The 555,890-nt window shown below is 40.0% G+C and overlaps 5 protein-coding genes, 2 long non-coding RNA genes and 1 pseudogene across 12 annotated transcripts in view; 5 read left to right on the top strand and 3 right to left on the bottom strand.

The window, feature by feature from the left end:
* Positions 1-42,000: 42,000 nt before the first annotated feature.
* On the top strand, positions 42,001-42,577 carry LOC117082768 (annotated as a pseudogene).
* Positions 42,578-53,306: 10,729 nt separating this feature from the next.
* LOC117082767 (butyrophilin subfamily 2 member A2-like) lies at positions 53,307-55,649 on the bottom strand. The gene is given in 3 exon segments (XM_033209766.1): positions 53,307-54,422; positions 54,424-54,513; positions 54,569-55,649. Coding segments are annotated over 3 exon segments (1,602 nt in total). The 5' UTR covers positions 55,579-55,649; the 3' UTR covers positions 53,307-53,920.
* A 5,704-nt stretch (positions 55,650-61,353) lies between these two features.
* Positions 61,354-69,636, bottom strand: VIM (vimentin). The gene is made up of 9 exons (XM_033209764.1): positions 68,882-69,636; positions 68,157-68,217; positions 65,158-65,253; positions 64,909-65,070; positions 64,027-64,152; positions 63,456-63,676; positions 62,951-62,994; positions 62,465-62,550; positions 61,354-61,713 (listed from the first exon to the last, which is right to left on the bottom strand). The coding sequence occupies exons 1-9, from the start codon at positions 69,442-69,444 to the stop codon at positions 61,672-61,674; spliced, it is 1,401 nt and encodes a 466-aa protein (XP_033065655.1). The 5' UTR covers positions 69,445-69,636; the 3' UTR covers positions 61,354-61,671.
* Positions 69,637-76,634: 6,998 nt separating this feature from the next.
* On the top strand, positions 76,635-84,370 carry LOC117082766. Of its 2 annotated transcripts, XR_004436770.1 has the most exons (3): positions 76,635-77,926; positions 82,327-82,434; positions 83,252-84,370. It is a non-coding gene; the product is annotated as an uncharacterized LOC117082766 (long non-coding RNA). The 2 variants fall into 2 exon arrangements; XR_004436769.1 differs by lacking the exon at positions 76,635-77,926 and having other exon boundaries at positions 81,675-82,434.
* An 11,748-nt stretch (positions 84,371-96,118) lies between these two features.
* Positions 96,119-162,746, top strand: TRDMT1 (tRNA aspartic acid methyltransferase 1). Of its 5 annotated transcripts, none has more exons than XM_033208616.1 (11): positions 96,119-97,796; positions 127,591-127,700; positions 136,925-137,001; positions 140,374-140,445; positions 141,066-141,131; positions 142,201-142,270; positions 143,346-143,429; positions 146,427-146,749; positions 149,693-149,750; positions 150,793-150,922; positions 155,642-162,746. In XM_033208616.1, the coding sequence occupies exons 1-11, from the start codon at positions 97,733-97,735 to the stop codon at positions 155,740-155,742; spliced, it is 1,155 nt and encodes a 384-aa protein (XP_033064507.1). In that variant the 5' UTR covers positions 96,119-97,732; the 3' UTR covers positions 155,743-162,746. The 5 variants fall into 5 exon arrangements, with proteins under 5 accessions (XP_033064507.1, XP_033064506.1, XP_033064508.1 ...); XM_033208615.1 differs by having other exon boundaries at positions 96,130-97,796; positions 146,427-146,770; XM_033208617.1 differs by lacking the exon at positions 136,925-137,001 and adding an exon at positions 127,375-127,495 and having other exon boundaries at positions 97,416-97,796; positions 146,427-146,770.
* Positions 162,747-176,439: 13,693 nt separating this feature from the next.
* On the top strand, positions 176,440-509,105 carry CUBN (cubilin). Its single transcript, XM_033208657.1, is given in 69 exon segments — positions 176,440-176,784; positions 177,182-177,311; positions 178,539-178,634; positions 179,683-179,721; positions 182,782-182,883; positions 183,580-183,683; positions 190,473-190,599; positions 191,878-192,040; positions 195,245-195,376; positions 196,561-196,656; positions 201,375-201,493; positions 202,424-202,610; positions 203,790-203,902; positions 207,027-207,261; positions 219,352-219,533; positions 222,236-222,398; positions 223,543-223,733; positions 255,152-255,296; positions 255,519-255,697; positions 258,360-258,525; positions 258,850-259,066; positions 261,486-261,616; positions 278,843-279,035; positions 280,356-280,516; positions 281,207-281,388; positions 282,362-282,518; positions 285,147-285,334; positions 306,580-306,730; positions 336,122-336,303; positions 342,710-342,884; positions 344,341-344,510; positions 373,014-373,173; positions 375,230-375,343; positions 383,616-383,726; positions 385,113-385,241; positions 386,660-386,792; positions 394,377-394,582; positions 395,468-395,652; positions 396,826-397,018; positions 401,666-401,863; positions 406,923-407,069; positions 409,429-409,452; positions 409,455-409,616; positions 409,776-409,805; positions 409,808-409,957; positions 415,037-415,211; positions 416,388-416,566; positions 419,165-419,374; positions 420,028-420,168; positions 421,190-421,371; positions 427,103-427,274; positions 428,796-429,002; positions 431,100-431,249; positions 433,163-433,284; positions 433,771-433,996; positions 435,482-435,669; positions 444,216-444,372; positions 446,147-446,296; positions 457,596-457,796; positions 460,336-460,465; positions 465,011-465,228; positions 482,957-483,165; positions 493,397-493,559; positions 493,909-494,114; positions 497,140-497,287; positions 498,340-498,521; positions 502,132-502,297; positions 503,951-504,186; positions 507,997-509,105. Coding segments are annotated over 69 exon segments (10,863 nt in total). The 5' UTR covers positions 176,440-176,665; the 3' UTR covers positions 508,105-509,105.
* On the bottom strand, positions 264,412-302,999 carry LOC117082110. The gene is made up of 4 exons (XR_004436474.1): positions 302,895-302,999; positions 297,823-298,018; positions 275,866-276,063; positions 264,412-264,708 (listed from the first exon to the last, which is right to left on the bottom strand). It is a non-coding gene; the product is annotated as an uncharacterized LOC117082110 (long non-coding RNA).
* Positions 509,106-515,544: 6,439 nt separating the features above from the next.
* The window catches only part of RSU1 (Ras suppressor protein 1), a 257,697-nt gene continuing 217,351 nt past the window's right edge, over positions 515,545-555,890 (top strand). The window contains 3 exon segments of the mRNA XM_033209683.1: positions 515,545-515,725; positions 515,966-516,077; positions 550,189-550,239. Of these exon segments, the coding sequence (XP_033065574.1) occupies positions 515,969-516,077; positions 550,189-550,239 (160 nt within the window). The 5' untranslated portion in view covers positions 515,545-515,725; positions 515,966-515,968.

Here is a 555,890-nt window from a genome sequence, read left to right as displayed (position 1 = left end):
CACATCTGCTCCAGATAATAGTCATGCAGTAACAAACATGGCTGCTAAATGATTCACAATAGCCAACATGTGGAAACAACCCAAGTGGTGAATGGGTGAATGGATATAATGTGAAATATACATACACACACAATGGGATATTGTGCAGGCTTAAAAAAGAAGAAAATCCTGCCATTTGCAACAACATGAATAAGCTTGGAGGACATTACGTTAAGTGAAATAAGCCAGACACAGAAAGACAAACATTGCATGAATCTCACTTATCATGGAAACTAAAAGAGTCGAAAGAAAAAGCAGAGGGTAGAGTGATGGTTGCCAGGGGCTGGGAGTAGAAGGAGAGGTGGGGAAATGGGGACATGTCAATTAAATGGTACAAACTTTCAGTTATACGTGAGATAAATAAGTTTTGGAGACTTGATGTACAGCATGGTGACTACACTTAATAATATATTGTACACTTGAAATTTGCTGAGAGGAGATCTTAAGTGTTCTCAACACACACACACACAAACACACACACAGAAAATAATAACTGTGAGGCAATGAATATGTTAATTCACCCCACAAAGAAACACACAACATATGTTAATATGTTAACATATATTAATTGGCTTGATTGCAGCAATCAATTCACAAAATAAACACATAAAAAACATCATATTGGACTTTTAAGTATATGCAATTTTTTTGAAGACAGGGTCTTGCTCTGTTGCCCAGGCCGGAGTGCAGTGGTGCTATCATGGCTCACTGCAGCCTCCAGTTCCCCAGGCTGAGGTGATCCTCCTACCTCAGCCTCACAAGTAGTTGGGACTACAAATGATGCCACCACACCTGGCTGATTTTTTTTTTTTCCCAATAGAGATAGGGTTTCAGTATACTGCTTAGGCTGCTCTTGAACTTCTGGGCTCAAGCAATCTGTCCACCTCGGTCTCCCATAGTGCTGGGATTATAGGCGTGAGCCACTGCACCTGGCCAGGTCGGGTCTGTGTGACTCCTAAGCCCATGTTGTCAAGCTTTGCTCTCAGCTTCCTGTAGAGCATCGCCACAGTTCTTTGAATCACTGTCTTCTGATTTTATTATCTGAATTCAGATACATACAACTCCTAAGTAAATGAATAACCCGTGATCATCATAATCCTCAACTTGTTTAGAAATTTTAATAAATTTTCAGTTAACCTGTCTTCTCCTTAAGGATTTATCCAACATGAATACACACTGGAGAAATAAGTAAGATTTTAAAAGGCTTTCTGTTAATTTAGTGGATTTCCCAGAAATTGAATCTTCTGGGAAAAAATGTTTAACTCATTGATAGGCAGAAATCTACCCATTGAGTAGATAATATGGTTCCTCCAGAGGTGACCTTTTTTTTTTTTTTGAGCTAGGGTCTTGCTCTGTTGCCCAGGCTGGAGTGCAGTTACAGTATCTTGGCTCACTGCAACCTGCACCGGTCCTGCCTCAGCCTCCCGAGTAGCTGGGATTACAGGTGCTTACCACCACTCCCAGCTAATTTTTGTATTTTTAGTGGAGACATGGTTTCACCATGTTGGCCAGGCTGGTCTCAAACTCCTGGCCTCAAGTGATCTGCCTGACTCGGCCTCCCAAAGTGCTGTGATTACGGACATGAGCCACTCACTGCACCCGGCTAACATTTGTAAATTCTTAAGGCCTGCTATTAGCTGTAGTTAGAGACTTGTAATTCTTCTTCATGACCGAAATAAAGGAACGCCCCTCGAACCAGCTGGTGTCCTAGTTTTGACACTTCTGTTCTGCCAGAAGTGAAGGTGAATGAATGGTACAGTGTTTTCTGCTATCAGAAAATAATAATAATTTTTTATTATATTTTATGAGAAAATATAGATTTTATGATTCTGAGAAAACTAAAAGTAATAAGAGCAATTCCAGGTGAAAGATTCTGAAAAATGGGTAAGCTTTTAATATTACTGGAAGGGGAGTGATTCTGCTCTGTGGTGCTTGAAAGTGCCTAAATGGAAACAGGCTGTCACATAAAATCAGCATGAATTCATACATGCGATGGCTTTTGATGTGGATTGACTGTCCTGTAGGGCCCTCTAGGGACTGAACTGTAATCTCCAAACGCGTTTCAATCAGACCCGAGAACCAGAGGTGAAACCGCTGTGTTCAGGTGACCCACGTCTTCAGCTCAATCCTCGAGAGATTTTCTGCAATATGTCATTTGATTTCACTCACTAGGTACAAAACTAATATTTGACAGAGGAAGGAAGAGGGGCACCATCATATTTTCTTAAAGGATTATTTATTTTAGCGGAGAGTAGCTATGAGGGGACCAAAGTTTCATAATCACCACTATCTAATAACCTGCACTGTGGCTAAATCAGATTTGTGCTTCTCTAGAAATGAAGGATTAGCAGAATTGCAGGTGCTGAAATGGCAGTTTAATAGAAGCTTCTATTTTCTACCATTTAACAGAGGTGAGAGCGGTTGACACTGCATGGGACACAAAGGTGTCCAGTAGAATGCATAATGCTGACAGCCGTGTGGAAACGTACCTGCTCTAATAGATTATTCTTTCTTGTTATCTACAGAATGCTACTCACAAGCTATAAACTACAGAGAGTCAAAATATTAGATTGCAACCACGGGACACATTAAAAGTCAAACTGGCTGGGAGCGGTGACTCACACCTGTAATCCCAGCACTTTGGGAGGCTAAGGCGGGCGGATCACGAGGTCAGGAGATCAAGACCATCCTGGCTAACACGGTGAAACCCCGTCTCTACTAAAAATACCAAAAATTAGCCGGGCATGGTGGTGGGTGCCTGTAGTCCCAGCTACTCGGGAGGCTGAGGCAGGAGAATGGCGTGAACTCGGGAGGCGGAGCTTGCAGTGAGCCAAGATTATGCCACTGTGCTCCAGTCTGGGCGACAGAGCAAGACTCCGTCTCAAAAAAAAAAAAAAAAAAAAAAAATTTAAACCAAGCTCTCCAGATTGCTAAATGGTGACTTGGTCTGATACTTATTTTGAGCTTTGATTTTCGAAGGTTTCTGAGGGTACTTTGGATTGCTCATGGGTCAATGTTCCTCCTCTTTTTCTTTCATAGGGAAATAAAATTCTCGCCTCCTGGGTGTGGGGACAACTTTTTGTCCTCAAAAAATTAAGTGGCGGGGAATAGTAGAGATTCTCCAGCTTGCTCAGGATTCAACTTGTAAAGCCTCCAGTATTCATAAATTTCAGCTCATGTGATCTTTATTGTAGACAATTTTAAAAATTCTTGCCTGGATCTCTCTTATGAAGTGGGTCTTCTATGCTATACATGATTTAGTGGGAACTCAAAAATATTTATTGATTCATAATTTCATAAATGTGGTGCAAGTGACTGGAGAAAATGAAAAAATAGTGCTTCTTTTAAAATAAAATAACACTCGATAAAAAGTTAGTTCTTCTCCTCTCCCTTCTCAGGCTAGATATTAATCCCATGATGTTCTTGGCATTCTGAAATACAGTAATCCAAAGGAAATATTTCTTTCTTTCCATGCACATATGTATGTTTGAATGAATGTAAGCTACCTTCTGTGTTTTCAACTGATTCTGAATTACTGGCAAAACAGCAATGATAGCGCTGCCACCAGCCATTTGACTAGCACGAGTAATAGTGACACCAGGTTATAAAAAGTAATTATGACTTCTTCCCTTTCACCTTTTTTCCATGAGGTCTTCAGGGTGGCAGCTCTTAACGAGTAGTTCAAAAGAGCAACATTTACATTTTGATTTAAAAAGAAAGAAAAGTAACTCTCTACCCAAACAGTACTGACTCAATATTACAAAAAGAGATTGTTGAGAAGAGAGATTATTTAGACTTGTCTTCATATGCCTAGCAGCAGCCTCTTTTTTTGCATATTAGTAGTATACTAAGTTGCATTTGGTTTATTCAAACTAGAACTATTTATCAAGTGACTTTTGTAGTCTGTGCCACTTGTACATATAGCTTGAATCCTTAAAAGGTGCATGGTAAATGTATATACATTTACTTATAAAAGGTGCATGGTAAGTGTATACAAATTTACCTATAAAAGGTGCATAATAAATGTATATACATTTACCTGTAGAAGGTGCATGATAAATGTATACAATTAATGTTATACATGCATAGTAGCAGGTGGAGTGTTGCACAGAGTGGACGGGAAATGCGTTGTGGAGTGAGTACCTGCTCCTGCAAATGACTGGTCTCACTTAACTTCCTGTCGCTGTCAAGGAAGGAAAAGCATTTAGGAAGGGGGTGGACACTTGAACTCCTGAGTAAGCAAGAGAAGGCTGTCAGGACAGGAAACTGTTGTATTCAAAAAATGCTAAGGGCAATTAATTGCAGAAGCCAAGGAAACCCTCAATTTCACACCATGTTGTATTCAAGAAATAATTATTACTGTGGAAATCAATTTCTGACAATTCGTTTTGTGTTATGTGAACCCAAAAGTATCTGAGACATATCACAATCAATTTAGAAAGTTTATTTTGCCAAGGTTAAGGACACGCCCGTGACATAGCCTCAAGAGGTCTTGAAAACATGTGCCCAAGGTGGTCAGTGAACAGCTTGGTTTTGTTTTTTTTTTTTTTTTTTTTGAGATGGAGTCTCGCTCTGTCGCCTGGGCTGGAGTACAGTGGCCGGATCTCAGCTCACTGCAAGCCATTCTCCTGCCTCAGCCTCCCGAGTAGCTGGGACTACAGGCGCCCACCACTTCGCCCGGCTAGTTTTTTGTATTTTTTAGTAGAGACGGGGTTTCACCGTGTTAGCCAGGATGGTCTCGATCTCCTGACCTCGTGATCCACCCGTCTCGGCCTCCCAAAGTGCTGGGATTACAGGCTTGAGCCACCGCGCCCGGCCAACAGCTTGGTTTTATACTTTTTTTTTTGAGATGGAGTCTCGCTCTGTCACCCAGGCTGAAGCGCAGTGACACAATCTCAGCTCACTGCAAGCTCCGCCTCCTGGGTTCACGCCATTCTCCTGCCTCAGCCTCCTAAGTAGCCGGGACTACAGGCTCCCGCCACCACGCCCGGCCAATTTTTTGTATTTCTGTTAGAGACAGGGTTTCACCGTGTTAGCCAGGATGGTCTCCATCTCCTGACCTCGTGATCCGCCCGCCTCGGCCTCCCAAAGTGCTGGGATTACAGGCCTGAGCCACCGCGCCCAACCGGTTTTATACATTTTATGGAGACATGAGACGTCAGTCAATATGTGTAAGCGGAACATTGGTTCGGTCTGGAAAGGCCAGACAGCTTGAAGCTGGCAAGAGGGCTCCCAGGTCATAAAGTAGTTAAGATACAGTCGGTTGCATTCTTTTGAGTCTCTGATTAGCCTTTCACTGAATACACAATTTACCTGTGAGAGGAGGGTAGAGGAATAGTCGCTCAAGCCTTAGTATGGCTCAGTGAAACAATAAGGCAGTGGAAGCAACCAGATAGGCATTTGCCTCACCTGAGCAGAGGAATGACTTTTAGTTCTGTCTGGCCTTTGTCCACAAGGAATTTTCTTGTGGGTAAATCAGGAGGGAGGGAGGTAGCTTGTTTATCTTTGTAGCTTTGTTATTTAGAAATCAAATGGGAGGCAGCTTTGCCTGATGCCATTCCCTGCTTGACTTTTCCTTTTGGCTTAATAATCTTAGGATCCTGAGATAGGAGTCTCTAGGGTCCTCCAAGTATATCCCAGCTTAGCGCATTGACAAGAATAAATCAGACATGGATCCTATGCTCAAGAGTGCAACACACTAGTCAGAGAAGTAAAATATGTAAGAAGTAATTCTAATAAAGCCTGGAAGTGAGCCACAGCGTGTGAGAAATAGAGGGGGATAGCCCAGCTGTGCTGTGCAGATTTTCCTGCAGATCCTCCGGGAGGGGACCTGCTGTGGGGAGTGGAGTTAGCAAAAGAGCTGCACCGGCCACGTCTCCAGAACACACTGCAGACTTCAGCCAGGGCAATGCACTCCCTGGGCTGCTCCCAGCCAGTGAGGATGGGACACCTGAGCCAAACCATTCTGCCCCAGTGCAGGACTCTAACAATCTTTGCTCCAGGGCACTCCATCATCCTGGCCAGACGTTCTCAGGGCTGTGCTGGAGTCTGAGGTTCTTCCTGACTCCTCCTCCTTCTTCTTCTTTCACAGGTGTTAGACTGCAAGCCTGGCCTGGAAGCTCTGCCGACTCTTGTTCCTCCTCTCCTTTACCTTCTACAGGGAATTCCAATTCCCCTAATAAATTTCTTGCATGTGTTATTCTATTTGATATCTCTTTCCTGAATGACATGAACTGATACTGAAAGCTAAAGTCTTTGAAGGTTCAGAAAAGTGAACAGTTTTCATTCATTTGCAGAGATTAGGAAAGAAGACAAAGATAAGGGAACATTTGAGCTGGACCTCTCCATGAAGCAGATGGGAGTCAAAGTAAAACAAAGTCTTTGGCACATTTAAAAATATGAAATAGTTTATATTCATGAATGAATTCTAAGACCATTCTTTGAAACTGCCATAGTGATGCTCCATTTATTTCAACACCAACTGGTATAATTTGGATCTGTATCCTCTCCCAAATCTCATGTCGGATTATAATCCCCAGTGTTCAAGGTGGGACCTGGTGGGAGGTGCCTGGATCATGGAGTGGATCCTTCAGGTATGGTCTAGCACCATGTTCTAGGTGCTGTTCTCATAATAGTGAGTGAGTTATCACGAGATCTGGCTGTTTAAAAGTGTGTACCTCCCCCTTTCCTTTCTCTCTGGTCCTGCTCCAGCCACATAAGATGTGCCTGCATCCCCTTCACCTTCTGCCGTGATTGTAAGTTTCCTGAGGGCTTCCCAGAGACAGAAGCCATCATGGTTCCTGTACAACCTGCAGAACCATGAATCAATTAAACCACTTTTCTTAGGCTGGGTGCAGTGGCTCAGGTCTGTAATCTCAGCACTTTGGGAGGCCGAGGTGGGTGGATCACTTGAGGCCAGGAGTTGGAGACCAGCCTTGCCAACATGGTGAAACCCCATCTGTACTAAATACACAAAAAAATTAGCTGGCCGGGCGTGGTGGCTCATGCCTGTAATCCCAGCACTTTGGGAGGCCGAGGCGGGAGGATCACAAGGTCAGGAGATCGAGACCATGGTGAAACCCTGTCTCTACTAAAAATACAAAATATTGGCCGGGCGTGGTGGCAGGCTCCTGTAGTCCTAGCTACTCAGGAGGCTGAGGCAGGAGAATGGCGTGATCCCGGGAGGCGGAGCTTGCAGTGAGCCGAGATGGTGCCACTGCACTCCTGCCAGGGGGACAGAGGGAGATTCCGTCTCAAAAAAAAAAAATTAGCTGAGCATGGTGGCACATGCCTGTAGTCGCAGCTACTTGGGAGGCTGAGGCAGGAGAATCGCTTGAACCCTGGAGGTGGAGATTACAATGAGCCTGTAGTAAGCTGAGATCTCATGACTGCACTCCAACCCGGGTGACATAGCAGGACTCCATCACAAATATAAAAAAGGTAAAGCTCTTTTCTTTATAAATTACCCTGTCTCAGGTATTAAAGTGTGAGAACAGACTAATATACCAACCATAGCAAAATTGATCATTGGGATTTCATGACATCTCTTTCCCACCAGGTATTCAAGCAGATGGCTTACCTTGACGCCTTCTGCCCTCCCTGCCTATGCTGCAGATGAGGGAACGACAGATTTGTGAAGTTGCATAAATCACTGGGGGCAGCTGAGGGACAAAGTGAAGGAAAAAATATTCCACTAATGATCTCAGCCTTAAAATACTCAACTGCTCCACTGGGATTTTGTCTTTGAGAAGAGAAACCGTTATTGTCTAGCACCTCACTTCTACATTAATTTTCCTAAAAAATTTACTAGCTTGCTCAAAAAGCTTCTGTGGCTCTTCACTCCCTAGAGAAGGTCCAAGAAATACAAGAATCTCAAAGTGCTTTCCACTTCACAAACAGGGCAGGTGTTGGGCATCCTATGGTTAAATAAGATCTAGAAACAGTTTGTACCATAGCATATACTGAGGGGGACTTACCATGCACATCAACACAGAGAAGGTCCTGGAAGTTCTAAAGTAAAGAAAACATTCAACTTCATTTACTGCTGTGTTTGCCAAACTTAATTTGCTCACAGAGTTCTTAATTCAGCCACCCCTAATAAACATCTCACAGAATGTATCCTCTTTGAGAAATTCTGGCTTGCAAGTTTCTTTTATTTCATTTCATAAAAGTTTTATTTTCCTTTAATCATTAAAGAACACTGTGATGGTTAATTTTAGGTGTCAGCTTGACTGGGCTAAGGGATACCCAGACAGCTAGTAAAGTATTATTTCTGGGTGTGTCTGTTCAGGTGTTTCCAGAAAAGATTGGTATTTGAGTCAGTGGACTGAGTAAGAAAGATCTACCCTCACCAGTGTGGGTGGGCACCTTACAATCCACTGAGGACCCAGAGAGAACTAAAAGGAAGAGAAAAGGTCAATTTGCTTGCTCACTCCTGGAGTTGCGATGCCAATTTTTTCCAATCCTTGTACGTCGGAACTCCAGGATCTGCAGCCATCAGACTCTGGGATTGCACCAGTGGCCCCCAAACCCTGGATCTCAGGCCTTCAGACTGGGGCTGAGCCACAGTATTGGCTTCCCTTGCTCTCCAGCTTGGGGACAATCCATTGTGAGACTTTGAAGCCTCCATGATGTTGTGAGCCAAAGCCCCTCATAATCTTTCTTTCTTTCTTTTCTTTTTCTCTTTCTCTCTTTCTCCCTTTCTTTCTTTCTTTTCTTTCTTTCTTTCTTTCTTTCTTTCTTTCTTTCTTTCTTCTTTCTTTCCCTTTCTTTCTTTCTCTCCTTCCTTCCTTCCTCTTTCTATCTCATTTATCTGTCTATTAAATCGTCTATCTATCTCTATCATCTATCATCCTATCTATCCATTTATCTCTACCATCTCTCTATCTCTATTAGTTGTTTCTCACACTGCTATGAAGAAATACCCGAGACTGACTAGTTTATAAAGGAAAGAGGTTTAATTGATTCACAGTTCCACATGGCTGGAGAGGCATCAGGAGACTTATAATTATGATGGAAGGCAAAGGAGAAGCAGGCACCTTCTTTGCAGGGCAGCAGGATGGAATTCGTACAAGCAGGGGAAATGCCAGATGCTTATAAAACCATCAGATCTCACGAGACTCACTCATTATCACTAGAACAGCGTGGTGGAGACTACTCCCACAATCCAATTACCTCTGCCAGGTTTCACCCTTGACACATGTGGATTACAATTCAAGATGAGATTTTGAGTGAAGGCACAGTCAAACCATATCATTCTGCCTCTGGCCTCTCCCAAATCTCATGTCCTCATATTTCAAAATGCAATCATACCTTTTCAACAGTTCCCCAAAATCTTAACTCATTCCAGCATTAACCCAAAAGTCCAAGTCCAAAGTCTCATCTGAGACAAGGTAAGTCCCTTCCGTCTATGGGCGTGTAAAATCAAAAGCAAGTTAGTTACTTCCTAGATATGATGGGAGTACAAGCATTGGGTAAATTCTTCAGTTCCAAATGGGAGAAATTGGCCAAAACAAAAGGGCTACATGCCCCATGCAAGTTTGAAATCCAACAAGGAAATCATTAAATCTTAAAGCTCCAAAATAATATCCTTTGATTCCATGTCTCACATCCAGGTCATGCTGATGCAAGAGGTGGCCTCCTAATGGCCTTGGGAAACTCTGCTTCTGTGGTTTTGTAGGGTATAGTTCCCCACCTTGGCTGCTTCCACAGCTGGCGTTGAGTGTCTGGCATTGAGTGTTTTCCAGGTGCACGATGCAAGTTGTCAGTGGATCTACCATTCTGGAGTCTGGAGGACAGTGGCACTCTTCTCACAGCTCCACTAGGTGGTGGCCCAGTGGGGACACTGTGTAGGGGCACCAATTGCACGTTTCCCTTCTGCACTGCCCTAGCAGAGTTTCTCCATGAAGGCTCTGACCCTGCAGCAAATTTTTGCCTGGACATCCAGGAGTTTCCATAGATCCTCTGAAATCTAGGTGGAGGTTCCCAAACTTCAGTTCTTCACTTCTATGTACCCACAGGCTGAATACCACATGGGAGCCACCAAGGTTTGGGGCTCACACCCTCCGAAGCAACAGCCCAAGCTGTACTTTAACTCCTTTTAAGCACAACTGGAGTTGGCACAGCTAGGATGCAGGGCATCAAGTACTAAGGCTGCACATAGCCGCAGGACCCTGGACCTACCCCATGAAACCATTTTTTCCTCCTAGGCCTCTGAGCCTGTGATGGGGGCAGGGCTGCCATGAAGTTCTCTATTATGCCCTGGAGACATTTCCCCCATTGGTTTGGTGATTAACATTTGGCTCCTCGATACTTATGCAAATTTCTGCAGCTGGCTTGAATTTCTCCCCAGAAAATAGATTTTTCTTTTCTATTGCATTGTCAGGCTGCAAATTTTCCAAACCTTTATGTTCTGTCACCTCTTGAATGCTTTGCTGTTTAAGAATTTCTTCTGTCAGGTACCCTAAATCATCTCTCTCAAGTTCAAAGTTCCACAGATCACTAGTGCAGGGGCAAAATGCTGCCAGTCTCTTTGCTAAAGCATAGTGAGAGTCACCTTTATTGCAGTTCCCAACAAGTTCCTCATGTTCATCTGAGACCACCTTAGCCTGGACTTCATTGTTCACATCACCATCAGCATTTTGGTCAAAACCATTTAACAAGTCTTTAGGAAGTTCCAAACTTTCCCACATCTTCCTTTCCTCTTCTGAGCCCTCCAAATTGTTCCAATCTCTGCCTGTTATCCCGTTCCGAAGTCACTTCCACATTTTCAGGTAGCTTTATAGCAGCACTACACTCCTGGTACCAATTTACACTGCTGTGAAGAAAAGAGTAATTTATAAAGGAAAGAGGCTTACTCGATTCACAGTTTAGCAAGGCTGGGGAGGTCTCAGGAGACTTACAATCATGGCAGAAGGCAAAAGAGAAGCAGACACCTTCACAGGACAGCAGGATGGAATGAGTGCAAGCAGGAGAAATGCCCGATGCTGATAAAAACCATCAGATCTTATGAGAGTCACTCATAAGAACAGCATGAGGGAAACCACCTCTATGATCCAATTACCTCCACCTGGTCCCATCCTTGACACATGGGGATTACATTTCAAGATGAGATTTTGAGTGGGGACACAGCAAAACCATATCACTATCTATCTGCTTATCCATATATCTATCATCCAACAAATCATCTATGATCTATCAGTCTTCCTATCTCCCTATCATCTATTTATCTTCCTATGTATTTATCTATCCATCTAAACATCTATCTGTCTCTATCTACCTATCATCTACCTATGTCTATCCTCTATATTCCTATCTCTCTCTCTATCAAACTAGCTATTAAATCATCTATATATCTCTCTGTTTATCAAATCATCTATTCTTGCTCTCTCTCTCTCTGCCATTGGTTCTGTTCCTTGGAGAACCCTGACTAATACAAACACACATTAATTAAAATTAAGACTCAAAAATATATGAAAGAGAGAGGCAAAATCATCTCTGATATCTTGTCACATGATACTATTTAATTATGGAGACCTGCTTTTCATATATTTCTTTATCTCCATACACATATAGAATGATGCATAGATAATGATATGGTTTGGCTCTTTGTCCCCACCCAAATCTCATGTCGAATGGTAATCCCTACGTGTCAGGGGATGGGCTTGGTGGAGGTGATTGAATCATGGGAACAGATTTCTCTCCCCTGTGCTGTTCTTGTGATAGTGAGTGTGTTCTCACAAGATCTGATGTGTTAAATGTGTGGCGCTTCCCCACTCAGTCTCTCTCTCTTCTTACCATGTAAGAATTGCCTTTTTTCCCCTTCACCTTCCACCATGATTGTATTTCCTGAGGCCTCCCAAGCAATATGGAACTGTGTGTCAATTAAACCTCTTTTCTTTATACATTACCCAGTCTCAGAGAGTTTTTTATAGCAATGTGAAAATGGGTTAACAGAGAGATACATATTTTTTAATCTTGGGTCTCTCTCTCTCTCTCTCTTTCCTTCCCAAACATTGGCATTACTACCATCTCTCCCCACCACCAGCAGAAGCAGGGTACCTTGTGTACCAAGCTACTGAGCATCCTTCTAGACCTTCCTTCATACTTTTGTACAAGTATAAACACAGATACAATGTGATTTAATTTTTTTTTACTAAAATGAAATCATATTATGGAAATTCCCCATATCTTAGCTTTCTCACTTAACAATACATTGAAAAATTCTTCTGATTTGATCCATTTAGATCTAACTCATTTTAAAATTTTATTTTATAAATTTATTTAAAGTTTTAAAAATTCTTAATAGAGGTGGGAATCTCACTATGTTGTCTGGGCTGCTCTTGAACTCCTGGTCTTAATTATCTTCCTACCTCAGCCTCCCGAAGTGCTGGGATTACAGGTATGAGCCACCATGCCTGGCCATAACTCATTTTTAATAGCTTGAACAATTGTACATGGTATGGAGGTATTAATATGTCTTTAGCCATTTTCCTACTCATGGGCATTTTCTTTTCTAAAAATTTCTACAATATTGCTGTAAAACCTCCCTCATCATATATTCCTATAGATTGTTGCTTTTATTTTATTTCCAAGGGATGGATCCCTAGAATTGGAATTGATAAAACAAATTACACACACACACACACACACACACACACACAAACTCATGCACATACAACTTGAATTTTAATGGATACTACTAGATTGTTTCTCAATAGGTTGTGACAGTTCATATTTCCATCATCAAATATAAGAGAATCTTTTTTTCATGTGGGCCTCCAGCCATAGGCATCTATAATTCCTCCTTGTAATTGCCAATATCATGGGGCATAATTATGTCTATTGTTTTAATGTGCATTTACTTGTCTACCAGGGCAATTAACATATTTTTGCCCTAGTGGTTGTTGCAGATACTATTGGTGTTCTGTGGACTTCCAGCTGCCAATACCTGCATCTCCTTGCTAGAGGGCTTTGGTCAGCTGTGACAATATCTAATACTGCTGTCTCTTAATTGTAAATCTTCCATTATCTTTTCCATCCCTTCTCTGGCAATTTGTTTATTCATGATTTTTCCTTCCTCTGGTATCAATAGTGGCAGCTTATATTTTGCTCAAAAAATATACATTTCCTCCAGTTTTTGACCTTTGTTTCTATGCATTGTATCTAGGATATTCTTAAAACTATTTTAATGCCTTCCTTATCTATGGTCATGTTTTCTTTCTCATTTCTAAGCTTGTGTATTTCTGTCCTCTTTAATTCTTGGTTAAACTCATGAAGGTTTGTCTATTTCTTTAGTCCTTTGGAAGAACTGGCTTTGGGATATATTTAACCTATTATATTACGTTTTATATCTTTTTGTTATCTTAATTTCTTTTTTGTGCTATTTTTTGTTTTTTTATTTCTAATTTCTTAAACCAAGCCTTGCATTTAAAAAAATTTATTGTTTCTTCTATAATCATGAAGGCATTTGTGCAGAAGGTGCTAACTGCAGGTCTGGCTGCTAAACTCCACACATTCCCAAAAAAGGCCTGTCTTTAAGATCAGCCTTAGTTGGCTCCTGGGAGCTGAGTTCTGAGATGTTGACATATTCTGTGGGATCAGAGAGTTTTGCATGACTGAGGCCTGGGGCTACCTGGTACTAGTTTAGTCAGATTGTTTATGCTAACAATGTGATTTATGGTGATGCTTATTTTTGCTATTTTTGCTCTGAGAGGCTGAGGTCAATCATGCATGTACTATGTCTGTTACTGACTCTGAATAAAAACCCTGGATACCAAGGGTAAGTTTCCCTGGCTGGCAATACTTTGCATGTATAGTCACACATTCTTGCCAGGAGAATTAAATGCATCTGTGTTTCTCTATTGGGAGAGGACATCTGGAAATTTGCCTTGGTTTCTCCTGGACTTTGCTCCATGACCTTGGCATTTTGCTGATTTTAATCTGCATCCTTTCCCTGCAATAAACCATAATTGTGAGCACAATAGCTTTTCTGAGTCCTCTGAGTCCTTCTAGAATATTCACAAGCCTGAGGGTGGTCTTGGGGACTCCCAAAACAGCTTTCAAGGTTGTAATCTCCCACGGAGTATAGTTTTCATAGTGTACCAGATGTTTTATTATTATTATTATTTGAGATAAACTCTTACTCTGTTGCCCAGGCTAGAATGCAGTTGTGTGGTCTCAGCCCACTGCAGCCTCCACCTCCTGGGTTCAAGTGATTCTCCTGCCTCAGCCTCCCAAGTAGCTGAGATTACAGGTGTGCACCATCACACCCAGCTAATTTTTATATTTTCAGTAGAGATGGTTTTCACCATGTTGTCCATGCTGCTCTCAAACTCCTGACCTCAAGTGATCTGCCTGCCTCGACCTTCCAAAGTGCTGGGATTACAGGCAGGAGCCACCATGCCGGGCCTGTGTGCCAGAGGTTTTAGAATGTAGTGGCTTTCCTTTCACTGGTCTACCTATAGTTGATGATTTTATTTTGACTTTTCTCTTCTATCCAAGATTTACGTAGAAGTGGATTTATTATTTTCTGAGTAATAGAGACATAGTTTTATTTTTTGCCTAACTGTATCAGATTATGATCAAGGAATATGGTTTCTTAAAATTTCTTCTTTTGAAAATGTGTTAGTTTTTTTTCTTTGTTTGAACAAGCAGCTTCATAATTAAATACTGTTTCTTGACTATTACATGAAAGCAGATAGAATTCCTATATACTTCAGATACTCTATTTCCCTACTGCTTTTATTCATGCACCAGAAAGAAGATAAATTTAGACTACTTTTAATTTTACTTAACTCACTCCCATCCCCTCAAGTCCTAGCTTTTGCCAAATTTATAACTTTTAGTACAAGACTGTTGTTAGTATTTCATTCACAGTGCATGGAAGAAAGAGACTTTGTACTGTATATGGATCAGATCTGTCAGAGGCAGCTTAAATCACTTCTATACCTGTTGGGAATAGAACTGGTAAGGGAAGAAAAAGCTCTCTGAAAAATAGGAGAATAGGCACAGTGTGGCAGATTCATTATCACAAGGCCAGAAAGTTCACATCCTGAGTAGTAGGTTACTTATCACAAAACTGATGAGTTAATTTACAGCTGAAGTGAAGAAAATCAATTTCCCATAACAAACGTTTTAAAGCTTTGTGGTTAAACTATTATATTTACAGGCCTTGTTGTCAAACACTTAAATTTCTCAGGAATTCTTGTTGTTGTTTATTTTTCTTATAACTATCAGTAAATTTAGGGACAGCGCCTCTAACTGAGTTAGCGTATGGTTTATTCTCCCAGACCATGAATGCTTTTAGTTTCTAGCACTGTTTGTCTGTTCAGAGTGCTCTCATGGTCACCAGGATATAAATAGTCTTTACCTTTTTTCTGTTGTTGTTATCTTGCTAACGTTGGAAGTAAGAGCTCGGGGTCAAAAAGAAAATGCGCACTAAAACAAAGAATTTCTCAGCAAGGCAAATTTACTTCCGCAGAAGGGTGCTGCTCATAAACCTGGCCGCCACGAGAGCATGCAGAAGAAAAGAGAGTAGGGGTTTTTCTTCCTAACGCAGATTCTGCCTCTGTGTCTTTCCCCCATTGGCTGGGGTTGGACTGCACAATGTAAACTAGCCCCAACTGGCTAAACATTTAAACTTTCTTAGATAAGGTAGGCACGTGATAGAAAGGGAGAGGAGGAAGGGGTCACCTACAGGGGACTAGAAAGCTAACCTATTCCCACATAAGGAAAGGAACGTGGACTGGGGCTGTGGCATGTCTAAGTATATTTAGACAGGTTAAGGCACAGCAAAAGTGGGGGGTGGGGGGCGGGTACTTGGAATTAGAGAATAACGAATGGGGACCTGGGCAAACTGTTTGAAGAGGAACCTAGCTGTATTTAACACTAAGAAAGGCAATATTAGCACAGCCCTTAAAGACTTAAGTCACCAAGTCTAATTTCCTCACAGGGCTTCTCATCAAATAAAATGGCAAATTAGATTTCTATCACTAAGATCAGTCAAAAAATTAAATGCATAATTTCTAATTTTTATATTCTACCATTCTCTGTTTAGACTTAAAAATGTATACATTTTTGAAATGCTCATTATTGGCCACTATTTAATCTTCTTTTCCCCTTTCTCTGTCTAATCTCTGAGATATTTTGTTGTTTGGCTAAAAGCTTTTTCTTGAATATTCTTGACTCTTCACAGATTATATAGTTTTGGAATTCTGGCATATTTATAAAAGTCTTTGTTTTCCTTGATGGGTGAATGATATCTTAGATGGAAACACATTTTCTGGATTTTAGTCTGTGGGTGTCTATACTCTTCCATGTTCATTCTACAGATAAATGTAATGCTAATCTTATATGTGCATGTATACATTATTAAATTTTATGTCTAGAATGTTGTAAAAATTTATTCTTCATTTTGGAATTCAGTAATTTTGACGAGATGCATAGAGATGCCCCAGAACTCTCAATTATTGAATTTTAGACTCAGTTGAGGTAATAGGCACAATAGTGGTCTTCCAAAGATGTCTAATCCCAATAATTTGTGAGTATGTTCTATTACAAGGGGGAATTAAGATTGTGGATGGAATTAAGGTTGCTAATCAGATGACTTTGAGATGGGGAGGTTATCCTTGATTATCTAGCCGTGGGAGGCAGGAGCGTCAGAGTCCTATAGAGATTTGAAGATGTTCCTTTGCTGGCTTTGAAGATGGAGGAAGAGTCCATGAGCCAAGGAATGTAGGTGGCCTTGAAAAGGTAAGGACACGGAGTTTTTCCCTAAAGCTTCTTGTAAAAACACAGCCCCGCCAATAATTTTGTTTTAGTACAGTGAGACCCATTTTGAACTTCTGACTTCCAGAACTGTAAGATAATAGATTCGAGCTGTTTTTAAGCCTCTAAATGCATGGTCATTTGTAGCAGCAGTAATAGAAATCTCATACAGTTGATCTGGCATCAAGAGGGAAACAAATCCTGCCTAAGCTTCTTCCTGTGGGCCTGGGTAGAGGCTTTGCTGACATCCTCCAGGTCTGCTAATGGCTTGCAGGTGCCAAACTGCAGAGAAACAGCTGGAAATTGGAGTCCAGAGAAGAGGACAGGAGGAAAGCGCTCTGGAGCCCTCTTGGTAAAAATCCTCGTTACTTAAGCTTTTCAACCTTCTCTCCTGCCATTCCTAGCACTGTATCTTCATGTTAGCCCTGGGCTTCATTTCTCGGGTAAAACCAGGCTACATACTGTTTTTCCATGCCATTTGTTTGAGTTGAAATATTCTTTTGTGTAACAAATGTAGAGGTTGCAGGCAAGAGAGAGGAAAACAAAAACACCTAGATCTGAAAAACAAACAAAACCATTGTCAGGTATTATTCTTGTTGTCTGGGAGATAAAGCCAGAGTTATGGGTCACAGAGATTTTGACATTCTCTGAACTGTGTAGGGTAAGAGAGCCTCTACCTGCAGTAAACAAACAAATTAGTGAGAATAATTAGCATGACCTACAGTAAGACCAGGGTTAGGCTAAAGAAAATAACTGACTAAATGGAGTTAAAGCCATGCCTGAGACTTTCAGTGAGGGAATTAAAAAGCAACAGATCTAATTAAGTAGTCTGGTACACCACTTGGAATTTGGAATTTGCTTGTTAATTAGAAGCCTTGCTCTATTTTGCAATAATTATTGCTGACTGGAAAATGTATACATGCAGTAGTACTCTTTTTAATGAGGGAATGCACTCTCAAACATACTTCTCTGTCAAAAGTACATATTACCACAGGCAAAAACAAGGTAAAAGGCATAGGAATATGTTTCCAGATATCAGACAGCAGTTTAGGAAATGTAAGTAAAATAACATCAAATGTTCATGGAAGAATAAGCTATGTCAGATTTTGTTTGGAGGCGAGAGGATGGTGAATTGCAGAGGAGAGAAACCCACCAGGGATGGGCTAATACTGGATGATGAGGGGAGATGAGGGTCCTGTCTGAGTCCAAGAGTGGGCAAGAGGTGGTTACAGCAGGGTTGGGGAACTAGAGCCCATGAGCCCAATCAGCCTGCTCATCATCGCAAATAAAGTTTTATTGGAACACAGCTAGCTCCCATTGGTTGAGTCATCATCATCTACAGCTGCTTTTGTATTACAGCACCAGGGCTGAACAGTTGTGGCAAAGATCATACGGCCCCCAAAGTTGAAAATATTTACAGTCTTACCCTTTACAAAAGTAGTTTGCTGAGCATTGGTTAGAGGAAGGTCTCTGGTAGTAGTTCTCCATAGAAGCATTGAGATTAGTTGTGAGGTACATTGGGATTCGGTGGTACCTAATCATAGTTTAATTGCCCAAGTTGACAAATGATTCACTTTTTAAAAATTAAAATAAAGCGTATGCAAAGTTATCTCCATAAACAGCTCCCATATAGTCTCCTTGGGAAAGAAAGAGATAGTAGGCCGGGGGTTCATGCCTGTAATCCCAGCATTTCGGGAGGCCAGGACAGGTGGATTGCTTGAGACTGGATTTCAAGACCAACTAGACAACATAGTGGGACCCTCATCTCTACAAAAAAATGCAAAAATGAGCTGGGCAAGGTGGTGCACACCTGTAATGTCAGCTACTTGGGAGGCTTAGGTGGGGGGATTGGTTGAGCCCAGGAAATCAAGGCTGCAGTGAGCTGTGATTGTACCACAGCACTCCAGCCTGGGTGACAGAGTTAGATCCTGTCTCAAAAAACAAAAGCAAGAGAGAAGAAGAAGCAGAAGCAGAAGAAGGAGAAGGAGAGGGAGAGGGAGAGGGAGAGGGAGAGGGAGAAGGAGAAGGAGGAGAGGAAGAGGAGGAAGAAGAAGAAGAAGGAGGAGGAGGAGGAAGAGGAAAGGGGGAGTGGGAGGGGAAAAGGGAGGGGGAAGGGGTAGCTAGGGGGGAGTTACAGCTACCAATAATTTTACATTCCAAGAAAGGAAGGAAGGAAAGCAGGCAGGCAGGCAGGCAGGCAGGCTGAGTTACAGCTACCAAGCAGAATTTTATATAGAAAGAAAGAGAGAGGGAAGAAAGAGAAGGGAGGAAGGGAGGAAGGGAGGAAGGGAGGAAGGGAGGAAGGAAGGAAGGAAGGAAGGAAGGAAGGAAGGAGCAAGCGAGTTACAGCTACCAAGCAGAATCTTCTATTCCCTGGACATGAAATGAGAGTGAAACTCTTATCACGTGACTCACTCTCAGGTTAATCCCAGCACTCCTTTTGAGTGAGTCACATAGTAGACATGACTCATATCTATTGTGAATATCTGCTGAGAAAAAACAAGCTGAAAACTGCTTCCCTAGAGAAGCCTGAATTAAGGGTTTGGGGAAGTGTGTGTGTGTGTGTGTGTGTGTGTGTGTGCGCGCGCGCGCGTGCGCACGTGCACACGTGTATGTGTGCACATGTGTGAGAGAAAGGTGTCAGTGATGAGGACACCCAGAGAACCTTTCTTCTTCAGCAACACAGCCTGGGCTCTATGAGGCTCACCCTGTGTCCTTCAGCTCTGATTCAGGGGTCATTCCAGGGATGCCTGTTTGACAGCCCCCCCTCCTGGTCATCCATCCAAAGGTCAACATCAGGTTTTCCTTTCGATCCACTGAAAAGGCCTAAAGGTGATTTCAGGTGTTCCTTGTATCCTAAAAATGTTCTGCCCTCTCCGTTGGAAGTTTAGGGTGGTGAGGGTGGCGGGGAGATGGGTATGGAGTTGGGGACATAGGACGAGAGGTTTAGAGAAAATGCAATGTCTGATTGAGCAAATACCTAAGAGTGAATCTGTAAGCTACACGGATGTGCTTTGGTCAAGAATTAGGCTGAGGCGGACATCCAGGGCTGCATGACTTAGTGAGTTTAGGGCACAGCCGCAACACTCCACTTGTTATATAACCTGTTTGTGTAAGCTCATACCTGTCTTTGAGCCATTATTGTTTGAAAAGGTATAACTGCCCTGCTGATACTGTGCATATGGCTCGGCTCAGCCCAGCACAGAACGGAATGGCTCGGCATGGCTCAGGCTCTGGTGCCCAGAGAGAGTAAGGCTACTGATCCCTGTAAGGGATAGTGTGTCACCTTGAAGGCGGGCAGTAGGGAGCCAGGAACCGGCTTGTGCCCAGAGGGAAAGACTTAAGTTGCTCTCCCTGTAAGGCAGAGCTGGCCTTGTAGGCCAGAGAGTGCAGCTGCAGGTGTAGGGTTGGCAAGAGCCACAGAGCTGGAGCAAGCAGCCGAGATAAAGGTGGACAGTGTGAGTAAGCTGCTGCCAAGAGAGCTGCTGCATAAAACCATATTCACCTGCCTATGGCCGCCTGCATGTTCTTTCAGCTATCTGCACATCCACCCGCTCCCCTCGAACCTCAGCTGGGGCTCACACCTGACAATCACTTTCTGTTAGTTCCTGCTTACTTAACTGATACCAGATTCTTCCAGTTTGGGGAATAGAAGGAGGTGGAAAGAATAAGGGTAAAATGGTTTCCTAAAAAGTAGAACATCACAAACTTTTCCCAAGGCAGACCTGGGAAGGTATTGAAGGCAGAGACCGGATATGGGGAGAGAAATTTTGAAGCTCATAATTTTATGAAATGCTGAGCTATTTACCTTCAATTTGACCAGGAAAAACAGAAGTTTTATGTCAAAATACGTCATTTTTTAATAAAGCAGACCCCCTGCTTTAGATTACATAGAGAGATGCTTGAGTTTGCCTTGATTACTTTAGTCTTTTTTTTTTTTAATCATATATGTAAATTCCATATGCTTTAAAGGTTGAGACCTTATCCTATCTCATGTTAAATGCATCTGTTCTAGTGCCGGATAGCACTCAATACATGAGTTGATTGCAATTAATCACAGACACTCTACAAACGGTCATTTAACAAAGTGGAGCAATGCTTGTCCAGGTGTTTAACATGGAGGAGTGATTTTGTTCCTGGAGGTGGGGGAAGAAGCTAATGCTTCATTTGTGAGATCTGAAATGTTTTTTGATATCTACCACCATAAACCTATTGTTCCAAATTCCGCCTTACACTCATGGTCTCCGAAAGGAAATGGAGAATGGGAAAAATTCACCATATATATGTGTGTTTATATACATATGTACACATACATACATATATATACCATATATGTGTATATACATATATGTGTGTGTATATATACACAATAGAATGTGTATGTATTGTATATATACAACAGAAATAGAAAATGGGAAAAATTCACCATATATATGTATAGATACATAGTATATGATCTAAGCTGCTGGAGGGCAGAGTCTTTATCTTGTTCACTGTGTATTCCCAGCACTTAAAATGTTATCTGACACACAGAAGAGACCAAGTTTTTTCTTTCTTTTTTTTTTTTTGTTTGTTTTTTTGAGATGCAGCCTTGCTCTGTCACCCACCTCGGCCTTGGCCTTGAACCTACCTGCCTCGGCCTCCCACAGTGCTGGGATTACAGGTGTGAGCCACGGTGCCCGGTCTGTTTATTTGTTTTTGAGACAGGGTCTCTCTCTGTTGGCAGGCTGGAGTGCAGTGGTACAATCGTAGCTCACTGCAGCCTCAACCTCCCAAGGTCAAGCGATCCTCCCACCTCAGCCTCCTGAGTAGCTGAAAGTACAGGTGCACACCACCATGCTCAGCTAATTTTTATGGTTTTTGTCAAAACAGCATTTCACCATGCTGCCCAGGCTGGTCTCAAACCCCTGGGCTCAAGTGATCTTCGTGTCGCGACCTCCCAAAGCCCTGGGATTTTAGGCATGAGTCATCGCACCTGGCCAAGGCTAAGTACTTTTAGAATTGTACTCTTAACAGACTATTTTTCTTGTGTTGCTGTAGTTTTAACTCCTTAAGTCAAATATTCTGATTTCTGAATGTCTTTCTGCAACCACAGAGAGCACATTACCAGATATTATGCAGATCAAATTTAAGATGTGAATAAACAATAATACAGAAGTAGACTTTATATATATTTAATTTCTCAAGAAAGTGTTCCTTTACTTCCCTTACTTTATTCTGTTGCATCTTATTTATTTTGCTTTATCAATTCAACGATATCATCTCAGGGTTTATTTTCACAGGGGAGCCTGTGAGATTGGGGGAGCTACTGTCTCTCTAGGGAAAAAGAAGCAGTGGGCTGGGCGCGGTGGCTCACGCCTGTTATCCCAGCACTTTAGGAGGCTGAGGCAAGTGGATCACTTGATGTCAGGAGTTCGAGACCAGCCTGACCAACATGGTGAAGCGCCATCTCTACTAAAAATACACACAAAAAAAGCTGGATGTGCTGGCGGGCACCTGTAATCCCAGCTACTTGGGAGGCTGAAGAAGGAGAATCACTTGAACCTGGGAGGTGGAGTTTGCAGTGAGCTGAGATGATACCACTGCCCTTCAGCCTGGGTGACAGGGCGAGATTCAGTCTCAAAAAAAAAAAAAAAAAGAAGAAGAAGAAGAAGAAGTGGCGATAACAATGTACTCTTTACACAGCAAGGACTTTGTGTGAAAAGAGGGCATTTACATAAGTTTGAGGTAAATATAAAAATAACTTCCTCAGGCTTCCAAAACCCTTCACTATGCCCCATATTCTCTCTTTAACAAGAAATGAATAAAAGTGAAATCTAGAATGAGGTTAGTATTTTAGAAGTACTGTGATCCCATCTGTTCGGTAAGAGAGAAATAGTATAACCTTCACATTTTTGAAGTTCTTTCAAGAAGATTTGAAGTAAGTACAAGAAGGAATATGGGTTCATAACTTTGATCTACTACAAGTCATAGATATTTTAGGTTTCTATAGGAGGGATGGTGCGCACCACAGCTGAGCCCGGTGTACATCATTCTTTTATAGCTATACATAGTGTACATTTGCTTTCAAATTTGAGATATCCATTAACCTGAGATTTCTATATTTATGTTTCAAGATAGCTGGAAAGAGCAAGAATCAACAAAAGGTGATAATTTAATAGGAGACAGTTGTGTCGTATCCTTAGCCTAGTGAGTGGGGAAGACTTCAGATTAGAAAATAACCAAAAGTAAGACATTATTATTATTATTATTATTATTATTTGAGAGGTAGTCTCACTCTGTCACCCAGGCTGGAGTGCAGTGATGGGATCTCGGCTCACTGCAACCTCTGCCTCCTAGATTAAAGTGATTCTCTTGCCTCCGCCTCCCAAGTAGCTGATACTACAGGCACACACCACGACGCCCAGCTAGTTTTTGTATTTTTGGTAGAGATGGGGTTTTACCATGTTGACCAGGCTGGTCTCAAACTCCTGACCTCAAGTGATCCTCCCACCTCAGCCTCAAGACTTTTATTTTAACATTGAATTGGAGACTATAGGGTGAATTTTAAGGAACTGAATAAAAATTACCATTTTCTTCAATAAAAAAGTTGTACGATGTTTATATTTCTAAATAAAAGAAGGTTACACTGTTATTTTGAGTTTTTCTGTTTGACAATCTTCAACTCACTTATTTCTGGAGTATCAAAATAAGGTGGGAGCAGGGTCCTACCAAGTTGCTGGGCTTCTCTATTTGAAAAAAATGAAGAGTTAGAAAGAATCATAAAGTTCATGTCATTCCACACTTTGAAGTTATTTCACATAAACTTTAAATTTTTAAAAAATCACCGTAAATTGAAATAGAGCTCAAGGTTAAGAAAGCAATTAGAGGGTTTGGAGGAGAGGAAATAGCTTTTTGAGCCAGTTTCTGAATAATGCTATAATTTGGATTTAATCTTCTGGCCGTATGGTTTATTATGCAGTCCGCTTTAAGACTTTCTCAAAATATTGAATACTTTTATGGAGTCCTTGATTGCTAACTATAGATTATATCATGCTAACATGGTTTTATTTCTCAAGTTTTAATGAAACTCTTATTCTCGAAAGAAAAATTCAGCATATCGATTCTTCTTTACTCATGTTATAAGCTCTGCAATATCAAAATAAAACACACTGGCTTCATTTTTTATATTAGCAGTGTTTTGATATAAAATTCCGTTAATTTTCCAGCTAATAGAACAGCAGTGTGTTCTGATTCAAAATGAGACTGGCCAGCTTTGTTGTGTGTATTTGATGGAAAGTAATTGCCCTCCCTGCATGTCACCTAGCTAAATGGATTTTATCTCATTTCTGAGATGTTTTATATACCATAATCACATGGAACTTGAAAGGGACATGAAAGCTTGCCTGTGCTGGCAAATCTCACCTTCCTTGATTATTTGAACCATTATTATGTGTTAATTTCCTTCTGTGAGTTTTTGCTCTTCCATTGACTATAAATCAGAGTCTATTTGTTCCAATGTATTAGTCATCAATAATCATGACATTTATAGATGGGTGGAACTTGGTAATTTTCAGTGATTTTTCATATACATTGTCCCATTTGGCCCAAGGGGCATTCTTCTTCATTTTGCAGAAGGGAAGGCACAGCTCAGCAGGATCAAATGGCTCCATGTAGACCCACAGTGGATGAATGACAGAGCCAAAAGCCGTGTTGTATTTCCGGCCTTGAGGATTGGTAGAGCTGTCTCGTTCCACATGGCATGAGTTTTTAAGATGTCTATCATAAAATGCCAGCAACAATAATCTATGGTAATCATCATAAATGTTGGATTGAAGCTTCAATTTTCTAGAACCACTGCCTCTAAGGAAGCTGTAGTGTATCATACAAAAGGATTCTATTTTGTCTTTCAGTGTACTTCAGGAACTAGAAGTTTTCATACTAGAGATTCTCCAGAAGATACTGAATTATTTAAACCACTGAAAAGCTGCCATGAGAAGAGTGAGGGAACCACTTGAAAGATTAGTTTAATGTAGAAGGATAATGGAACAATTTGCTGAGTTTTAAAGCACCGCATTAGCAAGCCAGTTGCTAAGCTAATTAAGCCTCCAGCCCCATGTTGTGCCACTGAAAGCTGAAGTGCTCAACCAGTTGCCTCATTTCCATTCTCCTGCTTTGAGAGCCTGCGTTTCTCCCAATGAAGAGGTAAACAGTTTCTTCTCTGGGAAAGCAGGGGGCCGCCTGCCATTGACTTTCATGCTGCACCCTTTTGTGCTTATTATCCCATAAAACGGAGTCCCTGTCTCCTGCCACTGAAGTGTATCTAACACCTGGATTGTTGTGAGACGTGTACACTTTGTTGATGTGAACTGTGCATTTTTGCAAAAGTGTATCACTATTATAAAGGGCCCTGCCCTACTCTGTTGTTCATCACATACAGGATGTAAAATAAATGTCAACTGATGGAGTAGTGATTCTTCTAAGACTTTCCAGCTCCTTTTCTTAAGCTGGCAAGCACCTGTGCTAGGTGCTTTTATGTGTATTTATTTTAAAAGAGAAGAAGGAGGCTTAAAGGGGAGAGCAAAGAAGCTGGCAAACACCAGCTTAAGAAAAGCGTTAGCAATTAAGATAGTGGGAGAGACTGGGCGTGGTAGCTCACGCCTGTAATCCCAGCACTTTGGGAGACCAGGGCGGGTGGATCACTTGAGGTTGGGAGTTCAAGACTAGCCTGGCCAAAATGGTGAAACCCCACCTCTACTAAAAATACAAAAAAATTAGCTGGGTGTGGTGGCGCGCATCTGTAGTCCCAGCTACTTGGGAGGCTGAGGTGGGAGGATCACTTGAACCCGGGAGACGGAGGCTGCAGTGAGTCCAGATCATGCCACTGCACTCCAACCTGGGCAACAGAGAGAGAATCTGTATCAGAAAAGATAGTGGGAGATAGGGCCGGGCACAGTGGCTCACGCCTGTAATCTCAGTGCTTTGGCACCAATCCCACATTTCCCTTCTGCACTGCCCTAGCAGAGTTTCTCTATGAAGGCTCCGACCCTGCAGCAAACTTTTGCCTGGATATCCAGGAGTTTCCATACATCCTTTGAAATCTAGGTGGAGGTTCCCAAACCTCAATTCTTGACTTCTGTGTACCCACAGGCTGAATACCACATAGGAGCTGCCAAGGTTTGGGGCTCACACCCTCTGAAGCAACAGCCTGAACTGTACTTTGACCCCTTTTAGCCACAGCTGGAACTGGCACAGCTAGGATCCAGGGCACCAAGTCCCAAGGCTTTGGGAGGCCAAGGCCAGTGGAACACGAGGTCAAGAGATTGAGACTATCCTGGCCAACTTGGTGAAACCCCATTTCTCTTAAAAATGCAAAAATTAGCTGGGTGTGGTGGTGTGCACCCATAGTCCCAGCTAATTGGAAGGCTGAGGTAGGAGAATTGCTTGAAGCTGGGAGGGGGAGGTTGCAGTGAGCCGAGGTTGTGCCACTGCACTCCAACCTGGCAACCAAGGTGTGAGCCCCAAACCTTGGCAGTTCCCATGTGGTTTTCAGCCTGTGGGTGCACAGAAGTCAAGAACTGAGGTTTGGGAACCTCTACCTAGATTTCAGAGGATGTATGGAAACTCCTGCATGTCCAGGCAAAAATTTGCTGCAGGGTGGGAGCCTTCATAGAGAAACTCTGCTAGGGCAGTGCAGAAGGGAAATGTGGGATTGGTGCCAAAGCACTGAGATTACAGGCGTGAGCCACTGTGCCCGGCCCTATATCCCACTATCCTGTCTCATACAGAGTCTCTCTCTTGCCCTAGCTGGAGTGCAGTGGCATGATCTGGACTCACTGCAGCCTCTGCCTCCCGAGTTCAAGCGATCCTCCCACCTCAGCCTCCCTAGTAGCTGGGACTACAGATGTGCGCCACCACACTCAGCCAATTTTGTTTGTATTTTTAGTAGAGGTGGGATTTCACCATTTTGGCCAGGCTAGTCTTGAACTCCCGACCTCAAGTGATCCACCCACCCTGGTCTCCCAAAATGCTGGGATTACAGGTATAGGTGTGAGCTACCAAGCCCAGCCTCTCCCACTATCTTAATTGCTAATGCTTTTCTTAAGCTGATACAATGTCTCAAAAAAAAAACAAAAAACAAAAAACGATAATGGGAGATACCTACCGTGGAATCAATGCCGCAGCAGTCTACACAAATAAGGTCAAGAGAAGCCAACTCAGGCTGCTTTCTTCTTCAAAACAATGGTTTGTTTACTTATCCACGAGAATTCTTTCTACAACGCATACCTCCATGAGAAATGACTCTCCTTAATATTTCTAACTCATAAAGGTACATCTCATGGAACTCATGTATTGATACGAATTTCTAGGCAATATCAGCTCTGAACCTGTCTACACCCCAGATTCTGCAGAGCAAAACAAAAGCAAAAATAAAGGAGGCAGCAGGGAAAGAATTCCTTGAATAAGCCATATCATAAACCATCGCACAAAAACCACACTGAACTTCTTTGAAGCCTGAAAGCTCTGAAGCTGACCTCTAGATAATTAGATATTTACATTCTCTAGAGTTCTAATTTAAAGCAGAAACGATGGAAAAGAAATTAGATGAGAAAGTTTGCTAGTTTGCCAGACATAAAAACCGTCTCTGTGTGTGTGTGTGTGTGTGTGTGTGTATAAAATCTTATTTTCCTTTCTGGAAATCTGGAGCAGGTTTTTTTTTTTTTCTTTTGAGGTGGGATCTTACTCTGTAGCCCAGGCTGGAGTGCAGTGGCATGATCTCAGCTCACTGCAACCTCCACCTCCCAAGCTCAAGCTTGAGCAGGTTTTCTGAAATGATCATTCACTCCTGAAAAAATGCATTTCCAGGAACCACAATATAAGAAACATCAAGTCCATGAATCCACAGATGGACCATTGTTAACCCTCAGATCAGAGTCATACAATTTAGTCTGCCTACTAAAGAAAAGAGAAGAGGAAGTGGAGCAACACCTATTAAGCCTTTTGAGGCCCTCTCTGTGCTAGGTGTTTGTTTTTAAAATGAAGAAAGAGGTTTAAAAGGGAGAGCAAAGAAAGATGACTTGGAATAACCAGAATGCCAAATGCTTGCTTGAGTTTACAGCTTGACTCTATCACAAGGTAAAGGATATAACCTTAAACTAGAGAACACTCCTTCATATTCTCCACTCTAGAATACAATCTCTATTTAGACAACTAATGGTCTTTAAAATGCCTCATCAAGGAAGCTGTGGAACACATTTAAAATGTAGAGTTGTTATTCCTTTCTTTTTTCCAGGTAATAAACACTTGACATTTAGAAAATGCAGTTCTAAATTTACGAAGCACACCGCATTTTCAGCTGTGCTCACAGTCACATACGTAAATATTTCTTATCAAACAGGCTTTCGTTTATTAGTGTAGGAGTTACTGTCAGCTTTAGAAAGGGAGATTATTGCCTGTAATCTTTCTGTCTGTAGACAGAGAATAAAGTGATATCCAATTTAAAATTTTGGAAAGAAAGATAACTACTTTGTAATTCCTTACCCTGCCTTTCTTAGTGCCTCATGTACCTTGCACAATTATGAATCCTAGTTTAAATTGTATTCTCTCAGATCATCACAAGAAGGTTGGCAGTAGCTTTAGAAAAAAAAATGCAGGCTTGGTTCATCAGGGTCTTAGTGGCAAGCCAGATGTTGTGGGAAGTCAAGGACCCTGAACGGAGGGACAGGCTGGAGCCACGGCAGAGAAACATAAATTGTGAAGATTTCATGGATATTTATCACTTCCCTAATAATACTCACAATGTCTTACTCCTGTCTTACTTTAATCTCTTAATCCTGTTATCTTCATAAGCTGAGGATGTATGTCACTTCAGGTCCATTGTGATGATTGCATTAACTGTACAAATTGGTTGTAAAACATGTGTGTTTGAACAACATGAAATCAGTGCACCTTGAAAACGAACAGAATAACAGCAATTTTAGGGAACAAGGGAAGACAACCGTAAGGTCTGACTTCCTGCAGGGTCAGGCAAAAAGAGTCATATTTTTCTTCTTACAGAGAGTCTATAAACAGACGTGCAAGTAGAAGAGAGATTGCTAAATTCTTTTCCTAGAAAGGAATATTAATATTAAGACCCTAGGAAAAGAATTGCATTCCTGTGGGGAGGTCTATAAAGGGCCACTCTGGGAGTGTCTGTCCTATGCGGTTGGGATAAGGACTGACATATGCCCTGGTCTCCTGCAGTACCCTCAGGCTTACTAGGATTGGGAAACCCTGCCCTGGTAAATTTAAGGTCAGACCGGTTCTCTTCTCTTGAACCCTGTTTTCTGTTGTTTAAGATGTTTATCAAGACAATACGTGCACAGCTGAGCATAGACCCTTCTCAGGCGTTCCTGATTTTGTCCTTGCCCTGTTTCCTCAGAAGCCTGTGATCTTTGTTCTCCATTTTGCCCTTTGAAGCATGTGATCTTTGTGACCTACTCCCTGTTCTTGCATCTCCTCCCCTTTTAAAATCCCTAATAAAACTTGCTGGCTTTAAGGCTTAGGTGGGCATCATGGTCCCACTGATATGTGATGTCACATATGTGATGTGACCGGCTGACACTTAGGGAAAATAGAAAAAACCTATGTTGAAATATTGGGAGTGGGTTCCCCTGATATTGCAGACTCCAACTCTGGCTATCTTGAACTGCATTTCCAATTTATTGGAATGAGATGGGAGTTGGAGGACCAGGCTTGGAAAAAACAGCCAACAAACCTGGGGAAACTAGAAAGCTGGAACCACACAAAAGAGCACGCTGTGTCTAGTCCACAAATCATCAACAATGTGGCCATGAACATGAACCTCAGCCATCCCTCTACTTTCCTAGCACTCATTGAAGATTTGAAGTCCAATGAAAGAGTCCTCCATCCTGACTGCTTTTTGGTAGAAAGAGGAAGTGTCTGTTACTTAGATTTCAGCAGAAAGACTTCCACACGATGGGAGATTTCCTAAAAGGGAGAGTAGGGTACTAACAGAAGAGTAGTGTGGCTGTTGGACAATGCTTTGGATGACATTATATCCTCAACATTCAAGGACAAGCTTATCTGAAATAGAGAATATAATGTATTCTTATATTTTATCTTATCTCTTGTTATAAGTAAAATGTTTATTCAGAAACAGAATGCTTATTCCTAGGTACTGCAAGGAAAAATCACCATTCAGGTACAATTCTTCTCAGCAAGGTAATTTTACTTTCTGCAGAAAGGGTGCTCCTCACAGATGGAATAATGGCGAGAGCACACCTGAACAAAGGAGGGAAGCAATTTTTATCCCTTACACAGCTTGTCCTTTCTACTGTGTCCTGTCTCCATTGGCTGGAGCCAGAATGCACAATTTAAACTGAACCTGATTAACTAACAACTTAAAACTTTTCTAAATAGGTGAAAGCAATTGCAAACAAAGGAAAAGAGGAAGATGTTTATGAAAAGACTTAGAAAAGTAATAACATTTCTAAATAAGGAAGGGGAGTAGGCTGTGAGCTGGGACATGCCTGTGAGCACGTCCAGCACAGATATCTTGGTTAAAGTACAAGGACATAGAATGTACTCATTCCTTTATATCTAACAGCTACATAATATAGGGGTTAACAAAAAGTTGTTAGTACAAAGCAAGGAGGCTTGAAGGAAGCTAGTCTTTAAAAGAAACTATGATTTCTAACACTTATGATTTATTCTTTAATAAGAAGGAATAATTTGAAGAGGAATTTTTTACTTTCTACATCTCTTTTCCTCTGGCAATGAATACTGTTAAATCAAGTTTAGCCTAAAGCTACCTCCCTACTTATTTTAAGTTCAGCCTAAAGGTTTCTCTGTACACAGTGAACCATAACCTAAATGGAATTGTAAACAGAGTGTAGCCTACTCTTGCACCAGTCACCAAGTTGTGGCCAATCACATTGGCCAACTGTTCAAACCATGTTCAGATAAGGCAAATGCCAAGCAACAACCAATCCAGCTGTTTCTGTCCCTCACTTCCATTTTCTGTATGTCACTTTGCTTTTTCTGCCATAAATCCTCTTCCACCACATGGCTGTCCTGGAGTCTGTGAGCCCACTCTGGCTCAAGAGGCTGCCCAAGTCATGAGTCATTCTTTGCTCAATTAAATTATTTTAAATTTAACTTGGCTACAGTTTTTCTTTTAACCCCACCATCCCTACAACCAATTCAAAAGCAAAGAAGACTCTTGGCTATGATCTAGTTCAAAGTCCTCCTTCTACAGGTAAAGCAAGATTCTGAGAAAACTATGATTTTGCTCAACATCACCAGTGAAAAGTGACAGTGCTTGGCCTTGAACTCATTTCTTCTGAGCCCATAAACAGTGACTTTTTCCATCAATCATGCTCAAGTCTCAATCATCCAATAGTGGTAAAAACACGGAGCATTTTCACAAGCCCAATTAAATAGTACTTTCTGCTCCACGAGGCTCTACCATAAGTTCTGTGGGAGTGAGAAGATCTTTCATTTGCCAACTCCATGGTCTTAAACAAGTTGCTTAATTTCTCTGAATTCCTGTTTCTTTGCTTGTAAAATACATACATAAATAAAGACATACTCACCTTTCCTATCTTACACCATTGTTTTACAAAATGATGGTGATAATATGTAAGGAAAACATTTGTATACCTTAAAAAATTATCGATGTGTAAAAATACTTTAAAATATCATTTAACTACTTAACAATAATTAAAACATGACTTTGAGGTGGGCATGGTGGCTCATGCCTATAATCCCAGCACTTTAGGAGACCAAGGCAGGCAGATCAGTTGAGGTCCAGAGTTCGAGATCAACCTGGCCAATATGGTGAAACCCTGTCTCTACTAAAAAAATACGAAAATTAGCTGGGCGTGGTGGCACACGCCTGCAGTCCCTCAGCCTCCCTCAGCTACTCAGAAGGCTGAGCCAGGAGAATCACTTGAACCTGGGAGGTGGAGGTGGCAGTGAACTAAGATCATTTCACTGCACTCCAGCCTAGGTGAAAAGAGCAAAACTCTGTCTCCAAAAAAAAAAAAAAAAAAGAAAAGAAAAGAAAAAAGAAAAAGCAGGAATCTAGGTAGAGGAGTCAGGGGAGTCTAAGGAGCTACAGAACCTAAGTCAGAAAGTCAGAAAACACTATATCAATATTAATATCCCACTGTATGTCTGGGCATGGTGGCTCATGCCTGTAATCCCAGCACTTTGGATCTTTTGGATAACCTGAGGTTAGGAGTTCAAGACCAGCCCGGCCAACATGGTGAAACCCCATCTCTGCTAAAAATACAAAAAACTAGCCAGGCACGGTGGTGGGCATCTGTAATCCAAGCTACTCGGGAGGCTGAGGTAGGAGAATCACTTGAATTTGGGAGGCAGAGGTTGCAGTGAGCTGAGATCGCGCTACTGCACTTACAGCCTGGGCAACAAGAACAAAACTCCGTCTCAAAGCAAAAACAAAAACATAAACAAAAAAACCCGCTGTCATTAATAGCAACTAATTTTGAGGGCCGATTGTATGGCAGGACTTGACTGAGTTTTCTAATCCTCACATTGCCTACATCGTGATCTCCCTATGGTGCAGCTGAATCCTGCAGCCCAGAGATGCCATATGACCTAGCCCAAAGTCATCCACCATTCTGGTGGTGGAACTAGGTTACACCTGCATCATACTTCCTGCAAAACAGCATTCTGTGATGTTCCACTGCTTGCTCTACCACACTCTTCTCCAAAGCTATAGTGCTATACTTAAAAATTAAGGGATGACTCGTACCTGTAGTACTAGCTACTCTGGAGACTGATCGCTTGCGCCCAGGTGTTCAAGACCAGTCTTGGCAACACAGAGAGACTCCATTCTCAAAAAAAAAGTGGGCTGGGGAGAAATAACAGCTGCATTATTTTGTCTAAAAACAATTATAATACAATCATGTATTGAGTAGTATATGTGCTAATGTCTTATCTGTATTATCTCATTTAACTGTTCACAATATTCACAATATGCTCTGAGAAATCTGAGGGCTAGAAAAGTTAAGGAAGTCGTCTATGACCTGGCAGATGGCAAGTTGCCAAGTCAGGATGCAAATTCACCTGTGACTCCAAATCCCATTAGCTTAATTGCTTGCCATTGCCAGATTCTACAGGAAACCTAAAGCTGAAACAGAACAAATTACTACTGGGATTTAATTCTGTCACCCCGGTTGGAGCAACCGGGAACTTCTAGATTCAGGCGATCCTCCCACTTCAGCCTCCTGAGTAGCTGGGACTACAGGCATGCGCCACAACACCTGGCTAATTTTAAAATTTTTGTAGAGATAGGATCTCGCTATGTTGCCTAGCCTGGTCTCAAACTCTGGGGCTCAAGTAATCTTCCCACTTCAGCCTCCCAAAGTGCTGGGATTACAGGTGTGATCTACCATGTCTAACCTATGGGGGCATTTCTGATTCAGAACCCAAACACCTCTTCTCTCTCATGATAAGTAGAATCTGTATATTGGGAATGGATATGAAGTAAATTTTTAGTATGTATATATGTATGTATGTATGTATGTATGTATTTGGAGATTCTCTTGCTCTGTTGCCCGGGCTGGAGTGCAGTGGTGCAATCTCAGCTCAGTGCAACTTCCACCTCCCCGGTTGAAGCGATTCTCCTGCCTCAGCCTCCCAAGTAGGTGGGACTACAGGCAAATGCCGCCATGCCTAGCTAATGTTTTTTATATTTTTAATAGAGACGGGGTTTTGCCACGTTGGCCAGGATGGTCTTGAACTCCTGACCTCATGTGATCCATCCACCTTGGCTTCCCAACGTGTGGGGATTACAGGTGTGAGCCACCGTGCCTGGCCAGTTGTTAGTGTTTCTGCATTAGGCAAACCCATTTTCCCTGGGAGTTTTCTTATGCACACTTTGTTTATACTTTGAAACAACGGAAATTTTGAGAGCTGTTTCTCCTCACATAGGAAGCCAATTGACAGGGATCGCCTCAATGCTCTTGACCACTAGTGGGGATTGGACCCCACCGATTCTTGCTACTCAGTGCTGTCCCAGGCCAGCATATCAACATCTGTTGGGAGCTTGCTGGATATGCAGTATCTCAGGTCCCACTCTTGGCCGCTGAACCAGAACCTTCATTTTAACAGGATTCCCTAGTGAGATGAGTGCAAATTAAAGTTTGAGAAGTACTTTCCTATATCACAACTTGATCAGTCAAGAAGCAAATGGTCCCAGGACGTTTCTATCCTTTAAATGTAACAACAACCCCATTACTGAGTTTTTCTTTTGTGTGTGTGTGTTTTTGTTTTTTGTTTGTTTGTTTTTTTGAGACGGAGTGTCACTCTGTTGCCCAGGCTGGAGTGCAGTACCACCATCTCGGCTCACTGCAACCTCCACTTCCCGGGTTCAAGCAATTCTCCTGCCCCAGCCTCCTGAGTAGCTGGGGCTACAGGCACATGCCACCATGCCGGGGTAGTTTTTGTATTTTTAGTAGAAATGGCGTTTCACCATATTGGTCAGGCTGGTCTCAAACACCTGACCTCAGGTGATCCACCCGCCTCAGTCTCCCAAAGTGCTGGGATTACAGGTGTGAGCCACCGCGCCCGGCCTTTACTGAGTGTGTAATGTGAACCATAGCCACTTTGAGTTCGTGGTCTCTAATTTCAGGGAGAGTCATTTAGGGCACGTATCCTCAATTCTCATTTCCAGCTGAGAAAGAATGAGATTTGGGAGACTAAATAACTTAGTAGAAATTACACGGCCAATAAATGAAAGTTCCTGGATGTGAACACAGGTTTATCTTCTGACTAAGCAATATTACTTCCCATTCTTCTTGCTGTTTTTCAAAGCACCATTTTTGATGAGGTAGGTCTTGGGGTCATAAAGAGAAAGGAATTTTGTTCATTTTACTCTTCCCTGGACTGTGTAAAATATTTCAGGTATACAGACTAAGTCAATGATTGTCTATCTGGTGGATTAAAGAACAGACAATTCAGAAATAGTCTTGATGGTCATACGTTAATTTTAAAAATTTATTTAGAAGGGATCCTCAGGAATGCCTAATTGCATCCATTGGATTTTAATTATTTCAATTCCATGCAACTAAATGTGGCCCTTGGAAAAGGCCTGTGACTTCCGAACTCACCAGTAGATGTCAGTATTTCTTTGGCCACCACAATGGCCTCAAGTTTTTGCCCTACCAGGCTCTTCATAAGATCCATTGTGTCTGAAGAAGGAGCAGTGACTTTTTTCCTACCTTTTTACTTGGTTGGAACAATCTTCTGAGGCAGACATCTTCAAGGATGTTAGTGACCCCAAGGCAATACTCTCTTGCCCTCTCTCCCTGTCTCTGTCTCTGTATGTGTGTGTCTCTTCTCTTTCTCTCCCTATTTCCTCTCCCCATACCCCCACATTGACTTTTTTTTAATGAAAAAGATTATTTTCTCCCATGAAGATATTTCTGTGCAGATGTTGGAAAAGGACATTTGAAGACACTAAAGCCAGATTTTGTCAAGCCCTCTGGCTGGTAAACCAAGCAGATCCCACTCTCCAGGAATAAAGCAACTATTACGTTGGGGCTAAATTTATTGCTATTACTTTTAATGACAAAAAAGTGGTTTTTTTTCCCTCAACCTAATACTACCATGCTAAATGCCAATTCAAAAAGGATTGCCCTTTGAAGAAAAAAAGTCACAAGTCAGTCGGACGGATAGCTCACTTGAAGTATCATCTGAGTTAGCTTAGGTAAAGACTGTAGCTTTCTACTAAGGCGTAATTTGTTTCTCAAAGAATATTTTATATGCAAGTGTTTTCTGGGCTCTGTTCTGGAGCTTTATTAAATGTGTAAGAAGTCTGAATAATTGATCAGGTTAACCGAAGACTAGAATTTAAGCTGACAGGCATTTGATTTTAGATGCTGGTGTATCATTTGTGTGGCTTTTTCATGCATCTGCCAGCAGCGGGTATGCTAAGACAGTTATGTTCTTCTCACTGGACTGCTTTTTCTTGTTTCCTTTTCAGAATGATCCTGTTTTTTTTTTTTTTTTTTTTTTAAAAGCTTTGCTTTAGGTTAACCACATAAAATTATTTGACAGGTATCTGAAGAGACTCACTTCTCTGACAAGGGAGGTTATTAGTAGCTTCTCAGTGAGGAAAAAAAAAATACCCTGAGAGGGATTAAATAAGAGAAATACTTTCTGAGTCATTAGATGCTAGGCAGGTTAAAATACCAGAAAAGTACACTGTAGCATTCAATTTGGCACAAGGTAATGACTTAATGGTTTTCTCGATTTCTGATATTCGGTGTGGAACACTTAAGCCCTTCTGAGGCCTGATTAGCAAACAGTTTTATTTCCCTTTGCAGAAGAGTATGTAATCAGCTGTTAGGTGGACAATTCAGAAGCGCTTTAGGATTATTCACAAACCTGTTTTATAATTTAGCAATTATGTAGCTTGATGGTGAGAGTCATTATGTTCAAGAAGTTTGGAAATTGAACTAGTTCAGTGTTTCCCAGAACATCATCTATTTACAAGCTAGAGGGTTTTTGGGTTTTTTTTTTGCTATTAATATTCTATAGTGGTTGAGAACACATAGTGTGTAACTGTATTCAGAGCCCAGCTTTGTAATTTACTAACCGAATGACGTTGTCAATATTTCTTAATTTCTATAAACCACAGTTTCCTTATGTGCAAAATGGGGGTGATAATGCTTTATTTGTAGGATGATTGTGAAGCATCTATAGTGTTATTAGGTCTCTATCCCCATCCTCCACTCTGAGGGCTGGTTTTAGGTATGTATGGGGGAGACTGGCCTACCGCAGATTTGATCTACTCTTTCAAAATAATGACAAATTATGCACATACTCTGTGCCAAGCAGTATGACCTGAACACCGAAGATACTCCAGTGAACAAGACAGAAGAGGCTTCTACTTGTATGAAACTTACATTCTAATGGAAGACACAGAAAATTATAAAGTAAACAAACACATAAATATGTAATAACATAGATAGTAATGAGTGTGTTGAAGAAAAGTAAGGTAGGATAAGGAAACAAAGTAAAGAAGAAGATTGAAGAAAGTCACTTTGAGTAAATGACTATGTTAGTCCCTTCTCACATTGCTATAAAGCACTGCCTGAGACTGGGTAATTATATAAATTACCCAGTATAAATTTACAAAGAAAAGAGGTTTAATTGACTAACAGTTCTGCAGGAAGTACAGGAAGGGTGCCTGGGGAGGCCTCAGGAAACTTACAATCGGAGGGGAAAGGGGAAGGGGAAGCAAGCACGTCTTCACGCAGCAGCAGGAGAGAGAGAGAACATGAAGAGGGAAATGCCACACACTTTTAAACAACCAGATCTTCTGACAATTCATTGCTATCACAGGAACAGCAAGGGGGAAGTCCGCCCCCATGAGTCAATCGCCTCCCACCGTGCCCCTCCTCCAACACATGGGGATTACAATTTGAAATGAGATTTAGCTGGGGACACAGCCAAACCAAATCAATAACATTAAAGGAAAATGATAATTTTAAAACTTTAGCTGGGCCTTCATGTGGCTAAGGAGGCCATCAAAAGATGGCTGGATATGTAATGAATTTCTTCTCTCAAATGCAGAGAGAGCCAAGGCACAGTCTGAAAAATGAGAATGAACACAGACACTGTTCTGTCTCAAGAGGAATCTTTGCAGATTCTGCTGCATTTACAGAAATACTCTTCTTTAACAAGAATTAGTATGTGGCCCTGATGACCAAACGATGACTATGGAGGTTCAGAGCTCCCTTTGAGAAATAGAATACAGCTGATTGACAGTCTCAAGCTGTCATACCTCTGCTTTCTTTCCAAACTAATTATACCACTAGGCTGTTCCCACCCAATGACATAGCCTGGCATGTACGCTGGCATAGGACCTTTTGCCTGATGAAAGATTCCACTAATGGGCAACTTTTGTTCAGGACTCCCCATTGCCCTAGCCAAGACTTTTCTTAGAGAAGCTCTGTAAGCTCAGACTCTTCCAGATCAATTCTTCCTTTTTCTTCTCCTTTTACAGATATAAAACTTACACTGTGATCTGAAAGCTTGTCCTGCCTACTTCTTCTCCAGCTTCCTTTATCTGTCACAGACTGTATTAGTCTGTTCTCATGCTGCTAATAAAGACATACCCAAGACTGGGCAATTTACAAAAGATAGTGGTTGAATGGACTTACAGTTCCACATGGCTGGGGAGGCCTCACAATCATGGTGGAAGGCAAGGAGGAGCAAGTCATGTCTTACATGGATGGCAGCGGGCAAAAAGAGAGCTTGTGCAGGGAAACTCATTTTTAAGACCATCAGATCTCGTGAGACTTATTCACTATCACAAGAACAGCACAGGAAAGACCTGCCCCCACGATTCAATTATCTCCCTTGAGATAATTGGTCCCTCCCACAACACGTGGGAATTCAAGATGAGATTTGAGTGGGGACACAGTCAAACCATATCACAGACATTTCATCTAATAAATCTTTTGTGCATATAATCTTGTTTTGGCTTCTACTTCTTAAAAGACCTGAACAGACACAGTTGGAACCAGGAGTGATCAGAGAAAACAGCTGGTAAGGTAAGGTCTGCAGGCCTGGACTGATGGTGGATGAGGAAGACAGAGCTGGGCTGAGTACAAATGTGAGGATGGGGTGTCACTTAACCATTAGAAGCCAGGGAGTCACGATTCACAATGACCATAGTGACCAGCAAGCTTGGAAGAGCAGCCAAACAGGCTTGGCCCACAGAAAGTTGTGAAGACGGTTAATAGAACCTGGCTCGCTTAGGGGAAAAATAGACAGTCAACCAGCAAGGGGGCTTCTTAATTTCTACAACAAGAAAACAGGCAGGAATGGAGGAGCAGAAAACTAATGGTGATCACCCAATAAAAAGTTTTTGTACCTTGCTCAGTTCTCAGACTTTAGTCAATTTTCAGATTTAGAAGCTATTGGTTCAAGAGGTAGCTGGAGCCCTAAGAGAAAGAACTCTGCAATGTTGCAGCAATAATTCCTGTAATGATTCCCAAGTCTTTTCTCCAGAGAAATCTGCAGCTGGTTGCCTGAGCAACTGTATACCGGCGTAAATGGAATGTCTAGACCTTTTGGGTACTTTTGGACACAGGCTCTCAACTGATTATAGTACCCAGAGATGTGAAGCAGCACTGTGGCCCCTCTGTTAGAGTGGAGGGTTTGGGGACAAGGAAACAAACAGGTTGCTGGGTAAAGTCTAATTCAGAGGGGGCCCACTGGGTGCATAGACAAGTCCACTCATCATTTTTCTAGTGGGCAAGTGTACAGTTGAAATGAATGTACTTAACAACAGGAGTATCCCCACCTTGAGACATTAGCTTACAAGGTAAGAGCTATCATAGTAGAAAAGGTCAAGTAGAAGTCTGAATCTTGCCCCCTCCCTGGTCAAGATAATAAATCACAAACAATATCACATACCAGGGGAATGGCAAACATAAATACCACCGTTAAAAACCAAAGGAATGGAGGAGTGGTGGGCTCTATCCTATCTCTGTTCAATTCACCACCAGCCTGAGCTTTGCAGAAACTGGCTGGATCCATGAAAATGACTGTAGACTAATGCACACTCAACCAAGTAGTAGTCCCTATTTTGGCTGTGGTGCTGAAAGTGGCATTGCTAGAACAGATTAATAATGCGTCCAGTAAAGAGCGTGCTGCCATTGATTTGGCAAATGTGGGTTTGTGTTTGTTTGTTTGTTTTTGAGACGGAGTCTTGTTTAGTCACCCAAGCTGGAGTGCAGTGGTGTAAACATGGCTCAGTGCAACCTCCGCCTCCCAGGTTCAAGTGATTTCTCCTGCCTCAGCCTCCCAAGTAGCTAGGACTACAGGCGCGTGTGCCACCATGCCTGGCTAACTTTTATATTTTTAGTACAGATGAGTTTTGCATGTTAGCCAGGCTGGTCTTGAACCACTGACCTCAGGTGATTCGCCCACCTCAGCCTCCCAAAGTGCTGGGATTACAGGCATGAGCCACTGCGCCCAGCCTCTATTCCTATCAGAAACAGTTTGCATTCACATAGAATGGACAGGAACATTCATTTACAGTTTTGCTCCAGGCTTCTGTTAATTCCCCACTCTCATTCATGGTATAATCCAAGGAGATCTAGACATCCCACAGAATACCATATTCTTTCCCTATATCAATGCCACCATACTGATTGAGCAGGACAAGGAAGAGACGGCCAGGACACTGAAGGCCTTGGTAATAAACGCACAGCAGAGGGTGGAGGATAAACCTTGTGAAAAGTCAGGGACCTGCCACTTTATAAAGTCTTAGGGATCAGAGATTAGGGAAATGCCTGGCTATTCCCTCCAAAGTGAAAAGCAATTGCTGCATCTTGCATCCCTTTCCCCAAAGAACAGCACAAAGACTGTTAAACCTCTTTGGAACCTTCTTGGTTTATGGAATGCTGTTCTGGTCCATACACCATGTAACACAGAGGGCTGTCTGCTTTGTGAGTCCAGAGCAAGGAAGGGCTCTGCAGCAGGTCCAGCCCATGGAATGAGCAGCCTTGATTCATTGGCCATAACATCCAGCCGATGTTTTGGTGTTGGAGGGGTCCTCAGTGAGAAAAGAAGCAGTGTGTCATTTACAGAAATTCCAAACAGGAAAAATACTGTGCAGACCCCTGGATTCCGAAGGAAGGTCATGTCATCTACAGAAAATTGAGGAATAATTACCGTTACTGCATCTTAGTAAAGATGAAAATGATACATCCCAAGTTGAACCTGAGCAGGGCCAGAGAGTGCAGGTAAGCTGCAGGAGCCGGCAGCCCAGGTCCCCAAGTCACCATCCGTGGTTGCATTAGTCCCCCTTCCCCAGCTCACACCATGGCCCTATGGGGAGAGATGCCACACAACCAGATGGATGAGGAACAACTTGAGTTTGGTTTATATATGGGTTGGCTTAGTTTGTGGGTATATGATGAAAATACCTGGGGATTCCATTGCTGTCATATTCAGAGGCCAGTGGGGGCCGATAGTGGGGGCCACTACGGACAAAATGACACAGCCAAGATAGTGGGGGCCGGGGATGGTGGCTCATGCCTGTAATCCCAGCACTTTGGGAGGCCAAGGTGGGCAAATCACCTGAGGTCAGGAGTTAGAGACCACCCCGGCCAACATGGCGAAATGCTGCCTATGCTAAAAGTACAAAAATTCGCCAGGTGTGGTGACACCTGCCTGTAATCACAGCTACTCAGGAGGCTGAGACAGGAGAATCGCTTGAACCCAGGAGGCAGAGGTTTCAGTGAGCCAAGACTGCACCACTGTGCTCCAGCCTGGGCGACAGAGCAAGACTCCATCTCTAAATAAATAAATAAATAAATAAAAGATAGTGGGGAGGTGAAAAAAGTTTCCCAATGAGCAGGATGCAAGTGGTGCTTCTGGCATAGAAGGGGAAGGAACCCAAGGTAAGATTATGTAGATATTCCTAGGCTGAGATCAACAGCATGGCCAGCTGGTCAAAGACCTGGAAAGAAAAGGACCGGACCATTAGACGCAAGGAGGGCTGGGGTAGAGGCAGGTAGACGGACAAAATGGAGATGCACAGTGATAAAAACATTAACATGTGATCCAAAAAATTTTATACACAAGGTTTTTGTATCACATGTGAATGGCCACCAGAGAGCATCCCACCACAGAAGTCACACTGAACAGCCGAGTGGACAAAATGACACAGCCAATTAATATGAGCCAGTCTCAGCACTGATCTCCCTGGAACTGGGAAAATGTGCATAACAGTGGAGTGGACATGGTAGCCGACCAGAGGCTACCCATGGGCCCAATGTTATGGACACCCATTTCCCAAGGATAGGCTACCTACTGCAGACACTGATTATTGAAGTCAAGCAAGCCTGCCCGCCCCCAGGCCATGTGATAGCTTTGCACTTAGTATGCATAACCAGAGACCCCAAATCTCTCGATATTCTCTGAGCAGCTGGCTTGATTACATAATTTATCTTCTCTAGCTTTGATCTGAAGACAGTGGTCCATCCCTAGCAGAAATCCATTTACAACATATCTTTAGAACATCCAAAAAAACAGTATTTGAAATTCAACTTTGCGTCATTCTAGTAGGCTCACATTTTATAACCTCAAACTTTATTTGCAGAAACCTATTAAAAAGAAGGTCCGTTAACAAAATTATAAGAATGCAGAGTTGCGGGACCCTGCAGCTGCCGAGATGTCAATGCCTAAGAAGAACCGGATTGCCGTTTACGAACTCCTTTTTAAGGAGGGAGTCGTGGTGGCCAAGAAGGATGTCCACATGCCTAAGCACTCGCAGCTGGCAGACAAGAATATGCCCCAACCTTGTCATGAAGGCCATGCAGTCTCTCAAGTCCCGAGGCTACGTGAAGGAACAGTTTGCCTGGAGACATTTCTACTGGTACCTTACCAATGAGGGTATCCAGTATCTCCGTGATACCCTTCATCTGCCCCCAGAGATTGTGCCTGCCACCCTACGCCGTAGCCGTCCAGAGACTGGCAGGCCTCGGCCTAAAGGTCTGGAGGGTGAGCGACCCGCGAGACTCACAAGAGGGGAAGCTGACAGAGATACCTACGGACAGAGTGCTGTGCCACCTGGTGCCGACAAGAAAGCCGAGGCTGGGGCTGGGTCAGCAACCGAATTCCAGTGTAAAGGCAGATTTGGTCGTGAACGTGGTCAGCCACCTCAGTAAAATTGAAGAGGATTATTTTGCATTGAATAAATTTACAGCCAAAAAACCTTAAAAAAAAAAAAAAAAAAGAATGCAGAGTTGTTTTGGAATAGGCCGCCTTGTTGTTTTTCGGATCGACCTTCTTTAGATAGTTGTTGGCTACCAAGTCCTGCTTTTGTTGTTGATTTTAGCACAAACAGTAAAATCTCATCCACACAATATTGTCAAGAGAACTTTATAGTCAAGCCAAGAAATGTCATTAGCTCATGGTACTGAAAGCCAGGCATAGGTCTGAATATATCAAATTCTTGAATACAACAGACTGGAACTGCATGGGGGACATTCTGTTTAAATTTTGCTCCACAGTAACTCATGGCTTGAAAGGTGACTACTCAGAATAGGCAGAATGATTTGCTAAAGCACATGGCATTTGGAACAAAAATTGTCTGTATCTGTCAAACCCCATAGGGAGAAACATTTTGAAATGTGTACTGCCTGGAGCCGATTGCATTGTTTTATAGGCAGTTCATCCTACCTGCCACCTGGGGACAACCTCAACCTATCCATTTCTTTTTTTCTCATAGTAAACTGATTTATGATCAGTGAATCACAGAGGAGAAGAGAATTTATCTGGAGGTGGTAAGGAGAACATTCAGTTATCTGACTATACTCATAACCCTACATACCCTGGATTCTACAATGGTAATTTATATTATCCATATCTAATTGGAATTCAAAGATGAGATTTGTGGGGTGAAATTGGCAACAAATAGGAACAGAAACATTTTTAAGATTGTCAAGCATAACATAGGCTTTCCAGAATTAACTTCAGACTATATATTTATCTAAAATTAATTTTGTTTGTAGTTGGTGGACCATTAGGTATGAAATTTGTGTATTGTCAAAGAAATCTTTGAAAAATCATAAAGGGACATTAAAACCATCCATTCATCATCCCTTTTCCTTAAAGAAGGAACGCTTTTCTTCAGGTCAGAAGACAGAGGAGAGAAAGAGAATGTTGGGTAAATGTTACAGAAAACTGTCAGAAAAACTTTTGGGTATATAATGCTGGCATCTCCCTTTTAAGGGTCCTCCTCAAGGTAATTTTCTAATTAATGCACGTTAGAGCAATGCTTGCTCTATCAAAAATAAAATTTCATACATGTGGGTTCATTCTTGAGTACTTTATTATGTTTCCTTGGTGCCTGTTTCCGTCCCAGTCTACATTATTACATTTTACTACAGCCCTATTGGGTAGGATGTGTTTTTCTATCTTGATATTCTCCTTATTCTATCTTATCCCATTCTTATCTTATCTTACTTATCTTATCTTATCTTATCTTATCCTATCTACAGTGTCTTATCTCCTCTTGGTCTTTTGCTTTTCTTTATACATAATTTATCTGTAAATAGCTTTGGATTTTCCAAATAAGGAAGAGTAGTATCATTTGTAATTCATGACATTTTAATCTCTTCTATTACTATGCCTTTTACCTCTTTATTTTTTTGAGACAGGGTCTCATTCTTTTACCCAAGCAGAAATGCAGTGATAGGATCATAGTGCACTGCAACCTCAACTTCTCAGGCTCAAGCCATCCTCCCACCTCAGCCCCGCCTGGGCTGAATAGCTGGGACTACAGGTGTGGACTACCATGTCCAGTTAAATTTTTAATTTTTTTGTAGAGATAAGTGTTGCTCAGGTTAATCTCAAACTCCTGGGCTTAAGCAATCCTCCCACCTTGACCTACCAAACTGCTGGGATTACAGGGATGAGCCACTGTGCCTGACCTTTTTTTTTTTTTTTCCCTATGGTACAATATTGGATAGGAGTGGGGATGGATAGTGGGTATTCTTGTTTTTTTGATCTTATAGGGACTAGTTACATTATTTCACTATTGTTTTTTATATTTACTCTTGGTTTCTTTCTTTTTTTATTTTTGAGACAGGGTATTACTCCCTCACCCAGGCTAGAGTGTGGTGACACAATCTCTGCTCACGGCAACCTCTGTCTCCTGGGTTCAAGTGTTTCTCCTGCCTCAGCCTCCTGAGTAGCTGAGATTACAGGCATGCACAATCATGCCCAGCTAAATTTTTTTTTTGTATTGTTAGTACGGATGAAGTTTTACCATGCTGGCCATGCTGGTCTTGAACTCCTGGCTTCAAGTAAACCCCCACCTTGGCCTCCCAAAGTTTGGTTTCTTATAGATCCTTTAGCAAGTTAAGAAAAGTCTTTATATTCCTATTTTTTCAAAAGTTTTTATAATGATTAGATGTTGAATTTTATGGAATATTTTTTATATATCTCAAGCTGATCATGTTACAGCCTCGCCAATACACCACAGTGTAGCAGTCTCTCATTGTGAGGTATCACCTGGTGTTCTTTGTCTCAAGACCAAGAGAATTAAGGAGTGTGGACACAAAGGGTGAGGCTGGAGCAAAAGTTTAATGAGCAAAAGAAGAAAACTCTGTGCCATGGAGAGGGGGCCTGGAAAAGGGTTGCCATTTTTACAAATGAATGCAAAAGCTTTTACAAAAAACTGATGAGGGCTAGGCATCTCGTTTGCATAAGGTGTGAATTTCTGGTAGATCCACCCTGTCCTCCTAATGTGCATGTAGGCCATTAGGTTGAGTTACTCCTTATTGCTTTGTTCCCTTTAGTGTGCACATGTTAGGGGACAGAATTTTCCACTGCAAGCATGTCTGGACAAGTCACCTGTGTAGTGTTTCTTATTTGTATGGTTGTAGACATGTCTCAAGCAAGCCCCCTTATGCAAGTTCCCTTATCCGTGCCTGCAGCTTGAGTTTTCAGGTGTTCTTTTGTTTGAAAGAACTCAGCTGAGGACCCACCCTAACTGCCTGTCTGACAGATTTTTTCCTTTCTCCTCTCTCCATCACACGATTTTCTGCTCTAATTTTTTTTCTTCCTCTATTTTTTTTTTTTTTTTGAGCGAGGGTCTCACTCTGTTGCCCAGGCTGGAGTCCAGTGGTGCAATCATAGCTCACTGCAGCCTCAACCCCTGGGGCTCAAGCAGTGCTCCCACCTCAGCCTCCTAAGTAGCTGAGACTACAGGCATGAACCACCATGCCCATCTAATTGTTTTTTAAATTATTTTCTTTTTAATTTTTTTAATGTTTTGCACAGATGAGGTTTCACTATATTGCTTAGGCTGGCCTCAAACTCCCGGGCTCAAGTGATCCACCCACCTCAGCCTCCCAAAGTACTAGGATTACAGGTGTGAGCCATTGCATCTCACCATTTTTCTCCTTTAATTTCTTAATGTATTAAATTGTGTAAATCAATTTTGAATATTATTACATTTCTGAGCTGTATCCAACATGCATATTATCTTTATACATTGATAATACATACAAACATTTAAAAATACATTGCTAGATTTGTGTGGTGGCAAGGAAAATAGATCATGAACATCTCTTGTTTCAGGGAGCATCATTAAGTGACAGCTCCACCTGCCACCCTTCTGGATTTATCACTACATCTGAGTCAAAAGCATGTTTCCCCCAGGCTCCTCCCAACAATGACTGCATGTGGTAAAGATCATGGTACTGACCCATTCCTATGAGACATAAAGTTCCTCTAAGCTGTGACTGACTTTAGGACCCCCTCATTGCCTTGGCCCAAATTTTCTTGAGTCTGCCCTGCAATCTGAGGTACTCTTATTCCTCCATCCTTCCCTCTCTCCTTTCACTGGTGTCAGACTTAAATTAAAACCTGAAGTCTCACCTGTCTACTCCTACTTCTTCCCATTTATCCTTCTCTATAAGTATCTTGTACATCTAAGCCCACTTTTTCTTCTCAAAGAACCTTAGTCAACACAATTGTTTTACTGATACTTCATTAGGATATTTGCCTCAATATCCCTGAATAAAGTTAGCAGGCAATTTTCATCTCCTGTGGTGTGTCTGTATAGTTTTGGAATTAAGGTTATGCTACTGTTTTTGTCCCCTTCAAAATTCATGTTGAAACCTAATCCCCAATGCAACAATGTTGAGAGGCATGGGCTTGAGGGGGTGATTGAGTCATGAGGGTTACACTCACATGAATGGGATTAGGTTTCTTACAAAAGGTCTTGACAGAGGGAGTACAACCCTTTTCACCCCTTCCATCTCTTTTGCCGTCAAAGACACAATGTTCCTCCAGAGGGGAACATTGCAGCAACAAGGCACCATCTTGGAAATGAAGAGCTGACCTGACCAGACTTGGAACCTGCTCGCGCCTTGATCTTGGACTTCCTAGCTCTAGAACTGTGAAAAATAAATTTCTGTTCTTTGTAAATTACCCGTTCTCAGATATTTCGTGATAGTAGCACAAATAGATTCACAAATACAGTAAGTTTGATAATGTTTCCTTGTTTTCTGATCTGGAAGCGTTTATGATAACTCGACTTTGTATATTAAATGCTTGGCAGAACTTAACTGTTAGGTCATCTTGGTATTTTCTTTTAAGAAAGACTTGTAACTATTGACTTGACTCAATGGTAATGAGACTATTTAGACTTTTCTTTTTTTTTTTTTTTTTTTTTTTTGAGACAGTTTCGCTCTTGTTGCCCAGGCTGGAGTGCAATGGCACCATCTCTGCTCACTGCAACCTCCGCCTCCCAGGTGCAAGCAATTCTCCTGCCCCAGCTTCCAGTGTAGCTGGGATTACAGGTATGCGCCATTAGGCCCAGCTAATTTTTGTATGTTTAGTAGAGACGGGGTTTCACCATGTTGGCCAGGCTGGTATTGAACTCCTGACCTCAGGTGATCCACCCTCCTAGGCCTCCCAAAGTGCTCAGATTACAGGTGTGAGCCACTGCTCCCAGCCTATTCAGATTTTTCGCATCTTCTTCAGTCAGTTTTGATTGGGACTTCCCATTTAAAAGATTTATGGTGTTTCATTAACCTAGTTGAGCTATCCCACAATAAGCTCATCTTCAGTCAAGGAGTACATCAAATGCATATGACTTTTGTACCTTCATAAGGCGAAAAAATCGTAAATCAAACAATGGAAGAATAGGTTGCATCTATGGTAGCTTGTATTTACCAAAATTGCACACACTCTTATCTCATCTAACATGCTCTTCTGTGGTGTGACCTTGCCACTCCCCATGAAGAAGTGGAATCTGTTTCTCTACCGTTGAATTTAGGTGGTCCTTGTGACTTGTTTGACTGGTAAAATACAATGATAATTATCCTGTGCCATTTACAGATGCAGCCCTTATCAAACCTGGACATTTCTGCTTTCTGCCTCTCAGCAGTGAGTCACAATGCCAGAAGCATAAGTAACCTGAGATCTTGCTGTGAGATGCCTAGGCCCTGGATGCTGAGATAATTAGTAGAAAGCAAAAGAAGTCAAGGAGCACTGAAGAAAGAGACAGAAGAATGAAGAAGACATCTTACAAGTCCAGTACAGTCTGCTTCACATAACCACCGCTCAGCTGCCATCTCATTGTAATTGCATGAACATTCCCAAGTAAACTCTCCAGCTGAGCCAACTCATAGAACCATAAATTGTTGTTTTAAGCTGCTGAGTTTTGCAGTTGGATGTTTCAGAGTGGCAATAGATAGCTGGAATGCAAACGCTCTTCAACTTACAATAAGGTTACCTCCCAGTAAACAAATCTTAAGTCAAGGAGCATACTCAATGCATACCTCTTTCACACCATTGTAAAGTGGAAAAATACTCAAAGCATTGTAAGCTGGGGACGTCTGTACCTCTCCCCTCCATAAAAACAACTATAATATGTGGAACATACACACACACACACACATACACACACACACACACACCCTGCCCCACCACACACACACCCCAACCTGTTTGAATGCCTACGAAAGCAAACAATGCAGTCATGAATTGAGCTGGAGAGTTATACTCCTTGAAAGAAGAAAATTATCCAAGGCAAAATTCACTTTTGCCTGGCTTTTCTCATGAGGGTCATTTCCAAATGAAGGAGAGAATGCTCAAACGTAACATGGAATTCTTATTGGGCTGAGGGGACAGAAATTCATTCCAATTATTGGCCGTCTCCTAAACTGCATGTTCAGGAAGAGACTCCGAGAAACACAGCAGAAAACAGCACCCAGGAAGCTAAAAGTTGGGCAGAGATTTCAGTACCTGAGTAGTGTTGGAGAAACAGAAGTTGGAGTTTAGCTCTGCCAAGGTGGGAGGGCTTTGATAAATGCACACGGGTTGTAGTTGAGACCGAGAAATACCCCATACTAGAGCTAAAGAACGCAGCTGGGAAGTAAGTACCAGTACTAAGATAATGTTCAAATAGACCAGCCCTAACAAAGGCTAGAACTAACTCTGGCCAGGATCGAGGTAATGCCTGGTTCTCCCTTTGCCTGTAAAAAAGAAAACTTTTCTTGTTCTTTAGAGGAAGAAAACATCATCCACGTCCTAAATAAGTATCCATTTAAAATGTCCAGCACTCAGGAGAAAGTATGAGACATGCTAAAAAAAAAAAAAAAAAAGACACCAAATGATCATAACAAAAACAGAAGATGGATAAATGTAATTCACTTGTTATTCACGTATTGACATTAGCAGGCAAGGACATTTAAGCCAATGTGAAAAATAAATAAATAAAATAATATAACTACAATTTATATGATTAAGAACATAAAGGAGAAGATAACAGAAAAAATATATCATATTCTGGAGAGACAGAGGCCTATATTGAGTTATGAACAGCATCGGGACTGGCATCTACTGTCTGAACTCCAAGGACAGAACTTGACCCTCCTTCAGGTAACCTTGCATCAAGGAGAATTGAACTGAACTGACCTGGTGGTCTGCTTTGTGACATTTACCAAGTAAAACGGGTAGGCAGTACTGGTCAATACTCCTGGGGAAGATAGCTGTTATGTGGGGATTGGAATTAATGTATTACAGTTGATTTAAGAAGTAGACAGTGCTTGCTTGTAAGCATGTCCTGTGGGCTTTACTTGTGCTGTATGGCTTTTGTATGTACTATGCACAGTTAAACATATATAGCACACCTTGTGCATTTTCCTTATGTTCTCTGTTCTTTCCCACTAGGCTGATAGACTGTGAACTCAGTAAGGGAGGACACTTTATCATTGTACAGCCAGCACCTAGCACAGTGCCTGATACATACAAGAAACTGAAACTGCCTAAGAAATCGGCCTTCTGGTACTGTGGAATCAGAAAAATTGTCATTGGCGGGTACCCTACTTGTTGACTGTTCCAAGGTCTTCGACAGTTGCCTGCTCACCTCCTACAGTGCTCTAAATGAAGTATTTGCTTGACATGAAAGATCTTTGTAGAAGGACTCCATGGAACCAACCTCAAACTGCCCTGACTCTAGCCAAGGGATCAAAAAAAAAAAAAAAAAAAAAAAAAAAGAAGCTGAGCAGTCACAAATGATCAACAAATCTGTAAACCATGCATTCCTATCAATGATTTTGCAAATTTACAGCTTTTGAGAATCTGTATCACAGACCCATTGTGAGTACAAACGAGGAGAGGGTTTCCCAACGCTTAACGGTGATCCTAGAATGAGCTGAGGTGTGTTTCCCCAAAATTCATACGCTGAAGCCGTAACCTCCAGTACTTCAAAATGTGACTGTATTTGGGCCGGGTGTGGTAGCTCACACCTGTAATCCCAGCACTTTGGGAGGCCCAGGTGGGCAGATCACTTGAGGTCAGGAGTTCTAGACCAGCCTGGCAAACATAGCAAAACCCCATCTCTATTCAAAATACAAAAATTAGCCAGGCATGGTGGTGTGTACCTGTAATCCTAGCTACTTGGGAGGCTGAGGTAGGAGAATCGCTTGAATCCAGGAGGCAGAAGTTGTACTGAGCCAAGATTGTGACACTGCACTGCAGCCTGGTTGACAGAGTGACTCCATCTCAAAAACAACAACAACAACAACAACAAAAAGCAATTGTAATGGTATTTGGCGATAAGGACTTTAAATATGTGATTAAGATAAAATGGAGCCATATGGGTAGGCCCTAATCCAATAGGACTAGTATCTTTAGAAGAAGACACTAGGATACAGACCAAACAGAATGAGGGGTGACTATGTGAGGTCACAGGGAGAATGTGTCATCTGCAAGTCAAGGGGAGAGGCTCAGAATAAACCAACCCTGCCAGCACCTCTATCTTGGACTTCCAGCCTCTGTCACTGTGAGACAATAAAATTCTGTTGTTTAAACCACCCAGTCTGTGGTATTCTGTTACAGCAACACTAGCCAAGTAGTACAGACCCTTCTTTGTGTAGCTGGTCTGGCAGGTTGGAGAGGGAGCCTTCGTGTGGGCATAGTGTCTGCTTTATCCTTGCATCCTTCAAAGAGCTCATGAGTAATCCTTAGGATCGAGCTGTCTTAGGCTGTTTGGGCTGCTGTAACAAAAATCACGTGCACTGGGTGGCTTTTAAACAACAGAAATATTTTTCGCAGCTCTGAAGGTTGAGAAGTTCATGATCAAAGCGCCAGCAGATTCCACGTCTGGTGAGGGCCCCTTCCTCCTGGTTCATAGAAGGTTCCTTCTGGCTGTGTCCTCGCATGATGGAAGGGACAAGTGGGTTTTAAGGGTCCCTTTTTTTTGAGATGGGGTCTCCTCTGTCACCCAGGCTGGAGTACAGTGGCACCTTCTTAGCTCACCACAGCCTTGAGCTCCTGTGTTCCCGTGAGCTGGGACTATAAACACGTACCATCATGCCTGTTTTTTTTTTACTTTTTATTTTTTTTATTTTTTGTAGATATGGGGCCTCACATTGTTGCCCAGACTGGTCTTGAACTCTGGTCTCAAGCAATCCTCCTGCCTCAGCCTCTCGAAGTGTTGGAATTATGGGGTATATTTTATTTTATTTTATTATTTATTTTTTTGAGGTAGGGTCTCACTCTGTAACCCAGGTTAGAGTGCAGTGGCATGATCTTGGCTCATGTAACTTCTGCCTCCAGGGCTTAAGTGATTCTCCAACCTCAGCCTCCCAAGTAGCTGGGACTACAGGTATGCACCACCACATCTGGCTTTTTTTTTTTTTTTTTTTTTTTTTTTGTAGAGACAGGGTTTCACCATGTTGCCCAGGCTGGTCTGAAATTCCTGGACTCAAACAATCCACCTACCTCAGCCTCCAAACATGCTGAGATTACAAGCGTGAGCCACCACGCCCGGCCTGGAGTTTCTTTTATATGACCATTAATCTCATTCATAAGGGCTTCAGCCTCCTAAGATAATTACATCTGAATACCATCACGTTGCAACATAAAATCTGGGGGGACGCAAACATTCAGACCATATTTGGAGTGAAAGTCTGTCTCCCTCCCCCATCACTACACACACTCACTCCCTTAGTCTCATAGCCTGGGAAGAGGTTTTGTTTTCTTAGCGCCTTTGTTAGCGGCTAGTTATGGGAAGACAACTCACTACATTTTAGGCTAAAAGTAGACATTTGTTTCATTCACCAGCAGCCTCTTCCATCTGTCACTGTGAGAAAACTTAGCGGGACTTTACAGTCACGTGAGTTCCATGGATTTCACCATCCCCTTAGTAACTTTTTTTCAGACTTAAACACTTTATGCCACCATTTCCTTCTCCCCACACCCCTACTTTTTTCCATCTCCTTTAATCTTGGATTAACGTTATACATAAAAGAACCAAGCATTAATCTCTCTTTCACCATAGGTGGTAAGAACATAGTTGCTTTTTATAAATTTTTCAAAGGGGAAGATAAGGAAAAACGCTAACAGTATAATTAAAGATAAAATAAAAGAAGACTGAAATAGATTTGAATTCGTATGAGACAGAGCCCCTGCAAAGCTTTTCATTACGGTCTAATTTCTGACAGTCACAGATAAGGGAGGCCCACTCCTCTTTTCCATTTCTGGGATGTGACTTTAGAAAGAGCTGTAAGAGGTTTTTTTAAAATTGAGATTCAGGGGTGTATGTGCAGGTTTGTTAAATAGATATATTGTGTAATGCTGGAGCTTGGGCTGCTATTGAACCCGTCACCCAAACAGTGAACATAGTACTGAATAGGTGGTTTTTCAACACTTGCCCTCCTCCCAATCTCCTCCTTTTTGAAGTCCCCAGTTTCTGTTGTTTCCATCTCTAAAGGATTTTTTTTTTTTTTTTTTTTTTTTGAGACAGAGTCTCACTCTGTTGCCCAGGCTAGAGTGCAGTGGCACAATCTCAGTTCACTGCAACCTCCGTCTCCTGGGTTCAAACAATTCTCATGCCTCAGCCTTCTGAGTAGTTGAGATTACAGGTGTGCACCACCACAGCCGGCTAATTTTTGTATTTTTAGTAGAGACACGGTTTTGCCTTATTGACCAATCTGGTCTTGAACACCTGACCTCAGGTGATCCACCCATCTTGGTCACCATGCCTGGCCTTCATCTGTAAGGGATTTTTTTTTTCACACTTCTTGTTTTGGACTTCTTTTATTTGGACACAATAGATTGCTTTTTCACAGAACATCCTATTTATACTAACCTATAATTGATTTATTCATGCTATTTTAACATGAATTAAAAGATAGCATTTTAAATTTTTGTTTCAATGTCAAATGCCATAAATATTAACAAATATTAACCCAAATAAACAAAAGCTCTTTAAGGTCCTCAATAATTCTAAGTGTCTAAAGGTATAATTAGATCAGGAAGTTTGAAGCCACTGGTGTCCCCATTGAACCTGAATGCTGACGTAGACCAGGTCCAGTACTGCCCTGCTCAACCAGGACCTCAAACCTCAACCACACTCATGGACTAAGTACTGACTCCTTGCTTATTGCAGGGACACATGAGGCAATCCACATCCACATGAGTCCATGTTCTTCATTCATCTTCATCCCAGGTCCAGGCCTGTGGGTGTATGCTGTGGAAATCCTGGGGCTGGGTGGAAATGAGCCATCATCTCCCAGGACCCTTTAGCTGTTATGGTGGGACTTAGCCATCCTTACAACCTTGGTGCCTTCCAGCTCTCTGGTTCCACTTCCTCTATCTCTGACCTGCATATCTGGTTCCCTCTACCCTCTGGTGGTCCTGTGGATTCCTCTCTCCTCTCTCATCCTGGCGAATCCTGTTGGCCTCATTCCAAGTCCATAGCATCTGGTGCCAACTGGCATATTGGGCTCAATGTGGTCATTCTGATGTAAACAGCAGGTTCGCTGCCCAATAGCTTCTCACAATTTCCTCTTGGCTGGGAGCTATGAAACAACTAGTTCCCATGCCTGGATCCCATCCCATAATTACAAGCAAAGGAACTACTAAAGCTACAGCCTCGTGAGGAGGAGAAAACTGGGGCTGAGGGCTGGAGTGGGTGTGAAAAAGGCAGCTGCAAGATGTTCTCTTATGTGACCAGAGAGGAGGAGAGAGTGTCTTCCATTAGGAGTGTTGTGCGGTGGCTGCTGAGATGGCCAGGGCTTATCTGCATGGCTGTGAGTCCAGGGAATTGATTCTATAGGCTCTGCTGGGTCCCCACTCTGTGAAGTGTCAGGCCCTCGTCAGGCACCGTGACCCCACTGGCTCCTGTGAGTGCGGGGCAGATGAAGACGGGACTCTCATCAGAGCATAACCTGAAGAAGGGCCTCGCAGGCACGGAAAATGCTGAATGAGGACATATGTAGACGTGTGATCTGTCCCTCATGTTGTAGAAGGAGACATCTCCAGCTTCGTAGTCCAGGAAGACACCCACATGGCAAAGGGACTCCTTCAAAGGGAGAATCCTATCAGGGGAGGACAGGGCCCAGTATTGGTTTCCAAACATCTCCAGAGTCCAGAAGCCATTCTGAGGAAGGAGCAGGACCTCCCCTTTCCTCTCAACACTGTCTCCACAGACCCCCACAGTCCACACCATCACGTTTTCCACCTCCACCTCCCAGTCATGTTTCCCTGAGGCGAAGCTCTCCCATCCCAGGACATGAGGCTGACTGTCGAATCTCTCTGGGTTGTCAGGCACTCTGCCTGTAGGGGCCCCGTCTCACACTTCTCTGGTCCTCTGACAGGAAGAGCTCGGGATGAGTGGTGTCTGGATCTAGGACCACATCAGCAAAGAGGAAAGGTCCATGGGCCCCGGTATCTGGTAAAGCTTGGATTCGTTAGTGCAGCATGTAAGAATGTTCTTCTCCATCGCAATTCTTCTTGAAGTTGCTGTGCAATTTCTTTTTCCTCTTGTTCAACTTCCTTTTCCCCTGACAGAATCTTTTTTTCCCTTTGAAGTTTCTTGATGCAACAGGTGCTCACAGCCATAAAGATGATGAAAACAGCCAGGATGACAGCCATGGACACCATCCAGGGAGATGTGGTCAGGATGACAGCCAGGGCCACCATCCACGGAGATGTGCTGGGCATAAAGGATTCTGGAATAAAAACGACAGTTTCCTTCTCCTGGCGGAGTAGGGTGTTTTTGATAGAGCAGGATACATTCCTCACAGACTTGTCTCTGATGATCACAGCTGTGGTGACCACGAAGAGGGCTTCTGCATCAGCGATGGAAACCTCCTTCAGGGTGGGCACGATCTCACTGTAGGGGTTCCTCCACACTGTGAGGGGCTCTGGGTACCACCCTCCAGATATGCACTCCAGCCAAATGCTCCCATCCTCTTGGGCCTTGATTTCAATGAGGGCCTTAGAGCCAAGGCCTGCCACCACGAGGCGCAGGATGGGCTCATCATAGGACCTGCCTTCTTGGAAGTAACAGCGGTAGATGCCATTCTCCTGGGCTGTGACACTGTGTACGACCAGGGCCATGCTGCCCCTGCTGATGCCTTTGCTCACAAACGTGACTCTCCCTCGGTACTCCTCCATCTGCTCCTCTGTTCTCTCTCTCCCACCCTTATACACAAACACTGCAGGGAAGAACTGAGACAGGAACCACCGCACCTCCATGTCCTCAGCATTTTTCTCGGGTGACAGATGGCAACGTAATGCAGTGTTTTCTCCCACCATGGCCAGGATGGGACTAGCTGGTCCCACGACAGTAAACTGGGCTGAGACCAGTGCACACAGGCTGAGCAGGTAGAGGAGGAGGGAGGCTGGCAGGGAGAAGTGCGGAGCAGCAGCTGGTCCCATGAGCACCCAGGGCAGGCAGGGACCAGAGGCCTCCCATTTAATCATGATGTTTGGAGTTGCAGGACCCGGGATCTGGGACCTGTTGCCTGGGTGTCCAAAAAGTCCCAAGATTCTGTAAGGGATTCTTAAGGGTGGGAGTCCACTAATCTCAATGGGTATGAGCAAAACTTGCTGTCCTGGTTCCTTTGGTGAGAATGGTTAAAGAACAGAAAACAGAATGAAAAATCAAATAGAAAGTTTCATAAGGGCCCAAAGACCTGGATGTTTACACTGATAAAATTAATTATGCCATTTTCCATGTCAGTTGTTTGAATATGGGGGTTGAGGGGACAGACACATTCAGGGAACCCCACGATGAATTCCCTTTCCTATAAGATTATGCTAAGGGTAGCATGACCTGACCACATACAATCTATTGTCCAAACTGTTATTATTAATAATTATGCTTACACAACAGTCAGAAACCAAGAGTATCCCAAGTCACTCTGGCTAGGACTTACTTCAGCAGCCAATCCAATCCTCTTTTTTTTTTTTGTAAGACAGGATCTCGCTCTGTCACCCAGGTTGGAGTTTAGTGGTACAATCTCGGCTCACTGCAACCTCCACCTTCCAGTTTGAAGCAATTCTCCTGCCTCTGCCTCCCGAGTAGCTGGGATTATAGGCATGCACCACCATGGCTGGCTAATTTTTGTATTTTTTGCGGAGACCGGATTTCGCTATGTTGGCCAGGCTAGTCTGGAACTCCTGACTTCAAGTGATCCACCCGCCTCAGCCTCCCAAAGTGCTGAGATTATGAGCATGAGCCACTGCCTCCAGCCCCAATCCTTTCTTTAATCATGCAGTACCCACAGTAACCGAAACGATGAAAGTCACAGTGAATATTCCTGCAAACAGGCAGGGCTTTGTGAGAACCATCTTACTAGGCAACTCCAGAGAGAAGCAGATGCAAACACAGAAAAATTACAGCAATGTCTACCACATTATTCTTGGGGGAGAGAAGATAGTAATATTTCCAGAATTTGAAAGTTAAGAGAAGTCTGAGAATGTACCCAGAGGAGTTTTCACTCCAGAACACACATTATTGGCCATTACTGCACTATTGCCTCTAAGCAATACCTTCTCTCATCTATTTATGTAAGTTCTGTGCTCACACTGAGTGGTTTCTAGAGAGTTTTCCATGACTGTCCCACTTCATTTTTATTGCTCTGGACTTTGAAACCATGTGATTCACATGTAATAATCTCATCTCCCTGGAAGAAAAGGTAGGGGTTTTTATTTAGTGCCTAATGCCATTCTTCAAACACAAAGGTCTTTAAAAATATCTGTATCTATGTCAACATTAGACAGATCAACGAGACAGAAAGTGAACAAGGATATCCAGGAATTGAACTCAACTCTGCACCAAGCAGACCTAATAGACATCTACAGAACTCTCCACCCCAAATCAACAGAATATACATTCTTCTCAGCACCACATCACACTAATTCCAAAATTGACCACATAGTTGGAAGTAAAGCACTCCTCAGCAAATGTAAAAGAACAGAAATTATAACAAACTGTCTCTCAGACCACAGTGCAATCAAACTAGAACTCAGGACAAAGAAAATCAATCAAAACCGCTCAACTACATGGAAACTGAACAACCTGCTCCTGAATGACTACTGGGTCCATCACGAAATGAAGGCAGAAATAAAGTTCTTTGAAACCAGTGAGAACAAAGATACAACATACCAGAATCTCTGGGACACATTTAAAGCAGTGTGTAGAGGGAAATTTATAGCACTAAATGCCCACAAGAGAAAGCAGGAAAGATCTAAAATTGACACTCTAACATCACAATTAAAAGAACTAGAGAAGCAAGAGCAAATACATTCAAAAGCCAGCAGAAGGCAAGAAATAACTAAGATCAGAGCAGAACTGAAGGAGATAGAGACACAAAAAATCCTCCAAAAAATCAATGAATCCAGGAGCTGGTTTTTTGAAAAGATCAACAAAATTGATAGACTGCTAGCAAGACTAATAAAGAAGAAATGAGAGAAGAATCAAATAGATGCAATAAAAAATGATAAAGGGGATATCACCACCGACCCCAAAGAAATACAAACTACCATCAGAGAATACTATAAACACCTCTATGCAAATAAACTAGAAAACCTAGAAGAAATGGATAATTTCCTGGACCCTTACACTCTCCCAAGAGTAAACCAGGAAGAAGTTGAATCCCTGAATAGACCAATAGTAGGCTCTGAAATTGAGGCAATAATTAATAGCCTACCAACGAAATAAAGTCCAGGACCAGACGGATTCACAGCCGAATTCTACTGGAGGTACAAGGAGGAGCTGGTACCATTCCTTCTGAAACGATTCCAATCAACAGAAAAAGAGGGAATCCTCCCTAACTCATTTTATGAGGCCAACATCATCCTGATACCAAAGCCTGGCAGAGACACAACAAAAAAAGAGAATTTTAGACCAATATCACTGATGAACATCGATGCAAAAATCCTCAATAAAATACTGGCAAACTGAATCCAACAGCACATCAAAAAGCTTATCCACCATGATCAAGTGGGCTTCATCCCTGGGATGCAATGCTGGTTCAACATATGCAAATCAATAAACATAATCCAGCATATAAACAGAACCAAAGACAAAAACCACATGATTATCTCAATAGATGCAGAAAAGGCCTTTGACAAAATTCAACAGCCCTTCGTGCTAAAAACTCTCAATAAATTCGGTATTGATGGAACATATCTCAATATAATAAGAGCTATTTATGACAAACCCACAGCTAATATCATACTGAATGGGCCAAAACTGGAAGCATTCCCTTTGAAAACTGGCACAAGACAGGGATGCCTCTCTCACCACTCCTATTCAACATAGTGTTGGAAGTTCTGGCTAGGGCAATCAGGCAAGAGAAAGAAATCAAGGGTATTCAGTTAGGAAAAGAAGAAGTCAAATTGTCCCTGTTTGCAGATGACATGATTGTATATTTAGAAAAGCCTATTGTCTCAGCCCAAAATCTCCTTAAGCTGGTAAGCAACTTCAGGATACAAAATTAATGTGCAAAAAAAAAAAACTCAGGATACAAAATTAATGTGCAAAAATCACAAGCATTCTTCTACACCAGTAACAGACAAACAGAGAGCCAAATCATGAACGAACTCCCATTCACAATTGCTTCAAAGAGAATAAAATACCTAGGAATCCAACTTACAGGGGATGTAAAGGACCTCTTGAAGGAGAACTACAAACCTCTGCTCAGTGAAATAAAAGAGGACACAAACAAATGGAAGAACATACCATGCTCATGGATAGGAAGAATCAATATTGTAAAAATGGCCATACTGCCCAAGGTAATTTATAGATTCAATGCCATTCCCATCAAGCTACCAATGACTTTCTTCACAGAATTGGAAAAAACTGCTTTAAAGTTCATATGGAACCACAAAAGAGCCCGCATTGCTAAGACAATCCTAAGTCAAAAGAACAAAGCTGGAGGCATCACGGAACCTGACTTCAAACTATACTACAAGGCTACAGTAACCAAAACAGCATGGTACTGGTACCAAAACAGAGATATAGACCAATGGAATAGAACAGAGCCCTCAGAAATAATACCACACATCTACAACCATCTGATCTTTGACAAACCTGACAAAAACAAGAAATGGGGAAAGGATTCTCTATTTAATAAATGGTGCTGGGAAAATTGGCTAGCCATAAGTAGAAAGCTGAAACTGGATCCTTTCCTTACTCCTTATATGAAAATTAATTCAAGATGGATTAGAGACTTACATGTTAGACCTAAAACCATAAAAACCCTAGAAGAAAACCTAGGTAATACCATCCAGGACATAGGCATGGGCAAAGACTTCATGTCTAAAACACCAAAGGCAACAGCAACAAAAGCTAAAATTGACAAATGGGATCTAATTAAACTAAAGAGCTTCTGCACAGCAAAAGAATCTACCATCAGAGTGAACAGGCAACCTACAGAACGGGAGAAAATTTTTGCAATCTACTCATCTGACAAAGGGCTAATATCCACAACCTATAAAGAACTCAAACAAATTTACGAGAAAAAACAAACAACCCCATCAAAAAGTGGGCAAAGGATATGAACAGACAGTTCTCAAAAGAAGACATGCATACAGCCAATGGACACATGAAAAAATGCTCATCATCACTGGCCATCAGAGACATGCAAATCAAAACCACAATGAGATACCATCTCACACCAGTTAGAATGGCAATCATTAAAAAATCAGGAAACAACAGGTGCTGGAGAGGATGTGGAGAAATAGGAACACTTTTACACTCTTGGTGGGATTGTAAACTGGTTCAACCATTGTGGAAAACAGTATGGCGATTCCTCAAGGATCTAGAACTAGAAATACCATTTGACCCAGCCATCCCATTACTGGGTATATACCCAAAGGATTATAAATCATGCTGCTATAAAGACACATGCACACGTATGTTTATTGTGGCACTATTCACAATAGCAAAGACTTGGAATCAACCCAAATGTCCATCAGTGACAGACTGGATTGAGAAAATGTGGCACATATACACCATGGAATACTATGCAGCCATAAAAAAGGATGAGTTCATGTCCTTTGTAGGGACATGGATGCAGCTGGAAACCATCATTCTCAGCAAACTATCACAAGAACAGAAAACCAAACACCGCATGTTCTCACTCACAGGTGGGAATTGAACAATGAGATCACTTGGACTCGGGAAGGGGAACATCACACACCGGGGCCTATCATGGGGAGGGGGGAGGGGGGAGGGACTGCATTGGGAGTTATACCTGATGTAAATGATGAGTTGATGGGTGCTGACGAATTGATGGGTGCAGCACACCAACACGGCACAAGTATACATATGTAACAAACCTGCACGTTGTGCACATGTACCCTAGGACTTAAAGTATAATAAAAAATAAAAAAGAAAAAATCTATCTATAGATAGATGGATATAGGTATAGATATCACAAACACACACACAGTAAAGCACAGTGGTTTCCTATATTAAAACTTGGTGAACTGGGCTGAGTGTGGTGGCTTATGCCTGTAATCTCAGCATTTCGGGAGGCCGAGGGAAGATTGCTTGAGCACAGGAGTTCCAGACTAGGCTGGACAACACATCGAGACCCCAGCTCTACAAAAAATTTTAAAAATTAGCCAGGTGTGTGTTTAGTTGTGGGAAGACAACTCACATTTTAGGCTAAAGTTAGACATTCATTTGTTTCAAATACTAGCTACTGAGGAGGCTGAGGTGGGAGGATTGCCTGAGCCTAGGAGTTGGCTGCAGTGAACTATGATTGAGTTACTTTACTCCAGCTTGAGTGACAAAGTGAGATCCTGTCTTAAATAAAACCTCGGTGAACTTTTTCCATTTCTCTGCATCTTGCTAGTGGAAGATAAGTCCCTATATCTTGACAACTTCCTATATGCTTTAACTCTCAAAGTGGAATTTGTGTTACTATATGCTATATGTACTAAAAAAGTTTTTATTTTTTAATTTTAGGAAGTCTGTTATTATTAAAATCACAGGGCTGAGCTCATTGTATAGAGACCTATCTTCATTTTGGTACAAGTTATTTTATTCGACAGCACCTATTTGTAAATGTTTTTAAATAATAATAAAAAGAAGTGAGGTCTATCAAAAATGACAAAATTAAGAACTACATCTCAAGCATAAATAACCTGAATTTATCAAGTTACATGATTGTAATGACAAATTAACTAACAGGACCAAATAGAGAATTGTTTAGCTACTATCCAATAAATAACACAACGAAAGAGTTTTTCCAAAGATTTATTGAAGCAGAAAAAGTTGGTCAGATACTTGCTGGAAAAAAAGCAGTTTTAATGATATTCAAAATACCTTTTAAAAAGTATTCTAGCACAAGATTTTTCCGTAAACTAGATTATGTTGTAAACTTTTTTCTAAATCTTTTAGGAGTGTCGGTTGTTAAGAACTAGAGCTTATTCCTATTCCAAATCTATCTTGCGCTCCTGAAAAACTGCAGAAAGGCACTTGAAAGCTGTTTCTTTAAGATATGGGTTTCTTTTTTATTTTTGCTGGTAATATATTGCTGCACTGAGTGTGTGCAATTTTTATTCAAGGTCATCGTGATGCTGAGAAGTTTCGTTGATAACCTGTTTAAAAAAAAAAAACCCAAATAAATGTAATGCCACGTGCCAAAGATTAAATTATCCTATATACCATGGCAAATAAAAATCCTGCTAAATATATATAATTTATTGGGCAAATCAGAAGGTTATGTTGCTTCTGCACGAATGAAAGCTAGAAGCAGCAGACACACAGGACTCTCTTCCACTACAGGCAATATAAGGATCCAATGGAACGTTGTAACTTACAAAAAGACTTTTTTTTTAAAAAAAGTGTGTTTATAAAGGATGGTATAATAGTTGTACACAACACAGCCAAGTTTAAAAGCAATTAAGACATATTAAAACTAAATGATCGTATGGTACATGCTTGTATTATATAGATGGGTTTAGGAATCTATAAAGTATGGAGGTAGGAAGGCGCCGTATGTTCAGGATCAAAGCATTCCCCGTATTGAGGTAGTCTAGTGAAGCTGTCTCTTGTAGTTGCTTTAGGAAATGGTTTAAGGAAGCTCACGCCCACTTTAAATTAAGCACCAAAGCAAATCACTAATTTTGGAGTGTAGGAAGATTGCTATCTCAGCTTCACATCCAGGAGCCAAATAATTACTTGGCTGTGTGTACTGCTGGAAGAAGGAGCCTATTCTTTTTTTAGTAGGCATGAATGAAACCTGAACCTCTCAAATTAGCCTGCTGTATCTGAGATGCAGATTCACTGATTTAAAACATACCAACTCCTGTCTGAGATTACTCTATATTTTACTTAAAAGATACCAACCTGTCCATCTCTAGTTTCAACCGTCTTAATCAGAAGTGTCCTTTTTGAGTGGGTGTCCACCAGAGGGAGTGAATCCAGATTAGTTTCTAAATAAATAAAAAGAGGCCAAAAATGAGTACAAATGAGTTTTTTCTTAGAAAAACCAAGTAACCACTTTAGTGAAACAATTATGATTTGTGGGGGAGAGGCAATTGTGTAAAGTGCTACTCCCCAAATAATTTGAGTGGTCTCTGTTTGCAAACCCAGGCCTTGACACACTTGAGAATCAGGATGAGATAGCACTTGTGGCAGGAAGAAGGAAAAAGAAGTTTGCATTTAACTTAGAGCATAGAATGCAAGAGTGTACTTGGGTTTGAAAATTAGATGTTTTACAGAGTTTTATATGACATTTTTTCAGATATCCTAAAAAAAAAAAAAAATGCTTTGACATAAACACAATGGTTACAAGCTGCTGACGTTTTACTTAAAGGGAAATAAAATGCTTACCCCTCAGGTTCAGGGAGGAAAAGTTTGGAAGAGGCAGAGAAATCCTATAAACAGATGAAGAGAAACAGTAAAATTGTTGGCACATAACTTCAACCACTAGGAACAAATTAATACACTTCTCGTGTTCGTCATGTAAGAAAACGTACTGTGTTAAGTCATAAACTAGGGATTTGTCTCAGAAACATTTTCCTATGACTGGTCTTGTTAGTACATTTAAAACATGTTACTACAAGCACTTTCTCCACAGAGGCATGAACAGGAGTTAGAAGAGTGGAGGCTTTGACAGATTTGTGGGTTCAAATCCCAGCTCTGCTGTTGGTTAACCCTTACTTTAGCAAGTCATTTACTCTCTCTCAATTCAAATTCCTCCTCTACAAAAAGTGGAAAGTAGTTACCTCAAAGAAACTTTCTAAAGATTAAATGTGACACTGTGCTTAGAGGCCAGTGGCACAGGGCCTAACAAATGGTCACCATTAGTTCACACATCCAAGTCTGAGTTCCCTACCTGCTCTCCTCGCCTTCCAGCAGCTTCCTGTAGGTGGCAATCTCAATGTCAAGGGCCATCTTAACATTGAGCAGGTCTTGGTATTCACGAAGGTGACGAGCCATTTCCTCCTTCATATTCTGAATCTCATCTTGCAGACGGCCAATAGTGTCTTGGTAGTTAGCAGCTTCAACGGCAAAGTTCTCTTCCATTTCACGCATCTGGCGTTCCAGGGACTCATTCTGCAGGAGGTGAGAAAGATTTCTGGTGTTATTTCTCAGAAAACCCCAGCTGTTCCCAGAACCATTTACAGACCGTCTGCAATCATTTACATTAGTGGCAAATGGCGACCACTATAGTTTTTGGTGGAGAATACAAGTACCAAGTCCTTCACATTAGAAGCAATGATATATGCAAGCTAAAACCTTCAAGAGCTCCATCAAGTCCTTTTTGAGTCTGTCTTGATAATTCATTTTCTTTGCATTATGGTATAAATTTTTACTGACTCAGCATCTTGTTCAGGTATCACCAGGAGCTTAATCAACAGAATGAGCCATCATTTTCCCTCTTTCACTGCAGGGTTGGTACTCACGGTTCCTTTAAGGGCATCCACTTCACAGGTGAGGGACTGCACCTGTCTCCGGTATTCATTGGACTCCTGCTTTGCCTGGCGTAGGGCGTCATTGTTCCGGTTGGCAGCCTCGGAGAGGTCAGCAAACTGTTAGGAAGAAAACAGAAATGTAGATTGCTCACATTCAAGTCTTTTGATTCTCTTAGAAAAAAAATCATATTTCTCACTGAATGTCTTCCAGTATAGGTTTACATTTCTGTTTTGAAAGTCAGGGAAAGAGCAGTGGAGTACTGACATTAATATTTTCAGGGTTCAGTCTATTATGCTCATTTCAACACAGTGGACGTCAAAGGTATGGCATTGGGGTTTACTTGGAGGCAAGGTTAGGGGGAAGGGAGTCTGCTATGACGAGGTGATGTGGCCAGGTGTGGTGGCTCACACCTGTAATCCCAACATTTTGGGAGGCTAAGGCAGGTGGATCACCTGAGGTCAGGAGTTTGAGAGCAGCCTGGTCAACATGGTGAAACCCCATCTCTACTAAAAAGACAAAAATTAGCCGGACATGGTGGTGCCTGCCTGTGGTCCCAGCTACTTAGGAGGCTGAGACAGGAGAATCACTTGAACTTGGGAGGCGGAGGCTGCAGTGTGCCAAGATGATGCCACTGCGCTCCAGCCTGGGCAGTAGAGCAAGATTCTGTCTCATAAATAAATAAATATACATATAAATAAATAAAGGAGGTGATGTGAGTGGTAGGAAGGCCGTGGTGACAAACACAATGTGAGCAAGAAGTCAAAGCCAGCTTTGCACTGGAGCTACAGGATATGTAGGAATCACACACAAGTATGGGGTTTTGAGAACACAACGCTTTTCTTTTGTTCAAGCTGCACTGATTTGTTTCCTACCTTGGACTTGTACCATTCTTCTGCCTCCTGCAGGTTCTTGGCAGCCACACTTTCATATTGCTGACGTACATCACGCAGGGCAGCCGTGAGGTCAGGCTTGGAAACATCCACATCGATTTGGACATGCTGTTCCTGAATCTGAGCCTGCAGCTCCTGGATTTCCTGCAAAAAAAACAGACAGACGGTCAGCTGTGCCAACCGTGGGGGCTGCCTTACCCTCATTCATTCCCTGAAAGTCACTCCACTAACCTCTTCGTGGAGTTTCTTCAAAAAGGCAATCTCTTCTTGCAAAGATTCCACTTTGCGTTCAAGGTCAAGACGTGCCAGAGACGCGTTGTCAACATCCTATTTTGAACAGAGAAAAGACAGGACATGGAGGATGTAAAAGTCTATGGCTTATCTCATTTATTTGTCTTAGATGAACCATCTGAACCTAGTCTCCTTACTATAGAAAAGGTGCTGACACATTTTATGACCCTTGTATAGGTTTATAAATCATTCAGTGCTATAATATGCTGTGCTTTCTCCTGCTCACTAATATATTTTAATTGTGACCCCTTGTGTTTTACTCAACGTGGTGATCAGACAATTTTAAAATAAATAAATGTCCACACACATGGTAAACTGCACTCAGTCATGACTGAATCCACATTTTACCAGTGACATTTTAAAATTACTTTTTAAGGCTGGTCATGGTGGCTCTTGCTTGTAATCCCAGCACTTTGGGAGGCCGAGGCGGGTGGATCACTTGAGGTTAGGAGTTTGAGACCAGCCTAGCCAACATGGCGAAACCCCGTCTCTACTGAAAATACAAAAATTAGCTGGGTGTGTGGCACACACCTGTAGTCCCAGCTACTTGAGAGGTTGAGGCAGGAGAATTTCTTCAACCCTAGGAGGCAGAGGTTGCAGTGAGCCGACATAGCACCACTGCACTCCAGCCTGGGCAACAGAGTAACACTCTGTCTCAAAAAATAAAGTAATTCCTTTAATTTAATTACTTTTTAAATCTAGAAAATCTATGCCACAACATTTTTAAGATTTGTTTTGTAATTTCGTGGAATAACATGATGATAGAGGTGGACAAATTTTCACAACTTCATGTACACTTGAGTACATGGAGAACAGAAACTTGTGCTTCAAGAGTTTTAGCTTTTTTCCCCACTCAAATCTTTTGAAACTTATCCTTAGGCTCCAAAGCAAATATGTAGTCATCTGGCATCCGTTGTACAAGGCTAGATTTACATTCAATAATAACCCAATTCAGGATATGCATGCCAAAGATTCAGTTCAGGAAAAATTGGAAAAGAAATGTAACTCTGAACTGTATTTTCTTTGCTTTCTCTGCTGGATTTTTCTTCTAAAACTCCTTTGACTCATCCTACAAAGGCGTGTCTTTTTCACTTGCCACTGTATCCGTTCAGTTGGCCTGTTTCAGAATGACTGGTTAAACTTGCAGAGAATGAAACTACATGAAGGATTTTTGCTGATTCAGCTGTCCTTCTATGTTTCCATTTGTAAAGCTCAACATTCCAATTCAGAACATGTAATCTTGCAACTAAGATTTTATTTCCTCTAAAAGGATGCGTGAAGATTGTTTACCTTGTCAGCAATTATATTTGGAGTTCAGTTTATAGCCTTATGGTCTTAAACTTTGAGACTTTTCTATCACCTTAGTGGAAAAATGAAGAGTGGGTGATAAAAAGATCAGACTTGATGAAAACATTCATTTTTACTTGCTAAGCCCTAAGAAATACATAAAACATATTTTACTAATCTCCAAAGAAAGATCAATGTGGTATTACTATTACATTGAAGAGAATGAGGAATTTTGCTTACATGGAAGAGAACGAGGAATTTTGCTTAATCTCTAAACAGAGGATCTTTTGTATTGATGTTGTTTCATGTTAACTCACTACTCTGTAGAACATTACAGGTATGATAATCAAAAATGCTCAAGGACTAAAATGAACCACACATTGCTGTGGTTAAATTAATTTGGTAAATGTTTTTCAGTTTCAAAATGTTGTACTACACCATTCATCTGAGAGTGCTTTGCAGTTAATCCCAGTAAATATTCCAGGGAATAAAACTATAGACTATAATGGGGATCTTCTGGCTTCTGGATTCCAATTTTAAGTCAAAAATTCTGTAAGTCCATCCAATTTTGGTGAAAAAAAAAAAAAAAACGCACAAAAACCCTTTAGTTAAAATTGAATTTTTCAGCCTTGGGTTTATTACTTATTATTATTTTTTATGACGAGAGTGCTAAAGAATACAAGAATCCAATCAAGAAAGGACTTTCAAAATGTGAGGTATGTTTGTAGCTTTAAAAACTTTTTACATTACATACTTCTCAAGTCTGGGCCAGATATTAGATAACGGATGTTAGCAAATACTTGTGTCCAATTAGAACCGTGCTTACATCACTACATATTCAATAAGAATGTAGCCTGCTGCAAAGCTTCCCCGGGAACACAAAGACTCCTATTATTTCTGTCCACAGCCACCACATTTGCCAGAATGTCTGTATCTACATTCCATAGTGAAGCCCATAGAAACCATTAATACCCCTCAGCCGAGGGGACAGATGGCTCCTTTTCACTCTTATTAGATCACAAAATAGTTGTGCATAGTGATACTTCCATCGAACTTTAATGCCACAATAGAAGTTGCAAAGAAGAAAAGAAACTTGCTGGCTCCATTCCAGTTGGAAACTAAGTTTTCTTTTCTTCCAACACGTTTTCCATTTTAAACTGTAGGGCATAACTGCGCTTTTTGTGACCTTGTAAAAATTAAGCAACTTGACTTTGGCAAACCACAATCTAAAATTGTGACCGTTCGAAACCAGAAGGTCAATGTGTTGCAAAACTGTGCAACATTTTGGAAACAAAGTAAAATGTTAAAGGATTTTTCTTTATGTCCCAAGGAACGGCTTAGAAATCATTCAAGGATCGCTTGAACCCGGGAGGCGGAGGTTGCTGCGAGCCAAGATGTCGCCACTTCACTCCAGCCCAGGCGACAGAGTGAGACTCCGTCTCAAAAAAATAAAAAAATCGTCCAAGCGGTTTTATTAATATTTTTTCTAAGAAGCAGCAGCTCCAATCTGTGGTCTTCCCGCCACTAGAGGGCTTTACGCGCAGCCCTGAAGTTTTGCACTTTTTAGACGTGGGTTAAGCAACTTTTAGAATTGCTCGTGGGTTGTGTTGGGTGGGGTCAGGTGGCTGCGAGTGGGAAGAAAGCCTACAAACCTGTCTGAAAGATTGCAGGGTGTTCTCGGCTTCCTCTCTCTGAAGCATCTCCTCCTGCAATCTGAAACAGTTGCGCATTAACCAAAGGGGAACTGGGAAACCGCCAGGGGCGGGGCGGCCACACCCAACCACCACGTAGCCGCGCTGCGCCTGCAGAGCCGCTGCGCCACCTCCGCGCAACTAGCGCTTGCAGCTTTCAGGCCTGCGGTCCTGGGCAGCTTTCAGTGGGACCTTGGGCACCGCGCAGAGGGGCAATCGCGGTCGCCGCATAGACCTGCAGGGCAGCCCCGCCAGCCCCACCCCCGAGAGACCATCCCTTTGTCTCGCTCCCTCCACCGCCTTCCCCTCCTCCCTTCTCCCGCCCGGCGATTGGCAGCCCGCCAGAAGGGGCAGGAAACTTTATAAAAGTTTGGAGGACTCGCTCTCATTGTGCCCAAGGGCCTTCAACTGCACACAAAGTGGTAGTTTTAAGAAATCTGTAACTTGAAACGGAGCGTCCTTGGGCAATGTGTGGGGACAGAGGGGGAAATGCGAACTGCAAGGTCTGGGTTCCGGGCGGGGCTGCGCCGCCACAGCCACAGCCGGGGCTCTTCGTAGTCCCCCCGGCAGGCCTCCCCCAGGCCTCATCCCCAAGGGCGTGGCAGCCCTGGCGGGGGCGGGGGGGCGTTCCCCTCTCCCTCCAGCCCCCTCCCGAGGCCCAGCGACTTGCATGGGCGCAGCCTTACTTCTCCCGGAGGCGCATGATGTCCTCGGTCAGGTTGTCGCGCTCCACCTCGACGCGGGCTTTGTCGTTGGTTAGCTGGTCCACCTGCCGGCGCAGCTCCCGCATCTCCTCCTCGTAGAGGTCCCCCAGGCGCGACTTGCCCTGGCCCTTGAGCTGCTCGAGCTCGGCCAGGAGGATCTTATTCTGCTGCTCCAGGAAGCGCACCTTGTCGATGTAGTTGGCGAAGCGGTCATTCAGCTCCTGCAGCTCCACCTTCTCGTTGGTGCGGGTGTTCTTGAACTCGGTGTTGATGGCGTCGGCCAGCGAGAAGTCCACCGAGTCCTGCAGGAGACGCACCCCGGGCACGCTGCTCCGCAGGCGCACGGCAGAGGAACGCGTGGCATACACGCCGCCCGGGGACGAGGCGTAGAGGCTGCGGCTGGTGCTTGGGCGCAGCGCGCTGCCCAGGCTGTAGGTACGGGTGGACGTAGTCACGTAGCTCCGGCTGGAGCTCGGCCGGCTCCCGGTGCCCGGGCCGCCGAACATCCTGCGGTAGGAGGACGAGGACACGGACCTGGTGGTCATGGCTGCGGAGGGTGGCGATGGGCTGGGCTGCGGCGGTGGCGCGGACTGGCTCCCAGAGAAGAGGCGAACGAGGGCGCGGTGGGTGTGGGTGGTGGGAGCGCGGCTGAGTCTCTGGCGCGGGGACCTCGGAGCGACAGTGGCAGAGGACTGGACCCCGCCGAGGGCGCTGTTTTTATAACCCCGTTAGGAAAGAGGGTCCCCTCCCACTGCCATCCCAGCCGCGGAGCGCGCCAGCCAATAGGGACCTGGCGAGAAGCGGAGAGGGGGGGCGGGTGGGGTGGGGGCACCCTCGAGCCTTTCTTCTCCAGGGCCGGGGACTGGGCTTGGTCCCGTTACTTCAGCGCTGGGTTGGGACTTTTGGGGGCTTTCCGGATGATAGTCTGAGCTGGGCTCACCCTGGGGTGCTGAAAAAGGCGGGGTCGCGCGGTGAGGGGGAATCCTCCCGGGACTGAACCAGAGGGGTCCGGTGGCACCGCGCCAAAGGGGCGTGGGAGGAAGCGCGCGGCTGCCTCCGGGCTGCGGTCAGGTGGGGAGACCCACGAGCAAAGGAGCGGGAAGAGGGAAGAGGGAAGAGGGAAGAGTAAGGGATCCGGCAGATCTGAAGTCGCTAAGAAACAAAGAGCGCCTGAGATTGGAACGCGGGGTGGGGGCGCGCACAGCTCAGCGTGAACGCAGGGCTCAGGGCCCCGCGCAGCCTCGCTCACCGCCCGCTTGTTAAGGGGGGCTGCCCCGGCCCGCGCCTCTGTCAGTCGACTTGCCTTGGCTGGGAGATGTTGGGGGGAGGGGAGGTTCTATCGAGGGACCTAACGGACTCAGTCCAGCTTCGGACGGCGGGAGTTGCCAGGCGGCGGTGGCAGAGGAAAGCCCGAGGGAGAGGGGTGGGGTCGCTGAGTCACCGGCGGTGACTCACCGCGCCCTGCTGTCCCGCCGGAGGGCTCCTAAGCGGTTTAGGGGAAACCGTTAGACAGATTGACTCGAGTCTCCGCGGCTCCGCGCGTGCTGCTGGTTCCCAGTCCTACCAACTTAGAGCTGGGCGGTCGCTTTGATGTTTGCAATAGGGCCCTGTGGGGGACAAGAGCGCCTCTAAGTTCTTATAACTCGCTAAAGCCTGACTTTGCTCGATGTGCGGACTTTTTGTTAGTAAGAAACTTCTGCAGCCTTTGAAGAGGCGCCATACGTGGGCCTCCCGGATCACGATTGCACCGGGAAGGTTTTTCTTGCAGAGTCCCCGCCCCCGTCCCTCCGGTCTCCTCTCGCTCTTCCCCCTCCCCCCATGAAACCACACCCAACTTTTTAAACAAGATCTGAAAATTCTGGGTGAAAGAGGAAACTCAACGTCCGTAGTTTCAAAATCGAACTCAGTGATCAGTGGTTTTCACCCTGGTGGAAGTTATTAAAGGTATAATTTGAGCCAATGAAATAATTAATTAGGTGTTGCTTAAAAACCCCAATTTGATTAATGAGTTCAAATGAAAGGCAATTATATAACACAAATGACAGAATGTTTGGCGGCAATAGATTTGTGTGTTAATTTTAGGACAGCAATGCACAGTGCAGGGTTTACGGTGATTTGTCTGGGAAATGTCACAGGTCCTGTTTTCCGGAAGAATTCGTGCAATTGACCTTGGGGTGAGGGGGATAAAACTGTCTACGGAGCAAAAAACTTCGTGTCCCAGGCACGGAGAGAGTGTTCAGATTCGGTCATCTTAACCTTTCTAGGGAAATCACTCAATTCAAGGGCTGTTGTTTCAACATTAGTAACGAGCAGAGCTGAGTACTCATCAGCCAAGGGAGATAAAAAGAGGCTATGTAAATCAGTCTTCTTGTGATTTAGTAACAATTGAAAAAGCACAGGTTTTTTGAGTATTTAGATTTATGGTGTACTGAAAGGATTAACTACAGAACCACTGTAAAATCGATTCTGCAGTGGATAGGAGGGAAAAAAATTCTTTCTTTCTTTCTTTTTTTTTTTTGGTGGGGGCAAGGGGTACTGCAGGTTACCTGGTATTTAAGAAAAATAATTTAGAGGCAAATGAAGAGCTTCTTCTGACTTCTTCGGACAAGCCTCTTTTAGGCAATATTTTGTTTACCTTATCCCAGTTCGTTCTTGCAAATGGTGCTGCCAAGGTGGAATTACAGGACTCTCTACTGCCCAGCTCGCCTGCTGGGGCTTTCTTTTATTCTCTCTTTCACTGGGAGGCTGCAGGTCATTCCCCAGGAGCATTCCTGGGGCCTGGTGCCCTGGAGGACAAGCCTATGCTCTGAGTTACATCTTGCTTTCTGAGAGCCCTTTATTCAAGCCACTGCTCAGCAAATGTCACCATTGTGAGTTTGCCTGGAACCCTTAGAATGAGAAAGACGATCTCCGTACGGGAGAAGAGAGTGTGGCACTCACTTCTACATGCAATGCCGATCCCAGGGCAATGCGGTGGCACTGTCAGGGGACGCTTGCTGACTGACTCACTATGGAAAAGGAGGATAAGGTATTGGCGCGGTGTGGCACTGTGCCCTGCTGTTGCTCATAGCTGACTCCTCAAGGCTGTGGTGATGTCTCCTGGAATGGGCACTGGTTCTCTTCATCATCTCAGGGATAGGTAGCTCTTCCTTCCAACCTGTCCCCATTCTGAAGTCTCAGGGCTGTGATAGGTTGCTCTCTTGCCACAGACATGTTTGCTTGATGCATATAGAATGTATAAAAGTGTAAGTGTTCTGTAATCGCAGCACTTTGGGAGGCCAAAGCAGGAGGACTGCTTGAGATCGGGAGTTTGAGAACAGCTTAGGCAACATAGTGAGAGCCCGTCTCTAATATATATATAGGAAACAAAAAAAATTAGCCAGGCATGGTGGTGCACACCTGTGGTCCCAGCTACTTGGGAGACTGAGGTAGGAGGATTGCTTGAGCCTGGGAAATTGTGGCTGCAGTGGGCTGTGCACACCACTGCACTCCACCATGGGCAACAGAGTGAGAACCTGTCTCAAAATAAAGTATATGTATGTACTACACACATATGCATACACACATATACAGTGTTCAATGTGTGCTTCCTATTAGAAAATACCATTGTTTTTGGTGGACTGTAAGAGAAGTGAAAGCTACAAAAACACTTTCACTCATTCATGTAGAATTCATGAGACTTAAGAATTCATTTCATTCTGATATAAGATATACAGTGCCTCAATCAATGGGTGATAGTCATCAGTCAGGGATATCAATGAATCTGAACTCACATCCTTGAGTGAGACAACTCAGCCTGCTCTCTATGCTACTATGTTCTTAGGTATCTTTTGGGTACACAGACACAGCTTTCATGGGTTTTGTGTTTATTTTTTGATTGCTATGAAAACCTATCTCAGAAGTATTTTTAAGTGCTGGACTAGCAAGCTGCTTTCAACACAGCATGATGTGAGTTGCATATAAATAAAGACATGGTGGTGTAATTCATAGGCCAGGCATAAACACTACCACATCTAAATTACCAACAGTGATTTTGGAATTTGCAAGCTGTCATGATGTCAGTTGAATTGAGTGACTTAAACTGACGGACCAGCCAGCCGTGTGGACAGAAGCTTAGTGGCCTATGGAGGCTTTGGGAAAGCTGGCTAGCCGTGCCAAGAGAACAGCATCTAGCAGGACTGTTTGGATGGAATGTTAGAAAGAAGGAGGAGGGTAGAGTGAGAGGGTAAAAACCATATCAAAACCTAAAATCCATGGAAATACAGGTAATAATAATAGTATAATTACTTTAATGTTGATACCAACTGGATGACAGGCACTGTGTATACATTTAATTTAACTTAATGCACTCACACCCTCCTGCAAGATAGACTTGATCATCCACTTCATTAATGAGGAGTCTAAGATGAAGGCTAACAAATTTCTTGTGGTCATATGACTAGCGGGGAGGGACAAGAATTTGAATCGAGGCTTTTCTGACTCTAAATGCACTTCTGTTTTCTGTTTGCCTCAATAACAAAATTTTGCTTACTATCAACCAGTTCAATTCACAAATATTAAGTGCTGGATTTATCATTTAGGGACCTACTATGTTCCAGGAACTGAAGAGATGGGATGATTAACACAGATCTTGCTGCTAAGGGGCAGATTTTTAGAGGAATTTGGCAGACAGCCACACCACCATGTTTATGGTGTAAAATGATGTAAAAAACAAAATCAAATGATGTAACAGTGATCATAATATATAAGAAGGGGTTTGTTTTCACCTGCATTCTAAAGCTTTACTTTCATTTGTGAGTTAAAATTTTTCACGTTGATTCCATTTTGCCTCTTAGGAGGAATCACATGTGAGATTGGGTTTAGCTTGCTTCACGCCCTAAAACCCATGAACCAGCGTCACTTCCCTTGCCAGCTTCCCTGTCTGTTCAGGGCAACACAACAAAACAACAAGATTGGAAACTTTCATCGTTGCCACTTTCTAACTCTTCCATCTCAGATCCGATGGGTATCATGCCCCGCTCTTTCTGGATCCACTCCTGTGTTATGTTGCTGTCACTCAGATCCAAGCCATTTCGTACCTCCTTCCTGCAATACTGCAATTGGCTTCCATTCCTCCATCCTTTTTTTCTCCCACCAATGCATCTATCTTCAAGCCATCACCCCTTTTTCTTTAAAAAATGTATATTTATATATTATATATTTATATATATATTTAGAGACAAAAGCTTGCTCTGTTGCCTAGTCTGGAGTGGCGCAATCATAGCTCACTGCAGCCTCTTAACTCCTGAGCTCAAGCATTCCTACTGCCTCAGCCTCCCAAGAAACTGGGATTACACTTGTGTGCCACCTATGCCCAGCTAACTTTTTATATTTTGTAGAGCCAGGATCTTGCTGTGTTGCCCAAGCTGGTCTTGAAGTCCTGGGCTCAAGCAGTCCTCCAGCATTTGCCTCCCAAAATGCTGGGATTACATGCATGAGCCCCCATAGTTGGCCAAAAACTTCCTTCTTTAAACTTCTTGGTGGGAATTGCTCATCTCCTCACTATAATGTAATCTCCATAAGGGCAGGGAGGAATTTTTCTTTCTTTTGTTCACCATTGTATTTCCATTGGCTAAGAAACGCCAGGCACGTCTGTTGAATATATACATTAATACATGGGTAGTTCATAGAAGGAAGAAATAGTGTGTAGGGCTAATATTTACTGGTGCTTATTATATTTAAGCATTGTGCTAGTCACTTTAGACATGGCTACATTTAATCTTCACAAGGTAGCATGATACACAACTTTTATTCATTTACTCCAAACGTATTTATTGAATATTTGCCATGTGCCAGGCAGTCTGGTAGACACTGGGGAAGGGACGAAAGCAGGTATGGCCCAAAGCCTCTTGGAATGTAGTGTTGAGTATGTATATGTATATGATGCAGAGAGACAATACTCGTAAAGAAAGAAACAAAATAATTGCAAGTGGTGATAAGGACTGTGAGGAAAACAGAAATTTTGCTGCAGAGGAAGTTGAGGATCATAGTTAACTGGTAGCCTTTGGAAGCTATGTTAAGTATGTATATCCATCCTCGTTTTCCACTGTTCCCCCCAGGCAACAATTTCAGGAGAACCCTAAGCTCCTTCTTATTCCATGAATATAGTACATTTCCCCCACCCTCAGGTCTTTCCTCGTATTCCATTCAACAGATAGATGTATTCATATTTTTTTGCACTGCCTGCAATGTATCTTAGTATATTTCAGTAAGTAAGATACTTTTTATGCCTCTAGGGATCTCATAGCCTTGTATAAGGATTAGAAAGCAGATAGAGAGTTGGAATACATAGCAGAATGTGGTAAGTGAGTGCTGTTGCACAGATAGGATTAAATGCTGAAGAGTTTAGATGGAGAAATAATCATTGCAGCACTATTCACAATAATAAAGACATGGAATCAGCACAGGTGCCCATTAACAGTGGATTGAATAAAGAAAATGTGGTGCATATACACTGTGGAATATTATATAACATAAAAAAGGATGAAATCATGTCCTTTATAACAACATGGATACAACTAGAAACCATAAACCTAAGCAAATTAATGCAGAAACAGAAAACCAAATACCGCTTGTTCTTACTTCTAAGTGGGAGCTAAACATTGAGTATACACAGAGACAAAGAGGGAAACAATAAACACTAGGGATTCCCAAAGTGGGAAGGAAGGGAGGAGGCAATGACTGAAAGACTGCCTATCAAGTACTGTGTTCGCTATTTGGGCAGCGGGATCGTTAGAAGCCCAAATCTCAGTATCGCACAACATACGCATGTAACAAACTTGCACGTGTACCCCCTAAATCTAAATTAAAAAAAAAACAACTATAATACTATACCGAAAAATAAGTTAAATATTGTTGAGAAAACAAATGATCATATCTACTCAGGGGAGAACAGAAATTGTCATTAGAAAAGATAGTATTTGAAGAATAAGTACAGTTTCTACAGCTTCTCATGGCAAAGAAAGGTTGCTCTGGTGCTGACCAAACAGTATAAGCAAAAACTCTGTGGGTGGCAGAGTGCTGAGGACATTTAGGGAACAGGAATAATCCCAGGGTTGCTGGATTATGGAGTATTTGTAGGGGAGAAAGGGAACTGAAAGTGAACGTGGGACCATGCGTTGGACGAGTAAATGCCAGGAAGAGGAGTTGATAATTAATGTGGTGGGCAGTGGGAATGCACTGTGAATTTCAACTGGGAGAAAGACATGCTTGTAGCTGTATTTTAGGAGTGGGGAATGAGGCTGATTTGAGATCTGCTTGAGGTAGATCAAGTGAATGGTAAAGGGAGCCTGACGCGGAGATGATTTTAGCAATTGTGATGTTTAAGGGCGAGGGGATAAGCAGAATCGAGTGGGCTCTGACCTTTGTGAACAAGGTAATTAAAAGAATAAATGCGACCTGACGTGGTGGACCACACCTGTAATCCCAGCACTTTGGGAGGCCAAGGCGGGTGGATTGCGAGGTCAAGAAATTGAGACCATCTTGGCCAACATGGTGAAACCCTGTCTCTACTAAAAATACAAAAATTAGCTGGGCGTGGTGGTCTGTGCCTATAGTTCCAGCTACTCGGGAGGCTGAGGCAGGAGAATCGCTTGAACTCGGGAGGTGGAGGTTGCAGTGAGCTGAGATTGTGCCACTGTACTCCAGTCTGGCAACAGAACAAGGCTGCATGTCTAAAAAAAAAAAAAAAGGAAAGCATAGATGCATTCCAGACAGAAATAATTAGTTGGAAAGTTAATTTGAGTTGAAAGACAGTTAATTCAGGTCCCTTAACCTGGAAATATCTTCCCTTCTCTCTTCTATATAAATTGTAGTCTCACGAAGGTGAGCTATAACTGGACAGCATGGTTTTACATTATCCAGCAGTGGTCCCCAGCTTTTTTGGCACCAGGGACGGATTCCATGGAAGACAATTTTTCCATGGACCAGGTGTCGGGGTGGTGGTTTTGGGATGATTCAAGTACATTACATTTATTGTGCACTTTATTTCTATTGTTATTCCATTGTAATATATAATGAAATAATTCTATAGCTCACCATAATGTAAAATCAGTAGAAGCCCTGATTTCCATATAATTTCCTGCAATTATATGGTCCCATCTGGGGATGATGGGAGGCAATGAGAGATCATCAGGCCTTACATTCTCATAAAGAGCACACAACCTAGATCCCTTGTATGCACAGTACACAATGGGGTTCACGCTCCTGCGAGAATCTAATGCTCACCGACCGCTATCAGACCATGGCCCAGGGTCTGCAGCATTTCTAAGCAATTTTAATCTGTTCACTTAAAGAATTAAAGTAGATGGTCTTATATTGTCATTTAGCTGCTATGAGTGAATTAGTCTTGTTCCCACAGTTAGTATAAAATCATGAACTTCATCACGATTCCCTAAAACAGTGTTTACAACATTAGAAGGGAAAGAAAAACCACAAAGACACTTTCTGGGAGATATCTTTGAACATGTGAGGGGGAAAACACAGGTAACAATTCCCTGTAGATTCTAAGTAATTTTTAATTTCGTCAAAGTCTAATTCACAGTCTATGACAGAGGAAAGAGAAGGGGGTAAGTATGTGGGGAAAACACAAGAGTTTAATTAACATATGGAGGAGAAATCTAGTGCAAAAATAAATTCCAGCTGATGTTGGACAAAGAACTAAAGCCAGATTTTCAGTATTAGTTCACTTGATCAAAAAACAGTAACAACCACAAACAAACAAAGAAAATCATCAATCCAGTTATAAAAACCTCATGTCATTTGAAAGAGCCCTAAATGACATCATCCCAGTTTAGTTACTGGCTGAGTGAGACTACCATAAGAAAACTATCAGGTATTTGCCCAGTGGCCTATAATGCTGTTTTTCCTTTTTTTTTAGAGAGAGAGAAAAAAAGGTTATGCAATTGGCATCTTGGGAATTTACTGTGTCTACTTTGAGGAGATCATGTAGTTCCCAAGTGGTAGAAGTTTTTTTCTCAAGATATTTAGGTAAGGGACCTAATAATAATTTTGTTTAATAGCACAATTTTCTTTTTTAACTTTTATTTTAGGTTCAAGGGTACATGTGCAGGTTTGTTATATAGGTAAATTTGTGTCATGTGGGTTTGTTATATGGATGAATTCATCACTCAGGTACTAAGCCCATTGTCCAATAGTTATTTTTTCTTACCCTCTCCCTTCTTCCACTCTCCACCCTCAAGTAGGCCCCAGTGTCTGTTACCCGCTTTGTGTCCATGTGTTCTCATCTTAGCTCCCACTTATAAGTGACAACATACAGTATTTGCTTTTCTGTTCCTGCATTAGTTTGCGAAGGTTGATGGTCTCTGGCTCCATCCATGTTCCTGCAAAGGACATGATGTCTTTTTTCTTTATGCTTTTTTTTTTTTTTTTTTGAGGCAGAGTCTCACTGTCGTCCAGGTTGGAGTACAGTGGCGTGATCTCAGCTCACTGCAACCTCTGCCTCCCAGGTTCAAGCAATTCTCCTGCCTCAGCCTCCCAAGTAGCTGGGATTACAGGTGCATGCCACCACGCCTGGCTAATTTTTGTATTTTAGTAGTGATGGGGTTTCATCATGTTGGCCAGGCTGGTCTTGAACTCCTGACCTCAGGTGATCCACCCACCTCGGCCTCTCAAAGTGCTGGGACTACGGGTGTGTGCCACCGTGCCTGGCAGACGTCGTTCTTTTTCATGGTTGCATTGTATTCTATGGTGTATATGTACTACATTTTCCTTAACCAGTCTACCACTGATGTGCATATCAGTTGACTAATTTTCTTTTAAAGAACAGAGACATTTTTAATGTAATTTTTTATTTGCCTTTTATTTGCCTGTGACATTGGAAGGGAATTATTGATCATCTATATAGTGATAATCTCTTTCCTGTAAATCTGCGAAATATAGTGGAACTCCATCTTACATATTTCAAAACTGATTAACGAATTGACTGATATTTCCAAAAATGGACAATTGGGAGATGCTTCAACTCTGGCATATCACCTTCACTCAGCCAGTGAAATGATTTTCTTCAGTATATTAAATGTTATATTTAATTGTGAATATGTTTGATCAACTCAGAGTTTAAAATAAACCTCTCAAGCTTTGGTTTTTGTGTATGGTAACAAAGATCAGTATGATTTGCAGAGGTTGGAAATGAAAATCAAAGACAAATTCTAGAAAAAAAAATAACACAAAGTAACCCTAAATGAAGCCATGTGGCAAATGGAAGGAAACATAAAATGACATAATGATAATATGCAAGGAGGAAAGATAAGCAAATTCATTAACATTGCAATGAGGTATAAGTAAAGAAAGACCATTCAGAGTTAATTGTAGCAGAATAAAGGATTTGGCAGCCTTCTTCGTAATTCTACCGTGACGATTTCTAAACCACTGAATAAGGTTTTGTATTTCTAATTAACTAAGTACTAGAAATATGTTCTCTAATGTGACTTATCTGGATATGTGGCATATGGACAAAAAAATTCTGTGATACTCAAACTTAATATAAAGTACATGTTCTTTGTAATATAAATTATGAGAAATTGTTCCAATACAATATTGTAATTTACTCAAAAGGCATCTCTAGAACTTCAGACAGGTGTGATAGAACACACTGCAGAGATGTTTATGTGTTTGATCAGGGTTTTTCTTTTTTCTTCTTTTTTTTTTAAGACAGAGTCTCACTCTGTTGCCCAGGCTGGAGTGCAGTGGCACTATCTTGGCTCCAACCTCTGCCTCCCAGGTTCAAGTGATTCTCCTGCCTCGGCCTCCTGAGTAGCTGGGATTACAAGTGCCTACCACCATGCCTGGCTAATGTATTTTTAGTAAAGATAGGGTTTCACCACGTTGGCCAGGCTAGTCTCAAACTCCTAACCTCCAGTAATCCACCCACCTCGGCCTCCCAAAATTTTGTAGTTACAGGCGTGAGCCACCACACCAGGCCAGGGTTTTTCTTTTGCCAACTCTAGACTGGCTTTCTTAGTCCTTGACTAATACTAGGTCCCTGAGTGAACCCAAAATGACAATCACCAGGCAAACTTTGATATCATTGCTAAAACTGGAGTCTGACCTGGAGAGAAAGGTTAATGGTAACCATAATGATTGCTTTCATATATTGAGTGCCTATGACATATGAAAGCAATCATTATGTACTGCCCATGGGTCAACTTATTTAATCCTCATGACAGCCCAGTTTGACATATGAAGAAACTGAGGCACAGAGAAGGTAAGTAACTTGCTCAAGTTTATCCAGCCAAGAAGTGGTAGACCCGAACACAGGACTTCTGGCTCCAGTCTCCACACTCTAAACCTCACCTGTACTGTGATACTTTATATGCCATGGTAATTTTGTACTACCACTGGAGACGTCCCCAAATCTCTTTGGCATTATTATCATGATGTTTGTCTCTTTGGTCTACTTTTTTCCTGTTCTGATGCAGCAACAGGACCCATTTTGATTCAGAGAATATGGTGCCCTTAATGAATCATCAAGAAGTCCATAGACAGTTTTAGGGGTTTTCTATGGAGATCTCATTTCTTAATTCTGACTCAACCCACCCGAATGAATGGATAATTATGGCATTTGAATCTTGCATACAATTAAGTGAATAAAAATGCTTTGCCCCATTTGCTAGTAGAAAAGAAATAAAACCACATTTTTGGAACACGTTACTTATATCAGTTAAAAACAACTTCTCTCTGTACTTACTGTCTATTAGTTTGATTTTTAGGGAGATTTATTAACATTTTACTCCTTCATGGTACTACTACTGTGCAATCCAAATTATGGGGGAGTGTTTGGAAATGAGAGGAAGCTCAGGGAATTATAGGCAGCCAAGATTCTCAAGGCCAAACCCAGACAGCGTTACTGATAATACATATGTGCTCACTATCCAGTTTGTAAATTTTCTCGTGTAATACTAAACTCATTGCTTTTGTATATCAGATTTTCCTAAGTAGTGCTCATCAACACCAGGTTTATTTTAAAATAGAGCATGCTTAATGTACTTCACATGTCTGCAAGGGGAACAGCAGCAAATACCACAGTCCCATGGTAAATACAAGGGAAAAAGAAGGCATGTATACGTTAAAAAGTCTAATGAATGGCTCACACCTGTAATCCTAGCACTTTGGGAGGCTGAGGTGAGTGGATCATGAGGTCAGGTGTTCGAGACCAGCCTGGCCAACATGGTGAAACCCTGTCTCTACTAAAAATACAAAAATTAGCCGGGCGTGGTGGCGGGCACCTGTAATCCCAGTTACTGAGGAGGCTGAGGCAAGAGAGTCACTTGAAATGAGAAGGCGGAGGTTGCAGTGAGTTGAGATCGCACCACTGCTCTCTAGCCTGGGCAACAAGAGCAAAACTCCATCTCAACAGCAGCAACAACAACAATAACAACAAAGCCTGATGAAATCCTAACTCAGCAGTGGCACAATTACTTCATAGATTGGATTATTTTGAAAAGAACAAGCAAATCCCATTTGGTGGATGTATTTTGAGTCTTTTTATTTTATATTTTTTCTGAGACAGGATCTTGCAATATCACCCAGGCTAGGATACAGTGACTCTGTCACAGCTCACTCTAGCCTGGAGCTCCTGAGCTCAGGCACTCCTCTTACCTCAGCCTCTTGAGTAGCTGGGACTACAGGCACATGCCACCATGCCCAGATAATTTTTTTTTTTTTTTGTATTTTGTAGAGACTGGGTTTTGCTGTGTTGCCCAGGCTAGTCTCAAACTCCTGAGCTCAGGTGATCCCTCCTTGGCCTACCCAAAGTGCTGGGATTACAGGCATGAGCCACCGTGACTGCTGGGCCTATATTTTGAGTTTTTAGGTGAGCCGGCTCCCTGCTAGGTGCTAAGGACACAGAAATGAATACCACCGCTCCCTTCCTCTCAGAGGGCTCCCAATCTGCTCCTCTTTTCTCTGATAAATCATTTTGCCTTTAAGTCTTGCATAATGATGTAGCCACATCGAGACCTAGTTGAATAGTTTCACAATAACTCCCTTAAGTCAGAGGGCCTTGGTGAAATAACATTGACTTTTACTCTGAAATCCATGGAAATGCGAAGTTTACTGTTTTGTTCTCCTTGATAAAATATAGCATAATAACTAGTTGCTGGGTTACTACCTAAAACACAGGCCCCAAACTGCAGCTGGGAAGGACAGTTAGCAATTAAGTAAAGGAAATGACTATGACTAGTGGGTTTGAAACCCAACCCACTGCCCATATCCTTCTTAGCACAGGGAGGCATCGATGTTACTTAGGCAACTTTTATCACTAAGGAAGTAGTTTTGGTGACTCATGCTCATACAGAATGACTTATTTCGAGATCTGGGTGTTCAGTAACCTTACCATTACGCTTTTGTTTTCTCTGTTTTGGGCTCAGACAGCAAAACTCCCTTTGGATGACATAGATTTATTACTTACTAGTATATCATGCATTGGCTGTCCCACATTTTGAAATTTAATGGAATCGTGGTGATCAGAATAAAAGGTCAGTATTTCCTACAATATATTGATATGTTAAAGGTAGATCTAACACCTTATTTTCTAAGCAGAAATATTATCTTATTACATATCTTATGAAATGTCTAAGTTGACATTGCTTGCCAATTGTTTTTTACTTAATGTAACAGTGCTGTTTCAAATACTAGTCATTATTTAATAACTAAAATGGAATGCTGAAGATTTTATTCTATGACATAAAATGCCTTATTTTTTCCCCCAAATGTATGAAAAATGGAATTAAAATCTCCACTGAGGGTTGCTATTAGAAAAGGAAGAAATCCTAAGGAAATTCATTGGCTAGGTTCTTGGTTCAGATTTACAGCCTACCTGCTTGATGGCCCAACAGCATTTATTTCTTGACAATTGACATTTTTTTCTGTGTTAAAAATAGCTGAGAAGTTGTAGAAAAATTAGTTAATTAAAACAGTTATAGGTTGCTAATGTGTTTGGAGAGCTCTATGGAAGAACTTACTATTGACAGAAAAAGCAAGCCACAAGCCAAGGACCTGAGCTGGCTTCTGGGGTAGGGCAGGAGCAACATGGCTTGGGTTCCAGGGTTTGCTGGGAGCCTTGGAAATGCCAGCTTACAGTGTGGTCCGCCCAGGACTTACCTGAATCACTAGTATACCTTTTGTCCTAATTCCAGAAATCATGCCATAAATCTCAAAAGTTGGACAGTGTTACTTGAGCTGTTTTTATTTTGCTTTCAATTGAGTCCTTTTCTGGTTTTAATTTTGTAGCTGAAACAGCTTGAAAAAGGCAATGCGTCATGACAAATATTTCTTTTCTTCTCCATATGGAAGCCTTCAATGTGAGGCCCAGGCATTTGGTACCATGTGTGCAATTCATGAGCCTTGGCATCTGAACACTTTTCTGGAAGGATCCGTCAAGACAACACATCGGGGATGTACTAGTGAAGTGATTTTCAAAATGTGCTACTCAGACCTATAGCATCAACATCACCTGAGAATTTGTTAGAAATTCCAACTGTTAGGCTCCACTTTAGACCAACTGAATCTGAAACTCGGGGAGTTCATGGGGTCCAGCAATTTGTGTTTTTACAAGACTTACAGGTGATTCTGAGAACCACTGTGCTAGTGAATTGTTACTGTCTGTGGCCACGTAGAATATGAAAAGTATAGGGTTGGAAAATGGGGAAATTAATGAGTGTTCACTTATGAGGAAATGAAGAATAGATAGAAAAGAATGAGTTAACTTTTGGAATTCAAAAAAGAAGCTATTTGTAAAAGCCAGGAATTTGATTTGTAGGATTAATTGCTTGCAGAATCTTTGCTTTCTCAGAGAGGGGCAATCCAGATCACTAGGTTACCGTGAAATATATTGGGATGGTTCTAAAATTCCAGAATGATCTCACTAGTGAAAAAAGGCATACCTTTCCATATTAGGACAAAACTTCAAATCAGGTTTGTAAAATCCTATGAGTTTCTTGTATCCCATTGCCATGGCCAACTTGTTCATCTCTGGACATCCCAGTTTCTACATCTGAAAACCATATGCATTCCTGCTCACCATGAATTATCTCATTGAATGAAGCGAGAGATTCAGGATGTGTAAGATAATTTATGAAGCACTTGGATTACTAAGAAATGTGAAGTATAAAGATCAAGAATGATTAATGTAAACATTGGTGGCAAAGAGGTGTTTCGAAGTTGATACAAAAAATGAGTTGCTTATTTCAGTCTCTCTGATATATCTGCCTTTTTAGTGCTGACTCTATCATGTATTCACTATTTGATTTTAAATGAATCACATGTTTAAAGCTTTTAATCTGTTTCCTCAACAAATATATAGTTTTAATAATATCTACTCACAGGATTGTTGTGAGAATAAAATTGATTCAATTGATTTTCCAAAAAAAATGGAAATACAGTTTTTAAAAATAAAGCAATACCGTTTTTGGATATGCTAGTGCCGTGACTGTTATTTTACGCCTGGGTTGAGGACTCCTAAAGGATTGTTGACATAATGACATCATCCAGAGGTTTGGAGTAAGAGCATACATCAGCAAGTTTTCTCATTACAAAAAGTAGCTATGTTTACTTTTCTGTTAATTCTCCTTCAGTGGAATGTTTCCATTTTCTCATGAAATGGGGGAGATCCATTTTTTGAGAGCTCTGTTTTATTAAAGAAAGCAAGTCTGGTGGCTCATGCCTATAATTTCAGCACTTCAAGAGCCTAAAGTGGGAGGATCACCTGACCCCAGAAATTCAAGACCAGCCTGGGCAACATAGCGAGAACCCATCTCTATGAAAAATTTTAAAAAATTAGCTGGGCATGGTGTTGCATGCCTGCAGTACCAGCCACTCAGGAGGCTGAGGTGGGAGGATCATGTAAGCCCTGGAGGACTAGGCTGCAGTAAGCAATAAGCTGTGATCATGCCACTGCACTCTAGTCTGGAAGACAGAGCAAGACCCTGTTTGTTTAAAAAAAAAAAAAAAGAGCCGGGAGTGGCGACTCACGCCTGTTATCCCAGCACTTTGGGAGGCCGAGGCGGGCAGATCACGAAGACAGGAAATCGAGACCATCCTGGCTAACATGGTGAAACCCCGTCTCTACTAAAAAAATACAAAAACAAAATTAGGCCGGGCGCGGTGGCTCAAGCCTGTAATCCCAGCACTTTGGGAGGCCGAGACGGGCGGATCAAGAGGTCAGGAGATCAAGACCATCCTGGCTAACACGGTGAAACCCCGTCTCTACTAAAAAATACAAAAAACTAGCCGGGCGCGGTGGCGGGCGCCTGTAGTCCCAGCTACGCTGAGGCAGGAGAATGGCGTGAACCTGGGAGGCGGAGCTTGCAATGAGCTGAGATCTGGCCACTGCACTCCAGCCTGGGCGACAGAACAAGACTCCATCTCAAAAAAAAAAAAAAAAAAAAAAAATTGCCGGGCATGGTAGCGGGCGCCTGTAGTCCCAGCTACTTGGGAGGCTGAGGCAGGAGAATGGCGTGAACCCAGGGGAGCTTGCAGTGAGCCCAGATCGCGCCACTGCACTCCAGCCTGGGCGACACAGGGAGACTGTCTCAAAAAGAGAAAGAAGAAGACCAAAAAAAAAAAAAAAAAAAAGGCAAGTTTGATATTTCGTATCCTTTGACCGGAGAAAATACATTTCACATTTCATTCATTCTTTCAGGGAAAAAAGTGTGACTCTGGAGTCAGAGTAGCCAAGCTAAATTTCTCAGCTCCTTTGCTTACTAATAATGCTACCTTGGAATAGTCTCATTTTCTTGATATAAAAAATGGAGGTGATAATATATAAAATTATATATATATTAAAAATGATATAAAATATAAATATAAAAAATGGAGGTGATAATAGCTATATGTGCATGAAATGAGAAATGTATATAAAATACATAATCGATTGTCCTAGAGTAAATAATAAATGTTGATTATATTATTAATCTATGGCATAAAGAGGAGAATAAAGAACCTGTGTCCAAAAACCAAGGGCAGGAAGGAATAAGAAAAGAGAGCAGTTGATAAATGATCATTTTACAAATGAAAATTCATGCAGCTCCTATGACTTTTCCAGTCAATTATTAAAACCAAACCATTCTTTGCTCACTTCTAAAGAGAAAAGTGATCATAGTAATTTACAACGCTCACATGTATGTAATTTTCCAAATTTCAATCTTGCCTGAGAGTTAATGTCCTCACTCCCGTGGCTTGACTGTGCCTTAGGAAAGGGAAGTCCTGGGTTTCTCACTCTCCCTACTTGGGTGCCTCCCTTCCTCCTTCCTCATTTTGCAAACTAAGGTTTCTTGCCACTGCAGGGTTAGAGCTCACAGAGGGAAAGAGGTGCAGGAGATAAGAACACTCTTACTTGACAAAGGCTATTGGTGATCTGGTGTTTACACCTTGAGGTTTGGCATGTGCTTAAAGCTGGCCCATCTTCTAGCAGGTGCTTCTTTGGGGTTTTCTCTCTCTCTCTCTCTCTCTTTCTGTCTCTGTCTCTTTGTCTCTCCCTCTCTTTCTGTTTCTCAAAGCTCCCTGACATGCAGACATGCACTTGTGTTCTGCTTCTCTGTGACTGCAGCCACAGCCCCTAGGAGTCATTCAGTGATATTCCCCTTGTTCCTTTTTGCATGACACCTTTTTTCTTGCAGGTGACCCCTTGAACAGGGCTTAAGACAGCTTTCTTTCTTGTATGGCTCAGATCTATCCAAGGGAATTAATTTGCCTCCCAAACTCAAAGGTTATAGGGTTACGTTTTAAACTCCCTGGGTGTTTCTGTGAATCTCCTTGTCTCAGGCTTGAGGGGAGAAGCAGACAGCCCCTGTAGCATGCTGATAACTTTCTCCAAAGACCTTCTCTTTGTCTTCAAGAATCTTCAACTCTTTTATACCTTCAACATAAGTATATGGTTGTAAGAATTATGTAACTATTTCTGCACCCCTTCCTTTGAAAGATTTGCATTATACTGCTGTATGATTTCACTTTGGAATATGTTTGTAGTGTTTGGGTACCTTAGGCAAAATATCCTAATTTTTTTTTCTTTTTCTTTTTGAGAGACAGGTCTCACTAGTCACCCAGGCTGGAGTTCAGTGGTACAATGATAGCTCACTGCAGCCTCAAACTCCTTGGCTCAAGTGATCCTCCTGCCTCAGCCTGTTGAGTACCTGGGACTACAGGCACGCACCGCCACACCTGGCGAATTAAATTTTTTTGTTTTGTTTAAAGCCTGGTCTTTAACTTCTGGCCTCAAGGGATCCTGTTGTTCTGGCTTCCCAAAACACTGGGATTATAGACATGAGCTCCTGCACTGCAATGGCCAAAATGTGATCTTTAGCACCATATTAAAAGTAAAAGGGGGAATAAATCACTTTGCGGATGCCCTGACTTTACAGACCATCATCCTGTAGGAGCTGAGGCAGCCGAGGAGAAGATGCTTTACACACGCAAGGGTTGTAATTATGACTTTCATGGTACCTGGTTTAATCACAAAATAGAGCTTTAAAGGTGAATTATTTTTGAACTGTCCATATTTAGTATTTTCCTCATGGGTAGAATTTTGAAAGAGTGCTTATCTGAGGCCTGACATATTGTTTTGGGAGCTAAAATGTGTTTAAAATGTAATGTTCAGAGGAAGTTAACTGTTAACTTTTCTCAGTTGTAAGATGATTCCAGATTCCCATGTATATTAAAATACATCAGTCTTAAGACAAATTAAACAAAATGTATTATGTATTTTGTTTAAATTATTATTATTTTTTACTTCAGGCATAAATATTTTTAAATATGAGAACTCCCACATAAACATATGTTACAGCTGTGAGCTCTTGTCAAAAATGTCTGTGACTGCCTTGTCATAGTTTTGGAGATGAACATCTTTATTAAAAGACATTCAACAAGCTTAAAAATGTTTTTTTTTTTTTTTTTTAAGGGGGGGTGGATGGAATCAAGGTTAACAGAAGAAAGTGCCTTTAATTTTTGTATATTTTTGTAATTTGTTTTACCCCTGGAAATTAGCATGTATTATTTTTAAAATTCAGAAAAATAAAATCAGCATTTAAAAAGGGTATATATCTTTGATGTGTTTAATGAAGTACAGAACTGATAATGATAACATATTAGGTGAAAAAGAGCAAGGTATAAAACATATATGCAATAAGATTCTGATCTGGGTAAAATACAATTAGTTCAAAGACTATGGGGGAGAAACCTCAAAATACTAGCTATGGTCGGGCACGGTGGCTCATACCTGTAATCCCAGCACTTTGGGAGGCCAAGAAAGGCAGATCAGTTGAGGTCAGGAGTTCGAGGCCAGTCTGGCCAACATGATGAAACCCCGTCTCTACCAAAAATGCAAAAATTAGCCAGGTGTGGTGGTGCATGCCTATAGTCACAGCTACTCAGGAGGCTGAGGCAGGGGAATCACTTGAACCCAGGAGGTGGAGGTTGCAGTGAGCTGAGATCACTGTATGTATTTTTTACTATTAGCAAAAAAGAAAAAAAATGGTCAGAAGAGAGACTCTTGCAGTTACATTGAGCTTTCAGTACTTCGGACTTTTCCAATGTTTGTTTATTAAGTTCCTTTCACTGTAGGTGATAATCAAAAATTTATTTTCCAAATAGTAATGCCTCATATCTCTAGGGAATTAGTAATATGATAAAACTGCTTTTCAATTTTAAAACTGTAAACTCTACAAAGATATAAATAATGCTGTTTTTGGCATTCTTTTTTCATCCTATTCTAGGATTTGGTCCTAAAATGAAAGGAAAAAAAAAAAAAAAGACATGCAGATTCCTGACATTCTTTCCTAACCAGAATCCTGTCTAACTCCTAATATGAAATTCTTCCTCAAAATATATACTAACCCCCTTTCATTTTTATTTGATGACTTCCAGCCTATTTTTTCCTCAAAAAACTAGTGTTATCATCTAAATTCCCTTCTTTTAAAAATATGGTCATGTGATTTGTAAATAAATCTGTTAACCTGCAGGATGTTAACTTATGTGACTTTGAGCAAATGACGTGAAGTTTTCTACTTTTTATTTGTAAAAAAGTGAATATTAAAAAAGAAAAGCTGATAGGTCTAAAATGGGTCAATAAACATTTTAAATATTTATAAAGTTATTTGAAACATACAAGTCATTGATATTTTTCTATTAGTCAAACATACTTTTTCTGTCTTTTGGAATGTGGTCTATTTTTGTCAGCCAGTATTCTCTGAGTGACTAAACATAGCACCAATCCCATTGGAGGATTTATATATTTTAACTTAGCAGTAATTACCTTAGATGGAAATAAAACATTTTAGTCTTGATCTGCAGGAATAAGTTTAACTCTCTAAAGTAAAGGTTGATAGCCTCTACAACATGAAGCTAGAGGAGAAAATTTGAAATATAAAATGTGCTTGTATGTTGTAATATGCTTACATAAGTGACTTTGAAACTGATAAGAAACTTTTTAATTTTAAGTAATACGAAGTTTTTTTTCTTACAGAGTGAATAGATACAGTCATGGCAGTACTATGAAAGTGTTATTACATTTTAGTTATATTTGTCATTATTAAATCACATGAGAACAATTCTAAGTGATAGTGTTGTTTACCTAAACTAGTACCTAAGTAGGGTAAAATTAAACAAAGTCTCTGTCTTTGAATTTTCTCTGGGTTTTAGTTTATCAGTTCTGATGATGTAGCAATGCAGAAAAAAGACTATGAAGGAATATGTGCCTGTGTGTGTGTGTGTTTTCCATTTCCTGGTGTGACTGGGTCTGATTTGTGTTCTTTGGTTACCTTGAGCAGTTGTAAATGTTCAGATAAATTACAAGAGAAAAGGAGCAAAGTACTAACAGCTCTCCAAGGTACTAAATTCTGTCTCCTGTATTTTCAACATGGGTCGTGTTTTTCCACCTGAAAAGATTGAAAGCTATAATAGAAAACAATAAGGAAAGACATCTCTGCTTAGTTTTTGCATATTTTAATATGCGAATTAATCTCTTGGGCATATACCCTTTATGAAAACACACTAGGAAAATAATTCTCTCTATTGTTAGAAGAAATGGGTTATATATTATGACAAAGTTGTTCAGAAAGTGAAAGGAAACCAGTCTTTATTGTTCTAGGCACATTATTGAGATATATATACACACACACACACAAAATGTGTGTATGTAGACAATGTATATGTGTACATTTCAATATATACACAATGTATATATGTGTATATATGTATATATCAGTATATATTTACACAGATATATATGCATGATACACATGTATATATGATATATATGCATGTATACCACATATACATTGTATATATATTGAAATGTACATATATACATTGTCTATATACACACATTGTATATATAGATATGTACACATATAAATGATATATATAGAAATGTACACACATAATTGATATGTGTAAAATTATATACACATGATATATATATATACACACACACACACACACACACGGTTACCTTGTTATCAAATATGTGAAGAAAGGGAGTATTTGAGGCAGGATCCATGGTAATCCATCTAGTTCTAAGGACCATATTCTTTGTACTGTATTAAGCTGTCTTTTCAGGAGCGATTGGGCAGGGGATCTGTTATAAATGTTAGTTTGTGAGACAGTCTCTATTTTGTGCAGTTATGTTAAAATTTTTGTCTGACTTTTATAACATGCCTTGCCATATCAGATCAAGTTTTCTTCATAGATCTCTGCAGTTGCCCTCAGTCCTCAGGTCAGCCTGTTCTCAGGAAGTGACATATTGTGGCTCCTGCGATTGCTTTGGTTTAGATCCCTGGCCTTGCCTCTGGGTGTTGGGGGGCAACAGGCAGGACTGACTGAGCCTACTTAGTATCTTTTATACTAAGTTATAGTGTAGCTCTTGCTCTACATCTCTCTCTTTGCTCCCCATTCCAGAGGAGATTTTCTTTGGACAAAAGGCTTTATCTCTAAAAATAGTTTGAAAAACAGTGTATCAAATAGTCCTTAAGATACTTTCTAGTTCCAACTTTCTGTGAAGTTAAGAAAGCAGTTTTAAAGAATGGATCCCACTATATTTACTTTGAAACATCATCTTTTAAGTTTGCTGCAAAATATTTTTAAATTGGGAATTTCAGAAAGAGCCTCCAAGAGGAAAATCCATGTTAAAAATCTATGAGTACTTTGAAATGGCAAAGTATGAGGCAAACTGCATGGTTTCTATTTTATTCGGCAGAAAATGTATAATTAAATTTCTTCATGATCCTAATTTTTAAAAACATGTTTTCTTTTTATTCCTTCTGAGGTAAGTCTAAGATAACATTATTCACAGTCAGAAGTCACTAGAATATACTTTATAACAGAAAAGTACCACTTCTGGTTGGGCGTGGTGGCTCATGCCTGTAACCCAGCACTTTGGGAGGCCATGGTGAGTGGGTCACTTGAGGTCAGGAGTTTGAGACCAGCCTGGCCAACATGGTGAAACCCCATCTCTGCTAAAAATATAAAGGCCGGGCATGGTGGTGCACACCTGTAATCCCAGCTACTCGGGAGGCTGAGGCAGGAAAATCACTTGAACCTGGAAGGCAGAGCTTGCAGGGCACCATTGCACTCTAGGCTGGGTGACAGAGTGAGACTCTGTCTCAAAAAAAAAAAAAAAAAAAAAAAAAATACTGCTCCTTAAAGACATCATGAAGTTCATTTTTCCATCTGTTCTTTTTCTCTTGAAAGTTTATCACAGCCACTGACAGAACACATCCGCTGTTCCTGTTCTTTTCCTCCATGACAGTTTATCAGTAAGGTGACTGGATAATAGAGAAAGAGAAAGAATGTTTAGCTGCAAGGTTTGCTTTGAGTTCGTTTTGCTCCATATTTGGGGGGGGACATTTATTTAAAATTGGTGCTCAGTATGCAATAATTGATGCACATATTCCAACACTGGTCATTTATTGATGGGCTATTAATAAAGGCTGTAACTAATAGGCACTATCACTACAGAGCAGCTCTGCCCGATATAACTTTCTGTGATGATGGAAATATTCTGCATCTGTGCTGAGCGATATGGAGCACTTGGTATGTGCCTGGTATAATTAACTCAATTTTAATGTTAATTAAATTAATTTAAACTTAATTTACCAAATGTGGCTACTGGTTATCCTCTTGGATAGTGAGAATCAATTAAATTAGGAAAAATGCCCTATGCTTAGGAAATGAAAGTATTCAATTGCATTTTTTACTATTGGCCATTTTATGGTCTGAAACAGATTACAGAGTTATACACTTTGCAAGTTTTTTGTTTGTTTGTTTGCTTGTTTGTGTTTTGAGATGGAGTCTCGCTCTGTCACCCAGGCCTCCCAAAGTGCTGGGATTACAGGCATGATCCACTGCTCCAGCTGCTTTAAAAATTTTTTTTAATTGCAAATCTCCTCAGTGCCTAGTGTATGAAAGAGTCAAGACATGACTCACTGCTATTAATACGTCCCCCTCCTCTCTACCCCAGATCTCCCCAATTCATGCATCCTGGTTAAGGTCACTGGAAAAATTTTCCCTGAAGATTGTCAGAGCTGTATCTCTGGCCTTCACAGCTATCCTGTTTCTTCTGGGAGCTAAGAGTTAAGCGGTATCTATTTTACTAAGAATTCTACTGTCTATTCTCTGACTTCCTTATTTCCATGCCCAGCACCTCCTCAGTCAGGGCTGAGGCAGCTTCCAGACTTTCAGTCTCTACTCCACGATGGTCTAAGCAGAGGACCACTGAACACTTCCTAAAGGGTCCAAAGCAGCCCTAGAGCCCTTAAATGTCTGCAGCCATCTGGTACGCTCTACCATATGCTGATCCGACTATATTCAGTTTGTTTCAGGCAGTATTGGCTCCTAAAATGGGTATCACCAAGCTAGACTGTGACCAATGCGAGGGATCTGAATCATGCCATGTGATAGTTCATAGCCGACAGGACTGAGAATGCATCACTTAGAGGATGTCATTGTATAGACACTCTTTATTTAACATACATTTATTTGTGTTGTGCTAGGCACTGGGCTAAGTGCTTTCACTCTTCATAGCAATTGCATGTCCTATTATTTATACATTTTAGAGGTGCACTTGGGCTCAAAAGGATGTAGTGACTTTCTCCACGTCACCTAGCTAGGGAGCAGCAGCAGCAGACGTGTGCTTCCTGTCTACACTGTGGCTCTCAAGCTTGCATTCTTAACCACAAAGCAAATCATCACAGAAGAGGAAAAAATCTTTTTTTTTTTTCTTTTTCTTTTGAGATGGAGTTTCACTGTTGTTGCCCAGGTTGGAGTGCAATGGCGCAATTTTGGCTCACTGCAACCTCTGCCTCCTGGGGTCAGCAATTCTCCTGCCTCAGCCTCCCGAGTAGTGGGGATTACAGGCATGCACCACCATGCATGGCTAATTTTTGTATTTTTAGTAGAGACAGGGTTTCACCATGTTGGTTAGGCTGGTCTCGAACTCCTGATGTCAGGTGATCCACCTGCCTTGGCCTCCCAAAGTGCGGGGATTACAGGTGTGAGCCACCTCGCCCAGTCCACAACTGACTAATTTTTGTACTTTTAGTAGAGATGGGTTACGCCATGTTGGCCAAGCTGGTCTTGAACTCCCGACCTCAGGTGATCCACCCACCTCTGCCTCCCAAAGTGCTGGGATTATAGACGTGAGCCACAGTGCCCAGGCAGAATAGGAAGAATTCTTTAAAATCAGTGCAGAAGGCAAATCTAAAATAAACTGGAATTTAGGAGACTATAAGGAAGAATTTTCTAATAATTCCAGCTGTTCACCGTGAAACATTTCATTAGCAGTTTGCAAGCTAAGGCTTATTGCCCACGGATCAGGAAAATAGTAGAAGGCATTCTTAAATAAGTGGGAGCTCAGAAGTGGTAAATGAGCTCTGTGGGCCTTTCCAATTCAAATTTGTAAAATGTACTCTCTTGAGAACACTTCTTACTGTCATTTTCTTCTCGTATGACTTTTTCATTTTCCATGCAATTCATAAAGACCATTATTTTTCGTTATAAAACCAGAATGCAACTTATTCATGACCGAAATTGGCATAAGCAGGGTGTCCTCAGCCTGTAAGTGAGCCTGTGTAGGAATCCACATCATGTTTCACTGAGAAATAGAGTGGCCTGGATCATGGAAATTCAAAGATGATTGGAAAAAGCATTTTCAGCACTTGGAAAACTTTATTCCATTTTATTAGATATTAATGATCAGTGAAAGAATGCATAGGGGAAGAAGCTAAAAATGTCATTAGATTCCAAGCCCAGTGTCTTTAATAATTGAGTGTGTGCTATTACTCTTTAAATACAATCCTTAGTATTGTGACATGCCCCTTAATTATTTCTGATATGCTTTATATGTGCCTTTATTTTCCAGGTGTTCATTAACGTTTTTTTTCTTAAAGAAATGCATTTTCTGCTTTTAGAGAAAATGTACTAAATATACTAACATTCAAGTTTTGATATTTGTTTGCTTTTTTAAAAGTATGTCTAGTTTCTGTAATTAAAATATAAATAGTATTGTACATATCATTGAGGATGAATTCATGGGAAACTATGGGGCTAGAGAACTTTTCTTCTCTAAAGAGCCTTCAGGATTTGCTTTGGGAAAAAGTAATCAATATATACTTTCATTCTGCTCACCCCACTTTTCTCCTCCACTACTCCCTATTCTACCACTTCCACCAGCCCTCCCACTCTTCCACCAAATCACGTAATTTGTGCCAGTGATTGGAAGACATTTGCATACATAATCCCAGGGGGCCTAATATCTACAGATGCTTCCATGGAGATAGTTGTAGATTATGATTATAGAGAGAGTTTTCATTCTTGAAATAATTATCACATGAGATAAGCTTTAGAGAGGAAATAATACATAAAGACGTGGCACATATGAGGTGAAAATTGGGCTAGAAGAACTGGAAGGATTGAACGACAGCTACAAGGGTGATCTGTATTCCAGAAGACGAGGGAGACTGAGGAGTCGTAATGTGTCCAGATATTTTAGGCTGGGAGTCCAGAAGGAAGGTTCCACTTGAAGTATAGATCTTGAAGAAGTCTAGGAGATTTCTAGAGAAGGGAAAGAGTACAAGCAGAGAAGTGAAGTGAAGGGTATATTTGGGGAACACCAAGCAGTTTCATTTATAGCAGAGTTCAAGAAGAGAAAAAAGGAAGAAAAGTAAGTTCAGGGCTACACTGCGAAGATCCTTAAGTATCAGAGTAAACAGTTTGTAATCAGCCTGTGTGGGGAAGGGGTTCGAGGCTCCTTCCTCTGAGGAGGTTAGTATTTTTCATTAACTCTGCCACATGTTTCTGTACTGTCTCTCCCCTACAGGTAAGGTCTTTTGTCACATTTAGTTTGATTTAGAGCATGAATGCTGAAAATTCCAGATTTGTTTAATATATTGGTTTTCGGCTATATATAAGTCACTATGACTATATAGCTCCCTTTACATTTTATGTACTGAAATTTATTTCTGGTCCTATATGTAATAAATATTAGAAAAGTGGGCTTTGTGCATTATACATATGTCAGTGTGTACATGATTTCTGTAAGTTGAGTTAATTTAAGAGTACATTTGCTTAAAGCAGGTAACAAGTCTTCTTTCTACATTTTTCAAATTGAATAAATAATTAACAGGTTGCCAAATCGGTCTCATTTTTTCAAATTTGAATTCAGCCATGAATTCATTTCTTGGAACTAAAACACCCTCAGCAAGCCATCTCTTTCTGTTCCCTTCTCCTTTATCTTAAAGATGAGGAAACCAGGGTCATCTCAAAGTGACACAATCAGTTAACTGGCAATGCCAGGGCTAAAGCTGAGTTATCTGGTATCTTTCTACCATATCCCTCTTGTTATCTGAAAGTGACTAACAAAAAGTAAAGCACATGGCCAATGCACATTTACAATTAAAAAAGTTAATTTCACAGACAACATCAAAATGAACCAGTGAATTCTATAATTCGGATGCAGTGGTTATACTTTTATTTGTTAACAGCATCACATTAGCAGGCATGCAACTTTTCTAACATATGGGTTATTGTTATTACAAGTGGTACCCCCAAGTTCTCCCTAACGAAAACCTGTGGCAGTGTTGGGAACAAACTGAAGAACACTTCACAATGGGAACATTTTCTATCCTCCATATAGGTACATTATTTTCATTTATAATTGACTGTAAGCACCCCCCCCCAAATTTCTAAGCTCCCCCCAACTGACTGAGTGAATGCCTCCATCAGGCGGATTCCAAAGAATCCTGAAAAACTAGTTCAGGCCATGATGGGAAGGGGAAGCATGACATGCCTCATTATACTCTCCTCTCTTTGGAGTTCAGGCACAACTGATCAGCATTAATATTAAAACAAGAGATCTTCATACTGACAAAACAGACTCTTCTTAGCAATAAGATACCAAAATTCCAACCTGACTCTAGTAAAGCACCACATGAAAGATAGCAGGCCCTAAATCAAAGCATTTTACCCTAAAATAAATTTATTTGACATATTTTGAAATGGCCCTGCACAGCCACCTCTTGTGGGGAAAATCTACATTCTATAGAGACTCCCTTTCCCTTTCCAGGTCTTTTCCTGATCCAAGAGAGATTTAATTAAGAGTCTGGCATCTTTTTACATGTGATAAGAGGCATTTGCCAATTATTCTCTCTGAAGCCTGTTACCTATGAGACTTCATCTACATAATAAGAACCTTGGTCTCCACCTTATCTTAATCCAGACACATTCCTTTCTGTTGATTCCAGGTCTTTAGGTCACAACTTAACTCTTTCAATCAATCGCCAGTTAGAAAATCTTCGAATCCACCTGTGACCTGGAATCCTTCCCCTTTTTGAGTCGTCCCATCTTTATGGAACAAACTAAGTACACCTTGCACATACTGATTAACATCATTATGTCTCCCCTAAAACCATATAAACCCAAGCTGTAGCCCAACCACCTTGGGCACATGTTCTCAGGACCCTCTGGGGTTGTGTCATGGGTCACCGTCCTCACCTTGGGCTCAGAATAAACCTCTTCAAACATTTTATGGAGTTTGTCTTTTTTCATCAACATGAGCCTCTAACAATTGGTTACTGGACCATCTTGAGGAATCAAGGCCCTAGCACTTAAAGACCCATAAATAATCCTACATGATATTCACTGAGTATTCTATGTAGGTGTAATTTCCAAGCTAAAACATCATTAACTCCACTGATAGACACAACAAACATCCTTTGTATTATTGGCACGCACACAGGTTTTTCTCTGCTGCTAGTGGACCTGTGTCCTTACTTGTAATTCTGGAACCTTCTCTAGGAGACAGGCTGGTCTGATTTATCTCTATTGACCCAGGGCAGGCAGGACACAAGGCACACTGTGGAAAGAATGTTTGAATGTACAGGCTTCTAAGTGACAGAAAAGCAGCTTGCCTGAAAAATGATTTTTTTCTGGCTTCTAACCAGTGTTAATTCACTTAGAAACCAAGGCAGTTTTCTTCCCTTTACTGAACTCTGGATTTCTTTTCCACTCAAGGCCCCTGACACCAAAGAAGGAAATGGAGCGTAAATCAGGCTACAGTGTGGCTGCCATTCATTCGGGAAGCCTTATTGTTTTCCGTTCTTTGTTCCCCTCTCGACCCCTGCCAACCCCCAGGCCGCGCGGCCCTCTGAAGCCCTCAGCCTGGAGCGGCAGGAGAAGGGGGAACTGAAACGCTGCGGAACCAGAGGCTGAGGGAGCGGCGCGATGAGGGGAGGAGGAGCGACGGACCGGCAGGCCTAGCTCCGGGGCTGCAGCGGCTGGGGCGCAGGGATGGAACCCCTGCGGGTGCTGGAGCTGTACAGCGGCGTGGGCGGCATGCACCACGCGCTGAGAGGTGAGAGCCCATCGAGCACCCCTCTCTATATTCGCTCATGGGGGCTGGTCGGAGCACCGGCGCCGGGAAGGGGCGGAGCGGCGAGACGCTAGGGGCGGACGCTGTGGGGCGGCCTTCGGTTGTCTTGGAAACCGCTCCTGCGCGCCGCTCTGTTCACCCCTCCAGACGCTGACTCCCTTCTGGCGCCGAGTCTGGTCCGAGGGGCAGCACACGGCGCCTCCAAGGGCTCATTTGGGAGTTGGGATTCGCAAGGCAGTAAATCAAACTCAAAGGATATCAAAGGGGCGAGCTCCCCGCCTGGTGCCAAGCCCCCATTCTAAGTGTGCAGCCACCAAGAAGCATGGAGACTCGGTCCTTCATCCTGGGGGACTTCCCAGCTGGGAGGGAGGGAGAGATGGATCTTGGAAGGGGTAATAGCTACAATTAAAGGTAGAAGTTTGCGAATGCTAAATAGGACGGTAGAGGAAGCTTGGAGAACTTGCAAGTCTGATCGTTGGAAAGAAACGTGTGTTCTATAGTTCTGCGTTTAGATGCCAAAGAACTGAGTTCCAGCTTGATGGCAGTGTGACGTTGGGCTAGTTCGTGAACAGTGATGAACCTGTGTCCTGGTTTTAAAAGAGAATGATGATTATAAGGATTAAAGTCTGTCAATTGCTTGTTAGTGCCTGATACATTGTAGCCACTCCAAATATTATACATTGTTATCACTATTACTTTAAAACGACATCACGAGATATTATCAAGCAAACTATTACTTTTTATGCACGTCTTTGATTTTGAGGTTTTTGATTTCTTTCGTGCGGAGTTGGAACTGAAAGGTTTACTTTTGGTGATAGTCCCTCAAAATTATTTATTGAGCTCCTATTCTGTGCCAGATTTTGTGCTAGGAGCTGGGGATATAGAGTGACAAACAGGCTTTGAACGTGCATGTTTATTCTTAAATTACTAAGACAACCACCAAACTGAAACTCCCCTGCTTCCTTATTTAGAACCAAGGCTAACAAGAGACTAACTGTAAGATACAGACAATATTTAATGGGTTTAGTATATAACTTTTTTGAGCAGATTTATTGAGTTTCAATTCTAGACTAGATCAATGATCAAGTTTTTAGTACTTATTTGCTGGCTATCTTTATTTCTCATATTAAAACTTAACAGCATCGAAACAAAGCTCTAGTACTATTTACTCTTTGTTAATTGTCTAAAGTGATATACTGTCCGTGTTTTCCCACATCTTGAAACTCCTTAATGAATTGCTTAGTACTTTATCCTAAGCTGTAATTCAACCACTCCTTAAGTGTGGAATATTTAGATAATTCTTCAATTTTTTGCAAGTACAATGTGCTACAGTTACATTCTTGAGTATAATGCCGATTTTCTCTTTAAGCATGTTTCCTAACTGTTGGAATGAATTAATTCAACAGTAAGACTTAACTGTGTGCTAGTTACTAAGTGAAAAACTATGAGAATTTTTCAGACTTTTGAGAGAGAGGATAGCAAATTGCTTTTCAGAGATTTTGTATTATCAATTTTTAATCCTTGCTAATTTGTTAGGGGAAATTGTGTAATTTTAAGTTACTGTTTGGGGATTAATGAAAGACTAAAATATCTTCTGTCCTATTAGCCAGTGCAATGTGAATTTGTACACATTTTTCGATTGCCAGTGCTACTGTTGTGAATCTAAGCTATTATGTTCTCTAATTTAAATTATTAACCTAGCTTCCCAGCTTCTCTCCTTACTTCCATTCTGCCTCCCTAATCCATCTGTTTTCCTTCTAGCAGGCAGAATGATCATTGCAGAGTAAACCAGATCATTTTACTTCGCTGCTTAAATGGTTCCCTTTGAGGATGGAATCACAGTCCCATCTTCTTAACAAGCTTGTGAGTGCTGGCTTCTGTCTCCTCTTCAATTTTATCTGCCACTCTCCTTCAGCATCCTGCTTCACCGTCAACATCCAAAGCTGAAATTCTAATTAAATTATTCCCTGAATTCTTTCCTCAGCCTCTCTTGTCGGGGCTCATTGGTTTTCGTTCTCTCTACTCCTCAAATCCTCAAAGTTCTTCGAAGTTCTGGCCTTTGCTTTTGCTGTTGCCTCATCCAGAGTGCTCCCTAACCCCAGACTTTTTCACTCCAGCTTCATTTCACATTTCATGTCTTAGTTCGTGTGTTGGCCTTCCCTGGCCCACCCTGTGATCCAGAGCAACTTTCCTAGCTCCCTGTACCTCTCTGTTCTCATCTTTTGGGTGGAAGTCTGCATATTAGGGATAGACTCTTAATCATATTGATACACATATTTTTCCACACTTGTTTGCCTTCCAGTGTTCACTTATTTGGTGTACTAAAGTTTAAAATTTACCTGTAATAAAATGCATTGCTCCTTTCCAGGTGGTTTTTAATATAATAATAAAGACTAATAACAGCAGCTAACTCTAGTGTTTATTAGGGATCTTTTAAATTCAGGTCCTTTTAAAAGTATGTAATAAACTAGTTAGTGATAGAGCCAGTATTCTAACCTAGGTCTACCTACCTGACCTTTTGACCATGCTATGTTGCCATTGTTCTGGTTAGATCTACTAACTTCCTTGGATCTATACATTAAATAATAAAACAAGCAGCACAAAAGAATAATATTGAACTTCAGTTTCGACTGATTTCTAGATAAGGTTCATAACGGAATTTTTTTTTATTGTGGTAAAACACAACATGAAATGTATCATTTAAACTATTTTTAAGTGTATAGTTCAATGGCATTAAGTACATTCACAGTGTTGTCCTACCATCACCCTTGTTCGTTTCTAAAACTTTTTAATCATCTCAAACGGAGCTCTGTACCTACTAAACAATAACTCCGAATTCCCTTTCCCTCAAGTCCCTGGTAACCTTGATTCTACTTTGTCTTTATGAACTTGTCTGCTTTGTGTACCACACATAAGTAGAACAATACAACATTTGTCCTTTTGTGTCTGGCTTATTTCGCTTAGAATAATGCTTTCAAGATTCATTTATTTTGTAGCCTGTATCAATATCTCAATTCTTTTTGTGGTTCAATAATATTCCATTATATATCTGTACAATTTTGTGTATGCATTCATCTGTTGATAGACACTTGAGTTGTATCATTTACCTGTTGACCATTGTGAATAGTGCTGCTTTGGATATTGGTATATAAGTATTTTTTGAGTCCTTTTTAAGTTTTGGGGTATACACCTAGCAGTGGAATTGCTGGATCATAAAATAATTCTGTTTAACTCTTGAGGAACCACCAGACTGTTTTCCACAGCAGCGGCACAATTTCCCATTCAATTTCCCATTCAATTTCCCATTCAATTTCCCATTCAATTTCCCATTGCATGAGCACTCTGTTGCCTCCATCTCCATATTCTCCACTTGTTATTCCATTTTTAAAAAATCATAGCCATTCTGATGGATATGAAATTATATCCCGTTGTGGTTTTGATTTGCATTTTCTTAATAACTAAAGATGTTGAACATCTTTTCTTTTTCTTTCTTTTTCTTTTTTTTTTTTGAGATGGAGTTTCACTCTTCTTGCCTAGCCTGGAGTGCAATGGTGTGATCTTGGTTCACTGCAACCTCTGCCTTCTGGGTTCAAGTGATTCTCCTGCCTCAGTCTCCCGAGCAGCTGGGATTACAGGTGCCTGCCATCACGCCTGGCTAATTTTTTGTATTTTTAGTAGAGATGGGGTTTCACCATGTTGGCCAGGCTGGTCTCGAACTCCTGACCTCAGGTGATCCACCCACCTTGGCCTCCCAAAGTGCTGGGATTACAGGTGTGAGACACTGTGCCCGGTTGTTGAGCATCTTTTCATGCGCCTGTTAGTCATTTGTATTCTTCAATACAGAGAAGTGCCTTTTCAAGTCCTTTGCCCATTTTGGAATTTTCTTTTTGTTGTTGTTGTTGAATTGTAGGTTTATATATTCTGGATCTTAATGTCTTATTAGATATATGATTTGCAAATATTTTTCCCCACATTACTGACTTTTAAGTTATAAAAAGTATATTTAATTTCTTTAGCAACATGATAGATTTACCTCAAACTCAGTGAACATTTAAAAACTATGTCAATAAAAGTTTTTCATCCTTATCAGCATATCCAATATGCTGTTGCATTTTTACAGCCACTACATAGAGGCTTCTATATTTTCTAAATTTCGTTTAATTTTATTTTGTATCTATATGCCCATGTGTTTACGTGGCTTAAATGTAACATCCTTTGCTATTCCTGTACAGCCTCTAGCACAGTACAGTAATCTACACACTCTTTGTAGATTACTATTGAGGTTGCTATTGAATTGATAATCATTCTGCTATCGTTTTATCAGATGATGAAGGTTTATTTAACCCAGATTCTTTTTTTGTATTATATGTAGTTCTTAGTTGCAACCCACAGAATCCACTGTAGCTAACATAATCAGGAAAAAAAAAAATTTGGAAACTCACAGAATCTCCAGGACACCAGCAAACAGGTTAGGTGAACAGAAGCACTGCCCACACTATACTGTGGGTATTTCCACAGTGAAGCTTTATCCCGACATCACGGCTTACACCAACGGTGCTGGGGTCTGGAAGCCAGAAGTGCCGTCATTTTTCCCGAGAGGTGGATGCCTCTTACCACCTCCCCTGCCAGAAAGACGGGTTTCCTCATTTGTTTAAGTCCTTACATTGCTACCTCTGAATTGAAGTCTCTCCTTGCATTGCTGACTCTAAACTGAGGTCTTATCATGGGGATGCATGTGGTTGATAGGCACTACATCCCACTGCCAGACAAGGGAAGCTGAGAAGGCGAGTTCTGGCTTCTATTTGGGGAAGGAAAGATCCATACTGTGGCAAATTTTCAAACACAGGAAACATAGGCAAAGATTCTAGATGGCCACAGCATAACAATGTCTATTACATTTTTAAATACGTATTTGACCTATACGGAAACTACTTATGCACACTTTGATATTTATGTCTGCACAGTCTACAAAGTTTTGGCTAATGAGAATCTTCCAAGTGAAAATATCTTCTTTAAGAAAGCAGTGGAAAAAGTAGTGTCATGGGTTATATATCAGTGGAGCCTGCAAGGTCACCTGCAAATATATGCAAATAAGATTCTGTATTTTTCTCATTTTAAAATGTAGTAGCAGGAGAAGAGTAAAATGTGGTTTAAGGTGGCAAATGAAGGAAAGCTCTAGTTGGATGACTGTTTTCTATATAGTCAAATATTGGAGTCAGCCTTTAAAGCAAAAAGGCCTGTCTGCGAAAGAGCTTCTAAAGCTCTTCCAAGGAGTTGGCTTTGAGTTTTACCCCGTAATACTTCATTGTGTTTAGTAAGAATTACTTAGCCTTAATATTTTCTTTAAAAATGCTAAGCCTCTCATTTGTCATGTCTTAATTATTCATTTTCTGAATCTCTTTTGTCTTTGTTCCTCCACGACTTACATGCCAACTTGGGAGTCTACCAAAATAGTTTGTAACTGGGTGTGTTTGTAACTGAATCAGACAACTACATTATGATGAAGTGTATTTGTATGTAGGTATGAATGTCACCTAAGGATATTTTTATAGCATCAGTTGTTAGGGGCTGGAATATGAACTGCTTACTTTGTTTTTCATTTATACACACCTGTCTTTGGGATTATAAAATTTTCCTTTTCGTGCCTATTTCCTCGTAGTTACTCTTATATAGCATGTCATATTTAAAGTGAAGCAACGTAAAAAGTTGTCCCATTAAAATATATTTATCATTTCTTCTCTGGCACCTGTGGAAGTCAATAAATGGAAATACAAAAAAGAAATATGTAAGATGAATTTTGAATATTCAGTAAAAGAGAACCTTAACTTCCCATTAGACAATTGAATTACTTATCTTTTCTTGTGCTGAATAATGTGTGCTTACTTCACTGCAAAGTATTTTTTGGGGTTGGGGTAATTTTTTTTTTTTCTTTTTCGACTTCTAGATTCAAGGGGTACATGTTCAGGTTTGTTACTTAGGTATATTGTGTGATGCTGAGATATGGGGTATGAATGATCCCATCACCCAGGCACTGAGCATAGTACCCACAGTTAGTTTTTCAACTTTTGCTGCTCCCCTTCTCCCTCTTGTAGTCCCCAGTGTCTATTGTTGCCACCTTTTTGTCCATGAGTATCCAATGTTTAACTCCCACTTATTAGTGAGAACATGAGGTATTCAGTTTTCTATTCCTGTGTTAATTCGCTAAGGATAATGGCCTCCAGATGCATCCATGTTGCTGCAAAGCACATGATTTTTGTTCTTTTTTATGGCTGCATAATATTCCAGTGATGTATGTATGCCACATTTTCTTTATTCAGGCTACCATTGATGGGCACCTCTTTGCTATTGTGACTAGTGCTATGGTGAACATGCGAGTATATGTGTCTTTTTGGTAGAATGATTTGCTTTCTTTTGCATGTATACTCAGTAATGAGATTGCTGGGTCGAATGGTAATTTTGTTTTAAGTTCTTTGAGAAATTTCCAAGCTGCTTTCCACTGTGGCTGAATTAATTTACATTCCCATCAACAGTGCATAAGTGCTCCCTTTTCTCTGCAGCCTTGCCAGCATCTGTGTTTTTTTTTGTCTTTTTTTTTTTTTTTGAGTCGGATTATTGCTTTGTTGCCCAGGCTGGAGTGCAGTGGCGCGATCTTGGCTCACTGCAACCTTTGCCTCCCGAGTTCAAGCAATTCTTCTGCCTCAGACTCCTGAGTAGCTGGGATTACAGGTGCCCACCACCACACTTGGCTAATTTTTGTATTTTTGGTAGAGACAGGGTTTCACCATGTCGACCAGGCTGATCTCGAACTCCTGCCTCAACCTTCCAAAGTGCTGGAATTACAGGCGTGAGCCATCATGCCTAGCCTCTTATTGACTTCTAATCGTAGCCATTCTGACTGGTGTGAGGTGCTGTCCCATTGTGGTTTTGATTTGCATTTCTTGAAGATTAGTGATGATGACCATTTTTTTCATTTTGTTGATGAGCCGCTTCTTTTGAGAAGTATCTGTTCATGTCCTTGCCCAATTTCTAAATGGAGTTGTTTGTTTTTTGCTTGCTCAGTTGTTTAAGTTTTTTTAGATTCTGGTGTTATTAGACCTTTCCCGGATGCATAGTTTGCAAATATTTTCTCCCATTCTCTGGGTTGTCTGTTGACTCTGTTAATAGTTTCTTTTGCTGTGCCAAAGCTCTTTAGTTTAATTAGGTCCCACTTGTCAATTTTTGTTTTGTTGCAATTGCTTTTGAAGACTTAGTCATAAATTCTTTTCCAAGGCCGATGTCCAAAGTGGTGTTTCCTAGGTTTTCTTCTAGGATTCTTATTGTTTGAGGTCTTACATTTAAGTCTTTAATCCATCTTGAGTTAATTTTTGTATATAGTGAAATGTAGGGGTCCAGTTTCATTCTTCTGCATATGGCTAGCCAGTTATCCTAATACCATTTATTAAATAGTGAGTCCTTGCCCCATTTTTTTTTTTTTTTTGTCTACTTTGTTGAAGATCAGATGACTGTAGGTGTGTGGCTTTATTTCTGGGTTATCTATTCTGTTTCATTGGTCTAATATGTCTGTTTTGTACCAGTACCATACTGTCTTGGTTACCGTAGTCTGATAGTATAGTTTGAAGTCTAGTAATGTGATACCTTTGGACTTGTTCTTTTTACTTAGGATTGCTTTGGCTATTCAGGCTTTTTTATGGTTCCATATGAATTTTAGAATAGTTTTTTTCCAATTTTGTGAAAAAACGATGCCAGTAGTTTGATAGGAATAGCATTGAATCTGTAGATTGCTTTAGGCAGTACTACCATTTTAACAATATTTACTTTTTTAATCCATAAGCATAGGATGTTTTTCCATTTGTCACCTGTATGATGTCTTTTAGCAGTATTTTGTCGTTCTCCTTGTGGAGATCTTTCACCTCCTTGGTTAGATGTATTCCTAAGTATTTTTATATATTTTTTGTGGCTGTTGTAAACAGGATCACATTCTTGATTTGACTCTCAGTTTGAACGTTATTGGTGTATAGAAATGCTTCTAATTTTTGCATATTAATTTAGTATCCTGAAACTTTGATGAAGTCATTTATTAGTTCCAGTAGACTTTTGGTGGAGTCTTTAGAGTTTTCTAGGTATAAAATCACATCATCTGCAAAGAGAGATCGTTTGATGTTTTCTCACTCTGTCACCCAGGCTGTAGTGCAGTGGCTCAATCTTGGCTCACTGCAACCTCTGCCTCCTGAGTTCCAGCGATTCTCCTGCCTCAGCCTCCTGGGTAGTTGGGACTACAGGCACGCACCACCGTGCCCAGCTAATTTTGAATTTTTAGGAGAGATGGGGTTTCACCATGTTGGCCAGGCTGATCTCGAACTGCTGACCTCAGGTGATCCTCCCACCTTGACCTCCCAAAGTACAGGTGTGAGCCACTGCGCCCGGCCCCTTTATTTCTTTCTGTTGCGAGATTGCTCTGGCTAGTACTTCCAGTACTATGTTGGATAGGAGCGGTGGGAATGGTATCCTGGTCTTGTTTCAGCTCGCAAGAGGACTGCTTCCTTCATTTCCCACTCAGTATGATGTTGGCTGTGGGCCTGTCGTAGATGCCTCTTACTGTTTTGAGGTATGTTCCTTTGATGCCTACTTTCTTGAGGGGTTTTTATCATGAGGGAATGTTGGATTTTATTGAAAGCTTTTTCCACATTTTTTGAGAGGATCATATGGATTTTGTTTATTCAGTGTACCTTGATGTTCAAATACGTTTAGAAACTCTCCACACATCTTTCCTTGAGACCTTCTCTGATACATGAAATGTATCAGAGGTTTTGAGAAGTAAAGTAGCTGTTTGACTTAAAACAGTACTTCCCATATGTATTTATATTTGGGCAAGGACCCTGCTGCTCCTGCCCTCCGCCCACCCTTTTGTTTTGAGGGGAAGGAGAGCACACCTACCTTGTGAAAACAGTGTTCCATGCATGTTTCGGGAAATGTCTGATGGGCAACAAAAGGGCAGTGGTGGAGCTGTGGGAAGAGATGCTAGGGTTGTGAAAGAGAAGAGGCGCCAGGGCCGTACATATTAGTCAATTATGTTCACAACTTGGACGAACTTTGAAATAAGCTTCTCTGTAATTTTTCTGTTAGGCAGGTGTTGTCGTTCTTACTCTCTCTGTTTTCTCTTAGAATGCCCAAAGCTGAACTACTGGTCTCTGTCCCCTTCCAAAACTTGCTACTCTTGTAACCTGCCTCATCCCAATAACAGGTGTCTTTGTTCTTCTAGTTGCCCACATCTGAGCCTTGGAGTCATCTTGTTTCTTCTTTTTCACCCACATCAGCCAGTTCTACAGGCTCTACCTTCAGACTGTATTTATAACTCTATCATTTCTCTCCATTTTCACCTTTTCCGCCTGATCTATAATCTCTCTCCTGTCTTGTCAGACTTAATTTTTGCGCCGCCCAGATTTGCTTGGCCCCACCTGCCTCCTGGCCTGGGGCTGCTTGTTCAGTGTCACACCCTGACTAATGCCACTTTGCCTCATCTGATACTGTCGGGGTGATGGCCGAGCTCGACCCTCAGAATGATCGTCGAGCCCTGTACCTGGACTCAGGTGAAGCGTCAGGCTGTGGGCATGCACTCTGTCTGCTCAGTAGCTGTCTGCAGGAGTCAGATCACAAAACCTAACTTGTGTGTGTAGGTAGCGGGGAGGTGGGGAGTCACGCTTTGGGGGGACTTTTGGTCAGTAACAGACAGGATGAGAAAGGAGCCAGCAGATACAACTCTCTCCCTTCTCCCCCTAGGGTGCTGCTTGCTCAAATGCCAATGAGAAGATGGGAAGTGCTATTTCAGACCCAGGAGTGTCTCTACTGCAGGGCTTCTCATTATCTCCCACAACAGATACAGCCCTCCCCTGACAGCTCTAAGGTGTGGTCATCCTGTCCAGCTGGCTCTCCCAAATCCCTCATGCCAGATCAGTTGGCTGGGTTTCCTGGGAAGCACTGACCAACGTGCTAATGCACTCCCTCCTTCCCTGCCTCACTGCCCTCACTCTTACCGCTTTGGAGGTTTCCTTCCAGATAAAGCATCTGCAGCCAAGCTTTGCCTGAGCTACTTTTCTGGGACCCTGGACAAAGAATTATTGCAGTAGCTTCTTTACTGATCTCCTTGCTTCTGCTCTGGCATCTCAAGTTTGTTTTCACTAGAGTGGCCAGAGTGATCTTTAAAAAATATATCTGATAAGTTATTACTGTGATTAAAACTCCTGAGGAGCCTCTCCGACCACTCAAAACCCAGAGTCCTGAATGGGTCCCCAGGCCTGCTTGGTCTAGAGCCTCTTTCTCTCTGGGGCCACATCTCCTGTGGCTGTCCCCTTGCTCACTATACTCCAGGCTCCCTGGCCTCCTGGTTGTTCTTCCTACAAAACCAGCTTATTCCCATCTCTGGCCTTTGCAGTGTCTCTTCTGTCTGTCCTAGAAAGTGTTTCTCCCTGATATCTGTCAGGCCCATCCCCTCATCTCCTCCAGGTTGCTGCTAAAGAGACATTCTGTAACCGACCTACGTAAAACTAGAACCACTCCCTTCTCCCATGCTGTCTTGCTCTGGTTTTTAGTTTTCTCCATAGTACTTTTTATTGTTAGGCATAATTTAAACTTGTTTGTTTATTGGCTCTCTCCTCTAGAATGTTAGATAGGCTTTGTCAGGAATATTCCTTATGTATACTAGATGAATGAGTGAATGAACAAATGAGAAAATGAACTCCAGGCATGCTTGCTGTGAAATATCTGCAGCTTGAAGGAGATGTCATTCTACTGGGATAAGTTTAAACTTAAGTATTAAGTCTGAATCATGAAGAGTTTTTGTAGGCATGGTTGTGTATGAGAGTTAAATAGATAACAAATATTTTTCTGTAATACATGATAAAACTTTTTTGTTCTTTTTATTTAAGACATTTTAAATATTGTCAAAATAATCAGGGCTTTTGAAAATAAATTGGTCTTTACTCACTGTAAAATTTAAATCATATGCTAACAGTGAGCTATGGTCAAAATAATTAAGTGGTTTTTTTTTTGTTTTTGCTCTTTTATTCCTGACAAGAAATATGAACTCTTTATTTTTCAAAGTTGAAAAGAAGTTGATGTATGAGAGCAAATCTACACATAATTACATGGTGATTATTATCATAATGATAAATGAGGCCAAGGTTACATGTACAGTTTGGTGTCTGGAACCTTTTTAGCATCTCTGTTGCCGTTTGCTTTCCCATGGAGCATTATTAGGAATATTGGTGAAAAGTGCTACCCAGGAATAGTGCCAGCCAGCTCTGATCTTTTCTAAAAGCATAAAATTGTATCTCATTTTTAGGGACTAGGTAAAGTGTATGTTGGCATTTTAAAAATTACCATTACTTCACCTGGACCAATGATTTCTTTTACTTATATCCACTAATTATTTTCATTCTGAGACTTTAAATCACCACAAACCTAGCCAGACCTCTTTGTCTAAAGTAAAACAGCTCTATTAGAGAGTTGAACATTAATATTAAATAGTTCTTGTGCATCCATTAGTGATTTTTGTTCAAACTCAATAATGAAGTTAATTACCCTCTAGTACTCAATGAATGAGACTTAAGAAACAAATGCCAGACTCTTTTAGCACATACAGTACTCCATAGGCTTTGGCAGATGCCTTCATTAGAGTTGAATTTTGGTCCAAAAAGAACCTATAATTCTTTATAGGATTTGTGGTTTAAAAATTCTAGTTAAATTTAAATCATATGTTAGCCTATGATTTTAGCATCATGTTAGCATATGATTTTAAATTAACTAGAATTTTAAAACTATGCTAAACTTTAATAGATCACTAAGGTTGATGGTAATAAAGTACCAGAATCATTTCTCTGCTTCTTCAAAACGGATAGTTATTCTTGTGTTCTCAATTTATTTTTGTGGTTATTGTTTGCTGAGATAATTGTTAAAACTATATTATTTGAATATTGAAATTAAATGATGCTCTTTGTTGATTGTGACTTAGTCTCTAGCTTGTTCTCTATCCAGTGAGATTTCTTTTCATTAATTTTGACTGTCAGAATGTTGGTACCATGTTTTGAAGAAAAGACGTGAATCTACCATTTTTCTAAATTTTTTATGACTTTGGATATCAATTTATGGCAAAGGCCCTATGTTTAAAATCCAAGGGTTTTCTTCTCTGAAGACATCATCTTTTGTATTTCCTTCATGATTGTAAATTCAAAAGACTTGTGATCCCATTATTTTAACTAAGAACAAAAACAAAATATAAACATATATACATATACTCTTACAGATACGTTTGGCATAAATTCTTCTATATGAGATACTCATTTTACCTGAAAAATTATACTTCAAAAACAGAGTATGGCCTTATAATTTAGTCTTCAGAAAGGAAATCTCTTCATATTGCTCAATTACTAAACTTTTCAAAAACAGCAAATCAATAAAGTACTGCTTAGATAAACTACATTAGCCTGAAGAAACTTAATACCAGTCCTAGATGCTTATTGAGGTTACTCAATGGAATTGGCCTAAAACCATCCAAATGAATTTAAAGATCTAGAATTAATTTTTAGGGGGATGACCTCACAATTACAAGTATTAGATGTTATTGTAAACAAGCCTTTTGAAAATTATAAAGCAATACAGTAGGTGATTAGTTTGCGGAAATCACAGATGGCCACTGGGTATTGTGGTGGGCATAGAATTCCCGGTGACATCATTATACATGAACTCAAAAAGGGCTAGATCTCAAGTAACTTTGACTGAAGGAAAGTTGGTGTGTCCTTGAACACTGTTAGATGATTTAAAAGGTGGCCGTGTTGATGATAGTGACCCTGATTTCAAAGGTGCACATGAGAAAGTAGAATTAAATCGTTTCATGAACTTTGAGTAGAAAATATACAGTATTTCCAAATGAACATGCTAAGATAGTGTTATATAAAATATGTTGGAGGCTTCTCCTTGTGTGAAGCTCTGTGGGAGCAGGGATTCATTGTTTTATCATCTCTGCCTGGAGCCAGAGCCAGCGTCAGTCATGCTCAATAAATATGTCTTGAATTCATAAATGAACCTGGTCATAAACTCACAGGAAATTCTTGCTGAAAATATTTTGCAGGGCATGAATAAACACTTGACAGGGTTGGTAAAAGGTTTTCATAAGCATTGTCCAGTTCAGTAGTCAGGGGATAAGAAATTCTTTCTCTATTTTTTAAAGATATTACCTGGAATTATATCTTTATAAATTCATAACAGATCCTAAAGATTACCTCAGATGGCTTCTTCAAGCACATATTTATTGAATACAAGTTGGCCAGACCTATTAAATGGGATACCCTTTTCCCTTCCCATGTTAACACCTAAGAGCTGTAATTCTTCATGCCAGTTAAAAAAAAGTTCAAAAAACTTTGTTTTACTAATGGAGAACTTAATTTAAAAATAGTAATTAAAGTGAATATAAAAAATAAAATATGTTGAAATTATAAATTACACAATATGAAGTCATTTGATTATTTTGGCTACATCCTTAAACATTTATATAATGAAAATGGCCAGAAATCTAATTTTGGATATTTTCATGGGAAAAATAGGGGACTAACTTTTATTCTATTTGTCTTATATTTGGGCACATACAGTGTGTATGTGTGTAATGTATTTGTCTTTAGACACAGAAAAAGGTTAAGAAAGATGCACAGTGAACTGTTCTCAGTACCAAAAATTGTATCCTCTGCCCTGCCTCCCTATCCTCCAGCCTGTTTTGTTTTTTACTTGAGCACTTATTACGGCCTATCATATTTTGTACTGTACGTGTTTATCTTTATAATTGACTGCCTCCTCTTCTAGAATCTAAGCTCCATGAGGATGGGGATTTTTTTTGTTGCATTTTGTTACATTTTGTTCACCATTGTATCCTTGGACCTAAAAGCACAATTATATAGTGAATGCTCAACAAATATTTGTTGAAGTAATGAATAAGCTATAGTACATGAACATTACTCCTTTAAAGGTTGTTGATGATATTGTCAAACTATTTTTTTAAAAGGACATAATAGTTTATATTCAATAATGTCTTTGTGACCATAAATATGCCAATATAATATGTTAACCTATATAATTTACTAGGTGAAATTGTATCTTAATTTTTGATTACTAGTAAAGTTTAATATTTAAAAATTATTATGTGCATTTCTTGTTTTTTACTTTTAGCAATATTAGTAATACATTTGTTAAAAAATTGGGACACACTGAAAATATTCATTTATTCAGTACCTAACTATGGAGTGATTTTTCTTTGTTGCTTACTGTGTTGTATGGTGAGGATACAGCATTGAATGAGACAGTCATGTTCCTTTTTCCAGAGATTATGCTCTACCGGGCAATACCAATGCTATACAAATAGAGAAGAAAATTTTTAAAAAATCACTAATGATGCTAATGCAGAGAGAAACACTGGTGAACACTTAGATTATATTTTTAATCTTTATTCTAATGTGACCATGAACATTAAAATAAATTATAGCTTTCTTTCTTTACTTAGAATATCTTGAATATTTTCCCTTGCCATTAAATGTAGAATTTACAAACTTGGTTTTTAATGGTTGTATGATGCTCCACTTTATGGAAGTACCATATTTGTTCAAACTAATCATCTATACTGGGACATTTAGATCATTCGTAATTTTGTACTATTGTAAATAAAATGACATCACTTATCCTATATATAAATATTTTCTTTACATCTCTAATTATTATCTTATACATGTATGAGTTTCCTATTGCTGCTGTAACAAATAATCATTAACTTAGTGGCTTAAAGCAACACAGATTTATTATCTTGTAATTCTGGAGGTCAGAAGTCTTAAAATCAAGGTATTGACAGGGCTGCATTCCTTCTGGAGGTTCTAGGGGAGAATTCATTTGCTTGGCTTTTCTAGCTTCTAGGGTCTGCCCATACGACATGGCTCATTATCCCTTTTTCTGTCTTTGAAGCCAGAAGTGTAGCATCCCAAAGCCTTCTCTTTGACCTCTACTCCGTCTCCAAATCCCCTTCTCTGATTTTAACCTTCCTCAGTCCTTCTTGTGATTATACTGAGCCCACCTGCATGATTCAGGATAATCTCCTCATCTCAAGTTTAATCATACCTGCAAAATCCCGATTCCCATGTAAGGTAACATTTTCACAGGTTTCAGGGATTAGGATGTGGACATCTTTGGGGATTATTATTTTGCCTGTCACACCTTAAGAAATGTGCCAAAATGTAAAACTAAAAAATCCAAAGTAATTTTTAAGGTTTTACATGTATACTGTTAAATATTCCTTGAAATACTGAGTGTTAATTAATGCTCACATCTGCATTGATGATTTTTATTTATTTGTTTATTTATTATACTTTAAGTTCTAGGGTACATGTGCACAGCATGCAGGTTTGTTACATATGTATACATGTGCCATGTTGGTGTGCTGCACCCATTAACTCATTGTTTACATTAGGTATATCTCCTAATGCTGTCCCTCCCCCAGCTCCCCACCCCATGACAGGCCCCAGAATGTGATGTTCCCCACCCTGTGTCCAACTGTTCTCATTGTTCAGTTCCCACCTATGAGTGAGAACATGCAGTGTTTGGTTTTCTGTCCTTGTGATAGTTTGCTGAGAATGATGGTTTCCAGCTGCATCCATGTCCCTACAAAGGACAGGAACTCATCCTTTTTTATGGCTGCATAGTACTCCATGGCATATATGTGTCACATTTTCTTAATCCAGTCTGTCACTGATGGACATTTGGATTGGTTCCAAGTCTTTGCTATTGTGAATAGTGCCGCAGTAAACATAAGTGTGTGTGTGTCTTTATGACAGCATGATTTATAATCCTTTGGGTATATGCTCAGTAATGGGATGGCTGGGTCAAATGGTATTTCTAATTCTAGATCCTTGAGGAATCGCCACACTGTCTTCCACAATGGTTGAACTAGTTTACAGTCCCACCAGCAGTGTAAACGTGTTCCTATTTCTCCACATCCTCTCCAGCACCCATTGTTTCCTGACTTTTTAATGATCACCATTCTAACTGGTGTGAGATGGTAGCTCATTGTGGTTTTGATTTGCATTTCTCTGATGGCCAGTGATGATGAGCACTTTTTCATGTGTCTGTTGGCTGCATAAATGTCTTCTTTTGAGAAGTGCTGCATTGACGAGTTTTAAATCAAACCTGGTCCTTTCTAGCATTTGATATTCTCATTTTTAAAAAGTCTTTGCACTTTCAATAATAATAATGGCAAACATTTATTATATGCCAGACACTAATCAAGTACATTATAGTTATTATCTCATTTAATCCTTAGAAAATCCTTTGGCATGGGTACTTTATTATCCTCTGAATAGGTGAAGATACTGAAGCTTAAAGACAAATAAATTTGCCTAAATCACACAACTGGAAATAGCCAAGCTAGGATTTAAATACAGAATTCTAGCAGAGAAAGAGATAAATACACAAACAGATATCCATATTCTAAATCTTCATCAGGATGTGTGAATACACACACACAAAATAAAACATTCCATAAGAATGTCCCTAAGACAACTTTGATAAAAAATAAAATAATAATGCCTAATGTTGAATACTGTGTGGCTTAGTGGAAAAAGATTTGTAGAGAATGATAATCTTAGGAGGATACTTGGAAAGGGGAAATGAGTGAGGCAGTTGAAGTCCATAGGTCTTAGGACAAGCCTATACTTTCTGGCCTACTGCAAAATTGTAAAACTTAACTCTTCTTTTAGAGGTATCTGTAGCAGAAATTATACTGCTAGTGTTTTGCAGGATAAGATTTGAAATTTTATTGAGTCAATAATGATGAAAAGGATAAGCTTTCAAGGAGGGTTAACTATAAAGCAAAGAAGGCTCAGAATGGCAAGACAAATTTAGAGAGGATTTTCTTAGGCTAATTTTAGGGATTTTTGTGAGTTAATTATTATATATATATTATACATGTTATAAAATATTATTAAAATAATTATATTTTTACAAGTCTTAAAAAATTCAGTTAACTAGATATAGAGTACTAACATTTATATCACTTTTGATTTTTTCATTGACTTTTCCTTAAATATGTCAAAAATGACCAGCTTATAAGTTATGAGAAAGCATCAGTAAAGAGGACTGTAAACATTTTATAGTAAGAAACCATTCATGAGTGGTCATTCACTGAAAACAAATTTGTGTAAAACAAAATCAAAGTCTTTGTTGTTCACACGTGTAATTGACTGGATCATATGTGTTTCTTTAATTTCTTGACTTTTTAAGTAGTTTATATCTTTCGACTTCTATAAGCGTGTGAATAGGTTACTTTCAGCCCTGCATTTTTTGGTCGTATGCTAGCTACTTGCTGATCTTTAAAAGACTTTCATAAAGTAGTTTAATTTTTATTTTTTCTTTTGATTGTCATTGAGTTGGCAGATAAAATAATGCACTGAGTTATAATTGTTGTAATTATAACAAGTTATAATTGTTTACTGGTGTGTATGTGCCTGTGACGGGTCACAGCGCAATTGGCATGCTTTGAGAAAAGAGCCAAACCTTTCTTGTCATCCTTGTTACTTTCCTTTTGTTGTTTTTCAGGGTCAAAACCAAGAGCAGTATTGAATTCTTTTGTTTGATAAAAATCATTTTTTTTGGTTTGCTTTTTGCCAATTATAAAAATAGCACATTCTTACTGGGCACAGTGGCTCATGCCTGTAATCCCAGCACTTTGGGAGGCTGAGGTGGGTAGATCACGAGGTCAGGAGTTCGAGACCAGCCTGGCCAATATGGTGAAACCCTGTCTCTTACTAAAAATACAAAAATTAGCCGGGCATGCTGGCACATGCCTGTAGTACAGGAAGCTGAGGCAGAAGAATCGCTTGAACCCGGGAGGTAGAGGTTGCAGTGAGCCGAGATCGTGTCATGGCACTCCAGCCTGGGCAACAGAGCAAGAGTCCATCTCAAAAAAATAAGTAAATATATAAATAAAATAATAGTATATTCTCATTGTAAAAAAAAAATCAAATTATTCAAAAGAGTTTAAAGGAAGAAGTAAGAATTACCTCCAAATCTCACCACCAGGAGATAGCCTCTGTTGATAATTGCCATTCTCTGTCTTAAGGTGCACACATACACATACACTTTTAAAAACTTGAATTTTTACTCAACAAGATATTCCGTAATTGCTCTATGTAGTAAATAATATGGATATCGCTTTGTGACAGTAAATACGGATGTTATCTTTGTAACATCTCTATTTTCATACATGTATGTAATCTTACACTTGTATCTTTACATACTTGTCTACATTTTTTTCTTAGCAAACATTTCCAGATGTAGTATAATTAGGTCTAATAATCAAAAGAATTATATCAATTTATACTACAAATGACATGAGGGAGAGCACATTTTCTTAAATCCTTGCTGGCATTATACAGTGTTCATTTATTCAATCTTTGCCAGTCTGCTAGGTAAAACTGATTAATGTGGATTTCTGTCATTATTGGTGAGGTTAAGCATCTTTTATATGTTTATCGATCATTTAAAATTCAGCGTTTTTGAATTGCTTGTAATGAAATTTCTGTTTTAACTGTTTTACCTTCAGGACTTGAACTTTGTAAGAATTGGTGAGACTAGGCAACTGAAAATATTCTGTGCTCCTTAAAAGGCATGAGAACTATAGTTTATAAGTAGCTCTCTCTCTGTATTTGTTGTATTTAGTATCCATATGTAGAAATAGGTAATTGGGTATTACCCTAAGATCTTCACTCCCCAAATTGAAGACACTTGACCTTCTTTCTTCAATTTAGGACAGTTTTATCAAGAAGAATGCTTCTATTTTGTAGATGCATGGTTACTTACTTACTTACGGGACTTTTGCATTCATATTGCTCTGTTTGCCAGTTTGGAATTTGAAATGCTTCTCCTCATAGGAACAAATGGCATACTCGTGTGTGTTCACTTGAATGCCACTTAGAAGTGTTATTTGCGAGTGACAGAAACTTAGCTCAGACTGATTTCCTAAAAGTTGTAAATATGGACTCATTTAATTGACCAAGTCCAAATGTAGGCCCAGTTAGGGGTAGAGCTTGAAGCAGGGACTCAAATCATGTCACCAGAAACCAGTTTTTTCTTTGTGTACCTCAGCTTTGTTTCTTCTAGGTTGGGTGCATTTTTATATATGTTCTCCCCTGATTGCATCAAAATGGCTGTAGTAGCCGCTGAACTTATATCCATCCAAGGTTAAACCTGGTAAGAAAGATCAAGCAACTCTTGCTATTAATAGTTACAAAAGAAAAAGCCAGCAGTCCCCTCTTATTGTGCGTAATTGGCTTGTTTTGAGTTGCCTGCCCATCCTGAAACCTGTCTAGCTAGTCTTACTGGCTCAGACACTTGACCAAGACTTCTAGAAGCTAGGAGAGGGGGATTTGATGCCCGTTGGAACCACTTCAACAGAGTATGAGTGAAGTAAGATTCCCCCAAAGAAAATTTGGGACTATTGCCAGAAAAGGAGGGCCAGATGCTTGTGAAACAGAAAACAAATGTCCACTCATTTTGTATCCTCAGTAGAGTGCTTTACATGATAGGTAATCTTACAGATATTTGCTTACTGCCTGACAGTAGCACTATTGGAGCCATATTTAAGATATTTGTAAGATAAAAAGAATTTTGTAGGTTATCCTGGGAACTTCATTGTAGGTGTTTCCATGGTAAAAAATTTGACCTAAATGTCAAACAGTTACTTAAAAATGAGCATTGAGATAGTCATGTAAGATCAGACTTATTAAATACTTTTTAAGCTAACAGTATTCTCAGAAACAGGACAAGAAGGAGGGTAATCAATAATAATTAGGAGTTGATTTTAGGAAGTGTAATTCACTCATTCTCTTGTATGTATTCAGTCAGTAGACGTTTATTGAGGGCCTATTCTGTGCCAATTACTGCAATGCCTGGGTGCTGAGGGTACCCATATGAATGAGACATGGTGTCAGCACTGAGATGATCGACCAGTCTAGTGAGAGAGCCACTGTCCTGGGAAAAATGTGACAGAAGAGTGAACTGGAGTGTGATGAGAGTGCACAGATCAGCCTTCATGGTCCATCATGGCAAATGAAGCTCAAGTCATTACATCTGCTTTCCAAACCTCCAGTGGAAAGGCCAGAAGGCACAGGGAACTACCACTCTCTTCCTTTATAGAACACTCTCCGAGAGTCTGATGCACTTATTCTGTCTCATTAGTCTGACCTTAGTTCATGGCTGCGTCTAGCTGTAGAGGGGTGGCAGATATCCTTTTAGCAGGGTGCATTGCCACAGTGAATAAATTTGATGTTTGGTTATTGAAGAGGAAGAAGAAATAAATGTTGGGATATGCAGATAATTTTTGCAGAGATAGTATAACTAGAAATCATATTTTTGCATCATTAGTAAAACATATTAGTAAAATTTCATTAGCAAAATTTAATTTGATGTAAAGTTTACTTCAAAGAGACTGAGCGCTAAGGAGAAATTGTGAAGTTCCTTGAGTTCTATAATAGGAAAAAGATGTTGTTTGCTGTCCACCTTTCATACTGTTTCTTAAGTACTCATTTGCTTAGTGTTTTGTTTATTTATTTATTTATTTATTTTATTATACTTTAAGTTCTAGGGTACATGTGCATAACGTTTATATCATGTATAACTCCCCAATGCAATCCCTCCCTCCTCCCCCCTCCCCCTGATAGGCCCCAGTGTGTGATGTTCCCCTTCCCGAGTCCAAGTGATCTCATTGTTCAGTTCCCACCTATGAGTGAGAACATGCAGTGTTTGGTTTTCTGTTCTTGTGATAGTTTGCTAAGAATGATGGTTTCCAGCTGCATCCATGTCCCTACAAAGGACGCAAACTCATCCTTTTTGATGGCTGCATAGTATTCCATGGTGTATATGTGCCACATTTTCTTAATCCAGTCTGTCACAGATGGACATTTGGGTTGATTCCAAGTCTTTGCTATTGTGAATAGTGCCGCAATAAACATACATGTGCATGTGTCTTTGTAGTAGAGTAATTTATAATCCTTTGGGTATATACCCAGTAGTGGGATGGCTGGGTCATATGGTACATCTAGTTCTAGATCCTTGAGGAATCGCCATACTGTTTTCCATAATGGTTGAACTAGTTTACAATCCCACCAACAGTGTGAAAGTGTTCCTATTTCTCCACATCCTCTCCAACATCTATTGTTTCCTGACTTCTTAATGATTGCCATTCTAACTGGTGTGAGATGGTATCTCATTGTGGTTTTGATTTGCATTTCTCTGATGGCGAGTGATGACGAGCATTTTTTCATGTGTCTGTTGGCTGTATGGATGTCTTCTTTTGAGAAATGTCTGTTCATATCCTTTCCCCACTTTTTGATGGGGTTGTTTGTTTTTTTCTTGTAAATTTGTTTGAGTTCTTTGTAGATTCTGGATATTAGCCCTTTGTCAGATGAGTAGGTTGCAAAAATGTTCTCCCATTCTGTAGGTTGCCTGTTCACTCTGATGGTAGTTTCTTTTGCTGTGCAGAAGCTCTTTAGTTTAATTAGATCCCATTTGTCAATTTTGGCTTTTGCTGCCGTTGCTTTTGGTGTTTTAGACATGAAGTCCTTGCCCATGCCTATGTCCTGAATGGTACTACCTAGATTTTCTTCTAGGGTTTTTATGGTATTAGGTCTAAGATTTAAGTCTCTAATCCATCTTGAATTAATTTTCGTATAAGGGGTAAGGAAAGGATCCAGTTTCAGCTTTCCAGTTAGGAAAAGAAGAAGTCAAATTGTCCCTGTTTGCAGATGACATGATTGTATATTTAGAAAACCCCATTGTCTCAGCCCAAAATCTCCTTAAGCTGATAAGCAACTTCAGCAAAGTCTCAGGATACAAAATTAATGTGCAAAAATCACAAGCATTCTTATACACCAGTAACAGACAAGCAGAGAGCCAAATCAGGAATCAACTTCCATTCACAATTGCTTCAAAGAGAATAAAATACCTAGGAATCCAGCTTACAAGGGATGTAAAGGACCTCTTCAAGGAGAACTACAAACCACTGCTCAGTGAAATCAAAGAGGACACAAACAAATGGAAGAACATACCATGCTCATGGATAGGAAGAATCAATATCGTGAAAATGGCCATACTGCCCAAGGTGATTTATAGATTCAATGCCATCCCCATCAAGCTACCAATGACTTTCTTCACAGAATTGGAAAAAACGGCTCTAAAGTTCATATGGAACCAAAAAAGAGCCCGCATTGCCAAGACAATCCTAGGTCTAAAGGACAAAGCTTGAGGCCTCACGCTACCTGACTTCAAACTATACTACAAGGCTACAGTAACCAAAACAGCATGGTACTGGTACCACAACAGAGAAATAGACCAATGGAACAGAACAGAGTCCTCAGAAATAATACCACACATCTACAGCCATCTGATCTTTGACAAACCTGACAAAAACAAGAAATGGGGAAAGGATTCCCTATTTAATAAACAGTGCTGGGAAAATTTGCTTAGTGTTGAGTTTAGCATATTGCTAGGTAGTTTGAAATGGGAAGAGGGACAAGGGAATTGAAGATTGATTATCATAAAAAAAGGCATGGTGCTATTTCACCTAAGGTCCAGCTTTGTCTGGGAAAGATTAGTTTCTCTCCTAATAGACGGTTATAAGTAGAAGGAAAAAATTAAGCATTAATGCAATGTTACTTCATCTTGATTCCCACAAATCAGGTTTTCTCTGCACTGAATATGGAAAGAGTTTTTTTTTTTTTTTTCTTTTGAGACAGAGTTTTGCTCTTTTGCCCAGGCTGGAGTGAAGTGGTGTGATCTCAGCTCACTGCAACCTCCACCCCGTGGGTTCAAGCGATTCTTCTTCCTCAGGCCCCCGAGTAGCTGGGATTACAGGTGCCTACCACCATGCCTGGCTGAGTTTTATATTTTTATTAGAGACAGGGTTTTGCCATGTTGGCCAGGCTGGTCTCGAACTCCTGACCTCAGGTGATCCACCCGCCTCAGCCTCCCAAAGTGCTAGGATTAAAGGCGTGAGCCACCGCACCCGGAAGAAAGAGAAAATTTATACTGTTTGTCATAGTTTACTTAGAGACTTACTACTTTTATTCCTTAGTAGTTATTTTAAACATAGTATCTAGGAAAGGCAAATTAATACACAAACATAACCATAAAAGAGCACTTCTCTTGAATCAGTTCTTTAGTTTCTAACCAGTGAATTAGGGTGAAAAGGCCAAGATCTTTGTCAATAATGGCAGATAGTAAAAGATGATCTGAAGACCTACCCTTCTTACCTAAATGCTCATAGAGTATTAGGGGTAGAAAGTATCTTTAGAGGTTTGCTTTAGTGGGACTATCTTCCTGCACATTGGATAAAACGAGTAATAAATATCCTGGGAAGAAAATGTTTTTGCCCTGTCTTAAGAAAATCCTTTCCCCAGTACCTCCGATTTCTCTCTTTCATTCTAGGGTTTGATAGCAAGGTCAGGAAAGCTTTTCCCATCAGTGGGATTAAATTTTAGCCCATTTTCTGTTTTTCCCTTTTTTTTTTTTTTTTAGTAGAGATTAGAATCAGCTAGTTTTTGTCATTTGTGAAGATCTCTTCCTACATTACTCGAAACTCTTTCAAAAATATTTCTCCTGCAATTCATCTCCCAGATGAACAGTACGAGTCTTAAGCTTTTCTCACTGGTCTAATTTTCTAATCTTAATAATGATAATGCTTGTTTTAATTTTGATTTTTAAATTCTAATTAGAATAATCATTATCACTATTATTTAATCTATTTAATCTGTAATATTCCAGATAAATGCCAAGCAGTGAATATGAATTTTAATAATTATTGAGCATCTACTATATCCTAGGCATTCATTACCTATATTCTTTAGAGACCAGTTTATGTCCCTGGAAATTGAGGTCCCTGCATCTTCAGGACTAAGGGTAATGCTGGACTATGTGGCCTTTCTGTAGCCCCTGCTGAAAGTGGATAACTAAACTGCTTTTTCTCTTCTCTTCTGCTGAGGAAAGCTTCAGGGCTGGTGTGAGGTTGGGGGTTAAGGGGCTGGGGAAGCTGTATTAACTATCTCATGACATCAACATGACTTTAAATAGACTTTCCTAGAGACGTACCAGAAAGATTACTTATGCCTTAATTTTTTTTCTCAAGGTCCTCCTCAAAACTCCAAATTGCATTATATTATCTGACATGACATCTTTATTTTCCATTCCATGTAAATTCCTTCGGTGTGCTCCTTTTTTTTTTTTTTTACATTAATTTGCCATATTTCTCTCTTACACCACTTCTCTGGCTCTGGTATGTCTTTTGGTATTTTGTTGAAAAATAAGTTCTCCTAAGATACAGTGTCGAGGATATGATAATTTCTGTTGCGGGAAGTCAGGGACCCCGAACAGAGGGACCAGCTGAAGCCATGGCAGAAGAACATAAACTGTGAAGATTTCATGGACATTTATTAGTTCCCCAAATTAATACTTTTATAATTTCTTATGCCTGTCTTTACTATAGTCTCTGAACATAAATTGTGAAGATTTCATGGACACTTACCACTTCCCCAATCAATACCCTTGTGATTTCCTATGCCTGTCTTTAATCTCTTAATCCAGTCATCTTCGTAAGCTGAGGAGGATGAATGTCACCTCACCACCCTGTGATGATTGCGTTAACTGCACATATTGTTTGTAGAGCATGTGTGTTTGAACAATATGAAATCTGGACACCTTGAAAAAAGAACAGGATAACAGCAATCTTCAGGGAACAAGGGAGATACGACTTGGAGCCTGACTGCCAGTTAGCCAGGCAGAGCAGAGCCATATATCTCTTCTTTCAAAAGCAAATAGGAGAAATATCGCTGAATTATTTTTTTCAGCAAGGAACATCCCTGAGAAAGAGAATGTGCCCTGAGGGTTGTTGGTCTATAGACGGACCCCTTAAGGTGACCGCTTTTTACGGTCGAAGCCGAAGGGATGAAATAAGCCTCAGTCTACTGTAGCGCTCCCAGGCTTATTAGGACGAGGAAATTCCCGCCTAATAAATTTTAGTCAGACAGGTTGTCTGCTCTCAAACCCTGTTTCCTGATAAGATGTTATCAATGACAATGTGTGCCCGAAACTTCATTAGCAATTTTAATTTCACCCCATCCTGTGGTCCTGTGATCTCACCCTGCCTCCATTTGCTTTGTGATATTACCTTGTGAAGCATGTGATCTCTGTGACCCACACCCTATTCATGCACTCACTCCCCTTTTGAAAATCACTAATAAAAACTTGCTGGTTTTATGGCTCGGGGAGCATCACAGAACTTACCGACGTGTGATGTCTCCCTCGGATACCCAGCTTTAAAATTTCTCTCTCATACTCTTTCCCTTCATTTCTCAAACCAGCCGAGATGCCTAGGAAATAGAAAAGAACCCACAATAAATATCGGGGGTGGAGTTCCCCCCGATAAATTTCATAGGTCTCCAGCAGTTCCTATCCATATTTTGGCTGGTGGTGTCTTATATTTAGTCAGGTATTAGTAACAATAATAATCTAAGATATGTCTTGACACAAAGTAAATTTTTTGTTTTTTGACTATTAGCTGAACTTCTATGGAAACTTTCTAAGGAAATTGGATGTTTAAAAAATATTTTTAATGTATTTTTTATTTTATTCTTGGAAATAATTTATCAGCAATTTTTAAAATTCAAGAACTTTTAAAAAATTTTTTCCTTCCCCGAGACGGAGTCTCGCTGTGTCATCTAGGCTGGAGTGCAATGGAGCAATCTCGGCTCACTGCACCCTCCACCTCCTGGGTTCAAGCGATTCTCCTGCCTCAGTCTCCTGAGCAGCTGGGATTACAGGTCCCTGCCACCATGCCCGGCTAATTTTTGTATTTTTGGTAGAGATGGGGTTTCACTATGTTGGCCAGGCTGATCTCAAACTCCTGACCTCAAATTATGCACCCTCCTTGGCCTCCCAAAGTGCTGGGATTACAGGTGTGAGCCACCTCACCCAGCAAAATGCAAGAACTTTTAAAAAGAACCAAGCAGTATACTTTACTAATAATGATAAAACATTTGGCAGCAATTTTAAGTTCAGATCCTTATAGGTCTGTACGTTCTTTAGTACTTTTATTCCTAACTGAGCCAGCACTTTGAATGAAAGGACATTGGATATATTCAACCGATATTTCATCTTACAACTAGATGTCAGTGTTAACATACCTGATTAAATGTCTCAGGTATGAGTATAATGAGTAATTCAGTAATTACTCACCTATATGAGATATATATTAGAAAATAAATAATAAAGAAGGAACAGAATTTTAAAAATGTCTTTCCTTATTTCAAAGTGGACTGGTTATGCCTTAATTTTCTTTCTCAAGGTCCTCCTCAAAACTCCAAACTGCATTATATTATCTAGCATAATATCTTTACAATTACATTTTTTACATTTGCATTTACATTTTGTAAATATTGATTTTTCCCCCATATTAATAACTACACAAGAACAGTTAAATTTTTTGATTTATTTGGTTAGGAAAGTCAAGAAAAGTGTGAACTTGCAAAGCTTTTCACTACTACGAACAAAAAGTTCTTCCCTACAGCTTTTCCAGAAAGAATCATCAGAAAAAGAAAGGAAAGTATTGCTATTCGTGTGTGTGTGTGTGTGTGTTTCTTGTCTATTTTGATAAGAAGCATATTGAAAGCAAGAATTATGTATGTATCCTCAGTGACATTTCTAACATCTCACCTAGAAGTCTCTCTGGAAATAACTAAATCTACCTTTTAAATTTAGTCCTCATATAAATGGAAGCGTGATGTCCTTATGTATTCCCTACAGAGCCAACCTGACAACCTTTTAAAATAATTTGTATTGTGTTTCTCAGCCCAGCATGGTGGCTCATGCCTGTAATCCCAGCACTTTGAAAATCTGAGGCAGGCAGATCACTTGAGGTCAGGAGTTCGAGACCAGCCTGGCCAGCATGGTGAAACCCTGTTTCTACTAAAAATATGAAAATTAGCTGGGTGTGGTGGCAGGTGCCTGTAGTTTCTGTGACTCTGGAGACTGAGGCAGGAGAATCAAATTGCTTGAACCTGGGAGGTGGAGGTTGCAGTGAGCCAAGATCACACCACTGAACTCCAGCCTGGGCAACAGAGTGAGACGCTCTCTCAATAGTAAATAAAATAAAATAAAATAATTGTGTTTCTCTAAGTAGGATATCACACCTTTTTTTTTTTTTTTTAATCAGGCTTCCTGTTAATAAATACAAAATCCTGAATAATAACTGAAATATCATGAATAAAGTCTAGGCAAAGTAATATGTCAAAGTACTGAAAACACATCCTCTTCCTCTATTTCAATGAGAAGATATTCACGAATCCCTTTCCCAAATTCTGCCTCCTTTTTGAGAATTACTACTCTTGGATCACTCAAGTGATGGAGCTCACATAGGCAAAATTCCATAGAATTATATTCACTTTGGCATTTTTAATTATATATTCTCAAAATCTATATATGTGACTTAAAAGTAAAGAATTTTGGAGATTATAGATTTAAACCGTATACTAAGAAATATCAAGACAACTTGTCTTTGGAGCTCAAGTTAAAATTTTGACAGAATTGACAGGTTTGCTTTTTAAAACTTAGCTATAAATTTAACCTTTTCCTTAGAAACAATAACTGCCCCCCAATTCTATTTTGAGAAGGCAAGTTGAATTAGTGTCAGTAATATGTTAGTACATCCATTTCTCTTAATGGAAATAACTTTTTAAGTTATGCAGTAAGTCCTAATTTTATAATAGTCTAAAATATGTGCATCAATGCATGCAAGCAGTGCATGTGCTTATTGGCTTTGAAAATCTATTCTTTCCTGAGAAAGAACTTTCAGTTCATCAGTTTTTGGATCACTGTATGAAACACTCATTTGGCAGTTGATTTTTGTCAGTTTTTGTGACCTCCAGGCATATAACACAAGAACATAAAATTATTGATTATAGTACAGATTCAGCACATCACTGTACATTTTCACTCAACCTGAATAAAAGATAAAAGTCCTATTAACCAACGTCAGGCAATCCCAGTTTGCTTCATATATAGTGGAAATACAAGCAAGCTACATCATGCTGATTAGAACATATCTTATTTAACAAAACAGTAAAATAGTACAATGAAGTTTATTTAATTGTCAGCTCTCTTACAGTGATTAGTAGTAGCTTAATTCTTGACTTGAATTATGATAGTTTTGTGATTTTGCAAATTGATCCTTGTATATTAGTATTTTCTGTTGTTCAGAAGCCTTCTTGATTTGTGTTTCAAGATCTGATGTCTTTAACAGATATGATTTATAACCTTAAATTTATTTTATGCTAAGGCCAGTAACTAGTTACTACACTTAAATGCAGAAGAGACAGCTGTCTGTGGTATTACTAATTAGACCACCAAGTTTGCAGCACACAGGGAATCTTACTTTTCAGCAGGATACCTCGGGGATAACTGGTCCTAGCTGAGTGTCTTGAGCCTAGCAGCCATTTAGTATAAATCCTTGGGGACATTTGTGCCTTTCTTTTCTTCCTGGCTTCATCTCTTCTAGGCCTCAGTGGAAGGTTATGATTGTTTTCTGAGTGTGTGTGAACCTTTCGCCTTGCCTTGTCTTCTGTGGTCTGCTTTTATTGCCAGGTGTCTGCTGCATGAGTCCTAGTTCCTCACACCATTCTTTTTTTTTTCTTTTTCTTTTTTGATATTTGGGCTAAGCTAAGCAGCTAACTATTAACCAGCTAATGGTGTTAAAGAAATGGCTACTTGGAACTACTATATAATATTGTATTGTTTTCTCTGATGATTTTCTTAAGTCTCAAATGCTTTTAGTTTTAAAACTTCACACTTTTTCCTGACTTGGGTCAGGGCATGCACATAATTGGTTTTATGCATGTTTGGGGAAAGAGGGTGGTCATTTTAAAATACAACTATGGCTGCAATTGTGGAGTTCCAGTTCTGACTAACATTAAAGAATATGCTAGAATTCTCTGAATCTGAAAACATTTTGAAAATGCTTTTCTTCACCAGCAAGACAGAAGGGCAGTGAAGACATTCCTTTATAATTATTTCCCTTATTCTTCTTATATTCTCTCCTGGTCTGTCAACATTTAAGATGTTGGTAAATAAACCATTTACATTTGGATGCCAGTTAATTGTTCATCTCATTTAAAAACTTATGTAAGCTTTAATTGGGTGAATTTTGTCAAATGTGAATTACATCTCAATAAAGCTGTTACTAAAAAAAAGAAAAAACTTAAAGCATTTTCAATGGTACTGTGAAGCAGCTTTGTATTAATGTGAGAAGGTACAGAACAAATGGTAATTTATTTATATAAAGTTCCAAATCATAGGGCTTTTAGTATATGCCTCACTTTTCAATTTTTGGTTTAACTTAGGAAAACTTTCTATTTGACTTATAAATGTGTCTCTTAATGAGGGAGGAAAGCAAATATAAGAGGTAAGCACTAAAATAGTTAAATCTTATCTTTAGCATTGGAATGCTGTTTAGAGAGATGAACCAGAAGTCCACGTCCAAATATTTCACTTCATGCCTGGCTTCCCCGGGCCTGACCTTCCATTGACAGTCTGAGATCAGGCTAATGCATGAGGAAGTAAGAAAATGGATTACTAAATTCTGCTGTTTTGATTTCTTTCTATAATGAACTTAAGGACTTTTCTTTTCAAGATACTCCATTTGTCATTACAGAAAGCTGTATACCTGCACAAGTGGTGGCTGCCATTGATGTCAACACTGTCGCTAATGAAGTATACAAGTATAATTTTCCTCACACACAGTTACTTGCCAAGACAATTGAAGTGAGTAACTGTCATTGTTTTAATAAGTATGTAGCAAGGGAAATGTGATTGAAAAACACTGGCAAATACTGGTTTCTGGTGGCTTAATTGGAAGATAAAGCATATATAAATTTAAGAGTTCAGGAGAAGGGAATTAACATTTTATATCCTATCAGAAGATAGCATGCTTTAAAAAAAATGTCCAGCGGCCAGGTGCGGTGGCTCACGCCTGTAATCCCAGCACTTTGGGAGGCCGAGACGGGTGGATCACAAGGTCAGGAGATTGAGACCATCTTGGCTAACACGGTGAAACCCCGTCTCTACTAAAATACAAAAAATTAGCTGGGCATGTTGGCGGGCGCCCGTAGTCCCAGCTACTCGGGAGGCTGAGGCAGGAGAATGGTGTGAACCCGGGAGGCAGAGCTTGCAGTGAGCCAAGATGGCACCACTGCACTCCAGCCTGGGTGACAGAACGAGACTCCGTCTCAAAAACAAAAACAAACAAAAAATGTCCAGCTATAGAGAGGGAGATCAATATTTTGGTCTCTCAGAGAAATAACTGAAATGTAAGGATATGCTTGACTTCTAAATGCTTGGTTCTGTGGTGATATCAAACTTCGAAAAAGTATTTACTTTTATTAAATACTTATATAGTATATATAGTATGCAGTAAGAACAAGGGAGAAAATCATTGGTTTTTACTGAATCCTTCTTGTTTTAGCAAACCTGTCAAGGTTAACCTTTTTCACCTGTGGTGACTTCAGCACAAGTATTGAAACACTGATTTATGTTGAGTTATTTTTAAAATAATGTGAAATTGGCCTGGCGCCGTGGCTCACGCTTGTAATCCCAGCACTTTGGGAGGCCGAAGCAGGTGGATCACGGGGTCAGGAGTTCTTAGACCAGCCTGGCTGACATAGTGAAACCTAGTCTCGACTGAAAATACAAAAATTAGCCAGCTGTGGTGGCATAAGCTTGTAGTCCCAGCTACTCAGGAGGCTGAGGCAGGAGAATCGCTTGAACCTGGGAGGCGGAGGTTGCAGTGAGCCAAGATCGCGTCATTGCACTCCAGCCTGGGCGATTTTGTCTCAAAAAAAAAAAAAAAAAAAAGAATTGTGTTTTTTCTCCTAATTTATCATGAAAAATTTTACAAACAAATTTTCTCATGAAGCCATAATTTACATGCAATAAACATGTAGTTTATTGTATGTAATTTTAATTGGGCAGTTTGAGTTTCGACTCAGTCATCGACTGTGTAACTACCACCCCCACAATCAAGACTTAGAACATTTCCATCATGCTAAGTTGTTCTTAGTGCCACATTTCCGTCAGTCTCCAAGCCCAACTCAGGCGATGATGGATCTGCTTTCTTTTCATTATGGATTAAGTTTTCCCTTTCTAGTATATCACAAATAAAATCGTAAGAGTGTAATTCTTTTGGGTGGAACTGCTTTTGTTTAGTGTTGATGGTTTTGAAATTCATCATATTTTGTTGTATATCAGTAGTTTGCTCTTTTTTTATTGTTGAGTAATATTTTGTATAATAGAATATCATATACTACAATATATGTATCTATTCACATTATTGTAGACATTTAAATCATTTCTAGTTTTTTACCATTACAAAGTAAAGTCGCAGTGAACATTTATGTACAAATCTGTGTGGATCTTAGTTTTCATTTATTGTGGATAAATACCTAAATTTATTAAACTTTATGAGAAAATACCAAATTTTCCAAGTTTTTTAAGTGTTTTTACCATTTTACATTGTCACTGTTAATGTTTAACTGAGAAATTTCACATCCTTGCCAACACTTGATATTGCTGGTCTTTTAAATTCTAGCCATTTTAGTGAGCATGTAGTGGTATTATGGTTTTTAATTCGCCTTTCCCTGATGACTAATGAGGTTGAGTATCTTTTTATGTGTTTATTGGCAATTTGTATATCTTCTCTGCCAATAAATTTCTTGCCCAATTTTTATTATTTGGGTATTTGTATTATTATTATTTGTGAGAGTTGTTTATCTTTTCTGGATTTAAGTTGTCAGAAATATGCATAACAAATATCTTCTCCAATTCTGTAGCTTCTATTTTTATTTCCTTAACTATGTCTGTCAAAACACAGATGTTACCATTTTTGTTTTTTCTTGCAGAGGACATGTTTTTTGTGTCCTAAGGAATCTTTGCTTACTCAGGTTTTCTCCTGTTTTCTGAAATTTTATAGTTTTAGTTTTACATTTAGGTCTTTGAACATTTAAGGTTACTTTTTGTGTAGATTGTGAGGTATGGGTCAAGATTTATTTGTTTTCTTGCAAGGGGACATAATGTTGTCCCAGAACCATTTACTGAAAAGAATGTCCTTTCCCTCATCAATTTCTTTGATGCCTTTATGTTAAAAAATCATGTATGTGTGGTCTATTTCTGAACTCTCTCTTCAGTAGTGTTTATGTTTATTATTATACCAGTAACACTGTTTTGATTGCTGTAGCTTTATAGTATATATTGAATTCAGGCAGTGTTAAGTTCTTGAACTTCTGTTTCTCTTTTTCTAGGTTAATTTGGCTGCACTATTCTTTACATTTCTGTGTAAATATTAGGATCAGCTTGCCAATTTCTAAAAAAAAAAAAGCTGATTGAAATTACACTGATTCATTTTGGGAGAACTGACATCCTAATAAAATGGAGTCTTCCAATGCACAGATATGGTATCTCCTTTTATTCAGGTCTTCTTTAGTTTTTATCAGCAATGTTTTCTAATATTTAGTGTATAAGTCTCACACATATGTTGGTTAATTTTTCCCTAAATATTTGTGGGGTTTGGTGCTATTACAGGTGAGTCTTTTTGAAATTCATTTTCCAATTGTTTGTGGCTAGTATATAAAAATATACATATTTTTGTTTATTGCTTTGTATCCTGTGGCTTCTATATTCACGTATTAGTCTCGCTAGCAAAAATGAATTTTTAAAGGATTTTCTCCATATGCAATTATGTTGTCCAAAAGACAATTTTACTTTTCCCCTTTCAATTTGTGACTTTTTTTTTCTTATCTTATTGTATTGTCTGGGATCTGTTGTACAATGTTAACTAAAAAGGGTTAAAGTGGATATCTTTGCTTTTTTCCACATGTTAGGAGTGTAGTATTTAGTCATTTGTCATTTAGTATGATGTTAAAGTTTTTTGTAGATGCCTATTATCAGGTTAAGAAAGTTCCTTAACATCTGATTTCTGAGAATTTTTATTATGCATTGGTGTTGAATTTTGTTAAGTGTGTTTTCTGAATCTTTTGATGTGACTATATTATTTTTCATTTTAATGCTTTAATATGGTAACTATACTAATTACTTTTTTGAATATTATATCAATGTTGCAATTCCTGGAATAAACCCTACTTAGTCATGATGAATCATATTTTTGATGTAGTACTGGATCCAGTTTGCTAATATTTTATTAAGAATTTTGCATTTACCTGCATAATTTTTTTTGTGGTTTCTTCATAATGTTTTAGTATGGTTTCAGTATTAGAATAATAGTAGGGTCATATTTTCTGGAAGAGTTTGTGAGGAACAGATATTAGTTCCGCTATAAACATTTGATAGAATTTTGTTAGTAAAGCCTTTTGGTCCTGGAGTTTTTTTTCTTTTCTTTTTCCTTTGGGAAGGTGTTTATGAATTTAATTTTTCAAATTGCTATAAGGTTATTGAGGCTATTTGTTAATGTTTGCACATATACTTTCATCCTTTTAATTTTATCCTAATTATATTTTTATATTTAAGTTAGACAGAATATATTGTAGACAGAATATAGTTGGATCTTTTTTCTTATTCAGTCTTATAATCTCTGCCTTTTAATTGGAGTTTTGTAACCTTTACATTTAATCTTGTTAGAATATGGTCGAGCTTAATTTAACTACCTTGTTACTTGTTTTCTTATTCTCTAATCTGTCTTTTGTTTCTTTTTCCCTGTTTTCTTGCCTATTTGGATTTTTAAAAATTCGTTATTCTTCACTAATGTCTTTTTTAAGACAATTAGTCGTAGTATTTATTCAACGTAAACTGAAATTTCTTTTTAAATGTCTACATATCTATATCTATCTTTGTTTTATTTTCTTATTGGATTCTCTAGGGTTTACAATATGCATCTATTATTTGTGGAAGCCCACCTTCAAATAACATTATACCACTTTATGTTTAAATTTTCACAGTATACCTCCAATTTCCCCTACTGGTCTATTTTGATATTTTGTCTTGCATTTTACTGCTGAAAATGTTATAGGCACCAACATACATTGTTACTATTTTTTGGATTAAGTAGTCAAATATCTATTAAAGAACTTTTAAAAAGCACAAAAAGTCTTTTACATTTGTCTATATGTCTACAATTTTCAGCTTTTTTTTTTTTTTTTTTTTTTTTTTGAGACAGAGTCTTGCTCTGTCGCGCAGGCTGGAGTGCAGTGGCCTGATCTCAGCTTACTGCAAGCTCCGCTTCCCAGATTCATGCCATTCTCCTGCCTCAGCCTCCTGGTTAGCTGGGACTACAGGCACCTGCTACCACACCCGGCTTTTTTTTTTTGTATTTTTAGTAGAGATGGGGTTTCACTGTGTTAGCCAAGATGGTCTCAATCTCCTGACCTCGTGATCCACCCGCCTCGGTCTCCCACAGTGCTGGATTACAGGCGTGAGCCACCATGCCTGACCTCGGCACTTTTTATCCTCATGTTTTAGATCAAAGTTTGCATGTGATATAATTTTTCTTCTTCCTGAAAAACCTTCTTTAGTGTTTCTTGTTGGGTATATATAGAAAGGGACAAATGACCTTGGTACTTTTGAGTAAAAAGTGCTTTATTTTGTCTTCATTGTGAAATATAATTTTTACGGATTTTTTTTTCTTTTTTGGAGAGACGGGGTCTCACTGTGTCACCCAGGCTGGTCTCAAGCTCTTGGGCTCAACTGATCCTCCCACATCAGCCTCTCAAAGTGCTGGGATTGCAGGCATGAGCCACTGTGCCTGGCCCACTGAATCTTTGATTGCATTCATTTTGAAAGATATTTTTGTAAAAATCTGTTTGTTTTCTTTTAATACTTTCCAGTGTTAGCTGGGTTGCTTAATTTCTGACTTAAGGTCTGTAATAATTTCTGTTTTCATTCCTCTTAATATATTGTGCCTTTCTCTGTCTACGTTTAAGATTTTATCTTTATCACATGTTTTGAAAAGTTTTATTTTGATGTGCTTTTTATGTTTTTCTTTATTTGTAGTGCTTGGACCTTGTGGTGCTTTTCTTACTTATAATTTTCATCAAAATTGGGGGTTTTGACCATTATTGCTTCAAAAACAATCTCTGATCTCTTTCTTCACTTTCTCCAATTACATATTGTAGAGTAAATGCTAGCTACCGAAGACAGAGTGATCCATGATAAGTATCATTAATGCCTCTGAAGAAGAGAACGACTTCAGTGGAACAAAAACTCTTAGTAAAAATAGATAAGAATTTTCCTAAAATGAAACTTACAATGTAACATCCATGAGCCCTTCTGGAACAGATGACTCCATCACTTAATCTAGCTAAGCAAGAGATGAATCAAAGTAGAAAACCCAGGAATGAAGCTGTCATGTTAGGAGGAAAACTGTGGTTAGAAAATAGGTGAAAATGTTGTAAAGTTTTGCAGTGTAGAAGTAATAATGTAATTGGAGTGGGAAGAGGCAGTGAGACACAAAAAATATGTCTTTGCAGATAAATGAAACTATCAATTTTTTAGGACATTATTCAATGTTATTATTGTCAGGGTCTCATCAGAGCTGGAAAAGAGAAAGCTCAGCTGTCAGAGCATCAAAGTAGCTGATGAAGGCAACAAGCCAAAAACAAAGGAGTTAAGCCTTCACTCACTTACGGTGGTGTTACTGGCAAGAATCTAAATTAAGCAGAGACAACACCACTCTCCCGGTTCCATTTACCCATGAATCTGTGTAGATGTGAGGGCCCTCTCACTGTTGAGGGAATCCTTGCCTTAAGGAAGGGCAAGCAGGGAGGGCTAGTAGTGCAAAAGTGCTGGGGACTGAGTCAGGGTGGCACACTCTTCAAGTGTCGTCAGGGTCTTCAGGGTTTCCCACACCTCCCCACACAAGGAGGCCTTGGCAGAGAAGTTCTGCTTGAGGCCTCAGATAAGGAGACCTCGGAATGAAGGCTCTGGGGCTAAGTATGCAAATGTTCCAAGAGCATGACTGCTGGCCTGGTTGCCTGAGACCTTGACTGCACATACACACACACACACACACACACACACACACACACACACGTCTAAACCCAGTAACATACCAAATGGTGAAACTTTAAAAGTATTCTCACTAAAATAGTAAAAAGACAAGGATGTCCACCATTAGCACGACTAATTGATATTGTTGTGGAACTGTTAGCTAATGTACTTACATAGAGAAATATCATATAAATAGAAATAGAGATTTAAAAATGTGATTGAATATGCCAGAAAACACTAACAAGTTAAGCAAAAATAGTATATGAGGAATACTTAGTGCTTTAATAAGGAGCCTGGCTACAAAAATATGCTAACCTATAGCATACTATATACAAACAAAAACCTACTAGGAAACATAATAGGAGAAAGTTCCTATTTTTAGTAACAACACAAGAATCTATATAACAAGAAATCTAATTCATATGGAGGTTAAAGAGACTTGAAAGTGATGAAAGCGCGTACTGTGGTTTTGGATAGGATGGCTGAATATTGTAAAAATGTTGGCTCTCTTTCACTAAGACTTCAATAAAATAGTCAAAAGTTGTTGTTTTCTAATCTGCCAAGTTCTTCCTAAAGTTCAAATGAAAATTAAGTTTAAGAATAGCCAGGAAACTTTCTGAGAAAATAAGCAAGAAGGCAGGCAGAGGGACATATACACCTGCCAGTCAACACGGGATGAACAGTGTTAGCACACTGACCTGATCTAATATCGTCTGAAAGCAAAAGTGTTTTCCTTAACTTGTATCGTCATACAATGTAAAAAGTCAATTTCCATTGGCTTTAAAATATTTAGTCATTAAAGATAACCTGTGTATTTCCATGACTGCTTTATTTAATCCAAATACATTTTCATTGACCTAGAATACCAGGTTAAATAAGTTGTGAATGGTTCAATTTAGTGATGAATTTTTGCCTGATTGCTTTATCAGTTGGCCTACACTATTAAAAAATCACTATTTTCAAAAAATGCTCGTCATCACTGGCCATCAGAGAAATGCAAATCAAAACCACAATGAGCTACCATCTCACACCAGTTAGAATTGCGATCATTAAAAAGTCAGGAAACAATGGGTGCTGGAGAGGATGTGGAGAAATAGGAACACTTTTACACTGTTGGTGGGACTGTAAACTAGTTAAACCATTGTGGAAGACAGTGTGACGATTCCTCAAGGATCTAGAACTAGAAATACCATTTGACCCAGCCATCCCATTACTAAGCATATACCCAAAGGATTATAAATCATGCTGTCATAAAGACACATGCACACATATGTTTATTGTGGCACTATTCACAATAGCAAAGACTTGGAACCAACCCAAATGTCCATCAGTGACAGACTAGATTAAGAAAATGTGACACATATACACCATGGAATACTATGCAGCCATGAAAAAGGATGAGTTCATGTCCTTTGCAGGGACATGGATGAAGCTGGAAATGATCATTCTGAGCAAACTATCACAAGGACAGAAAACCAAACACCGCATGTTCTCACTCATAGATGGGAATTGAATAATGAGAACACTTGGACACAGGGTGGGGAACATCACACACTGGGGCCTGTCATGGGGTGGGGGGAGCGGGGAGGGGATAGCATTAGGAGAAATACCTAATGTAAATGATGAGTTTTAATGGGTGCAGTACACCAACATGGCACATGTATACATATGTAACAAACCTGCACGTTGTGCACATGTACCCCAGAACTTAAAGTATGTGTATATAAAAAAAGTATCTGTTAAAGCTGTAACTTTTTTAGTGGCTAGTTGTATTAGAGACATTGACTCTGTTTACTTCCTTTTGATTCTAGACATAGGATGCCCCTGGAATAATTGCTATGAGAGATTGTTGTTTTATTTTTACTTTAGTTTTAGGAATTTAGCTGTTATCATTCCATGTCCAGTTGCTTATCATAATGGCCCTGTATATACAGGCTGTTGAACTTGAATGCGATATGCTGATACCCTGCCCCGTGTGTTCTGGCAGACTGCTCAGTGTAGAATTTTCAGATTGCTTTCCTTAGCACAGTGGAGTCGAGAAGTGCTTTAGGAAATTTTCAATATCTAATTTTGATTTCATTTTCATAAATGTATCTGTAATTATTTAAAATCCTATGATCAAAAACTGATAGACATGCACGTTCAAACTGTTAATACAATGGAGACAGCTGACATGTTCTCACGTTAACTCACTGTTTACAGAATTCAGAGTAAAGCTTTTCCTGCTTTATTCATGTGCTTGAATTTCTTAGAAGTAGGTTATAATTAGGAAAGTTTTGATTCTGGACTGATTTCTTTAAGTTTCTAGCTAAAGATGTGCACTGAGAGTATGTGAGTTGGCAAACCCCTGACGTGTGCTTCCCTGTGTTTGTCTTCTGAGATATAGAAAGGGAGCAAATATAGCACAGTTTTCAGCTGTCAGCCCATTAGGAATTCTTTTGATTCATCTTGTCAACAATCATTTGAAGTTCATTGCACACAACTGCAAATATTTGTGGCTGAGAATTAGGCCCTTTTCCATTTGATAATATATTAACAGATGTATATGAAAGGGATGGTGACTGGTCTGCATATCACATTTGCTAAATAAAGAACATTATTGACAGGTAGGTATTTAAAAATTTCCTAGACCCCATCCCCATGAAAATGGTCAATTATAAAATAAGGTTCTCCATGTTTTACTCCAGAAAACAGCAGTGTTACTCTTGAGGGGTGATACAGGCCAGATGTGCTTAGGATCCAGGAAACAATTGTTCCAGCTCTGGGCTGGTGCTGGGAACTTGGGGGAAGTCACTTAATTTCTTATAGCTTCAGTTTACTGCCCCACTTCCTTCACAGTATTGCTTTGAGAAGTTAGTTTACCAAAGTTGATTTGACAAGCATTGTATTATAAACTGTTTCAGTTTCTGATATATTTAGTTATAGTTAGTATTTTCCTTCTTCCCCATTCTATCCATGTTTTTATGTTTTTGTTCCCCCAAATGTTCATTCCTCAGGGCATTACACTCGAAGAGTTTGACAGATTATCTTTTGATATGATTTTAATGAGCCCTCCATGCCAGCCATTCACAAGGTATGTGTCATAAATATTTCAGTGTTGTATTGGTCCATTTTGATGCTGCTGATAAAAACATACCTGAGACTAGGCAATTTACAAAAGAAAGAGGTTTTCTAGACTTACAGTTCCATGTGGCTAGGGAAACCTCACAATCATGGCGGAAGGCAAGGAGGAACAAGTCACGGGCAGCAGGTAAAGGGAGAGAGGTTGTGCAGGGAAACTGCCCTTTATAGAACCATCAGATCTCATGAGACTTATTCACTGTCACAAGAACAGCACAGCAGAGACCTGCCCCCATGATTCAGTTACCTCCCAATGGGTCCCTCCCACAACACGTGGAAATTCAAGATGAGATTTGGATGGGGACACAGCCAAACCATATCAAGTGTTGAGAAAGTGCTTTTGAAGGACTTACTAAATCAAATCATACCATAGTGTCAAGCATGGACATTTTGAAGTTTATTAGCTGCATTTCATAGTTTGGAAATTTTTTCATAAATCCTTTTATCTATTTATGTTTGTATGTATTTATTTTTAAATAATAATTATTGGGGCAGGGTCTTGCTCTGTCACCCAGGCTGCAGTACAGTAGTATGATCACAGCTCCCTGCAGCCTTAATCTCCCAGGTTCAAGCAATCCTTCTGCCTCAGCCTCCTGAGTAGCTGGGACTAAAGGTATACACTGCCATGCCCAGCTAATTTTTAAATTTTTTGTAGAGATGGCATCTCACTATGTTGCCATGGCTGGCCTGAAAGCCCTGGACTCAAGCTATCCTCCCACCTCGACCTCCCAATGTGCTGGGATTACAGGCGGAGCTACCGTGCCCAGCCTCCATTCATATTTATAATTAAGCATTGATCACAAAGGAAATAGCAATTGCTACCAGATGAGCAAATTAATTTGGTCAAAAGTAGATATGCAATACTATAGGATACCTCTTTTATACTTACCTAAGACACAATGTTTATTTCCAGCCCAAATTACCTTAATTCATTTAAACTAATGAGCATTCAAGAATATCTTTCTAATACTGATTAAGCAAAGTGAATTTCCGCAATAAATATTCAAGTCCTAAATTGCTTAATTGTACAATTTAAAAGCTAGTTAAGCATGCACTTGTGAACTTTACATTTCTTAAAATTCATATGTACATTGAATAATTCTGACTTTTCATAGCAACATTATAATCTCTTCATTTAAAAAAATTACATATATATGTGTGTATATATAAATATTTGGCTATATGTTTCAGGAAATTATATCTTCAACCAAATCTTGACTGATTCATCTTCATTTAGATATTTTTAATAAGAGTCTTTTGAATTATTTTAAATGATAATAGCAGTAGTAATCCTCTAAGTGTCTTATGCAGAGGTTGTCATTTAATTTAACAAGCTTATGGGGTAGCCATTGCTGCTATAATGATTTTACAGATGAGAAACTGGGACATAGAAAAGTCAGTTTTCTCAAGGATATACAATTAAAGAATGTCAGAGCCAAGATTTGTCAATCATTTTATATATTCCATGATTTTAAGTAGAATATCATATGTAATAAGCAGTCTCATTCAACAAATGAATATTCTAATGCTAAATTTCCATCTAGGTTTGGATTTATTTAAACAATTCTCTAGGAAATGAATTCCCCAAGGATTTATTGTTCACCTACAAACCAGGCATTATTTTTGATGCTGTAGTTCCTGTCCTTTGGGAGCTTATAGTCTAATGGGAATGGCTGACAAATAATTATCTTATAATGTTATATTAAATTATATTATAAGTTATATAATAAAAGAATGCTGAAAGTGTCATAGGAGTTCAGAGGAGGAAAGGACTTGCTGCATACCAAGAGAAGGGAATTCTTTGAGAGGTGATGTCTAAAACTGTGTCTGGAAGTAGATTAGGAGTTTATCAGAGCAGGCAGAGGCCATTCCATCTCAGGGTGGCTCTAGTGGAGTACGAGAGTGTGAGAGTGTGGCCTGCGGAGTACAGTGAGCAGGTTATACACAGCGGAATGCAGCTCCAACTCTGTGAAGCCTCAGGTAATACTACAGAGGGCCCAGTAGCTTTCCTACTCCCACCTCCCCCTTGTCTTAGCACAGCTTCAGCTGCTGATGACAGGAGTAACTGATTCTGTAGTCCTCATGTGAAAGTCTGACAGGAAAGGACAGAATAAGAAGAATTGAAGATTTCTGAGAAGTCTGTTCACATCCAGTCTAATCCCATAGCTGAACCTCAGGTCCACCGATGGTTTTGGTCCTGCCATCAGGTGTGAGGAAACTGACCGACGATGCCAAGTAACTTATTTAAGACTCTGAAGATAAATAGGATGCTTTTGAACCCTGGTCCTCTGTTCCTGCTGCTCAGACTCAATTCAAGTCTTCATTTCTGCTTTATCTTTGGTCATGTTGTGAATCTTATTTGTAGGATCTACTTGCTAGCCCAAATACTGCCTGTTTACATGACTCGTTTTGACCCTAGTTACTCTAACCTCCTGCTTATAGAATCTAGCCTTCAGCTTAAGTCTCTCCTATTTACTTTGGACAAAATTGTGTTAGTTTTACCTACTGCTTTGATTGGTTTAGATTGGCCACCAGTGCCATTAGCTTCAGGTTGCTACTCCATTCAGCAGCTCATTCATCTGAACTCTCGTTATACTACCAAGGGGAGAGCAAAAAGTGTAGTCAGCCAGCACATGTGTGTGTGTTTTCTAAACAAAGTGATTTTAAGAGAACAGTTGGTTTTATTCTGCATTGACTTCTTGTTCTTTTTTGATTAAATATAAGTCATTTGTCATATTGTTTTATAAAGATAAATTTTAAGTGTACTTATTAGGTATGTAAGGATTTTTTTTCTTTTCAACCTCTGCCTTCCAGGTTCAAGCAATTCTTGTGCCTCAGCCTCCTGAGTAGGTGGAATTACAGGTGTGCCCCACCACCCCCGGCTAATTTTTAGTAGAGATGGAGTTTTGCCATGTTGGCCAGACTGGTCTGGAACTCCCGGGCTCAAGTGTTCTGACCACCTCAGCCTTCTGAAGTGCTGGGATTACAGGTGTGAGCCACCACACTTGGCCTAATTTTTGTATTTTTAGTAGAAACGGTGTTTCACCATGTCAGCCAGGCTGGTCCCAAACTCCTGACCTCAAGTGATCCACCTGCCTCACCTCCCAAAGTGCTGGGATTACAGGTGTGATCCACTGTGCCTGGACCCCTTTTTTCTTTTTAAATGAATAAATGTATTTTTTTCCCTGTAACAACAAAGATGACCCTATTTTTTATGAGGACCAACTTATTTTTATTCTCTGTTTTGACTTAAAAAGTGATTTGAGATCTTTTTATCAGATTATTGATAAACTTTTTGTGTGTGTGTGTTTTTTTACCCCTTTAGGATTGGCCGGCAGGGTGATATGACTGATTCAAGGACGAATAGCTTCTTATATATTCTCGATATTCTCCCAAGGTAAAAACTTTGGTTCCTGTACAAGCTTACCCTTAATTTGAAACTCCAGGTCTGGAAGAATGTGATGTTTGTCATTTTATAGAGGATAGCCATTTATACATGCTCCCTTGAGATATTGTGCATGTCATTTATCTTCTCCTACCATGGCTAATAGAATAACTGCAAATGTTTCACATTTCCACGCTTGCCACCACAGTGAGTGACAGGGAGTCACAGCCTAATAGCTAGACTCTGCTGCCTCTGTTCATAGTGTTGTTGCAAATGGTGCTAATGTTAGTGACTGCTGTTACCCATGGCCTTGAAGTGCAAACCCTTAAAGCTACCCTTCTATATGAGTAGCAGCCTTTTCAGTTGTCACCACAGAGGCTCTGTGTGAACCCATGTTTGAGATCAACTCCAATGGAAATTAACATTTCAAATGTTAACTTTATCAAGTGTGCCATGTTTAAGGGAAAAATGAATAAAATATAAGTTGTCTCCAGCCTTATAAAATTCCATTTTAAAAATAGTTCAGAAAATTACTTACCTCATATTTCCCACAAGTAATGATTTTCTTTACTTTTTCTTCTTAGTAATGAGATATTTAGAATTCCATTTGTTTGTGTTTTTTTTTTTTTTAGATTACAAAAATTACCAAAGTATATTCTTTTGGAAAATGTTAAAGGTTTTGAAGTATCTTCTACAAGGTAAAAAAAATGTATTTGTCTTGCATACATCTTAGACTTGGTATATCTTATAGTAAGAACTGTTGTGAAATAAAAATCTTAAAAACCAGTGCATACATTCTGACATTTTATATGTTAAATGTCTTATTCATCAGTGTTGATTTTGGCTAATAATATGAAGTATTACAAAGTTTTGTTCAACTGATTCTCTTCTCTTTTGATATTTTCGAATTTTTCTGGAGTAAGTGGTTAGTAAGAATGGCATTTCTCAATTTTAGCCATTTATATTGGTGCTTATTTCTGTGGAAGTAGAAATGTTTTCAGTAAGAATTGGTCCTGTTGGCAAGTATTTCTGCCCTACAGCTGGATGCAGGAAGAATCCCTGTTGGGGTTCTTTCAGATGGTGGCTCCGCTGGAGAGAAAGCATCCACCGAGTCCTTGCGTCAGCTGCTGTCTCTAACAGTGCTCCCATCTGACTGGCTACCTTGAAGAAGATAGAATTCTAGTTCCCATGGCAGATTGATCATCACTAGATTAGCAATTCTCACTTTCATCAATTTGGATAATTTATCTGGCAGCTTTATTTATTTGTAATAAAGAATTATCTATATCTTTTGATTCAATATTATTTCTCAGGTGCTGAACTTAGTAAAAACATAGGGTCATTATCTTTCTAAACAAGTGAAATTACAGTTTTCACTTAAAATGAGGTTTTGTGGGCTGGGCACAGTGGCTTATGCCTGTATTCCCAGCACTTTGGGAGGCCGAAGCTGGTGGATCATGAGGTCAGGAGTTCAAGACCAGCCTGGCCAAGATGGCGAAACCCTGTCTCTACTAAAACTACAAAAAGATCAGCCAGGTGTGGTGGTGGGCACCTGTAATCCCAGCTACTCAGGAGACTAAGGCAGAGAATTGCTTGAACCCGGCAGGTGGAGGATGCAGTGAGCCGAGATTGTGCCACTGTACTCCAGCCTGGGTGACAGAGCAAGACTCTGTCTCAAAAAAAAAGAAGAGTTTTTGTGTACATTATTTAAATAAGAACCACCTTTCCAAGTAACGAATGAAAGCTTTCTTTTCTTCTTCTTTTCAGAGACCTCTTGATACAAACAATAGAAAACTGTGGCTTTCAGTACCAAGAGTTTCTATTATCTCCAACCTCTGTAGGTACCACAGTTATAAATGCTTATATAAATTATAATTTAAAGGCTTTTTCTCTCAAAGGAAATTTGATTCGATAAGCAGAATGGCTTTATTTTGGATAATATTACAGGTAAACTCTGAAAATAGTTTAGATTATTGGTCTTCCTTCCCAAAGAGTTGAGTGCATGCATATAAATTCATTCACACATATTTCATGAAAAAAATTATATAGCTTGAAAGAGAGACTATATTTTTCTTTTAGAGAGCAAAGGATAGCATATTTTAGAAATATGTCAAGTTTGGTATTTCCAAACTCGACGTTAATAATGTTAATAATTAATAATGTTAATGTTTCAAAATAATCCAAAATGGAAAACAAAACAAACATGTAGTAACTTTCTAATTACTGTTTTGGGGACATAACATTGAGTTGAAAACACTGCTTTCATTTCATGGATAAGAAATTTAAATAATTGATCGTAATAAGACAAGTTATTTGACAGATTTGAATTTTGCAAGTGTTGCTGTCAGCTTTTTGTTATTGTTCTTGTTGGTTTCTTGTGATCTTTAGTCATATTATATTGTTCTTTGCCCAGAAATTAATAGAAAACCCATTATAAAAATTCAAGATACAAGCTGTGGAAATTGGCAACATATTTGATTTCTTTAAATTTATTTCATATTTATTGCCTTTTAGTTTGTAAAGCATAGTGAATCATCCTTTTTAACAAAATGAGGTAATAAGTAGCCAAGAATAGCTATATTTGAATTTTTAAGTTATTACTATATTATCAATAATGAATGTAAAAATATCTATAGTATGTCTTAGCTGGGAAATATAAAACGGAAGTGACTTGTAGATATATTTGTCAGCTTCAATCTTTAACTCATTCAAATAAAAGTACAAAGTAGCAGCTTAATAGTTTACAATATACTACAATGGAGTCTTCTACAAATCCATAGCAAATTTTGCTCTGGTAGAAGCTAAATGTAGACTCGTATGAGTTTTTTGTTGTTGTTGTTTAACTTGTTGCTAAAGTTAGTACCGCTCTCTTTAATTTTCTAGAGTAACTAACTGCTTTGCTTTGCTTACAGCTTGGCATTCCAAATTCAAGGCTACGGTATTTTCTTATTGCAAAGCTTCAGTCCGAACCATTACCTTTTCAAGCCCCTGGTCAGGTATTATTATTGGAATTTTATTATGAATATTATGACTTATTTATTGTAAATATATATTAGTCTGCTAATTTATTTTCAAGAGCTACTTTGTGTAGGTGTCTCTGTGTCCTATGGAATCTAAAGTATAGACCATACCTTAGGTCTCTCTTCAAGGCCATTTTCCTCTTGCTACTTTTATTGGTTTAAACAAAACAAAAACAAAACAAAACAAATTTTCTATTCCTCATTGGAAAACAAATGAGTTAAAAAACTTATCATTAAATGGCCATACTGCCCAAGGTAATTTATAGATTCAATGCCATCCCCATCAAGCTACCAATGACTTTCTTCACAGAATTGGAAAAAACTGCTTTAAAGTTCATATGGAACCGAAAAAGAGCCCGCATTGCCAAGACAATCCTAAGTCAAAAGAACAAAGCTGGAGGTATCACGCTAGCTGACTTCAAACTATACTACAAGGCTACAGTAACCAAAACAGCATGGTACTGGTACCAAAACAGAGATATAGACCAATGGAACAGAACAGAGTCCTCAGAAATAATACCACACATCTACAGCCATCTGATCTTTGACAAACCTGAGAGAAACAAGAAATGGGGTAAGGATTCCCTATTTAATAAATGGTGCTGGGAAAATTGGCTAGCCATAAGTAGAAAGCTGAAACTGGATCCTTTCCTTACTCCTTATATGAAAATTAATTCAAGATGGATTAGAGACTTAAATGTTAGACCTAATACCATAAAAACCCTAGAAGAAAACCTAGGTAGTACCATTCAGGACATAGGCATGGGCAAGGATTTCATGTCTAAAACACCGAAAGCAACGGCAGCAAAAGCCAAAATTGACAAATGGGATCTAATTAAACTAAAGAGCTTCTGCACAGCAAAAGAAACTACCATCAGAGTGAACAGGCAACCTACAGAATGGGAGAAAATGTTTGCAATCTACTCATCTGACAAAGGGCTAATATCCAGAACCTACAAAGAACTCAAACAAATTTACAAGAAAAAAACAAACAACCCCATCAAAAAGTGGGGAAAGGATATGAACAGACATTTCTCAAAAGAAGACATGCATACAGCCAACAGACATATGAAAAAATGCTCATCATCACTCGCCATCAGAGAAATGCAAATCTAAACCACAATGAGATACCATCTCACACCGGTTAGAATGGCAATCATGAAAAAGTCAGGAAACAATAGGTGCTGGAGAGGATGTGGAGAAATAGGAACACTTTTACACTGTTGGTGGGATTGTAAACTAGTTCAACCATTATGGAAAACAGTATGGCGATTCCTCACGGATCTAGAACTAGATGTACCATATGACCCAGCCATCCCATTACTGGGTATATACCCAAAGGATTATAAATCATGCTGCTATAAAGACACATGCACATGTATGTTTATTGCGGCACTATTCACAATAGCAAAGACTTGGAATCAACCCAAATGTCCATCAGTGACAGACTGGATTAAGAAAATGTGGCACATATACACCATGGAATACTATGCAGCCATGAAAAAGGATGAGTTTGTGTCCTTTGTAGGGACATGGATGCAGCTGGAAACCATCATTCTTAGCAAACTATCACAAGAACAGAAAACCAAACACTGCATGTTCTCACTCATAGGTGGGAACTGAACAGTGAGATCACTTGGACTCAGGAAGGGGAACATCACACACCGTGGCCTATCATGGGGATGGGGGAGGGATTGCACTGGGAGTTATACCTGATGTAAATGACTAGTTGATGGGTGCAGCACACCAACATGGCACAAATATACATATGTAACAAACCTGCAGGTTATGCACATGTACCCTAGAACTTAAAGTATAATAATAAAAAAAAATATATATATAAAAAACAACAACTTATCATTAGTATTGTTATCTTCCTCCTTCCCCCATAAGTTCCCTTTTGACTGTTGACCGTTTTGCATTTATCATTTTATCTTTCCCGTAGAAGCCATTGGTTACTTTTGATAAAATTTAATATTTTATCTTAAAAGTGGCTTACAAGTATTTTAACACATTGGTTGCATTTTCTTTAAAGCCAATGCTATTTAGCTTAATTGATTAAAATATAGTAATGATTAGTACAAGCTAGAATAAAATGCTCAGTTGCTACAGATAGAATCTCTAATTATGTGAGCAGTTTTACATGCTTAGGTCAAAAAACGGGGATGGATAACTGAGTTTCGGCATTTCAGTGAAACTCTCCTTACCTTTCATAGGTAAGGACACAAAAGTCATGTCTACTAATAAGGGATTGGTAGTGTCACCTCAATCCCCTTATCGTGTAATACTAATATTGCTCCCTTTCCATAGTAGCCAATTCCAAATGTAGAGTTAACACACCGTATACATTGTATTAAGTTAATATTAATTTTACACATTGACTTCAAAGACTTCATCATTAAAAATTCCTGGAATGGTTTTCCTTTTACAAAATAGGACTTTATACATGGTTATATGTTTTGCAGAAGCAAGTGTTTCCTATGGGACTCATGAGTAGAAATAACCTTTCACAGTGAAAAGCGCTTTTCTTTTTTTAATTGCTAGTTTTCCTTTAGATCATAGCTATGTTTCGGTTTTTCCTTTTTAATGAAGGAGTATGGCAAAACTTGATCCAAAACACGTTCTCTGGAAATATTAGTGTTGCTTTCTAAACTTCTTTTCCAAATAGGTAGGATACAAGTATGATTTATCTATATTCAGTACACTTTCTGTTACTTTATTGAATGTTTTTATTAATGAATACTGTAAACACTAATCCATGAAATAAATCATCTGTAGCCTGATGACAATATAGCTGTATGATTAATAACTTGTAATAACTTGTGCAAATACAAGTAAACCACAATTTCTGTCTTTTAATGGCAACCCCATAAAGACTAATGAGTTTTTTTTCCTAATGTTGACTGGACATTATTAATTTCTCTTATTTTTAATGAAACTTTTGACAATTTGTTTATTTTTATGTAATGCCAGGTACTGATGGAGTTCCCCAAAATTGAATCTGTACATCCACAAAAATATACAATGGATGTAGAAAATAAAATTCAAGAAAAGAACATTGAACCAAATATTAGCTTTGATAGCAGCACACAGTGTTCTGGAAAAGATGCCATTCTTTTTAAGCTTGAAACTGCAGAAGAAATTCACAGGAAAAATCAACAAGATAGTGATCTCTCTGTGAAAATGCTAAAAGATTTTCTTGAAGATGGCACTGACATGAACCAGTATCTTTTACCACCAAAGTCATTGCTGCGATATGCTCTTCTATTGGACATTGTTCAGCCCACTTGTAGAAGGTCCATGTGCTTTACCAAAGGGTAGGTTTTAAAGATCTATTCATCCTGTATCCAAAATAACCAGGTTTTTTAAAGCTGTTGTTTCTTTAAGTTCTTCTAAAAACAAGGAGCATTTTATAAAATGTTTTTGCTAGAATGATGTATTTTCCCTTAATTGCCTGCTTCATGTTCCAATAGAACACAAGTAAAAATTCCATTTGGCAGAACATTATGTGCACCACCCACAAAAGTGCCCATAAAAGACAATGTCATTTGTTTGGTGACCTTCATAGGAGCTTAAATACCCATAGTGGAAACATGGTTTCTGTAGACTATTACTTGCTAATTCTTTTTTTTTTTTTTTTTTTGAGTTGGAGTCTCACTCTGTTGCCCAGGCTGGAGTGCAGTGGCGCCATCTCTGCTCACTGCAAGCTCTGCCTCCCGGGTTCACGCCATTCTCCTGCCTCAGCCTCCCGAGTAGCTAGGACTACAGCTACCACCTCGCCCGGCTAATTTTTTGTATTTTTAGTAGAGATGGGGTGCTAATTCTTTAGCACTTCCGTGGTACATCATATCTCAAAAGAATTATGTTCACTCTTATGATCAATGTATAATAAGAAATTAAATTTTAATCTAAAGAAGTAATATTGAGTCATCTGGAGACTATTAGGGTAACTTTTAAATTTAAATTTTATTCAGGTTTTTACATAAGTGATATATGCCCATGGTTCCCAATTCAAAAGATAACTAAGATTGTAAGACTCCCTTCCATTTCTATCTCTTGACCATTCAGTTCTTCTCCCTACATGCAACCAATGATATCAATTTACTGTATAATCTTCCAGAGGTATTGTATCTGAAAGTATATTTAAATATCCATCTATATTTTATCCCCCTTTTTAAGTAAATGGCAGGATACTATATATATACCCCTTTTTTCACTGCACAATATAAATAGAATATTATCGCCTATCAGTACTTAAAGGACTGTGTTTTCATTGTATAGGTACATTATATAATTTACTTTACTGGTTACCTATTCATGAATATTTAGAGGGCTTCCTTTGGGTTATTTCTTGAACATTTAATACATTTCTCACTAATTTTTTTAAACCTAGAAAGGGGAAAATTAGAGCTTTTCAAGAAAAATTTTGGCTGGGCATAGTGGCTCATGCCTGTAATCCCAACACTTCGGGAGGCTGAGGCAGATAGATCACCTGAGGTCAGGAGTTTGAGACTAGCCTGGCCATCATGGTGAAACCCTGTCTCTACTAAAACTACAAAAATTAGCCAGGCGTGGTGGTGGGCGCTTGCAATCCCAGCTACTTGGGAGACTGAGGCAGGAGAATCGCTTGAATCTGGGGGGCAGTGGTTACAGTGAGCTAAGATCACACCACTGCACTACAGCCTGGATGACAGAGTGAGACTCTGTCTCAAACAAAAAGAAAAATTTTGCCAAGGATCTCTATCTCTGCTTTCTGAATGCTACTCAACCTCATTTGATAGGTAGTTGTATGATTTGTCAGTTTAGGCTTTCTGTTCTTACCTTCTAGTTGGCTATTAATATCTTGTATGATATCTTGTACCCCAATATAACCATACCAGACTCATTCTGACTTTATTATACTCTGCCCTTGTACTTCAGGGGAAAGAGTTTATTGCTTTCCATTACCTTGAAAGACTTCACTGGGCTGTTGTCAATTACCAAGTTCAATAGGTTCTGTTTAGGACTCTCATAAAATAAGACTTAGCAATTTTGTAATAAACAACCTTGAAATTCTTTTCTAATTATACAGATGACATAAAAGAAGCCTGATTGTAAAATTTATTTTGGTATAGATACTATGTGTATATGCACACATATTTATATGTGTAATATATATGAAAAAGACAGTTTGAAAAAAATTATTTTTTTCCTGGTTTGACTTTTTCCCTCTAATTCTTATTTTAAACTGTTTTCTTTGTAAAAAAGAAATAATGCTAAAATGTTGAACGGCCAGCTTGGCAATAATCTTAGAGAAAGACATACTGCTAATGACTTGCATTTCTGAAGTGTTTTATATTTTCTGTGCAGTTTTTTAATATAATGGTCTGATTGTTGTATGAAAGTGATCATAAAATTGTACTGTGTTAAATGACAAGCAGACATAGGCTCAGTGGCACTGTGTTTGCCATGGTGTTAGAGGGTAGGGTGGTGGGTTCCTGAGAGGAAATGGTGGTTCAGACGTGATAAAAATGGCAGCAATTTCTTTTCACCTATACAGCATTTGGGTTAATGTGGCAGGGGAGCCACTATTGAATTATATTTGAATATAAAGTGCATCCTTTCCAGTGATGAACATTCAAGATGGGACAATTAATACAAAGAAATAACAACTTATAGTTCATAATTCAGTGGTGTCTATTCAACTCAAAAAACTGTGCCATGCTTCATTTCTGAGACATTTATTATTTATTATTATTATCATTTTTTTTTTGAGACAGAGTCTCACTCTGTTGCCCAGTCTGGAGTGCAGCGGTGTGATCTCGGCTCACTGCAACCTCTGCCTTCCAGGTTTAAGAGATTCTCCTACCTCAGTCTCCTGAGTAGCTGGGATTACAGGCATGTGCCACCATGCCTGGCTAATTTTTTTATATTTTTAGTAGAGACAGGATTTCACCATGTTGGCCAGGCTGACCTCAAACTCCTGACACCAGGTGATCCACCCACCTCGGCCTCCCAAAGTGCTGGGATTACAGGCGTTAGCCATTGTGCCTGGCCCATTTCTGAGACATTTAAATGGAACTATCTTATGTCTTTTACCTAGTAATCTTTTACCTACAAATGATATTTATGTGACATTATTCCAGATATTTCAGAAGGATGTAATTGTGTAGATTGATTAATTCATTCGATAAATATTTAAGAAATTTAGCATTAACACATACATCAGGTGCCGCATAATAGTTGTGTTGATTTTTCAGATATGGAAGCTACATAGAAGGGACAGGGTCTGTGTTACAGACTGCAGAGGATGTGCAGGTACTATGCATGTTTTAAAACTAAAACACTTTAAAACTTTTAACTAAAATTGTATAGTACTTTGAGAACATTAAAATAATTTTATGCATCCAACTGGCCATGAATATATATTTTATTCATTCATATGTATATTCATATATATGTTTTATTACTGTTGAATACATCTTTTTCTTGTTGCTCTACATGAGTGTATATGCAAGGAATGTTTTATGTTTTTCTTTTTCTTATTTTTACCTTCTGCTTTTCTTTTATTCCATAAATAGTAAATTGAAATTCAGCCTACAATAGTTAATGTTCTCTAAAATGTTGTACAAACATCTTAATATTGGAGCCCTCCTTTGCAGCACACACTATAAAACTTCCTTTTAAGGAAAAAAAGAAATCTTAGCAATGTGCTTTATGAATACTTTAGTTGTTAACTCTTCATGGTGTCATGGTTGAATACAAGTCTAATATATAGCAAGTTTTATATTTTTTTGGAATAATTTTAAAGTGAGATCACATTATCTTTTATACTGATTCAAACTTTTAACTAATAAAATTTACCCATGATAAAAATTCTGTTATAGGCAAATGAATGTCTGGATTGAAGAAATTATATTTGCTTAATGTATTTAATCATTTTAAGGAAGTATCTTGATGAACCTGAGTATAAAAATAAAAGTTTTAATGATTCTCCTGTTTTATTATAAAATTGACTTGGTTGTTTTGTCATGCTTCTTTTGCATTTTTCACTATATTTCTTTTATATTGTCATTTATTGTTTATACTCTTATGATTTTATTTTAAGGGCTCCAAAATGACAGACACCCTGAAAAATATCCTGATCTGTTGAATGTTAACCTTTTTTTCTTTTCAAAGTTTACATTGTCCTTATCGAGCCAGTGTGTAGTCTATTGCACAGAGCCAATTTGCCCTGTGCACTTTGCCGCTGTGTGTTAGAGCAGACTGTATGTCCATCGAGTTTAGACTGTCTCACAGCAGGAGATCTTAAATCCAGTTGCACATTACTTTTTTAGTTATCTTGGGTATTTTCTTACAGATTGAGAATATCTACAAATCCCTTACCAAGCTGTCACAAGAAGAACAGATAACAAAGCTGTTAATGCTTAAACTGCGATATTTCACTCCTAAAGAAATAGCAAATCTCCTTGGATTTCCTCCAGAGTTCGGTATGTGGGATACATGCAGAATTCAGCTTTCATGTATTAAAACTCTCAAAAATCTTTAGGGACTTGTGTGTCTAGGACTTGCCTCAACAAACGGGCTCAGGAAACCTCTTTCCTTTCCTGATCATGCCATTTATGGCATCTTTCTGCCCTCTTTCCCCTCATAACTGCCTCATTCGGTTCTCTCCTGATTCATTCTCCCTCTCACTAACTCCACTAGTGGGCCACAGAGGTTGGCATGGTTAGAAGGGTCACATTGGCAACTCCTCACCTCTTTCCACAGATGGCTGTGCATAGCATCCCCTTTCCAGCTTATTTTCTTTTTCAGAGGTCCTCTCCTAATCACCCCACAGTAGAGCTTGTGAAAGAATGCTTTCGATCACCTCTTTAAAAAAATTAAAAGGCAGTTGAGGGATTATTTTGGAAGGGTGGGGGATGTATTGGTATTTATTCTCCTCAGATACACCTGTGTCAGCTGTGTGGCTCTATCCTTCCCTACAAGGGGTAGGTGGAGAAAGAGGAGGTGGAGAGGCTGTCTAGGAAGGAGCTTTCATAATGGAACAAAAGGGGTCTCAGAAAATGAAATTGACACAGGAGATGAATTGACATAGAATTGAAAGATTGGGGATCTACAGCAAGGAATCTCAAGAACAAATGGGAAGATTTAGTTGTAGAGTGAGAAAGTCAAAGACCTAACTTCATTGGCAGCCCCGGAAGTCCAGGGATTGGTGCTCTGAAGAGATTATACACACTGCTTTGGCCTTCTCAGTGATGCCCCAGCCCATCTCCCTGATCCCACTACCAGGGCCAGTGCTCTCAGCTCTAAGGAGGCTGTGGGTTTCTCAGGCCTGGGGTGGGCATGCTCCCAGTACCTGGCTGATGGACTGGGAGAAAGATTGACCTCCCTAGCATGCTTCCCTGGCTAGAGAAGGAGGAAGTGTGCTTTTGAGGACTCTGATTGAGAGTTTGAATGCAGAAAAGTCAAACTTTGTTAAGTTCAATACTTTTATAATATTAATATGGCACTATTTCTCAAATAAATAACAGGTTTAATAGATCATGTGTCAAATTCTAAATAAGGGATTTAAGCTGAGGTCTTGGAACACAACCGTTTTGTACATAGGGAACAAACTGCCAATGTAATTTGACTACCCTCTTGGTAATTGGTTCTCTGAGCGTAGTCACAGCAACCAGGTTTATTTTGTACTCTCTGCCTCTTTCTTGGTGATCTCATTTTTGTCCCAGATATCCTGGGGAGTGTTGTTTAAGAGAAACACAAACTTTCCTTGTCGTAGTTTATGTCACAAAATGAGTGAGAGCATTACAAAACAATAAAGACCTGAGAATTAGACTCAAGAATTCTCATTCCTAGTCTGCTTTCCTAGCTACTATTTTTTTTTTCCTTTTTTCAGCTGAGCAATCAGACATACTGTTGAAGAGAGAAAAGAGATTAACTATCTAATTAAAACGAATTCCTCAGCTTTATTCCAGTGCTTTTTTGTTTTCAAAGGGCAGTAGTCACTTTGGTAATACTGAACCTTGCTAAGGAGTGCAGAGCCCGGAGTCAGACTGAGTGATTTCGTATCCCAGCCCCACCTTAACCGTTCCTTTCTTTAGTTTACTTGTCTGTAAAATGAGGATAATCATAACTCCTACTTCATAGGGTTATTGTGATGGTTAAATGAGTTAATGTATGTAAAATTCTTATATAATATCTGAGACATAATGTAAAATTTGCTTTAGCTTTCATTTTTAGAATGAACCACTTATTTTATAATATTTATTTCATAAATATTTTTCTCATTGTTTTTAAATTTTAAGTGGGTAAAATAGAATTTTTCAAAACTCTCTGAATATATATGTGTAGCAGTTAGAAAAACAGCCTCTGAAATTGCTGAACCTCCTTTTAAAATACGTGATATGTTTGTGGAGTTGAGCTTACCCTGATGTCACCACTGAGCAGCACCATGACACAACTGTCCCTTATGTGTGTTTCTAACATTGTTGACTCTGGATCCAAAAATGGGCATTGTTTGAGCTGTTTGTCTACTGGCAATGATGGATCTGCAATGAACGCTCTGTCCTGGTTCTGTGACACCTGGTGGTGTGTATTCTGCAGTAGTAGGCTTCTGAAGAAAAACACTAACCTGCCCTTATGGGTGAAAGCTGATACCTTGACCTTGTTCATTCTATATTTCTTTGTTTTTGAGGATTATTATTGTTATTTTTAATGTATCTAAGTTTTTAAAAAGTCGTCTTTTAACTTAAAAAATTATGTCATGTTTTCCACAAGTTGTTAGGTTGGTGCAAAAGTAATTTGCCGTTACTTTCAGTGGCAAAAAGTGCATTTACTTTTGTGCCAATCTAACAGTTTAGATTTAGAGAAATATGCACAGATGCGCGCGCGCACACACACACACACACACACACACACACATAGATATAATTTGTACAAATCTTACTTGTTTGTTTTCAAACCTTTCTTTCCTTCTGCTGTAATTGTAATATTGCAAAAGGTCATCCCTGGGACAGTCTAAAAGCCTGTTTGTAGGTACATTTATACCATTGGCTACTTTGAAGTAAATACGTTTAGATAAGTAATGTGCTTACCTAAGATATTATCTTTAGAATGGAAACTTTATGGTCATGTTTAATTGCAACGGTAATTGCTGTTATTTTATTGCAGTTAATAAAATATCAAGCATCGATGAAGCAATTTTATTGTAACTAATTCTACCTTCCTGTCCTCACAAGCTCACAAGTATATGAAATTTTGCTATTCTTTTTTTTTTTTTTTTTTTTGAGGCGGAGTCTCGCTCTGTCACCCAGGTTAGAGAGTGGCGTGATCTTGGCTCACTGCCAGCTCCACCTCCCGGGTTCACGCCATTCTCCTGCCTCAGCCTCCTGAGTAGCTGGGACTACAGGCGTCCGCCACCTCGCCCGGCTAATTTTTTGTATTTTTAGCGGAGACGGGGTTTCACCATGTTAGCCAGGATGGTCTTGATCTCTTGACCTCGTGATCTGCCCGCCTCGGCCTCCCAAAGTGCTGGGATTACAGGTGTGAGCCACCACGCCCGGCTGAAATTTTGCTATTCTTAATACTCCTAATTATTTTTAAAATTTTCTTATCTAAGTTATTTTTCCTTTATTTCTTTGCTTTGCCAGAGTATGCTGAATGTGAAATCCTGACATTATAACTAACATTATAGTGTATACTCTTGTACATGGACAGTCTTTTATGCTGATATTTGCAAAGCCTTTTTCCAGTGTATGAGGGATCCATGGGCCTTTTTGTTTTAAGAAAGGAATGTAGCAAATGGAAGTCCAACATGAGAAAGGCAGTTTGTGGAAGCAGAGTGTAAAAACAACTGTGGGGGACTCGTATCCAGAATATGTAAAGGACTCTTACAATTCAGCAATTAAAAAAAGAGAAATCCAATTTTAAAATGGGCAAGGATTTGAGTCAATATTTCTCCAAAAAGGGTAGATAAATGGCCAATAAGCACATTAAAAATATGTTAGTTAGTTATTAGGGAAATGTAAATAAAATCACAGTATGATATTATTTCATACTCATTAGGATGGCTAAAATAGAAAAGACAAACAATAAAGTATTGATGAAGATGTGGAGATATTGGAACCTTCATACACTGCTGGATGTGAATATAAAATGGTGCAGCTGCTTTGAAGAACAGTCTAACGGTTCCTCAAACATTAAACATAGAGTTACTGTGTGACCCAGCAGTTTCACCCCTATGTATATATCCAAGAGAATTGAAAATATATGTCTATACAAAAACATACGTGAATGTTCATAACAGCATTATTCTCAACAGCCAAAAAAGTAGAAACAATCCAAATGTCTTTGAATGAATGAATGAAAAAATAAAATGTGGTAAATCTATACAATAGAATATTATTCACCCACAACAAGGAATGAGGTATTAGTACATGCTATGACATGAATGAACCTTTAAAACATGTTTAGTGAAAGAAACCAGACACAAAAGACAACATATTTTAAGGCTCAATTTATATGAAACAGAAAGTAGATTAACGGTTGGGGGCAGGGAGGTAATAGGCAGTGACTGCTAATAGGTACCAAATTTTTTTTTGAAGTGATTTTTTTTGAAGTAATGAAAATATTCTGGAATTAGACAATGGAGATGTTTGAAAAACTCAGTGACTATACTAACAACCTCTTAATTGTATACTTTAAGTGGATGATTTTTGTGCTTTGCAAGTTATATCCATAAAATGATTATTAAATCAAAGAAAGAACTGTGAAATAATGGCAACCATAGCTTTTTAAAAAAGTACACTAATACGTGGATTTCTCTGAGTTCTGTGGATATTTTATGTGTATGTGTGTGTGTGCTGAGCATAACATAATGTGATATGTTACTATCTCACTGTGTAGGCAATATAATGTTATAGAATATTTTTGGCTCAGCAGCCAAAAAAGTAGAAACAATCCAAATGTCTTTGAATGAATGAATGAAAAAATAAAATGTGGTAAATCTATACAATAGAATATTATTCACCCACAACAAGGAATGAGGTATTAGTTAATAATACTTCATTTTGTTAATAAAACTTCATGGAGACCTTAGTGATTTATTTATGAAATGACCGCTGTGCCCTTACTAAAGGATACATCCTTTCATCTCTGGAAATTGTGATTACAAATGGTTTCTTTAAATTGTTCTTTGTCTTTTCTAGGATTTCCTGAGAAGATAACAGTGAAACAGCGTTATCGCCTACTTGGAAATAGTCTCAACGTGCATGTAGTGGCTAAACTAATCAAAATCCTATATGAATAATTTCTTAAAAATCCACTTGTTTCCTCTAATTTATATTACTGTATTTTATAAAATACAAACTATTGGTATGCTTTATGGAGAGTATATTTGCATATGAAACTGGTAAATATATATGTGGAATATTCTTTTTAAAATGATTTCATAAACAAATCAAGGAGCACTAGAATTTTAGTGTCTACATGAGTATCTTGTGAAGTATCATAACAGGCATATTTTTATGTTAATTAAAGAAGTTTTTTATTTCTAATTTTAAAATAATGATTCTAATTCTAGCCCATTGAATGTTTTACTTAATTTCCAATCCTGTAAACACTTCTTTATTTCATCTAAACAAATGCTTATGATATGTAAACCAAATTATCATTATTCAATTTGTACAGCAGTCTGAAGATTATGTCAGGAAAAATAATCCTAAATGTTTGATTACCTCTCCATCAAGTGGTACAGAAACTGTTGGTGCACATGATCTACATTTTCCTCAGTCTCTATCTGAAGGACAAAACTCATTTTTCCTTCTTCATTTTGTATGTACTTTCCTTTAGTTTGCTATTATCAAATCTTGTTTTTGTCTTCTCAGCTTCTGAGTTGAATTTGCCTTTGCACGCTGAGGAATGTAGCATGGCATTAAGATTTCAGGGAGGAAGCTGCCCTCTGATCCCATGCCATATGACACTACTGCCCTTCCCCCAATTGTTCTTTATTGTGGCAACATACACTCTGAATTAACTTTTATGACTTTTAACTTTCTCTGTCTCTCTTCCTCAGTAGACCTCTTGGAATTAGGATTTCTAATCAAACTAAGTCTTGCATCATAAATTCTGTGGTTTGTGATAAAAGCAAGTGACAAAGAGAAGAGAGATGAAAAGAAACAAGTCCAGAAATCATATTACAAGATTTTAATTCAAATTTTTCTTCTTAAAAATCAACTATTTTGAGGTGGATAAATTGGAAGTTTGTGCATTGCTTGTGGGAACGTAAAATTGTTCAGCTGCTGTTGGAAAATAGTATGGAGGTTTGTCACAAAATTCAACATAGAATTACCCTATGATTCAGCGATTCCACCTCTGGCTATAGACCCAAAAGAATTGAAAGCAGGGACTTGAACAGATATTTGTACACCAGTGTTTATAACACCGTTATTCACAGTAGCCAAGCAGCCCAGGTGTCATCCCATTCACCCATGAATGGATGCACGAAATGTGTGCCGTGCGTGCAGTGGAATAGTACCAACCTTCAACAGTAAGGAAATTCTGACATATGCGGTGACACGGATGAACCTTGAGTACCTTATGCGAAGTGAAATAAGCCACTCTGTGGGAAGGGAGAATGGGTAGTTCGTGCTTACTGGGTACAAAGTTTCTGTCTGGGGTGATGAGAAAGTTCTGGAGGTGGGTGAGGAGGATGATTGCACAACAATGTGAATACTTAATGCCACTGCAACTGTATATTTAAAAATAGTTAAAATGATAAATTTTATGTTATGTATATTTTACTGCAATTGGAAAAATCATACTCTATTACCAATTTTTCAGAACTCATAGATAAATATGAATATAGGGAAGCTATAAGCCAGCCCATATGCAGAAACTATCACTATCTACATTCTTCATATGTGTTCAAAGACAGAGCCTGTTACAAGTCTCATAAATTTCAGTAAACGGAAATTATTTTGGCACACTTTCATGTAGGTTCTCTTCACTGCTGAAAGATTCTAAATAAAATGGTTTAGAATTTTACTGTAACTCTATGAATAATTATGCTATAATTATAGTATCCTACATTTGGTTGAGCACCATTATGCAAAATAAGTGTCAAGTTACTGTTCACCAACTATAAACACTTGAAAGGCCTGTAGAGACATTTGCTTACAAACTGGAAGACAGAAGGTAGCTTTGTGGAATTTTTAAATTATGGAAATGTATTCACAGAAGATGGTGATTCTTACCCTTAATTCATAATTGAAAATATACAGTAACAAGCATAAAACTCACATCTTAATGAAGAAGTATCTACCAGTGTCATTCAATTAGCTGATGTATATGTATGCATAATTAATTTGGAAAATGTTATTTTATGGAATATCTGCTATACGCTTTTTGTTATAATGCTGTATATAAAATTTGCACTGGAAATTCTTTTTCCTGATATTTGGACTTGTACGTTTATTCAGATATTGGAAAACATAGCTTCTCATTTTCAAGAGAATAATGTGTAATTCAATCTTCACCATACCTAACAGTAAACTGATTTTTCATTCTCCTTTTCCCATCATCCTTGCTCTTTTAAATGGCTTACCAGATAATTCTAAGGTATTTATTACCCTGCTTCATATTTTTAGTATGTCTTCAGGATCCAAAACTAATTTTAAAAGATGACCAAATCAATTAATGTAAACAAAATGAGTCATAATTGGAAAATGATTTTGAAGAGGTGGGTAGTCATTGTAGGAGGGGTCAGAGCCTGACAATCCTCAGTGGCAGGCAAGAAAGAGGAATGACAGCGTCATCTTCATAGAGGACCCTGGACATGGTGTTCTGGCTATTAAATCAGAACTGCACCACAGGCACTGCCCTGTGCCTGGAAAGGTGAGAAAATACCTCCAACCTTCAGCCAACTTTTCTTCCTAAAAAAGTAGAGCCTTCTACAGAGGCAAAAATGGTAGTTGAAATTGTGAACAGTGAGGGTCCGCCCAGCACTTTTTTAGAAATTTGAGGGTAAACTGTTGCTTGAAATGATCCAACTTTTCAAAGAGGTAAAGTTATTTCGTAGAGAGACTTTCAGGTTGCCCTGAAAAGCTGTATTGCTACCATGTGGGATGTAAAGCTGGATGGAGTTAGAGGTGAGTGCAGGCAATTCAACGCATTGGTAGGGGTGGAATTCCTCAGCAGAAATCACCATCTGGGTTTTGCTCCCATCTCAACCTAGTTCAGGTCTAGAGTGATTAAGTTGGAGACTTCTGAGGAGAGAGAAATGAACTAAAGATAAATAAAACTGATTTAATTTTAGCTATAGCAGAACAGAACAAAGAAGCAACCACATTTCATCTAACATCAAGCACCTAATAAAGGATGCATTCTGCAGGCCAACTGTATCCGCATCCAAACCAAAGTCACTCTGGTTGCTCTTTTGATTTGATAACTTAAGAGTTTAGAAACAAGAGGTTTCTAAATAAGCCAAGATAACACAATAAGGACCAAATTTTAATCCCACATAGACAAAGATATTAAAGTGGGTTTTCCTGAATTGCTTATGTTATGAACAGAAAGTTACCTTGTCATAATTTGGCCTTCGGCTTGGAATTCTAACTGTTTTAGGCCACCAGTTATGACACTGACTTACTAATAGCTTTGGACTTTGAAATTGAGTGAGGGTCATATAGCCTCAGCAGTTTTCTTGTAGCCTGTGATTGCACTGAGATCATATAATTTTTAAAGACATGGCCTTTGGACCTCTGTCTACTAGTTAATCTCTCCCATCTACCATTCAAATGTGCTATATACAGCTATCATATCAACTTCTTAGCAAGCACTTTTCTGGTCCTCCATCACACCCACCAAGATGTCTAGTTATGCCTTTCATTTGCGGGTTCCCCCCCCCCTTTTTTTTTTTTTTGAGATGGAGTCTCGCTCTGTTGCCACCATGCCCAGCCTCCCTTTGCATGTTTCTTAAAAAGGCATTAAGCATCTTGCACATGTTCTTTGGTTTCAGTTTGCATGAGTCAACCTGTCTGCATCATTTTCCCTTTCACTATTTCTCGTCTTTGCTGGTAAAATTTTAAAGCTTCAGTTTAAAAAAAAAAAAAAAAAGTCTTTTTTGTTGTTGTTTCTACCGTTTCTCTCTTTAGGCTGTCTAGGAACATTTTAAGGTACTCATGCTCTTCAAAATCTTACACAATCAAGATCCAAACTCCATCACCATTCGTGTCTTAGCTTGTGAATTTCTTTCTTTTTAAATAAAGTTGTTCAACAAATATGAGCATGTGCAACGAGCTGTTTTGGCTTTGTATTCCCCAAGTTCTCATATAATTTGGCTTTATATTTACCATAGATTCTGAGTCTTGCTTTCCGCCACATCCGCACTTACTGAGGTCTCCCTCAAGTACACCACACTTGACTCCTAAAGCTTCCAAAATCTCATTTTTCCTATAAATATGAGACTGGAAATTTCCCCAAAAACTAGAAGATAGGAATTGAGTTCTGCCATAGAAGAACTCTCTTCTGAATAACCCTAGGGTTTTTCACTTCTTTGCTTGGACCTAGCATAGCTTCAGTGTTTACTTCAAATATTTGCTCTGTATTTTGTTTGCATTTTGATTTCTATTTTTATCAGGACAGATTGAAATTGTAAGAGTATACACAGAGAACATGTTTGTTTAGCTAAATTAGCACTATAATCAGATGAGATCACCTAGAGGGCCAGAGGATGAGAGTGAAAGAGAGAAAGAAAGAGAAGAGCAGAGGCTTGGAGCTGACTTATCTGAAGATTCAATCCTCAGCTCTCTTTCTACTCTTCACTTTTCAAGACACTTTTCTCAGAGATTCTCACCCTTTCCTACAACTTCAGCCATTTTGCCAGTGACACCCAGATGACTCTAAATCTGCTATTTTCCTAAACCCTATTCTAGAATCTTCATGCTGGGACATTTTTAACTTAGATATCTTGCTATTCAAGTTGTATCAAATTTGCATCAAATTTAGCATGTTTGCAGCCTCAGTGCTCTCCATTCTATAGTCAGTTCCACTCGTGACTTTAATATTTATGGTACGGTTAGTCTCCAAATCTTCCAAGTTCAAGCCTCATAACCAAAGATCATCTTCACCTTCCTTCTCACTCTGCATTCCATTGTTCAGCTTCTGTTAAAACAGTCTTCCTAAGGCAGGTCTTCTCTGAACCATCATCTATTTTTAGGAAATCTTATAAAAAGTCACTGAGATTTAAAAACCCCACACATATATTTGCAATCATATTTGTGTGGTTGGTTAAACATGTCAACATTGAACAGATTTGAGCCTTCTAAATTTAATCTAGCATGAATGTCATTTTTACTAAAATATTTGCTATTTTACTCACTTAGCTGGTTCCTTACACAAGTCCAGTTAAATTTCACATATGGAAAAATGACTGAAAACACCTAATGGAATGCGATACTCCTTGTGTAGTAGAAATGAGTTGAGTTTCAGATTTGAGAGCTGATCCTATGAATGAATAGACAATAAACTGAATAGTTGTTACGATTTGAGTTTTAAAAATGGAAAATGTTTCATGTTTTACAGAATGTAAATGTCCACAAGGGCAGAGATTGTTAATACATTTTCCCCCCAGTGACTTAAAACAGTACTGGCACGTAGTAAGCACTCAATAAATATTTGTTGAATGAGTGAATATAGGAACCATACTGGAGTCGATATTGAAGCTACATAGAAAACATCACACTGCGGAGTTCAGACAGTGTCTTTAAGTTGTTCTCTTTAAAACTATTGAAGTTGTCTGTTACTGCCACTTCTTCCATGCCCAGAGGAACAGCCAAAGTTACTCAAGTCCGGAAGACAAGATTTAAAAATAATTCTAGGGTAGGCTTTTAGCTTTTGGAAAGTAGTGCAAATAAAAGTTTTTGAAATACTGTATTCTGACTTCTGGTCTTGACAAGAGAGTGTAGATTTATTTTTCCCTGCTTCTCCCTGAAAAGTACAATTATAAACTCTGGGTAAGTATAATTATAAAATAATGCAAGAGGAATCAGAAGGAGAATTCTGAAAGGTGGAAACAGGAAGGCACACTGGCGAGGGACCCCAAGACTAGAGGAACAACATGGTTCCAAGACATCTGACCCCTCACCCAACAGGGGAAGGTTACCCAGGCTTGGTGTTTCCCGACCTACAACCTAACAACAGAAGGCAGCCCAGAGAGACTTGTTCCTGCAGAAGAGGGAACTGAAGTCTAGTCAGTAATACCAGATGAGTCTGGCTCTACCAGCACGGGGGATATATCAGGAACCCCACTGACAAACATCCAGACCTGAGACTTGTCTATTGTGCTGAGAGATGAGCACCCAGGGGCCTCTGGCCAAAAGCATCGAACCCAGGAAGATTTTTTGTTACCCTGAGCTGGAGACTCCCTTCTCCCAGAGGTACCATGGGACCTGGCTTGGGGGAAAATCCTTCTTCCCGTAAAGTAACATCATGAAGGACCATCCGGGAGCCCCAGCAGCACCAGATAAACCAAGCAGACCAAAATAACACTGCAAAGACTTTAAAAACCAAATTACCATTGGAGTCATAGCCCACAAAAACTAAGGCAGAGCTTGCATGCTGAACATAAATGGAGTGACTGCCTACTAAAAATAAAATACTAAAATAATAGACAAAATGTTCAGGATACAAGGTAAAAAGCCTGTCATACCAAGAACCAGAAAAATCACAGCTTGAATAAGAAATGACGGTCAACAGATGACAATACTGAGATAAATCAGATGCTGGAATTACTTGACAAGGATTTTAAGCAGCTCTCATAAAAATGCTTCAACGAGTAATTACAAATTGTCTTGCAACAAAAAATAGAAAAGCTCAGCAAAGAAATAGAAGTTAACAAAAGAACCATTATGATAGGTGCACTATATGCCAATTTTTAAAAATAGAAATAAATGGCAGTTATATAACTGAAAAATACAATACTAAAATAGAAAACATTCTGTGGTAACAGATAATTTGATTAGCTCCTGGACATTTTGTCTGTTACATTAACTTTATTTTCAGAAATTTAATTATGATGTGTCTTGGCATGAATTTCTTTCAAAGTGGCAGATATTTCAAGGTGAATGTAATGTCCTGTTTGGTATTCATTCAGCTTCTTGAATCTGTACATTTATATCTTTTGCTAAATTTGAGGTCAGTAGTAGAGAGGAAATGACAGAAGATAGAAATCAGTGAACCTGAGGACAGATCAGTAGAATTTACCTAATCTGAATGACAGGGCAAAGATAGGCTGACAAAAAAAAAAAAAAAAAATTAACAGAGCCTTGGGGACCTGTGGGACAATAACAAAAGAACCAACATGTATGTTTGAGGTGCCAGAAGTAGAGGGGAAAAAAATGGAGCTGAAAGAGCATTCAAATAAATAACGGCTGGAAACATCCCAACTTTGGCAAAACCTTAAAAGCAGCTGGAAGCTGGGCGTGGTAGCTCACACCTGTAATCCCAGTACTTTGGGAGGCCAAGGTGGGCAGATCACAAGGTCAGGAGACAGAGACCATCCTGGCCAACGTGGTGAAACCTCGTCTCTACTAAACACAAAAAAACTAGCCGGGCATGGTGGTGCATGCCTGTAGTCCCAGCTACTCGGGAGCCTGAGGCAGAGGAATGGCTTGAACCTGGGAGGCGGAGACTGCAGTGAGCCAAGATCACGCGACTGCACTCCAGCCTGGTGACAGAGTGAGACTCTGTCTCAAAAATAAAAATAAAAGCAGCCGGAGAAAAATGACACGTTGCTATGGGGCGGGGGACACAATTTGGATGACAGTAGATGTCTCATCAGAAACCATGAGAACCAGAGGAGGTGGCATTGTCAACTATGAATTCTATATCTAGCCAAATTATCCTTCAAGAGATCTCTCTTATATCTATATATGTATAGATGCACATATTCCTCTATGCAGCTCTTTACAATTATTAGGGAGAGCAGGTAGTTACATGGAATTAGGCTTATGTGATATGTGAAATAATCAAAGATGAGAGGAAGATACCTAACGTATAACTAATGATTATAACTGTGAAATTACTCATCTAAAAATAGATTGGAATAAAATAATGATAACAGTTATGTTAGGGTAATAGCATTTTAATTTTTCTTGTTTATATTTTTCAATTGAATGTAATCTTTTTTGTTGTTTTTGTTTTCATCAATGTGGCATAATGTTAGTTTTATAATTTAAAATGTTCTTTCTTTTAAAACACTCAATTTCAAGTCTTTACTGTAGAGTCTCTTCATTGTAAGCTTGTAAGTTGCTATTTCATTTGCATCTTGATGCTATGTAATATAATCTCCTTCCCTGCTGACTTTTTTCCTCCAGGGCAGAGACTACATCTTGCCCATTTGTGTATCCCCAGTACCTTGCTCAGACGCTGACAGATAGTGGGTACCTAATAAATAATTGTCCAATTAACTGATTTAGATATCAGTATGCTGAGTATGATAATAGAATTGTAGGTTCTTTCATGGCTTGGGGGATTGTTTGAATAATTCTGTCAGCTAAAAAGAAGAGAAGCGCTGAGCACAGTGCCTCACACCTGTAATCCCAGCACTTTGGGAGGTCGAGGTGAACGGACCATGAGGTCAGGAGTTTGAGACCAGCCTGGCCAACATGATGAAACCCTATCTCTACTAAATATACCAAAAAAAAAAAAACAAAAAACAAAAAAAATTAGCCGGCATGGTGACATTTGCCTGTAATCTCAGCTAAGCAGGAGAATCGCTTGAACCTGGGAGGTGGAGGTTACAGTGAGCTGAGGTCATGCTATTGCATTCCAGCCTGGGTGACAGGGCGAGACTCCGTCTCAAAAAAAAAAAAAAAAAAAAAGACATTAGGTGTTACTGGAAGAATATTTAATGCCAAAATTGTGTATAACTCCTAGCGTATTGTTTATGTCTCTTCTAAACATAGTCTAGGAATTGTTGACAAAGCTTGATTTAGCAGTATTTCTGTAATAAATATAGTCCAAGTCACTATAAAGAAAACATACAAAGGTTTTTTTATAGAGCTTAGAATAATGGCACTGAAAAAGACAGAAGTGAGGTCATCTCATCCTTTCTGCCATGGATGACAACACCTTAAATCTTCCCACAGATCTATGTGGCACTTCAATTAACAAATCCCCTGGGAATGACGCCCCTTTGTAAGGCGTCAGCCTTGTTAAATCACTCCTCCCACCATAAATCACATCCATAATGCAAAGCTTCCTCTCACAAGATAAAGATGCCTGTGTGTACTGCTTCTGTGTCTATCTTCCCAATTAAAGGTACAAGAGGCAGAGTCTGAAGAGTGCCAAGTATCCCCAAACTTTGTTTTCTTTTTCTTTTTTTTTTCTTTTCCTTCCCAGAAGAGAACCAAACTGTTTTTTACTTCCCCTCTCCATGGTGACACCCTCACCTCTCTTGCTCTCCTCCCCTAATATAACACAAAATATTGTCACAAAGATGTACTTTCCCCTTTTCGTAAGATCAGATCCAATATAAGTTGTTTGCAGTTATTTACCACCTACGTTTCTTCTGTCATTCATGTTGAAGTCTAAGTGCAATCAGACATTTTTCTTTGATTGTAGTATGAATGGTACCTAAATATTTCACTTCACTGCCTTGTTTGGGGGAATTTTAGGGGTCACCAAGTAGAAAACTCATTTTGTCCTTTTTAGGTTGATTTGGAACAGGATGGCAGGAGGGTTCACCTATGGTAAACTCCGGTTCACTGCTTCATACCTTCTTGGAAACCAAGCTTGGATTAATCCAGTGGAGTTACTGAAGTCGCCATTCTGGGAGCTGTTGGAGGTAGAGAAAGCTCTGTTGATTTTTTACTAGCTTTTGGAGCCTTTAATCCTAGCACTTCATATCTCCTCTGCTGTGGCTGATCCTTAACCACTCCCTGTCTCACAATGACACAAGACCCTTCAGTGCATATTTTATGTTTTCTGTAACATTTGCTTGAGTTACAATTAGGAAGTTGGGTGTGCACACGTGTGTATACATGTGCCATGAACACCCCTGTGCTCCTCCTCCAAAGCCCTATTCCCCTGTTGCATTTCTCCCTCTGGATATGAATTTTGTTATTGTATTCTCATTTTTTATGAAGGGATTATATTACTTAAAAAAAATTGAAAAAAGTGGAAAAGTTCTCTAAACTCTCAACAATCTGCTTTCTCAGGAAAAGCTCTGCCAAACCTCCATAATTTAAATGGTAATGATTAACTCATAATTCTTTTTCATTCTACTCAAAGATAATTGTAGTCATTGTAGTAATGAGCATGGAGAACAAATGCCTGCTTTATGTGCCCTGAGCCAAGACCACACTGCTTTCAAAAAGATCAGTTCATCACAGAAGTGGACTTGGTAATTTCCTAGGTGGTAATGCACTTCCCATGAAATGAGCATAAGAATAGTTTTAAATGTACATCAATTTCCATAATTATTTTATGTAATCCTTCATGGAAAATGAATGAATTGGACAATGTTCTATTGCCCTGAAATTTTGCAGAAAATCACAAAACTGACATATGTAAATGTATCTTTTAAGCAATGTTATGTCCCTGAAAAAGAGAATGAATTAAGTGTCATGAAGGTTAAAAGATCGTTCTATTCACAAATGTTTCCATTAATGACTAAAAACCAGATTAATTCTACAGTATTCTGTTTTAAACTGATATGAAAATGAAAAGGGACTAAAAAAAGCACGAAAGTCAGATTGAAGCTATAAAATGTATGGGAGCTAGCATTAGGGGTATGAGAATCTTGCCAATTTGTCCATCCTCCAACGCACCTCTGCATCTCAACCCTCTCCTCATTTTTATGACTCCCACATTGATCCAGCCCTCCAGATAAATTCAGCTGGCCTAGCAGAAATATCACATAAGGATTATTGCACTCAAGATAAAAGAACAGCCCCCTATTAAAAAGATTAAATTAATATTCTTTAACCTGCCACTTAAGGCCTTCTATCAATGTCTCTTCCTTTACCCAGCCACTTTCATCCAAGGTCACCCTGCTGGACAAGTGGAACCACCTCCATTTTTTTTTTTTTTAAGGTGGAGTTTCACTCTGTTGCCCAGGTTGGAGTTAAACAGTGGCTCTCAGCTTGCTGCAACCTCCACCTCCTGGGTTCAAGCGATTCTCCTACCTTAGCCTTGCCTCCTGAGTAGCTGGAACTACAGGCGTGTGCCACCATGCCCAGCTAATTTTTTTGTGTTTTTGGTAGCGACGGGGTTTCACCATGTTGACTGGTCTCAAATTCCTGACCTCAAATGATCAGCCCGCCTTGGCCTCCCAAAGTGCTGGCATTACACGCACCAGCTACCAGGCCTGGCCAGTAGAACCACTTTCTATTGTGTGCCCATAATGGACCTTGGACATCTTTCCTAGTTTGGTACCTGCTGTTTTACTTAACAGCATGTTACTGTGTATTCTGTCCCATCTTGTCACACTTGTCTTTGTAATGTTGCCTGACTCTGGCTCTCCAGATTTGTGCATTATGACTTTATTGTAAATCAGAGAAAGTCAATAAATTTACTTCTTTAGAATTTCCTCCATGGTCAAGGACTTCGTATATCTCCACTAACTGCTTATTAAGGCTCTAAAACAATGGGATTTGGATAAAGCTGGTAGGAATAAAAAGTGAACTTTGGCATAAAAAATAACAGTGAAATATACTAATGTGGTAATGAGGTGCTCTTCAAGAATTTGGAGAAAAAAATAGAAAATAGAAAATAAGAGGTTAAGTAAAGTCTGTACACTTAGTATAAAATCTCCAGCCACCTTTACTAGTCCAGGTAGAAAACTGAAGAATTTTTTTCTGGACAAAGTGAACATCTCCAGGGAAAAATGCCTTCAAAGATGGGCATTTGGGGTTCTCCAGTGAAATCGTCAGTTTGCCATTCAGTCACTCTGTGGCAAAGCCTACCAGTTATAAACACCACCCATGCACACAGAGCCTATCATTCACTCTGTCATGTCTTATTTTTAAATGTCAGTGAACATATAAGGATCCATAGGTATTTGAGGAAAGCCTCTAGCATCAAATAAAAGACCTAAACCAGCAAACAAACGGGAGAAAAACAAATTAGAGAAAACAGAGCCCATACAGGAAACAAGAAAACGTCAAAAGCAACTATCTAAAAATTACTAGATGATGTTACAGCTACAAAACAAGAACAAAAAGAGGGTTTTCAAATTTAAAATGATAGCAACATTTTAAAACAAATTACTAGAAAATTAAAAGTTAAATACCTCCTCAGAAAGTATAACAAAACAAGACAAAGAGGTAGAAAATAGAACATTATTTAAAAATTGGAGACTCAATCTAAGAAAAGTGTAGAAATGGAAATGCAGACGCAGTGGCAGGGACCACTTGACTCTCTTCATGAGTGAAGGTGTCTTCGTGCTCCTAGGTCACTTTAATGAGTGTACAGATAAATTGGCAGGGAGGGGGATCTTTGTAAAATGCAGATTCTAATTCAGCAGGTTGGCGGTAGCACCTGAGATTTTCCATTTCTGACAAGCTCCTGAGTGATGCCTGTGCTGGGTCCATGGACCACACTTGGAGTAGCAAGGTTCTACTCTTCGGCATCTCTACATCTTCCCCACTCCCATCTTAGATGATGAAACCACTTGCAGGGAGTGAGGCCTGTGAAGCAGCAAAGAGTGGTGGATGTTCCTTAGAGCTCTATGCATCCAAATCTGAACTATCTTTCCTCCAAAATCTTCTTCCCCTGATTATTCTCTTACTCACTTAATGACGTCTCTTTCTTCCAATTTTCCAAGCAAGAAACCTCTGCATTAACTCGTTAACTTCCCGCTAGTTCTTGTTTTTTTTTTTTTTTTTTTTTTTTTTTGAGACAGAGTCTCCCTCTGTTGTCCAGGCTAGTGCAATCGTGGTTCACTGCAGCCTCCGCCTCCCAGGTTCAAGTGATTCTCCTGCCTCAGCCTCCCGACTGAGACTACAGGCGCATGCCACCACACCTAGCTAATTTTTTTAGTTTTAACTAAGACAGGGTTTCACCTATGTTGACCAGGCTGGTCTTGAACTACCGACCTCAAGTGATCTGCCCACCTCGGCCTCCCAAAGTGTTGGGATTACAGGCATGAGCCACTGCATCAGCCAACTTCCCCCTTTAATAGTTCTAATGAAATATTAACTGCCCAAGTGTTTCTTTAGGATATCCTGTTTTCTGAATATCTTTCTCACTGTCTCCTCATCTGACTGTCCATTGCCTTAAGCCTCCCCAGGTCACATCTCTTTAAATGTACTCTAGGCTAGGCACGGTGGCTCACGCCTGTAATCCCAACACTTTGGGAGGCCAAGTCGAGTGGATTGGGAGGTCAGGAGTTGGAAACCACCCTGGACAACATGGTGAAACCCCATGTCTACTAATAATACAAAAATTAGCCGGGCATGGTGGTGTGTGCCTGCAATCCCAGCTACTTGGGAGGCTGAGGCAGGAGAATTGCCTGAACGCAGGAGGCAGAGGTTGCAGTAAGCCGAGATCACGCCACTGCACTCCAGCCTGGGTGACAGAGTGAGACTATGTCTCGGGATAGGGGAATGAGAAACATGTACTCTAACCTCCTTACCAACTCTGGGTCTCAGATGTGGCTCCACAGGGATGCTTGTAAAATGCAAACATGACCATGTTAATCTTTTCCCTAAGAGACTCTCATAATTCTCCAGTATTAAAAGTAAATAAAATCTAAGTTCATTAAAATGATATTTCAAGGTCCTTCTTGATTTAGCTTCCTGTCCATTTTTAAAACTTCATCTCCCACATATACACACTGCTGTAGCCCTGCTGAGCTACTTTCTACTGAAAAGCTTTGTATATGCCATTGCTCTACCTGAAACTCCTCACTCCATTATTCTACTTGGGAACTACTCAGATGGACTCCTGGGAAGCCTGCATTTCCCTTCCAGGCAGAGTTAATTCTCTCCTCCATTCTTCTCCAATAAAGGTATCTCTCTCTCTCCCCACTCTGTTTTTGTCCTTAGCCATATTCTGATTACCATGACCCCGTCTTAACCCTAAATTCCACTCATGTGAAATTCTAGTATACTGGGATTAACTTTCATCTATGTTTTTGATGACCATGGGAATTTTTATTTGTGAAGTCTGTGGGAATTATTTAAAGGAGCAGCAAAGAACTGAGCGTTCAGAATATAAAGGGAGGAGAAGTGGATGTCACAGAAGGAGAAAAGGTTGCACAGAGATATCTTGAAAAAGATTTAAAAAATAGGAGAAAGGAGTAGTTCATTCTGATTCTTACAACTACCTCCAGGTGGTTTTGGAAGGAAGGAGGGAGGGAGAGAAGGTAGCTAAGAGTTCAGTGAGAAAGGCTGTGGAGCCAGGATGAGGAAGGAAGAGAAAGGTGAGACCACGGGACAGGACCAGGAGCAGACGTCAGCAGGTCATGAATTACGGATGAGCAGTCCACTGAACATTTGGATACCACCCTCATTCCATGTACCATGTATGATATCAGCAACACTGCAAAATACGTTTGCATGTATCTTGCTGAAGAAGTCAAAGAAAGTAAAGGCTGATGAGTAGAAATCAAGAGTACAGCAGACACCATTATAAACTTAAAAGTCTACAACATGTCATTGATGTTATCAGTGTTCTGACCTAAGGGTTTTATTTTATTTTATTTTATTTTTTTTATTTTATTTTTTGAGGCAGAGTCTCACTCTGTCAACCAGGCCGGAGTGCAGTGGCATGATCTTGGCTCATTGCAAGTTCTGCCTCCTGGTTTCAAGCCATTCTCCTGCCTCAGCCTCCTGAGTAGCTGGGACTATAGGCACCCACCACCATGCCCGGCATGTATTTTTTTGTAGAGACTTTTGTATTTTTAGTAGAGATGGGTTTTCACCGTGTTAACCAGGATGGTCTCAATCTCCTGACCTGGTGATCCACCTGCCTAGGCCTCCCAAAGTGTTGGGATTATAGGCGTGAGCCCCCACCACGCTCGGCCCTAAGGGTTTTATTTTAATGAATGCATACAAATGTGCATAAGGGTTCCTTAGGTAAACTCTCTGCCTCGGTGCCCTCCTCCAAATACTGAGCAGCTCCCAGAGCAGACCCTCCCTGTTCAAGGGCTCCATTGCTAGCACCCCACAAAAAAGTTCCACTCAAGGATGATACTGTTTCTTTTGGATTGCCTGCTCTTAAAAACTCTTGGATTTAAATGGAATTTTGCTTTTTACCCACCAGTGTAGAGTTGTTCTGTGCTTCCTGGAGCCACCTTGCCTTGTTCTTAGACATCAGTTAACCTTTGCCTCACACCTCTAACTCCAGGTCAGCTATCATCTGCCTCACTCAAAGTCCCCAATTCATCTCTCTTCTCCGAAATCCTCTTTTCTAGAAGAGATGATCAGACACCATTGCTTCTCCTTGTACCCAAGATTATAAAGACAGCTGTGAATTCTTCTTATCATTTTTTCTTTTAAGGAACCTAAACCCAAGAGAGGATAGAGGAGGGTGAGGATTATTATATTTCTTTACATAATATTGATAACAGTTTGTATTTAATGAACACTCATTTTGTGCCAGAAACTGAAAGTGCTGAACATTTTACATATCTTCAGTGCTGTTCTTATCTGTCTGCTGATGAAAAAACAAGGTTCCATTGATAGTAAGTGATGGGGCCAGACTTTGAACGCACATAAATGAGCTTCAGGCCCATGTTCTTAACCTTCAACCATGTGGTCTTCCCTAGACTGGAGCCTTCAAAGGAAAGAATCTGCAATTTATTATATTTCATATTCCTATCATCTTATAGATGGCTAATATGTAAAGGGCACATGCAGAGTATTAGTGGAATGCATTCTAGATTTGGGAACAGACAGGAGCTTTACTAGTCAATGAAAGATAGGATTTCAGGTCTATAGAATGTTTACCTTGGGGGAGGAGTAGAAGGGAGGTTATTTACCATATAGATCTGAAGGTCATAGATTCTAAAACTACTTTAATTCATCTTTGCTGAAGAAATTCTGAATAGAGTAAGTAAACAGAATGAGTGACAGTGGCTTGGAAATAGCAATTGATTTTTATATTGCTTTTCACAGAGTCAACATATGCAGACAGTCTGACTTGCCTATTGATCTGAGCTAGAGTTGAGTGAATGAGCTGGATGTAAAATTCCCTAACTCATCACTTAAAGTCAGTCAGACCTTGAAAGACTGTTACTTTCTTTTTTTTTTCCAACATGGGGGACAATGAGTAATTGAATGCCTAGATTGGGAGCTGAGAGATTATCTTTACTTTGTTGAGTAATAAACACATTAACAAAACAGGAAAATCCTTTCAAAGAGGAAGTCCTTGTTAAGATCATGCTAGAGGCCTTTTCTATTCACTGGAAAGATTAGCTGAGTTCAGTGGTCTTTAAGAAAGTATAATCATGAAAATAGTTATGTCCAGAGCTCAGAGAGTTCGAATTGTCCTTTTGTTTGGAAGATTCTAGCCCAGCCTATTTTATCCTATTCTAAACTTGCCAAAAATTTCATATTGTCAAGCTTTCCCTCCACCCCATGCCAAGTTGTTAAGCTTTCAAACAAATTTATTATGATAAATTTCATCTCTATTGATGTAAAGGCTATTGGACATCTTTCTTGGCATTTAATTTAATAACAAATTAATATTTTGTATCATCCTGATATATTAAGACATTTATAAATATAGAAGAGAAATAATTTTAATCAGTTTTATTGTGCTGTAATTTACATCTACCAAAGATTATCTATTTTAAGTATACAGCTTTATGAGTTTTGACAAATTTATACAGTCATGCAACTACCACCACAATCATGATACAGAACATTTTCATCACCCTTAAATGTTCCCTCATGCCTCCTTGCAATCAATCTCCTCCCCGACTCCTGGCCTCTGAGTTGTTGTCTATCAATGTAGTTTTGGCTTTTTAAGATTTTCATATGAAATCATTCAATATAGAATCACTTAGGAAGTAGTCTTTTGTGTCTTACTTATTGTTGTCCTTGAAAAATATTTCTAAGCAAACAAAATGACATGCCACAGCTTGGCAGAAAAATATTCACAAAATATGTATTTGAAAATTCTTGTATCTCGAATATATGAACTCTTACATTCAATAAAAGACAGGCAACAAAATTTTAAAAAATAGGCAAAAGATCTAAACAGACAGTTCACCAAAGAAGGTAGACAAATGGCAACTATACATAAAAAGATGACTAACATCTTTGGTCATCAGGGAAATATAAATTAAAATCACAATGAGACACCTATGTTCACACAAAGACCTGTTCACAAATGTTCATAGCAGCTTTATTTATAATAGTCCCAAACTGGAAATAAGTGTTTATAAACTGATGAGTAGAGAAGCAAACTATGGGATAACCATATGATGAAATACTACTCGATAATAAAAGGGAACCAATTAATGATATACACTACAGCACAGATGAATTACAAAAGCATTATGTTGACTGAAAGAAGCAGATACAAAAGACATATAGAAGAAATTGGGAAGGTTTAAAAAAATTTTAAAAAGCAGTGACTATTTGAGTATCCCAAGTAAAGTATTATATGCTATGGTACATAATGGTCCTGTCCTCAAAGAGCCTACGTAAGTAAGACACAAAATAAGTAAAACACAAAGAAGCTTGTCCTGAAAGAGCCTGCATGGGTATTAACCAATGCAATGGTGATTACCTAGAGATTTTTCTTAGAAGTGAGATTTTTCTTAGAAGTGAGATTTTATAGCTCTCCCTCAAATTCAGTTTTATCTGTGTGCTCATGGAAAGTTTGAGTGCATCTGTAGTTGATTTTACAATCAAAATGTAGAATATTTTTATCACTCTAAGTGGTTTCTGTAGTCCCAGCCAGAGTCAGTGGGGACATTAATGCTGCATGTCCTCAAACCATATATCCAGCTGGAAGGGTGTACAGCGCAGTGTAGAAAATAGGAATGGATTCCACAGCCATCCACAGGTCCCACAGGGATGAGGGAAAGTAAAAATTCCTGGAGCTGAGACAAGGGGCTTCACAGATCTTGGCAAGTAAGGTTACAACCTAGATGTGGTCTCCTCATAGAAGCCTGTCCTGGCCACTCGCAATAAATATGAGTGACTTCTCCCCACCCCCATCACTCTATGGCACGTCACCCTCTTTTATTTCCCTCAGCATTCATCAGTACTTGAACTACCCTGTGAATATCTTTCTTTACTTTTGTTCCTGTTTTCCTGCTCCAGAATTCAAGCCTTTTGAAGACAAGAATCTATGTCTTTTAGTAACCACCATATCCCAATTCATAGCATGGAATCTGGCACAAATGAGATGTTCTAAATATTGACTCAATGGAACCAAATACAATTAAATTCCAATGGGTTAGATAGCAATGAATAGTAAGGATGTGGAGACACTGAATAAAAATGAATCTCTAAACAACTATTTCCTCATCTGTTTTAAGGAAAAAATGATATATGAATTACTCCATACATTGTCTGGCAGATAGCAAGAACCTGAAACTGTAGCAGTTACTAATAATAATGAGATGGGGATAAATCACCTCATTGTAGCAGTAGATAAAACAGACCTATTCCTCCCTTGGTTCCATCACTCTAGAGAGAAATTTCTTTTCTTCTTTTTAGAAAGTGTATTTTCTTTATTTAAACGTATTGTTGCTGCCTTACCCATTTTTTTTTTTTTTTTCAGTCACTGCCCAAGAATGTTGGGAGTTAGAACTAAAACCCCAGACTTGAAGTCTTCCTTCTGTTTTTCATGTCTTAGATCCTAGAAAATTTAGAAAAGTTTTATTTCTATTTGATTTTCTAAATTGAATGATGTGGTTTGAATAGTGTCATGGTAGAAAGCAGATTTGGACTATTGTAACTTTAAAGTCATGTATTCAACCCAAAATACCATTTGTTGTATTAAATATGTTATTTTTTTTTTAAACAAACAACAAAACCTCAAAATACCCCTCATCGCTTGACCTCAATATCAGCTCAGGGAAATAGCAACTTGCAAGCCATTTTTGTTTTTGTTCTAAGGTAGTGGCCGAATAGAACAGGTATAAAACAGTGTTACATTTCTCCATAACATCAAATGGCACAGCCTTATTTAAGAAGATATTTTCTAGAGATACTATTTAAGATTTTAGATGGCACTTCAAAGTTCATCAGATTGTCTTTCTGAATTTTTGAAAGGAGCAAATCTACATGCAAAAGTATTTTTTTCTTTTCTTGAGACAGTTTCTATAGCAAGCAGTTCCTGTCCCATTTTCCTAAGTATGGATTCATTATTTAAAAATTGTTATACAATACACATAACATAAAATTTACCATTTTAGTCATTTTAAGTGTATAATTCAGTGGCATAAGTATATTCATATTTTACAACCATCACCACTCTCCATCATCAGAACTTCTTTTCATCTTTCCAAAGTGAAGCTCTGTACCCATTAAACAGTAGTTTCCCGTTCTTTCTTACTCCAATCCCTGGCCACTATTCTACTTTCTGTCTTTCTGAATTTTAGCATTCTAGAAACCTCATGTAAGTGGAATCATATAGTATTTTTTCATGTAACTGATTTATTTCTCTTAGTTTAATGTCTTCAGTTTCGTCCATGCCGTAGCATGTGTCAACATTTCTCACTTTTTCAAGGCTGAATAATATTTCATTTGTGTATATACCACATGTCATTTATTCATTCATCTGTTGATGGACACTTGTGTTGCTTTCACCTTTTCTGGCTATTGTGAATAATGCTGCTGTGAACATGGCTGTACAAATATCTCTTTCACTTTCTCCTTTCAGTTCTTTTAGATATATACCTGGAAGTGAACTTGCTAGATCTTATAGTGTTTCTGTGTTTTATGTTTTGAGACATTGTTATACCATTTTCCAGAGTACCTCCACCACTTTACATTCCCACCCATAGTGCACAAGTGTTCCAGTTTCTCTGCATCCTCACCAACATTAGTTATTTTTTGTTTTCTCAATAATGACCATGTTAATGGGTGTGAAGTGGTATCTCATAGTGGCTTTGATTTGCATTTCCCTAGTGATGACTGATGTTGAGCATCTTTTCATGTGCCTTTTTTTTTTTTTTTTTTTTTTTGCCATTTTGCTGTCTTCTTTAGAGAAATGTCTATTTGGGTTCTTTGCCCTTTTTTTTTTTTTTTGAATTGAGTTTTTTTGTTTTCTGTTGTTGTGGGAGTTCTTTGAACATTCTGGATATTAACCCATTATTGTATATATATGATTTGCAAATATTTTCTTACATTCTTTGAGTTGCTTTTTCACTCTGTTGATGTGTTTTTTGATACACAAACGTTTTTAATTTTGATGTATTCCAGTTTATATATTTTTGTTTTGTTTTTTTTCCTTTTCTTGCCCATGCTTTTGGTATCATACTCAAGAAATCATTGCCAAGTCCAACATCCAAGGTCATGACTTTTTCTACTTTTCTTCTGAGTTTTATAGTTTTAGAGTTTTTGAACCATTGTGAGTTAATTTATAGTTTTAGCTCTTAGACTTAGATCTTTGAACCTTTTGGAGTTAATTTTTGTGTATGGTATGAAGAGAATAACTGACCAGTTCTGTTCTGTGGCAAATGCAAACTGGTCACATCGCCACATATCCTTGGTCCCCTCCTTCCTTGCATCCCCTGTGGAGGAGTTTCAGTTCTACCCTCCATGCCTTCTCTGGACTAGGGTGCATTCCTAGTCCAGACTCCAACTTCTTTTGCATATGGATATCTAGTTTTCCTAGCACTGGATAGAATTGGAACTCCTCTGCAAGGGAGGTAAGGAAGGAGGAGAGCAGAGAAAGGTGTAGATAATGACCAGTTTACTTTTGTTGAAACATAGTTACTTCTTAAGCAAAGATTGTTTTCGTGGATGTTTTCAAAGCTGCTTGTTACTGTTTCAAAGGTCAAATAGATAATGATTAAGTTGTGCATCTCTTAAGGTAGATTTTGACCTCTCACAAGTTGAAGAGTACTGAAGATCTAAGATCATTTACATCCCTCTGGAAGAAAAAATAACATAGCCTTCTAGGGCAAAGAAGGAAAAACTGAATAGTTTCAGGATATTCTGTAGTTCAAAGTACACCTGCCTGGTTTGCTGTTCTCCAAAATCCCATACTCAGTTGGTTGGAGTGGCTTCACTCTTACCTGCCAACCTGGGAGGTTGGTAATGAGCATGTCTTTACCTTTTCTTTGGAGTTTGGTTACCTTATTGACTTTTGCTGAATTAAATGGCGAAACTGGAGGACTTGAGCTGCAGAGACAAAAAAGAAGCACCAATCTCCAACAGTAAGTAAACACATGGGTCGTTCCTGCTCAGGGACTAGGCTAATTCCTCACCAGTTTTCCCAAATAGCCAGATAAACAAAGGTGCAATTTTTCTTGAGGAAAATTATGTTGAGAAGCAAACAGGGAAAAATATTTAGACTGAGGTATGAAATTACCTTCCTACGCAGAAATTATTGTCTGTCGTTTTGCAAATAATCTGTTTGCGATTGCCAGGAGGTATCTCCGAGAAATGTGCCGAGAAAGAAATGGCAGATGAGCAGGGGCGGTTGGGTTGAGTCGATCAAAAAGTGAAGATGTATTTGGCCTGTAGTTAGTTCTTCAGTAAGAAACTTTGTTATTTTGGTTTAAAAATTGTACCTGCTAGTTGCTGATGCATTCTCTGGTTTGAATTATACAGGCCTCGAATGGCGACAGAGAGGGGAAATTTGGTGTTTCTTACGGGGTCTGCCCAGAACATTGAGTTTAGAACTGGATCCCTGGGAAAAATTAAATTAAATGATGAAGACCTTGGCGAATGTTTACATCAGGTAATACCCTGGAAATATTTTGAAGTAGTTTTTGTATATCCATATATGGTGACTTAATTGAACAAGTCTAGATTAATCTGTACCTTGAATCTTTTTAAATTATTATTATTTATTAATATGTAGTAGATGCACATATTTTGGGATACATGTGATAATTTGATACATTCCTATAACGTGTAAAGTTCAAATCAGGGTAACTGGGATATGCATCACCTTAAATATTTACCTTTTCTTTATGCTAAGAACATATGACTTGTTCTCTTCTAGCAATTTTGAAATGTACAATAGATTAATGTTAACTATAGTCACCCTACTGGCCTATCAAACACTGGATCTTATTTCTTCTATCTTGCTATATATTGTACTCATTAATCAACCTGTCTTCAACTTCCCTCCCCCTTCCTAGTATACCTTGAATCTTTAGCCTAGAGAACATAATTGGACATCAGACATGTTCTTGTAAAGGACAATGGCCTGGCTTAATGGTGGGTAGAGGGAGTATGCTAAAAGAAGGAAGCTCATTGTGCCAGGCAGTGCACCCTAGTCCAGAGAAGGCATGGAGGGTAGAACTGAAACTCTCCACAGGGGATATGAGGAAGGAGGGGACCAAGGATATGTGGAGATGTGACCAGTTTGCTTTTGCCACAGTACAGAATTGGCCAGTTATTCTCCTGCCTTACTGGGTGTTTTCAGTTTCCAGGAATCACTGCATATTTCAGTCATAATGTTAGAAGTCAGCATTATTCAGAGCTTACTGTGGGCCATCCACTGTGCTTAGCACTGTATGCATGTTATCTCATTTGACCTTCACAGCTGTCCTATGAGGTGGCCTTTATTGTCACCCTAGTTTTATGAGAGGTAAAGAAACCCTGAAGCAGTTAAGTAACTTGCCCAGGACATGCGATAAATAGCTGAGCCAGGACTTAAAATGTAAACAGTCTGCTTCCAAGCCAGGTTTCTTAATAAGCACCCTAAACTGGTATTATAGGAAAACATACAAATGGAAAATACCTTGATCTATTGTTACTGAAAAGGATAAGTGGAATTAAGCTGTGGCTATTTTAGCCCAGTGTTTATTACACATGGTGTTGTTTTGGTTTTTATAATAATAGGCAAGATCTTAGGGCTTAAAGTAGAATACTACTCAAGTTGTTAATTATATTACTGTAAGATAGATATGATATTTTCACTAGTGCTCTTCATTTCTTCTTCTTTTTCTAAAATTAGATCCAGAAAAACAAAGATGATATTATAGAGTTAAAAGGGAGTGCAATCGGTCTGCCTCAAAATATATCTAGTCAAATCTATCAGCTTGATTCCAAGGTAAGTCTGACATCCACATCGTAAGAACTGATGAGTGCTCCCTAATTCAATGTTATAAGTAACCGTTTTGTAGGGGATATACCAATTTTGCGTGCTCTTTAGAGATTTAGCGTGTAACTACCGCACTATTTGGTTAAATGGCACAGCTCTAATGGAGGCTGTAGAAGTGATGGGCAGAAGGCAGGAAATGCTGTGCAAGCACTTGTTGCAGAAGTAGGACTTGGGCCAGGCACAGTGGCTCACCGCAAGTGAATGGATAATTAATATCAAAAACTGCCATAATCCCAGCAATTTGGGAGGCCACAGAGGGAGGATTGCTTGAGCCCAGGAGTTTGAGATCAGCCTGGGCAAGATAGTGAGACCCTGTCTCTACCAAAAAAAAAAAAAAAAAGAAATTAGTTGCGCATGGTGGCATGAGCCTGTACTCACAGCTACTTGGGAGGCTGAAGTGGGAGGATGGCTTGAGCCAGGGAGATTGAGGCTTCAGTGAGCTATGATCATGCCACTGTGCTCCAGCCTGGGCAACAGGGCAGGACCTTGCCAAAGAAAAGAAAGAAAGAGAGAGAGAGAGGGAGAGAGAGAGAGAGAGAGAAAAAAAAAGGAAGGAAGGAAGGAAAGAAAGAAAGAAAAAGAAAGAACGAATGAACGAAAGAAAGAAAGAAAGAAAGAAAGAAAGGAAATAAGCCTTGCTGAAGTTTTAAGAGCAACCTTCTTACTGGGGAAATGGATGTATCACTGACATTTATGAACATTCCCATAGTCACTGTGTACAGAGAAGCAATCAGTCAACTTAACAGTGGGTTGTACTTAAAAAAAAAAAAAAAAGGCTTAAAAAAGAAAAAACCAGAAATCTATGTGATAGGAGGGAACAGGAAGGAAGAAAATCCTGAGGGGAGAGGAATGAAGAGGAAAAAGGTAATAAAAGCAGGAATGAACAGACAAAGTGTGTCCCTAGCGCAGGGCATTAGGACGATATGTCAAGGCTGTAACATCACCTGCGCAATGCCTTTGAACCAGCTAACTGAAGCTTTTTCTTCCCCATTGCCAGCTGGTGGATCTTGAGAGAAAATTCCAAGACTTGCAGCAGGTAGGTCTCATCCTACTACACATCCAGCATCTTTCACAGAAAACATACTAGAATCATTAATAGAGCCGCTATTCTTATTTTAAGGGTGAATGGATGATTACTATTAAAAACTTGCTTTTTCCTATAGCTTACTTCTCATCCCGGCATATGCTTCCCAGGATGCAGATGCAGAGCTGAGTCTAAAACAGATGGAATGACAAGACTGAGGGCTCTGAGTCTGTTAGGGCTTCTAACCCTGAGTTTGCAGCCCACAGCTCACATCCTTTACTATCACCCTTTAGCTCTGTGTGCTGTGCTTGGTCAGCTAGTGATCTCCCAACTTGCTGATTCTCCCATCAGGAACTGGGGCTTGGAAAGCAAGCATCGTCTCTGAAACTAAGCTCAGAAGTCTAGGTGTATCACAAAATATTCCAAATTTTCTTAACACTACATTTGCTGGTAATTAAACCTGAACAGTTTCTTAGAGAAAACCTTCTATAACTGTACTACAAACTTGGAGACTGATCTATGTAAACTTAGGCTTCTTACTCCTTTTGTAGGAAGCTGGCCTTTTTAAGACTTTCATGGAAGCCGTAACCTTCTATGCAGAGAAATGTACAGAATCTCTTCATATTTAAAATTTTGCATAAAAGCCTGGGGATTCCAGCGTAAGAATGTCAGCACAAATATTCTTCATCTGTTTTGCTCATACTTCAAGCATTTTCCTCTACTTTTAAGTTTGATCTGTCCCACTGTGAAGGATAGATATAAAAAAAGGACTCATACAGATTGAGGCAGGTTCCACCATTCCGGCAAGGATTGCTGCTGCAAACCTTTTTGTCATTTGATGAACAAGTTCGTGTATTCCTTTTCTGCACTTAGATAATACATTGACCCCTCAACTGTCATTTTTTAGAAAGTAGTTGAGCGAAAGAAAATGAGTAAAGAATAGTGCTGTGGACCATGACACTGCACTCAAGTTTTGTCTCCTGGAGGGCTTCATTATTTTAGCCAAAGGTCAAAGACTGGAGGCCATGCTCAGCCGGTCCTCCTACCCCCATCCCTCAGGAGGAACATTGAGTGATTTTCAAATGTGAATGCCTTTGTGCCTTTGGATAGAGTAAGTGCTCTCTGGCTACCACAGTCCCCACCATTCCCTATTGTCTTCCTCCTGACTGCTGATTTCATTTTCTACCGGGCCTCTTTAGGCTTTTAAATTTTTAGTCCCCAGACAGTGTTGCTTTTGTCCGACAGAAAACCTTTCAATGAGTTTGTGGTTAATGTTCTAAAGAGCATTCTATGATGGACAGAGCCAACTGTTGTGCTAGCACAGAGAGAAAAATAGAACAATGGAATAAAACAGGGTTCATGAAGAGACTCCCAGATGTATGGTCATCTAATTTATGACCAAAGTGGAGAAGAAATGTGCTTTGCAAAAAATGGTATTGAGTTGGCTCTCCTTTGGCTTTTTATTTCATCTGTAAGATGAAGGAAACAGATGTAATTTTCTTTGTGAGTCACTATATATATAGTATGTTGTGTTTGTATGTGTGTGTATGTGTGTGCCTATATATAGACACATATATAATATATATGTATGTGTGTGTATATATGTATATGAAATGTAATGAACAGTTTGCCCCTATTTTAAGTTTTTAAAAGCAGAGAATTAGGTTGTGTACGGTGGCTCACGCCTGTAATCCCAGCACTTTAGGAGGCCAAGGCAGTTGGATCATGTGAGGTCAGGAGTTTGAGACCAGCCTGGTCAACATGGTGAAACCCTGTCTCTACTAAAAATACAAAAATTAGCCAGGTGTAGTGGGACATGCCTGTAGTCCCAGCTACTGAAGAGGCTGAGGCATGAGAATTGCTTCATCCCGGGAGATAGAGGTTGCAGTGAGCTGAGATCATACCACTGCACTCCAGCCTGGGTGACAGACCGAGGCTCCATCTCAAAACAAACAAACAAACAAACAAACAAAACAACAACAAAAAAACCCCAGACAATTGGACTATGAGTGAAATTCATAAAATGGTTATCATTGCATAATCAATTGTTCCCTCTAAAGAAGTTTTCTCTGGCTGGACACAGTGGCTCATGCCTGTAATCCCAGCACTTTGGGAGGCTGAGGCAGGCAGATCACGAGGTCAGGAGATCAAGACCTTCCTAGCTAACATGGTGAAACCCCGTCTCTACTAAAAGTACAAAAAATTAGGGTGTGGTGGCGGGTGCCTGTAGTCCCAGCTACTCGGGAGGCTGAGGCAGGAGAATGACGTGAACCCGGGAGGCGGAGCTTGCAGTGAGCCAAGATCATGTCCCTGCACTCCAGCCTGGGGGACAGAGCGAGACTTAGTCTCAAAAAAAAAAAAAATCAAAAAAAGTTTTCTATGCACCCAAAGGCAATAAAAATCTTACAAGAGTGAAACTGGTAGCTGACATAGGGTCAGATTCCCCAGGTTATGTAGATGTAGAGGTAGACAAAGGTAGGTTTGTTTGTGATCTGGGCTGAAAGCAGTCAGGTGAGTACCACGGTGAAGGCTGTGTCTTAGCTGGCCACATTTCAAACAAAGAGACTTGGAGCAGGAGTCCAGTCACCTTAACCCATGGGAGGAGGGGCAGCAGCAGCAGATGCTAATGTTTCAAAGGCTCACCTGGAGGGACCAAAGATAAGAATCACAGGTAAATGAACCGGAATCTCCATTTTCTTTTCTTTGTGCAATCGGAACATCCATTATTATTTTCACACCTGAACCTTTACTCTTGTCCACTGAGGTCTCTTTCTCAGGGGAATAATAGTTTTCCAAGACAAAGTGAGAATCTTCTCCCCTCAGATCTCATCCCACCCATGGTCAAAAGCATGTTTAGAGTTAAGGAATAGGAACAAGATTGATAATAGGAAACGCTTTCTTTTTTTTTCACAAGGGAGATGATTTGAAGAACATAAGTAATGGCTTTAAAGTCTGCAGGGAGACCCCCATTGACTAAGAGTTAAATGTAATCCCACGTACACACCTGCATGGTAACATGCCTTTTGCTGCTGCCGACTGCAAGTCATCTCGACTGTCCTGTCTTTGTTTCAGACTGTTGACAAAAAGGTTTGCAGCAGCAATCCTTGCCAGAACGGAGGAACCTGCCTCAATCTGCATGATTCCTTTTTTTGTATCTGTCCCCCACAGTGGAAGGTGAGTCACTTACTCTTTGGTTAAAAATGATGGTGGGTTAGCATCTGTGGTTCCCTTGGAATCATCAGGCATATTTAATTCTCCATCCAAAGTTTCTAGGATTCTGTGGCCTCCAGAATCAAAATGAACTACACCATGTATGCTAAAATCCAAACAGTGGTGAGTTTGGTTGTATAACCCAGTGGATACTAAAGCCATTGAAAGGAGAGGTTCATGTGATTGGATAACTAGCTGGAAGAGCACAATATTTCTGTTAACATTAATTTAAATTGTTCAGCATTGGATGGTACCAAACAAATCTTGACATACCTATGTACATTTTCTTGTTTTCTATGTTTGGTCTTTTTTTTTTTTTTTTTTTCTGATAATGATGAAACTGTCCCCAGCATGCACATTAAAAAAAAAGTAAGTATTCCCAGACATAGCACCCCTGTGAACTGAGGATTCTATAATGTTTAGATAACGATTCTCCTCCTGTGACTGCTGTGATCTTATGAAGAGCTCTTTGGTTCCATTAGGTGAAATCTGAGTTCCAGAGGAAGAATAGCCAGGGATTAATATTAGTATTATTATATTTGGCTTTACTGAGGACTTATTTACTGTCCATGTATAAATCCTTAAACATATCATGTGAATGTTGGCCCCAGATACCTCTCTGACCTTTGGCACCTGACTTTGTTCCTTATATGATCACAGGGTCCTCTCTGCTCAGCTGATGTTAACGAATGTGAGATTTACTCAGGAACACCCTTGAGCTGCCAGAATGGAGGCACATGTGTTAATACAATGGGAAGTTACAGGTAACTTTTTTTTTTTTTTGATAAATATCAGGTATATTTTTGAAGGCCTAAAACGTCCCATAATTAAGAGCATCCTAAACTAATTATCTGTATTCCAGCAAAAGTTGGTACTCCATGAGGAAACGTTTAGCTCTTACTTAATGTCTACATAGCGATTTTTACTTAATTGAAGCAAAGCTCATGAGTCCTTTACTCTCACCCCGTGAAGAAATCCTTGCTCTAACATCCCCAAGGAACTGGAAGAAGGCTGCCGTGATTGGCACAGAGAGTTAGCGTGGCCTGGTACAAGAGGAGCTGAAGCCTTACGAAGAGCCAGAGCATCGAACGGGAGCCGTTGAATGGCCTTAAGTAGAAAAGGGGACATCCCACCACACCAGTGCCCCCCGCTGTACTTGTTCCATGTATTAGCAAGCTCATAGTTTTGAGTAAGGAGAGCTTTTTTCAATGCTATGTCAAAATGTGACCATAACAAGGTCAAAGATTAAACTGAGGTTCAATGAATGAAGTAACTCTCCCTGACCACAGTCATCATTACAGCTCTATCTTCTCTTCTGATTTATTCTGTCAAGTGACTTGTCCACAGACTTCTCCTGCTCAGCTCAGGCATCACTTTCTGCAGGAAACTTTTCCTTCCCTTATTAAGCAGAGTGAGGCATCTCAGGGCCTCTGTGTTCCCATCATGCTCTAGGGATATATGTCATCAAAGCTTTGCTGAGGATACACACATTGTGTTTCTAATAAAGAAGTCCAAAAATTTAGGGCGGATCAATGACAAACTTACTTTTGTACAGTTCTTTAAAGTCACCTTTTAAATTAGACATTGTTTTTCCTTGTAGTTTGGCTGGTCTCTTTTACTGTGTGATTTTTAAAAGATTAATAAATAAATTCTGTTTTAGAATGAACAAATCCTTTCAATACTCTGGAGTAGAATCTCACTGGATTAAAGAGCAATTATTTGCTCTCTTATGGTGTCTCAGCTATCTTGTTCTTCAGTTTCCTCATAACAATATCCATTCTAGTCTTTCCAGCAAAAATGAGTGCAGTAATTTTGTTTTTTAAACCATCGCTGTTATTAACGCACACTCCTAAAACTGCAGTCACAAGCCTTCTCTTTTTATTTAATACTTTTGTTTTTTGATCTGATCTTTAAAACTTTTACTCATTCCAGGTTGTAAACTCAAATCATTCAAATTTCTGCTAGGTATGTCTATGAGTTCAATCATTATGCGAAATTAAAATTAACCACTTCTGACTTAAATTTAGTATTATGTTATTAAAGAGCTTTTTGCTTCCAGGACTCTGTTTCTCATTTAAATGAAGCCTCTTTTCCCTGCTTTTATTAGGCTTGGGTTGGAAGAAAATGCAGTCTAGTCTCTCATTTCCTTGAACCCATTATCTCCTGATTTCTGTTTATGGGCATTTATCAAGGAGGATTGCTAGGTAGAGGTATCGGTGGCAAATGTCCAGGCTTCTAGAACTTCTGCTTTCTGACCTTCCTGATACCTAAGAATGTCATGGAGATTAGATTTCACTCCTGGTCTTCCTTTATCGTCACTGTCTTTTGGAGTCTTTTGGGACAATAGAGAGACAAGTATGGGCAAACTGCGATGAGATCCATAGAACAAGCCAAAGTTGTTGCTGTTGCTGTTTTCAGCACATTATTTTTTTCCCCCTGCAAAATTAAAAACAAAACAAAAACCCCTTTACTATTCACCATTCTTTGCAGCATGTCAGAGGTCAGAGTTCTTTATCCAGACACATACATATGATGGAATGAGAGCTGGGAGGGAAGGAACCATTTATTTGTTGAAAGCTGCATTTCTAAATGACAGATTCAACTTTGCAAGAGCAGTACCAAATTCTGTCTTGCACTCTTTTGTAAAGGACAGCAAGAATGCAGAAGAACTGATGATGTGTGGATGGCTTTGGAATGATCTTGATTCCTAGTCTCTGCCTTTCATAGACTTGCTGGAGGACATTAGAGAACAGAGCATTTAAATCAGGTTTCTTTCTCTTGGTAAGGGAATAGTTTCTGAAACCTCGTTAATCCCATTTCATTATCTACACTTTAAGTCCCCTAATTCAGGCATATGTTGGAGACTTTTTGAGGGAATAAAAGAAAATGAAAAAAGGTGCATGAGCATAAGATTAAATTATTGCTTTGTGTAATCCACGTGTAATGAAACAAGTGGACATTTAGATTCTTTCTCGAGTTCTATTAATTATGTGAGGTTAAATCCTTGTTAATCAGGATATTCACTGAGGCTAGAAAACCTTTGGAAAACTTCAACACACATTAGCTAAAAGAAAACTTGAGCCTCGGAATCATCTGGACCTGCAAAAATGTAGTCATGCCATCGCAGTTCACTTTGGAGTTTGAACCTCCTTTAGTTTCTTTAACTCTTTGAGCTCTTTTACTTGGACGGAAAAAGGAGTCTTTAACTGGATTAATACTTTGCCATTGTAAAGACCTCTGAAAAGGTGCAAATACTCATTCATGAGAAGCCCTGTTTCATACCTGTTTCATAGGTAAACTTCTGGTAGAAATTCTTTTTTAGAACAATGATTATAGCACAAGAAACATCATTTTCTGTTTCCACTGATTCTTTTGACTTGAGGTCTAGACCCAGAGCTTCAGACAACTAACACAATGATATTTCGTGACTTCTCCATGCTGTTACTGCCTCTTTGTTCTGAAGACATGATTCTTATTGTTTCCCTGCTTACTTTGTTTTGTATTGTTTGTTTTTGTTTGTTTGTTTTTGAGACTGAGTCTCGTTTTGTCATCCAGGCTGGAGTGCAATGGCTGCAACCTCCGCCTCCTGGGGACAAACGATTCTCCTACCTCAGCAGCCTGAGCAGCTGGGATTACAGGCACCTGACACCACATCTGGCTAAGTTTTGTATTTTTAGCAGAGACAGGGTTTCGCCATGTTGGCCAGGCTGGTCTCAAACTCCTGATCTCAGGTGATCTGCCCAACTTAGCCTCCCATACAGCTGGGATTACAGGTGTGAGCTACCACGCCTGGCCTCCCCTGCTTACTTTGGATTTAACGCAGCCCTTAGGATCTGAACTTGCCATGCATGGATGGTGTGTGTTCTACATTTAGGGCTCAGATCTAGAAGGCTTTCCAGAAAAACAAAAAGTTGAGTTTGTCTGGTTTTCCAGAAACGTGATGATTAGTAAATTTTATTTCATTTATTTCCATTCATATCACTGGTAGATTTTATATCATACGGGGCTTAAAAAATGAGGATAATCTGGTTTTAGCTCAGGTGGTAGTTAGGTATTAAACTTATTACCTTTTTCAGTCAGTCAGTAAAATTAGTATTGAACCATGGACTCAACACAAGTTAAACTGTGACTATCAAAGTGTGTTTAACTTCTTCTCAATTGCCAAAATGTACTTGCAGTGTTTTCAAAGAAAAGCCTAGCTTTGTTCTGCTGGAAGCAAGTCGGCAATAAAAGATCATTAGAAAAGACACTTCTGCTAAATCAGTAACTAATAACTATAGCAGGGATAGTAGTAAGTTGGTTTTAAAAATACAATATATGGCTTTTATTTTCACTTAGGGAGGTATCTAAGTAATTGTTCATTTTTTAAAGGCCATATCAAGACACTTTGAGAGTATATTTTGCCTGTGAACCCTGTTATGTTAACAAGGCACATAAGGCTGGGCACGGTGGCTCATGCCTGTAATCCCGGCATTTTGGGAGGCCAAAGCGGGTGGATCACCTGATGTCAGGAGTTCAAGACCAGCCTTGCTAACATGGTGAAACCCTGTCTCTACCAAAAAATACAAAACTTAACCGACGTGCTGGCATGCATCTGTAGGCCCAGCTACTTGAGAGGCAGAGGTGGGAAGATCGCTTGAACCTGGGAGGCAGATGTTGCAGTGAGCCGAGATCGCACCACTGCACTCCAGCCTGGGCACAAGACTGTGTCTCAAAACAAAACAAAACAAAACGGTGCATAAAAATGCAGCATCTTCATATCACTCTACTTATCAGAATGTAGGAATGTAACATGCAGAAACAATGGTGCAGGAGTCAAGTAGACCTAAGTGTCTAATTATCTTCTGCCAATTACTCATTTTGTGGTTTTGGGAAATGTTAGTCTGTAAAATGGGATTAATAATACTTGTCTTGGAGGATCATTTCAAGGAATCCTAGGGTTTACCTGACTTACTTCCTCCCTTTCTCTGTCTTCTCACGTCATCTAAACTTAAAGAAGTGTACTTTGTAGCTCTTTAGATAACAGTATAGGATTAATGCCTACTCATCTCCCAGTGATAATAGCAAGGATGAAGGAAGAGAGAGATAAAGAGAAAGGATTTAACTGCAGGTCCATGAACCAGAATCTCCTCTCAAATCTTGCATCATTTTGCAATAGTTAAGCACTTAGTGATAAAATAAAGACAATCTTCTTAGCACTTCCTACAGGGGAATGCCTTTAGACTGCAATATGACCATAGTTCACAGAGATTACCAGTATTATTCCATAAGAAACGGAGGCAGAGGGAGTTAGTAGCTTGTACGGGTGAACAGTTAACAGGAAGGACCAAAATTTAAAGCTAGGCAATCTTATCCCAGCGGTTCCCAAACACTCAGATCTCCCAGATATAGAAAATAGAAAGCTAGTAACAGTTGGTTTAAAAATTCTTCGGCAGGGTGCAGTGGCTCACACCTGTAATCTCTGTACTTTGGGAGGCCGAGGTGGGTGGATCACCTGAGGTCAGGAGTTCGAGACCAGCCTCTACCTCTAGCAAAGAGACTTCTGCTAAATCAGTAATTAATCAGTTGGCTTTGCCAACATGGTGAAACCCCATCTCTACTAAAAAATAAAAATAAAAAATTAGCCAAGTGTGGTGGCACACACTTGTGGTCCCAGCTACTTGGGAGGCTGAAGCAGGGGAATTGCTTGAACCTGGGAAGCAGAGGTTGCAGTGAGCTGAGATCACGCCACTGCACTCCAGCCTAAGTGACAGAGTGAGACTTCATCTAAAAAAAATAAAAAAATAAAAATAAAAAAAAGATTCTCAAGCATTTTTGGCAGGTGTTGGACTGGTGGCGAAATAAACTGTTAGTAATGAAGCCTCCTGGATCAAATGCTCAAATATGTGTCTGAACTGTTTTAAAGTTCCATAATCTTCAAAAGTCTAATTAAATTATCTGTATAAATATTCTATGTAAAGATGGGGACAAAGAGGAAAGAAAACAATGTGAGAAGGAAAATAGAGATGAGGGGAAGATAAATGGCTATGGGTGGCGATAGATAATTCAGTTTCTCCTTAAGTTTAATCATTTATTGTTATTTTCCTATGACTTTGTCTTAATGAGAAAGGCAACTTTGGAATGCTCAGAAATGTCATGTATTAATGAATCAGCTTTTATGTAAATATGTACTGATGTTGTAAATTGCATGGAACATATTTATACCAAAAAATATTCATTTATTGGAAACTCACATTTAATTGGGCATGCTGTATTTTTATTTGCTGAGTCTGGCCTCCCGACATGAGTGCATGGATGATGTTCCCCGCATTCTTACTCTCCATCTCTGGCCATACTCATTGCTCTCCTCTTCCTTAGAAACTACCAGAAAGCTGCCCCCCCAGCAATTGCTTCTGGGGCCCACCACGGGCAAGCTGAATCCTGTGCCTGGAGTTTGGTTCTTGATGCCTTTCAAACAGTCAAATGCTAATTTTCCACACTGTCATTCATACATTATCATCCATGGACATTACTAAGCTCCTTGTACCTTACTATGTCTTGTTAAAAGAGCTCTTCTCCTTTGTACAATGGCATGGGAGGGAGGCCTGGCCATGCAGGCGCTCCCTGTTCCTTGTCTCTGACTGCTGGCACCATCAGTCATTTCCCCCATGAGAGCTTTTCTTGCCAATTCTGCTTGGGTCCAGCAATTGGCAACCTCTGGGCCTGGCCCTCCCTTTCATCAGATGTGCCCAGGCACGTGTGGATAGGCTTAGGCTTCTGGGACTCTTCTTCCCTCCTCCTCCCCCAGCTCCCTTACTCAGACCATAGACATTCCCATTAAGCTGCAAAAATAAGGCTAAAGCAGCTTTGACAATGACAAGGGTTTAAAACAACATTGCTTATTTGATTATTATTGGACTAAAATCTTCTAGTAATAAAGCACCCACTGCTAACTTCGGCATAATGTAATAATTACCACATTTTGTTGGAAATTCAAATGTACCTGTGAAAGAATGTCACTGTGTTATATTATATAACTACACTTTTTATGGATAGAAGACATATTGCCCTTTGTAATATAATAATAATGATCATAGACTATGGGGTGTGGACACTGGGTTGCGTGTGGGGTTATATAATCCTAGAGAGCATTTGGGAGTTATCAGTGTAGCCCACGTTGCCTGTGCTTCGTGGCAGGTCCAGTTGGACAGATGATGAATGGATTTGCTGATCTCTCCCTTTACCTTCTTGAACTAACTCTATTACCTTTGGCTGATACACGTCTGACCTTTGAAAATGCTGTTTGATGACCTGATAACACAAGAATTTATAGTGCTAGGCTTACCAGGTGATAAGTTGTGATTCTCTAACATTGTGTTTACTCAATCCACCACTTGGAGCAGAGCAGAGCGATTTTCTCCCGAGACTCCAGTCAGTAAATTTGCATTGCTGGCTTATGATTCCATGTTAACATCATTGATTTGTAATTTGAATTATTTTCCTCACTGATATTAAGAGACAGGCACTGGCCCCAAAGCATAAGCCCTTACACTGTGCTCTTGTGTAACCAACAGTTGTCACTGCCCACCTGAGACGTACGGACCGCAGTGTGCCTCCAAATACAATGACTGTGAAGGGGGTTCTGTGGCACGCTGTGTCCATGGCATCTGTGAGGATTTAGTCCGCGAGCAAGCTGGAGAGGTGGGTCCCTTCCCTAAATGTGCCTCCTTGCAGAGAGCCATGGTTAGTAGCTCCTCCTCCTCCTATGCCCACTGTATACAAGCACTGCCTGGAACTTGCAGAGGTGAAGTCACTTCCTGCCTGTAAGTGGGACGTAGGCGAGGAGGGGAGATGAACCATGCAGGAAATAGGACCCAGAGATTAAGATGTCATTATGTCAAATAGGACCTTTTTTTTTTTGAGACGGAGCCTCACTCTGTCACCCAGGCTAGAGTGCAGTGGCACAATCTCAGCTCACTGCAACCTTCACCTCCCTGGTTCAAGCAATTCAATTCTCATGCCTCAGCCTCCTGAGTAGCTGAGATTACAGGAACATGCCAACATGCCTGGCTAATTTTGGTATTTTTAGTAGAGACGGGGTTTTGCCATGTTGGCCAGGATGGTCTCGAACTCCTGGCCTCAAGTGGTCCACCCACCTCAGCTGCCCAAAGTGCTGCAATTACAGGCATGAGCCACCACGCCCAGCAGAAATAGGATCATTTTTATTATCCCGTCATGACTCTCTCTGAGATAAGACCTTCTCTTGGCCTTGTATGTTTTATTTTAACAGTGACAAAACACAGGAATATAAAAGGACCAGTCTTGTTGGCAACATGTGGTTTCAAAGAGTCTGACTTTTCCTGACCTGAGTCTCTGGAACTGCTGCAGACTCTAAGAGCCCACTCCCCAGAATACCCCTCCATGCCCTAGGTCCTGATGACTTTTACCCCTGACCCTTAGAGTTGTCCAGTCTTGGCTGGCTTTGCTCTTCATGAGAACTTCAATTCTTTATTTTTAATTCTATTTTTTCTACCCATGTGATGGAAAATAGTTCCCATCCAATGATGGGGATGGAAGGGTTGAGGAGGCGGGTAGGAGGAAGAATTTTCCAAAGAAAAACAAACAGAATTGAGTTTCCAAGGTCTGTGCCTATATGGATGTTTTTCCCTCTAAAAACATAGCAGGCTGAGTTGATTGACTTTAATTATATTGACTTACAGTTCTTGATTGTTGTTACTCTTTCCCTGGCATCTTTGGGAGAAATTATAGCTTGCTTTTACTCTGAAATAAAGATGTTTCCCTTTTTGCATGGTCTGGTCTAAATGCTTAATCATATGGGAAGGAAAAGAGAAGCCAGTGGATTGGCCATATGGAAATGAATGTTAGAGGATAAACAGCTTGGGGCTTGATGAAATGTTCAAAGGCTTTTCTTGCTGATTTTCATGATTGTCTTTATTCATGCTGTTGTCAACCTGCCAGCCCAAGTACAGCTGCATCTGTGATGCTGGGTGGATGTCTCCACCAAACAGCCCTGCCTGCACGCTGGACAGAGACGAGTGCAGCTTCCAGCCCGGGCCTTGCTCCACACTTGTGCAGTGTTTCAACACTCTAGGCTCTTTCTATTGTGGGGCCTGCCCAACAGGTACGTTCTCAGGGCCACATGCCAGGCTCTGCATGCCAGGATGGCGAGGTGCCAGAATCAATTTTCTTTCACTATTGATGAGTAAGAAGACCATTCTTAGGAGGTGTTCAAATCCAGTTTTGTGTCCTGGTTCACTAGCTTCTGCTCGACGATCTTACTGCTATCACAATTCCACGACAAAAGAGGGAGGCTTGTCCAAAGCTGTCCTAGAGTCAGACTTTGGGGCAAGGTTAGCCATAGAATTTGTAAGTTAGACACTGCATTGCAGTGACCGTCAACCGACCGGATTTGAGATCAAAAGAAATACTCTAGTGCCACCTTTCATACTAAACAGATGTTTGTACACATGGGGAAATTATTTGACCTCTTTGCATCTCCACCACAGTCCAGTAGCTCTTGCCTGGGTGTGTCATTAGCGTATCTTGTGGACTTGACGTAAACAGAGATATCCAGCTCCATCACAGCCCCGCAGCAACTGAATCTCTAGGGACACCGGATGTTGAGTCATGGAAAACGTGGGCTCTGTTAGTCAAAGACTGCCTGGGTTTGAATCCGAGGGCATCTTTTGTTCTATGAGACAGTCATCATACATTTCACACATATTTTTTTGTAGGATGCCTACTGTGAGCAAAGCACTGTGCTGGGTACATTGGTAGGCAATTAGCCAGACCTCAGGTTTATCTGCACTCCAGGGGTGTTCTTAGAAATGGAGCACATGTCGGCCTCCCAAAGTACTGGGATTACAGGCTTGAGCCACCTGGCTAACCCAGTGGCTGGGTTAGGTGGCGGGCGCCTGTAGTCCCAGCTACTCGGGAGGCTGAGGCAGGAGAATGGCGTAAACCCGGGAGGCAGAGCTTGCAGTGAGCTGAGATCCGGCCACTGCACTCCAGCCTGGGCGACAGAGTGAGACTCTGTCTCAAAAAAAAAAGAAATGGAACACAAAGATAATGTAATAATAGTAGCTGGTTTTCTTTTGCTTTGTTTTTGTTATTGTTTTGAGACAGAATCTCTCCCTGTTACCCAGGCTGGAGTACAGTGGCATGATCTCAGCTCACTGCAACCTCCACCTCCTGGGTTCAAGCAATTCTCCTGCCTCAGCCTCCCGAGTAGCTGGGATTACGGGTACAAGCCACCATGCCCAGCTAATTTTTGTAGTTTTAGTAGAGACGGGGTTTGCCATGTTGGCCAGGCTGGTCTCAAACTCCTGGCCTCAAGTCATCTGCCCACCTTGGCCTCCAGAAGTGCTGGGATTACAGGCGTGAGTCACCACGCATGGCCTGGTTTTTATTTTTAATAAAAGTGTTATTAAGGCACTGTATAAGTAAGTTTTAATTCTTTTAACTACAACAAAACCAAGACATGGTAAGAATAAGTATTACTCACATTTTAAAATATGATAACTTGAGCTTAAAGAGGTTGAATAACTTGCCCAAGATCACATAGCTTTACAGATAGCCAGAATTGAAACCCAAGTTTCTTGGCGAGTTTCTTCTGTCCAAGAAACCCTACAAACCTATTGCCCCAGGTAGTGATTTTTGGTTTAGTGGTGTTCTGCGTGTATATATTTAGATCTTATAAAACTGGAAAGAAATGGAGAAAAACCTATGAAGACTTTTTCCCTCTTAGTTCTCAGGGGCAAGCATGATTTGCAAGCAATCACATTTTGAAGGTAATTGATCATGCACAATCTTTAAAAACTATAAATCAGAAAAATAAATTATTTAAATTAGAGGATTGGCAATGTGTTTTTACATTCTTTTTTTATTGTTGGAGAAGAAAAAGAGAAACAATTTTTTTCTTGTTTGTCACTCTATTTTTCCTGCAATATATAGCAGTTATATTTTATAAGCAGCAAAGCAATGTATGCTGCTTATAAAATATCACTACAAAAATACGGAAAAAATAGAAAAAAGTACCTTTGATGTTATCACACAGAGGACCATGATGAACATTCGGGCATTTTTTTCTTCCAACTTTTTTCATGTATGCATTTTGCCTTGCACTAATAGGATAATTTTCTTTAGGTAGAGTCTTAGAAGAGGATTCTGCTTAAATCAAAGAATATAAATATTTTTAAGTCTTTAAAGGTTTTTAAGATTCTTATAATTGTAATAATTTGAATTATAGAAGTACTACAAATCTACAACCATTGAATAAAATGGGAACGACTAAAGTAAAATTATTAAATCTCATCTTCCTAATGACACCATTAGTCATTTGTTCTCCTTCCTCTTTTACCTTATTCTTCATTCGTACAAGCACATATGCAAGAGTTTAAAAAATTCTTTCCCAAAATTAGGAGTATGAGCCCAATCCTCCATATGATTTTAGCAGTTAGTTTCTTTTTGTTTCTGTTTTTGAGACAGAGTCTTGCTCTGTTGCCCAGGCCAGAGTGCAGTGGTGCAATCTTGGCTCACTGCAACCTCTACCTCCTGGATTTGAGGGATTCTCCTGCCTCAGCCTCCCAAGTAGCTGGGACTCCAGGGGTGCACCACCACGTCCAGCTAATTTTTGTGTTTTTAGTACGGATAGGGTTTTACCATGTTGGCCAGGCTGGTCTTGAACTCCTGGCCTCAGGTGATCTGCCCACCTCAGCCTCCCAAACTGCTGGGATTACAGGCATGAGAGTCACCTTGCTCAGCCACGTTTAGTATTTTAATTAATGTATATATAAAAATTCTTTCAGTGTTTGTGTGTATGCACATGTAGGTATATAGGTGTGCGCATGATATTAAAAAGTGTTTTTAGTGTTCGGTCACAAAGATGAGTCATAAGGTGTTCAGCTATGCTTCTGTTGATGCTTGAGGGGTTTTTCCCAATTAAACAGTGCTGCAGTGGATATCCTCTTACCTACATCTTAGTGTGGTGGTAGTTTTATCACAATAGGCTGAGTTTTAATAAGTGCAGTTGGTAGTCAAAGTCTATATATTTAAAAAATGTTAGTGAATACAGCCAGAGCTCTTTCCAAATAGGTTATATCAATTTAATATCTAACTATCAGCATATAAGAGGAGCCCATTTGCCCACTTTGTTGCCAGGATTTGATTTTAAGAATTCAAAACAACTTTTGCCAATCTGATAAGCGTATCTCATTTTTATTTTATAGTTCCTTAGGTGGAGAAAGTTTTTGTATGTTTTGACTTGTATTTCTTCCTTGCTGACTTGTCTATAGAGCTAAACTTTTAAATCTTCTTGTTTTTCTAGGCTGGCAAGGCAATGGATATATTTGTGAAGATATCAATGAATGTGAGATAAATAACGGCGGCTGTTCTGTGGCTCCACTTGTTGAGTGTGTGAATACACCTGGGTCTTCCCACTGTCAGGCCTGCCCACCAGGTGCTGCCTCGGTTCAGGGTCAACCTCCTGACCCCAGTACAGGGAACACAGACATTTGAATACGGAATCTTGTGCTCCATTTAAAATATGATTTCTGGCTGAGCGCAGTCGCTCATGCCTGTAATCTCGGCACTTTGGGAGGCTGACGTGGGTGGATCACATGAGGTCAGGAGTTCGAGACCACCCCGGCCAACATGGTGAAACCCCCTTTCTCCTAAAAATACAAAATTAGCTGGGCGTGGTGGTGTGTGCTTGTAATCCCAGCTACTCGGGAGGCTGAAGCACAAGAATCACTTGAACCTGGGAAGCGGAGGTTGCAGTGAGCTGAGATCGTGCCACTGCACTCCAGCCTGGGCAACAGAGTGAGACTCCATCTTAAAAAAAATAAAATAAAATATGGTTTTTGTCTTAGGAGAGAAAATAGTACAGAAAGTTTTGTTTATCTTGTGAATTCAGGACACATTAGTATAACACTATGATAAGAAAGAAAAAACATTTTGAATATCAATGGAAAACAACAAACTTTACAAACTGTCAAATAGCTACAGAGATAATGCAGAATTTGAAAAGTTTTCTGAGTGGATCACAGACTTACTGTTCCATTGCCCTCATGAATAATTTATTAATATCGTGCACTCCTGAGTTGTTTTGTATACCAAGTTTACTAAACCACAGGCATCACAGTAGGCATATTTAGTAATTGTTGGTTTCCCTCCTTTTCTGGAAAGAAGTCTTTTCTGCTATTCTCCAACCTAAATCAAATTACTATCCAAGAAGTTCAGGGAGTACTAAGGGATACTCTGAAATCTTGTTATGTTTTAATAACATGAAACTACTGTACTTTGGGGTGCTATAATAATTGACGTCTAAGAACATCAGAGTCACTGTAATGTAAAAATATTAACTTTCTTAGTGTCAGCACTTTCTAAGTCTACCAGCAGTTTTATACATATTTTTTCATTAGAAACAACCCAGAACATTGTTTATGAAATCAAGTTACTAATTCTTGTTATTTTTCATGTTTATGAAATTTCATTTGTTGATGACATTTTATACTTATATTTTTTGTTTTGATGAGAGAGGATCCCTGATTGGTCTGTTTCATGATATTTGAATCTTAGACAGGCATTGTCCCCCCATCTTCTTGACATTGTTTCTTATGCCCCGGCTCTTGTTCTCATCAGGGTACCAGGGTGACGGAAGAGTGTGCACACTCATAGACATCTGCTCAGTCGGTAACGGAGGCTGCCATCCAGACGCCTCGTGCTCCTCAACTCTAGGTAATGACTCATTTATCTCTTTGGCTTTGGATATTGTAATAAGACCCTCTAAACCAATTCAACATCTTACACACAAAATCTTCTGTTCTCAAAATTATTATTTTGACTTTCAAACCTAAAATTAATCCATGTCGTAAAACTACATGTTTGGGTTTCTTTCTTTCTTTTTTTTTTTTTTTTTTTGAGACGGAGTCTTGCTCTGTTGCCCAGGCTGGAGTGCAGTGGTACAATCTTGGCTCACTGCAAGCTCTGCCTCCCAGGTTCACGCCATTCTCCTGCCTCAGCCTCCCGAGTAGCTGGGACCACAGGCACCTGCCACCACACCCGGCTAATTTTTTGTATTTTTAGTAGAGATGGGGTTTCACTGTGTTAGCCAGGGTGGTCTTGATCTCCTGACCTCATGATCTGCCTGCCTCGGCCTCCCAAAGTGCTGAATTGCAGGCGTGAGCCGCTGCACCTGGCTGGATTTCTTAAAAATGTAATAAGCTATGCTCTTTAATGGTCTGCTCTAATTTAGGAAATAAGGTAATTAAGCCAACTAATTAATTAATGACTATATTCCAACAAGCAGGCAGGAGAAAAGGAGGAAGAAGGCTATGCCACCTTCTTTTAAAGGACTCTTCCTTTTCTAGGCTGTTGCTTAGAACTGAGCCGACTGGCTACACCTGGCTGCAAAGGGAGGTTAGGAAGTACAGTCTATATTTCGGGCATCCTGAGTCCAGCTGAAATGAGGAGTTCAGAATGAAGGAAGGAGAGAATGGATCTAGGGTGGCAACCAACAGTGTTTGCAATGCTGCATAAAAGGATTTAACCCTGTAATTTAACAAAATATATACTGCTAAACTTTCTCAAAGAAAGGTTGTATCAATGTATGTATTCACTGACAGTGTATAAAAATACATATTTACTCTGTCTTTGATAATAATAGATATTATTATTATTTTTCATCTTGGTCAGTTTTATAGGCAAAATTAGTTTTTCCATTACTTTCATTTATACTTTTTGATTACTAATAATATTTTCCACATTTTCACTGGGCATTTTTTTAATTTGTTCATCCCCTTTACTCTCTTTCTTTCTTACTGATTGGCAAAATTCCTTTATGTACTAAAGACATTCTCTCATTATATATCTTATGTTTTATAAATGTTTTTCCTGGTATGTTGTTTTTCTTTCAATCTTGTGGTGGGATTTTCTGTAAAGAAGTTTAGAATTGTTATGTAGTCAAAAAGATAAATCTTTTCTCTAATAATTTCTCCCTTTGCAGTCATGTTTAGGAAGGCCTTCTTTACTGAACTCTTTAAAAATTGTCAAGTACATGTTCGTTTATACTTTTATGGGTTTCCTTATGGTAAGATATTTTATATTTTTACAATGTATTTTTTATCTATAGCATCAAATAGAGATCTGGCTTGGTATTTTTGCTCAAATAAGTGGACCCAACTCCATCTCTTGAATAATTGTATCTCTTGCTATTTCAAGATACCACCTTTATTTTTTATTAATTTGTCATATACTTGCATATATAGAAAAGAATATATATGTGTATGTAAATACACACACACACATACGTGTGATTAAATGCTTATTAATTATCAACATACCAAAGTGGTTAGGAGCATGATTTCTAGATAAAGACTGCTGTTATTTTTCCCTGGGCTCCACCATATTTTAGCTGCTTGTCCTCAGTCAACACACTTAATCTCTATGCTTTAGTTCTTCATCTATAAAATGAGGATAATAATAGCACCTACCTCAGGGTGCTTGAGATGATTAAATGAATCCTTATATGTAAAGTGCTTGTAACACATATTATTACAAACATAACTTTTTTTTTAATATGGAAGACGGTCATAATGTTGATGAAGTATTAATAGCACTTTATGTACTTTTAGGCTGCCCTTCTTTACTGCAACCTGTAAGCTTACCCTGGGAACCTTAAAAAATTTCTAGGCAAAGCTGCAACACTTTTAGAGCTTACTTACTCCATTTTTCCCTATAAATATATTTTTTTCTTTTTCTTGTATTCTTTTTTTTTGAGTTAGAGTCTCGCTTTGTCACCCAGGCTGGAGTGCAATGGCACGATCTCGGCTCACTGCAAACTCCGTCTCCTGGGTTGAAGCAATTCTCCCACCTTAGCCTCCCGAGTAGCTGGGACTACAGCCATGTGCCACCACACCTGGCTAATTTTTGTGTTTTTAGTAAAGACAGGGTTTTACCATGTTGGCCAGACTGCTCTCGAACTCCTGACCTCAAGATCCGCCTGTCTCGGCCTCCCAAAGTGCTGGGATTATAGGCATGAGCCACCGCGCCCGGCCCAAATATTTTTAAAAGAAGTAATTAACTACAAAAAATGCATTTCTAGGCAATTCTTTATTTTAAAAAGATATTTGTGTTTTTAATATTGAAATGGAATCTTGCAATTAATATAAGCTGAGAATATAAAAAACTTATATTGTCATTCAATTCTACTGTAAATCTGTCATATTGTATAATTTGTTCTATTTTTTAAATTATTCAGTAGGGTTTTTCTATCCATCTTAAACAGTTCTTGCTGATGGAGAAATGTAGTTAAGCGCCACATTGATTTCCTTGTATTATTTCAACCATTGTACAATATAGTAGAACGAACATATATTTCTGCAATGAGATGGGGCTTTTTGCTGTTAAGTGAGAAATCTGGAAAAGTCTCTGGATATTAAATTTAGGAAAATTTTGTAACGTCTATGATGAGTATTTTTTAGCTTAACATTGTGTAAGAAAACTGTCAAGACACTGAATGCTCTAATACTGTTGTTAGCTATTACCTCATGTACATCATAATTAATCGTGGATGTTAATTCATGTTTTAAATAGACTCAATCATTTCAAATTCCTTTCAACCAAGTTCCTTCCCAACCCAATTCGATTGCCATTGTTTTAACCTTGTACCATGGTGATGAAGAGCTCATCAGAAGTGTGGGAGAAGTTTTGGCACTGGTATTTTGTTGATGTCCCCATATATTTATGTTACTGTATTATCTTCAATCTGTGATTTTATTGCAAACATCTTTTAGAGACTTGAGTTCATTCTGTGATGGCTATTTAGCCTGTTTAAAACTGGCAGCATACAGGCCGGGTGTGGTGCCTCACGCCTGTAATCCCAGCACTTTGGGAGGCCGAGGCAGGTGGATCATGAGGTCAGCAGATCGAGACCATCCTGGCTAACATGGTGAAACCCCATCTCTACTAAAAAATACAAAAAGTTAGCCGGACGTGGTGGCAGGTGCATGTAGTCCCAGCTACTTGGGAGGCTGAGGTGGGAGAATGGTGAGAACCCAGGAGGTGGAGCTTGTAGTGAGCCAAGATCGCACCACTGCACTCCAGCCTGGGCAACAGAGCGAGACTCTGTCTCAAAAGAAAAACAACAACAACAACAAAAAAACAAAAAACAAACAAAAAAACCCACCTGGCAGCATACAATCTGCACGTCCACATAACTGGGGAAATGTGGCCTGCCCGTGTAAGCTACACTCCCGTGCAGATGTGCTGTAGGCACCCTACACACGAGGGGGCTGCTTGCTCTCTGGGCTCCTCTTCATTCTAGCTGTGTGTCCTTGGCCAGGACAGTCTGTCTGTGCTCCGGCTTCATCTATAAAATGGGGATTATAAAAGAATATCTACATAGGCCTTTTTGTGTTGTTGTTGTTGTTGTTGTGTTGTTGAGATGGAGTCTTGCTCTATCGCCCAGGCTGGAGTGCAGTGGCGAGATCTTGGCTCACTGCAACCTCCACCTCCTGGGTTCAAGCGATTCTTCTGCCTCAGCCTCCTGATTAGCTTGGACTACAGGCCACCACGCCCAGCTAATTGGTTTGTATTTTTAGTAGAGACAGGGCTTCACCATGTTGGCCAGGTCAAAATCATGACCTCAGGTGATCTGCCTGTCTCGGCCTCCCAAAGTGCAGGGAATACAGATTCCATAGGGCTCTTTATTATTATTATTATTATTAAAACTTTTTTTTTTTTTTGAAATGGAGTCTCACTCTGTCACCCAGGCTGGAGTGCAGTGGCGTTCTCTCAGCTCACTGCAACCTTTGCCTCCCGGGTTCAAGCGATTCTCCTGCCTCACCCTCCCAAGTAGCTGGGATTATAGGCGTGCGCCACCACACTCAGCTAATTTTTGTATTTTTAGTAGAAACAGGATTTCTCTATGTTGGCCAGGCTGGTCTCTAACTCCTGAACTCAAGTGATCTGCCCACCTCAGTCTCCCAAAGTGCTGGGATTACAGGTGTGAGTCACTGCACCCAGCCCTCTATTGGGTTCTTGAGAGGATTAAATCAGTCAGTGTAAATCCAGTGCTTGCAACAGATAAGTTTCATCCTAAGTATCTCCTTTTCTGCTGTTAACTCATCCATCATGAGGAATGTCTGTCTTCCCCAGGTGCCCCTCACCTTTATGCAAAGCTCAGGACCATCTAACATATGGGCTGACAGCACTGATGTCAACCCAATACTTCAATAATGTATTGACCGCATTTAACGGCTTTCTTATTTTAAGATAAGAAATACAAAAATAAAGATTCTAATATTTTCTCCTGATACCTTGTTTTATCTGCCTGTCAAAATATGCAGACTGGATGTTGGTGGATCCTTGTTTATACAGCATATTCTGAGTTTAGATGCTGCATCTGAACAGAGGAGGAGAACTGTATTTACACATTTGTTTTTATTTCTGAACAGGATCCTTACCTCTCTGCACGTGTCTCCCGGGTTATACTGGAAATGGTTATGGGCCAAATGGATGTGTGCATCTCAGTAATATTTGCCTAAGTCACCCCTGTCTAAATGGACAATGCATCGTGAGTCCTTTGTTTTTCCTGTGGACAGAGAGTACCTGAGAGTAATTTTAGTTTCACGCCTATAAAATGTATCGTTATAGGATTCAGGAATGTTAAGATAATGAGTCAAGTTTCAGATAAGGAACTGTCGAGAACTCTCAGATAAAAGATAGATAATGATTTTAGTTCTCAGGAAAAAGCATTGAGTTAATTTTTTGTCTCAGTGGTTTACGAAATACTAAACTACGCCTGCAGTTTGATCTAAATAAATCTGACTTGACAATTACCATTTAAACTTATTAATAACAAGTTAGACTACTAGAAAATACCTATATATAAATACATATATATTTGTAGCACTTGTTACATATATCAATAGGCCAGGCATGGTGGCTCACACCTGTAATCCCAGCATTTTGGGAGGCTGAGGTGGGTGGATCACAAGCCAGGAGTTTGAGACCAGCCTGACCAACATGGTGAAACCCCATCTCTACCAAAAAAAAGTTAGCCAGGCATGGTGGCACATGCCTGTAATCCCAGTTACTCAGGAGGCTGAGACAGGAAAATCACTTGAACTCGGGAGGCGGAGGTTGCAGTGAGCCGAGATCACACCACTGCACTCCAGCTGGGGTGACAGAGTAAGACTCCATCTCAAAAAGAAAAGTATTTTATATATAATTATATATTTATAGTAATTATATATAATATATAATTTTATATTTATAGTAATTATATATAATATGCAATTATATATTTATAGTAATTATATATAATATATATTATGTATTATATAATTATGTATAATTTATATGTCATATTATATTATTATATATAATATTATATATATTATATATATATATCTCCATGGCACCACATTCCTATTATTTGGATTGATTCAAGTTTATTGTCTATCCATTTGTTTTATGGTATTACGTGTTTTTTTTTCCTTAGGACACAGTCTCTGGTTTTTTTTGTAAGTGTGACTCAGGTTGGACAGGTGTCAACTGTACAGAAAACATCAATGAGTGTTTGAGCAACCCCTGTGTGAATGGAGGAACTTGTGTTGATGGCGTTAATTCTTTCAGTTGTGAATGCACACGTCTCTGGACTGGACCTCTCTGTCAGGTTCCCCAGCAAGGTACAGTCAGCATTTCTTATGCCACAGATGCTCACAGCATAGCAGCAGCATCCTTTAGTGAGTCCCTCAGCAGATTCCTCTGCTGAACCCACTTTTTTGTCCAGTTGCTCAGATACTGAGAAGTAAATCTTTCCTTGTAGAAATGGTATACAATTCACAAGGTAAATATTTATAAATCTCACTGTAAGCCAGGCACTTTTCTTCCAGAGAATAATTAAATTAGTATTTGCCATTTGCACTATGCCCTTTTTGAATATAAAACATGCTAAGGTATTGTCTTTTATGGTTTTCTAAGGGGAAGTTTTGTGAGGAGCAGCCACTTAATTTCCCTAGAATACTGCATTTAATCATGGCACTCTCCCTTTCCATGATACACAGTGGCTTCCCGTTGCCTGTTAAATAGAGACTGGGATTATTTTTTGATGATCTTCTATAACCAAGTCTCACTCAATCCATCTAACCTTATTTTTCACTAGTTCCCTAGAAATACCTTCACTCAAGCAAGTTTTCTTTCGTCACCGGACCCCTGTGCCACCATGAGTATTTTCCACTGTGTTCATTTATTTGGGATGTTTCTCCCGACAAACCTCCTCACATGTCTTCCCTGTTTCTCATCCAGATGTGTCTGTCCCTCAGGAGCACTTCCCCCATCAATTTCCTCCATAAAGTCACTTTTGACTCTTCTGCCCCTCATTTAAGACTCCTGATTTGGAATCAACACATTTATTGAGAGGTTGTTACATGTTTAGGACAATAGTAGACCCTATGGAGAAATATGAAAGCATAAAATACTGTCTCCACTTATGAACTGCTCACCTTGTGGTTGAGGAGACAAGACCAACCCCAATGGGAGAACAGATACAAGAATTAAAGATATGAGCTACGTTGTGTGGGGTGAAATCGGGTGTCACAGGGACACAGGGAATGGGAATCAGTGGGAACATAAGACAGGGCAGGTAATGGAGCAGGTGATGAGGCATCAGCTGGGCTTTGAACAAGAGGTGGGATTTCTGTGGAAGTTTGCAGAAAAAGGGGACAGAGGAGAGGGAATGGCAGGACTTTTGTCTCCAACCTTCATTACTCATATTTTCTCTAAATGTAGCAGCAGCAGGGTTACAGTTGCCCAACCTCTTCCTTTTAGGAAACTCTGAAAAGCACAGTTCATGTTTTCCTTTGCAGTTTGTGGAGAGTCCTTGTCAGGAATAAATGGAAGCTTCAGCTACAGGAGCCCAGATGTTGGTTATGTTCATGATGTTAACTGCTTCTGGGTTATCAAAACTGAAACGGGAAAGGTAAATGTAGTAACTCCTGTTCAAATTCATATTATATTTGTATATATAAATATAGAGTATGTGTATATATTACATAAAATACATCCAATGATAATTCAACTATCATATATTGAGTGCTTACTAAGTACGGAGTGCCAGGATTTTGTCTAGACATATACCTACCTTTCTATAACTGTACATTAATTCTTTGAAATAAGTAACAGGGGTCGGGCATGGTGGCTCTCGCCTGTAATCCCAGCACTTTGAGAGGCTGAGGCGGGTGGATCGCCTAAGGTCAGGAGTTTCAGACCAGCCTGGTCAATATGATGAAACCCTGTCTCTACTAAAGATACAAAAAAAAAAAAAAATTAGCTCAGCGTAGTGGCACATTCCTGTGATCCCAGCTACTTGGGAGGCTGAGGCAGGAGAATTGCTTGAATCCAGGGGGTGGAGTTTGTAGTGTGCAGAGATTGTGCCACTGTACTCCAGCCTGGACAACAGAGTGAGACTCCATCTCAAAAAAAAAAAAATGGTAACAAGGCCGGGCCTGGTGGTTCACGCCTGTAATCCTAGTACTTTACGAGGCTGAGGTGGGTGGATCGCCTGAGGTCAGGAATTCAAGACCAGCCTGGCCAACATGGTGAAACTCTGGCTCTATTAAAATGACAAAAATTAGCCAGGTGTGGTGATGGGTGCCTTTAATCTCAGCTACTTGGGAGGCTGAGGCAGGAGAATCGTTTGACCTCAGGAGGCAGAGGTTTCAGTGAGCCAAGATTGCACCACTGCCCTCCAGCCTGGGCAACAGAGCAAGACTCGGTCTCAAAAATAAATAAATAAATAAATAAATCCTCCTTTTATAAATGAAATAATGGAAAGTAGGTGAAGCTAAACATTTTTTGTTACCACTTCTTAGCTTGTGATTGGAATAGTTGAATTTCAAAGTCAAGTTTATCTGGTTCCAAAGTCCATGCTTTCTCCAGTATGAATGATTCTCTACACTGATTGACTGACTGCAAGCCACTAGTTAATTTGTAAAATCATGTTACTGAGACAGTATTTTAGAAGATGGTCACTCAGTATTATGTTGAATATTATGCAAAAATGGCCACTGATATTAAGATAGTTTTCTTATCAAATGTCTTCGCTCTGCCATGTTCTATGCTAAGTGCTTCATTATAGCATTCCATTTTTAACTCTCATAACCCTGAAAGATAGAAATTATTATCTTCATTTTGCACATGAGGAAACAGAGCCTAGTGCCACTGAGAAGTGTGTCCAGGTGCATGTGGTTCGAAAGTGGCATGCAGTGACTCAGACACAGGCCAGTCACCTCCAAAGCCTGTCACTCTGAGCCGCTGCATGAACGCTTTTCAAATTAAGACCCAAGTCCAAGGTTTTTAGTGCGTTTATACCCAACATTAATTACCCAGGCAGTTCTAAATATTGTTTCTCAACCACCTCCTGGACTCATAAAAATAAAGTGGTATGGGCCGGGCGCGGTGGCTCAAGCCTGTAATCCCAGCACTTTGGGAGGCGGAGACGGGTGGATCACGAGGTCAGGAGATCGAGACCATCCTGGCTAACACGGTGAAACCCCGTCTCTACTAAAAATACAAAAACTAGCTGGGCGAGGTGGCAGGCGCCTGTAGTCCCAGCTACTCGGGAGGCTGAGGCAGGAGAATGGCGTAAACCCGGGAGGCGGAGCTTGCAGTGAGCTGAGATCCGGCCACTGCACTCCAGTCCGGGAGACAGAGCGAGACTCCGCCTCAAAAAAAAAAATAAATAAAAAAAAAAAATAAAGTGGTATGTCTGAATAGATAAAATTTTCCCTTGAAATCCTATTAACTTTTTCCAGCAAACTATTACAGAGGGCATTGTACAAGGGTCAAAAAACATTTTTTTTCCCTTGAGGAGGGACGACTATTTGGGACCTGGTAACCTCACACTAAAATAAACTCCAAAATAAATTTCCCAGTGGGTATGCTATGTGAATTTCCTTCCTTCCATTTAGTTTTCATGAATTCTATTTCCTGGCATTGAAAACATTCTTTTGAAAAAAATATTCTTAGGTGAGAAACTTGTAATACTTTTATTACCAATTTGTAAGAAAATTCATCTTGTTTTTTTCTTGATTATTGTGATTTTTTATCTTCTCACTCATAATGGACATAATATGGTAGAAAATACATACAAATCAGGATAGTTCAATTAACAAACATTTGAGTTTTGTTTAAACTGTTTTAAGAGAGAAAGTCATGTAGTAATAGGTAACTGATCTTAAAATATCCTAGCACAGAATTTCAAAAATTCCCGATATTCTTTTTCATTAACTGAATATTGTTGTGATTTTAGGTTTGGATGAAAATTAAATCCGACAGCCTTCTTTTGATTGTTTATCTCAAATGAGGTTGTCAGTATATTATAAGTTATATGATTGTATTTGAAGTCTGTATTCTAATCCATTCGGACACATTTTTGTGTTTATTCTCTTCTACTCGTATGCTCAGTAATTTTCCTATTACCTTCTTCTCATTCTCTACTCTTGGTATTACTCCTCTTTTAATTATATCCAGTCCCTGAAGCCTTCCAGACCTTGCATGTCTACATTCCGCCTACTCCGCCTACACCTGAGCGTGTTGGTCTGGGCTGGCATCAGAATCTTAGCCCCTCTGGAATCAACATCCCTGGTGGGCAGTGATGAACATCTGTGTGTTTATTACAGGCCACAGCTTATTCAGGGAATTAGGATGTACATTCTTGTGAATGGTAATATTAGCCAGTTAAACTTAATTCAGGTAGATTTTCAAATCTCCAATTTGTTTTACTGTTTTAAAAACAATGTCAGTTATACATTTGAAATTCCTTGGTTTGGTGGACTTGACAAGTGTAATGAAATCAGGGTAAATCTATGTTAATAACATTAAGATTTTTTGATATATTTCGATACTAGTTGAAGTTTGTTTTTAATGATATTTAGCACAAGTCATTTAATATGTAGATTGACATCTGTACTGGTGGATAACTAGGAAATGATAGATCTAGCTCTTGAAAGTGCCTCAGTATAAATACTGCCTAGGAAGTGGGAGAAATACTTTAAAATTCACAAGGAAGTAAAAGATAATATATGTGGCCTTTGTATTTTTAGGTCCTGCGTATTACTTTCACTTTTTTCCGATTAGAATCCATGGAAAATTGTCCACACGAGTTTCTTCAGGTTTATGATGGAGATTCCTCTGCCGCTTTTCAACTTGGAAGATTTTGTGGCTCCAGCCTCCCTCATGAACTCCTCAGCAGTGACAATGCTCTCTATTTTCATCTCTATTCTGAACATTTAAGAAATGAGGGAGGCTTTACAGTAAGATGGGAAACACAGCAACCAGGTATGTATGAACCTGGAGAAAAAAAGAAGCAAAATTTTGAGGTTATTCGGTTTTCTTAATCAATGTTAGACTTTTGGATACATGAGATGTTTTGGGATCTGAAGATACATAATATTTTATAATTATTTTCTTTTATTCATTTATTTATTTTGAGACAAGGTCTCACTCTGTTGCCCAGGCTGAAGTGCAGTCGCCTAATCACGGCTTACTACAACCTTGACCTCCTCTGCTCAAGTGATCCTCCCACCTCAGCCTCCTGAGTAGCTGGGACTGCAGGTGTGCACCACCACCCCAGGCTAATGTTTTGTGTGTGTTTTGTAGAGACGGGGTTTCTCTATGTTGTGCAGGCTGGTCTCAAACTCCTGGGCTCAAGTGATCCATCTAATTCAGCCTCCCAAAGTGCTGGGATTGCGGGCATGAGCTGCTGTGTCCAACCATAATAACTTTAAAATCAAATCAATCTAGAATGAATTAGAATATATTTTGTGTCTAAAGACAACAAAATTAGCATGAAATAGAAGGGATTAAAAAACATGAGTCTTAGTTGGTCCCTTATCAAATTACTGAACAGCCTTTTTATAAGCTCTACTAGTAGTTTACTGCAGAAATATTGAGGACATTGTCCACCCCTTCATGTAGTATTCCTTCATCTTAATGACCACTCAATCGTTTTTTTCTTTTTGTTATTATTTTGTTTTAATTATTCTATTTTCTTTCACGTTTTTACTATGAAAGTTTTAAACAAACAAAAAGTAAAGAGATCAGTATACCAAGCCCACAATTCATTCATCAATACATCTGTGGATCAATTTCAGCATTTTCCCATCTTTTTAATTGGTGTTTTTATCTATCCTGATGCTGCCTAGGCTTAACTTCTGAAGCTTGAAATCTGAGAGTGTAATTTCAACTTTGCTCTTTTCAAAGACTTTGGATATTGTGCATTTCCATATAAGTTTTTGAATCAACTTGTCAGTTTTCCCAAAGAATTTTATGGGAATTACATTGAATCTATAATTAACTTTCAAAGAAATGACCTCTTAAAAATATTGAGCCTGCCAATGCATGAAAATAAACTATTTTTAAATTCAGTTCTCTTTTAATTTATCCTGGCAATGTTTTATAACTTTCAGCATGTAAGTATTCCATATCTTTTGTTAGATTTATTTATAGGTATTTGATGTATTATGCTTAGTGAAATATTAATTTTCTTTCTTTTTTTTTTTTTGGCTCTGTTGCCCAGGCTGGAGTGCAGTGGTGTGATCTCAGCTCACCGCAAGCTCCGCCTCCCAGGTTCATGCCATTCTCCTGCTTCAGCCTCCCGAGTAGCTGGGACTACAGGCGCCCGCTGCCATGCCTGGCTAATTTTTTGCATTTTTTAGTAGAGACAGGATTTCACCGTGTTAGCCGGGATGGTCTCGATCTCCTGACCTCGTGATCCACCCATCTCAAAGTGCTGAGATTACAGGCGTGAGCCACCATGCCCAGCGTAGTGAAATATTAATTTTCTAAAGTTTAATTTTTCACTTGTTATGTAAAACTATGTATTTTTAAAATATTTGATTTTGATTCCATAGGCATTGTTAAATTCATTCATCAATTCTAATTATTTTTTGTAGATTCTTTTGGATTTTTTAACATACACAATTACATCATCTGTGAATGAAGGATATTTTTCCTCTTCCTTTCCAGTCTTTGTAACTATTATGTCTTTTCCTTGACTTATTGCCCTGGTTAGGACCTTGAATACCACACAGAATAAAAGCGGTCAAAAGGAAATCCTTGCCTTTTCTCCAGCGGCACAGGGAAATGCTCAATATTTCATTGTTGAATATGATGTTAGCTGTAAGTTTTTGTAGATAAGTTTTATCAGATGAAGGGTGTTCTTTCCTGTGTCAACTACTATTGCTGTGTAACAAATTTCTCACAAATTCAGTGTTGTAGAACATTAATCATTTGACTTTGTTTCTGATTTTGTGGACCCGGAATATGGAAAGAACCCAACATGACAGTTGCTACTTGAAATCTATTCAGCAGTTATAAGCAAGTGTCAGCTGGGACTGCAGCTGTCTAAAGGCTGGACTGGGCTGAATATCCAAGATGGCCTACTCCAATGACTACCAATTGATGCTGGCTTTCAATGAGAGTTCAGCTAGGCTATGGACCTGAGTGTCTACATGTGGCTACTCTAAAAAGGTGGTTTTAGAATAGTGAAACATTTTTCGTGGCAATTGGCTTCTCTCAGAGCAAGCATTACAACAGAACCAGACAGATGCTGCATGGGATTTTTTCAGCCTGTGTTTGGAAGTCATTGTGTTATTTCTGCCATACTCAATGGGTTAAATTAGTCACAATGTGACCCAAATTCAAGGGGAGGGGACATAGGCCCACTTCTAAATGGGAGAGGTGTCAGAATTTATAAACAATAAAAAAAAACTCACCTTTTGTTCCTAGTTGCCAAGAATTTTAAAAAATCATGAATGAATGTTGAAACATATAAAATACATTTTCTGACTCTATTGAGGTGATCATGTTTTTTGTCCTGTATTCCGTAAATGTGGTGAGTTAAATTGATTGATTTTGAATGGCAAATCGACTTTGCATTCATCAAATATTTTCCATTTGTTCATGGCAAGTTATGCTTTTTATACATTGCTAGATTTTATTTGCTAATATATATTTTTAGAATTTTTATATCTATATTTAGGAGATATTCTTTTGTAATTTTGTCAAGTTACAGGTAATGCCAGTCTTTTAAAATTAATAGAAAAGTGTCCTCTCTTTTTATATTCTCTGGAAGAATTTGTGTAAGATTGACAATATTTCTTCCTTAAATGTTTGAAATAATTTACCATAAAGTTAATTGAGCCTGCAGGCTTCCTTGTGAGAAGGCTTTTAATTATGATTCAATGTATTTAATATAGATCTATTCAGATTTTACATTTCTTCTTTTTTCAGTTTTGGTAATTGTTTTCTCAAGAAACTCATCTATACTTTCAGAATATTTTCGTACTATGTTTTAGTGTTCGTAGGCTCTGTAGTGATGTCCTCTGTTTTCATTCCTGATATTGATAATTTATGTTATATTTTTTACCTTGATAAGTCTTACTAAGGATCTGTTAATTTTCCTAATCTTTTCAAAATTCCAACTATTGGCTCTGTTAATGTTTTCTGTTGATTTTTATTTTATTGATTTTCCTCATGGTTTTATCATTTTTTTCCCTTGTGTTATTTTGCACTTAACTTACTGTTACCTTTACATTTGTTCCTAGCTTCTTGACTTGGAAGCATTGAGAAATGAGTTTGAACTTTTAAAAATTTCTAATGTATGCACTAAAGTTAATGCATTTTCCTTGGAGAACTTTTATTTGCATCCCACAGGTTTTAATATGTATGTTTTCATTAGCATTCAGCTGAAAGTATTTTCTCATTTTTATTCTGAATTCTCTGTGACCATAGGTTTTATTAAAATTATTCTGTTTATTTACTGATGTGATCACTAATCATGTAGTATATTATTTCAATATTTTGAAATTTGTTGAGATTTACTTTATAGACTAAAGTCTATTTTGGTGCATTTATTGTATGGACAGGAAAGAATGTATATTCTGCGATGATTAGATGTAGTCTTCTACCTATATTAACTTAGTCAAGTTGGTAAACAGTGTTTTTCAAATATTAAATTTCTTTACTGATTTTAAAAAATATTTGCTTTATTACTTAGTGAGAAAGTTATAGTAAAATCTCAAACTATGATTATAGATTTGCCACCTTTTTGTTCTGAAACTTTTTGCTTTATGTATTTTCTTATGTTATTTTAATCTTTTTTCCCAATATTTCAAGCATTTATGCTTTTCCAGCTTTACTGGAGCCTAATTGACAAATAAAAGTTATATACATTTAAGATGTACAATGTAACGTTTTGATATTTTGATATATGTATACCTTGTGAAATGATTACCACAATCAAACTAACATATGTATCATACATAGTTACCATTTTAGTCAATATGGTGAAAATGTTTAAGATGTACTCTCAGCAGTTTTCAAGTATATAGTACAATATTGTTAATGATAGTCACTATGCTGTACATTAGAACCTATTCATTCAAGAGAACATAAATGTTTTACCCTTTGACCAACATTTCCCTATTGCCCCCACTTCTTAGCTCCTGGCCACCACCATTCTACTTTCTGCTTCTATGAGTTTAACTTTTTTTAGATTTCACATATAAGCGAGAGCATGCAATATTTGTCCTTCTATTTCTGGCTTATTTCACTTAGCATGTCTCCCTGTTTCATCCATGTTGTCACAAATGACAGAATTTCCTTTTCTTTTTAAGGATAAATAATGTCCCATTTATGTCTGTGTCTGTGTTTGTGTGTATTTATATAATGCACATTGTCTTTATCCATTTACCTGTTGATGAGCACTTAGATTTATTCCATATCTTGGTTATTTTGAATGTATTGTGAATAATACTGCAATGAACATGGAAGTGCAGATAGCTCTTCCAGATATTTATTTAATTTTCTGTGGATATGTAACCAGAAGTGAGATTGCTGAATCATATGGTAGCTCTGTTTTTAATTTTTTGAGGAACCTCCACATTGTTTTAAATATGGCTATACCAATATACTTTCAATCAGGGTTCCCTTTTCTCCGCATCTCATCGATACTTGTTATCTTTTACCTTCTCGATAATGGCCATTATAACAAGTATGATGTGGCATCTTATTGTGGTTTTGATTTGCATTTCCCTGATGATTAGTATGTTGAGCATTTTCTCATTTATTTGTTGGCCATTTGTATGTTTTCTATTGAGAAATGTCTATTTGGATCCTTTGCCCATTTTTAAGATTGGGTTAATTTGTTTTGTTGATATTGAGTTGAGTTTTTTATATATTTCAGTTATGCTTTTGTGGTCATATCCAAAAAAATCACTACTCAGACCAATGTCATAGGGCTTTTCCTGTGTTTTCCTGGATTAGTTCTTCAGTTTCAGGCCTTATGTTTAAGTCTTTAATTTTGAGTTGACTTTGTATGTGGTGTGGGATAAGGGTTCAGTTTCATTTTTCTGCAAATGGATATCCAGTTTTTTCAGCACCAATTATAGACTATCCTTTACATGTTATGTGTTCTTGCCATGTTTGTCAAATATCAATTCAGCATAATGTATGGATTTATTTCTGGGCTCTCTATTCCGTTCCATAGGTCTAGATATCTGTCTTTAATGCCAATACCATACTGTTTTGATTACTACAGTTTTGTAATGTATTTTTAAATCAGGTAGTGTATTTTTATTTCAAATATCTTTTAAAATCAGGATGCCTCCAGGTTTGTTCTTTTTGCTCAAGATTGCTTTAGCTATTTGGAGTCTTTTGTGGTTTCATATGAATTATAGGATTATTTTTCTATTTTGTGAAAAATACCATTGGAATTCTGTTAGAGATGGCATTGAATCTGTAGACTGCTTTGCAAGTGGACATTTTAACGGTATTCTTTCAATTTGTGAACACCAAATATTTTCTTTTTTTCATTAATGTGGTATAGTTTTCAAAATGCAGATATTTCACTTTCTTGGTTAAATTCATTCCTAAGTATTTAACTTTTTGTCACTATTGTAAATGGGATTTCCTTCTTAATTTCCTTTTTGTATAGTTAGTTGTTAATGTATAGAAATGCAACTAATTTTATATGTTGATTTTATATCCTGTAACTTTACTGAATTAGTTCATCTATTAGTTCTAAAAGTATTTTGGTGGAGTCTTTAGGGTTTTCTATGTATGAAAGATCATGCCATTTGCAAACAGACAATTTTACATTCTAATGGGATCATTTTTCTTCAGGCTGAAGAATGTTTTTTAATATTTCTCACAGAGCATGTCTGCTGAAGTCAGATTCACTCAGCTTTTGTTTAAGAATGCATTTTTCACCTAATTTTTGAAGGTATTATTACACATAGAATTTTAGGTTGACCGTTTCCCATTAGCTCTCTAAGAATGCCACATCAGTGTCTTCTGACTTCCATAATTTTGGGGAGAGAGGAACCGCAGCAGTAATTCTTGCTGTTCTCTTGAAGATAATGTGTCTTTTCCTCTCCCCTCACTGCTTTTTTGTGTGTTTATACTTAATTTTCCACAACTTGATTATGGCATATCTAGATCTGGTTTTCTCTATGTTTGTCCTGCTTGAGAGTCACTGAGACTTTTGAATCTATAGGTTGCTTTCTTTTATACAATTTTGAAAATTTTCAGCCAATATTTTTTCAAATACTGCATTGCCACTTTTTTTCTCTTTCTTCTCCTTCTGAGACTCAAATTACACATATGCTAAAGGTTTTGACTGTTTCTAATAGCTCTTATGGTTTTATATCCTTGCCTTCTTTTTTTGCTCTGATTCTATTTGGTTATTTTGTTTTGGAAAGTCTGTAAGTACAGTAATTCTGTTTTCTGCTATATCCAATCCACCATTAAAACCCACTCACCATGTAAAGAGTTCTTGATTTCAGATGCTATATTTTTCATTTCTAGAATATCCATTTGATTCTTTAAATATAGATTTTAATTATCTGTTGAAATGTTCTTCATCTATTTTGTCAACCTTTTCCTCTAAGTTTTATCATAGTTATTTTGGAGTCATTGTTTGGTAGCCTCAGTATTTGGAATGTTTCTGGCTTTGCTCAGATTGCCTGTTTTATTTATTATTGGTTACTTTTTTATTTTTTAATTTTTTTATTTTTACTACTTCCTCACAGGCCTAGTCAGTTTTTATTGTGAACAAGACATTGTACGTGATATGTTGCAGGGATTCTGGATTATATTATCTTCCTCTCAGAAGAGTTGGGTTTTGTTCTAACAGGCACTTATGTTCCTAGCAGATCACTTTCATTCAATCAAGGCTTGAATTTACAGGCGACCTATTTCACATTTTTTGTGAATCCTGGTGGATTGCCATATTTCCTAGAACATGAATCTTACTCCTGTAGCATACTTTTCTGGCATTTTAATTCAGTTCTCAGGGCTTTCACAAAAGTGTCTCCTTTCTGGCTGAATGAGGTAACACATCCCTTCAGTATTTATTATGCAGTCTCTCTTCAATTCTTAGCGTCTTCCCTCCCCCCAAAACTGTTCTCTGTTAGACCTGCCGTCTTCTCTGTGCATTTGTAGCTTGGGAGTGAGCTAAGGACCTCAGGAAATGCCTGTACATTTTTGGGGTGCCATTTCCATGCAGCTGCTTTCCTTATAGTATGCAGCTCCAAACCCCCAGATGCTTTGGTAGCCCTAAATCATGAGCTGTTTGTTTACCGTAGCACGGGTATGGCCGTCTCCTTGGGCTTCACTTCTTTGAATTCTTGAGTGTGTGTGGGACATACTTCATATGCTTCTCTTTTCAGAGATGACAGTCCTTTGCTGTTTGTTCTCAATGCCCGAAAATGATAAAAACTAAAACAGTAATTCCTTACTGCTATCAAACATTAATCGTTGTTCATTTTTTCTTAAGTGAGAGCAAGTTTATTAAGAAAGTACGGAAATAAAAGAATGGCTACTCCATAAGCAGAGCAGTGGCACGGACTGCTTGACTGAGTATACTTACAGTTATTTTGTGATTATTTGCTGAACAAGGGGTGAATTATTCATGAGTTTTCTGGGTAATAGGTGAGCAATTCCTGGAACTGAGGATTCCTCTCCTTTTTAGACCATAGAGGGTAACTTCCTGCTGTTGCCGTGACATTTGTAAACTGTCATGGCACTGATAGGAGTGTCTTTTAGCATGCTAATGTGCTATAATTGGCATACAGTGAGCAGTGAGGATGACCAGAGGTTGTTTTCCTCACCATCTTGGTTTTGGTGGTTTTTGGCTGACTTTTACTGCATCCTGCTTTATCAGCAAGGTCTTTGCGACCTGTATCTTGTGCCGACCTCCTATCTCATCCTGTGACTATGAATGACTTAAACTCCTGGAAATGCAGTCTAGTAGGTCTCAGCCTTATTTTATCCAGCCCCTGTTCAAGATGGAGTTGCTCTGGTTTGAATGCCTGTGGTTTATTTCTCCACTGCCTTTTACAGGGGCACCTTTAATCCTAAAGGTTGTAGAGGGACGATGGTCCATTTGCTGTAACTCCTTCAGGATGAGTAGGGGTGATGGTATTCCTGCCTAACTATTAGGGTGTCTTGTATTCAGGGGAGAGAGGAACTTACTCAGAAAGCGTCAGTATGGTGAAGCCCATTCGTAACTCCGATAAAAGGTGATATCCGCGGTCGGCCAATTGGTGCTGCAGTCTGTTTCCTGTGGGTTGGGGATTTCCTCAGTATTGTCCCTGTGGAGTTTGCCAGGAAGATGTTACCAGAAAGGAGTCCTGATCTAGACCCCAAGAGAGAGTTCTTGGACCTTACACAAGAGAGAATTTGGGGCGAGTCCGTAGAGTAAAGTGAAAGCAGGTTTATTAAGAAAGTAAAGGAATAAAGAATGGCTACTCCATAGGCAGAGCAGCCCATTGTTCAAATTTATTTGTGAAAAAAATGGGTTGTTTGTTCTGTAGATCATCCCACATCTTGGATTTTGCTGTTTGTATTCTACATGCCATTTGTTAAGTTGTTTGTAAACTGATATTTATACCAACAAGTTTGGTTAAATCCAGGGGGTTTATTTGGTAAAAAAATAATCTTTTCAGGAGATATATGAAATCTGCTTGTCTATTATGATGTTATCATTGGTCAGAGTGTTCTGATCTCCTCAGGTTGAACTTCCTATTAAAAGCCTCTTTTGCACTTCCTCTAACACTTTTAGCATTCTTTAGGTTCATTATTTAGATGAGTTATTCTTTGCTACCTACAACATGATATACAACACGATAATAGTTTGATTTTATTATTTCTTATTTACTTATGTATTATTTGAAGTTCTTTAATAGAATCGAACTTACTCATATCAGCTATTTGGTTGCCCTCATACAGAGATCATGTAGGAAGGGTAGGATAAATGCTTGATTTTCTCTCTTTTTCTTTCTTTTAAAAGTATTCAAATTAATAACTTGGTTCCTTAGCATTCTTCAAAATGGTCACTCACTCCATTTTATTTTGTTTCGTTTTTGATATCTGTACATTTATATATTGTATCATATTTGATGTGCTTTAATTAATTCTAGGCATTTAAAAATGCTCCATTTTTCCATATTTTGTTTGTTATGTTTGTTAATAATTTGTTTTCAAGACTCTGGAAAGTTTTCCAGTTAGTTTCTGAACTTCTTTAACCAAACTCCAGTTACCTTTGAAAGCTTCTTTGCTTTCTGGTCTAAAAAGATGTTCTAGGCTCTTCCTGCACATTATTTACTCTCAGGACTGAAAACCCTGATTTCCCTAAAGACCTGTGACTCTTTCCATGGGAAATGGTATTTAGATCTCACAGTCTGGGTGCTACGGATGGCTGTTGTTACTGGGTGTGTCATTGTCCCTAGACCTTTCGGTGAACAGAATTAGAAAACACTGTTTTGTTGTTTTTGAAGAAAAAATACACTATATATTCACAGTGATCTTACACTATATTGGAATATTGAGATTACAGAGTTGCATTTTTTTTTTTTTTTTACTTTACATTTGTACCTCTCCTCTCATACAGTGAAAATGTTGGTTCCCAATGACATGAACATGTTATTTATGCACTTAGTCCTACTGTATTCATTTTCAAAATAGCAATGCTAATATTATTACTAGTAGTATGATAACTGGAAACCATTTAAGATTTCTTTGCTCTTTTTTGTGTATTTAAAATATGTTTTGCTTGAGCAGTATAGTCAAATTACAGTGTTTAAGGTCCCCTGAAATATTTCCACTCTCTATGATTGTCAGCTCAATGCAATTATTTCATCAGTTTCACTTCGCTTGTGATTTTAAAGAGTTTTTTCATTTCCTTCGAATTTTGCTTTATAATTATGTGAAATATATTTATAGTTCCAAAGCCAAATCAATGGGCTGGTAGATTAAGAGAAGTCTAGCTTTTTTTCCTGTCCCTTCCACTCTGTTTTTTCTTCCCCCTTAGAGAACAGTTTTTATTAGTTTTTGATTTATCCTTCTATTTAAAAATAAGCAAATGATCACATATAATTGTATTTTCCTCTGTCTTAGATAAAAGGGAGCATAATATACACACTGGTCTATAGTTTGCTTTTTTTCACATCATATATCCTGGAGATTACTCCATAATCAGAGCATAGTATGCTGTTATGTGATGTCTCATTTTCTGTTCAATCAGTACTCTATTGATGGACATTTGGCTTGTTTCCAGTCTTTTGGTCATCTTCTTTTTAGTCTTTTATTTTTTATTTTTGAGACAGGGTGTGATCATGGCTTACAGCAGCCTCAGCCTCCCAGGCTCAAGTGATCCCCCTGCCTCAGTCTCCCCAGTAGCTGGGACTACAGACACACACCACCATACCCAGCTAATTTTAATTTTTTTTATTTTTTGTAGTGATGGGGTCGCCCCATGTTGCCCAGGCTGTTCTTAAACTGGGCTCAAATGATATTCCTGCCTCGGCCTCCCAAAGTGCTGGGACTACAAGCATGAGACACCACGCCCAGCCTTGTTTCCAATCTTTTGGAATTCCAGATGTTACTGCAACAAAATACCTTATTCACTTGTCATATTGTATTTTTGCCAATGTACCTTTGGGATATCTTTCCAAAGGTAGTATCGTTTGGTAAAAAAACAAAAAACTGAAATGCATACGTTTTTGCTAGCTATTGCTATATTCTCTTATGCAGTGATTGTACCATCTTGCATTCTCTAGCAATGTGTGAGAATGCCTATGTCCCCACAGCCTCTCCAATAATTTGTTTTCAAAACTCTGGATTTTTAACATTCTGAGCAGTAAGAAATGGCATCTCAGTGAAGGTTTTATTTGCACCTTCTTTGTGATGAGTGATGTTGAACATCCTTTCATATGTTTAAAAGACACCTGAACTTTTTTCAGTACACTCTGTTCGTATCTCTATTCTTTTTAGAAGTTCTGTATATTTTAGGATAATAACTCTTTGTTGTATATTGCATTTTTTTCTTGTCATTAATCTTTTACTTTCCTTATGGTATTTTATGCATTTAAAATTGGTAACTTTTAAAGTATTACATTGGGAAATGCATCTTCTTCTGAGGAACTAAGATGTTTTCTCAGTAGGAACAATGAGACTCATGGAACTAATTTTTTTCATTTTTTACTTTGACAGCAAAATTTTTATTTGAACAACCTGTATAGCTATGTAAATTTCATATCTTGCTCATCTAAAATGTCACCTTATTGCACTTATTTCTAATGTCTGTATTAGTACATGATAGTTTTTTATTATTTAGTGTTTCTATCATTTAATTTACAGTAGCATTTCTCATAGAAATCTAAGTCACTATAAATTCTTTGTTAAATAAATGTGGGTATTAATGAAGAACAGGCTTTTCCAGTCACTGGTCAGCAATGTGAGGGGGCTGCTGTGGTATAATGAGGATGGTAGTGGGGTCAGCATCAGAAAGCCTGGCTCAGTCCCTCACTTGCTCCATTCTTGGAACAGTGGCTCGGTCACTACAGACATTTGAATTTTTTCGTTTGTAAAATGAATGTTTTAACTGTATGATAGTATTAAGAAACCTTCTTAAATGAAAATTATGTAGTGCTTAACCATTTTAATATGCAAAGTGATCTGGTTTGTTGAAACACATAGTAGTTGGCAGAAGTTCTGGAATTCTTTACAATTTCACATACAGAAATTAATATCCTCAAAGTGAAAAAGATTACTCTACAATCCTGGTATTCATCCCTCAGATGGTCCAGCCCTGTTTAAATTGTGTCAGCATGTGATGGCTCACAAGCACAGAGCTTGACACATGGGTGATTCATTTATTTATCAGTTGATACTTCTAGACTTATAACTTTATGAAACTGGAAAATATAAGTCTTGTTTAATTTATGAATTAAATTAAAATTTAAATTTTAAAACCACTCATAGTTATTTAAACAAAGTTTGGCTTCTTACACCAAGGGCTCTAATCATTCTCCATGAATTATAACATCTATACAAATGTAACATTATTTTTCCTTCTTATTTTAGAGTGTGGAGGTATACTGACTGGTCCTTATGGTTCTATTAAGTCTCCGGGGTATCCAGGAAACTACCCCCCAGGAAGAGATTGTGTCTGGATTGTTGTAACTAGTCCTGACCTCCTGGTAACATTCACTTTTGGGACCTTGAGCCTTGAGCACCATGATGACTGCAACAAAGATTACCTTGAGGTAAATAATTATATTTAGATAGAACATATCGCAATATGATTAGGACTCAGGGCACTATGGTCTAGCCATGCCTATGGATGACCCCAAAATATTGGCAATAGTTAGGTGTATTTCTCAATAGTCAGTCAATATCTAAGTCTTGCAAAGTCTCTATTTTTAATTGTGCCTATTTGTTTCTTCTTCTTCTGGGTTCCGTTTGAATCTGGGAAACAGATTACCTTGCCCTGCTATAGTGTTACCTGGAAGCCCACACCCCTGCCATGAGAATGCAGAATTTGTGAAATAAACACTCAGTAATAGCCATCTCCTTCAATGCAGATTCAAACCTTCAGTTTTCTGTGGCAAACTGGCAAAGTCTTTTACAATGTAACTGTAGTATTCCATGAAGAGGCCAGGCACAGTGACTCAAGCCTGAAATCCCAGTACTTTGGGAGACCGAGGTGGGTGGATCACTTGAGGTTGGGAGTTGGAGACAGTCTGGCCAATGCAGTGAAAACCCATCTCTGTTAAAAATACAAAAACTACCTGGGCCAGGTGGCAGGTGCCTGTAACCCCAGCTACTCGTGAGTCTGAGGCAGGAGAATCGTTTAGACCCGGGAGGCGGAGGTTGCAGTGAGCTGAGATCGTGCCACTGCCCTCCAGCCTGGGTGACAGCGTGAGAATCTGTCTTAAAAAAAAAAAAAGGAAAAGAAAAATAATAGTGATTGTGTTGAACTGGTTTAGGTTCCTGGAATAAATTAATCATTATTACTGAGAGGAGAGGTATCAGCCAAAGCTCATTCTGCCTACCCATTAGTAAAAGATTAAAATATGGAGAAGGAGAAAAGGCTCCTATATTCAAATGCCATTTGTACGTAGGTGCATCAAAAAGTGTTGCTTTTCATTTGTAGACTGACAAGATAATGGAGACGATTGAGTTCCTAGGTTGTCCTGTATTTTTTATCACCATAAATCTCAGCCACTTGCAGTAATGCTAAAAAGACAATATGCATTTCCAAGTCCATTAGAGAAGAATGGAGTTGAATGGAATTATTCATAAAGGATGGAAGGATGTGGCTGTCAAAAAGGGGCTCCGCAAGTAAAAGTCATTAGTAATTCAGCAATAATGGATTTGAAACCTTTGGGAATGACTGGAAGATCTGTCTCTCTCTGGAAAATTTCTGCAAAATGGTCATTTAAATGTTGACAGAAAAGTGAGTTATCTTGAAATTAATTTTCAATAAATCCCATCAAGTTAAAATTAGAGGCTTTAAAAAATTCCTACACATTCATTTCTGGAGACCATATGATAGAAAGTGTCAGCCACTCTGACAGTATTGAAATGTCTCTCATTTCTCTTTAAGCTACAGTATTTCAAAGAACCACTTAAATATTAGAATAAAGTAATGCTGCCATATAACTTTGATCTCAGTAAAAAAAGTAACTTGAGGCCGGCCGAGCGCGGTGGCTCACGCCTGTAATCCCAGCACTTTGGGAGGCGGAGGCGGGCGGATCACCAGGTCAGGAGATTGAGACCTTCCTGGCTAACATGGTGAAACCCCGTCTCTACTAAAAGTATTAGCTGGGCGCGGTGGCAGGTACCTGTAGTCCCAGCTACTTGGGAGGCTGAGGCAGGAGAATGGCGTGAACCCAGGAGACGGAGCTTGCAGTGAGCCACGACCACACCACTGCACTCCAGCCTGGGCGACAGAGCGAGACTCTGTCTAAAAAAAAAGAAAAGAAAAGTAATTTGAATAGACAAAATTGACCATATTAAAATATTCTTTAGTTCATTGACTCCTCGATGGTCTATATAGTATAGAATTTGCAATTACAACAGAATTATAGAGAGATTGACATGATTACATAATAGATTAAAAACCAACAATTAAAAATGGATTTCTAAGGTCACATCGTTATCATTGTAGTACTTACTATCAAAGTTGCATTTTTAAATTCACTAACCTGTCTTTATATTGTGTCTAATCTGACGGCACTTCCTCTCTACCTCTGATCCTTCTGAAACCTGAACCAAGTTATAAATCAGTTGGCATCAATGGTGTTCCTTCTTCTGTTTTCTTTGCTTATATTCATTTTCTTCTAGACCACTAAGAATTTATAATGAAAAACAATCAAAGGGGAAAGATATTTGATTAGTAGCATCATGAGAAGAATTCAAACTATATGTCCAGCCTTGGAATTGAAATCCAGTCACAGGCCAGGAGCGGTGGCTCATGCCTGTAGTCCCAGCACTTTGGGAGGCCAAGACAGGCAGATCACGAGGTCAAGAGATTGAGACCATCCTGGCCAACATGGTGGAACCTCGTCTCTACTAAAAATACAGCAATTAGATGGGCGTGGGGGTAGGCGCCTGTAGTCCCAGCTACTTGGGAGGCTGAGGCAGGAGAATTGCTTGAACCTGGGAGGTGGTGGTTGCACTCAGCTGAGATCGCGCCACTGTACTCCAGCCTAGTGACAGAGCAAGACTCCATCTCAAAAAAAAAAAAAAAAAAAAGATTCAGACAGAGAGAAGGCATTGGGGTGATGGGAGAAGGAGACACCCTTTGCTGAACCTCAGCCATGAGTTAGATTTGGATGTGATGGGTAAACTTCCTTGAGCGATCACTTTTAAATGACAGATTTTCTAAAGTTAATATCCAAAGTGACCTAGTTTGTTAAAAATCTGACCACTTTGAGCTTAATGATTCATCCTTTTGTTTTAGATTCGAGATGGTCCTTTGTATCAGGACCCCGTTCTTGGGAGGTTCTGCACCACTTTCTCTGTCCCACCGCTCCAGACTACTGGCCCTTTTGCCAGAATTCACTTCCATTCGGACTCCCAGATTAGTGACCAAGGCTTCCATATCACCTACTTAACATCACCTTGTAAGTAACCTACCAGTTGGGAGCTTAAGAGGGACTTGAAGGCCAATGCTATGCCTACATCTGTTTTATATTTTAATGTGATTCAGAGGATGACCGACTGTCTTAAACCAAGAACATTTCTTTATACATATTTCTCTCACAACTTCAGATTTTTCCTTTATCTTCCCAATGCTCTATTATTAATACTGCAATATGCTTTGATCCCTAAATTATGGGATCCACATCATTATAAAGATGTATGAGGCACCCAAACTTAAATAATTCAGGACGCCAGTCCCTCGTGGTGTTTGATGTTTAGTTGTGAGAGAGGTTTGTGCATGTGAGCAGTGCGGTCTCTCTGGATTTTATCCTCGAATCAAGTCCAGCTGCGCAGGGGCTGGGACTGGCTTCCAGCATCACAGTGTCCCAGACTCTAGAGCTTCACTTCCAGCCAAATACTATTAGCTGTTAGGAACTCACTTGCTGTGATACCTTAAAACAAACAAACAACAAAACATAGGAAATACTCTATGATTTGGGTTTTTTTAGGGAAGTGGAGGATTTTGTTTATGACATCTATTATTGTGCCCTTAATAAGCATTCACAGAAAAAATACCTTTTAAGTTTCAATATCAGGAAGAGTAACAATGAACATCTTTACTTGTCCCCTTTCTTCATTTCCTTTTCCTTCTGCAGAATCTGGTGCCAACCTCCTGTTCCCCTTGCAATTGTTTTCTTTGCAAATCAACTCCCCCTGGCTACATCTTGCTATTGTGTATTCATTTTTTCTTTAATCTGCTTCATGTATACAGTTATGTAGTTCATTTTGTTACATTTTTTATAACCATCTCAAATCTTATTGGAATGAAGCAGAGCATTAATGTATTTAAAAAGCAATTTATGAAGAGAATAGTAGATTGGAAGCTAGATGATACATCTCTGCATCTATTTCTTTAAGCCACTGCAAGAATGTCCCACAAACACATCAAATTGAAAATCTTAAAATTAGAGGCACAAGCCTATGGAGGGTGAATAAAGCGGGTATGTGCTTGTGTGTGTGCGTGTGTGTGTGTGTGTGAGTGTAAATTTTTAGAAATTGGATCCAATGCCTGCGAGCCAGAGCAATGCCATTGGCATGACCTGTTTGTGTCTTCCCTGTTCTTAGCGGATCTGCATTGTGGTGGGAACTACACGGACCCAGAAGGTGAACTCTTCCTGCCTGAGTTGTCTGGGCCTTTCACTCACACCAGGCAATGCATCTATATGATAAAGCAGCCCCAAGGAGAACAAATACAAATCAACTTCACCCACGTGGAGCTGCAATGCCAGAGTGACAGTTCTCAGAATTACATTGAGGTAACTTTTACTACTCAATCGCCCTTAGATGACATTCATCAACATTTTTATATTCTGCAGAGTGACGGTCTTCAAAAGATTGTTGGGACACCAGCAGCCAGATCACCTGAGATCTAGTTAGAAATGCAATAATAACTAAACTCTAATAACTAAGGTGCAGGCAAATAAGTAAGGCTAATAGGATGTACTAATAATATACAGATTTATTATCTAGAATAATTAATACAGGAAAGAACTCAACCCAGGAAAGTGAAGGGATTTGCCCAGATGACCCAGGTAGTCAGTGATAATAAAGTTGAAGTGTTGAATGATCCTTGTTTTGGAGGTTAGGGTTTTTCCTTCATTTATTCTGCTTGCTCGCCTCCAGATATCTTTAATTGTGATTTAAGTGTGGGTAATGATTGTAATACAGGGAATATTTGAAACAGAGGCCGTTTTTGTTTGCTGGGCCTGGTATTTCTTTTGCTTAATTATTGGACAAGCCACAAATTAAAGTGTTGAGCAAGATAAAACATTGTTTTTTGGGCACAATCATTTTACATAAACTAGAGAAGAATTTACAATTTGGTTTGTTTGTGCAAGTTAAATCCATTTATTCATCCAGGAAAAACCTATGTGACCTCCTGTCCTCTTCTTTCTACATTTAGACAGAGGAAACAGAACTTTAGCATAAGATCTAGACCTAGTTGAAGAAGCATATTGACCATAGCACTACAGCAATATGTATGTATGTATGTATCAATTTTTTTTTTTTTTTTGAGATGGAGTTTCGCTCTTGTTGCCCAGGCTAGAGTGCAATGGCGTGATCTCGGCTCACCGCAACCTCCGCCTCCTGGGTTCAAGCAGTTCTCTTGTCTCAGCCTCCCGAGGAGCTGGGATTATAGGCATGTGCCACCATGCCTGGCTAATTTTGTATTTTTAGTAAAGATGAGGTTTCTCCATGTTGGGCAGGCTGGTCTTGAACTCCCAACCTGAGGTGATCTACCTGCCTTGGCCTCCCAAATTGCTGGGATTATAGGCATGAACCACCACACCTGGCCTGTATTTTTTTTTTTTTATGCTCCATTTTTTTTTTTTTTTTTATACTTTAAGTTCTAGGGTACATGTACACAACGTGCAGGTTTGTTACATATTTATACTTGTGCCATGTTGGTGTGCTGTACCCATCAACTCGTCAGCACCCATCAACTCATCATTTACATCAGGTATAACTCCCAATGCCATCCCTCCCCCCTCCCCACTTCCCCTCCCCGTAATAGGCCCCGGTGTGTGATGTTCCCCTTCCCGAGTCCAAGTGATCTCACTGTTCAGTTCCCACCTATGAGTGAGAACATGTGGTGTTTGGTTTTCTGTTCTTGTGATAGTTTGCTGAGAATGATGGTTTCCAGCTGCATCCATGTCCCTACAAAGGACATGAACTCATCCTTTTTTATGGCTGCATAGTATTCCATGGCATATATGTGCCACATTTTCTCAATCCAGTCTGTCACTGATGGACATTTGGGTTGATTCCAAGTCTTTGCTATTGTGAATAGTGCTGCAATAAACATACGTGTGCATGTGTCTTTATAGCAGCATGATTTATAATCCTTTGGGTATATACCCAGTAATGGGATGACTGGGTCAAATGGTATTTCTAGTTCTAGATCCTTGAGGAATCACCATACTGTTTTCCACAATGGTTGAACCAGTTTACAATCCCACCAACAGTGTAAAAGTGTTCCTATTTCTCCACATCCTCTCCAGCACCTATTGTTTCCTGACTTTTTAATGATTGCCATTCTAACTGGTGTGAGATAGTATCTCATTGTGGTTTAGATTTGCATTTCTCTGATGGCCAGTGATGACGAGCATTTTTTCATGTGTCTGTTGGCTGTATGCATGTCTTCTTTTGAGAAATATCTGTTCATATCCTTTGCCCACTTTTCGATGGGATTGTTTGTTTTTTTCTTGTAAATTTGTTTGAGTTCTTTGTAGGTTCTGGATATTAGCCCTTTGTCAGATGAGTAGATTGCAAACATTTTCTCCCATTCTGTAGGTTGCCTGTTCACTCTGATGGTAGTTTCTTTTGCTGTGCAAAAGCTCTTTAGTTTAATTAGATCCATTTGTCAATTATGGCTTTTGTTGCCATTGCTTTTGGTGTTTTAGACATGAAGTCCTTGCCGATGCCTATGTCCTGAATGGTATTACCTAGGTTTTCTTCTAGGGTTTTTATGGTATTAGGTCTAACATTGAAGTCTCTAATCCATCTTGAATTAATCTTCGTATAAGGAGTAAGGAAAGGATCCAGTTTCAGCTTTCTACTTATGGCTAGCCAATTTTCCCAGCACCATTTATTAAATAGAGAATCCTTTCCCCATTTCTTGTTTTTGTCAGGTTTGTCAAAGATCAGATGGTTGTAGATGTGTGGTATTATTTCTGAGGGCTGTGTTCTGTTCCATTGGTCTATATCTCTGTTTTGGTACCAGTACCATGCTGTTTTGGTTACTGTAGCCTTGTAGTATAGTTTGAAGTCAGGTAGCATGATCCTTCACACCTTGTTCTTTTGACTTAGGATTGTCTTGGCAATGCGGGATCTTTTTTGATTCCATATGAACTTTAAAACAGTTTTTTCCAATTCTGTGAAGAAAGTCATTGGTAGCTTGATGAGGAGGGCATTGAATCTATAAATTACCTTGGGCAGTATGGCCATTTTCACAATATTGATTCTTCGTATCCATGAGCATGGTATGTTCTTCCATTTGTTTGTGTCCTCTTTTCTTTCACTGAGCAGTGGTTTATCGTTCTCCTTGAAGAGGTCCTTTACATCCCTTGTAAGCTGGATTCCTAGGTATTTTATTCTCTTTGAAGCAATTGTGAATGGGAGTTCATTCATGATTTGGCTCTCTGTTTGTCTGTCACTGGTGTAGAAGAATGCTTGTGATTTTTGCACATTAATTTTGTATCCTGAAGTTGCTTATCAGCTTAAGGAGATTTTGGACTGAGATGATGGGCTTTTCTAAATATACAATCATGTCATCTGCAAACAGGGACAATTTGACTTCTTCTTTTCCTAACTGGATACCCTTGATTTCTTTCTCTTGCCTGATTGCCCTAGCCAGAACTTCCAACACTATGTTGAATAGGAGTGGTAAGACAAAGCATCCCTGTCTTGTGCCAGTTTTCAAAGGGAATGCTTCCAGTTTTGGCCCATTCAGTATGATATTAGCTGTGGGTTTGTCATAAATAGCTCTTATTATATTGAGATGTATTCCATCAATACCGAATTTATTGAGAGTTTCTAGCATGAAGGGCTGTTGAATTTTGTCAAAGGCCTTTTCTGCATCTATTGAGATAATCATGTGTTTTTTGTCTTTGGTTCTGTTTATATGCTGGATTATGTTTATTGATTTGCATATGTTGAACCAGCCTTGCATCCCAGGGATGAAACCCACTTGATCATGGTGGATAAGCTTTTTGATGTGCTGCTGGATTCGGTTTGCCAGTATTTTATTGAGGATTTTTGCATCGATGTTCATCAGGGATATTGGTCTAAAATTCTCTTTTTTTGTTGTGTCTCTGCCAGGCTTTGGTATCAGAATGATGTTGGCCTCATAAAATGAGTTAGGGAGGATTCCCTCTTTTTCTATTGATTGGAATAGTTTCAGAAGGAATGGTATCAGCTCCTCCTTGTACCTCTGGTAGAATTCAGCTGTGAATCTGTCTAGTCCTGGACTTCTTTTGGTTGGTAGGCTATTAATTATTGCCTCAATTTCAGAGCCTGCTATTGGTCTATTCAGGGATTCAACTTCTTCCCGGTTTAGTCTTGGGAGAGTGTAAGTGTCCAGGAAATTATCCATTTCTTCTAGATTTTCTAGTTGATTTGCATAGAGGTGTTTATAGTATTCTCTGATGGTAGTTTGTATTTCTGTGGGGTCGGTGGTGATATCCCCTTTATCATTTTTTATTGCGTCTATTTGATTCTTCTCTCTTTTCTTCTTTATTAGTCTTGCTAGCGGTCTATCAATTTTGTTGATCTTTTCAAAAAACCAACTCCTGGATTCATTGATTTTTTGGAGGTTTTTTATGTCTCTATCTCCTTCAGTTCTGCTCTGATCTTAGTTATTTCTTGCCTTCTGCTAGCTTTTGAATGTGTTTGCTCTTGCCTCTCTAGTTCTTTTAATTGTGATGTTAGAGTGTCAATTTTAGATCTTTCCTGCTTTCTCTTGTGGGCATTTAGTGCTATAAATTTCCCTCTACACACTGCTTTAAATGTGTCCCAGAGATTCTGGTATGTAGTATCTTTGTTCTCATTGGTTTCAAAGAGCATTTTTATTTCTGCCTTCATTTAGTTATGGACCCAGTAGTCATTCAGGAGCAGGTTGTTCAGTTTCCATGTAGTTGAGCGGTTTTGATTCATTTTCTTAGTCCTGAGTTCTAGTTTGATTGCACTGTGGTCTAAGAGACAGTTTGTTATAATTTCTGTTCTTGTACATTTGCTGAGGAGTGCTTTACTTCCAACTATGTGGTCAATTTTGGAATAAGTGCGATGTGGTGCTGAGAAGAATGTATATTCTGTTGATTTGGGGTGGAGAGTTCTGTAGATGTCTATTAGGTCTGCTTGGTGCAGAGTTGAGTTCAATTCCTGGATATCCTTGTTAACTTTCTGTCTCATTGATCTGTCTAATGTTGACAGTGGGATATTGAAGTCTCCCATTATTATTGTATGGGAGTCTGAGTCTCTTTGTAAGTCTCTAAGGACTTGCTTTATGAATCTGGGTGCTCCTGTATTGGGTGCATATATATTTAGGAGAGTTAGCTCTTCCTGTTGAATTGATCCCTTTACCATTATGTAATGGCCTTCTTTGTCTCTTTTTATCTTTGATGATTTAAAGTCTGTTTTATCAGAGACTAGGGTTACATCCTCTGCTTTTTTTTGTTCTCCATTTGCTTGGTAGATCTTCCTCCATCCCTTTATTTTGAGCCTATGTATGTCTCTGCATGTGAGATGGGTCTCCTGAATGCAGCAAACTGATGGGTCTTGACTCTTTATCCAATTTGCCAGTCTGTGTCTTTTAATTGGACCATTTAGTCCATTTACATTTAAGGTTAATATTGTTATGTGTGAACTTGATCCTGTCATTGTGATATTAACTGGTTATTTTGCTTGTTAGTTGATGCAGTTTCTTCCTAGCATCGATGGTCTTTACATTTTGGCATGTTTTTGCAATGGCTGGTACTGGTTTTTCCTTTCCACGTTTAGTGCTTCCTTCAGGGTCTCTTGTAGGGCAGGCCTGGTGGTGACAAAATCTCTCAGCATTTGCTTGTCTGTAAAGGATTTTCTTTCTCCTTCACTTATGAAACTTAGTTTGGCTGGATATGAAATTCTGGGTTGAAAATTCTTTTCTTTAAGAATGTTGAATATTGGACCCCACTCTTTTCTGGCTTGTAGAGTTTCTGCCCAGAGATTTGCTGTTAGTCTGATGGGCTTCCCTTTGTGGGTAACCCGACCTTTCTCTCTGGCTGTCCTTGACATTTTTTCCTGCATTTCAACTTTGGTGAATCTGACAGTGATGTGTCTTGGAGTTGCTCTTCTTGAGGAGTATCTTTGTGGCGTTCTCTGTATTTCCTGAATTTGAATGTTAGCCTGCCTTACTGGGTTGGGGAAGTTCACCTGGATGATATCCTGCAGGGTGTTTTCCAACTTGGTTCCATTTTCCTGCTCACTTTCAGGCACCCCAATCAGACGTAGATTTGGTCTTTTCACGTAATCCCATAGTTCTTGAGGGCTTTGTTCATTTCTTTTTCCTCTTTTCTCTTTAGACTTCTCTTTTTGCTTCATTTCATTCATTTGATCCTCAATCATTGATACTCTTTCTTCCACTTGATCAAGTTGGTTACTGAAGCTTATGCATTTGTCACGTATTTGTCGTGTCATGGTTTTTATCTCTGTCAGTTCGTTTATGGCCTCTGCATTGATTATTCTAGTTATCCATTCTTCTATTCTTTTTTCAAGATTTTTAGTTTCTTTGCACTGGGTATGTAATTCCTCCTTTAGCTCTGAGAAGTTTGATGGACTGAAGCCTTCTTCTCTCAACTTGTCAAAGTCATTCTCCGTCCAGCTTTGATCCATTGCTGGTGATGAGCTGCATTCCTTTGAAGGGGGAGATGCGCTCTTATTTTTTGAATTTCCAGCTTTTCTGCCCTGCTTTTTCCCTATCTTTGTGGTTTTATCTGCCTTTGGTCTTTGATGATGTTGCTGTACTGATGGGGTTTTGGTGTGGGTGTCCTTTCTGTTTGTTAGTTTTCCTTCTAACAGTCAGGACCCTCAGCTGTAGGTCTGTTGGAGATTGCTTGAGGTCCACTCCAGACCTTGTTTGCCTGGGCATCAGCAGTGGAGGCTGCAGAAGATAGAATATTGCTGAACAGCAAGTGATCCTGTCTGATTCTTGCTCTGGAAGCTTCGTCTCAGGGGTGTACCCTGCCATGTGAGGTGTGGGGTGTCGGTCTGCACCTCAGTTGAAACTGCAGAAATCACCTGTCTTCTGTGTCGCTTGTGCTGGGAGCTGGAGACTGGAGCTGTTCCTATTCGTCCATCTTGTTCCGGGGACTACAATCATACCACCTGTATTTTTTTTAATCCAGAAATTTTTATTTCAGGTCATTTCAGAATGGGTATAGTTATTCAATTTAGGTTTTCTAAAGTCTATTATAAAGTATATTAAAGTTTTACGCTATGGAAGAATTTCAAATATTTTTATGTAAATCATAATTAAATTATCAACCTTTTTTTTTTTTAACTTTTCAGAACAGCAAAAATAGCTCTTAATTAGAGAGTGCTTCCTATACTCTGGGCACTATTATAAGGCTTTAAAATAGTATTACAAATTAAATAGATAATGATTATTGTTGGCTTACTGCCTGCCATGTGTGGTAAGTGCTTTTCATGAGTTAATTCATTGAATCCTCAACAACCATTTTTATTTCTGTTTTAATCTTAGGAAATTGTAGCCCAGAGAAGTCACTTGTCCACAGTTACATGTCTAGCAAGTAATGGAGCTGGGATTCAAATTTAGGAGATCTAGTTATACTGATCTTCAGTAAGAACAGAAATGCAATTATGCCACTTTGACTACAAGAGGTGTCTCATCTTCCATAGGGCGGAAGGTCTTGTGAATTACCCAGTTCCATACCTGGTTCTCCGATCACGAGACTAAAACATGAAGCCAAGCATCATGATTTTCTCAGATAGGCAAGAATGTAACTCTAATTTTCAGGGAAATTTGTGGCCCTTTCTATTAAAACCTTCATGGTATTTCTGTGGTTTTAAAGAACTATCAGTACCTCTGAATGGTTCCTTCTCTCTGGCTTTGCAGAACACTAGAACTGAATTTCAGTGAGTGGTTCCATGAACTCCTCTCTGAATTGTTCTGAAAAGTTAGCACAAAAAATCATAAAATTGACTTTGGAAGATTTAATTTCATAAACCGGAACGGTGGAATGTTTTGTAGCCAGAAGGGGATTAAACTTAGTTCACCTAACTTCTTATTTTAGTTCATTTGTCAGATGACTGTATAACCTTGGACAATTCTTTTTCTGGATTTTTCAGTTCCTACTTCAGTAAGATACCCTATCTATTTCTCTAAACTTTGGAGGTAAAATCAAGGAAATAAATGATAAAAGAAGCTTGAAGAGTTAAAAAATATTATTCAAGTGCAAGGTTTTTCTGGACCAAAGTTTTAACTCTAGCCTTGAATTTATCAGTTCAGAGACAGCCAATGTGGCTCTCACGGTTGGCCAGCGAGGTATCTACATTCTGGTGTAACCATATATCATCAAAGTCTTGACCACATTTCCCTCAGGGATTGTTGATGGAAAAGAAAAACTGTATTATTCAAAAGGACAGGTCATGTATGGTGATTTAAATATTAATAGTTTGATAGATTTTTCTATTATATCTTTGACCAACCAACCTAAAGGAATACAACCAGTCTATCTGTAGAATTTTGGCATCAGCAAGGACCTTAATTTTACAAATGAGATAATTGAGGCTCGCAAAGGTCAAACTCTAGTTATTGTCAAAGTAGAACTTAGATGTACCTCTATGAGATTCTAGATAGACATACATTGACTTTGGTTAAAGCTCTTGTGTTTAAATCATCTGTATCCATTGGGAAAATTTGTGAACTGAACTCATTTTCTAAAAAGTGTATTCACTTCTCTTGATGTTCTTCAGATAGTGGTCATAGAAGAAAGTGACACAGGAACCAAATTCTAATGATGTTGTTATGACTCAATATATTGTTCCCTAAAATGATGGCTTCATTTTTTAAAGCTATCTCTAAAAAATGAAAGATTTATGAAAAAGAATTTTTAAAAAAACGTTGGTATTTCCAATACTTTGGTGGTTTAGAGGGGGATGACTTTACTTTACTAACTTTACTAACTCCATTGATGAGTAAAAGCAGTCCACCCAAAATTTTAGAAAAAATGGAGAACAGAAAAGAAATTCTACAGACATGTGGGAGAATGATCCTGAGGACATTTACTTTGAGTGTGAGTAGGTGTACTTTTAAGAATCCTAGATCTTCTCTTTATGTGGTTTTAGGTGCCTTGGTTGCCAGGCTAACATATCCTTCAAATGAAAATTAAGGTACCATTGCTGAGTGTATATCTTTCATGGATACTGTGGTTCTGAAAGACTTACTTTTGCTCAGTAAAAGAGTTCCATAAGCATTCATTAGAGAATAGATTTTAACTGCAAACGATAAGAATAGTATTGACCCAGTGTAGCATATCTTTCTTTTTTTTTTTAACACAAGAAGCAAACATTAACATATTAATTCTTAGATTTATATATCTCTCTCAAGTGAAGTTTCTACTTTTAAAGATACATATTACCGATGGAAGATGTGACATGGCTACAAATGAATGAATACAAGAACAGATCAATTGTTATTTCATCTGTTTTTGTCGAAGAGAGCTTTTAAATTGTATGGAATAGTTCAATGAAGGTGATGGAAGCATCTTTCCAGAATAAAAGCAGCACCTCTCATTAATATTTCATAAGTGATTGAAGTCATCAGAACTCTGAGTGAAGGACACATAGGTATTAATGAAAGTTTAATTTTTAATCCCAGAGAAGGAAAGTCGTAGGCTGAATAATAAATTCAGAAGGCTATAGGATGTTAAGGTGAAGGCTTGAGGTAGGATATGAAGGGAAATGAGTAGAACTGTTCACCCATCAAATCTCCTTGACCAGTCCCAAAGTATCTGCCTCCTCTCCCCGAAGGCACTGAGGAACTGGAAAGGGTGCCCTACAAGAGAGGCTGATAAGGGGCAGGGAGAGCGATGTGCCTTCTGGAGAAAGAGAAGGGCTTTCGAGAAGTTGTTCTTTCTTAGATGTGGAAAGCAAACACAAACAGAAAACTTGAAAAATATAATCAATAAGATAGGAAGGAGTAATTTACATTGAATTTGATTTCTGAAATCCAGGGAATATAACTGTTCTACAAGTGGCATTGAACCCCAAATTCATCATATTTTAGACCTCTATGACAATCCCAGTAAATTAACGAAGCAGAAATTGTACACCTCTTCACAATATAACATAACCCAAAATTATTATTATTATTATTATTTTTTAATTAATTTATTTATTTTTTATTATACTTTAAGTTCTAGGGTACATGTGCATGACGTTTATATCATGTATAACTCCCCAATGCAATCCCTCCCTCCTCCCCACTCCCCATGATAGGCCCCAGTGTGTGATGTTCCCCTTCCCGAGTCCAAGTGATCTCATTGTTCAGTTCCCACCTATGAGTGAGAACATGCGGTGTTTGGTTTTCTCTTCTTGTGATAGTTTGCTAAGAATGATGGTTTCCAGCTGCATCCATGTCCCTACAAAGGACGCAAACTCATCCTTTTTGATGGCTGCATAGTATTCCATGGTGTATATGTGCCACATTTTCTTAATCCAGTCTGTCACAGATGGACATTTGGGTTGATTCCAAGTCTTTGCTATTGTGAATAGTGCCGCAATAAACATACGTGTGCATGTGTCTTTGTAGTAGAGTAATTTATAATCCTTTGGGTATATACCCAGTAGTGGGATGGCTGGGTCATATGGTACATCTAGTTCTAGGTCCTTGAGGAATCGCCATACTGTTTTCCATAATGGTTGAACTAGTTTACAATCCCACCAACAGTGTAAAAGTGTTCCTATTTCTCCACATCCTCTCCAACACCTGTTGTTTCCTGACTTCTTAATGATTGCCATTCTAACTGGTGTGAGATGGTATCTCATTGTGGTTTAGATTTGCATTTCTCTGATGGCGAGTGATGATGAGCATTTTTTCATGTGTCTGTGGCTGTATGGATGTCTTCTTTTGAGAAATGTCTGTTCATATCCTTTGCCCACTTTTTGATGGGGTTGTTTGTTTTTTCTTGTATATTTGTTTGAGTTCTTTGTAGATTCTGGATATTAGCCCTTTGTCAGATGAGTAGGTTGCAAACATTTTCTCCCATTCTGTAGGTTGCCTGTTCACTCTGATGGTAGTTTCTTTAGCTGTGCAAAAGCTCTTTAGTTTAATTAGATCCCATGTGTCAATTTTTGCTTTTGCTGCCGTTGCTTTTGGTGTTTTAGACATGAAGTCCTTGCCCATGCCTATGTCCTGAATGGTACTACCTAGATTTTCTTCTAGGTTTTTATGGTATTAGGTCTAACATTTAAGTCTCTAATCCATCTTGAATTAATTTTCGTATAAGGAGTAAGGAAAGGATCCAGTTTCAGCTTTCTACTTATGGCTAGGCAATTTTCCCAGCACCATTTATTAAATAGGGAATCCTTTCCCCATTTCTTGTTTCTCTCAGGTTTGTCAAAGATCAGATGGCTGTAGATGTGTGGTATTATTTCTGAGGACTCTGTTCTGTTCCATTGGTCTATATCTCTGTTTTGGTACCAGTACCATGCTGTTTTGGTTACTGTAGCCTTGTAGTATAGTTTGAAGTCAGGTAGCGTGACGCCTCCAGCTTTGTCCTTTTGACTTAGGATTGTCTTGGCAATGCGGGCTCTTTTTTGGTTCCATATGAACTTTAAAGCCGTTTTTTCCAATTCTGTGAAGAAAGTCATTGGTAGCTTGATGGGGATGGCATTAAATCTATAAATAACCTTGGGCAGTATGGCCATTTTCACGATATTGATTCTTCCTATCCATGAGCATGGTATGTTCTTCCATTTGTTTGTGTCCTTTTGATTTCACTGAGCAGTGGTTTGTAGTTCTCCTTGAAGAGGTCCTTTACATCCCTTGTAAGCTGGATTCCTAGGTATTTTATTCTCTTTGAAGCAATTGTGAATGGAAGTTCATTCCTGATTTGGCTCTCTGTTTGTCTGTTACTGGTGTATAAGAATGCTTGTGATTTTTGCACATTAATTTTGTATCCTGAGACTTTGCTGAAGTTGCTTATCAGCTTAAGGAGATTTTGGGCTGAGACAATGGGGTTTTCTAAATATGCAATCATGTCATCTGCAAACAGGGACAATTTGACTTCTTCTTTTCCTAACTGGATACCCTTGATTTCTTTCTCTTGCCTGATTGCCCTAGCCAGAACTTCCAACACTATGTTGAATAGGAGTGGTGAGAGAGGGCATCCCTGTCTTGTGCCAGTTTTCAAAGGGAATTTTTCCAGTTTTTGCCCATTCAGTATGCTATTAGCTGTGGGTTTGTCATAAATAGCTCTTATTATTTTGAGGTACGTTCCATCAATACCGAATTTATTGAGCGTTTTTAGCATAAAGGGCTGTTGAATTTTGTCAAAAGCCTTTTCTGCATCTATTGAGATAATCATGTGGTTCTTGTCTTTGGTTCTGTTTATATGCTGGATTACATTTATTGATTTGCGAATGTTGAACCAGCCTTGCATCCCAGGGATGAAGCCCACTTGATCATGGTGGATAAGCTTTTTGATGTGCTGCTGAATCCAATTTGCCAGTATTTTATTGAGGATTTTTGCATCGATGTTCATCAGTGATATTGGTCTAAAATTCTCTTTTTTTGTTGTGTCTCTGCCAGGCTTTGGTATCAGGATGATGTTGGCCTCATAAAAAGAGTTAGGGAGGATTCCCTCTTTTTCTGTTGATTGGAATAGTTTCAGAAGGAATGGTATCAGCTCCTCCTTGTACCTCTGGTAGAATTCAGCTGTGAATCCATCTGGTCCTGGACTTTTTTTGGTGGATAGGCTATTAATTGTTGCCTCAATTTCAGAGCCTGCTATTGGTCTATTCAGGGATTCAACTTCTTCCTGGTTTAGTCTTGGGAGAGTGTAAGTGTCCAGGAAATTATCCATTTCTTCTAGATTTTCTAGTTGATTTGCGTAGAGGCATTTATAGTATTCTCTGATGGTAGTTTGTATTTCTGTGGGGTCGGTGGTGATATCCCCTTTATCATTTTTTATTGCGTCTATTTGATTCCTCTCTCTTTTCTTCTTTATTAGTCTAGCTAGCGGTCTGTCAATTTTGTTGATCTTTTCAAAAAACCAACTCCTGGATTCATTGATTTTTTGGAGGGTTTTTTGTGTCTCTATCTCCTTCAGTTCTGCTCTGATCTTAGTTATTTCTTGCCTTCTGCTAGCTTTTGAATGTGTTTGCTCTTGCCTCTCTAGTTCTTTTAATTGTGATGTTAGAGTGTCAATTTTAGATCTTTCCTGCTTTCTCTTGTGGGCATTTAGTGCTATAAATTTCCCTCTACACACTGCTTTAAATGTGTCCCAGAGATTCTGGTATGTTGTATCTTTGTTCTCATTGGTTGCAAAGAACATCTTTATTTCTGCTTTCATTTCGTTATGTACCCAGTAGTCATTCAGGAGCAGGTTGTTCAGTTTCCATGTAGTTGAGCGGTTTTGATTGAGTTTCTTAGTCCTGAGTTCTAGTTTGATTGCACTGTGGTCTAAGAGACAGTTTGTTATAATTTCTGTTCTTGTACATTTGCTGAGGAGTGCTTTACTTCCAACTATGTGGTCAATTTTGGAATAAGTGCGATGTGGTGCTGAGAAGAATGTATATTCTGTTGATTTGGGGTGGAGAGTTCTATAGATGTCTATTAGGTCCGCTTGGTGCAGAGATGAGTTCAATTCCTGGATATCCTTGTTAACTTTCTGTCTCGTTGATCTGTCTAATGTTGACAGTGGAGTGTTGAAGTCTCCCATTATTATTGTATGGGAGTCTAAGTCTCTTTGTAGGTCTCTAAGGACTTGCTTTATGAATCTGGGTGCTCCTGTATTGGGTGCATATATATTTAGGAGAGTTAGCTCTTCCTGTTGAATTGATCCCTTTACCATTATGTAATGGCCTTCTTTGTCTCTTTTGATCTTTGATGGTTTAAAGTCTGTTTTATCAGAGACTAGGATTGCAACCCCTGCTTTTTTTTGTTCTCCATTTGCTTGGTAGATCTTCCTCCATCCTTTATTTTGAGCCTATGTATGTCTCTGCATGTGAGATGGGTCTCCTGAATACAGCAGACTGATGGGTCTTGACTCTTTATCCAGTTTGCCAGTCTGTGTCTTTTAATTGGAGCATTTAGTCCATTTACATTTAAGGTTAATATTGTTATGTGTGAACTTGATCCTGTCATTATGATATTAACTGGTTATTTTGCTCGTTAGTTGATGCAGTTTCTTCCTAGCCTCAATGGTCTTTCCATTTTGGCATGTTTTTGCAATGGCTGGTACCGGTTGTTCCTTTCCATGTTTAGGGCTTCCTTCAGGGTCTCTTGTAAGGCAGGCCTGGTGGTGACACAATCTCTAAGCATTTGCTTATCTGTAAAGGATTTTATTTCTCCTTCACTGATGAAGCTTAGTTTGGCTGGATATGAAATTCTGGGTTGAAAATTCTTTTCTTTAAGAATGTTGAATATTGGCCCCCACTCTCTTCTGGCTTGTAGAGTTTCTGCCGAGAGGTCTGCTGTTATTCTGATGGGCTTCCCTTTGTGGGTAACCCGACCTTTCTCTCTGGCTGCCCTTAAGATTTTTTCCTTCATTTCAACTTTGGTGAATCTGGCAATTATGTGTCTTGGAGTTGCTCTTCTTGAGGAGTATCTTTGTGGCGTTCTCTGTATTTCCTGAATTTGAATGTTGGCCTGCCCTACTAGGTTGGGGAAGTTCTCCTGGATGATATCCTGCAGGGTGTTTTCCAACTTGGTTCCATTTTCCTGCTCACTTTCAGGCACCCCAATCAGACGTAGATTTGGTCTTTTTACATAATCCCATACTTCTTGCAGGCTTTGTTCATTTCTTTTTCTTCTTTTTTCTTTTGGTTTCTCTTCTCGCTTCATTTCATTCATTTGATCCTCAATCGCTGATACTCTTTCTTCCAGTTGATCGAGTCGGTTACTGAAGCTTGTGCATTTGTCACGTATTTCTCGTGTCATGGTTTTCATCTCTGTCATTTCGTTTATGATCTTCTCTGCATTAATTAGTCTAGCTGTCAATTCTTCCACTTTTTTTTCAAGATTTTTAGTTTCTTTGCGCTGGGTACGTAATTCCTCCTTTAGCTCTGAGAAGTTTGATGGACTGAAGCCTTCTTCTCTCATCTCGTCAAAGCCATTCTCTGACCAGCTTTGATCCGTTGCTGGCGATGGGCTGTGCTCCTTTGCAGGGGTAGATGCGCTCTTATTTTTGAATTTCCAGCTTTTCTGCCCTGCTTCTTCCCCATCTTTGTGGTTTTATCTGTCTCTGGTCTTTGATGATGGTGACGTACTGATGGGGTTTTGGTATAGGTGTCCTTCCTGTTTGATAGTTTTCCTTCTGACAGTCAGAAGGACTGTCTGTTGTTCTGTTGGAGATTGCTTGAGGTCCACTCCAGACCCCGTTTGCCTGGGTATCAGCAGCAGAGTTTGCCGAAGATAGAATATTGCTGAACAGCGAGTGTACCTGTCTGATTCTTTCTTTGGAAGTTTCCTCTCAGGGGTGACTCCACCCTGTGAGGTGTGGGGTGTCAGACTGCCCCTAGTGGGGGATGTCTCCCAGCTAGGCTACTCCGGGGTCAGGGACCCACCTGAGCAGGCAGTCTGTCCGTATTCAGATCTCAACCTCCGCGTTAGGAGATCCATGGCTCTCCCCAAAGCTGTCAGACAGAGTCGTTCGCGTCTGCACCGGCCCCGCTCTTTCCCTATTGGACTGCAGCTGTGCGCTGTCCGCAGAGGTAGAGTCTACAGAGACAGGCAGGCTTCCTTGAGCTGCTGTGAGCTCCACCCAGTTCGAGCTTCCCACCGGCTTTGTTTACCTACTTAAGCCTCAGCAATGGCGGGCGCCCCTCCCCCAGCCTCACTGCTGCCTTGCGGATAGATCGCCGCAGACGGCTGTGTTAGCAGTGAGGGAGGCTCCGTGGGCGTGGGACCCTCCCAGCCAGGTGTGGGATATATTCTCCTGGTGTGCCTGTTTCCTTAAAGCGCAGTATTGGGGTGGGAGTTACCCGATTTTCCAGGTGTTGTGTGTCTCAGTTCCCCTGGCTAGGAAAAGGGATTCCCTTCCCCCTTGTGCTTCGAGGTGAGGCGATGCCTCGCCCTGCTTCAGCTCACGCTGGTCAGGCTGCAGCAGCTGACCAGCACCGATTGTCCGGCACTCCCTAGAGAGATGACCCCAGTACCTCAGTTGAAAATGCAGAAATCACTGGTCTTCTGTGTCGCTCGCGCTGGGAGTTGGAGACTGGAGCTGTTCCTATTCGGCCATCTTGCTCCGCCCCCCAACCCAAAATTATTGATAAACATTTTAAAATGCCCAAGTGTGTGGAAGTATGTGAACTCTCTCCAAAATAATCATTGGATTGAGAAAGAAATAAAAGATGAAAGACTATATAGAAAATGACAAACAGGAAATGCTGTGTACCTGTGAGATGTGATGAAACTCAGCTCCCTGGTAAAATCTTTAAGATTTAAAAGAAGAGAACCAATATAATTGGGAAAGTGGGAGAGCAGAGGCTGAGGCAGGAAGGTCTGTCCTCCTCCGTCTGAACCTTTTCTTTCACCACCTTCCCCTCCATCCTTTCCTCTACCTTCCCCTCCCCTCCAACTCCTGCTTTGCCTTAAGCAGCACTCCCGCATCTCCTGCCTGTCTTTAGATGAATGCAAATTCACAAAGTACCTCCTTTTGTGACTTCTTAGGCATTGAGGTGATTCTGCTATGACCTTGGGGTTGTGGGGGGGAGAGCCAGGAATTGTGGAATGCACGAGGCACTTGCTTCCCTCAAGTGGACCTGCTGCTCAGAGTCTCATGGCTGCAATTCACAGAATACACACCTAAATGTCAGAAAAAGAATAAGGCCTGGAGCAAGCAAACACACCACGTAGGCTGAATAGTATTGTGTTTTTCAGTTAAGTACATATTTGAAATTCATTGTAGGTCAGAAAAATATCTTTCTAGAGAGGGTAGGATAAAGGGAAAAGGGGGAGATGCTCAAGAGTTTGCATTCTTGGCTGGGCATGGTGGCTCATGCCTGTAATCCTAGCACTTTGGGAGGCCGAGACGGGCGGATCACGAGGTCAGGAGATCGAGACCATCCTGGCGAACACGGTGAAACCCCGTTTCTACTAAAAATACAAAAACTAGCCGGGCGAGGTGGCGGGCGCCTGTGGTCCCAGCTACTCGGGAGGCTGAGGCAGGAGAATGGCGTAAACCCGGGAGGCGGAGCTTGCAGTGAGCTGAGATCCGGCCACTGCACTCCAGTCCGGGCGACAGAGCGAGACTCCGCCTCAAAAAAAAAAAAAAAAAAAAAAATTAGCTGGGTGTGGTGATGGGCACCTGTAGTCCCAGCTACTTGGGGGGCTGAGGCAGGAGAATCACTTGAATTGAAGAGGTGGAGGTTGCAGTGAGCTGAGATCACGTCACTGCCTTCCAGCTTGGGTGGCAGAGTGAGACTCCATCTAAAAAAAAAAAAAAAGAGTTTGCATTCTTGAGCATATTGAATTTAGGGTTTTGACAGAGACTAGGAACATTTGGTTAGACTCTGAGGTCTGTTGTTGTCAGCACAGCTTTTCCACAACTGCTGAGCCATCCTGATGCTTTTTAGTGAAGGAAGAAGATAGGCCATTCCTCTAGTGAAATAATTCTGCAGGTTAGAGTAGTGGGAGGCTGGAAAAAGACTGAGAGATGGTAGAACACCTAATTTGGAGGTGTGAGAGGTTGTAGAGAATACATTTTTGCTGTGTTTGAAGGAGTTGCATGCTCATGTGGAAATTGCAAACCCATTGAACATGCGTGATGTAGAGCAGTAAGCAGGAATAAGAGGATATGGATGGATCATTAATCAAGAACATTACAAACTCCTAGGTCAAGTAGAGGGTGTGGCTAGTACTTTTCTGATGTAAGATGGAAACAATATTGCATGGCAACATGATAAAACCCTTCAGCTCTCTGCGTTACTAAAGGCAAGATACCTGTAAGCCACAGCTTCCTCAGGTGTAATAGGGATAGTAATAGTGCTTTCCTAAAAGGGAGTAAAAAAAACCATTCATTCATTTATCTATTCATTCTCTAAATATTTATCAAACCACTTAGGTTCCAGTCACCATGCTAGGAATGGGTATGTAAAATAGATATTAAATAAATAAGCACACAATACATAATTTCGAGAGGGGATAAGTATGGGCAGGAAAGAAACAGTACTGTAAGAGAAAAGAACAGGGCTACTGACTTCAGTGGAGCAGTTTGAGATTGTTTCTCAAGGGTGTTTGTATGGCTAACTCATTCTCATCTGTAGACCCTGTACGTGGGATCTGCAGATGAGGAGTGTGTAATGCAAAGAGCTGAGAGAAGGAGGACTCCAGGTAGAGGTGCTAACCCAGCCCTAGAGACTGAAGTCAGAAAAAATAAACTAAAATAATTGAAAATAGACCAGGATGGCTGGAATCACACAGGGATGGAAGAGAGAAATGTGAGTTAGGCAGGAGCTAGACCCTGAAGGGTCTTCAAGGCTGAGATAAAGAGCCTGGGTTACATTCTATATGCAAGGACAAACAATTAGAATGTTCCTTGTACAGTGCCTGTCACACAATGAATGCTCACTAAAGTTAACATCGTGATGATAATGATGATGATGATGATGATGATGATGATGGGGAGGAGAAGAGAGGGCGGCAGAAGGTGACCTACTAGAGTTTGCAATCATAAAGGAAGGCACTTCTAGGTAAAACTTACTCACATGTTCTTGATTTTAGAATATCAGATCTTAAAAGTGACTTGTTTTTCTAAGACCACCCGAGCGGGCACAAAAGAACCAGCGACTAGGCAAGTGTAGGAGCAAAACTGCAAGTTTATTTTGGTCACCTAGCTTCAGGGGAAGAAGGTGGGTGGGGAGAGGTCTGTCGGCCTCCGGCAAATGAGGCCCACAGAGTTGCCCGTGTAGCTCTCAGACGGAGTTCCGACAGTCCCGACCGCAGTGGGGAAGCTGGGAAGTCCGTGCGTGGCATTCGTCCGGAGCGGCTTTTCTAGGAGTGGGAGGGCAATAGGCGGGGCACGGGCGTGTCGGGGGTGTTCCGCAGGTGTGACCAGGTAAATCTTGGTCTCTTCGGATTGACATCACCTGGCGCATGCCTAGTTGGTCTGCACCTTCCCGGGTTGCCGGCTGCATTTTCGCGCGCGCGGGAAAAGTTGTGGGGGGATGAAGAACCCGGAAGTGCACCATCTTGCCTCCGTTCATCCAAACAGTCCAACCTTTTATTGATAATAGTGATAAAGGGGTGCCGTGGTCTGTCTGGCTACTTCCTGCTGTTAAGGGGCGCTGTTAAGGTCGGGGCCCATGGTTGGCATTTGGACGTACGGATGAAGAATAAAATAAGGCACAGTATTAGTATAGGAACGAGGTATGGAAGCATTTGTTGGAATAGGGGCAAAACCCAGAAGGAAGGTCCCAGCAAGGTTGAGGTATTAAGGTTCTGTATCTCAGTTTTTATTTTATTGAGGGTTTGAATGTTAGTGTCTACTAGGCCTGACTTGCTAACATAATAGCAGCACTCTTCTCCAAGGAAGAGACAAGTGCCTCCTTTTTCAGCTGTAAACAAGCCTAGGGCTCGCCTGTTTTGGGCAGCTACCTGGGCTATTGAGGTAATTCAGCACTGCCGGGAGGCCAGGCTTTCAGCTGATTCCAATAACTAGAGGGAGGAAAGCAGCCCGTTTTTGACGGAAGTGGCGTAGTGGCATGGAAAGTTGCTGGAAAAGCTCTGCTACTTCTGCCTGGCTGTATAAAGTTAGACTGGGGACCAAGGACACGGGGACATAGAGGGATCAGTTAATGGCTGTATGGTTAAGAGTTTTAGAGAGAGACCAGTTGTATTGAAGGCCATGGGCAGGGGGCTGCCACTAGGCGGGGGCCTTCTAAAGCCTCACAGAGGAAGCAGTGGGAGAGATTGGTTATATTCACAGTGTAGTTAAGTTTAGCCTGTGGCGGATAAGTGTGAGCCATGAGAAGGGGGTCTCTATTGTGCGGAGAGAAGTTTGATAGCCTTAAGGAAGACAACTGGCAGAACTATGTACTACTGAGTGTGTTCGGCTGTCTTGTGGCCAAGTTTCAGTGATGAGAAAAAAAAATTGCCATACAGTAGGCGGAATAGCAAAGGTCTGAGTGTATGAGTGAAACAGCAATATAAGTATAAAAGGAGACCTCATTTTCAGTGTAGTCACGGAGTGTCCCTTGCCACTGGAGATGTTCGACGAAGGTTAGGAGACGGGAAAACCACTGCTCTGGACTATTGCCTGGAGGTAGATATGGGTCTGGGGTTATGTATTGAAAGTCTGATAGGTTTATGTAGAGGATGGTGAGAAAGCGAGCTAAGCCCCAGGGGTCAGGGAGCATGAACTAGTTAAGAAAGTTTTGTAAGTTTGAGGCGAGTGGGGGAAAGTTGAACTGATGTCCACTGATTGTTCCCGTGGGGGCCCTTTTTAGCTGGGAAATATGAATCCAATGCGTGTGTCCTAGGAGTTTTGCTGCTGTATGTGTAGACAGGAGGACAATGTATGGGCCTTTCCACCTGGGCTGTAAGTCTTTGGCTTGGATATCTTTTATGTATACTTGGTCTCCGGGACTGAGGGAGAGATGTGGGTTGTAGGCGTCTGTTGGAGGAGGGTGTGCTAACTCAGCGTGTTGTCTTAGGAGTTGTCTGAGAAGAGTGAGATATGGGAGGTAGTTCGCCAAAGGGGCTGGCAGGGAAGGTATTTGTTGGAGGGTTAGGGGCCGTCCGTAGACTAATTCGAACGGGCTGAGGCCTGTTGGGCTTCGAGGTGCTGCCCGCAGCCGGGTCAGGGCTAAGGGAAGGAGAGTTACCCATGACTGCCGGGTTTCGATTGAGAGTTTGGTGAGCTGCTGTTTGATGAGTCCGTTAGCCTTTTCTACCTTACCAGAAGACTGAGGCCTATAAGGGATGTGGAGTTTCCAGGTGATGTGTAGGAGGGCTGCCACCTGTTGGACTACCTTAGAGATGAATGCTGGACCATTGTCGGATTGAAGAGTGACCGGGAGGCCAAACCTAGGAATAATATGTTCAGTGAGTATAGAGGCAACAATGTTAGCGGTTTCTCCTGTGGTAGGATAGGCCTCGATCCACCCTGAAAAGGTGTCCACAAGGGTTAAGAGGTATTTGAATTTTTTATATCTTGGCATATGTGTGAAATCAATTTGCCAATCTTCACCTGGTTGGTGTCCTCTGAGTTGATGGCTGGGATGGGGATTACGCAATGCGCCTTGAGGATTTGCCTTTAGGCAGGTAGAGCACTGCTGGTTGATTGTAAGTGTTTTTGTAGTGTTGGACAGTGGAGGAGGGGATTTAGGAAATCATATAAGGCTTTGGGTCCTATATGTAAAGAATTATGTATGTCTGTTAGAATGGTATGGAGTTGTGTTTCAGGAATAACTAGTTTGTTATCAATATATATCCAGTCACCTGTAGTTAGTTTGACTGTTGGATTTTGTAATAGCTTAGCCTTTTCTTCCTGAGTGTAATTAGGGGCATACTGGGGGGAGAGAAAACAGGCAGAAGGAGGCTTAGGGGTGGAAAATCCGACGGCTGACTTGGCAGTGACGTCAGCGAAATTGTTGCCAGCTGCTACCGGGTTAGATGAAGTTTGGTGCCCTTTACAATGTATAATGGCTACCTTGGAAGGTGCTGACAGTGCATCTAGTAGTTTGAGTATTTGGTTTTTGTTAATAATAGGGGTACCGCCGGTGGTTAAAAACCCTCTCTCTTTCCAGATGACTGAATGGGTGTGTGCGATTAAAAAGCATATTTCGAATCTGTGTATATGTTTACTGTTTTTCCTTTTGATAGTAGGAGTGCCTTGGTTAGTGCAGTGAGTTCTGCCTGCTGTGATGTGGTCCCTTGTGGTAGGGGTTTTGCCTCTAAAACTGTGGAAGAGGTAACTACTGCATATCCTGCCTGTCTGTTTCCTTGAGGGTTGATAAAGGAGCTGCCATCCACAAATAGGGTCAGTTGTGCATTCTGAAGGGGCTGGTCATGCAAGTGTAGGTGGCTGGGGGGTTGAGCCTCCAGGACCTCAGGACAAGAATGTTTAGTATGGGGTGGTTTAAGAGAGTCTGGCAGTAAAGTGGCTGGATTTAGAGAGGAGCAAACTTCTAAAGTAACAGTGGGGTCTTCTATGAATAAGAGATGGAAAAGTTGGAGCCGGAATGGAGTTAAGTGGCTAATACTTTTATGAGAGATGAGATCCTGAAGACGGTGTGTGGAGAAGACTGTTAGATTACTGCCTCTAATGAGCTTTTTTGCTTCCTGGGTCAGGCAGGCTGCCGCTGCTAACGCACGCAGACAGGGTTGCCAGCCTTGTACAGTTGGGTCTAGCTGTTTGGATAGATAGGCCACAGGACGGTGGGTGTTACCGACAGGCTGGGCTAAGAGACCAACTGCCACTTTCTGCCTTTCATCTGTAAAGAGTTGGAAAGGACACTGGAAATCAGGCAGTGAGAGAGTGGGTGTGAGAGAAGGCAAGCTTTTAAGCGGGTGAAATGAGTCGAGATTAACTTGGGGTTGGACAAAGGCCCATGTGGGGTTTCTTTAACTGCGGCGTATAAAGGTTTGGCTAGGATTCCAAAATTGGGGATCCAATGTCTGAAGAAACCTATTAGACCTAGGAAGGATTGAATTTCTTTTGCATCTTGAGGGGGAAGAAGGTTACGTATTAGGGCCATGTGGTCAGTAGTTAGTGACCGGGTTGTTGGGGTGATTTCAATTCCTAAGTATATGATGGTTTGGCAAGAAATTTGGGCCTTGTGTTTAGATACTCTATAACCTAATGAGCCTAAATGGTTGAGGAGAGTTGCAGTGTCTAGAAGAGAGTCTTGTTCGGTAGGGCTACAGATTAGGAGATCATCTACATACTGCAGAACTTTGCTATTAGTGAGAGGGCAGGAGGCAAGGTCTTTTGCTAAGGCCTGACCAAGAAATGGGGGCTGTCCCGGAACCCTTGTGGGAGGACTGTCCACGTCAGTTGAGTGGAGGTATGTGTGTCTGGGTCCTCCCATGTGAAAGCAAAAAGGAACTGGCAGTCTGTGTGTAGGGGTATGGTAAAGAAAGCATCCTTAAGGTCTAGCACAGTAAAATAAGTAGAATTGGTGGGGATATGGGACAGAAGGGTGTAAGGGTTGGGAACTACAGGGTGCGTGGGACGGGTGGCTTCATTGACTAGCCGAAGATCCTGTACTAACCTATACGTTCCATCTGCCTTTTTAACCGGAAGTATTGGAGTGTTACAGGGGGAATGTGTGCGGACAAGAATACGTTGGCTAAGTAGTCGCATGATAATTGGCTTTAAACCTTGTAGATGTGTAGGAGAGAGAGAGAATTGGGGGCGGTTTGGGAAACGAGTGGGATCTTTGAGCTTGACAAGAACTGGTGGGTGGTGGGCAGCTATGACCGGGGTGGAAGTGTCCCACACTTGAGGGTGTACAGAAATAGGGAAGATGGGGGGTGGGGGCGATATAGAAGGAGCATGTGTGCTTGCACAAAGCATGAGCAACAGGTCATGAGGGGGTTGAAGGGGAGTGGATGGGTTGGTGGGAATGTATATGGAGGCCTTTAAGGTGCTCAGGATGTCTTGGCCTAGCAAGGGGGTAGGGCATGAGGCTATAATGAGGAATGAGTGCGCAAAGTAGTTGTTGGCCAGGCAGCAACTGAGGAGTGGAGTTTTTCGTGGGGTGGATGGCTTCCCGTCTACTCCTACTACAGAGATATCGGATGGAAGGCTAGGTCCAGAGAAGGACGGCAAAACAGAATAGGTAGCCCCGCTATCTGTTAAAAAATTAATTGTCTTACCCGCTACCAGGAGAGTTACCCGCGGCTCGGTGAGGGTGATGGGGGTCCCTGAGTCTCGGCACCTTCAGTTGTAGTTGTCGTCCAGATGTAGGAGCTGGAAGGAGCTCCCAGGATCCTGGGAAAGGGGGTCACTTGGAGACGCAGCATCTGTTCTCAGGGTGGGGCAATCAGACTTCCAATGTCCTCTCTGCTGGCAAGCAGGGCAGGGGGCTGCTGGTGGACGAGGGTTAGGGCATTCATTGGCCCAATGTTCTGACGCCTTGCACTTATAGCAAGGCTGCGTTGGGACTCGGGGACCTTGCGGACACCTGTTGGCATAGTGTCCTGCCTTGCCGCACTTATAGCAGGCTCCTTTCGTGGCCTTGGAGTCTGTGGGGTGTGTGCTCTCTGGTCTGGGGTTACAACTGGGCTGTAAAGCTGCTGCTAGGAGCTGGGCCTTCTGTTTGAGGCGTGCCTGTCGCACTGCCTCAGCCGTCTCCTCTCTGGAGTTATAGACCTTAAAGGCTAATTTAACCAGGTCTTGTATTGGTGCCTGAGGACCATCCTGTACCTTTTGAAGTTTCTTACGAATGTCAGGAGCTGATTGAGAAATGAAATAAGACGCCAAAATGGTGGCCCCTGTGGGGGAGGCCGGATCTAACTGGGTATATTGGGTTAGAACCTCAGTCAGTTTAGGGTAGAGGTTAGGATAACCTGGAGGTTATGCCAAGTTAAATCATAGGCCTGACAAAGGTATCTAAATTCCTTTATGTATATGGTAGGATTAGCTGAGAAATCACCTAAATGCTTCTCAGTTTTGGAAAGATCGGCCAATGAAAAAGGGACATGTACTCTGACTACCCCCTCCACCCCAGCTACCTCTTGCAAAGGTGCTAACACTGTAGGAGGGTGTGGGCAGAGATAGGGGACTCAAGACAGCCAGTTGGGGGCCTGGAAGGAGGCATGGGACCGACCGACCGAGTGGATTACTAGTAGATAAGGAAGAGGAAGGAGGAGTCTGGATGGGGGAGGAGGAGGAGTCTGGGCAGGAAGGGAGGGGGTGGAGAGAGTGGGGAGAGGAGGAGGAGTATAGGGCAGGTCGGGTCGAGAGCGTAAGGCCCAAAAGCCTTGTATGTAATTAATTTCAGACCACTTGCCTAGCGACTGGCAGAAATTGCTGAGGTCGATCACGCCACAGTGGAAAGGAAAATTAACCGCTTCCTCCTAAGGTCTTGTTCGAGCTGTAAGGTTTTTAAATTGGCTAGGAGGCACCCTAAGGGGGTGCTCTTTGGAAATTTGGACTGGGGGGTTTCCCGTTTGTTTCCTCTTTACCGACACAATGGACACAATGGAAATGGAAATGGATCCCTGCCTGGCTTCAAAGCGTCCTTTGGAACCAGCAGAGACAGACTGGAGGCTCATGAAGCCAAAGTGGAGATTACCTTCAGGCGGATGTCTCTGTCCTGAACGGGTCTCCCGAGCCACATGGTGGCTCCAAATGGACCTCGGACCTGCGCAGGATTTTGGCTGAGGGAGGTAAAGAGGAGACAAGGGCACTTACCCCAGAGAGGCCGTGAGAGTGAGGGAAGCGGGTCTCAGGTCCTGGTCTGTCTGCGGTGTGGAACGAGGAGGAGGAGGAGGCTCCCCAGACCCTGGGGGCCCTGAGGAGGGGTCTCCTCCCGGGTTTCGGCACCAACTGACTTGTTTTTCTAAGACCACCAGAGTGGGCACAAAAGAACCAGCGACTAGGCAAGTGTAGGAGCAAAACTGCAAGTTTATTTTGGTCACCTAGCTTCAGGGGAAGAAGGTGGGTGGGGAGAGGTCTGTCGGCCTCCGGCAAATGAGGCCCACAGAGTTGCCCGTGTAGCTCTCAGACGGAGTTCCGACAGTCCCGACCGCAGTGGGGAAGCTGGGAAGTCCGTGCGTGGCATTCGTCCGGAGCGGCTTTTCTAGGAGTGGGAGGGCGATAGGCGGGGCACGGGCGTGTCGGGGGCGTTCCGCAGGTGCGACCAGGTAAATCTTGGTCTCTTCGGATTGACATCACCTGGCGCATGCCTAGTTGGTCTGCACCTTTCCGGGTCGCCGGCTGCATTTTCGCGCGCGCGGGAAAAGTTGGGGGGGGATGAAGAACCCGGAAGTGCACCATCTTGCCTCCATTCATCCAAACAAAAAGATCAGATAAAGGATAAATTTATTAATAGAGATGTTAGAAGGGACACTGTTTCACACGGCATGAAAAGGTTTAAAATATTAACTCTAAAATCATGAAACATACTAATAAAGAACAAAGGATAATAACAAAAGTAAATGATTTTGAGATCCTAAATGGCTTCTCTCATCTCTTATCCTCCTTACCCCTTATTCTCTCATCAGAGGCAGGGCCTCATTCCTCTCCTGCTCACCCAGGTTAGCCCAAGGCTCCTCTCTAAGATCCAGTCTTTACTTAGCTAAGATTTATGTCAGCCTGAAGCTCACTTCACAGAAAGCCACATGTTAAACATTACCATACGGTGTGGTTCTGTTTTCAGCTCTCAGATGGACTAAGCGTAAGTGCCAGCATATTTAGTTGGCTTTGAATTAAAATCTAATGCTTCTTATTTTAGAAATTGTAGTATAAAACCAAATCTGGATTCATAGCAGAGGAAGACAAATGAGCATGCATGTTAAGACAGGGCTTTGGGACTTGACTTATTCCAGATGTTAAAGCTCACGATTCACTGGGCTCAAGAGCCCACATTTAAAATTTCATGTAAATGGTGTTTCTCAGCCCAGTAAATTTTAGTTCTCTCTATAGAAAATCATTCTTTTACAAAGACTTGGTTTTTTTATGAGTAGTTTGTCTTCAGGAACTAGTTTAATCTGATGAATGTAAAAATTGGAAGCCATTTGGAATACACCATAGGCAAAACATCCTGGGACCTGAAACCTTCCATGTTTCCTGGATGAATAAGGCAATCCACAAGAAATCTGAACCTGGTCCATGAAACACTAGAATTTTGAATTGGTCCTTGTTTCCTTGCAAATGCGATTCACTAAAAAGAATGAATTCACTGTGACTCTTCTGCAAGTGATCATGGCATGGCTTCACCTGACTTAGAAAAATTCAGTTTTTCTGAACAAACCAAGCTCAGATATTAGTCATCTTTCTCTAGGTTATGCTGCAATAACAAACAATTAGTAACAACAACCAGAAAGATAAAAAACTATAACAAACCAAAAGCATCTGTGGCTTCCAACAATGTGTGTTTATTCTCTGCTCACGTTAGCATGTTGGTTTTGGATCCGTTGCAGTTCTGTTTCCTGTGTCTGTTTCCTGTGTCTTCACCATCCTGAGACCCAGGCTCTAGAGCTTGTGAGGGGAAAGGTAAAAGACGGTTGAATTATGCAGTGACTTCCAAGGCTTCTACTTGGAAATTGGTATATCACTTTTGCTCATGTTCTGTTGGGCAAAGCAAGTCCTATGGCTAAGCCTGTAGTCAATGGGAAGAATATGTATTAATTCTCCCTATGGCGGTATTGCAAGTCACATGGCAAAAAGCATAGATAGTCAGTCCTTTTACAGGAAGGGAAGTGAATAACTATGTAAAATAATGCCATCCATCCCAGTTCATGAGCATAAAGGAAAGAGATTTTTTATTTGGTGGGGGTGCGAATTTATCAAGTCCTAGATTATTGAATGCAACACATGCTGCAGAGGTAGTTAGGGTCACTTTAGAACATTTGATGAATTTTATTCTAGTATCTCTTTCAAAGGAGTCATAGTTAAAGTATTGCCATGTGTAGGATCCAGGGAGAATACAGGCTTTCAGAATTAATAAGGTTTCATTTCCACAGAGAGAGAGAGAAACAGAGCCAAAATCAATTGCACCTTCTAGGTTCAGGGCCCTTGAGCCCTATAAGTTCCTCTTAAAACATTTGGACTACAGCTGCCTTTCTCCTTGCTAAAATCCTTGAATTTCATTAGTCAGGGCCCAGGGGAATGACCCACTTTAGCTTGCAGCGATGCTATTTGGCTGTTTTTTTTTCCTTCTTGTCATCTTCTAATGGGCAAAATAGAAAAGAGAGACTACAATCCTCGAAGAAGCAAATAGAACCCTGGAGGGTTAGAGAGCAGGAAGATAACTTACTCTGTGTTTTATGCTTTCTAGTTTTCAAGAACTGCAGTATGTATCTCTAACAAAAACTGAACCATTATACTGTACCTTAAAATTAATGAATCAACAAGAACTTGTCAAATACCTATTTGCAAAGTTTTTTTATTAGATGCCGAAGGGCAAACAGAAATTTTCCCTTCCCTCAGAGACTTGCTATTTGATTAGAAATTTAGCATAACTTTACTATAATATGTGAAATTTGTGTTACAGGTGTTGTAAGAGCTCAGAGGAAGGAAGTAGTATGAGCCTGAGTCAGTGGAGAGGCATGTGGTTTTTCGTGTCTGTGTCAGACTCTATCATATGGCTGAATCATAATTTATTTAATCATCTCACTATTATTAGGCCTTTAGAATGGTTTCAGTTATTGTTATTATAGAGCATACTTGGATGTAGGTCTGTGTGTGTCTTTTCCTGCATGTTGAATATCCTTGTGATACAGCGTTATAAGAGAAATACCCTTAATACATATTGTCAGGTTATTTTCCAGAACTTTATACTTCCACCAGTTATGGATGAGAGTAACTGTGTCACCATATCCCTACCAACTTTGAATATCATCCTTTTAAAATCTTTCCTTTACTGGCTAGGCGCAGCCGTTCACATCTGTAATCCCCGCACTTTAGGAGGCCAAGGCAGGCAGATCACCTGAGGTCAAGATTTCAAGACCAGCCTGGCCAGCGTAGCGAAACCCCATCACTACTAAAAATACAAAAATTAGCTGCGTGTGGTGGCGTGCCCCTGCAGTCTCAGCTACTTGGGAGGCTGGGGCAGGAGAATTGCTTGAATCTGGGAGGCGAGGTTGCAGTGAGCCAAGGTCGTGCCATTGCACTCCAGCCTAAGTGACAGAGTGAGATTTCATCTCAAAAAAAAAAGGAAAATCTTCTCTTTACTGCCTGTTCTGCCTGTTCTCCTTGGCCTAGATAACTCCTACTCGACTTTCAAGTCTCCGCTTAAAGGTTATTTCCACTGAGTTTTCCAAAATCCCCTGGGTGAGTTCAGAGTCTTTGGTTAACCCAGTGGTTCTCTACATTTTAAGACTTTTTTTATATCACCCCTTGATTATTCAGAAATGAAATTCACTGATATAACCCCACTAGACACATTATATTTAAAAATATGTAAAGTTGTAAGAATAACATTAAGAAAAAATAAAGTAACAGAATAAAATCACCTTTATTTCAGTATCTGAAAAGCTAGGCAAGCTGTACTTGAAGACAAAATAAATTAGTTGATTGTCTGGACCCTAAATTGCTATGAACATGACAGTACAAATGTAGGCTGACACAGTTATGTGGGTTGGTGAGTAATTTTTCAGAAATAGTGACCAACTCTTGACAGATTTCCGGGAGAAAGAATCTTCAATTTATACTCTACTTGTAATCCTGGAAAATTCAGCATGCATTAAAATTGCACTAAAATACTTTGTGCTTAATATGTAAAATCGAGCAAGATTTTACACCCAATAACAGAACTTTCACTTACGTGAGTGTCACACAGGCTCAGGGGAATTCTTGCGGTGTGTGATTCTCACATTTCAGGCTGCCTTGTGTCTTTGGTCCCTTGCTGCTCACTAAATGCCAGTAATGCCCCACCATTGCTGTGATCATAATTAACACCAAACCAAAGAGATACTCTCTCACATTTCCCCAATGCTAAATTGTGGTCCCTGCTGAGAACCATTGGTTAGGTAACAATGAAGCATCCTGTGCTTCCCCAAACATGACACTCATCATGCTTTTCAAAAATGTTCCTGCCTATTGTAAGTTCCTCGTGAACAGTGACTGTTTCATGGTGCTGTCACCAGCACAGGTCCTGACATTTATTCATGCCTTGATAATGTTAATGAAGTGAATGAATTAATATTTGGATGGCTACATCCTTCAAAATAATTTTACTGAACAGCGGAGGTATGCATATCCATTGAATAATTCCTACCCAGAGTAACAAGTCTCCAGTGTTTCACCTCTAAAAATATCCAGAATAACAACAGCTATCCTTAGTCAACATTTTCTATTACCAAGCATTTGGCTAAGGAATTCTCACTATTGTTTCATCTGTTTGCTTCAACAACCCCATGAGCTTAGAGTAACTTGCTTAAGGTTATTAAGTGAGGTGGTTTGTAAGTGACAGAGGTAGGTTTTGAACCCAAGTCCATAGACCGTTTTCATGGCCACTATACTATAAGACCTGGCTATTGGGCCAGGCGCAGTGGCTCACGCCTGTACTCCCAGCACTTTGGGAGTCCGAGGTGGGTGATCACTTGAGGTCGAGAGTTTGAGACCAGCCTGACCAACATAGAGAAACCCCGTCTCTACTAAAAATACAAAATTATCTGGGTATGGTGGCGCATACCTGTAATCCCAGCTACTCGGAGGCTGAGGCAGGAGAATCGCTTGAACCCAGGAGGCGGAGGTTGCGGTGAGCCGAAATCATGCCATTGTGCTCCAGCCTAAGCAACAAGAGCAACTCAATCTCAAAAAAAAAAAAAAAAAAAAAAAGTTGGCTATTGATTTGAAACCAGTAGTCTATTATATGAAGGAAATTTCTTTTTTCTTCTAATAAAACAGGAATGCTAACAACGTTTTTTGAATTTTTGGGGCTCTCATATGGCTTATCTTATTTGATCTACTGAGGAAGTTAATTTATAGTTTATAATTTCTAACCTTTCTTGCACTATTATTATTCCCATATTTGATCCGGTATATAAGCTGGCAATGGACTGTGAATTTATTTTTCTGGAACTGTGTTTAGGATTTATGTATCTATATTAATAGGTGACATCAGTCTATAATTGTTATTTCTATAATTTATGTTGGGATTTGATAACAGCTTTCTGACAAAAATTAGTTGGGAATTATTCTATGTTTGAGGAAGGCTTAGAATAAATTATACGTGGGAATTGTCTCTTCCTTAAAAGTTTAAAAGAATGTACTAAGTAGAGCATCTTATGGGAGATTTTTCTTTTTGGGGGTTGAGGGTGGGATGGGAATAATTATTTGATAATGTTTTCAGTTTTATTCATGACTTATGTCTGTTCAAATCTTATTTTTCTTCTCCTTCAGATAATTTTAATGTTATACTTTTTCAGAAAATAAGCCATTAAAGCATTCAAATATATTAGCATAGAATTGTACATAGATTTCGTGTTTAAAAAAATTCTTAGTGTCTGTGTCTTTGTCATTTTTAATTTTGTATATTTGTGCTTATATTTTATTTTCTTATTAGACTTGCCAGAGATTTGTCTTTTATATCCCCACCCATAACATTCCTCAAAAAAAACAGTTCTTGAATGTATTTATGAATTCCACATTCTTTTGTATTTCATTTATTAAGTTTTGCTCTTATTTTTATTGTATTCTTCCTCATTTAACGGATTTTTTTCTAACTTAAAAAAATTGTACGTAGAGGTGGGTCTCACTATGTTGCCCAGGCTGTCTCCAATTCCTGGTCTCAAGGGATCCTCCCACCTTGGCCTCCCAAGGTGCTGAGATAATAGGTGTGTGCCCCCGTCCCTGGCCTTTTTTCTAAGTTTTTAAGTTGACTCCTTACATTCTTTTACTTTTTCTCTCTTTCATCAACTTTTCTTTTTTTCCTTTTTTCTTTCAATGGCAAAAATAGTTTAGTCCATAACTTTCTTTGGTTGCAGATTTGGCTAACACGTGTGTTTTTTCATAGGTAATATTCTCATTTTTTGTTGTTTTCCAAGTAGTCTAAATTGTGAATTTATTTCCTCTTTGATACTGTGAAAATTATTAGGAGAACATTGTTTAAATTCTTATGCTTTTGGGCTTTATTAGCTTAAGATTTTATCAGCATTTCATGTTATTGCATTGTGCTTAAAAATGACCCACTGCTTTCGAAAATAATAGAAATATGTAACTCAAATTAGATTATCATTCATTTTGAATCTGCCATTTTTTCATCTCCAAGTAATGCCACCATTGCCGACATAAGTGTCTTGATTAGAATTACATCTCTATTTTATTTTTCTCTTTAGGTTCGAGATGGTCAAACCTTACTTGGAAAAGTCTGTGGGAATGAAACCATCTCTCACATTAAATCCATTACTAATAGTGTCTGGATCAGGTTTAAAATAGATGCTTTTGTTGGAAAAGCTAGTTTCAGAGCTGTTTATCAAGTTGGTAAGGAAACATTTAATTTTTAAACGTCTGATTTGCTTGATTGTAATATTTTAATTCTTTGAAATAATTTAGTCATTTTATGTCCTCAAGTGTTAAGTGGAAAATATTCTTATAGAAATGTTATATTTGGTTATCTCCTTAGGCAGTATTAGATTTTGCAATAAAATTGAGGTAACATTATTAATGTCTGGACAAACACTACCATAATTTTTATGCTTACAGCTTGTGGGGGTGAATTAACTGGAGAAGGGGTCATTCGCTCGCCATTTTTTCCTAACGTATATCCTGGAGAAAGAACCTGTAGGTGGATCATCCAGCAACCCCAAAGCCAAGTCACTCTCCTCAACTTCACTGTCTTTGAAATTGGAAGTTCTGCCCACTGTGAAACAGATTATATTGAGGTAAGAGGGATAAAATCTTTGATTTTGTATTTGGTTGTATATTATAAAAAATATTATGGGTTGTTGTCTTCAAATCTGTTACAGGAAACGAAAGTAGTTTATATAGACCAATGTGTCTTATGGATATATATGTAAAAATCCTCAACAAAATACTGGTTCAGTGAATCTAGCATAAAAAGAGGATTTATATACCATGATTAAGTTGGATTTGTCCCGAGAATTCTAGGTTGATATAAAACCCCAGAATCAGTTAATGTAATACATGGTACCAATAAAATAAAGAACAAAAACTCCAGGATCACCTCAACAGATGTGAGATCTGGATTTTGCAAGATTTGACAAAATTCAACATCCTTTCATGATGAAACATGAAACAAACTAGGAATAGAAGGAACCTTCCTTAATCTGATAATGGACATTCATTTAAAAACCCACATCTAACATCATATTTAATTATGAAACACTAAATACTTTGCCCCTATGGTCAACAAAAAGACAAGGATGTCTGTCTGTTCTCACTGCTTCTATTCAGCATTACACTGGAAATTCTAGCTAGAGCAATGAAGTAAGGAGGAGAGAGAAAATGCATCCAGAATGAAAGGGAATGAGTAAAACTCTCTCTATTCACAGATAACATGACCTTGTATATAGAAAATCATAAGGAATCCACACACATAAAAAACTATTAGAACTAATCCATTCAGCAAGTTGTGGGTTATGACATCAAAATATAGAAATCTCTCTTTTTCTGTACACCAGCAATGAACAATTTGAAAATGAAATCAAGGAAACAATTCCATTTACAATAGCATTAAAAATAATAAAGATCAAGAAATACAGTTTTAAAAATAAGTGTAAAACTTGTTCTCTGAGACTATAAAGCATCCTTGAAGGAGATTTAAAAAGACCTAAATAAATGGAAAGACATTTAATGTTCATGGATTAGAAGACAATATTGTTAAGATGGCAATACATCCTAAAGTGAACTAAAGATTCAATTCAATCCCCATAAAAATCACAGCTAGCTCTTTCAAAAAAATACATAAGCTGATTGTAAAATTCATATGAATATGCAAGGGAACCAGAATAACCAAAATGTTCTTGAAAAATTACAAAGTTGAAAGATTCACACTTCCTGATTTCAAAACTTAGAACAAAGCTACAGTAATCAAGACAGTATCTTATTGAAGTAAGGAGTAAGGATATAAATATAGATCTATGGAATACAGTTGCAAGTCCAGAAGTGAACACATACTTTTATGGCCAATTGATGTATGAACATGATGCCAAAGCATATCAATGGAGAAAAATCATTTTTTCAACAAATGGTGCTCAATAGCCACATGCAAAATTATGGTGCTGGACCCCTTCCTCATAGCACATGCAAAAATTAACTAAAAATGGATTATAGACCTAAATGTCGGAGCTAAAATCATGAAACTCTTAGGAGAAAACATAGGAGTAGTCTTTATGCCCTTCAGTTTAGGCAGAGCCTTCTTAAATATGACACAAAAAGCACAAACAAAAAAAGAAAAAAGAAAAATAACTTCCTCAAAATTAAAAACAAATAATTTGATTTTTAAAATGGGCACAAGAGGCTGAGCACAGTGGCTCACACCTTATCCCAGCACTTTAAGAGGTCAAGGTGGGTGAATTACTTGAGCTTAGGAGTTTGAGACCAGCCTGGGCAACATAGTGAGACCCCATCTCTACAAAAACATTTTAAAAATAACTCGATGTGGTGATAGATGCCTGTAGCCTCAGCTACTCAGAAGGCTGGGGTGGGAGGATCACTTGAGCCTGGGAGGTAGACGCTGGAGTGAGCTATGATTGTGCCACTGCACCCTAGCCTGGGTAACAGAGTGAGACCCTGTCTCAAAAACAAAAATGTCAAAAACAAACGAACACACCCATAGGATAGCTATAATAAAGAGTCAGATAATGGTGTTGACAAGGATGTGGAGAAATTGGAACCCTTATACACTACTGGTGGAGATGTGAAACAGTACAGCCACTTTGAAAAATGGTTGGCAGTTCCTCAAAAAGTTAAACATAGAGATACCATCTGATCCAGCAATTCTACTTTTAGATATATTCTCAAGGGGAATGAAAATATATGTCCACACAAAAATTTGTGTGTGAATATATCTACAGTCATCATCTATAATAACATATACAAATAGCAAAATGCAATCATTATTTTTGATTTTAAAAGTAGAAATAAGTGTCCATCAACTGGTAAGTGAATAAATAAAATGTGGTATATCTTTACAGTGGACTATTATATGGCCTTAAAAAAGAATGAAGTAATGATCCATGCTACAACATGGATGAACTTTGAAAATGTTATACAGTGTGAAAGAAGCTATTCACAAAAGACCACATATTGTATAATCCCATTTTGTTTCAGATGTCCAAAATAGGCAATCTATAGAGACAGAAAGTAGATTAGTGGCTGCCTGGGACTCTGGTTTCAGGGGAATGGGGAGTGACTGCTGAAGGATATGAGTTTTTTTGAGGGGGGGTGACTAAGATGTGCTAAAATGGATTGTATCCTCAAATTGATTTATACTCTATTAAAAACATTTCAGAAATAATTATTCTTGAAGCAGTTTTCAAAATTGATATACAACATAATTGAATATATCTTCTCTAATTTTAGATTGGTAGCAGTTCCGTTTTGGGTTCTCCTGAAAATAAAAAGTATTGTGGTACAGACATGCCTTCATTTATAACATCTGTGTACAATTTTCTTTATGTCACATTCGTGAAAAGTTCTTCTACTGAAAGCCATGGTTTCATGGCTAAGTTCAGTGCTGAGGATTTGGGTAAGAGATTGTCTCTTTTTATTTTCCTCCTCTTAGGCTTGTATCAGACTAAGTGAATGATAGAAATAAATTATGTGAAAATCACCTATACTGTGAAAAATTTTAAAGTACACTCAAAGACAAAGAATATATATTTTCTAATCAACATTTATATCAAAAGTTAATTGTTATTTATTAATAAGAGAAAAAATCAAGTTATCTTAAGTGGCATCTAAGAAACATTTTTCCTTTTAATCTTTGAAGAGGTTATTATCAGAGCATTGTAATTTGAAATCCAGGTAGCTTGGTTACTTGCTGTGGTAATTATAATTTTTATTTCAACAGCATGTGGAGAAATTCTTACAGAATCAACAGGGACCATTCAAAGTCCTGGCCATCCAAATGTCTACCCCCATGGTATCAACTGTACTTGGCATATATTAGTCCAACCTCATCACCTGATTCATTTAATGTTCGAAAGATTTCATCTGGAGTTTCATTACGATTGCACAAATGATTACTTGGAAGTTTATGACACTGACTCTGAGACATCACTTGGAAGGTAAGGTTATTTTTGTTTGTTTGTTTAACAATAAAACTTCACTGTTTTCCTGCTTCCGTGAAGGATCTTAAAATCGACCACATTGTGTTATAAAAACCAGGTGAGATCCTCATGCTTCTTAATGACCGTTTCTACATCACTACTCTGTAGTTTTGGCCTGTAGACATTAAATTTTGACATCTTTATATATTCATGAAGTCAAAACCAAAATTAAAATAATGTGTATATCCACTACCCACAAAACTAAAAAACCTTTCCATTATAATTCCTTGCTTTTGCTCCTCACCCCCACCCACAGGAAACCACGAATCTACTTTCTATCCCCGTAGATTCATTTGCATCTTATCTAACTGGAATCATACTATATGTACAGCATGTTTTTCTGACTTTTCTCAATTAGCATAATTTTTTTGTTGCATGCAAAGATTTGTAGTTTTATCAAATTGGAAATATTTTTGGCCACCGGTTCTTAAAATACTTTTTTATCTTTCCTCCCCATTAGGGACTCTGATTTCATATATGTTAGGCACTTGAAATTGTTCTACAACTCACTTGATAGCCTGTTCTTTGATTTCAAGCCTCTGTTCTGTATGTTTTACTTTGGAAAGTTTCTATTACTATATATTCAAGTACACTCATCTTTTCTTCTGCAATGTTTAATCTGCTATTAATTTTACCAAGACATTGTAGTTTTCATTTCTAGAAGTTCAATTTGAGTCATTTTATATATAGTCCATGTCTCCACTTTACACATGAATTTTTTTTCTCTAGCTTTAAAAATCTATGAGCTATAGTAGTAGCTATTTTAATGACTTTATCTACTAATTCAAACATTTGGATTGCTTCCTGCTATGGTTTTATAGATTGATTTTTCCTCTCTTTCTGAGTTATACTTTCCCATGTCTTTTCACATCTGGTAATATTCGATAGGATACCAGACATTTTCAATTTTATGTTTTTGGCTGCTGGACATTGTCGTATTCCTGTAAGTATTCTTGAGCCTTGTTCTGGAAAGCAGTTAAGCTACTTGGAAACAGGTTGATCCATTTCAGTTTTGCCTTTAAACTCATTTGTTTCCTGTCTCCAAAGGTTTGTTGTCCTATATTGCTTGACCTCCAGTGTTTTGAGAGCCATTGTTTTATATTTTTTGTCCAGGATTTTTGTTGTTTCGGGTGCAAGGTTAAATCTAGCCCCTGTTGCATTTCTGTTGGAAATGAAAATCTCCTGATAGTTTAGAATTTCTTTATCTTGCATTTTATTTTCTTCATTTCTGATTCATGTTTTAAACATCTTTCTTATCTAAATCTTTCATCTTTTTAACTTTCTTCTTTTTCTTTTTTGGGAAGGTACTTAACATATCACCGCTGCAAAATACAGAACGTTTGCTGAATGGCATAAACTATAATGATCGTCCTCAAATTTCAAATACATGGGCATATACGGAGGCATTTAAAATATCAATTAGTTCACCTACTTTTATTTTGATCAAGATATTAAATAGTTTTTTCACACTGCAATGGTATTTATTATACACCAAATTTTCTTTGTTTTTCTCCTTTAGCAATTAACTTATCCATTTCCTGTACTCAACATTTCCTCTTTTTTTGGTTTCTATATTTGTTTTCTTTATCATTTCTTTTGGTTAATTTTACCAAGTGTGCTTGATTTGAGATTTCTATTTTATTGTCACTTCTTCCTACAGGTATTTCTCTAGATAAAAGCTCATGGCATTCTGTCTTTTATCATAGCTCTCTTTTTAACATTAATAGAATAGTTTTTCTGAGCTAAACTGTTTTGTTCACAGAAATGTGGCATGGCTGAATCATCACTCTTATATCTTTACAAGTGAGCTGTTTAAGGACAATAGATTCCCTCCATAGGGATTACAATTCCAGGCACTGTTCTAAGTGCTTTATATACAGGATATTAACTCATCACATTCTCAAAACAACTCTATGAAGTAGGTACTGTCATCATTCCCATTTTAGGGATAAGGAAGGCAAGGCACAGGGATTGAGTGATATATGAGTTTAGATTAGAGAGATGACTCTATGATTATATGATATATTGTTTCCCTTTATTGTATGTGTTTATTACATTTCTGTTAAAAAGTGTATTAATATGCTATATGGCAATCTAGTGTAGCTTTTACTTTCTATTTTACTAAACTTCTCATACATGACAACTCACATAGCCAGTCACACACCTAAAACCATTTCAGGGATATAATCATGAACATGACAATCTTTAGAAGTTTGCAAATTTTTTTTTGCCTGAAATATATTTGTGTTTTAAGGTTGATGAGAGGTGGAGAACAAAACCTATCATTATATTTACATGTCCTAATTTTTGGTACATCATTTTCAATATACCAAACGTTTTAAAATACACACATCTATCCTTTCTTGGTTTGGAATAGATACTGTGGAAAATCGATCCCGCCTTCTCTTACAAGCAGTGGTAGCTCATTGATGCTGGTGCTTGTGACTGACTCCGACCTCGCTTATGAAGGCTTCTTAATAAACTATGAAGCAATCAGTGCAGCAACAGGTAACAAAATAGCGTTGCATACTCGGTTTTATTGACTTCATTGCAAAACAGTGCTAATAACTAAAATGCAATGAGAATACAACATCCCCAACCTGTGGCACACAATGAGAGCTTGATTTAGAATAAAGGATAGTGACTTAAATACCTTCCTTATTAAAAGTAGTGACTAGATAAGAATATTGTATCAATATTAAATCTTCTCATTTTGGTAATTGTACTGTGGTATTGTTAAAAGAATGTTTTTTCTTTCCATAGGAACAATACACTGAAGTTTTTAGACAGTCAAGAAATACAATGTCTCCAAAGTAGTCTGAATTAGTTGAGATAAGTGAGAATGTGTATGTGTCTGTGTGTGTGCACGTGTGTGTGTCTGTGAGTGTGTGCGTGTCTGTGTGTGTCTGTGTGCGTGTGTCTGTGTGTGTGCATGTGTGTGTGCATGCACGTGTGTGCGTGTGTCTGTGTGTGTGCATGTGTGTGTACGTGTGTGTGCATGCACGTGTGTGCGTGTGTCTGTGTGTGTGCATGTGTGTGTACGTGTGTGTGTGTGAGAGAAAGAGAATGATAAAGTAATGGGAGCAAAATACAAATACATAATAAATGTGGGTAAAAAGAATTCAGGAGCTCATTCTTGGGTCTTTAAAAATTCTATCAGAATGAAAAGTTACCAAAGAGACTGAATACTTATGTTAAGAAATTACAAACAGAATAACAACATATAAAAATTAGAGACTACCACATGAAATTCCAGGGAAAGGAATGGAAGATTTCTTGGCAAAATATGTGTTTCTCAATTTTACCTAATGAAGTTAATCTTTTCAGCATTTTTTTCCTTTCATTGTATTTTTCCTATTACTTAATTTCTCATCATTACTATGCTCTTTGCAAATGAAGTATAGGAAACAAATCCCTTTTGCAGGCAGTGTCTTTGAGGTAACATGTGAACCAGAGATGCTCCCAGCCCTAAGAGCCTGTGCATGGGATTGATGAAGGAGTCATATTTCGTTAGGCTCATGTTTCCCTAGGTTGTGTTCTTTTTTAGATACTCTGAGCTTTCCTTTTGCATCATTGTATTAAAGGACCCAAATAATATCCAGCAGAGACCCATAGTAGGCATATGGTGACTATGCTTCCAAGCATTTCTCAGCCTCAGGATTACCCCAGCAGCATGGTACAATTCACTGAGCTCTCTCCAGGAAGAACTGGTAGCTTTTCCTATGTTGGGATATGCACCCTCTGACACACTCTTGCATCCTGAGAACCCCAGATGCTTATCTTTTAAAGTCCCCACTCCCTAAAATAAATAAAAGTTTAAACATCTCCCACTCAAAATCTTTACCCAATTTCTCATTTATTTCTCCTTTAGAGGGGCTGGCCACTACTCATTTCAGGCAAAACTCTGCAGCAGTTCAAGTTCTATGTTTGAAACCATGGCTTTAGATTTCTCCAGAATCCTGAGTGTGAGAGAATCCATCAGTACTTTTCTCCCAGGTGGGAACCTCTGCAGGAGCAGTTCATTATCCAGCTCAAGCGCAAGCACATGTGAAAAGGAATCCCTGGCAGTTACAATAGGCTATCGTGTGTGATTGACATATTCACTGGACTTCATTCAGGTGGTTAACATCCAGTGACCAAAACTGGTTTCTTAAGAAATTATAGGGTGCACACAATTTTTCATGCTGCTGTAGTTTTATCTGTCTCATATGTTTGGCCCCAAAGCACACTGAATATTAGATCAAGATTTGGAGCAAGTCGCTTGAACTCTCTGGGCCACAGTTTTCTCATCTGTAAAATTAAGGAATTGGATTTGGTAATCCTTGAGATGACTTCCGGCTTTAATCATCTATGAATGTAATTTTAATTTGCTGCATGAATAAACTGGCTGTATCTTAGATAACATATAATACAGGCAGGGCCTCCTGAAAATGTGGGAATCTTTGTAATGATATGCAAAGTAAGACACACCTTTGTAAAACAATTCTATTACCACCCTAACTTGTAAGGCAATATTTTGTGCAGAAAGAACCAAGAGCAGTTAAAATAATTGGATAGGGAGGATATTAGATTTTAATTGTAAAAGTTTTCAGAAAGACAAGATACAGGTAAAATAAAAATGAGTCAGGAAAAGAGATAGAAGCAAACTGTACGGGAAAGGAAACTATAAAGAAGAGCAGAAGAAAAAGCAAGTGATAAAAGCAAAGGGGAGGCAGTGTTTTCATAGAAACTCAAAAGATTCTCCAGCCGGCTTCCCTGTGTGATAATCATTACTTTGGCCTCTATTTGGTCTGCACAAGGCTGAAATCACAGGCTAGGGACTGTTCGCTTTCTGTCCCTGGGCTGAGCCCGGCTGGTCACTGTGCCCACTTGTTGTTGGATGAACTCATAGGTCTGACTAACACAGTCAGGCCATTCTAAATAGCAATCAGATGACGAGATCCAGAAAGACACAGCACACCTTCTGTTTGTAATTCTGGAGCCTGTCACAGTTTCCCATAGATCAAGACGTGAGAGATGGGCTCTCATGCGTTGCTGAGGGGGGGCCCTGCAGCATTTTTTTAGGGAAGAGCTGGTGTCAGGAGACTGAGCTGGGGTTGGGTTGGTGACACCAGGTGGTGGGTTAGTCCTCTAAGGCAGTAGCTAGACCTGGAAGGCAGCCAGGGTCAGAGTGAACTGCTGGTGTGGAAACACAGAGATGCTAGGACTCATTCTTTTCAGGTGTCATCGTATGTTGGATACTTTCTGCAGAATAAAATAGCATCAGGGAAAAGCATCAAGGGAAGCTCAGTCATTGGCCCTCATCTTACTTTTTTGCTCTAACAGAAGTTATTTCCAGAGCAGTAATGTTGGTATTTTGTTGTTGATTTCTAGCTCCTCAGCCCAACAGGTGTGAGTTTGCCTGCTGAAGTCTTTCCTGTCTTCATCTCATAAAGGTTAAGTTTCCGGATTTGAGTTTGGATACTTTTCCATCTGTAGTTTGTGCCATGTGGCTATGATGTCAGCTCCAAAGTATGTGTTTGAGAGAAAAAAGATTGGCTTCTTGTGATTACTTAGACTTCCTCCCTTGTTACTTTGTTTCTGCCTTTATCCAGATGTGCCTGGGAAAATAGAAAGAAAAGAACTAACAAGTATAAGGTGCTAAGGTTAAAACTCTTACGAAGTTCTTAATAACTACAAGACTCAGCTTTAATTTAACATATTAGATTTTGCTCATTCAAACTACAAAATATTTGAATCCTGAGAGAATGTAATTGACTAATGTTATCAATTTAAAGTAAAATTTTATATTCTATTAACATCTGTTGCATATACATTAATATATAATCCTGCTAAAAGGGAAATTTAAAAGTATAAACAGGAACAGAGAAATGCACCTGATTCATTTTCAACTGTAATATTAGAGGAAAACCTATTTAACATCTAGTCCAATGTTTTTCAAACTGTAATTCATGACTCATTGTTGAGTCATGACATTAATTTATTCGATTGCTACTTGTGATTGTTAAAAGTATGGAGTAGAATAGAAAGGAATAGGAGAGAAAGGATCAGAGTTTATCATACCAAGTTAGGTGTTGCTTCATGAGACCTGTTTGCAGTATCTCTGCGCGCATGTATGGTTGATGTAAATGTATTTTTTAGGGTATGTCAATAAGGTTTGAAGCACGCATCTATTCCAGTTACCTTAATTTTTAAATAAGGGAGATAGAAGTCTAGGATGTTGAATTTATCCTCTCAAGAATACATAGCTAATTGGTTTGAAAGTCAGGCTAAACAATTGAGTCCCGTCTTAGAATCCATTTCTTTTGCCATGTCTAGATTAGCTCTTAGAAACGCTCTAAATGAACTGCATATAACAGCTAGTAACATTTAATTCAGGGCTATCATCAAACTGGGGAGGACTTTTCATATTTCCTGCAAAGAGAAAAAACTTCACAGTTATTAACACAGGATTAGAGATGAGCCCTGCTGGGCTTTCTTGGCCTCCCTCCTTCCCAAGGCAGGGTTCCCGCCTAGTCATTAGTGGGTGGTTACGGCTGTTTTTTATCAGTCATCCTGAAATGAGCTCAGAAGAGGCATCTAGGAGTGCAAAGTTAAGAAATGATGACAAGCATGCCCAAAGAGGGCTTCTTTACAATGAAAGAGTAAAGAGAGTTCTGTTTCTATTTTAAAACTTCAGTTTCGGAGGGTAGTGTTCTCAAATTCTAGGGTTCATAAGAAATTTGAGATGGGGGATTTTCTTGCTATAAATTCAGGCATCTGGGTGCCACCCAGAAATTCTGATTAAAATAGGTCTAGGGTGCTTATTAAACGCCAAGCAATTCAAGGGGTTCTAAAGAAACTTTGTAGTTTATCAAGGACTCTGAAGGTCAAGTCTTAGCATGTGAATTGCTGTAGAATTACAAGGGAGATATGATAGTGGGTTGGACGGTACAACTGCTCATGATGGAAAGTACTATTCATGACACAGGGAAAGGGGATGCTGTAGGGAGGTCAGAAGTCTTGGTCCTACTCTCAACCTTGATACTAATTGGGAATACTTTCGGTTTGTTTGTTTTTGTTGTTCTTGTTTGTTTTGTTTTGTTTTGAGATGGAGTTTCGCTCTTGTTGCCCAGGCTGGAGTGCAATGGCAAGATCTTGGCTCACTGCAACCTCCGCCTGCTAGGTTCAAGTGATTCTCCTGCCTTAGCCTCCCAAGTAGCTGGGATTACAGGCATGGCCACCATGCCTGGCTAATTTTGTATTTTTAGTAGAGACAGGATTTCACCGTGTTGGTCAGGCTGGTCCTGAAATCCTGACCTCAGGTGATTCCCCCGCCTCGGCCTCCCAAAGTGCTGTTATCACAGGCATGAGCCACTGCACCTGGCCATAATTTGGAATACTTTGGACAACTCACAAGCCTCTCTGATTCTTTCTGTCCACCTTGAATTCTGTATTCTTTGCTATGAGAGATTCAGCTATTTTCCCTCAGGAAAAGGTTTTATAGTAAGTCGATTCGTCTTTTAAAGATTTATTTTCTTACCGGCTACTGTTTACTCATAATTTTGTATGTACAGGTGTCCCAGCACTTCTCCGCTCAGTTCATTTATCTTATTTGTTACATTTTTTACTCCTTAGAATAAAAATGCAACAAAACACTTCATGGTGATATTCTGAGTTCCCTACTTGTCTTCATCCTTAAATTGACATTTCCTGTGTAGAAAAACCAGGGATTGTGGCCAGGTGTAGTGGTTTATGCCTGTAATCCCAGCACTTTGGGAGGCTGAGGCAGGCAGATCACCTGAGGTTGGGAGTTTAAGACCAGCCTGACCAACATGGAGAAACCCAGTCTCTGCTAAAAATACAAAATTAGCCAAGCGTGGTGGCTCATTCCTGTAATCCCAGCCACTCAGGAGGCTGAGGCAGTAGAATTGCTTGAACCTGGGAGGCAGAGGCTGCAGTGAGACAAGATCGCATCACTGCACTCCAGCCTGGGCAACGAGAGCGAAATTCCTTCTCAAAAAAAAAAAAAAGAAAAGAAAAAAAAAAAAAAGAAAAGAAAGAAAAGAAAAGAAAAACCAGGGATTGTTAAAGAGAATAGGATTTGGAAAGAGAGGGCCTGGGTTCAAATTTTATCTTGGCCATGTCTGAAATAAGTATCTTTTAGAATTTAATCTGCAGGAACCTGAGATCTCTCATCTACACCTCTCTAAAAAGAGGGGAGATAATGCCTGGCTGTTTTGCAAAGTTGAGAAAGACAAAATGAGACATTCAAAGTGAAAATTACATTATAGTTGTAAAGGACCATGACTTTGCCAGATATAAAATATGATTCTCAATGTTTTTTTCTCAATATTACAATAGCTACTTTGCTTATTTTTATATGAATCTGCACTGGTCATCTGAGAGGGAAAAGAAAAAGCAATGACCATGACCACCTAGCAGAAAATTGTGGCAAAATGTTGAGTTTGATTGAGAAGGCTACTTCTTTCTTAAGGGAGAGACTGAACCTATAATTATATCTTCCCTTGGGTCTTCATTTTGAAGGATGCTAAACCAAATATGTCTGTGGAAGCAGATGATGGCTCCTGGGTTGGCTGTCTATTGAGCACATTCCTAGAATATCTGAGGTCATATGGATTCATTCAGAACCCAAATGTTTCATAAGTGATTTCAGAAAGCATAGCCTAAAGATTGAGCCTCAATGTAATTGGATAATCACATAAATCATCCCATCATGCAAAGCAGGAAGGAGCTGGAGCAGTTCCCCATAATCTAGGGTCTCCCTATGAGATGCATTCCTCTCTCCACAGGATCAGTTTATCCTATTTCTGTGGCTCAAATTTTATGGGACTGATATCATTGTTGCTTTGTGGTTTGGAGGGTTATACATGTTTCTCATTTTCCCCTTTGATAATGAGCTGAGTCCTGTGTTACAAAAACTTATTTGAAAAATTTTAGTGACGGCAGAGGTACATTGTGAGTTTTAGAAAAATCTAGTTTTGTGATTTTTGTAATGGTCCACGGAAGGCATTTGTATGTTTTCTCTTTTCTTTCTTTACTTTTTTTTTTGAGGTTGGTCAGAAAGAAAAACATGTGAGTTCTGCCAACAGTTGTCTTTGATCTTCAGAGATACGTTTTTCCATTGCTAGTTCAGTTGAATTTAGGGGATAGAAGAAATGTACTTTGATTTTTCATTTCTTTGTAAATGTCCTTAGACCATAATAAAAGGCTAAACTGATATTGGATATGAATTTTCCTTTGGCTATATAAGATAAAAAGCATAGATACATTTTTTATCTTTGCATTTTGTATTGATGTAATAATAAGCATCATGCCAACACATAAATATCCTTGTATGGAAACACATTCTAATTTAATCGTTTGTGCTTTGCTGAAAATCACAAGAGGAAACCAAAACTTAGTATTGATATTTTTCAGTGTTACTACTATTCTAGAAGGAGCCGTTTATACTGTCAAGGGAAGAGATGTAAACATCTGCCGAGTTCAGTGATAGTTAAGAGGAGTTTTTAATTTTTCAAGAAATAGATACATTAAGTTCAGAGAATAATAATTCTTCTATGAAATTTGAATCTCATAAAACTAACATCAAATTTTAAGATTAAATATTCTAGTATTTAATATGTATAGCAGGGATCCCTTCAAATATGGTATTTTATTTCTCTATTTCAATTTTATGTATTATTTATTAGATATCTGAATTATTTATTGGACTTTCTCTAGAGAGTGCAACCTGTCTGTGCACAGAACTTTCAAGCTTTTAACATAATATGGATTTTTTTCCTGTAATTTCAGTAAATTTATCCATAATTTTCAGAATTGTGTACACCCCTTTAACCACCTCTCCGTTCAAGCTATCAAATACTTCTGGCCCTCCAGAAGGGATCCTCATGTTCTTTTGATTAGTTTCCTCAACATCCTCTGTGTCAGCAACCACAGACCTGGTTTCTACCAATACAGAATAGTTTTAACTGTGCAAAAGGCAGCTGTGAACAGGAATACATAGTGTGTCCTCTTTTGTGTCTGGCTTCTTTTTTTTTTTTTGAGACGGAGTCTCGCTCTGTCGCCCAGGCTGGGGTGCAGTGGTGCCTCAGCCTCCCGAGTAGCTGGGACTACAGGCACGCACCACCACCCCCGGCTAATTTTCGTATTTTTAGTAGAGATAGGGTTTCACCATGTTGACCAGGCTGGTCTCAAACTCCTGACCTCGTGATCTGCCCAACTTGGCCTCCCAAAGTGCTGGGATTACAGGCGTGAGCCACCACACCCAGCTTGGCTTCTTTCATTTAGCATAATGTGTCTGGAATTTTTTCACATTGCTGGATTTATCTGTTCTTTTCTTTCTATTGCTGACTAGCCTTCCATTGCATGGATATATCATAATTTGATTATCTGTTCACCTGTTGTTAGACAGTTGGGCTTTTCTCAGCTTTTAGCTATTACAAAAAAGCTACCATGATCATTGACATACAAGTTTTTTGTGGACTTATTCATTCTCTTGAGTAAAATACCTAGGAGTAGAATTTCTGGGTCTCATATGATAATGATATGTTTAACTTTATAAGAAAGTGCCAAATTGTTTTCCAAAGTGGTTATGCCATTTTGTATTCTCACCTATATGAATGACAATTCTGAAATAAGAGTTGGGGCTCAAAACCAGACCACATGGAAGACTGGCTAAGACGGGAAGAGACAGAAGCACCTCTTCATAAGACATGCCCAACAGCTCCATGACAGTTTGCCATTGCCATGAGAACACCCAGAAGTTACCATCCTTTTTCTAGAAATTTCCAAATAACTCACCCCTTAATTTGCATATGGGTGTCAATATGACTGCACAACTGTGCCAAGCTTCTTCTCTCAACACGTTGCGTATGGGGTAGCCCTGCTCTGCAGGAGCAGTCACGAAGCTGGAACGCTGATACCTCAGCGAAGCTGACTTTTTTCTACCATCGGCTCCCCCAAAACCTTCCTAGGTAGAGTCCCAATTTGGGGGCTCATCTGCCTTACAGCGATTCTTTTCCACATCTTTCCCAATCCTTAATATTGCCAATCTTTTCGTTTTTAGCCTCTGGTAGTTGCATAGTAGTATCTGATGGTTTTATTTTGCATTTCCCTGATGACTAATAGTGCTGAGTCCTTTTCACATGCTTTTTGACAATTCATTTATTTTCTTTTGTGAGGTGTTCATTAAAACCATATTGCTCATTTTTGTTTGTTTCTTATTAATGAGTCATATGTTGTATATTCTGCATAAAAATATGTCCTTTGTCAGATAAATGTATTGCAAGTATTTTCTCCCAGTGTGTGGCTAAACTTTTCTTTTCCTTATGGTATCTTTTGAAGAACAGAAATTCAATATATCCTTTTATCCCTTTTATGCTTAGTGCATTTTGTATCTTGTCTAAGGAATATATTTGACTACCAAAGTTATCAGGATCTCCCATGTGCATCCTTCTAGAAGTTTTATAGTTTGAGATTTTATATTTGTTCTATGATCCATTTTGAATCAATTTTTCTATATGGTATGAGTTATGTATCCAAGTGTGTTTAGCAAATGGTATTTAATTGTTTGAGCACCATTTGTTGAAAAGATTCACCTTCACCCCCACCCCCACCCCCACTGAATTGCTTTTGCATTTTTGTTGAAAATCACCTGCCTGTGTTCATGTGTAAGTGTTCTTCTGGAATCTCTATTTCATCACATTGATATACATATTTACTCCTATAACAATAGGACATTATATTACTTAATATTACATAATTTTATATTGTATATTAAAATCTGGAAGTGTAAAACCTCTGGATTTATACTTCTTTTTCAAAATTGTTTGGGCTATCCTAAATTTTTTGTATTTCCATATTCATTTTGGAATCAGCTTTTCAATTGTATAAAAAAACTTGAGAGTTTGATTGAGATTACATTGAATTTACAGACCAATTTGGGGTGTAAAGGTCATTTTAAATTCAGTCTTCCAATCCATGAATATATTTTACCTCTCCGTTTATTCATAGCTTCCTTCATTTCCTTCAGCAATAAAGTTTTCAGTGTAGAGTTTGTGCATATTTCCATTAAACTTTTTATCAAGCATTTCATGTTTTTATGCTATTATAAAATGACATGCCATATTATATATACATATTATAAAATATAGAATTTTAAAATTTTACTTTCTGGTTGTTTGGCTGATATATGCAACATAAATGGATTTTTGTATACATATCTTGTATTCTGTAGTCTTGTGAAACTAGTTATTAGTTCTAATAACTTAAATAAATCCTTTAGTATCTACTACATAGATGACAATAACTGTGAATAAGTTAAATAAAGTTTTATTTTTTCCCCTTTCTCTCTTTTTCTGTCTCTCTCTTTCTCTGTGTATGTGTATTGCTGTGATGGCTAGACCTTTCTGTGCATTCTTGAACAGAAAGGGTGAGGTTGGCATGGTTGACCTTTTTCTTAATTTTGACAGGAAAGCATTTAGTCCTTTACCACTTAAGTATGATGTTAGCTTTGGATTTTCCATAGATACCATTTATCAGTTTGTGGAGTTCCCTTCTGGGCATACTTGCTGAGTTTTTATCCTGGATGGCTGTTGAATTTTTCTTCATCTTTTGATATCTCTCAAAGCTTTTCTTTTTTATTCTGTTTAGGTGGTAAATTATGTTGATTTAGTTTTCTATTGTCAAATCAATGTTATATAATACATCAGAACTCCACCTGGTTCTGATCTATTATAATTTTTATGTATATTCAGAATTATTAAGCTAAAATTGTGTTATGGATGTTTGCATCAATGTAAGACATACTGAACTGTAATTTTTTTAAATTTCTTTGTCTGGTTTAGTATAGGAGTAATATTGGTCTTGTTAGAAAATATCTTCTCTATTTTCTGAGTTTGTGGAATATAAACAATTTCTTAATTGTTTGATACAATCTTACCAGTGAAATTATTCGAGCCTGTAGTTTTCTTTGTAGGAAGGTTTTATATGATAAATTTAATTTCTTCAATTAATAGAGACTATTAAAGCTTTCTATTTCCTTTTGAGTCAGTTATGGGAATTTTGAAAGAATTCATCTATTTTATGTAGGTTGTCAAATTTATTTGCACAGTTTTTTGTACTGGTGTCTATTATTTTAATGTCCGAAGATTCTATAGTGACATCCCCTCTTCATTTCTGAAAATGCTAATTTGTGTTTTTTCTCTTCTTTCAATCAGTTTTGGTAGAATTCTATCAATTTTAATAATTTTCTCAAAGAACCAATTTTTGATATTGTTTATTTACTCTATTGCTATTGCATTTTCCATTTAATTGATTTCTGTTCTTATATTATCTCTTTTCTTTTTATTATTGCCTTAGTTAGCTTTTTTCTAGTTTCTTTAGATAAAAATTAACTACAGATGGATAGATACAGATATAGACTTTAAGCACTACTTCATCTCCCTAATTTTTTTTTTTTTTTTTTTTTTGAGACGGAGTTTCACTCTTGTTGCCCAGGCTGGAGTGTAGTGACGTGATCTTGGCTCACTGCAACCTCTGCCTCCCGGTTTCAAGTGATTCTCCTGCCTCAGCCTCCCAAGTAGCTGGGATTACAGGCACTGCCTGCCACGCCCGGTTAATTTTTGTGTTTTTAGTAGAGATGGGGTTTCACCATGTTGGTCACTCTGGTCTCGAACTCCTGACCACGTGATCCACCTGCCTCAGCCTCCCAAAGTGTTGGGATTACAGGAGTGAGCCACTGCGCCCGGCTACCTCCCAAATTTTAATGTTTTATTTTCACTTACTTCCAGTTCAAAATATTTTCCAATTATCTTGTGATTTCTTTTTGGATCTATGGATTATTTGCAAATGTATTATTTAATTTTCAAATATTTGCAGGTTTTCTAGTTGTCTTATTGATTTATAATTTCAGTTTTATTGTGGTTAAACGATATACTTTCTAAGTTTCCAATTGTTTAAAATTTATGGAGAATTGTGTTATAGCCTCGTATGTGGTCTATGCTGCTGAACATTTCATGTACGCTTGAAAAACTGTGTTGTCTGCAGTTATTAAGGGTAGTGCTCTCTGTCAATTAGCTTAAGTTGGCTGATAATGTTGGTCAGATTTTCTATACCCCTATTTATTTTTATCTGTTTCATTTTCAGTTACTGAGAGAAAGGTGATCAAATCTTCAGCTCTAATCATAGTTTTTTTTTTCTTTAACTTTTGCCTTTTCACTTTCCTTCATGTATTTTGAAAGTATTACTTCTTGCATGCACATTTATGATTATTATATTTTACTGATAAATCATCCCCTTTGTCATTATGAAATGTCTTTCTGTAAATCTAATAATACTGTCCTTCTTGAAGTCACTTTTGTCTGATGTTATTTCAGTGATTTCAGCTTTCTTGTATTTACTGTTCATATGGTATATCTTTTTTCATTCTTTTACTTACAACCTAATTTCACCATTATATATAATGGTGTCATTATATATAATGTGCATGTATAGAAAAAACATATAATTGGGTCCTGTTGTTTCCGTGTTTTAGCTAAAGTATTTAGACCATTTACAACTAATGTAATTATTATTATGGTTGAATTTAACATACCATTATGGTAGTTGTTTTCCATTCTTCTCTTTTTATGTTGCCATTAGCCTGTCTTCATTTTGGTTTACAGAATATTATTAGTATTCCATTCTATTTCCTTCATTTTTTTTTAATGATACCTTTTTGTTTTTGTAGTTTTACACTAGGGCTAAAAATATACTCCTTAGCTTATAAGCAAGTTTTCTTAGCATTAATATGCAGCTGCTTTACATTTCATACCTTCCAATTCATACCTGACACTTCATATTACACACATTCCCCTTTATACTTCACAGGTGTAATAATCTCCTACTAGTGTAATTCCATCTGCCTGTCCTTCTGTGTGCTGTTTTAGTTATATCTTTTACTTCTCTCTATATTATAAATTCACCTTACTATTATTTTTGCTTTAAATCATTCATTCTCTCGCTCTTTTTTTTTTTTTTTTTTTTGAGACTGTTAGTCTATGGCCTAGGCTGGAGTGCAGTGGCATGCTCCCAGCTCACTGCAACCCCCACCTCCCAGGTTTAGACAATTCTTGTGCTTCAGCCTCCTGAGTAGCTGGGGCTACAGGCATGCGCCACCATGCCTGGCTAATTTTTGTATTTTTTTTAGTAGAGATGGGGTTTTACCATGTTGGTCAGGCTGGTCTCGAACTCCTGACCTCAAGTGATCTGCCCACCTCGGCCTCCCACAGTGCTGGGATTACAGGCGTGAGCCACTGCGCCTGGCCTGCTTCTCTCTATATTATAAATTCACCTTACTATTATTTTTGCTTTAAATCACTAATTCTCTTTTAAGGAGATAATGAAAAGAAAGCCTAGCATATTTTATTAGATGTTTTTCATAAAATTTAGGAGAATTTTAGCCACTATATCCTTCTCTTTTTTTGACCCATTTTTCTTTTCTTTTCCTTCTGGTTCTCTAATTGCATGTGTGTTAACCTATTGTTTTTTCTTTCTTTCTTTTTTTTTTAATATCTGTTCATCTTCCTGGAGTTCTTTCCTCTTTGTTCTTTAGAGTAAATTAGGTATATTGATATATGTTAAAGTGTACTGACCTTTTTTCTTCTACCTACAGTTTACTATTAAACTCATCATGAAGTTTTAATTTCAATTAGTGTAATTTTAAGTTATATAATTTCCATGATTTCTTTTAGTAATTTCCTCCCTTTTTGGGCCAAAATTTCTTGTCTGTTTACTTTTTAAGGTTTTTTTCTTTAAGTCTTTGAACATATTTTTAATAGCTGCTTTAAAGTCTTTCTCTTTTAAATCTAACACCTAGATCATCTTTGAATCACAAGATCACATTTTTTTCTCAACTATGACCACATTTTTCTTGACTACTGATGACATTTCTTTATTTGATTCATATTTTCTCATTTTTGTTTGTTTTGTTTTGTTTGAAATGAACTCTCACTCTGTCGCCAGGCTGGAGTGCAGTGGCACAATCTCGGCTCACTGCAACCTCCGCCTCCTGGGTTCAAGCGATCCTCCTGCGTTAGTCTCCTGAGTAGCTGGGACTATAGCGCCACCATGCCCAGCCAATTTTTTGTATTTTTAGTAGGGATGGGGTTTCACCATGTTGGCCAGGATGGTCTCGATCTCTTGACCTCGTGATCCACCCACCTTGGCCTCCTAAAGTGCTGGGATTACAAGCATGAGCCACCGTGCCTGGCCCATATTTTCTCATTTTTTTTTAACATTTATAGTAATTTTGGGATTTATAGTGGACATGATATGGGTTGGGACATGATATGGGTGTCCCATATCATGAGGGTAAATTATGTGTTGTAGACACTCTGTATTCTCTCCTCCTCTGAAACTAGTTTGATATCTAGCTGATTGCTTTGTATCTGCATAGGTTTATATCTTTATTTGCTAAAGAATATTTGTGAATATCCCTGTTTCTTGAGCCCCTCTAACTTGGTAGGTCTCAATCTCCAACTTCTATGATTCCTGCAGGTCTTGTTAAGACTCATCCTTTGGTAGCGAAGTTCTAGAGAGCCCTACTCTTGTCCATGGTCTTCACTTGTAAGATATGGCCTTTTAGGTGTCTAATTTGAATGCCTGAGGTGTTAAGGAGGTATTCCCATTCTGAAATGGGAGAGAACTCTAAATGATCTTGTTTCTGCTTCCAGCCTAGTAGCAGCTCCTGTCTGACATGCTTTTCGAAGTCTCACCTTATGTATTCTCAGCCGAGGCTTAGCTAAGAATGGGAAGCCCTGCTCAGATGCCTGCCTTTCATCTCTATATACTTCTTCTCTGGAGAATTTCCTTATAGTTCCAGCTGCTTTGGCAATCCTAATCTTTGCATTATCAGCTCAGTAGGCCTGTCATTCACTACATGGGCTTCAGCTCCCTTCTGTGGTCAGGAAATTCTGCATAGGTAGAAAACCAAGGAAATCAAGGGTCATACATCATGAGTTTCCTTTCTGTCAAGAATCGCAATCTTGTACTGCAGATTGTCCAGTATTTTGTTCAGTTTTACAGTTCTTAAGGAGAGGAGCTAGTTTACTACAGTTGCTTGTCATAGTTGGAAGCAAAAAAATATTAAAGAACCTCAGCCAACCAGGATAGAGTATAGGAAGGAGAGAGAGAGAGGAAAAATGAGGTGAGAAAAATAGAGGGAGTCATAGGATTGGAGTATAGAGGTAGCTTGAAAGAGAAGAACTGAATGGTGTAGGGAGAGTGGAAGGAACTTAGATGCATGTACCAGTCCCCTTTGTTTCCAACACATCATGTAATAATATTGCAACAACTACTTACTAGGATCTCATCTGGGCCAGGTACAACAGTGATAATAAATAATAGTTAATAAGGTCTTATTCATATCCCAAGGTTTAGTAAGGTAAATATACTCACATAAAAACAATTACAAAATATGTTTGGGACTCAAATTGCTATTTACATACAATTTTATTATGCGAGATAAATTAGTTCTGCTTCGTTGGGAAAGGTCTCAGCCAACCTTAAATGATGGGTAAGAGTGTATATGTTAAACTGTGTATTGGCAGGGGTTGTGGGGCAGCGGGTTAGGTAAAGGGTAAAGCATTTCAGACAAAGTGAATGTTGTAAATATCATTGGAACACATCAGGAACTGTAGTTTACTTTTGTTCCAGCAACAGAAAAGAAACTTGGTGAGTAAATCAAAATTTCAGTAAAGATTAACAGACTCCCACCAGTTGTTCCAGAATAATCACATGCATGTAAGCAAGATGAAGGGAAACTACTCAACATGATTGCCCGAAAATATCATTAATTCAGGTTCCACCACCTGAGAACCTGATCACACTTAACATTCTCCCACAGACAAGTTGCATTAGAGATATGCAATACAATTGTATTTCCCCTCTGGGAGTACAGAGAGTAAGCAAGGAGCATTGTCTCTTTAAGAACAAGCAAATGAACAGATAATTTCCTCTAAATATTTGATTTATTGGCTAAAGCTCTCTGTGTGTGGGTCAATGAGTCTGTCTATTCTGTCAACTCAGGGATACTGGGTCACTGCTTTCATTTGATGTCCTTTTTTTAGCTTAGTAATTTTCATTAGTGGGTCTGAAATATTAATAGACCAATGCTATACTCCTCCTGCTCTCTTTATCCCTCTTTTCTACCTTTCCTGTTGTCTCCCTTCTGTCTCTCTTATTCCCTTCCTCTCTGCCTTCCTTTCCACTTGTGGACATTTTTTGGCAGACTACAGAAAAGCATACTTTTCTATACTTTTGGAATTAAACATAATCTTTGGTGTTAAATGTCACTGTGAATTCCTTCAATAAAGTAAAGCCTTGATTGCTTGCTGTTTAAAATAGAGTAAAATCAAATATCTGGCAAATGCCCATTACTTTGAGAGCTATACACAGATGGTAGAACCTATAATACGTTCTATGCATCTCTATGTTTTCAATACCAGTGGTTCTTCTTTTCTGAGTATGATTATATAGCAACAACTAGGGAAAGAGCATAACTAAACATCCTTATTATTATTATTATTATTATTTTGACTCACAGTGAAACACAATGGTTTATTGTATCCAAAACCTTTCAGTAGGAGACCTCTGTCTACTCCTATACCCTAGATTTAGGTTATGGCTGGATGCAATTGGAAATACATTAAAAATGCATGTATTTGCTGGGCATGGTGGTGCATGCTTGTAGTCCCAGATGCTGGGGAGGCTGAGACAGGAGAATCACTTGAACTCAGGAGGAAGAGGTTGCAGTGAGCCAAGATCCCACCACTGCACTCCAGCCTTGACGACAGAGCAAGACTCTGTCTCAAAACAAAAACAAAAGCATTCAAACCAGATTTTATTTGTAAAATATTTCTGATTTGGAGGGCATGGGAGATTGAGTGGGTGTTAGTAAACACAGAATCGACTGAATAGGTAATGTTAAAACTATTAAAACAGAAAAGTTTTTAAAGAAGATATTTATTTAGGACTTCAAAATTGTCCAGGTACTATCCTAAATGTTTTATAAATGATCTAATGTCTTCCTTATAACGTAAATGACCACCATTTACTGAGCGTGTATCAATGGGCCAAGCCCTTGTAATGCATTATCTTTAACTCTTAAACCTACACTCAAAGGTAGCAACCCTCTTCATTTGAGAGATGTGGGAACTAAGGCTTAGAGAAGTACAGTAACTCTCCCAAGGCTGCAGAGCTTGTCAGTGTTTGAGAGGTTTTTCATTCAAGATCACTCTGGTCCTTGAGCCTGGGCCCCTATTGTTCACCCCATGGTGGGGGTACCTGCTTTGTCATTTCTCATAAATACATGCTTTGGCGAAAACCATTGTAAAGGAAGCTTATGAAAGGACAAGACTGAATTATTTCTAGGCCCTCCTGCAGTGGATCCTAATTTTTAATGTTTATGGTAATTTGCAAGGATTAGAAAAAAGTAACACTTTCAAGATTTAAAGGGTTGTTTACTCAAGACATATGTAACAATTTCTACTCCATAGCTTAGATTTACTGTTGGTAATTATTTTGTCTTTAAGATTACAAAAACTGTTTCAGAATGAAATCTTTATTTGCACATCCAGAATGGCCGATTGAAAATCAAGTATAGGCACAAATTAATGAAATACATATTACTGGATGTATTATAAATGTAACAATATTTTCTATTTCTCTCGTATGGTCTGTTTCTGTTCACAGCATGTTTGCAAGACTACACAGATGATTTTGGGACATTAACTTCTCCAAACTTCCCCAATAATTACCCCAACAACTGGGAATGCATTTATAGGATCACAGTGAGAACTGGCCAACAGATTGCAATGCACTTCACAAACTTCTCCTTGGAGGAAGCCATTGGTGGAAACCACTATACAGATTTTCTGGAAATCAGGTAAGCACTTTTGTTTATTTCATTATAATCTTTTCATTATTTATTCTCATTAATAGTCTTTCCTAGGACTATTAAGGAAAAAATATGGTAATTCTCTGCAAAGCTCCCTGCTGTGCACTTTCTTGTAAGAAATAAAAGTTTGTCATTTGGAGCCTGACTTAGGAGAAATACAAGAATTGCGTAAGATTCAGTGGTTATTTTGAAGTGATTCTTTTATTGGAAATACTTGAAAATAAACTCCAGATTTTATCTGGGCAAAGAAACAGATGTGCTACTACTCTGAAATGATGTAACTTGCTGCTGTTGAATACCTACTTTAATTATGTAAAATCGATGTAAATTTTAGGCTTTTTGCTGTTCATTTAATCTAATTATATTATAAAATGATGGCAGGATAGCAGTCTTAAAGTTTTCACAAAGTTTTCCTGTTCAGGTAGCAAAAGTCTAGGCTTGTGAATTTCAGTACAAGGCATTATTCTTTCTTATTGTCACTCTGAAGGAATGTATTTAAAACGTTATATTTACAGTAAAAGTAAGTTCACTTATATGTTGTGATCTCTTTATGCCACTACTTTGAGTTAAATTAGGCTAATCATTCTGGTGGGCATCTATATCAAATATTTTATTTGGGATTTAAAATCTGGAATATTATATATTATAATAAATGCTATTCGATAATATAAGGTAAGGTACTAAAATAATAAATCATAATTGGACCCTATCATGCTAAAATGACATAATTTTCTTAATTTACAGCAGTTACTCACTGTACTTTGGTGTTGAATAAATCCCTTTTTTGTTGTTTGTTTGAAAAAGCTACAGATTATAAACTAGATTTAAGGCCACAAGAGTTTTTAGGAAAAAATTATTTCCAGAATTTTGCTAAATATATCAAATATGATATGTTACATTTAAAAAATTTCCAAATCAGAAGGAAAACATTGAAAGATTCTCTGTGAAATACAGCAGTATGTTTATATTGTTAATAGTATAGTTTCTTTATCCTGTTTTCTCTGATACATTTGCCAGAGGCTTTGTTGGAAAGGTGAAGATTAAACACATTCTCTCCCTTTGCAATTGGTTATATAAAACACCATGCCAACCATGAATGATGGTCATTCTTTATTAAGTCATTCAAATACCATTTAAAAAAATTTAAAAGTTAAAATCGTGTTTTTTAGAGTAAGAGTAGTGTTTGAAAGAAATTGCTTCATCCGATAAACTGCTAATGTTTGCAATCCCAAAGTTCAAATTATGTTAAATGTTTATACAGTAATATTTTCAGTAACCCAATACATTTTAATTTCTGTATTCTGCCAGAGATGGAGGCTATGAAAAATCACCATTGCTGGGAATATTCTGTGGCTCAAATCTACCCCCAACAATCATCTCTCATAGTAACAAACTATGGTTAAAATTTCAGAGTGACCAAATAGACACGAGGCCTGGATTCTCAGCTTACTGGGATGGGTCGTCAACAGGTAAATAGCAAGAGCTTACTGGAGAAATCAATCTGACTGGTTTCTTGATTCTAGGATTGTCATGCTCTGTTCACCACTTGTTCATTTTGCCCAGTTGTATTTAAACTTCAATATTGCAAATATTTTAAAATTAACAGCAGCCATTTCTTTTTAATAGACAAAGGGAGAAAGTTCTAGTTTATTTTTATCAATAAATAAGAATCCTGGTTAGAATAAGGAAATTGCATTAATGGAAATTGGGGCTGGGTGCTGTGGCTCACTCCTGTACTCACAAATACTTTGGGAGGCCGAGGCAGGGGGATCACCTGAGGTCAGGAGTTCAAGACCAGCGGCCAACATAGTGAAACCCCATCTCTACTAAAAATACAAAAATTAGCCGGACGTGGTGACAGGTGCCTGTAATCTCAGCTACTGGGGAGGCTGAGGCAGGAGAATTGCTGGAATCTCGGAGGTGGAAATTGCAGTGATCCGAGATCATGCCGTTGCACGTCAGCCTGGATGACCCAGTGAGACTTCATCTCAAAAAAAAAAGGAAATTGGGTTTGTAGGCTAACTACTCTTTCATGATGCTGTTTTGCTGTATAACTTGATTTAAAGGATAGCAGAGTGGCACCAGTTTAATACAGACAAAAGGATTCAATTTCTCCAAAAGGAAAAGGGTGCGTGTCATTCCATTTCTTTCTCCTCTAGGTTGCGGGGGTAATCTCACCACTTCAAGCGGCACGTTCATATCTCCCAACTACCCGATGCCCTATTACCACAGCTCTGAATGCTACTGGTGGTTGAAGTCTAGCCACGGCAGCACATTTGAACTGGAATTCAAAGACTTTCACTTGGAGCATCATCCAAACTGCACTTTAGATTACCTGGCTGTATGTATAATGTTTCCATTGTATTGTTCCCTGCTCCCATCTCACCCAACACACAATGCGCTTATTTTTATTTTTGAGATTCAAGAAAGGAGAGCATCTAAACAGAACATCCATATACAAATTCAAACAAAATAGAAACATACAAGAAATTTGGTGAAAATGACCATCTTCCAAGAATTGAATGGCTCGATACACTAAGTATTTAGAATATATTGACCATAGACTATTAAGATATGCTGAAAATCTCCTGAAAGGGGTTATGGGATTTATTATAATCATTATTTATGTAATTTCCACATATGCATTAAAAAATCACAACTTAGAAGACAGTTTTGATGAAGTAGAGAAGATAATTTGAGTCATTCAACTAGGACTTTTCACAGTACAGCAATTCACCATTGTTCATTTGTTAAAAATCTAAATAAAAATGTATTGAAATGTCATGAATCATAAACTATGGAATCGAAAACAAGGAGGACAATTGATATCAGCTGTGGCATTACAATATGTATTAGGCTTTGATTTTCAATCTTTAGCCTTCAGTGTAGGCTCACACGCTTATTACTCCTGCACATATCCACAGCTTAATTGCCTGAGTTTATGGCCTGAATTTGTAAATACCTAAATATAATTTGTGAAGTTATTTTATTTCATGACTATTCTTTTGTGATGTCATATATATAACAAAAAATATATATTTATTATATAGAGAGATATATTTATTTTATACATATCTATGTTTACATATAATATTAATACATGTATAAATATATGTATTAAATAAATTTATATTATAAATATATAATAATATTTATAATATTTTATATATTTATATATAATTACATATCATATGTTATTTATAATATATATACATAGTAAATATATATATATTTTATTCCTCACTTCTGGATTATAGTCCTTTACATAATGTTGATAGCCTCAGCCATCTAACATTCAAAATGTTTTCTTAAAGGTATATGATGGCCCAAGTAGCAGCTCTCATCTGCTAACTCAGCTTTGTGGAGATGAGAAACCACCTCTTATTCGTTCTAGTGGAGACAGCATGTTTATAAAACTGAGGACAGATGAAGGTCAGCAAGGACGTGGCTTTGAGGCTGAGTACCGGCAGAGTAAGTGTGAATACTGGCAGAGTAAGTGTAAATACCGGCAGAGTAAGTGTGAATACCGGCAGAGTAAGTATGTATACTGGCTGTTCAGTGCCTAGAGTGGGCCTTCAAACTCTTGAAACAAACTGAAATAAGTGTAATGCATTGGTGTGAGCAATTGAACTTCATCTTAGTTTCTTACGTGAAAAACTTAATTCCATTTGAGGGAGAAATACTTATGTATTAAATTTAATCTCATATAACTAAAACATCTGGCAAACTATAGAAACTTAAAAGAGTATTTAATATGCCGAGAGAGTTGCAGTTCAACGAAAGATCAGTGTAACAGACTAATGACCAATAGCTTTTCATTTGCATCACACATTGCAATCTTGCACTGTACGTTATATTATTCCAGTGTACATAATGGAGTATTGGAGGTAGGGTTGGTTTTATGAGTTTATGAGTTTTATGAGTTTTATGAGTCTACCTTAAAAGGTACCTTAATTTTATTAAGGAAAACTGTGGTCCATGTGAGTCATGCATGGAATAAGCATGTTCTTTACAGTAGAAAAATGTGGCTATTGTGCAGACGCCATTTTAAATCTACTTTCCCATATAGCAACATGGTGGAATTAAAGGAACATTGAGCAAAATGTCAAGGGACCTGGGATTTGTTCTGGCTCCCAACCCTTGAGAACATCACTTTCCTTTGTGGTCCCACAGTTTCTTCTTTTAGAAAAGGAGATTAAATTAGCTGGTCTCTAAACCTGCATTCTATCTCTAGAATTAAATGTTTTGTGAAGTTAGTTCCAAAATGGACATTCAAGAAAAACTGGCAGTATTTTCTTGAATTTGTTATTTGATAAAGACTTTTACTTTATCAAAGTAAAGTCTAGGTTTTGGAAATATAATTCTACTGAATCAAAATTTATCCATAATTTTACACAATTATCTTTTCCCACAGAATCAAAATTTATCCATAATTTTATGCAATTATCTGAAAATGGAATTAAAAGTCACAAAATTATTATCTGAATACACAATATCCCTTGAATTAATTGAAAGAGTAATAACATTTAACCTTGATTATGTATGAATTTTAAGATTCACATTCATTTACATCTGGGAATTAGGCTGAATCCTAGATCGTTTTGAATATTGAGTTTTAATATATAGTTTTTTTCTTCAGAAATGTATCACTAGTGTATAAAAAGGTTTCCCAAGTTCTATCAGAGATACATCTGTTTTACTATATAATCATTTCTCTAATTTTATTACTGCTGTGCTAATCTATTTCTTGGTTATAATCAGATTGTTTAAGGGTTTCTTTTTTTCTTTTTATTTCTGAGATATTTTACTTTTCTCTCATAATTTCAGAACCCTGAAAGTGTAAATGAGTGCACATAAGAGGCAAAATCAGGGCAAACTAGTGAGATTATCTATAAAATTTGCCATGGGAAATTGGAGATTTACAAATAGTGTAAGGTCTGAGTGCTGAGAGCAGCCCATGTGGTTTGCTGGAATGTATTTTCCTGGGCCCTGTGTTGCACCTAGTCATCGACGCACGTGGTCCCTATCTGCCTAATAGGTGTAACTTCTCACAGGCTTCTAAAACAATAAGATTATTCTTTAGAAATCCTTTATGTACAAAGCTGTGACCTAAAGACTTTCCAATAGAATGGGTTTAAGAATTCTCCCTGCTCCAACAAAGCAAAGTTTGAAAAGCCACAAATGTACACTTTTTTAAACCAAAGTTATAAATGGTGTTCTACCCACCTTCAGAAAGCATGTTGTAGTAGGAATACATCTATGAACCCCACTTTCAGAGACAGCTCATTCCATATAATGTTTCTTTCCCATTCTCTTTTATTGCACATCATAGAGATAATATATTCCTTGTTTAAGTCATTAGGATTGGCTGAATTGGGCACCCAGGATTAGACATATTTAGAGGTATCTGGTTTGGTTTTGTTGAAAACTCAGCTCAAGAAAATGCCACCATTGGATTGAAGGCTTTTTTTTTTTTTTAATTTCACATTTTCATTTCTTCTTTAAATCCTTTATACTCTATTTGCTTGGTACTTCCTGATGACTAACTAGAGGAAGAACGGAGTCTTTGTTGTGAATTTCACGCAGACTTTTGAATGTTCAACAAAGCCATGTTGTTACTCGTTTTTAGCACTCACATAGGATTTTGGGTTTTAAACTGTTCAATTTAAAAGTCAGAATTTCTGTCCCTTCCAAATGTTAACATTAAAAAAGCAGCAGCACAGAGCGTTGAATGCGCTTCTCTAACAAACAAATCAGACTGATCCCTGAATAGAATCAAGTTACTCTGCTCTCCACAAATTCAAGGGAATTTGGTGCCTATTTTAATATGACTACTTAGTTTTCATGACTCTTTAGTTTGAATTCACTTCAGTATTATTTCACATTTCTTCTAAATGGAAATCCTTTCACTATGAAAATACTGCACCAAATATATATGTGTGTGTCTGTGTGTGTGTATATATATACACACACACACACATTCACATCATATATATGTGTGTACATACATATATGATTTTTATCTTTTTTTTAAAGGAAAATCTCGGAGCAATTATGATGTATGTAATAGTGGTTCTTAACAGTCCTTTTTTTTTCCAGCATGTGAGAATGTGGTAATAGTCAATCAAACCTATGGCATCTTAGAGAGTATAGGGTATCCAAATCCTTATTCTGAAAATCAGCATTGCAACTGGACCATCCGGGCAACTACAGGCAACACTGTGAACTACACATTTTTAGCTTTCGACTTGGAATATCACATAAACTGCTCCACAGATTATTTAGAGGTACGTATTATAAAGCTTAATTGATCACTGCATTTTCAGGTCAAGTTAGAATCCATCATGCTTTTTGGAATCAAATCTCTAATTCTGCCCCACGCATCTATAACACACCAACCACCCATGGTATTTGAACAGGTATATTTCATATTTAATGTATTAAATTGTGAATACAGAGAACTATCTATGTTTTTAGGTTTCAGTGTAACTTCTGGACTGATTGACCTCATATTATTTAACTTACATGGAAGGAGAGTAATAACCTCTATTTTTTGTTGATTGTTTTTATGTTTGTTCTCTGTGTATAAGAGATCAGAAAACGTTTGGGTATCTTGGATTTATTTAAGATGTCATTTGCCTAGTATGAGGTATCATGGTTTTGATTATTGTTTTTATTTTTAAATGTAAGTTCATTTCAGTATATTTTTATTTTTGTAAAATTGAAGTTTCAATTGTTATAATGATGACCACTAGTAACATTTTATTCAACTGTCTGTATGCAATTTTAGGCAATAAATGTTGCTTAAATATTAGGCAACCTTGAATATAAGGTGATCTGCTATTTCTGCAATAAGAAATTTTATTTTAAAAAGCTTTTTTGATAACTTGCATATGTAACTTTTAGGGCTATAAATTGAGAGATTATTTTGGCATCTACATTTCATCATCAGTAAAATCACTTTTTGGGTCATCTAACCCATTATCTTTATTTCTGTCTATATTGTTAATATATAACACTTCAAAAACTCCACATATAATGTTTGCACTAGATACCCTCTCTGAAGTGATAAGTACTTGCTCTGATAACAGGACATTTTTTTCCCACCCGCCCACCTACCAGCAGCCTGGTGACTTAAGGTAGTTCTTTTTAAGGTGGTCAGTGATTTTTAGAAGTCTTACTTACAAAGACTTCAACATCCATTGCTTACAGTTCTGGGGTCATATTCCCAGAAAGAAAAAAAAATGTTATTCTTGTAAAATGTTCTTAATTGTGTTTTTACAAGTTCTATAGGAAAACTAGCATTGGTTGAGGCTGTTTGAGGTTAACATATAGTTTCCAAATAGCACTTTTGTTTGTGAAAACAAAGCATTCTGCACTTTGAGAGACTCTGTGAGGTCCTAACTATAAGGAGATTCCCTTGTTTTTCAGAGATAATTTTTTGGGAAAAATTTTGCTTTACATCTACAAAAGTACAATATTATAGAAATATTAGCCATAGCGTTTACCTATTAGAAAGTTTTGTTTACCAGTATTCTAAGAAAATATGACACAACATAAAACAAACTTACAAGCACATACTTGGCAATGGTTTTAAAGTCCACCTTCCTTGACCTGGAGCTCGACTGATCTCCTTTCATTTACCTAGAGTAGGCATCCATTTCTTCACATAGTGAGACCTTGTTCATGTTTTAGAAAAAGCAGAAAAGTTGCTTTCAAAGTCTGTTGTTTATACCGTGAACACAGCAGTTAGTCATACCTCTTTTTACCAGTTAGGACTATCCTGATTCCCTACTGGACTGTGGGCTTCTTGAAGGTCTGTGCTGTCTCCTACTAACTTTGTCCCAGTCACTAATTATACAGGTGGACATTACGGAGTTCAGTCAGTTCAAGTTGAAATGAATATCACAGCCATATTTTAGTATCAGTTTAATGATAGCTACTAGTTAATGAGAAAGATTGAATTCCAAACTGGCGTTTTTGTATGACCTCCTACACGTTCAGTGCAATCCTACAGATTTGAGCACAAACCAAACTGGAACTCATGACCTTGCCGAGCATTGCACGTGTAACAGTGTGCTGGGCACCATAATCATGATTTGGTAAAGTGTAATGGAGAAAGCTACAGAATGGAGGATGCTTTTGAATTAGGCTTTAAAGGAGGCTTTGGCAGAAAGAGTGGGGAGGAAATGAGATGAAACATTTCCAGGACCTGAACTCCACTTCTTCAAACTCATTTGAGGATGGAATGGTAACAAAAAGATGTTTAAAAACTCAAATTAAAAAATGCTTGTTCCAGCAACTGCAGAGTAGCTCATTGACCCCCTTATGGATGATGTGCCTGTCATGTTGTGGTCATGCCATTTCTCTTGTGCAACATTGATGGTGAAAGAGCAAAAATACAAAATGAGAACCAGAAGTTCAGAGAGGCCTTCCAAAAAACGGCGCTGTTGCCAGAGGGAGGAGATTGTTTTCCATCTCTGTGAGCCAAGAGGCCAGACCAGAGCAGTAGCTGCAATAGCTGATCTATGATGGAAATTTTAACACACAAACAACCATTTTACAGAGAGAAAACTCACAAACACAGAAATCTAGCTTCCATTATTTTAATCGCTTCTTCTAGTTACAGGGTTTTTTTCAACCGACTTCCCCAAATCCCAATTGGATGACTGTTACTATAGCCAGAATTTAGTTATTCTGAATTAATAAAATGGAAAATATAAAAAGACTTAATAGGTGCTGGTCACACACTATCCCGCCTTGATGAGAGGTATGGATTGGTAAAGGTTTCATTGGAAACCAAATCCATCCTTTATTATTTCACCCTCTGGGCAAAACAAAATGTTTCAGATCTGGAAATAAAATATGCAGTGGGAGAAGGGACCATTTGCTTAAAGCAGTAAGACCATTTACCCATGCAAACATGGGGAATCAACCTGAAGAGTTCTGGCTGTATTTTACAACTTGATTTCAGTCTTCCATTTTTATTTTGCATCTGAGTTTCCATGCAGAAGAGATTTCAAACGAGTGATTGAATATAGAAATGGAAATGGTAGATTTGGGAGAAATCAACACGGAGTTGTATAGGAAGCTCAAGGTATTTGTTAAGTCAACAGGGAGCATGTGTGTAGTGAGAAGACGAAGTAGGAACACTAAGAGGTGGTTGTGGCTGGGCGTGGTGGCATACGCCTATAGTCCCAGCTACTCAGGATGCTGAGGCAGGAGAATCACTTGAACCCGGGAGGCGGAGGTTGCAGTGAGCTGAGATCGCACCATTGCACTCCAGCCTGGGTGACAGAGTGAGACCCTGTCCCCCCCCCCCAAAAAAGAGGTGATTGTGTCGTGGGAGCCAAGGGAAGAGCAGTCGAGAGAGGTCGTGGTTCAGAAGGGTCCCTTGGAAATAAGTGTGACTCTGGTCAGGGCAGTGTTTGTGGGGTGGCGAGAGCAGGAACCAGACAGTGTAAAGAGGGACGAAGAGGAGAGAGTGAGTGTAGACTGAAGTCAAGGTCCCCGAATTCTGAGGCTCTCTGTAACAAACCAGAGTGAGTGATGGCTTCTTTTCTCCAATCCTTATCCTTCATTTCCCTAACTGGTCCTCATCTAGTTCGCCTGTGTGGGACACACTCCTTTGCATGTTCTCTTGTATGTCAGTGCCTCTTTAAATGTGGCCCCAGAATTGGATGCAACAGTTCAACTAAACCTGGCTAGGCCCAAGTAGGTTGGAACTATATTACCCAGTTCATATATTTCTGGTGTTGTATGCTGAAGTTAAATGGGGTTTATTGTAGCTAAGTCACAATGTTGGCCTATATCAAGATTTATAATCTCCATATCACTTTTACATGAATTATTATGACTTTATAGCCTTAGCTTATATAATTTTTAAAAATCTAAACAGAGATATTGTTCCTAATAACTCAGATTTGATTTTGTCTGAGAATCCCAACACATCATGACCTCCCTAAATCTTCATTCATTCCTTTTCAGAGCATTATTCATTTGCATATAGACTCATTGGCCACTGACCTAGTACTTCTTCAAAAATAATTGATAAAAATGTCAAACAAGATTGCATCTATTTCAAATACTCTTAAACGATAGGTTCTTTTGGTTAAAATTGATCTATTATTAAGTGCTTTTGGAATAGCACTATTCAAACTACTAGGTAATAAAAGCTAATATCTATTCAGCATGTATTATTTGCCAGGTAATTCTCACAGCAGCCCTGTATTATAAGAAATATTATCCCCATTCGTTAGGTGAGAAAAGTGAGACAGATACAGGTTGTTCATATTCAGAAAGATTGTAAGTGTCAAGGCAGGCTTTCTAGCAGGCACTGTGACTCCACACCGATGCTCTCAGCCATAACACCACACACCGCAGGGGCACTCTCACAACTTCCTGTCACCCTCACAGGGATCATGGGGGAGTGTTCCCGTAGCCCCCAAGTCTACCATTCTATTGATACTCTCGCGAAGAGAAACCAGTGTTTTGCCTGACTCCATAAATAAGCAGGTGTCATTTATTATAATGACCTCTTTCTTTGCTTCATGTTGACAAATTATTTTTAGTGTCTAATTTAGAATTTTTCCAAAAATTACTCTTAATCTTACTGACCTACGAGATTCTAGAATGAATCTTTCCCCATCTTAGAAGCTGGAACGTTTTCCCTTCAGCCCTCTGGCAGCCCTGCTGGTTCTCCTTGCCTGGGCTTGCACTCTTGGTTGCAGCACCGAAACACAATCTGAGCCACACGAAGATGACAGGCATGTGTGACAGTCACGTTACTCTGAGAAGGCTCACACCTCCCCAACACAGGAGAGGCTGAGAAGCCCGGAGAAGGTGGAAAGCCAAGGCAGCGAGTTGGATTCTCCACTCCCATTTCCTAAAGCTCTGCTCCTGCTCCCTGACTATTCCCACCCATTCCCGTCTCTCCCCAAAGGCTCCCTCTGAGTTTCAGCAACCTCAGAATTTCAGCTTCAGCAACGTGGCCACCCCAGCCTTGACCCTACAGGATCATTGACCTTAAGTGCTTGCATACAACCAGACTTTCTTGTGGTGACAAATCCCCGGCACAGGGAGCTCATGTGTTTGAGCTCGACAGCAAAGGCATGGGTCTAGCCTGCCTATGGAGGGTACCCCTTAGGGCAGTGCAGCCAAGCCCTCCAGCCAGTGATGTTCACAGATTATGTTCTGGGCAGAAGCAGAACCTGTGAGCAGGGGCGTAGATTCTGCTGGAATGCTAAAACATTTTTTTTTAAATTTAACTTTTAATTTCAGGGTACGTGCACTACCCTAATAGTAGTACACATACCCCGAACTTATTTATTCTATAGATAAATTTGTGTCACGGGGGTTTGTTGCATAGATCATTTCATCACCTAGGTATTTAGCCTAGTACTTATTATTTTTTTGGATCCTCTCCCTCCTCCCAACCTCCACCCTCAGGTAGGCCCCAGTACGTGTTGTTTCCCCGTCATGTGTCTATGTGTTCTCGGCACTTAGCTCCCACATATAAGTGAGAACATGCAGTACTTGATTTTATGTTTCCTGCATTAGTTTGCTAAGGAAAATGGCCTCCAGTTCCATTCACATTCTTGCAAAGGACCTGATCTTGCTCTTTTTTATGGCTGTGTCAAAAACATTAACCATGAATTAAGCACCCGTGAATTCACCAAGATTACAAAATCAGCTTTGTGATGACTATATCTTTCAGTGCCATGGAATGTAATTCCCTTAAGCCTGGAAAAGTTCACTGAAAGGAGTTGACTCTTTTATCTTCTAAACTGGAATTCCATGTGTCTTCTTCCAGTTTCAAAATCAAACTAGGCATGTTTCTACCTCCTCTTAATTGACATCACACTCTCTTCTGAAAGCATCAGTCCCATCCATGTTTCCATCTTTCATTTGCCCTAGTCACAGCCTTAAAATTAGACATTTTTTTCTAATGTTCAACGATATTTTTCTGTGCCATTTCCCAAAGTTTAGCTAGTTTGTATGTGTACCCATAAAATGGTCAGAAAGTTCCCATGTAGACCCTTGGGTTTCTGCTTAGATTGATTTCTTTAAAGGATTCTCCTTTTTTGCAGCCCCACAAAATTATTCCTGATTTTGTAGTGAGAATTTAGGTTTTCAGAATTTGCCAATTTTCTAGAATTTTCTTTCCTTTTTCAATTGCTTTTTCATTTGTTTTTTGCTTTTTTTTTTAATCCATAGGTTTATATCTTGTTTTGAAGTATGAATCCCCAAAACCTTAGTCCTGTTAAGTGGTCAGCCATCACAGGCTCTAAGTTAAGGCAAGGGATCACTGTCTTCTACTGTTTTGGTCACTTCCGTATTAACAACCACTTCTTTGCTTGCCGGAATTAGTATGGAGTTGTACTTCTCTTCACTGTCTCCTTTATATGAGGAGAGCATATAAAGAATTCAACAAATGCTACAGTTTTTGGGGAACAAGACATCTCATAGGTGTCCATATGGTTGAAACAGTCTTCCTGTCACCACCCCTGTAGATCTCTTTTGGTACTTTAGTGTTGATAGATTTCCTTTTCAAACGATTGCAGTCTGTACTGAAAAGAAGCTGAGGTGGGAGGATAAAGTCCTCATAACTGGCTACCAAATCTGGCTGCATTCCAGAATCATCTGGGGATCTTGTTAGAAAAATTTATTCCTAGTCCTCACCCCAGACTTAATCAAATCCTTGAGGATTCCCCAGGAGCAAGCTTTGCACAAGCCCCTGGTCTAGCACTTGAAACCACTGTTCATAGCCCACTTCCCCCAAAATAACCTGTTTCATCCTCACTTCAATACTGTCTCCTGGGGAGGGAAAAGTATCTTAATAGGCGTCTTCTTAACATACATTTGCCTGCTATTCAATGTTACTTTCCAATGAGGACTTGCTCTTCCATTGCTATGGCTGAGTTATGTGTTTTATCTCACCAAGGCCTGGTCATACTGTTATTACATTTACCTCATTATATTAAAAATGTCAGATTCACTTTACAGTTTTTGTATTCTGATTCTAAACTTTCTCCCCCTTTTCCTTATCGGGCACTTGGCTACTGTCATATTCCATTAACTGATTTTCTTATTCCTTCCCCTTTTCCACTAAAGTCCATTTCAAGTCCTCCTGATTGTGTGAGGGACTTCGATCAAAGGCGTTTCCCTCCAGTCTTTATAACATGCATTCCATCTCTTGCCAAATCCTTGCTGATGTCATCCTGTTCACCCCAGATGCTTATATCACAGTTTATTGCACTCCCATGTCCTCCTTTCAGTTGCAAAATAATGCATTCCAAGTGGACGAATGGATAAAAAAATCACCAGTATCCCTGAATCTTTCAGTTTCACATCCATATTCTCCATGTCTATAGCCTGAACATTTTCCATATACCACGACTGAGAAACATCAGGCTCATGGGATATTGTCAATACTTAAAGTGATGCTAGCTGTTATGGAGAACTTATACATTCGCAGATGCTTACTGCAACACTAGGTTTTTTCTAATCACATCAGAGTCAAAGGCAGGTAGGTGTTCCTGGCTTCCATGTGGTAGTTCATGAAACCAAAGGAAGGGGAAGTCAATTTGCGGAAGCCACATAACTGTCTCTGCCACAAATGTTGATTGATGTTTCACAAATAGAGACCTACATTCTAATAAATCTGGGATATGCCAAATTAAACACAATTAAGCAGGGTTTGTTGTTTTGTTTTGCGTTTGCTGTGGTATTTCCTCAGGCTGTCACTATCCTAAATATACATTCTTCATTCCTTTATCCATGCATCCAGTCAGTAGGATATATTTTAGACACCTAGACTATGGACATATGACTGTTTTATCATCAATTTTCCTTGTAATAATGGAGAAAACACACTTTAATCGATTTATCACACTATAAAAATTTAACCTCAGACAGTGTTAAGTGGTGGGAGGGAAAGTTATGGTGTACCCAGAAGGCATGAGATGGGGACTGAGCTCCTTTGTGGGTCAGGAAAGGCCTCCCTGAGGATGAGTAACACACCAGGTGCCAGGAGGCTTGAGATGTGAGGGACTGGAAGGAGAGCAGTGTGAGGCTCTCAGGTGGACAGGGACCTGGCTTGCAGAGCAGGGTGGGCACATTAAGAGTTTTGGTGACCTCCTGGAGAGCAGCAGGAGGTCTTTCAAGGGTGTGGTCAGATCTGCACTTTTAAAACAGTCACTCTGACTGCCAGAATAAACTGGAGGGAGGTAAGAGTTATGGTGAAGACCCAGTAAGAGGATTGCTGTAGGCCAAGGGAGAGAGAGGGCTCCAGGTCTTCACCATTGCGGGGAGGAAGCATGTGATTGAAGGATTTAAGAGAACTTAGGAGGTACAATTGACAAAGATGGATGAACAACAGGATGAAGGAAAGGGAAACATCAGAATATAGCCTGATAGAACTGCATGCAGGGACAACCACCAGGGGAGATTAGTCCCAAAGAGATTATCTTTGCCCAGAAGTCTGATTAATGAACATCTATTGGACATTTGTATTCCACAGAACATTCTCAGGAAAACATTATTCTAGAGATATTTTCCAAGTTTATTTCATTTTCCCCTCACACAAACAAGCAAACTTTGAAGTTCATGAGGTATTAGAGAGTTCTTCGCATCTCAGATGTTTATTTTGAGAATTACAATAATATTTATCATTAATGGAATGCCCATCATGTGCTAGACACTACTACGGATACTTTGATAGATATAATTGCCTATCCTCATAGTAGTCCAGTAACTGAGTATAATTATGCCCACAGGAGAGCAGGGACTGAGATGGGAACCATATCAGTGCAGGGAGTGTCATCACTGCAGAAAGTGATGAACCTACGTTCACACTCAGTGCTGCATGAATAGAGTGTGGGCTCTGGAGTCCACCTGGCTCCAAAGCTCTTTACCAGCTGTGATCTTGGGCAAGGAATTTAATGTCTGGCTGCTTTGGTTCTCTCGTGTGTAAAATGAAGATAATAATCCAGACACCTGGAAAATATTGAGTACTCAGGAAATGCTTATTACTCCCCTCCACGCCGCTTCTGGAGAGAGCCCAGCTCCTGCCTGGTCATTCAGCTTCTTCTGGGACACTTCAGGAAATGGTCCTCACCCTTACACCAGCCGACCTCCATCTCTTGGAAATGCCATCTCCATTCCTGGTGCCCTGCCAGTTAGGAGCGGTGGCTCCTCCCTGGCGTGGTCTAGCTTCCTTTCCGGGCAGAGTTCACATTTTGTTTTCTTTCTCTTCTGAGTTCCCTAACTCGATTCATGGACGTCTCCATAAGGGCTTTGCTTTCTCTGTGTGCCTTCAGAATCTGTTTAAAGGCAAATTTCTTCTGTCCTTGTAAAGGCCTTGCGTCGTCTCTAATAAGTGAAGCGTAAATCAACGTTTGTGTTTGCAGTGCACATCACTGCTGGTCACATGACAGCATAACAGATTCCAAACAGGTGCCAAGGACGATTCTTCAGTTTCCAAATTGCTTGGTTTAAAGGTAAACCCCAGTCTTTAGCTCCCTATTGAAAACAGCTCCAGGCACTGTGCTTTCTATTGTTCTAGAGGGGAGTTGCTGGAATTAGAACTGCCTCAGCCAGCACTCTTTTATCTGCTGACTATGGTGGGATGCTAACGACAAAGATGTAGTAAGTCCTCTAGCACTCACTCGCAAGAGAATATCTTCTGGGCACCCAGACATGTGATAGGATGTGCAACATTGGTAGTCTCTGTACCTGCTTCAGAATGAAGTTTAAACCCAAACTCCACTACTTAGTAGCTAGGTGACCTTGGGCAAGTTCCTTAGTGTCTATGTGCCTCACTTTCCGCTTCTGTAAAACGGAGTAATTAAGAGTCAATGAGTCCATATATGTAAAGAGCCAAAACAAAGTCTGGCAAATAGTGAACACATCTATAAATGTTCACTGTTATTATTTGCACTGATGCTGATGTAGGAGAAACACCTTAGTAAGGTGTAGAAAAATTCACAAATAGAGAGCCTTCAATTCTTTAGCTTGAGACATATTAATGATTCATTTCTAACACATTTAATTTTCCTCGTTTTCTGCCTGGCTGCCTGCTTGGTTAATGCATTTTGACCCTTCTCACTAAGGATAAATGACAAATGATAAAACCAACAATTTTTGTCCACTTATTTTACTCAAAGCTCTGTTAAGAAAAATAATGAAAAAAATTTTAATTTCAATGACTAACAGAAGCATTCGTATTGTCCCTATCATTTTAAAAATTGTTTTGGTTACTCTCTATTTTTAGAGAGAATAAAGACTTGCTGTATCCTTGAGTTTAACAACGCTTATTTTATTTTATTTTATTTTATTTTTGAGACAGAGTCTTGCTCTGTCGCCCAGGCTGGAGTGCAGTGGCGTGATCTTGGCTCACTGCAACCTCTGCCTCCTGGGTTCAAATGATTCTCCTGCCTCAGCCTCCTGAGTAGCCGGGACCACAGGCTCCCGCCACCACACCTGGCTAATTTTTGTATTTTCAGTAGAGATGGGGTTTCACCATGTTGATCAGGCTGGTCTTAAACTCCCGACCTCAGGTGATTCACCCACCTCGGCTTCCCAAAGTGCTGGGGATTACAGGCATGAGCCACCACACCCGACCAACAATGCTTATTCTTAAGAAAAGAAGTGCCAATGAAGTAAATAGGAAAAATTCTTCTTGAGTAGTTGATGCCTTTTCGAAATATTAAATTACTAAACCTCTACCTACCTCAGTTTCCAGAACTCTAAAATGGAAATAATAATACTACCTGCATTACAGAGCTGCTACGAGTTTTAACTTATAATAATGACCAGCACGGAATAAGTGCTAATACATGTTACCTATGGTTATTTTAACATAAACATAGCCTCATGGATTATTTTTTGCTCTCTGAAGCAGGAGACCCCAATCTTTTTGGCACCATGGACCGTTTTAGTGGAAGACAGTTTTTCCACGGACCAGGGGTGGGGTAGGAGGGTGGTTTTGAGATGATTCAAGTGCATTGTATTTATTGTGCATTTTATTTCCATTATTCTTACATCGTAATATATAATGAAAGAATTATACAAGTCACCATCATGTAGAATCAATGGGAGCCCTGAGATTGGTTTCCTGCATGAGACGGTACCACTGGGGGGTGATGGGAAAGTGACAGATCATCAGTCGTTCGATTCTCATAAGAAGCGTGAAACCTAGATCCCTCCCATGTGCAGTTCACAATAGGGTTCATGCTCCTATGAGAGTTTAATGCCACCGGTACCGGTCTGGGGATTAGGGTCCTTGCTCTATAGCATGTTGCGGTAAATAAATCTGTGGTTTCCAGAGCCGCCTGTCCAATTGTAATTTACATCAATTGGCCCCACTGTGTTGAAAGCAGTGCTGCTTCTCCTGCCTTCCAGTTTTCCTGCAAAAGCCACTGGGATTGTAGGTAACATCCTGTTTTCCAGTTGGCGAGATGCAGAGAGGCAGATGAGATTTCATCTGAGCAGCAGTGGATCTGAGCCGACTTTGATTATGGCTCCACCTCCAACGCTTCCTGGGCAGATGAGTCATGCTTCCTGGAACTGTCTGTCAAAGGAAATTTGCTTCTGGGACTTTTGCATTTTGCTTAGAGCTTAGAGATAAGCTAATACAATTCTAAGTTCAGCTGCTGTTCAAAAACATGCATAAAAGCTGGGAAGAGTTTACCAAACAGTTCAATTTATATCTTAATACCAGATATGAGTCTAGCACCGTACTAAGCATGATACCTGGATTCAAAAAAAGTTTAGAATGAAATATATCTGTTAGTGAAGCCAGATGCTTTGTAGTGTCATTGAGTTTAGTATGAGGCATTTTAGAAGAAATTTTGGTTTTAAGATTGCCTGAGGAAAATGTGATTTTTTTAATTACAAAAAATTGAAAGAAGAATGTTATTTCAGTGTGATCAAAATCCCTTTCCTTAAAAAGAAATGCTGATCTTTTCTGAGCATCTTTTACAATGAAGGATTTTCATATGATTGCATTAATTTGCAGCAGTTAATGAACCAAACATTCCAACCTTCAAAAGAGCCTCTGCTCTCAGATTCAAAAGAAACTCTGCGTGTTTTCTCTGTTCAAACGTGAAGAACAGAATTAGGATGAATAATAATTAAACTTAAAATAATTTCTAAACTACCCTGAAGCAGTAAAAATTCCATTAGATCCTCAGAACTTGAATTGTCCTATGCACACTGCCTTTCCTGGTTGACCTCAGGTTGTTCTTCTCCTCAGACTGGCCAAAGGCAGGGCGACCGAAAGGTCTCTTCCACCATCAGACAGGCTCATGGTATGAATAAGCATGCATTGAGCAAAATGCTAAATGTTAAACACTGGTAATCACAGCTGTGGATTTCAGTTAACTAATATTGACTTTCTACTTTTTAAAATGGGAAAGATTTCCAATTGCAACATTACAGAATTTTGTTTAAACACAACATCTTCACCCTGCAGTTCCTACATTGGCTCTTTGTTTGTTTGTTTGTTTGTTTATTATTTTTTCTTTCTTTCTTTATTTGTTTTGAGATGGAGTCTCACTCTATTGCCCAGGCTTGAGTGCAGTGGCACATTCTCAACTCACTGCAACCTCCGCCTCCCAGATTCAAGCCATTCTCCTCCCTCAGCCTCCTGAGTAGCTGAGATTACATGCACCCACCACCACGCCTGGCTAATTTTTGTATTTTTAGTAGAGACGGGGTTTCGCCATCATGGCCAGTCTGGTCTCGAGCTCCTGGCCTGGCGTGATCCACTCACCTTGGCCTCCCAAAGTGCTGGGATTATAGGCGTGAACCACCATGCCTGGCGGGCTCTTTATTTAATAGACTCTCTTTTCCTGCTCTCACTGTCTTCAGGGAGAACCCGGATGGCAGTCCTCCGGCTTCTTCCAGCTCAAAGGTCTATGATTTCACGTTGTTCTACGAACCAGGTTCTTCTCTGTTCCTGAGACCGTCTGCAGCAGGTGGTGAGAATTTTAAGAGGCAGAATAATAATAATAATAATAATAAATGTTCAGTGTTTTACTGTAGCAGGACAATTGGCAGAGGGAAGGCTGAGGTTTATGGAATTAAATTTTCATGTATACACAGGAGAGTATGCTTGGCTTTCAAAGCATTTCACTTACCAGTAGGGAGGGATTTAGAAGCCCTTGCTCCATCAGTGACTATTGAAATTTATGTTTACATGAAGCTGTCAGTCCCTGAACATCTGAAGACATTATTATTTTTTAAAAAATTTAATTTTATGTGGGTACATAGGTGTATATGTTATGGGGTACATGCTATGTTTTGATATAGGTATGCAATGGGTAATAGTCACATCATGGGAATAAAGAAATAATTTTGTATAAATAATTAGTCTAATTAATAATAACTAGTTATGATAAAAGGAAGCATTATAGGCAAAATATGATTTTAAATTAATGCTGGAGCAGATTACCTTACATGGTAACATTTCAGTGGATTAATTTTTACGTATAACCTTGAGATACATAAGAAAAGATTATGGAGATAGACAATATAATATTTTTAGTAGGCCCGGTGTTTATTTGACAGTCTAAAAGGGCATGAAATTCTGAGATTGGAGAAGCATTACTAATGCATATCTCTATTGCCATGTCAATAGGTCCCCAAAGATACTGCTTTAAAAATAAATTTATTGGATCACAAAGGAATTCATAGTCATTATAGGAAATCGGGAAAATGTAGAAAAAACTAGATTAAAAAATCCTAAATTATATCACTATTACTACTATTTGGTGGTATTGATTTCATGTCATCGCTCCTTGTATATTTATTTTATTTTAATATTCAAAGGAGTTTATTCTGTACACACTAACCCATAATAATATTTTTCACCTAACAATAGCTTGTGACTATTTCCCCATGTTATTTATTATGTCATTTTCAACATTGCACATCCCATCATCACAATATAGCCACCGATTCTTGTTGTGAAACACTTAGAATCTTTTTAAATCTTTACCATTATCAACAGTTCTGAGATAAGTATCTTTGTAGTTAAATGTTTTCCCACATCCATGATTAGACAATGATTTAAAAAATAAATAGACCCAAATTGTGGCTTCTAACAGGAGTAGTATATAGAAAGCAGAAATAAAAATGCAAATTCACTAGTAAGAGCAGACAGCAACTAGCCACCACATAGAAGGGAAATACTGGTTTTTATATGAGACAGACCTGTAACTCAGAGTGATGCCAAGTAACTCAAAATGTGGTCTTTCAATGGGGTTTTTGCTCTCATGCAAAGCCCAGCATTATGAGAAATGGTTACTTTTAGATGACATTTCATATTTCCTGCCCCACCCTCTCAGCACATGGCAAGGCGGCTTTTCCTGTGCCTATCTCAGGGAGCATGCTATAAGTGGCCATGAGCCTTATGGAGGGGACTTAGCCTCCTGAGGGCCATCTTGGAGTCAGCTGGGATTAACCATGCTCTGCTTATCAGCCTTCCTCTACATTTGCCTCATTTATCCACCATGATTTGATTTTGCATTTGCCCCGTTGGGCATGACTTGTCCACAATGGGAGCCCTGTATCTCCTCTGTGATTCTTATTTTTTATTTATTTATTTTTTTGAGACAGAGTCTTGCTCTGTTTCCCAGGCTGTAGTGCAACGGTGCAATCTTGGCACCGAGTGGTTTAAGCTCCACCTCCTGGGGTTCAAGCGATTCTCCTGCCTCAGCCTTCCAAGTATCTGGGACTACAGGTGTACACCACCATACCCGGCTAATTTTTTGTATTTTTAGTAGAGACAGGGTTTCGCCATGTTGCCCAGGCTGGTCTTAAACTCCTGGCCTCAAGTGATCACCAGCTTCGGCCTCCCTAAGGGCTGGGATTACAGGCTTGAGCCACCACGCCCGGCCTCTGTGATTCTTGTTTTGCAATTTCTACTGTTGTTGCAGGAACATTTCAAAGCCTTTCAAATTTAAAGTAACCTAAACTTGGATAAAGTTCCAAGTTTTTCCAGGAGATGTGAGCGCAAACTTCAGTATCAACATTTTTAACGATCGCCCTAATGAGGCCTCTCCATAGATCCTGCTGTGGTGGTTGTTTGGGGTGGGGAACGTCCGAGCAGATGCCCTGAGAATTCCCTAGGTCCCATCCTTCTGGAGCTCCAGTGATTCAGCAGTGGGAACTACAGGGCTGGGTAGGACCCAAAGGGGAGGGGAGGCTGCAACAGGAAGAAATGCTTCTCACTTTTAGCACGAGAGCCACTTTGCTTGCCAATGGACTCTATCCACCTCACCATGGCAGCCTTAACAGCTTCTGTTTTTCTAACTCTCTTTGCTGCTGTCCCCTGCATGATCTGTCCTCCTGCAGTCCCCACCACACACACAGCATACTTATCTCCACCCCACACATGATGATTCTCCTTGGTTTCTGCATGGCTGTCCGGGATGCCTCAGTCTCCACAATGCCCAAGTTGTCATAGCAACACACGGGCCTCCACCTCCTCACTGAATTCATCACTTCCCCGTCTGCCCTACCAGTGATGATTTCTGTGAACTATTTTACATGAGTCAGCTCCTGTTCTCTAATCCCCAACATCTTTCTTTTCTCATAGCTATTTTGGGGTGGTTTCTCTGGAAAAAATGTTGATTCCCTTTGCCTCTGACAAAGAGTTAGAGTAACATTTTGAGCACATTCCACATGCCAGGCCTCATAGCAAACGTATTACGTGGTTTATCTCATTTGCTGTTGGCAACAATATTATGAGATAAGTATCATTATGGTGCCAAATTTATAGATAAAGACATTTTAGGTTGAAGAAGTTCAATAATTTTCACAAAATTGTGTTCTCTAAATTTTAGAGCTGGACTATGAAAACAGAGCCTGGCTCTGGCCACATTGACATTAGTACATTCTACAATAAAATGACTTTCCTGCTTGTGATTGAAATATAATGTTCTATTAGTGACACTGTCTTCAAAATGCCATTCTATAAAATCATTGAGTATAGTTCTCAAAAATTTAACGTTCATCTTTTCATTGACTAGAATTTTTATTCTGTAGAAAGAATAGGGGATTCTCTACTACACCTAAAATTTCTCCTCACAGCAGATGAATTATTTCAATTACATATTAAGCTCTAAAGAATAGAGATTTTTTGGAATTTGCAAAGATTTGTAATTGGAAATGGGCCAAGTTATTCTCCAGAAGTTTCTCCATGCTTTAATGATATCATCCTAAAGAAACTCTTGAATTGCTTTTTCTACATGGACTATATGTAATTAATTCTTCTTTTTTTTTTTTTTTTTTGAGACGGAGTCTCACTCTGTCGCCCAGGCTGGAGTGCAGTGGCCAGATCTCAGCTCACTGAAAGCTCCGCCTCCCAGGTTTACGCCATTCTCTCGCCTCAGCCTCCCGAGTAGCTGGGACTACAGGCGCCCGCCATCTCGCCCGGCTAATTTTTTGTATTTTTTAGTAGAGACGGGGTTTCACCGTGTTAGCCAGGATGGTCTCGATCTCCTGACCTCGTGATCCGCCCGTCTCGGCCTCCCAAGTGCTGGGATTACAGGCTTGAGCCACCGCGCCCGGCCTATGTAATTAATTCTTAAAATTGATCTTCTATAAAAAATAATTTTCTTCCAGAAAACCTTCCAGGAAATAAAATAAACAATATTTACAAACAGTATGCATTAGATGTCAATCTAAAACAGAAAGGCTGAGTTTTAATTGTCACTCACTGAGATTCTAAAATGAGTTTGGGGCTGGGCATGGTGGCTCACACTTGTAATCCCAGCTCTTTGGGAAGCCGAGGTGGGCAGATTGCTTGAGCCCAGGATTTCGAGACCAGTCTGGGCAACATGGTGAAACTCCGTCTCTACAAAAAATTTAAAAAAAAATAGCTGGGCGTGGTAGTGCATGCCTGTAGTTTCAGCCACCAGAAGGCTTAGGCAGGAGGATGGCTTGAGCCTGGGAGGGTGAGGCTACAGTGAACCTTACTGCACCACTGCACTCCAGCCTGTGCAACAGAGCAAGATCCTGTCTCAGACAAACAAATAGTTAAGAAAAAAATTAATCTCTACATCCCAAGCTCATATATATAATTAATTAAAATTTTAATTTATTACAGTTTTAAATTTTTAGCCATAAAACAATTTAGCAAGCAAGGCACTTGAAAGGCATATTTTTGTTCTTGGAGATCCTGCAATTCATAAAGTTGAATTCTACTGAGGGAACAGGTGGAGTGGATGGGTCTCTGTTCACTTAGAACTTGACTTGCAGTGACTCCTAAGTACCCTCAGTCTTACAAAAAAATTGGATCTCTATCAGTGATTGACCACACTTGGTGTCTTCAGTTTTATATCCTCCCCTTTGTTATGGGTCCTTCCTATTTAGAAGTCCACGGATCATTTCCTATTGCAACTGGAGTCTGAATTCACTAGTGGTATCGTAAACTACGTGCCAAATTATCAAACCCGCACAAAGGAAGTAGATAGAAACTGGTTAAGTGTGGCTAAGGCAAGAGATTTCCTTCCTCTCTGAGTGTGTCAAGAGGAGTTGAGATATTTTGGGGTAGGATGGGGGTGGGGGGACCTAAGCCACGAAAATCCTGAATGAATAATCTCCTTAAGAGAATAACAAAAGATTTCACCGAGGAAGGTTTTGTAATATACACATTTCCACATCTGAAGATACATTTAATGGCCAATTTGAAAATGTAAGCATTATTTTAGTAACTTAGAAAAATACCCCTAAACATAGTTACAGAAATTAGATCTGCATATTCAAGGTGAGAATCACAATCTTTCTTAGGTTTTACTAGTTTCCTTTCTGTAACTCAGAACTTCAAGTATTGCTCACTCTGAGTAGATCTTTAGGCTCTCTGAAAGCAAGGCCACTCCAGCGTGCTTGTCGGTAGTTGCAGTGAGTCACAGCTGGAACGTCCTGTGGTTAACATTCTGCTCTGAAAACAGAATCAGAATCCGTGAGACGGGTTTCCATGGTAACCTGTATTTGTATACTTTGAAAAATGCCTGTTCCTTTTTGTGTGGTTTTGGGTGGTCAATTTGTGCGGGAATGAATTGTAGAGGTGACATTACCCATCTGTGTGAATATAAACAAAAAACCTGATTTTATTAACGACAAACTTTAAAAAATGAGTTATGAGTTTTTTTTTCCTTTTCGAGACATTGTTCTACACATTTATTTATTACTTGATTGGGCATTATATTTAAGCATTTTCACAAATGTCTATTTGATGTTTATTTTAATGCATAATTTTCTCCCCTTCAAAGGGAAAAATAAAAGAATTGTCATTCATCAGTGTTGCCCCCCAAACCTACTGCCTAACCCCTCCACCCCCACCCAGTACTTTTACAATGGGTTATAAAAGACCACTGAACAGCTGAGATTCAGGGGTCTCCTTCAATGCATAATCCCATCCGGAAGGAAGGAAAAAAAAAATCCCTCTAAGTCATGTGAAAATGCCACATCTCTTAACCTTGCAGAGCTGAGAGGCAAAAACGCTATGTTGTTCGTGACCTTGTGCAGAATTGAAATATGATTCCTCAACATGTTGCGACCTAGTATTCCGTAAGACCCGTCGAGCTTAAGGTGATTATAGTTATGGAGAAATCTTATGTTTTGTTGGATAAGGGTTATGACGGCTTAGCTTGGCTCGGAGGCCTGACAAAAATGAAATAATTTATGCTGTGGTCACTAAATTACAATCCGAAGGTTAAGATTTTGGGGGTGGAAGACGGTAGAGCATTTGCTTGCTAATTACTCCACTACTTGGGAGCAGTATGTTTGTTTCTGTGCTAATTAGTTTAGAACTGGACTTCATGCCCTAGAATTAAGAAAAACTCTAAAGCTGAGATGAATCTCCTGCAGGGAAGCAGGGATTTAGAAGCACAGACTGCAAATTGGCCTCTTGCCCTCCCGTTTTTCCCCCTGCATGAGAGGGTGGGACTGAGCACTAAGGTGAAAAGCTTCTGTTCCGTTTTGTTTCCCTCTTCTTTTTATGTTGCTTTATTCTTCTCTCATTCTCCCCTCTTCATTGTAGGGGAGCTTTCTGATAAATGTGTAGAATATTAGAAACTTGATAGTAAATATACACATTCAAAGCAGCGTATGAAAAACAGAAAAAAGGGAAGCTACAGCAATAAACCTGAAAAATAAAACTCATCTTTATCCATTTGCTTAAAATGCTTAGGTTTAGTACTTCGGGGTGAATGACATAATGGACTTCTGAGCTTGTCTTTTTAAAAATCTCTGCTGACTTCCCTGAAACCTCACAAGCACGTATGATGAGCAGCCGATGTGAGAACTCAACGAGACAGGTCAAGGTTTAAAAATCTGCAATTTATCCTGACCTTGAACAAGGCCCTTGCCTGGTTCTCCCTTCTACTGAGTGGCACAAAGGATCCAAATCCTTTACGGTCTAAGAGGAGCCTGTTGAAATTGAGGATTGTATGGTATTACTACCTATCTAACTATACAGAGTGCCAGTAATCGGGCAGATTGGGTCCTAGTAAAATAAATACAGCTGGTGGGGGAAATCACTGCATTCATTCGTTGGCGATGCATGGGGAAGCTGCCTTTATCAAAGCCCTGCTCTGGGCAGTGAGGGGAAGGCCAGAGGTGGTCTGTGCTTTAAGGCAACTCACAATCGGTAGCGGAGGTAAGACACACAAGCCCATAACAAGAATGCCTGGGAATGTGACCATTTCCACAAAAGAAGCACAGATGAAAAGCTAAGGACTTTCAAAGGCAGACTAATTTATGCCTGACTGCAGGGATTAGGGGCGGCTCCATGGAGGTGCTTTGTAACATTTGGTGGTAAAGTTCTCCACACTCAAATCAATATGTTTCAAACAATATTTCATGTCATAACATTTTGTTCAATGAAAATAATTTGTCAGTCTGGAATTTATTGAATCCAGATTATACATTTATGCACGGATACGTGCAAACACACAGACATTCACACATACTCTTAAGTAGATGTACTCTCCAAGGGAATCCTCAAGGAAATCCGTGAGTCCATTACCAGGTATTTTCTGTTTTATTGGCACGGGCAGCTTATCCCAAGGGTAACTGGAACAAAGTGTTTAAAGGGAACATGAAGGCGATTGGGTGAAAATGTAATGGCCTGAGTCCTGAGGAAGCCAGTCTTGTTGGATTGCCATTATCTTTCTCAAATGAAGAGATATAGTAGAGAGGTTTTCCATTTTTATTTTTCAGTTTGGAGATATATAGCTGATAAAATCATTAAATGAGGTGGGTTAAGGGGACACAACCTTGCACCCTCCATTTCTCCTTGAGGATGTATAAATACCTCAATGGAAAATTCGGCAAAGACATCAGTAAACAATTTCCAAGAGAAGAAATCTAAATGCCCCTAAACATAAAAAAAAAAAAAAAATCCTTCAATGTCAAAGTAATCAAAATAACACAAATTAGGACAATTACCAAAGAGCAATTTTTCACTACCAGTACCAGTTTAAAATGTGATCGTCATCATAATTGACAAAGCTCCACTGAAAAAAACACCTCTATTAACTGCTGGTGGGAGGATGAGTTGGTATAAACTTTCTGGTAAGAAATTTAATAATATTTTATAAAGAGCCATATGATTATACTGTTTGTTATTCCCTTTCTAGGCATCTTTTAAAAGAAACATTTAAAGTATCAAACAGCTATTTATATCAGCAAAATATTGGAAATATCTTATATGAAACAACAATATAATTATAATATAAATACATTATATTTGTGGCATTTTATGCCGAGGTTTACAGAGACAATTTAGTGATATGTTCAATGAAAAACAAGAAACACAATTAAATATGTAGCTCAAATGTATAAACACATATATACACCTGCACAAATAGGTATATTACATGTATATACAAATGAAAAAAGTATCATGATAACTATTTGGATTTAATGAAATATTAAGTGTTTGTCTTTAGTTGAATCAATGTATTTTCCTTTTTCATACATTTCTAAAATGTTTGATTATTTTACAGGTAGCATTTATTTTAAAAATTATATCTTGAGAGGATGGCTACCCCATTTTCTATGACATGATTATTACACATTGTATTACTGTGTCAAAGTATCTCATGTACCCTATAAATATATACACCTACTATGTACCCATAAACATTTTAAAATATTTTAAAATTATATCTTACAATTATAATAGCTGCTATTCATTGAGCCCCACTATGTGTTGTTAATATGTGAATGCCTACTATTTCCCTATTCTGAGCCTGAATTATACTTTGGATTTGATATATTGACATAAAACCAAAAGTTACTAGTTGGGTTTCCAAATTTATTGGGCTTACGAAGCAGATCCATCTCTAAAACCCTCTCTATGCAATTTTCAATTTTTAATTCCTATGTTGAGTTCTGTGTGCTCAACCCACCTCAGCAGATTTACCTCAGGAACAGCTTTTGCCACTTGGGTAGACTTGGCTTTTTCCATCCAACAAACCATGTGTTTTTACATGGGGAGATTTCTCTTCTATTTCAGCTCTATGATGGACCGCGGCGGATGGGACGCTACTGTGGAGTAGACCTGCCCCCTCCAGGGAGTACTACAAGCTCCAAGCTTCAAGTGCTGCTCCTTACAGATGGGGTTGGCCGCCATGAGAAAGGATTTCAGATGCAGTGGTTTGTTTATGGTAAGCCGGGTGCTGATCTCAGTTGTATTTGCAGTTGCTATTTGACCAACAATTTTTTCTTTTTCAGTTCCAAACTTAGAAACAGTACCATGAACAAATAATGGAACCCAGGTAGTAATCTCATGCAAGGGTTTAAGAAATATACTTAGACACTGATGGAACTTGGAGAGTTAAGTCTGTTAGGATTAAGAGAGGAAGTGACATCAAAGTGGAAAGAATTTGGTTAATTGTATTAATTGTAGGTGTAGTAATAAATTGCCTTAGATAAAGAAAGAAGCAGAATGAAGTTTCTAGGGATGAAGAGTATAGCAAGTTAACTGCAAGGTGGGGTGGGAGTATCTCAGGTGCAATGGAATAGAAGGAGATTTAAGGCTCACCTTGACGTTAAGCAGAGAAAGGATAGGGATAGATGAGAAAGAATGAAAGTCAGTCAGACAGGGATGGGAAGGGGTAGCGTTGGCCTGAGAAGAGAAGGATTTGAGCTGAGATGCACAAAGCCAGGGGCATGTGTTGTACTTGTCAAACAGGAAGGAGCACATCTGGATCCCACCTACAAATTGGTGGCTCAGGAAGCAGGTAGGGATCATCATTCCTCTGAAGATGGAAGGTCTCCTTTAACAAGAGGTCTGAAATTACTACAAATTGCAGGTGGGCCAATCTGCAAGTGGAGAGCCCCAGAGCAGTGGTTCCCAAAATGTGGTCCCTAGAGAGAGCATCAGCATTACCTGGAATTTGTTAGAAATTCAAATTCTTGGGCCCCATCCCAGGCCTACAGAATCACAAACTCTGAAGTGGGTCCCAATAATCTGTGTCTTAACTGGTCTCCCTGGTGATTTTTTTTTTTTTTTTTTTTTTGAGACGGAGTCTTGCTCTGTGGCCCAGGCTGGAGTGCAGTGGCCGGATCTCAGCTCACTGCAAGCTCCGCCTCCTGGGTTTACGCCATTCTCCAGCCTCAGCCTCCCGAGTAGCTGGGACTACAGACGCCCACCACCTCGCCTGGCTAGTTTTTTGTATTTTTTTAGTAGAGACAGGGTTTCATCGTGTTAGCCAGGATGGTCTCGATCTCCTGACCTGGTGATCCACCCGTCTCGGCCTCCCAAAGTGCTGGGATTACAGGCTTGAGCCACCGTGCCCGGCCTTCTCCCTGGTGATTAAAGTTTGGAAACTACTGACAGGTGAAGCCAGCTGAGCTTCTGGGTGGGGTGGGGACTTGGAGAACTTTTCTGTCTAGCTAAAAGTTTGTAAATGCACCAATCAGCTCTCTGTGTCTAGCTAAAGGTTTGTAAATGCACCAATCAGCACTCTGTAAAAACATACGAATCAGTGCTCTGTAAAATGGACCAATCAGTGCTCTGTAAAATGGACCAATCAGCTCTCTGTAAAATGGACCAATCAGCAGGACATGGGTGGGGCCTAATGGAATAAAAGCTGGTCACCTGAGCCAGCAGTGGCAACCTGCTCGGGTCCCCTTCTACACTGTAGAAGCTTTGTTCTTTCACTCTTCACAATAACGCTTGCTGCTGCTCACTCTTTGGGTCCGCACTACCTTTATGAGCTGTATAATACTCACTGCAAAGGTCTGTGGCTTCACTCCTGAAGTCAGTGAGACCACAAACCCACTGGAAGGAAGAAACTGCAGACACATCTGAACATTTGAACAAACTAACTCTGGACACACCATCTTTAAGAACTGTAACACTCACCGTGAGGGTCCGCAGCTTCATTCTTGAAGTCAGCGAGACCAAGAACCCACTGGAAGGAATAAATTCCGGACACATTTTGGCGACCCAGATGGGACAATCACCAAGTGGTGAGTACCATCGGACCCCTTTCGCTTGCTAGTCTGTCCTATTTTTCCTTAGAATTTGGGGGCTAAATACCAGGCACCTGTCAGCCAGTTAAAAGCAACTAGCACGGCCGCCGGACTAAAGACATGGGTGTCAGACTTACTGGGAAAAGGCTCTAAACAACCCCCAACTCTTTGGAGTTGGGAGCGTTGGTTGGCCTGGAACCAGCTTCCGCTTTTTCTGTACTTCTGGGCTGAGCCGAGGGTTGACAGAGAGGAAAGCCATTCAGCTCCGGGGTCCCGACAAGTCGGTTGACCCTGTGGCCATGAGTGGAACTCGCAAAGTCATGTCGCCCAAGCGAGACTTGTCCATCTATCCTATCTATCTTGACCTTTGCCTCCTGGGTCCTAATGCCTGTCAGACAAACTTCCTCTCGTTGCTCTTCTCCAAGGCTAGTCCCGCTTCTAAAAACCACTCCGTCTCTCATGCTTTTCTAGTTTCTCCTGTAAGAATGATTTCTAGTATAAACTCCAGGACTCTGTTACCTTCTTTAGGCACCCGAACTCACCAATCAGAAAGACATAATTTTTGCTGAAAGCCCCGTTGTAACGGGGACTATCTGAAATTTTAGGATCCCTCCTCAGACAAGCAGGCCTAACAAAAGCTATTGCTGAAGCTAGGATATGGGGAGCCTCAGAAATTGTATCCTTCCTATTCGTATAAGTGAGGATAAAATGCATCACTCTTCCAACTCTGGAGATCCCTTCCCTCCCTCAGGGTATGGCCCTCCGCTTCATTTTGGGGGCATAACATCTTTATAGGACACGGGTAAGGTCCCAGTACTAACAGGAGAATGTTTAGGACTCTAACAGGTTTTTGAGAATGTGTCAGTAAAGGCCACTAAACCCGATTTTTCTCAGTCCTCCTTGTGGTCTAGGAGAACAGGCAAGGGTGCAGGTTTTTGAGAATGCATCAGTAAGGGCCACTAAATCCGACCGTCCTCAGTTCTCCTTGTGGTCTAGGAGGAAAACTAGTGTTTCTGCTGCTGTGTCAGTGAGCGCAACTATTCTAATTAGCAGGGTCCAGGGACCCTTGCAGGTTCTTGGGCAGGGGGAAAAAACAAACCAAACCAAAACCGCGGGTGGTTTTGTCTTTCAGATGGGAAACAGTCAGGCATCAACAGGCTCACCCTTGAAATGCATCCTAAGCCATTGGGACCAATTTGACCTGCAAACTGTGAAAAAGAGGCAGCTCATTTTTTTTCTGCACTATGCTCTGGCCCCAGTATTCCCCCTCTGATGGGGAAAAATGGCCACCTGAGGAAGTATACTTTACAATACTATCCTGCAGCTTGACCTTTTCTGTAAGAGGGAAGGCAAACAGAGTGAAATACCTTATGTCCAAGCTTTCTTTTCATTGAAGGAGAATACACAACTATGCAAAACTTGCAATTTACATCCCACAGGAGGACCTTTCAGCTTACCCCCATATCCTAGCCTCACTATAGCTCCCCTTCCTATTAATGATAAGCCTCCTCTAATCTCCCCTGCCCAGAAGGAAATAAGCAAAGAAATCTCCAAGGGACCACAAAAACCCCCAGGCTATCGGTTATGTCCCCTTCAAGCTGTAGGGGAAGGGGAATTTGGTCCAACCCGGGTACATGTCCCCTTCTCCCTCTCTGATTTAAAGCAGATCAAGGCAGACCTGGGGAAGTTTTCAGATGATCCTGATAGGTACGTAGATGTCCTAGAGGGCCTAGGGCAAACCTTTGATCTCACTTGGAGAGTCATGCTATTGTCAGATCAAACCCTGGCCTTTAATGAAAAGAATGCAGCTTTAACTGCAGCCTGAGAGTTTGGAGATACCTGATATCTTAGTCAAGTAAATGATAGAATGACAGCCGAAGAAAGGGACAAATTCCCTAGTGGTCAACAAGCCATCCTCAGTATGGATCGCCACTGGGACCTCGACTCAGATCATGGGGACTGGAGTCGTCAACATCTGCTAACCTGTGTTCTAGAAGGACTAAGGAGAATTAGGAAAAAGTCCATGAATTATTCAATGATGTCCACCATAACTCAGGGAAAGGAAGAAAATCCTTCTGCCTTCCTCGAGCAGCTACGGGAGGCCTTAAGAAAATATACTTCCTTGTCACCCAACTCACTCAAGGGTCAACTGATCCTAAAAGATAAGTTTATTACCCAATCAGCTGCAGATATCAGGAGAAATCTTCAAAAACGAGCCCTCGGCCCTAAACAAAATCTGGAGGCATTATTAAACCTGATAACCTCGGTGTTCTATAATAGGGACCAAGAGAAACAGGCCCAAAAGGAAAAGTGAGATCAGAGAAAGGCCGCAGCCTTAGTCATGGCCCTCAGACAAACAAACCTTGGTGGTTCAGAAAGGACAAAAATGGAGCAGGCCAATCACCTGGGAGGGCTTGTTATCAATGTGGTTTAGAAGGACACTTTAAAAAAGATTGTCCAACGAGAAACAAGCTGCCCCCTTGTCCATGTCCACGATGCCAAGGTAATCACTGGAAGGTGCATTGGGCCAGAAGCCCCCAACCAGATGATCAAACAACAGGACTGAGGGTGCCTGGGGCAAGCACCAGCTCATGTCATCACCCTCACTGAGCCCTGAGTACATTTAACCATTGAGGGCCAGGAAATTGACTTCCTCCTGGACACTGGCACGGCCTTCTCAGTGTTAATTTCCTGTCCTGGATGACTGTCCTCAAGGTCCGTTACCATCCAAGGAATCCTGGGACAGCCTGTAACCAGATATTTCTCCCACCTCCTCAGTTGTAATTGGGAGACTTTGCTCTTTCCACATGCCTTTCTTGTTATGCCTGAAAGTCCCACACCCTTATTAGGGAGGGATATATTAGCCAAAGCTGGAGCTATTATCTACATGAATATGGGGAACAAGTTACCCATTTGTTGTCCCCTACTTGAGGAGGGAATCAACCCTGAAGTCTGGGTATTGGAAGGACAATTTGGAAGAGCAAAAAATGCCCACCCAGTCCAAATCAGGCTAAGAGACCCACCACTTTTCCTTATCAAAGGCAATATACCTTAAGACCTGAAGCTCATAAAGGATTATAGGATATTGTTAAACATTTAAAAGCTCAAGGCTTAGTAAGGAAATGCAGCAGTCCCTGCAACACCCCAACTCTAGGAGTACAAAACTGAATGGTCATTGGAGACTAGTGCAGGATCTTGGACTCATCAATGAGGCGGTGGTTCCTCTACATCTAGTTGTACCCAACCCCTGTACCCTGCTCTCTCAAATGCCAGGGAGGCAGAGTGGTTCACTGTTCTGGACCTCAAGGATGCCGTCTTCTGTATTCCCCTGTACTCTGACTCCCAGTTTCTCTGCCTTTGAGGATCCCACAGACTACATGTCCCAACTTACGTGGACGGTCTTGCCTCAAGGGTTTAGGGATAGCCCTCACCTGTTTGGTCAGTCACTGGCCCAGGATCCAGGCCACTTCTCAAGTCCAGGCACTCTGGTCCTTCAGTATGTGGATGACTTACTTTTGGCTACCGGTTTGGAAGCCTCATGCCAGCAGGCTACTCTAGATCTCTTGAACTTTCTGGCTAATCAAGGGTACAAGGCGTCTAGGTCAAAGGCCCAGCCTTGCCTCCAGCAGGTCAAATATCTAGGCCTCATCTTCGCCAGAGGGACCAGGGCCCTCAGCAAGGAACGAATGCAGCCTACACTGGCTTATCCTTGCCCTAAGACATTCAAACAGTTGCGGGGGTTCCTTGGAATCACCGGCTTTTGCTGACTGTGGATCCACAGGTACAGCAAGATAGCCAGGCCCCTCTATACTCTAATCAAAGCTACACAGAGGGAAAATACTCATCTAGTAGAGTGGGAACCAGGGGCAGAAACAGCCTTCAAAACCTTAAAGCAGGCCCTAGTACAAGCTCCAGCTTTAAGCCTTCACACAGGACAAAACTTCTTTTTTTTTTTTTTTTGAGGTAGAGTCTCGCTCTGTCGCCCAGGCTGGAGTGCAGTGGCGCAATCTCGGCTCACTGCAAGCTCCGCCTCCCGGGTTCACGCCATTCTCCTGCCTCAGCCTCCCAAGTAGCTGGGACTACAGGCGCCGCCACCTCGCCCAGCTAGTTTTTTGTATTTTTAGTAGAGACGGGGTTTCACCATGTTAGCCAGGATGGTCTTGATCTCCTGACCTCGTGATCCGCCCGTCTCGGCCTCCCAAAGTGCTGGGATTACAGGCTTGAGCCACCGCGCCCGGCCGACAAAACTTCTTTATACGTCACAGAGAGAGCCGGGATAGCTCTTGGGGTTCTTACTCAGACTCATGGGACAACCCCACAACCAGTGGCAGACCTAAGTAAGGAAACTGATGTAATAGCAAAAGGCTGGCCTCACTGTTTCAGGGTAGTTGTGGCGGTGGCCGTCTTAGTGTCAGAGGCTATCAGAATAATACAAGGAAAGGGTCTCACTGTCTGGACTACTCATGATGTAAATGGCACACTAGGTGCCAAAGGAAGTTTATGGCTATCAGACAACTGCCTACCTAGATACCAGGTGCTACTCCTTGAGGGACCGGTGCTTCAGATATGTACATGCATGGCCCTCAACCCTACCACTTTTCTCCCAGAGGATGGGGAACCAATTGAGCATGACTGCCAACAAATTATAGTCCAGACTTACGCTGCCCGAGATGATCTCTTAGAAGTCCCCTTAGCTAATCCTGACCTTAACCTATATACTGATGAAAGTTCATTTGTGGAAAATGGGATACGAAGGGCAGGTTATGCCATAGTTAGTGATGTAACCATGCTTGAAAGTAAGCCTCTTGCCCCGGGGACCAGCACTCAGTTAGCAGAACTAGTGGCACTTACCCAAGCCTTTGAACTGGGAAAGGGAAAAAGAATAAATGTGTATATAGATAGCAAGTATACTTATCTAATCCTACATGCCCATGCTGCACTATGGAAAGAAAGGGAGTTCCTAACCTCTAGGGGAACCCCTGTTAAATACCACAAGGAAATCATGGAGTTACTGCACTCAGTGCAAAAACCCAAGGAGGTGGCAGTCTTACACTGCCAAAGCCATCAAAAAGGGGAAGGAGAGGGGAGAACATCACCGTAAGTGGCTGACAGAGGCAGGGAAAGACCAGCAGAAAGGAAAAAGAGAAAGAGAGGAAGAGAGAGACAAAGAGGGAGTCAGAGAGAAAGTCAGAGAAAGAAAGAGAAGGAGATAGAAAGAGACAGAAAGTCAAAGAGAGAGATAGAGGAAGAGATAGAGAGAGAAAGAGAAAGATAGGAAGTCAAAAGAAGGAGACAGAGAGGAAGAGACAGAAAGAAAGTCAGAGAGAGACAGAGAGAAAGAGACAGACAGAAAGTCAAAGAGGGGGAAAGAGAGGAAGAGACAAAGGAGTCAGAGAGAAAGAGATAGAAGTAGTAAAGAAAAAACAGTGTACCATGTTCCTTTAAAAGTTAGGATAAATTTAAAACCTGTAATTGATAATTGAAGGTCTTCTCTGTAACCCTGTAACACTCCAATACCACCTTATTGTCCGTGTAAACAAGGGTAGAGCCGAAAGCACTGAGGCCACTGACAACCGGTAGCCTTCCTATCAAAAATCCTTAACCCAGCAGATTTCCTAACAGGGGATCTAAATCTTAATTACCATACAAAGGTCCAACCAGACATAGGAGGAACTCCCTTCAGCACAGGAGGATAGATGGTTCCTCCCAGGCGATTAAGGAAAAAGACACAATGGGTGTTCAGGAAACTCTTATAGAAGCAGAGTTAGGAAAATTGCCTAATAATTGGTCTGCTCAAACATGGGAGTTGTTTGCACTCAGCCGCCAAATTTTAAAGTACTTACAGAATCAGGAGGGAGTCATCTATACCAATTCTAAGTTAATATGGATGGAATTAGGTTTTATTAATAGCAAAGAAAAATTAAAATCCCAAGCGTACAAAGGTTTTCCACTAAAGGTCGCTAAAAGTTAACAGTGTAACAAGCATTATCCTACTACCACACACTCTCAAAGGATTTCTCAGACAGTTTGCAAGAAATAACAAAATCTATCCAATAAGGATAGTAACTACAATCCCAAATAGACTCTTTGGCAGCAGTGACTCTCCGAAACCGCTGAGGCCTAGACCGTCCTCACTGCCGAGAAAGGAGGACTTTGCACCTTCTTAGGGAAAGAGTGTTGCTTTTACACTAACCAGTCAGGGATAGTACAAGATGCCCCCCAACGTTTACAGGAAAAGGCTTCTGATATCAGACAATGCCTTTCAAACTCTTATATCAACCTCTGGAGTTGGGCAACATGGCTTCTCCCTTTTCTAGGTCCTGTGGCCGCCATCTTGCTATTACTTGCCTTCAGGCCCTGTATTTTTAACCTCCTTGTCAAATTTGTTTCCTCTAGAATCAAGGCCATCAAGCTACAGATAGTCTTACAAATGGAACCCCAAATGAGCTCAACTAACAACTTCTACCGAGGACCCCTGGACCGACCCACTGGCCCTTTCACTGATATAAAGAGTTCCCCTCTGGAGGACACTACAACTGCAGGGCCCCTTCCTTGCGCCTATCCAGCAGGAAGTAGCTAGAGCGGTCATCGCCCAATTCCCAGCAGCAGTTGGGGTGTCCTGTTTAGAGGGGGGATTGAGAGGTGAAGCCAACTGAGCTTCTGGGTCGGATGGGGACTTGGAGAACTTTTCTGTCTAACTAAAGGTTTGTAAATGCACCAATCAACACTCTGTGTCTAGCTAAAGGTTTGCAAATGGACCAATCAGCACTCTGTAAAAACACACCAATCAGCACTCTGTGTCTTAACTAAAGGTTTGTAAATGCACCAATCAGCACTCTGTAAAATGGACCAATCAGCACTCTGTAAAATGGACCACTCAGTAGGATGTGGGCGGGGCCAAATAAGGGAATAAAAGCTGGCCACCCAAGCCAGCAGTGGCAACCCACTTAAGTCCCCTTCCACGCTGTTTTGCTTTCGCTCTTCACAATAAATCTTGCTGCTGCTCACTCTTTGGGTCCATACTACCTTTATGAGCTGTAACAGTCACTGTGAAGGTCTGTGGCTTCATTCCTGAAGTCAGTGAGACCATGAACCCACCAGGAGGAACAAACAACTCCACACTATCTTTAAGAGCTGTAACACTCACTGTGAAGGTCTGTGACTTCACTCCTAAAGTCAGCAAGACCATGAACCCACTGGAAGGAAGAAACTGTGGACACATCTGAACATCTGAACAAACAAACTCCGGACGCACCAGCTTTAAGAACTGTAGCACTCACCACAAGGGTCCATGGCTTCATTCTTGAAGTTAGCAGGACCAAGAATCCACCAGAAGGAATAAATTCTGGACACACTACTGTCTTAGAGTGATCGATCCCTGGAACGTGTAGTCCTTGTGGGTCTCATAGCAGTAGTTCTCAACCACGATGCTAGAGCTCATTGGTGTATTTCAGTCAACTGGAAAGAGAAGTGGAGTTGCAAGATTATACCAGGAATCAAGCATAGACATCTAAGTTGTGGCCCTACTGTCAAAATCAGGGCTGAGCTCTAGCTGAGCACACATGAATGTGTGCAGTGGTTGACTCTTAAGGTTGTTCACATTCTGGTGCATTCATTATATGAATGTCAGAGCTACATATAACTGAATAGCCCTATTATACACTTAGGCGAGCTAGGCGTTCTGAGATTATAAACTGGGCTCTGAGTGTATTTCTGTTAAAATATGTATGGGACTTTCAGTATTTAAAAATAGTCAGTGGTCATCCACAGAGCTACTTGCAACTTGAAACGTATATTATGAATTCCCCAAGTAAACGAGTTGTGATAATTAATCTTGTAGAAGTCCTGGACCTTCTTCTTCATCAGGTGAGTAGATATTTATTTATTTATTTATTGAGATAGGATCTCACTTTGTCATCCAAACTGGAGTGCAGTGATCATAGCTCACTGGAGACTTGAGCTCTGAGGCTTAAGTGATTCTCTCACCTCAGCCTCTTGAGTAGCTGGGACTACAGATGTGTACCACTGCACCTGGCATTTTTTTTTATTTTTAGTAGAGTTGAGGTCTTACTATATTGCCCAGGCTGATCTTGAACTTCTGAGCTCAAGCAATCCTACTGCCTTGACCTCCCAAAGTGCTGGGATTACAGGCGTGAGCCACTGCACCTGGCCCAAGTGGGTGAATTCAACCTAAGTCAACTCATTGATCCATTAAATGCAGGGATTTGATTGATTCATCTCTATAATACAGATCATCTGTAGTATTCCATGATTCTGAAACACATTATTCTAACTAGAGACAGTGTGAAAAGAGACAGAAAGGACAGGAGAATCTTGGGAAATGGCCCAGATTTTCAAGGGCTGGGGCATTCTCCAGAGCATACGTGCATCCCAGATGCTCGTGCGCACATGAACCCTGGGGATCTTGTTGGATAGAGGATGGGGTCTGGGGCAAGGCCCATGAATCTGCATTTCTAACGAGCTCCCAGGTAATGCTGCTGGTGCTGCTCTGTGGACCACTCTGAGGAACAAGGTGAGAGCAAGTGTTGAGACTGGAGGAATGAGATCGTAGAAAGACAGTATCCCTAGGGACTGGAGAATCCTTCTGAGATGTTGAAAGGGCACATTGTACTGTTTGTTTTAATGACAGTAGGATAATAGCAAGATCTAAAGCAGAGAGAACTTTCCCCCAGGGACAGAAGTGTAGAAGGTAAGAAATGCTAACCAGGAAGCCTGGGCTCAAGGCCCTGGAGAGTGTTCTCAGCCCTAGATGCACCATTGGAATGGCCTGGGAGTTTTAAAAAGTGCCCATGCCTGGGTTCCAATCTCCAGAGATAGGATTCAGTTGGTCTGCTGTGGGGCCCTGACTCTTGCCAATTTCTAAATGCTCCTTAAGTGATTCATCCATACAGTCAGGATGGAGAGTTTGGGGGTGCAGTGATTTTGCTGATTACTTTCTCCTAGGGGGCTACTTCCTCTCCCCTCCAGACTGTTCTAGCCTTACTAACCCAAGGCAACTCTAAGGAGCTTGATTGAATGGTCATTGCAGGCTGCGCTCAGATTACTGTATCAATGGGCTCTTCCGGCCAACGTGCTGAATATTCTGGTGAAAGCTCTGAGTTTTATGTTGGGAATGTTTTTTTCTACCAGTTCTACTTGGAATCTGTCTTCCTTTGGGAGAGTCAAAGACACCCTCTGTCTATTCTCCTTTCCTGTTTACTATTTCAAAACTTTCTCCCAGTTGCTGGAAACTCGGAGCCAGAATTATGCAACAAAACGTTGCCAGCTGGGGCCAGAACTGAAATATAAAATTGTTTATTAACTCTGTTTTGCTCACAATATGTAAATTATACTTGGGAAGAACTTTCTGGAAAGGAATTTTTAGTCATTTAGATCTATGCAAAATCGTTTATAATATTCTATAGGTATCCAATACCATGGTACACAGAGTTTAATACTCTGCATCTGAAGTCTTTAGTTTGAAATAACCTGAGAAGGGGAGCCCACAGAGAGGGTGAGCTCTTCCATCAGAGAGGTCCCACCATTTTTGATCCATTGGAGGTAAATGCAAGACGTAAATCAGGAGGTATCATTCATGCATTTGTTCATTCCACAGACAGTAAGGATGGTACTGTGCTGAGATGGGGGACACAGAGTGACTCAGACCAGAAGGCTTGGTTCCTACTCTCACAGAGCTAGGCTAGGTAGGAGAAGCTGACATCACACAAAAACACACTTAAATAAATAGAAAATCAAAACCGTGAGTAGTGCCAAGTGGGCACACACAGAGCAACTGACCTGGGCCTGGCAGGAGGTCAGGGATGATCTCCATGCAAATGAGACCTCTGAACCAAAACCTAAAAAATAAGCAGGAGTTAACTAGGCAAGCAGGAGAATGAAAAGGATTCCAGGTAGAAGAAAGACCCTGTGATAGGAGTGAGCAGAAAGAGCCCGAGGGACCTGAGAAGTCAAGAGGCTGGAACTGAGTCCAAGAGGAACAGCGCTGCCAAGGTGCTGCAGAGCTAAGCATATAATGTGGCTAAGCACACACGCACACACACACACACACACACACACACACACACGGGCAGGGACTGCAGCCATGGGGCTAAAAAAATTGTAACAATTTTAATGCTCAAGAGACACACCACACACACACACACACAGACAGGCAAGGACTTAACAGCCATGGGGCTAAATAAATGTAAAAATTACTCCCAGTGCTCAAGAGACACACCACACACCATACACACACACACACACACACCACACCACACACACCACACACACACGCACGGGCAGGGACTCTGCAGCCATGGGGCTAAATAAATGTAAAAATTACTCTCAGTGCTCAAGAGACACACACACCACACACACACGGGCAGGGACTCTACAGCCATGGGGCTAAATAAATGTATAAATTACTCTCAGTGCTCAAGAGACACACCCCACACACCACACACACATACTCACACGGGCAGGGACTCTGCAGCCATGGGGCTGAATTTAAAAATTACTCGCAATGCTCAAGATACACACCACACACACACACAGGCAGGGACTCTACAGTCATGGGGCTAAATAAATGTAAAAATTACTCTCAGTGTTTAAGACACACACACACCTCTCACACACACACACACATATGGGCAGGGACTCTGCAGCTATGGAGCTAAATAAATGTAAACATTACTCTCAATGCTCAAGTGTAATTGTATTTTTTTTTTTGAGACAAGATATCATTCTGTTTCCCAGGCTAGAGTGCAGTGACTCGATCTCAGCTCACTGCAGCCTCAACCTTTTGTGATCAGGTGATCCTCCCTCCTCATCCTCTTGAGTAGCTGGGACTACAGGGGTGCACCACTACACCCAGTTAACTTGTATTTTTTGTAGAGATAGGGTGTCTCTGTTTTCCAGGCTGGTCTCAAACTCCTGGGCTCAAGCAATTTGCCCGCCTCGGCCTCCCAAAATGCTGGGATTACAGGCATGAGCCACTGAGCTGGTGATAATATTCTTAAATGCATTTGTGTGAGTGTGTGTAACATATCAGAAGGAAAAGAATTAGGCTTCTCTCTGCACTGCCCCGCAAGGGATGTTCTCAGAATCAGGTGGAGGGCTCAGGACAGCCCCCCTGACGCTGGCCCTGGAGTTGCTCTTCCTGTCCTGGCCAGGTCAAGTGGCTTTAAACTCCTACCCTCTATTCCTCAGAATTCTATCACCTTGCAGGCCCTTCCCCCAACCCCAGCCTCCCCCTCTGACTCTTTTCTAAACTGTGCAGTACGATCTCCAGACACCAAGCAGAGAATTCAAACTCGGCAGTGACATTGTCTCCTAAGCACTGCTTCTGAGGAAGAGTTCCTACACACTGCATTCATTTCCCCAATTCATGCATAAATGCATTTACAAAATATGCTGCTTTGTGAACGACACAAACCTTCTATTGGCTTTAAGAAAACAGATCTACAACCAGGCTTTATTTGTGGGCTCTTTCTGAACGTGGCCCTGTAGACGTGAGACGAAGTAATATTGCAGGGCCTTTTATGCGGGTCCTCAAAGAGGGCCCCACCCTGGAAATAAAGAAATGGCCACAGTTGCCCTGTCTCTCTAATCGGTTCATGGTATTCAGCCTTGACAGCATTGTCCAGAGGCTGAATTCAGCCTTGGGGGCCTCCGTCTGGGTTGTGGGGGGAGGGGGTGAGGGGTGGGGGTGGGGAATACAGAAGTTTCCGCAGGCTGTGTGAAAAGCAGCCTCCCAGCCAGCTGCACACACCCCCTCGCCTCTTCTGGTCGTTGCTCCCAGAGGCCTTCTTTCACTTAGTGATGGAATCCAGCATACAAACAAGGTCAAGGAGCTTTGTGAGCGAGAGAGTGACATTTGCAAAGGGAGCGAACCCTTCAGCTGGGAGCCCGCGGGGGCAGGACTAAGGGGCATGTGATCAGGAGGTGATGTCACCCAGGATTTCCACAAAGGAAAACGTGGCCTTTTCTTTGGGAAGATAGATGACATCAGCCTCTCAAATGGGGGCTGGGTCCATTTTATCTTCCTTTTAGCTATTAATGAGATTTCTGAAGCCTTGAGAAGTTTCAGAAATTAGTTTGAAGAGAACATTTTAAAAACCATGTCAAGATCTTTTATGACTGGCTTGGTTTGGATGTAAGCCAGTGCCTTCTTGACTACCTGTGGGCGTGAAGCACTGTACTAAAGGGCTTTTAAAAACCATCCTTAGAGCACTGGCAGAAAACTGCCATGAGGTCAGCAGTGTTTCTCTTAAAGTTAGACCTTCCTTCCAGGTATCTTCTTTCAAATGGTCTTTCATTAGTCTTGGTTTATCACTGGTCTTTCAGGGAAATTCCTTCTCATTCAAAAATTTTATTCCTTTTGTGGCTTAGAGTACATGTAGTAGGATTTCTGGGAGGTTCACCCTTTGAAGACAAAGGTTTTATCTTTTGTAATTCCGTTATCCACTTGTCTTGTGTAAGAATGCCTTAGGGTGTGAGGGTGAGTAAGCCGGGCTATAGGAGAAGATCTGGGCCCAGCCTATTATGAACAGGCAGCTACATCTGTGAATCATGTTAATTACATGATTATTTACATGTCAATTACACATAACCTCTGCAAGCAGATATTTTTTGAGAACAAGTTTTTCATTCATTCAGCCAACCAGCCAGCACGTATTTTGGGCCTGGTGTCTGAATATAGACAGTATTAATTTGCTTGGGCTGTCATAACAAAAATGCCACAGACTGGGAGGTTTAAGCAACCGAAGTGTGCTGTCTCACAGTTCTGGAGGCTGGAAGTCCAAAGTCAAGGTGTCAGCAGGGTTGTTTTCTCCTGAGGCCTCTCTCCTTGGCTTGTGGATGCTGCCTTTTCCCTGTGTCCTCACATGATGTTTTCTCTGTGTGTGTGTTCATCCTGATAGCTCTGTATGTCCAAATTTGCTCCTTACAAGGACACCAGTCAGATTGGATTAGAGTCCATTCAGCTCCATTTTAACTTAATCATCTCTTTTTAAAGGCCCTATCTCCAAAGACAGTCACATTCTGAGGTCTGGGAGTTAGAACTTCAATGTGTGAATTTCGGCAGAGATACAATTCAGCCCAGAACAGAAAGGAAGCAGATCACATTCTTGACTTTGGGGAGTTAGTCATCGGGTAGGCAAGGCAGGCAAACCAAGTGTAGAAATATATACATAATCCAGGACACCATGGGAACGCAGAAAAAAATAGCTAGGTCAGCCTGCGGGATTTCGAAGGACCCTCCAGGCAGCTTTGACATTTGCACTGAGTTTTAAAGAATGGGCAAGAATTGATCAGACAAATATCTGGGAGAGGAAGGCATTTCTAAGTAGAAGCAGCAAGGCGTGAGGGTACAAAAGTTTTGCAAAGAGCAAGTCCTTCAGCTAGACCACACATTCTCTGCATTCTCCACTGGGGAAGTATCAACTCCAAGGAGGTAAAATTGGCTCTTGGTAGGGGGATTAAGAAATTCTTACTCTTTAATGTATAAAGCATAAAGATATACAGTACATAACAGATATACAATATACTTGTATTAAATTTTCATGGTTGAGAATTTGGAAAAAAATGTCTGAACAGTCTCCTTAGGGGGCTGATAATGAAGAAAAGGTGAGAAACACTAGGGAAAGGGAGTGATAGAAGTTAAGGCAGGACAGGTTGTCAGAAACCAATTGATAAGAAACATTGCCAGAATTTGGATTTTATTCTGCCATCAGGGAAAGACCATCGATGGATTTTTAAGTGGGAAATTTAGTGATGCAGACACAAGTATACTTTAGAATAAGAGTATAAGTAGAGGGATGCCTAAGAAGAGGAAGAGACTGAGAGTTTGAGTAACTAGTTAGGGGGCTATTAAATCAGAGCAGGGAGAAAGGAAATGAGTAGTGGGTGAGGCAGTGTATTAAAGAGCTGTTTAGGGCTGGGCACAGTGGCTCACACCTGTAATCTCAGCACTTTGAGAGGCCAAGGTGGGTGGACCATGAGGTCAGGAGTTTGAGACTGGCCTGACCAACCCCGTCTCTACTAAAAATACAAAAATTAGCCAGGTGTGGTGGTGCGTGCCTGTAATCCTAGCTACTCAGGAAGCTGAGGCAGGAGAATAGCTTGAACCTGGGAGGCAGAGGTTGCAGTGAGCCAAGATGGCACCATTGCACTCCATCCTGGGCAATAGAGTGAGAGTGAGATTCTGCTAGAAAAAAAAAAAAAAAAAACAACCACTATTTAGAAGGTGGGGTGGGCAGATCTGATGGTGGAGTAGATGTGTGTCAGTCTGGGAGAGAGAAGAAGGAATCATGGATAGCTCCTCCAGCTTTCCTGTGGTATGTGATTTGGCGCATGTTGGTGCCATTATTCATAGATAGGAAATCCCAGAAAAAGACCATGTTTGGGGGAAAATTGTGAGCTCCGATTTGAACATGCTGCATTTGAGATGTTCAGGGGATGTATCCTTTCAGCAATGGCCGGTGTAAGTATAAAAATTAGGTGAGGATTTGGGTCAGAGAGACTTTGGAATAAACTATGTGTTGGTGAATTTGGAGTTGGGAGCATGATGAAATATATATCCAAAACTGTGCAAGGTATTTTTAGGCATATGAAAGAAATACCAGTCTTTGTCTTCAAGCTGTGCATGATCAGTTAGGAAGCAGGTGTAGAAAACTAATGGAAGTGCTGAACTATAAGGTGCCTATTACAAGGTTAGTGAGGAGGCTGGAAGTCACTGGGGAAAATCTTCACGGACTCTGAGATTTTAGAGCCCTTGAAGAATGATCAGGACAAGAATTGACAGATGGTGTCTGGATCAGCATGAGCAAAGAAAGAGATAGAAATAAGCCTGATGTAATGAAGACAATGGGGTATGAGGCTTCATAGACCTCCTGGGCTAGATTCTTTAAAACTCTCAAAGCCAGCCAGACAAGTGTGAACTTAATGTAGTAAGGAAAAGGGAACCACTGTTGTTTTAGACAATGGAGTGGGAAATGTCAAGGGAGGAGATTACAATTGGAGAAATCATAGATCACAGTGATAGAGGCAACCCCAGGGGACTATTCTGGGTCCTGGCTACTGAGAGCGGGGAATAGAGGTCTGCAGAGCCAAGACAACTGACGATCAAAGGGGAGTAACATTCTGATAAATCCTCAGCAAAGACACTCAAGGGCTATGTGGCTAGTGCTGTGATAAATCCTGGCCCAGAAAATATTAGACCAATTGCCACATTCTCTCTTCCTAATAATTTCTTCAAGGTTATAACTTTGAAATACAGACGCGTGATTACCTAAGTTTTCCAGTTTGAAAATGATTTTAGGTGTCTTTTTTGTTATTGAACAAGCAACTTTTGTTGAATAAAAAAATTTTATTGAACAAAAAAATGTTGTTCAATTTAAAATTTTTGTTATTATATGTCCTTGATGCCATGTGGTGAAAGAATTCACAGCAATCTGGAAGTATGATGTTGGCAATGTAAGTGATTTATGAATTGTGGTCAGCAAAGATTCTAGGGCAGGTTCACAGGGCTGAGCTGTGAATCACACTGTCTGGTTCTAATCTCAGGTGCAGACCGTTCTCTCCGTAGGTGATGGAATTGCTTTCACAGTGTCGCTTCCTGCTAGGCTGTGATAGACATAACGTCAAACAGAGAGAAATGGTAAAGTACCCATCCATCCGCCTCCAAAGTAACCTCAAGAATGTGATGTCAGATAAAGAAATCCTGCTTGGTTTTGGTAAAAATTTAAGTAAAAGAGAAGCTTTTAAAAACAACCAGCTCTGTTTTTAAGTTAAGAGATATTTCCCTAAATGCTGACTGTTCTTTCTCTCACATTTATATATGCTATATCCCATCCTGCATATGATGGCTTTTTCAGCCTATTTGATATTTTGGGCTTTTGTCTTTGTGATAGTCTTAAAATATTTTTAAGCATGGAGACTGGAAATGAGTTCCATCTTAGTGTGGAACCAAAGCACAGGTTTCTGCATTGTGATACTGAGTCTGATTTTTATTTATGACAAATTTTCACTTACATCTTTTCTGCAAAGAAATTCTTAATGGACGATGCTGATTTCTAAGAAATCTGTTCTAAGTAACTCCTTGTTGTAAAGTTGGGATAATGACTAAGAAAATCCTGCAGTTCTTTTGGCCTTGCCTTCAGAGCTTCTCCAGCAAGGTCCCAATGATCAGAAGCAGCATTAAAGCTATGCATATGCAGACCTTTCAGAATGAGTGGAAAAGCTCACTCCTGACATTTCTACCTCCTTGACGACAGCAGTAAATACACATCCACACAGTTGACCTTCTTCTCATGTTGGCTCTGAGTCTCTTCACCAGCAAGGGCCTCTCAGGAGTCTCGCCTCCCCATTCCCATGTCGCCACTGTTTGAAAAAGTTGGAGTTCTATTTCTAGTGCCGCTCTTTGAAACCGTTATAAAAAGAAAAAAAATAACCCTCAAACCACCATGACCTTCCCAAATCATAGATTGCACAATTTGTAATCACAGTCCTTGAGATCTGGGCCAAAGGAAGGGCTTTCTCGAAACTTCTGTTTGTGTTCTCGTTCCCTGGCAACAATATCCCGGATGGAGGAATGCATGTACTTTGCAGGGGATTCCACACTTTTTCGTATGACACAAAAACTGAAACTACAGTTTTTTTTTCAGTTTCAAATATCATAGCAACCAAAAATGAAGTGTAAAATGAGTGTAAGCCAACTCAGAACAAATGTGATGTTCAGCGTAGAACCTGAATTTTTGTCCCCAGAGGTTTCTCTTTTTGACCATTGACTTAAATGTTGCCATATTTGTCTCAAACGTTACCTATCCAAGGGCTTGTTTTGTGTGAATGCACTGTGTACTCAGAGAAACAGAGGAAGCAATGCCAGGTGGCAGCAGCATTGTCTCACAAACAGAACAAATCTGGTGGAGGACAGTAACGACCACTTATAAGAGTTAGTAGAATTTGATAATCTGTAGATCAGTAATGACAATAATATACTTTGTCCTTGATTTTTTTCTCCTTCTAGTTTCACAGGCTACTCAAATATAGACTATTTTGACCCTGTGTACCAAAATAATGAAATTGAAGGAATACAGGATAAATAATATAGATTTCACCACCTAAATGTAATCTTAAATTTATCTGAAGACATTATGATAAAAATAAACTATATTGCCATATAAAGAGTGAATGAAAATACGATTAAATGCTTAGTGCATTGGTTTAATTGACATCTCATTCACTATTACTGTTGTTGATGTTATCATTTTAAAACATGACTCTTAACATATGTAAATTTAAAATATGATCTCATGTCTCATCCCAATAATTCTCTGAAATGAGCATTATCATTCCCTTATTATGGGTGAGAAAACTGAGGAAGGAACCTGAGAGAAGTTAAGTAACATGTCCACACTCACGAATCCACTAAGCAATGGAATCAGAACACAAAACCCAGTGTGTGGTGTCAAACTCAAAGGCCATGTGATAAATAGCACCACGGTGCCTGAAAGCAAATAATTTTTCCCCACAACTTTTTATTGCAAAAAAAGATCGAATGATACCGCACTGCAAAGAAGGTCAGAGCTTAGAGTAGGTAATTTTATAAATTCCTATAATAATAAATATTTTTAAAGAGATATGTGCAGTCTTTCCCAAGTAGATGGTGATCTAGTTTCAAAGGCTTCCCACTAAATGACACAATTCATTCATTCTTCAGGTTCAAGTAGCAATAATATGTGGGTTGGAGCGGAGGGGCACATTGCTTGGCAAAAGACAAGTTCCAAATAGCTAATGTTATTTGCAATCCTTAAACACAATTTCTGCTTTATTACTCATTTATAAAGTGCTGTTCTGGAGCTGCTATATGTTGCTGATGGAATTGACCGATCTGGGAGAAACCACGGAGATCATCTAGTCAGTTACCGAGGTTTAGTTATACAAACTCGCTTACAAGAGGGAGAAGTTATAGTAAAGTGAAAAGTGAAAGGGTAGCTGCCCCCGGAACAGCTTGGCCAGGCTGGGGTGGACCATGGGACTGGGGTGGAGCATGTGAGGATTTGGGTAGTTTAGTTGTTTTACTTTCCCTAAGCTAAGGACCCAGGCTGGCTGGATGCAGGATTTGCCCTGCGAGGGGCCTGCAGCACGGGATGTTGTAATCACAGAAAACAACCTTGAGGTTCAGATTTGGACAGAGTTTAAAGGGTCACAGAACACCACTGCCCTGAACATGGTGCTGCCCACGTGTGTCCATTTCCCCGGGTGGAGTCCACTCCCTGCAGAGGGAAGGTTAGAGGTTGGGGGAGGTGAGGGAAGGAATCAGGGAGAGCCTGCAATGTAGGGCCCTGGAGGCTCTTTGAGCTTTTCCCTGTGAGAGCCCCGTGTACCAAAATAATGAAGGAATGCAGTTTTGAAGAAATATTTCTAAATAGAAGTATGATTGTTGAACTTGGAAATTGCCTACAGAGAACATGTTTTCTCTGTCTTTGTTTGAGGGATTTCATAAAGAAGCTTTCAGTAGCCTTAGGCATGACTACTACTTATTTCAGGGGAGATTAGTACAGTTTTCTTAGTCTCATTTCTTTCTTTGTATCTTTTTATACTGAACTGTGTTTAGAAGTCTTCAATCATTTCAAAAATATCTAAGGAGAGGGAAAAGAGATTGATCAAATGATTGATTTCTCCTGAAGAATCGTAAGCAAGGGATTTCTACTGGGAAATCATTTTTTAATTTGATTGAAATTAGTAGCTTAAAAGGAAACTGATAAGGTTAATCAAAGTGAAAAGATGACAAGATTGGCTAACTTCTCTGGGTTATGATGAAAGATGAAAGATAGTGCCCTTTTGTATACAGGAAATTAAAATGTATGTTACACAGAAACTCCAAAATTATGGGTTTTTTGGATTTCTTTCTCTTTGATGATGTACTAAGGGGAAACACATCAGTATTTAGATCTAGGCCATCTTAGATAGTCAGATGGCTATGACAGTCTTAACTTTGAATATTTATATGACATCTTGAATAGGAATGTAAAGGTCATTTTATAGCGGTCAACAGCACTGATTTCTAAACTTCTTGTATCTGTTTTCTAAGTCACTGACTTCATGCAATGACTTACTCTTTCATTCTTTTTTATTGTGTCTCTACCATTGAAACCTGACGTTCTACTTTATATCCACTGCTGTATATAAATTAGTCGAATAAAATGGATTATCACAAAATATGGGGCAGGGATGAAGTCCTTATGGAACATGAAACTTTCTAAACCTTTATTGACTCTCAAATGCTAACAATCGTCATGACTTAACTCCCTGGTTCTTGGGTTTACCTATTTCTTCCTGATGTGATACCTGGCCCTGTATTTGCTGCTAGTTTTCTCAACAGTAGACCTTTTCTATTTTCATGAAAATTTTATCCTTGACCAACCATCTTCTAAATCTCAAGATGACAAATAGGAAGTAATAATTGCAAGATAAATACAGAAAGTTTACAAAAGCACACTCTTTGAATACCACACAAATAGTTGTTACCATTTTGTACCTACCTGGGAATTTGGCCACCTCGTTTATCAGGAAAAGAATGAGGATATATTAGCTTCCTAGGGCTACTGTAAGCAAGTACCACAAACTGGGTGGCGTGGGACAATAGAAATTTATTCTGTTTATTCTGGAGCCTGGAAGTCCAAAGTCAAGGTGTTGGCAGGGTCATCCCTCTGAAGGCTCTAGGGAAGACCCTTCCTTGCTTCTTCTAGCTTCTGTTGACTGATGGCTGTCTTTGACTTTCTAAGACTTGTAGATACATAATTCCAATTTCTGTATCTGTCCACACATGACCTTCTTCCTTCTTGGTGTCTGGGACCAAATTTCCCTCTTTGAATAAGGAAACCAAGATTCCAGTTCCACCCTAATCCCATATCACCTCATTTTAACTTGATTACATCTGCCAAGAGTCTTCCCTCCAAAAAGGCCATAGTCACAGGTTCCTGATGGGCATAAGTCTGGGGGCACAGTGTTCAACCCAATACAGGGACAACTCTGTCCTCTCCTAGAGTCACCATGTTTTGTCCTCTTCTTCCTTTTTTCTGTCTTCTTTCTTTCTTCTTTTTTCTCAGGGAAATTTTATGTTCCTTGACCTTTATATTACTTGATTTTCTTCTGTGATTTCATCTCATGATCACTCCAGTTTGTCTCCATCCTCACAGAATACATGCTATCTGACCAAATCCCTCAGAAAATTCATCTGCACATGCTTCATGTCCTTATGAATTTGAGGAGCTCCACCCTTGGCCTTGTGTTCAGAGAGGACTAGTGACCCCAGTAGGACAGATGCCTATCACTTGGCCACACACCTGTGAAATGTTGGAGAATTAACTGGTAACATCAAACCAGGAATTACTGACTTTTTGTGGTTCTTATTACATGTCAGTCACCTTTGAACAACTTTGACCATTTTAAGGAGCACATATTCTTCTCCACTTCCCCACCCTCCCTGACCTGAAAGTTTCTGTTCGAAATCCTTGTAATTACATTATTTTATGTTCCATAGATGTATCAGAAGTGAGGCCTGTATACTCACTCCAGGAAATAGTTCACCTTGCCTTGGGTTGGCCCTTCCCCAGATTCTGAGCTCTTAGTTACCAATTACATCACACCTGCCTTACCAAAAGAGTCCTTGCTGGCAATTTTTTTTTTTTTTTTTTTTGAGATGGAATCTCACTCTGTCATTTGCCAGGCTGGAGTGCAGTGATGTGATCTCAGCTCACTGCAACATCCACTTCTTGGGTTCAAGCGATTCTCCTGCCTCAACCTCCTGAGTAGCTGGGATTACAGGTGCCCGACACCACGCCCAGCTAAGTTTTTATATTTTTAATAGAGACAGGGTTTCATCATGTTTGCCAGATGGTCTCAATCTCCAGACCTCGTGATCTGTCTGCCTTGGCCTCCCAAAGTCCTGGGATTACAGGCGTGAGCCACCGTGCCCAGCCCACAAGCTGCCTTTTTACACAATGAGGACAAACTGGCCTCGCCAATGAGGCACATCTCAAGGTCTTATGGAACAGAAAGAGTTTTTATTTTTAGGTTATAGAAAAAAGCTATTAAAATATAAATTGACCATTTTAATGGAGCATGTGACCATCGTCACTAATTATGTTTAAAATTTAATTCTCTTTTACCATGCCTTGGCTTTTTGGCTTTGTTTTAACAGCAACTGTTGATTTCTCAGGCATTTCCTTTAGGAATGAAAGGATAAGGGTGGGAGGGGGTCGGTGTTGGGTCACTTCTCTCTTCCTTTTCTCCCATCCTTGTTGGGCTTTAGCAATGTCAATTTCAAGATGTCATTCCTCCTGATGCCATCAGTTTATGGCATATAGTTTCAGGAAAATGCCAGGTGCAAAGCGGTGACTGCATTTGAGCAGTCACAGGGCAATACAGCATTTACTTGTTAAACTTTGTGCCTCGGATTCCATTTAGCTGTTTCATTGCTGGTTTGCTTTTATTAAAGCTCTTATTAAAAACATACAGATACGAACTTAAAGATAGTACCTACATAGAAGATTATTATTAAATGTTTCAGTACTGGAATTTTATAACTCATGGCTTGTTTTGGACAGAAACCAAAACAATATTAGCAAAGTTCTTTTATGAAGGTATTTTAAGTTATCTACACAAGTAAGCAGCAGCAGCTTGTAACTTTTGGTTGTTATGAGTTCAGCAGATCAATGTGCTTCCTACAGATAAAGCAAGCACTTCCTTTCAGCTGATGACTGAGAGTTTGGAGGAAAATCAAGTCAAACAGATGATCAGTCACCAGTATTAAAACTTTTATAAAGATTAACTCTTTAAAACTGAAAAACATAGGCTTCTCTTCAGGGCATTATTTTATTCCAGTTCAACTGATGTCTAATGATGTATTCTGTTAGATTTTGCCTCAAAGTCAATTAAAAGATTTTTGCTTTGTTTATGTTTTCCAGGTTGCTATGGTGATTGTCTTCAGTGGAGGGACAGGACAGTAATGAGGGCAGTGTTCAACATTGTTAGTTCCATGCCTTTGAGCCGAAGTTCTCGGCAAGGCATAGGGGAGAGAGAACACAGAAGTGGAGGTCAGGATGGGGGTGGGTTGGTGTCAGAATAGGGTTTTGCACCCACATCTGCCATTCAGTAAGTGATATGAGCATGTTCCACAGCTTTCTTGAACCTCACTTTGCTCACCTCTACAATGGGCCTGACATTATCATTGTTACCTGCCTCATGTTGTCATGATTAATTTCAAATAAAATAATGCATTTCAGATAAAAATAATTCAAATAAAATGAAAGCACTTGAGAACTGAACTACCATACAAATATGGATTGTCTTTTAAAAACTTTCTGTGCACCTTAATGAACAACCAATTTCATACCTCTTCTCTAGCTATTCATGATAGCTTTTTAGCCAGTAATTCTTCTTCTAGCTCCAAGTCTTTGTCTCAAATCTGGGGATAAAGTCTTGTGAAGATACAAAACACAGCCAGGTGTGGTGACTCATACCTGTAATCCCAGCACTTTGGGAGGGAAAGGTGGGTCATTTGAGCCCAGGAGTTCAAGACCAGCCTGGGCAATATAGCAAGACCCTGTTTCAAAATAAAAGAGTAAAAAAAATGTAAAGATAGAATACATAGCATGTATGAAAGGATTATGATATGTACAACATTTAGCTAAAAACTTTGGCTTGTTCCATTTATTCTATGTAACAACCCTATGAAGTAACTATTCATACTGCTGTAGAAGAAAGAAAGGTTAGATTACTTATCAAGGAACTATCGCAGCCAGTTTAGGAACCCATTTATCTGAACCACAGCCCATGCTTCCTCTGTTACACTGTAATGTTTCCAAAAGTTTTGCAATCTAACATGCCAATTAAGCAGTTCTAAAATCATGTGTACTCCATGAATACTTTCTCTTACCAAAGTGACAAAGAGCCACTGTGTCTATTTCTCTCAAAACTCTTTATTCCTCATGTCACTGTCCCCTTCTTGGTGAGTATTTTCATCTTTTTTATTTTTGAGATGGAGTCTTGCTCTGTCGCCTAGGCTGGAGTGCAGTGTTGCAATCTCGGCTCACTGCAACCTCCACCTCCTGGGTTCAAGCAATTCTCCTGCATCAGTCTCCTGAATAGTTGAGATTACAGACGCACACCATGACACGCAGCTATTTTTGCATTTTTAATAGAGACAGAGTTTCACCGTGTTGGACAGGCTAGTTTCGAACTCCTGACCTCAGATGTTCTGCGCACCTTGGTCTCCCAAAGTGCTGGGATTACAGGCGTGAACCACCACGCCTGGCTGGTATTTTCATCTTTTAACTTTTCTTCTTTATGTAGACCTTGAAAGGCTTTTCTAAATCATTGTCATCTATTTTAGATTATGAATGACCAGTTTTAAAACTTCTCTATTTCTTTTACATTTTATTGTTCCTTCAGCCAGACAGGTAACCGGATGATGACAAGGATGTTGGTGGTCTAAACATCCCTGCCTGTGTTATTTCCTGATGGGTATTGGTTGATATAACTTCTTTCCTTTCCAGATTTGTGTATTCTCCATCTCTTTTTCCCATCCCTGTTTGTGATCCCTTTGTTGTGCATCTAGAGTCGCAAATATGACTGGTAATGGCATGATGAGATATTTATTCTTATTTGTAACTTACCAGCGATTACAGGTAAAGGATAGATTAGAATTCAGATTGTTTTCTTCAAATAAAAACTTACTGAAATTACTTTTGGTAAACTGAAAGAAAAGCAAAAAGGGTTTAATAACTTGCAAGAAGACATGTGGGTAATAGCACTTGTTATGTCTATAAATGTCTTTCTGTTTTTCAAGAGATATTAAATACACTTGGCTTCTATAGCACTGCTTATATTGTGGGCTGGTGCTCAGTAAACACTTATGAGTGAATGAATGAATAAATACATGGAATTGGGAAGTTATTTTATCTCTTTCAAATTTTAGAAATACAAAGAGAGTTAAGTTTCCACCATAATTACCAGAATTAACTTTACCTCCTAGTACTTTATAATTTTGACCCAAAATTACCACTAATCTATCCTATTTTGCATTTGCTGTGAACTTTTAAATCAAATGTTACCTTTTGATATGTTAAACCTCAGAGGTAGTGAGAGCATGAAGGAGAAAAAGAAAACTTCAGATATTTCAAGCCCTAACAGTTTCTTTCTCTCTTTCTCATAACCATACAATATTTTTCCTGACGGAGTATCACTTATCAAATTGAAATTTCTCCGCTGGGCGTGGTGGCTCACACCTGTAATTCCAGCACTTTGGGAGGCCAAGGTGGGTGGATCACCTAAGGTCAAGAGTTCGAGACCAGTCTGGCCAACATAGTGAAACCACATCTGTACTAAAAAAAAAAAAAAAAGGAAAAGAAAAAGAAATTTTTCTTTAAAAAACATACACACATGTGCTATTAACAAGAAATACTTAAAAATAAAATTTTGCTCTGTTTATTAAGCAAAACTTATTATTTGCTTTAAACCCTAGGAAAAAAGACATTGTGGGTCCATATAACTGTACTGTAATTTTTAAAAAACATTACTGAATGCCACAAATCTGTATTACCATTCCAGTTTACAGTGACTAATTTAAAGATATTAGTATCCTGTTATTTGCGAAGGAATTCACAAGGAAACCTAAAACAATTGGAAAAGACAATGGAAAAATGTTACACAGAGTTTTAGATGAATCAACTGTGATTAAAAAAAGTTGAATCTGATTGGCTGATGAACTAATGCTAAGTAAAAATGCAGAAATGAGCTATCTAAGCTTTCATTTCCTTCTTATCTTTTATATCATGTGGCCATAAAGTTATTTTCCTCTAGATTTTTTCCATTGATAATTTATTTGATACCACTGATAGAAGGAACCATCTGAACTGAAAATGCAAGCTGAGAAAAAAATTTGAGTAACAGGCTTTGCTTACCTATAATGTATTTTAGTAAAAGGTGGTATATCTTAACACGAGTTACATGAGCCACTGTGTTGTACCACTCCAGGAGCATCGTGTTATAGACTGTCCTGTGAGCGGTGCTCCCTGGAGTTGGGCAGTGGTACAGGAGATATGGACAATCTGTGATGATTTTGGCTTCAGGAATATTTGCCATGTGTTGTTGTAGTCAGACAAATATTTTCTCATCTTTTATGGTACTTGTGTTTTTTTAAGATTCACCATAGTCTATAAACAATGTCAGCACATCTAATTTTAAACAGCTTTTTCATAGCCTTTAGAAATAAAAGCGGGAACTTTACAGGAAACAGGAAAGATATTGCTCTGTGCAATACATTTAAAGTCTGAAAATGCAGAGGTTTTCAGTGCAAGGAGACTGAGAAGTCAAGAAGATAGTAGTGCTTTGAGCTAGAGTCAGATTTCCCTGCCGAATCAATATTCTTAGAATTCTCAGTGCTTCTCGGTGCAGTGGGGAATTCTGTATGGAGATTTTCTTTTTTAACTCCTTAACTTTTAAAAGCTTTTCTTCTAACTCACTGTATAGGAGAAATTTGCACAGAGTGGATAGTAGACAAGATCTCAGACTTGGCATCTTACTTTAGAAGCCATGGTAGTTTAATGTCATTCATGTGAAAAATGCACATTTACTCATAATGGAGTGAGGAGGCGCTGTTGTTTTTATTTATTTTATTTTATTTTTTAAATTATTATATGTTAAGTTCTAGGGTATATGTGCACAACGTGCAGGTTTGTTACATTGTATGCATGTGCCATGTTGGTGTGCTGCATCCATTAATTCATCATTTACCTTAGGTATTCCCTTTAATGCTATCCCTTCCCCTCCCCCACCCCCACGACAGGCCCCAGTGTGTGATGTTCCCCTTCCTGTGTCCAAGTGTTCTCACTGTTCAGTTCCCACCTATGAGTGAGAACCTGCAGTGTTTGGTCTTCTGTTCTTGCGATAGTTTGCTCAGAATGATGGTTTCCAGCTTCATCCATGTCCCTACAAAGGACATGGACTCATCCTTTTTTATGTCTGCATAGTATTCCATGGTGTATGTGTGCCACATTTTCTTAATCCAGTCTATCATTGATGGACATTTGGGTTGGTTCCAAGAATTTGCTATTGTGAATAGTGTCACAATAAACATACGTGTGCATGTGTCTTTATAGTAGTGTGATTTATAATCCCAGTAATGGGATGGCTGGTTCAAATGATATTTCTAGTTCTAGATCCTTGAGGAATCGCCACACTGTCTTCCACAATGGTTGAACTAGTTTACAATCCCACCAACAGTGTTAAGAGTGTTCCTATTTCTCCACATCTTCTCCAGCACCTGTTGTTTCCTGACTTCTTAATGATCACACATGAAAAGCCTTGAAGAATAAGAGCAGGCAATTGGAAGAATTTACCAACCAATAAAGAATATTCCAAAAAAAAGAATGAAAGAAAAAGAGGCCCAGAAATGTTAACAAGAGCAAAAAACGTTTTGTTATCCACCAAAAATTGCTGTTGGAAAACAAGATAATCTCTTTTCTAATTTTGTCGCTCACAAGCCTTCCTTAAATTTTACCTCTTCTGCAAAGTTTTCTCTTCCTCACCATACTGAAATCTCTGTCTGAATTCCTGCATACAATGTGAGAGCCTGTGTGGTATAGTAATGAAGTACTAAGATACAACCAGATCACCTCAGTTAGTGTCCTAGTATCGATTAACCTTGGAAAATCCACGCCACCTCTGTTTGCACTGATTTGCTCATTTAAAAAATGGATCCTAACAATACCTGCCTCATGTGGTCCTTATGAGTATTAAAACGGGAAATACATGGAGAGCTCATATGAGCACTCCATGAAAGGCGGCATTATTCTATTGTGTGCCGCAGGCTACGGCATTTGATTATTTGTTGTCATGGTCTGCCTGAATGGCTTTCTAAGGCATGACATATCAACATTCTTAAACACATGCTGTTGTGTTGTCTTTTTCCTTGGTTGGATTTTTCTATATCCATTGTATTTTTTTTTTTTTTAATGTCAGTTTCCTGAGTTAAGACCTATATCATTTACTTGTTTATTTCCTACAGTCTTTGGTACAAAGCTAAGGATTTTTAGCACCTAAAATTCTAGTTCTTAGATCTGCACGGGACTGCGGAATAATGTATTAGCTACAAGGATACTGAAGACCCAGGGACCTGAAGTTCATGACCACGGCTCACACAGCCCATTGTACTTCCTACTATGTTATGTAATTCTTGCCTCATTATAATAAAGAAAATCTAAAATTAGAGTGACTTTTTAAAAAAGAAAGTACAATGGTTTGATCTGGTAAGAAAAAGGATTGAGCATTATTGTACTAAATTATATATAATCAGTGTTTTATTTTTGGATGTATAAAGTTAATAAGTTGTAGCCATGATTTTTTTCTCATTGTTTTATAACTGCATAATTATAACTTTATTGTAACTTAATGGTTTTCTCCTAAATTAGGCATTGTATATTTTTGATGAACTTTTGGTGAGTTGAATTTGTGAATTACCTTCCACGGGCTGCTGCCCACTTTGAACTGACTGAGCCCTGCTGTTTTAACAGGTTGTGGTGGAGAGCTGTCTGGGGCCACAGGCTCCTTCAGCAGCCCCGGGTACCCCAACAGGTATCCACCCAACAAGGAGTGTATCTGGTACATTAGGACGGCCCCGGGGAGTAGCATTCAGCTCACCATCCATGACTTCGATGTGGAATATCATTCAAGATGCAACTTTGATGTCTTGGAGGTAGGAAGTGAGATAGTTTTTTCAGTACATCCCAAAGTTTGGGGTAGAATAGGAAATCACTCTGCCAAGATTCCGAATTCTTTCCAGTAGTCAGCAGTGTTCTATTCTTAGACATTTTAATGAGCATCAGCCCTTCGGTGATCATTTGGTAGACATGGGATTAATATGTGGTTCGGGTTTCCCTGAAGCAATGCCTAAAGGCCTTGGCTGCAGCTGAGTTAGGTGATGCCGGGAAGCAGGAGCCCAGGACCAGTGAGTGAAGGAAAGGGGGAGGGGGAACCAGCAGAGGGAGCCCCTGGGAGCAACTTGGACGCCGTGTGCTGGGACCCTCTGAAGGACCACAGTGGAGGCACTCGTCCCCCTACTCTGGTTCCCATTGATAAGGATTGTGCTTGGGATGGCTCACACCTCACCTTTGCAGTCTGAGAAAGCTCCCCCAGGAAAAGCATTCGCGTGGCGGAGCATAGAGACTGGCTCTGCCAACAAGCACAGGGGCGGCCTGCCAGAGCTGCCGCTGCTCTTCAAGGGGCACCAGGCCACCTGCCTCAGAGGGCTTTTGCAAAAACATGGCCACCTAGGTAGCATGAGGCATTTGAAGATGAAAATTTTCCCAGCGCTACTGCAAAGGGTGTGTCTTGGATCATTAAAATAGTCTGAGAATCTTGAGCCCAAAAGTTTATTATAATCAATTTTTAATTGCAGGAATCTAGTCATTAGAATATGCGTGTGTGTATATATATATTTAATATATAGTTTTAAAATGTTATGGTTTATAAAATTATATAAATATAATTTGTTATAATTATATAACACTATATAATTACATTATTTACCTAATATTCTTATATAATTTTATAACATATATAGATGTCCCAGATATATGTAATATTATGTAGTATATTATACACTTACATTATAAATTATAATTAATAACAATAATTAATATTTATTATTATAATAAATTATTATATATTTTAATGTAAGTATACCATATACTACATAATTATGTCATATGTTATATATAGTTACATATATGTAACACATTTATTATGTATACTTTGTTTTTTTTTTTGTTTTTTTTTTTTTTGAGACGGAGTCTTGCTCTGTCACCCAGGCTGGAGTGCAGTGGCTGGATCTCAGCTCACTGCAAGCTCCGCCTCCCGGGTTCACGCCATTCTCCCGCCTCAGCCTCCGGAGTAGCTGGGACTACAGGCGCCCGCCACCTCTCCCGGCTAGTTTTTTGTATTTTTAGTAGAGACGGGGTTTCACCGTGTTAGCCAGGATGGTCTCGATCTCCTGATCGTGATCCACCCGTCTCGGCCTCCCAAAGTGCTGGGATTACAGGCTTGAGCCACCGCGCCCGGCCTATTCTGTATACTTTGAACTTTGACCTGTCTGCAAACTTTAATGTCTTCCAAATACACACAAAAATCCTGTCACCTCAGCTCTAGGGACTGCTGTAGCACAGCATGACAAGGATTCTATATCCAGTACATCTTAAATTTCATGAGGCTAGATGTTTGTTTGCTTTGTTTTACTGCTATATTCCCAGCTCCACAGAGTACCTGGCAAATAGTAAACACTCAATAGAAGTTTGTGGAATGAATGAAAGCATCAAAGTCTCTGATTGGCACACCGTAATAATGTATATTTAGGGTACTTTACAAAGGAATTTTTACCTCTGTGTTCTCATTTAAACATGAAATCATTCCATGAGGTAAGAGGGGAAGTTTATTCCCATTTTACAGTGGTCAAAACTAAGTCTCAAAAAGATTAATGGGTTTTTCCATGATCACAGGGAAGGGGAGCGGAAGAGCTGATAACTGAAGCCAGTCACTGCTCAACACTCCAGTAAACCCTGAGACCATAGATGGGTGCAGGGTGCAAGGGGTCGATATGAGTAATATGGACTCATAGGAAACTTTAACAAAAAAACTTTAATTATAAAACAAGTTCTTAACTTGAAAAGAAATGAAGTCATCCCTTCAGTGAGAATCACTAGGAATTACTTTTAGTAATTCATCACTAAATCATTCAATCACTACTTTTAGTAATTCATTACTTTCAGTAATTTAGTAAAGTCATCCTTCTCAGTGAGAGTCACTAGGAATTACTTTTAGTAGCTCTAAAAGACTTACCAGTTTTATCTCTGATTTCATTTCTGTAGCTCTACGGACAATTTGCTATTGTCTGATGATAGAGCTACAGTAAATGAAATCAGATAGAACTGGAAAGTCTTCATGGAAGGACTGCTGCCAAGTCATGACTCCATCTCAGAGGAGAAACAAGGTGTCTCCTGAAATTCACACTCACAGCACAAAGTAGGACTAGCATCCACGTGCAGAATGTTCAGATGGCCTCGCTCACCAGCAAGGATATTGGTTGCATAAAACCCCTTATCACTTACAAAGGGCTGGTGGCGGATCTTCCACAGTTATGTGCCCTGTTCCAAACCCTTTATTTTCATACTCTGAAGTGCATGTGATTGTTGCCCACTTGGCAAAATATAAATGGGCCAGTTGTATTTTGGGTTGTGTCACGCCCATCATGGGAGAAAGTAGAGACAGGGGCTGTTCCCTGAAAGCAGGCCTGGGGCCTGAGGGACGAAATCAGGGACTCCAGGCAGAAGCAGCTTTCAGAGAGAGCCCTATGCCTGACAGAAATGGCTGTGAGAAGACACGTAGTCTGCCTGGGGCTTATTTTTATTATGACAAGCTGACATTGCAGTGGTCTCCCATGTTCCACCAAAAGCAGGGCTTGGGGGACTGTTTTGAGGCCCTTAAATATTTGGGGAATTTTTTTTTTTTCTGAAAGCTAAAATGAGCAACCCTCTGACATTTTGTTCAAAAGCCTTGTTTTGCTTTTCTGCAAATGCTCAACTCATGTGGAAACTGCTGTAATAAAATTGGGCTAATGGCGGTGGAATGGTTTTTTACACCCCTCCCTAGCTGCTGATAACATGTTAGCAGTGGGTTTAAAGGTTTGTTACCCATGGTGGGCATGTGATCTAAAAACTTTGCTGACTTTCTCAGCCTGCACGTGAGTGTAGGCAAGTGGGGCCTTACAGTCACTAAATATTGGGCTTACCTGGATTTCACAAAATGTATTCAGGAGTCATTTTTTCCCTCAAAAATCAGAGTCCAGAAAGTGGCCCGTTGCAAAAAGCAGCAGCTGTTTGGTTACTCATAACCCCGGAATGCTGACTTGATTGTAACAATAAATGGAGCTAACAGAGCAGAAAGAAATGTTCAAAACAGATTAAAACCATAGGCTTTGAAATGTTCTCCCTCCTGAGCATTTGCTAAAACACATTTTTAAATCTGTGATCATCAGACCACTTCTTTTCCCCCCAAAGTTTAGTCATATGCTGTAGTTGAATGAACCACGCCCTGAAATTCTTTCCTTCTTTTTCTTCTTTTGAAGAGTCATGTGCTAACTATCGATTTTATTTGTGGAAGCCAGAAGGACCATTGTTTCGGTCATGGAAACACTCTGCCTGATTTCACTTTAATCTCTGAGAAAGTCTTTAGAGAGATTCCGAACTGGCATCAGGCAGAAAAGGAAATCCACTCCTTGGAGCAGTAAACCAGGACAATTGCTTGGTGTGGACAGTTAGCTCGGTCTGGCCTCTCTGCGATAGGCTTTTGTGAGCTCAGCCTTGCAAGAAAGGAAGCAAATAATGTCCAAAGTGGCAGTGTTTATTCTTCTAGAGGCTTCTAGGTCCAGCCAACTCATACCCATTATGTTTGTGATCTCAAGGGGATGTATGAGCAGAGAAAACAAAGAATATTTTGCCGATGTGCGAGTTTTCTTTGTTAGAATTTAACACTTGCGCTCAGTGGTCTCTCCAAATACGTGCTGTTGATTGGGCTGGGGTGATTGGGAACACATGCTGTCAGTTTCATGCTCTGAGGACTGTTCCCTAATCAAGGGGGTAGGGAGATCTTGAAAATGGGAAAGAAAGCTGACTCTACACACCAAGCAAGCTTGCTTCTGCCATTTGCATATGTGTACGTGTCAGGGGCCACACAAGGCTCTTCCTAAAGTCCTGCTTTTGTTGGGACTTGGGGGGAGTGCACAAACATCAGCTCCTCCTAATAAAAATAAGCCTGAAGCAGTCGGTCTGCTTCATTCCTTTGCAATTACTGTCCTTGTGCTCAGCCCTCTGTGGAACAGCAGTTTCATTCATTTTGGCCTTTCCCGGATGGCTGGGGGGAATTAATCAGACAAAGAAATCATTATAGATTCAAATCACACACTCCTCCCCAAAGTAGGCTTCTTGTTCTCACTCCCTCTCCCCAGAGAACACTTGAGTGATTTTCGTATCAGTCAGCAGTGGGCCCTGAGGGTAGGCAAGGGCCGGGGGTGCTGAGGAATCAGGGCAGAGTGTCCCGAGGTGGGGGAAAGGCACAGAGGGAGGGTGGGAAGGCACTGTGCCCAGATCCCCTGAGAGCCGCCTTCCTGGCTCTGGTCCTGAGTGCCTGTGCATGGAGGGCTGGGGTTGCAGTTGTGAAGGTCTCAGATACCAATGTCTTAGAAAACTCTCTCTCAAAGATGGTCTTTCTTTTACAAATTGAAGTTTGAAGACCTGAAGATGAGAAGTCAGCATCTTCTATTTGATTCTCGCCCTCCCTTCGCCACCCTCCCCAGCCCCACACATACACACAGGAGACAAACAGGACCCAGAGGAGACTGAGAAACCTGTCTGTGAGGACTCCTGGAGGCCTGGCCTAGGCTATCCGTGGCTGCAAGATGCCCTCTGTGAGCCCAAGGGGACTCTTTCCAGAGGACGATGTCACTGGGGTAGTGGATTCCAGTCAGACAGACAAGTTTGGCAGATTTGGAGGAGCCTACGTGGTCTGAAGTCATGTGTGATAGATCTAGAAGTGAAACGGGAGAGTTCCCTAGCCACCCCTCCTCAGGACGTATGACAGGGGTGTGGCTCATCTGTTCAGCTGCTGTGCCCTCAAACCCATTATGGGAGGGGGAGCACACAGACTGGCAGGTGCAGGAACCCAGGCAAGATGTTACCCACAGTAGGGTCTAGTGGTGGGTGCCTGTGACTCTCAAAGCCCCCATGGGCAGGGTGCAGAGTTCTTTTAGCTCTGCCATCCACAGACAGCTTAAGTGATAAACAGCTCAGTGACTCTTGGTACTGGCGTTCTTGTCTGGCCTCCAGGAAGAATCAGGTCACACACGGTCTTGAAGGATGGTGAATGTGGGGATTTTATTGGGTGATGGAGGTAGCTGTCAGTGGAATGGATGGGGAACTGGAAAGGGGATGGAGTGGGAAGATGATCTTCCCCCTGGAGTTCGGTTGTCCCACGGATGATCAACTGTTTGACCATCCCCAGCCAAACTCCTCTCAACGTTCAGATGCTCCTTCTCCTCTTTCCTTCTCTGCCATGTCACTCTTCTCCTCCTCTGCTCTTCTGTTCATCTGCTCATCTGCTCGTGGACCCTGGGGTTGGAGGTTTATGTGGGTACAGGATATGGGAACATGATAGGCCAAAAGGCAACATTTGGGTGTGAAAACAAGAATGCCCATTCCCATTTAGGGCTGCAGGTTTCCAGGCTTGGGGGGTGGAGCCTTTGCCAAGGAACCACCCTCTTCTACCCAGTATTTCCCTGTCTCCTGTCTATAACAGAAGGAGCCATCTGGAGACTAAGGCAGAGTCTAGGGCAATCCCTGAGCAGAAAAGTGGCATGCACTTGGTCAGGTTCCTGGGCATGGGCGTCCTGGGAGCAGGCACAGGGAGGGTGCATAGCATGCCCTTCCTTAGGCTCCAAAACACACCCAGAGAGCTGGTATTTTCATTCCTAAAGAAGCATAAGCATTATATTCAATGTGTGATCTTAGAAAACATTGTTTGCAGGTTAGGAGGAAATTCCTAAAAATATAACTGGGGTATTGGTAGCCTTCAGTGAACTCAACTTTCATAAGAAAATGGCTTTATGCTAAGACTATCATGTGTGCCTATAAGAGTTAGAAAATCAGACATTTCTTTTTTTACATGTCCCCCTAAAATTCAGAAAATAAGACTTAATACTGTATGATCTGTAATGTTTCTGCTAGAGAAATCAGGAAATTCCATGAAGACATGAAAAAGACAAAAAGAGGAGATAGGGAAGATTCTGGAATAATCTACTCCATCCTCCTCTGCAATTCTGGCTGATGAAACAAGCAGGCATTTTATGGGTGATTGAATTTGTGTGTTCCTAAGGCAGAGGGAGTGCCTTTGAAAACTCAGCTCGAGTTTATAGTGCATCCCCACCCAGGCAGGCTGAGATTTCAATCTCTAATCATTGTAGAACTCAAGGAGCCAGGGGTTAAAATGAGCCAGGGGAAGGGCCTGTAATTGCCTAAAATATTTTTTAAAGTCTTTTTTCCTACATCCCATGTTAGATCTATGGAGGCCCCGATTTCCAGTCTCCCAGAATAGCCCAATTGTGTACCCAGAGATCACCTGAGAACCCCATGCAGGTGTCCAGCACTGGAAATGAGCTAGCAATTCGATTCAAGACTGACTTATCTATAAACGGGAGAGGCTTCAATGCTTCATGGCAAGCAGTCCCTGGAGGTGAGTGAAAAAAGGAGGTTCCCTAAAGTACTTAAGCTGAGCCTTCGTTAAATTCCGTGAAATGCTTGGGAATACGTATGAAGGTTATGCCCTGATTGATAAGTTAGTGACGTCCCAAAGGGAAGCCTACTGAGACCTGACATGTGCACTTCCCTGAACTACGTGATAAAGTTTAACTTCCTAAGGGTCACCGCATATGTGAAAACAAGAATGCAAGTGTGTAAGTCCATGGTGAGAGCAGAACTAGTGTAATAGGCCAGACCCACTCTCCAAGGGCTCGTACCTCTTAACCAGCCCCCATACCTCATGCCATAGTATAGGCCTTTGGATTCTTGGCAAATATCAAACTTGCAAACATTGAATTCATGAATCCCAAGAAATTACTGTGTGTTCTTTCTGCCCAAGATTTTAGGTAGTCTAAATAAATTACCTGTTGTGTATTTTTAAACTATAATAACAAACTATGGCACAAAATAGTTTAATAGATGTTAGCATATACAACTACTAGAGAGAACCACATTTGCAGAATGCTTACTGTGTGTACCAGGCACTTTTCTAACTATTTTATGAGGATCTCCTTTAGTCCTTACAACCACCCTGTGAAGGAAGTCCATTTCATATCCTCATCTCACCAGTGTGGACACCAAAGCTTAGAAAGGTCAGCGACTTGCCCGAAGTTCCACAGCTAGAAAATGTCAAAGCACATAATGTGATCCCAGGCTGCCTTATGGCCACACTTCTTCAACAGAACCATAACCAAGGTAATATAAGAGCTCTCCCCTAAAGTTAATATGTAGGAATTTAAATACACACACACACACACACACACACGCACACACAGTGTTTAGATTGCCCCTAAATCATTCTCCATTATTAGAAAATGGTGCCAAATTTTTCCATTATTGGTTTATATGATCATAAATCGAAGAAATGGTGGGTCATAGAGAAGACATTGCAGTAACAGGTATCTGGTAACATGAAAGGAAGTTTTAAAAACCTAGGTAACTGTACTATATCCAGAATATTAAATTTTTAAAGGGTAGATATTAAATTATTTTTAAATGCATGCACTACTAGATTATCACAATTCTTGGAAGGAAATGTATTATTCTTCCAGTATGCTATATTTTTAGAGGACAATGAAGAAGCGGTGTTCCATGGCTTTGTGAAAACGTGATTTCATTTGTGTTTCCTTTTAATTATTTTTAAAAATAACTTTTGGCATCTGTATTTAAAGTGTTTGAAGTATTTTTCTTAGTATCATCCATGTCATCCCTTCTTATTCTGTTGGGATAAATGACTTAATGTGGGTATCAAGTTCTTTAGCGTTTTTAGCGTAGACTAACTAAAACTGATACTCAAGCAAAGTAAGGTATTGATCTATACAACCACGTAATGGATGATTTTAATGCATCCATGATTCCTCTCATGAAACAATTGCGTTCTGCACTTCCAGGTTGTGGTGGTATTTTCCAGGCTCCCAGTGGAGAGATTCATTCTCCAAATTACCCCAGTCCTTACAGGAGCAACACGGACTGTGCTTGGGTTATTCGGGTTGACAGAAATCACCGTGTTCTCTTGAACTTCACTGACTTCGATCTTGAACCACAGGACTCTTGTATTATGGTAAGTGACGTAAATTTCAAGCATTGTCTCCAGTCAAACCTGGGTCAAAACACTGCCAGATAAGCATATTTAGTGAATGTATTACTTATGGGTGTTTTTAACGTCAAATCATAAGAAACCAAACTATTAGCAACTTAAAATATAAGGACATTTATTTTTTACCTAAAAACAAATCAGGAAGTAGATAATCTCAAGATTTGTTTAGCAAGTCAGTTTCTGCTCTACCATGATTAGCATGTTGACTTTTCATTGTATGAAAGTATGAAGACTATGAAGAAGTCATGGTCAAAAATGGCTGCAGTGGTTTTTATCTGAATGTCCTACCTGAGTCTACCTCTGAAAAAAGGAAGAAGGAATAGTGTTAACTATTTCTGTTTTGTGTGTGTTACTTTTAATAAGGAAAGCAAATTTTCCATAAAAGCCCCCGATATATCATTAGCCAGAACTGACTACAAAAGAGATCCAGAAAGTATCATGGAATAGATTTATCATAAATCGTTTAGATCAATTATTATTAAGCCCCTGGGATTTTCACAGGATTCTGCTTCTCTTGAGACTAGGATATCTTGATTTGCTGCTTGAACGAATCCATATTCTGATAGAACAAGTTGGGAGACGGGAGTGTAGGAGAAGGAATATGGCTATGAATTGGGCAGATAACAAAAAAAGTTTCTGCTACTGAGATGGGAGAGTTTCCTTGACTCCTTCACAGGACTTGCGAAGGGGGTGGCTTATTTGCTTGGCTGCCTAGCTGAATTCAGGAGGGAGCACACAAACAGATGAATGCAGGAACCAGGGTGAACGAACCCTGGAACTGGCTAGTCCCTCCTCTCTGGTGGGAGCAGGCTCTGTGCATGGCCTGCACAGCGTCCAAACACGTTACAATGCTCTTTTAGCTCTGCTGTCTCGGAGAGGGTGTCTGCGACCCCCAGAGCCCCAAAGGGCATGTGTTACAATCAGTGCTCTTTTAGCATTTGCTGTTCATGGACAGCTAAGTGTTAACCAGTTCAGTGGAGGGTCAGGGTGACAGCCTTTTACATCCTGACCTCTTGGTACCCGAGTTCTTGTCTGGTGTCCAGGAAGAATCAGGTCACATGAACAAATTGAAGGGTGGTGAATGTGGAGAACTTTATTAAGACGTAGAAGTGGCTCTCTGCAGTAAGGGGAGCTTGAAAGGGGTTGGAGAAAGTGGGTTGCAGGAAGATAATCTTCCCCTGGAGTCTGGCCTTTCTCAGCTGAACTCCTCCCTGACCACAGTCTCCGATGTCCAGCTCCATCTTCTCCTCTTGACATTCAGACACTTCTGTCTTCTGTGTGTGTGTGTGTGTGTGTGTGTCTGCTGAGTCTGGGGCTTGGTGTTCTTATGGGCACCGGATGGGGGCAGGGAAAACCAAAAGGCAACATTTGGGTGGGAAAACAGGGATTGGTTTTCACTTTGAGAGGCAGATCCAGGCTTAAGGGTGGAGCACTCACCAGGGACCTCAACCTCTTCTACCAAGCATTTTCCTGCCTCCTGTCCCATCACTACTGCCAACACTTTTAAGGCATTCCTACCTGAAACTAATGCTTTGTGCTTAATATAAGAGTGAATGAAGTTTTATTTTGAAGTTTTCTTTTTTCTTTCTGTTTTTAAGTTTTTTGGCTACCTGATTTTCTTTTGTTATTATTATTATTATACTTTAAGTTCTGGGACACATGTGTAGAACCTGCAGGTTTGTTACATAGGTATACACATGCCATGGTGGTTTGCTGCACTCATCAACCTGTCATCTGCGTAATTTCTCCTAATGCTACCCCTCCCTTAGCTGCCCACCCAACAACAGGCCCTGGTGTGTGATGTTCCTCTCCCTGTGTCCGTGTGTTCTCATTGTTCAATTCCCACTTATGAGTGAGAATATGTGGTATTTGGTTTTTTGTTCCTGTTTTAATTTGCTAAGAATGATGGTTTCCAGCTTCATCCATGTCCCTGCAAAGTACATGAACTCATCCTTTTTTATGGCTACATAGTATTCCATGGTGTATATGTGCCACATTTTCTTTATCCATTGATGGGCATTTGGGTTGGTTCCAAGTCTTTGCTATTGTGAATAGTGCTGCAGTAAACATACGTGTGCATCTGTCTTCATAGTAGAATGATTTATAATCGTTTGGGTTAATACCCAGTAATGGGATTGCTGGTTCAAATGGTACTTCTGGTTCTAGATCCTTGAGGAATCGCCACACTGTCTTCCACAATGGTTGAGCTAATTTACACTCCCACAAACAGTGTAAAATCGTTCCTATTTCTCCACATCCTTGCCAGCATCTGTTGTTTCCTGACTTTTTAATGATCGCCATTCTAAGTGGCGTGAGATGGTATCTCATTGTGGTTTTGATTTGCATTTCTCTAAGGACCAATGATGGTAAGCTTTTTTTTCATGTGTTTGTTGGCTGCATAAATGTCTTCTTTTGAGAAGTGTCTGTTCGTATGCTTTGCCCACTTTTTGATGAGGTTGTTTATTTTTTTCTTGTGAATTTGTTTAAGTTCCTTGTAGATTCTGGATATTAGCCCTTTGTCAGATGGATAGATTACAAAATTTTTCTCCCATTCTGTAGATTGCCTGTTCACTCTGATGATAGTTTATTTTGCTATGCAGAAGCTCTTTAGTTTAATTAGATCCCATTTGTCAATTTTGGCTTTTGTTGCCATTGCTCTTAGTGTTTAAGTCATGAAGTCTTTGCCCATGCCTATGTCCTGAATGGTATTGCCTAGGTTTTCTTCTAGAGTTTTTATGATTTTAGGTCTTACATTTAAGTCTTTAATCCATCTTGAGTTAATTTTTGTATAAGGTGTAAGGAAGGGGTCCAGTTTCAGTTTTCTGCATATGGCTTGCCAGTTTTCCCAACACCATTTATTAAATAGGGAATCCTTTCCCCATTGCTTGTTTTTGTCAGGTTTGTCAAAGATCAAATAGTTGTAGATGTGTGGTGTTATTTCTGAGGCCTCTCTTCTGTTCCATTGATCTGTATATTTGTTTTGGTATCAGTACCATGCTGTTTTGGTTACTGTAGACTTATAGTATATGTTTGAAGTCAGGTAATGTGATGTCTCCAGCTTTGTTCTTTTTGCTTAGGATTGTCTTGGCTGTACAGGCTCTTTTTTGGTTCCACATGAAATTTAGAGGTTTTTTTTCTAATTTTGTAAAGAAAGTCAATGGTAGCTTGATGGGTATAGTATAGCATTGAATCTATAAATTACTTTGGGCAGTATGGCCATTTTCATGATATTGATTCTTCCTATCCATGAGCGTGGAATGTTTTTCCATTTGTTTGTGTCCTCTCTTATTTCCTTGAGCAGTGGTTTATAGTTCTCCTTGAAGAGGTCCTTCACGTCCCTTGCAAGTTGTATTCCTAGGTACTTTATTCTCTTTGTAGCAATTGTGAATGGGAGTTCACTCATGATTTGGCTCTCTGTTTGTCTATTACTGGTGTATAGGAATGCTTGTGATTTTTGCACATTGATTTTGTATCCTGAGACTTTGCTGAAGTTGCTTCTCAGCTTAAGTAGATTTTGGACTGAGACGATGGCATTTTCTAAATATACAATCATGTCATCTGCAAGCAGAGACAATTTGACTTCCTCTCTTTCTATTTGAATACATTTTATTTCTTTCTCTTGCCTGATTTCTCTGACCAGAACTTCCAATACTATGTTGAATAGGAGTGGTGAGAAAGGGCATCCTTGTCTTGTTCCAGGCTACCTGATTTTCTAACAAAAAGTTTTTCGTCTTTCATTTGTATATATCAACATTTCACTCAAATACAAACCAGATTCTCTTGATTACTGGATCTTTCTATTTTAGCTTCCTGATCGTTTCCTACACAAGTTCCAACTGGCTAGTTTCTTTCAAATTTAACTGAAGAAAACTCAAAGGTTGTTTTACATTTTTCCAAGTAGTCCATTTTAATGATATGATTTCATTATTATTTTACAAGACAAGGCTATTAATGAAAGTTAAGTTTATTTGTCACTGTATATTAACCATCCAAATGAGTCTTCAGAGTCTAAGTTGGCTAAACATCATGAAGACTGAAAGTGTAGAACATCCACCTACTCTCCTGACAAAGACCATTTCGAAATTTTGGATGACATTTACAAACATCTTTCTAAAAGTAGCCAGTGGATCATGAGGTAGTGTGAAGTTTCTGAGTGAATATCTGAGAGAGGTGTGAGTCCAGTCTTTGGGACCATTTTTGCCTGCAGGGCCTTTACTGATCCACAAAGGTTTAGCAGCTCTTCTGAGAGCCTCTCAGGACAAAGAGGACCAAAGTTTGATTCCAGAGCTTTGTTAGGGTGGCAGTCTTGGTAAGCCATTCGTGTCTTAGGTAAAATGAAAGGAAAACAGCCTTCATTGAGACTGCGTTTAATGTTTGAGTTACCTGAGTGAATCCCCAAACTCTGAAGCCATGAAATAATGAGAGTGAATCTTGTATTTCTTCTGCATCTAGGCACTGGACATCCAGCAAACACAATTTAAAATCTTCTTCAAAGAGAGATATTAGCATTCTGGACATCATTTCTACCTATAATTTTTCATGTATAATAGCCGATGAAATAAGAGAGTTCCCTGACCTCCCTTGCAGGACATGCAACAGGAGTGTGTCTCGTCTGTTCAGCTGCTGCATGTTCAAACCCCTTATGGGCAGGGGAGCATGCAGACAGGAGTGCAGGAACCAGGGCGACTGCTTTTGGACTCCAGATCCCGTGGTAGCATCTAGGGGTGGGTGCCTACAACTTCCAAAGCCCTAGCGGGCATGCTACAGTGCTCTTTCAGCTCTGCCATCCTCAGATGGCTTAAGTGTTAACTAGCTCAGTGTCCTCTTGGTAGCCGGCTTCTTGTTTGGTGTCCAGGAAGAATCAGGTCACACATGGACTTGAAGGATGGTGAATGCAGGGGTTTTATTGGATGATGGAGATGGCTCCCAGTGGGAAGGATAGGGAGCAGGAAAGGGGGTGAAATGGGATGATGATCCTCCCCCTGGAGTTCACTGTGCCACGGCTGATTTCTTGTTTGACTGAGCCTGGCTGCACTCCTCTCAATGTTCAGATGCTCCTTCTCTTCTCTCTTTCTCTGCTGTACTGCTCTTCTGCTCCTCTGCTCTTCTACTTATCTGCTCATCTGCTTGTCTACTTGTGAGGCCTGGGTTTAGGGGTTTATATAAGTACAGGATAGGGGAGTGTGGCAGGCCAAAAGGCAAACTTTGGGCATGGACACAGGAATGCCTGTTCCCATTTAGGGCCATGGGTTTCCAGGCTTGAGAGTGGGGCCTTTGCTGGGGAACTGCCCTCTTCTACCCAGTATTTCCCCGTATCCTGTGTGTATCACCAACACACTATCAAAGATAGTCATGTACATGAGGGGACACTATAACAAAAATGAGATGTGATATGAGTAAGAGACAACAGAAACAAATCCACTAATGTGCCAGATACTAAAGTTACCTGGCACACTTGCTAAACAACTGTGATTACTCAACTTATGGAAATAAAACTCAAACTGAGAACTTTCAGGAAGGAACTGCATGCTATAGAAAGTGACACTGCAATATGAAGAAGAACCAACTACAAATTTGAGAACTGATAAGTACCGTAGCTAAAATTAAGACCACAGCAGAAGGTTTTTTGGGGGGATTAGATAGAGATGAAGAGAGAAATAGTGACTAGAGAGAAATAGTGAACTGGAAGATAAGTCAAGAATCTACTCAGAAAAAAGTGTGGATGAAAAAAGGATGAAAAATATATGAGAGGTTAAGACACATAGAGGACACTCAGAAAATATATAACACACACTTAATTGGAGTCTTACAAGGAAAAGTGAGATATATGGAAAAGAAGCAAACTTTGAAGAGCTACTGACTAAAATTTTTCCAAAACTGGTGGAAGTCATCATTACAAAAAAAAAAATTAGAATCTCAAGGAACCCAAACAGCAAAGCAAGATAAATAGAATGACATACTTTTCTAAAAAAAAAAAATTAAATAACAAAGATAAAGAAAAAATGTTACAGTCAGCTAGAGGAGTAGGTAGGTGGGGAACAGACTGCTTCTTAGAAAGTAGAGACTAAATGCTGACTTTGCAACCAGCATTGGAAGCAAAAAAACATTTTTTTAAAGGCAATAGAGTGATATATTCAGTTTTTTTTTTTTTTTTTTTTTTTTTTTTTGAGACGGAGTCTCGCTCTGTCGCCCAGGCTGGAGTGCAGTGGCCGGATCTCAGCTCACTGCAAGCTCCGTCTCCCGGGTTCACGCCATTCTCCTGCCTCAGCCTCCCGAGTAGCTGGGACTACAGGCGCCCACCACCTCGCCCGGCTAGTTTTTTGTATTTTTTAGTAGAGACGGGGTTTCACCGTGTTAGCCAGGATGGTCTCGATCTCCTGACCTCGTGATCTGCCCGTCTCAGCCTCCCAAAGTGCTGGGATTACAGGCTTGAGCCACCGCACCCGGCCTATATTCAGTTTAAAGAAAAAAAAGTAACTATCAGCCAGGAACTCTATGCTCTCCTAAAATTCCTTTAAGAATGAAGGTGAGGCTATGTATGGCAGATCACGCCTGTAAACTCAGCCATTTGGGAGCATGAAGCAAGAGGATCAGTTGAGCCCTGGAGTTTGAGACCAGCCTGGGCAATGTAGTGAGACCCTGTCTATACAAAAGAGTTTAAAAATTAGCCAAGCATGATGGCACACACCTGTAGTCCCAGCTGCTTGGGAGGCTGAGGTGAAAGGATCACTTGAGGGTGGAAGGCAGGAGTTGCAATGAGCACAGATCTTGCCACTGCACTTCAGCCTAGGCAACAAGCAAGACCCTGTCTGTTAAAAAAAAAAAAAAATGAGGGGAATAAAGGTGAAATAAATATTGAAGCAAAAGAAGGGCCTTGCCCAGGCGCAGGGGCTCACGCCTGTAATCCCAGCACTTTGGGAGGCAGAGGCAGGCAGATCATGAGGTCAGGAGGTCGAGACGATCCTGGCCAACGTAGTGAAACCCCATCTCTACTAAAAATACAAAAATTAGCTGGGTGTGGTGGTACGTGTCTGTAATCCCAGCTACTCGGAAGGCTGAGGCATGAGAATCACTTGAACCCAGGAGGCGGAGGTTATAGTGAGCCGAGATTGTGCCACTCTGCACTCCAGCCTGGCGACACAGCGAGACTCTGTCTCAAAAAAAAAGAGGATCTTTAAGAGAAGTTTGAATGGACCAGAGACAAAACTACTCATAGTTTTGACTATGGTGGGCATTGCTCTACCACTTGCTTCCTGCCTCATCTGCATGGTGTTCTTTTCTTTGATACAGTGCATAACCCATGGAATTTAACATACAAAGTGTGTAACCAAACCAAAGCCTAGGTCAAAAGCATGCCAGCGTGGCTTGGTTTTTCCCTCTTGTGATCGCGAGGCGGGTTTTCCACCTACATGGGACACGAACACACAGACGAGGTTTTCTATGAACACTGCCATATTTCAGCATGCAGCTGGGCTTGGCTTAACAAAGCACAGCAGGAGGAAACAGACAGCAGGAATGAAACCTCAAATGTGATCTGGTATGAGGCATGGAGATGGAAAATAAACTCAAAACTAAGTGCTGGGAGGAGTTTGGGCTGGTGGATAAGGCAAAATATAAAATGTAAAAGTCCAAACAAGTTGTCAGAATCAGATAATACTGTATGAAGTACAGTTGACTCTTGAACAATGCTGGGATTAGGGTCGTTGGCCCCCTGCTCCCCTGCCGTGCAGTAAAAAATCTACATGCAACTTTCAAGTCCCCCAAATCCCCAAAACTTAACTACTAATACCTATGGTGGACAGGCTTACCATTAACATAAACAATGAACAGATATTTTATATGTCTTATATATTATATACTGTATTCTTACAACAAAGTAAGCTAGAGAAAATAAAACATTATCAAGAAAATTGTAAAGAAGATAAAATATATTTACTATTTATTAAGTGGAAGTTGATCATCATAAAAGTCTTCATCCTCATTCTCTTCACATTGAGTGGGCTAGAGAGGAAGAGGGAGGGGGCGCTGGTCTTGCTGTCTCAGGGGAGGCAGAGACAGAAGAAAATCTGTGATTAAGTGGACCCAGGCAGTTCAAACCTGTGTCGTTCCAGAGTTAACTATAGTTGGAAAATCCCAGCCAGTGGGCAGAAGAGACATTAGAAGCAAATACCTCTAAGCACCCAGGCAAGACATTAAAATAAAAAGTGAGCTACACTGATAGTGTGAGTCAGCATTGTGCCTCAGCTAAGAAATCCAGCTCTGATATAGGGTGGATCTGGGGTTGAGCCTGGACTTTGTGATTTTCTAACAGCGTTCTTTGGAAGAAAGTTCATCTTTCAGCTTCAGTTTCCTTAATGGAAATAGGGGTAATAAGAGGACCTGGGTCAGATTTATTGTTAGGTATTTGAGATAATATAGATGACCTGCTTGCTGTCACATGGGAAGTTCTCCACTTGTGCTAGCCATTATGATGCTGCTGCTGATGAGTGTTTTGGGGGAGGTTAATTCAATGAGGACTGGAAGAAGAGGCAGCATGGAATGCTAGGAGCAGAAATGAACTTAGAATTCAGAGTCAGACATGAATGCCCGTGTTTATCACAGCATTGTCCACAATAGCAAAGACATGGAATCAACCTAGATGCCCATCAATGGTGGATGGGACAAAGAAAACGTGGTACATATACACCAGGGAATATGACATAGCCACAAAAATGAATAAGATCATGTCCTTTTCAGCAACACGGATAGATCTGGAGGCCATAATCCTAAGTGAAGTAACACAGGAACAGAAAACTAAATACTGCATGTTCTCACTTAGAAGTGGGAGCTAAACACTGAGTACATATGGACACAAGGGAACAACAGGCACCAGGGCCTACTTGAGGTTGGAAGCTGGGAGGAGGGAGAGGACTGAAAACTACCTATCACATTCTGTGCTTATTACCTGGGTGACAAAAGAGTCTGTACACCAAACCCCCATGATGGCAATTTACCTGTATAGCAAACCTGCACATGGACCCTTGAACCTAAAATGAAAGTTTTTTAAAAAAAGAAGTCAGGGTCAGGACTTGCCATCTGTGATTCTGGTCCTCAAGCTCTTAAGTAGAAGAGCCTACTTTTGAATCTTTCTCACAGTAGAGCACCTAGGATTTAGCATGCCTTGGACTTAGTGCTGTGGAATCGTTGTGAAAATGGCCGGCATAATTCATCTGGGCCTGGAAGCCAGGGAAGCTTTCACACTGGAGGTGACATTTAAGTGGCAGAGGCTCACCAGTAGAGATGCAGCAGTGAGGCCAGGAGGGGAGGCCGCAAGGGAAGGATGGGTAAATGGTACACACACATTTGGGAATAAAAAAGGAGAGTGTTGTCCCTGGAGTGTGAACAAATGCTGGGGAGCATCTGGAGACCAATGGGCTCCAGAAGACATCTGAGTTCTCTTCTGCTCCAGTTAAGAATTTGAAATTATCCTATAGGTAGTGTGGAGTCAGTGAAAATTTTCTGTAAAACGGGAATAACATACTCAGAGCTGTATTTTATAATGACAACAGGCAGCAGTGTGTGAAGAATGGGTTGGCAGAGAAAAAGAAAGATGGTAGCACATCTGTTTGGGAAGCAATGGAAAAAACTTGGATCAGAGGTGATAAGGTCTCATAGTAGGCAGTGGTCTTGGGACACATGGAGAGTGCAGAGACACGTGAAGAACTGTCATGGTGGCTGTCACTAGACTTAGAGGCTAATTACATGGTAGTGGGTGGGGCTGGTGATAGAGATGGGGGAGGGAAGGCTATTTGCTTGAAGAATGAGTGAATGGCCAGGAGTGATGGCTCATACCTGTAACTCCAGCACTTTGGGAGGCCAAGACAGGAGGATTGTTTGAGCTTAGGAGTTTGACGCCGGCCTGGACCCCATCTCTGCAAAAAATGAAAAAATAATTAGCCAGGCAAAGTGGCATATACCTGTATTCCCAGTGACTTGGGAGGCTGAGGTGGGAGGATGGCTTGAGTATGGGAGGTTGAGGCTGCAGTAAGCTGTGATCACACCACTGTACTCCAGCCTGGGTGACAGCACAACCCTGTTTCAAAAAAAAAAAAAAAAAAAAAAAAAGGGTGGGTGAATGATGAGGCCATTAACTGGGTAAAGGGAGTAGATGGTAATGAGTTTGACTTGTAAACTTTTGGGTTTAAATATTATATAGTTTGACATAAGAGTTCAGTGCTTGGGATAGAATCTGAGCTGGACATATACAATTGAGGATGATTTCTGTATATCTGGGTGGTTATTAAAGTTGTGGGAATAGGTATGATCACTTTTAGGAGTATTTTATCAAGAGAAAGGGGCCAAGCCAACTCTTGGGGAAAGACTGCCATGTAAGGGGCGGATGAAGGATCAGAGGAGAGGAGGCTGAGGAGGTGCGCTGAGTGCTTGGCAGAGAACCAGAAGAGAGTGGTAGCATTCAAACCACGAGGGAAGCTGAATTTCTTTTTTTTTTTTTTGAGACGGAGTCTCGCTCTGTCGCCCGGGCTGGAGTGCAGTGGCCGGATCTCAGCTCACTGCAAGCTCCGCCTCCCGGGTTTACGCCATTCTCCTGCTTCAGCCTCCGGAGTAGCTGGGACTACAGGCGCCCGCCACCTCGCCCGGCTAGATTTTTGTATTTTTTTAGTAGAGACGGGGTTTCACCGTGTTAGCCAGGATGGTCTCGGTCTCCTGACCTCGTGATCCGCCCGTCTCGGCCGAAGCTGAATTTCAAAGGTAGGTGATCAAAGGTATCAAATCCCATGCAGGATACCAACGAGCGTGAGGACTGCAACAACCCCCTGAATTCCGTCTTTAATAAACTGCAAAGAGCAGGACTGGGATGGGGGGTGGTAGAAGACTCAAGGTCACAGTGCTTAGGAGGTGTAGGAGTTTCTGAGCTTTTCCCCAAAGTTACGGAAATGAGTAGCATAAGGAGAAAATGGGCAGTAACCAATGGGTTAACCAAAATCAGCGGAGAGTTGGTTTTTTAAAAACCTAATGGAGAAATTTAAGTTGTGTCAAGAGGGAAGGGTGCTGGTGGAAAAAGAGCAGCTGAATGTAAGAGCCAGGCGAACAATAGAGAAAATCATGTTTTCAGGACAGAGATACCAAGAAGCGCCAGATTTGTTCTATTAATTTCATATTTTTTAGAACAAGAAATTGAAACACATGGCTTAGCACAAGATCTTTCTGATTTATAAATTCATTATGTTAAAAATTGCATAAATTGTATACAAACTAAGTCTTTTTTTCTTGGATGATTTATAAATCAACTTTACAAAAAGATAGCCAAGTTTTAAAAAGAAAACAATACTGTCTAGGTAAGTTGGGGTGGAGATCTGCTGTATATTTGCCAAATGGAACCACTTAAGGGGACAGGAGGTCTGCAGAGGTTTGGAACCAGACCAGGCAATGCCCTGGCAAGGCTGGAAGCTTGGCTTGCAGTTATAGTTAGTTGTCCAGGGATTCATGAAGGCCGGCATTGAAGCACCAGCCCTCTATCTTTACAGCCAGACGGACACTGGACGTGAAACGGACCTCAAAGTCCAATATCTTACATAATATCTCTGCAGTCTCAGTTCATACAAAGCCAATCATTCATTTTGGAGACATAAAAGTTAATGTCCTGGTCCTGTTGCTTAGACAGAGTTATTAGCAAAGAGAAAAATATTCAGTCGCCAGTGATGCTATTAGATAATGTTGGGATTCAGGAGATTTTTAATAGAGCTCAAGTGTGCTCTTTAAATACCAATGAAAATTATGCTGGAATAGGACCAGCCATCCTGTTTTTTCAAAACTTCTATAACAATTTGGGTTGTTAGAAGAAGAAATAGTAATTTAGCTGTATGTTAAATGTGATTTAACATATGGTTAACTGTCATAAACATATAGATACATAGAATGTTAAGGTTGGAAGAAGAAAGCTTAGAGTTCGTTTGCTGTTGTCTCCTAATTTTTTAAAAAAGACATTGAGGTGGAGTTGGGGCAGTGCAAAAAATAAAAATAAAAATAAATTTAAAAAGGTAAAAAGATACTGAGATCCAGAAATGTCAGGGTCAAGGTTAGGTAGAAATTAACAGCAGGATCAACACTAAAACGAAAGCCTTATGCTTCCTACGAGGTGAATAAGTATTTTGATAAAATATAAAAATTGCAGTTATGTACAGGAAACTGAATGGCAGACTGGAAAAATAGAGGGAGAAAATAAACTTAGGGTCAGGCTGGAGCCACTTTGACTTTTTTTTTTTTTTTTGAGATGGAGTTTCACTCTTGTTGCCCAGGCTGGAGTGCAAAGTGAGATGGCTGGAGCGCCATCTCAGCTCATTGCAACCTCTACCTCCCAGGTTCAAGCAGTTCTCCTGCCTCAGCCTCCCAAGTAGCTGGGATTACAGGCATGTGCCACCATGCCCGGCTAGTTTTTTGTGTTTTTAGTAGAGACGGAGTTTTACCATGTTGGCCAGGCTGGTTTTGAACTTCTGACCTCAGGTGATCCACCTGCCTCGGCCTCCGATTACAGGCGTGAATGCTGGGATTACAGGTGTGAGCCACTGTGCCCAGCCCACTTTGACTTCTGTATCCAATGAACCCAGCCTTCATTTGTCAATATAAGGAAAAGTGTTAAGAATTCAAATATGAAATGGAAAGTGTCCTTGCTTTGAAGTCAGGAGGTCAGGGTTTCCTTCATTACTTTGCTCTTTGGTGCCAAATATGTACCAGACACTGCCAGGCACTTGTTTCTGGACATGGCACCACCCCTCACTCTCTTCATGGCTTGGGGTTCTTAGTTTGCTTATTTATAAAATCAGGTGCCTGGGGAACACAAGCAGAAAGAAGAAAACTAAGGAGGAGGATTCAGTTAGGAGTTGCATTTGTGGGTAAGAAAAGGAGGACAAGATGGCGGATGAAATGGCCACTAAGGGCCCAGTGACGTCAGTGGTGGTTTCATCCTCAAAGTTGAAGTCAGCCTCAGGCAGCCACCAGGTTTCACATGACCTCTGGGCCACAAGACTATCCCCATACTCTTCTGGGAATACAATAGAAAGCTCTTCTTAGAGTAGGTCTAGTCCCCATAGGTTCCAAATGGAGGCAAGCTAAGCCCACAGGTAACAGTCTTGATGTTGTGGAAACAAAGGCAAAATTCACCAAGTAGAAGAAACAAATGAACATTTCAAAATGGAACTGTAGACTGGGCACGGTGGCTCAGGCCTGTAATCCCAGCACTTTTAGGAGGCCGAGGCAAGTGGATCACGATGTCAAGAGATCAAGACCATCCTGGCCAACATGGTGAAATCCTGTCTCTACTAAAAATACAAAAATTAGTTGGGCGTGGTGGCAGGCACGTGTAGTCCCAGCTACTTGGGAGGCTAAGGCAGGAGAATCACTTGAACCCAGGAGGCGGGGGTTGCAGTGAGCTGAGATCATGCCACTGCACTCCAGCTTGGCGACAGAACAAGACTCTGTCTAAAAAAAAAAGAAGTGGAACAGTAATACACAGCCTCCATCCTCTTTCATAGAGCCCACAGCAGTAGTCTTTAGATCTCCAAAGCACCAATCTTTTTGATGCATGAATTGTTACTAGATGCATGACTGAATACATGAATTTTTGTCATCTCTACTCCTGCAATGATCAGTGCTTTGGTAGAAAATCTCAGAGGACACCATGGGGAACGTGCTGTACTGAGTTCACTCCCTGGCACGGTTATTGATATACAGTCTTCTTGTTGTGAGCCACGTGAGGACTTAGGTAATATCACAGAAGTGCATTTTCTAGAATTGCATGCTGCTATAATGAAAAAAGGGAAAAACTGAACTTGTTGACTTCTCTTGAAATGGTAATGGCGTCGTGGGGAGCTAATCAGGAAGCTGGACTTGCAGGCAGGTTTCAACACATTTGGTAATATATTTGCACTTTCTGCTCAGTCACCTTCGACTGTCTGGTGTAATTAACCTTGGGTTCTCCTCAATGACACATCAGGAGTATTTTTTGCTAAGGAAGCTGTGGGACCCATTGGCTGGGGATGGCCTTGTCTGGTCAGCACGCAAGTGGCTTCATTACGTTTCCTTTCACGAAGGCTGAGTGTTAAAGTGACCTCTGAGTGACAGTTTAATTGCTTAATTAGAGCCTTTCTTCTAAGTCTTAGATTCATGTAGCTCTGCAAGCTCTTATTGATCTCCTAGAAAGGCTGCTTGTAGCTCAGTGTGAGAGCAGGAGGAGGGAAGTCCGTTTAGCAGCAGCAGCTGGCCCCTGGAGATTCCTGACCTCTGCTTCCAGCATCATCTACTCAGCTCATTGGAATGTCTGCCTTGTGAGAATCAGCAAGGAGCAGCTCAAAGCAAGCCGACCATGGTCCAGGTCCTGCCTCTCATTTGGAGGAAACACAAACAAGGGCTAACAGAGCCTGGTACCAAAAAGAAAAAGCAAAAGCAATGTGATTAGTAACTTCTGAAGCTTTTTGTGGCTATCTAAGATAAAGAAAGAAAAGTCTGATGTGATCTGGAAAAAAAAAAAAAAAAATCCCTGTGTTCCCACCCAAAGCTGCAGTGTCTGTTGTTGTTCCATTATTTGACAATAAAATGCAGGGCGGAACAGGGCAGATACCTAACGCAGTATCCTCTTTTGTTTTATTTTTGTAATACACCACCCATGATGTGTTTCCTTTTAAAACACTGATCGTTTCCAAAGCAGAGCAAACAGACACAGGAATAATAGAATTCGGTGTTTCAAAGAGATGATGGAAACAATTCTTCTTTAAATATTTACTGTTTTACAAATAAATCCAAGACAGAAACCAGTCTCTCTCTCTCCCCTCCTCTTCCTCTCTGCCTGTCTCTCTTTTCCTCTCTCTCTCCCTGTCTTTCTGTCCCTCTTTCTTTCCCTCTTCCTCTCTCTCCCTTTCTTCTTCTTTCCCTCTCTCTCTCCCTCTGTCTCTCCTTCTTTCTCTCTCCCTCTGTCTCTCCTTCTCTCTCTCTCCATCCTTCTCATCTTTCCCTCTCTTTGTTCCTCTCTCTCCCTGTCTCTCTTTCTCTCTCTCCTCCCTCTATCCCTCTCTCTCTGTCTCTTTCTTCCCCCCCTCCTTCACTCCCCACCACAGGAATTTTTGTTTCCATCTGATACTTGAGGATGATCTTTTTCAAACGTTTGTCTTGTGACTTGCATTTGTTAATATGCTTAGCTTCTTTGCATCCTGGTGTGGGTGCTGTAGTAACAACCAAATGCTGAGCCAGTGTTTTGCATCTGCAAGACGAAGGAAGAGTTGAGTTGAAGCCACAGCTCTCAATCTGTGGACACGGGTTTGGTTTGGCTTGGTTCCCATTTCAGCTCAGACTCTCCTTAAATGTTTATTTGTAAAAGTAAAATGAGCATCTTGGATTTCTTCTCATATCAACATTTCCAGGAATCTTGGAGTCAGTGCTTGCAAGAACTGCAAATTTTTAGAGTTTATAGTCTCTTGTAAAACATGAAGACTGAGTGGGAGAGTGTAGAACAAAGAAATAGGGGTGAACACATCGTGACATGAGATGTGGGGCTGTAAATTGAACTAACTATTGAATTTCCAAGGGGCATAACTGGAAAAAAATCAGTGACAAAGGAAACTGATGCTTCCTCCTTCCTCAGCCCCAAGAAAAGATGCTGTAATGAGTAATATTTTCATTTCCTTCCGCACTCACATTTATGACTGTAACAGCTTGTATAATTTCCTGAGGGATTTCCCTCCCTATCACTTAGTGTTTCCTCTATTTTGGAGAAGTTCATATTCCAAAGCGGGAATTTCATTAGCAGCTACGCCTGCCATATTATAGCATATGAAAATGCCTCATGGACTCTTGATCCTCCAAATGGACTTTGCACCTCCATGTGAATTCTCTCTCCTGTGCCCTAAATGTCTTCTCCTTCACCACATTTTTGCACCCTATTAAGCTCAAAGGCAATCCAGGGCTTGAGACATATGTTACTATCTGGAGTTAAAAATGTAGCAAAGTGGGACTGGTGCAGTGGCTCATGCCTGTAATCCCAGCACTTTGAAAGGCCGAGGTGGGTGGATCATTTGAGGTCAAGAGTTCAAGACCAGCCTGGCCAACATGGTGAGACTCTGTCTCTACTAAAAATACAAAATTTAGCTGGACGTACTGATGTGTGCCTGTAATCCCAGCTACTTCGGAGGCTGAGGCATGAGAATTGATTGAACCTGGAAGACAGAGACTGCAGTAGCTGAGATTGCACCACTGTACTCCATCCTGGGCTACAGAGTAAGACTCTGTCTCAAACAAACAAAAAAGTAAAAAGGGTCCAGGTGAGAAAGAGGCCACACTAGACCAGAGAATGGCGGTTGGACCAGAGAAGGACAAGGAGGAGATTCATATCTGAATCCTGGAATAGAATCACGTTTATGTGGCAACGATAGAAGTTCTGGGTTTATTTATTGACCCCACACACTGCGCTCTTTGTTACCCATTCTGCTAAGTGAGCCATGCTGGGAATCCCATGCACGTTCAGTGGAATGGAATGCAAGACAGATGCCAACCACTCGGAAAGCCACGGGAGCCTAATACAAGACTTTCTCAAATGCTACTGAGGATGCTTGATTGCAGGTTGAGATACAAAGGAGGAGGGACTCCCACCCTATTTCCAGAGCTGCCATGGTCATCTTTCTTGGAGACTGTGACTATCTTACTTAGCTTCACAGAATCATGGTCTCTCAATATTCTAACTGAATGAATACAACTTGATTTCACCTTTTCTCTAGGTTTATCATAATTGGTCGGTTGTCAGACAGATGGGGTTTGTATATTGGCTCTGCACTACTAAGCCTGTGATTGGGCAAGTCATGTATGTTTTCGGAGGCTCAGTTTTCCCTGCTGCAAAGTAGAACTGTAAGAATTGAATGTAAACAAATGTATTGAAAGTACCTATCAGTGTCTGGTTCAGATAAGTATTAGGTGCTATTCCTAATTTTTCTATTACAATGACTCCTGCTTCTATTACTATTAACACTATGTTAAAGATCTTAAGTAATCTTTAAAAAAAATTTTCTCTCTGAGCAAGATGAAACTTAGTAAACGAGAAGATAAAAAATCCAGTAGAAAAAAAATTCTCCCTTCCTACTTTCCAACAATCTCAGGGAATATATTCCTGTTTTTTGTTTTTTGTTTTAGAAATAAAAATACAGATATTACTGAGGAAGCTACAATTCATTTTTCCCCATCAGTCATGAGGGGTGCAAATGATGACTGACATTTCAGTCAGGTGGTCATGAGTCATTTAATCACTTCAGAGTTTTGATTACAGCAGAGAGGGGCAGCTGCTGAAGCACTCTGCCTCACGTCCATGTCAATCACGTGATCTTTAGTTCTTAAGCAAAGCATTCGTGATTACTGGTCTTTATGTCGTGCAATTTAAAAATGTATGCTTGGCTTCACTTTTGTATTTGATGTTACATTTTAGAAAGTGCACACTGTGCACTGGCAGTTGTTTTGAGACTGAATGGAAGGAAGACACAAATGTAAGGCAGGGGAAATTTCAGGCTGTCATAGTGGCCTAGGCAAGATGTAATGAGGCCCCACTCCAAGACACCAGAGAGGGATGTGGGTGAAGTAGAGGGAAAGAGCCAAGCGATACATCGACAGAGAGATGGCAGAACATGCTTATCCATTACATGTAGCAGGGATGGGGGATTCCCAAAATGGTCTGGCCATTGGGTACATGCTTCTGGCATTTACTGAGGCAAGAAATGTAGGTAAAGGAGAAATGAGAGGGATGGGAAGAGGGCTTCAGTTTGAGACACTGATTTTCAGGGTTTGTGGAACATAGAAGAGATGATGTCTACGATACAGTTGGCTATATGAGCCTAGGGCTTAGGGGAGAGGACTGGAGTACAGTTATAGATATTAGGCAACGAACAGATGCTTTGGAGATCTTAAAACAGAAGCCACATCCATTAAACTTGATACATTCCTGGCGGCAGCAAGGGGATAGATTAACTGGCATTAGTAGCCATCTGGCTTGGGTACTGTGGTGTTCTTACATGAATAGTGCCCTTTCATGTCTGTATGTAATCGCTTATGCATCTGAGTGATGAAACACTAAAACACTTTTGATATAGATTTTATTTTTAAATCTTACATGCTCCTCGTATTAAATTTGTAGAATACAGAAAAGAAGAAATAAGAAATTAATGCCGTCCTTAGTATTAGAATATAGATACAAACTATTGAAATTTTGGTTTATTTCCCTCACAAACACACAAATACAAATATATACACTCACTCATGTACACACAAACATGCATAGTTAAGATAATATTATATATAATTTTATATCCTGCCTTTTTCACTTCATATTATTTGAATAGTTTTTAAAATAGTTTCTTTGGCTAGTCAATCAAATGGACGTGCTATAATTCAGTTAGCCACAGGTTTATTATTGACCGTTTGGATTATTAATGGGTTTTTTAGTTTTTTGTTATAACCATGCTATGAGGACTATCTTTATATGTGAATCTTAGTACATTTCCTATTATTTCCTTTATATAGCTTTTCTTTTCTTTATTGAACATTCTACTATGAAATATTTTAAGTAGGTAGAGAAATACAGACTATATAATGCATACAAAGTATATAATGTACAAGAACTTCTCCCTGTCCAGACTGGCCAAATCTTCATATTTTGCCACATTTGCTTCAAGTTCTTTTGTTTTCTCCCAAACAGAAACGAACTGTTCAAGACACAGGTGAAGTGCCACGTGCTCCTATCATTGATCCCATGCCCTGTTCCCCGTCCCAGAGGAAACTGTAATGAGATTTCTGGTTTATGATTCCCAGAATGGTTTTTATAGTTTTTTCATTATACGCGTATATCCATACACACTATGAAATATTATTTTGCATATTTTAAGACTTTATGTATGTCATGTAACACACTACATATCCTTCTTCAACTTGCACTATTCACTCATTGTACTGTTTTTCACATTTTCTACCTTGTGATGTATACAGATCTAATGCATTCTTTTGGTCACTACACATTCCATTTTATGTATGCACCACAACTCATTTGCCCATTCTCCTGTTAATGAACATTTAAGTTGCTTGCAATATTTTTCCTTAGCAACTTTTTGTACCGAATATTCTTGTAGCAATATCTGTGTGTAATGACGTAAGAGTTTCTCTAGTGTAAACCACCTGCAGAAGTGGAATTGCTAGCTTTTAACTTTTCTGTATGTCATTAAATTTCATTAGAAATTTATATATGAGGCCGGGCACAGTGGCTTATGCCTGGAATCCCAGCACTTTGGGAGGCCAAGGTGGATGGATTGCTTGAGGTCAGGAGTTTGAAAACAGCCTGGCCAACATAGAGAAACCTTGTCTCTACTAAAATTACAAAAAATCAGCTGGATGTGGTGGCATGCACCTTTAATCCCAGCTACTCGGGAGGCTGAGGCAGGAGAATCGCTTGAACCTGGAAGGTGGAGGTGGTGGTGAGCTGAGATCGCACCACTGCACTCCAACCTGGGTGACAAAGGAAGACCAAGACTCTGTCTCAAAACAAGAAAAGAAAAGAAAAGAAATGTATATATGAGAATTTCTGTAATGAAATGAGAAAAACTTACCTTCATACTTGTAATCATAGTTTCCACAAAACTTTCAATATATTGTCTTATTTGATCTTTACAATAACCTTATGGGGCAGCAAGGGGAGATCACCTACCCTCATTTTTAGATGAGGTGTCTGAGGTAGTTACTGCAAAGAGCAGTACAGCATGTGACTTGAATGCACCACTGGATAGCCTCATTCTTCAGAAGCCTTTCTTCATTCTTTCCTCAACCCTTCATTCCACACCCGCAGACTTACCCCAGAACTTACCAGCTTAAGACAACAACATTTACAGTTTCCGTGGGTCAGGAAGCCAGATGCCACTCACTTGCGTGCTTCCTGGCTCACTCACATGAATGTACACAGGGTTCAGTTCCTTGCAGGCTGTTGTCTGAGGCCTCCCTTCACTCCCTGCCATGCAGGCCTCTCCAAAGAGTATCTCAGAACATGGCATCTTGTTCTGAGGTGCAAGCAATAGAGAGGGCAAGAGAGAGTCCAACAAGACAGAAATTCCTAGCAAGAGGGAAGGCACCATCTTTTCTCACCTCATTATGGAGGTGACAGACTATCACTTCCGTTGTTTTCTATTAATCAGAACAAATCATGAGGTCTATCCCATACCCCAGGGAGGAGATTACACAGAGGCATGAATACCAGGACATGGGGATCATGAGAGCCAGGTCAGAAGTTGCCTACCATCCCTCACCCCTACAATCTCCAGTTGGAAAATTTTCATTTATTGTTTCTCCCACTCCTACTTACCCATATTTCTGGACAACCCCCCCACCCCTTGGTTCTCTTTTCTTTTTTGCCTCCATAACTTTCTAATTCCCTACTTCATTTCTTACACAGCAATTTAGCTCCCACTTTGTCTTACTCTAATAGTAGAGGCTAACATCTATCACATGCTTACTACATGCCAGTAAACATTTATATCTTTTAGTATTTATATCGTTTAACTTGTTCTTATGAACAGTATAGGCTATATATTCATTTTAATCTCATTTTGCAGATTAAGAAACTTAGCAACAGATGAGGAAGCAAAGAGAGGGGGCAACTGGTCCCCAACAACGTAAAATAACACCTCCCCTACTATACTCCTGTTCTGAGAGCCTGTGGAGGTATTTTACTCAATACAGGCTGCTTTTCCCTCTAAAAGGAATCCTGCCACCAACTTTTAAATAATGCCACATACTTTTAAATAATGCTTATTTACACAACAAAGGTGTGTATGAGAAGTAAAAAGTTCCCTTACTTGGCTTCTTTATTTTCCCACATTACCATTCTTTAGAACTCTGATCACAGGCCTCCAGAACTAGGAATGTCACCAGGAAGGGTTGTCCGTCTCTCACCTGAATGGTTTTCCTTCTGTGTTACTTGACATGTGACAAAGTTGAACACATGTTACCTTTAGAAATGATGGACATTTATGCGAATCTCCTCAAGGTATTGAAGCATCAAGTATGAAAATTAAGACCAAGCACTGTGGTTCATGCCTATAATCCCTGCGCTTTGGGAGGCTGAGGTGGGAGGATCGCTTGAGCCAGGAGTTCCAGACCATACTAGACAACACAGCAAAATCCCCTCTCTACAAAACATTTAAAAATTAGTCAAGTGTAGTGGTGCACACTTGTAGTCTCAGCTATTTGGGAGGCTGAGGTGGGAGGATCCCTTGAGCCCAGGAAGTCAAGGCTGCAGTGAGCTATTACACCACTGTATGCCAGCCTGGGTGACAGGGTAAGACCCTGACTACACACATAATAATTATAATAATAATTAAAAGAAATTTCATAAGTGTTTGGCTTAGTTCTCACTTCTGGATAGAACTGAGGATGTGGAGGGGACTTGATAGCGCCATAATATATCATATGTTCAGAATACTCTGGGCCTTGGGGATGGATCCGATGTCCTCTGCCTACCTTCTGCCACTGCCTTCTCTCACCCTGCTGGTGAAGGGCCCCTGGGAGCGGAGTGGATGGCATTGGCTGTGCCCTGTGGTGGGGCTCCTTCATTCGCCTTCAGACCTGGCATATAGGAAGCCTGCCCAGAAAGCAGCCGAGCTGACCCCCGTCCCGCTGGGAATAGCCTCTTACCCACAATTATGTCTACTATGTGTACATACCATTGACTCCATGAGGGCAAGGACAGCTTTTTCTTAACTCCGGGCTTTCCTCAACCCTAGTCCTCAATTTTTAGAGACTAGCAACTGTCATACATACTCATTTATTCATTTGTTCATCAAACATTTATTGCCTGTTAAGTGCCGGGTTCTGTACTTTTTTTTAAAGTGTCCTATTTTTATATAATAAAGTTAAGCTTTTTGCTTTTGTGGGGTTTTTTCATTTGTTTTGTTTTGAGATGGAGTCTCATTCTGTCACCCAGGCTAGAGTGCAATGGCACCATCTCCACTCACTGTAGCCTCTGCCTCCCAGGTTCAAGTAATTCTTGTGCCTCAGCCTCCCGGGTAGCTGGGATTACAGGTACACGTCTCTACGCCCGGCTAATTTTTGTATTTTTAGTGGAGATGGGGTTTCACATGTTGGCAGACTGGTCTCAAACTCCTGACCTCAGGTGATCCACCCTCCTCGGCCTCCTAAAGTGCTGGGATTACAGGCATGAGCCTCTGCGCCCTGCCTGGTGTGTATTTTGAATATGTGTCCTAGAATCTTGACATTTTATAAAATTCTAGATATTTTACAAAAAGACTGGTCAACTTTTCTATAGAAATTAAATGACCACTCCACTAGATCTGCCTCTGTTTTAAGAGCTTCTGTAGTTGGAATTCTCCCGGGGACAGTGGCCACTTTTTATCTGTGGCTTCAACTTCAATTTTTTATTTTATTACTATCATCTAGAAATGAATTAGTTGAGATGTACAAAGTTTTATTTTGTTTATATATTGCCCTGATTTTTACCACTTAAGTAATGATCAGAAAATCAATGCTGAGGCCTAGCAAACTCTTGGCAGTAGACTTAAGTAAGAATTATATGTTATATTAATATATGTGTATCCAATAGTAATATCATTTGCTAGTTTTGCCTTGGGAACTAAATGGAAGTTAAAGGGAAATTCATATTGATAATTTTTATGACTTTAGAATTATAAATGAATAGGAACAAGGTTTCTCATATTTTCTTCTTTGAAGTGCTTTTCTTGTGTAATTTTATACATTGAAACTTTAAATGTGAGACTTTTTTTTTTTTTTTTTTTTTGAGATGGAGTTTCACTCTTGTTGTCCAGGCTGGAGTGCAATGGCACTATCTTGGCTCACCACAACCTCCGTCTCCCAGGTTCAAGTGATTTTCCTGCCTCAGCCTCCTGAGTAGCTGGGATTACAGGCATGCGCCATGACACCTGGCTAATTTTGTATTTTTAGTAGAGACGGGGTTTCTCCATGTTAGTCAGGCTGGTCTTGAACGCCCAACTTCAGGTGATCTGCCCACCTCAGCTTCCCAAAGTACTGGGATTACAGGTGTGAACCACCGCACCAAGCCTGAGAATATTGATTTGATATTATAAGTGTTAAAAACACTCAAATAAAAGAATTTATATTTCAAACTCTGTTAAAAATATTCTCCCTCCTTGATAGCCTGAAGTTTTAAAATTTCATAAAATGACAATTAGGTACATAGAATGTAATAACTATCATACTACGGTTTGAGTGTGTCCCCTTCCAAAGTTCATGTGCTGGAAGCTTAATGCCCAATGCCACAGTGACAGGAGGTATGGCCTTTGGGAGGTGTTCGGGTACTGAAAGCCTTGCCATCATAAATGGATTAATGTTGCTATAAAAGGGGCTTGCAAGAGTAGGTTCTCTTTCTTCTGCACTTCTGCCACTTGACTACATGATGTTTCTCCCCCCAAGAGGATACACCATTCAAGGTACCATCTTGAAGCAGAGAGACCCGGCTCTAACTTGCTGGCATCTTGTTCTTGGACTTCCCAGCCTTCAGAACTGTGAGAAATAAATTTCTGCTCTTTATAAATCACCTGGCCTCAGGTATTCTATAGCATCACAAAGAAGCGACTGAGGTGTGTCATGAGCATTTTAAAGAGAAGTAACATGGTAAATCTAGAATTTGGAGAGAGAAGACTCTGCTACTCACTAGTGATGTGAACTTGGATGAGTTACTAGCTTTCATTGAATGAGACAGTAGTTAAATAGCTTACACACTTGCCTCCTTGTCTTTATTTTTATAGAAAATCACATAGGTTAGGATGTTTGTGATGGAGCTTGTAAAATTATAACATGCCCATCACATTTGGGGTGTCATTGGTATGTAATTTCAATCCCAGGACTCATGGAAACCTTCTTTTCTTTTGAGATGGAGTCTCACTGTGTCACCCACGCTGGAGTGCAGTGGTGCAGTCGCGGCTCACTGCAACCTCCGCCTCCTGGGTTCAAGCAAATCTCATACCTCAGCCTCCTGAGTAGCTGGGATTACAGGTGCCCACACCATGCCTGGCTAAGTTTTTTTTTGTATTTTTAGTAGAGACAGGGTTTTGTCATGTTGGCCAGGCTGGTCTCAAGAAAACCTTCTATTTTTGACCCGTTCCTTATGAAGTATTACTTCAGCCAGATGAATTTTAGCAGAGGTCTTGTAATTCCAGGACCTCAGAGGTTGGAGGTAGGGGAAATAGCTGCGAAGTCTCTAAAGCTTCTAGATGTGCCCCTTTCAAAGGATCCCCAAGGAAATGGGCCATTCGGGTGATTTTCGGAAGATTTCAGCCTTAATGTTTTAGTTTACTTTTGTTCCCCTTATTTCCTCCTGTCCCTTGAGAGGATTCCAACCACTCAGTCTAAAAACAAGGACTTTGAAAGGGAAGAAACAATATGTACTTACTCCTTGGACCTTTGAATTTGGGAGAAAATTTTTCAAAAACCAGAAAGCCTTGTTTTGTGAGTCCACGGACTTGCAGAATCTTAGAGAGTTTTTTCTTTCTTTTCTTTTCTTTCTTTCTTTCTTTTTTTTTTTTTTTGAGAAGGAGAAAGTCTATAAACACCATAGAACACATTGTTCCACTAGTTTAAAAAGTTAAGAAATGCTAGACACTTAGGTTGATTCCATATTTTGGCTATTGTGAGTAGGCCTTCAGTTAACATGGAAATGCAGATATATTCAACATACTTATTTAATTTCTTTTGTCTGTTTATCCCCAGAGTGGGACTGTTGGATCATGTGGTAGTTCTGTTTTTGATTTTTTGAGAAACCTCCATACTGTTTTTCATAATGGCTGTATCAATTTACATTCCCATCAGTAGTATGTAAATGTTCCCTTTTCCCCACATCCACACCAGCCCTTGTTATTTTCTAATTGGGATAAAGTGGTATTTCACTGTGGCTTTGATTTGGATTTCACTGGTGATTAGTGATGTTGAGCATTTTTTCATTTACCTGTTGGTCATTTGTATGTCTTCTTTTGAAGACAAAAAGACTTATTAATGGATGAATGGATTTTTAAAATGTGATATATAGAAACAATGGAATAGTACCTAGCTATAGAAATGAATACAATCCTGTCATTTGTGGCATCATGGATGAGCCTGAAGGACTTTATGTTAATGGAAATAAGCCAGGCACAGAGAGACAAATATTGCATGATCTCACTCATTTGTGCAGTGTAAAAATGCTGATCTTGCAGAAGTACAGAGTAGAATAGTGGTTACCAGAGGCTGGGGACAGTAGCGGGGAGGAAATTATGGGAAGATATTTGTCAAAGGGTACACAATTAGAGTTAGGTAAGAGGAATAAGTTCTGATGTTCTGTAACACAGTAGGGCACTCACAGTAAATAATAATATGGCTTATAAATATTATACTGTGTTAGAAGTAACTAGAAGAGAGGATTCTTAATGGTCTCACCACAAATAAATGATAAGTGTTTGAACTGATAGACATGCTGAATACCATAATTTGATAATTACACAATGTATATGTATATTGAAACATCACATTATACCTCATACATATGTTCGATTATTATGCGTCAGTTAAAACCAAAATAAAAAATAAATATAAACTATATATTTTCACAAAATTGAATATTAAACTTTTATAAAAATGAAAAAATGCTATTCTAAACAAATAAATGAATAAATTATAAATGAATAAATTATAAAAATAAATGAATAAATGAATAATTAGAGAAGTAAATAGTCTGTGCCTTAATATTCAATTGGTATATTCTCCATACTCTGTAACCACAGACATTCTAAGAAGGTATTCATTATCCTTTGATATTAAAACTAAGAAAATATTAATAGAACATTACTAAAAGCTTAGGATGCTGTACCTATAACTATAGGACAGCATAAAACCAAGTATAGAGACAATAAAGACCTGAATTAAATCAGTGGTGGTGATATTTGAGAGTAGACTCACGTGTGAATGTAGTAAGCGTTTTCGTAGTGATGGTTTACATGTCGTTTTGTGTACTGTTTACAGTGTTCAGCGTGATAAAAGGAAGCATTCCTGCTAGATTGGAAACTATAATTTGAATCGGTTAAGAAAATGGAATTTATTTTTTATTTATTTTTTATTTTTTTTATTTTTTGGGTGGGAGGCATTTTATTTATTTATTTTTATTATACTTTAAGTTCTAGGGTACATGTGCATAACGTGCAGGTTTGTTACATATGTATACTTGTGCCATGTTGGTGTGCTGCACCCATCAACTCGTCAGCACCCATCAATTCATCATTTATATCATGTATAACTCCCCAATGCAATCCCTCCCCCTCCCCCCTCCCCATGATAGGCCCCAGTGTGTGATGTTCCCCTTCCCCAGTCCAAGTGATCTCATTGTTCAGTTCCCACCTATGAGTGAGAACATGCGGTGTTTGGTTTTCTGTTCTTGTGATAGTTTGCTAAGAATGATGGTTTCCAGCTGCATCCATGTCCCTACAAAGGACGCAAACTCATCCTTTTTTATGGCTGCATAGTATTCCATGGTGTATATGTGCCACATTTTCTTAATCCAGTCTGTCACAGATGGACATTTGGGTTGATGGTATTTAGTTTTTAATCAGTCTTTGTTGAATGAAAATCAGTCATCAGGTTTCATTTATTGGAGATATATATAGAGAGTTAAATTTTGAACATTAAATAATAAAAAAGAAAAGGTTTGCTGCTCCAGAACAGACCCACATTTGTTTTAAATTTTTTATTGTAAAAGCTTTAGCTCCTCAGAAAGTTAAAAATCCTATTGATATTTGATTCATGGGCTTGTATAAGCCAAACTGAGAATATCCTGCCCATCATACCTGTGGCTAAAGAGAACATACAGAATCATACCTGTGGCTAAACAGAACACTGATTATAATCATCACCAGATTTTTAAAGTCACTCGCGAGTACCTTCCTTCCATTGAATCTCTGAACTTTCTATTTTTTCCCCAAGATTTTCTTATGAAATATAAGTGGCAATTTGTTTGGAATGAAACGGCCCTATTTTACCTTCATACTTTCAGTCTCACTCTGAGGGTTGGCAAGTTGATGCATGCATCCTGCTCAGTTGATACCTTGCACTGAACAAGAGGAAAGGGTTTCAATTTTGGACTCTGGAATCTAGTGGTCTGATTCAACATGACCTGCTCCCTCTTAGGAATTGTGTGACTTGGACCCGTTACTTAGGTTCTCTATACATCTATTGTCCCGTTCTTAAAAATGGAAAGAAATTTAGGAGGATAAAATGGGACAGTGTATGTGAAGGGCTGAATCCAGTTCCTGGCACATGGTAAGCACCTAATGAATGGGAGTTATTATTAATCATCCGTGCAAAGGAACTCATTTCCCCCTGATTTACACATAAGAGTATTCAAAAATTCATCTAGACACTAAGTTCCAAGCAAATTACTAAGCTTCAACTTTAACAAATCAATACAGAGATTTCAGGTATATGTGATGTAGATTCCATTTCATTGCATGCATGGAGGGTCAGCTAGGTCTCAGCATGGCCCTAGGCAAGATGAGACCAATAGTTAAAAGGAGAAGGGTAATTTTCTTTTCTTTATTTTGAGATGGAGTCTTGCTCTCTGTTACCTAGGCTTCAGAGCAGTGGTACAATTTCAGCTCACTGCAACCTCCATCCTGGGTTCAAGCAATTCTCCTGCCTCAGGCTCCCAGGTAGCTTTGACTACAGGTGTGCACCACCATACCTGGCTAATTTTTGTATTTTTTATTAGAGACAGGGTTTCACCACATTGGCCAGGCTGGTCTAGAACTCCTGAGCTCAGGTGATCCACCCGCCTCAGCCTCCCAAAGTGCTGGGATTATAGGCATGAGCCACCATGCCTGGTCAAAAAGAGAGAGAGGTAATTTTCTGAATCAGCCTCATATCACCTCTATCATTTGAAAAGAATTCTACCATTTCTTTTCTCTTAAGCATTACCCTATCACGAACCCTAAGCAGAACAAACACGTCTAACAAATGTCGGGATTCTGACAACAAATGCTCATCACTCATCATTATTTCTCATCTGTTTTCTCATGTGTCTATTCTTGCATCACACATTTCCAGCACATGTTGTGGGCATGGCCTTTGAGGTGACTACACTGGGGTTGGGGAGGAAGGGGAGTGTGGAAGGGATGGCATTTATGAAGTTATCAAGAGATCTAATAGTGGCTCTGACAGAGGAACTCCTGCCGAAATTTATGTCAGCATCCCTAGAAATGACCAAAGACTCAAACGCTCCCATGGAACTGTGAGACAAGAGAAGAAAATAAAGCCAGTTTCCCTAGACCCAGCAAACATGGGATTTTCCACTAGCACATCGGCGTGCAGGCAGTTCATGGAATACAGGCCTTCTAGATGTGAATCTGAAGCTCTGAACCACTGTTTGCCCTGTCACCTTTCTTGTAGGCATACGATGGCTCAAGCTCCACAATGTCCCGCCTTGCCAGGACGTGTGGAAGGGAGCAGCTGGCTAACCCCATTGTGTCCTCAGGAAACAGCCTCTTCGTGAGATTTCAATCTGGCCTTTCCAGACAGAACAGAGGCTTCCGAGCTCAATTCAGGCAAGGCAAGTACCCTGCGGATCTTCCCAAGCTCAAGAGAAATCTTCAGTGCTCTGTTTGGTGCAACAGTGAAATGAGACCTGTGCTCAGAAATTGATCACAGCCTTCTACTTAACATGGAAAAAATTAAATAGAACGAAAGAACTGTGACTTACATTTATCCCAACTCCTGATGCTTATAACCTTCTCCTTCTCTGACTTCCTTTGGACCTGCATCTCTAACAAGGTTTCAGAATAATACTGTTTAAAACTGCTGTTAAAACTAGAAACAGTATAGAAAAGCTTTTATCCAAATTCACTGATCTAGCACTACCCAAGGTTTTACACTACAATGGGATACACTGCTATCAATGACAAGACTTGCTGGTAATGTAATCAGATTCCAGCCCCCGGAAGCAGTGGTTTCCCTCATTTCTGAGTCCTGCCATTGTCCAACTGAGGAGTCACTGTTGTTTTCCATTTATTTTTCTTTGTTCCCTCCCTTCCTCCCCCACTACCCTCCTCTTCCTTTTCCTCTCCTTCCCTTCCTTTTTTCTCCTCTTTTTCCCTCCCCTTCCCTTTCTTTCCACAGGGTCTCACTCTGTCACCCAGGCTGGAGTGCATTCGTGCAATCACGACTCACTGAAGCCTCAACCTCCCAGGCTCAGGCAGTCCTCCCACCTCAGCCTCCCAAGTAGCTGGGACTATAGGTGCACCCCCATGCCTGGCTGTTTTTTTATTTTAGAGATGGGATCTTGCTCTGTTGCCCAGGCTGGTCTCAAACTCCTGGCCTCAAGTGATTCTCCTGTCTTAGCCTCCCAAAGTGCTAGAATTACAGGCATGAGCCACCGCACCTGGCCATTGTTTTTGTTCTTAAATCACCACTTCTCCAAGACCTTTTTATCCATTGCCTTTCATCTGCTCATTCTGAGAGATGAACCCCTTATCCCATCAGAGATGACTTGTATTCAGATGATTCAGAACATTCATTACAAATACATTTAGTCTGTGTAGTCATTGTGTCTATCTTAGTCGACTCACTTATATTCTGTAGTAAAGAGCTCTGGATAGGGACAGTGCCTGGATCGAGGTCTCCCAAATACATACCATAGACCTTTAGTCTTTGGAGCAAGACAGACTATATTCTTGTTGATTTTAAAGAAAAACTAGTTTCCTAATAGTTCTTTTGCATGTTATTATTCACTTGTATGTTGTTTCATAGTAAAAAGTCCCTGCTAGCTTTCATCTGGACTATGACAACCTCCTCAAAGTCACCTACCCTTACCCCATCTCTCTCCAAAGTCACCTGTAAAAGCCTTGCTCTGATCATGCCATTGGAATGTTCAATGTCTGTCCTGTCTCCACCTGGCCTAGAGAATGAAGCTGAAGCTCCTGTAGATGTTAACGAAGGGCCCCAGAACCGCCCTGACCTCTCTCCAGCGTCAGTCACCCACATCCCTCGGGCACCCCACGCTCCAGCTGAGCATGTATAGATGCAGTCCTTACCCTCCTCTGTGCCTGCTCAGGCCGTCCCCTCCCTGGCTTCCCTTTTCTCACCCTCCAAGTCCTAGTTTAGCCTCAGCCTTCTCCTCGGCGAGAGCTCTTTCGCCCTCCAGCAGTGACCGCCTCTCCCTCTTCAGGACTCACATGGAATTTTGCTCTTCTCTGATAATCTGCAGTCATCCTTAGGAAGCCTTGTTCAATTGAGTATTTATTTTCCTGAAAAAAAAAAGAGGTTATTTATAAGTAGATTATCCCTATACCTATGGTTTATGAGTGGGCTGTGTAAGTGAATCCATGCAAGAATTTTGTTTGAATGACTTAGGCAATTCATAGCCATTGAATCTGTTGCTTTTTGCCACTTCCTACTTCCTGTAGTTGAAGAATAATTGTTAAAAATATAAACTGTGCTCCTGTTTTCTCATGGTTTATGTACAGCTCTCCTTACGGAGAACTTCCTTGGTATGCATTTTAGAAATAAGAAGAAAAATCATTGATGGTTTTATTCATCAAATAATTGTTTTGTACGGTCAGTAGAAATGAAAAGCATATGACATGTGTGTGTGTTTGTGTGTTCCCCAGCTTGCGGAGGCCACATCCTCACCAGCTCATTTGATACTGTTTCCTCTCCACGGTTCCCTGCCAATTATCCAAACAATCAGAACTGCAGCTGGATCATTCAAGCGCAACCTCCATGTAAGTAAAAAAATAAAAAAGAAAAGGCATGCAGGAGAGAAGGTGTCTGTGGGAAGGTCAGTCTATGAGTAACTTTCTTATCTCAGTGCTAACAGTCGATGGCCTTCCTCTTCATCTTTTGCAAGTCCCTATTCCTGATGTGCACAAGAACAAGCATTTCCTAATCTGATAGGGAAGTCATTTTTACAGTTACTTCTAAATTTAAAAACAATTTTTTTTTCATTTCAAGGCCTAGCAAAGGTTAAAAACACACACAACAACAACACAACACACCTACAACCTCGCTGTATTAACAGGCATATGAAGGCATGTGAGATTGGGGGTAAACCAAAATAATTGATAAATAGTTTTTGACATGTGTGCCTTGAGTGTAGCTGATGCTCAAGACAGTTGCTGAGTGAACAAATGAAGAAGAGCCACAGACTGGAGAATCAGTGACTCACGGGCCAGAATGCAATGCACGCACCTATCCATCAAAGCAGACATTCATAAAAGCTGGGCTCTCCTGCAAGGTACTGTTCCAGCACAGGCCTAGAATAAACATTGAATAAACGCTTACTTTCTTTTCTTTCTTGGAACCCTAGAATCTTATTTTCTGACCTGGGAACAGTCCGTTGGTAAGACAGAAAGAGAACATCAGGAAATGCCCCTAAAGGACATGACAGAATAGCTGCAAAGCAGGTGATGCTTGGGGCCCTTCTGAATCCTGTTTCAGGGGAGCCCTGCCCTCCCTTGAGGTTTGCAGGAAAATACAGTTTCAGGCATAATGTAGGAGAGACTTTAAGTTCTTCACTCTACACAGCAATTAGTCGCCTGTGGGAAAATAGGGAAGTCACTTAAGCTTACCAGGCCATGAAAAAATAATCTGCAAAAGGAAGAGTCTGGCTTAAATATTCTCTAGCACTTTCCCTTGGGATGTCAGGAGTTAACAAATTGCTGGTGTCTTTATTGACATGCATAAGATGTGGTGGCCGATGATGTAATCCTTAGCCAATTCAAACGGGGAGGTGGAGCCCCAAAGAAACTTGCCAGCCAGCCAGAAACTGAGCTGTAGATAAAGAAGCCCCCTCCCTTGAACAGAGCAGTTTGTGCCTGAGGATTATTTTCTAAGGAGTTGTAAGGCATTTAGATGAAAGATCTCACTAGTTCAAGAACAGCAACAGGAAAAGATCCTGTTCCGAAGATTAGAGAGCTTGAAGAACAACAAAAAGAAAACGTATCCAGGGGCTTGCTGTTCTGCAAAGCTTTCTTGATAAATGTCTCTGAACCTTAGGGCACTAGCTCTAGCCTGAAAATAAAACTAAGTGAGCTAAAATGTGACAGCCAGGGAGAAAAGAATGCATTATTTGCAAGCACATGCAAAGAAACCGAATTTAAGGAAATGAGTCTATTGAGAAAAATGCTTATGAGAGAAACACAGCAATGGTGATATAAAAACTGGAAAGATGGCATTTTCCAACAAGATATTCCCTTATAGTGCCTGGAATGAACCTACCCAGGAGTCGTCTTATTTACCACTGCCAGCGTTTCAGATGCCACAGGCATTTTGGAAAGCATCTATTCTGTTACTCTTCAAAGGAAACCATCTAGCATAGAAGTTATCCCCTTCCCTCTCTTTATCCCTTCAACCATGTGCAAGTCTGTCTCATTCATTACTTCTCTGCTGGAGAACCCTTACATGAAATCGTCAGAAGTAAAATTTATCTCCCTGTATGTTTTTTAATTTTAATTTTATTTTGTAAAAAAAATTTTTTTTTAATTATACTTTAAGTTCTAGGGTACATGTGCATAACGTGCAGGTTTGTTACATATGTATACTTGTGCCATGTTGGTGTGCTGCACCCATCAACTCGTCAGCACCCATCAATTCATCATTTATATCAGGTATAACTCCCAATGCAATCCCTCCCCCCTCCCCCCTCCCCATGATAGGCCCCAGTGTGTGATGTTCCCCTTCCCCAGTCCAAGTGATCTCATTGTTCAGTTCCCACCTATGAATGAGAACATGCGGTGTTTGGTTTTCTGTTCTTGTGATAGTTTGCTAAGAATGATGGTTTCCAGCTGCATCCATGTCCCTACAAAGGACGCAAACTCATCCTTTTTTATGGCTGCATAGTATTCCATGGTGTATATGTGCCACATTTTCTTAATCCAGTCTGTCACAGATGGACATTTGGGTTGATTCCAAGTCTTTGCTATTGTGAATAGTGCCGCAATAAACACACGTGTGCATGTGTCTTTATAGCAGCATGATTTATAATCCTTTGGGTATATACCCAGTAGTGGGATGGCTGGGTCATATGGTACATCTAGTTCTAGATCCTTGAGGAATTGCCATACTGTTTTCCATAATGCTTGAACTAGTTTACAATCCCACCAACAGTGTAAAAGTGTTCTTATTTCTCCACATCCTCTCCAACACCTGTTGTTTCCTGACTTTTTAATGATTGCCATTCTAACTGGTGTGAGATAGTATCTCATTGCGGTTTTGATTTGCATTTCTCTGATGGCGAGTGATGATGAGCATTTTTTCATGTGTCTGTTGGCTGTATGCATGTCTTCTTTTGAGAAATGTCTGTTCATATCCTTTGCCCACTTTTTGATGGGGTTGTTTGTTTTTTTCTTGTATATTTGTTTGAGTTATTTGTAGATTCTGGATATTAGCCCTTTGTCAGATGAGTAGATGGCAAAAATTTTCTCCCATTCTGTAGGTTGCCTGTTCACTCTGATGGTAGTTTCTTTTGCTGTGCAGAAGCTCCTTAGTTTAATTAGATCCCATTTATCAATTTTTGCTTTTGCTGCCGTTGCTTTTGGTGTTTTAGACATGAAGTCCTTGCCCATGCCCATGTCCTGAATGGTATTACCTAGGTTTTCTTCTAGGGTTTTTATGGTTTTAGGTCTAACATTGAAGTCTCTAATCCATCTTGAATTAATCTTCGTATAAGGAGTAAGGAAAGGATCCAGTTTCAGCTTTCTACTTACGGCTAGCCAATTTTCCCAGCACCATTTATTAAATAGGGAATCCTTTCCCCATTTCTTGTTTCTCTCAGGTTTGTCAAAGATCAGATGTCTGTAGATGTGTGGTATTATTTCTGAGGACTCTGTTCTGTTCCATGGTCTATATCTCTGTTTTGGTACCAGTACCATGCTGTTTTGGTTACTGTAGACTTGTAATATAGTTTGAAGTCAGGTAGCGTGACGCCTCCAGCTTTGTCCTTTTGACTTAGGATTGTCTTGGCAATGCGGGCTCTTTTTTTGGTTCCATATGAACTTTAAAGCAGTTTTTTCCAATTCTGTGAAGAAAGTCATTGGTAGCTTGATGGGGATGGCATTGAATCTATAAATAACCTTGGGCAGTATGGCCATTTTCACGATATTGATTCTTCCTATCCATGAGCATGGTATGTTCTTCCATTTGTTTGTGTCCTCTTTGATTTCACTGAGCAGTGGTTTGTAGTTCTCCTTGAAGAGGTCCTTTACATCCCTTGTAAGTTGGATTCCTAGGTATTTTATTCTCTTTGAAGCAATTGTGAATGGAAGTTCATTCATGATTTGGCTCTCTGTTTGTCTGTTACTGGTGTATAAGAATGCTTGTGATTTTTGCACATTGATTTTGTATCCTGAGACTTTGCTGAAGTTGCTTCTCAGCTTAAGTAGATTTTGGAATGAGACGATGGCATTTTCTAAATATACAATCATGTCATCTGCAAGCAGAGACAATTTGACTTCCTCTCTTTCTATTTGAATACACTTTGTTTCTCTCTCTTGCCTGATTGCCCTAGCCAGAACTTCCAACACGATGTTGAATAGGAGTGGTGAGAGAGGGCATCCCTGTCTTGTGCCAGTTTTCAAAGGGAATTTTTCCAGTTTTTGCCCATTCAGTATATTAGCTGTGGGTTTGTCATAAATAGCTCTTATTATTTTGAGGTACGTTCCATCAATACCGAATTTATTGAGCGTTTTTAGCAGGAAGAGCTGTTGAATTTTGTCAAAAGCCTTTTCTGCATCTATTGAGATAATCATGTGGTTCTTGTCTTTGGTTCTGTTTATATGCTGGATTACGTTTATTGATTTGCATATGTTGAACCAGCCTTGCATCCCAGGGATGAAGCCCACTTGATCATGGTGGATAAGCTTTTTGATGTGCTGCTGAATCCAATTTGCCAGTATTTTATTGAGGATTTTTGCATCGATGTTCATCAGTGATATTGGTCTAAAATTCTCTTTTTTTGTTGTGTCTCTGCCAGGCTTTGGTATCAGGATGATTTGGCCTCATAAAATGAGTTAGGGAGGATTCCCTCTTTTTCTATTATTGGAATAGTTTCAGAAGGAATGGTACCAGCTCCTCCTTGTACCTCTGGTAGAATTCAGCTGTGAATCCATCTGGTCCTGGACTTTTTTTGGTGGGTAGGCTATTAATTATTGCCTCAATTTCAGAGCCTGCTATTGGTCTATTCAGGGATTCAACTTCTTCCTGGTTTAGTCTTGGAAGACTGTAAGTGTCCAGGAAATTTTCCATTTCTTCTAGATTTTCTAGTTTATTTGCGTAGAGGTGTTTATAGAATTCTCTGATGGTAGTTTGTATTTCTGTGGGGTCTGTGGTGATATCCCCTTTATCATTTTTTATTGCGTCTATTTGATTCCTCTCTCTTTTCTTCTTTAGTAGTCTTGCTAGCGGTCTGTCAATTTTGTTGATCTTTTCAAAAAACCAACTCCTGGATTCATTGATTTTTTGGAGGGTTTTTTGTGTCTCTATCTCCTTCAGTTCTGCTCTGATCTTAGTTATTTCTTGCCTTCTGCTAGCTTTTGAATGTGTTTGCTCTTGCCTCTCTAGTTCTTTTAATTGTGATGTTAGAGTGTCAATTTTAGATCTTTCCAGCTTTCTCTTGTGGGCATTTAGTGCTATAAATTTCCCTCTACACACTGCTTTAAATGTGTCCCAGAGATTCCGGTATGTTGTATCTTTGTTCTCATTGGTTTCAAAGAACATCTTTATTTCTGCCTTCATTTCGTTATGTACCCAGTAGTCATTCAGGAGCAGGTTGTTTAGTGTCCATGTAGTTGAGCGGTTTTGATTGAGTTTCTTAGTCCTGAGTTCTAGTTTGATTGCACTGTGGTCTGAGAGACAGTTTGTTATAATTTCTGTTCTTGTACATTTGCTGAGGAGTGCTTTACTTCCAATTATGTGGTCAATTTTGGAATAAGTGCGATGTGGTGCTGAGAAGAATGTATATTCTGTTGATTTGGGGTGGAGAGTTCTATAGATGTCTATTAGGTCCGCTTGGTGCAGAGATGAGTTCAATTCCTGGATATCCTTGTTAACTTTCTGTCTCGTTGATCTGTCTAATGTTGACAGTGGAGTGTTGAAGTCTCCCATTATTATTGTATGGGAGTCTAAGTCTCTTTGTAAGTTTCTAAGGACTTGCTTTATGAATCTGGGTGCTCCTGTATTGGTGCATATATATTTAGGAGAGTTAGCTCTTCCTGTTGAATTGATCCCTTTACCATTATGTAATGGCCTTCTTTGTCTTTTTTGATCTTTGATGGTTTAAAGTCTGTTTTATCAGAGACTAGGACTGCAACCCCTGCTTTTTTTTGTTCTCCATTTGCTTGGTAGATCTTCCTCCATCCCTTTATTTTGAGCCTATGTATGTCTCTGCATGTGAGATGGGTCTCCTGAATACAGCAGACTGATGGGTCTTGACTCTTTATCCAGTTTGCCAGTCTGTGTCTTTTAATTGGACCATTTAGTCCATTTACATTTAAGGTTAATATTGTTATGTGTGAACTTGATCCTGCCATTATGATATTAACTGGTTATTTTGCTCGTTAGTTGATGCAGTTTCTTCCTAGCCTCGATGGTCTTTCCATTTTGGCATGTTTTTGCAATGGCTGGTACCGGTTGTTCCTTTCCATGTTTAGGGCTTCTTTCAGGGTCTCTTGTAAGGCAGGCCTGGTGGTGACAAATCTCTAAGCATTTGCTTATCTGTAAAGGATTTTATTTCTCCTTCACTTATGAAACTTAGTTTGGCTGGATATGAAATTCTGGGTTGAAAATTCTTTTCTTTAAGAATGTTGAATATTGGCCCCCACTCTCTTCTGGCTTGTAGAGTTTCTGCCGAGAGATCTGCTGTTAGTCTGATGGGCTTCCCTTTGTGGGTAACCCGACCTTTCTCTCTGGCTGCCCTTAAGATTCTTTCCTTCATTTCAGCTTTGGTGAATCTGGCAATTATGTGTCTTGGAGTTGCTCTTCTTGAGGAGTATCTTTGTGGCGTTCTCTGTATTTCCTGAATTTGAATGTTGGCCTGCCCTACTGGGTTGGGGAAGTTCTCCTGGATGATATCCTGAAGAGTATTTTCCAACTTGGTTCCATTTTCCCCCTCACTTTCAGGCACCCCAATCAGATGTAGATTTGGTCTTTTTACATAATCCCATACTTCTTGCAGGCTTTGTTCATTTGTTTTTCTTCTTTTTTCTTTTGGTTTCTCTTCTCGCTTCATTTCATTCATTTGATCCTCAATCGCTGATACTCTTTCTTCCAGTTGATCGAGTCAGTTACTGAAGCTTGTGCATTTGTCACGTATTTCTCGTGTCATGGTTTTCATCTCTGTCATTTTGTTTATGACCTTCTCTGCATTAATTAGTCTAGCTATCAATTCTTCCACTCTTTTTTCAAGATTTTTAGTTTCTTTGCACTGGGTATGTAATTCCTCCTTTAGCTCTGAGAAGTTTGATGGACTGTTCTTCTCTCATCTCGTCAAAGTCATTCTCTGACCAGCTTTGATCCGTTGCTGGCGATGGGCTGCGCTCCTTTGCAGGGGGAGATGCGCTCTTATTTTTTGAATTTCCAGCTTTTCTGCCCTGCTTTTTCCCCATCTTTGTGGTTTTATCTGCCTCTGGTATTTGATGATGGTGACGTACTGATGGGGTTTTGGTATAGGTGTCCTTCCTGTTTGATAGTTTTCCTTCTAACAGTCAGGACCCTCAGCTGTAGGTCTGTTGGAGATTGCTTGAGGTCCACTCCAGACCCTGTTTGCCTGGGTATCAGCAGCAGAGGTTGCAGAAGATAGAATATTGCTGAACAGCGAGTGTTCCTGTCTGATTCTTACTTTGGAAGCTTCCTCTCAGGGGTGTACTCCACCCTGTGAGGTGTGGGGTGTCAGACTGCCCCTAGTGGGGGATGTCTCCCAGTTAGGCTACTCAGGGGTCAGGGACCCACTTGAGCAGGCAGTCTGTCCCTTCTCAGATCTCAACCTTGGTGTTGGGAGATCCACTGCTCTCTTCAAAGCTGTCAGACAGAGTCGTTTGCGTCTGCAGAGGTTCCTGCTGCTTTTGTTGTTGTTGTTGTTAACTGTGCCCTGTCCCCAGAGGTGGAGTCTACAGAGACAGGCAGGTTTCCTTGAGCTGCTGTGAGCTCCCCCCAGTTCGAGCTTCCCAGTGGCTTTGTTTACCTACTTAAGCCTCAGCAATGGCGGGCGCCCCTCCCCCAGCCTCGCTGCTGCCTTGCTGTTAGATGGCAGACTGCTGTGTTAGCAATGAGGAAGGCTCCGTGGGCGTGGGACCCTCCCAGCCAGGTGTGGGATATATTCTCCTGGTGTGCCTGTTTGCTTAAAGTGCAGTATTGGGGTGGGAGTCACCTGATTTTCCAGGTGTTGTGTGTCTCAGTTCCCCTGGCTAGGAAAACGGATTTCCTTCCCCCTTGCGCTTCCCAGGTGAGGCGATGCCTCGCCCTGCTTCAGCTCTCGCTGGTCGGGCTGCAGCAGCTGACCAGCACCGATTGTCCGGCACTCCCTAGTGAGGTGACCCCAGTACCTCAGTTGAAAATGCAGAAATCACCGGTCTTCTGTATCACTCGCGCTGGGAGTTGGAAACTGGAGCTGTTTCTATTCGGCCATCTTGCTCCGTCCCCTGAAAAATTTTTATTTTTAATGTTTGTGAATACATAGTAGATGTATAAGGTTATGGGATACCTGAGATGTTTGGATGTAGGCATGCAGTGTAAAATAATCCCATCGTGGAGAATGGGGTCTCCATCCCTTCAAGCATTTATCCTTTGTGTTACAAATAATCCAATTATACTCTTTTAATTATTTTTAAATGTACAGTAAGTTATTACTGACTACAGTTACCCTGTTGTGCTATCAGATAGGTCTTACTCATTCCTTCTATTTTTTAGACTCATTAACCATCCCCACCTCCCCGTCTTGCCCCATCTTCCTGTATGTTTTATTTGCCAGTACTGTATTAGAGAATCTTCTCTTTTTTCTTCCAGTAAATCATATCACCCTCTCTTTTACCCACTTTGAACTTGAAAGAAGCACAACGTGCACACGTGACTTTGTAGAAATTTTGGACGGCAACCATGAAGACGCACCCCTCCGAGGTAACTCGGCGCTCGCTCATGTACATCTGTGGTCTTGGCTGTGCTTTATTTATAGATCTACATATTTATAGGCTGCCGTTCTAGGTTAGAATGTTTCCAATAAATGGAAAGAGCAACCTAAGCCAAGTACAGATGATTAGAGGGTAAGAAAGTAGGCTTGAATGTGGGGTTCAGGGAACTCAGCCTATTGATTAATATATTCAAATGTGTGAATAGTTTGTGTATATGTTTTAAAAGATTTAAAAATTGCAGCTGCTTTAAAGAGCAGTGGAATGCAGCCCATCCCATCATTACAGAGCATTCTGTCCGAAATTTCTTGTTAATATTTGACCAAGTTCTTACATTCAAATGGAGCATGTTTCTTTCAGCTTGTCCTTAGTGGAAGCAAAAAAAACCAAAACCCCACTTAATTAGTTAATGAATTAATTCTATTAAAAACCTATCATTTGTTTGTTAGACCTCCCAATAAAATTAAAGAGTGCCACTGTCTAGTTTCTGAAATATTCTCAGGCAAAAAAACAAAACAAAATAAAACAAAAACCACCTCAGGCCATTTAAGCTTTCTCCATAAACTTCCTAATTTTTGGATTTTGTTGTAAAAACTTCTCATCCTGCACTAGAAGACAAGGTCTGTCAGGGAGGAGACTGTTTTGCCTGTTGCCTAATTCCCAGTGCCCAGGACAGTGTCTGAGACCAACGTGAGCAAGCAATGAACTCTCCACACCCTATCCACACCTCTCACAGCATCGCCTGAGGTCTTTGTTAGTAAGCATTTGACAAGGATAAGGATATATTATTTAACAAACTGTTACATCGCAATACCTTGTGCTGAGTATTGTTCTCAGTATGTTAGAAATAATAAGTCAATCCTTTTAACCTTATGAGATAGGTTTTATTATTTTCAATATGCCCCTTTTCTCCAAGTGGGGAAACTGAGGCACCAAGCACTTAAGTAACTTGCCTAGGATCACACAGCTAGCAAATGACTGAGCCAGGAGCTAAATCCAGGTAGCCTGGCTCCAGCATCCACACTTTTCTGTGCTACAACATATTGAATATTAGGGCACGTATTTTTACCGGTCCAACTGGGCTGGAGATTTTTGCTTTAGGTACATGTGTCCCTTGGTTGTCTAAGTTTTTCCTCTGGTCCTATTGTTCTTGATCATGTTTGTAAATCACCTCTCCTATGTATAGCTCCTATATATAGTTTATTTTAAGTGATCGGGTATTGTCTCAAACACTGACCCTGAGTGAAGTGGTTCTCCTAGTGGCAATTTCTTCCCTTTGTTTTGGTCTCTTGTAATTCTAGTAAAGATGTGTTTCCTAGAAATAGCAGCCTCTGCCATGTCGTCGTTCATTCTCCTTGTTGTTATCTTCATTATCTAGGCCGTTACTGTGGCACTGACATGCCCCATCCTATCACATCCTTCAGCAGCGCCCTGACGCTGAGGTTCGTCTCTGATTCTAGCTTGAGTGCTGGGGGTTTCCATGCTATGGTCACTGCATCAGTGTCGGGTAAGAAACCTTAGCACCTGGCTCCAGCGGTTAACAGGGATGTGGTAGAAACTCTTGGTTTGTTATTTGGGACTCTTTGACCTTCGTAGTTGGGAGCTAATTTCCTGAGATCACCTCTGGACCAAATCTTACCTTCTTCCCAATTAAGTGAACCTGTTGTCAATTCTAACAATAATAAACTCTGGAAGTGTGGAGGATTGGTTGGAAATGTGGCTGTCTTTTCAGCTACACCCCATGCTCTCAGATGACTTGATGTTCTTTTGTTTTGTTTTGTTTTTGAGATGGAGTCTCACTCTGTCGTCCAGGCTGGAGTGCAATGGCACAGTCTTGGCTCACTGCAACCTCCACCTCCTGGGTTCAAGTGATTCTCCTGCCTCAGTCTCCTGAGTAGCTGGGATTACAGGCACTTGCCACCACACCTAACTAATTTTTGAATTTTTTGTTTCCCTATGTTGGTCAGACTGGTCTCGAACTCCTGACCTCGTGATCTGCCAGCCTCGGCCTCCCAAAGTGCTGGGATTACAGGTGTGAGCCACTGCGCTCACCCTGGTGTTCTTTTTGGCTTGTTTTTTTTTTTTTTTTGAGACGGAGTTTCACTCTGTCGCCCAGGCTGGAGTGCAGTGGCCGGATCTCTGCTCACTGCAAGCTCCGCCTCCCGGGTTTACGCCATTCTCCTGCCTCAGCCTCCCGAGTAGCTGGGACTACAGGCGCCTGCACCTCGCCTGGCTAGTTTTTTTTTGTATTTTTTAGTAGAGACGGGGTTTCACCGTGTTAGCCAGGATGGTCTCGATCTCCTGACCTCGTGATCCGCCCGTCTCGGCCTCCCAAAGTGCTGGGATTACAGGCTTGAGCCACCGCGCCCGGCCCTTTTTGGCTTGTTAAGGTAGCCCCGACCTGGGGAGGAGAGGAACGGGGAGCCGCCCAGAACTGGGTTTCTTAGCCTGTTAGCCAGGAGAGTGCTGCTGGTCACTGCCATCTTCCTTGTTATTAGCAGTTAAAAGCTACAGAACACCTAGAAGATGGTGTGTGCATTTCGGTGCTCTACTGAGAGGGAAAAGCAAGCATGCTGCCTTGGGTTCTAGGCCAGGGTTGAATAGAATCCTGGTCACAAAAGTCAAGTGGCTGTAGGATAGTAAACAAGTCTTTTATTCTTCAAAGTTACCGTTCACAGGTAGAAAAGGCTTTGAGAAAAGACATTGCAGAAATTCCTTCTAATCCACCACACTGCTTGGCCCTTGGTCTTCAGTTTGCAGAATCATTCCCTCCTTATTTTATATGACATGAATGTTTTAAAATGCGAGATGGACATATTGTCTATTCTTTTACATTGATATGGCTCTAGCGTTCTGTCTCCTTTATTTTATAGTGTCTGATGCAGTCTTTGCTGTGATACTCACTTTATTTCTGTTTTCTTCCAGCTTGTGGTGGAACGTTCTACGTGGCTGAAGGCATCTTCAACAGCCCTGGCTACCCAGACGTTTATCCCCCTAATGTGGAATGTGTCTGGAACATAGTCAGTTCCCCTGGCAACCGACTCCAGCTGTCTTTTATGTAAATCCTTTTTATGGTATATTGTTTCAGTGCTAATGAATCTGTAGGAAAGAAGTCCTGGTGCTAATAGGATAGGCAACTTAACAGTGTACGTGAAATTTAGGAAGTATTTTTCCAAATTTCCTCTATTTCAGTCATAATTTGAGTTATAAATGGCATGAAGATTCTGTCAACCATGGTTCTTGAGTCCTGTCTAACATTCCCAAAAGAACATTCTTGAGTCCTTGGTGAATGAATCTGTGGCCCATTCACGTTCAGAGTACAGGAATCTTATCTTTTTGTTGGAATTAGACACATTTAGGTCCTTCCAGAGAATCACTAGTATTGTTTATTCCAGCAGAGCCCTCCCATCTCAATTAAGCATTCTTTACGCTTATATCTTATCCCCACCTCAATCCACCTTTCCTTCTATTTCTATCAGAAGAATGGTTTTGGGGCCAGTGCGGTCACTCATGCCTGTAATCTCAGCACTTTCGGAGGCTGAGGCAGGCAGATCACTTGAGGTCAAGAGTTCGAGACCAGCCTGGCCAACATGGCAAAACCCCGCCGCTACTAAAAATACAAAAATTAGCCGGGAGTGGTGGTAGGCACCTGTAATCCCAGCTGCTTGGGAGGCTGAGGTGGGAGAACCCCCTGAACTTGGGAGGTGGAGGTTGCAGTGAGCCGAGACTGAGCCACTGCACTCCAGCCTGGGCAACAGAGTGAGACTCCATCTTGAAAAAAAAAGAAAAAAGAATGGTTTTGGAAGTTTTTTGACTTCCAAACTTAAACGTACTTAAACTTTAAACTTAATTTTTTAGAGTACTTTCATATTCCTCATTGCACTATAACACTTTTTGAACAGGGACTATAAATATGGAATTAGTAGTAGGATCCTATAACATTCTGAGTGGTCTTAGATTAAATTAGACAGCAACAATAATATCTCTTAGAGTAGATGTAAAAAGCACACATTTTAATCAACTAATAGAGAGGTATATGTGACATGTCACGTGATAATGGATGCTTATTGTATGTTGAGAGATAAGATCTTGGAATTTAAATTGCCATTTTGAATTAGAAGTTATTTACCAGTCTATGTTACATATTACTAGGCTGTGGTTGGGATTGCTAATTCTGTTTTGAAGAGAATATAAGTAACTTATTGTTGAGAGAGGAGGATTGTTTTGAGGACCCTGGCCTGTTTATTTAAAAGTCTTACTTTTCTTCTAAGACTTGCTAATCTGTGCATCTGGAACTGATTAAAAATATGGGACAACCATCCTATTTGTGGACCAAGTTCAAACATCTCAAGTTGCTTTTTTTAAATCCATCAGTCAGACAGAGCCTCTTCAGGGTACAAGTGGCCTTGTGTTAAGACAAAGACACCCTCTGCGTGCCGAAAGGCAATGCAAGTTTAAGCTGCCTCACAGGAAGGAGGTTTTGGTTTGCCTTTTTTTTTTTTGGAGACACAGTCTGGCTTTGTTGCCCAGGCTGGAGTACAGTGAAATGATCTCAGCTCACTGTAACCTCTGCCTCCCGGGTTTAAGCTATTCTCCTGCCTCAGCCTCCTGAGTAGCTGGGATTACAGGCACATGCCACCATGCCAATCTAGTTTTTATATTTTTAGTAGTGATGGGACTTCACTACGTTGGCCAGGCTGGTCTCGAACTCCTGACCTCAAGTAATTCACCCACCTTGGCCTCCCAAAGTGCTGGGATTACAGGCGTGAGCCACCACACCTGGCCTGGTTTGTCTTCGTCTTCACTAACAGCACAGAATTCTGGATGGGAAGAAATCTATATACTTTATAATCTTTACCGGACATATATTTATTCCTTTACTCAACAGATATTTATTAAGCTCCTAATATGTGCTAGGCATGTAGTTGGCTCATGCTACTCTCCTATGAGGTGCTTTCTATATATTGATCGATAAAACATCATCATTGTCCTTAGAATAAAATTCAAAGCCCTTCGCACAGCTTTAGAAGGCTTATCAGAATTGCCACATAAAATGATTTTTTTTGGTCTTTTCCTCTGTGTCTCTACCACATTCACGTTGTTGACCGCTCTCATTCAGTGGTTGCCAGGACCTGAGCTAGGTGTTCAAGACAGATAAGATTTCGGGTCTTGACAAATTACTCATAAACCAACATTAAGAAGCTGTTTAATTAAATTCATTTTATTTCTGTGGGATAATAATAACAAGTTTCTATAAACAAATTTATAATAATTTCAAATTTCTAGAACTGTGAAGATAAAGAAGATGTCAAATTTAAAATGCATACCACACAGCTGGTGCTTAGCAAATGTTCAGGGACTTAATTCTCTCAATCTTTACCATTTCTGAAGCATCTTCTGTGATGGTTCACAAATAAATCCAAATGGGCAGCACTAGGCTCTCCTTCCAGAGGGTAGGAGATTACACACACAGAAAGCAAGTTTCATCTATTTTAGTGCTTAATAGACATTACATTTTAATTGCCATATAGAAAATCGTAATGCCTCAGCTATTTCCTTTCTTGCCTGTAAGAAGTTAATTTTGATTACTCTGAGTTACTAGCTTGAGTTTTATTTTTAAAATGGATTTTTTAGACTGCAAGATGCCTCTTTTTTTGCAGTTGATTAATGAGAAGGCAAGGCCTGTGAGTTATTTCTTCCCTGGTCTAAATTCTATCCAGATGGGTGCTTGGAAACATTACCCTGGGGTGTGTGAGAGCATACGAGAAGCATATGTATCACATCAAGTTCTAAAACATGGGGCTGGGATTGTGGTGAAACCGAGCAGGGAAGAGGACTGGAGAAATTATGGTTGAATCTGCAACAAAAAGGAACAGGGAGAAACAAAACCTAAAAAGGAGTTTTTTTGTAAAACATATATTTAACCATTTATTACCCATAATATGACTAACAATGTGAAATATGCTAAAACTGTTTTCTTCTGCTTCTCAGAACGCAGAAAGGGAAGAAAGGGAGATCATTTTCCTCAGAAGGTAAATTACATGCAGCTGCCTCTAAAATCTTTCTATTCAAAGTGCAGTGCAATCTTTCTGACCAGTTAGTCCACCCCTGTGGTTTGGTAGGCAGGGAATTGACAGAAATTGTATTTTATGCTTGCAGAGTGCTTTTAGAAAGTGATTGGTCTCGGTTCAAGAATCAAAATGAGATAATAAGAAACAGTGATTGTACTATTTTTGTTCCACATCCTACATTTACTAACAGATCTAAGCCAAAGGGTAGAATTGCTTATAAAATGTAGCAGCCTAAAGCAAAGACTTCCAAGAATAATCAAGCTTTTTTAAAGTTTAATTTAATCCTTATAGGTATTTCCCTACCACCATGTCCAATGGAATGTCTTTTCTGCCATCTAGCACTGGATTACACTAGTCAAGTACATAGAAAAGACCTTCACTTCGTAATCTTCTGGAGCATTGGACAGAATGCTAATGTGCATGTTGATCACCTAGGATCTTGCTGAAATTCACTTTCTCACTGAGTTGGTTGGTGGGGCCAGATTCCTTGTTTCAAACAAGCTCTCCGGTGATGCTGATGTTGCTGGACTATGCAATGCACTTTGAATAGAAAGATTTTAGAGGCAACTGCATGTAATTTACTTTCTGAGGAAAATGATCTCCCTTTCTTCCCTTTCTGCGTTCTGAGAAGCAGAAGAAAACAATTTTAGCATAATTCACATTGTTGATCAATTATGGGTAATAAAATTGAGCCTGAATGTATGCACCAAACTTGGCAGTCATCCCAAAGATGGATTTAGACCAATTCTTTGAAAAAAAAAAAAAAAAGATTGAAGATACAAATATTGTGTTATAAAGCATCAGATTGTCAAAGGAGACAAATGTGTGGTTTGCTTTGCCTAATGTGGATATATCCTGATTTCAATGATCAATTATAGCTTGCTGTAAAAGTTCCATCCAGAGTAGTCCAGATGGTCTATACTGTAGTGACCCACCTTGGTGGGATTGTGAGAGCCACCAGCTTACCACCAGGCTTACTGATTTGGTTAGAGACCTACCAATGCTAGTATCTGGCTTGAGAGGAGGGTAGAGCAGAGCTGACCAGTTACTTCACCCCTGTGGTCTGGTAGGCAGGGAATGACCAGAGATGTACCTGGTATATTGACTAGTGGTAGGGCTTGAGGTGGCCAGAGCCTTCAGGCTGGTTATCTCTAACCATTCTCCTCCATTAGCTGAGATAGAGCCCCAGGGGAGCACTATACTTAGCATAAAGTAAAATCTTGCAGTGGATAATGTTGAGCGTTACTGGAAAGATACACATGACAGAGAAGTACATTTTCCCTTTCCTTTCCTTTCCCTTCCCCTTCCCTTCCCTTCCCTTCCCTTCCCTTCCCTTCCCTTCCCTTCCCTTCCTTTCCTTTCCTTTCTCCTTCCCTTCCTTTCCCCTTCCCTTCCCTTCCTTTACCCTTCCCTTCCCTTTCCTTCCCTTCCTTTCCTTTCCGCTTCCCTTCCCTTCCCTTCCTTTCGTTTCCTTTCGTTTCCTTTCCTTTCCTTTCCTTTCTCCTTCCCTTCCTTTCCCTTCCCCTTTCCTTCCTTTCCCCTTCCCTTCCCTTCCTTTATCTTTCCCTTCGCTTCCCTTCCCCTTCCCTTCCTTTCCCTTCCCCTTCCCTTCCTTTACCTTCCCCTTCCCTTCCTTCCCCTTCCCCTTCCCCTTTCCCTTTCCCTTTCCCTTTCCCTTTCCCTTCCCTTCCCTTCCCTCCCCTTTTTCCTTTCCCCTTTCCCCTTTCCCCTCTCCTGTTTGAGTTCATGCTTTCATTTATTTGGGGTATAAACCTAGAATTGAAATTGCTGGTTCATATGATAATACTATGTTTAACTTTTTGAGGAACCACCAAACTTTTCTATAGGGATGCACTATTTTACATTCCCATTAGTAATGCATAAGAGTTCTAATTTCTCCATATCCTCATCAACACTTCTTATTTTCCATTTTTAAATAATAGTCTTCCTAGTGGGTTTGCAGTGTTATCTCATTGTGGTTTTGATTTGCATTTCTCTAATGACTAATAATGTGGAAAGTCTTTTCATGTTTTTATTGACCATTTATAAATCTTTGGAGAAATGCCTATTCAGTTTCTTTGCCATTTTAATTGAGTTATTTGTTTTTTAATTTTCGAGTTGCAGGAGTTATTTTATATTCAGGATACTAACTTGGTCATGAGTTTTTATTTTCTTTGGGTAGATACTTAGGGGTGGAATTTCTGGGCATTAACTGGATGTGCATTTAATTTTATAAGAAACTCCCAAATAATTATTCAAAGTGGCTATATCACTATGCAGTCCCACCAGGAATATATAAGACTTCAGTTGCTCTGCATGCTTGTCAACAATTGATCTTGTCAGTCTTTTAATTTTAGCCCTTATGATGGGTGTGGAATGATATCTGACTGTGGTATTTAAGTTGCGTCGCTGTGATGAGTAGTCATATAGAGTACTTTTCACCTTCTCGGTAGCCATTTTCTTGTCTTCTTTTTTTTTTTTTTTTTTTTTTTGAGACGGAGTCCCGCTCTGCCGCCCAGGCTGGAGTGCTGTGGCCGGATCTCAGCTCACTGCAACCTCCGCCTCCCGGGTTTACGCCATTCTCCTGTCTCAGCCTCCTGAGCAGCTGGGACTACAGGCGCCCGCCACCTCGCCCGGCTAATTTTTTTTGTATTTTTTTAGTAGAGACGGGGTTTCACCGTGTTAGCCAGGATGGTCTCGATCTCCTGACCTCGTGATCCGCCCGTCTCGGCCTCCCAAAGTGCTGGGATTACAGGCTTGAGCCACCGCGCCCGGCCTCTTGTCTTCTTTTATGAATATCTCTTCAAGCCCTTTGTCCGCTTTTAATTTGGTTGTTTGTTTTTTCATTATCTGTAGGAATTCCTTTTATATTTCAACTATGAGTCCCTTGCTAGATAAATGCTTTACAATTATCTCCCGTTTCCCCACCCCGGTCTGTAACTTGCCTTTTCATTTTTTTAAATATATATATTTTTTTCTAGAGAGGATCTCACTGTGTCACATAGGCTGGAGTGAAATGGCACGATCACCCCTCACTTCAGCCTCTATCTCCCAGGCTTAAGCAATCTTCCTGCCTCAGCCTCCCAAGTAGCTGCGATTATAGGCACAGGCCACCACATAGCTACATTTTATTTTTTGTAGAGAGGGGGTCTCACTGTGTTGCTCAGGCTAGTCTCAAACTCCTGGGCTCAAGTGATCCTGTCACCTCAGCCTCTCAAAGTGCTGAGATTTTGGTTGCGAGCCACCACGTGCAGCCTATTTATTTTCTTATTCATGTCTTTAATGAAATGTTTATGAATTCAAATTTATTAATTTTTATCTTATAGTTAGTGCTTTTTGCATTCTGTGTAAGAAATGTTTGCCCATCCCAAGGTCAAAAGATTTTTCTCCATGTTTTCTTCTAGGATATTTATGTTTCTAGCCTTTATATTTACATCCTTAAGAAATATTAGATTAGTTTCTGGGTATGAAGATAGGCAGAAATAGAGGTTCTTTTTTCCGTTTCTTTCTGTAAGGATATCCGTTATTGCAGCACCATTTGTTAAAATGACTTTTCCCCTTGATTTGTCTTGGCACCGTGGATTGAATTGGATTGACTATGCATTTGTGGGCCCCTTCTGGAAAGTCTTTCCTATTCCGTTCATCCATTTGTCTACTCTTTCACCAATACCACTTTATCTTGAGTAGCTCATGTTTTTAAGCAGTAAGGCCAAGTTTTGAAAGTATTCACGTAGCACCTACATGTTCCCAACTCTTTATATATGTTCCCTATGAACATCATATGAGGTAGGTACTATTTCCTATCTTCAAATCCCCATCACATCACAGTTGCAGAGTACAAGACAAGTTGAATAGGTCACATTCAAGCACTAGCCTGTGTTGTTACAAATCCCATAATTTTGCTGCCTCTCCAGAAATTAAGTACATCCGCCTTTGCAGGGCATTTAAGTGCCACCTAAATGATCCCGTCATATTGCCCCAGTTACATGTTTTAATGGTTTCTGTTTTTATTATTTACTTTCAGCCAACTCACACCTTGTCTTAATGGTTTCTTAGAGGTACTCAGTGTTTTAAACAAATCAGTTATCTCTTGCAGGTTCTGAATATGTCCGGCCCTTCTCTGCACATGTGCCTTGGTGGCATGATTCTTTGCACACCATCTATACTCCTTATATCCAGCTAACATGTGTATTTCCATCTCAAAAAATCTTCCCAACAAGCTATTGCAGAGCCCCACAATCAGATGTGATGCCTCTGCTTTGCAAGTCTTAAACACCACTTTATAGCTCTGATGGCACTCACGCTATTCTGCCTTATATATATTCTTGCCTGGTTTTGCCCACTAGGAATAAAACTCCTTGCTGGAAGTATATTCATTATCTTTGTAGCTATTGAATATGCATTTCAACAAATCCGAGTGAAATAAATTTTTTGAGACAGCGACATACTTTTGTGATCAAAGTTAAATAAAGTTTAAAAAAGTGAACAGGTTAATCTAGCATGTGATCCAGGAGAATCCCAAAGTCTGTTCTCTCAATTTAATCCCTATAAATATTTTTTCCCCAAATCAGATCTTTCCAGTTGGAAGACTCTCAGGACTGCAGCAGAGATTTTGTGGAGATCCGTGAAGGAAATGCCACGGGTCACTTGGTGGGACGATACTGTGGAAACTCCTTCCCTCTCAATTATTCTTCCATCACTGGACATACCCTGTGGGTCAGATTTATCTCGGATGGTTCTGGCAGCGGCACGGGCTTCCAGGCCACATTTATGAAGAGTAAGTTGTTTCTATTTTAGAGATAGCTTACAAAATACGTCTTACAAAGTACAAATAATGATTTTCTCAGTAATACATTAAGCAAGAACAATCCTAAACTCTCCACTATTTTCCTACATTGTCTTTGTGAATTATCTTATAACATATTAGAAAAACTAAATTATATGTGAATGGCTCAATAAGGGCAAGGGAGAGCACTCTCAAAGGTTCTATTGTTCTTTTTTAAGCTCTAATTTCTACCTAATGTTTAATTAGTTTTTTTCACGATATTGTGGTAAAGTCTTGTAATATATTATAGTTTGGGTTTGGTATATTTATATCAAGTATGTTTCATTTGATTTCATAAACTCTATATTCTTCACATTTAAGACATTTAGTATTACTTTGGGATTGGCTTAAGTGCTCAAATATAACAATAGGATATTCTTTTAATAATATAAGATGTTAAATATTTTTATTCTCTAGCTCAATTTTTCCATTATTGGCTATTTCATATGTGATTTCAAACTATCAGTTTTTCTTGTAAATTTTTTAAATGCTCCATTTTTTTGAAAAACAAAGTAAAATAGATAAACCATAATTAGAGAGTGGGGCTGCTTACCCCACCTTCCCATGTCCCCAAGTTTCCTAGGGTTCTGGGAACCGCTTTTCACTTGGAAAGTTGTGGCTTCTTTTCACACCATGCAACGTTTTAAGGACCTTTACTTAGGAAGTAATAGATAGCCCAGAAACCAAAAAGGAAGCAGTATTTCTTTCAATAGTCAGAAAAGAAATCACAGTCGATTAAAAGTCCATCCTTTTCAACACCCTTTGCTTTTGTTTTTTTCATTTGATTAAAGAGCAATTCTAAGTGGGTCTGATTTACTACTCTGTCTTCCCTCCTAGTATTTGGCAATGATAATATTGTGGGAACTCATGGGAAAGTCGCCTCTCCTTTCTGGCCTGAAAACTACCCACATAACTCCAATTACCAATGGACAGTAAATGTGAATGCATCTCACGTTGTCCATGGCCGAATCTTGGAGATGGACATAGAAGAAATACAAAGCTGCTATTATGACAAATTAAGGGTGAGTTTCCACGTGCGATCAATGTTCATAAATATTGATGAATTGCTTTTGATAAAAATACATCCAAGGTAACATCTATTCAAGCATTTGCAAATCATGCGGGATAGTCTGCTCTAAATCATGATTAGAGCAGACTGCCTCTAGATTACATGGACAAAGGCAGTTTCAGTATTGTATTGATTCTTTTCCATTTCATATCTAAGGGGTTTTTTAGGATTATTATTATTTTCCTATTGAGCTTTCTCTAAGAATGCATGTGTATCCTAAATAAGTATTTATTCTGTCTTCTTCCCACTGTCCTCTTTGTTTTTATGTTTGAATATTAAAAGTTTTAAGGATCATACAAAAATAAATATAAATGGGAAAATTTGCTATCCAGACACTGGCTACTGTATCAATTCCAGAAACACAATCAGATTCATACAGGCTATGACCCCACCTTATTCATCTTGGATTCTTGGTCATGAATCCAACCCAGTACCTGCTGGATATCCAATGTGTATGGGAATGGCTATTACATAATTTGTTTGGTAGAGGATTTTATAATAACTGTTAATATGAATTTGTCCTGAGCTATTTAAAAATTCTCACAAAATATACCTCAAAATAGGTCATTTGAGATTTTAAAACCAAAAGCAGGAGATTTATTAAGTGCTTTGAGCTTGTGAGCCCTGCAAGTTTTGGTTATTTTGTTGTCATGAATTCTTGTTTCCTTCTGTGGAAATATGGACTCCTTTAGGGTACCTGTTCACTTTCTCTCATTAAAGCTTTTCTCTTCTTGTTATTTTCCCTTCTTTCTTCCTAATTCCTCCCTTTAAAGCCCTAAAGCACATTTATTAAGTACTGTTGTTAGGCAGCCATCCTGGTTCCTATTTTTCCATCCACAGATTTTACTGTAAATCATCTTATGAGTGATTCCCACAGTGCATGTTTATTAATATAATTCTGCAACAAAGATGCAAATGTTTTCAAAACATTAAATTACCTTCAATAATATTTTATATTCTCTGTCAGTATCTGTTTTAAGCTAAAATAAAATGTTTACTCATTTGTCATTTTTTGGGGTTATAACATTGTAATAATATAAGGCATCTTTTTTATTTTATCTTTTTATGAAGAAAAATGTACATGATCGCCTAAATACAACGCTCTATTATCTGTTTTTATGTGCAGATCTATGATGGGCCTAGCATTCACGCCCGCCTAATTGGAGCTTACTGTGGTACCCAGACTGAATCTTTCAGCTCCACCGGAAATTCTTTGACATTTCATTTTTACTCTGACTCTTCAATCTCAGGGAAGGGATTCCTTCTGGAGTGGTTTGCCGTGGATGCACCTGATGGTGTTTTACCTACCATTGCTCCAGGTGTGTTTACTAATAAATGAAGTTCTTTTTAGGACTGAGATGTGCAGGCCACTGTTTCAAAGGGTCCTATCATAACAGGGGCCAGATATAAAAAATAAGAAGTGCAGCCCCAAAGCCCTTCCACCTTATGTTCAGATGTTATTTTAAATTCATAAACACTACCTTTTGTAAAAATTATACATTTCTTTCTAAAAAATGCAGGTTTCCCATTAGGTTGTTTATATTATAATAATTAGGGGCTTGATATCCATAAGATCGTCTACTTACAATTTCTAGAGACCACTTTAGAAATCCCTGAAAATTTGATTTGCAGATACTACACATGTACATTAACACACACACACAATCAGTGAGTTAAGGATCAACTCATAAAAGTAACTATTTTTCCTCTGCATTTTATTTCAAATGTACTTTCAGAAATGCTTCAGTGTCTCCTTAGCTAGTTGTAAATTTTCATGTTTCAAAGTAAAATGGGCCTAAATTTTAAACTTTTATTTTACTGTTTTACATTTCTAATCTCCTCAGTGAAAGTAATATTGAGCTAGCATTGTTTGGGGAGACTTTTTTTCTTGAAAATTATTTAAATGAGGCTGGGCCTGGTGGCTTGCACCTGTAATCCCAGCACTTTTGGAGGCCAAAGTCGACGGATCACTTGTGGTCAGGAGATCAAGACTAGCCTGGCCAACATGGCAAAACCCCATCTCTACTAAAAATACAAAAATTAGCTGGGCGTGGTGGAGTGCATCTGTAGCCTCAGCTACTCGGGAGGCTGAGACATGAGAATTGCTTGAACCGGGAGGCAGAGATTGTAGTGATCTGAGAACATGCCACTGTGCTCCAGCCCGGGTGACAGAGTGAGACTCCGTCTCAAAAAGAAGAGAAGAGAAGAGAAAAGAAAAGAAAAGACATTTATTTAAATGAATTTGAGTGTTTCTTATGGATTTGAGGATTGACATAGAAGAAATTCATCAGATATTTCTTGGAGGATATTCTAAGTCCTTGAATACTTGATTGGAGCACAGAATCAGGGTATCTCATTGAAGAATATTCAAACTCTGAACGTGTTCTATGACTTAAAAGATTAGCCTGTTTTCTTCTAACTTCTTATATCGGCAGAATAATGAAGATAATTTGTACTTATATTTATTTAATATCCGTTAGTATTTCATTCTGAAATGTTGTTCTTACCTCTCTAATAAGGTGCTTTCATGATATTGAATACGAATCTCTTCCTTAAAATATTGATCTGTTTAAAAGCAAAGAACCATCAGCAAGGTTGACAAATGCAATTTAGAGGCAACATTTAATTCTGGATGGATATATCCAGAGCTCTTAGAAATAAACTTGAGTTGGCCGGGCGCGGTGGCTCAAGCCTGTAATCCCAGCACTTTGGGAGGCCGAGACGGGCGGATCACGAGGTCAGGAGATTGAGACCATCCTGGCTAACATGGTGAAACCCCATCTCTACTAAAAAAGAATACAAAATCTAGCCGGGCGTGGTGGCGGGCGCCTGTAGTTCCAGCTACTCGGGAGGCTGAGGCAGGAGAATGGCATAAACCCGGGAGGTGGAGCTTGCAGTGAGCTGAGATCCGGCCACTGCACTCCAGCCTGGGTGACAGAGCGAGACTCTGTCTCAAAAAAAAAAAAAAAAAAAAAAAGAAATAAACTTGAGTTAAGCTTTCTTTCATATTTACAAACCTCAAGATAGAAAAGGAATTACTTACTTGTGTAAAATATTATACCAATAAATTTTCTTCTAATATTTTATTATGAAATTCCATAATTATATGATGTAAGTGGACAGGTGAGTAAGAGAGCCATAAACCTTATTTTCCTTAGTCAAGAAGAAAAAGGAAAAAGGAAAGTAAGAGGTCAAGAGAATTTTAGAGTTTACTAATTATCTAGATGGTATAAGTGATTATCTTGTAATGATACCACACTGTGAAAGTTTCATTAAAACTAAAAAACCTTAATGTTTTGAAATATATCAACTTATTGAGTATTGTCCTATCAGCATTTCTTTTTTTTCTTTTTTCTTTTTTTTTTTTTTTTTTTTTGAGATGGAGTCTCACTCTATCACCCAGGCTGGAGTGCAGTGGCCTGATCTCAACTCACTGCAAGCTCTGCCTTCCGGGTTCATGCCATTCTCCTGCCTCCGCCTCCAGAGTAGCTGGGACTACAGGCGCTCGCCGCCATGCCTGGCTAGTTTTTTGTATTTTTAGTAGAGATGGGGTTTCACCGTGTTAGCCAGGATGGTCTCGATCTCCTGACCTCGTGATCCGCCCGCCTGGGCCTCCCAAAGTGCTAGAGTTACAGGCATGAGTCACCGCGTCTGGCCTGTCCTATGAGCATTTCTTATACACACATATATTTAATTTAAATCAACACATATTTATTGAGAATTTATTATGGATACACTGAGGAGACTAAGAAAGGAAACTGAGATACAATCTCTACTCTCCAGGAGCTTCAAAGTAATGGGAACCAGGCGTAATGACTCATACCTGTAATGCCAGCTCTTTGGGAGGCTAAGGCAGGAAGCTTGCTTGAAGCCCAGGAGTTTGAGAGCTGCCTGGGCAACAGAGGGAGAATCCATCTCTACAAAAGATTCAAAAAGTTAGGTAGGCATGGTGGTGCATGCCTGTAGTCCCAGCTACTCGGGAGGCAGAGGCAGGGGAATTGCCTGAGCCTAGAAGTTCAGCACTGCTCATGAGCAGTGATTATGACACTGAACTCCCGTGAGACCCTGTCTTAAATCAATGAATAGTAAAAATAAATAATAAATAAAAGAGATTGGGAAATAAAAAGCACTCGTGTCAGTTAAATAATGGTATCGTAATTAAATGGGTAAATGGCAAAGCAAGTGGTACCAGTAGCAAATAAGCAAGGGAAGGAAAATGAGCTTACTGTGGACAAGGGTCAACTGAAGGAAATTCAATGTGTCAAGTAGGAAAAGCAGTTGGTGTATCAGTCAGGAAAAACTCAGCCATATGGCGGTAACAAAGAATTTCAAACTCTTAGATGCTGAAAACAACAGGTCTTCTTCTACATGTTCCTCTTGTGTTAACTGGGTGCCTCTCATCATCCATCACTTCCTAACTCAGGCTGTTGGAGCTCCCATTGTCTGCGACATTGCCTGAGACCATGGCAAGAGGCAAAAGAGCCCTTGGATGTCTCGCTTTAAAAGTGCTCAGTGTAAAGTAACACATGCCTTTTGCTCATAGTTCATTGACCAAAACTGGTCAAATGGCCTCTCCCAGCTGTTTGCAGAATGCAGTTCTACCATGTGTTTGGAAGTGGAGACAAAGGAAATATCTGGCAAACAGCACTAATGACCCACAGTCATTATAACCACATTTTATAAATTCAAGATAAGAAATATTTCACATAGAGGAAAACCTTGAAATTTGAAGATACTGGATAACATTCAGCATTCAGATTTTCCACGTGAAATTGCTTTAAAAAAATCTGTAGCCTACATAGTAATAGGATAACGAAATCAGGACCTAGTTCTACAATGTTTTATATTCACTTCATGTTGGCCTTGATAAGATGCAAACATATTATGGTATAAAAGTCATAAACTTCTGAAATGGTGAAGAATAGACCTCTGAAATCTATTCCTCCATAAAAGTGATGGCAAAAAAAAATTGTTAAAATCAACTTTTTGAGAACTCTGGAAATAGACCAAAGCCTTACAATCTGAGGCATATTTATTCAAGAAAAATCACAGAATCTCAGTAAGAGTCATTTTTGTGGCATTCTCTTCCTATTGCCATCTCTCTCTCCTCCTAGCTTTGTAGTAGCCTCATGACCACAGTAGCTGTGAAAATGAGCAGCTTTAATAGCCGTGGGTGGTGGGGCAGCAGAGGTCCAGAAAACAGCCTGTATCTGCAGCACTGCCCTTATTCCAGTTTAGCGACTTCCTGGAAAACTGCATTCTCAGGTCTTGTCTTCGCAGGACCTGGCCAAGAACTCACTCTTGTGTAAACAGCCCTGTCCCTGGGGTCTTTGCCGAAAAAAATCAGCAACAGCTGTTTCACATCACAACCGTGTGGGGCAGTGACACCAGTTACAGCTAATGAGAAACTGACCAGGAAACTTGAAAGGGAAAAATGGGGAAGGAGATGCCCACTGGGGCTTTGAAAAGCTCTGACATGTTTCTGGAAATCTAGAAGGCCACACACATAAGCCCAGCTGTATATATGCCCAAAAATAGACCCTGAGAAGGCCCTCATCTGCCACCTCAAAGTTGCCTAGATATAAATTACATAAGTAGCTATGCAAAAATGATAAAGAAACATGAGAAACACAGGAATGAATACAGTTCTACCTGAGTAATACAGGGGGTCCTCTACATGTCTTTATTGATGCCTGAATAGTCAGCACTCAATGTTAAATGGGTTATATAGCAAAATTATGGTGAAAATGAAGAACACAATGCATTTTTTTTTTTTACATCAAAGATCAATTACGGAAATTGCAGTTCTCCGAATCAGTGGGTTAAATATGATATTCATTGATTTCTCTGAGAAGTGGTTTCAACTGGTTGCTTCTTTTCAGTAGAGGGCTGTCACTTTCAGGTGAAAAAGTGCTAGCATCTTTTCCATTAGGGCTGCGTCAAAGATGTTGCTTTCTATTCTACAGGTGCTTGTGGTGGCTTCCTGAGGACAGGAGATGCACCCGTGTTTCTCTTCTCCCCGGGCTGGCCTGACAGTTACAGTAATAGAATGGACTGTACGTGGCTCATCCAGGCTCCCGACTCTACCGTGGAACTCAACATCCTTTCCCTGGACATTGAATCTCACCGAACATGTGCCTATGATAGCCTTGTGATACGAGATGGTGAGAACATTATAAAGAATGCTGAGTTTCAACCCTGACACGTATTTAGTTCTAGTCCATTATCATCATACTTGCGTACTGTCTCCATCTGTTTGGTTTGGAATTACACAGATATTATGGTCAAGGAAGGTATCAGTACCAGAATTGGCTACAACTCCTGAAGGACATAGGAAAGTATTAAATTACCTGTCGCAAAATGTCAGGAATAGTACATTTCTATAAGGAAAAAAGGCTTTTTTAGAGGCCTAAGAAGGAAAGAATAGTCTGAATGTCAACATTGTTCACCTCTCCTATTGAGGTGCCTCTGAGATAAATATTGATATTTTATACTTCTGGCTTTAAGATCCAAGTGAAAAAAATCCTTATAATTGTAATGTGACTGGACACAGTGGCTCACACCATAATCCCAGAACTTTGGGAGGTCAAGGCAGAAGGATCACTTGAGTCTAGGAGTTCAAGACCAGCCTGGGGCTGGGCGCGGTGGCTCAAGCCTGTAATCCCAGCACTTTGGGAGGCCAAGACGAGAGGATCACGAGGTCAGGAGATCGAGACTATCCTGGCTAACATGGTGAAACCCCGTCTCTACTAAAAAAAAATACAAAAAACTAGGCGGGCGCCTGTAGTCCCAGCTACTCAGGAGGCTGAGGCAGCGTAAACCCGGGAGGCACAGCTTGCAGTGAGCTGAGATCCGGCCACTGCACTCCAGCCCGGGCGACAGAGCGAGTCTCCATCTCAAACAAAAAAAAAAACCAGCCTGGGCAGCAGAATGAGACCCTGTCTCTAAAATAATAATAATAAGAATATAAAATAGTAATGTATTCATTTCTCTTTGTCCCCTGAATCTGGGTCGAACAGGTAGAATTAAGGGGTGATATTGTTGTATTCTTTCCTCTGTACACAGGCATGGTGTTGCTATGTGACATCAAGTTAGAGACATAGATATTGCTGATGTATGCCTTATGCAAAATTGGGCTTCACAGTTTGCATGGACTGGAATGAAGGAGGACAGCAGAAAGGCCACATCCTCCACATCAGTATTTCTCAGTGTGGCTCCCAGATCTACAGCGTCATTTGTTAGATGTGCACATTCTCAGCAAAAAGAAATGTGTTTGCCTTTGCCCCACAGGTTGCTAGTGTGCAAGATCTTGTCTCCCTTATCCCCGATCCCTAGACACTTGCTGAGTGAGAACAAATGGAATGGCAGAGGTGCTTTATGTCCCTTCTGTAGAGGCAGGACACTAAGTAGAGACTCAAGTCAATCGTACACACATGATGAGATGTCAAAGCATGACTCTCCCCCATCTTCCCATCGGCAGTCGGCTATCAGCACGTTGCACAGAGAAGCATCAAAGCACCAGAATGCTCTCTTCCCACCTAAGCCTTCCTGTGACACTGAAATTTAAACTTTTCATGTAATGGAAAGGATGTGTGTCCTCGCACACATAATTCTAGTGTTCAGAACCTACTAGAAGCTTTAAAAAATATTTTTAAAAAAAATCTTCAGTAGGTAACTGCATCAATGAAGTAAATTGTGGATATTCTTTTAAAATCACATTCCATTGAGTTGTTTTTGCTCCATCACTAACTTCTCTTGGAAGCCGGGAGCCTGGGGAGCAGTCCTATTTTCCTGTATGACTTTGCACAGGTCACTAAGTGGCTCCAAACCCTTTCTATCTGTGAGATAGACAAATACCTCCCTCACAGGCTTTTTCTGAGGATTAAGGAAAGTAATAAATGCAATCTTTTAGCAAAAGTACGAGCATTTTGTAGATGATGAATTTGGAATAGTTAAGATTTCAGTTTACTTAGATGGAAATTTCTGAGAGAGGTTTAATCAATGTCCTTGCTCAGGCACAGGGTGGCTTGAAAGAGCAAAAGAAACAAAGTACATGCCAAAACAACACAAATATTTTAAATTGGTTGTGCGGCCTGTCCATATGGATTCTTTTTTATGCACTGGCAATGTAAATAGATGCTCAATAAGGTTCCTTCCTTCCTCATTTGTTTAATTATTTATTCAAGAAATAGTTATTGAGTGCCTAGTCAGTTGGTGGGTATTGTAGTCATTTTCATATTGTTAATATATTTTTATGACTAAATTTTAAATCCCACTTCAATTATTTGTTCTTTGCCCAGCCAGCCTTTTGCTTCTGAGTAGCAGAAGCATGTCACATTCTGAAGCAAATATCTAAAGCCAACTGGCCACAGACAAAGATACTTATGTGCTATTCCTGCTCATGCAATTGGCCCATCATCGCAGGCCTTTGGCTGTATGAAGGCTGTGAACCTTCCTGGGCTACCCCAGAGAGAGTCATGCAGCATTCTTGGGAGAACCGAGTCACTGTCCCACCTCCTCATTCATTTCATAGAGTTGCCATGGTTTGAATGAATCATTTTCTTCCAGTTTCTTCCACATACCTACCAATTCTGCAAACCAAAGATTCCTCCAAACTGGATTCTGTGATACTACATTGGTCCTAGAAAAACTTTTAAATAGAAAAGAAATTGTATAAAAAATCAGTAATCCTTTAATCTAGTTCCAGATCTTAAGCATACTTTCTTCATGACCTTAGATAAATCATTTAATAGCATGGTTTGGGGGCATCTGAAGTTAATCTGCAAAGGTTAACATCACTGTTAACTTCTATGCTCTATGCCTTTGCATACAGCAAAGTGACTTGTGTCTCCTGTAAGATTCAGTTCCTCATATACAAAATGGGGATAAAAATAAATGCCTACCTAATAGTGTCACTGTGAAGATAAAATCAGATAGTACATGTGAAGCACTTAAAGGGGTATATAGTAATTGCTCAATAAATGTCAGTCTTGAATAATCTTGGGGCCTCAGTTTCTATATCTGTAAAATGAGGAGGTTGGCGTAGAGAAAGAATTCCCAAGTTACCTTCTAGTGCTAGCCTTTACCTTTCTTTGACTTGCCCTCCTCTTTAAAGATTAGGCTCAATCTTTATGCAATCTATATGTTGAGGTTTTTGAAGGCTCCAGAAATACCCCAGTACTCAGTATGAAGACTGAAGGGGTTGGGGGGTGGGGGGGAGGGGCAAGTAACAAACCATCTGTGATTTTTGGGTTATCTTCTCACTAATGAGTAGGCTAATCAACAAGCAGTTATTTTGAGATAAGCATTGTTTCACCAGATGATCTGGAGTGAATTTTAGAAAAGAAATCAAAATCAGTAGATTCAACTCAGTTTCATCCAGTGATAAAATATACACGTGAACTAATGACATATAATAAACTTCAAAATTTTGTAGTACAGGTGATCAGAGAATAAGTCAACAAAAAATAATATTGGGTGAAATGTATAGCAAAATAGCATGATGAAGTGCACTTACTATAAATGCAAAGGAAGTTTAAGAGATACACTGTTGAACTGTAAAGAACGCAAAAGTTTCCAGAGATCAGAAACCCTCCAAAGAGTGCCATTTCGAGCATTTTGTATTTATAACTCTGCCATTACATTTGTAATCACAAGAATAGAAAATAACTTATTTTCTAAAGTAGTTAATAATGAGTGAGTTTCAAGTTGTGGTCAGTGCCATGAAGAATCCATGTTGCTGGTTGTATAAAAGGGCATATTTGCTCATGTCTCATATTCTATTTTTGTTTTTTATAAACTTGAAATTTATTAATTGTCTGCCTTAGGACAAAAAAAAAAAAGAAAAACAACATGTTTTCCCAGCCAAGGAATCCAAGTCTGCTATAATCCCCTTTGTCCATTTTGGTTTCAGCTGGCACAGGGGCTTTGATCAAAGCTTATATCCAAGATAATCAAGATGAAAGGAGACATGAGGTGCCCCTGCTGTCCTTTGTGTCTCTATGGGGGTGGGGCACACTTGCTGGAACTCTTCTCTCACCCTCCACACAAGTGTGTGGTTGTTTTTATAACAAAACAAACAAAAGCAATGAACAAACACAAATGAAAAGTTTTGTTTAAAAAAACCCACTGGCGCTGAAGAAAGGGCATATAAAATTGCATACCTTTTGGTGAATGATATTGTAACATTTGTGTAGGATCTGAGGTCAAAAAACCAACTTTTTTTTTGTTTACCTACTTGACCTTCAGCAATCAGAATAACTGAGGTAAGAGTCTCTAATCAACACAGATATCATCACTGCACCTCCATCACTTTCCAATCCCAGATACTCTGATTTCAAGTTTTAGTGACAGGGAGAACTGGCAGCCAGTTTTTAGAAAGACGGTGGAAACTGTCGAAGAAGTCTTTATCAAAAAGGTAAAGAACCCAGCACTTTGGGAGGCTAAGGAGGGCGGATCACTTGAGATGAGGAGTTGGAGACCAGCCTGGCCAATATGGTAACACCCCCACCTCTCCTAAAAGTACAATAATTAGCCAGAAGTGGTGGTGTGCCCCTATAAAACCAGCTACTCTCTGTAATCCCAGCACTTTGGGAGGCCGAGACAGGTGGATCACGAGGTCAGGAGATCGAGACCATCCTGGCTAACACGGTGAAACCCCGTCTCTACTAAAAAATAAAAAAAAAAAAAACTAGCCGGGCGAGGTGGCGGGCGCCTGTAATCCCAGCTACTCGGGAGGCTGAGGTAGGAGAATAGTGTGAACCCGGGAGGCGGAGCTTACAGTGAGCTGAGATCCAGCCACTGCACTCCAGCCTGGGTGACAGAGCGAGACTCCATCTCAAAAAAAAAAAACAAAAACCAAAAAACCAGCTACTCAGGAGGCTGAGGCAGGAGAATCGCTTGAACCCGGGAGGCAGAGGTTGCATTAAGCCGAGATTGTGCCCCTGCACTCCAGCCTGGGCAACAGAAGAAGACTTCATCTCAAAAAAAAAAAAAAAAAAAGGAGGTGGGGTGGGGGTAAAGAGAAGGGCAGGAAGCACCACTGCAAGCTGGAGCCAGAATGATATCACCCCTGAGGGGTCCTTCTTTTTGAGAATCCCATTATCTCCTATGAATCCTGATGTTCTGAGAAAAATGTGTGAGCTGCTTTGGCTAAGCTGCAAACGATTGTAGAGTAGGTTCTCAAGACTGTATTTTCATGTTGTTGCCTTTCTTTCAATGTAGGAGACAATAACTTGGCCCAGCAGCTAGCAGTTCTCTGTGGCAGAGAGATCCCTGGGCCCATCCGGTCTACTGGAGAGCACATGTTCATCCGCTTCACCTCGGACTCCAGTGTAACCAGGGCAGGCTTCAATGCATCCTTTCACAAGAGTAATGAGTTCAAATATTTTTTTAATCCCATGTTATCTCATCTCCTCTCTTTTCCTCTCTTTCTCTCTTCCTAATATAATTTTTTTGGGCACCAGGACACAAAACAAGTCAGAGGACATGGGTCTCTGCCCAGGCTCTGGATGGCTGGCCCCCCTTACGTCAATGCCGAGTCCTGATTCAAAGCACTGGGGCCAAGTCGTACAAAAGTGTGCTGCCTTCAGGTCTCTGGGTGGGGCATCTTCACTCCAAAGGAGGTGTGTGCAGGGAATGCATGAGAGAGAGCTTTAGAGCAATTTTTCAGCCTAGCTGAGGGCTGGAACTAGATAGAGTACAGCCCACATCCATAACTCATCGAAGGATCAAAACGTCATCATTTATCCTCATAAATTATTTGGTTGAAGTCATCCATTTGAGGGTTGGCAGGAAGAGTTTGTTGCTCTTGAAATATGAATTTGATGAGTCAAAAGCAGGCACCATATATGGGATGCCATCATGCACAGTATGATTGAGACTTTTCAAACTTGACATGTGAAGTCCAGTAATAGCCTTAAATCCAAACTAAATGAAAGGTAATAAAGTAGTCCATGGAAGAATGAAAGACTCTCATGTTTTTAATCGAAAAAATAATTTCAAAGTAGATTCTCAATCTAACATTAAAAATTAATCTAGTATTTTCTCCTTGCTTATATATACCTTTTATAAAGTAGGGAGCAACTGAAGATAAATTGTGTTCCTCACGCTCAAGGGAGGCAGGCTGCATAGTGGCTTAAGAGCATGGGCTTTGGAATTAGACCTAAGATACATTTTCACCTCTACAATTTAACTAGCTGTGTGAGCTGTCTACCCTTCCTTGCCAATAAGCTTCTAGCCCGTGACAACTGGAGAATTAATGCCTGCTCCTTTCATCCTCTTCCTTCATCTCCTGCCCTCTGATTCTCATGTATATATTAATATGTATTGCAATTCATTATACATACATACATGTATGCATATGTAGGTATGTAGTGAGTGTAGAACCATTGTAATTGATTTATGTGTGTGTGTATATGTGTGTTTATATATGTATATAATATATATAAATATGTGTGTCTATCTATGTATATATACATAGTTGGCAACTCTTGGTCTAGAATATATTTCGAATTTAACCTGTGAATGGTATAATGGACTTTGGAGACTCAGAAGTGGGGAGGATGGGTGGGGTATGAGGGATAACAAACTATGTATTCGGTGTAATGTATACTAGTCAGGGAACCAGTGCACTAAAATCTCAGACTTCACCAGTATGCAATTCATCCATGTAACCAAAAACCACTTGTACCCCAATTAGATAGATAGATAGATAAGAAAAAAATTTCACCTTTGAAACCTGAACACTTTATTCCCACGCTTTTCCACGCCACCCCCCCAATTCTACACTCTTCACAATCTTAGCAAATGGAAAGTCCATTTTTCTCATTATTTAAGTCAAAAATCTTTATGTTATTTTAACTTTTCTGTTTGTCTCACACTTAACAATCAAATCACACTGGTTCTACCTTAACAATGTATCTAGATTCCAACCACGTCTCTGCATTTCTGTTGCTACCACCCTAGCTCACACATTTATCATCTCTCCTTGGCCTCAGGCAGTCCCCTCCTTATTGGACACTCTGCTCCTGCCCTTCCCTGCCCTCCAACCCTTACAGTCTAAGGACTGCACAGAGAGTGATATTTTCAAACTTAAGTGAGATCATGCCATTCTGATGCCCAAAACCCTTCAGTGTCTTCCTCTTCTTACTCAGAGTAAGTCTTTTCAGTTTCCTGCATGACCTAGCCATGCTACCTTTGGAATCTCTCATTCTGCCTCATCCCTTCTGACTTCCATCATGTACCTCTAACACATGATACCTTTACACTAACTGTTTTCTGAACTGGAATGTTTTCTGCCCCATAACCATCTGGCTTGATCCTTCATTTCATTCATGTCTCTGCTAAGATGTTACTCCAGTGACGTGGCTTTTATAACTTAACTCTAACAATAAAGTACCCTTCTCCCTCCTCTCATCCATTTTTCTTTATAGAATTTATCACCATCTCACATATTATGTATTTGTTTATTGTATGTCTTTATGAAAGCAGGTAATTTGTCTCGATTGCTTACCTCTATATCCCAGATCTCAATGACCACCACAAACTGAGTAGCCAATAGCATGTGCTCAATACATGCTTGTTATAATAATCATTTCCTACACTCTGGCTTTATTTTCAAGCATTTTTATTGTCTATACTTTGAAACTCCCCCAAGAAAACTAAGAAAGCATAAAAATCCAGTTACCAATGCTATTTAAGTAACCTACCTTTGTTTCTTTGTGGGAAGGCTGCAGTAAATATTTGCATGCAGACAAGGGATCATCACATCCCCCAAGTATCCGGAGACCTATCCATCCAACCTCAACTGTTCTTGGCACGTCCTGGTCCAAAGTGGCCTGACCATTGCTGTTCATTTTGAACAGCCTTTCCAAATTCCAAATGGAGATTCTTCTGGCCACCAGGGTGATTACTTCGTGGTAGATCTTGCTTGCTACCTTTTCTAATTACGTTTTCCATAGACTTTACTCAGAAAACAAAGTGATAATTTTTCTCTCCTGGACATAAATGGGTAAGAATTACGTACCCCTTCTTTTGCAATGTAAAGGAGTTGATGTGATTTTAATTTGTCTTTCTTGCTAAGGAATGGTCCTGATATTCTCTACTCTTTGGAGCCTGTGGAGGGATTGGTCATTTTTGTGGCAGCCATGCTTCACCGACTCTGTTCACCTCAGATAATCAAATGTTTGTTCAGTTAATTTCTGATTATAGTAATGAAGGGCAAGGATTTAAGATCAAATATGAGGCAAAGAGTTTAGGTAAATATTTTTACTGAGAATTATATCTACTTTTCCTGCAATTGCTTGGTCATCTTTGATTAAATAGATTTGAGAAAAAACATATAAAGTTTTCTTTTTTGAACTAACAGTAATAGAATTAATAAGAATGCCTACTCTTAAGTACTTATTATGTTTGATACATTCAATATCTCATTGTGACTTTTCAAGTAAAGTATCATTGTTTCCATTTTAAAAATAAGTAAAATGAGGCTTGGACTTTTCCGAGGCCACATATCTAATTAGTGATCAAAGTGAAATTTTCCATGAGTATAAGATAAACTATTCTTCTTGATCCCTGAAATTCCTTAGACCTTTCCATTATAAGATGTCTAACTGTAAGTTAATTTTAGTTATAGAAACATTGTAAGAATTACATTTGCCTTATTTTCTAATAATTTGTGTGCTGTTTTAAAGAACACATAATCTTTTGATTCTATTACTGATTTAATTACACATTACATGAGATCCTTAATTGCTTGTACTTAATTACACTTGATTATAATTGCATTTAATTCTACTGTAATGATTTGACTTTGGTGACATTTACTTTTTAGTACTGTTTAATTGAAAAATAAATAAATAAATAAAATATGATAAATTTTTGCTTTTGTCCCACCAGAAGTTAGATAATACAGATTTCAAAATGATCCTACGACTTGTATCCCAGGTTCCTAAAAAAAAATATATATCTCAATGAAATCATATGTTTTATTGCACATTGTATGAGATTTAAAGTCAATATCATTTCTTCATTTTGGTAAAATAAATGAGTAAGAGTGTTTACGAAATGACACACAGAAATAATAAAATAGCTGGAGTAAGGTCCAAAACACCAGGGAAGGGGCTTTGGTCACTTCCTAGTGCACAGAGCTCTGGCACAAGGAGGGAGCTTTAATGCAACTCTCTGGGCACCTGCACTATGGGTTTCTAGGCTGGGACTTTCTCATCCCTCTCTCTCTCCATGCTGAGCTCTGCAGTTGAGTCACAAATGGGAAGGTTTTCACCTGGTACCAAAGCATTTCGAGAGTAGCAGTGTCTTGAGTCTAGTGAGTAGACATCAGACCATCCTACAGAACTCTACTTTTCTATTTTTATTTATGACAGACTCAGTCTTTTTTTCTTTCTTGAGACAGGTCTTGCTCTGTCACCCAGGCTAGAGTGCAGTGGTGGGATCTCAGCTCACTGCAACCTCCGCCTCCCAGGCTCAAGTGATTGCCCTTACTCAGCCTCCCTAGAAGCTGGGATTACAGGTATGTATCATCACACCCAGCTAATTTTTGCATTTTTGGTAAAGATGGGATTTCACCATGTTGCCTAGGCTGGTCTTGAACTCCTGAGCTCAGGTGAGCCTCTTACCTTGGCCTCCAAAGTGCTAAGATTACTGGAGTGAGCCACCGTCCCCAACCAATAGACTCAGTCTTGATTTATATTTTTAAAGTCAACATTTAGTGGTAATTCAGATACACTAAGTGATACACTAAGGGTGTATTTGACATTGCATCTCTTCTGTTCCTTTGTGGATTCACTGTTCATGCAAGTATTGTTATGGCCATTACTTCCTCCCTGTCTTTCTTAAAGCTTATTATGACTGCTGTTAACATCAGACTTAAAAGTCTGAATTTCACAACCTCTTGTTGGCAACCTGAAACAACAGCATCACTCTTAGTTCTCTCTACTTAACCAACTCAACCATGTTCCATAACTATAGCCATCCTCCTACTTCCCACATCTATCTGGCTATCTTCCCACTATATCTACTTCCATGCCACTGCCATTTCTCAGCCTTTAACCTAGGTTCTTTTGTGAACATCTTTCGATATTGAATCACCTAGTTTTGTACCATTTTTCTCCAGAGACACTCTTTTGCTATGGTTGATTGAGATTTCTAGGACCCTGTGGTAGATGCCTTTTATTCTCACCTGATTAATAGGCCTATTGATTAATTAATCAAACATTTACAAGGTGTTTCACATCATGCAAACCACCAAGTTCTGCCAAGGAGTTCACAGTGTGGTAGAGGGGACAGACAAGCAAGAGTGCAATTAGAACAATGTAGGGCTGGGCATGGTGGTTCGTGCCTGTAATCCCAGCACTTTCCAAGGCAGGAAGATCACTTGAGTTTAGGAGTTTTAGACCAACCTGTGCAACATAGGAAGACCTTGTCTCTACCAAAAAAGTTTTCAAAGTAGCTGAACATGGTGGTGCACTTCTGTGGTTTCAGCTACTCAGTAAGCTGAGTTGGGAGGATCCCTTGAGCCCAGGAAGTTGAGGCTGCAGTGAGCCATGATCATACCATTGCACACCCTGGGTGACAGAGCAAGACCTTGTCTCAAAAAAAAAAAAAAAAAAAAAAAACAACAAAAAACACATGGTATATGGTATAATCAGTGCTAGAAAGAGGAATGTATGGAACAGAAACACCTACTTCAGCTCAGGACATCAGAGAGGGCTCCAGAGGAAGTAGATGAAGAGATTTGCCAATCAGTGATAAACAGATGTGAGTGCATAGAAAGTCTCAATGTTACAAGTCATATTCAATAATTTGAAAGAATTCACCACTGCTTTAAAATAGAGTCCAAAAGAGGTAAACATAATAGTGATGAAGCAGGCAGGAATCACTGTGCTCAGGGCCATGGATGCCACCATAAGTTAGTTACGTGTTCACCAAAAGGTAGTGGGAGGCATTGGAAGATTTTACACCAAAGCCTGAACAGTGTGATCAGATTAAAAACACTAATGTGGCTGCAACACTGAAAACATTGGAGGCAGGGAAGACTAAAGAGAGAGAGACCAGATGAAAGCGTAACTTAGGAAAAAATATTACTCCCTGCACTAAGGCAATGCCAGTAAGAAAGTAGGAGAGAGGGCATATCAAAGAATTATCAGTATGGGATGGAATGAATTTGGAGGTCAGCTGGATGTGAGGCAGGAGGGAAGGGATGGGAGAAGCCTTAGAAGCAGTTGTTGGGATTTTGGCTGAGTGGATCCATTCATCCCACAGACATTTATTAAGAACTTTCCATGGGACAGATACTGTATTAGGTCCCAGGGATATAGCAGTAAACAAACAAAATCCATGTCCTCATGGAGCCTAATTCTAGTGTTAAGACTCAGACAATAAATAAGTAAAATATGTAATATGTCATATGGTGAAAGGTATCAAGGAGAAAAATAAGGCAGTAAGGTGGATACGGAGTGTCCGTAGGAAGAGGGGCTGCCGCTGTCGTCAGCAGACTCTGGTATGGAACTCTGGAAGATGAGCAAATGAGAGTGCTCATTTGAGACATGTTCAGTTTGAAACCTCTGAATTACCTCCACTGGAGATGCCCACTAAGTGGTCGGAACAGGAGTCTGTAGGGCAGAACAGAGGCCTAGACTGAATCTGTAAATATGGGAATTGTTAAGAGACTGCTTATAGTTGAAGTCATCAGGATGTATAACAGCAATTGGGGAATTATTTAGAGTGAAATGAAAGGCCTACAGGAGGATTCCTGAGGGCCTTCAGCAATGTCAGGGAAGCCCTGGAGAGAGGCGCCCAAGAACCAGAGGAAGAATGATGCGAGGAGTAAAAGGAGGAGAAGAGCTTGGTGTCACAGAAGTCAAGGGACAAAGATGTAAAGAAGGACAATGTGATCATGTTAAAAGCTGTGGATATAAAATAAGAATTTAAAAAGTTATTTGGGCATATAACTGTGAGGTGACTTGGGAGAACATGAGTGCTTTCATAGAATTGAAGAAAGAAGGGTGAAAAGAGAGAGAGAGAGATGGACAGAGAGAGAGAGAGATTAAATAGGGCAAGATCCCAGAGGAGAAAATAGGATGGGAACTTGATCCAGAGATACAGGAAGATAATATACAGAGGGTAAAATAGAGCGTAAAGATGTGGATGAATTTATTAAGGATAGTAACAAATGAAGGATAACAAATGGAAGGGATTATCATGTAATTGTTTCACTTTCTTTGTAAAATGGAACCTAATGTAGTGTGCTGAGAACCAAGAGGACATGGGGAAAGTCAAGGGTTTAGGGAATAAAGTTCCAAATGGCTGTCATAGTTTATATGAAAAGAAATGGGTGAATTGCTTGGCGGTATTGAGATGGAAGAACATATATTTGCAGGGGCATCAATTTCCATGAATGAATGGCTTGAATCGAACACAACTACGGAGTTGGTATTTTGCAAGGGAAGTCTGAAGGAAAGACATGAAGCAAGGGAGTTGGAGGTCATCAAAGGGATTTGCAATTTAGAGTTTCAGAGATGGGGGAGTTAGACATATTGACAGAATTCAGGATGTGACTATAAGTGGATGAGTGACAGTGGACATAAATATTGCTAGAGTTGAGCAGATCAAGTATGTATACGGCTAAGTGATTGGACAGGTTAGTTTCATTGGCATTGTAAGTACTTTTATTCCTATCTGGTTTGTTTGTTGAAAATGCCAAAGAATATTTATTGATAATAAAAAAATATTTTGTGATAATGCTTTGGTTTTTTAGAACAGTAATATTAAAAAGCTCCTTTATCCTCTGGCATAACATGGCTAATAAATTGTCTCATGCCATTGATCTTGTTTCTCAAATGCATCTAAATCCTGAAGAAACGTAATGAATGAATGCTCCCAGATTGTGCAAAGATATATCTGCTTAGTCTTTTAAATATACCAAGATCATAGCTCTGCATCATTCTTCTGTACTGAATGCTCAGGGGGAGGCTGTAACTGCTAGCATACTTACATGCTTATCGAAGTGGTGGATATTTATTCATGCTTCTGTGATGTTCTGCCCCGTGCACCATGTGCCATAATCATTTGGTTGGCTTTAAGAAAGAATGAAATTTCCAATGAGAATAGACGGTCTGGCAAATTAAAAAGTGTCACACCTGGTAGCTCCCTCGATAGCATATTGAGAATTTGTTTGCTGGAAAAGAAAATGAGGATCATAATAGATGAAGGGAAATAGAGACAAAATACAGAGAAGTTGACTTTAAAAGATGATTTGTGGCCATTGATTGAATCCCCTTCACCAGATCGTAGACTGATTTAACTGTGTTTGCTGACAGCCTGTGGGGGCAGTGTCTACATCCATGATGCTGATTCTGCTGGGTATGTGACCTCCCCCAACCACCCTGATAATTATCCCCCGCACGCTGATTGCATTTGGATCTTAGCGGCTCCACCGGAAACACGCATACAGCTGCAATTTGAAGATCAATTCGATATTGAAGTAACACCCAAGTATGTCACTTCCATTTTCATCTTTTTTCCTACCCAAAGTTAGTATTTTTTAACTGTCATGTCTCAAAATAGTCCATTTCTTTCAGTAGCATACTGCAAGGAAATCTAGGGGCAAAGGGAAATGCTTAATGACTCAGGCCTGAAAACACAGTCGGCCAGTCACTCTCCCATCAGCTGAGCAGGTTATGTACATGGATACTGTCCCTTGTGACCTTAGACACTTCCTGCAAGGGACACTGAGGGTGGCTACTTGAGATTGATGTTATCCATTCTTCCTCCCACAGGAAATATATCGTGTTTCTGATAGATGAATATTTATTTGCCTAGCCTCATATTCGGTGTCACAAATGATAAAACATCTGTTTAACAAATGGGAATTTGTGTGGTGTGTCACCAGGAGTCACCAGTGTCAGAACAGTACTAAAGCATGCACAGTATAATTTCTCAGTCTTTATTTAATAAGAGTTCTGAAAGGATTACAAACCAGAGAGTAAGTCTTACTATGTTAAAGAGAAAGAAAAACTACATAGATTGTAAAAAAAAAAAAAAACACATTTTTATCTTTCCTTGAACAAAAGCATGTGTACATTTGCATGAATGCAGCTGTGGTACAAAACTTGGATATAAGAGCTTGTGTTGCTATTTCTGGCACTGCGTCTAATACTACTCTTCCACTCATGGAGCATTAATTGGCTCATGTGACTTCCTGAAGAAACGCTAGATACATGCTTATCTACGTTTATGGACACAGAAAATTCCAGTTGGGACGCTCCATTAGTCCCAGTTACAGAGCTGTTAGAGAATTTATCTTTGTCATGTGAAATGTATCAAATCCTTGTGTGGAGCAAAATACTTGTTGTTTTTTGAAATTCATAGGGACTAATTTGAAAACAACATTTATATTTGTAAAACCAATACAGAATATGGAAGGGAAGTGAATATTCTTGAATGTAGAACATGTAAAACCTGTCTTTTGACCTACTAATAAAAGAATGTGTTATTAGGAAAATATCATACAGCATTTTAAAGTGGCGTGGCTTATGCTGATTCTATCATAGTCTTTTATGCTAGGAAACGATGATTTAATAGTATCTTCAAAGAAAGTAAGTGAGATTGTCATTATCAAAATAAGGCATTTGACCATGTAAATTTAACAGAATTTTGTTTCCACTTCAGCTGTACTTCCAACTACCTTGAGTTGCGGGATGGAGTGGATTCAGATGCACCAATACTTTCCAAATTTTGTGGGACGTCTTTGCCCAGCAGTCAGTGGTCCTCAGGAGAGGTTATGTATTTGAGATTTCGATCTGACAACAGCCCCACACATGTGGGATTCAAGGCCAAGTATTCCATAGGTAATAATTTTTTTGAAACTTTTGTTTTAGGTTCAGAGGTACATGTGCAGGTTTGTTATATAGTTAAATTCGTGCTTGGAGGTTCGTTGTAGAGATTATTTCATCAGCCAAGTACTAAGCCTATAACCTAATAGTTATTTTTTCTGCTCCTCTCCCTTCTCCCATCCTCCACCCTATCAAATGAAAAAAACATCCCATGCTCATGGATAGGAAGAATCAATATTATTAAAATGGCCATACTCCTCCCCAAAATTTACAGATTCAATGCGATTCCTATCAAACTATTATGACATTCTTTACAGAACTAGAAAAAACAATTTTAAAACTCATATGGACCCCAAAAAGAACCCAAATAACCAAGGCAATCCTAAACAAAAAGAACAAAGCTAGAGGCATCACAATACCTGACTTGAAACTATACTACAGGACTACAGTAACCAAAACAGCATGGTACTGGTACAAAAATAGACACATAGACCAATAGAACGGAATAGAGAGCTCAGAAATAGGGTCTCACAGCTACAGGCATCTGATCTTCAACAAAGCTGACAAAAGCAAGCAGTGGGGAAAAGATCCCTATTCAATAAATGATGCTGGGAGAATTGGCCAGCAGTATGCAGAAGATTGAAACTGGACCCCTTCCATATACCATATACAAAAATTAGTTCAAGATGGAGTAAAGACTTAACTGTAAGATACAAAATTATAAAAACCCTGGGAAACATTTTTATATTAAATAAAAGAGTTATTATAGAATGAATATGTTAAAACTTTTTTTAAAACCATGACTTTTTTAAAATAAGTCTTTCTATTTGCCTAATTTAAAAAATATTTTAATGCTAGAAATAAGTAAGGTGTGTAAATGTTTGAAATCACAGTCATTAGTCAACTTTAATTTCTCTTTTAATTTTCATTTTAAAACATAATCTTAGTAAACTTGAATATTTTATATTTTCTCTAACTTATTTGTGAAGAAATATATGTAGTTAAACTCCTGTTTCTTCAGCTTACTATGAAATACAGTAGTTCTCTCTTATCCATGGTTTAAATGCCCTTGGTAAACAGAGGCCCCAAAATAGGTGAGTACAGTACACCAAGATATTTTGAGAGACCACATTTACATAACTTTTCTTACAGTATACTGTTATGATTCTTCCATTTTATTATTATTGTTGTTAATCTCTTATTATGTCTAATTTATACAGCAAACTTTATCATAGGTACATAAATAGAGAAAAAATAGTCTATATGTCTGTATAGGGTTTGGTACTATCCAAGGTTTTAGGCACTCACTGGGGGTCTTGGAATGTATCCCCCAAGGAAGAGGAAGAACTGCAGTATGTTTATTACTTTAAGTAATAAAACTATTTAAGAACCAGATAACTATATTTAGAACAGCGTCTTTGAATTCCTCATCATATATAAAATAATTAAGCTTTTTTTTTCTCTGAGTCTCTAGTATCAAATCAGTCACTGGATAAAAAGCAAACATGACAGTGGGGCATGGTGGCTCATGCCTGTAATCCCAGCACTTTGGGAGGCCAAGGCAGGTGGATCACGAGGTCAGGAGTTCAAGACCAGCTTGACCAAGATGGTGAAACCCCGTCTCTACTAAAAATACAAAAATTAGCTAGGCATGGTGGTGGGCGCCTGTAATTCCTACTACTCAGGAGGCTGAGGAGAGAATTGCTTGAACCCGGGAGGTGGAGGTTGCAGTGAGCCGAGATGGCACCACTGCACTCTAGGCTGGGTGACAGAGAGAGAGACTGTCTCGAAAAAAAAAAAAAAAAAGAAAAAAAAGAAAAGAAAAAAAAAAGAAAGCAAATATGCCTATTCCACATTTTGATTTCCTTATTTAAAAAATGAGCGGTAACTTTGCTTGTTGAAGATTCACTAAGGTTCACTATAATATGGTCACAATAGCACATAATTTGATATCTAATAGGTCTAGACACAAACCAAACAAATATTTAATACAGTGAAAGTTCAGAAAGACTAGTGGTAACAATGTTTAACTACACCATAGATCATGTTATATCCTGAGTCAAGCTGCATATAATTCAATTAGCTATCACACCCAGCTAGTAAGACATAATTGAAGAGTAATTTTCAAGGCCCTGAGATATCAGTTACTGTAGTGAACTGTTTAGTTGAGAGTAAAACTAGAAATGGCAGGCATCTCCACAGTACCCCTTCCAGCTGAGCATGGGTTCAGTCTTTAGGATCAACACAGGGTACTAGGCAGGCCAGATCAGCCTATCAGTTGGTCTTGAGATGAAACTTAATTGCAACTAATAGCTCTTACATAGTGTCCCAAAATAATTAATGTGACATTACAGAATATTCCATTTAGTCGTCATCTTCTGTTTCCCATTATTGAATTAGACTTGTGGTATCATTTCTGTTTACATCAATGGTAGAATTCAAATAATGAGGAAAGCACTAACCATTTTCAGAATTTTAAAAACTTCAATTCAGAGTCACTTGGCACCTAAAAGTTTTCAAATGTGCTGGTGAAATGAAGAAAACAAAATTTGTAATAGAATCAATCTTTCTTGCTTGCTTATTTATTTATTTGTTTGTTTGTTTATTTTGCAGCTCAGTGTGGGGGAAGAGTAACAGGGCAAAGCGGTGTTGTTGAAAGCATTGGACATCCAACACTTCCATATAGAGACAACTTATTCTGTGAGTGGCATCTCCAGGGGCTCTCCGGACACTATCTCACCATCTCTTTTGAAGATTTTAACCTTCAGAATTCCTCTGGCTGTGAAAAAGACTTCGTGGAGATCTGGGACAATCATACCTCTGGTTAGTGAAATGTATCTGCTCTCTTTTGGGTGTTTATTTTCACATGTACTTATTTAGCCTCTGAAGTTTCTTCACTTCCAAGAAAGGCAAAAGCATGTCTATACTCTGCAGAGAAGTACAGACTAATGAGTTTTGGGCAGTACTGGCGATTCTGTCCCTCAATTCTACCATTAACAACGGATGCCCAGAGCCCGGGTGTCATATAGCCCACCCTAGAGGCCACTTGAGGAGAGCAACGGTATTGGGAAGGCACCTCTTGCTGCTGAGACATCCCATTGCCACATGATGCGATTATTTGAGGGGTGTTCTATAGCTTGAGAAGGGGAAGGGGCCATGCATGTCTCGTAGTGGTGGCATAAGGCAGATATTTGTCACTCTGTTGTCTCAGATCATTTTTTCAACCAAATGAGCAAGGCTTCCACATGGTGCTGAGATATCCTTCCTCTAATTGGTTGCATTTTTTTCACTTCTTCATATATTTGAATATGTTCATTTTTATTCATGTTTTCCTGTTGTCTTGACAGAGATTAATGTTTCTTCATAGGCAGGGTCTTGTTTTTTATTATTTTCTTTGTATACACAGGACATCTCGAATAGAGGTTAAAAGAAATCAATCACCTGGACATGTATATTTAATTATTTGCCTCTCACAGGAAACATCTTGGGCAGATACTGTGGAAACACTATTCCTGACAACGTAGATACTTCTAGCAATACTGCTGTGGTCAGGTTTGTCACAGACGGCTCTCTGACTGCCTCAGGATTCAGACTGCGATTTGAATCCAGTGTGGAAGGTGAGTGCATTGATTCATTCAACACAACATTGAGCACCTGCATTGGACAGACACTATGCTAGGCACTGGTGTTACAATATTTGAAAAACAAAACAAAACATGACCCCTATTTTCTTGGACCTCAATCAAAAAGTCACAGTGATAAATGAAAAATTACAGCTGTGATCAATGCTATAAGGGAAAATAACTAGTATCACGAGAGTTATAATAAGAGGATGAGAGTTATACTGTAATGCCCGCCTTAAGAGAGTCCTGTAGTTACTCAGAATTTGTCTTACTGCAAACCCAACAAACTCAGATGAAATAAACATCTTGTTCAGAAAAACTGGGTACTTAACATTAACTTTCTGATTTTCCTCTTTTTTTTTTTTTTTGGAAACATGAGGTCTTGCCTTGACCTCCCAAAGTGCTGGGGTTACAGGTGTAAGCCACCACTCCTGGCCAATTTTCTTGATTTTTTTTTTTTTTTTTGAGACAGAGTCTTGCTCTGTTGTCCAGGCTGGAGTGCATGATATCAGCTCACTGCAACCTCTGCCTCCCAGGTTCAAGCAATTCTCCTGCCTCAGACTCCTGAGTAGCTGAGATTACAGGCACACGCCACAATGCCCGGCTAATTTTTGTATTTTTAGTAGAGATGGGGTTTCACCATGTTGGTCAGGCTGGTCTTGAACTCCTGGCCTTGTGATCTGCCTGCCTCAGCCTCCCAAAGTGCTACAAGTGTGAGCCACCGTGCCTGGCCTGATTTTCCTGATTCTTAAATTCATTACATTCACTGATCTCTCATTTCTTGGGCCATGATGATAATTAAATTGCTGCCTGTGGACTATCATCCATGGAAGGCAGAGTTAAATATTAATAGAGATAAAAAAGTGAATGTATATGTTCACTAAAATCCTTATGCACATAAATAAATACGGAGAATAATTTTGTCTAGAAGGCTAATTTTTAAATACCTGAATTTTGAGAGCTTTCCTGATGAAAGACATTTTGATTTGATCTTGGCTTTTTTCCCCCACATCAGAGTGTGGTGGGGATCTTCAGGGCTCTACTGGAACATTTACTTCTCCCAACTACCCGAACCCAAATCCTCACGGCCGGATCTGCGAGTGGAGAATCACCGCGCCGGAGGGAAGGCGGATCACCCTAACGTTTAACAACCTGAGGCTGGCCATGCATCCGTCCTGCGACAATGAGCACGTGATAGTAAGTGTTCCCTGCAGCCTGAGATGTTATATTCCATCGTTGAAAGAGTTTACTGACCCATGAATCATAGTCAAAAAGCTAGGTCAGGAAAATTGCCATCTATGCAACTATAACTCAAATTCTAAGTATTGTTGAGAGAACAAAATCACAGTAACCTGTCAAAATAATTGTAAAAGTTGTTTTAAGAGACTATCAGCTATCACTCTGTGCATCAGGGTCATGGAATACATTTTAAGAGTGAATGATCATGACAAATAGCAAAACTGGGGAGGCTGTGGGAAGCTAAGCCTACAGCGGCACATAGCTGAATGGGACCAGAGTCACGGCACAAACCACCACGAAAGTTCTGAGCAGATGGGTGGTCCTGCATAATCACTGCTCTTTCCAGGGGTGCAGAGGGCCTCTTGGTGGGAAAGCACTGCTACGTGGCCTCCATGTCGCAAACTCCAGTGGTTTCAGATGTGCCCTCAGCACTCTCTGCTTCCTGCAGTAAAAGAAAGCGCATGAGATCCCTGAGTGTGAATAACAAATAGATTGTTAACTGTGAAGTACTGTGTGTGTGTAGATAGGTAGATTGGATTAATATTAGTAAATTTCTCCACCCAACTTACCCCTTCTGCAGTATTTGTTATCTCAGTAAATAATTCCAGACTTATGGTTGCTCAGGTCAAAAATCTCGATGTCTATTTTGGAATCCTTCCTCTCACACCCTATATGGCACCTATAAGCAAGTCCCATTGGGTGTATCTTTAAAAATATCCACAATTGAACTACTTCTCATCGTATCTACTACTACCACCACCACTGTTCACTTGGATTATTTTAGGAAGTTCCACCTGTCCCCCTTGTTCGGCTCTCATCTCCCTACATTCTCAACACAGCAGCTTCTGATGGTTTTAAACCTCAATCAGATCATATTGCTCCCTTTGAAAATCCTCTAATGACTTCTCATCTCACTCAGAGGAAAACCCCAAATTGCACCTGTGGCCCGCCTGGCTGCCACTTATCTGCTGCCCCTCCCTCTTCTACCTGTCTGTCTTATCTCAAACTCCTCTCTGCTTGCTGGGATCCAGCCACCCCTGGCCTCCATTCTGTTCCCTGAATGCGCTGAGATGCTCCCCATCTGGATGTTGCCCTCATCTGGAATGCCCCTCCCCAGATGGCCTGCTCCACACCCTCACTTCACTGGGGTCTCTGCTCGAATGCCTTTTAATCCATAAGGTCTAAGTACCTTATATTACAGACCCCACCCTGGCCTGACCCGTCTCTGCCATGTTGTTTTACAGCACTTCACACCTGCTGCCATACATTATTTTGATTTGTTCATCAGTTTATTGTCTGCTTCCCCCACTAGAATGTAAGCATTCTAGCCATGGCTTGAGAATATGGCTTGAGGTCAAGCCAGAGTTTCATTTACTGCTGGGGATTCACTGAATCCCCAGTGCCTGTACATAATAGAGATAAATAATTGTTGAATGAATGGATATCAGCGGTACTATCATTATACCTTTAGTAACAAGCCACTTTTGTTGTCAGTTTAATTGTCAACTGTTGGGTAGTGAATTTCAAAAATATGAAATATCTTTGTATCTTATGACCACTTTGTATTGCCGTAAAATGATCTCATTCAACCTTCAAATTTTATTTCCAAGTTCTAATATCTGAAGGACTGAACTGTTGTCTTTCAAATCTTGAAAATAAGAAACCAAGTGGGTTTTCTTTTATTTGAGAGCCAGGAAATTTTGGACTAAGATTGTTTATTATAAGAAACTTTTTTCCCATTATTGATTGAATATATATGAACAAAGATGAAGTAGAAAAAATAATGGCCACTCCCACTATACCATATTTTGATTCATTTTCTCATCTCTTCTTGGCAAAGCATACTTTATGTACTTGTAATCATGAGATATAAATCCACTTGAATTCTGATTTTAGTCCATTTTTCCGATTATAAATATAATGGTTGCTTATTGAGCAATATTTGGAGAGTTCAGAAAATAAATAACAGTTTTTTTTACCTTTGAAATTATTTTCAGAGTTTAAGTCATACTGAATATAATGATTATCAGGAATTTTACAAGTAGAGGATTCACATATCCTTAGGAAAGAGAATATGAACAGTCATAGTTTTAGAGCTCAAATAAAGATGAAAGTTATAGCCACAACCACAATTCCAAAGCAGATCTTACTTGTCATCTCCCTATCCCTTAATTATCAACTTATAACTCTTGCAGCTACTGCTGGTTGGTTTTATGTCATTATTCCTAAATAATATTCCTGTTCTACTACTCCTTGCATTTTTTGGACATTATCTATCCACATCCTACTCTGGAAGATGAAAATTACCCCCCTGCCACCACAAACACACATGGGGTATTCACAGTTTATGTGCTTTCCCAATTGTCTCCCAAAATACGTATGTCACAGCTTTTGCTTAAATTGTCATTCAGTTGACATTACCGTGATTATGTAAACACCATTCACAACTGAGCCAAGTAGTGTACTATGGCAACGTTTGCTTTTGTTTTCCTAAGGAATAATAATCATGTCCTCTTTACATTTTCTTGGGTTTTATGCATTGATCACCAATTCTTCCACACCCTTTCCACCCTGGGTGTGCATCTTCACCTTCTGTAGTAAAACATATCAGTCCCATTTCTTTTCCTCAGTAATATCCTTCCTTCAGCCTTTGTCCATCAGCTGCAAACCTGATGCTAGCTGTCATTTCAGAATTTCCCTTTGTCTTCAGATTTGCAAGTTCCTTCATTCTGCTCCTGGGCTAGAAAGCTGGCTTTGTGATGCTATGCAAGTCCCTTTCTTGATTAATTTCCTCTTTTGGTGAGGCATACCCTCTTGTAGCTCCCCAAGGACAAGGGCAAGGGCAATACATTTTTTCAGAAATGATATACCTGAAATTATCTTTATTTTACCATCGTTCTTTGAAAAATATATATTTAAATATTTTATATGTTCACTATATTAATATGTATATGAATATATTAATAGTAATTTTGAAGTTTTGTGTTGCTTATGTGGGGTCAGTTTTCTTCATGTTCCTATCTCCTGTTTACTCATATTGGTCTCTACCTTTTACATTAGTAAATGACTAAATGTCTGCTGATCCTTGGCTGTTCATTCATATTTAAGAATGAATTACTGAAAGGATGACTGGCATCTCTGTATGCATGAGGGTGCCCTGACTCTTTAAGCAGGGAAACCTACAAATGTCATATCCACAGGTCTTTTCTCTTGGGGAGGTTAAAACTCCAGCAAGGAATCACTTTCAGAATTAATTTTTTTCTGAATCTTTAGTATAATGTCCACATTCCTTTTTCTATAATATATTTTATCTGTTCAATGTTTATTTTGGTTCCTCTTTACTCTGCTCCAAACAAGGGCATGTGGGTTGGCCTTTGCCCCCACTCTATTTGATTGAGAACTTGCCAAAAAGAGGGAGAAGAAAGATGAAAAGGGGAGAAGAAGGAGAAGAAGGAGAAGGAGGACAAGAAGGAGGAGGAGAAGGGGGAGAAGAACAAGAGGGAGAAGGAGAGGGAGAAGGAGACAGAGGGAGAAGGGGAAGGAGAAAAAAAGAAGAAGAAGGAGAAAAGGAAGAAAAGGAGAAGAAGAAGAAGAAAGAGAAGGAGGAGGAGATTGAGAAGGAGAGGGAGAAAGAGAAAAGAAGGAGAAGGAAAAAAAAAAAGAGAAAAGAGTGAAGAAGAAAGAAGATCTGCCAGTGCAGAGGAGGCAGTTTTAACTTTTATTGCACTGCTTCCTGGCTAATGCCTTATCTAGCTGGTCTGAGACTAAAATTTCTCCAAACTCACCTGCCTATCTGACTCTGTTACAGACAGGGAAAAAGAAAAGCTTTGCCACCTGGCGCGTCCTACAATATGACCTGTATCTGATTTTGTCCCTGCTTATAGCAAATTTTACAGCCTGTCCTAAATCTCACATGCCTACTTCCTATTCACTTGTATTCTGAGAATTGTAGTTTCTCAGTACAAAAGGGATTAGAGGAGAATGATGAGAATTGCATTCTGGTTGCCTCTAACAGCAGAACTCTGTAATAAATGGATGACTATAACATGTTCAGTCATTGTGATTCTATGCCAAAGGCAGACTCAGAGGCAGGATAACAGCCATTGATCATGGTTTCCAACATGTCCTATTAACCTTATAGTTGGTTCTAATCCCTTTTGATTTTAGCAATGTGATGCCCATTCCTGTATTCAGCATTATAGAAATATTTGTCCTCATCTGTTTCTTTATATACTACTTCATGATTTGGAATCAGAGGGATGGTTTGAATCCCAGTTCTATTATTGCTAGTTATTTGAACTTCAGCAAATTACATCATCTTTCTGAATTCTGGTATCTTAATCTGGAAAACAGGGATACTATTATCTGCCCGGGAGGGTGTTGTGCTGATTGGATAAGACAGGCTGAGTAGATGATGAGCAAAGACTGGCATTTTTGTCTGCTCAGTAAATGATAGCAAACTCTTCTTCTGGTCCAGTGAGCCGGAAGACACTTTAGACCAGAAGCCCCAGAGAGCTAAATTTAATTAATTATAGTAAATTTTAAAAGCTGACATCTTTTGTTGTGGAGTGCATTCTCCTACTGCATAACGTTTAGTGCCATAGTCTGAGTCATTATTTCTAATCTTGAGTCATTCAAATCCTTTTAAACACTGGAATATTAATCACTTAATGAATTATTGTTTAGTTATTTCATCTGAATTTTTTTTATTTTGTACAGCATTGGAACAATAGTTTGTCAATTATTGTAACTATGTGAATGACTACAGTTATTATTTAATATTTTGGAGTCAATAATAATTCATTCTTAAAAATTCAAATAAGAAAATTGAAGCTTTGAATCCATAACTAATGAGGAAAGAACTATTATGTTTAATTGCATATGGAGATTGATTTTTCAAATTACTTTTCAAGGTATTAAAAAATATCTGCTTGCCAGGCATGGTGGCTCACACCTGTAATCCAAGCAGTTTGGGAGGCCGAGGCAGGTGGATCACCTGAGGTCAGGAGTTCGAGACCAGCCTGACCAACATGGTGAAACCCCGTCTCTACTAAAAATACAAAATTAGCTGGGTACAGTGGTGCATGCCTGTAATCCCAGCTACTTGGGAGGGTGAGGCAGGAGAATTGCTTGAACCTGGGAGGCAGAGGTTGCAGTGAGCTGAGCCTAGATCATGCCATTGCACTCCAGCCTTGGCAACAAGAGAAAAACTCTGTCTCAAAAAATAAATAAATAAAAATTAAAGTAAATAAAGAAAAATATCTGCTTTATTATATACATGAAATCATCAGCTTCCCTTCCAAATAACAAAGGTCCTGATGCATCGTTAAGAAAAACTGCCCATCAGTGAGCTCTGCAGACCACATTGTAAGCATGATGGCTCATCTCCTTTACACTGAGAGCACGGTTTCCAGTTGCAAAGTGTGTAGCAGCTTTTAATCTATCACCACATGGCAGGAAGGCATTACTGCAATACTTTCATTCTAGTGAAATCACCCTGTGGTCACAAAATGTGCTCAGGGTAACATAGAGGCTTGTGGCACTGGGATAGAAACCTGAATTGTTAGGTCATTCATTTTGGGGCAGGGTTCCCATAGAAGGAAGTGGGTCTGGGCTGGGAATATCATCTTCTAGGAAATATGCAGTAAGATTGATTGTGTGCCTAAAGGTTAAATTCTTTTTCCAACAGGTATTCAATGGCATTAGAAGTAACTCACCGCAGCTGGAGAAACTGTGTAGTAGTGTGAATGTAAGCAATGAGATTAAATCTTCAGGAAACACAATGAGAGTCATTTTTTTCACGGATGGATCCAGGCCATATGGCGGCTTCACTGCTTCCTATACCTCCAGTGAAGATGCCGGTAACGTAGGATGTTGTAAAGGCACCTCATCTTATTTTTTATTTTTTTAAATTATACTTTAAGTTGTAGGGTACATGTGCACAATGTGCAGGTTTGTTACATATGTATACATGTGCCATGATGGTGTGCTGCACATGTTAACTCATCATTTACATTAGGTATATCTCCTAATGCTATCCCTCCCCCCTCCCCCCACCCCACGACAGGCCCCAGTGTGTGATGTTCCCCACCCTGTGTCCCAGTGTTCTCATTGTTCAATTCCCACCTATGAGTGAGAACATGCGGTGTTTGGTTTTCTGTCCTTGCGATAGTTTGCTGAGAATGATGGTTTCCAACTTCATCCGTGTCCCTACAAAGGACATGAACTCATCCTTTTTTATGGCTGTATAGTATTCCATGGTGTACATGTGCCACAATTTCTTAATCCAGTCTGTCATTGATGGACATTTGGGTTGGTTCCAAGTCTTTGCTATTGTGAATAGAAATGCACCTCATTTTAATCAGGTGCACTGCAGATGCCCCCAGCTACTGTCAATGGCAGCAAAACCATCTGTTTTCCCTTTAGTGATATTTGGAATCTTTGACATAAGACAAACACACATAAGCAGATCAAAAATGCACTGCAGACAGAAAAAAGCTTTCTGATTTCAGAAAGAAACTGCTATGGTGAATTTAAAACTTTTAATGCTGTTAGATGAGCTTCTAGCACAGTTTCAGGTCATGTTACCATGAGGGTTGGTGACCTGTTCCATAGTTCCTGGTCAGTTCTTTTGTGCTGAAAGAAACCATCTACCTCCTAGAGGGTAACTTGGTCTCAGAGAGGAATTAATTTTACTGGGGACAGAACAGGCTTTATTGTTTCTAGTCATCTATCCACACACATATTTCCAGTGAAAATAAGTGGGAGGTTTGATATGATATAGAATATTCCGAAATTAAGCAAGATATGGCCTCTAATTATAAATATCCTCCTATTTCCTGGATTGGTGTTTTTATCTAAGGGTTTTAAAATTTGGAAGGGGGAGTGAATATTAAAAGAAAAACGCTAAGTTATTTCATTGGTACAAGAAGCATCTGTTCCTTTATTAAAAGGGGGCAAATTCATTGGCAAGTCAATGTCCTATTATCTGTTGGATTTAAGTTAATTTATTAGATCAAGTGGAGAATTGCTAATCAAGCCATTAGGACCTGCCACCATTATATTTATGTATTCCTCTAAATTAAATATTAATGAACAGTAGGCCTCAATATTTGAACCTACTGATACAGAGCCAAACCCCAACCACTTAATCTGTAGCAACAGGAAAATAGAGAAGTTGTTGACTTTTGCACATCTTTCCTTTATAAACTTGTAGAAACTTCCATAATTTGCATGCCTTTTACCCATAACCCTGACTGCATCTAGAAAAACAAATCAAAGCAGTAGTGTTGATGTTTTAATTACTGTTCCTGTATTGTTTATCTCTTCTTTTGTGGCCTGAATCTTACTACTACTTTCTCTGTTGCCTTGTATTTTCTTAGTGTGTGGTGGGTCTCTTCAAAATATTCCTGAAGGAAACTTTACTTCTCCTGGCTATGATGGAGTCAGGAATTACTCAAGAAACCTGAACTGTGAATGGACTCTCAGCAATCCAAATCAGGAAAATTCATCCATTTCCATTCATTTTGAAGAGTTTTACCTAGAAAGTCACCAAGACTGTCAATTTGATGTCCTTGAGTTTCGAGTGGGTGAGTTCTATCCAAGAACACATTCTCCTGTTTATCTACAATATTCTTTTTATCTTTTTGTTGTTGTTGCTGCTGCTGTTGTTTTCAGACAGGAGCTGGCTCTCTTGCCCAGACTGGAGTGCAGTGGTGTGATCATAACTCACTGTAGTCTCAACCTCGCAGGCTCAGGTGATCCTCCTGCCTCAGTCTCCCAAGTGGCTTGGACTACAGGTGTACATCACTACATACAACTAATTTTTAAAATTTTTTGTTTAGAGATGGGGTCTATCTATGTTGTTCAGGCTGGTCTCAAACTCCTGGCCTCAAGTGATCGTCCCTCTTTGGCCTCCCAAAGTGCTGGGGTTGCAGGCATGAGCCACTATGCCTGGCCTACAATACTCTTCTTATGCTTGGAGACCACTAACAATGAAGGGAGTCAAATGGCTCTAACATAGGTACATACGATCCAAAAGAACTCTGTTCAAAGCCATAATTCTGCGTGTGCCCAGCTGAGGAAAATGAACCCCAGGAACAGTGAGTGAGACGGATCACTGTACTACTAGACCCTGTTACAGTCACTTCGTTTCCTGGCATGTGACTCTTGCCGAAGAGAGAGTCCACTACTATCAAGTCTCCTTTCCAAGGAGACTGGGACTTAGCATGCTCAGCATGTGTCGGCAGTTTCCTGAACTTCCAGGATTTATGAAGGGGCTGTGAAATTCTCCTGAGGCCTTAGGAGTTAAAAGAAGTTTTGCAATATACCAGATGGAGAAACACATGGAAGCTATTTGGGGAAATAACCCCAAAGCAGTCATTTGTCTTGGTTTTCGTGATAGAAAAGGATTGCGGTGTACTCAATAAACCATAATTCTCTGAAAAATTTTTAAACCTCTATATTCAAGGAGGATGAATCAATTTTCTTTCTTTCCTATAGTCAAGGTGTAGACTATTCATTAGGTTGCTTCCATGATTATGCTGACACTTTTTTCTCAGTAAATAAACAAGTAGATAGAGGAAGACAATAATATTATAAATAGTATGTAATCATCCATACTGTCAAAGTTTTGCTGAGTTCTGTGTTATCCCAAATTTTAAGAAACAGAGGTTGAAAGCAGCAGAAGCTCATCAGTTAGTTGGTGGAGAAGTCCTTGAGAAACTGAGAGGTCAATGTTAGTTACATCTGAGAACCTGAGCGACAGGATTTTCAAGAAGGAGAATTTGATAGAGCCTATGCCCACAGACCAAGGGCCTCAGCCAGAGAGTCCTCCCACCTCTCTGAGGCTGAGGAACCTAAAAAGGCTTATGAAGGAAAGAGAAGTTGTGGTTTGAGAATGTTCTCCATGGAATTCTGATAAACCCTCACCCCCTCTACCTGGTTCAAAATTACGGGCTTGTAGTCTTAAGCAGAACAGCTGTATCTCAAATTTCAGTCAGCTAAATGCTGTCATCTCTTTATTTGCTCAGGTTTAGTTAAAATAGTTTGTTCAGTTAAAATATTATATATCATTGATTTAGAAGGTCAGTGATGTTTATCTGACAGAATAAAAAGAAAGCAGGTAAATGAGAGCCCTGCTGATGCTCTATACATGTTCATCAAACCCATGAAAAGTAGTCTTCGTAAAAAATATCAAGCTCAGATCTGACAGCTCTTGGCCTGAGTGCCGAATATTGTGTCCTTTTTAGTTGATTGAATACAGTGAAGAAATCTTTCCTATTTTAGGCAATGATCACTTTATCTTGAGGATATATTTGATCACTGTTGGTATTATATTTCTTACACCCTACAAAAGGTGTGTCCAAAAGTGCTATTTTAATTCATTGTATCTCTGTTTAGATATGCTGAAATAACTATGAAAACACAAATTGGAACAAAATGGTGTCCATAATAGAGAGAGGTTCATTTCAAAATTGCTTTGATTTTTTGTGTTTGTTTTACCCTCTTGGAGGGACTTTCTTTGGCGGTTGACAAAGACAGAGAAACATTGTGCAATGTCTGCTACTAAATCAGAATTTAAATGTGTGTCAATGAATATCTTGAAATTTGTTCTCACCAAATTCATTGAATGTATTTCTCAAAAGCTATATCAATAATGAAACTTGGTATATTATTTTGTTCAGGTGATGCTGATGGGCCCCTGATGTGGAGACTTTGTGGTCCTTCAAAGCCTACATTGCCACTGGTTATACCTTATTCTCAGGTATGGATACACTTTGTCACCAATGAACGTGTAGAACACATTGGATTCCATGCAAAGTATTCCTTTACAGGTAAGAGTTATAATTAAGATCTTGATAAAAGTATTTATAAAGATTAATGATTTTTTATAAAGATTTCTTATATATTTTATTAGACATTTCTACATAGCTATTAGTTTTTTAAATATCATCAATGAGATTTTCTACATTACATTTTTTAATTGGTTGTGGCTGATATCTAGAAATATTATAATTTGCATACATGTATCTTTAGTCCAAAGATCTGGCTATCCTCTTATTAGTTTTAATATGCTGTCTATAGATTCTCTTTGATCTTTCTGTGTAAACAATCATGTCTTCTGCAAATATTAGTTCTTTTTGCTTTCAGCTGTAATACTTCATTTCATTTTCTTACATCATTTTGCTAGCTAGGGCCACCATCAGAAAATGTTGAACAGAAGGAATGATAGAGCATCTTGTTTCTGACCTGGATGTGACTGTCTATGACATTTTATTATTAAATATATTGGTTGCTCTTAAGTTTCCAGTAAGTATCTTTTATTAAAGAAAGTCCCTTCCATCTTTAGTGTGAAAAAGCTTTTTTTAAATGTAAATGGGCATAAGATTTTATCAGATAATTTTCTGCATCCATTGAGATGTTTCAACTTTTTCTCCTTTCATAAGTTAATATGACAAATTATATGAAAGATTTCTTTCTCTTGGTAAACCATCCTTGCATTTTTGGGATAAATCCTATTTCGTCATGATGTGTGTTTTATACATACAATGGATATTATTTGCTAGTGTTTTGTGTTGGATTTGCATACATGAAATTCAGAGTTTGTGCTGGAAAACCCAGCCCTACTCCTGACTGCTTCCCTTGGCTATGGGAGGTTTTCTAGTCCGTTGTCGCGAGTATGCCAGTTTGTTTAGATTCCCAACTTCATGTAAAAGTTTCAATTCCAGTCCTTCCTTCTGTGGAGACCCAGAGCCCTATCTTCTCCTCCTACCTGGTCACCAAAACCTCAGAGCCCAACCCTGGGACCCACGCATGCTTTCTTTAGCCTCTCAGACTGTCATTCTTTGAGTTTCACTCCTCTCACTTGGAGTACACTTACTGCTGCCAGATTTTGGAGAGCTGCTTTTCTTTCCATTGAGTTGGCTATGAATCAAAATGTGTTTTAGTTATGGTTTTATCTAACGTTCCTTTGTGTTATAAACAAATGGCTGGTTGAAAGAAGGAGTGAAATTGATTATTTACCCACTCAACCATCTTGCCAGTTGATTTTCCTTCATCACATTCAAAGAAAAGAGTCAGGTTTCAGTAAGCGGTATTATTTTTATTGAACATCAGACCATATTATGCTTCAGAAATACATTTATTTTTCAATTTTCAATTTTTTATGCTAATACTGTATGGAATTTTGTTATTCCTAAACTTCTACCCAAATTTACTTTTCTTCTATTTAATTTCATTTATTTTATACATATATACACACACATATATATACGCAATATACATATACAAAAATATACAAAATATGTATACATATGTGTGTGTGTGTGTGTGTGTGTGTGTATGGTTTCCTTCTTTTGAGATGGAGTCTTGTTCTGTCACCCTGACTGGAGTGCAATGGCATGATCTCGGCTCACTACAGCCTCCGCCTTCTGGTTCAAGCGATTCTCCTGCCTCAGCCTCCTGAATACCTGGGACTACAGGCAGATGCCACCATGCCCAGCTAATTTTTGTATTTTTAGTTGAGATGGGGTTTCACCATGTTGGCCAGGCTGGTCTTGAGCTCCTGACCTCAGGTGATTTGCCCACTTTGGCCCCCCAAAGTGCTGATATTATAGGCATGAGCCACCATGCCTGGCCTTATGTTTCTAATCACAATATCTGATGGCTATGATTACCACTTACTTTGGCTTTACAGGTTCTTGTTTTTACTTCTGTGTAATTGAGAGGGTTACCAATCTCATTTCAGATTGTGGCGGAATACAGATAGGTGAGAGTGGAGTGATCACAAGCCCCAACTATCCAAATGCTTATGACAGCCTGACCCACTGCTCTTGGCTGTTGGAGGCCCCACAGGGGCACACCATCACTGTGAGTGCTAATGACTGGGTGAAATGCTTCTGAGACCATAGAACCACAATAGCCTGTCGTGCATGGAAATGGAGCTCTTTTAGTAAGCAAGTGATTAGAGAAGGCTTTGATTCTACAATGAGATCACTGTTTTTCCCTAACACTCTGTCACTAGAGTACATACATTGGCATCTATAATTAATGAAGAGTGAAATCTCTTTTTAAGCATAGGGAAAGATATACATAGAAGATAATTCTACATCTTAGAGAGAACTGTATTCATTTTCTTAATATGAGTTGCCATCCCAAAATAGGGAGATGTCTTTTCTCAAATTTTCCGAGAGAACCTTCAATAAGGAAAATGAGTAGAGGGGAAGGCAGAATTAAATAAGAGACAAAAATACAAAATTATACAAATTAAAAGAAAATAAAAGGATTTGTAAGGGCCTTATCTTCATCAGGGTTGATAAAAGCTCACTGATAACTCATTTCTTTTTTCTCCTGCAGCTCACATTTAGTGACTTTGATATTGAACCCCATACCACTTGTGCTTGGGACTCCGTCACTGTGAGGAATGGTGGGTCCCCTGAATCACCCATCATAGGACAATACTGTGGAAATTCAAACCCTAGGACAATACAGTCAGGTTCCAATCAGCTGGTTGTGACTTTTAACTCAGACCATTCATTGCAAGGTGGTGGATTTTATGCTACATGGAACACACAAACTTTAGGTAAAAGAAACATTTGCTGCATTTGATTTTTTTTTTTAGTGATGTGTATTATGAACTCATGTACATTTTGTACCTACTTTACATCAGACTTAATTCTAAATATTTGCACATGTCATGTCATGTAGCAACCCTGGTGGGATAACACAATGTCAATACCTGGCGTCTCTATTTTGCATAGGCAGAGACTGAGGAAGCATGCGTTCATCATTTGCCCAGATACATAGCTGATGATTGGTAGTCAGGATTTGAATAAAGGCAGTTGAGTCCAGAAACTTTGATCTCAACACTTCCTGATGCTTGCCTTCATCAGCAAAAGGGTATGGCACAACCCGGGAATCTCAAGTAATAGAAAGATGAGTTGGAATCCCAAGTGCTTGATATTATCTGGAGCCTAGAAGCAGAACGCTGAGTGGTGGTGAGCTGAGGGCAGGAAAATAAGTCCACAACATAAAGAGCCTTGGTTTATATGTTATCCCTTGAACAATGGGAAACTATTGAAGAGTTTTGAAAAGGAAGGTGACAAGATGAGATTCATAATTTAGAACAAATTCTATAGTGAATGGGTACTGAGTCAAAATATGACAGATTTCATTCTAAAAGAATAGTTTTTGTGCATAGAAAGTATAAACATTGTGAAAATTCTTAGAAAATATAAGGACTTGTATCAGAAACTTTATTATGGGTTTCCAGAAATCTTGAATATCACACAAGACAATTCTTTCTCGTAGAGTCACAGTTATTATGAAGCTCTTTGTAGACTGAGTCAGACTTTCCCTCGTTAACAACCCCTGGCTGTTGCTGAAGTCAGAAGGGAGTTTTAGGTGAATCCCTGATTTCCAAGGGTTTCACAGCAAAAGATTCAGAGAATACCTCTTTAATTTCATTTTGTTTTGAGTTCATATTTTTCTTTGCCATCTCTTAAGTACATGTTTTAAAAGTATGAAAATTCTAGATTTTTCTTCCTTTGAATCCATGTAATTAATTTTGATCCATCAGTCAGTTTCAATATGAATGAGCCAGATTGCTTAATAAAATAATTTTCCCCAACTCAAAATCACTTTCTCTAGTTAGAGTTAGGGTAGAGTTGCAAATGGACTGTAGGGTAATATTCTCATGTGTTAATGGTAATAAAATACAAAACTTTGCATTGCCAGGTTACATATACTGCATAGCCTCAAAGAGAATAAAAATACAGCTCTTGTTTGAAGACAGGATGGAAATCTATCCTCTTTATGGCAAGGATTAGTGTTCTCGGTTGAGTTCAATATCATTGTAACACAACTGTAACAGCTGAAATTTTCTCTCAATTTAACTCATCTTTCCATTTATGGAGAGAGCTTGCTGTACACCTGACTGGAAGATGATCACTTGTAAAAAATGATGAACTGAAATCTCACATTTAGAAATGTTCCTTCTGTAGAAGTCTTGAGTTTCCAAAATTACATTCCTTGCAGATTGATGGCGTTTTACATGGCAATATTTCAGGTTGTGGTGGAATATTTCATTCCGATAATGGTACAATCAGATCCCCTCACTGGCCTCAGAGTTTTCCCGAAAACAGCAGATGTTCCTGGACAGTCATTACTCACAAAAGTAAACACTTGGAGCTCAGCTTTGACAACAACTTCCTAATCCCCAGCGGTGATGGACAATGTCGGAATAGCTTCGTGAAGGTTAGTACACTTGTTCATTTAATTGGAGCCAAGTTGGTTTTGTGAACATTAGTGTTTAAGCTAGAAATGATTCATTATCTCTCAAAGTAAGAACATTTTGCTGCCTGGATTCCTTGGATGAAAAGTGAGACAGTGAGAAATGTCAACTGTTAGGAGTTAGCGTTTCTTTTCTTTCATATTTTCCAATAGATCCTAAAGGGAAAATGCCCTTTATAATGTAGGGCACTGCCACAGGCAAAATTAAAGCATGCCACAAAAATTACAAAATGTTGAAGAAGCAGCTAATGCCAGCCTTCACCTTGGGCCTTAAGAGCCCACAGGCTGAAAAAACCGTGAGAAACCCATGTAAAAATGATGGGAACGGGGCATCAGGAGAGCAAGGCTCTTTCAAAATCTAAAGTTATAAATACTGCTCGTGTGGCAGTGGCTTGTCACTTTCCACTGACTTGTGACTATGATGACTGTCTTAGAAATTCATTTCATTTGTACTATTTTGCATTTTCCAAGTTATATCTCTAAAAGGCTATGCCCCTCCATTCATGTCTCTCGTACCTACCACTTGCATGTTCTTCTCTGAGCTACTTAAACAATTGGCCTTTAAGTTATTCAACTGTAAAATGAAGAGCATGATTCCTTCTTTAGTAGGGCTGTTTTAAGCATTGGAGGTAGTACGATGTAATAACATAAGTAGTGCTAAGTACTTGGAATATAAAATCACTTGATGAGTCAAAGTGGCCTTTATTGTCAGTGTTATTACTTCATATCAACTCTCAAATGATGTTGTATATCTCATTGACCCATGCTTACTGTTTAAATGGAAATCTCATATGTATATAACATATGTATATATTAAAATACGTTTAATATATACTTTTCTTAATTGCTGTTTCCATGAACTAAATGAACTCTCTTCTCATGAAATGAATCAATATCAAGTATTCAGACTTAAGTAAAACTTTCAAGTGCTCCAGTTGTAAAACTGGAATGTGGAAAATGACCTAGGCTCATTCCTCCTCTGGATTGAATGGGGGTCCCTCTGACAACATCGGGCAAGCCCGGTGCTGCTGGTGAGTGGGATGGATCAGGAACACTGCCAAAAATAAGTTGCCATGGTAATCACTTGTCTTCTCCTAATGGGCCTGAGATGCTTGTTTTTGCCAAGCATCTGTGTGGGTGGGCGGAACCAGTAAAGGGACTGAGCTTCAGCAACTGGCCCCTGCAGGAAGCCACTTAACACCTGTACACCTGAGATTCTCTTCACCCACCCAGAGACACCAGGGCAGGTGGGGCTGCAGTCACAGAAAGGGGCCCAGTCTGGGAAGCGTCTTTGTCCCCACAGGCCAGACATGCTCCTCTTCCACCCAGAGACATTGAGGTACCCAGGGGGCATTAGTAGGGGAAAATTACTATACCCTTTGTCTCCAATTGAGAAACACACAGAGCCCCTCAGGTAGCACCAGCAAAAACTAGTGAGAGCCCTAGTAGCAGCATGTAAACCAAGCAGACCAAAATTCCACCACAAAGTATGTAAGGCCACGTGGTAAACATAAACAGGGTGACAGCCTGCTAAAATAAAAGATTTGAATAGGACCTAAAGTCTCCTAACATAATAAATAACATGTCCAGGATACAATCAGAAAGAATACATTGTATCAGGAATCAAGAACATCACAACTTGAAAGAGAGAAGAATCAAGTGATGTCAACAGTGAGATAAATCAGATGTTGAAATATATGACAAGGATGTTGAAGTAGCTTCCATAAACATGCTTCAACAATCACTGACGAGTTCTCTTGAAACAAATAGAAAATATCAGCAAAGAAATAGTGCTTGCAATAAAGAACTAAATGGCAATTATAGAATTGAAAAATACAATAACATAAATCAAGAATATGCTGAATAGGCTCAAGAGTAGCGTGGAGATGACAGAGAATAGAATCAGTGAACCTGAGGACAGAGCAATGGAATTCACCCAATCTGCACAACAAAAAGAAAATAGACTGAAAAAACCAACAAACTAGATCAACACAGACTTAGGGACTCATGGACAATAACAAAAGATTCAACATTTTCTCAAAGGGAGAGGAGAGAGTGTAGCTGAAAGAACAGTCAAAGAACTAGTGGCTGTAAACTTTCCCAAATTTAGCAAAAGAAACACACCTATAGGTTCAAGAAGCCGAGTGAAGCTAAACCAAGATAAACACAAAGGAATTTAAGTTCAGACCTATCTTAATTAAACTGCTGGACACTGAAGGTAAACAAAAAGTCTTGAAAGCAGTCAGAGAGAATTGGAACATTACCTAGAGAGGAAGACCAGTTAGAATAAAAGCAGATTTCTCATCCGAAACCATGGAGGCCATGAGGAATTGACACTATATTCTTCAAGTGCTGAAACAGAGGAATTGTCAACCATACATTTTATATCTGGAAAACTATCTTTCAGGAGTAAAGAGGAAATAAAAGCTTCTCATATGAAGGACAACTAAACAAAATTATTGCTAGGAGACCTACCATTAAAGATGGTCAAACAGAATTTCTTCAAACAAAAATGAAATTATTAAAGAATCTTGGAGCATGAGAAAAAAAAAAAGGAATGTGGAAAAAGAAAAAATACGTATACATACAATAGAATATCCTTTTCCTCATAAAGCCTGTGAATCACATTTAATAAAACAGATTATAATGCCCTCTGATACTCAATATAATGATATGGAAAAGTTGAAAGGGGATCTAAATGGAAATCACATTTCCACAAGTGGTCAGAGGTGGATGCTGGTAGACTACTATAATCACGTAGGCATGTTGTCAAACCCAGAACAACCACTACCAAAACTGTATGAAGAGATGTACAGAAAAATGCTAATATCAATCAAAATGGAATCCCCAAGAAGTCAAGAAAAGAGAAATAGAGGACCAAAAAGAGATAAAGTAAATAGAAAACATATGATAAAATGTAGACATAGAATGATATATATATATATATATATCAGCATTTTAATTGTAAATAGTTTAGTTAGACCAGTCACAATACAGGTTATCAATCCAAAACATGACCTAAGTGATAATAAACTGATTTCAAATTCAACCACATAGGTACATGAAAAGTAAAAGGATGGAAAAGGATGTCATGCAAAGGTTAACCAAAAAAAGCAGGAGTAGATATATTTATATCTGATGAAGTAGACTTTAGAGTACAGAAAATTACAACAGAAAAAAGGAATCTTACATAATGATAAAAGGATCAATCCACCAGGAAGACATAATGATCCTATATGTGTGTTCACCAAACAACAGAGGCACAAAATATATAAAGCAATAACCGATAGAGCTAAGAAGGGAAGTAGACAAATCTTCATTTATAGCTGAGGACTTCAGCACTCTCCTCTCAGTAACTGATAAACGACTAGACAGATAATTGGCAAGGATATAGAAGAACTCTAGAAAACCATCAATCAATAGGATCTGATTGACGTGTGTGTGTGTGTGTGTGTGTGTGTGTATGTGTGTATAAAATACACCACACAGCAACATCAGAATACACAATTTTTTAGGAACTCTTGTAACATTCCAAGGTAGATCATATCCTGAGACATCAAAAAACCTCAACCAAGTCAAGGAATTGAAATACAGAGTGTGTTCTTTGACTATATTAAAACTGAACTAAAAAAAAACAATAACAGAAAGAATATCTTGTTAAGCATGGAGCTGAGCTGGAGAGAAGTGAACTGCCAAGTGTTGGAGTAGCTAATTAAAACAACAGGCCAATATGTAAGTAACAGTCATGTCTTTCATCATTTTCTGCTGTGGTATAAGAGGCCAAACAGGAGAAAGCTCTGTCTCCCTCAATCGTCCATTCTTTCCCGTGGGAAGTGCCTCGTAAGGGTCAGATGGATCAGTGTAGATGTAGAAATGGTCTCATTGCCAAGTAAGCCCTAAATGAATATGTGCAGGATCTGGGTACTAAAAATAATGAAATGCTGGCATAGACTTAAATGAAAGAGACAATTATAGTTATGAATTGGAAGACTCAACATAGTAAAGATGTCCCTTCTCCTCAAAATGATGGATAGGTTTATTGCAATTCCTATCAAAATTTCTCCAAAGTCTTTTGTAGACATAGACAACTTTTTCCACAACTTATATGGAAGGCACAGACCCTTCAATGGCTAAAAGAATCGTGGAAAAGAAGAATAAAATGGGAGGAAGAATTCTACCTTACTATTTACCTAGGCTTACTTATCTTAGTTACAGTAATCAAGACAATGTGGTATTGGCTGAAAGCTCAGATTAAAATAGAGAACCTAGAAATACACTCACACAAACATGCTCAATTGATTTTTAACAGGTGCAAAAACATTCCATTGTAGGGAGAATAGTCTTTTCAATAAATGGTACTACAGCAATTGAACATCCACAGGCAAAAAATATGAATCTCAACCTAAACCTCACATTTTGTAGAAAACCTCACTCAAAATAGATGATAGACTGAAAAGTAAAATATAAAACTTTCAGAGAAAAAAAATAGTAGATGTCTTCAGGACCTGGAGATAGGTAAAGAGGTCTTAGATGAAACAGCAAAAGAATGATTTGTAAGAGAAAAGAAAATGATGAATTTTACCTCATTTAAATTAAAAATCTTATGCTGTGTGAAATGTTTTCATCCAGTCTGTAGCCGATCTGTTCATTTTCTTCACATAGGCAATGTACTACTATGTATAATATATAAAGAACTCTCAAACTCAAGAGTAAAATACAAACAATCCTATTAGAATATGGGCAAAAGACATGGACAGATATTCCACCAAAGAGACTATACAGATGATAAATACCAGAAAAGATATTCAACATTGTTAACTTCTGGAGAAGTATGAATTAAAACCACATTGAGCTATCACTACACACCTATTGGAAGATCAATATTTACCAATTGCACTCTGAGCATTTATCCCAGAGAAATGAAAACTATGTTTACACAAAAACTTGTGTATGAATCTATATAAATAGCACCTTTATTTGTAATAGTTGAAACCAGCACTAAGGCTTTTCAACAGGTGAATGGTTAAATAAATTGTGGTACTTGCTTACCGTGGAATGTAATTCCTGAATAAAAACAAACTATTCATAGATTAATAATTTGGACAAATCACTGGGGGATTATGGCAAGTGAAAAAAGGCAATCTCCAAAGGTTACATACTCTGCTGTTCCGTTTATATAATATTTTGAAATGATAGTGTTTTAGAAATGGAAAACACAGAGCCAGAGGTTAGAGAGAAGAAAATGTAGGAGTAAATTGTGTGTGGTTATAAATAACAAGAGTAACTTAAGGATTCTTGTGGTGTTGGAATTTCAGTATCTTGAATGCAGTTGTGTACAACTTGTATATAACTTAATACACACACACACACGAGTTCAAGTAAAACTAGGAAATTGAGTAAGATTGGTGAGTTTTATCAATGCCAGTAACCTAGTTGTGATAGTATACTACAGTTTTGCAAGATGTCAGTGTTAGGGGAGCTCAGAAATGTATACTAGGAATTTCTCTGTATTATATCTTACAAATGTATGTGAATCTGCAATTATGTCAGTAAACATTTGTTTAAAAAATACTTGAATGATAAAATATAACCTACAACCTGACTGAATTGTATAGAACACTAAGAAAAATCAGAAAGTTTTTGACGTGATGACAATTAAGTAACATTTTGTAGGTTCAATGTAGTTTTGATGAGTCCTCTGTCATATAGCCAATGAAATGAGTTCTTGATAGGCAAGGCAGAAATGAATATTGAATAACTCTTTACCATCGTTGTCAACATTGTCATCATTATCATTAAACTTATGTTCCTGGGCCAAAAGGTAGAGATGTCAGATCTATAATTAATGACTTCAGAAAAGTATAAGCACTTAAGCATTCTTGGATTCCTTCATTAAAGAACTTGAGGTTCTTTATTAAGTTTCAGCCCTTCTTACTTTGCCTGTTTAGTAATGTTTGTAAAAATATAGTATATGGCCCAGGCATGGTGTCTTATGCCTGTAACCCCAGCACTTTGGGAGACCAAGGCAGGCAGATCACTTGAGTCCAGGAGTTTGAGACCAGCCTGGGCAACATGGTACAACCCCGTCTCTACAAAAAAATAAAAAAACTAGCCAGGCATGGTTGCATGCACCTGTAGTCCCAGTTACTTGGGAGGCTGAGGTGGGAAGATCACCTGAGCCCAGAAGGTCGAGACTGCAGTGAGCTGTGATCATGCCACTGCACTCCAGCCTGAGTGACAGTGAGACCGTGTCTCAAATATATATATATATGTATTGTATATATATATTGTATATATATATATACATATACACACACAGATTATCTCTTAAAAATTATGTTTATAATTTTATGAAATGTGGATTAAAAAACTGCCATATACTGTTTCCTTGGATAGTTGATTAGGGAGAAATCTAATTAGAGGTCATTAAGTAAAATTGAGGATGTGCATTTTTTTTCCTGACATTTTTATTGATCTTAGGCATTTGGCAGAATATCTGCACTTTTGTTCTCGGTAGGTCCAGCAGCAGGCACCTCTCTTATCTAATAAATGGCTAATATAATTTGTCTTCAGTAGGATGACTAACAGCTGGATACCCAGTGCCTAAAAATCAATTGAAATGGTATGGCTTTAAGGAGCTGAGAATTATTAAACCAATGCTATGAATCAGTGCTATTTCACATCTCTTCCTATGGACTGATTTCCCAGTAGAAATGTTTTTAATGACTTGATGTTTTATTGCTCTGGGTGAGGCATATCCTTGAAAAAAGATGTATTTGGAATGAGTAATTCTGTATCGTTCCAATCGAAGAAAATGTTGAATAATCAAGTAAGATTAATACACACTTAATTACATCCTTGATTGAGATAATTCTCTGTTGGGAGAGAGGTTGTCCTGTGCATGCACTATAGGATGCCTAGCGATAGTCCTGGCCCCGCCCACTAGATTCTACCCACCACACCATAGAAAAATGCCTCCAGACCTTGCCAGAGGTCCCAAAATTGCTCCTAGTTGAGACCTCTGAACTAGGATGAGCTTCTCTGGTTAATATGTTTAATGTTTCTTTCCCCCAAGTTATGTATATTCATGTGACTCAAGATACCATGATCGCCCACCTGAACTAGGGCAAAACCTACCTGACTGACTCCTGTTTTCCGAATTGTAATGTTTTCCAAAAACCAAGCTTCCTGGTGGCTCCTTGCTGTATTCAGGACAGTGGCCCGAGTCTCTAACATGCCCTGCAGCCCCCTCTGCAGCCTTCCTCACCGCTTCCCCCTTGGTTTTCTCTCTGTTCTCTGAACTAGCCATGGCCCTTCCTGACATCGGGGTTCCCTCGGGGCAGGCTCACCTCCGCCAGTTAGATAAAGCCACCAATCGGATATTCTCAACAGCCTCACCGTAATGCCTTGTTTATAGCTGGAATTTTGCATGTAAATGTATGATTCTGTGATTAATGTCTCCGTTTTTCCCTGGACTGATAAGAATTGGTTTGATTTGGAATTTTGGTGCTCACCATGTATTTCCCAGCAACTGTTTTTTTTTTTTTTTTTTTTTTTTGAGACAGAGTCTCACTCTGTCGCCCAGGCTGGAGTGCTGTGGCCGGATCTCAGCTCACTGCAAGCTCCGCCTCCCGGGTTTACGCCATTCTCCTGCCTCAGCCTCCCGAGTAGCTGGGACTACAGGCGCCCGCCACCTCGCCCGGCTAGATTTTTGTATTTTTTAGTAGAGACGGGGTTTCACCGTGTTAGCCGGGATGATCTCGATCTCCTGACCTCGTGATCCGCCCGTCTCGGCCTCCCAAAGTGCTGGGATTACAGGCTTGAGCCACCACGCCCGGCCGCAACTGTTTTTTTTGAATGAGTATACACATTCGGTCATTCAAAGTGGCCAGACCAATTAAGTGACAGCCCAGGTCTACTTGGGAGTTGCCAACCCAATCTTTGGTGAATAGCACACACTGACTGGATGTCAGCCTTCCATCGAAATGGACCTTACAATTCCACACAGCCAAGAAGTGTTCTGATTTATTCCAGTTCATGCTGATTATACGTATACTTGGAATTCATGCCCACTTTCTTCATGCACCACAATGTGCCTCTTGCTTGGTGGCATTGTCCAGCTGCGACTACAATTTGCTATCTTCCCAGGAGCAGGGCTGAGTTCCACCTGGCTGCTCCGTCTCCCTCAGCACCCGGGCTAGGTCAGGGCAACTAGAAGTTAGGAGGAAACTGAACAGTGATCCAGGAAGCTGGATTTTAAAAAAATCACCACCCAGCTATGCAAAAAGGAACGCCATCACCTTAGAGAAGTCAAGAATGGGACACACTATTTTAAAAGCAGCTTTAGAAAAAATTATTCTCAAAAGAAAATACTGCAGATTTGTCCAAGTTTTGTTTACTCTTATGCTTAGTTCTGTATATGTGTGAGTGCCGTTATTTTGAAACTTAAGTGCATTAAAATATTGATGGGAAACCCTCGAGCATTAAAGTTCTGTGTATGTCCCTGCTAGGTGTGGGCAGGCCCTGAGGAGGTCGACAAAGCCCTGCTAGCCACCGGCTGTGGGAATGTGGCGCCGGGTCCCATCATCACACCGAGTAACACATTCACTGCCGTCTTCCAGTCTCAGGAGGCGCCAGCTCAGGGCTTCTCTGCATCCTTTGTTAGCCGTAAGTAACCCTAAGAACCAAACCCAGAGGTCTTTGAGGGGGTGTGGTTGTCACAGGCCGGCAGAGTTGGCTAAACCTGGGGGTCTAGGGGACGAGCTTGGGGGTCTACGGGGAGGATGAGTCACTGAATCCTGAGAAGACACCTCTCTTCCAAATATCAGTGAGAACAGAACCGAATTGAGAAGTGATATAAAAGCCATGAGAGGCACGAGCCAACATCTAGAAATAAGCCTGGCACCCAGAGTGGGCTGATATTGGGCAGAAGCACAGGTGGCTAGTTAGTTAGCAAACAACCAAGTGTGGCTGGCCTGTGACACCTTGACCGCAGAATCCCCTGGGGGGCTTGAAACACATGCAGATTCCTGAGCCTCACCCCAGGCCTGTCTGAATTCAGAATTTCCATAAGCAATGTCTTGCATGTTTTTTTTTTTTTTTTTTTTTTTTTTGAGACGGAGTCTCACTCTGTCACCAGGCTGCAGTGCAGTGGTGCAATCTCGGCTCACTGCAACCTCCACCTCCCGGGTTCAAGCAACTCTCCTGCCTTAGCCTCCCAAGTAGCTGGGACTACAGGCTCGCACCACCATGCCCAGCTAATTTTTTTTTTTTTTTTGTAATTTTAGTAGAAACAGGGTTTCACCATGTTGGCCAGGATGGTCTCGATCTCTTGACCTCGTGAACTGCCCTCCTTGGCCTCCCAAAGTGCTGGCGTGAGCCACCGTTCCCGGCTGGTCTTGCATGTTTTAACTGTCATCCAGAGGGTTTTCATGCTCAGTCAACTTTGGGAGCCAGTTTCTTTGGGACTATTCCTTCCTAATTTTGGTTAGGAAGGATGGATCTACTTTTCTAGCTACTGTACACTATTAGATTTGTGGGAAATGTAGCAGTTTTCAGTTTTCAGAGAAGCAAGAGTGTGTGTCTGTTGGCTGAGTTAAATCAAGTGTAGCCACTCATAGCAAACCACTGTTTGGGGAAATGTTTGAGGAAAGGAATTAGAGGAAATAATACAATAGACAGGTGTTTCAGCCTGAATCAGAGAGTGCTGGAAAGGAAGTACTGAAAGACAACCCCAGACTAAATCTTAGGTCTGCAGGTGGTCCACTGTGTAAATGTACATGTGTGTGTTTTAATGTCAATTTAAAAGAATACAGATATTTTCATGCTTGATAGATCAGAGAGTGAAGTGGATTAACTAGTCAATGGTTATATGAAAACAAATCATTTTAGTGCTGAAAAGATATTTCTTTTTGTTTTGAAAACCAGGGATGCATGTAAGAATTTGATAAGAGTTGGGATTAATAAATCCACATAGTTTTAAAAAGCAACCATTGTTTTGGCTAGATTACAATGGTAACAAAAATAGCAGTTTTCTAATAATAAGACATTTTAAAAACATTAATTGTGTAAAGTACTAATCAAGTGCAAATCCTTTTTTATCAGCTTTATTTCTTTATCTACATGAACCATATTCAATCTTTGCTCATTTATCCTTTCTTAATACCTGATATTAAGGCAGTTGCAGTAGATTTGTGGTACTATTTCTTGGACTCAGCCCATAAAACTCTGCAGCATTTTCTAAAAATATATAATGATCTTATTATGCACATATGTATGTTTTTAAATCAGAGCTTTATTCTCTTCGTTCTTGCTTCTTCCGTTTGGAATATCTCAGGGAATGATATCTCTAGAGAATTTAGGAACATGCATCTTTCCTTCACTGACAAAATAGATACATGAGAAAAAAATGGTCTGATGATGACGTTTTGTTCCCACATAGGATGCGGAAGTAATTTCACTGGCCCTTCAGGTTACATCATTTCTCCAAATTACCCAAAACAATATGACAACAACATGAATTGCATCTATGTCATAGAGGCTAATCCTCTGTCAGTGGTCCTCTTGACTTTTGTGTCTTTCCACTTAGAAGGTAAGTTTATTCTTTTAAAAAAATTATGTTTAATTGACAAGCAAAAATTTTATATTTATGGCGTACAACATGTTTTGACGTATGTACATGTTGTGGAGTGGCTAAATCCAGTTAATTAGCATGTCTACTCACTCATTTACCACTTTTTATGGTGAGAGCATTTAAAATCTCTCTTAGCAGTTTTTAAGTATTCAGCAAGTACTTAAGTATTTCAGGTATTCAACCTTGTTATTAGCTATCGGCACCATGTTGTACAATAGATCTCCTGAACTTATTCCTCCTGGCTGAAATTTTGTATCCTGTGACCAGCATATCCTAAATCTCCACTCCCACATACCTTCCCAACCTCTGGCAACCACCATTCTACTCTCTGCTTCTGTGAGTTCCACATTTTTACATTCCTCATGCTAGTGAGATCATGTAATATTTGCCTTTCTGTGTGTAGCTTGTTTCACTTAGCATAATGTCCTCCAGGTTATCCATGTTGTCACAAATGACAAGATTTCTTTCTTTTTTAACGCCAAAGAGTATTCCATTGTGCATATCTACCACATTTTCTTTATCCATTCATTCATTGATGGACACTCAGGTCGATTCCATGTCTTGGCCGTTATGAATCATGCTGCAATGAACACGACAGTACAGATAATCTCTTTGACACACTGATTTGATTTCCTTTGGATCTATGCCCAGAAGTGAACTTGCCAGATCATATGGCAGTTCTATTTTTAATGTTTTGGGAAACTGCCATGCATTTTTCCATAATGGCTGCACTAATTTACATTCCTATCAAGAGTGTATAAGGAAAAGTTCCCTTTTCTCCATATCCTTGCCAAAACTTATCTCTTGTCTTTTGATAATAGCCATGGAAGATAAGTTTATTCTTAAGTAAACTCTAACTGATTCTTCAAAAATGAGTGAGGAGTAAGTGGAGGCAGAAGTCTAAAACTCACCATTTAAAGAAAGTATTGAAAATATGTTACAGAGTAGATTTAATGTAAACATGATTAAAATTTCATCCAATTTTTAAAACACAAGTATTATTCTATGTATTCCATCCAGAAGTAAAAAAATATATAATGGAACTTTAGGAACACAAGTATTGCATAAATTGCTTAAAGAAAATAAGTCTGAAACGTTTCATGTTAACATAGCTTTTAATTTATTCATTTGCGTTTAAAGTTTATACACATACACGTGCACACACACACCCACATTCATGCACACACTATTAACCAAACCAGTGAGAGAAACTGTCTTGTTGAGTCAACATAGGTGTTCAATAAATATTGAATGAGCGAGTGAATTAATAAAATTAATATAGGCTGGGTGCGGTGGCTTACATCTGTAATCCCAGCACTTTGGGAGGCTGAAGTGGGCGGATCACCTGAGGTCAGGAGTTCAAGACCAGCCTGACCAACGTGGAGAAAACCTGTCTCTATTAAAAATATAAAATTAGCCGGGCATGGTGGCACATGCCTGTAATCCCAGCTACTCAGGAGGCTGAGGCAGGAGAATTGCTTGAACCCAGGAGGCAGAGGTTGCGGTGAGCCAAGATCGTGCCATTGTACTCCAGCCTGGGCAATAAAAGCAAAACTCTGTCTCAAAAAAAATTAATATATGTGCCCTGCTTTTATTAAATATTACCGTGGGGTGTTCTTTCTTCTGCTTCATCTGGGTCATCTTCATCTTCTCAGTCCTCACTCATCAGTGCCTGAGTTCCTGACCACTAGCGCCCCTCTGTGTTCATTCTCCCGTTCTAGGGAACGGGCTGTTGGCAGAGGGAACAGTGGAGATGCTGATTTGGGCTGGGCTTTGACTGACAATAGACACAACTTGGTGTTTAATGGAGGCTTTGACACAGTGGAAAAGAAATCCTTTCAAATAGACGGGTAATTTCAACCACTTATAACCATATTAATTTTTTTTTACATATCAACTTTCTATTTCTAAACCACAATTTATCTGCAGATTTGTCAAGCTACCTCGGTATATTCGAAATTTCTTACTCTTGGGCCAGTCTCTCATGGCAATGAAAAGTTACACTTTGCAAAATGTTCTATAGCATTCAACATCTGGAAAATCTATGGTTTATAAAAATGACATGTCAGAACTCATAAATGGATAAATTTAACAAAACTTTTCTCACTTAATCCTTTTTCCTCTGACCTCACTGCCTTTTCCTACTTCTCTGCAGTTGTAATTTTTGGCACATGTGTTTGCTTAAAACAATGCCAAGTATAAATCAATGTATGTCACTGTAAAAACAGAATATAAAGTAAAATGGCATCTTTTCAGCATTTGCTAGCACAAAATCCCAGTACCATAAAAAGATGTCCATGATATATGAAGGCTTGAGGGAGGGCAAAATAGTTTGTATAAGATGATCCACTTTTCTTTTTAAAATAACATGTGTGTGAATAAAATCTATAAGGCTATTAAACCAGTACCTCGAGAGTTGTCACCACTGTGTGACAGATTTATTCGAGATACTTATTTTCTTCTTTATAGCTTTTATGTTATTTTTATAATTGAGGACAATTATTTTAATAGCAGGGGAACAACATGTGGCTTGGATTTTGTGTTTGTGCTCGTTAAGTTAAATAAACAGTGCATCTCACAAGACCATATCATTCAGACTAAGAAAGGAGACTAGTAATTATACTATAAAGCCACAGAAAGCACTGCTGATACCAATGGTATATGTATTATTATAAGAGACTCTATAGTGACCTGAGACAGCTCCCTGAGCTCAGTTGAGCAGATGAGATAAAGGGGAGCAACCCTGGAATATTTCACTGTAGTACAGGGAAAGTGAGCACAGCATTTAGGATGGATCTTAATGACAGGTCAGCCACTTACTGCTATTCAAGTGGCTTTGTGAAAATTACTTCAGCTTCATTTCTGATACTTATATATATATATATAGCACTTTGCTATATGTGTGTGTCTAATATATATATGTATATGTATATATGTATAATAGTAGTTCTGAAAGTCAGATAATGGTAGATTGATTTCTGCTTCCACTAATGGATTTGCCAATCCTCACCCAGTTGAAGACTGATTCTTTTCTAAAATGATATCCTTACGACAATGCTTTTTGACATTTCCAGTGTTTAAATGTTCAGCATTTTCAAACTGCTGCCTGAGTAATTTCTGGCTATAGATTCATCGAATTATGATGATTCCCCAAAAGGGTGGCATTAATCAAATTTATTTTATAATTAGGTTCTTATCCTTAACCATATCAATGCTGACATTTATTGAATACCATCACCAAGCTAGAGATTCGCTAGCTACAGTAAAAGTAACCTTTCCCTAGCCCTTCTAAAGTGAGCCTGAGGGATTCATGTGCAATATATTGTGATGAAACTGAGAATTGCTCTCAGGGAAGGTCATAGCTTTATTGAAGGAGCCTTGGCCTTTCTAGCTGCTATAGGCGCTTGGAACTATTTCTGAGAGACTCTGTTCAAATGGCTAAGCATTTCTGAGCCCAGGATCCCAGCAGAGCCAGTGTTGACTTAGGTGGTGATGAAGGTTCTAGATCTGTCGTCTTGGTGGACCATTAGCACAAAAGGTGGAATTGGCAAGGAAAAGATGTGATATCCCAGGCTACAAAATACTGTGAGGAAACACACTTGTCCCTGTATGGCATCTACTAAACATTGACAACTGCTTAGGGAAGGTTTTATTATGAAGGGAAAAATACAGATTGTTGAACCACATGCTACTCTCAGGTTACAAAGGCTCAGTGACCTACTTTCCGCTTACCACAAAGTAAGTTGCTCCAAGTTTAATGTTGGTCTAAATTTCTCTAACTTTCTCATTGCTTTTACATTTCCAATGCTGGACATTCCATGAACTACAGAGTATTGATGTTTGTCCTTATTTTGGAATCTAGTATTATTAAATAAATGCTTATTTTATTTTCCCAAATATTAAACAGTCCAAAAATAAACTTTTATGTTCTCGTTATTCATGTAGCCAACTAGATGCCCTCAATCTGCTAAAAAAAAAAAATATATATATATATATCCAGTTTTCTTCATAGATAGAGCACTTCATGAGGCAAACTGAAGCAAGCCAGTGCCTTCTAAACCTGATTATTCTTTCATTAAAATTAGATAGTAGGCCGGGTGCGGTGGCTCACGCCTGTAATCCCAGCCCTTTGGGAGGCCGAGGTGGGCGGCTCATGAGGTCAGGAGATGGAGACCATCCTGGCTAACATGGTGAAACCCCATCTCTACTAAACAAAATACAAATAATTTGCCAGGATGGTGGTGGGCACCTATAGTCCCAGCTACTTAGGAGGCTGAGGCGGGAGAATGGTGTGAACCCAGGAGGTGGAGCTTGCAGTGAGCCGAGATTGCACCACTGCACTCCAGCCTAGGCGACAGAGCGAGACTCTGTGTCAAAAAAAAAAAAAAAAAAATTAGATAGTAACATTAATTCATCTTGGTGATAATGAGAAATTTAGAAATTCTCAACTTAAAAATTCTACATGCAGTAAACTGTAAACTCAGTTTTTCTCAGATCCAGTAATTCTTGACAAGTATTGGAGGGTGGAGCAGAACTTAGCACATGAGATGGAAGCACCAAAGGGCCAAGTGCCTTTGCTCATTGTCCTCTAGAGATGGCTTCAAAGCCCCAAGAGGAGTGTGCCCAGATTCACACCTAGTATTTGCCTACATTCTCTTTGATTAACTTAAGTCCCAGTTTATGGGTTATACCTAATAGAAAACTTAAACAAAAAAAGTAAAAAAAAAAAAAATTAGTTTTAGATTTTTCTTTTTGACTTTTTTCCCCATCAAGAAGCACAATAAATCAGTTTTGCCAGTTTTCTTTAAAATGTTTTTAAAACTAGTATTGCTCAACTACTGTTTCTTCTCTTTGCTTTCTCAGTTGTTTCTAAAGAATTCAGAATGTGGTCGCATTTCACATTATTTTAGAAAAAAGTGGGCAATGGTCCTTTTGAAATGTTTCCTATTGATATTTTACTCAATTGGCAGAGCACTAGAGGGGCGGTGTCATTTCTGTGAAATCCCTTGTTTGCCTGTGCTACACTCGAATTTACTTTAATTTGTTTGACCTTTGTGCACAATGGAACTTAGCTGTATACTAGTACCTACTTCCCCCTCCTCTGAATCATGCCTCCGTAGAGGAGACCAGTCTGCCAGCTACTCAGGGTAAAGTTAACAAGACAGATGACAGATCTCAGTCACCGCTGCCCGGTAATTCATGTGCCTCTGCCTAGAACCCGTTTCTTTCCCTCCCTCCCTCCTTCCCTCCCTCGCTCCCTCCCTCTCTTCCCTCCCTCCCTCCCTCCCTCCCTCCCTCCCTCCCTCCCTCCCTTCCTTCCTTCCTTCCTTCTTCCTTCCTTCCTTCCTTCCTTCTTTCCTTCCCAGAGGCTTGCTCTATTGCCCAGGCTGGACTACAGTGGTACAATCTCGGCTCACTGCAACCTCTGCTTCCTGGATTCAAGCAAGTCTCATGGCTCAGCCTCCCAAGTAGCTGGGATTACAGGCACCAGCCACCATGCCCGGCTAATTGTTGTATTTTAGGCTAATTGAGGCTGGTCTCAAACTCCTGACCTCAAGTAATCTGCCTGCCTGAGCCTTCCAAAGTGTTGGGATTACAGGCGTGAGCCACTGTGCCTGGCCCCTAGAACTCATTTTTATTTTCTGAAAATACTTGATCTTATCTACAACATGAAAATATTCCAAACAAAGGGCTTTCCCTCATCTCTAGTCCTCTTTGGTATCTCTGCCCACCCCCTCCCCTGACTTTGGAGAAAAATTGTGGTCCGATTCTAAATCCCACAAGTTTATTCTATTTGTGAAATTACTCATCCTTAGTTTTCCTTCAATTCTCTCATAGTTCTTAGACCTATGATGAAGTTTGGAATTAGACGTTGGTCAGTAATAAATCCCAGAAAAATAGAACAAAAAATTAAATTTTACTACATGGCGTAGAGCCTTGCCCATTTCAAACAATGAACGTGTTTTAAAGTTTTTAGGAAGGATGGAAAATAGTCATAAAACAAATTATAGGGAATCATTTTATAGCTCAGAGATTTCAGTAGTAAATATCTATCAAGTCACTTGTTGAAGATAGAGTTAAGAATTACCGGAGCTCCCGGTCCCATGACGTGGACTCTAGTCCACGGAGAAAGTATTGTTCAATTTCAGGGTGCTTCTCTTCCTCACAAGTTCGCATATATCAGATCGAATGCCGCCTCTTGCTCATAAACTCAACTTTGATAGCCATCTTGCTCCTTGAAGAACTTTTGCCAAACCTCAACTAAGTTTCCTTCTCTCCCTAGAAGACAATCACCCCAATTATGAGAGTGTTGTGTATATTTTGATTATACATGCGATTGGCTCTTCCAATAATGATGAGAAAGTGTTTAATATAATTATTTTCTGATGCCTTTAGTCTGTCACCAAGCACCTTTTCACTGAAGAATCGTGCTGATATTTTTGACCTAATACAGTGATGGGATATATAGAACTTTAGAATATGATGTATGTGTGTAAAGTACTTAATGCCTAGTGACACACATATCTCATTTTCTTGCATATTACTTTATTCGTGTTAATTTTTGATATTTTCTTAGACTTTAGCTAATTTTACCGACTTCTAATATTATGTACATGTTTGATTTCTTTTGGACAAAATTTGAAAGGGCATAACATCCTACCTTAAAGAAATGACTACTAGAAAGGATACAAGAATGTTTTAATCCATGAAATAAGTTGCCAGATATTATAACTTTTATATTTTACTGAATCAGGCTTTGAGAAGGAGCAGACTGTCTTACATAATTGGTTTAGTTAGTTGATATTCTATTGTCATCTACAAAAAATCTAAAATCCCTTCTCAACTTCCTCTGCATTTCCCCAACAAACTTCCTTATTGTTCAATATAGGCATTTAATAAATTGTTAATGAGTTTTGATTATGTCTCGTGCCACTGCCATTTAATGAATGAACTTTCTGTATTTCAACTAGTTCCTTTAATCAACTATTTGTCAACATAATCAAGTATAAGTGACACTTCTTTGTGTTTCACAGCCTTTTCACTGTTTTCTAAGGCAACTGCCACTGTGATCAACTATATCATTAGCCTAACAACTGAACAACTAACTCTTTAATACTTAAAGAACACATACATAGCAGCCTATTTGATCAAATGTGGGACCAAGATTTCAATCCAGCATCAGCAGTTTTTCCCTACATTCTGTGATTTTGGTTTTATAACTTGATATATTGTTGCTAAAGATATTTCTATAACTAATGCACAATTGTTTTATTCTCAAACTCATCTACTTAAATTTTTTTTAGTTCCAGTGGAGCTTTTGATGTCTTAAAGACAAATACTACGGTTGTAACTAAGGTACATAATTTAGCAATATTCAAGCCATTAATCTGAGTTTAATTTATTTCTTTTTTGTCCTCTTTTTCCAACATCATATTGCTTCTAATTACATGAAAAGGCCATTGAAATTCAGTCTTTCATGCTTTCAACTTGTAGATTTATGCCCAATTAGACATATTTCTATTCCAGCATTTTCAAAATAAGGGAATTCTTTGAGGTTAATTTAAAAATGTATATCTTGAATTGATACCTCAAGATTTCTGCAGGCTGAATAAAAACTTAGCTAAGGAGCTGAATGTATTCTTAAAATGATTTAAGAATGTGTGGTAACTCTTTAATGCACCGATATACTTTTAAAAAGTATTTGTCAAGATTCTTTGAGTGGCAAATTATCTTCAAGTTAGGTAGGGTTTATAAGAAAGATACTGGGTGTTTTCATCTCATCAAAGGAAGGGCTTCTAGAACAAAGGAAACCAGGGACAAGAATCTGTCAGCATGCTCTCTCTTCCCCACTCTTTTTGCTGCTTTCTGCACAATAACTTCTTTTTCCCTTATGGCAGCCTGGCTTCCTTAATGTATCAGGAAACATGGCTGCAGACATTTTTTAAGTTTAGTATCTTTGGCTCCTACCATAGACTCTTATTCTGTTGCAGTTTGAACACATCTGATTGGCCTGTATTGGGTCTCATGCCATGCCTTGCCATTGATTGACTGGAATCATCAGTCAATCAATCAACCGTGGTCAGGATGGTGGGGTTGTATAAACGATAGCAACAGTGACTCTAATCACAAAAATATCCACCATATTCATTAGGAGGTTTTACATCACAATTAACAGGAAACTTGATTCAACCTGGTTTAAACGCAAAGGAGCAATTCATTGGTTTTTAATTCTGGAAGGTTTCAAAGTTAGGTGTGCCGCAAATCTCTTAATTCAGCATTTTAATTATGTCATCAAATATTCGACTGTTTCTATTTTTACTTTGTGCTGCTTCAGTGTGAGCCTCACCGTGAGGCTGGCTCCTCTCATTGCTGTAGGGTTGCTGCTCTCACAGTGGGTACTCCTCATCCACATCAGAAAGAGAGATGGCTTCTATCCCGTGGTATGCTAGAGTTGGCGTGCACCACCTTGCAAGAGTCAATTTTGCTCATCTATTCCTGTTCTGCATTTAATGACTTGTTAATAGCTTGAAATTGGCTATCATGGGAGTGTTTATACGATGGAAATTGGCAAATGCCACAAATCTCTCGGAGAGCTGGTTGTTATATTTACCAGCATACTACTGCCTGTATTCCAACTTCCAAATGTCAAACAAGGCTGTTGAAATTCACCTTTATTGAATTGGATTAGGCCACATGTCCACCTTTGAACCAAGGTCTATGGCCAGGGGACTTGAAATTATAAAGTAAGTGTTCATAATGATTTTGTCAGCATGCTCTTATAGGAAGAGTAATCTAACAGCAAACAGCAAACAGGATGTCCGATTTCAGAGTCCACTGTGCCATAGTATGTGCTTACATAAAATAATGTAATTTTGGTCATTCCCAATGGGGAATTTGTAAGTAGGTAAATTTTGTGTGTTGGGGTGATGTGGATCATTAGACATATGTTCAAGTTAGCATCTCCATGAAATAAAATTATTTTGTTTTTGTGGTTTGTAAATGAAAATGGGAAAATATTTCACATCGTTAATCATCAGAACAATTAAAATTAAATATCACAATGAAGTTTCGTTTCACATGCACCAGAATGGCTAAAATTAAAAAGACTGGCAGTGTCAAATGTTGGCATCCCTGCAAGGCACTGGAAGTCCCACACATCCCTGGTGAGAATGTATACTGATGTAACTACTGTGAGATATAGTTTGGCAGTTTCTTATAAAATTAAATACAAACCTAATTTGGGGGCTAATAATTTCACTCCCAGTTATATACCCAAAAGAATTGAAAGCACCACGTGCCCACACAAAATCTCACACATGAATGTTCATAGCAGTATTATCCATCATAGCCAAAAGGTGGAAACAAACCTAATGTCTGTCAACTGATGAACAGATAAACAAAATGTGGTATCGCTATAAAAAGGAATATATTCAGCCATAAAGAGGAATGACGTACTGACACATGCTACAACATGGATGGACCTCAAAAACATTACATTAAGTAACAGAAGCCAGCCACAACAGGTCACATATTGCATGATTTTATTCATGTGAAATGTCCAGAATAGACAAATCCAGAGAGGCAGAAAGTAGTTTAGTAATTGCTTAGGGCGGGAGACCATATACAGGAAGGATGATACTGGAGTGATTGATAATGGGCATCACACTTTCCTATGGGCAATGAAAACGTAGAATTGGGAAGAACATCAGATGCCAAAAATGCTGTGGGAGAGTAAGCCGGCAACACTGATCTAGGGGTCATTTGATAACCTGAAAAAGAATCTTACCTTAGTGCCAGTATCTAACTTCTAAAAACTTATTCTGATGAAATAATGAAAAACTTCCTCAAATATTTATGTACAGGAATGTTTTTTTCAACAATATTTTTATTTACAGAAATGTGGAGAATATGGAATTTCAAGCAATAGGGGATTGATGGAACGTGGGATGGCACATCTATATGTTGGAATTTGATATAGGCATTAATATGTTGGCACAAAAGTTATCGCGGTTTTTTTCCATTCCTTTCATAATAATATAATGTTTTATTTTATTTTATTTGAGATGGAGTCTTGCTCTGTCGCCCAGGCTGGAGTTAAGTGACGCGATCTCAGCTCGCTGTAACCTCTGCCTCCCAAGTTCAAGTGATTCTCCTGCCTCAGCCTCCTGAGTAGCTGGGACTACAGGCGCGCACCACCACAGCTGACTAATTTTTGTATTTTTAGTAGAGACAGGGTTTTGCCATGTTGCCCAGGCTGGCCTCAAATTCCTGACCTCAGGTGATCCGCCCGCCTTGGTCTCCCAAAGTGCTGGGATTACAGGTGTGAGCCACCATGCCTGGTCCTAATATAATGTTTTAGAAGAATATTTAATCACAAACAAATGCATGATGGATGTAATTTCATATTGATACCAATTAGGCTACAATATGGGTGTCATTTCATATTAATACAAATTAGGTATGATCCAGTTAATATTTTAACAGTATGTGTTCACCTACAAAAACCACTGGATATGTTGTGGTGGACAAATGTCTCTTTAATTTCTTGTTTATTTTGTTTTATATTTTTCTTTGGTGGATGGTAGGCTGGAGCATATATTTGCATTATAATTAGCAAACAAAACAATAATGTATATTTTATAGTCCTTAAACTCTTATGCTAATAGTGTTTGTGTGAACATCTAAAACGGTTGTTCAATAAACAGTAAGGAGTTTCTAATGATAACTCCATGGTAGGAGTTCCTTATCTGGACATAAGCTTGGAGCAAGTTTCCTCAGTAGCAGCGCTATTGACATGTTGGGCTAGGTAGTTTTTTGTAGGTCCCAGAGGGTCCTGGGTGTAGGGGCTGCCCCGTGTATAGCAGCATCTTCAGGAGCATCCCTGGTCTCTACTCCAATCTATAGTGTAACAGCAAAAATGCCTTCAGATAGTGCCAGCTGTTCTTGGGGAGGCAACACGGTCCCCAGTTTACAGTCACTGAATTAAAGGAGCCATATCTAAAGAAAGGAAATTCTGAATTGTTTCAAAGTGGAATGTGTCTATCGTGAAGTTCTACCTGTTTTCTCATACCTGTGCTTGTTTTGTAGTTAGAGTAAACATCATTTCAACAGGAAACTAAGTTAAATATCTCTTGTTTCTCATTTTAATTTTTATAGCAATTGCATGAATCATCATCACATTTTTGTTTTTACGTTTACGGCATTAATTATTTGTGTTGGTTCTGATCATAATGTGGTTGTTTCATGCCTTGTCCAGCTCGTTCCGCTGTGACAGGAAGCTGCGTCAATGATGGCGTGCACATTATCAGAGGTTACAGCCTCACGTCCACCCCATTTGCTACTGTGTGTGGGAATGAGATGCCAGCTCCCCTCACCGTCGCTGGGCCGGTTCTGCTTAACTTCTACTCCAATGAGCAAATCACAGACTTTGGATTCAAGTTTTCCTATAGGATAATCTGTGAGTAGCCATAATGACAGAGTTTGGAATTTTCTTCTTTCCTGAGTAATTTATACAAGGAGTTTTCACAATGATTCATACAGCACCAACTTGAAGATTCAGAGAATTTAAGAGAAAAAAATTGTCAATGAGGTTCATGGTAAAAAAAAAAATACACATTTTTTCTTTTTTTTTTTTTTTGAGACGGAGTCTCGCTCTGTCGCCCAGGCTGGAGTACAGTGGCCGGATCTCAGCTCACTGCAAGCTCCGCCTCCCGGAGCCATTCTCCTGCCTCAGCCTCCCGACACATTTTTTCTTAAAAAGAAGAGGACCTTTTTCATGAACTTTGGCTAGAACTACTCTGAAAATCAAATGAAGAATTGGCCTTTGTTTTGTAATTTAAGTTAAATAAATACTACTGCTATTTTTTTGTTTTTCATCCTTATACAAAGTTACCTGTTAGTCCAAATTGTCCAGATGTCTGTTTTATTTCCCCAAGTCATTTTGCTAATACAATAATTAATATTTTATATATTTAGAAGAAATATAAGGGAATGTCTTTACAATCTGATAGGAAAGAATTTTTTAAAACACTATGCAAAAAGCACAAGCCCTAAAGGAAAAGATTGACATATTAAGCTATGCTATAATTTACAACTTCTCTGTATCAAAGGCAAAGAGAAAAGAGGAGCAACGGACTGGACAGAGGCATTTGTTGCTACCCAGAACACTCTAAGGTTGCATTTCCCGATCTTGAATAGTCTTTTCCCCTCCTGCCTGATTAGTTTGCTGACAATATTTATATACTATCTAATGGACATCTCAGCTGCAGTCAAACTGGCACATAAATCTTGTAACATCTGTCTTGGGTCTGTTTCATCTTTGCTCCACCAAACCCACTGCTAAAGGTAGAAAGCTAAATAGTTTCCCTTGGAATAAATTACTGTTCCCATCCACAGAGAAGACTAAAAACATGTATTTACTTCTGAAAAGGGCCTCCATAATTTGTTCACATTAGCTGCTATCTGCATCCTGACTCCCACAGTTTGTAAAGTATGATTACATATGGCCGTGTAGTTCTGTTGGCTCAAGCAGAATAGAACCACGCAATTAACATTTCCTCTCCCATCGTCTTGTTGAATAAAGAGAAGGATTGATTTGTTTTATTCTTTTGGCACAACTGCTGCTTTGGAGAGGTAAACTCCTGCTTTATTTTCTTCTTCTCTTTAATCCTTCATTTTCCTACGAGGAGGTAGTCAAGATTCAATATATTCTAGTATAAGAGTCCCACTTAAAGAGTGTCGTTCATATTAAGACTTCAGATGCTGATATTGTGCAAAGATGGGAGTTATTTAGGCCTTAATAAACTTCCAGAGACCACATAATTGTGTATAAAGTGAAAAGGAGTGATTGCTACCCATATCTGACGTGTAGTTCACTTACAGATGGACCCGGGGGTTGGAACATTGCAAGTACTTACAGGCACATAGAGAAGACTGCTCCCTGCAAGGTGGGCTCAGCTGAGGCAAAAGCGGTAAAGAAATAAAGAGCCTGACATGGCAGCCACACTTTGTTCCTTATTTCTGAGGATGTAAAGTGGAACGTGTCCATTGATAGTGTAGAAACCATGGAAATACTTCACAATGCGTTAACCCCATTATAATTTTAGAATCATAAAACAAGTATACATAGATGGGTCTTTCCATTGCAGTGAGATTGATCATCAGGAGGTACAATCTGATCCTCATATGTAAACCCAAGCAAAAATAATCATTTTATATTGTAGATAAGAGGGCTTTATTACATTTTTATGTCTGTTGTTTTATTGACTAATGGGTCTAGCTCAAGGCTCTGAGCTGTTAATTGCTGGAATCCTGGAGAGGAATGGGCCTGGCCTCCTCCTGCTTGTTGAGGATTGAGGATCAGTGATATTAATACAAACTGGGGCAAGTTTAGTCCTTACCAGTCTCAGAACTGACTGCAAATCCACCAGACTGCAGAGCTGTGCATTTGAGCCCACAGAAGGAACTAAACTGGAAAGTTCCAAAAAGATTTCCAGTACTTTACGTTATAATATTCTATCCCTGACAGAAGAGACATGGATCTCTACAATTTCAGATTTCCAGATCACAATCTTTCCTAGATCTATATGCCCAGAACATCATTCTGGTTGCCTTTTCCATACTTCGTTACTGCTGTCATCCCTCTCTCAACCTGTCAATGAAATACAGGGAAGGGATAGTGACACTCCAACAGGTGAAATGTTCCTTCTTGTCATTTTCACTCTGGCCATTAATTTGACTCAGACTGATTCCTTTCCAAGATGTGCCTTTAAATATTCTTCCCTGTTTCCACCCTCTTGCTGTCTTTCATTTTCCTTCCTAGTGGAAAAATCAGAAATATGTGCAAACACAATGAAGGGAGATATAAGTCACTTTAAGAAAAATAATTATTACCTCTCTTACAGAAAAATGTACAGTAGTATAGAATCTCTTAAAATCATTTTTCCATGCTGGAACTAATCATTGTTCTCTTTATATTCCCTTGTCTTCTGTTGCAGCCTGTGGTGGTGTGTTCAATTTCTCTTCTGGAATCATCACGAGTCCTTCCTATTCGTACACAGACTACCTAAACGATATGCACTGTCTGTATACCGTCACCGTTAGTGACGACAAAGTGATCGAGCTCAAGTACGTAAGACAAATTGGGTTTCTTAAGAAAATCCTCTCAGCATGATTTGTAGAAGAGCCATTCCTTTATTGGTGGAGAGCACTGATTCTCATCGGCAGTCTGAAGGGAAATCTACACGGAGGAGTGAGGTTCCTAGATGATAGTTCAACCTGGCAAATGACAGTCCCCTTCTCCACACAAGCCAGTAGTAACTAAGGGCAAAAGACAAGCACTTGCCAGTTAAAACAGCCGTGGTAGTTTCCCAACACTTGTGAAGGAGCGTCCTAAAATGGATTGTCAAGGTATAATACGCCCATCTTGAAATCAAAGGAGAGAGGAAGGGCAAGAGAAAGCGGTTGCCATTGTTGGGTAATTATTATACACAAGGAACTTTGATTTGCACTTACCATAATTGTCTCATTGTATTCTTAAAACAGTCATATGAGGTATATATAGATTCTAGATTGGGAATTGTGTAGATTATTCCCATTTCACTGATGAGGAAACTGAGGCTCAGAAGGATCACATCGCTTTCCAAAAGTAACACACACATAAAGAGTCAAAATGTGTATTCATGCCAGTCTTCCTCCAAACACCACGTCCTCAGTGTTTCCCAATACTATCTCTCAAAGGATACATTTTCTTTTCTTTTTTTTTTTAATTTTTTTTTTCTGAGACAGGGTCTCACTTTCTCACTCAGGCTGGAGTGCAGTGGTGCAATCTTGGCTCACTGCAACCTCTGCCTCCCAGGTTCAAGAGATTCTCCTACCTCAGTCTCCCGAGTAGCTGGGATTACAGGCAGGCACCACCATGCCCTACTCATTTTTGTATTTCTGGTAGTGACAGGTTTCACCATGTTAGTCAGGCTGGTCTCGAACTCCTGACCTCAAGTGATCCACCGCCTTGGCCTCCCAAAGTGCTGGGATTATAGGCGTGAGCCACCGCACCCGGCCTCAAAGGATACATTTTCTAACTACTTAAGAAATCTATTTTTATTTCTGTGTCAGAACATCTCAAAACTGATGCTCTGAGAGATGGCTTGTGTCATTGATCACTTTTCTCCCCAGTCTTACCTATTCCCAACAAGACTGATGAAGGCGATGCAACCTCCCATTCTCTGGAATGATAAAGTTCAAGACTGTTTTTACCTGACAGCCTATTTCAGTGATATACATACGGCATGTGGTGGGAAACTGAACAGTAATATAGTTTATGGTCATATAGGACTTTCCATATAGAAGCCTGATGAGCTAAGACCACACCTACCTACCTACCTACCTCCCCTCTATTGGTCTGTGATCACTTTCCACCCTAAAGATTCTGTACTCCCTGTAGTTTACTTCCAGAGGCCTCATGTATCAGTTGGCTCTCAAACTGAAAGACATCTCTCATCAAGCCTGGTTTGGTCCCTGTATCAGGCAGTAACTGTGCTATAAGCTGGGCCTCAAGGAAAACTGCAGCTCTTACCTGGACTATTTGTAGGAAAACAGAGTGTTCTTTAGGTCCTGGGGACAAAAGAACAGAAACTGTCAGATGGCCAGGAGCAGGAGGCCTATGAAGTACGCCTGCCCAGGTGTGGAAGTGTAAGGGGGAGCCATTTGCTACTGTGACTCACTATTTGTTTTCTATATGTGTAGGATTATTGCCTTGTTCTGTTCAGGTGGCTTTAACAAAGTACCATGAACTGGGTGACTTATAAACAACCAAAGGCTGCAAAAGTCCAAGATCAAGGCAGATTTGTTGTCTGGTGAGCTCCTGTTTTCTGGCTCATAGAAGGCACCTTCTTGCTGTATCTTCATGAGCTGGAAGGGCCTCTTTTATAAAACACTAATCCCATTTGTGAGGGGTCCTACTCCATGACCTAATCGCCTCCCATAGGCCCCACCTCCTAATACCATTAGCTTAGGGAACATATGAATCTAGGGGAACACAAGCATTCCGACCATGGTATACACACCACCTCATAGAGGTGTGTTATATATATTCTCTCTCTCTCCATACACACACACACACACACACACACACACACACACACACATACACATATATAGTCTAAATATTTTTTTTCAGTTTTCAGTCTGGATCCTGGAGCTCACCATAATCAAATTTACATCTGCATGTTTATTTTATTTTATTTTACTTATTTATTTGAGACAAGTTCTCACTCTGTCACCCAGGCTGGAGTGCAGTGGCATGATCTCACCTCACTGCAACCTCCACCTCCTGGGTTCAAGCAATTCTCTCACCTTAGCCTCCCGAGTAGCTGGGACTACAGGTGTGTGCCACCAGCCTGGGCAATTTTTTTTGGCATATGTATATATTTTTTTATTTGGTAGAGATGAAGTTTTGCCATATTGGCCAGGCTGGTCTTGAATTCCTGACCCCAAGTGATCCACCTGCCTCAGCCTCCCAAAGTGCTGGGATTACAGGTGTGAGCTGCCGCACCCAGTCTACATCTGCAGGTTTAGAAAATTATTTATTGTGCACTAAGAGCCTACATTCTATGAAACAGATAAGATTCTAGATGTGGTAGAAGATACAGACCTTAATACAATGTAAATCCTTCTACCAAGGCTCTCAAAAGATTCTGGCTACACAAGTTTTTCTGTTAATGGGCTTTTTCAGAGCTCTTCTGTGCTCTCCTGGGAAAATGATGTAAAATAAAAAGCCAAAGCAGATTTAAGTCCTCTTAGAAACTCAGATTTTATCTTTCTTTGTGGATTCTCATTGTGGAAAATAAATGTGTTGTCTGTAGAGAATGAAAATGAATGCAGTGTTGTTGAAAATTATCTAGCTGTTGTTCTTCCCTGATCTTTTACAATAACATTAAATGTTATATGTGGTAAAAGAAAATCAATACATTTTTCATCTTGTTTCTCATCATCAGTCTGAAAACCTTCAACCAACCAAAACCTTTTGGGAAAAAAAAAATTAAGTTTTTTTTCTCAAGGCTGTTAAAAGGAAGCGTTTATTATATATTTTATATATAAATATATATTATTATATATTTTCAAAATTACTCCATATTGTGAGTTATTTGTTAGAGCTGCTGCCAAAATAAATTGAAAATGCAGGCTGGGCATGGTGTCCTATGCCTGTAATCCCAGCCCAGGGAGGCTGAGGCAGGTGGGTCACCTGAGGTCAGGAGTTCCAGACCAGCTTGGCCAACATGGCAGAAACCTCATCTCTACTAAAAAAATATATATATATAATACAAAAAAAAAAGCCAGGCATGGTGGTGGACCGTGTAATCCCAGCTACTCAGAAGGCTGAGGCAAGAGAATCACTTGAACCAGGGAGGCGGAGGTTGCAGTGAGCCGAGATCACACCACTGCACTCCAGCCTAGGCAACAGAGTGAGACTCTGTCTCAAAAAAAAAAAAAGAAAAAGCAGAAGAACCTACAAAAATTAGGACAGGATATCCAATATTATTTTTTTAAACAAGTTTTAAAAATAAGCTATAAAAACCCACCATAAAACTTGAAAGTAAAACCATGTAGGAAGCCTTGCTTTTTCAGAAACTCTGGAAATCGTTATTTAACATGACAAAGAATAAGACCCAAATTAAACACAGTATAAGACAGAGAAAAGTTCAGGGATGCATCTGTCAGAATAGGTCATGCATATGGTAACAAACAACTCCACGGCACAGCAGCTTAACTCAACAAGTTTATTTCTCGTTCGAATGAGCATGTTCAGTGTGGGCTGGCATGGAAGCTCTACTCATCATGGTCATCCAACAACCCAGGCTGGTGGTAGCTTCATTTTTACATTTGCTTCCATGATCGTCACTGCAGTGGGAAGGCAATGTGGCAAAGCAAGTAGTCATTTGTAAAACTTCTTCCATAAAGTAATATGTATCCCTTCTGCTTACGTTTCTGTGGTCAAAGAAACTCCTAGCAGCCATGTCAAACCTCAAAGTGTGCGCCTAGGGCAATTCTATCTGTGCTGGGGAGGCAGAGAGCTGGGACCATGTGCAGAAGTGTCAGTGACCACCACAGAGGTCTTAAATGTGAATTTCCTGTTCTTCACCTGACCTTAATATAAACTTCATTTTAGAAGAGGAAAATGAGACTGTGAGAAGGAGAGTGGAGCTATGATTCTAAAACCAGCATATCTTCTGTTACATTAGCATGCTTCCCATAAGTTCTACTTCATCTCATAAAATAACAAGGGAAGAGTAAACATGGTATTTTTAATGAGACCTAAAAAACTAAAGTATTGCTGGGATAATAAATATCTGTTCAACTCATCAAAATTTGATCTCAGATGGACTTTAATATGCCCTAGACTGTGAATTCCTTGAAAGGTAAGACTGTATCTTACTCACCTTGACATCCCCAGCTGCTATCACAGTTTTTGGTATATTGTAATTACTAAAAACAAATTTGGCTAAACTTTTGAACTGATCAGTAAAGTACTGTTTGATTTCTAATATTTCCTGTCAAGTGAGTCTTGAATGCTCTACTGGTAGTTTTTTCCTTGTCATTTTTTGCAACAGCTAAAGCTACAGTTTAATAGAAGTCCGGATGGAAACATCAGTATTAACAAGGTACATTTCACAGGTTCAGTGATTTTGATGTGGTTCCCTCCACCTCCTGCTCCCATGACTACCTGGCAATTTACGATGGTGCCAGTACCAGCGATCCCCTTCTTGGCAAATTCTGTGGTTCCAAGCGCCCACCAAATGTGAAAAGCAGGAATAATAGTATGCTCCTGGTGTTCAATACCGATTCATTTCAGACAGCAAGAGGCTGGAAGATATCTTTCCGGCAGACATTGGGTAAGAATTCTGGACTTGTAAATCCAGTTTTCAGGACTGTTAGCTTTCTGCTTTATTTAATTTTTTCCCCAACTGACTATGGTTGCTTTTCCTTGAAGCTTAGAAGAATATGCCATGTAAGGGCTCGGTTTTAAAAATTATGTATGACATATTTTAATGTTGTAAAGAAATCACTCAACAAATGTACCCAGCACTTTGGGAGACCGAGGTGGGTGGATCACCTGAGGTCAGGAGTTCAAGACCAACCTGGTTAATGTGGTGAAACCCCATCTTTACAAAAATACAAAAATTAGCTGGGCATGGTGGTATGTGCCTATAATCCCAGCTACTTGGGAGGCTGAGGTGGGAGAATTGCTTGAACCTAGGAGATGGATGTTGCAGTGAGCCAAAATCACACCATTGCACTCTAGCCTGGGTGACAGAATGAGACTCTGTCTCAAAAATCAAAACAAACAAGCAAACAAAAATTCACTTCGGTAGCACAGTGGAGGAAGGCTAGAAGAACCTACAACACGGGAAGGAAGAAACTTATGATAGAAATCTGGATGGGAAGTGTCAAAGCCCTGGATGAACCCAGAGGGGAAAGAGATAAAGGGAAGGGCAGAAATCTGAGAGATGGAAGGCAGAATATATTGGAAGCGCAGTGTTTGGACTCTGATGATATTTTAATGAGGACGTGAATTGAGGATGACTTTCTATAGGTAATTTGTTGGATGGTGGTGCCTTAGGAGACTAAGATTTAAGGGAGAAATGTTATATGTAATTTGGGGTATTTTAGGTTGGAAGACCTGTCTAAATGGAGCTGTCTAGTTGGAAGCTGATGCTTGAGAAAGAATTTGGACTGGAGAGGGTGATATAGGGGAGCAGGTAAAGTTAGGTGAGAGGATAAACTGAAAATATGCCCCAGGTTACTCCCACTGCATGTGAGAAATAAATTATCCACATCAAACACTGCCTGTGAGAAATAATCACCCAGATCCAATTAACTTAGAACTTTGAATAATTTAAAATAAAAGGTAGTTAATCAATTACCTGTTTGGCTATTCTAACAGCATCAGTGACACAGTCTAAGATCATTAATATTCGATTCTGGAAAGTGTTTTGATCCTTTTCCGTTTGAATATAGTTGTGATTAATGTTCTAAAAATGCACAGCTCTCCAAACAAATCTCATACTCTGTGAAGACTCAGAAAAATCCAGGCCGTTTTCTGTAATAATAACCCTGATTCACTTTTCAAACTTTCTCTTTCTCCCATAATGTGGATAAACTTTGTTTCTCTGATGCAAAACAGGGTTTACCTTCAACTTCTTGGTATTGGGCACGTGAATTTTTTCATGCATTATTTGAGGAAAGCAATTAGACATTGTGTTTTGAAGGCTTCCCGGTAAACCACACACCTCAAGACAAATTGTGTCAGAAAATCCCTTTGCCACCTCCCCTACTTAGCTGTTTCAACAGTAACTTGAAAGCAAGTCTCATGGGCAATCAGAGAGTGTTGCCCTAATAGAATCGTGTAAGTGAAGTAGCATACAAAAGACAGAAGGCTTTTTGAAAGAAAAATTAATTTTCCTTTGGAGATTTTTTTTTTTGCACAAAAAAAGGATATATTCTTGCCTTTAGCACAGACTTTAGACCAAATATCATATCTCTGCATTTGCTTTGCTACCTTTCAAGTTGTTTTTCTTTTTCCTAATATATTCTCACAAGAAAATGGTAGTTGTTGTGTTAACACTCTCCTCGCTGCTGTTATCTGCATGAAGCTTCTCAAGTGAGCCAGGGTTCCCTAGCCTCATTAAATTACTATGTCTTTCCAAGCCACAAAGAAGACATTTTTAGACCTATTGTGATTTAACAGAAGGAAAAGTCTTACAGTGTCAGAAGCATTGTCTATGCATGAGTCATTGAACAGTTACAGTCACTTACTGTTTTCCTCTGGCCACAGTTGGAGAAAAGGTTTAAGTGGAGAATGTAGAAACGGAATTCCTTGCCAGCATCATGTTACTCCTGTATTTCATGAAGATGACTTTTACCTCTTTTTCATCTGCATAAATGCCATCAGCCACTTGGAAATACTTAAAAAGTCATTGTAACTACTCTTCGATGGTAATATTTAACTGAAAACCTAAGTATTATAATTTTGCATTGCAGTGGTCTTACAAAGCTTTCAAGACCACACTGACAAGTTTATTGATCATTCTGCATAACTTTTAAATTTTGTTTCATTTTGGTTTTTGTTGTTTGTAGTGAGGAGAGGGGGAAGGAACAATAAGAATTGCTTTGATTGTAAGGTTTATAGAGTCTTTTAGTTATAGCTCTGGATGAAAACAAACTTGGCTAATAGGATGCCCCTTTTACCTCCAACTCATTTACGTAAAACAACCCTGTCTTTCCCCTAAAGAGAGGAAAGTAACTTTGTGGGCCAGATAGTGGATTTTCATTTACAAGAGTGTTTGTTCAGCCTGGAAAACAATATCTTCACTTAGTAAATAATTGATGTGGAGAGGAGACCATTTTAGTCTATGACATTTCTGTTTTGATCTTAACTAAAACACTAAGTAGGGTTTTGCAGATTTGCTATTTAGATTATACACTTGGCAATGTTTTATGTACATCTGCTTCAATTTTTCAGGAGTCGATGAAGAGACTGGCTTATATAATGTGACTATTAGGTTAATTTTGTCTTGTGCATTTGTTATATTTGTATTGCTAGTGAGTCACAGCAAATTTGGGGGAACTATCCCTAGTTGCTAATTACTAAACATGTAGTGAAATTGGGTCTCCCTTTTCCTCGGAACTTCTGCTGCTGGAGGCCCATGTGCGTGGGATGTGAGGTAAGGAGAAAGCACATTTGGCAAGCAGGAGCTGATCTCTAACTGCAATGGACATGTGCCTGCTTGTTTCCCCCATGTGCTCCAATGCTATATGAATAATTGATCCTGAATGGCTGGCAACCAGCAAAATGATTACACTGGGCTGCAGCAATCTGTGAAACTGAAATAATCTGCAAATCGGACCATTTTTCTTAACCGAGTTCGTAGTTTGCATCAGATTGTCAATGGGTTCTATACTCCTATAAAGTTTAAAAAGCTGTTGGTGCTATGGATTTGGCTAAGTGGGCATGGCCTGTAGGCAGAACGGATGCTTTTAAGCACCTTCTGTTCTGTTAACTTTTGCTGGTTTAGTTACTGCCCCTTCCTTTACCAGTAGGGTGGCTCCAGCCTTGACTCTGCGTATGTGTGTCCTGCACAAAGCACTTCACACTTGCAAATGTGTTTTTAACCATCAGAGTCTCCAGTTCTTCTTCCTGAGGGGGTCTCATACCAGAGAGTTGCTTGGTCTATTCACAATATGCACGTCACACTACACACCAAACTTCTACACATAGGGTTAGATCAGGGGCTTTCAGTAAACTTATTTACTGTGCAGTACCATCAGTTTCATTTTTTTTCTAAAATGATATATTCTATAACACTTCAGCAAAACTTCAGTGTAAAAAATGGAACTTGCTCTATTAGTTGGGAGGTCTGCAGGCATTTCAATTAGTGAGTTACCAAGGAGAGACTGAGGGGTGTCCCCTGTAAGACAGCAGGGGGACAGCACAGGAAGACAGATGGGGAAGACACAGCCTCAGGGACAAGCGGTGGCAGTGCCTGTGTGTCTGGAGTTGGTTCCTTCCTTCAAGAATGAAGCCGCAGACCTTCGTGGTGAGTGTTACAGCTCTTAAAGATGGCATGGACCCAAAGAGTGAGTGGTAGCAGCGTTTATTGTAAAGAGCGAAAGAACAAAGCTTCCACAGTGTGGAAGGGGACCCGAGTGGGTTGCCACTGCTGGCTGGGGTGGCCAGCTTTTATTCCCTTGTTGCCCCCTCCCATGTTCCATTTTTGTCCTATCAGAGTGCCCTTTTTTCAATCCTCCCTGCGATTGGCTACTTTTAGGATCCTGCTGATTGGTGCATTTTACAGAGCACTGATTGGTGCATTTTACAATCCTCTTGCTGGCTACAGAGTACTGATTGGTATGTTTTTACAGAGTGCTGATTGGTGCATTTTACAATCCTCTTGTAAGACAGAGAAGTTCTCCGAGTCCCCACTTGACCCTGGAAGTTCAGCTGGCTTCACCTCTTACCTGGACTCAAAGCTCCCAGCCAGCCCCTGTTGCCCAGATCACACATGCTGACGACAAGGGCCACTGTCTGCCTTCCTCCACCTGGGGTATTTGTCACATGGAGAATGAGTCAGGTTGCATTAAGGTCAGACTCAGAGACCTTTGCTAAGAGACCAAGGCAAAAATACCCAAGCACATATGTAACAAGGACAGAATGAATTACAGTCCAACAAATGTAGAAATATGGTGAGGCAGGCTGGGCGTGGTGGCTCACGCCTGTAATGCTGGCACTTTGGGCAGATCACTTGAGGTCAGGAGTTCAAGACTAGCCTGGCCAAAATGGTGAAACTCTGTCTCTACTAAAAATACAAAAAATTAGCTGGGCATGGTGGTGCATGTTTGTAAACTGAGCTATTTGGGAGGCTGAGGCAGGAGAATTGCTTGAACCGGGGAGGCAGAGGTTGCAGTGACCCAAGATCGCACTATTGCACTCTAGCCTGGACAACAAGAGCAAAACTCCATCAAAAAAAAAAAAAAAAGCTGGGCATGGTGGCTCACACCTGTAATCCCAGCACCTTGGGAGGCCGAGGTGGGTGAATTACCTGAGGTAAGGAGTTCGAGGCCAGCCTGACCAACATGGAAAAACCCCGTCTCTATAAAAATACAGAATTAGTCAGGCATGGTGGCACATGCCTGTTATCCCAGCTACTCAGGAGGCTGAGGCAGGAGAATCGCTTGAACCCGGGAGGTGGAGGTTGTGGTGAGCCGAGATTGTGCCCAGCTTGGGCAACAAGAGCAAAAAACTCTGTCTAAAAAAAAAAAAAGAAATAAGTCTGGATGGAAAGAGCTGATTGATGCATGGTATCATTGCCTGCTGATACGGCTTTAGAAAAGCCCTATAATGTTTTGGAACTCAATTTTTATCTACCAAAAAACTGATCAATTTGAAGTACTACAACTGTTTATCTTTTAAGAATGTGATGGGGATAAAGCAGATAATTTCTGGAAAGCACCTTAGCTGTCAGAGTGAAAGACTCCATGTATTAGAAAGTAATATTGATGTCGCAAATTTTCAAGCCCTCCCCCCACCCTATTTCCAAGGTTGGGGGATGGCTGAGGGTGGGGTGGGCAGGGATCAACATTCTCAACAGGCCCACATCATGCTACAATGATTTCTTGTTTTTTTCCTACCCACTTTGCACTGACACCTAACCGTCAAATCCTGAAGTACATTTTATAATCTAAATCTGAAATCAAAAGCTACATTCTGATTAAATCCTCAGGCCTTGCAGAGGCCTGGTGCACAATTGTTACTCCATCAATATTGTCCATATGAGTGATTTACAGAATAAATGGATAAATTATGCCTACTTCAAAATCATATTTTATAATGAGAGATAATAATATACCATATAGAACACATTAGATTTTATCTAGATTCAGTTCATTCTCAAAATTCAGTCCTGGTTTATATAACTGTTGGGTAAGCTGTACACAGAGAGGTAAATTGAATCACTTTCATCCTCAGAGAATTAGGAATCCCGGATCACACTCAGTATTTAGGTCATCTGTGTTTGTCGCCTGTGGGTTTTTGCCTATTACCTTAACATCTGGAAAATGTCTCTCAAACACGCTAAAGGAAGACAATGGGAGTGGCAGGAGGAAGTTGAAGGAGATAAAAGAGAAGGAAGAGGAAAGAAAGCAAGAAAGAAAAGAAACAAAGAAAGAAAGAAAGAGAAAGAAAGAGAGAGAGAGAGAGAAAGAAAGAAAGAAGAAAGAAAGAGAAAGAAGGAGGCAGAGAAAGCTGAAGAGGGTCTAGGGCCACAAAGATGGAAAACATGGTCACAACAAATGGAAAAAAATCTAACATGTCCAATTCAGACTTCTCCTTCTAGTATGAGTTTCCCAGTTTTGGTGTTAAATTTAAACTTTATGAGGCACATATACCATACAACAATACAAGAATAAACTTAAAAATTCAATGGCATAAAAAATATATGTTTGTGTCTCTAGTTACCTCTTGGCAGCCTGATTGAAGTTGGCAGCTCACATTACTGTTAGAAGTATAAATGCAATAAGGAAGTTGAATTGTAACTTGAATAATTGCTAAATCACTGATCAAATAACTCTCAGTTTAGCAATAATGAGGGTATTGCTCGAAAGCAACCAAGGAATGTCATTTTTCTGGTTTCCTAATGTCATTTGCTCCCTGTGATGAAGTCAGAATGAGATGAGCTGAAACTGTAAACCCATTTAAAGAAAAACCCAACTAAGCTGATTTCCGTCCTTTTTCAGCCCTGTACCTTTTACTGGTGATTAGACTTCCCTTGGGGGATGATACTAAAGACAAGGTTATCTTCAGGTTATTCTTTGTGGGTTTTATGAGGAAAGGTTTTTTGCTGAGCTGAGAATGTGGGAACGGGATAAAGAAACCAACAAATGCTTGGTTCACCAAAGCTTTACAAAAGCAAGTAGACAGCAGTTAAATACCAAATCAGCCAGAAGAAAGGAATGGTTCTTAATAAATATATTTCAACACCGGCGTCTGTGCCCCCACCGATGACTAGATTGCCTCTCCTGGTCTTGAAGGGTGGGGCTGTCCTTGTGAAAATAAAACCAGATGGTACTGTGGAGACCAAACTAAGTGATACAGTGGAGTTAATGGTAAATTATAGGATAACATTTTGAAAAACACTGAAGGGAACAGGTGCTGGGAAGAAGCACTTATTTTGTGTAATCTAAAACACAAGACGCAACCTCGTTTTGTCGCAGGTAACTGGTTATTTGGGGTTAAATTATTTGTACCCATAAATTCCCAATAATAATCATCATCCTTACTCAGATCAGCCTGGCTTTGATATAGTATTCCTAGGAACATAAAAACAAAATATATGCAGTCAGCAATAAAAATTTTAAAACATTGTTTTGTTATAAATAAATTAAGAAATATAATAGTGGGACCGTGTTCTTCTCTTCATTCTAATATGTGAAAAGTCTGTTGATGTTACTTGGTAGCTGTACATTTTGCTCGCTCACAAGTAAAGACTTGTCAGGAAATTCCAGGGCATGGTGAAAATAACTGCCTGTCCCTGAGTCTGTGCCCCACCAGAGGTGGCATGAGCTGCTTGACGTATATTACTTCATCTAATCCTCAGAACTACCTCATAAGACAGGAATTAGCCCATTTCGCAAAGGAAGAAAGAATTTCAGAGATTAAGTAATTTGTCTGTGGTCAAAGGGTTTGTAAGAGGTAAAGCCAAGCTTTGAACTAGGTTTGACTGTCCCCAAACTCATGATTTTCTTAATAAGCCTTCATTGCCTCTGTGGCAATTGATAAAATACCCAGGGATGAATTTTTTTTTTTTTTTTTGAGATGGAGTCTCACTCTGTAGCCCAGATTGGAGTGCAATGGCGCAATCTCGGCTCACAGCAACCTCCACCTCCCGGGTTCAAGTGATTCTCCTGCCTCAGCCTCCTGAGTAGTTGGGATTACAGGTGCATGCAACCACACCTGGCTGATTTTTGTATTTTTAGTAGAGACGGGGTTTCACCATGTCAGTCAGGCTGGGCTTGAACTCCTGACCTCCTGATCCACCCGCCTTGACCTCCCAAAGTGCTGGGATTACAGGCGTGAGCCATTGTGCCCAGCCCCCAGGGAAGTTTTAACAGAAGTGTATGCAACAGGGCACTGGAAGCACGTAAGAAGGGATCTATGGTACTTGGATGTTCGGTGGAAGAAAGGACACAGGATTGTTAGAGGATGCACCTCAGAGAATGTGAGTCCTGAATTATGGTGCAGTGGGTAAGAGGGTAAACCTGGAGCATCACATCCCAGATTCAAACTCGGTTTGTACATCTCAATGAGGTTGATCTTGGACAATTTACTTATCCACTCTGTGTCTTGTTTTTTTTTTTTTTTTTTAATCTGTGCAAACAGTACACTAATAATAATGACCTTATAGGGTTCAGTGATTAAATTAGAAAATACTTGTCACTCATTTCACATGCAAGAATTTTTAACTATAAATAGTATTATTTTGGAAGGATAAGAAGGCATTCATTGACCAGGCATGCTGGCTCACGCCTGTAATCCCAGCACTTGAGAGACCAAGGTGGGCTGATCACCTGAAGTCAGGAGTTTGAAGCCTGGCCAACATGGTGAAACACCATCTCTACCAAAAAATACAAAAATTAGCTGGGCATGGTGGCACACACCTGTAGTCCCAGTTACTCAGGCAGCTGAAGCAGGAGAATCGCTTGAACCTGGGAGGCAGAGGTTGAAGTGAGTCAAGATCACACCTCTGCACTCCAGCTTGGGTGACAGAGTGAAACTCTATCTCAAAAACAAAAAAAAAAAAAAAAGAAAGAGGCATTCATTGGGAAAATGGACAATCTATGGAGAAAAATAAACACGTACAAAATTACAGGTGCATCCCATTTCAATGGATGCCGGCTAACCTGAACGTTGGTAATGCTTTGGGGCATAAGGCAGAGAACAAGAGGTGCTGAGACAGGAGAGATACGTAAAGACCAGACATGAAGGGCCCTGTATCATGTGCAAGGAGGAGCCAGTAATTGTTTTGAGCTGGAGAGTGCTATGATCTAGTCAGATTTATTTTAGAAAGCACATCCTAGCACCTGTGGGGGTGATGTTTTGAAGCAGCATTCCAGGGAAAAAGGAAAGTATTGCAGTAGTTTAGGCATGGGATGATAAGAGCAGTGGTACCAGGAAAATAAAGGAGATTGAAAGGAGAAATCCTCAAAATATTGAATCAATAACACAGTGTTCCATTTGAGAGAAGCGGCTTGGGAAAAAGAAATAATAATGCTCCTAAGGTTTCTGAACAATATCTTGTGACACCACTCTTCAAATAGAAAATTACTAGGAGAGGACAGTGCTTTGCAGAATAAAATAATAAAAATTTTGGGTTTTATCTGCAGAATGTGGTACCTTTAGGATATCCAGCTAGTGTTCAGTAAGTAGTCAGATAAGAGAATTAGAAGCTCAGTAGAAACATCTTGGCTAGAGTTTTGCTCTTTTTTATTTTGAAGCCATGTAATGTGGCACATATATATTTATAATTATTATATCTTTCTGGTGGATTGACTCATACCATTATGTAACAACGTTTTTAAATGCTTTTTGCCTTAATTTCTACTTGTTCTGATTTAGTATAACTTCCAGTAGCTTTCTTGTGGTTCATATTTGCATGATATATTTTTAAGCCCTTTTATTTTCAACTTTTCTCTATCCTGAAGAATGTATTTGACTTTTGTTTGGCTATGTCTTTCTATTGGAGAATTTAATGTGTTTATATCTGATAAAATTACTAACATTATTAGTTTTAAATAGACCTTTGTACTATTTGTGTTTTGTTTGTCCCACCTCTTCTTATTTTCCTTTAACTATCTTTTCTTTTTAAAATTAATCACTTTTTTATTACTCCCCTTTTAAAATTGTTATTTATACATCCTGTTACTCTTGTTTCAGTGGTTACCTTAGAGATTACAGTATTCAACCTTAATATGTTAGAATCTCATTTAAAATGGATACTTTTACCATGTTGTAATCAATAATCAATCCAAGGACCTTGGAACATTTTAAACCCATTTACCTACTTCCTGTCTTTTGTGCTATATATGCCAAGTATTTTAATTCTACATTCATAATAGGTACACAAAATATTTTTATTGTTTTACACAATTATTAATAATGTAAAATTACCATTGCTATTATTTTTCTTTTCTTCCTGAAATTCTATGCTTCCATATGGGATTAATGTCTTTCTTTTGGAAGACCTCTCTTTTGTGTTTCTTTTATTGGAGATCTTCTGGTAAAAAGTGTTCATTGTTTTTGTTTTTTGAAAATGATTTGATTTTCTTAAATTTTGTGGGATTCTTTCTCTGAATATAGAGTTCTAGTTTGCCATTTATTTTCATTCAGGACTTTACGACGCTATTCCATCGTGCTCTGGCTTGTATTATTTTGATTAGTAAGTCATGGCTTTCTATAACTGGGACCCCCATCCCTCCCTGGTCATCTCATTGTAGGGTACTGTTATTGCTGCTGTTGTTATTTAATTTTATTTTAGCCATTCTGTTAGGTGTGTATGAATATCTCGTGGTATTAATTTGCATTTCCCTAATGGTGAGTAATTTTCATGTGCTTTTTTGTCATCTGTGTATCTATTCCCTAGTGAAATATCTATTTATATCTTTTGCCCATTTTCTAATTGAATTGTTTATTTTTCTACTGTTAGATTTTGAGAGCTTTTTATCTATTCTCAATCAATGATCCTTTGTCAGTATGTGGTTTGCAAATGTTAATTCCAAGTCTATATCTTGCCTTTTAATTTTCTTGCATTATATTGGCCTTTCACTGAACAAAAGTTTTTAATGTTGAAGTTCAGTTTTTCGACTTTTTCTTTTATAGATCATGTTTTTGGTACCAAGTCTAAGAATTCTTTGCCTACCCCAAAGTCCCAGAGATTTTTCTGCTGTTTTTTTCTAAAAGTTATATGATTTTACATTTTTCATTTGTGTCTATGATCCATTTTGAGCTCCTTTTGGTTTAGATAGGAGATTTAGGTGGAAGTCAATGTTTTGCCTCTGGATGTCCAATTTTTCTAGCACCATTGGTTGAAAAGGCTGTCCTTCCTTCATTGAATTGCATTGGCACATTTGAAAAAAATCAGTTAGGCATACTTGTATGGGTCTGTTTCTGGGTTCTCTGTTCTATTCCATTGATTATGTGCCTAACTCCTCACCCATATCACACTGTCTTGATTACTATAGCTACATGGTAAGCCTTACTATTAGGTGGAGTGACTCCTCCCACTTCATTTTTCTTTGTGAAGATTGTTTAAGCAATTTGAAGGCCTGTGCCTTTCCATATAAATTTTAAAATAAAGGCTGGGTGCAGTGTCTCATGCCTGTAATCCTGGAGCTTTGGGAGACCAAGGTAGGAGGATCCCTTGAAGCCAGGAGTTCAAGACTAGACCGGGCAATATAGCATGATCCTGTCTTCACCAAAGATAACAAAATTAGCCAGGCATTGTGGCACTTGCCTGTGATCCTAGCTAACTGGGAGGCTGAGGCAGGAAAATCCCTTGAGCCCAGAAGTTCAAAGTTGCAGTGAGCTGTGATCACACCACTGCACTCCAGCCTAGGTGACAGAGGAAGACTCTATCCTAAAAAACATAAATAAATAAAAGTAAAAATAAGTTAAGCTTTTAGATGTTTGCAGAAAAACCTTGCTGAGATTTTTATAGGAATTGCATTAAATCTATGTGTCAATTTGGGGAAAATTGATGTCTTGTCTTTGTTGAGTTTTCCAATCCATGAACATATATGTATCTAGACTTATTTAGGCCTTCTTTTATTTATTTCATTATTTGGTAATTTTCATCACATAATCTTATATATACTTCATTAAGTATATACCTAAATATTTCATTTTTTTGGAATGATTATAAGTGGTATTGTTTTTTAATTTTGGTCTCCACGTGTTAATGGTTAGTATATTAAAATTTGATAGATTTTTGTGTATTGTTCCTTTATCCTGAGTTCTTGTTGAACTCACATATTAGTTCTAAGAATGTTTTTCTATATTACTTGGGATTTTCTGCAGATAATAGTTACTTGCAAAAGTGGCAATTTTATTTCTTCCTTTCCAGTCTCTCTATATATTTTTCCTTGCTTTATTCTGGCAAGAATTCTAATACTATGCTGAGTTAGAGGGGTGTGAAATAAATATCATTGCCTTGTTCCTGATCTTAGGGAGAAAGCATTTAGTATTTCACCATTAAGTATGCTGTTAGCTGTAGGTTTTTGCAGATGGTTTTTATCAAGTCAAGAAATTTCTCTTCTCTTTCTAGTTTGCCAAGAGTTTTTGTCATGAATGTGTGTTGGATTTTGTCAAGTGCTTTTTCAGCATCAACTGACATGATCTTAGTAAATTATTTTTTTAATTTCTAAGTTGGAAATAATTTTTTCCAGTATTTTTTCTTAGTAAATTTTTTTAGTAAATTATTTTTTAATTTCTTAGTAAATTATTTTTCTTAGTAAATTATTTTTTTAATTTCCAAGTTGGAAAGAATGATTCTCATAAAATGCCCTGGGACTAACGATATATACATAAAGCATTTTCAGTGATGTCTAAATAATACGAGAAAAATTAAAAGATAATGATAGGCCGGGCGCAGTGGCTCAAGCCTGTAATCCCAGCACTTTGGGAGGCCGAGACGGGTGGATCATGAGGTCAGGAGATCGAGACCATCCTGGCTAACACGTGAAACCCTGTCTCTACTAAAAAAATACAAAAAAAAAAAAAAAAAAAACTAGCCGGGTGAGGTGGCGGGCACCTGTAGTCCCGCTACTGGGGAGGCTGAGGCAGGAGAATGGCGTGAACCCGGAGGCGGAGCTTGCAGTGAGCCCAGATCGCGCCACTGCACTCCAGCCTGGGCGACAGAGCGAGACTCTGTCTCAAAAAAAAAAAAAAAAGATAATGATAAAATTTTCTTCTCCTAAGTTCTTTATGCAAGTATTGCTTTTTCTATTAACTATAGCTACTGATTAGGTTGCTGAAATTGCTTTTCTTTTAGTAAATTACCATTCTTTTAGTTTTATGATTCCTAAATATTACTATACTAAATACACATTTTAATTTAGATTAAGCTGGGTTTCAAATTAGGATAACTAAAGTGAGTCAAATTGAGTGAAGCTACTAAAAACAAACAAAACAGTAAAAAACCTCATTACAAAAACTACTAACTTTTTTTTTGTATAACATAAATATTATACCTGAAGTATTATACACATTGGAGTTTAGGAAATAAAATAATAAACACTGTTTACTTTTAGAGAAAAAGACAAAACCAGTTTATCTGAAATGGAGTTGAATGTTGTTACATGAATACATTGCTTTGGGGCAGTTGTGTATCTGGAGCCTTATAAATCACAGTAAGGCTGATTCCAAAAAAGGAAAATGCATTTCTAGCTCTGCATCCCTGTGTGGTAGAAAAGAAGCTGTCTAGGTGTGCTCGCATTTCCCTAAGGCACCAGCTTTAAATGGCTTTGTATTCTGCTTCCTGTAGTTTCCAGTAAAGCTTCCTTCAGCTGCAGCCTAAAGCCACAGATGGCTTGCTGGAAACAGGAAAGCACCTGAAGTTAAGCTAGTCTGTATCTGCTGGTACAGCACGCTGTGCACCTTCTCAGCAGTGGTCAACCAGAGACAGGGAGACATACTATCCGGACAACCTCAAGAAAATGTCAGCCATATAGAATGTCAGTTCTCCAAATAACGATTGAAAAATGTATCTAACTCCACTGAAACCTTCGAGATGTTTTATCTTAGAGAATGTAACTATTTTTTCCTTTATCAGATGGATCTTGGCTTAAGCTTCACTCTGAGGTTTAGTCATTGGAAGGTAATAATTCGGGATTCGGTTACTGACTTTTAATTAAGTAGATTTAGACCTGGATCTCACTCCTTATTATGGGGTTGTGTTTCCCATATTCCTTTAGCCAAAACATGTATTTTCTCTGAAGAAATGGCTCTTTTGTGTGAAAGAGATATTTCCAATTCAGGGAAGAAAGTTAGAGTGACATTTGTTCTTGGACACAGGGTGTGTCATCAGAGAGTGACTGACACACCTGATTGATGAGGCAGGTGCTGATGGATGAGAGCTGTCTGGGTGGTCCAAAAATGTGTAGCAATGAGGAAATGATGGATTGGTGATGCTAAACATATTAAGGTTAAGATGGCTTATACATTAAAAAAAAAAACACAATTTCAAAATATCAGTACAGTGGATATATATGACTTTCTGATGCATGGAACTCTATTTCATAGTCAGAGGTCGCCCTTGTTGATATTCCTCTACCATTGACACACAGAAAGAGTAATGTGGCAATAGCTCCTTTTGAGAAAGAACCCTTCTTTTGTTAATATTGATCATTACATTTTCTCAAAGACATATATACTTACATTTCATTTTGCATACAGCAGTTTTGTTATATTTAAGCACTAAAGTGGGGAAATTAGAGCAATTGCTATTTCCTGCACTACACAAATACCTGTTCACTCATGTAATATGATATTCACTTCGATTATTTGACTATTTTGGCCAGGATTATCTGATGATAATTCTTCTCCATTTTCTTTATTCTGTGTGTATATTTTATGAATTGAGCAATGAGCTGTATTACAGTTTGATAGCTCAAACAAGCTGTTAATATTAGTGTGTGTATTAGTCTGCTATTACCATGACAGTGCTGCATAACAAACCATCCACAATTCAGGGTCTTATAATGAAAGCATTTGTTTTTATCATTTACGGGTCCAAGGACTAGCTTGCCTGCCTCTGTTCCAGGCTGTGGGTTGGCTGTAGTTGGCTGTAAAGTTGAGTCTGGGTACAAGTCTGCTCCACATGAATCCACTTTTTCTTTGAACCAGCAGTTACTCAACACATGATATCTTAGTGGATCACAGGAGCACAAAGTCGTAGACAACAATAAAAACAAGAACAAAACATAAGCAAGTTTAAGGCCTCTGACTGCTTCATGACCACTAATACTCATTCTAAAGCAAGTCGTAGGGCCAAGCCTAACATCAAGTGCACAGAAAAATATACTCTCCATTTTAGTGCAGTGCAAAGAGAGAGACTGAAGACAGAGGGACGGAAGAACTAAAAATCAGCCAATTAAGCTGGGCATGGTGGCATGCACCTGTAATCCCAGCTATTCAAGAGGCTGAGGTGGAAGGATTGTTTGACCCCAATAATACAAGACCAGCCTGGGCATCATAGCAAGTCGTCATCTAGAAGAAAGGAAGGAAGGAAGGAAGGAAGGAAGGAAGGAAGGGAGGGAGGGAGGGAGGGAGGGAGGGAAGAGAAAGAGAGATAGAAGAGAGAAAGAGGGAAAGAGAAAGAAAGAGAGAAAGGAAAGGAAGAAGAAAGAAAGGAGTGAGGGAGGAAGGGAGGAAGGGAGGAAAGGAAGGAAGGAAGAAGGAAGGAAGGAAGGATCAGCCTATCTACCACTCAATCCATGGCAAACACATCAGTGATTTAGGATACTTGTTTCGGGTTCCCTGGAATGTGGGTGTGCTGCCTTATGGCATTAGTCATAGCAGTAGTACTACATAATAAGTGTGTGTAATGGCATTCACTGTGCCCAAGTGCAATTGCCATCTTGCCCTTATGAACTTATTAGTAACAATTAATAAACAAGTAGTGATAAAATATATAGCTTGAATGTTTATAAATAACATTTAGTTTTTGAAGCTGATGTATTAATAGAATAATGCCCAGCAACAGCATTTTTACTGTCTACCTACCTCCAACTCTTCAGCACTCCTACCTGCAGCCCTCACTACAGCAATGTCCTTTCACCTGGTCTCATCTCCTTCAGTCCCGTTCCCTTACTTGTGAAATGCTGGTTCTGGATCAATTTTTAGATAAGACTTGATTAGCAAGTACATCCTGATTCTACCACTTCTTTGATTAAAAATCATTCAAATGGATCCCATTAACCACAGAACACAGTCTGACAGCCAAACTCTGTATAATCCAGCATTGGAGGCCCTCTATAGAAGACCCCATCTTGTTTTCCCAAATCCTAGTTCTCATTATTCTCCTTCACGTGCCCTGTTGTTTTCTCAGAGTTACGCTTGCCCATGCATATAATGTAAATTCTTGCCCATTTAGCCTTGGATCATAAGATTCTTTCAGACTGAAATTGCCAATGCCAATTCCATTTCGACATGGTTTTATTCTATTTATGCTTCAAGACCCAGATCCAAGTCACCTCCTTGGAACAGTGGAGATCCTCGTAGCCCAAAGTAATCTTCATCTTTTTGCAAGATGTAAGACTTTTCTGCCTCTTTTACTGAACCTGTCATTTTCTAAATTGTGTCATCATTACTTATCTATGTCTTATCACTACTAATGGACTATCATTTATCCTTTTCTACTTAAATACTAAATATAGTTTCTTGAATATTAAACAATATGTAGTAAATAAATTTATCAATCCATTCACACCCTCAGTCATTGTTCTTCTGTACTATGCATGTCAATAGGCTTAAGTGGTTTCCTTAAGTAACAGTCAGTTCACACTGAAATCAAAGCTGCTCAAACTCCACAAACTCCAACTCTCTCTTTAGTTTGCAGGCCCCTTTCAGGTGAGCAGAATCATTAGCCACGTGTGGTGAAGCACTGCGTATTGCTTACATTTCAGAATAATTTTGTCCTAGATGCCCTCTGTGAATTTATCAGGAACTGGGCCTTTGGAAGCATTTCAACTTCAGGAAATGTCTGACTGTGCAAATACTCTATGGTTTCGCCTGACTTAGAAGCTATGGACAGGCCAAGCCTGACCTACTAAGTAATGTACCTGTAACAAAAATCACCCTGCACAGTTGCCATCCATTGGGTTTACAGACAGAGTTGAGGAGAGCCACCATTGTTTGTTTCCTGCCAAGGTCCAAGTACAAAATCTTAGCGCCCCCTAATGTTGAAAGCAGTCCTTTCGCTGTGAGCAGAAAATGGAATGAGAAAAATAAGACTGAAGGCCAATCCCAGTGAAGTTTAACTCTGGAACTAGCCATGACCTATGTTTGTATAGAATGCAAGCTTTACAGACACGACTTTCAGCACCAATTTAATCCCTATTCCTACTGGGGCTATTCTGAGCTTATTTCATCCTCACCATTGCTTTCAAAATTGTCAATAAATTGTTCATCCCTTTATGCTCTTCTTAAATCATTTCTGAGCTATCTGCTTAGGCCATGGAGTAGACAAAACTAAATCTTATGTTCTGAGGATTTTTTTTTGGTATTCTTTTATGGTAGACTGTTCAACCGTCTTGAGATTATTCTTTATCTCTCCTTTGTAGTTTTATTCTGAATTATAAAATTTTCATCTCAAAGAAGGCCTTTTTCTTCTACAAAGATTTTTTCCTTTAGCTTCTCGTGTTTTGGAAAAGAAAAAGTTAAATATAGAGTGTGGCTGAATATAAACTGGACTGCAGTGTTAAATGCCTCTCAGCCTCTTCCTATCACACTGTGTAAATACAAGATTTCTTGGCAGCAATTTTCTTGGTGTGTTGGGTAAATGCTTCATAAATTCGGTTTTCAGTCTGACAGTGTTCATAAAAGCGGAACATAAAAGTAAAACATACGCACATTTTCTACCAGTTTTATTATGCAAAATACTTGATTTTGTATAAAATTGAATTTTTCAAGGCTACGAAAATCTTCAATAAATCACATCAGCAATCCCCAAAATGTATATAGAGCCCCACGTGTTTTTCCACTTCTTTCAGCAACTCTGAGTAAGAAGGAGACACCTGAAGGCTCTGCTATGGAAGCAAAGAGCGAGGGAGGGAAAGATGGAGGGAGGGAAGGAAAGATGTGGGGGGAAGGGACCGGGCGGGGTGGGGAGAAGGAAGGAAGAAAAGAAAGGAGGGAGGGAGGAAAGGAGGGAGCCCAGGAGGGAATGATCTGATCATGTTCTCAGAATGTGACAGAAAATGGAAACTATGTTCTTTTTAAAAACGCTCCATGTACAATGTAAGGTCTGTTCTGTTCGGTCTGCATAGTAATGTGTCTTTGTTTTAATGCAGGGCCTCAGCAAGGATGTGGTGGTTATCTGACAGCCTTGAATAATACCTTTGCCTCTCCTGATTCTGATTCGAATGGAATATATGACAAGAATTTAAACTGTGTATGGATCATAATTGCACCTGTAAACAAAGTAATTCACCTCACCTTCAATACATTTGCTCTGGAGGCAGCAAGTACTAGGCAAAGATGCCTTTATGATTATGTAAAGGTAAGCCTGTTTTGTTTTTTTAACAGAGTCTACTCATCCCAGACTCTAATATAGTGTATTCCTGTTTATATCATTACAGGAAGTCCTGAAAATTGTGAGTACAGGTACTACTGCTTTTTAAAATGACCTATACTCCAGTGATGCAACATTTAATATTATAGATGCTCTATCTTCATATCAAGTTAATCTTTAATATGGGTGACTCAAATATTTTGTGTGACTGGCTTCTAACATTAGCATTTAAATCTCCTGTTCATCAGTGTCTTGCAAGAGACGATCTGTGGGAAGGTTGGTTTTCTGGAGAGAGATACTCAAAGGAGCTTTGGCAAATCCTGAAATAAACAATGTCAGTGACACAAATAATCACCTCTTAATTTGTCTATTTCTTAGGCTTATAGATTTGCTTATCACATTATGTTTAGATATTAAAATGGTTCTGAAATCCCATTAAAGGTAAATCAAGGCTGGGCACAGTGGCTCACGCCTGTAATTCCAGCACTTTGGGAGGCCAAGGTGGGCAGATCACTTGAGGCCAGGAATTTGAGACCAGCCTAGCCAACATGGTGAAACCCTGTCTCTACTAAAAATACAAAAAGTTAGCTGGGCATGGTGGCGGGTGCCTTTAATCCCAGCTTCTTGGGAGGCTGAGGCAGGAGAATCATTTGAACCTGGGAGGTGGAGGTTGCAGTGAGCTGAGATCTCGCCACTGCACTCCAGCCTGGGTGACAGAGCAAGAGTCCATCTCAAAAAAATAAATAAATAAAATAAGAAAGTAAATCAAGAAACTTCTGTTCAATTTTTAATGACTTTAATATAAATTATTATACCTATCAGGTTATATGGGTTCAGATTACAAGTGTTAAGTAGCATCAATCAATGTTTACTACTGCACTCTCAGGGGAAAAATAAAAAGTATGGCAAGATTTCTATTTATGAGGATCTTAAGTCTGATTAGAAAATTATGGGATGACACATGCAAATTAAGAATGCACAGTTCAGGAGAGTCAGCATTTAAGCGCTAATGAATGCATTTGACGCAGGCTTGAAGCAATGTGCAAGCTTAAAAGGAAAGAAAGTTCATGAAGTTCTGGCATGATCAAGAAAGACTTGATAGAGCGAGGGAAAACTTAAGACAGGAGAGAATTCAGGCAAGGTGAACATTTTCAAAAAGTCGTAGAACTTGATATGTGCATGTTCTTGAAAGAGTAAAGAGGCTGGCTCTATTGAAGCAGAATAGTGCTAAAGAGTAGCAAGAAATAAGATGGCCTATGTAAAGAAATACCAAGATTACAAAGGATCCTGAAAGTCAAACTAATGACTTTAGACTTTGTGTGGCTGAAAATAAGGAGTGGTTGAAGGTTTTCCAATGAGTGATGTGATAAGAGCAGTAGCTGGGGAAGACTAACCTGAAATCAGTAACTGTGGGACCTGGAAGGAGAGGAGGCTGGGAGGGCTCCAGAGAGAGGTCCTTTCTAGGTGAGGAGGTCGATCAGGGGTGCAGCCATGGCAGCAGTGGCAAGAGGGGTGCAAGATAAACTTAAGTTCTAGGATTGCAATAAACTTTAAAGAAAATTATTTTAAAAGAAAAGGAAGGAAAATGTGTGGAAGGAATACCCATTTGAGCACTGAATTATATGCTTATGTTTTTACTCTGAAAAGGGCTAAGGTTGAGAGACCAGAAAAATAACAGTGTGGTTTTGGTGAGAGCAAAACAGACAAGTGACACTGCAGTGGGCAGAGAATGGAATGGGGCTCCAGTGAGAAGACAGCTCCATGAATAGAGAGGATGCAGCAAAGAGCCTTCCTTCCATCAGGAGAAAGGATGCTTTCTTAGAGGGAGTCTGCATGGATTCCAGAGTCAGGCTCTCAGCTCCAGGAAAGGTATCCAAGGAGGCAGTTGGACAAGGCAAAAGGGGCAGGAAAAGAAACAGAGGTGTCATGAAAAAATAAATGTGAAGACCAAGAAAAGTGTAGTATCCCTGAAGTCAAGGGGCAGGAGGGTTCTTTTACAAGGCATGGATGGTCAATACAATTAAATTGTAAAGTAGAGGCCAAGAAAGGAAGAGATGAAGAACAGCCTCATTGCTCTGGATGACAACCATTTTAATAAAGTATTGGCACAGAAGCTGGATCAAAGGAGTTCATGAAAGACTAAAGATAGCAAGGAATGTCAATTCCGGTTGAATTCTCCTTTCCTAAAATGAGACCTGGCTGGCCGGGTGCGGTGACTCAACATCTGTAATCTCAGCACTTTGGGAGGCAGAGGTCGGCTGGTTGCTTGAGCTCAGAAGTTTGAGACAAGCCCTGGCAACAGAGTGAGACCCTGTCTCTACAAAAAATACAAAAAAATTATCTGGGTGTGGTGGTGTGCACCTATGGTACCAGCTTCTCAGGAGACTGAGGTGGAAGGATCCCCTGGACCCAGGAGGTAGAAGCTGCAGTGAGTCGTAATTACATCACTGCACTCCAGCCTGGGCAACAGAGTAAGATACTTTCGAAAAAAAAAAAAAGACTGGGAGAGACCAAAATGACTAGAGCAGTCCTAAAGCTGAATTCAAAACTGTTGAGAGCTCCCCTGGTTTTACAGACAGGTAATAAGGTTTAGAGACAGACGGTATGAGAACTCTAACCCAATTTTGCTGTCAGACAAATTTCCTAATCTTCCCGATTCCTCATCATTTCATCTATTTTTCTTTAAAGCACATAATAGTACCTAACGTGAAAGGCAGTTTGAGGATTAAAATTATGTGTACCAGAGCGTTTAGCACTGTACCTGACATAAATTGTAAATAAATTTACCTCCCTTTTTTCCCCCCTTGGAGTAATTCCAAATAGGCATGGGCACTATGGAATTTCTTTTTCTTAAAAACTAAAAATAATGGATTTGCATATATAATTACAATTTTAAATTCTTATAGAATGTTTTGAGTATGGCCCTGCTGGAAGAGTTGATTGGATTTACTCTTAAGATCCATTTTTATGGAGGGTGATTTGATAATATCATCAAAACAGCTTGTCATTTTCTGAATGTCTGCAATTCATTCAGGTCAGAAACTGCAATGTCAAAAACAAAGAGTTATTTTCTTGCTTCAAAATAAAATATCGTTTTTTTCAAATAAATTCTATTCAGAACTATTCTTGTTTTCCCCTTTGGAAAAGCAATTTCCTTCAATTGGCAACATTTCCAACTACCAGTTAACTGGCAGATCAAAGAATAGCCCTTGGAATGTGGAGCGTGGAGCTTTCTTTATTAAAGAGATTTTTCTGTGAAAAATGGGACATTTGAATACTTTTAGATTTGTTTTAGAGATTATAATCAAATCACTTATTAGAAAAGCTAATTTAACTGAACTCTGTGGTAGATAATACAAGTAAAATCATACCAATTCCATTATTCATTCATAATTCTATCATGCTTGTGAAAGGGTTGACTTAGAGAGTAATTACAGTAACTGAATCACCTAGTGAATTGTGCATGTCACTGAGCGGTCTCTGTCGCAATCCACATCATATCCATTGCAGAAAGAGTTAGTTGGCAAGGGTATGTGCCAGACCCTGTACCAGCATCACTGGAGATGTAGACAGTTAAAGTCATATCTTGAAGAGTTCAAGCTCCTTGAGGAGCTACTGGTAAAGTGTAGGAGACTGACATGTAAGCAAATAATATACATTTAAATAATTACATTTAAAGTACAAATAAAATACATTTAAATAATGGACATTTTTGTCACGTTGTATAACATGTTGTATAACATGACCAAGATCATAAGTAGAAACAACATAGAAGGGCAGAGCAGAAGAGGCTCTGATTGGCTGTGTTTTGGGGTTCAGGAGAGGCTTTCTAGAGGGGGATGGCTGAGCTGGGATTTACAAAATGAAGAGAAACACTCCTTTTTGTTACCCTTTACAAAATTGAGAGGAGCATGAACCTAGCTGACTTTTTCTGCCAGGAAATATGGAACCAGCAGAGAGATGTCCCCATCCTAACATTGCCCAGTTTTTCCTCAGCCCACCAGTGTCCTTTTCTTTCTCTTTTTCTTTTTTTATTGAGATGAAATTTCTCTCTTGTCACCCAGGCTGGAGTGCGATGGTGCGATCTCGGCTCACTGCAACCTCCGCCTCCTGGGTTCAAGGGCTTCTCCTGCCTCAGCCTCCCACGTTGCTGGGATCACAGACATGCGCCACCATGCCCAGCTAATTTTTGTATTTTTAGTAGAGATGGGGTTTCACCATGTTGGCCAGGCTGGTCTCAAACTCCTGACCTCAGGCGATCCACCTACCTTGGCCTCCCAAAGTGCTGGGATTACAGGTGTCACTGCCCCTTTTCATAGCCAATATTCTGTAATGCTTCCTTTCCCACCTGAAGTGAACGTCATCTATGGTATAACCTACCCATAATGTAATTTCAAAAAATCACTATACTTCTGGGTGCAGTGGCTCACTCCTGTAATCCCAGCACTTTGGGAGGCTGAGGCAGGCAGATCACCTGAGGTCAGGAGTTCAAGACCAGCCTGACCAATATGGTGAAACCCTGTCTCTACTAAAAATACAAAAATTAGCCGGGCATGGTGGCGGGTGCCTGTAATCCCAGCTACTCAGGAGGCTGAGGCAGGGGAATCGCTTGAACCCAGGAGGCAGAGGTTGCAGTGAGCCAAGAGCAAGCCATTGCACTCCAGCCTGGGTGACAGAGCAAGACTCCATCTCAAAAAAAAAAAAAAATCACTATCCTATCCTAAAGGCAATGAAAAGGAGAAATAAAAGGAAAATATATAAAATAGTGTGTCTTCGCGTATATAAATACTCTAACACTGCTACACAAAGTCACATAATAAAATAGATTCCTTTTATATATAGAATGGTGGTGAGTAAAAAGTATAAATTTAAACAAATATGGGTGGGTTATATTTTCAGCCCGCATGCCAATAGCAGCATCACCATCTGCAACGTGAGTTTCCAAAATGGTGGAAAAACTCAAACATTTCTAAACCAAAGTATAGTCTGCCCTCAGCTTACACAATAATTGCATTTCTGGAAATTTGGTGCATATCAAAATTGTGCAAAAATATTTTTGTGTTTATATATAAAATGGATTTAGGTTCTGGGATCAAATAATTATAAACAAGTTTTTGTTTTTTTTTTACACAAATGTTTGACAGGTCATTCAAAAGTTATGTGGGACATAAGTTTTCACTTTGCTAAACTGTCCTGTGAATTACTAAGTGTCTGTTATAGCCCCAAATTATAGTGATGACCCCAAAACCACCACACTTGTGCAAAGCACTCCCTCCGGGGTGGTACTGACCTCATTGAGAAGGTCTAACTTAATGCACCGGGCTTAACCATTCAGTCTGTGTCAGACACTGGAGCTGAGGAGGGGCTGTCCATCTTTGGGGAGAGGATCAGCAGTCTATGGAAGGCATCACGTTCCTGTCCACAGGTCATACCTACCATTCATTCATTCTTTCATTCAATCAGTGTTAATTAGCATACCTACTATATTCTAGACATTGCTCTAAGAACTAGAAAAGAACATTGAGATTTTAGAAAACAATACTAGGAAAACTCCTTCTCTTGTAGAGCTGATTCTAATCATTGCTTCTTTGTGGCTTTTTCCCAGACATCTGGAACTAGTATAACTTTTCTTTCTCCAGAAGATTTCAAAATGGGTCAGAGTTTAGCCCCAAACCTGAAAAGTCACTCTCTATTCTTCTTCCCATACTAAATTATGCCCTGGAGTGTTGCCCAGCAGATCCCAGCAGAGGTTCTGCCATAAGATCAAAGAATTCATGAAGATACTCTAAGATTCTGCTCCCAGGAAGAGTATCAAAATCCTCTTGTGATCAAATTCCCAGGAAAAGATTAAAAGATAAAGTCCTAAGGATATTAATATATGAAATTATTACATTTGAAAAGAATTATAGTCCAAGATCAAAGTCTATTGTGCTTGTGCATTAAAAGTTCATAGAAATTAAAATCCGAAAATTTTCTTTCCCAGTTTTTCTAACTGCTCAAGTCAATAGCTGGGTGAAGTGTGGGATTTTGCCATGGTCGTAGCAGAGCCTACCTGCCACTAAATTATTTGTACAATGCCTTCAGGATCTTTAGCAGATTCTAAAACTATCAGAGTTCTAAAAGTTGAGAAAATATAACATTCTTCTCATCTGCAAGACTTAGAATGTAATTCAAGCTCCAGGTCCTTTGCAGTTGTACCAGGAAATGTATGCTCCCAGCTCTTTAGCAGATTCTAAAACTATCAGAGTTCTAAAAGTTGAGAAAATATAACATTCTTCTCAGCACTTACCCACATCCACAAGACTTAGAATGTAATTCAAGCTCCAGGTCCATCGCATTTGTGCCAGAAAATGTATGCTCCCAGAATGCGGCCCGTAGCTGCTTATACTGGTGTAGATCCTAAAGGCACCATTTATATCCCAGTTTATATATGATTCCCCCGCTTCATCATTGGATAGGGGACCCCGCAACGCACTGTAGGGCAACCTGGCAAAAGTCTGTAGCAGAGATTTAGTGTTATCAGAGAACAACAGAGCAGATAGAGATCTTGGACTTGACGCACAGGAGTTTAGAGCCTCCTATGTCGGTTATCCCGAGGCCACAAGCCATTTCAACTCACTTAGGAGAAATCTTACTGTGGCAATGAATGAACTAACACAAGACCAGCTTGGGGCCAGGCGTACATGTCATTTCCTTCCATCCAGCCCTGGCTTCTGCCTCCTCCTTCCTTCACATTGACCAGTTATCCGTGTAAAACCCAAATCCAATCTCACATCATGTAGGATCAGATCCAGACTCCTTGGATGAAATGTATGGAACCTCACAGCTTTGTTTGTTGGACTTCGTCATTTCTCCTGTTCTCTCACCCTAGCCTCCAGTCCCAGTGAAGGGGGTCAGAAGTTGTTGACACACGCCATGCATTTCACACTTCCATGGCCTGGCATTCATGTCTGTCTGGCTGGGATACTCTTCCTGTTTTGTAGGTCTGGAAGATTTTTTTTGTTTTGTTTTTTTTGAGACAGAGTTTCGCTCTTCTTGCCCATGCTGGAGTGCAGTGGTGCAATCTTGGCTCACTCTGCCTCCCAGGTTCAAGCAATTCTCCTGCCTCAGCCTCCCGAGTAGCTGGGATTAGAGGCATGCGCCACCATGTCTAGCTAATTTTGTATTTTTAATAGAGACGGGGCTTCTCCATGTTGGTCAGACTGGTCTGTAACTCCCGACCTCAGGTCACTCACCTGCCTCAACCTCCCAAAGTGGTGGGATTACAGGCATTAGCCACCGCGCATGGCAGGTCTGGAAGGTCTGTACTTACATTTAAGGACCAACCCAGATGTCTGTCTCCATCAAGTGGGTTCTCATGATACACTCCCATTCTTTTATTGTAGCACTTATTTTTCTCTATTTTGTATATAATTTATATACACACATATTTATGTGTATATATAGTATATGTGCATATATACACAAATATATGTATCTGTATATTTAATTTGTAGACCTTTACTCTCCTTTGTTCATGAGAGAGTCTTATGTCTTGAAGGTCTAGAAAGGGCTTTATACATCCTTGTATGCATAGGATCTAGCACAGAGGCCTGGCACTTAGGTCCCAGAATAAAAATGCTTGCTAATATAAATGTGATCATAAAGACAGCAATGATTATTATGAAATTTTAACTTGTTTACCGGAAAAAGTGCATAACCTAAAACTTGGCAAATGTGTTCTTTCATGAAACAAAGGGGTGAAGATTAGGAAAGCGAGTTTCATCTGATTCTGAAGTAACGAAAATCGTTTCAGTTGGAAAGACAGTGCCATCTAGTGGTGCATTTCTTTTTCTTTTGCAATGACGGGTTTTTGTCATTCCTGTCTTATATAATCCTAGCGCTTTAGAATAATGTCAGTGGTCATGGTCTTGGTTGTTCTGAGGCCTTGAACACATCATAGCTCTGTTACGAATTTAATATTTGGAGTTAGATACACACAGATACTCATTTTAGAAATACAATGAAGATTACTCAGAAGAAAATGTTTTCTAGTTATGTATTTGAGAGAAATCCAAGTACCCACTATTTCAATGGATGTTTCTAGAAGGATGCCATGGCTCGAAATTGTCCTGGGTGCTGGCAACACTACAATGAAGAAGTCAGACAGAGTCTCCATCTCCCCACCCATGGGACTTACATCCTTGTTGGGAAAGAGACCAGACAAAGCAAATAAACAATAAATAAGATCAGTTTTGATTATAATAGGAAAATAAAACAGAATGACGCTGGGAGAGGGCAACATTCAATAGCATTGGCTTCTCTGAAGAGGTGACATGTGAGATGAGGGCCCATGACAGGGAGTCCTTAGCTGTGCGGACTCAGTTTCAGCTGAAGAAGGAAGAGCCACAGGAGCAGGGCCGTGGGCAGTCCTCCTCCTGGGATGAAGGAAGTGCAGCCAGTTGTGAGGTGCGGGTGGCCCAGGAAGGAGGCACAGGCCAGAGCAGCTGGGGCTTGCAGACCGTGGGAAGGAGCTGGAATTTTACTTTAGGTGCAACGGGGATCTGCTGGAGCATTTTAGACAGAGCAGGAGCATCATCTCATTGGAGTTTGCAGACATGCAGGCAGTTCAGTGGAGAATACTATGGCTGCTCCGGAATTAGGTCTATTAAGATGTTTCAGTGGGAACAGGTGAAGGACGATGGTGGTCACCTGGAGGTGGAGCCCTCTGGGATATATTTTGAAGATAGAATGGAGTGGTTGTGGAGTGAAGAGAGAGAGAGAGGAATCAGAGATGACTAAAGTTGTAGGCTTGAAACATTGAGGTAAAGATGGCTCGGGGAGAACAGTTTTGGGAGGGCTAGTGGGAGAGAGGAATCAAAGTACTTGCTTATTTATTAGATTTTTATTGAGTTCCTCTCATGTGCAGACACTTTTCTAAAAACTGGGAACATGGCAGCGAGCAGAAAATAAACCTGTGCATTCATGGAACTTGTATTCTCTTCAGAGGGAAAGACAATGAAATAAGCAAGTTTAGCCTGGACAACATAACAAGACCCCATCTCTAAAAATTTTTTTAATTAGCTAGGCGTGGTGGTGTGCACCTGTAGTCCCAGGTACTTGGGAGGCTGAGGTGGGAGGATCACTTGAGCCCAGAAGTTCAAGGTTGCAGTGAACTGTGATTGCAGCACTGCACTCCAGCCTGGGCAACAGAGTGAGACCTTATATCAAAAAAAAAAAAAAAAAAAGCTAAATATGTAGTATATAGAAGAAGATAATACTTCTGTGGAGAAAAATCAAGCGGGAAAGGAAATGGGAATGTTGGGAGAGTTTGCATCAGGAAGGCCTTATTGAGTTGGGGATACCTTTTTTTTTGAGACAGTATTGCACTGTCACCCAGGATGGAGTGCAGTGACATCATCTCAGCTCACTGTAACCTCCACCTCCTAGATTCAAGCGATTCTCCTGCCTCAGCCTCCCGAGTAGCTGGGATTACAGGCGTGTGCCACAACGCCCGTCTGAATTGGGGATATGTGAGTAAAGACCTGAAGGAACGTACGAGGACAAACTATGTGGATGTACAGGGAAGAGCATTCCAGGCAAAGCGAACAGCAAATACCATACCCAAGAAGTAAAAGCATGCCTGGTTTGGCCCAAGACGTGGAATGAACAAAGTGGAGACAATAAGAAATTAGATCAGAAAGGTGAGGGGTGGGAGAGGAGAGAAGGCCATTGTGACGGCTTTGGCTGTTCTATTGAGTGGATGGGAAGCAGATAGGAGGGTTTCAGCAGAGCAGTGACCTGGTCTGACTTACATTTTAACAGTATCCTCTGGCTGACATTTTGAGAATAGACTAAAGAGCAACAAGAGCAGAATCAGAGGCTTCCTGGGAGGCGCCCGTGATCATCTAGGCAAGAGATCAGAGCAGCTGGGGCCAGAGTCTTAGTAAGTGTGGAGATTAAGGTAGCAGTGGGTAAGTGGACTCTCATAACAGCCTTTTTAAAATCATGTATTACTTTCCCAAAGAGGAAGAAAATGTTAGACATCATACCAGGTTTTTACTGAAAGTCATAATATAATCAATCCAATTCTAATTCTGTTCCTAAGTTACAACCACCTCTAAGAACATCAATGTAAAATGTTTAATCGTGACCTACTGTGACTTCACATCCAATTTAGTGTAAAACATGCAACTTTTTTGTAAATAATGGAGAAGTAATGAATTGTTTTTCTTCTCAGTTATACGATGGGGATAGTGAAAATGCGAACTTGGCTGGAACATTTTGTGGTTCCACCCTACCTGCTCCTTTTATCTCTTCTGGTAACTTCCTTACGGTTCAATTCGTCAGTGATTTGGTATTAGAAAGGGAAGGATTTCATGCTACATACACCATCATGGACAGTGAGTAAATAGAAGCATTTTTATAAGTTATGAAATACACATGTATTTGTGTACTGAAAAGAATGCCCCGTTTATTATATCGAAATTTCAATGTTAATTACTAAACTCAATGTCAATTACTATCTAAACTCAATGTCAATTGCTAAACACCATGTTAATTACTCTATGTTTAATCTGTGGTACAAATTTGATACAATCTTTAGTCAAGGATATAAACCTTGAATTCTTAATAGAATGATGAAAATATAGGTCCTCTGGGGTGGGAGGCAGGGAAGACAGAATTTTAAAGATTGCCTGAGATGCAACATGAATAAAATGTCTCCTGTGTTGCTTTTTCTTCCCTCCCCAGTGCCTTGTGGTGGAACATACAATGCCACTTGGACCCCACAAAATATTTCATCACCCAATTCATCAGACCCAGAGGTCCCATTTTCCACCTGTACTTGGGTCATTGACGCCCCTCCACATCAGCAGGTCAAGATAACTGTGTGGGCGTTACAGCTGACCTCGCAAGACTGCACGCAGAATTACTTAGAGCTTCAGGACTCACCACAGGTAACAATTATAGGATGAATGACTGTCGCATCTAGTGACCTTTTCACCAGTATTTGCAAAACACTTGAAGTAATGAAGCCATGATTAAATAATTTTCTAAGTTAGTTCCAGCTTAATGTGTTTTTTATCTGTACACAAAGCCCTCCAATCAGGTATCGAGAAACTTGAACTTGGTCATGTAGGTCCAGAGCTCTCAAAGCTTCATGTGCCTAAGAATGCATTAAGATGCATCTTAAAAGTGCATCCTCCCTGGCCCACCCTCAGAGACTGAATCCCCTTTTATCTGAATTTTTGACAAACACCTCTGGTGTTTTGGTGCCAATACCAGAGCTCCACAGACCATGCTTGGAGAAATACTTATAGTTAGTGGGATTTACGTATAGGTTGAATTGAAAGGGTCAATACAGAACACAAGAGAATCAGTAAAGAGGCTGTTTGGCACTAGTCTCACAGGTCATAAAAGGCTGGGCGTGGTGGCTCACACTTGTAATCCCAGCACTTTGGGAGGCTGAGGCTGGTGGATTACCTGAGGTCAGGAGTTCAAGACCAGCCTGGCCAATGTGGTGAAACCCTGTCTCTACTAAAAATACAAACGATTAGCCAGGTACAGTGGTGTGCGCCTGTAATCCCAGTTACTTGGGAAACTGAAGCAGAAGAATCGTTTGAACCTGGAACCTGGGAGGCGGACGTTGCAGTGAGCCAAGATCGTGCCACTGCTCTCCAACCTGGGCGACAGAGCGAGACTTCGTCTCAACAACAAAAAGTCACTTTGAACTTTAAAAAATGCTGAGTCTGTATTTCCTCTGGAATAAGATGTTGAGGATACAGTTGGATACAAAGTGGGATGTTGACCAAAGGCCCGAAGATTTTTGTGAATCATCATTATCATGATAGGTAATTGAAATAATGAGAAGAATGAGATTATCTGGGAAAATATGTAAAGGGAGTGGCCATGAACTGAGGATGGATACCGGGAGAACATCTGAGAATACCTAGATTGTCTTTCTGCAGTTTGGGGAGCAACTAACCCTCCCCAGTTCATTCCAGTAAAATGTCATGGTCAAAGCCCCATATGCTGGACTAGTAGAGTCCCATCTGTCGTCTTCTGAGTTTTCAAGGTCCTCTTCATTATAAATCTGGGGTCCCCTGCTTCTCACGTGGTCTTGCTGGGGAGAGAAAAGTCCAGTTTGTCTGACTCCAGTGTGGAGAGGTGTGAAATGTGCTGGCAGCTGAATAGGCCCTGGACTTGCTGAGTTTTGTGCAAAGCATAGACACTGAGATGAGCTCCCTAGGTGGACAAGATGCTAGGTTATCGTTATTCCGTTGGTAATTGTTTTCAGGACAAAATCCCTATTACCCAGTGGTACCCTAGAGGACTTAGAGTCAAGTGGAACAAGGCCCTTTGGGTGAAAGCTCTTTCAATTTCCCCCGGCTTCATGAAGCTAAGACAATGGGGATCAGGGTGGACCACTAAGTGGGGCACAGAATGGCACTTTCAGGGCACGAGGCACCAGCTGGAACATAACAGCAGCTGGAGCAGCCTCGAGTAAGACCCAGTGTTTGTCATGACTGAATAATGTTTTCCACTGAATGAATACAGGAAACAATAAAGGGTTTCAGACTGGGTAGGTAGGGAGGAAAGACAAACAATGACGGATGAGCCCCGAGAAACTGGGATTCTCGGGGTATCCAAGAGTAGACAGAGCAGCCCTAATTGGCAGATCTTGAAGGAATGATGTGTAGGGTGGTTACAGAGGATGTACGGTGGTTAGCTGGCATTGGAGATGAACAGAGATGCAGAGATGGAAGTCACTGGGGTTAAGAAATACAAAGTGAAGGTGTTTAATGGCTTGTCTGTAAAAACACCGAAATCTCTAAAGGGTTCAGAAGGGAAATTGGGGGCAGGAGATTACTGTGAGCTGAGACACCTCAAGTCTTTCATAAATGAAGGGAAGTAACTGGGAGAAAAGTAAATGAGAGTGATGAGAATGGTGAGAATATCTTTGGCCAGAGGTAGAGACCCTCGAAGGAAAACCAATTTTGAGACGAGGGTGGAAGCTGCGGTGGGGAATATGGAGCATCCCTCCCTTCCCCTGAGGCTGGCTCCCCACCCTTCCTACTCAATGAGCTGTGGAGCATGGGAAAGAACAGCCTCTACCAGGAGGCTGCTGGAGAACCAGGTTTTGCTGAGGCCACAAAGTGGAAAGGCGGGGGACGTATACAGAGAATGACTGACAGTGTGTTTAAAGTTCACAGGATACAGCAAAGTTAGACAAGGACCAAGAGCAGGAGACAGTGGGAAGGAGGGGTGGAAGCCCCCGAGCAGTTACAGGAGTTTTGCAAGCAGAGACAGGTGGTGTCTTTCAGTAAGTTCCTAAGGACTGCAGATATTAGAGACTTTCCTGTGACAGGGAGGCTGCAAATACCCTGACTTTGGTACAACTTGTTTTTACCCAAGAACTGATGGGCATTCGACTGCATTCACTCCAGGTTTTTGAGAGGTGACGAGGGTTGCCCTAGTGTTACAAAGGGGAACCGGGACCTCCTGACGGGCCCCTGCTGGCTTGGGGGATGTGCAGTGGAACCAAAGGCTCTGACTAGATTTGCTAAGGGGCAGCAAGGGCTGGATCAGGGCGATGGTGGTTATTAGTCCCATGGAGCTCAGGACAATGGCAAAAGCCCCAGGAGGGGAGATCCAGTGAGCTCTCAAACAGTCCGGCGATCCTCAGAGCAATGGCACAGGCCTCAGCTAGGAAGTTGCATGAGACGCAAGGGGTCTTGTTTTCAGCAGGGAAGTGTCTGTGGTTTCAGTAAAAACTTTGCCTCCCCTCCTCCCGCCCCTCTGGGAAGGTACAACTTGTGTGGATTCCAAGCCCAATGTGAGTCTTCTTGCAGAGCACTTCCAACAACAGAGCTAGTTTCCATGGTTAAATAAGCCATACTTTTATACGCAGTCTGATTTCCGTTATGGCCTGTTCTCTTCTAAAACTAAATCTAACATGATTTGGCTCCCATTTCACTTCAGGGTCACGGAAATTCAAGAATTAAGTTCTGTGGCAGAAATGCTTCAGCTGTGCCAGTGTTTTATTCTTCTATGAGTACTGCAATTGTCATTTTCAAATCTGGAGTTGTAAACAGAAACTCTAGGATGAGTTTCACCTATCAGATAGCAGGTGAGCCCTGGAACTTCATCTTTGATTCAGAAAAGCTGCCATGATCATTACAATTATTCCTAGAATAATTACAATTATTTCTAGAATTGAGTCCTGTGAGTAAATTAGGATTTGTTAACAGAAACCACACCCATCTCTTAACTAGAACCCAGGCCCAATTTCGCAAATTACTAAAGTCGGTTTCTAAAGAGCTAAAGAGAATATAATACTAACCAAGATGGTTAGAATGCTAGCATTTTCTTCAGAGTATATAGTGGATTTTGAAAATATACCAGTTGTCTTTTTAATTATCCACTTAACCACATTGAATATATATTTTTATTTACAAGAAATATATATATTTATTTACAAAAGCTTTATCAAAATATAATTCTCATATTATACAGTTTGCCCATTTAAGTTTATATTTCAAAGGTTTTTAGTATTTTCACAAAATTGAAAATCTTAGAAAATTATTTTGTAAAAATCAAAAATCCTTGAAAGGCCTACCTGATTACCATCACTGAGATGTTTATTTTCACAGAACACTTTATTTACTACTTATTTTGAACTGATTCAAATGAAAGCTGCCTTTGATTAAAACAAACAAAAGTACTTTTGGTATTTTTTTTTACCAAAAACAAACATAAAAAAGGTAAAGAATGATTTGCCACAAATAACTCACCAATGGATTTAAAATCCTTGTGCAAAACTCTGTCTTGGAGGTAGCGTCCTTGTTGAAAAGAGAGTCTGAATGCTAGCCACTTCCACCTCCGTGTGATCAGAAAAGCTCAAAGGATGCTCGAGTATTCGTCTTTAAAGGAGAAGCCTCCTGTGTAGTGCTTCCCGTAGGGGTGTTTTTGCGAACGAGCTGCTGCATTGCACCTGTGTGTGCCGCTTGCCATTCACTTCACTGCTCAGGGTCTCAATTATCTCAAAGATAAACAAAGAAGCTGGATTACTTTTTCTAAAGTTTGTTTAAATGTAGTGATCTTTTTGAATGATTTCTGTGAAGTTGAAAGAGCACTACATACTGGAATGCATACATTAATTATGCATATTTTTCCTCTAAGATTGCAACAGAGACTATCACAAGGCATTTGGCAACCTGAGGAGCCCTGGATGGCCAGATAACTATAACAGTGACATGGATTGCACCATTACTGTCACGGCCCCCCAGAACCACACCATTTCTCTCTTTTTTCATTCATTTGGCATCGAGAACTCAGTTGAATGCAGAAACGATTTCTTGGAGGTAACATGCATTTGAATGTCATTTGAATGAATTATTTAAAAGATGGTGGATCACTTAAGATTTTACATCTTTTCTCTAGTGCTGCTAATACTATATGATTCTTATTTGTTTCATTAATTTATTCATTACCCTTTTATTCCCTAAACATTTACAGAACACCAGTCCAAACACCAGAAATTGGGAACCTCAGGGCCCTCAGGAGACTCCTAGTCTGGTGGGAAGGACCGATGGAGTATAGCCAATTACAGCACGATGTGTAAAGGACTAACTGGGTCCAGCCTGGGTAGGAGTCCCCAACTCAGTCTGGGAACTAGAAGGCTTAAGAGAGCAATATGTAAGTTGAGACATAAAAGGATCAGAGGGAAGTGTAAGGACAACATGCTGATTCTTCAAATGAAACAGAATGATACCAAATAGCTCACGTCATTTCCCTTACTACAGTAAGTTTGGGGCATTGTCAGCATCCTCTAAAGACAAGTGTTTTTCCTTGAATAAGTGCTCTCTGGTCACAGGAGGTGTGCTCTGTCCTTTCTCCACCACAACTCCAGAACTTGAATTTGGGCACAGAAGTGACTTTGCTGTTTGCGCATCCTCCACCCACCCACCCTACACTCCCACCCCAGGACACACTGAGAGAGAAGCCCCCCTTGCACCTGGAGCAGGCAGAGCCATGCGCCTCTTGGGCTTGAACCTTTGGGATCCTCCAGTGCCCCCGATGAGCTCCCTCTGTGCTCTTTCTGCCCCATCACCTGCATTGGGCATGTGAGATGGGACATGAACATCATTGCTCATAGGCAGGAGACAGTCTGAATAAGCCTCATCTGATGTGGACCCAGTGTGTGGAACTCAGCACCTGTGTTTTGCCAGAAAACCCCAGAGCTCATGGGGTTGTAAGCTGTGCAAGCTCTGTTGAAAATACATTCATCCTTAGGAAATGTACTGAGATGGAACCTAAGACCCAAGAACATAAGGATGCTGAATTCTTCTGTGAGCGGAGTTTAAATCTAAACCTCAACCTGACTGTCTCTCAGTTGGCTTTGTTTCACCACACAAGAGTCTTCAGTAAAGTTTCCAAAAAGTGTGCTTGTTCGTCTACACCTGATCTGGAGTTGTATTTTTTATTTTATTTTTTTTCTCACTGCCTCTTTGATCAGGACTTCATTCAAAATAAGCTGCCCAAGATGGTTTGATCTTTGTAGCATAGACAAATGTACCGGTGTATGCAGCAGGCTCCTTTCCTTCTGTGGGAGGATTCTTTCCAGCGGGCTTCTGTTCAGCTGCTAGTTTCTTGGTAGCTTCAGCCTTTGTTCCCAACAAAACATCTTCAGCTTCTTAGCACCAAGGGCCTTCTTTCTTTTCTTTCTTCTTTCTTTTCTCTCCTGCAACCCCCTCATCTGATTTGGCTTCTAGGGCTGCTGTCACCTTCTGCCCAGCCTGTCCAGGAAGGGTGTCCCGGCACATGGTCTTTGCATATGGGTTTAGCTTCAACATGATTCCTGATGCAGAGTTTTATCATCCTGGAAAGCTCTCCCCTTTGGAATTCATCTAAATCCTTTATTAATCAATAGCCTCAACATACAGTGCTATAAATAACACTCAGAGGAAGCTCATGCCTTTTCTAAAGGAATACTCGCCATGACGGGAGACCAAAAGATGTATGTAGCAGGAAGGAAATGAAGAGACAAATACAGTTATTCTTTGTGCCGGTCAGGTTATTCAGCTTGGACCTATGTACCTCCCCCACCATGGAGATCCAAATATTTATATGAAGTGTAAAGCAGAAAGAATGAGGGGAGCGGGATCTGGAGGAAAGATGGAATAATCCCGTTAGGTTGGAGTCACAGTGCAACTAACTCTTAACTCACTCCAGCTTGAATGGACCATTATTGATCAGAGTCAGCGTTTGCCATTTGCCTGATAGATGCTGGGAAGCAAAGCCTTGCTTTCCAGCCATGGAGAGTGAGAACTCCTCCTCCTAGCTGTCTGTCATTACTCCACAGAATGGATCTGAAACTTCCTGTCCCATAAGCAAAGAAAGGAAACCACCACTTAGGCCTCTAAAATGTGGCCCCGTCTGGCTCTCAGTGGGGAGACTGTAGGCATAGTTTCTCGGCAGTTGTACCAGGAAGCCTCAGCATTCCGTTCTTGTGAACTGCAGTGGAAACGGAAATGTCTGACTGAGGATTCTTACTGTGTTACTCCCAAGCAAGGGCTGAGCTCTAGACCACGCTTGGAATCTGCTAGTGTTTTCCTGCCTTTACCTCCCCTTTCAGGATCCCCTGATGTCCCAGAGATGCCTACTGCTCTCAGTCGTCCCATTCCTCCTAGGAGAGGAAAGTGAATAAGACAAGTTGTCAGCAATGTCAGTGGAAATTAGTATCTCACTGCTCCTCTCAGAGCAATGGCATTTTAAAAGAGGACCCCAAGGGAAAAACACCCAAACTCAAGAGCATGGTGATGGCAGGTCTTATACATGGCAGCCCTCCCATCTTTTAGTGGATGACTGGCTACTCTGTCATGGCAAGGCTACTTTGTTTAAACGCGTAGCAAAATAATCCCCAAAGCACTAAAAAGGCATTATTCTCTCCCATGGGCTACTACATAGACCTAAAAGGAATCTCACCTGATAAACACAGCCCAGCAAGATGTCTTAACTCTGTGACTTAAGATACCAGCAATTAACCAATTAACCAAAGTTTAAACCATGGAATTATAAAGGGAACAGAGGAACTTCCAATATTTTGAATACACAGATCAGTAAAATCAGCATTTCCACATGTCAGTCGGGTTCCAGCATACATTGCCTGCGTAACGTTTCTGTAGGAAGCGTCGAGAGCCCTCCTGGAAGAAGGGCTGGTTGTGAATGCTGGGTAGGAGCCAGGCTGCGGGACAGAAAGTGGTTCAGTTCACAATGTGGTTCTCTCTCCCCGTAAAACACCAGCTCATCTCCTGTTTTTATATGTGTCTACTCGAAAATAAGTTGAAACGAAAAAGCAGCGAGGCCTGGGAATGTGTTTGTAGAACACATTTAACAACAGACATTGTATAGATTTATAACTCTGTCCTTTGCCCATGTAGAAATTCCTTTTGTTCTGAACTTTATTATACTTTGCATTGTATTTTTTCATAGCCCCTTTATAGCCAAGTAATTTTTAATCGGAAACACGTGCACACACACACACACACACACACACACTGAAAAAGGTGTAATAGTTGACTGGAAACAGAGCAGGCAACATTGCCCCCACCCATCCCCACCTTTTAAAAATTCACTTTACCTACATTCTCCAAAATGTTTCCCCATAAGCAAAGGCTGCAGGATCACAGCACAAACTATGGCATAAAAAAGCTGCCTGGTGTTTTAATTACTATAGGTTAACAGATATTTCTGAATCAAAATGCAAATGTTTTTTGATCTACACGTGGAACATTTTTCCCCTTTGCAGGTGAAGGTGACTTCTGCATGTATTTTCAGAAAACCCTTCATTCTTAACTATAAAAAAGACAAAGCTTTTCCAAACAGTGTCATCATTCAAATTGTCTCCCATTTTAATGTGTATACCTTAGAGAGGAAAGTGTGAGGTTAATAATGAATGACTCTTTCCTAAAGGTGAGAAATGGAAGTAACAGCAATTCACCATTACTAGGCAAGTACTGTGGAGCTCTGCTACCAAGCCCTGTCTTCTCTCAAAATAATGAACTGTACCTACGATTTAAGAGTGATAGTGTAACTTCTGATCGTGGATATGAAATCGTCTGGACTTCATCACCCTCTGGTAAGACATTTGCACTTTGTACGGGAACGTAGTGTGAGAAAACCAGGAGGTGTCTAACAGAAAAAGGCAAAGTAACCTTATATTTTTAGCTACCTGTGTACCTGATTAGTTTATGTTAAGAATAGAGATTTTTAACCATGAAAGTACAGATTACTTTTTTTGTTTTTGAAATGGAGTCTCGCTCTGTCACCCAGGCTGGAGTGCAGTGGTGTGATCTTGGCCCACTACAACCTCCACCTCCTGGGTTCAAGTGATTCTCCTACCTCAGTCTCCCAAGTAGCTGAGATTACAGGCATACGCCACCATGCCCAGCTAATTTTTGTATTTTTAGTAGAGACAGGATTTCCCCATATTGGCCAGGCTGGTCTCGAACTCCTGAACTCAGGTGATCCACCCGTGTCACATTTTTGGTTGGCTGTTTATCAAACAACTAAAGAAAATTTAAGTCATGTCAATACATTTAATGCAAGAGAGGAGAAATACTTTTATGAAATGTCTCGAAATACCAAAATATCTTCAAAATAAGAAAGATAAACAGAATTCACTTTAAATATCTTAAGAAAAGGGTTCTATTAAGACAATTGTGGTAACGGAATCTTGACACCCAAAGGAAGCTTAAAGATGATCTCCAATGCTCAAATTTTATCAACGAGCAAATAAAACACCCAAGATTAGGCTAGGTGCTGTGGCTCACGCCTATAATCCCTGGGAGACCAAGGCGGGTGGATCACCTGAGGTCAGGAGTTCCAGACCAGCGTGATCCACATGGTGAAACCCCGTCTCCGCTAAAAATACAAAAATTAACTGGGTGTAGATCCCAGCTACTGGGGAGGCTGAGACTGGAGAATCACTTCAACTTGGGAGATGGAGGCTGTAGTGAGCCGAGATCACACCACTGCACTCCAGCCTGGGTGACAGAGCAAGACTCCGTCTCAAAAAAAAAACCAACAAAAAAAACAAAAAAAACCCACCATGAACCCAGGAGGCAGAGCTTGAAGTGAGCCAAGATCGTGCCACTGCACTCCAGCCTGGGCGACAGAGCAAGACTCCATCTCAAAAAACAAAAACAAAAACAGAACCCACCAAGATTAATGAGTTGCCCAAAATGCCCCACTAGACTGAGATGGAGGTAGTCTTGGTGGTTATTAGCCCAGTAAAGTCACTGTTATAATGAAGTCATTCGTGCCACCACCTACAATAACACACTCCCTCTTAGTTTAGCGCTGAATTTTACTTCTAATTTTACTTCACTCGCATCATTAGCATCAACTCAGGGCACCCAAACATCTCTACACCATCGAAAGCACACAGAGAACAACTTGATTTTCTTCCACAGTTTATCAAGGTGTTTTTTTTTTTTTTTTTTCCATTCTGCTCTCAACACCCAGTTTTAAAGTACAGTCCTGGAGGAAGTTTTCCCGGGGTCGTGAAATGCACGCAAAGGCACGTGTGTGGAGGATGGAAGAGGTGGAGGTGGCAATGGGAAGACAGGGGAAGGGAGGAGAAAGGGTGCAGCCCAAAGAAGAGGAACAGGATAAGGGGTTTCTGCCTCCATTATTCTCACAGAGAGTCTCAGCACCTTAAGAAAATAAAATCGTATTGCCTCACAAGCCAGACTGGACGGCTTATATGTCCTGTCCTGTTTTCTTGCAGGATGTGGTGGAACTCTTTATGGAGACAGAGGCTCCTTCACCAGCCCTGGCTATCCAGGCACCTACCCAAACAACACGCACTGTGAATGGGCCCTAGTGGCTCCTGCTGGAAGGCTTGTCACCGTCAACTTCTACTTTATCAGCATTGACGATCCAGGAGACTGTGTACAGAACTATCTCACACTCTACGATGGGCCCAACGCCAGCTCGCCATCCTCTGGACCATACTGTGGAGGCGTGAGTAAAACAAGCATTTTATATTCCCATTTGTTGTTTTTAGACAATGAGAGTCACTTAGTGTAGACTTTTTTTTTTGAGACGGCATTTCGCTCTTGTCGCCCAGACTGGAGTGCAGTGGCACGCAATCTCGGCTCACTGCAGCCGCCACCTCCCAGGTTCAAGCAATTCTGCCTCAGCCTCCTGAGTAGCTGGGATTACAGGCGCCAGCTGTGTGCTTTCTGTGCATCACGCCGCCACGCCCGGCTAATTTTTGTACTTTAGTAGAGAGGGGATTTCGCCGTGTTGGCCAGGCTGGTCTCGAACTTCTGACATCAGGTGATCCGCCCGCTTCGGCCTCCGAAAGTGCTGGGATTACAGGGGTGAGCCACTGCTCCGGGCCTAGTGTAGACTTTTAAAGGCAGACACTTGCAGAGTAGGAAGCACAGCCTTTAACAAATTGAGCAGTTTTCCGACTTGCCTTTCTATTCTGGGAGCATGAGTGCCATCTGGTGGACATTGCGTTAAATTGCTATTAAGAGTTACCAAAATCGGCTCTGCCTCAGATCACCTGTGGAGTTACTTACATTAGACTTCCGGTTCCCACCAAAACCCACTAATCGGGATTTCCCAAGGAGGAGTCACAACATGCTGTTTTTTTTAAAAAGCTCCCTCTGTGATGTTAGTGCACTGCCTGTGGTTGAATACCCATGTTTATTTCTGCATAAATAGAACTATAGAAAATTTGGACACCTGGCTCTATTTTATCTACTTTTTGCTGAAAACTGCTGTAATTCTTTGCAGAAATGGTGACTGATAGTTTGTTTTTGTAAAGCTCTGGTATCTTCCCTAAACAACAACTCAGAATCTGACGTTGATTCAATATTGCAGGCATCTGTGCTTACGAGCATCTCATTTGATGTGCAAGTAGATACTTAAAGAGAGTAAAGGCTCACATCTGTAATCCCAACACTTTGAGAGGCCCAGGCCTTGAGGAGGCTCCCAGGATCACTTGAGGTCAGAAGTTTGAGACTAGACTGGCCAACATGGGGAAATCCCGTCTCTACTAAAAATACAAAAATTAGCTGGCATAGTGGCACACGCCTGTAATCCCAGCTACTAGGGAGGCTAAGGCAAAAGAATTGCATGAGCCCTGGAGGCGGAAGTTGCAGTGAGCTGAGATGGCGCCACTCCACTCCAACCTGGGTAACAGAGCCAGACTCGATCTCAAAAAACAAGAGTAAGTAAGGGAAAATTGGCTGTTGGCAAGCGGGTATCTGTTTCTGATTTTTCTGCCGTTTAATCATCTTAGGCTTTGTAATCAAACTAGACAGAAAACTGTATCAGCTGGAAATCTAGATGGTTTTTAAAGTATAACTTACTATTTATAAAATTGATAAATGCTGTTTTCAGAAGTATCAGAAAATAGACTAATTTTTCTAAAACCCTGGGCATTCTCATATATTCTTAACACCTTTCTTTGAATATATTTGCATATATTTTCATGCACTTTTTTTACTGTTTGATGGTGTGTTTTTTCCACTTACCAATATATGATTAGTATCTTATATCAATAAAAACACTGGTGCATCATATTTAAGTTTTGGAGAGTATTCCATGGCATGAGTGTGGTCTAATTTATTTAACGAAGCCCCTCTAAGTGGACATATAGGTCTCTTGAACTTTTTGCAACTACAGACAACACTTAATAAACTTTTTGGTAGTGATATCTTTATACATATAGTTATATATTACTTGGTGAGAAATGGTAATCACAGGACCAGCAGACACTGTATCACGGGGATGCACAGAAACCACACAGAGAGAGACCCCAGTAAATGTGCCACACATCAGATTTAGAAGCTAATCAGCTCTCAGACATTGAATTGAAATTTACAAACATTTCAAAAGGGAGGAAAAGAGACAAGTTTAACAATACAATGACTTTATATTGGTAGGGTTTTTTTTTTTTTGTGGGCATGTTTTTCAGCGGCTTGCAAACATACAACCCCATTTGATCCCCAGAATGACAATACCATAAGGTAGAAAGAACAAGTATATCCTGGTCTTGTATAAACCGAGTCACTGAGAGAAGTGACGGCCATTTAATCCAATGCCACGTTAAGTTGAAATATATAGCGAGATGCATCAATTTTGTAAACTGTTGGTGTTCACAGTATTTTCCCAGTTTTACATTTTCTTTTATGAATGTGGATATAATGTCACATGTAATTTTTTTTTTCTTAAAGGTACCACCGATTTCTTTAACACTTTATAAATGTTAAACATAAATGAAAAAATGTAAAACATAAGTGTAAAACATGAAGTCAATTTACATACAGAGGTAGCTCTTATTTTGCTAATATTTACATACTTACAACTTTTTGTAAATTGTAATATTTTGCTAATATTTACATACATATAACTTTTACATTTTACATACATATTTACATGCATAGTTACATACATACAAAAGTTGTATGTATGTATAAAAAGTTGAATTGTATACCGAAGGAGTATACATATAAAAGTATACAACTTGTATGTATTGTATACTCCTTCGGTATACAATTCAACTTTTTATATATGTAAATATGCATGCAAATATGTATGTTAAATGTAAATTTGTAATATTTACATACATACAATATTTACATGCATACAATTTACATACAGAGGTAGCTCCTTATTTTGCTAATATAAACACAAACCATGATTTGGAGATATTTTATATTATGGTAAATACCATTGTTCACAGGGAAATCCTATATCCCTTGCAGCTACAGAATATGAACATCTAGCAAATGAAAGAGTAACGGGAAAAACAAGGATAATCAAAGGGGATTCTAAAACTTCTGTTGACTGTCCATATTAGTTTGTCAATATAAAATAAGTTGTTGACATTTGGAAGCATTTAAATGGAAGTAAAAAGTAGACGTGCATAGGAATAAAAATATTGTATATTCCTTGATGTATCTCTTACAGAGAAAAATCTACACTCACTTGAGTAAGTGAGTGTCACTTACTCGAGTGAGTGTCTTGGAAATAAGTCTGTTTTGATGACTTGGGGTAGGGCTGAGGCAGGAAAAGCCAGTAATGTAAGCATCATGAGAGCAGGGCTTTTTGCCTGTTTTGCTCTTTTTTTTATGTCCCTACTACTAAAAACAATACCTGCAGCGTGGCAGTGCCTTGACCAATATTTGCCAAATGAATGCATAGAAAGTGAGAGACAACAGGGACCCATCTGTCCCCCCAACACACACACACACTCACACTGTTCCACAGAAGTATGTGAAATAAATCTCAAGAGGAAACTACAAACATTGATGAAAATAGTATGTTTTACTTAATATAATCATTTTAATTCCATATGTATTTCAGAAAAATTAAATTTGCAGTAAGAACCTGAATAAGAAGTTCAAATGTTTTGATAACAGTTTTATTGAGATATAATTTATATACCATACATTTACATACATACAATTTACATACCATATAATTCATCTCCTTAAAGTATACAATTCAGTGGTTTTTAGTAGATTCACAGAGCTGTGTGCCCATTATCAGCACAGCCAATTTTGAGACACTTTCATTACTCATTACCCCCCAAAAGAAACCCTGTACCCATTAGCAGTCCTTCCCCATTTTCCCTCAACTCCCCACGCCCAGAAATATTCCTTTGTAAAGTATTTGCATTCATTCTTCAAGAAATACATGCAGGTTCACCGTAAATTCTGTAAAGTTTCTTTATGTGGTGCTTTGTTTCTAGGCTAACAAACGTTCAAATATGTGAAAGATGTAATTTGATATTTTTTGTTTTTTCAATTTTAGGACACCAGCATAGCTCCCTTCGTGGCTTCCTCAAATCAGGTCTTCATAAAATTTCATGCTGATTATGCACGGCATCCATCTGCTTTCCGATTAACTTGGCACAGCTAAGCGGGTAACAACTCATGTTCACTCAGCACTTCCCCTCTGCAGCACGCTGGACAGGACTCTGCCATCTTTATACACGACCCCTGCTGATGCCACAGAGAATAAGCTGAACTTTTATGGTTTTCACCAAGCCATGGATGGAATCGATATTTGTAGGCCGGGCATGGTGGCTCACGCCCCTGTATTCTCAGCACTTTGGGAGGCCGAGGCAGGTGGATCACCTGAGGTCAGGAGTTTGAGACCAGTCTGGCCAACATGGTGAAACCCCATCTCTACTCAAAATACAAAAAGTAGCCAGGCGTGGTGGCGGGTGCCTGTAGTCCCAGCCACTCAAGAGGCTGAGGCAGGAGAATTGCTTGAACCCAGGAGGCAGAGCTTGCAGTGAGCTGAGATCACACCACTGCACTCCAGCCTGGGTGACATAGCGAGACTCCATCTCAAAAAAAAAAAAAAAAAGAATCAATATTTGTACATTTTCTCAAACACAGAACATAGCTTCTTTAGTCTTGAGTGTGCATTTCATTCTAATATTTTGAGCTGAAATTTAAAAAAAACTTTGAAAGACTTGGAAATGATTATGGCATATATGATATACATTTTTAAAAGTTAATAATAATAGCCAGGGGCAGTGGCTCATACCTGTAATCCCAGCACATTGGGAGGCCATGGTGGGAGGATTGCTTGAACCTAGGAGTTTGAGACCAGTCTGGGCAACAAAGTGAGACCTTATTTCTACAAAAAATCAAAAAATTAACCAGGCATGGTGGCATGCACCTGTGGTTCCAGCTACACAGGAGGTTGAAGCAGGAGGATCACTTGAGCCCAGTAGATTAAGGCTGCAGTGAAACCCTGTGAATTAACCATGGTACTCCAGCCTGGGCGACGGACTGAGACCCTGTCTCATAAATGACAATAAGAACAACAAAAGTTAATCATAATATAGAAGCATAAATTTCTTGTGAATGTTCAATTAGGTATAATAAACATTATTGAATTGTACACAATTATGCTGCATTAATTTTTTGACTTATTAAAACTCTGTCTTTCACTATGGGGCATATATAAATTTTCAAGTTTAATTTTTATATTTTGGCAAAGAATTCAATATATATATGAATCTTCCAGAGCATCAGTTCTGGAGCCAAGCTGCCTGAGTTTGAATTTTAACTTTACTAGTTAAGTGCTTACATAATCTCTCTGTGCTCAGTTTCTTCATTTGTATAATGGGATTAGTTTACCTGTCTCACAGGGTTGCGATAATTAAGTATATATGTGTAAGGACTGAGAGCAATACCTAATGCATATCAAGTAATTAGTAAATGCTAGCTTCTATGTCAATTAGTAGAAGTATGACTCACCTCCCTACCATACAGATGTACCTGCTTTTCCCATACTCCTCCAAAGCCAGGCCCAAGTCTCACCTATGTTTACCTTTCGCCATGCCCCTAGGTCAATCTGAGCTTCTCCAAAGACCTTGCCTTAACTACAGAGAAATTAGCTGTAACCTCTGAATTCTCTATTTCCCTCCCATTTGCCTCACACTTCTGTTTCTCCTGGCCATGCTGAACCTTTTCTTCATTTATCCCCAGGACCCTGTACTCTCCTGGTTATTTAATTTCTCTGAGTATTCTCCACTCTCTTGTAGAATAGTGGCCCTCTTCACACAGCTCCACTAGGCAGTGCCCCAGTAGGAACTCAGTGTGGGGCATCCAACCCCGCATTTCCCTGTTACACTGCCCTAGTAAAGGTTTTCTGTGAGGACTCTGCCCCTGCAGAAGGCTTCTTCCTGAAAACCCAGCTTTTTCCATACCACCTCCGAAATCTAGGCAGAAGCTGCCAGGAATCTACCACTCTTGTACTCTGTGTGCCTGCAGGTTTAACACCATGTGGAAGCTGCCAAGGCTTGTGGCTTTCATTCTCCAAAGCAGCAGCCCAAGCTTTACCTGGGCCCCTTTGAGCCGTAGCTGGAGCTGGAGTGACCAGGGTGTGGGGAGCCCTGTCTTGAGGCTGTGCAGGCAAGCAGGGTCCTGGGCCTGGCCCGTGAAATCATTCTTTCTCCTAGGCCTCTTGGCCTGTGATGGGAGGGGTTTCAGCAAAGGTTTCCGAAATGCCTTTGGGACCCTTTCTCTATTATCTTGGATATTAGCAGTTGACTCCCTTTTAGTTATGCAGATTATCTCTAGCAAGTGGATGCTCCACAGCCTGCTTGAATTCCTCTCCTGAAAAAGCTTTTTCTTTCTCTGCCAGGCTGTAAATCTTCCAAATTTTTACATTCCGCTTTCCTTTTTAATATAAGTTCCATTTTAAAGTCATTTCTTCGCTCCCACATCTGAGCACATGCTATTAGAAGTAGCCAGCCCAAATCTTGAACACTTTGCTGTTTAGCAATTTTTTCCACCAGATACCCCAGGTTGCCACTCTTTAGTTCAAACTTCCACAGATCCCTAGGGCATGGACAGAATGCAGCCAAGCTCTTTGCTAAGGCGTAATATGTGTCACCTTTGCTCCAGTTCCCACTAAGTTCCTCATTACCATCCAAGACCTGGGCAGCCTGGACATCATGATCCATATCACTATCAGGATTTTAGTCAGAACTTTTAACCAGTCTCTAAGAAGTTCCAATTTTTCCCTCATCTTTCTGTCTTCTGAGCCCTCCAAACTCTTCCAACCTCTACCCATTACCTTGTTCCAAAGTCAGTTCCACATTTTCAGATAACTTTATAACAAAACCCCATTCCGGGTACCAATTTTCTGTTTCAGCTCATTCTTGCATTGCTATAAAGAAATACCTGAGACTGGGTAATTTATAAAGAAAAGAGGTTTAATCTGTTCACAGTTCTGTAGGCTTTATAGGAAACATGGTGCTGACATCTACTTGGCTTCTGGGGTGGCTTTGGGAAGCTTATAATCATGGAAGAAGGCAAAGGGGAAACAGGCATGTCACATGGTGAAAGCAGGAGCAAGACAGTGAGAGTAGGGGGCAGGTGCCACACATTTTTGTGACCAGATCTCATGTGAACTCAGAGCGAGAGTTATCACCAAGGGGATGGTCCAAGCCATCCATGAGGGATCCACCCCCATGATCTAAACACCTCCCACCAGGCCCATCTCCAACACTGGGTGTTACAACTCAACATGAGATCTGCACAGGGACAAACACCCAAACTCTATGATATATTTATGCTCGACCATTGCCTATTCCTTAACACAATATGTTAAGTGAAAATAAACATCATGGTTTGCCATTTAACAAGAAGTAGAAAGTTCAACAGCACATCCTTATCTCTAGTGCTGCCAGACACGTAACTAGGTGAGGTAGATATGGGCTTCCTTTTCATAAGAAAATTCAAATGCTTTTATAAAGTTTTTCACTGCCTCTAGAAAAGCAGATGCCTTTACAAAGGAGATTTGCTTGATGTTAATTATGCAAAATCAAGGATTATTAAGAACATGAGACCAAGTGAATGAAAGAAGCTGAGGAATATATCACTTCATCTTACTCTAATACTCAAATGCCAGAGAAATTATTTCTGGACAGAGGATGGAGCCACATGAATAAAACACTCTCACCTTAAAAATGCAGCTACTTGGGAGGCTGAGGCAGGAGAATCACTTGAGCCTGGGAGGCGGAGGTTTCAGTGAGCCAACATCGCGCCACTGCACTCCAGTGTGGGTTACAGAGTGAGACTCCAGATCTCAAGAAGACAAACAACAACAACAAAAATTCCTGCTCCCTTTTTGTATTATGGATAGATATATCAACTTTATGGGTGACAATTCTATTGGAAAGGATGGTGAATGCAATGAATAACACCATCAAATCCAAAAGGTCTTGAGAAGCTAGAACAATGGGCCAATTGTAACAGATGAAATGTGACAGATATAAGATCTTCCTCTTTTATCAAAAAATGAATTGCAAAAGTACAGAATACAGGGCAAGTTTAACAATAACATGAAATAACATAGTACTTTTCTGAAAGCAAGATTAACATGATGTCACTGTCAAAAAAATGATGCTTTGATCATGGACTGCATCATTAGAGTAACGGTATCATTTCCACTTAGAAGGGCATGCTTTTCTAGGAGGCATATTGGAATATCTGGGAGGTGTGTACCTGAAATTGAGGAAAGCATATTTTAAAATTAAAAATACAGAAAAAAGAGACAAAGTGAAGCTTTACAAAATCTTCCAGGCTAGGCATCTAGGAAATAAGCAGTGATTCTTTAGTGGGTTAGGGGATGGTGAGGCTTGGGAGAATGATATTTTCATGTACAGCAAAGGGAAGTAGTTATTGAGTAATTCAGTGTTTGAGTAATTCAGCTGGAAGGAGAAAAGAGTCGACTCTACTCTCATTAGTAAGACCCATCGTATATCCTCTGGTTCTGCTTTACATTTAATTCACTTGTTTCCAAATGTTTACTGAGCATCAGCTATGTGACATGTACTAAATGCACTGAGGATAAAGCAGAGAACAAGACAGCCATACAAGACTATCAGCTGATGTCTCCCAACTCCACAAAGCACACTTCCCAGCTCCATCTGCTTGATTTCCTGAGCCAGTCCTGAAGCAAAAACCTTAATATTCTTATCTGGTGAAACATACATTGAGCCAGCTTCCCGGATCTAATGGCCAAGGGATAAGTTTCCTGATTCCAAATTGTGTAACCACGAAGTTTCACTGCTAGCAATCAGGACCCTGAACAGACATAACAATCCTCCTAGCAAATTCATCAAACCTGAGTTTGGGTGTGGGAACCCTGATTGATAGCTGGTCAGTCAGAAGTATAGGTGACAGTCAACCTAAATTGTTGTGGAAATGAACACTTAACTTGTGGGATTTGACTGTAAGTTGAGGTAGACAGTATCAGAATTCAGTTCAACTGTAAGACACCTAGCTGGTGTCTGCTGGAGAATTGTTTCACATGTGGGGGAATCTCTGGTGTCAGAAGTGTTGAGTCTGTGAGAGTAGCAGAAACAGTTTGGTTTTTCCTGTCTCAAACAGGAGTGGAAACAAATTCCTATGAAACAGGAGTGAATGGAGGCATGCAGCTCAAAATAACTTCGAGAGAGAAATGCAGGAGGGCTGGGACTGTCTCTGTTCCAGGTGTTATCTGGATGTGGGGCTGGCAGGTGCAGTGTGAGGGGCTAAAACCAAAGTCATGAATTGCCCTAACTGGCACTCACAATCCACTGTTTCCCTCCACCCCCAAAAGGTAGCCAGGTGATGACCTGCAGGCATTACGCTGGGTTCTTACTTCTAAAGAAATTCAACTATCAGTCTAGGGATCTAGGAGGAAAACAATACACACAAACAAGAGACCACTCCAGCTATCTAGAAAAACCAGTTCAGATCTTCACACTTGAACTCAAAAGGACAACCAAGAATCAACCACCAGAGAGGGGAAGAATCTTTCTTTTCTAAGGGAAAGACTAGATAAATACACATAAGAATGGACCCTTGAAGAAACATAACTGAGTGAACAGAAGAGGTTTAAAAACTATTATCCTCAGTGATACTTGAGAAGAGAGTACAAACGCGGGGTGTTATTATACAGAGGACTGCGGCTGGCCGGCCGTCCAATAGGAAGAGACACCAAGGGTGTGATTGCACAGAGAAAATGCCCTGGAGGGACACCAAGAGAAGATAGTCATTCACAAGGCAAGGGGAGAGGCCACAGGATAAATCAAATCTGCTGGCACCTTTTTCTTGAACTTCCAGGATTGTGAGAAATTTCTGTCGTTTAAGCCATCCAGGCTGTGGTATATTGTTACGACAGCCCTAGCTGACTAACACAGGCGCTAATGTCTTCAGCCTACATAGTCAAGATTCACTATTAGAAATTGATGGAATGAGAAAAATTCTGATTTTTTCAAAACAAGACTTTTGCTTTAAAAGACTTAATGATTCAAGAAATAAATATGTTAGGAGATTACCTTACCAACTAATACGTATAGATGAAATTATGAAGTTAGAAAATCATCAGTGGATGCTAAAACTAGTGGGTAAAAATTAGATGAGGATTGGGACGTGATCAAGTAGCACCTCCCCCCAGCATTGTTTTTAATCATAAAGAAAAAAATAGTAACTTTATGGTGAAGAAACGTGGCAGACACTACCGTACCTAAGTGAAAATCACCTATACTGGGAGTAACCGATGTCATCTGTACCTTGATATCATACAGTGGAAAAGACACATCGCTTTAGTGGTGTTTCTCCAAAAATTCATAACCTGAAAGGGAACATCAAACTCACTTTAAAGGATATTCCACACAACACCTGGTCTGTACTCTTAGATAATGTCTAGTTCAATAAACATAAAAGCCAAGAACGGTTCCAGATCAAAGAAGAATAATGCAGGAATGACCCTTTCATCTGGAATGTTTTTTACGCAATAAATGTTTGCTTTTAAGAGTGCAGATCCTTTTTTTATCCAATTGGTTCGGAGCTATAATTACATGATTTTACCACATCTCCTTAAGGCTTTGATCCCTGCTACAATCTGCAATATATACATGCATATGTGTGGTATCCGTCTATCATCAATTTCGGTGACAATAGGAGAAAAGTGCCTGGTGCCAATCTTTATTCCATAGTATGAAATAGTCTCTCAGGATAGAGTTTTTCGTGAGAGAAGCACAGGATATTGCTGGGTGACTGCGACTGGGTCAGGAAATAGGGAGGCAGAGGGCAGCAGTTTTGCTAGAACTTAAAATTTGGTTGCTTTTGGAAGAGGAAGCGGGAGATTCCTGGCAGCCAGAATGTCGTGTCTCTCACAGATGTAAGTCACAGTTGGGAAAGACACATCGCTTTAGTGGTGTTTTCAAATGACTTTTGAAATACTAGGGTTTTACTTGTAGCTTCTAGCCCTGTGGGTAGTTCCTGCTGCTCAAGAACAAAAGGATCAGGGGTAAAAGCCAGTCTTAGAAACCTATCAAAAAAGATATCCAGCGGGGCGCTGGGGAAACGCAGACAGCGCCGGAATCCCTGCCTGGAGAAGCTCTTAGGGCGGGAAGCTGCGTGCCCCACAAGGTCCTTCAGAGGCACATTGTGGAGACGGGACGCAGGGTAGCAACTTCTGGCGAGTGGAGCCGCTATTACAGAAGATAAATATACGGAGCCAATTTACCGCCAGCTTTCGCCAACACCCACCCTCAGCCACCACCCTCTCTGACGCAGTCACACCACAAACTTCCCCGCTTCCGCCCACAGCCCTCTGGGCTTCGACCCATCAGCTGAGCATGCGCTAAGTCTAGTGCGCACGTGCCAACTTTGGCCCAATCAGAGTTCCAAACCGCGGGGTGGACGCCACGGGTATAAACTAACCTCAGCGTGTGGCGGGGTCTCGAAGCCGAATAGCGAACGTGATTGGCCAGCCTCTAGCACGTACTTTTAAGGGCGGAGCCTGGCTCAGGAGCCACGTCTAGCGAGCTGTTCTCCTAATATGGGTAGGGTCGGGCGTGGAGCTGGCAGCTGAGCTGTGTGCGCCTGCGCGGGGCGCCGAGACAGGGCGTGTTCGCTGTTCAGTGCCGGTGTTGCGGGGAGCGAGGGCATCTCTCCAGCCGGAGTGCGTCCTGCTGAAGCCTGTGGTTGCACGTCCACCCTCTTAGGGGCTGCCTTCCTCGGTGAGTGTGTGCGGCGTGGCACTTGGGGTTGCTTCTCGCTGCGTTGCCGGAGCGGGGCTGGACCCTTCCCACTCCCCTGCCCTACCCCATCCCCTCCCCGCACCCGGACCAACCCCTGGGACGCCCTCGGACGCCCACCCGCTCCAACCCTGGGGAAGGCTCAGAGTGGCAGCTAAGACCTCTTTCCTTTCCGCCCCTGCGCTTGCTGCCATCGCCCACGTGTTTTGTTGTTTGGTGCAGACCATGTCCAAGTCTCTGAAGAAGTTGGTGGAGGAGAGCCGGGAGAAGAACCAGCCCGAAGTGGACATGAGTGACCGGGGCATCTCCAACATGCTGGATGTCAACGGCCTCTGTGAGTTCTCGGGCAGGACCCTCCCGTGGATGAGCCGGAAGGCTTTCTAAGTTTGCCAGTTCACTGCTGGTCCTGCTGTGAGCGATTGTACTGGTTTAGACCCCAGCCCCTGCTTGTAAACATCACTTGTCAGGGGCTTCGCGCAGAGGGTTTGCAGTAGGATTTGTTCTGTTCCACCTGGGAAACGATCCTGAGAGTCCACGATGAGAATCACAGACAGCTGTGCCTCATCGGTTGCCTCTGCTCTATGGCACTGAGGTGGATTTTCCACCTAGTTTGCTTAATAGCCACTTTATTTTTAATTGAGAATTAATTTTGAGTCCTTCCTGTCTCCTAATAGTCTGTGTCCATGAACAAATGACACACAAAAGTTCTACGATTAATAAGCATTCTTGTGCCTGGAGCATTGTAAGCATTTCTTGAATCTTTACGTTCTTCTGCGTATTTATTCTCCGAACTTGGTTCAGGCTTTTCTTACCTCCTCATGCTGTGATGAAATCCTCCTAACTTGCCCTCTTGCCTTCAGTGTCACTGCCCAGTTTAATCACTGGGTCACTTTCAGTGTTATTTTCCTGTCACCCCCGTCTGTGGTGTTACCCTCTCCCTTAGAATCAGGGATTGCAGATTCACGTGCCTCCAAGTGAGGGCGGTCAGGGGCGGTCATGAACTAGGTGATAGGTATCCCATCTGAAGGGGCCAGCTGCTGCACCTGCTACTCTGCCACATGTCACCATAGGAATGTTGGCCCAGTGTGCCGGATTATTTTCTTAAAGGAGTCAAGATTCTATATTTTTATGTGAAATTTGCTAAGTTTTAGATGTTGGCTAGTAATTTCAGTGTTTGAAAAACCTGTGATAAGGGAGATAAAGCACTTCCTCAGGCTGACGTGGCTTTGGTTTAAACCCTCTCCACACTTCTCCAGGTTGTCTGTTACCGACGGTAATGCTCCAGGTTTCTTGGCGTGATGTACAAGGCCTTTCTGAATCTGAACACAACCTTACCCTTCCATGCAGTTGGCATTCCAGCCATTCTGAACCTATTGCCCTATCTGGACCAGAGCCTACTCATTCAGACCTTGGTGCCTTTAAGAATTCTGTTTTCCCTCCTTCTCAGTCTTTTGCACCTGAAATCCTTTTACTTCCAAGAGTCAGCTTAGACTATCACCACCTGTGTAAAATCTTCTCCGTCTGCACCAAGCTAACATAGCCACTCCCTCTCCTGTGAAGTTGGACATGTGCGTTGCTTTGTGACTCCTGTCACATAGGATTGTATGTATTTTTTTTTTTTTTTTTTAATCTAGAAGTCTCTCTTCTCTGCTGGGACTTTGGGAAGACAAAAGCCGTGCAATATTCATGCTTGCATTTTTTTTTTTCGTTTATAATAGTGCCTGGAGCACAGCAGATGCTCAAAAATAGTTGAGGAATGAAGAAAATGAAAGAATGATGGATTAGGCCTGTGAGTTTGAGATATCAGGTCCAGGATGTGACGAGAGAAGAAGGGAGATGTTCAGGAGACCCTGAGAGGTGATGGATAGCCATTTAGGCATGGAGAGAACGGCAGTCGGTTTACTGTGAATCTATGGTTTTCACGGTTTGAAAACCTGCCTCCGACAGAGGTTGGAGTTGATGCTGTTGATATGTCTTAGCAGAAGGAAAAGGGAGGAAACGTAGATTTGTGTTCCGTAGGCTTTATGAAAATACGTGCCATTAAACTGAGTTTGTGTACTAGTGAGCGTCTCAGCCTTGGTGTGTGTTGGTCTCTTGCATTCCGTAAGGGTCCTTGCCGTCAGCAACTGAGCAGATGCCTCTGGAGTTGGATATCTGAGTGTACCACTTGCCTCTGCCTGGCTCTGCCATGACCATGGTCATTATTGGGGGCACTGTTGATACAGAGGAGAAAGAGAAGGGGATAAGGAAGATGATGCCTTGTACAGCAGGACTCTTGGCCCCACAGCTTTCTTCCCTCCAGCACTCATTCTCACTGGGTAGAAGAGAGGCTGCTTTCAGCAGAGGAACTTTATAGCCTTCGGCTTTTGAAGAGGAGACTTTATGTAATATTTATAAATGGGGAGAATGGCTTAGCTATTTCAGTTCAGCTCTGTTATCTCTTTGAAGCTTTGGCTTTTATTAGGGAAGAAAAGATAGCCACTTGCTTCCTGAAATATATTTCCGGTATAACATTGGATGGTGAAAAGCGAGCCCATACTTAAATTTTCCTAAAGAAGTAGCTAACAAAGAATAATAGGACTTTTTGGGAAGTTGGGTGGAAGTGAATTTGGAGATTTCCACATTCCACCTCCTCTGGCTTCTGTAGCGTTGATCCAAGGCTGCTCTCTGCAAACTCCCTGACCTTGGGACTCCTCGGAGCCTAGGGGGTTCTAGGATGCTCTTCGGAGCCTCCACCAGGGCTCAGTTCTCAGCAGTGCACACACAGTGACACAGTGCTTAATATATACAAGTATTAAAATACTTCACATGGCTCCATTAATTATAAGTGTAAGAATTTTTCCGCCCCCCTCGAAAACAGGGTCTCACTCTGTCACCCAGGCTGGAATGCAGTGGTACAGTCACATCTCACTGTGGCCTCAACCTCCCAGGCTCAAGCGATCCTCCCGCCTTAGCCTCCTGAGTAGCTGGGACTTTAGGTATACACCACCACGCCTGGCTAATGGTTTTATTTTTTATTTTTGTGTAGAGATGGGGTCTTGCTATGCTGCCCAGGCTGGCCTCAAGCTTGTGGGCTCAAGGAGTGCCCCCATCTTGGCCTCCTAAAGTGCTGGCATTACAGATGGGAGCCACCACACCCAACCTACATGTTTCTTTACTGATAAAATCTTAGCTGTAACCAGGAAGTTTTATATGTTAGTATCCAGCTTAAACACAAGGAACAGTTAACTTGCATGTACAGAGAATAGCTGTTTCTTGCATCTCAAGCTTTCTCTTCATTCTTACTTTGTTTGATTTCTCAAGAGGTAAGAATTAAGCTTTGAAGATAACAGTAAGGTTTTGTATTGCCAAGCATATGAGATGCCTGTCTTCCTTCCTGGGAGAATTGTATCTTCTAACGCAGCACTTCCTTAGCGACAGCACATTACCTTGAAAGATGTTTTGAGGAGTTTAGGTGCCAAGAGCTTTCTGCTGGGGAAAGCTTCTTAGGCTGGAGGCAGATATCAGACAGGTTCTACAGTTTCTAGTAGTCCAGCCAGATTCTAGAAATGCTCACTTCCTACCAGGAGAGGCAGAGGAGTACAGAGCATAGGAGGGGAACTTAGATTTGGATAGACGTGAGTTCAAATTCTGCTACTTAGTACTGTGTAACCTTAGAGAAGCTACTTAACCTCTCTGGTCCTCAAGTTCCTTAACAAATGGTAACCTAAGTAACCACTTCATAAGACTGGCTTAATGGTTCATGTTAAATACAATAATGCACATTAAATGTTATTAACTAGTTAGTGTTAGATCCAATAATGTACATTAAATGTTACCTATTAATATGAATATCCAGCTATGGGCCCTATGCCTCAGACATACCCAGTTCCAACATAGTCAATGGCCTGAACCAAGAATTTCCCTTTGTTAAGTCGACTGGGTAGGGCATTTGTATCAGGTGTTGGAATTTTTTGTGTGGCTTATTAGCACCTGTAGTGTTTGGTCCTTTTGCCTAAGGTTCTAATTGATTTAGATTGCTATTTATTTAAAATTTGTCCTAATTTATTTCTTTTCCATCATTTTGTTTTCACATGGCATGTAATTTGCATACATATTCTCCTTAAAGCTTCCAGGAAGACCAATGTGGGCAATAGAGCGAGACCCCATCTCTACAAAAACTTAAAACGTGAGCTGAGGGTGATGGGCAAGTCTGCAGTCCCAGCTGTTAGGGAGGCTGCGGTGGGAGGATTGCTTGAGCCCAGGAGTTAGAGTTTGTAGTGAGCTATGATCGTGTTACTAGGCAACAGAACGAAACCTTGTGTCTTTAAAAAAAAAAAAAAGCTTCCAAGCATAATCGTAATGCTGCTGATTTTATTCTTTTCATTAAAGAGATTTCACTGCAGAAACTTTCCCAGGCAGCACCTGTCTTCGTGTGGTTGATAAAGTTGGTTTGGAAGGGCCCTGTAGTCAGCTTCCATTTCCATAGAGACAGAATCCCAGCTGTAGCCGGAGGAACTTTCTTTCATTTCTCTTATTTAAGCGTTTACTGATTTTTTAATCTCTTCAAGTGTATTGCCCTCTCTGGGTGGTCACGCCTTTATCATTCTTTTTCCAAGTTAGACTAAAATATTTTTCAGATAAATCCTCAAAAAGAAAACGACCTGCTTTCAAGGGAGTGGTCTTTCTAAAGGAGCGGGCGAAATAATAAACAAATATGAGCATGGGTTATCTGGAAGAGCTAGCTCAAACGTCTTGTTCAGCCTGGAACACATGCTATCCGTGTAGACCTGCTTTGGGGGAAAGATAAAAGAGCCAGGGAGAACCTGTAATTTTAGCTATAATCTTTATTAAAATCTTTTTTTTTAAATTTTTAAATTTTTTTTTTTTTGTTTTTGAGACAGTCTTGCTCTGTTGCCCAGGCTGGAGTGCAGTGGTGTGATCTCTGCTCACTGCAGCCTCCACCTCTTGAGTTCAAGCGATTCTTCTGCCTCAGCCTCCCGAGTAGCTGGGATTACAGGCGTGCGCCACCACACCTGGCTAATTTTTGTATTTTAGTAGAGATGGGGTTTCACCATGTTGGCCAGGCTGGTCTCGAACTTCTGACCTCAGTGATCTGCCCACCTCGGCCTCCCAAAGTTCTGGGATTCCAGGCGTGAGCCACCGTGCCCGGCCTTAAAATCATTTATGTTTTCACTCCTCTAGGTTGTGTGTATGTGCCCACCTTTGTGTTTTTAAACACGCCGCATCTTGACCTGGGGAGCCCTTTTCCTTTTTCTTTCTCCAGTTAGCCCTTGCCCCCTTGTCAGTTGGTGCTTGTTGAAAGAAGGAAGGACTTATTTATTCACATGACTCCTTTTCCTGTCACCTCCTCCAGGAAGCCCCTCGAGTATACTCAGTTCTGACCCACCGTCCCATCCAACCTGGTTGAAGTGTCTCTCTACTTGGCGTAGTGCTTGAGAAAGATTGGTTGAAGAAAGAATGTTACTGCTTTTAGTTAAGAGATTCAGGTTGGCTAAGGGAGAAAGCATCGCTCTGGAGAAAGAGCAGGTAGTCTGTCTCCTTCCTGCAGGCTTCTCCCCAGTTTCCAGAGGGAAGCGGTTTCCAGCTCTCAGGAACAAGATGGAACTAACACCTTCTATTTTTGATTGTGTGATAGGGTTAAAACGGGAAATGTTTCATTGAAACAAAGAGGAGTTGTAGCCCCTTTGGTATGACTGAACCAGTAATGACATTTGATTGTTTGTCAGTCCTCTGACATTCCGGCCCTAGTGGCCACGGTGGCTTTTTTGTAAGCATCTTTTTTGTTTATTATTAGCTGTGTATCATTGGGTAAGTTGCTTAACCTCTCTGTGCCTCAGGTGCCTCATCTATAAAATGGGAATAATAAGAGCACCTCATAGGGTCATTGTCAGTTAATATCTATAGGGGCCTAGTGTACCACCTGGTACCTGCTGGTCTTAATGCCTGCTATTATTAGTACAGTCATGCATTACTTAATGATGGAGATACGTTATGAGAAATGCATAATAAGATTTTGTCATTGTGTGATCATCATTGAGTGTCCCTACACACACCCAGATGGAGTAGCCTACTACACATCTGGGCTAGATGGTGTGCTTGTGACTAAGGCTTTATTTAGCTTTTAGGCTACAAACCTGTACAGCATGTGATTGTAGGGCATAGCATAGGGAATTGTAACACGGTGGCGAGTATTTGTGTCTTTATAGAAAAGATACAGTAAAAATATAGTACATTATTGTCATCTCATGGGACCACTGTCACATTTGTGGTCCGTTGTTTGTTTGTTTTTTTGAGATAAGGTCTCCCTCTGTTGCCCAGGCTGGACTACAGTGGTGTGATCTCGCCTTATCGTAGCCTCGGCTTCCTGGGCTCAAGTGATCCTCTCATCTCAGCCTCCCAAGTAGCTTAGATTACAGGCACATGCCACCACTCTTGGCAAATTTTTGTAGAGATGGGGTTTCGCCATGTCTCCCAGGCTGGTCTTGAACTCCAGATCAAGCGATCTGCCTGCCCCGGCCTCCCTGGTGGTCCATTGTTGAGTGAAACATCATTAAGCCGTACATGACTATTTTAAAAACTGTTTTATCTGCGATGGTATAACAAATGAAAAACAGTATCTCTTTATTTCTTGGAAATCTTGGTGATGGTACTTCTCAGTGGTCTTTGCCCACCTGTCCCATGGTCTCGTCGAACCCGCGCACCTATTGCCTTATTCCTCACCTAAGTCAGAATTCCCAGGAGAATTTGGGTGGCCGGGCGCAGTGTGCTGGGGTCAGGAGGAATAGCCATGGCCACACACTGGCGAGTTCAGAGCTGTGCATAGCCAAGGGGGTGGCTGCGGGGACAGCAGCAGGAGTTTTGTTGGGATGTGCTTATGGCCAAGTTTCTGTTGAAAATGGCAGACATGCTGTGAAAATGGTAATTTTTCCACTAATAATTAAAATACTCTATGTCCTGTAGTAACTATTGAATTTTTAATTTTTATGATAGGCATTATGTAACCAGAGTTCATTTGGGAGTTTATATTGAATTTTTTATTTCTTTTTTTTTTTTTTTTTAATTTTTTGAGACACAGTCTCACTCCGTTGTCCACGCTGGAGTGCAGTGGTGCAATCTTGGCTCACTGCAGCCACTGCCTCCCGGGTTCAAGCGATTCTGCTGTCTTGGCCTCCCGAGTAGTTGGGATTACAGGCGCCTGCCACCATGTTTGGCTCAGTTTTGTATTTTTAGTAGAGACAGGGTTTTGCCATGTTGGCGAGGCTGGTCTCGAACTCCTGACCTCAGGTGATCCGCCCCCCCTCGGCCTCCCAAATTGCTGGGATTACAGGCAATGTACCACTGTGCCTGGCCTTATATTGAATTTTAAAATTATCTAGTGATAAATTATTATTTGCTATGTTAAGATGACTCTAAGTTGTTTATTACATGTGAAGTAGTTATATTTTCACCATAAGAAACCGTAACACTCACTGCTTTGCCATTATAACCAGTGTTACAATTGGTATGGATAAAAATTGAAAACCATACCCTGTATTATTTGTTCATAAATTCACACGAAACTATTTGAAAGAAAACACGACCTATATACAGGAGATCCATTGTTAGAAAAAAGCCTAGAGGTGACTCTTTTTTTAAAGCAGCATAAAGACCTCTTGCTTCTTTGGATAGCAAGTTTGTACAGGTGGGTTAATTTTTTTATTTTTTAAACCAAAAGGTAATGTAAAAATGTGGCCCAGGAGCAGTTGGTCTAGATCAAGTGTGTGACCAGCAGGGGTCAGTGTTGAGCCTCTGCGTTTTGCTCCTGAACTCCTTGGGAGGTTGGACACGGCGCGACTGATCTCCGCACGGACCTTTGCTGTCTCTACAGTTCTTACGCTTTCACTCGCCAGGTTATATCTTTGGGTAAAGAGATGGAATCTTAATGGCATTTCATCTGTGTAGCTCACAGTGAAAGAAATCTCACGTGTGTTACAGTCAACCGGAGCATCTGTTTCACAGCTGCCTTGCGTGTGGCCTCTGAATAGAGAAGTGCTGATCAGAGTATGTTTCCAATCAAAGGAAATGGAATTTGCAGTGTCCCCTTTGAGCAGATTCCACCAGCGTGTGATGCTTAATGATATTTCAGGTTTGAGGTGCTAGCAAAGCCCAAAATGCCAATAATAGGATTAATAATACCTACTTGGTTAATTTCCTAGGGCTGCAAAACAAAATACCACAGGCTGAGTGATTTCGACAGCAGAAGTTTATTTCCCACAGTCCTAGAGGCTGGAAGTTCAAGATCACAGTGTCAGCAGGGCTGGCTGCTCCTGAGCCTTCTAGCCTGGGCTTGCAAGTGGCCGCCTTCTTGCTGTGTCCTCATGTGGCCTTCCCTCTGCATCCCTGGTGTCCCTCAGTCTGTTCAGTTTCCTCTTCTCATGAGGACAATAGACAGATTAGGATAGGGGTCTACCTGAAGGACCTCATTGTAACTTAACCGCCTCTTTAAAAGCCCTATCTCCAAATATAGTCACATGTTGAGTATTGGGGGTTGGGGCTTCAGCATGTGAGTTTTGGGGAGACATAGTGCATTCCATAACATCTAGATTGGAGGTTCTCAAATGATACAGACCTGAGTACCTACTCTGTGGTAAGTGCTTCTCACACTCCTAACATCCCTCTTCGGTTCACCTGATTGTTGTCAGTGTTTTATAAATGAGAAGGTAGAGCGCTATCGAGGTTCTGTAAAGTCCCCAGTGTCACTCAGGCAGTGACCGAAACGGAGTTCACTTTTTTTTTTTTTTTGAAATGGACTTTCACTCTTGTTGCCCAGGCTGGAGTGCAGTGGCATGATCATGACTCAGTACAGCCTCCCCCTCCCCGATTCTAGCAATTCTCCTGTTCTCCCTCCCAAGTAGCTAGGGTTACAGGCACCTGCCACAACACCTGGCTAATTTTTTTTATTTTTAGTAGAGACAGGGATGGAGTTTCACCATGTTGGCCAGGCTGGTCTCGAACTCTTGGCCTTGGGTGATTCAACTGCCTCGGCCTCCCAAAGTGTTGGGATTACAGGCACGAGCTACTGTGCCTGGTTGGAGTTCACTCTTGAGTGTGTCTGAAAGCTTTGCTCTGTGATGCTGTGCTATGTTGTATCCTAGTCCTGAAGGGGTCACCAGGGCCAGGCTTGGGTGCCAAGGAGAGGTGACTCCTAGGGCCTGCCTTACCTTAAGGCATTCATTTCCAGAATTCTTTAAAACACTGTATTAGGCAAATGAAATGTGTCATTGGGCTAGCCCTGCCAGCTTGGAAACTTGGGTTTACCGGATGGCTGCAGAGCTTTAACTGTTGAAGAAAACGTAAGAAGCAACTTAATCTCCATCTGATCAACATTAGCAGAACCCTCCCCACTTTCTTTATGGTTTCCTAAAAACTATTAATCTCAATGGAATGGAATGATCAGATATGAGATCTTTTTATACCGTATATTAATTCATTTTCTTCTGTCTTCAAACTTAGAACATTACCTTAAAACACTGCAAAGTATGGTGCTGGAAAAGATTGTATTGGGGAAATATTGGTTCTTGTATCTAACAGAATAAACCTGAATTACATTAAATGGTAGTTTTAGTTATAGTATCCCTACCTCCTAAAGATCCTTTTTATTTCATCCATTTCTCTGCATATCCATTAATTATTCCTTTGGGCTCTGTGTAGCTTATAATTTTAAGGGTGAGGCCAAATGAAAGGTACACATCAGAACAAACAATTACTTGCAAGGAGGTTTCGCCTCTTAGTTTTTCTCTACATAGTGCAGACCAGAAAATGGTAATGTGGTTTTCTTTTTTTTTTTTTTTTTTTGAGACGGAGTCTCACTGTGTCGCCCAGGCTGGAGTGCAGTGGCGCGATCTCGGCTCACTGCAAGCTCTGCCTCCCGGGTTCCAGCCATTCTCCCGCCTCAGCCTCCGAGTAGCTGGGACTACAGGCGCCCGCCACGTCGCCCGGCTAGTTTTTTGTATTTTTAGTAGAGACGGGGTTTCACCGTGTTAGCCAGGAGGGTCTCGTTCTCCTGACCTCGTGATCCGCCCGCCTCGGCCTCCCAAAGTGCTGGGATTACAGGCTTGAGCCACCGTGCCCGGCCTGGTAATGTGGTTTTCAATCTCGATATTTGAATGCTGGTCTGTGTAACTTGGTTTTCTTTTTTTTTTTTTTTTTTTTTTTTGAGACGGAGTCTGGCTCTGTCTCTCAGGCTGGAGTGCAGTGGTCGGATCTCAGCTCACTGCAAGCTCCGCCTCCCGGGTTTACACCATTCTCCTGCCTCAGCCTCCGGAGTAGCTGGGACTACAGGCGCCCGCCACCTCGCCCGGCTAGTTTTTTGTATTTTTAGTAGAGACGGGGTTTCACCGTGTTAGCCAGGATGGTCTCGATCTCCTGACCTCGTGATCTGCCCGTCTCGGCCTCCCAAAGTGCTGGGATTACAGGCTTGAGCCACCGCGCCCGGCCAACTTGGTTTTCTTAACAGCTGTAAGTGAGGCTGGGCGCAGTGGCTCATGCCTGCTGCAATCCCAGCACTTTGGGAGGTCAACGTGGGTGGATCACTTGAGCGAGGTCAGGAGTTTGAGACCACCCTGGCCAACATGGTGAAACACCCTCTGTACTAATAATACAAGAATTAGCTGGCTGTGGTGGCGCACGCCTGTAATCCCAGGTGCTTAGGAGGCTGAGGCAGGAGAATCGCTTGAACCTGGGAGGTGGAGGCTACATTGAGCTAAGATCATCATGCCATTGTACTCCAGCCTGGGCGACAAGAGTGAGAATCTTTCAAAATAAATAAATAATAAAACAGCTGTAAATGCTTAAGTCTTTAGGCCGTGTCAAAGATACCTATGTAATTTATTATATGTTTGTATTCTGCAAAGTTGTGCACCCTTTGTTAGGATAAGAATAATAGATAATATGATTGAAATACCATGCCATCTATGCATGGAGTATACCAATACACGCACACATTTACCATGTACCAGGCATTGTGCTAAGCCCTCTCTATGGATTAATCTTTCAAACCTCACAATTTATTGTCATTATATAGTGCATAGGTAAGGAAACAGATTTAGGGAGCATCATTAACTTGCTCCAAGTCACCCAGGCAATAAGTGGTAGAACCCAGATTTGAACCCATGCCAGCAGACTTCAGAAGCAGTGTTCTCAGCTTATCCTGTTTTGCCTTACTTGTTTCTGGCAGTCTTATGCACATACCCTGTGGAGGAGATGAAGATGAATGGCTAATCCAGCAAGCATGCTGACTACCTGTGGCTACCTGGTCATGTTCTAGAAGCCATGGTAGCTGCCCTGTCTGGGCTAATGATTCTGTATCAATTTAGGGAATGCATTCAGGGTCACTACCTATGTTTATCCCATTTGAACCAGGGAAACAGGAACCTTCATCTTCCCAAAATACTTACACATAGTTTTAAAAAAATCTACTCCAAAACACTTTATTGAAATATGATAGTACAAGTTGACAGATTTTCAAAGCAAGAAACATTATCAGTAGGTTGGGAGCTCGTGCTCCTCCCAATCACTCTCCTTTTAAGTCATGAGACTGCCAGCCTCCTGAGTTTATCCTGGTAGTTCCAATGGAAATACATAATAATACTTAACTCCTCCTCCTAGTCCTCATCTTGACCTCCTCCCTTCCACTCAGAACCGTGCCTCTCACAGATATGGGTGATGATAGAATTGGAATATCTCACAATCTCAGATGTGGTACCCGACACACAGTTGACAATACTAATACGACTAATGCCATTATTGCTAAAAACAATTGTCTTATGCATATGCTATCTTCATTCTCCTTCTTTAAAAAAAAAAAAAAAAAACGGCTATTTTTTTAATAGCAGTTTTTGATTTATAGAGAACTGGAGCAGGAAGTACAGATCCACATCTCTCCTCCATCCCCCCTTCCTAGTTTCCCATTTAACATCTTGCGTTGGTGTGTTACATTTGCTATGATTGCTGAACCAATATTGATGCAATATTATTTTTTTTTTGAGACGGAGTCTCACTGTGTCACCCAGGCTGGAGTGCAATGGTGTGATCTTGGCTCACTGCAACCTCTGCCTCCCAGGTTCAAGGGATTCTCGTGCCTCAGCCTCCCGAGTAGCTGGGATTACAGGCACGCGCCATCACACTCGGCTGATTTTTTTTAATTTTTAGTAGAGACGGGGTTTCAGCATGTTAGCCAGGCTGTTGATGCATTACCATTAACTAAAGTTTAGAGCTAACATCAGGGTTCACTCTATATAGTATAGTTTTACGGGTTTTGACAAATTAATGTCATGTATTCACCATGATGGTATCGTATGGAAGAGTTTCACTGCTCTAAAAATCCTCTCTGCTCTACCTCTTTATCCCTTCTTCCTCATTATCTACCTCCAGAACCTGAGACAACCACTGAAATGTTACAGTTTGCCTTTGTCTCTATAATTTTACCCTTTCCAGAATGTCATACAGCTGGAATCGTACGATATATAGCCTCTACAGACTGGCTACTTTTGCTTCGCAATATGCATTTAAGATTCCTCCATGTCTTTTTGTGGTTTGATAGCTCATTTCTTTTTGATGGAGTGAATAATATTCCTTTGTCTGGATGTACCACAGTTTGCTTATCCATATACCTATGGGTTCGTATTTTGGCAACTTCCAAATTTGGACAATTATGAATAAAGCTGGTGTAAACATTGTACAGATTTTTGTATAGACAGAAGATTTCAACACATCTGGGTGAATACCTAGGAGTGTGATTACTGGATCATGTGATAAGACTGTATTTAGCTTTATAAGAGACTGTCAAACTCTTCTCAAGTGGCTGTACCATTTTGCATTCTACCAATAAAGAATGAGATTTACTGTTGTTCCACATCCTCACCAGCATTTGGTATTGTTGGTGTTTTGGATTTTAGCCATTCTAGTGGGTATGCAGTGGTATCTCATTGTTTCCATTTGCAATTCTCTAATGACTTGTGATGCTGAGCATCTTTTCATATGCTTGTTTGCCATATGTTTATCTTCTTTGGTGAGATGTCCATTCAGATTTTTTATGTACTTCTTAATTGGGTTGGTGTTCCTGAGTTTTAAGTTTCCTTTTTATATTTTGGGTACCAGTTCTTTATCAGATATGTAGGTTGCAAATATTTTCTCCTTGTTTGCAATGGTCTTTCATTCCCTTAATGATATCTTTCACAGAGCAGAAATTTTTAATTATAATGAAGTCTCATTTAACAAGTTTTTCCTTCTTAAGTTGTACCTTTGGTATTGTATCTCAGAAGTCATTGCCAAATCTCAGGTCAACTAGATTTTTCTCCTTTGTGATATCTAGAAATTTTTATAGCTTTGTGTTTTATATTAGGTCTGTGATTCATTTGGAGTTCATTTTTGTGAAAGATGTTAGGTCTTTGTCTAGATTGATTTTGGTGTGTGTTGATGTCTGTCCATCTGTTTCAGCACCATTTGTTGAAAAGACTCCTTTTCTCACTGAATTGCCTTTGCACTTTTGCCAGAGATTAGCTGCTTATATTTGTGTGGGTCTATTTCTGGGCTTTCTATTTTATTCCAGTGACCTATTTGTCTATTGTTTCACCAATACCACACTGTCTTGTTGCTATAACCAATATTAAGTTTTGAAGTTGGGCAGTGTCATTGCTCCAACTGTATTTTCTTCAATATCGCATTGGCTGTTCTGCTTTTCCATGTAAATTTTAGGATCAGTTTGTTGATATCCACAAACTTGCTAGTATTTTGACTGGAATTGAGTGTAGACCAACTTGGGAAGAACTGACATCATAACAATGTTGAATCTTCCAATTCATGAACATGGGATATCTCACTATTTATTTAGGTCTTTGACTTCTTCCATACTAGTTTTGAAGCTTTTCTCATATATTGTTACCTATATATTTAAATATTTCATTTGTTTGGCGTTAATGTAAATGATGTGTTTTTAATGTAAAATTCTAATTTTTTATATAGAAAAGCAGTTGCTTTTGTATATTACCTTGTATCCTGCAAACTTGCTGTAGTTGTTTTTCAGTTCTTCTTTGTTGATTCTTTGGAATTTTCTACGTAGACATCATATTATCTGTGGACAAAGACAGTTTTAATTCATCCTTCCCAGTCTGCATACATTTTGCTGTTTTTTCTTACCTTACTGTATTAGCAAGGACGTCCAATGTGATTTTGGCTAGAAGTGGTGAGGGCACACCCTCGCCTTGTTCCCAACCATAGTAGGAAAGCAACTAGTTCCTTAATATTAAGTATCATGTTAATTGTAGGTTTTTTGTAGATATTTTTTATTAAGTTGAGAAAGTTTTCCTCTATTCCTAGTTTGCTAAGAGTTTTTATGGTTGTTGAATTTTGTCCAGTGGTTTTTCTGCATCTATAGATATAATCGTATGGATTTTCTTCTTTTTGTCTGTTTAAAGTGATGGATTGCTTTTGTTTTTGAATTTGAACCACCTTTGCTTACCTGGAGTAAGTTCCACTTGGTCATTGTATGTACTCTTAATACGTTTTTGAATTTATTTGCTAATGCTTTGTTGAGGATTTTTGTATCTATGTCCATGAGAGATATTGGTCTGTAGTTTGTCCTTTTTGTAATGTCTTTGGCTTAATGCTGGCCTCATAGAATGAGTTAGAAATTGTTCTCTCTGCTTCTATTTTCTGAAAGGTATTGTAGAGAATTGGTATAATTTCTTCCTTAAATGTTTGGTAGAATTCATGAGTAAACCTATTTGGGCATGGTACTTTCTGTTTTAGAAGGTTATTAATATTAATTTATGATTCAATTTCTTTAATAGACTTAGGCCTACTCAAATGATCTATTTCTTCTTGTGTGAGTTTTGGTAGATTATGTCTTTCCAGCAGTTGGTCCATTTTATCTAAGTTATAACATTTTTGGACACTGAGTTGTTCATAAAGTTACTTTATTATCCCTTTAACATCCATGAAAGCAGTAGTAATGGCCCTTCTTTCATTTCTGTTAGTAATTCATTTTTTTTTTTTGGTTAGCCTCCTTAGAAGATTACCAGTTTTACTGACTTTTTCCAAAAACCAGCTTTTGGACTCAGAGATTTTCTCTGTTATTTCCCCTTTTAAGTATCACAAATTTCTGCCCTAATTTTTATTAATTTTTTTTCTGTTTACTTGTAGTTCAATTCATTCTCATTTTTCTTGTTTTCTAGGGTAGAAGTTTAGATTATTGATTTTAGTAGGTTGGTAGGTTGGTGCAGAGGTAATTGCCGTTTTGCCATTACTTTTGCACCAACCTAATAGAACTTTCTCGTTTTGTAATACATGCATTTAATGCTGTAAGTTTCCTTTAGCATTGATTTTGCTGCAGTTCCCAAATTCTGATAAGTGGTATTTTCATTTTCATTTAATTAAAATATTTTTAAAATTTTTTTGACATTTCTTTGACATGTTATTTAGAAATATGTTGTTAATGTCCAGATGTTTTGGGATTTTGCAGCTATCTTTCTGTTTGATTTCTAGTTTAATTCCAATGTGGACTGAGAGCATATATTGTATAATTTCTATTCTCTTAAGTTTAAGGGGTGTTTTAATGCCCAGAATGTGGTCTATGTTGATGAATGTTCTGTGCAAGCTTCAGAAGAATGCGTATTTTTCTGTTGGATGGAGTAGTCTATAGGTGTCAATTATATCCAGCTGATTGATGGTGGTGTTGTGTTTTTAACTCTGTCCTTACTGATTTTCTCCCTGCTGGATGTGTCAATTACTAAAAGAATGGAGTGTTGAAGTCTCCAAGTATAATAGCAGATTTGTTTTTTTCTCTTTGCATTTCTATAAGTTTTTGTCTTAAGTATTTTGATACTGTTGTTAGATACATACACAATAAGGATTACTGTATCTTTCTTGGAAAGTTTACCATTTAATCGTTATGTAATACCTTTTTTATTTCTGATAATTTTCCTTGCTTTGAAGTCAACTTTGTCTGAAATTAACATGACTACTCCAGCTTTTTTTGCTTACTGTTTAGTGTCATATATCTTTCTCCATCCCTTTACTTTTAATTTAGTTGTATCTGTATTTTATATTTAAAGTGGATTTCTCATAGATAACATATAGTTAGACCCAATCTTTTTTTTTTTTTTCTAAAGAAAATCCATCCTAATAGTCTTTTAATTGATATGTTTGGTTATTAGCATTTAATGCGATAATTGACATGACTTAGATTAATACCTACATAATAAGTGTTTTCTATTCTTGCCCCCTGTTCTTTTTTTTTTTTTTTTTGTCTTCCACTATTTTTCTGCTTTCTGTGGCTTTAATTGAGCACTTTATATGATTTCATTTTCTCTTCTCACAACATATTCCATTTTCTCTGCTCTCAGGAAATTTATATTTAAAAATTTAGTTTTTTAGAAGGAGGATAAAGCAAGGAATAAAAACTTCTTAATGATAGCCCTCGAGTTTGCAATATACATTTACAATTAATCTTAACTCACTTTTAAATAACACTGTGCCACTTCAGAACCAGTGCAGGTAACTTAAAATCAAACATTTCCAGTTCCTTCCTGTTATCCTTTATAGAATTGCTATCATTCATTTCACTTATCTGTAAACTGTAATCAACCAACACATTGTTGCTGTTACTATTTTGAACAATCTGTGATCTGTTAGATTAAGAATATTAAACCATTTTATATTACTTTTATTAATTTATTATTTAACTCTTCCTTTCTTTATGTAGATCCTATTTTCTGCTGTATCATTTTTATTCTCTGTGATGAGCTTGTTTTAACACATTTTATGTCTCTTCAGTTTTTACTTTGGTGAGAAAGTATTTTTTTTTCTATCTAATTTTTCACCCTGAGAACCTGGTGGGGCTCTTGGAGGTAAAACTCAGCAAAGTACAGGAGACCTCTTAGGCCTGGGCCCCTAGGAGTTGCTTTTGGTTTATTTTTTATTTTTTATTTGTTGTTGTTGTTGTTGTTGTTTAATCTCTCAAACTAGCCTATCACTCAGTGTCTGGCAATTAGGCAGTTATCCTTGAAGCATCCCTACTGGTTGCTGGCTCCAGCAGGTATTTCTTTTCCTCGTATGCGGTGATTCTCTGTGTTTGCCTGTCTGTAGATTTCAGTATGGTGGATTGCCCTGGGACCTCAATTTTCTGATGCATCTATGGAAGAGTTGTTGGTTTTCTGTTTGCTCAGCTTTTTTCTCACTGTGAGCATGGTAGTGACAACTTCCAAACTCTCTATTTGCTAACCAGAAACCCGAGACATCTCTAATCTGGTTTTAACTGTTGAAATGGCTCCCTGCTTTTTAGAAGTTGAACTATATCTAGATTTTCAGCATATATAGCCATCTCCTATGATACCGTCTCTCCTTTAGCCCTCAGGTCGTCTTAGTTCTACAGGTACCTCTATCTTTTATGCTCATCAAGGGTCTTTAGGTCAATGCATCTCTAGTTATTTTGATTGTCTGAAGCTTGTACTCTGAAATATTCCTCAGAAAGGTATCAAGAGAATAATATTCCCAGAGTTTTTCCTGTGGGTAGTACGTAAAAATTTGTGTTCTTTTTACATGAAAGTCAATTTTACAGGTTGGGGACTCACAGTTTCTTTTCTGGAGTGTTGTTGATGTGTTACTCTGTTTCTTCTGGCATAAAGCATTGTCCGAAAGTCTGGTGATACAATTTTATTTCCTGTAATTTTACTAGAGTATGACTTGGTTTAGGGTATAGTTCATTCTGGTCTGATTATTTCCCAGGTATGTAGTATGCTCTTTAAAGTTTGAAAATTGTATGAGTCCGTTTTCATACTGCTATAAAGAACTGCTCGAGATGGGCAATTTATGAAGGAAAGAGGTTTAATCAACTTACAGTTCAGCATGGCTGGGGAGACCTCAGGAAACTTAACAATCATGGCAGAAGGGGAAGCGAGGTGCCTTTTTCACAAGGCAGAAGGAAGAAGAAGTGCTGAGCGAATGGGGAAGAGCCCTTTATAAAAACATCAGATCTCATGAGAACTCACTATGAGGAGAACAGCATGGGGGCAGCCACCACCATGATTCAGTTACCTCCACCTGGTCTCTCCCTTGACATACGAGGATTATCAGTTCAAGATGAGATTTCGGTGGGAACACACAGCCTAACCATATCAAAACTTTTAAATTTTTATTTCAAGAAAGTATTTTTATTGTGATTTTTAGTCTATGAGCTCTTATGTTCTTCTTTAGGGTTTTTTGGGGTCTGTATGTTGAACTTTTTGCCCGTCCTTAATATTTGTCACTTTCTCCCAGATCCCCGTTCCTGCTTCATTTCTTTGTTTTAAAAGAAATCCCTCATGCCTGTAATCCCAGCACTTTGGGAGGCTGAGGCAGGTGGATCACCTGAGGTCAGGAGTTTGAGACCAGCCTGGCCAACATGGTGAAACCCCGTCGCTACTAAAAATACAAGAATTAGCCAGGCGTGGTGGAGGGCACCTATAATCCCAGCTACTCGGGAGGCTGAGGCAGAAGAATCGCTGGAACCTGGAAGGCAGAGGTTGCAGTGAGCCGAGATCGTACCACTGCACTCCAGTCTGGGCAATAGAGCGAGATTCCATCTCAAAAAAAAAAAGAAATCCCCACTTTAACTTCTGTTTCTTGTAAAGTATTATGTATTGTGTTTATTTGTTTTTATATGTCTTTGAATTTAGCTTTCATTTCTGAAATTTTTTTTTGTTTCTAATTTTTTTCTCAAGTTTTGTCCCTTTATTACTGAATTTTTGGAAATTGGATTTATGTTTCTGTTTTATGTCATATATCATTGTTGTAATGTCTTTTTATCTTGTTTTGAAATAGTCAATTATAGTTTTGCCCTGTTTTCTGAGCATCTTTTTGGTTAGTGAGCTTTCATGGTCAATGATGTTCTTCTACACTTTCTTTTTCCTTTTATTCCGTAATAACTTTATGGGATTTGCTCCCAATATTTTTTATGTCACTCATTTTAAATGAAATTAATTTTCCTAAACTTTCAGAGGAAGGCCTAATTCCAGATAGCTTTTTTAACTTTACAGAGCTCTGTCCTCTGGTTGATTTTATGTAGTATTCAAAATATACTGGCTTGCTTTCAGATGACTTGGTTCAGTCCTTCTGCCCACTTTTATCTGGATCTTCTTTATCCTTGGTCTCTTCTTTTTTCTCTCTTTGTAAAAATGTTTAATTTTTACTTACTGCTCCTTGTGGAGTAGGGCTACCCTATAGGCAGTGTGCCTCTGTCCTTGGTCTCTATTATTTCTGTCTTATCCAGCTTTGATTCTCAGCCCTGTCCTGTAAGGGAGCCCTAGGTGGTCAGTTTCCAGGTCACAGGGCCTAGACTTGTCCTGATCCATCAGACCCTACTGCAGGCCCTGCTGTGGGAATGGACAAACCCTTCCTAATTTCAGCTGCTCTTCTCACAGAGGTCTTCTGGGCTTTCTGGTGAATTTGTTTAGCTATTTGGGGGTTCTCTGTTCTCAAGTTGTTAGACACTCCTTGGGTTCTCTCTGCTTTCATCACATACGTGCTGATATCACACCAGTCTTCGGGTTATTGGTAGCTTGTCCTCATCTACGTGTATTTGGGAGTTTTTTGTGGGGATACTTTATTACCTAGTTTTGTTGCAAATCGTGTCCTTGAATTTTTTCTTGCTGCCTAGTTTCTCTGTTTTGATGTAGGGTTTCAGGATTCCTAAAATCTGCCATGCTGCCTCCACGTTTCCTGCACCTACACTTTTTCCCCGTTGGTACAGTGGGGAAAATATCCTTCTCCTGAAGTGAAGGAAAATGTGTATCTAGTATCTGATGCAGACCAGGTACTCAAAAAATGATCATTGTGATGAACAGTTTGGCAGTTTCACCCTTGTTGAGCCAAGGCATATAGTCTGTTTTGAAGCTGCCATTGTGGGAGCTCTGATGAGGTGGGGATTTGGGGGTAAAGAGTCTAATGGGTCTTTGGGGTGAGGAAAGAACACGAGGATCAGGGTGTGTGTGTGTCACTGATGGCAGATTTGTTTGCTGCATCTGTGCATGTTGAGAGAAAGGCAGAAGGAATGGACTGGAGCAGGATTGGGAGAAAAGACATCATACATGGTGAAGATCTAGGAAAACCCTGGAGCAGATCAGAAGAAACAAACCTAGGTTTGACTTAGGGGCCGGTTGATTATCAGTGTCAATCTAGGTGACTGGTTACAGGATTGGAGAAGGCAACACATGGAGACCAGGATAAGGGATGACGTGGGGAGAGAATCAAAATCCAAGGTTAAAAATAATGGTTGAGCTGCCTCTGAGATCAAATCATGTTCTGCCTTCTGGTAAGAGCAGGTGCACACTATGGTCTTCTAATATTTAGTGACTTTTGAGGGACTTAGAACTTTTAGAGCTCCAAGAGTCATGTGGCTTTTGTACAGGCAGCAGGTTTAGGATTCCAACTCCTCCTGCTTGGAAAGGAGCTTTGCTTTTCCCAGGGAAATATGGGGCCAGGTTCAGGTGAGAAGTATGGGGGAAAGTTGAGGCAGACGCAGAGAGCTGCTGCTCAACGGAAGAATGGAGAGTCATAGAGAAACGTCTGACATCAGACCCTGGCAATAGAGTGCCGGTGCCCCACCTGAGTGGCTTGTTTATTGCTAGCGGTCCCGGGGGTTGAAGAAACACCCTATTTTCTGAAATGCAAAGTGTGCACAGTTAATACCATTCATGTCTTAACTTTGGCAAAAAAAGAACCTGTGTACGTACTTAAACTCCTTCTTGCCTTTTGAACATCATCAAATGCCATGCAATTGGCAAATTGTGGATGCAACCAGTGGCATGTTTGTTTAGCCAGTAAAACAGTATCAGAATTAATCAACTTCTTGTTTGGAAACAGCTTTTAGGGGATTCTCTCTACTTACTAGTTCTGAAATCACAGGCAAGTTACATAACCTCTTGTGTCTCATTTTTCTCATCTAAATTTGAGAGGGAAGAAGATACTACTACTGTTGCCTTGTAGGGTTATTGTGAGAAGTAGGTAAATTGATAAAGTTCTTAGAACTGTACCAGTCATGTTTTAAGCATTTGGTAAGCATTAGCTATTGCTGTTTGTTATTGCCTTATTTTGTTTGAACTTTTTTTTTTTTTTGAGACTGAGTCTCACTCTGTCACCCAGCCTGGAGTGCAGTGGTGCAATCTCAGCTCACTGCAACCACCGCTGCCTGGGTTCAAGCCATTCCCCTGCCTCAGTCTCTCGAGTAGCTGGGATTACAGGCACCCATCACCACACCTGGCTAATTTTTGTATTTTTAGTGGAGATGAGGTTTCACCATGTTGGCCTGGCTGGTCTCGAACTCCTGACCTCAGGTGATCTGCCCGCCTTGGCCTCCCAAAGTGCTGGAAATACAGGTGCGAGCCACCCCACCGGGACTATTTTAACATTTTTGATTCTAATGAGCAGTTAGGTAAAGTGCTCAGCACAACACAGTGATGTAGTGGTCATTGCGTAAATATTCTTTTTTCTCTCTTTTGTTTCATTTTAAAGATGAGGAATTTGTGCTGCAGAATAATCCAGTGATTTTCTTGGGATCTCATGGGGTGACAGGACCGGTCTCACCTACTAGGAACTGTGCATTCTTTGCTTTTGTGTCTTATTTTATTCTAGATAGGAAGGACTTTTCCATTCAGGTTTATATTATTTTTATTATGGTTGGAATTCCTGTCATAAAGGAAATTCCATCCAGGTGTCAATATTATTTTTCCAGTTTGCAAGGAAGAAGCTCAAGATTTAGAATGTGGAAAACTTGGTTGTACTCTGTTCTGATTCTGGTGGCCTGTGGAATCTTAGAAGAATACCTTTACTTCTCTGGCCCCCTGTTTTCTTATCTGTAAATTGAGGAGCTTAAGTTCTTTGATTTCTCGGGTTCGTTTGGCTCTAACATTCTACAACTATGATTTCTAAAACTACATACATCTTGTGTTACACAAATAAAATAGTCTGTGCTAGAAAAATTAGTCAATACAAGCAAACCAAAAAGAAAAAGGAGGAGACAGAGGAGGAAGGTAGTTAGATATAAAATAAAAGGGACTTTGGTCCTTGAAGAGTTTATTAACCCTAAAAAGATTTTCAGCACTTGCCTTGTATTGGGAGTTTCCAAGCAGCTTGCTACTTTTATGGTACAAGTCTTCTGCCTGTCAGAGTTCTCCAGAGAAATAGAATCCATAGGCAATATATATATGGAGATTTATTATGGAAATTGGCCCAGGCGATTATGGAGGCTAAGAAATTCCATGATGTGCTGTCTACAAGCTGGAGAACCTGGAAAGTTGGTGATGATTAGTCCAAGGCCAAAGGCTGGAGAGTCACGGGAGGGGTGCGTATCAGTGATGCAAGTCCCAGAATTTCAAGGCTCAGGAACCAGGAACTCTAATGTCTGATGGCAGGAGAAGATGGATCTTCATGAATTCTCCCTTCCTCTGCCTTTTTATTCTGTGAGTCGCTCAATGAATTGGTTATTGCTCACCTGTATTGTGAGGGTGGGTCTTCTTTACTTAGTCCCCTGATTCAAATGCTAATCTCTTCTGGAAACACTCTCATAGACCGTGGAAAAGAACTTTTTACCAGCTATCTGGGTATCTCGTAGCCTGGTCAAGTTGACAACATTCACCATCACGTTCTGTATTGTATCCTAGTGTTTTATTTCATCTCCTTATTGCAGAGGAAGCTCATTGAGGGCAGCAACTGCATCTCACTCATATTCAATCCCTGTCCCACCAAAGAAGTACAGTGGCTTGCAGAGTAGTTGTAACTCACCAAGTTTTGTTAATAGCATCCAAAGACTGCATCTCTTAGGTGGCTTACTATATTTTTCTCTTTAATTCTCCCAGGCATCTTCAGAAATAGTTTTTTATGTGTATTTTCTCCTGGAGCAAAAACTATAAAATGATGTGTTTGGACAGGAATGATGTGGGCTCCATAATTTAAATACCGGTGTCTTGGGTCTGTCTGTCTTCTTTCTGCTTAATGTCCTGATGGGCTGAAAGACTCCAATTAGTGACCAGCTCATGGGAGGGTTCTCAAGATAGGTGAATTTGCTGCTCTTATGTGTAGAAACAGGGGCGGTCTTTTTTTTTCAGTTGTCATATGTTCCGTTGTTTTATTGTTGATTGAGAGATGACTTAATTGTGATTGATAGACCCTTTATCTGTACCTAGTAGAATTCTGTCAAGTATTCAAAATTTCAAGTGTTTTGAAAACTTACTACTGAAGAGTTTCAGTAACCCTGAACAATAATTAGTTGTGAACTAAGGAAAAGCTTTCATCCCACAGTGATATTTTAAAAGTTTTAACTTATGAACAAAATTCAAAAGAAAGGTTTCTATGATTCTGGGTGTGTTGATGAATATAATATTTTTATTATTTATTGATATCAAATATTTTATTGTCTGTCTTCATTTTAATACATTGTCAGAACCTGCATACGCAAGTAGATCAGAATCTGTGTCCTACTACCAAGGGTGAAATAACTTTAGCCATGCGACATGGGCAGGCATTTTCAGCAGCATGACGGAGATGCAGAGCTCAAGTTGGTCAGCATTGCTGCCCGGTGCTGACATCTGGCCAGCTTCCACCTTCCTGTGGAACCTCTGATGAGGGTTATTTAAAGCTGTGGCTGTTTCTAGTCCACCAGGGAACCAAAATGGAAAAGCCATTTACACCATGCTACATGTTAAGATCCAGTTAATTCTTTGTGGACTAGAACTCTGGGATGATTTGCATTAACATGGCTGTCTCTGTGCACAACTGCAGAGGGTTCTGTCTACAATGCAATCTGTAGAATCTTGCAGAATTGGAATAGTGCACCCTGCAGTGGTAGAACAAGGTGGCCTCCTTTGAATGTCCCAGAAGGTATGGTGGTTCTTCCAGCATGTTACATTTGAAACCACAAGAGGTGTGAAACAGCACTGGCCGCGCACGGTGGCTCATGCCTGTAATCCCAGCACTTTGGGAGACTGAGGCGGGCGGATCATGAGGTCAGGAGTTCAAAAACAGTTTGGCCAACATAATGAACCCCGTCTCTACTAAAAATACAAAAATTAGCCAGGTGTGGTGGTGCGTGCCTGTAGTCCCAGCTACTCGGGAGGCTGAGGCACGAGAATCGTTTGAACCCGGGAGGCAGAGGTTGTAGTGAGCCGAGGTCATGCCACTGTACTTCAGCCTGTGACAGAGTGAGACTCTGTCTCAAAACAGCAAACAAAAAAGTGATGAACTCTTTGCGAATAGCAAGACCTCTTTAATGGCTTCCATTTGGAATGCACAATCTTTGAGCTGAACTGGTGATTGCAGTCCAGTTTTTATGACCAACGTTACAGAACCATTCATTTAGAGTCCAGGATGGCCAGTGCTCACCCATGAGAAGATCTTAGAAACTTCCAAGCTCAGTTTCATTTTGTGTGTTTTCAGGTCTCATTTCCCGTGTCTTTTCCTGGCTTTGATCCCCCCCTCTCTCTGGATGTAAGTGCCATTCTGTGAAGCTAGAACTTTTTCCCATCTCTGAAGTGCTACTAAAGGAATCATTTGCTTCCTAATTTGCCAGATTGAAAGCTCTGGAGACAAGTTCCAGAGTGCCACATCTCTGTGATATGTTGGGCCACCTTGAGAACAAGTCAGTAACATCATATTACAGGGCTGTGGATTGTATCCTGCTTATTTTTCCTTCCTTATGTTGCTTCCTTTATCCTGAAGAAGAGGAAAAAAGCAGTACCTATTTCAAATACTGATTATCTGCTTCCATGAGTTATCTAGACATAATGATTCTTTTTCTAGGAGTTTTAGTTTTTTGATTTTTTTTTTTCTTTTTTTTTTGAGACGGAGTCTTGCTCCGTTGCCTAGGCTGGAGTGCAGTGGTGCGATGTCAGTCACTGCAACCTCTGCCTCCTGGTTTCAAGCGATTCTCCTGCCTCAGCCTCCCAAGTAGCTGGGACTACAGGTATGCACCACCATGCCCAACTAATTTTTTGTACTTTAGTAGAGACGGGATTTCACCATGTTGAACAGGCCAGTCTTGAACTCCTGAGCTCAGTCTGCCCACCTCGGCCTCCGAAAGTGCTGGGATTGTAGGCATGAGCCACCACATCTGGCCAGTTCTTTGATTGTTTTTTGTTTTTGTTTTTAATTTTTCTTTTTTTTTTGACAGATGGCTCATGCCTGTAATCAGCACTTTGGGAGGCCAAGGCAGGTGAATCACCTGAGGTCAGGAGTTCGATACCAGCCTGGCCAACATGGTGAAACCTCGTCTCTACTAAAAATACAAAAATTAGCTGGGTACGGTGGGGCACGCTTGTAACCCCAGCTACTCGGGAGGCTGTGGCACGAGAATTGCTTGAACCTGGGAGGTGGAGGTTATTATAGTGAGCCAAGATCATGCCACTGCGCTCCAGCTAGTTCTTTGATTTTTCTGAATTTACTGCATTAAAATACCACTCCTTCCAGGTTCTATCCTGTATTAGTACGTTCTCACACTGCTATAAAGAACTGCTTGAGGCTGGGTAGCTTCTGAAGAAAAGAGGCTTAATTGACTCATAGTTCCACAGGCTGTACCTAGAAGCATGGCTGAGAGGCTTCAGAAAACGTACCATCATGGTAGAAAGCAAAGGGGAAGCAATCACGTCATCTCATGACGGGAGCAGGAGAAAGAGAAAGCAAAGAAGGAGGTGCTAACACACTTTCAGACAACCAGATCTGGTGAGAACTCACTCACCATCATGAGAAAGGCAAGGAGGGAGTCCACCCCCATGATCCAATCACTTCCCACCAGGTCCCTCCCTCAACGCAGAGGATTACAATTCAACATGAAATTTGGGAGAGGACACAGAGCCAGACCCTATCATATGCCTTCCTTGTTTTTCATCTCTGTGCTCAGATAAGCCTGGGATGGATTCCATCACCCATGAGTTGCATAGGTCCCCTGGGTGCATGGTGTACTCTGTACCCTAAAGCATTTCTCCGTTACGTCTTACAGTAAGTAACATCTCTTTCTGAACTGCTATTGTCCTTAGTGAATCTACCTCCCAGTGTCCATGATTCTTTTACACCTAGCGTGTTAAGTGGTTGGTCCATATTCTCTGTTCTGTAAGTTGGGTGATCGTGTAGCTTATCCTCCAAACCAGGACATTTTTTAGAGGGACAGCTGGTGTAACCCGAGACCATTTCAGGCTAATCAGGATGTGTGATCCATGCTGCCTCTAAGAGAATCTCCAAGGTAGAGACGGCCGGTGCTCTGAGTGTGATCGGTAAATATCCAGTCAATAAGTGCCTGCGTGAGTCCTTGATTGTCTTTCTTGTGAAATTATTGAACCAACGAATTCCTTTTGAGCTTTTTCGTGCTGATTCCCTTCCTGGCTCAAGAATAAAAATATCATACATCATAGGTACAGTGCCAGCAATCTCACCCTGCCCCCACACCCAACACATGCTTCCCTCCCAATGATTTTGCTTCCCACTGTTCATTTTGGCCTGATCCAACGTTCACCTAAATAATATTCCTAAAGAGGCTAGAGATAGAATGATAACCAAGGCACTGTAGCATTTAACTGTGTACGTCGACACATTTTCTCAGTTATTGAGTTGAATTTTGAAATGTATTCTATTCTGAAGATGCCCGGATAAAGCATAGTTGAATATTGCTTTAGGAATTTTAATAACAGTTTGTTCTCACTGCTTTGGGGGAGCTCATTCTGAACGGTGTCTGGTTAGCAGGAGCATTAGAGGATGTTATTAACACAGCAGAAGATCTACCAGATGTGATTACGGTCAGCAAGGCACCGCTAGCGGGTCAGTGGTACTGCCTGCTCCCGTTTTCCCGACGTGTTCAGCGGGGGCAGCTTTTGTACTTTTAAATAACCCTTTCTATTTCAGTAGACCTTTTCTTCCTTCTTTTCTAACAGCGCAATTTCCATACAAGACTCACAATGAACTCACCATTCCCGAGTGGAAAGGAGTGACTGGTTGTATAAATACGTCTGTCTCCACTTGGTCTTTGCCTGTCCCGGCTTTGTGGGGGTCTATTGATTCTTTCAACTTCGCTGCCCTCCCTGTAGACCCGACCTGCAGTCCTTTGTTGCCCTCAAGATTTTTCTCAAAGATCTTTTATTAACTTTTTCTTTTCTTCTCTTGTTTTTATTCCTCTTACCTACTTTAGCATGTGGCCCCGTGGCAAGAGTGAGAAAGAAAAATACACTCTAGTGGTGTGATCAGGTGAAGCAACTACTGAATTTCTTTTCTCTATTAAAGGAAAAAAAAAAAGAAAACACAACTTTTGAACGTTTTTAGTTTCTCTCCTGCTAAGTGTTTGTTGAAAGGACACAATGAAATGACTGAAAAGAACCAGTTTTCCCTCATTAAATCTGTCCTTGTGAACCTAAGCTTGTGAACTTTGCACTTTTTTGAGAAGAACAACATTTTTTTCCCTTCTGATTAGTTGCTTGTGCTATTTTAGAAGAAATTAAGGCAGGGAAGATGGGAGTACCTTCAGTTTTCTTTTGATTTCAGTGACTCTCAAATGGATGGTCTATGGGTGCGAGAGACTGCTAATTGCCAGTTTCAGCTCACCCATCTTTCTTGGTAATAAAACACCTAATTTTTACCTGGCACGTGGTCATCCAGAAGCCAGACTTGTAGCTAGGCATCACTGTGTTACTAAATTTTGATTACTTGCTTGTAAGTGGAAATACCGTGTACAACTTCTTGGATGTGTCCTGAAGGAAGAAGCCTTCTTTATCCTTTCCTTTTACCTGAGAGGAATGTCGATGTGATGGCTGAGCTCAGGCTGTCATCTTGGGCCAGGAGGTGTGTTTTAGTCAGCTCTGGCCGCTATAACAAAAATACTATACACTGGGTAACTTCAACAACAGAAATTTTTTATTTGTGGTTGTGAAGGCCAGAAATTCCAAGACCAAGGTACTGACAGATGCAGTGTCCGGTGAGGGCTCTCTTACTAGTTTGTGGCAGGCCACCTGCTTGTATCCTCACCCAGTGGAGAAAGAGATCATGTCTCGCATGTCTCCTCTTATGAAGGCACTAACCTCATTCATGAGGGCTCTACCCTCATGACCTAATCACCTCCCAAAGACTCCACCTCCCGATACCATACACGGGGGATTAGGGCTTCTGTATATGAATTTTTTGGGGAAAAAATCCCCAAATGTACAGTCCCTACCAAGGTAGGAGCCATGCACAGGGGATGGCTTGGTAACAGGAAACCAGGGGCCTCTAGACTGCCTATGTGTAAGTGAGAGAGAGACTCCTGTTTTGTATAACTCCTGTTAAGTGTCATTTGCTCTTACATGAAATGAAGCTGAGCATAATCTTAACTGATACATCTATGGATCTATTTAATAATCTTGTTTGTTATCAGGGATTTCTGGGGAGACTTTTTTCATGTCAGACTATATATCTCAGGGATAGAGCAATGCTTTGTCTGGTGGACAGAAAAATCTGAACTCTTAGAAATAAAAATGTGTGAGATTTCTGCAGCGTGTAACATCTTAACCATCATGTGGGAAACCGCCATCGGGATTCTGTATAAAAGCCACAAAAATGCCTTCTTCCCCTTGGCCTCTTTCTGTCCCATTCTGTAACAATTCAATCCTAAAGCCATTAACTGGGTGTATTAGTTTGTTTTCACACTGCTAATAAAGAGATACCAAGACTGTGTAATTTATAAAGAAAGAGGTTTAATGGACTCACAGTTCCACATGGCTGGAGAGGCCTCACAGTGATGGGAGGAGACGAAGGAAGAGCAAAGGGACATCTTACAGGGGGCAGGTAAGAGAGTGTGTGCAGGGGAACTCCCATTTATATAACCATCAGATCCCATGAGACTTATTTACTGTCATGCAAACAGTATGGGGAAGCCCCCAGCCCCCGCCCCGTGATTCAGTTATCTCCATCTGGCCCTGCCCTTGACAAGTGGGGATTATTAAAATTCAAGGTGAGATTTGGGCGGGGACACAGCCTAACCATATCAGTGGGACAGGAAAACCCTATCAGTGGGACAGGAGGCATTCAGGGGTGGCCTGTGGGGGAGCATTGGCACCTTAGTGGGTGAGCAGAGCAGCCATCTAAGGGTTGGGCAAGTTGGGGCCCAGGCAGAGTGAGGAGGGCGTCCTGGTGGAGGTGGCCTGGCATGAAGTTTAGTATCAGGGCAGAGTAAGGAGGAGGGGGTGATGGGGAGATTGGTTGCTGTAGTGGAACAAGTGTTGGATAATTGAAAGGGCTCCCAAGATTCCACAGCGCCTGCTCACATGAGGACTTAATAGGAGCACAGAAGGTGGTTCAGCTGGAGGAAGAAAGCACAAGCCAGCACTGGTGACCCAAGAGACTCACTGGTATGGCTTCATAGGACACATTTTGTCTCCAGATTATGAATCATCAAGATGTGTCCAAGGAATCTTGGTGTCAGGAGAGCCTGGGCAAAAACATGGAGTGCTGTCTTCTGTGCTTGGCCAGTCAGCAAGCCAGCCTAGGCCCTGTGACCAGGTGTAAGGCATCAGTCCGATCCGCACCTCCCTGAGTGGTCTAAGCAAGCTGGCCCTGGGGACCACCAGGGGCGTTTTTAACTTTAAACTGGCCCACTCCTCCTTATCTTGATTAAGAGTCAGTACCAAACTTCCAGGGGTCCTTGCAGATGAGCATAGAGCTGTCCCGGTTTCACTGTAAGATAACCGTTTTATGCAGCTTTATAGAAGGGTGTTTATTAAATAAGTAAACGGTTTAAAGACCATAGAAGTGGAGTTCTCGTCGTTAGAGGAGAGAATTACAAATACGGGAAGAGAGAAAACTAGAATGAGCCCTGAGATGTATTGGAATTGGGTAGATTGGGGTGAACATAGGGTGTTTAAAAATAGAAATAGACAGTGAAATCAATATAGGTGTTAGGAGTGTGTGTATTTCCTAGCTCTGACCACTCAGAGGGGCCGAGAGTACCTAACTCCTCACCCTGGCCCATAGCAGTGAGCACATCTAGTGCCTGAATTTTGGCTTATAAATATTACTTCCCACAAAGAGGAACCAGACGTCATGGGAGAAATGGCTGATTCCATGGCTGTGGCAGAAAAAAATACAAGATGAACCTGAATATCTTGTGTCAGAAGGCAAGAAAGTGCTGCAAGAATGAGGGGGCGTGTCAAAAGGACTAAGAAGCCAGCTTGGATGGACTCATACTGGCCAAATCAGGGACAATTTGAACAGCACTGTAAATAATAATGATAAATTATAACCCGTCAGCTAAAAGAGCAAGCTGCAAAGCCTTGCAAGTATAACTAAATAAACCATGATCTCCCAGCACCAGTGCTGTTGACCTTTCGAACTGGATAATTCTTTGTCGCAGGTTGGGCTGCCTTGCGTAATGTAGGATGTGTGACAGCATCCCTGGTTTCCATCCACTACACCAGTGCTTGACACTAGTGCCATCCAGCAGACAGAAAATGCCAGCCACCAATGAAATTGTAGATTTTCTAGTGGCCACAGTTGTTACAATCCAAAATGTCTCCAGACAGTGCCAGATATCTCAGTTCGGGCGGGGGGACAAAGTTGCCTTGACTGGGGACCAGAAGACACAAGAATAAGTTTAGAGTTTGGTGAGGAACAGGATACTGACATTGTATCAAAGCACCCTTCCTCCTTTTCCCAAATTTACTAATTACAAGAGGAGAAATCAAGACATTGGCAATGGAGAAGCCAGGCAGACTTCAGCGATCAAAGTGAAGATCCTTATCAGTGGGATAAATGGAAGTCGTATGTCCTAGGTAGGGTGCCATGACAAGAACACTGTTTCTGCGATATCCCTGCCAAGGATGCTGATATGGTTTGGATCTGTGTCCCCACCAAATCTCATGTGGAATTGTAATCCCCAGTGTTGGAGGTGGGGCCTGGTGGGAGGTGACTGGATCATGGGGGCAGAGTTCTCATGAATGGGTTAGCACCATCCCTCCTGTATTAGGGTTCTCTAGAGGGACAGAACTAATAGCATATGTATACCTATATATGTGCATATACATATATATACCTATATATGCATATATATATGCATATACATATATGTGCATATATACGTATATGCACATATACACATATATACACATGTATATATATAAAAATCTATATATAGAGAGAGAGCACGCCAGAGTTTATTAAGTAGTATTAACTCACACGATCACAAGGTCCCACGATAGGCCATCTGCAAGCTGAGGAGCAAGGAAAGCCAGTCCAAGTCCCAAAGGTGAAGAATTTGGAGTCCGATATTCGAGGGCAGCAAGCATCCAGCCTGGGAGGAAGATGTAGGCTGGAAGGCTAAGCCAGTTAAGCCTTTTTCTGCCTGCTTTATATCCTGGCCATACTGGCAGCTAATTAGATGCTGCCCACCCAAAATTAAGGGTGGCTCTGCGTTTCCCAGCCCACTGACTCAAATGTGAATCTCCTTTGGCAGCACCCTCACAGACACACCCAGCATCAACACTTTGCATCCTTCAATCAAGTTGACACTCAGTATTAACCGTCACACCATTTTGGTACTGTATAGTGATAGAGTTCTCATGAGATCTAGTTGTTTAACAGTGTGTGGTACCTCCCCCTTACCCCCCACTTCCTCCTGCCCTGGCCATGTGATATGGTTTGGCTGTGTTCCCATCCAAATCTCATCTTGAATTTTAGCTCCAATGATTCCTACATGTCGTGGGAGGAACCTGGTAGGAGGCGATTGAATCATGGGGGTGGGGCTTTCCCATGCTGTTCTTGTGATAGTGAATAAGTCTCAGGAGATCGGATGGGTTTATGAAGGGCAGTTCCCCTGCATGTGCTCTCTTACCTGCTGCCATGTAAGATGTGCCTTTGCTTCTCCTTTGCCTTCTGCCATGATTGTGAGGCTTCCCAGCCATATGGAACTGTGAGTCCATTAAACCTCTTTCCTTTATAAATTACCCAGTCTCAATCTCGGGTATGTCTTTATTAGCAGCGTGAGAACAGACTAATACCTCATGTGAAGATGCCTGCTCCAGCTTTACCTTACGCCATGAGTAAAAGTTCCCTGAGGCCTCCCCAGAATCAGATGCTTCTATGCTTCCTGTACAGCCTGCAGAAGCATGAGCCATATAAACTTCTTTTCTTATAAGTTACTCAGTCTCAGGTATTTCTTTATAGCAATGCGAGAATGGACTAATACAGATGCATGAATCAAGAATCAACAAATGACACATCTCCAGCCTGGGCAACAGAGTGAGACCCCATTTCTAAAAAATAGAAAAAATTTGAATCAAGCAAGCATGGTGCTGTGAGCCTATAGTCTCAGCTGCTTGGGAGGCTGAGGTAGGAGGATTGCTTGAGCCTGGGAAGCTGAGGCTGCAATGAGCTGTAATTGCACCACTGCACCCCAGCCTGAGCAACAGAGCAAGGTCATGTCAAAAAAAAAAAAAAATTCTGCATAGAGGGACATAATATAAAACAATTGCCCCTGCAGTCTTCACAATTGCCAAGGTCACGAAAGTCAAGGAAAGAGAAATTGTCAGCCTAGAGGAGATGACAAACACCTGACAGCTACCCGCAACGTGAATTCTGAACCAGACCCTATTTCTTCCCTAAAATAAATAATTAGGAGAAACTTGGATTTGGAGAAACTTGGATGGGGGCTAGGATTAGATGGTCCTCATGTACTGGGTTAACTATTTTGGTGGTTGTATTGTGGTTATGTACATTTTTGCTTGTAGGAGGTATACCCTAGAGTTTATGGGGCGTCAGGCCAGCAAAATTAATCTCAGTGGTCCAAGCTGGGAAAACAGGTTTTTGTATTGCATTTTGAACTTCTCTGTAAGTTTGCAATGGTTTGAAAAAAAAAAAAAAAAAAAACATGCGGGCAGACTCGGTGGCCCACGCCTGTAATCCCAGCACTTTGGGAGTCCGAGGCGGGAGGATCATGAGGTCAAGAGATGGAGACCATCCTGGCCAACATGGTGAAACCCTATCTCTACTAAAAATACAAAAATTAACTGGACATGATGGCACACACCTGTACTCCCAGCTACCCTGGAGGCTGAGGCAGGAGAATCGCTTGAACCTGGGAGGCGGAAAGTGCAATGAGCCAAGATTGCGCCACTGTATTCCAACTTGGCGACAAGAGTGAGACTCAGTCTCAAAAAAAAAAAATCACAACAGTGTGGTCAGTAGAAGTGATGCATATTTTCTTCAAAGCATGCTGAGCCCCAACATCGAGACCCTTCCTGAGAAGAATTTTTGTCTTATCGGTTTAAGGAAAAACCTCTACTGCATTAATAGAATGTTCTTATAGAAATAATTTGGGAGACTGGACACAGTGGCTGATGCCTGTAATCCCAGCACTTTGGGAGGTTGAGGTGGGAGAATTACTTGAGCCCAGGAGTTTGAGACCAGCCTGGGCAAAATGGTGAGACCCACGTCACTACAAAAAATATAAAATTAGCCCTAACGCATGGTGGCACGCACCTGTGGTCTCAGCTACATGGGAGGCTGAGGCAGGAGAATCATTTGAACCTGGGAGGTGGAGGTTACAGTGAGCTGAGATTGTGCCACTGCACTCCAACCTGGGCAACGGAGTGAGACCCTGTCTCAAAAAAAAAAAAAAAAGGAAAAATTTACACACACACACGTGTATATGCATGTGTGTAAATGCTGACACATGCAGTGAAGTTTTAGACCCCAGACTAGAGGGCAGATCATGTCTCTCTTTTACTTTTGTGGCTGTGTATATATTTTCTTTATGTATAGTTAGAAAAACCATTCTTTAAGCAAACCTAATCTTACTGAGCAGATTAAACCGCCATGATAATGTTTGAAGCTGGAGAGCAATCTGCATTTCAAATCAGTGCTTCAAAATGTCAACCAAAATGTGTTTAGAAGAAATTGTGAAGGGTTTTAACTCCACTCATCTGATAGCATGGAGGGGAATTTCTGGATGGGCACCAAACATAGATGAAGCAGTAACACCGGTGGCCTTCTGCTAGATAAGTTTCTGTTTGGATGAAGTGTCGTCAAAAAAAATAATTAAAATTTTTTAGCACAGGTAAGGCCCCTGTGTACCTCTATACCCTTGGCTGGTCTTTCTGACTGGCACAGATAATTGAGATGAATCACTAACGGCTAGGCAAGCAGGCCAGGGCACCACACAGAGCTAACTGGCCCTGGTCATGTTGGATTCTGTGACATTAATCTCATTAGCTCTAACTTGCTGTGCTAATTGCACCATTAGTTGGGTGCCTTTTCTTCCTTTGGTTTAACAATGAACGGATCATATTACATGAATCCTAGCTTCTATTTTGGTGAGTGATAATGCTTCAACCTGTGAAAATAACTTTGCCGTTTGCTTTGTAGGAGTACAGGTAGAATCCGAATACAGCGATACATTTACTGACCTGACTTTTTTTTTTTTTTTTTAGTTACCTTATCCCATATCACACAACTGGTCCTCAGCCATAACAAGTTAACAAGTAAGTGATGTTTCTCATTTTTTACAGTTTCTGACATTTAGGTAATCCTATGGCACTGCTGAGTCTGTTATTATTTCCTTGGAAGAAACTAATGACAAATGATTGTTTGCAGAAACCTTATTTTGGTGACACTAAGATGAGAATATTGTCGTCTTGTATTTTGTCCTTTTGTGGTTAGCTCTACTTTGAAGATTCTTTTCTTTTCTTTCTTTCTTTCTTTTTTTTTTTTTGAGACAGGGTCTCACTGTGTTACCCAGGTTGGTCTTGAACTCCTGGGCTCAGGTGATCTTCCTGCCTTGGCCTCCCAAAGTGCTGGGATTACAGGCATGAGCCATGGCGCCTGGCCTGAAGATTCTTTCTTATCATGTTTATAAATCAAAGAGAAAAAAAATGGCATTGTTTCTCTAAGTGGTTCCATTCAGAGATAGTAAATGCTATGGTGACCTGAACTGCCAGACCATTGGTGAGCATTTCATGAGAAAAACTGACTTGAAAGCATTGAAAACTTGAAATGATTAGAACGAGTTCTTCGTTTTCATTTATATTTCCTCCTCAAAAGGAAAAGGTTTAACTGTTCAATACACTTTCTGTCCCTGATTGATGGGGGAAAGATGCAAAATTGTGTACATGATATACCTTTACATCTGTATTTTTTAAAATTTTGAGTCTGGCTTCCCCAAAAGAAGAATTCTGCTGGGCATCCATAGAGCCCCACAGAAGCATCTGCTTAGCGTACAGTAGGATGAATGCCTGTTTTTGTATGAATATCTTGTGTACATCATGGGCCATTTTCTTCATAGAGCACTGGCTTTAAAGATTCTTTTTTTTTTTTTTTGAGGCGGGGTCTCGCTCTGTCGCCCGGACTGGAGTGCAGTGGCCGGATCTCAGCTCACTGCAAGCTCCGCCTCCCGGGTTTACACCATTCTCCTGCCTCAGCCTCCCGAGTAGCTGGGACTACAGGCGCCCGCCACTTCGCCCGGCTAGTTTTTGTATTTTTAGTAGAGATGGGGTTTCACCGTGTTAGCCAGGATGGTCTCGATCTCCTGACCTCGTGATCCGCCCGTCTCGGCCTCCCAAAGTGCTGGGATTACAGGCTTGAGCCACCGCGCCCGGCGCTTTAAAGATTTTAATGGCAGGGACTCACGCTCCTTTCCCGTTCCTAATTGACTGTCAGTTCTCTTTGCTTGCCATTTTTCCTGCAGACTTGAATGATTTTCTAATCATGTGGCAAGAATTTGTTAAGGAGCTTTCCGAGTCCAGTGAAATTGAGCAGAATGTCATGTTGAGGGATTTATGTCGTGAATTTATGTGTGTATGTGTGTTATATACAGCTTGAAGCACAGAGCTGTTGATTATTGAGAATTAAGAGCGGCAGTGAGGTCCCCTCATGCGCAGGAAACAAGCGGATTAGTTCGTTGTTAGCCAAAGCGCGTATTTGTAAGGCAAAGGCAGAGTGATGACACAGTTGTCCACCTAAGTAGTGGTGGCCACAGAAGCCAAAAGTGAGACCTATAAATCTTGTGTGGTCATTGTTGTAACAGATAATTTATTGCCGGTTCCATCGTTTTTCTGGGATGTGGTCTCGTGGTCCACAGTGACCCGATTCTCAGTTCAGAAGGGATTCGTGGTTTGTTTTGAAGGGTGGGCCACATGATTCCTAAGTCCTCCAAGATTTGTGAGCAGTAATAACTGACATGCTCTGTTGTGTAGTTTATTAAAGTATTTCTTAATTGCTAAGCTTATCATTGTTATAACAATGATATCTTGTTTCGCTTATCTTGTGCAAACCAGTTTACACAAGAAAGCAAAACTGGCCAGGATCAGTGACTCATGCCTGTAATCCCAGCACTTAGGAAGGCTGACGTAGGAGAATTGTTTGAACCTAGGAGTTTGAGACCAGCCAAGGCAACATACCGAGGCCCCCATCTCTACCAAAAATCAAAAAATTAGCTGGACATGGTAGGTGCACCTGTGGTCCCAGCTACTCAAGAGGCTGACCCCAGTAGGTCGAGGCTGCAATGAACCAGATGATGACACTGCACTGCAGCCTGGGCAACAGAGGGAGACCCTGTCTCTAACAGTAAGAAAGCAAAACCTTTATTTCTATTAAATCCTTCATTGATCTCTTCTTTGAAAACATCTTTCAGATCATTTGTAGTTTATTTCTTTTTACAGGGGTCAATGGATCAGTTTCTTCCTCCAGGCATTATACTATTAGATTAATTTCGAGGGGCATATTTATATGTGGAGTTACATTGTGTTGGCCATTCAGGAGACTGACTGTGAAAGAATCCAAACTTTATATTTCTTCTGCCTTGCCAGTTTTTTTTTCCTTTTCTTCACTCCATTTGAGACACTCTTGACCTAATCCAGTAAAGTCTAATTAATGGTCTTGGTAAATTCTGTTTCAAGCCATCCTGAGTAGTATCAGTGACACCCGATCTGTTTCAGTAAGGTCAAATTTGCATCCTTTACTATTTTTCTGGCATTTAAATGAATGACTTTGCTATGGTTTTTCAAGTGTTTATAGTAAATATGTCCATTTGATGGAAATATAAATATGCATTGAATGTAAGTGGCTAGGCACACCCTGCTGTCACTTTTTATGGTAATCAGTGTCTTTCACTGTCTGTTGTTTTTAATAGGGACCAGCTGATAACGCCACATTAAAACCACAGGGACTCAAAAGATAACTCCCCCACCCCCTCACCTGGCACTGCTTTTATCTTGCAAAAGTATTCGTGTTTTTCGCTTAGTATGCCAATTACACCGTTCTCTGACATTTCCACTTATGTGCTCATGGAAGGAATGAATGGTTTACTCAAACTGGGACATTGATTTGGGGACACTGTTGACTCCACTGACAAGATCTGCAGGGTTATTGAAACAGTGTGGCACGGGGTTGACTTCCCTTTTCTTGCCAGTGGTTTTGGCCTTGACAAGTCCACCCAGGGCAGTAAAAGTGAGGCCACAAGGAAGCTGAAAGTGGCATCTGTGATTCTGAAATTCCTCAAGAATTTGGGAGCAGAAATTCCTGAACTTTTCAATACTGCAGTTCATAAAAATATTTATGTATTGTCAAGCTAATTGCTGCTATTGCTTCAAGACTATTATGGTGACACTATTTAAATTTAAACCTGGGGGCTTGGGGCAGCATTGATGGGTTTTTGAAGTCAGCGGGGGAATTAATCAATCTGTCTGTAGCAACTTTCCTAGATATGTACATATGCATGATATATTTAAGGAGACAGGAAGAATAGTTGCAAGTGAATTTTTTTCTTCCGTCTTTTTGCTATGAATGGGCAGGTACTGACTTTGAATGCAACAAAGTCATTGGCAAAGTCAGAATGCAAAGCCATCCTGGCCCAATGGGAAGAGTTTCAGATTAAAGATCCTTTTGGAAACACTGCTTTCTTTGAGCACCTGCCTGTGATGTAGTACGCACCTGGCAGAAGGCTGGCTCGCTCTTGTGCACCTGCTCTCTCTCTCTGCCTTTCAGAAACTGCTCTAATCTGTCTCACATCCCATGCCAGCCTCTCCTCTTCATATGCTGCTCTAGGAAGATCTATCATCTTCTGTCCCCCCGTAGCCCTGCCTCTGGGCCCAGGATCTACTCCTGTCTGCCTCTCCTCCTGCCTCCTCCTCTCTACCAGCCTCTCCCCATCCTCTCCCTGGGGCCCTCTGGCTGCTCTGGCCCATCTGAAGCCTTTCCTCTCCAAACTGGCTTGTATGTAGACTCTTTAACTCCAGCATGGCATTCCCTGTCCTTCTCTTGCTTTGTGTTTTTTCTCTCTGTCCAAATAGATGGTAAGCTTTTGTGGAAGCAGGGACCATTTCATTTTCTTCCTGAATGCCTGTAGCTGGGCACTTAGTGGCTTCCCTGTATAAACTGAGTGTTCACTGCTCCCAGGAGGTATATGAATGACAGGGAAGGGCAGAGAGGAAACCGCTGGCTGGAGAGAAAGTGGGGAACATTGGGACCAGACGGTTTCTTTGGGATTAACTGGTATGGGGACTTGAGTAGATGTGGCCGTCACAGACTTCAGTTTCTTACTCATTGTGTGCTAATTTCAAACATGGTAGAGCATGAATGCTCTAAAGATACATGACCGTCAGCCTGGGCAACATAGCAAGATCCTGTCTCTTAAAAAATGAGCCAGGCATGGTGGTGCACCCGTGTAGTCCCAGTTACTCTGGAGGCCGTAATGGGAGGACCACTTCAGCCCAGGAGTTTGAGGCTGCAGTGAGCTATGATTATATTACTGCACTCCAACCTGGGTGACAGAGCAAGATCTTAGCTAAAAAAAAAAAAAAAAAAAAAAGATATAACCTTATGTCCAGTAAATGATGACTGTCTCATCTTTACAATCATAGAGCCAAGAATGATGGGCTGTGATATGTGTTACTCAGGCACACAAGGGACTCGCAGCCAGGGAAATTGGTATCATGACCACTCAGATGCGTGGGAAGACAGCAGTGTTGCCAAAGGTCATCTTCCTGTGTTTCTTTGCTTTTCCTTCCTGCCCCGGCCTCTGTGGTTACCTTCCCTTTCAAGCCACTGTCGGCTGAGTCTTTTTTAGTCTGCTCCTTAATCCAATTCCCAGGTTTTATGGTGTTTGGAAGTGTGAGCTTTGTAAATGCTTCCCTACTGTTATTTTGTTTTTAAAAAGGAATTTCTTTTGGGGACAACCATTTTAAGACTTGTCCACTAGAGGTCACTGTTGAGACACATATGTCTCCTCCAGGTTTTGTACGTAAAGATTAGAAACCAACTTTGTTGTCATGTCAATTTTTTGCAGGCTGTCCGACCCTGCACCACAGGGCGTGTTGCTATTGCTGCTTACACAGTGCAGTTTTTACCGTATTTAAGGTAAATCCTTATAGAAGGAGGTGTGCTGTGTTTTTTGTTTTTCTTCTACCATGAACATACTCAGTTTCACGTATCATTATTTGGTGTTTATTATGGCTACTTTCTCAATTTAGAAACATTTTTTTTTCCTCCAATATCCTTACATTGAAAGAATTATACTGCTTTACGTAGTATTTTGTATTGGGCATATGTGAGTTTTTTTTTTTTTTTTAAACCTGCAGAAGAAAGTTTGAAGTATTTATGTATGTAACCAGATTTTAATTCAAAACTATTAAAATCAGGAAAATGTGTATTTTGTGCATATTTATGCTGATTCACATACTGCTCAATTCCATTGTGTTGGGGAGAATATGAAATGAATGTGCATCAGGAAATGAATTGCATTCTGTACCAGTGATAAAACAAGCTCTGGACCTTACTTTTTTAAGTGAAGTTTTCCTTAAGTTTTAAAAATAATTTTATTCCAACAGCAAAACCCATATGTAAACCTTGCAAGCACCTTAAATATGGCAATAGGTTTTTTTTCAAAGTTTGTGACCCCTCTGTGTTGAGGATTAGACATTCATCATTTTGTGCAAGAAATAACCAAGGATATATTTTTGCTCTGTGCAAACATTGAGGAGCTGACATCTATGTAAAACCTTTCAAAAGTGTGGGTCTCTGAATGTAATTGTTTAGTTTTATACTTTGAACTTTTAACTGCCATGTAAAGCCTTTTCCTGAGAGATTGGCAGTTTTGCCTATAATTTCAGATCTTCACTGTGATCATATCTCATCATTT

Source organism: Trachypithecus francoisi, unplaced genomic scaffold (assembly GCF_009764315.1).
Source record: "Trachypithecus francoisi isolate TF-2019V2 unplaced genomic scaffold, Tfra_2.0 Lachesis_group9, whole genome shotgun sequence".
Classification (NCBI taxonomy): domain Eukaryota; kingdom Metazoa; phylum Chordata; class Mammalia; order Primates; family Cercopithecidae; genus Trachypithecus; species Trachypithecus francoisi.
The sequence above is the reverse complement of the archived record's forward strand: the minus strand, read 5'-3'. Positions and strand labels throughout refer to the sequence as shown.

Excerpts from the sequence above, each read along its gene's own strand:
- VIM (XM_033209764.1), bottom strand. The coding sequence starts at position 69,444 with ATGACCACCAGGTCCGTGTCCTCGTCCTCCTACCGCAGGATGTTCGGC. Across the intron at positions 68,218-68,881 it reads ATCATGCGCCTCCGGGAGAA|ATTGCAGGAGGAGATGCTTC; the intron begins GTAAGGCTGCGC and ends CAACTGTTTCAG. Across the intron at positions 62,551-62,950 it reads TTCCTCCCTGAACCTGAGGG|AAACTAATCTGGATTCACTC; the intron begins GTAAGCATTTTA and ends TTATTTATTTAG.
- TRDMT1 (XM_033208615.1), top strand. The coding sequence starts at position 97,733 with ATGGAACCCCTGCGGGTGCTGGAGCTGTACAGCGGCGTGGGCGGCATG. Across the intron at positions 97,797-127,590 it reads CATGCACCACGCGCTGAGAG|AAAGCTGTATACCTGCACAA; the intron begins GTGAGAGCCCAT and ends TTGTCATTACAG. Across the intron at positions 143,430-146,426 it reads CTTTTCAAGCCCCTGGTCAG|GTACTGATGGAGTTCCCCAA; the intron begins GTATTATTATTG and ends ATGTAATGCCAG.